General features: G+C 44.5%; 6 protein-coding genes and 1 long non-coding RNA gene across 18 annotated transcripts; 4 read left to right on the plus strand and 3 right to left on the minus strand.

Annotated features, from left to right (window-relative positions):
* Nucleotides 1–19,483: 19,483 nt before the first annotated feature.
* Nucleotides 19,484–130,759, minus strand: ANXA6 (annexin A6). 3 transcript variants are annotated; one of them, XM_056516910.1, is made up of 26 exons: nucleotides 130,649–130,759; nucleotides 86,451–86,498; nucleotides 69,478–69,568; nucleotides 66,940–67,034; nucleotides 66,211–66,324; nucleotides 62,192–62,282; nucleotides 62,032–62,111; nucleotides 60,669–60,725; nucleotides 59,576–59,669; nucleotides 57,204–57,299; nucleotides 54,008–54,066; nucleotides 53,433–53,555; nucleotides 51,533–51,591; nucleotides 48,015–48,099; nucleotides 39,519–39,600; nucleotides 39,201–39,295; nucleotides 38,759–38,872; nucleotides 37,964–38,054; nucleotides 35,528–35,607; nucleotides 33,475–33,528; nucleotides 29,911–29,928; nucleotides 27,896–27,989; nucleotides 26,727–26,822; nucleotides 25,395–25,453; nucleotides 25,159–25,281; nucleotides 19,484–19,884 (listed from the first exon to the last, which is right to left on the minus strand). In XM_056516910.1, the coding sequence occupies exons 2-26, from the start codon at nucleotides 86,460–86,462 to the stop codon at nucleotides 19,825–19,827; spliced, it is 2,022 nt and encodes a 673-aa protein (XP_056372885.1). In that variant the 5' UTR covers nucleotides 86,463–86,498; nucleotides 130,649–130,759; the 3' UTR covers nucleotides 19,484–19,824. The 3 variants fall into 3 exon arrangements, with proteins under 3 accessions (XP_056372885.1, XP_056372886.1, XP_056372884.1); XM_056516911.1 differs by lacking the exon at nucleotides 130,649–130,759 and adding an exon at nucleotides 89,755–89,833; XM_056516909.1 differs by lacking the exons at nucleotides 29,911–29,928; nucleotides 130,649–130,759.
* A 139-nt stretch (nucleotides 130,760–130,898) lies between these two features.
* On the minus strand, nucleotides 130,899–172,202 carry LOC130267340 (uncharacterized). The gene is made up of 3 exons (XR_008843150.1): nucleotides 172,172–172,202; nucleotides 171,512–171,585; nucleotides 130,899–131,138 (listed from the first exon to the last, which is right to left on the minus strand). It is a non-coding gene; the product is annotated as an uncharacterized LOC130267340 (long non-coding RNA).
* On the plus strand, nucleotides 171,391–206,405 carry LOC130267337 (cationic amino acid transporter 2-like). 2 transcript variants are annotated; one of them, XM_056516918.1, is made up of 12 exons: nucleotides 171,391–171,595; nucleotides 186,569–186,944; nucleotides 189,919–190,074; nucleotides 191,918–192,083; nucleotides 192,827–192,963; nucleotides 193,654–193,876; nucleotides 195,822–195,958; nucleotides 196,566–196,668; nucleotides 197,116–197,234; nucleotides 202,390–202,556; nucleotides 204,936–205,044; nucleotides 205,722–206,405. In XM_056516918.1, the coding sequence occupies exons 2-12, from the start codon at nucleotides 186,569–186,571 to the stop codon at nucleotides 205,856–205,858; spliced, it is 1,830 nt and encodes a 609-aa protein (XP_056372893.1). In that variant the 5' UTR covers nucleotides 171,391–171,595; the 3' UTR covers nucleotides 205,859–206,405. The 2 variants fall into 2 exon arrangements, with proteins under 2 accessions (XP_056372893.1, XP_056372894.1); XM_056516919.1 differs by lacking the exon at nucleotides 171,391–171,595 and adding an exon at nucleotides 179,680–180,068.
* A 5,572-nt stretch (nucleotides 206,406–211,977) lies between these two features.
* Nucleotides 211,978–252,385, minus strand: LOC130267342 (zona pellucida sperm-binding protein 4-like). Of its 3 annotated transcripts, none has more exons than XM_056516927.1 (12): nucleotides 252,312–252,385; nucleotides 220,977–221,095; nucleotides 216,978–217,071; nucleotides 214,906–215,061; nucleotides 214,534–214,724; nucleotides 213,562–213,659; nucleotides 213,347–213,474; nucleotides 212,973–213,162; nucleotides 212,569–212,719; nucleotides 212,420–212,498; nucleotides 212,225–212,329; nucleotides 211,978–212,135 (listed from the first exon to the last, which is right to left on the minus strand). In XM_056516927.1, the coding sequence occupies exons 2-12, from the start codon at nucleotides 221,022–221,024 to the stop codon at nucleotides 211,993–211,995; spliced, it is 1,383 nt and encodes a 460-aa protein (XP_056372902.1). In that variant the 5' UTR covers nucleotides 221,025–221,095; nucleotides 252,312–252,385; the 3' UTR covers nucleotides 211,978–211,992. The 3 variants fall into 3 exon arrangements, with proteins under 3 accessions (XP_056372902.1, XP_056372901.1, XP_056372900.1); XM_056516926.1 differs by lacking the exon at nucleotides 252,312–252,385 and adding an exon at nucleotides 251,012–251,116; XM_056516925.1 differs by lacking the exon at nucleotides 252,312–252,385 and adding an exon at nucleotides 225,027–225,364.
* LOC130267341 (zona pellucida sperm-binding protein 4-like) lies at nucleotides 238,284–266,536 on the plus strand. 3 transcript variants are annotated; one of them, XM_056516923.1, is made up of 12 exons: nucleotides 238,284–238,398; nucleotides 259,718–259,836; nucleotides 262,103–262,196; nucleotides 263,136–263,291; nucleotides 263,480–263,670; nucleotides 264,867–264,964; nucleotides 265,060–265,187; nucleotides 265,321–265,510; nucleotides 265,807–265,957; nucleotides 266,028–266,106; nucleotides 266,200–266,304; nucleotides 266,386–266,536. In XM_056516923.1, exons 1-12 carry the CDS (start codon nucleotides 238,359–238,361, stop codon nucleotides 266,526–266,528), a joined length of 1,494 nt encoding a protein of 497 aa, XP_056372898.1. In that variant the 5' UTR covers nucleotides 238,284–238,358; the 3' UTR covers nucleotides 266,529–266,536. The 3 variants fall into 3 exon arrangements, with proteins under 3 accessions (XP_056372898.1, XP_056372899.1, XP_056372897.1); XM_056516924.1 differs by lacking the exon at nucleotides 238,284–238,398 and adding an exon at nucleotides 239,023–239,107; XM_056516922.1 differs by lacking the exon at nucleotides 238,284–238,398 and adding an exon at nucleotides 258,035–258,751.
* Nucleotides 266,537–286,711: 20,175 nt separating this feature from the next.
* RPS14 (ribosomal protein S14) lies at nucleotides 286,712–302,456 on the plus strand. Of its 2 annotated transcripts, none has more exons than XM_056516929.1 (5): nucleotides 286,712–286,865; nucleotides 292,387–292,537; nucleotides 292,628–292,789; nucleotides 301,544–301,620; nucleotides 302,338–302,456. In XM_056516929.1, exons 2-5 carry the CDS (start codon nucleotides 292,389–292,391, stop codon nucleotides 302,403–302,405), a joined length of 456 nt encoding a protein of 151 aa, XP_056372904.1. In that variant the 5' UTR covers nucleotides 286,712–286,865; nucleotides 292,387–292,388; the 3' UTR covers nucleotides 302,406–302,456. The 2 variants fall into 2 exon arrangements, with proteins under 2 accessions (XP_056372904.1, XP_056372905.1); XM_056516930.1 differs by lacking the exon at nucleotides 286,712–286,865 and adding an exon at nucleotides 286,887–286,905.
* Nucleotides 302,457–317,583: 15,127 nt separating this feature from the next.
* On the plus strand, nucleotides 317,584–400,622 carry CD74 (CD74 molecule). 4 transcript variants are annotated; one of them, XM_056516933.1, is made up of 12 exons: nucleotides 317,584–317,656; nucleotides 324,389–324,429; nucleotides 327,463–327,567; nucleotides 384,585–384,766; nucleotides 386,895–386,977; nucleotides 387,375–387,437; nucleotides 388,521–388,616; nucleotides 391,810–391,909; nucleotides 393,457–393,582; nucleotides 397,926–398,120; nucleotides 398,340–398,393; nucleotides 400,463–400,622. In XM_056516933.1, the coding sequence occupies exons 4-11, from the start codon at nucleotides 384,589–384,591 to the stop codon at nucleotides 398,378–398,380; spliced, it is 882 nt and encodes a 293-aa protein (XP_056372908.1). In that variant the 5' UTR covers nucleotides 317,584–317,656; nucleotides 324,389–324,429; nucleotides 327,463–327,567; nucleotides 384,585–384,588; the 3' UTR covers nucleotides 398,381–398,393; nucleotides 400,463–400,622. The 4 variants fall into 4 exon arrangements, with proteins under 4 accessions (XP_056372908.1, XP_056372907.1, XP_056372906.1 ...); XM_056516932.1 differs by having other exon boundaries at nucleotides 317,585–317,731; XM_056516931.1 differs by lacking the exons at nucleotides 317,584–317,656; nucleotides 324,389–324,429; nucleotides 327,463–327,567 and adding an exon at nucleotides 376,264–376,494.
* The last annotated feature ends 4,218 nt before the right edge of the window (nucleotides 400,623–404,840 follow it).

Below are 404,840 nucleotides of genomic sequence, written 5' to 3' on the forward strand. Positions count from 1 at the left end.
GCGACCCCGCTTCATATCGCGGGAGCCGGCGCAGGACGTAAATATACGTCCTGCGTCGTTAAGGGGTTAAGTTGTCCTTAAAGGGGTACTCCGGTGGAAAACTATTTATTTTAAATCAACTGGTGCCAGAAAGTTAAACAGAATTGTAAATGACTGCTATTAAAAAATCTTAATCCTTCCAGTACTTATGAGCTGCTGTATGCTCCGCGGAAAGTTGTATTTTTTTCTGGAGTTCCTTTCTGTCTGACCACAGTGCTCTCTGCTGACACCTTTGTCCATGTCAGAAACTGTTCACTCTCCTGCTCTGGACAGTTCCTGACATGGACAGAGGTGTCAGCAGAGAGCACTGTGGTCAGACAGAAAGGAACTCCAGAAAGGAATAAAACTTCCTGTGGAGCATACAGCAGCTGATAAGTACTGGAAGGATTAAGATTTTTTTAATAGAAGTAATTTACAAATCTGTTTAACTTTGTGGCTCAGTTGATTAAAAAAAATAGTTTGCCACCGGAGTACCCCTTTAAGGAAAGACTCCTTTCTTCAGACTGTGTGTACTTATTACAGTATATATTCTTACCAGAGAGAAACCTTTCTGTGTTATAGAATTTTCTATGAGTCATCACACATGATATCTCGATCACATGAAGGTTGTATTCTTCAGCCAGGTCATAGATTTATCACTATAAATACAGTGTCACTTGACTCGCTGACATAATTATAGTTATTAACACTTTCATTAATCATTGCCTTAATATTAGATATGTATGGAATACATCACAAGGTCAGTGCAGGAGCTGTAATGGAATTCAATGTATGGGAATCTGACTCCTGGAGAGAACTGCACCCTTTAGGCCTCGTGCACACAATGGACGTTCAGCTGGTGAAATATCGCCTCCAGTAGGCGCCGCTGAAGCCATGTCCGCCGAGCAGACTTGCGCCCACTCTGTAGACAGCAATGCAATCCAAAGAATTCTGCCAAGAACATTGTAGGCTGTGTACCCTAAAGCAAAAACGTACGCCGCGCGTTGGCCCCGACATACGATAATTTCAACATGCGATGGCCTCTCAGAGGCATGTTGAAGGCAGCATCAACATCCGATGCTTTTGTATGTCGGGGCCATCGCATAAACGGCTATCTGGCAGCGCAGACTGCTTCAGCTGCCACCGGATAGCCGTTTACGGTGCCCCGTGTGGTCCGCTGACGATCACTTACCTGTCCTCAGGGCTCCGGCGCGTCCTCTTCAGGATCCCCTGCATCGCCGGCGCTCTCCATCGTCGTCATCACGTCGCCGCCGCTCCGGACCGTCACCGCTGCCCTGGATGTCGCCTTCCATCACTGTCGCCGCGTCCCCGACGCTTCGGCAAGGCCTCTGCTTCCCCGGCATCCGCGCTCTCCGTCGCCACCATCATGTCGCTACACACGCCGCTCCTATTGGATGACGGGACGGCGTGCGTAGCGACGTGATGGTGGCGACGGAGAGCCCGGATGCCGGGGAAGCAGAGGCCTTGCCGAAGCGTCGGGGACGCGGCGACAGCGATGGAAGGCGACATCCAGGGCAGTGGTGACGGTCCGGAGCGGCGGGGACAGGTGAGTACAACTTCCTCTAACAGTGGTCTACAACCTGCGGACCTCCAGATGTTGCAAAACTACAACACCCAGCATGCCCGGACAGCCAACGGCTGTCCGGGCATGCTGGGTGTTCTAGTTTTGCAACATCTGGAGGTCCGCAGGTTGTAGACCACTGTCCTATACAGTGGTCCCTCAACATACGATAGTAATTCGTTCCAAACGAGCCATCGTTTGTCGAATCCATCGTATGTTGAGGGATTCGTGCAATGTAAAGTATAGGAAGCTGTACTCACCTGTCCCCGCCGCTCGAGATGGTGTCCCCGGGCCTCCGCTGGGCTCTCCGCTGTCTTCTCCGGTCCTCTGCTGTCTTCTCCGGTCCTCTGCTGTCTTCTCCGGTCCTCTGCTGTCTTCTCCGATCCTCCTCTGTCTTCTCCGGTCCTCTGCTGTCTTCTCCGGTCCTCCGCTGTCTTCTCCGGTCCTCCGCTGTCTTCTCCGGTCCTCTGTTGTCTTCTCCGGTCCTCTGCTTTCTTCCGCAAGGCCTTACTGGGCCTACGTAGCGATGTCATTACACCGCTGCGTACGCCGTTCCTATTGGATGACGGGACGGCGTGCGCAGCTTCGTATTGACGTCATAGGAGAGGGCCGAGAAGACACCGGAAGACCAGCGCTGGACTCGGAGGGCACCCCGGAGCATCGTGGAGGGGTAAGTAATACCGCACCACACGGGGAACATTAAGCTGCTATACGGCAGCAGCTTAAGCATTTGGCGCTGCCGGATAGCACTTGCGATGGCCCTGACATAAAAAAGCATTGTATGTCGATTTGATCATATGTCGGGGCCATCGTAGGTCGGGGGGTCACTGTACTTTACATTGCACGGATCCCTCAACATGCGATGGTTTCAACAAACGATGGTCGTTTGGAACGGATTACGATCGTATGTTGAGGGACCACTGTACACACACATAGAAATACACTCTTGCTTGCATGCACACATACATAAACAGACCTGCACAGGTCAGGTGCTCTGTGTGAACAATATGTAGTATCATTCAAGTTTAAAACAATAAATCAGAACAATCTGGATTTGAATCTAAACTATCAGTAGGTAGTGAATTCAGGTAGGTAGTCAATATCAGTAGGTAGTCATTTGCCCCTTTTAATATGTGACACAGATGGGTCGGACTGAGGCTGAACGATTGAGTAAATGAAATAAAAATGCAGCATGAAGGAAGAAGAAATAAAATCTTAGGGGGAGATTTATATAAACTTGTCCAGAGGAAAAGTTGCTGAGTTGCCCATAGCAACCAATCAGATCGCTTCTTTCATTTTTGAAGAGGCTTCTGAGAAATGAAAGAATCAATCTGATTGGTTACTATGGGCAACTCAGCAACTTTTCCTCTGGACAGGTTTTGATAAATCTCCCCCTTAATGTACATTGCTGAGGGGGAAAAAATTAAGTCTGAAATATATATATATATATATATATATATATATATATATATATATATATATAAAATAAATAAACAATAGCTGTTATCATTAAAGCTGTTAAACTAAAACATTAGGGTGACTAACTAACTAGGGAACCCATAGAAAGATGGTAGTGCTGGCATACACTATCATAATAATAATAATAATTATATAACCAATAAATTACACAATTTATTACAAATTGATGATTTAAAAATGAAAAAATCACCTCTAGCAGATATTGGCTGCCGTAAGCCCACATTAGGTTGGCAGTATAGTTCCCCCACATTAGGTGCATTATAGTTCCCCCACATTAGGTGCAGTATAGTTCCCCCACATTAGGTGCAGTATAGTTCCCCCACATTAGGTGCAGTATAGTTCCCCACATTAAGTGCATTAACCCCTTAAGGACGCAGGACGTAAATGTACGTCCTGGTGAGGTGGTACTTAACGCACCAGGACGTACATTTACGTCCTAAGCATAACCGCGGGCATCGGAGCGATGCCCGTGTCATGCGCGGCTGATCCCGGCTGCTGATCGCAGCCAGGGACCCGCCGGCAATGGCCGACGCCCGCGATCTCGCGGGCGTCCGCCATTAACCCCTCAGGTGCCGGGATCAATACAGATCCCGGCATCTGCGGGAGTTCGCGATTTAAATGAACGATCGGATCGCCCGCAGCGCTGCTGCGGGGATCCGATCATTCATAACGCCGCACGGAGGTCCCCTCTCCTTCCTCCGTGCGGCTCCCGGCGTCTCCTGCTCTGGTCTGTGATCGAGCAGACCAGAGCAGGAGATGACCGATAATACTGATCTGTTCTATGTCCTATACATAGAACAGATCAGTATTAGCAATCATGGTATTGCTATGAATAGTCCCCTATGGGGGCTATTCAAGTGTAAAAAAAAATGTAAAAAAATGTAAAAGTAAAAGTTAAAAAAAAGTGAAAAATCCCCTCCCCCAATAAAAAAGTAAAACGTCCGTTTTTTCCTATTTTACCCCCAAAAAGCGTAAAAAACATTTTTTATAGACATATTTGGTATCGCCGCGTGCGTAAATGTCCGAACTATTAAAATAAAATGTTAATGATCCCGTACGGTGAACGGCGTGAACGAAAAAAAATTTAAAATGTCCAAAATTCCTACTTTTTTAATACATTTTATTAAAAAAAAATTATAAAAAGTGTATTAAAAGTTTTTTATATGCAAATGTGGTATAAAAAAAAAGTACAGATCATGGCGCAAAAAATGAGCCCCCATACCGCCACTCATACGGAAAAATAAAAAAGTTAGAGGTCATCAAAATAAAGGGATTATAAACGTACTCATTTGGTTAAAAAGTTTGTGATTTTTTTTAAGCGCAACAAGAATATAAAAGTATGTAATAATGGGTATCATTTTAATCATATTGACCCTCAGAATAAAGAACACATGTCATTTTTACCATAAATTGTACGGCGTGAAAACAAAACCTTCCAAAATTAGCAAAATTGCGTTTTTCGTTTTAATTTCCCTACAAAAATAGTGTTTTTTGGTTGCGCCACACATTTTATGATATAATGAGTGATGTCATTACAAAGGACAACTGGTCACGCAAAAAATAAGCCCTCATACTAGTCTGTGGATGGAAATATAAAAGAGTTATGATTTTTAGAAGGCGAGGAGGAAAAAATGAAAACATAAAAATTAAATTGTCTGAGTCCTTAAGGCCAAAATGGGCTGAGTCCTTAAGGGGTTAAAGCTCCCCCACAGACATACAGCCTTCAGCCATTTACAGTGTATAGCTGGAGGCTGTATGCCTGTGTACTGCCCCACTTCAGTGCTCCGACCACTGCTCCTGGTGGACCTATGGGCCATAGCAGTAGGTCCCGGGACCGGAGGAGCAGTGGTTGGAGCACTAAAGATAATGTGCAGGTAACTTACCATGAGTGCGTGAGTCCTCCTTCTTGATGCTCCGATGCTCCACTCCTCCGTTCATATGGGCGCACACACGGGACGTCAGTGACGTCCCTGTGTGCACTACCTCCCAGCGGCCCCTGCGTTTTTAAAGTTAACGCGGGGCCGCAGAAAGGTAACCGGGACATCCTTGTATCATGAAAAGATCTTTTGGGACACAGTGATGTCCTGAATGTGACGGGGCCCCCTGTGGGCTGCTCAGTGGCGGATCCTTCCCCTGGATCCGCCACTGAGTAGCCCGCAGGTTGCACCCTGTGGGATGGGGGCCCTGGGCAATTGCCCGAATTGCCCCGCCATAATGCCGGCCCTGCTTCCTACACTGTGCAATATCGCTCGCATAGTGTAGGAGGATTGGATCGGCAGGGAAACAAATGCACGGCAAGGCAGTGCAGCACGGAGGTGATAGAGCCTCAAGTTTGAGGCTTGATTAGGGTGTGCCCAGGCACACCCCGTGCGCACTCCTATGCAAAAGAATAAATATGCTCAATCATTGAGGGGATGTTTTTTTTTCTGCCAGTAGAATTCCGTAATGTGCACAGGGCAGCAGCACCCCATTGAAAACAATGTACATGAGGCCTTATATCCAACCTGCCTAATGTTCATATGTTGCAGATTTGTTGCAGAAATTGCTAAATTTCTCCACTGAAGGGAACGGTAGCGATCTTTGTGGATACTGGAGGACAATACTCTTAAAGGGGGTGTCCCTCTTTATCAATTGGTTTTTCGCAGCTACCTCCAGCCTGTTTGTGGCCACCGGAGGTGATCGGGAAAACCAAAAGCAGCCAAAGTGAGAAAGTTACACAATTTGCGTAACCCCTATTGACTTTAATGGCAGTTGCGCACACAGAATAGCCTGCGGGGCTACCGCATTTGCACAACTACCGTACCACATTCATAGACTACCGTGCACAGTGTTGGACACCCCTCTGGATGTAAAAGATATAGCAGACCAACAGCCAGTGTAGAGTAGGGCATCTAAAGAAAGATTTGAAAGCCTGAGGTTATACTGTATAGTTTAGAGAAAAGTTGGTATAAGATTTATATTATAACTAGGTGGCCGAAACTAATTGTTGTGCTACCGACACATCTAGTGGATGGCCGCTCACCTCAAAATGATAGGACATGCGCCTATCACCTCAAGCATTGGTTGGGGTACCACCAAGTCGAATCGCTGCTGAAGCTGAGAGGTCACAGGAAACAGGACTAAACCCTGGCCTGGAGGAGATGCAGGAGAAGATGGAAAAAAGACCTTTCAAACCCAGTACTCCTAATAAAATGGTCCTTCCACGGACCTGTTTTTAACCCCTTAAGGACCGACCTTAAGGACCAGGCCAATTTTAATTTAGCATTTTCGTAATTCCTCCTCCCCTTCTAAAATCCATAACTCTTTTATATTTCACTCTACAGAACCATATAAGGGCTGTTTTTTTGCGTGACCAATTGTACTTTGTAATGTTTTATATTTTTGTACCGCTTGAAAAAAAATCTTAATCTTTATGTACAAAATCAGTAATCTAAAATCACCCTATTTTGACCACCTATAACTTTTTAATTTTTCTGTATATAGGGCATTATTAGGGCTCATTTTTTTGTGCCATCATCTGTACTTTTTATTGATATCACATTTGCTATTATAAAACTTTTAGATCATTTTTTATAAATTTTTTGGGGAATAAAATGTGACAAAAAATTCTTGCATTTTTGGAATTTTTTTTAAATTTATACGTTTACGCCGTTCACCGTACGGGATCATTAACATTATATTTTGATAGTTCGGACATTTACGCACGCGGCGATACCAAATATGTTTATAAAAAAAATGTTTTAGGCTTTATGGGGGTAAAATGGGAAAAAACTGTCAATTTTCATTTTTATTGAGGGAGGGGATTTTTAACTTTTTTTTAACTTTTTATTTTTATATTTTCAACTTTTTTTTTTACACTTTTTGTGTCCCCATAGGGGACTATCTATAGCAATCAGTTGATTGCTAATACTGTTCAGTGCTATGCATAGGACATAGCACTGATCAGTATTATTGGTGATCTTCTGCTCTGGTCTGCTCGATCTCAGAACAGAGCAGGAGACGCCGGGAGACGGACATAGGCAGGTGAGGGGACCTCCGTCCGCCATTACAGATGATCCGATCGCTGCGGCAGCACTGCAGGCAATCCGATCATCTATTTTAACATGCGCATTGCTGCAGATGCAGTGCTGACGTGTGGACGTACCATAAGGGTACAGATTTGATGATCCTACACAGGATTTGTAACTGCAGATTAGAAGCTGTGCTCAGTCATTTAGTTTACTTTGAAATCTGTAGCAGAAAATCCTGCACATCAAATCTGTGCAGGATACTGTACGTGTGAACGTACCCTAAGGGTTCGTTCGTTCACACATGCCGATTTCATGCAGATTTTCCTCTGCATATTTGCTGCAAAAAATCTGCCGTGGATTTAGCTACCATTGACTTCAATGGGTTAGCAGGGCATCTGCAGTAGTCGTAGATTTGCGGATTTTCTGTGGACCCATTGCAGTCAATGGTAGCAAAATCCGCAGCACAAATTCTGCACAAAATTCACTTGTGTGAACAGACCTTAAGGGTATGTTCACACATGCGTATTTTGCTGTACATTTTCAGCAGCCGATTTTGCTACCCATTGACTTTAATGGGTAGCAAACTCAGCTTCAGAAAGTCTACAGCAAAATACGCATCTCGGAACACACAATAAGGGCTCGTTCACACCAGTGGATTTATTTGCAGAATTCCGGCTGCGTGTTTGAAAGTGGGCGGGCTCTCCGCAGCAGATTTTTGTCTGTCGAATTTCCACTACGGAAGATCCGCCGCATACCCTAGTGACTTCAATGGTGCTTGTGGCGAATTTTCCACATCAGAAATTCTGCAGCCGAAAATCTCCTGTGGACAGCAAGAGAGAGAGCGCCTCCTTTCAAACACACAGCGGGAAGCCCGGAGATAAATCAGCTCATGTGAACGAGCCCTAAGTGTACATTCACACATGCCGATTTTGTTGCAGATTTTCTGCTATGGATTTTCCCACCCATTGAAGTCAATGGGTAGGAAAGTCAGCAGCACAAAATACTTACATGTGAAGTACTCTAAGGCTATGTTCACATGGATGGATTACAAGCGAGTTTGCAGCGAGTTTGAGCCCTGGCGGGTTGTCAGTGACAGAAAATTCACTGTGGAAAACCTACTGTGGCTCAAAATTGCAATGGGAAATGAATTGCAAACTTGCTTCTGAATCCGCCGTGTGAACGTACCCTAAAAGTACAGCGTTCCCACAAAAAGCAAGCCAGGATATGTCTCTGTCAAGAGAATGAAAATTCTAAGATTGGTGGTGTGCTTAAAGGGGTATCCCCATCTTGATATTTATGGGATTTGTTGGATCTAATTCTGTTTTTGGTCTAATGTTCTGACATTTCTGTTTATCGTTGGGAAGAAAGCCTATGAATGGACTGCCCAACGCGACAAGCTGGAACCAGTGATATCCCTGTTTCTGCGTCATGTTAATGACAAGTTTGATTAAAATGATTCTGACTGCCGATCAATATATAGTCGGTCTGCTGTTTCCTTGCGGTGAGTGCGGGTACCTTTTTGTCTTCTTATGTATGCTCAGTGGCGTTGCGACCCGGGTGCGGGGGGTGCGGCCCGCACCGGGTGACACCAACCTAATGGGGTGACACCAAGACGCTCCGCAGCACCCCCCCCATCTGTGCCTGACCGGCCTCCCATCCGTCAGCACCCCCCCCCCCCTGCGCTTTGTGTGCGGTGCGCCCGTCCGTCAGCAAACCCCCTCGTTCACCTTCACTGTGCGCCCGACCATCATCACACCCTTCACCAGCACTGTGCTCGGCCTCCGCCACCACGTCTGCGCCGGCCTGACGTCACACCGCATGGCCACGCAGGAGGACGTGAGTTACGTCACTCGCACGGCGCCCGGTGAGAAGGAGCGCTGCGCTGGATGGGTGAGTGTGTATGTCTGTCTCTCTGTCTGTCTGTCTCTATCTATGCTTGTGTGTGACTGTGTGTATGTGACTGTGTGTGTTTGTGTGACTCTCTGAGTGTGTGTGTGACTCTGTGTTTGTGCGACTCTGTGTGTGTGTGACTCTGTGTGTGACTGTGTGATTCTGTGTGTGTGCCTGTGAGTGTGTGTCTCTCTGACTGTGTGTGTGTGTGTTTGTCTCTCTGTGTTGTATGTGTTTTTTTTTATTGTGTGTGTGTGTGTGTGTGTGTGTGGGGGGGGGGGGGGGGGTATAACCAGCAATCTATTGTGGGGAGACTTTGACCCATTGTGGGGAACCTGCTAGGGAACCTGCGGCCTAATGTGGGGAAACTACTACCAAATGTGCGGAGTCTATGCTACCTAATGTGGGGAGTCTATGCTACCTAATGTGGGGAATCTGTGCTACCAAATGTGGGAAGTCTATGCTACCTTATGTGGGGAATCTATGCTACCGAATGTGGGGAATCTGTGCTACCTAATGTGGGGAAATTGCTACCTAATGTGGGGAAATTGCTACCTAATGTGGGGTAACTGGTACCTTCCTAATGTGGGGGAACTGGTACCAAATGTGGGGAATCTATGCTGCCTTATGTGGGGAATAGATGCTACCTAATGTGGAGAAACTGCGACCTGCTGCACTGCTGCCTACCTAATGCTCCCCCCCCTGGCAGTAGCACCCTCATCATCCACCAGCAACACCCCCCCCCCCAGCAGCACCTCCATCAACATATCCTGATGGTGGATGATGGAGGTGCTCCTGCCAGGAGGATGATCCTGCCGATGGATGATGGGGGTGATACTGCCAGGGGGATGGCCAGTAGCACCCTCATCATCCTCCAGCAACACCCCCCCAGTAGTAGCACCCCCATCATCCACTAGCAACCCCACCAATACCCCCCTCCCGTGGTAATAGAATCAGCTAACGGATGTTGAGGGGTGTTACTTTGGTTGTGGTATTATATTCAGACGGTGCACTGTATGGCAACGTTATATTCAGAGGGCGCAGTGGGTGGTAGTATTATATTCAGAGGGGGCAGTGTATGGCAACGTTATATTCAGAGGGCGCAGTTTGTGGTAGTATTATATTCAGAGGGCGCAGTTTGTGGTAGTATTATATTCAGAGGGCGCAGTTTGTGGTAGTATTATATTCAGAGGGCGGAGTTTGTGGTAGTATTATTAGAGATGAGCGAACTTACAGTAAATTCGATTCGTCACGAACTTCTCGGCTCGGCAGTTGATGACTTATCCTGCGTAAATTAGTTCAGCCTTCAGGTACTCCGGTGGGCTGAAAAAGGTGGATACAGTCATAGGAAAGAGTCTCCTAGGTCTGTATCCACCTTTTCCAGCCCACCGGAGCACCTGAAAGCTGAACTAATTTACGCAGGATAAGGCATCAACTGCCGAGCAGAGAAGTTTGTGACGAGTTGAATTTACTGTAGTTTGCTCATCTCTAAGTATTATATTCAGAGGGTGCAGTGGGTGGTAGTATTATATTCCGAGGGTACAGTATGTGGCGGCATTATATTCAGGTGTACAGTATGTGGCAGATTTATATTCAGGGGTACAGTATGTGGCAGATTTATATTCAGAGGGTACAGTATGTGGCAGATTTATTTTCAGAGGGCGCAGTTTGTGGTAGTATTATATTCAGAGGGTGCAGTTTGTGGTAGTATTATATTCAGAGGGTATAGTTTGTGGCGGTATTATATTCAGGGGTACAGTATGTGGCAGATTTATATTCAGAGGGTACAGTATGTGTCGGTATTATATTCAGAATGTACAATGTGTTGTAGTATTATATTCAGTGGGTACAGTGTGTGGTGGTATTATATTCGGGGGTACAGTATGTGGCAGATTTATATTCAGAGTGTACAGTATGTGTTGGTGTTATATTCAGAATTTACAGTGTGTGGTAGTATTATATTCAGTGGGTACAGTGTGTGGCGGTATATTCAGGGGTACAGTATGTGGCAGATTTACATTCAGAGTGTACAGTATGTGTTGGTATTATATTCAGAATGTACAGTGTGTGGTAGTATTATATTCAGAGGGTATAGTGTGTGGCGGTATATTCAGGGGTACAGTATGTGGCAGATTTATATTCAGAGTGTACAGTATGTGTTGGTATTATATTCAGAATGTACAGTGTGTGGTAGTATTATATTCAGTGGGTATGGTGTATGGAAGGTTTATAATCAAAGAGTATAGTGAATAGTAGTATTATATTTAGAGGATACAGTGTCTGGCAGGTTTATAATAATAATTGTTTTCATATAGAGGATGAGAATGCGCTGACATAGTGAGGAGACGTCTGGGCGTCACATTCTGCAGAGAGAAGTTTTAGCTGGAACAAGTCCTGGCGGTATGTACCATCTGAATTAGATAAGTGAAGACTATAGAGAAGACGTCACCTGTAGTCATTGATATCATTGTGTATTCTCCTCACTATAGAGAAGACGTCACCTGTAATCACTGATATCATTCTGTATTCTCCTCACTATAGAGATGTCACCTGTAGTCACTGATATCATTGTTCATTCTCCTCTCTATGTCCTATCAGAGCTGTAGTCACTTGTCAGTTCTACAGTTAGGTCAGTGAAACTACAACTCCCAGCATAACCTCACCACTGCTCAAAGGGGTACTCTACTGGAAAAAAAATGTTTTAATCAGCTGGTGCTACAAAGTTAAACAGATTTGTAAATTACTTCTATTTAAAAATCTTAATCCTTCCAGTACTTATTAGCTACTGTATAAGCGATTCACAGGAAGTTATTTTCTTTTTTAATTTATTTTCTGTCTGACCACAGTGCTCTGTGCTGACACCTCTGTCCATGTCAAGAACTGTCCATAGTAGGAGCAAATCCCCATAGCAAACCTATCCTGCTCTGGACAGTTCCTGACATGGACAGAGGTGTCAGCAAATAGCACTGTGGTCAGACTGGAAAGAACTACACAACTTCCTGTGGAGCATACGCCAGCTTATAAGTACTGTAAGTATTAAGATTTTAAATAGAAGTAATTTAAAAATCTGTTTAACTTTCTGGCACCAGTTGATATAAAAGTAAATGTTTTCCAGTGGAGTACCCCTTTAAGTAATTCTGGGAGCTGTATATTTCAATGGTGAAAACTTCTTTAACACTTTCCCATTCTGTGGCAACTGGTATATCTGATTATTATACTGGAATTTCTCACAATGCGCTACAACAGTGGTGTCTGTCACAACAGGCTAAAAACTTACTGGGGGGAGGGGGTAGGTATGGGGGTGACACAATTTTCTACCGCACCGGGTGACACCAACCCTAGCAACGCCACTGTGTATGCTATTGAGTGACTTCGGGTTTCTTGGTTCCCAGCACCTCCGGTCCCACAGGCATCAGGACTCCACGTTGCCACAGTGACAGAACGCTAGCCTCCACAGTACATACTGACATTATTGGTCTTTCTCCACAGCAGTGCCCTCTAGCTTGTGATAGTTAGTGTTAATACCATGTACCCCTGGGGCCATAACATCTGCCCCGCATCTACCTCACACCCCACCTGTGGCACACCACAATTTCATTTGGATTCTGCGATGTTCAAACGTCAGAATTTCCAGAAACATCTGGAGCGGAAATTCAGATTCAGGCGTCTGCAAAAAAGATTAGTCAAGTCTATTCCTTCTGTGGAGTCCGCAAGGAAATGCATTGCCGTCTATCAGCCAGCGCATTTCCAAGTGGTTAGTCAAATGTGCGGAATGTCCGCACCTGTTTTTCATGAGGACATTCCGCACATTTCTCGCCTGTTTGAACATAGGCTATTATTAAAAATCACCCTGTCACAACTCTGAAGAGTTAATGTAACAAAAGTAAATTGACTGTTGACCTCGACACAAAAAAAGATTCTAAAAGAAAAAAATAAGACACTTCCGTTTACATGTATGTATGGTGTCCAACAATTAAACAGCAAGAATGTTGTTGCCTAAGAACTGGGTTACCACCTTGTGATGAATCTATACAATCTATATATGCTGTGGCTTTTAAATTCAGGTCAAAATGTTCTTAAAATAGCTGTAAAACATATATAAGTAAATAAAAGCCACATTGAAAGATATCCTCAAGATAAATAAACACAAAGTTTCAAGGTTTATTTTATGCAATCCAGCAACCTGAAAGGGGAAAAACAAATCTTTGTTTCCAACCAATTCAACCCGCCTCCTTGACACTTGGCTGAAAAATAAAAAGGCGGGGCATGGCCTGCATGCTGGACTGAGCGGATGCGTGAGCTAGAGCTCCCGCTCCCTCAGGCTCTTCTACCCTGAGTAAATTACACTGAGGGTCCGCAACCCACCTCACCTGGCCATACCTGTGCGTCCTGTGAAGAGGGGTCTCCCTGCGGTGGACTTCTTATTTTCCCGGCATAGGTGCTTGCCTGTCTGGGATCATGGGCGGAGGTGATCCAGCAGCACTGACGGAGGAGATCCGGTGGGTGCCGTGCTGAGAGTAGCTCTGGTGGGGCGCCGGAGTGTGGAGGAGCTGCGGGGGCCGAAGTCCTGGTGTCTGGGGGCTGGCTATGGGTCCCTGGAGCGCTAGGGGGACGCCGACCTTGGCTGCATTTCGTGGGCGTGGCCTAGTGGTTGCCTAGGCAGCTCCTGCCGGCGGGACTGTGAGGTGCGCTGCGCTCATTCTGTGCCCAGCCACGTCGCTTTCTCCTGCTGGAGCCTGCTGCAGAGGGATCCTGCTGACCCTTACTGGATGCTTTTAGGAAGTGGTGGACCCCTGGCCCCTGAATTGGCCTCTACGCTGCATTCTGAAGTGTGCTGTGGACCCTGCCCTGCTGTGCCTTTCTAACACTGCATTATGCCGCTGCCCTGTTTGGAGCCCTGAACTGTGAGTCTTGCTGGGACCTGTTGTTCTCCCCGATTGTCACTGCTGGACTGCTTCTCCAACTACAGTGGGGATTCTCCCTTTGGGGGGTTTTCTGAGAACTGTTCTCTCTACGTCTGCCTTTTCTCTGTCTGCGGTCACCCTACCTGCTACTATGGGTGGTTCACGCAATAAGGCCAAAAAAGCCAAGGTGGCTGCTGAGGCGGCTCGACAGTCTTCTGAAGATGACAATTCCTCCAATGATGGTTCCTTACAGTTGGGTAGTCCGTCCCCCAGGGACTCCTGTGCACCTACCCCTCTGCCATCTAAGGTGTCCTCCCATGCGGCTAAAGCACTCTTATATTCCAGAGCCCATGACAGACCAGACCGTGACTCTCCTGATCCATCCCTCCCGCTGTTTGAGGGTCCTGATAGCCCCCCGTGGCCCTGCTCTCCAGTCCGTTCTCCGTATACTGCTTCGGATATTGATCAGAAATTTGCTGAAGTCCTGGCGGCCATCACAACCTGCCAAACCTTAATGCTCTCTAGGGTTGAGGAACTGCAACAAGATTTTGTTATTCAGCTACATTAAACCCAGAAGCTTTAGGATCGTACCAAAGAGGTGGAATATAGGGTCTCTACAGTGGAGGAGACCCTGCAACCAATTCCCCAGCAAAAAGCTACTCTCCAGTGTCAGATGAAAGGAGTGGATGACCGAGCAGACGACTTTGAGAATCGTTTACGCAGAAATAATATCAGCTTGGTGGGCCTTCCAGAGAGGGCCAAGGGATCTGATGCAGTTGTCTTCCTGGAAACCTGGCTTAAAGAACTGCCTGCTGATACTTTCTCCCCTTACTTTTCTGTGGAACAGGCTCATAGGGTCCGGGGCAGGCCTCCATAGGGGGGTCCCTCTAGGTTCTTTCTGGTGAAATTGTTGCACTTTAAAGACAGAGGGGGAGATTTATCAAACAATTTAGACTGTTTTTTCCTGTCTAAATTTGTCGCACAGAAAGTCGCAGTCTAAATATGTGCGACTTTTGCTGTAGAGGATTTTTAGAACATGATGCATGCTAGTCTATTTTAGACGGAAATGCATTGGAAAATGCATTGGTGCTGAATTTATCAAGTGCAACTTTTGTGCGACAAGTCGCATCTGCCCAAAATACGCTGAAATGTCAGACCATGTTGGAGCAGGTCTAAATGCAGTTTAAGCTGTAGACCCTGAAGTCTGAGCACAGTATTTATCAAGGGCTATGAGACCTTTGATAAATTAGGAGCACAATAGACAGGAGACTACCACATACACTGGTCTATAAGCATACCCAGAATAGACTAGATTAGTAAATGTCCCCCAGAGACACTATCCTGAGGGCAGTGCGCCTCAAAGGTGAGGTCCTTTTCAACGGTGCCAGAGTTGCCTTTTACCTGGACTTCTCAGTGGAACTTCGCAAGCACAGGATGAAATTCACTGAAGTTCGCCAGCGCCTCCAGTCTAAAGGTTACAAGTATGCCATGCTGTTCCCGGCACGGTTGCGAGGGGTGGATGGCGAGTCTACGAGATTCTTCACCTCTCCTGCAGATGCTCTGCAGTGAGCGGATGCTGCACCGCCTGCTCACTCTACCTCCTATTGGACGTATAACTATCCTTCTTGTCTAGATAGTCTAGGTGTTAGGGAGTTCCCTGTTTAGGGCATTGCCTAGGTTCCTTTTTCCCTAGGGCTGTCCCAAAATGCTGACAAGGTATTATGGGAGATGTAGTCCAAAACATCTGCAGTGCTGAAGGTTGCCTATACCTGGTGTAGGTGGGTTGATTGTTTCCTATCATTCTATGGTTGGGAGGGAGGGTTGGGTTGCTGGATTGCTCTACTTAGCTAGTGCTAGTCTTTCCCCATTTCTAGCATAGTTTAGGGAATAGGTCTGCACGTGTTCTCTTAGTCTAAGACAGGGTGTTTTGGGGAATGTTATTTACTTGTTTTTCTGTTTCTATGTGTTTTTGTGCCCAGTCTGTTGATGTGCCTGTTGCCTGTATGGTTTGTGCGCCCTGGGGTGCTCTTCTCTCTATTCCGAGTCTTGGTGAGGTCTCCTCCTGTCAGTGGCGGTCTCCAATGGTATGATGGGGGTCACTTAAAGTTCTTAGTTGGAACGTCCGGGGACTTAATTCTAAGTTTAAGCGGGCGTTGTGTTTAGATTTTGTTAAACATCACTCCCCACATATTATCTGTCTAAACGAAACCCATCTTACGGGTCAGAAGGTGTTGGCCCTTAGGAGGGCGTGGGTGGCTAGGGGTTATTATGCTTGCTTCTTATCCACTTCTGCCAGGGGGGTGTTGGTCCTAGTGTCTAAAGCATTGCCTATAGAGGTCTCTCAGGTTGTACTCCTTTAGTTTTGTCTTGGTATCCTTGTATGTTCCCCCTCCCTTCCAGATGGAGGTGTTGGATGTTATTACTGCTAAACTGCTTACTTTCCCAAATGACCCTGTTCTTTTTATAGGAGACATTAATGCTGTTCCGGACCCACAGATCGATCGCACCAATGCCGTGGACCATGGTTCTCCTCAGCTTGCGTCTTGACGTCTGGCGTTGGCTCTTACTGAGGCCTGGAGATGGAAGTATCCGAATGATTCGGGCTTCTCCTTCTATTCTGCGGTGCACAAGTCCATCTCTAGTATTTACCTTGCCTATGCCTCAGCTGACCTTCTGCCTCTGGTAAGTGATATCCAATACACTAGTAGGGGAGGCTCATGTTAGTTACTGAACTCATAATTGGGATCGTCCTGATGTTCTGGTACAGTGGGATGCCTATAAGCTATGAGGGGGGCTATAAGGCCACTATAAGGCTACTTCATAGTAGGAGTGGCCGGCCAGCGGGCCTCTTACGTGGCTACGGAGCGGGCTCTTCAGACAGAGATTGGAGTGTTGGAAGCGGTAGTGATTAGGAATCCCTCTCCCCAGGTTGAACAGGAGTGGGCCAAGGCCCAGAGGTCTCTATTGATCTTGCAGAAGGACTGGGTGCAATTGAAATTAGTGGACAGGGAAGCGGCCTTGTTTGAGTATGGGGATAAAAATGGGAAGCTCTTGGCTTACTTATCAAAGGAGACGAGGCCGTTGTCCTCTATACCCTGTATATGTGGGCAGGATGGTACCTTGGTCCGGGATCCAGTGGCTGTTAATATTTTTTTTTGGGCCTTTTATAGCGACTTTTATTCTTCTGGTTATGCTAACGTTGCAGATGGTTTTGTCTCCTTGGCGGGTCTCCTCCTCTTCCCCTCTCAGTCCTGCACAGGCTTCTACCCTGGATGCTCCCTTTACGGTTGAGGAGGTCTCTCAGACCATTAGGGAATTACCTACCGGGAAGACCCCAGGTTTGGATGGGATGGTTGGGGCCTGGTATGGGTTGAACGAGGAGAAATAAATCCTTATATTGCTCAAATTGTATGATGCTGCCTATGAGTTGAGAAGGCTCCATGACTCTATGAGGGAGGCCCTAATTGTAGTTATCCTTAAGCCCGGAAAGGATCTGATTCTGCCGGACTCTTACCGTCCTATTTCCCTATTAAATGTGGATATTAAAATTCTCGCTAAAATCCTTGCAAATAGGCTTAAGGGGGTCATTACTTCACTCGTTCACCCTGAACAGACGGGCTTCTTGCCGGGTAGGGCTACAGATGTTAATGTTAAAAGACTCCAGCTTGATCTATCTGCCTCGGAGGGCGATGCTTCTGCGGGTTTTGTGGCCAGCTTGGATGTTCATAAGGCCTTTGACTCAGTCGAATTGCACTATCTCTGGTGCCTGTTGCGTGCCCTCCGATTTGGACCTCGCTTTGGGAATTGGGTTAGGTTGCTGTATGATCAGCCTAGGGCCGTATCCCAACTAATCTTGATGTGTCTGACTCGTTTACTTTGGGCAGGGGTACCAGGCAGGGCTGTCACCTTTCCTGTTTGCTCTGGTGGTGGAGCCATTGGCTGCAGCAATCCGTGTCTCTGGATATATTCGTGGTATACAGCAAGGGTCCTTGGTGGAGAAGGTCTCTATGTATGCCGATGATACCTTAGTTTATCTGGCTGATGCTGATGAATCTCTCTTGGCTTTGTTTGACCTCGACACTTCTGTCTCTTTTTTGGGCGTGCGTGTTAATTGCCTTTATCCAACGGTGTGGTCCTTCCGCCTTCTCTTCTGGAGGGCCTCCAGCTGGAGGAGGGTTTCCGCTATTTGGGGGTGGAGGTGTCTGTTTCCCCGGGCACCTTTATGGCCCTTAATCTTATGCCCCTTTTCACCCTTACTAACACTAGACTGCGGGGTTTGTCCTCCTTGCCTTTATCCTTGCTGGCCGTGTGAACATCTTTAAAATGATCTATCTTATCCCCTATCCAAAGGATAGGGGATAAGATGTCTGGTCGTGGGGGGGTTTGGCCGCTGGGACCCCCGCGATCTCCGTGCAGAAACCTGGCGTTGTGAACATTATGTTCAGAGGGCTGGGTTCGGGAGGCCGTGGTCGTAACGGTGTGACAGCTGAATGGAGGGGGCGTGGCGTGATGTGACATCACGAGGGGGCATGGTGTGAAGTCACAACCACAGCCTTCTGAACATAATGTTCAGTACAGCGGGTATCTGCATGGAGATCACAAGGGAATCCCAGCGGCCAGACCACGCTATTAGTGTTGGGCATGAATATTCGCATTTAGAATTTTTATCGCGAATATTGCAAATTTGCGAATATTGCAAATATATTCGCTATATATACGAAATTGCGAATATTCATTTTCTGCATATGCGCATATGTGAATATTCACTTATTCCTTCTTTTCACTTGTGGGCCAATTAGAATATTTTCGAATATGGCCAATGCCGCTCATCACTACCCGCGATCAGACATCTTATTCCCTACCCTTTGGATAGGGGATGAGATATCTAGCAATGGAGTACCCCTTTAAGAACACAGCCCATTTTGGCCTTGAGGACACAGCTAATTTTCATTTTTGCATTTAGTTTTTTCCTCCTCGCCTTCTAAGACGCGTAACATTTATTAATCTATCCACAGTCCCATATGGGGGCTTGTTTTTTGCGCGACCAACTGTACTTTGTAAAAACACATATCATTTTACCATAAAATCTATGAAGAAACCAAAAATATTATTTGTCGGGGGAAATTGATAAGAACCACTCAATTTAGCAACTTTTGATGGGCTTGGTTTTTACGCAATGCACTTCAAGGAAAAAATTACTCACTATCTTTATTCTGTAGGTCAATGTGAAACACTTGAAATGCGGAGTAGCTGGGGACACAGTGATTTATGATTCCTTTAATGTGGAGAGCTGGAGGTGTATGCAGCCTCAGCCTATCACACACTGGTGCTTTCTGCTGTTCACAGCAGGGAGGGAGCTGCGAGGAGCTGGGCTGATGAATTGGGGTGGGGATCGAAGGTAAAAGAAAAGAATATGAAGCATCCAGTGGAGACCACAGAAGCCATGCATATTGGATAAAGTTGATTCCAGGGAACATATTAAACATAGTGTAATGGCGTTTTAGTGGCTTAAATAGTTTACACAGCTTTTATTAAAAATTTTTTTTTTTTTTTTTTATATTTGTGTCCCAACAGCAAAAGTAAGAGGCGGAGAATGACACTTATGTATAAAGACACTTTATTTCAACTTGACTAAATCCTTCCAAATAGTGAAGGACCTAGAAATAGCATTGGTGTTGTAAGAAATAGTTTCCAAGTGTCATATACACAGCAGTTTCTGGCTTATAAGGCCAATCTGTTACAATTTGGTGATCCCATATTTATCACCCCCAACCTACATCGCCCTCCCACATCCCATGCAATGTATTTCTTTGGTGCATTCTCTATTGCTTGGTGACGTTGTCCTTTCACAGTTGCTCTGCAGGTCCTAGATGCTATCTACCACAAAGACATTTAGCGTGTGAGCTCACGGATGGATGTAGAAAAAGTCCGGGTTCCTGGTTTAGTCATCTCCTCCACAGATGATCAGAAGAGCCTTGAGGTAGTCGCCAGATGTTTCACTCTATACGGAAATAAATATTTGACAGTAAAATGTCTGAAACAGAAAGTTTTATGTTCTAAATGTTTTGCTTTGCATTTTCCAAAACTTTCCACTTTTTTATCATGATGTCATTTTTAGGTCAAGCATCTTATGCTTATACCCTCATAGCTATTGGAGCTTTGGTTTCCTGATACATAGCTAAAAATCCCCTGCATAGATAGTTAAAGGCTATAGAGACCTTTTGAAGTTTTATTTTTGCATTGTACTTGGTTCACAAGCATATTCTTCCCAATAGGTCTTTATTAAACATTTTGCTCAGTTTTTTTCCCCTGCAGTCTGAATGTTTTAACATGTAGCGCAGGTGGCTCTGTTCTTGTTCAAGGTATGTTCACATGGCAGAAGATTTGCAGATTGTCTGCCCGGAAAACATAGGCAGACATGTCAGTTCTTTCGGCGGAGGTTAGCATTGGGATTTCCGCTGAAGAATTTTTCCGCCAGATTCTGTTTGCAAATTCTATCATGTGAACGTAGCCTTACGCTATGTTCACACGGTAGAATTTCCTCACTTAATTTCCTATACTTCTACATGGAAAAACCATGACACACAAGTCATTCGAAACAGATTTCAAGTAGAATTTCCATGTGGAAATTCTGCCTGGAATCAAAGCCCCATTGGCGTCAATGGAAGGTCCCAACAAGGAGTATTTTCTGATTTGAAGATGATTTCATTATGTACCTGGCAGACAGTAATGGACATGCTTAGGAAGGGTCTGCGCTTGTCTTGGGGCTAAATGGCTATGTTGTGAGATTACCATAACACTGTGGCTAACTTTTTGTGAACAGAGTATTTCCTGTTGGATTTCGTTCTCAAACTACAAATCCCATAGTTCCATGCTTTTAAGTGTGATTTTCCTCCCTCCCACACATCCGACACCTCACCCATTGAAACACAAATGAGTTGCATTTTATTTAAAAGACCAGTGTTTTCTAACACAGGTGTCTACAGCTATTGCAAAATGATCTCTTTCCCACTCAGCAGTCGCTCCACCCACTGAAGCAGGACAGGTTCCCTGTCATTACCTGACTAGTGATGTCAGGTCACGATGCACTGCAACCTGGGAAAACCCAAGACCTGAGTAATTTTGTAGGCTGTTAAAAATAAATATTGGGGCGAAAATCACAGAAGAATTGCGAGACTACCGTCATTCGCAGGTACAGACACTATATTACGAACTACACTAACTTTACAGCCCCTGTAGTATAGTCAAATAAAAAAAAAATAAAAAAATTCCTGGAATACCCCTTTAAGAATTTACATCAATAGAACTTTGATTCCACAAAGATTCCAAGCAGAATTTCCACATGGAATGACAGCGCTAAGACTGCTCACATATCCGTATATGCTGTCTCCATATACAGCAATACATTTTTGAGTAAATGTCCATCAAAAGAAATGTCAATTCTTTCGGTGGAGGCCTGAATCAGGATTTCAGCGTTGCGGCAGAAACCCAATGAAAACAATGTAATTCTGCAGCAATGGAATTTCCAAGCAAAATTTTTCCTCCAGATTCCGCTCAGAAATTCTATTGTGTGAAAATGGCCTCAGTGAAATCCATCAAAAGGTACCTGCCTTACGGCTCGGCTCCAGCAACCATCCTGAAATATGTTAAAAGTAATAAGAACAGATAAGAGGTCAACAGATTTGGGGTGCAAGGGATTGCCCAAAATGCACCAAAATAATTTATATATTTTAATTTAACTACATAAGTCAGGAATGGCGCCACAGATCGACGTCACCTGCACTATTACCCTGTATAACCAGGTGAGTGCGGGTGTCGCTGCTGTCACTTTCTCTTTGAAAATGTTGCTGTTTCTCTTCTGCAACATCCATCCCTATTGATAAATTTTACTCTGAGAACAGAGCAGCCTGTGCTATATTTGAAACATGAAGGTTGCAGAAGAGAAACAGCAACATTTTTAGTGAAGACCTATGGGAAAATATGTTTTTTTTAATGCCATAATGAGTACAATTCAATAATAAAAAATAATGCATTCTCAAGTGTCAATGGGAGGGGTTGAATCTCAGCACTAACACAGAGAAGCTGTTTGAAGGAACTAAGCGCACCAAGGTAAGGGAAGCCGCTTCTTCAGCATGTACAAGGGTGGTATATCGGCATGCCGTACACTTAGTGGTGGGATGGGCAGTGTATTGCAGCCTTGCCGAACGGAGCAATGTAAACATAGAAGAAACTAATGTGCCTATCCAAGAACATGCACCCCTTCAAACAGCTGATCAGCAGGGGTGCCAAAAGTTGGTTCCCCACAACCTGATAGTGATGATTTATCAGTTAGGATAGTCCATCAATATTCTTAACTTGGGAAGCCCTTTTAACATAGAAACATAGAATGTGTCGGCAGATAAGAGCCATTTGGCCCATCTAGTCTGCCCAATATCGTACTTGTCCCTATCTGATATGAAGGATAGCCTAATGCCAATCCCATGCATGCTTAAAGGGGTAGTCCAGTGTAGAACAACTTATCCCCTATCCTAAGGATAGGTGACAAGTTTCAGATCGTGGGGGGTCCGACCGCTGGGGCCCCCTGCAATTTCCCATACGGGGCCCCGGCTCGCTGGCCAGAGAGCGCGTGCCGACCACCACATGAAGCAGCGGCCGACATGCCCCTTCAATACAGCGCTATGGCAGAGCCGGAGCACTGCCTTTGGCAATCTCCGTCTCTGCCAATAGCACTGTATTGAGGGGGCGTGGTCGGCACACACTCTCTGGCTAGGGAGCTGGGGCCCCGTAGGGAGATCGCGGGGGGCCCTAGCGGTCGGACCCCCCATGATCTGAAACTTATCCCCTATCCTTAGGAGAGGGGATAAGTTGTTCTACACTGGACTACTCCTTTAAACTCCTTCACTGTATTTGCAGCTACTACTTCTGCAGGAAGGTTATTCCATGCATCCACTACTCTCTCAGTAAAGTAATTTAAAACTATGTCCACTTGTGGTAGTTTTTCTTCTTTTAAATTTTCTCTGCTCCTTTATCGTGTTGATTCCCTTTATGTATATAAAAGTTTCTATCATATCCCTTCTGTCTCGCTATACATGTTAAAGGGGTTGTGCGCTGGCCTACCTTTCGGAGCTCCGCACGCAGCGTCCTGAAGTTCATTACTCCGAATGCTGTGTGCGGGCTTCCGTGTTCGCGGCCGCCCCCTCGTGACGTCACGCCCGCCCCCTCAACGAAAGTCTATGGGAAGGGGGCGCGACTGCTGTCACGCCCCTTCCCATAGACTTTGGTTGAGGGGGCGGGCGTGACGTCACGAGGGAACAGGCGTGACGTCACGAGGGGGCGGCTGCAAACACGGAAGCCCGCACACAGCGTTCGGCGTAATGAACTTCAGGACGCTGCGTGCACAGCTCCGAAAGGTAGGGAAGCGTACAACACCTTTAAGGTCCTTTAACCTTTCCTGGTAAGTTTTATCCTGCTATCCAATCCAATGTACTTGTTTATTAGCTCTTCTCTGAACTCTCTCCATAACATCTATATCCTTCTGAAGATACGTCAGCACTGCCGGACCGTGAGGCCTGTGCCGGACCAATGGGGGCTCGTAGGAAGGTATGTATGAGTTTATTTTGTTTATTTTTGAGGCCCGGGCACGGGAATATATAAATGTGTACCACTACAGTTGTCCTTTATAGGAAAACTGTCACATATTTTCTCCTGCACTATCCACAGGTTTTGGTGGATAGTGCGGGAGACGCTGATTAAAACGAGCCCTACCTTGGTCTGTGGATAGTGCGCGAGAAAATATGTGACAGTTTTCCTTTAATGATTTTGCTAGTACATCGCTAAGCTCTTTTAGTATCTTTGGGTGTATCCCATCAGGCCCCTGTGACTTGTCTGTCTTAACTTTAGACAGCTGACTTAGATGATTTCTTAGTCTTTATCCCTAATTGAGGTCCTTTTCCTTCATTTTGTTCTGGAAAAACTGAACAGAAATGTTTATTGAGGCAGTTGGCTAGTCCTTTATCCTCTACTACATATATTCCTTCCTCTGTTTTTAAAGGGGTTATCCAGCATAATGTGATTTTAGTATGTACCTGGCAGGCAGTAATGGAAATGCTTAGGAAGGATCTGCACTTGTCTTGGGCTAAATGGCTATGCTGTGAGATTACCAGAACACTGTGGCTAGCTTTCTGTGAACTTGTATTTCCTGTTTTCAGTTTTCTTGTTTGCCTACAAATCCCATGATACCATTTTCCTCCTTCCCACACATCAGCCACCCCACCCATTGAAACATAAATAAGCTGCAGACCTGTGGTCTTCAATCAGGGTGCCTACAGCTGTTGCATTAGTTGCAGATTGATCCCTCCACCCATTGAAGCAGACAGGCTCCCTGTCATCAGCTGACTAGTGAGTCAGGTCTCAACCACATTGCAAGCTGGGAAAAATCTGAAACAACAGTCATTTTGTATGCTGTTAAAAATAAATAATGGGGTGAAAATCACATAAGAATTGTGAGAAAACCGTCACACACAGGTAAAGACACTATATTATGAACTACACTAACTTTACAGCCCCTGTAGCATAGTCAAATAAAAAAAAATTCCCGGAATACCCCTTTAACTTAGTTATACTTTATTTTAATTTCCTTTTTTAAATTTATATATCTGAAGAATATCTTATGTCCTTTCTTCACTGACTGAGCTAGTTTCTCTTCTGCCTGTGCTTTAGAAGCTCTTATAACTTGCTTGGCCTCTTTCTTCCTAATCTTATAGATTTCCTTATCTTCATTGCTTTAGTTTTTTTTTTTTTTTTTTTTTTTTTATTACTGAATGCCAGCTTTTTGATTTTTATGATTTTGGCTACTTCTGCATAGTTCCACAGTGGTCTCTTAACCTGTCAATAACCAAGGTATCATCATTTACATTGGCACAGGGCATGGCTGGTGCATGGGGTCTGTAAGTATGTATGCTGTTTATTTAAGGGTCATGTTAAGATGGAATGGTTTCAAAAATCAAAGGATGAATCGGATATGCTTCATTCTCCTGCTTAGTCCCCAGATCTTAACCCATTTGATGGTCTTGGAAATGCGGAAAGACTGTGCACAGAATGTTTATACTGTACAACTATGAACCTTGCAGCAGTTGCGCATTATCATAATGTCCCAAGTGTACGCCATCTTTGGTACACATTCCAAACATCACTTGGATCACATAACATAAACACATTGTGACCTCTCTAAATAGGGGTGTAATTCAGCACGTCCCCAATCTATCTGGTTACATACTTCAAGGCAGTTATGCAGAGACTTCTCGTATTCATTCTTGAACTCTTGGCGAATGTTGAACAAGTCAATTTCACTCCTGGAGATCAGGATCCTGGTCAAAGTCCGTTCATCTGTCCCAGCTCCCTAAAGAAAGAGAATCAAAACCAATCTGAGAAATGTGCACAAGACTATATTATGTAACCATTCACACCTAACCACAGGATACATAACAGATCGATATGTTGTTTGTTTTTTACCTTCATTGCTTTGTAGAGGCGTTCTGCGAAGAAGGCTGGTTTATTCTTCACACTGCGGACTAAAGGGAAGGAAAAGGGTCTTTTATATCAATTTTTAAAGGGGTTTGGACAGAACTGGGTAGGGGGGCTACCCTTACAAAGCCAGTGGTAGATATGAAACATGACTATGAGGCAAAGGCTAAGCAGGCAGAAAACAAACAGTAATGTGCATAGAGCTGGGTGTTTGTTGGATTGGTTAACAGGATTTATGGCGGAAAACAAATATTTTAAAACCAACTTGTTCCAGAAAGTTATACAGATTTGTAAATTTAGTTTATTTAACAATCCTTAGCCTTCCAATACATACCAGCGGCTCTATGCTCCAGAGGAAGTTGTGTAGTTCTTTCCAGTCTGACCACAGTGCTCTCTGCTGCCACCTCAGTCCGTGTCAGGAACTGTCCAGAGCAGGAGCAAATCCCCATAGCAAACCTCTCCTGCTCCAGACAGTTCCTGACACGGACAGAGGTGGCAGCAGAGAGCACTGTGGTCAGTCTGGAAAGAACTACACAACATCCTCTGGAGCATACAGCAGCTGATAAGTACTGAAAGGATTAAGATGTTTAAATGATGTTTCTGGCACGAGTTGACAACATTTTACAAGAGTAGCTCTTTACGCTTTAAAGTGTTTTTAACAAAAACTCATCATTTATCTACAGGATAGGTGATAAGTGTCTAATAGCTTCCTCCATGAATGAAACAGTGCCTGGCAATGTGAAACGTTTGTTGCTCACCGGCCTTCTGCCTCTGTCCACATCAACCTTGCCATGAAGTTTTAAGAAGACCCCAATAAAGAACTTTCTTTAAAAAGTGAAGGTTGGGTGCTACTTTGAACTTTCTTTTGAATATATTTGCACCTATGAATCTATGGTTCTGCACCACCTATGCTTATTTTGTGAAGGCTGTACACAGCCCATTTACAAAATGTTTTGCCAATACCCTGCAGTTCCAGCACTTACAGTGTAGCATGTGCAGTGCTTGATGCAAAGTCTATGCGTAACAGGCATGATAGATTTAGAAGAGTACAGTGCTCTGCTGTTTCCAACAGCCCATAGAGAATAAATGGACTCCCCTCAAAAAAAGATCCTGAAACTGGCGATGCATTGAAACACATTAAGGAAAGTTGCATAATTATATTTGATGTACAATAATAAAATTAGACAACATATCTAAGGGATCAAAATCAATGATTCTAGAAGAGCAAGGAAGCAGTGAGAACAGCTGTGATACCATGTTGTCGTGGTATCAGATACTGGTCCGATATTGATGCCCAATAATGGGTAGGCCTCCACTTACCAATAGCCACAAATGCATCCTTCACATCCCCTGAGATTTCTTTTTTAATGGTATGTTCAATGTCATGGTTTGTCTGCTTAATAAACTCCTGGAATACTAGAAATAATAGAACAAAGAGTCAATATATAATACAAGTTTCATACACTGCTGTTATAGTGTGAAGTCTATGTACTCCGCCCCTAGACATCTTATCCAGAGGATTAGGGATAAGATGTCTGATTGCAGGGGCCCCCGACGCTGGGAACCCCTGCGATCTCTCCTGCAGCACCCCCTGTCATCTGGTGGAGCGGAGCAAGCTTCGCTATGTGCCTGATGACTGGAAATGCAGGGGCAGGAAAGATTGTGGGGGTTCTCATTGGCAGGACTCCAGCGATCAGACATCTTATCCCCTACTCTCCTTTGTATAGGGGATAAGAGGTCTAGGGGCGGAGTACCCCTTTAAGGATCGGACTAGCCCCCAGATTAATGTAAGATCTTTTGGTGAGCCCAGACTTTTACATGATAATGGACTCCAATGGTACAAAGAAGACAATCCCATTTGGAGGTGACTTTGGAGCCAGTCACTTGCCATTACAATCTATTTCATATGGGCTGATTTACAAATAACTGATCAGACCATATTGATGATGTGTGTGCGATGATATTAGCAAAGTTTACAATGCAATAAAGCTTGGGTCTGCACATGTTCTGTATCAGTGGGGCCTTAGAATAATTTTCTCTGCTAGACCCAAGTAACCCCAGCCCAACATCGATGCCATCCAGTCTGCATCATTTTATATATAGGAATGCCAGGATCACCATACAGAACCAAAAGTATAACCACCCTCACCTACCCCAAAAGAAGAAACAGACAGATATTCCACTTTCTGGGCATGGTTCCACCAAAGAATTTTATTTTAGTGCCACCAACATCCTAGGACCATCACAGGTTCCAGGTTGGTAATACATGCAAATATATTTTTTTCAATGCAAATGATTTTTTTTTTTTAAGTCAGCTAAAAATATTCATGGTAATTCTAATTCTCTTATCCACCCACTTATGCTAATTAGTTGTCACAGCCCAACCCCTTTTTTAAGGTGTCACTGTTTTGTGATACATTCTGAAAACCAATGAGTTCATTTCTGTCATTCTACAGTATCTACATGTAAACCAATAGAGCAGCGCTCACCTCTCCTGAGATGTGGATAGCTACGAGTGCACAAGATGGTCATAAAACGGGTTTCCAATGAGGTTGAGTCACCAGATCCTGAATCTGAGACTTCCTGAAAGCAAGCAAGCAAAAGGGACTAAGCAGTGACCAAGACAATGTGAAACATACAAATGTGCTATGATAGCTGGGAAAGCAGTCATAGATTTAAAGGGGTTGTCCAATTAAGAAAACATATATACCCTAGTGAAAGACCAAGTGAAAAACACATTAATGTGAATAGGCAATGTGTAATATTTAAACTTCCCTGTGGTGGAGCAGCAAGGAAACTGAGCACTTACTGACAGGTTTTCCAACAAATGGGAGCTGATCACTGGGGTACCCAAAAAGGGAACAAAGGGAACATCCATAGGTTTTAATAAGGTCCCATAACCTTACATGGGTGCTGTCAGATACAAAAAAATGTATATGTTGTATATCTTGAGAAAACAATAAACTTTCTAATAAACTTCATAAGAAAATGTTATTTCCTTTTTATAGAAACATGGCCTTGTCCAAACTGAAGCATAGGCATGGACAAAGTCCAGTAAGTGATGGTGTGCTAGCACTCCTCTGTGGCTGATAGGACAGGAGAGATCACAGAGGAGTGCTATCAGACAGGCGAGATCACAGAGGAGTCCTATCAGACAGTAGAGAGCACAGAGGAGTGCTATCAGACAGGAGAGAGCACAGAGGAGTCCTATAAGACAGGCGAGATCACAGAGGAGTCCTATCAGACAGGAGAGAGCACAGAGGAGTGCTATCAGACAGGAGAGAGCACAGAGGAGTGCTATCAGACAGGAGAGAGCACAGAGGAGTCCTATCAGACAGTAGAGAGCACAGAGGAGTGCTATCAGACAGGAGACAGCACAGAGGAGTCCTATAAGACAGGCGAGATCACAGAGGAGTCCTAGCAGACAGGAGAGAGCACAGAGGAGTGCTATCAGACAGGAGAGAGCACAGAGGAGTGCTATCAGACAGGAGAGAGCACAGAGGAGTGCTATCAGACAGGAGAGAGCACAGAGGAGTGCTATCAGACAGGAGAGAGCACAGAGGAGTCCTATCAGACAGGAGAGATCACAGAGGAGTCCTTTCAGACAGGAGAGATCACAGAGGAGTCCTATCAGACATGAGAGAGCAAAGAGGAGTCCTATCAGACAGGAGAGAGCAAAGAGGAGTTCTATCAGACCAGAGAGAGCAAAGAGGAGTCCTATCATACAGGAGAGAGCACAGAGGAGTCCTATCAGACAGGAGAGATCACAGAGGAGTCCTATCAGACATGAGAGAGCAAAGAGGAGTCCTATCAGACAGGAGAGAGCAAAGAGGAGTTCTATCAGACCAGAGAGAGCAAAGAGGAGTCCTATCATACAGGAGAGAGCAAAGAGGAGTCCAATCAGATAGGAGAGATCGCAGAGGAGTCCTATCAGACAGGAGAGAGCACAGAGGAGCCCTATCAGACAGGAGAGAGCACAGAGGAGTCCTATCAGATAGGAGAGATCACAGAGGAATCCTATCAGATAGGAGAGATCACATAGGAATCCTATCAGACAGGAGAGAGCAGAGGAGTGCTATCAGACAGGAGAGAGCACAGAGGAGTACTATCAGACAGGAGGGAGCACAGAGGAATCCTATTAGACAGGAGAGAGCACAGAGGAGTCCTATCAGACAGGAGAGAGCACAGAGGAGTAGTAGCCCACCCTCACTTACTGGACTTTGTCCATGCCTGTGCTTCAGCTTGAACAAAGCCATGATTTTATCAGCCATGATTTCTATGAAAAGGAAATAAAATTTCTCATGAAGTATATTAGAAAGGTTAATGTTTTGCCAAGATATACAACATATAAAAAGATTTTGTATTTGACAGTGGTCATTTAAGTTAATCCAAAAGTGGACATCCCCTTTAAGGACATGCAAGCATCTATGCATTGTGGTTGCAATTGTGGACGACCAACATGGTTTTATTGGGAAAGCAAGTTAGGGACATGATAACCACTCACCAGGACTGAAGCAATAACCTAAGACAACAAAAGGAGACATAAGGAATAATTTAGAGATGGTAGATTCAGAAAAGACATCAAGACCTAAGAAGAAATGAAGGAAGACTAAAAATGTATATAATAATACTTTAATAATACAGTGATCCCTCAACTTACAATGGCCTCAACATACAATAGTTTCAACATACAATGGTCTTTTCTGGACCATCGTAAGTTGAAACCAGACTCAACATACAATGCCAAGGACAGTCCAGATCTGTGAAACGTGTCAATGGCCGGAAGAACTGACCAATCAAAATGGGCATTCACTGGTAAAACCCTTGTATTACTGAAGCGTATGCACTGATTGGTGTCTGGTAGCGCCCCCTACAGTACAGGGAGGTATTACATGTTCTGTACACTTTACCTGTACCAGGGTTAGCTGCTCCTTTGGACACCAGGTGAGGGCGACTCCATTACTTTTTTTACTTACAGGACCCTGAAGAAGCTCCTGTCCTCTACATAGACCAGTGTTTCCCAAGCAGGGTGGCCCCAGCTGTTGCAAAACTACAACTCCCAGCATGCCCGGACAGCCTTTGGCTGTCCGGGCATGCTGGGAGTTGTAGTTTTGCAACAGCTGGAGGCTCCCTGCTTGGGAAACACTGACAGACAGTGATTTACAGTTCCCAGCAGATCTTTCTTACTTTTATATATATATAAGGATTTGCTTTATCTATATTAGTTATCTACTTATTTTTCTTTAATCCTCACTTTTTTTCTTATTTCTGGATGACATTTTGGGGCTTCAGAACCAATTACCAGATTTCCATAGAGTTCTGGTCTCAACATACAATGGTTTCAACATACATTGGTCGTCCCAGAACCAATTAATATTTTAACTTGAGGGACCACTGTATACTATACTAATAATATACTAATTTCTATACTAAATTTTGCTTATTATCCTGATTTAAAACATATACATTGATATAGGTCCTCATCATTGGATTGCAAATAAATATCCTATTCCCAACATTACTACAGATGTAGCAGAGCTGAGTCAGTTTACACCTCGGGGATGCTTCCCTTGTGGGCTCTGAAAGTGGATCCAAGCTCAGCTCGGTGACATCGGCTTGCTCTTATTATTAATTCATAGCATTTCTGTAGCCTTGTAACTTATCTACCCAGCATCTACATCTCAAAGTGAAAGCGATGTTCTTGAGATGTGGAGGACACGGATGGCAATGACCAGATAAAGATAGCCGCGTAGGTTTCATATGTTAGATAAAAAAATAAACTAAAAATCAAAGTCAGCTTCCGAACTATGGTTACAAAATATTTAGCAAGAAGGAAACCACTAGTTTGTTTTTGAGAACAGACTTGTGGCAAAAAGGTTAAGATGGACTTTCCCTGACAACATGGAAAGTTTTGTAAGAAGCTAAAGACATCTCCACAACTAGGTTAAAGGGTTTGTCTCATGAATGAAATCTCTTCCATATGAGCCCTTAGGGTCCTAGGAGATATTTGAGAAAGATCCCCTCCATAAGTTTTGTATACTATAACTGGGCACCATTTAATACCGCACTTCTCCAGTAGTGGCCGCTGCAGGATAACTGAATGGCTTCATGAAACGTTGCAGCAATCAGCTGAGACAACCCCTTTAAGAATTGTCTGTGACATCTGTTTTTAAATTGACTTCTTAAAGGGGTATTCCAGGCAAAAACTTTTTTATATATATATATATATATATATATATATATATATATATATATATATATTTATATATATATATATATATATATATATATATCTCAACTGGCTCCAGAAAGTTAAACAGATTTTTAAATTACTTCTATTAAAAAATCTTCATCCTTTCAGTACTTATGAGCTTCTGAAGTTAAGGTTGTTCTTTTCTGTCTAAGTGCTCTCTGATGACACCTGTCTCGGGAAACGCCCAGTTTAGAAGAGGTTTGCTATGGGGATTTGCTTCTAAACTGGTTGTTTCCCGAGACACGTGTCATCAGAGAGGATTTAGACAGAAAAGAACAACCTTAACTTCAGAAGCTCATAAGTACTGAAAGGATTAAGATTTTTTTTTATAGAAGTAATTTACAAATCTGTTTAACTTTCTGGAGACAGTGGATATATATAAAAAAGTTTTTTTCCTGGATAACCCCTTTAATGTAAAGGTTGCTATTGGATCCACGTTGATCTTATCGGTGGTCAAAATTTTTTAAGATCTGAAGGGCAATTCTTTTATACAGCACTGATAGTAAGCGGAATTATTTTAGGATTCTCCCACTGTCCTATATCTTGTATAGAAGTATAATGGGCGCTTCAATACTCAATGTGGCCAAGCAGTAAGGAAACAAGTGAAAAGCTTGGCTTAGATTTACATGAATAAATGACAGATTTCCCTGGAACTTTTCTTACAAAACCATATATCAATCTGCTCAGCTCTTCCTGCTCTATAACATATGCCCTGCAGATTAGACTGCATTTTTAGTGTTACCTGCAGGTTTACTTTAAAGGGGTACTCCGCTCCTAGACATCTTATCCCCTATCCAAAGGATAGGGGATAAGAAGTCTGATGGCAGGGGGTTGGCGCTGGGACCCCCCGTGATCTCCGCCCCATGCCCTATGACTGGCGACCACAGCCGTCACGCCCCGTCTATTTATGTCTATGGGAGGAGGCGTGATGGCTATGTACTAGTGGTCAGGCCCCCTCCCATAGATGTGAATGAAGGGGATGTGATGTGAAGTCACGAACACAGAAGCTCCATGCTTCCAGGCTCTGAACGCTGTGACGCCGTCCCTGAGGTCATGGGGGTCCCAGAGGCCCCCCCCCTCATCCCCTTCGCGATCAGATATCTTTGAATAGGGGATAAGATGTCTTGGGGCATAGTACCCCTTCAAAGGGGTCTTCTGGCTTTGCTAAAAAAGATTAGCTGCAATAGTAGGTATTGGGGGGAAATCGCATAGTCACCCCTCTTCTCGCATCAGAGACCCCAGTAAAATTGCTTAGATTATCAGATAACACAAAGCAACAGCTCTTGCAAGTGAAGGGATGAGTATGGCTGACACTGCCTCATTTTTATTTCAAGGCCAGAAAACCCTGGGGAATTAAAACAATTGATGCCCAATACAGCAATAACACATATAATCATTTCCAGTTACAAGACTTCATTCGAAATATAGAGACCGGGCTGGAGGGTTAAAAAATAAAATAAGAAAAATCCTGTCCAATGCATATTTTCTCATGTCCTTGTAATTGCCTCATTTGGTGCAAAGTGTGAATTTGGGCATATCTGTTATATAAGTCAATTTAGGGGCATAGGCTGTGAGAAAATTAAAGGAAATTGATGCTTGTATATTTGCAGCAGATAATCACATGTATTAATGGATCCTGAGGAATTATAGCGCCATCTAGTGTACAGATTCTAAAATGTCAAATTTCTTTTCCAAATGGGAAACACTTTTCCTGATATAAAGAGTGCAGATATGTTTCTCATGCCATTGCTTCTGTCCAGGTGAGAAGGAAGAAGATGAAGAGAAGATTTAAAGGGAAAATTCCATTATTCTTACCTTGGCATCTTCTATGGCTTTCTCCAAGTCTTCACCGCCCTCATCTCGGTTCGCCTAGAGACATATAAGTGGGGATTGTTAGCGTCTGTGATGATTCAATGCTGGGAACTGCATTTATAACCTATCAAGTATATGGTTTTATTTCTTGGGTGATTGATGGATCATCTATAAAATATATATATATATATATATATATATATATATATATATATATATATAAAGTATATATCGTATATAGTATATTTACTATAGATATAGTATGTATAGTTTATAGTATAAAATATTGTAGCTGCCATAGGCCATAGATTAGCTGCCAATAATGTACAATTGACCGGGGGGGTCAGGTCATATTGGTTGGATATTGAGTGCTTTGACCATATAGACTATAGAACTAGTTATTATAGTCATGTCTATTGGTTAGGTAGCAGGAAGTGTGTATTATATATGATATACTGTAAATTATAAGACTATTGTAGTCCTGTGATAAGGATGCAGATACAGGCCATGAAAAGTTAAAGGGGTACTCTGGTGGAAACTTTTTTTTTTTTTAAATCAACTGGTGCCAGAAAGTTAAACAGCTTTGTAAATTACTTCTATTAAAAAATCTTAATCCATCCAGTACTTATTAGCTGCTAAATACTACAGAGGAAATTATTTTCTTTTTGGAACACAAAGCTCTCTGCTGACATCATGAGCACAGTGCTCTCTGCTGACATCTCTGTCCATTTTAGGAACTGTCCAGAGCAGCATATGTTGGCTATAGGGATTTTCTCCTACTCTGGACACTTCTTAAAATGGACAGAGATGTCAGCAGAGAGCACCGTGCTCGAGATGTCAGCAGAGAGCTCTGTGTTCTAAAAATAAAAGAATTTCCTCCGTAGTATTCAGCAGCTAAGAAGTACTGGAAGGATTAAGATTTTTTAATACAAGTAATTTACAAATCTGTTTAACTTTCTGCCACCAGTTGATTAAAAAAAAAAATTAAATAGTTTTCCACCAGAGTACTCCTTTAAGGTGACTTATAATATGTTTTGTCATTTATAATAGTGGGCACATTGGGGGAGATTTATCAAAACTTGTGCAGAGGAAAAGTGGAGCAGTTGCCCATAGCAACCAATCAGATCGCTTCTTTAATTTTAAAAAGGCCTCTGAAAAATAAAAGAAGCGATCTGATTGGATCCTATAAGCAACTGGTCAACTTTTCCTCTGCACAGGCTTTGATAAATCTCCCCCATTATTCCTTATACTACAGACCTCAGCTGCTGCAGAACCTCTTTTTGAAAGAGAAAGAGGTTTCTCATGTCCGTCATTACCCTATTATGAAAGTTACTTATCTTTCTTAAAGACAAGATTGAACAAGAATGCTATTTTAGCAGGTGGGGCACAGCACTGTATAATACACACTACAGCTGCTGAAGAACTCCTTTTTTCTTAACGAGAGGGCGAGAGCTATACATTAGACAATCTGTGATTGGAGCCAGAGGTTCCTGGGCCTCAAAGCTAAATCTGTGACAGGTCTCTCAACTATTAAGGTTGGATTCACACTTGCATCGTATGGACGCCTGATGACCCAAACGGGCAGCTGTCCTAGGGCATCACACCAGCATTTGTACTGTAGAGTGAGCCCAACCTTACTAGTTATTTACTATAATAGTCTTTCCCAACCAGGGTGCCTCCAGCTGTTGCAAAACTACAACTCCCAGCATGCCCGGACAGCCAAAGGCTGTCCGGGCATGCTGGGAGCTGTAGTTTTGCAACAGCTGGAGGCACCCTTGTTGGGAAACATTGCCCTATAAACAGCTACCTGGGCCCACGTGTAATGGAATAGTCTAAACCCCCTATATTTGGCACAAGTACAAAAGAGACCTGTGGCACCACTTGAATATGAACGTTTGTATACATATCAAAATGTGATATCGATTAAATAATATTTGTATATATATAAGTATTATCTAGAAGAATACCAGCTGCATGCAGATATCTGGGAAGACACGTCACATATTTACTGTATTTTCAATTAGCCTTTTTGCATGTTTTATATCATTTAACCCACCGATGCCAAGGAGATAAGGATCCTCTTGAAATGTCCCGATGTGTCTGAGCTTATGGCATCTTCCAGTGACTTGTGGTAGGCTAGTGTAAAGAAAGACTCAGTCATTAGGATTCCTAGGTAGGACAACTTTGGTAGGTACTGACTCTGCTTAAATGGGTACTCCGGCCCTAATACATCTTATCCCCTATCCAAAGGATAAGATGTCTGATCGTGGGGGTCCCGCCGCTGGGGACCCCCGCAATCTGTCATTCAGCACCCAGCTTTTACGGCCGTCACGCCCCCTCCCATAGACTTGCATTGAGGGGGTGGGGCGTGACATCACACGGGTGCGGAGTCGTGACATAACGACACTCCGGCCCCGTAGTCGTCACGCTGCACACTCAGAGCTTCCAGCGCTGCGGAAAGCTCGCAAAGGTGGGTCCTGAATGAAAGATTGCGGGGGACCCACGCGATCAGACATCTTATCCCCTATCCAATAAGATGTATTAGGGCCGGAGTACCCCTTTAAAGAGATCCTGCCGGTGCAGGGAATCTTACAAGAAATGCTTCCTGGGTAAAACTATGCAAATTAGCTTTTCTCCAGAATGAAGAATACCATCTTTCTATCTCCCATTAAGTCAATGTTTGACTCATTTTAAAGCCTTAAAGGGATATTCCATGAAGAAAAACTTTTTTTTCATATCAACTGGCTCCAGAAACTTAAACAGATTTGTAAATTATTTCTGTTAAAAAAAATCTTAATCCTTCCAGTACTTATCAGCTGTTGAAGTGTTAAGTTGTTCTTTTCTGTCTGACAACACTGCTCTCTGCTGACACCTCTGTGTGTCTCAAGAACTGTCCAGAGCAGGAGAGGTTTGCTATGGGGATTTGCTGCTACTCTGGACAGTTCCTGAGACAGACAGAGGTGTCAGCAAAGAGCACTGTTGTCAAACAGAAAAGAACAACTCAACTTCAGCAGCTGATCAGTACTGACAGGATTAATATTTCTTAATAGAAGTCATTTACAAATCTGTTTAACTTTCCGGAGCCAGTTCATCTGAAGAAAAAAAAAGTAATGTTTTTTCATTTTTCATGGAATACACTTTTAATTCAACAAGGTCCCGTGGACAGGGGATAAGTGCCTGATCGTGTGAGGTCAGACCACTGGGACCCCCAAAAGCCACCCCCCCCCCCCCCCCCCCGCCCCTCTGGCCTGGGATACCTGATGCACCGAACAACCTCCTCTCTGTGCACAGATCACTGTTGACCCCGGCACATAGCGATGGCTGACCTGCTCCCTCCATGTATATCTATGGGAGAGGTGATGATACACGAGCGCTGTATTTCCTGCTCTCCCATAGAGATACATGGAGGGGTGTGTCAGCCACCGCTACGTGCCGGGGTCAATAGTGATCTGTGCACCAGAGCAGTGGTCGTTCAGTGCATGGGGAAAGCTGGGGTGGTGTGCAAGGAAATCGCGAGGGGTACCAGCAGTATAACCTCCTGGATCAGACACTTATCCCCTATCCACAGGATCCTGTGGATAAGGGATAAGTACTTATGTGCCTGAGTTCCCCTTTAAAGCCTGACTAGGGACATCAGCCAAACCAGAGACACATGGAGAAACAAAAGATAAGTGTGCATAGGTAGGCTGATCCTGTTTATAATACATTGTCTTACAGGGTAGTAGGGCTAGAGAGAAATGAAGAGTGCTAGTTATCCTCCAAAAGCCACATTCATACAAGATATAACGGTCCGATTATCAACAGAAGAAGTTACAGCTCCTACACAGAGCTATGTCTCTCTATGGCAGTGGTCTCCAACCTGCGGACCTCCAGATGTTGCAAAAATACAACTCCCAGCATGCCCGGACAGCCGTTGGCTGTCCGGGCATGCTGGGAGTTGTAGTTTTGCAACATCTGGAGGTCCGCAGGTTGGAGACCACTGCTCTATGGCAATGTTTCCCATCGAGGGTGCCGTGAGCTGCTGCAAAACTACAACTCCAAGCATGCCTGGACGGGCATGCTGGGAGTCGTAGTTTTGCAACAGCTGGAGGCACCCTGGTTGGTTGGGAAACACTACTCTATGGTTACAACTGCAAACAGATCCTGTGTAGTGTAAACCTGCAGTCAATCTCCCTACCAATTGTATGTTAGCAAGAAGCTAAGAGTAAAACTGCAGAATCAGACTACACAGGGTTTGTTTGTAGTCTGTAACCATGGAGATATATAGCTTTGCAGAGGAACTATAGACACAAAACAATAGAAGATTTATTTCAGGTTGTATTTAAGCTTTGGAATAATATAACTGGGGAGCCAGAGGTGGACACATTCTTTTAGGGAGACTGAAATGGCTGCTTACAGGGAGCAATAGATTACTTCTATTTGCATAGCAATTGTATATAGACTTCAGGCTCAGTGTCCCTTTAAATGACATTTCTCTGATGACATTTCTCACCTTCTAGATATGCTTCATTAATAGCTTGGATCTCCTTGTTGGTTCTTGTACCCAAGATCTCAATCAGGACTTTTTCATCTGTGCCGGCACCCTGCATGTCAGCAGAGGAATGGTTATGGAAAGTCATATATTAAGAAGTAGTCCAACTTAATACACTTTGGGTTTCTTCATTTCTCAGTATTTTTGTCAGTAAATGGAAACATTAATATTATTTCAAAGGCTGAACCCATATAGACCTAATTCTGTCGGCCTGTTCACCTGAACTAAACTCAATATACTGGGTTATAGTGCGGGTGAACAGCTCTAAAAAGAAATGGTGAATATTGAGGAGGCAGGGGAGCTTGGCGAGCCGTCCTTTAGTTGTGTAGGCATGCTGGGATTTGTAGTTTTGCAACAGCTGGAGGCACCCTGGTTGGGAAACACTGCTCTACATTAAGTTAAAAAAAAAAAGCCCAGAGTTTGAAACTGCTGGACTGATACACACATAGATATAGAAAACCGATAGCTAGATAGATAGATGAGGTCACCATATCGTGGTGGGATGGTCCAAACTATTTGGCCAAATGGTGAGCAAAGTACCTCCATTTTTTGAATTGTAGCAATATAGAATTTCATGTTTTATCTGTATCTTTATGCTAGCAGTGTGCTGCTGTATTCTCCTGTTTATGTATATTTAGCCTAGCAGCGTGCACCTGTATGCCAGGTCCATGCAGTAGTTTGGTATCAGTATGTGCTGGCCAACTTATCCTTGTTTAGATAGATAGATCCAATAAGCACTGAATGGAGACTACGTACCACAATGGCCTTGTTTATCTGTTTTGCATCAAACTGGGCTGGTGTCATCATGAGTCCTAGAATGAGTTTGGCTAATGTTCCAGAGATTTCTGACTTTAGATCTGCCATAAGGTCCTAAAAAACAGACAATAGCAACATTATACAAAAAGAAAAGTACTTCCTCTCAGCAGGAATACAGCAGCTGATAAGTACTGGAAGGATAACATTTTTAAATAGAAGTAATTTACAAATCTGTTTAACTTTCTGGCACCAGTTGATTAAAAAAAAAAAAAATGTTTTCCAGTGGAGTACCCCTTTAATGTTTTCAAGAATCTCTTGCCAAAATTGTCCCATTCAGCTATTTTGCCCAATGTTTTACCTAATTTGAATGGACAGCTTAAACTTTCAAAATTTAAAGTTTTCCATAGAAACACATGCTATAGTAATGATAAATGAGACTTACTCGTCCAAAGTGGGACTTGAAAGCTTGTTTTATCTCCTGTCTCTGGGCATTACTGCGTCTGGTGAGAATGTCAATAATAGTGTCCTCATCGGTACCTGTGGGATACACATATATTTATATACTATACAGAGAGGCATTGGTGCATGATCACATGAGTGTATCCCTCATCCAGTGCTAGAGTAGCTAGCCATGCCTGACTTGAAAGCTTGCACTCCAATCTTCTCATTTAGCCAATATAGGTAATATAGTCATCCTTACTCCACTTATCTCCTATAGTCCCCTTAGAACGGGACAAATTATAACTAGTAAAGCCCTTACCAAATCCTTTCATTGCTTTCCTCAAGGCCTTCCCGTCACTGTCTGCATTGAAGTCAGCTGCAGGCTGTATGGTTCCTTTCAACTGAAAAGTATAAAATACATAAATATATTCTATAAATGTGTCTAATGTATCATGTACTTACTGACCGGTTTAGGTTATGTTCACATGGTCAGACATCCCATATATGCAACAAATGAGGGAACCCATTCCTCCTTGGAAAACCTTGTTGTAAAATAAAGTCACTAGGTGACCTTGTCTGACTTTTCTGTCCGCCGGTGGTTAGCCTATATCTTTAATCCTGTGCAGCCATGCATTATAGGGGATTTACAAGGTAGATGTAGTATTCCATGATGTCCCTCCAAAGGAATCTGTGATCAGGCAATACATAGTTTTGTAGAAATAGAACTGAAAGACATAAATGGCTCTGCACTCTGGATTACAGGGGGGCTTCTAAGACCCCCCTTTTATGTAGTCTATAAGGAAATGGAAAGGTGTTGCCAAGACTCAGCAACAGCAGTTTTGAGCCATCAAGATACTGACAGCCCTACACAGGGGCCCGGAGAAGGCAATGCATTACTTGGGCTTAATCTTGCAACTTCCATGACCAACAAAAGCTTTGTATAACGTCTCAGCTGCCATGGCAAGTGTCCAGGAGGTGGGCTCTTCTGGTTAGGGATTTGAGTTTTCCCTGACCCCTCCTCTTAGTTATGATTGAAAGCTCAAGTGTCCTATCAGGAGACCATGATTTCTGAAGAGGGCCAAGAGTGCTCTGAATAGAGATCAGGGTAAATTAGAACAACAGCCAGGGCTGGATTATCATTGGAGCTCTTGGAGCTCCTGCTCCAGACCCCGCAGGCCAGGAAAGAAAAGGGGCCCGCACCTGCAATATTTTTTAATCCTAAATCTCCCCCTGCATTATGCAGGTCCATAATGGCAGTGACTGCACGACCAGGACCTGCTTTGTACCTTGTGTACGCTGGAGAGAGTGATATCTTTGAGGACCTGTGGTGATGTCACGATCATGTGACTTGTGGGGGCGGAACTAGATGGTGGGTTCGGGAGCAGCCAGAGGAGTAGAGTGTATGTGGCGATTTCTTCCTACAATCTGCAGTTGTGAAGTCACAGTATACAGCAGTGTTTCCTAACCAGGGTGCCTCCAGCTGTTGCAAAACTACAACTCCCAGCATGTTGGAGGACACTGATATACAGTATATACATCTGAGCTCCAGAGCTGCACTCACTATTCTGTTGGTGAGGTCACTGTGTACATCATTGTTTCCCAACCAGGGTGCCTCCAAGTGTTACAAAACCACAACTCCTAGCATGCATGGACAGTCAAAGGCTGTCTAGGCATGCTGGCAGTTGTAGTTTTGCAACATATGGAGGCACCCTGGTTGGGAAACACTGGTGTACATACTGTACATTAAATTACTGATCCTGACTTATATTCTGTATTTTACCCCAGAGCTGTACTCACTATTCTGCTGGTAGGGTCACTGTGTATATACATTACATTACTTATCCTGTACTGATCCTGAGTTATATCATGTATTATGCTCCACAACTGTACTCACTATTCTGCTGGTGAGGTCACTGTGTACATACATTACATTACTTATCCTGTACCGATCCAGGGTTATATCTAGAGATGAGCGAACTTACAGTAAATTCCATTCGTCACGAACTTCTCAGCTCGGCAGTTGATGTCTTATCCTGCATAAATTAGTTCAGCCTTCAGGTGCTCCGGTGGGCTGGAAAAGGTGGATACAGTCCTAGGAAAGAGTCTTCTAGGACTGTATCCACCTTTTCCAGCCCACGGGAGCACCTGAAAGCTGAACTAATTTATGCAGGATAAGTCATCAACTGCCGAGCCGAGAAGTTCGTGATGAATCGAATTTACTGTAAGTTCGCTCATCTCTAGTTATATCCTGTATTATACTCAAGAACTGTACTCACTATTCTGCTGGTGGGGTCACTGTGTACATACATTACATTACTTGTTGGGGGTAAAAAAACGCTGCAGCCAGATGTTGGCAGGGAGTCAATAGGAAAATGCAAAACACCAAATCCAGAGGGGCTGTGGGCGGGGGGCAGCAGAGTCTGGGGGGAATTAGGGCTGGTCCCCATCAAACTGAAGTGCTCCGTCTTTCAGGCAGCCTTAATTTGGCACTGATAACAGCCAACCTCTTGGCACTTGCCATTATACAACAATTTTCTCGGTCATGACCGAAACAGCAGGGATCACACACTCCTGTGCAGACATTCCGTCTGGAGCGGGCAATGGCTAAACAAGCCTGCTCTGAGCCTGATCGGAAATGTGCCGTCTATATAGATGGCACTGCTTTTCAGAGCGGATTCCAGCGAAAGAATGAACATGTTTATTCTTTTGCCGGAGTTTGTGGTCTGCAATTTCTGCTGTGGTAATTCCGTAGTGTGACTGGTGGAGAAGAATTTAATTGGGAACAATGGGAGGCTGCTGCACCGTATTTTCCTAAAGAAATTTCCGACCAGAATTCCTACGTAGCGCAAATGGATCCTTAATATAACTGTCTGCTGGATGCTCAGATAATTTATTGTACTATTATTTTAATATAGTCATTTTGTGTATTAATACTTACTATTCTACATCATCTCACATTACTGCATGTAACATAAATGTCATTTTAAACAATAAAATCATCATTCAACAACCAAAGAAGCAAAATAAAAACAAACGAAAAAATCTAGGGGCATCCACTCAAAATGCAATATGTATATTTTCTCAGTATCTTATATTGACTCTCTCTCCTTTGTTGTTGTTAGTTTTATCACTTTTGGGCCTAATATAGGAAGCCTAATGCACCAATGTAGATAAGAGAGGTGCAACACATTAGGCTCCTGCAATGTAGAATATAGTCATTTATACGTTGTCCTTTTCGATTTTAGTGATTATTCCAGAAATGTATATATATATATATATTTTGAGCAGACACCCCGTCAATAAAGCTCCTTATAAACTAGAATAAGTAAAGAAAAGAGGAGGTTAGAAAGCAAGTGATGCCTTATACTACTCTGCCAGCACAAAGTGCGTTGGAAGGAAAGGAAAATAAATTGCAAATAGTATAAAGTTCTTAGTGCGGTATAGATAGAAAGTAAAGTGTTAGCCAGGGGAAACCAGGGAGCAAAAAAAGATTAGCTGATTAAAATATAGTTAAAAGGGGTACTCCGGTGCCAGAAAGTTAAACAGATTTGTAAATTACTTCTATTAAAAAATCTTTTAGCAGCTGTATGCTACAGAGAAAGTTCTTTTCTTTTTGAATTTCTTTTTTGTCTTGTCCACAGTGCTCTCTGCTGACACCTGATGCCCGTATCAGGAACTGTCCAGAGCAGGAGAAAATCCTCATAGCAAACCTATGCTGCTCTGAACAGTTCCTGACACGGACAGAGGTGTCAGCAGAGAGCACTGTGGATAAGTCAAAAAAAGCTAAGAATTGCCTCTGTAGCATATAGCTGCTAATAAGTACTGGAAGGATAAAGATTTTTTTAATAGAAGTCATTTACAAATCTGTTTAACTTTCTGTCGGAGTACCCCTTTAAATCAGATCTGACACAGACAGGTCTGCTATATAGTGTACGTATCTACATGGGTACAGTCGTAACAAGTATGCATTCTGCATAGCCCCTCCTAATGGGATTTGGCTGCGGCAATCTGACCTGCTTGGTATAAAATGGATGATAGGATTTCAAGATGCCGGGTGCATTGTTCCCATAGGAGGTAAGCCCCTGTTAGAGGTACATTGTTCCCATAGAAGGTAAGCCCCTGCTAGAGGTACATTGTTCCCATAGGAGGTAAGCCCCTGTTAGAGGTACATTGTTCCCATAGGAGGTAAGCCCCTGTTAGAGGTACATTGTTCCCATAGAAGGTAAGCCCCTGCTAGAGGTACATTGTTCCCATAGGAGGTAAGCCCCTGTTAGAGGTACATTGTTCCCATAGGAGGTAAGCCCCTGCTAGAGGTACATTGTTCCCATAGGAGGTAAGCCCCTGCTAGAGGTACATTGTTCCCATAGGAGGTAAGCCCCTGTTAGAGGTACATTGTTCCCATAGGAGGTAAGCCCCTGCTAGAGGTACATTGTTCCCATAGGAGGTAAGCCCCTGTTAGAGGTACATTGTTCCCATAGGAGGTAAGCCCCTGTTAGAGGTACATTGTTCCCATAGGAGGTAAGCCCCTGCTAGAGGTACATTGTTCCCATAGGAGGTAAGCCCCTGTTAGAGGTACATTGTTCCCATAGGAGGTAAGCCCCTGTTAGAGGTACATTGTTCCCATAGGAGGTAAGCCCCTGCTAGAGGTACATTGTTCCCATAGGAGGTAAGCCCCTGCTAGAGGTACATTGTTCCCATAGGAGGTAAGCCCCTGTTAGAGGTACATTGTTCCCATAGGAGGTAAGCCCCTGCTAGAGGTACATTGTTCCCATAGGAGGTAAGCCCCTGCTAGAGGTACATTGTTCCCATAGGAGGTAAGCCCCTGTTAGAGGTACATTGTTCCCATAGGAGGTAAGCCCCTGCTAGAGGTACATTGTTCCCATAGGAGGTAAGCCCCTGTTAGAGGTACATTGTTCCCATAGGAGGTAAGCCCCTGCTAGAGGTACATTGTTCCCATAGGAGGTAAGCCCCTGTTAGAGGTACATTGTTCCCATAGGAGGTAAGCCCCTGCTAGAGGTACATTGTTCCCATAGGAGGTAAGCCCCTGTTAGAGGTACATTGTTCCCATAGGAGGTAAGCCCCTGTTAGAGGTACATTGTTCCCATAGGAGGTAAGCCCCTGTTAGAGGTACATTGTTCCCATAGGAGGTAAGCCCCTGTTAGAGGTACATTGTTCCCATAGGAGGTAAGCCCCTGTTAGAGGTACATTGTTCCCATAGGAGGTAAGCCCCTGCTAGAGGTACATTGTTCCCATAGGAGGTAAGCCCCTGTTAGAGGTACATTGTTCCCATAGGAGGTAAGCCCCTGCTAGAGGTACATTGTTCCCATAGGAGGTAAGCCCCTGTTAGAGGTACATTGTTCCCATAGGAGGTAAGCCCCTGCTAGAGGTACATTGTTCCCATAGGAGGTAAGCCCCTGTTAGAGGTACATTGTTCCCATAGGAGGTAAGCCCCTGTTAGAGGTACATTGTTCCCATAGGAGGTAAGCCCCTGCTAGAGGTACATTGTTCCCATAGGAGGTAAGCCCCTGCTAGAGGTACATTGTTCCCATAGGAGGTAAGCCCCTGTTAGAGGTACATTGTTCCCATAGGAGGTAAGCCCCTGTTAGAGGTACATTGTTCCCATAGGAGGTAAGCCCCTGCTAGAGGTACATTGTTCCCATAGGAGGTAAGCCCCTGTTAGAGGTACATTGTTCCCATAGGAGGTAAGCCCCTGCTAGAGGTACATTGTTCCCATAGGAGGTAAGCCCCTGTTAGAGGTACATTGTTCCCATAGGAGGTAAGCCCCTGTTAGAGGTACATTGTTCCCATAGGAGGTAAGCCCCTGTTAGAGGTACATTGTTCCCATAGGAGGTAAGCCCCTGTTAGAGGTACATTGTTCCCATAGGAGGTAAGCCCCTGTTAGAGGTACTGCCGGCAGCTTACTCTGCTCTTCCTAATAAAATAAACAGGAAAACTGACCCGGCTGTGCATGTATATGGGATTTAACCAACAGCTATTTAAAGCGTAGGGCCAATTAAGGAGTTTTTTTTCTACAAATGACCATGAGATCAGTGTTTCCCCAACCAGGGTGCCTCCAGATGTTGCAAAACTGCAACTCCCAGCATGCCTGGACAGCCAAAGGCTGTCCGGACATGCTGGGGGTTGTAGTCTGGTCGGCAAACACTATGATAGGTTTGATTATAAGTTTATAATTGTTGGAACCTAATAGTCACTGAAGCAATAACCAGAAGTATTCTTCTATTCCTCCTCACTGGCCTCGGAAAAGGTTGAATAGAGGGACGGTCTATTTAAAGTCTTTTAGGGTAGATCCACACTGCATTCCTGCCCCCATTAATCGTATTCATCAGCGTCCCATCAAAAACAGGATGCTGACATGTACTGTTAATGGGAGCAGTGGACCCCACTGACTTTTATGGGCGAATGGAGTCACTTAGTCACTGCTTTCGGGACGTATGCTCTATTTCAAAAGTGCAGCAGCCCCCATTTTTTAGTCTGCTTAAAATAGCAGATATGTCCCGAACGGAGTCACTAGTTGATTCTGTTCGGCCATAGAGGTAAATGGGGTCTACTGCTCCCGTTAACAGTATACACCAGCATCCCATTTTTCGGTTTGATGCCGATGGAAATGATAAACGGGGGCAGGAATGCAGTGTGAATATACCCTCAGACACTAACTTTAAGGGGGTATTCCCACAAAGCACCTTCCTCACCTGTCTGTGAGATCGGTGATGAGTGTCGGCAGGGATCCGACCATTGGGACCAAAAACATTTACAAGAACAGGGGGTCCCATGTCCCCCTATGACATGAAGTTGTGGTCAGACAGAGTTGAATAAAGTGACAGCTCATAAGTCTGACCACCACTCTATATAACGAGAGTGACCCCTTTTCTCGTGGACGGTCCCCGCCGATCACACACTCATCACCTTTCCTGCAGATACAATAGGTTATGAGTGTGATTTGTGGGAAAACTTCTGTAAGGCTAGGTTCACACTGTGGAATTTCTGGGCAAAATTTCTCAAGCCTGCGGCACTAGGACCGTGCAGACTACATTGCCATCCCCACAGATGGCAATGCATTTCTGAGCAGATCTCCCAAAAGATCCACCCAGAAATGCATTGCACTCTATGGGGGCAGCAGTGCAGTCTGCTTGATCCTAGCACCGCCGGCTCGATCTCCAGCAGAAATTCTGACCAGAAATTCTGCAGTGTGAACCTAGCCTAAGGATCTATTCACACAGCAGAATTTCCGCTAGCGAAATTCCGCCTCAAATTAAAGGGATATTCCAGTCCAAAACTTTTTTTATATATCAACTGGCTCCGGAAAGTTAAACAGATTTGTAAATTACTTCGATTAAAAAATCTTAATCCTTGCAATAGTTATTAGCTTCTGAAGTTGAGTTGTTTTTTTCTGTCTAACTGCTTTCTGATGACTCGCGTCCCGGGAGCTGTGCAGCTCCTATGGGGATATTCTCCCATTATGCACAGCTCCCGGGACGTGACATCATCATTGAGCAGTTAGACAGAAAACTTCATAAGCTAATAACTATTGAAAGGATTAAGATTTTTTAATAGAAGTAATTTACAAATCTGTTTAACTTTCCAGAGCCAGTTGATATATAAAAAAGTTTTTGCCTAGAATACCCCTTTAAATCCTATAGACTTCTATGGGATTCCGCCCTCCCATTCAGGGTCTATTCACACGGCAGAATTTCCACTTGCGGAATTCCGCCTAAAATTAAAGCCCATAGACCTCTAAGGGATTCCGCACTTCCATTCACACTTCTGAATTTCCACTTGCAGAATTCCGCTGGTGGAATTCTGCAAGCGGAAATTCAGAAGTGTGAATGGGAGTGCGGAATCCCATAGAAGTCTATGGGCTTTAAAGTGTACCTGTCGTCAACAAAAACTTTTTATATAATGTAGATAATACCATTTTATGTATATTTGTAATATACATTGGTTAAAAAAATGTGTATATTGTTGTCCCTGCAGCTATTGCCTGTGTGTCTCTATGAGGAGTCCAAATACAGGAAGTGATGGTGGACAAGCAGGGCTCTGTGCACTAAGAAAAAGCAGTACAGTGTGCAGTGAGGCTCTGTAACATGCTCCTTTTATAGAGCCCCAGTGCACACTGTACATACATCAGGATGACTGACAAGCCAGGAGTCTGCACAGAGCCCTGCTTCTCCTGCCCTCACTTCCTGTATTTGGACTCCTCATAGAGACACACAGGCAATAGCTGCAGGAACAGCATTTTTTCCCCAAAAAATATACACAATTTTTAACCAATGTATATTACAAATATACATATAATGGTATTATCTACACTATATAAAAAGTTTTTGTTGATGACAGGTACACTTTAATTTGAGGCGGAAATTCTGCCGTGTAAATAAACCCTAAGGGTATGTTCACAAGTTCTATATATGCTGCAGATTTAATACTGCTAAGTCAATGATTAAAAACTGCAGCATAAAATCCACTGCATTTATAGTATGTGTGAACATACCCTAAGGAAGTCTAAAATGTATCGTCTAAAAAGTCAGCACAATTTCCTGCTGCGAGGCAGTGCACAGCGCTCATATTTTTGTTGGTTTGGCACGTAGTAACCTTTACCTAGTAAAAACATCTTGTAGATCCCATATTATAGCAGACGTGTTTGTGACTGATCCTTGTTAAGCTTTGGTTAATGTGAGGCAAGCAAGCAGCCGAATGTGATGCCTGCTAGCTTCATTATATTGGCTAGAGGGTTGAACAGTAGCAGGTGCAGCAAATATAAGGGCTGGGGGGGGGGGGCATCATATTTTCTTCCAACCTCGATGCGTGCAGCAGTGGTCGCGCTAAGTTCCCATTTCTGGAAGGCCGCCTGAGCGGCTTCTGGGAAATACTCCCCAGCAGCACTAGAAAAGGAAAGTGACAGCTTATATGCAGGATTTCAAGTTATATCAACCTATTATAATATATTCAAGGTTCTAGACATCTTCTGATATGACACCATGAGCTGTGACCACCAGTGATGCCCAGTACTGGTCCATCAGTGTCACTTCTGAAGGGAGAATACAATGGACCTCTTCACTATAGCAAATATTGGAAGTGGCAGATCATGAACCATCTTTGTCACCATGAGTCAAATCTCAATGGCATGTCAACAAATGGCAAAAATTGTACCCATACTTTAAAGAGGTTTACCAGGACTTTTGCAGTGATGGCCTATCCTCAGCTAAGGCCTTGTTCACATCAGCCCTGAGCTCCACTTAAGGGAGCACCATTGCGAAAAGATAGGAGATGAGCAATATTTTTCTTTGCTTAAGGAGGTATTCCATGAAAAAAACTTTAACTTATTGGATCTGTAAAGGACTTCTATAAAAAAAAAAAAATCTTAATCCTACCAGTACTTGTCAGCTGCTGAAAGCGCAACTTTCACCCCCGTACAGGTAGTGAGGTGCGGTTACCATTGCATAGAGAAGAATATGCAGTAAATGCGGGTGCTTTTACTCACATTCGCTGCGATCTGTAAAGGAAAATACTTACTTTATTCTGATGCCGGGACACAGTCGGATGGGCCGGCCGACTCCCACAGCGGCACGCCCCCTCTCCTCTTCCTCTCTGCTCCTAGCATGGAGCACTGCTCGTCAATCTTGCTGATCCTGCATGATTGACGTGCAGCGCTCCATGCTAGGAGCAGAGAGGAGGTGGAGAGGGGGCGTGCCGCTGCGGGAGTCGGCTGGCCTATCCGACTGTGTGCCAGCATAAGAATAAAGTAAGAATTTTCCTTCACAGACCGCGGCGAATGTGAGTAAAAGTACCCGCATTTACTGCATATTCTTCTCTATGCCATGGTAACTGCACCTCCCTACCTGTACGGGGGTGACAGTTGCGCTTGAAGTTGAGTTGTTCTTTTCTGTCTGACAACAGTGCCCTCTGCTGACACCTCTGTCTGTCTCAGGAACTGTCCAGAGCAGAAGAGGTTTGCTATGGGGATTTACTGCTACTCTGGACAGTTCCTGAGACAGACAGAGGTGTCAGCAGAGAGCACTGTTGTCAGACCGAAAAGAACAACTCAACTTCAGCAGCTGATAAGTACTGGTAGGATTAATATTTTTTAATAGAAGTGAATTACAAATCTGTTAAACTTTCTGGAGCCAGTGATATGAAAAATAAAATGTTATTTCATGGAATACCCCTTTAACTCCCCTAAAATAACAAACCCCATTCAAGTCAATGGGATCCGTCAGAACCCGGCAGTTTCAGATGTGCTCTGACTTGTTCAGGGTCCATTCAGAGCAAAAAAAAGGGACAGAGTTCAGTGGTGATGGGTTCATACCACGTTTTTGCAATACAGTTCCCGTATTTGTTTTCAATTTGAAAACTGTACGGGACCATATTGAAAACCGTATGCCAAACTATGCATTCGATTGTGTCCATTTTGCATCCTGTACGTTTTTTTTTTCAGTATTTTTCACATACCCACAATCGTAGTCTACCACGGTTTTTGGTCTGGGTGAAAAACTGTATTGAACCGTATTTTAACATGGAAGTCAATGGAAACCGTACAGAACCGTATGTGCTTACGGTTCCATCCGGTTTTCACCATACGATTTTTGACTTTGCACAGTTTTTTCTTGGAATTTCAATCAAACAAGTGAAACTTCATTTTTAACTTTTCACTCCATTATGAATAAAGTTTTTTTTCTTAAAAATCGGATGCAACCGGGCATCATTTTTCAAACCGCATACGTTTTTTAACCGTATACGGATTAAAATTTGTACACACATTTTGATACTGTTTAGTCAGGTTTTGAGGAATCCGTTTTTTATCAAAAACCTGATACGGGAACTGTATTGCAAAAACGTGGTGTAGAAAGCTATTTTTTTAAATCAACTGGTGCCAGAAAGTTAAACAGATTTGTAAATGAACTATTTAAGAACTTTAATCCTTTCATTACTTATCAGCTGCTGTATACTCCAGAGGAAGTTGTGTAGTTATTTTCTGTCTGACCACAGTGCTCTCTGCTGACACCTCTGTTCATGTCAGAGCAGGACAAATCCCCATAGCAAACCTCTCCTGCCCAGGACAGTACCTGACATGGACAGAGGTGTCAGCAGAGAGCACTGTGGTCAGACTGAAAATTAGGGATCGACCGATTATCGGTATGCCGATATTATCGGCCGATAATCACGATTTTGGGCATTATCGGTATCGGCAATTACCTTGCCGATAAGCCGATAATGCCCCCCGCACCGCCCCGCGACCGCCCCCCCCGACCCACCGCACCGCGTCGCACCCCCCACAGTAGTGCTGGCCGGTATACCGGTATGGATTTTTGCCCATACCGCTATACCGGTCGGGCCCCTCCCCCACCCTCCGAGTCAATAAAAAAAATTAAAAACTTACCTGTAATGGGGGTGGTCCAGGCCATCCATCTTTCCTGTAGTGTCCGGCGGCATTCCGGGTGGAGGGTGAACCAGTCCGGGCTGTCCTTCTCCGGGGGTCCTCTTCTCCACTCCGGACAGGCTCCGGCCTAGTACGCCGCATAGACGCCATTACGCCGTGACGTCAGGTGCGTCGCTACGCACGGGCGTCACTGCGCAGCGGCGTCTATGCTGCGTTACTAAGACGGAGCCTACCCGGAGTGGAGAAGATGACCCCGGAGAAGAAGGACAGCCCGGACCGGTTCACCCTCCACCTGGAATGCCGCCGGACACTACAGGAAGGAAGGATGGCCCGAACCACCCTGACAGGTAGGGGGAGAGAGGCGCGTGGCGTCGGCGGCCTATGGCACCGCAAAAGCCACTGCAGTGCATTGATTTAAAGCGCCGCTTTAAATCAATGATCTGCAGCGGTGTCGCGGGAGGATAAATAGCCGATAACTTATACCGGAATATCGGTATAAGTTATCGGCTATCGGCCCTAACCTCCACCGATTATCGGTATCGGCCCTAAAAAAACTATATCGGTCGATCCCTACTGAAAATAAATTAAAAAAGAAAAGAACTTCCTGTGGAGCATATAGCAGCTGATCAGGCCTTGAAGATTAACATTTTTATACAGAAGTAATTTACAAATCTGTTTAACTTTCTGGCACCAGTTGATTAAAAAAAAATAAAAAATAGTTTCCTACTGGAGAACCCCTTTAATATAATATAGAAGAGCCCCCAGCCACAGACAGGGGCACAAACACCTGCTCACCTATGGAGAATGATCTATCTATCTCATATCTATCTATCTCATATCTGTCTATCTATCTCATATCTATCTATCTATCATCCTAAATAAAAAAGTTAAATCTAACATTCTGGCCTATAACACAAACAGCAGATGGTAACACATACTCATCATCCCCTCCACACAGGTTCAGCAGGGCCTTCTTATATTCTCCGGAAGTGTCATTCTAGAATAAATAGGACAGATGTCATTTTTTTTAAATAATTCATTCTGCGGAACAATTGTTACAAGCAACAGTCTGCATTTTAATTTATCATCCAATTTTTCTGAAGTCACTTTGTCCTTCTAGGACTCTCCTTATAGTGTACCTGTCATAACATGGAAATGTCACAGGGACAAATGTTTTGATTGGTCGGGGTCTCAGTTGATCAGTAGAACGAGTCAGGAGAAGAACGTGCTTAAAGGGGTATTCCGGGCAAAAACATCTTATCCCCTATCGAAAGGATAGGGGATAAGATGTCTGATCGCGGGGGGCCCTCCACTGGGACCCCCCACAATCTCCCTGCAGCAGCCCACATTCTATGTGTAGCTGCGTCTGAAGTTTCGGAAACCTCCGGGCTTCCAAGACGGGGACGTGACGTCACACCACGCCCCCTCCATTCATGTCTATGGGAGGGGGGGTTGCGGCCGTTATGCCCCCTCCCATAGAAATGAATGGAGGGGGTGTGGCGTGACGTCACGTCCCCGTCTTGGAAGCCCAGAGGTTTCCGAAACTTCAGATGTAACTATGCTTAGAATGACATCTTATCAGACATCTTATCCCCATCCTTTGAATAGGGGATAAGATGTTTTTGCCCGGAATACCCCTTTAAATGATTCACTCCCCAGCTCACAGCAGTTTCTCCTCCCAGAGACGTATGATGGGTCCCAAGAATGGAGATTGTGGTGAGCCAGGCAGTGATGCCCTAAAACACAAGACTCTTGCAGCTCATTCTGCTAATCAGTGCATGTCACAGCAGTGAGACCCCCACCGATCAAAACTTGTCATATGTCTCTGTTTTTACGTTATGACAGGTACACTTTATAAGGTTAGTTATAAAGTTATTAAGGTTCAAAATTAGCAGAGGGAAGTACAAAAAAAAAAAAAAAAAAAAATCAATAAGGAAAGTTAAAGCGTACCCGTTAGATCCAACAAAATTATTATTTTTTAATATATCACTTAGTACCTAATCCTGACCATGTACATCTAATTTTAATGTATCTGGCAGCTTTATTAATTTTTTTATTACACTTTTAATTTAGCTCACTAGTCGTAATTCCTCTCAAAGGGAGGGGTGTGGCCTCACTGTGCAGGTCTCCGCCCCCTCCCTCAGTATGCTGTCTGCTCACATCTCCCCTAGCATTAGCAAAACTACAACTCCCAGCTTGTCCTCATTGACAGTAGCGGGACACAAGCTGACAGTGGGAGGATTTTTCCTGCGCTCACAACTGTCAATCAAGGAAGTATGTCCATTACATAGGTGATGACGCATGGACACAGCAGGACTAGTATGTGTCCAAGCAGGGGGGGGGGGGCAGTTGTTTGACTGGATTTTTCAGTATGAAATACTGGTTTTGAATGCTTTACAACATATCAAAAGTTTTTGTATCTGACAGTGCCCATTTAAGTAAATTTTTGAACACATTACATTTCTTATAGTGTACTGATTCCGAGTTACAACCTGTATTTTACTCCAGAGCTGCATTCACATTTCTGCCGGATGTTATTGGATACTGTCAGTAAGCTTGTTGTCAGACATGCCCATAAAAGTTTAGCCAAGCTTCTATAAGAAGGTCAGCTTTTTCTAAATCAGATTATGGTGCGGTGCCTGGACGATAAATGTCAGAATGGTAATCACCAGAGCAAGAGCTAGGCCTACATTATGCCAGCAAGGATGGCTGGGAGATTTATATTCTGAAGCCTAGTCATGACTGCAGCTCTGGGCTAGAATGTTAACTTAATGTTAGTATCCCAAATTTATAGAACTGTTAGAATAGATACCTTAGGATAACACAGGGGACAATTACCTTAATCATAGAGTACAGAGACTTCTCATACTGCGTCCTAAATGACTCCCGAATGTCCATCATGTCAATCTCACTACGAGAGACCATTATCCGAATCAGGGTGTTGTCAGCCGTACCTAAGCCCTGGAGAAAGAAAATGCTTAAGAACCACTTAAAATAAATCTTAAACGCACTTAAAATAAATCTTAAACGGTCACAGTGTTTTCAGGTCTAAAGTCTTGGCTATTAGGTGTCTTAGGCTAAGTTCACACTGCGGAATCTGTTCCGCGAGTATTTCCACCTGCAGAATGAACAACGCCATTCTTCAGGCGAAAATTTTAAAGCGGATTTTCAGTTCACAAATTCCGCTACACAAATTCCGAAGTGTGAATTTGTGAACGGAAACCCAATCACTACACTATACATTTTAGTAAGGGGAATTTTCAAAGCGGAATTGCAGGCGAAAATTCCGTAGTGTGAACCTAGCCTTACTTTTCTGCAAGTTGCTGTCCACTGCCTGTTTGATTCGGTCTTTAGTAACAGCAAGATCAGGACAAATCACAAGAAGTGGGGGTGGGTAAAATGAATGCACTTACCTTCATTGCTTTGTACAGTCTAGTTGCAAAGTAATCTCTCGTGCTCCGTATGCATTTTACTGGAAATTAAATACAAATATATTAACAGTGCAGCATAAGGAAACATGACTAGGGATGGTTTATATCCCCTTCAAAGCATCTATGAAGAGCTACCTATTGATGGGACTAGAGTGTCAAATTTCTTAAAGGAGTATTCCACCGACAAGCGGAAATTCAGAAGTGTGAATGGGAGTGCAGAATCCCATGGAAGTCTATGGGCTTTAAAGGGCAACTGTCAGGAAATTTTAGTGTAATAACCTGCCCACAGCCTTTGTACTGTGTGCAGGTGTTGTGTACAGCAATTAGTTTACCTCGTATTTGCAGGCTTTCGTCACGCTAAAAAGTGCTTTTAATCAAAGCCACTGACGGTCGGATAGGCTTGGTGCCAGATACGCGATGTCCTGCCGCCACGCCCACCCACACGCCCACTTTGTATTGACACACAGGTCCCCGCGCATGCGCCCTTCAACTAATGTAACGTGCGCACTACTGCGTGTTATCCAGAAAGAGCTTGCTCCTCCAGCGAGTGCTCGCTCCCATGCTCTCTGCACCTAGCCCTGCGCAGGCACACTGAGGAGGACGACGGCGGCGGGAGCAAGCGCTCGCTGGAGGACCAAGCGCTTGCTGGATGACACGCAGCGGCGCGCATGTTACATTAGTTGAAGGGCGCATGCACTGGGACCTGTGTGTCAATCACACAGTGGTCCCAGCACTGAGATACAAAGTGGGCGTGGCGGCGGTGGGACATCGCGTACCTCTCACCATGCCTATCCGACCATCAGTGGCTTTGATTTAAAGCACTTTTTAGCATCACGAAAGCCTGCAAATATGAGGTAAAATAATTGCTGTACACAAGACCTCAACACAGTACAAAGGCTGTGTGCAGGTTATTACCTTAAAATTTCATGACAGTTGCGCTTTAATTTGAGGCGGAATTCCGCAAGCAGAAATTCTGCCGTGTGAATAGACCCTAACAGGATAGAAGATAAGTGTCTGATCGCGGGTGGTGGTTCTGACCTCTGATCCATTCAACGTTCCAACTTTCCCCGCTGAATGGATCAGTGGGTCGGCACACACCACATTCATTTTCTATGGGAGTGCAGGAGATAGGTGTGAACGCTACTCTGGAATCTCTCTCCGATTGACAATTACCTAATAGAGCGCGTGCCGACCCACTGTTCCATTACTGTGGATAAGGAATATGTTTTTAGGGTACGTTCACATGGTAAAATTTACATGCAGAAATTCAGCTTGGAAATTCTGCTACATAAAGTTAACTTTGTGGCGAATGGAATTTCCGCTGTTCCATTCAGACATCAGATTTTCCACTGCGGAATTTCCACTGTGGAAATTTTGCATTCCGGATTCTGCAAAAACATTGAACCTGTGTATAGTTTTTGCCAAATTCCTCAGCAGAGTCCATTAAAGTCAATGGGAACTCCTTATATGCAGAATTTCTTGTGTTGAACACAAGAAATTCTGCATAAATTCAGCACAAATTTCATACATATTCCGCACAGAATCAGCAAAACTGCAAAAAATTTGCTACCAGCTTTGGTAGAAAGGAAACTGAGTGGAATTATAGAACTTTCACCATGTGAACATAGCCTTATCATTACAGACAGGATTACAGTGGTCCCTCAACATACAATATCAGTTGGTTCCAGGACGACCATTGTATATTGAGTCCACATGGAAAAGCTCCCAAAATTTCTACCCAAGGTAAAAAAAAAAAAAACATGAAGGCTGTAGAGAAATAAGCACAAAGAAGTAAAGATTAACTATTGACCTAAATGCAGCAAGAAAATGGTTAATCAGTTTTTAGAAAAATAGGAGATCCTTGTTCTCTGCCCCATGTGAATGGAGCTGCAGTACACCTGCCTGTATAGGTCTTAAATGCTTTTAGAGGGCCGATATTATACAAGGGGGCATTCTTTTCCTCCTTTTAAAGTTCTTCTATTCATCTATGACCAGATTGAACATTCACAATTTTTAGTGTAAAACATGGACACTGATTGGTTGGTATTGGCCCATGAGCTTTGTGTAATAAGTTGATAACATGCAGATAGTTGTTCAAGTACTAGGACTACATGTACATCTCGAATAGCTGTATATTGTAGCCAATCGCTGTGGACTACTACACTACTGACAATGTCCAGTGGGATCACTTACTTCAGTAGTCGTTCTGCAAAACTGTTTATTACAGCTGCCACCAGGTGGGTACAATAGGGAGAGATCCCACTATTCAACTTATGATGGCCCATGGCTAAAACGTTTGTAGGTTGAGGGACCACTGTGCAGTGAATGGTGAGAGCATAAAGGCTCGTTCACACGGGCGGATCCGGCGACAATGGACCCCTACAGTGTGTCTCAGATGTGCCTGCTCAGAGAGTCAATCCGCCGCTACGAGCAGACACACTGTGATGTGAGAGTCGCTGCGCACATGCGCGGTGTACTCCCACACGTCGCGTCGGCTCCCTCGTAGTGGCGGCCCGTGTGAATGAGCCCTAACACAGGATCTACTGCCATTCAAAATAGTTACATCTCAGAAATTAGCCTACCTCCCCTTGGAATGACTTCTGCACTGGTAACAGAGCATACCTAGCAAACCTATCCCAATTATGTCAATAGGGTATGGGCCAGTCTATTGTATCTATGTCCATTTGGCTTGCCGTAACACATATATCTAAATGCTGTTAAAAACAGCTCAAGCAAGATGGCTGCCCCCTCATGTACTAAAAAATTTAACAAATAATTAAAAATTTAAAATTAGAACATATTTTGGTATCTGGCTCTGATCAGTAAAAAAAAATCTAGGTGATACATTCCCTTTAGCTGGATATCTGCAGGAAGTGTTCCAAGAAATTTTAGGATGGAAATGATATCATATGGCTTCTGACAATGGATAGCTATTGTCTTTGAGCCTTAGTTAACCTAACAACAGGGGGATGACTATAGGGGGTGCAGAGGTAGCAGTCACGTAGAGCGCTGGTGCCTGAGAGGTCCCTAAGATTATTTGGTACATAAGGCACCAGTATAAATGGCACATGGTAGATGGGGTTCTGTTACACATTGGGGCCCAGAAGCTTCACGTTACATATCTGGCCATAAATACACTACTCCTTGTAAGATGTCTTACAGCCTAGCAAAAACTTACCTACAGCCAGCATCAACTTCTGAATGTCCCCAGAAAGTTCCGCCTGTATGCTCTCCTCAATTGGCTTCCCAGCTATTTTCTCATACTCATCAAAAACTGCAAAAAGGAAAAAAAAATGTTTTGAATTATTTTAAGTTGTATAGGTTAATATACTGTTTATAAGCAATAACAAACTGACCAGTGGAATGCTCCTTCATGAATATAGTGCGGACCCAGCACTATGTAACCTAAAATCACATAGGTACAATAAAAATCCTTAAAGGGGTATTTCGGCTTTATGAATATCATCCCCTATCCAAAGGATAGAGGATAAGATGTATGATGGCAGGGGTCCCACCGCTGGGGACCCCACGATCTCTGTGCAGCCTCCTGCATTCTGTGCCGGGCGCTGCAGCCGAGACGGGGACGTGATGTTGCGGTCACGCCCCCTATTGACATCATACCACACCCCCTCCATTCATGTCAATGGTCACGACATGAATGGAAGGATGTGGCATCACATCACGTCCCCATCTCGGAGGCAGCTCCCGGCACAGAATTCCGGGGGCTGCACGGAGATCGCGGGGTCCCCTGCAGCGGGACGCCTGCGATCATTTGACATGTGCACGAGATAAATTTTCGATTCGTTTCATTATATTTTTTTCGTTTGGGTAAATTTTTGGGTTTTTTTCGGGTTTGATTTTTCGGATACATTCGGTATTCGGAGTATCGTATACATTTTTGGTTTAACTTAGTTTTGTTTCATTACTTTGTTTCGTTCTTTTGCCCTTTTGCCGGAGTACCACGAAAAAGAAAGATGCTGTAGGGAATTGTGAGAAACTAATCTTATTTTTTTTTTTTATAAGCATAAGCAGGGGACCATTATCGTGAGCGGGTGCAGGAAAAGAAGGGAGTTGCAGAGATCGGAACGTTGGAAGACAAGTAAGATAATGTTTCATTTTATGTGATTTATTAATACATAATGTAATGTTGAATGAATGAATGAATGCTGCATGAATGATTGATGTGTTTGATCAATGTGTTTGCTTGACGAGTGATTTATGTATAACAAGTCATGTTGGTTATTTTTATTATATTTTTTTATGTAGATATTTATAGTAAAATATGTGATTTTAATATATACTTATTGTTAATACATGAATTTTTATGTAATGTGTATTTATTGATACGTGTTTTACACTTGCGCTAACCCAGTGATTCCCAACCAGGGTGCGTCCAGCTATTGCAAAGCTACAACTCCAAGCATGCCCTGACAGCCAAAGGCTGTCCGGGCATGCTGGGAGTTGTAGTTTTGCAACAGCTGGATGCACCCTGGTTCATTGGGAAACACTGCGCTTTCTGTTTTTTCTTTTTTTAATTTCCCTCTCCCTTCACTGAACTGGTTAGTAGGTTAATGAAATGCATAGTTAATTGCTGTGGGAAAAATTGTTATTGATAAAACCAGAAACATTCTAAAGGGCAATTATCAAATTATGTCTGTGGTTTTGTCAAATTTTTTTCCCACGGCAATTAACGATGCATTTCATTAACCTACTAACCAGTTCAGTGAAGGGAGAGGGAAATTTAAAAAAGAAAAACCAGAATTAGGTTAGCGCAGTGTTTCCCAACGAACCAGGGTGCCTCCAGCTTTTGCAAAACTACAATTCCCAGCATGCCCAGACATCCTTTGGCTGTCAAGGCATGCTGGGTGTTGTAGTTTTGCAACAGCTGGAGGAACCCTGGTTCATTGGAAAACAGAAAACACTGGGTTAGCGCAAGTGTAAAACACGTATCTAACATATTTTACATGTTCAAAATAATACACATTGCATAAAAATAAATGTATTAACAATAAGTATATATTAAAAACACATATTTTACTATAAATATCTACATAAAAAATATGATAAAAATAAGCAACATGACATGTTATACATAAATCACCCGTCAATATAACACATCGCTCAAATACATAATTCATGCAGCATTCATTCATTTAACATTACATTATGAATTAATAAATCACATAAAATTATACATTATCTTACCTGTCTTCCAATGTTCCGATCTGCGCGGCTCTCTTCTTTTCCGTGCACCAGTTTCCCATAATGGTCCCTTGCTTCTAAACTAAAAAGAACTTCGTTTTTAAAAGTGACTCTGGCTGTTTGAAAATTTGGCACAGTTTACACTGGATTTTTAGTTTAAGACTGTTTATTTGGTCAAAATTTGGAGCAGTTTATGTCACGCTGCCTTTTCTACTAATGTCATTCATGGTGCAAACAAGGCAAATTATTATGAAAATGTGTGCTGCGACACTTTTTCAACAAATCTGGTGCAGTTTTGAATATCCTGCTCACCCCCCAGATTTGTCTGTGGTAGGAGTATTCACTCACCAAGCTGGAGGTGCATCTTGCTTCGGCCTCCCAGAATATAGATGAACTGAGACTCGTCCGTGCCCCATTTTGCTTCACCAGCTTCATATAGATCCTGAATACATGGAATATTGATATAATAAATGTAGGGAAAGTTAGAAGTATTCCAAATAATATTCAGTGAAATTACTTTCAAACTGGCCCCTTCATTCTTGGTCTTAGAGGTTGGATTCCCACTGATCATGAAGTGATGGCCTACCCTTATGCTATGGAAACAACCTGGGAATACCTGGTTATGGGATCTTGGGAATCCTTGTATATTCTTGTTGACAGCTTATCATTAGGGAACCCCTAACCAAAAGAGATTATCCAAAGTGGACCCCTTTACATTCCACTTAGGGTAATTTAATTCTTCTATGATAGTCTACTAAGAGTTTAGACTTTTAAAGGGGTACTCCGGTGGAAAAAAAACATTTTCTAATCAACTTTTGCTAGAAAGTTATACAGATTTGTATCTTACTTCTATTTAAAAATCTTAATCCTTCCAGTACTTATCACCTGAAAGAGTTGTGTAGAAAGTTGTGTAGTTCTTTCCATTTTGACAACAGTGCTCTCTGCTACCACCTGTGTCTGTGTCAGGAACTGTCATGAGTAGGAGAGGTTTGCTAGGTTTGACAGCTCCTAACACGGACAGAGGTAGCAGCAGAGAGCACTGTGGTCAGACTGGAAAGAACAGCTTCCTCTGGAGCAAACAGCAGCTGATAAGTATTGGAAGGCTTAAGATTGATAAATAGAAGTAATATACAAATCTGTTTAACTTTCTGGCACCAGTTGATTTGAAAACATTTGTTTTCCACTGGAGTACCCCTTTAATCATATATAAGCCAGTGTTTCCCAACCTGTGGACCTCCAGCTGTTCCAAAACTACAACTGGAGGGCCACGGGTTCCGAAACCTTATGTGAGCAATGGCCATATTCAGCTATTTGGCTTTGTTTTATAAACATATATTTTATAAATATATAAAATATAATAGATTTATAATATAGAATATATAAAATATATAGATTTATAAATATATAAATCGCAGTGATTGTTTCTGGGGCAAAACATTACCTGGGCATCTTGTGCCACCAGCTCATCACTCACAATGTCATCTTCTTCTCTTGTGCCCTGCAAAACAAGATCCACAGTGTTGTACACTCAGGTAATGGTGGCAATATATTTCTTACAGAAAACACACAAAGATTACTACGTGATAGCACTTATGTATTGTGGCAGTATGGCTTCTGGAGTGGCATGGGTATGCCACTTAAATGGAGAAAATCCAAAACTAAGAGCTGGATGTTAGAGTTTGGAAGAAAAGAGAAGCTTGTACTCAGAGCTGGTGTAAGGATTTTTGCCACCCTAGGCAAAAGCTAATTTTTCCGCCCATTGGCACAGCCTTTGACACACCTCACCTTACTACTGGGGTGACACAGTGTAACAAGCCCCCTCCTCATATAATTAGCCTACTACTGGGGTGACACACTCCTCTTCATGCTGCTGGCTGAGCGATGTTTGGATGCTGGATGTCTAACTTTCTTGCAGCAGGCAGAGCGGCGCCCCCCATCAAGAGGGCGCTCTAGGCGGCTGCCTATTTTGCCTATAGGCAGAGCCGGCCCTGCTTGTACTCCAACTTCATTCAACTTCAGGTTAGAAGGAACCACCTGACACGGGCTAGGCCAGGCCTGGCCTGTGGGGGCCTCAGAGTTCCAAATCTGGGTGAGACTCGTGTACAGTACTGAACATTAGCAAATGCCTCAAACTCTGAAGATGGTGATCCCTGTGAGCGAGTAACCCCCTAGTCGACACACTAATGTAATATGGCATGTTGCCTGTGCACTTTTTCCCTCCTTTGTAATGTAAATCAATGGTTTTCAAATCATGGCCCTCAAGATGTTGCAAAACTACAACTCCTAGCATGTCAATGGCTGTCCGGGCATACTGGGAGTTGTAGATTTGCAACATCTGGTGGTCCACAGTTTGGAGAGCACTGGAATATATATCTCCTGTTTGACTTTTCTTTTTTTGACTACAAATCCCACAATGCCATCTTCCTCCCTCCCAGACATCAGCGACCCCACCCATTGAAACATAAATGAGCTGAATCCATTCAAATCAGTGTGGTTTTAAATCAGGGTGCCCACTGCTGTTGCAGATTGTTCTCTCTCCCCCCCAAGCGATCCGTCCACCCATTGAAGCAGACAGGCTCCCTGTCATCAGCTGACTAGTGAGTCAGGTCTCAGCCGCATTGCAAGCTGGGAAAAATGTTTTTGTATGCTGGTAAAAATAAATATTGGAGTGAAAATCACAGAAGAATTGTGAGACCATTGTCACACACAGGTACAGACACTATATTATGAACTACACTAACTTTACAGCCCCTGTAGCATAGTCAAATAAAAAAATTCCTGGAATACCCCTTTAAGTTCCTTACCTGCAGCAGAACAACCAGCATCTTTTTAAAGTGTCCACTGGTATCTTTGACAACATCTGTCTCTAGGTCGCTTCCATAAGCTGGAATAAATCCGGGAATATAGATGAGCAAAAGTACGTTATATTAACAAGCGATCATTTCATGTTTCATCCTTACTTACCGTCTTTATAGGCCTCCACTAGTGCGTGAATCTGATGATTGTCCCGAGAGGCCAAGATCTCTATGAGACACTTTTCATCGGTGCCAATACCCTAGAATCACAGAAGATGTCTCACACCGAAGGCTGGAGGTTCGCATTTTATAAGACAAAGAGAAAACTATCTATCTATCTAAAGCAAATAGAAACGGCACAACCAAAATCCAGAGTATAGATGAAATTCGGGGTGCCCGCATAGCTGGAACCTGGGTCCGCCGGTTCCTTAATCCAGACAATAGCAAATATAATGCAGCACTCCACAGGTAGCAAATAACAGGTGGTTTTATTCCATCATGTGCATAGACAACGTTTCGCCAGCCTCACACTGGCTTTTTCAAGTGAATCATAGTGATACAGGTGGGTATTTATAGACCACCCACCAAGTCATGTGACATAGGTAATACATGATTTGCATATGTAAACACAAAGGAGATCAATGTAAACTGTGCAATCGAGAATGCAGATCATCATATACATAGTGCTCATTTAGTATACAGATATCTAATAAACATCCAGTATCTAGACAAGTGTATTTTTCATGATACATAAACATAGTGCAGTGACAGTAATCAATAATTACGTGCATAGCTGTGAAAGCCTTCCGGGGTCCCGCCGCGATGCTTCCAGATGCTTCTGGCATCCGGAATCAGGATGACTTTCGGGGTCCCGCATCGTTGCGGGACCCCGGAAGGCTTTCACAGCTATGCACGTAATTATTGATTACTGTCACTGCACTATGTTTATGTATCATGAAAAATACACTTGTCTAGATACTGGATGTTTATTAGATATCTGTATACTAAATGAGCACTATGTATATGATCTGCATTCTCGATTGCACAGTTTACATTGATCTCCTTTGTGTTTACATATGCAAATCATGTATTACCTATGTCACATGACTTGGTGGGCAGTCTATAAATACCCACCTGTATCACTATGATTCACTTGAAAAAGCCAGTGTGAGGCTGGCGAAACGTTGTCTATGCACATGATGGAATAAAACCACCTGTTATTTGCTACCTGTGGAGTGCTGCATTATATTTGCTATTATCTATCTATCTATCTCACATCTATATATCTCACATCTATCTCCTATCTTTCTATCTCTCTCTCTCTCTCTCTCTCTCTCTCTCTCTATCTACCTTATATCTATCTCATACCTATCTACCTTATATCTATCTCATATCTATCTACCTTATATCTATCTCATATCTATCTACCTTATATCTATCTCATATCTTTCTATTCTGTCTATCTATCTCTGCTTGAAAATGGCGGCATGAGGCTGCTGAAACGTAGCTGTATTTTGCACTTTCTGATGGAATAAGCACATCCAGTTTTTCCACCTTATCTTTGTGTGCTGTGGGACTCTTTGTTTTTGTATGGAGGATTCCTGACCAAAATCCACAGAACCTGAGAGCACCACCTCTACTTTGCCTGGCTGTGCTACTTTTCTACTTTTCTTTCTATCTATCCATCCCATATACATCTATCTATCCCATATACATCTATCCATCCCATATACATCTATCCATCACATATCTATATAGCTATGTATCTACAGGTTAAACTAAAAAAAAATAGAATATTGTGCAAAGTTCATTTATTTCAGTAATGCAACTTAAAATGTGAAACTAATATATGAGAGAGACTCATTACATGCAAAGCAAGATAGTTCATAACAATTGTGATGATTATGGTTACAGCTCATGAAAACCCCAAAGCCCCCCCCCTCAATTACTATGATCTGAGGAGCCATGTCATCTCTGGTGTTGGTCCACTGTGCTTCATTAAGTCCAGGGTCAACACATCCGTCTACCAGGAGATTTTGGAGAACTTCATTTCCTTTTAAGTTGCATTAATGATATACAATGGACATTTGCACAATATTAAAAATTTTCAAGTTTCACCCGTATCTATCTATCCCTTTCACAACATATTCTTTCTTTCTTATTTACTATAATCACCCTTTTTATTTCTTCTTTCTCCCCCTCTCCATTTTTTTTCCTTTTCTTGCTACTTCCCCTCCGTCATTTCTTCCCCCCTCCATTCCTTCCTTTTTGAACTCCCTTGTTTGCAGCATCCCTTCTGTCTTTTTTATCCCTACTTTTCTGTATCTATATTGACTGTCTTTTTCTCCCCCTTATCTTCTTCCAACTATTTATTCCTTTCATCCTCCTTGCCTCCATCTTATCCTTCCTTCTTCCCTCCCACCATCCCTTCCCTCTTTTTCATGCCTACTTCCATTCCTTCCTCCTAAACTTCCTTTCATCTTTCTTGAGTTTTCCAATGCGTATTCTTAAGAAATCACTATAAATCTGTTATTTTTTGAAGTGGTACATATAAATTTTCTTAATCCTTGTATTCCAACTAGAGATGAGCGAATTTTTGAAAAATTCTGGCCTACAAAGAGCCTCAATAGGGGTGTAGAACACTTTGCCTTGCTGTAACACGTATAGGGTGTGTGCTGGGTTAATGAAATAATACTTTTATTCAGTATGACATGCAGATCAGAGGCGTCGCTATTAGAATTGCTGTCGCAGAGCGGCACAATGAAAGAGCCTGGAGGTGGCATCAGTATGAGGAGACCATATAGTGGCTGAATGACACAACCTGGAGTAGACTGCAGCATGAAGAGACCACATAGTGGCTGAATGACAAAGCCTGGAGGTGGCGGCAGCAAGAGGAGAACATATAGTGGCTGAATGACACAGCCTGGAGTTGGCGACAACAGGAGGAGACCACATAGTGGCTGAATGACTCAGCCTGGAGTTGGCGGCAGCATATAGTTTTGCGGCAGCATGAGGAGAACATATAGTGGGTGAATGACACAGCCTGGAAGTGGCAGCAGCAGGAGGAGAACATATGGTGGAAGTATGAGACAGCTTGGAGCTGGCATCAGCATGAGGAGAAGATATGGTGGCAGAATGAGACAGCCTGGAGGTGGCATTAGCATGAGGGGAACATATGGTGGCTGAATGAGACAGCCTGGAGGTGGCAGCAGCATCAGGAGTCCTGAAAGTGACTAAGAAAGGAAAATGCACTCCAATATGCTTAAAACAGGAACAAAATAGTACACCACCGAGATGTACTTATGTGATATGCACTTATGAGGGGAGGACAATGCGCTCCAGTACGCTTAAAACAGTATGTGTGTACAACACCAGCAGGTGTGTACTTTTGCCTGGCCTTTCACAGTATCTAGGCCCTTAAGACTTTAACAGGAACAAAATAGTACACCACTTAGATGTACGTATGTGGTATGTACTTATGAGGGGAGGACAAGTACACTTAAAATAGTATTTGTGTACAACACCAGCAGTACACACCAGTGCTGCAGCACACAGTCGCTGTGTATTACACCCAAAATTGCACACTCTCTCTCAATGTCACTCCCTTCCCTATTAGTGCTTCTAGGCTGGATTTGGGCTTGAGGTGAATCGCTGCTGTAAAAAAGCTTTTCTGTGCAACACACAGCGCTGTCTGTCTCTCTCTCTCTCTCTGCAATAAAAGGCTGAAGTGACTGGCTGCATGATGGCTGCCGATTATATAGGGCTGTGACATCACAGGGGTGACTGGCTGCTGATAGGCTGCATGTGATTCAGGGTCATCAGGCTTACCCTTGTTCCCGCTTCCCAGGATTCCTTGCCCCATGTCCTCACATGTGAATCTGCCATTTTAGATGCTCTGGAGCCTGGACCGCACTAAATGGAGTTTAATGAAGCGATTCACGGTATCGAATCGCAACGATATTCGCATACATTGTGAATCAAAATTTTCCTTAAATTCGTAACGAATTTGGATTCGCCAAATTCGTTTCGCTCATCCCTAATTCCAACTATTGGGTTGCACACTTAATCTATTCCCATACCCTGACAGATATAGAGGCCTAGTTCCACTGACCTGGCTTCTTCAGCATATAGTAATGTATTGTAAAGTGAAAATGCAATATTTACTATTTCATACAGTAGAATACTCACATCGACGGCGTCTTTTATTTCATTAGCGTCAAAGTATGCCGGGGGTTGCAGGAGGCCGACAATAAGTCTTTCAAATTTACCAGTGAGTTCATACTTCAAGTCATGAATAAGATCCTAAGGAAAAACACGGAAAAAAAAAAAAAAACATAAACCCTTAAAGGGGTACTCCAATGCAAAGCAATTTTTTTTTTTTCAAATCAACTGGTGCTAGAAAGTTAAACAGATTTGTAAATGACTTCTATTAAAAAATCTTAATCCTTTCAGTACTTTTCAGCTGCCGTATGCTCAAGAGGAAGTTGTGAAGTTTTTTCCATTCTGACCACAGTGCTCTCTGCTGACACCTCTGCCCGTGTCAGGAACTGTCCAGAGTAGTAGCAAATCTTCATAGCAAACCTCTCCTACTCTGGACAGTTCCTGACACGGACAGAGATGTCAGCAGAGAGCACTGTGGTCAGACAGAAAAGAACTACACAACTTCCACTGTAGTATACAGCAGCTGATAAGTACTGGAAGGATTAAGATTTTTTTTATAGAAGTAATTTACACATTTGTATAACTTTCTTCCACCAGTTGATTTGAAAAAAATAAAAATAAATACATTTTCCCCGAATACCCTTATATGCCTCTTATTTCTCACTAGGGCATATGTCCGATGATGGACACGGGAGCATGATAACAACCTGTTATATGTTTGGAATATGACTGAATAGGCAAAGGGTCAGTAGTTACCTTGCCATACAGGGATTTGTAGGCTTGAATTGTCTGAATACGCTGCTGGTTGCTTCGAGATGTGATAAGATCCAAGATGGCTTGTTTATCGCTACCTGCAAGAAGATAAATGGAGCCATAAGTCAACATGGAGACAAATAAGGAATCTAACACTGAAAATATTATGTACAGATAGACAAGGTCCAGAGACAAGCATCTATATATTGCCAGACACTTTTTCCTTAAAAATAAGCATGCCATCTTTGCCCCCAACATGTGTTCTATGACAATGACCCCATATTATCAGTGCTATATCATAGTGTCCCAGGAGTATATGCATAAATTGCTGGGCTCTAATGTAAAATAACAAGCCCCCAAAACTATAACGTATCATTTATAGTACTGGTCTCCTCATATGGGGCTGAGAGATTTTATAGGCCCCTTCAGGCTTGAGGGCCTGGATACAACTACACCCTCTATAGTTACATCCCCTGACTACTCTTCCCCAAACATTATCAGTCACAATGGCCATATAACAGCTGGTAACAGTGTCCTAATAAGAACAAAAGTCCCAATGCCTTACTTACCCACATTTAAAGGGGTACTCCGCCCCTAGACATTTTATCCCCTATCTAAAGGATAGGGGATAAGATGTCTGATCACGGGTGTCCTGCTGCTGGGGAGCCCCACGATCACGAGTGTCGGGTGCAGCGCCGGAGGCTCGTGACATCATGGTCACGCCCCACTTGTGACTTCACGGCCACACCTCCTCAATGCAAGTCTATGGGAGGGGGCGTGACGTCCGTCACGCCCCCTACCATAGACTTGCATTGAGGGGGTGTGGACGTGACGTCACGAGCAGGGCGTTACCGCGACGTCACGAGTCTCCGCATCGCCAGTCAGTTTGCTCCGTGCACTGGATGTCTGGGGTGCCGCAGCTGAGATCACAGGGGTCCCCAGCGGCGGGACCTCCGTGATCAGGCATCTTATCTTTGGATAGGGGATAAGATGTCTAGGTGCGGAGTACCCCTTTAAATAACCATAATTGGGTTAGGCCAACCCCACTAATATGATAGGCCATCAGTGATAGACCATCAATATCCATCTAATGGGGGTCCATGAATGCAACACCAGTAACAGCAGCAGAATAGAACTACAGGGTTCTATATTGTTCTTAGTTTGGTTTCACAGAACCACATGGGATCCAAGTCTATTGGCCATATTGATGTTGATAAAAAAAAAATGTAGCCATATTATGTTATCTCCATGTGTATTTACTCCTCAAGGGGTTGGAATGGTCTGCTGGAGTAATGAGGATCCTATATGGGGCCCAGAAGCTGAGCTTGTATTATACACAATATTTCACGTGTCTTTTAGGTGTGGCGCCATCAGACACCAGAAACTGTGCCTGGACAAGGTAAAAAGAACAAAAAACGGGGCGCTCTCTCGAGTAGTATTGAGAGATCGAGTAGAAGTGATGCACCACCACAACTATGGTGTGGTACTAATCTGTTGGGGTTGTGCAACAGAGCAGGCCCAACACTGTAATAGGCTTGGAGTCAGTATGTGCAGTTTGCAGCTTAATACCCCCTATCCGTATCCCTGAGGGTACGGAATATTGAACCAGGAGGAACAGACAAAAATGGGGAATCTATAGAGCGCTACTACTTGCAAAGAAATGACTCTGAATGCCACAGATGCACAGAACAGTTTTTTTTAGAATAAAAGATACTGGACAACACGTTTCGGCGCTGGCACACGCCTTCCTCAGGTCCACAATGAATTAATCTTTAAGCATCCTAAAGTGTTTCCCGTGCATTGGTGGCATACAGTATAATGCAATCATACACTTATCCTGTACTCTGTAAATAGGTGATTAGTTCTAATGGAGGGACGACCCCCTTTTAAAGGAGTCATCCAGGATTAGAAAATCAGCATCCAACATGCCCTCAGGTTGTGTGTGGTAGTGAATGGAGCCTAATTGTAATACCACACACAACCTGAGGACAGGGGTGCTGTTTTTAGAAGGAATACCCCATTTAGAGTCTATTCACACATACAGTGTGTCCTGCGCATATTTAATGTACAGGATTTGAAGCTGCAGATTTAATGCTACAGAGTTTAATGTAAACTAAATGCAAATAGCTTCAAATATGTAGCTTCAAATCCTGCACCTCAACTATGTGCAGGATACTGTACATGTGAATAGACACTTAAATTATTTTGTTTATTTTTTAGTAAGCTGATCAAACAATCTACCCCCCCCCCCCACCACCACCACCACCACCACCATAACTCCCCAGCTCTTATAATAAAGCTGACCTAGTCTAGCCATGTGGGCATGCTCAATACTGACACAGGCAGTAAAGGGGTTATACTATATAAGAAAAACACAATGGTTTATTGGTTCACACCTGTCCACAAGTTACATGTTGTATTACAGCTCCGTTCCATTGAAGTGAAAAGGACTGAACTGCAATACCACCTACAACCTGAGAACAGCCATGTTTTTCCAATCCTGGACTCTTCTTTTATAACAGTTCCATATGCAATACTTACCAAATCCCTTCATCGCCTTATAAAGGTTTTCAGCATCTTGGCTGGCATCAAAGTCAGGGTAATCCTTCACAGATCCTCTGTAGCGGCCTCCCTGTAATAAACAACAGGACAAAAACAAAAGGATTAAACCAGGGGTGAAGTCCTGGAAAAAAAAGTGAGGGAACTCATCCAAGATTTCCACTCAAGGGCTGGTCCTGCAGGACTCCTGCTAATGGGAAAGGTGTTCCTGCTGTGAAAAAAGTGCAGGAACTCAGTTCCCATGCATTCCTGTAGGACTTGAGCCCTGGATTAAACACAGTATATATAAGAAAATATAATTCTCTCACAGTATATATAAGAAAATATAATATTCTCTCTCTCTCTCTGTCCAGCTTGCAAGCCACTCTTCTCCCACAAGCCAAGTCTCTTCTATTTTTAGTCCTTTTTTATGTGTCAGCTTAAGGCCAGAAACACCATTTTTGCCCGATACACTCACATGACAGGTCCTTCAACCAAAATCACTTTATTATACTGTAGCCCCACCTTCTGCCTCAATCTCTGCTCTGCATCTCCGGGTGAATGTGTTAGTCTGGCTTACAAGCCACACCCCTCCCACAAGCCATACCCTATCAAAGCCAAGTCCCTTCTATTTTTGATCTACAGTCTCTTCATCACAGCTCAGCCCCACCTGAAGACAGGATATAAGGTGTAATGCCCCATGGGTGTGGACCAGCTGTGCCACACATTTCAGCCAGTCAGGCAGGCAAGATGGGGCAAACTGACACTTAAAGACAGTGTCAGGCACAGCAGAGCTGATTAAGGTATTTATTCACAGAGCAGGTAACAGAGTCCAAGGGATGAGGAAACAGGCAAGGCAGGATCAGCAGACAGACAGACATATAGGCTTCAGATCAGGCAAGAGAGACCTTTGCAGTGCAGGATAAAATCCAAAATGCATTCTTGCTGAGGCTAGGAACAGCAGGTGAGGGATGTTTATATAGGGAGTACCAGGCAGGGATAGGAGGAGGATCCATTAGGGAGTGCACGCTGGCTCTGTTACACACTGCAAGGGCTCGCATGCGGCCCCTAGTGGACAGAGCAGAAACAGCAGCAACATACACACCGGAGCAATAAGACCAGGAAATACAGCAGACACATGGCTCAGAGAATGCCGTACAGCGCTGGTAAGAACTAGAACACATGGCACGCTGGTGGTTGCAAACTAGCAGCGTTACATAAAGTAGGGATAGGAGGTCGGGATAAAAGGTTGGTATATAAGGACAGGATATGAAGGCAGAATATCACAGTAGGTAAAGATATAGTTAGAACAGAGCCCATTGCCCAGATATAACAGAAATGTAAAGCTCTAAATTAAAACATAACATTTATTCAATATGCATCAAAAGTGTAAACTAAAAGCGTAAATCAAATAAAGATCTACAAAATAAAAATAACCATACAAAAGACAAGGGTATCACTTTTGCAGCTTCCAAAACCAATAATGCCAATATTACCACCATGTAGTGACCCTGTAGTGGCTGATTTACTAATATGCCTTTTTTCATTTTCATAGTGGATTTTTTCCCATTTATCCCTTATATGTACCAATGTGTCTTCACATGTCAGAAGAACCTTGGCAATCTGTGCCAAAGTTTTTAACCTCCCTATTTAAAGTGAAAGATATCACAGCCTGAAAAGACACCAAAAACAGTGTGTAAAATTCTATAACTCAAATAGCGAGAAAAAAATAAAACCACATCCACATTTCAAAAAACCCAAAATATCGTAATAGGCATTTGTTTGGTATAGGACATTAATAAATAGAGCGAGAGGCATTTTCACTGACTTTTTTTTTCTAAAATATACAGGAAAATCCAATTGTAAATGAGGGCCTGTCCCCCCCCCCCCCCCCAAAGGAAATGACTTAATAATAATAATCAAAATGACAACATCCCAATGCATTTCCCCTCTTAAAAATTGATCATTGACGCATAAAGTTAGATACCATGGCTGCAAATAATGATATGCAGACCACCATGCTAAATAAGGGGAGTAATACCACAGGTCCAGAATAGACAACTTACCGTACTTGTGAATACAGATGAACCTTCCACAGCAGAGGATATAGATGTAGAATGAGAAAAACCTCCCTTCGGCAGCCATTGCGATCGCCCATAAGGCAACAGAGGGCACCATAAACTTTTTAATTCTACTTTTTCATTTCCCAAATAACAATGTCCCATAGCCCCTATAGCTGCCCAAGCTGGCATCCTAAATTAATCTGAGCCCAGCAATATTGTGGTAAATAAAGTATTTGTACACTGCTATTATTTGTTTGCACTATATAAGAAACTTAATTCAAAGTCAGAAAATACAAAGTCCCTCCACTAGAGGGAGACACGCTATGCCACGTGTTTGGTGCTGCTGCATTTAATATAATACATGTACGTTCCACTATGTAGAATCATTTGTGGTTACAGAAAAATTCCCAATTAATCTCAGTTTCTTAAAAAAGAACATTCTGTCATAAGAAACCAGAAGGCTCTTCAGCTTTAGGCTCTCTTTGCAGGATCCGATTACGCTTTCCTGTAAATCTTCCACCGATGGAATGGGTATTAGTATTAAAATCCAAGATCATCTTTTGAGGGCTGTTAACTCATTATCTTCCTACTAGATCTGTTCTTGATTCTTATGACACTTCGCTGGTAATATGCCGACACATGCCAAAAAATTGAATGAAAAGAGCGGGCACTGCATATTTACTCCAGAAAGAAATAAGGAAGACTTTCCACAGCAGAGGAAGAGTGGTACCATTGCCAATGTCATTCAATCAGATTGCTTCTTTTATTTTTCAGAGGTCTTAATTAAAAAAAAATTTTTAAAAATGTTTTAAATATTTTTTATAATATTTCTATAGGCAACTAAGTTTAGAAAAATCTCCCTCTCAGTCTTTCATTTATATGTATCCTCTAATCAGGCGTGTAATTAAAGTATTTGGCACCTGGGGCAGATCCAATATATTTGCACAAAGAGCGACCCACCGACCATTAACATTATAGACCATCATTTCTTTGTCAGTTTATTTGAACAGTGAGAGACAAAATAACAACAACTAAAAAATCCAGAAAAAGGCACTTCAAGCATGTTATGAATTGATTCGCCCAGGTTCTTTAATACAGATAGCTTTGTAATATCTGGGACTGCACACGCTCCATTCATTTCTATGGGAACCAAGTGCAGCCCTCCCATTGAGAATGAATATGTGCTATCCACAGCATGCGCTCCTCTGAGAGACCGGGGGCCCATTCAGGAGATCACAAGGGGGTCCCAGCGGTCGGACCCCTTGCGATTAGACACTTATACCCTATCCTATGGATAGGGAAAAGTTACTTTTAGCTGCACAACCCCTTTAATAACTTGGAAATCATCTGTAAACAGCAGTGGGACACAATCCCTCCAGACATGTGTGCAAACCTGGGACCAACTACAAGAAACTTCTGACCTCTGTGATTGCCACCAAGTACTAAAGGACAACTGCAGTGTTATTATACTTATCTTCTATCCATAAGATAGGGGATAAGTGTTTGATCGTGGGTGTCTGACCGCTGGGACCCCCGCGATCTCCTGAATGGGCCCCCGCATTAGCGCTCAGTGATAGCACTAATGCACGTAGCCAGGGCCGGCGTTAGGGTGGGGAAACCTGGGAAGTTGCCCAGGGCCCCCATCCAAAAGAGGGCCCCCTGAACATATTTACATCCATAATCTCAATACTGTATTTTGCTGCGATTTGTGCAAAATCACGATAAAATCGCTGCGTTTTTAGCGCAAATCATGGCAAAATACAGGCAGCAGCTATGGGACCCATGGCCGCACTTACATACCTATGTTCTATGGCCACAGGCTGGTTTAGACCAGCAGGAGCACGTTAATGATATCACAGGTCTGACACAGGCAGCAGGATGTGATCTCTTCATTGCACCCTCTGTGTTGGATCTCAGAGGTCACCAGCGTGTTCCCCCTGTCTCATAGACTTCAGGTCTAAACCAGCCTGTGCAGTCTGTGGGGAGAAACGAAGAGGAGTGCTGAGGAGAGCCCGCAGAGCAAGAGGGAGATGACAACTCTTCTCCCTCTGCTCTTTACAAGTTACCCAGTGCTACCATCCTGTCAGCTACCACAGGCCCCGCTGAGGAGGAAGGAAGTGTGAGGACTGCCCCCCTCCCCCACACTGATGAGCCAGACTGCAGGCAGTGACAGTGATTGATGTAAGTACTTGTCACGGTCTGCCTGTGGTTAAATGTAAGAAAATTGTACTTATGAGGAGGGGAGGACACACTGACAACCCTTCTTGTACTACTACTCCCAGCAGCCTGCTGCATCAGGCTGAGTCTATTAGTCCAACATGAGCTAGAGTACAGCAGAGCCTTATGTTAATGTTGCTTGCCAGACTGTAAATGTACAATATAAACTACATCTCCCAGTGTGGTCTGTGTGGTCTATGTAATTACTCACCACATCCCTGTAAGGCTGGGGGAGGAGGCACAGACAGGGAGACCACACTGGGAGTTGTAGTCCTATGTTGTATAATAAATTGTACCTCTAGAGTTCTTTTTAACATATGACTATGACGCAGCACTGTGCATGATATTCATTTGTGTAATATGATTTCTTTTAATCAGCGCCTAAAAAGCCAAACGGTAAACTTTAATCCTAGATGTTTTCAGCTGTATATCGCTGTGCCGTGTAAGAAGACGTTACCACTGCGTCTCCTTAGGACCCATCTCCAGTGATGAGACCCAGTGCCGTACAATTACATTATGCTGGTTCTCATCACTGGAGATGGGTCCTATAGAGACACAGTGGTAACTTCTTACACGGCACAGCAATATACAGCTGAAAGCATCCACGAGAAATCTTACCGTTTGGCTTTTTAGGTGCTGATTTTAAAATAAATCATATTTAGACAAATGAGTATCATGCACAGAGCTGCGTCATAGTCATATGTGAAAAAGAACTCTAGAGATACATTTTAACACTCTGAAATGCAAAGTTAACTTGTGGCTCTGCTGCGCTTTAAAGGGGTACTCTTTTTTTTTTTTATAAATCAATCTAATTTTTTTAATTAAATCTGGTGCCAGAAAGTTAAACAGATTTGTAAATTAGGCAAAAAACAGAGATATCAATGTCCGGCACTGCTGCTGACCACTGAAGAGGACCTGGATCTAGGATGAATAGGAGTAATCCCCGAAGCTGAGGTAGTGCTCTGACTTGTAAGACGAGTCAAATACAATGTGCAAGGAGAAGGTGAAAAAAGTCGGCAGACTCACCGAGGCTTTTTTTCTCAGGGTTGCTTCTTTATTAAATACTCACATACAAAACTTTGTGCGAAAAAGGGGAGAGAGGATCACATGGAGGGGGGTATTCACTGTCAGGCGACAGAATCTGTTTCACTCGGTAGTCGAGCTTCTTCTGGCCATGATTGTTAGGAACACTGTGCTGCTTCTTATACAGGTGGGTACTCAGGTTCAATCACTTAGAACCTCCCATCTGTCTTGACGTAAGACTTCAAGGCGTTGGCTTTTAATCTAGCCCTATAACGCCTTTACTATGTCTAAGTCATAAGAATCCAGCGTATAATAACATCAATAGAAGGGATGGGGGAAAAAGTGCATTAAAAACAAGGTACATTAAAAACAAGGTGCATAATCTATCTTATCATTCAGGCCTATAGGGCCTGTTGCTGATGTACGAATTATCCAGTGAGTTTCTCGCTGCAACAGTAAGCGATCTGTATCTATCCCCGGTCTGGGTTTAACCCTCTCCACGCCGGAGAAAGTTAGAACATCAGACTTCCCTCCGTGGACTTCCACCATATGGGATATAAAACGAGGAGCTCCTTTAAGTGTGCAAAGCGAATACATATGTTCCCTTATTCTAGCACAGAGCTGACGAATCGTTTTCCCAATATAGTGGTAGCCACAGGGGCAGAACATGACATAGACTACATATTTTGTTCCACAAGTTATTAGATCAGTAACAGTATGTGTTATGGGTCCCATGCGCATCGTTTTCAGCTCAGCATTATACTTACAAAAATTGCATGTTCTACAAGCGTAGTTCCCCTTTGGTGTCAATTGTTCTAGCCACTGTGTCTCCTTCTTAGGAGGCATCATTCTACTTTTTTGTAGTATATCTCCTAACGATTTATTCTTTCTATATGAAATAAGCGGTTTACGACTAGCTACTTCTTTCAAATCTGGATCTCCCTCTATTATATGCCAGTTGCGTCTGACTGCCTGTTCTATGACTTGATTAAGTGGTGAATTTTGAAAGGTGAATGCAAAGCGTTTTTTAATGGGTACTGATTCTTTCTCTTTTTTGGTGTTCAGAAGGGTTTTTCTCTGGCACTTATCTGCTTGTTGGCGACCTTCTTTTATTAAGGTCCTCGGATAGGACCGTTCCAACAGGCGCTTTTCTAGATCATCTGCCTGTTCCCCATAAATCTCATCCGATTCATTGTTTCTTCGTAATCTCACAAATTGTCCGTAAGGGACACCCCTCTTCACTGAGTCTGGGTGAGAGCTACCATAGTGAAGAAGGGTGTTCCTTGAAATAGGTTTTCTATAGCCTTCGCTGGTGAGCCTCTCTCCATCAACCCTAAGTTTTAGGTCTAGGAACTCCAATGATGTTCCCCCATATTGTGAGGTGAAGGACATATTCACAGAATTAGTTGTATTTAGATATGTGACAAAGTCATGAAATTGTACCTCTGGACCTGACCATGCTATAAGAATGTCGTCCACATAACGCATGTATAATTTGATACACGCGATATATGGATTATTGGATGAATAGACGATCTGGCTTTCCAAAATTTGTAAATTACTTCTATTAAAAAATCTTAATCCTTCCAGTACTTATTAGCTGCTGAATACTACAGAGGACATTTTTTTTCTTTTTGGAACACAGAGCTCTCTGCTGACATCATAACCACAGTGCTCTCTGCTGACATGTCTGTCCATAGCAGCATAGCAGCATAGCAGCATATGTTTGCTATGGTGATTTTAATATACTCTGGACAGTTCTTAAAATGGACAGAGGTGTCAGCAGAGAGCACTGTGGTCATGATGTCAGCAGAGAGCTCTGTGTTCCAAAAAGAAAAGAATTTCCTCTGTAGTATTTAGCAGCTGATAAGTACTGGAAGGATTAAGATTTTTTTTTTTATAGAAGTAATTTACAAATCTGTTTAACTTTCTGGCACCAGTTGATTTAAAAAAAAAAAAAAAAATTTCCACCGGAGTACCCCTTTAACTTCTGTGGGATTAAAAGACTCAGCATTACCCACTTGGCTTCTGTGAGAATGAAGTGCACTCTACCTAGTTAGTGCCAGCTGGCTGACTTTTATGGGTGCTCTCTGGTATAGAGGTTCCCTGGCTGACTTTTATGGGTGCTCTCTGGTATAGAGGTTCCCTGGCTGACTTTTATGGGTGCTCTCTGGTATAGAGGTTCCCTGGCTGACTTTTATGGGGGCTCTCTGGTATAGAGGTTCCCTGACTTTTATGGGTGCTCTCTGGTATAGAGGTTCCCTGGCTGACTTTTATGGGGGCTCTCTGGTATAGAGGTTCCCTGACTTTTATGGGTGCTCTCTGGTATAGAGGTTCCCTGGCTGACTTTTATGGGTGCTCTCTGGTATAGAGGTTCCCTGGCTGTATTACAGTGTGGAAATGTATTATTTAGTTTTCCTTTTGCAAACTCAGAGGTTTTGTAGTCATCATGGCGGTTTGGGGTGGAGTGAGATGATGGGAAAAGAAAATAACTTCTGAGGGAGTATTAACACTAACAGTATCCTGCGCATATTTGATCCACAGAATTTGAAGCTGCAGATTTTATGTGGCAGATTTCAATGAAAACTAATTGAACACAGCTTCAAATCTGCATTTTCAAATCCTGTGCATCAAATATGTATATATATCAAATATAAGATATATTTGTATGTGTATATTGTATGTGTATCAAGTATCAAGTATGGTGGCAAAATTGGCATTCCTATAGCTGTTTTTACCTGAATCACTGAATGGTGGCGTTATTTACTCATGGCATGGTGATGTTATATAGTCTTGGTGTGATGTATATGGAGCACAGGGAGTTTAAAGGGATTATCCAGATGGAGGGTTTTGTTTTTCTAGAAGCATTCCCATTCTATGTTATATATATGAAAAAATAAACCTTTCCCCAGGGCTCCCGCGGTGCCTCCGATATCCCACTCCGGTGCCTGGCTGCAATCCTCTTGCTAAGTATACTAGTATTAGTGGTGGTAATATTGGTCTCAGTATACAGGATTTAGACAGTGTGTTTATGTATATATATATATATATATATATATATATATATATATATATATATACACATACACACACACTGTATATGTATTTATCGGAGGAATAAGAGGAATACCAATGCCAGTGGCTGTAGGGCCAGCTGTCCGGGCTGCACCGAGCCCATAGACAGCACACACACTTAATTTGGATCTTCTAGGACCTTTGGTGATGTCATCAGGACTCTAAGCCAATAGGAGTGATCCCAGGTCTTGGACGATACATAGTAAGTTTGTGTATGCTGTCTATGGGTTTAACAAACATAGGAGATGAGAGTAGAAGGTAAGGGGAAAGGATTGGGGGGGGGGGGGGGGGGGTGCCATAAGGAGCAGTGTATAGTTACACCTTAGAAATGGGGAGTGGGGTGTGATTTCATATTTTAACCCCTCAGGACACAACCGGGTTTTATTTTTGCTTTTTCGTTTTTTCCTCCTCATCTTCTGAGAGTCATAACTCTTATATTCCCATCCACAGACCCATATGAAGCTTGTTTTTTGCATGACCCATTGTACTTTGTAATGACATGTACAGAGAACCCAAAACATTTTTATTTTGTGGGGAAATTAAAAAGAATACCACAATTTTGCAGCTTTTGGGGGTATCATTTTTAAGCAGTACACTTTACATTAAAAAGTCCATATATTCTTTATTCTGTAGGTCAATATGATTAAAATGATACCCATGGTTACATGATTTACTATTATTGCACTGGTTTAAAAAAAAATAAATAAAATTATGACTTTTTAACAAAATCCTTATGTAAAATTGCCATATTCTGACCCCTGTTATCTCTAGTTTTTATTGGTTTCACTCTTGCGTACATGTGACTTTTTGATCACTTTTTATTTTATTTACTAAAATAAATTACGTGACCAAAAAGCAGCAATTTGAGGTTGCTTGTTTATATATTATATATATATATATATATATATATATATATATATATATATATATATATATATATACACACACACACACACCGTTCACTGTACAGGATCATTAAAGGGGTACTCCGGTGAAAACCTTTTTTCTTTTAAATCAACTGGTGGCAGAAAGTTAAAGATATTTGTAAATTACTTCTATTAAAAAATCTTAATCCTTCCAGTACTTATTAGCTGCTGATTGCTACAGAGGAAATTCCTTTCTTCTTGGAACTCTGATGACATCTCTGTCCATTTTAGCAACCGGGCATAGCAGATGTATCCTAAGGGCAGCATGGTGGCTCAGTGGTTGGCACTGCTGCCTTGCAGTGCTGGGGACTTGGGTTCAAATCCCACTAAGGACAACAATAAATAAGGTGTTATTATTATAATAACGTCAGCAGAGAGCACTGTGCTCGTGATGTCATCAGAGAGCATTCCAAAAAGAAAAGAATTTCCTCTGTAGTATTCAGCAGCTAATAAGTACAGGAAGGATTAAGATTTTTTAATAGAAGTAATTTACAAATATGTTTAACTTTCTGCCACCAGTTGATTTAAAAGAAAAAAGGTTTTCACCGGAGTACCCCTTTAAAGGGGTATTTCGCACTTAGACATCTTATCCCCTATCCAAAGGATAGGGGATAAGATGTCTGATCGTGGTGGTCCCGCTTCTGGAGACCCCCGGGATCTCTGCTGCGGCACCCCACTATCTTTACTGCACAGAGCACACTCACTCTGTGCGTAATGACCGGAGATATAGGGTCCGGAGCATCGTGACGTCACGGTTCCGCCCCTCATGATGTCACAGCCGCCCCCTTAATGCAAGTCTATGGGGGGGGGGGGGGGGGGGTGTGAAGGCCACCACGCCCCCTCCAATAAACTTTTATTGAGGAGGCGGGCCGTGAAGTCATGAGGGGGCGGAGCCATGACGTCACGATGCTCCGGCCCCTGTATTGCCCGTCATTACACACAGAGCAGTTTGCTCTGTGCAGTAATGACAGCGGGGTGCCGCAGCAGAGATCCCGGGGGTCCCCAGAAGCAGGACCACCGCGATCAGACATCTTATCCCCTATCCTTTGGATAGGGGATAAGATGCTAGGGGCGGAGTACCCCTTTAACATTACATATTAAAAGCCATAAGACGACCAGGACCGGAGGACGGGACTGCGATATTGGTGGCACCAGGGGAGCAGTGAAAGGTTAAAGTTTATTATTTGAATTCTGGCAGCCCGGATACATTTTTTTTACTGAAGTTCTCCTTCAGGGTACGTTCACACGCTCGGAACTAGCAGCCGGTCTCCCACTGCAGAAAAACATGTGCGGGTTACGCTACCGTTCATTTTAATGGGTCTACAAATCTGTCACTTTTATGGACTATCCATGTGACCAGACAAGTGCATGGTAGCATAACTCATAACTCGCAGTGGAAACCTACTGCTAGTTACCAACGTGTGAACGTTCTCTTAAACACAGAAAATATTTACAATGGATCTTCGATTTGAACGCTGATATGTTTGCGATATGGCTTTAGATGCTCTTCCCCTCATTGGGATCTCAGACTGTATTCATATGGTGCGTGATCAGGAACCTAGTGCTGTGTATTGTGCTTCACAAAACAGAGGAAACCAGGAAAATCTGGTTATGCATTTTGTGGGCCCCATATTTAATTTTGCCTAGGGCCGCACTTAGTCTAAAACCGTCCCTGCGCGTAGCGTTGACCTAGAGAGGTCAACGGTTACACCCCCTCCCCATACAGTTCTATGGCAGAGGCGGGGAGGCACGAACGCTGCCTCCTTACCTCTCCCATGGAACTACATGGAGGAGACGTGTTGGCCGCGACATCACGCTACGGCCATCACGCCTCCTGCATGGGAGAGCCGTGGCAGTGCCGTGGCCCAGTGCAGGAGATCTCAGGGGGTCCCAGTGTTCGGACCCCCCGTGATCAAGGGGGATAAGTTGTTTTCGGACACAGATGGCTTTTATGAGACAGGCTGGTGGTAATCTGCACTAAAAGGGGCAGGGGGGGGGGGGTTAAGGGGAGTTGTGTTGCAGAATGGGGGCTTAAAACGTCCCACTATCCTACAGCAAATCTAGTACGTGATCTAATACTGATGCCTGTTCCTGGGGTTGGAGCATCAATTTTTGAAAGCCTGATAACCTCTTTAAAGGTCCCCCAATAACGTAAGAAAACGACAAAGAGTAGAGCATGCTATAACATATACTACACAGTGATATCATTGTATTTGTCATAGGTCACTTTAAACATAGGTAAATGATTTCTCAAGATGACTGGATTCTGTGGATTAGTCATTTCAGAGTAGGCTATAGTAGTAGTATTTCTGACCTCCTGCTCAAGTTTACTGAGTCAGAGAAAGTTTCCATCCGAATAACTTGGTCTCCTAGTTCCATAGACAAACAGGATGCGAGCGCAGAGCTTGTGTTCTCTATACGCTGTGGTGCTGAATGCTAAATCCATCTCTTATATTTGTGACCCTCTTACCTACACATTTCAAGGGGGTGCCACAGTACCACCCAGACAAACAAATGATTGGGAACTGTGTAATGCCCAGTCTTCCCTGTGGTGGCGCTGCAGAGAAATTGAACATTTAATGCCAGGTTTTCTCCCCATCACAAGTCATTGCTGGGGGCCCAATAAATTATTTAGAGCCTGAAGATATTCTGGAGATATAAGGTGGACATTCACTTTAAAGATGGTGGTGCATTGGCCCTGAAGTGTCATTCAGGCACCAGGATCGGTATGATACAAGTGGCACCTGGCACCATATTCAGCAATTACATTATCGATATGTAAATAAAGAATTTGTTCAATATTTTTTTATTTTTACATACTACACTACAGAGGACTGCACCGATACACTGTACATCACATACTTCTAAACTTTCCATAGCTGGTGAATTTGTTCCCCATTTGTACATCACATCCTCCCTGTAACCAGTTGTGGAATTGTTAATGTATCCTTTATTGGCACTGAGCATTGCACAGAGGTAACAATTAGAGATGAGCGAATTTACAGTAAATTCGATTCGTCACGAACTTCTCGGCTCGGCAGTTGATGACTTATCCTGCATAAATGAGTTCCGCTTTCAGGTGCTCCGGTGGGCTGGAAAAGGTGGATAAAGTCCTAGGAGACTCTTTCCTAGGACTGTATCCACCTTTTCCAGCCCACCGGAGCACCTGAAGGCTGAACTAATTTATGCAGGATAAGTCATCAACTGCCGAGCCGAGAAGTTTGTGACGAATCGAATTTACTGTAAGTTCGCTCATCTCTAGTAACAATGAAGGTCTGGTTACACTACAGAGGCCAGCAAGATCACATCACTGTCTATAGAATAGGGCTGTGACAGAAGAACGGTACCAGACAGCAATTTAAAGAGGTACTGTATGCTCCACAGGAAGCTCTTTTCTGTCTGACCACAGTGTTCTCTGCTGAAATCTCTGTCTGTCTCAGGAACGGCCAAGAGCAGGAGCAAATCCCCATAGCAAACCTCTCCTGCTCTTGACAGTTCCCGAGACAGACAGAGGTGTCAGCTGAGAGCACTGTGGTCAGACTAGAAAAGAAATATAAAAAGAAAATAACTGGAAGGATTAAGATTTTTACATAGAAGTAATTTACAAATCTGTTTAACTTTCTGGCACCAGTTGATGTGAAAAAAAAATAATAATATATATATATATATACTGCAATGCAGTATATATATATATATATATATATATATATTTCACCGGAGTACCCCTTTAAGGGATTGTGAGACAATCCCTTAAAGGGGAAGAACACCACTCCTGTTCATGGGCTGTGTGTGGTATTGCAGCTTAGCCTCATTCAGGTATAACATTATATACATTATACTGGGCTGAAAAACGGATCTTTCTAATGGCGGGAATTATAACATGGTGCCCATTAAAATCCAGAGTTTAAAAGGGGACTCCAGTGCTGAACAACATTTCCCCTATCCACAGGATAGGGCATATGTGCCTGATTGCAAGGGGTCCGAGCACTGCTGGGACCCTCCGCGATCTCCTGCCCGGCGCCCCGGCTCTTATATTTTGAGGATATTCCACTGCCTGAAAGTGCCTTATGGTGTACCTAAAAGTAAGGCATACTTCAAGAGTAACATTTACATTCCTCTGGAATATAGACCCTACAACTCTGACTTATCGGGGGGAGTAACCTTCTAGATTTCACTTCTACTCATCTGAGTCACCATGAGCTACACTTCCACTATTAATATCCCATCTTAAGGGGAAGGCAACATTCTCTACATATCTTGGCATGTGATTCTAAATATACTGAGTGCTGGGAAATCACCAGCAGTCTCTTTCCTTACAACCACTGCTCCAAAGACTCTAAATCTATTGACTTTTACGGTCCTGAAAGCAGAAATATTTAAGTCTGGATTCGTGAAACACAACCACTGCCTTCTGTTCAGCCTATGCCCGCTGATGCCCGGGGCTGCATTGCAGTAGAGTTTGCTTCACACCAGTATATGGAGGAGTTCAGTACAAGTCCATACAAAGTAATAGAGTCCATGTATACCAATATATTTGGGAGTGATAGAGTCCATATATACCAATATATGTGGGAGTCATAGAGTCCATATATACCAACATATGTGGGAGTCATAGAGTCCATATATACCAACATATGTGGGAGTCATAGAGTGCATATATACCAATATATTTGGGAGTCATAGAGTCCATATATACCAACATATGTGGGAGTCATAGAGTCCATATATACCAACATATGTGGGAGTCATAGAGTCCATATATACCAACATATGTGGGAGTCATAGAGTCCATATATACCAACATATGTGGGAGTCATAGAGTCCATATATACCAACATATGTGGGAGTCATAGAGTCCTTATATACCAACATATGTGGGAGTCATAGAGTGCATATATACCAATATATTTGGGAGTCATAGAGTCCATATATACCAACAAATGCAGGAGTTATAGAGTCCATATATACCAATAAATGCAGGAGTTATAGAGTCCATATATACCAATATATTTGGGAGTTATAGAGTCCATATATACCAATATATTTGGGAGTTATAGAGTCCATATATACCAATATATTTGGGAGTTATAGAATCCATATATACCAATATATTTGGGAGTTATAGAGTCCATATATACCAATATATTTGGGAGTTATAGAGTCCATATATACCAATATATGCAGGAGTCATAGAGTCCATATATACCAATATATGCAGGAGTCATAGAGTCCATATATACCAATATATGCAGGAGTCATAGAGTCCATATATACCAATATATGTGGAATTCATAGAGTTCATATATACCAATATATGCAGGAGTCATAGAGTCCAGATATGCCAATATATTTGGGAGTTATAGAGTCCATATATACCAATATATGCAGGAGTCATAGAGTCCATATATACCAATATATGCAGGAGTCATAGAGTCCTTATATACCAATATATGTGGAATTCATAGAGTTCATATATACCAATATATGCAGGAGTCATAGAGTCCAGATATGCCAATATATCTGGGAGTTATAGAGTCCATATATACCAACATATGTGGGAGTCATAGAGTCCATATATACCAATGTGATAGCCTGTGGGGTGTAGGATATGGGGAGTGTAGCTGTGCGGGTATTAAAGGGTGCTTGTTAACCCTTGCTATTCATGACGCCAGGGTTAGGGCTCCTCAATAAAGCTTTTCCTACCGCCGCCCTTCCCAGGAACGATAGGGAGGTAGATGATAATGGGTTTGAGGTAGATAATAATGGATTGTCCACCACCGGAGAGCTTCTGTAAACAGAATGCCCTGGAAGGGATAGAATAGGACTGGAGGGGCACATGACAGGGGAATTATGCAGCAGGGATAGGGTTAAATGGAGTTGAGCGGGAAGCTGTTAGAGGAAAGGGAGGAGTTAAGAAGGGGGATATAGGGAAGGAATAGGAAGTTAGGGTCAGTCGGGACGCAGGAAGGAAAGTGTACCCGCCCGCCCGCCCTTGTTTATTGTCATGGCAGCGGTGGCAGGAGAGAGACCTGGAGGTACATGTGGATGGCATGGAGGTGATGGGATACAGTGTGGAGGTGGGCTGGGAGCGGTTCCCAGCCCGATGGAGAAATTCTTCAAGGGGACATGGGTCCCAGGATGGTCGGGGGGCCTCACAAAACGGTGCTCCTGTGCAGGTGCTCACGGCTAGGAGTAAGGGAGGCCCCATTCTAGTTTGGGCTCGGTAACAGTGCCTTCAGGTCCTCCTCATCATGTATTAGGGACATGTTAACTTATGTTAAATTATGTTTAAGGATGTTTATACAATGTTTATGTATGATGTTCATACTATAGTTGCATTACAACGTTTTAATTGTGTTATTTAATAAAGGGGCTGCTGTGGCCTTGTTACCACCAACATTGTGTCTGTCGTGTTTAAGGTAAGGGGTTGTTATGGGGACAAAGGGGTTGGTGGGAGGTAGGTTACAGCAGCTATAATATCCCCTAGTCAAGTGTTAACTTTTACTGAAGATTTTCTGTATACTTAATTAACACAACAGTCTCTTAGCATAACAACAGCTTTCCTTTGGAGATTGAGAATAGTTGGGACTTTAGCATTCAGAGTCTTTTAGTCTATTGCACTGTTCCACTGGATTTAGGGGTTAGTTGCGGTCCAGTAGTCACGCCAGCATTAGCAGGAATTTAGATTTGAACTCACGATTTCGGTTCTGCTGAGGCCGTAGGTTTTGGGGCCTAGTGTGTCTTTGAAAGTTGCGTAGCACACCATCCTGTTAGTCCAGCATCCACGAGAGCAGCAATCCAAGAGAGCGATAATTGGACACAGCTCCCTTATATGGGCAGGGGCTGGACTAACGCTAATTGGTCCATACTGATGTCAATCCCCATTACAGAGATTTGTGGGTAACACGTGACCCAAGGACCTCCTAAGGTCCTACAACATACCATAGAGGTTACTAGCATGGTCACATGACCGAAGGTCCTGCGACGCTGAACAAGGTAAGTACTATACATTCCTATAAAATATAGATATAATTACTAAATATAGACATATATTAACATTAAAGTTAGACTTAAAGAGAGGCGACTAGGGGCTGTCCCACCTGAGGAACCCTATCTGAACGTAGTTACTCTGACTTTGGGGACCTCTACACTAGGTACGGTATGCAATACGGTACCGGGACACCGCATATCGTTCTGCACTAAAGAGCTGCGCAACTTCCGTGTTCTGCTGTAATGTCCTCAAGCACAGGCATTTGTGTGGGCCTCGAGCCTGGGATCATACATACAGTTTTTGATGCATTTTTAGGTACAATCAAGGATAATGGGAAATATAAAGGAAGAACCTAAACAAAAACTGCACCTCAAACTATATCAAAAAGTGCACTTATGATCCGGGTCTAAGGGCGTATCAGTTTTTTTTGCCGCAGTTTTTGAAGCCAACATGAAAAGGGTTTCAATCATAAACACCCTTCTTAAATGTTGTGCACTCTCAAGGCTACATTCTAGGAACGCTAAGAAACACGGGGTGGGTGCATAGTAGCAAAAATACAACAAAAGACAGGTCCTGGTAATACACGTATACTGTACATATGTTCCTAAAAGATCACAACAGGCCCAAAACAACCACACACTGCACACCCTTCCTGCCCACGCTCCTCTCATAGACATTTACCTTTGATGCCATGTTGACCCTGGTCAAATCTCCGGAGGAAACAAGGAGCTGTCAAGAGATAAGAGATATATTGAAGGATGTAAAGAAGAGAACAAGAATGATGACTACAAAGTAAATGGAAACGATCCAAGATTAGTAGAATAATCAAAATGTAAAGAACAACTGGAAATAGAAAACATCAGCCGTTGGCTGTCCGGGCATGCTGGGAGTTGTACTTTTGTAACAGCTGAAGGCACCCTGGTCTAACTGAACACCTCTAAATCCAATGGAACTGCTGCAACGACACTGCAGCATATGTTGGCATCGCTACTTCTCATATATTCCTATTTGTCAGACATAGGTTCCCATGTTAAAAAAAATATCTATAAAAATTACTTTGAACCTTGGATTCGCAATTTGTTTTTTTCACATCAAGAATTTATTAGATTAAAAAAAAAAAATGTTAATGTTTTTCCCGTTGAAAACAGTTTCTCTGACCTTAAAATGCAACAAAAACACACAAAAAAAAGGAAGCTTGTACGTCCAGTTTATTTTTTTTTTTTTTTCTGTACATTATTGTTAATACAGTGATCCCTCAACTTACAATGGCCTCAACATACAATAGTTTCAACATACAATGGTCTTTTCTGGACCATTGTAACTTGAAACCAGACTCAACATACAATGCTACAGACAGTCCAGATCTGTGAATAGTGTCAATGGCTGGAAGAACCGACCAATCAGAATGGGCATTCATTGGTAAAACACCCGTATTACTGAAGTACATGCACTGAAATCCTGTCTAGTAGCGCCCCCTACAGTACAGGTCTGTACTACTCTTTACTTGTGCCAGTTCCTTTGGGCACCACGTAAGGGCGGCTTATACTTTTTTTTAGGACACTGTGGGGGAGATATATCAAAACCTGTGCAGAGGAAGAGTGGTGCAGTTGCCCATAGCAACCAATCAGATCGCTTCTTTCATTTTCCACAGGCCTCTAAAGAGGCCTGTTGAAAATGAAAGAAGCAATCTGATTGGTTGCTATGGGCAACTACACCACTCTCCCCCTGTGTGTACTGTACAGGACCCTGAAGAAGCTCCTGTCCTCTAATAGACAGTGATTACAGCTCCCAGCAGATATTTCTTACTTTTATAAGTAAGGATTTGCTTTATCTATATTAGTTATCAATTTATTTTTCTTTAATCCTCACTTTTTCCTATTTTTGGATGACATTTTGGGGGCTTCAGAACCAATTACCAGGTTTCCATAGCGTTACGGTCTCAACATACAATGGTTTCAACATACAATGGTCATCATGGAACCGATATATATCGTAACTTGAGGGACCACTGTAGTAATAATTAATAAATAAATACATATAATTAATAATAATAATAATACATATATTATTAATGGTGTTTATTATTAATAATACTAATTCATTATTATTATTATAAAACCTCATACACACAAGTTGAGCTAGTTCCCACATATCCTAAATATGTGGCACCAATAAAAAGGGGTCTAACTCAGAGGCCCGAAATACATTGCACAGTACGGTCCTGTATTATGTTAAAACATTCCTGTCCGATCCCAGAAATAAAAAAAAAAAAGTTATGCCTCTATCATCTATATTAATTACATAAAATACCTCTTTTCATTAGCTTACAGTGTTATAAATCCTCTCAGGGGAAGGGGGTGTGTCCATCCATTGTGGTGGTGGGAGGGGATTGGTGCGTCTGCTCATGCAGCTTTGTCCATGAGTCATCTCTTGTCTATGACTCATGGACAAGCCTGATGTTAGTGTCCCACTGTAATGGCAGTGGTGAAGTGGATCCGCTGAACCTGTGTGGATGATGGCATGGGTACCAGGGAGCGGAGTCTAAAGGTGCCGCTGGTTTTCACCAGAGCCCGCTGCAAAGCGGGATGGACTTGCAGCACCAGGCAGCACCCAGGTCACTACTCCTGATAAGACTCATCCACACAGGCTGCTGAGGAGTAACAAGGTACACGGAGGATGAGGCAAACTCGGAATCGGGGACAGGCTGGAAGGTGAGGACAGGTGGCACTGGAGCGTGGTCAGCAGGGGTCAAGTCCTGGAAAAAAAGTGTGGGAACTCACCCAACTCACCCAAGAACTGCACCCAGTTTGCGCAAAAAACAAAAGATAATGTCCAAGCTAAAACTTGACATCATGCATGGTTCCAGGATTCTTACAGGCCCAGGCATACAGCTGCCTATGGAGTATAAGAGTGATACACTGTAACAAATCTCCTTCCAGGTAATTACCTTACTGGGGCGACACACTGTAACAAACCCCCTCCTCATGAAATCTCCTTACTACTGGGGTGACACACTGTAACAAACCTCCTCCTCATGTAATCTCCTCACTACTGGGGTGACACACTGTAACAAACCTCCTCCTTATGTACTCTCCTCACTACTGGGGTGACACACTGTAACAAACCTCCTCCTTATGTACTCTCCTCACTACTGGGGTGACACACTGTAACAATCCTCCTCCTTATGTAATCTCCTTACTACTGGGCTGACACACTGTAACAAACCTCCTCCTCATGTATTCTCATTACTACTGGGCTGACACACTGTAACAAACCTCCTCCTCATGTAATCTCCTTACTACTGGGGTGACACACTGTAACAAACCTCAGTCTCATGTAATTTCCTCACTACTGGGGTGACACACTAACAAATCTCCTCCTCATGTAATATCCTTACTATTGGGGTGACACACTGTAACAAACCTCCTCCTCATGTAATCTCCTTACTACTGGGGTGACACACTAACAAACTTCCTCCTCATATCATCTCCTTACTACTGGGGTGACACACTGTAACAAACCTCCACCTCCTATAATCTCCTTACTACTTGGGTGACACACTGTAACAAACCTCCTCCTCATGTAATCACCTTACTACTGGGGTGACACACTGTAACAAACCTCCTCCTCATGTAATCTCCTTACTACTGGGGTGACACACTGTAACAAACCTTCTCCTCATGTAATACCCTTACTACTGGGGTGACACACTGTAACAAACCTCCTCCTCATGTAATCACCTTACTACCGGGGTGACACACTGTAACAAACCTCCTTCCATGTAATTACCTTACTGGGGTGACATACTGTAACAAACCTCCTCCTCATGTAATCGCCTTACTGCTGGGGTGACACACTGTAACAAACCTCCTCCTCATGTAATTACCTTACTACTGTGGTGACACACTGTAACAAACCTCCTCCTCATGTAATTACCTTACTACTGTGGTGACACACTGTAACAAATCTCCTTCCATGTAATTACCTTACTGGGGTGACATGTGACCTCTCCTCCAACTCAGCCCCGCCTCCTCCACAGCATCCCACAGGTCCTTCGGTCACCGTCTCTCCTCTCCTCCACAGCTAAGCTCCGCCCCCAACATGTGATGGTGACATCATCACAGGTCCTACATCACCAGCATCTAGCAGTCCGGGCCAGGGGAGGAGACAGAGGGAGGGGTAAGAATAATTCAGAGGTCGGTCCTGCAGGACTAGTGTAACAGGGACGCCATTCCTGTGCCTTCCAGCAGGACTCGAGCCCTCAACGCTATGTAGTCTGCGTATTCTCCTACTTCTGCCTTTTGTGACAGTACCTTGACCCTCTATCCCAGCTCTGAAGCCCTAAGCAAAGGTGGACATGACTTTAGGAGGGGCACCTATAGCCTTACCTATACAGTGATCCCTCAACATACGATGGTAATTCGTTCCAAACGACCCATCGTTTGTCGAATCCATCGTATGTTGAGGGATCCGTGCAATGTAAAGTATAGGCAGCTCTACTTACCTGTCCCCGCCGCTCCGCACCAGGTCTTCACCGCTCCCGCTGCTGTTCCAGGGGCTCCGGTGTCTTCTTCGCGATCCTCCGGTGTCTTGCGCATCTTCTGCAGGGTCCGGGCCTCGCTTTCTGGTGACGTTATTACGCTGCTGCGCCGGCGCGGCGTGCGTAGTGACGTAATAACGACGCCGGAAAGCAAGGCCCGGACCCTGGAGAAGATGCGCAAGACACCGGAGGATCGCGAAGTGGACCCAGAGCAGCGGGAATAGGTAAGCGAACCTGCCAGGGATGCTTAAACTGCTATCCGACTGCAGCTTAAGCATTTTGCGCTGTCGGATAGCAGTTAATGCGATGGCCCATCGTATGTCGATTTTATCATATGTCGGGGCCATCGTAGGTCGGGGGGTTAGTGGTACAGAGATAAGCAAAGGTGGTTCTGGGGGAAGAGGTTTGTGAGGGCCTGGTATAAGATCTCCTCCTCTTTCTCTCATAGAAGATCTGAAGAAAACATTTCCCTCCTGCTCTCCCTATATGAATCTGTAATCTACAACTACTGTATATGTCTATTACATGAATAATAATGTATTATTGTATCTGGTACAAAGTAGAATTTTATTTTCATCTGATAAGTTACAAGTAGAGATGAGCGAACTTACAGTAAATTCGATTCGTCATGAACTTCTCGGCTCGACAGTTGATGACTTATCCTGCGTTAATTAGTTCAGCCTTCAGGTGCTCCGGTGGGCTGGAAAAGGTGGATACAGTCCTAGGAAAGAGTCTCCTAGGACTGTATCCACCTTTTCCAGCCCACCGGAGCACCTGAAAGATGAACTAATTTATGCAGGAAAATCATAAACTGCCGAGCCGAGAAGTTCGTGACGAATCGAATTTACTGTAAGTTCGCTCATCTCTAGTCCAGCCTTGGTTCTCTAGAGCACTGGTCTTCAACCTGCGGACCTCCAGATGTTGCAAAACTACAACTCCCAGCATGCCCGGACAGCCGTTGGCTGTCCGGGCATGCTGGGAGTTGTAGTTTTGCAACACCTGGAGGTCCGCAGGTTGAAGACCACTGCTCTAGAGGTTTCCTCTCCTGTGGGCTGGGGGATGATTCTTTAGTGAGTTGAGGAATTGTCATGTTAGCACAATTTTTATAGTTTTTGCCTGAACATTAACAAATAAACAATATATGGTGTAGGGAACAGCTCACACGGCGGGGTCGGCAATGACAGTATTCACACAGGCAGCGGCTTTCAAAGGTCCAAGAGGATGTTTATGTAAATTATTTTTAGGCACAAAGCACAGTGCAAACAAAACCTCAGCCTGTCTGGCTCTAACTAAACCTCAGGATACCTCACTGTCCTACTGTGGGCCTAATGTCTGGCCCCGAGCAAACTCCCAAAATGTCCATAGAGTAGGGCTGGGCGGTATGACCAAATGTGTGTATCACGGTACTTTTCTACCTTTTGGCGGTTCCACAGTATATAACGGTATTTCCTCCTCCTCCTCCTCCCCCCCCCCCCCAAATTAATTATCAGTCCAGGGCTGCGCTGTTCTGCCCCGCCCCCAATTATCAGCCCAGTGCTGCGCTGTTCTGCCCCCCCCCCCCCCCCCCGCAATTATCAGTGCTGCGCTGTTCTGGTCCCCCCCAAATTATCAGCGCTGCGCTGTTCTGCCCCCCCCCCCAATTATCAGCGCTGCGCTGTTCTGCCCCCCCCCCCAATTATCAGCGCTGCGCTGTTCTGCCCCCCCCCCCAATTATCAGCGCTGCGCTGTTCTGCCCCCCCCCCCAATTATCAGCGCTGCGCTGTTCTGCCCCCCCCCCCCCAATTATCAGCGCTGCGCTGTTCTGCCCCCCCCCCCCAATTATCAGCGCTGCGCTGTTCTGCCCCCCCCCCAATTATCAGCGCTGCGCTGTTCTGCCCCCCAATTATCAGCGCTGCGCTGTTCTGCCCCCCAATTATCAGCGCTGTGCTGTTCTGCCCCCCAATTATCAGCGCCGCGCTGTTCTGCCCCCCCCAATTATCAGCGCCGCGCTGTCCTGCACCCCCAATTATCAGAGCCGCGCTGTCCTGCACCCCCAATTATCAGAGCTGCGCTGTTCTGCCCCCCAAATTATCAGAGCTGCGCTGTTCTGCCCCCCAAATTATCAGAGCTGCGCTGTTCTGCCCCCCAAATTATCAGAGCTGCGCTGTTCTGCCCCCCAAATTATCAGAGCTGCGCTGTTCTGCCCCCCAAATTATCAGAGCTGCGCTGTTCTGCCCCCCAAATTATCAGAGCTGCGCTGTTCTGCCCCCCAAATTATCAGAGCTGCGCTGTTCTGCCCCCCAATTATCAGCCCAGCGCTGCGCTGTTCTGCCCCCCAATTATCAGCCCAGCGCTGCGCTGTTCTGCCCCCCAATTAATTATCAGCACTGCGCTGTTCTGCCCCGCCCCCAATTATCAGCCCAGCGCTGCGCTGTTCTGCCCCCCCAATTATCAGCCCATCGCTGCGCTGTTCTGTCCCCCCAATTAATTATCAGCCCAGCACTACACTGTTCTGCACCCCCCCAATTATCAGCCCAGCGCTGCGCTGTTCTGCCCCCCCAATTATCTGCGCTGCGCTGTTCTGCCCCCAATTATCAGCGCAGCACTGTTCTGCCCCCCCAATTATCAGCCCAGCGCTGCGCTGTTCTGTCCCCCCAATTAATTATCAGCGCTGCGCTGTTCTGCCCCCTCCCCAATTATCAGCGCTGCGCTGCGCTGTTCTGCCCCCCCAATTATCAGCCCAGTGCTGTACTGTTCTGCCCCCCCAATTATCAGCCCAGCGCTGTACTGTTCTGCCCCCCCAATTATCAGCCCATCGCTGCGCTGTTCTGTCCCCCCAATTAATTATCAGCCCAGCGCTACACTGTTCTGCCCCCCAAATTATCAGAGCTGCGCTGTTCTGCCCCCCAAATTATCAGAGCTGCGCTGTTCTGCCCCCCAATTATCAGCCCAGCGCTGCGCTGTTCTGCCCCCCAATTAATTATCAGCACTGCGCTGTTCTGCCCCGCCCCCAATTATCAGCCCAGCGCTGCGCTGTTCTGCCCCCCCAATTATCAGCCCATCGCTGCGCTGTTCTGTCCCCCCAATTAATTATCAGCCCAGCACTACACTGTTCTGCACCCCCCCAATTATCAGCCCAGCGCTGCGCTGTTCTGCCCCCCCAATTATCTGCGCTGCGCTGTTCTGCCCCCAATTATCAGCGCTGCACTGTTCTGCCCCCCCAATTATCAGCCCAGCGCTGCGCTGTTCTGTCCCCCCAATTAATTATCAGCGCTGCGCTGTTCTGCCCCCTCCCCAATTATCAGCGCTGCGCTGTTCTGCCCCCCCAATTATCAGCCCAGCGCTGTACTGTTCTGCCCCCCCAATTATCAGCCCAGCGCTGTACTGTTCTGCCCCCCCAATTATCAGCCCATCGCTGCGCTGTTCTGTCCCCCCAATTAATTATCAGCCCAGCGCTGCGCTGTTCTGCCCCCCCAATTATCTGCGCTGCGCTGTTCTGCCCCCAATTATCAGCGCTGCACTGTTCTGCCCCCCCAATTATCAGCCCAGCGCTGCGCTGTTCTGTCCCCCCAATTAATTATCAGCGCTGCGCTGTTCTGCCCCCCCCCCCAATTATCAGCGCTGCGCTGTTCTGCCCCCCCAATTATCAGCCCAGCGCTGTACTGTTCTGCCCCCCCAATTATCAGCCCAGCGCTGTACTGTTCTGCCCCCCCAATTATCAGTCCAGCGCTGCACTGTTCTGCCCCCCAATTAATAATCAGCTGAGCGCTGCGCTGTTCTGCCCCCCCCCCAATTATCAGCCCAGCGCTGCACTGTTCTGCCCCCCCAATTAATAATCAGCTGAGCGCTGCGCTGTTCTGCCCCCCCCCCCCCAATTATCAGCCCAGCGCTGCACTGTTCTGCCCCCCCAATTAATAATCAGCTGAGCGCTGCGCTGTTCTGCCCCCCCCCCCCCCAATTAATTATCAGGCCATCGCTGCCCCCATTGGGGTAAATACTCACATGTCACCAGCAAGCGTTGACCTCCTCGTGCTGTTTGTTGCGGCCGCCGGTCCGTCCGATGTTTTCACGAGTTTGATTTTTTTCACCTCACACCAGCGCTGACACTCTATACTGTGCAGTATCCCTATGCTGTATCCCTATGCCCAGGCTGCGAAAGGTAAACAAAATAAACTAACGCACGTTCCTTAGTCGGCCTTACGCTGGGGACGGGAACGTCGGACAGCCGTCAGCCTATTACCGGACGCAGCGATGTTCCGCCTCGGCCAGGGATAGGCTGAGCCCACTGTCATGTATGGAGCTCTGGACGGCTTCTTACATGACAGTGGGCTCAGCCTATCACCGGCCGAGGCGGAACATCGCTGCGGCCGGTGATAGGCTGACGGCTGTCTGTCATTCCCGTCCCCAGGAAGAGAGTAAGTCCGGTACCGGACCAACGGGAGGTGAGTTAAAGTTTATTTTGTTTATTTTTTGCAGCCCGGTCATAGGGATACCGCACAGTATAGAGCAGTGGTCTTCAACCTGCGGACCTCCAGATGTTGCAAAACTACAACTCCCAGCATGCATGCTGAGAGTTGTAGTTTTGCAACATCTGGAGGTCCGCAGGTTGAAGACCACTGGTATAGAGTGTCAGCGCCTGCGGCCGCAACAACCAGGAGGACGAGGAGGGCAGCGCATGCAGGTGACATGTGAGTATTTACCCCGATGGGGACTGCGCTAGGCTGATAATTAATTGGGGGGCAGAACAGCGCTTGCGGGCAACATATGATTAGTTCCCCGATGTGGGGACAGCGCTGGACTGATTCATTCATTCCCGAGGGGGAGGGGCCAAACTGGTATTGCGGTATGGGTTAAAATTCATATCGTGCAGTACAAAAATGTTGGTATTCAGTATGAACCGATATACCGCCCAGCACTACCATAGAGGACGGTTCAGACCTGGTAGGTTTGAGCTGCAGTTCTGGCTGTGGCTGTTTCTCATCTCAGTCTCTCCAACCCAAATAACCATTTACTATAAGTCTTCCTCCCTATCAATCAGCACAGGAAGCCTCACCTGAGAACACCTTGGATTAGGGAAACCCGAAGTGGACTAGGGGTGTGGACTGGAGCACTACCACTTCCAACCTGTCCTCCAGTCCAGGAAATCCAGCCCATGTAACTTAAACAAAAGAGCCCTGGCAGACTATCCTCTGCTATGGCAGCATATATCCTTCTGGATTTCCTTTATCTTCCTAGCTGAGGAAACCAGGTGAAATATACCCCCCAGCCACCACTTTCCCGTACACTTTCCCACAATGGCTTATTTTATGCACTTTCATGGTTTTGGCAGTTCAGGAGTCAGGTTGAAGTTATGGTGGACTCCTTTTAACTAACAGAGAATGGTAAACTTCATTACTTCCCATAGACTTTCGTTGAGGGGGCGGGCATGATGTCACGAGGGGACGGCCTCGAACACGGAAGCCCGCACACAGCGTCCGGAGTAATAAACTTCCGGACACTGCGAGCGGAGCTCCGGAAGACAGGGCAGTGGAGAACCCCTTTAACTGGCTGAACCTTGCAAGTGGCCAGCTCAAATGGGTACTCCGATGAAAAACTCATTTCAATCAACTGGTTCCAGATTGTTAAACAGGTACTCCGCACCCCTAGACATCTTATCCCCAATCCAAAGGATAGGGGATAAGATGTCAGATCGCCGTCAAGCCCCCTCCCATAGACTTGCATTGAGGGGTCGGGGCGTGACGTCACACAGGGCGGAGTCGTGACGTTATGCTCATCCGCCATTGTGGTCGGGATCCGAAACCTCCAGAGTTCCCGGTGTGAGGTGGAAGCCGTCCAGGTGGGTGCTGCAGCCGAGATCCCGGGGGTCCCCAGCGGCGGGACCCCAGCGATCTGACATCTTATCCCCTATCCTTTTAAAAATCTTAATCCTTCCAGTACTTATCAGCTGCTGTATACTCCAGAGAAAGTTCTTTTCTTTTTGAATTTATTTTCCGTATGACCACAGTACTCTCTGCTGACACCTCTGTCCATGTCAAGAACTGTCCAGAGCGGGATAGGTTTGCTATGGGGATTTGCTTCTAATCTGGACAGTACCTAAAATAGACAGAGGTATCAGCAGAGAGCACTGTGGTCAGACAGAAAGGAAATTTAAAAAGAAATTAACTTCCTCTGGAGCATACTGATAAGTACTGGAAGGGTTAAGATTTTAAATTATAAGTAATTTACAAATCTGTTTAACTTTCTGGCACCAGTTCATAAAAAATAATAATAATAATCCCCCATAGCACCCCTTTAAGGCTATGTTAACACTTTGGAATGTCCGCATGGATAATTTTCGTGCGGACATTCCTGAGACTGCAGAACCGCAGTCTCATAGACTGAATGAACAGGTTAATTCTTTCTGCGGAAACGGAAATCTGAATTTCTGTGCTGGAAACATGGGCATGGAAATTCCACCGTCTGCACAGAGCAGCAGAATCCCATTTAATTCATTGGGACTCTGCTGCAGATGAATTTCCGTGCAGAATTCCAAGCAGAATTCCGCAAGGAAATTCCAACGTGTGAACATGGCCTAAAGTGTACTGGTGCTTCTAGAATAAAATGTCGCCCTTTTATTACTGTCTGGTCAGGTGCTGTATATACAGTATTTGGGAATCCCAGTGGCCTAGCACATCACCTATCTCCTATGCTTGTAATAATCCTTATATATATTGTAGACTATATTGTAGTCTTATAGGGGGAGATTTATCAAAAACAGTGCAGAGGAAGAGTGGGGCAGTTGCCCATGGCAACCAATGAGATGGCTTCTTTCATTTTTAAAGAGACCTGTGAAAAATGAAAGAAGCGATCTGATTGGTTGCTATGGGCAACTCAGCAACTTTTCTTCTGGACAGGTTTTAATAAATCTCCCCCATAATCCTCTACGATATCACAATGCTGTATCTATGTATATTTTGGCTGCTTCTTCTGCTCCACTTGGCAGTAATGGCCGGTCATGGATGATTGATCTCCTCTGTGGGATGGATAGAGGGCAGAGAGGACACTGCTCATTTATTACAGAAAGATGGGACTGGTATTAGGCTTGGTTCACACACTGCAGTTTTTGGGGCGTTTTTATTGCATTAAGTGAGTCACCAGAGGTGCATCTATACACCTGACCCATAACAAGACACCAGTATTATGAATGGCACAAGGTAGACGTGGGGCTTTCTTACAGATTTTGCACTCCATGGGGGGAGATTTATCAAAACCTGTGCAGAGGAAGAGTGGTGCAGTTGGCCATAGCAACCAATCAGATTGCTTCTTTCATTTTCCACAGGCCTCTTTAGAGGCCTGTGGAAAATGAAAGAAGCAATCTGATTGGTTGCTATGGGCAACTGCACCACTCTTCCTCTGCACAGGTTTTGATAAATCTCCCCCCATGTTTATATACTCTTACCCTTGCTGTCAGGGTTTCTCATTAATCAGTTCTAAGCCCTCTATTTTCCCCATTGGTATTCAGTACCACCCAACTCTATACCTCTACCCGTACACTCCTCCAAAATGCCAGTGACTGTCTCTCTGCTGTCTCAAACATCATGTCCTCCTATATCTGAAACTAAATATATTTCTAAAACAGAAATCAAATAAACTACTCAAAGCTGATCTATCCATCTCGGTGTGTGGCACTACCATAACCCCCATCCAGTAAGCTCACGTCTTGGAGTTGTACTAGACTCTGTCTGTCTTTCATTCCCTATATTCAGTCCCTCTCACGTTCTTGTCACCTGCACCTCAAAAACATCTCCAGAATCCACCATTTTCTCACAGTTGAAACCTCTAAAACCCTGGTTGTTGCTCTGATTCATTCTCACCTTGGCTATTGTAACTCATTGCCAATAGGAAAACCCTCTACTCTCCAGCAGGGCAGCCATCAGAATTTTGGGGCCCCTTACACAGCTTTAAGCCTGCCCCCCCCCCCCCCAACCAAGTAGTGCCCCCAGTAGGTAGTGGTCCCTGGTAGGTTGTGCCCTCAGATAGGTAATGCCCCCAGTATATAGTGACCCCAGTAGATAGTTCCCCCATGTAGGTCATGCCCCCAGGTAGGTAGTGTCCCACAGGTGGGTAATGCCCCCAGTTGAGTAATAATGCCCCCAGTTAGGTAATAATGCCCCCACATAGGCAATGCCCTAAGTTAGGTAACAATGCCCCAGTTAGGTAAAAATGCCCCCAGTTAGGTAACAATGCCCCAATTTGGTAATAATGCCCCCACAAAGGCAATGTCCTCAGTTAGGTAATAATGCCCCCAGTTAGGTAACAATGCCCCCACATATGTAATGCCCCCAGTTAGGTAATAATGTCCCCAAATAGGAAATGCTCCAGTTAGGTAAAAATGCCCCCACATAGGTTATGCCCCCAGTTAGGAAATTATGCCTCCACACAGGTAATGCCCCCAGTTAGGTAATAATGCCCCAACATTGGTAATGCCCCCAGTTAGGTAGCCATACCCCCACATAGGTAATTCCCCTCAGTTAGGTAACCATACCCCCACATAGGTAATGCCCCCAGTTAGGTAACCATACCCTCACATAGATAATGCCCCCAGTTAGGTAACCATACCCTCACATAGGTAATGCCCCCAGTTAGATAACCATACCCCCACATAGGTAATGCTCCCAGTTAGGTAACCATACCCTCACATAGATAATGCCCCCAGTTAGGTAACCATACCCTCACATAGGTAATGCCCCCAGTTAGATAACCATACCCCCACATAGGTAATGCTCCCAGTTAGGTAACCATACCCCCACATAGGAAATGCCCTCAGTTAGGTAACCATACCCCCACATAGGTAATGCCCTCAGTTAGGTAACCATACCCTCACATAGGTAATGCTCCCAGTTAGATAACCATACCCCCACATAGGTAATGCTCCCAGTTAGGTAACCATACCCCCACATAGGAAATGCCCTCAGTTAGGTAACCATACCCCCACATAGGTAATGCCCTCAGTTAGGTAACCATACCCCCACATAGGTAATGCCTCCAGTTAGGTAACCATACCCCCACATAGGTAATGCCCCCAGTTAGGTAACCATACCCCCACATAGGTAATGCCCCCAGTTAGGTAACCATACCCCCACATAGGTAATGCCTCCAGTTAGGTAACCATACCCCCACATAGGTAATGCCCCCAGTTAGGTCACCATACCCCCACATAGGTAATGCCCCCAGTTAGGTCACCATACCCCCACATTGGTAATGCCCCCAGTTAGGTAACCATGCCCCCACATAGGTAATGCCCCCAGTTAGGTAACCATACCCCCACATAGGTAATGCCCCCAGTTAGGTCACCATACCCCCACATTGGTAATGCCCCCAGTTAGGTAACCATGCCCCCACATAGGTAATGCCCCGAGTTAGGTAACCATACCCCCACATAGGTAATGCCCCCAGTTAGGTAACCATACCCCCCACATAGGTAATGCCCCCAGTTAGGTAGACATAACCCCACATAGGTAATGCCCCCAGTTAGGTAACCATACCCTCACATAGGTAATGCTCACAGTTAGGTAACCATACCCTCACATAGGTAATGCCCCCAGTTAGATAACCATACCCCCACATAGGTAATGCTCCCAGTTAGGTAACCATACCCCCACATAGGAAATGCCCTCAGTTAGGTAACCATACCCCCACATAGGTAATGCCCTCAGTTAGGTAACCATACCCCCACATAGGTAATGCCCTCAGTTAGGTAACCATACCCCCACATAGGTAATGCCTCCAGTTAGGTAACCATACCCCAACATAGGTAATGCTCCCAGTTAGGTAACCATACCCCCACATAGGTAATGCCCTCAGTTAGGTAACCATACCCCCACATAGGAAATGCCCTCAGTTAGGTAACCATACCCTCACATAGGTAATGCTCACAGTTAGGTAACCATACCCCCACATAGATAATGCTCCCAGTTAGGTAACCATACCCCCACATAGGAAATGCCCTCAGTTAGGTAACCATACCCCCACATAGGTAATGCCCTCAGTTAGGTAACCATACCCCCACATAGGTAATGCCTCCAGTTAGGTAACCATACCCCAACATAGGTAATGCTCCCAGTTAGGTAACCATACCCCCACATAGGTAATGCCCCCAGTTAGGTAACCATACCCCCACATAGGTAATGCCCCCAGTTAGGTAACCATACCCCCACATTGGTAATGCCCCCAGTTAGGTAACCATACCCCCACATAGGTAATGCCCTCAGTTAGGTAACCATACCCCCACATAGGTAATGCCCCCAGTTAGGTAACCATACCCCCACATAGGTAATGCCCCCAGTTAGGTAACCATACCCCCACATAGGTAATGCCCTCAGTTAGGTAACCATACCCCCACATAGGTAATGCTCCCAGTTAGGTAACCATACCCCCACATAGGTAATGCCTCCAGTTAGGTAACCATACCCCCACATAGGTAATGCTCCCAGTTAGGTAACCATACCCCCACATAGGTAATGCCACCAGTTAGGTAACCATACCCCCACATAGGTAATGCCTCCAGTTAGGTAACCATACCCCCACATAGGTAATGCCCCCAGTTAGGTCACCATACCCCCACATAGGTAATGCCCCCAGTTAGGTCACCATACCCCCACATAGGTAATGCCCCCAGTTAGGTAACCATACCCCCACATAGGTAATGCCCCCAGTTAGGTCACCATACCCCCACATTGGTAATGCCCTGAGTTAGGTAACCATACCCCCACATAGGTAATGCCTCCAGTTAGGTAACCATACCCCCACATAGGTAATGCCCCCAGTTAGGAAATAATGCCCCAACATAAGTAATGCCCCAGTTAGGTAAAAATGCCTGAGTTAGGTTATAATGTCCCCACATAGGTACTGTCTCCAGTTAGGTAAGTTTTTTCAGAGGCCTTTTAAAAAAATTAAAGAAGCAATCTGATTGGTTGCTATGGGCAACTCAGCAACTTTTCTTCTGGACAGGTTTTGATAAATCTCCCCCCAGTGAATAGGAACCTTCTTGGTCATATTTAGAGTCTGAATGCTTTAGTCTAAGGTCTGCTTGTGGTAGAACTGTCTGCTATTTCTCCAAAAACAGTGCCACTCTTACCCATGGGTTTGCGTCTGGTATTGCAGCTCAAGTACAGCACTGTTTCTGGAAAAATAACATCCCCTTTTCTAATCTCACTACACCCCTTTAAAGGGGTAGTCCAGTGGTGAAAAACTTATCCCCTATGCTAAGGATAGGGGATAAGTTTCAGATCGCGGGGGGTCCAACTGCTGGGGCCCCCCCACGATCTCCTGTACAGGGCCCCGACAGCCCGCGGGAAGGGGGCGTGTTGACCACTGCACGAAGAGGCGGCTGACACGCCCCCTCAATACAACTCTATGGCAGAGCCGGAGCGCTGCCTTCGGCAAACTCTGGCTCTGCCATAAAGTTGTATTGAGGGGGCGTGTCGGCCACCGTTTCCTGCGGTGGTCAAAACGCGCTGGCCAGCGAGCCGGTGCCCCTGTACAGAGAGATCACAGGGGGCCCCAGCGGTCTGACCCCCCGCAATCTGAAACTTATCCCCTATCCTTACGATAGGGGATACGTTTTTCACCACCGGACTATCCCTTTAAAGGGGTTCTCCACCATAAGGTGATTTTAGTACATACCTGGCAGGCAGTAATGGACATGCTTAGGAAGGATCTGCGCTTGTCTTGGGCTAAATGGCTATGCTGTGAGATTACCATAACACTGTGGCTAGCTTTCTGTGAACTTGTATTTCCTGTTTTCAGTTTTCTTGCTTGCCTACAAATCCCATGATACCATTTTCCTCCTTCCCACACATCAGCTACCCCACCCATTGAAACATAAATGAGCTGCAGACCTGTGGTCTTCAATCAGGGTGCCTACAGCTGTTGCATTAGTTGCAGATTGCTCTCTCCACCCATTGAAGCAGACAGGCTCCCTGTCATCAGCTGACTAGTGAGTCAGGTCTCGACCGCATTGCAAGCTGGGAAAAATCTGAGACAGCAATCATATTGTATGCTGTTAAAAATAAATATTGGGGTGACAATCACATAAGAATTGTGAGAAAACCATCACACACAGGTACAGACACTGTAGCATAGTCAAATAGCACTGTAGCGTAGTCAAATAAAAAAAAATCCTGGAATACCCCTTTAAGGTTAAAGAAAAAAATAATAACTTTATGTTTTTTCAACTGAAAGCAAATAATTTAAATTAAAAAAATATATATATTTTACAGTAACAAACCAGCTTTGTCGTGTCTATTGCATCACCCTGCCCATTGTGTTTATATATATAATAGTCCGCTGTCTTTCCTCCGTGCTCTTTGATACTCCTGTGAACCCTTTTAAGGAATATTATTCACAGTGCAGCGATCTTGGCTCAGCATCAGATGTCTTCCTGGAGACCCTGGTGCAAATCACATCCAGGAGGTTTATTCATGACTCAAACGCCTTGGAACGGAGCCTTTATATTAGGCCGCATAGAGGAGAGGACTGCACCCTACAACCATTCATTCTCCTGTATGGGCTCCAGCGGTCATTACAAACCTACGGCATACAGACTTTTCTTTCCTTGTTCTTTATAGCAGTGTTTCCCAACTGGCGTGCCTCCAGTTATTGCAAAACTACAACTCCCAGCATGCCTGGACAGCCAACGGCTGTCCGGGCATGTTGAGAGTTGAAGTTTTGCAACAGCTGGAGGTACCCTAGTTGGGAAACACTGCTCTATAGTGTCTTTCTCATATCTATCATAATTCTATCTATCTCATATCTATCTAGTATCTATCTATCTATCATAATTCTATCTCATATCTATCTATCTATCTCATATCTATCTATCTATCCATCTATCTGTCTATCATATCTATCTATCTCATATCTATCTGTCTCATATCTATCTGTCTATCTATCATCTATCTATCTATCTCATATCTATCTATCTCATATCTATCTATCTATTCCATATCTATCTATCATCTATCTATCTATCTCATATCTATCTATCTCATATCTATCTAATCTATCTATCTATCTATCTATCTATCATAATTCTATCTCATATCTATCTAGTATCTATCTATCATAATTCTATCTAGTATCTATCTATCTCGTATCTATCTATCTATCTCATATCTATCTCATATCTATCTATCTCATATCTATCTATCTGTCTATCTATCTATCCATCTATCTGTCTATCATATCAATCTATCTCATAGCTATCTGTCTATCATATCTATCTGTCTATCATATCTATCTATCATCTATCTATCTATCTATCTATCATCTCTCTATCTATCTCATATCTATCTATCTCCTATCTATCATCTATCTATCTATCTATCTATCATCTATCTATCGATCATCTCTCTATCTATCTCATATCTATCTATCTATCTCATATCTATCTATCTCATATCTGTCTATCTCATATCTATCTATCTATTTCATATCTATCTATCTATCTATCTATCTCATATACCTGTGCAAAGGAAATCAGACGGCTTGTTTCATTTTTCAGAGGCCTTGTTAAAAATGAAAGAAGCGATCTGATTGGTTGCTATGGGCAACTGGTCGACGTCAAGGCCGGACTGGGGATAAAACCAGCCCTGGAAATAACTGCATGACAGCCCCACTTGTCATCCGACACAGCCACAATGTAAATGACAGAAGCTTAGTAAATCAAAAACCAAGCTTTTACTACACAGGTTTAAGGCTAAGTTTCCACTTGGTTTTTTTCTGGCAGTTTTTGGATATCTGCCACTGCAGTTTTTGAGCCTAAGTCAGAAGTGGATCCATAAGGAAGGAGAAGTGTAAGTCCTTCCATTATACGTCCTATTCCTTTTGAATACATTTCTGACTTTGGCTCAAAAACTGCAGTGGCAGATATCCAAAAACTGCCAGAAAAAAAAAAAAAGTGGAAACTTAGCCTTACCCCTTAGGAACGGACCCATTTTTTACTTAAAGGGGTGCTCCAATGGAAAACAATTATTTTTTTCCAAGTCAACTGGCTCCAGAAAGTTACAACATTTCTAAATTGCTTCTATTAAAAAATCTTAATCCTTCCAGTACTTATCAGCTGCTGTATGCTCCACAGGAAGTTGTGTAGATCTTTCCAGTCTGTCCACAGTGCTCTCTGCTGACACCTCTCTCCATGTCAGGAACTGTCAAGCGCAGGATAGGTTTGCTATGGGGATTTGCTCCTACTCTGGACAGTTCCTAAAATGGACAGAGGTGTCAGCAGAGAGCACTATGGTCAGACAGAAAGGAAATTCAAAAAGAACTTCCTCAGGAACATACAGCAGCTGATAAGTACTGGAAGGATTAAGATTTTTAAATAGTAATTAAGATTTTTAAAAGTAATTTACAAATCTGTTTCACTTTCTGGCGCTATTTGATTTAAAAAAAGAAATTTACCCCTTTAATGTTCTGGCGGAATCCACATCACAGACATTGCCGTCTATCAGGACAGCAATGTCCGTATGGTCCTAGAGCCGACTGATTCAACTGGTGCTGGCCGGAATTTTTCAGCCCGCTGATTCTGTAGTGTGAAACTGGCCTTACTGAACCATTTCAAGCAGAAAATCTTTTGTGTCCCGGAACGCTGATTAGCCTCATTGTACAGTGACCCCTCGACCTACGATGGCCCGACATACGATAATTTCAACATACGATGCTTTTATATGTCAGGGCCATCGCATAAACGCCTATCCGGCAGCGCTGACTGCTTCAGCTGCCGCCGTATAGCCGTTTACGGTGCCCCGTGAGCTCCGGTGAGGTCTCTTACCCGTCCTCTGGGCTCCGGCGCCTCCTCGGGATCCCCTGCATCGTCGGCGCTCTCCATCGACGTCAACACGTCGCCGCGCACACCGTCCCGTCATCCAATAGGAGCGGCGTGCGTAGCGACGCGTGGGCGGCGACGCAGAGCGCGGATGCCGTGGAAGCAGAGGCCTTGCCTGAGCGTCGAGGACACCTCGGGGACGCGGCGACAGCGATGGACGGCGACATCCAGGGCAGCGGTGACGGACCGGAACGGCGGGGACAGGTGAGTACAACTTCCTCTAACAGTGGTCTACAACCTGCGGACCTCCAGATGTTGCAAAATTACAACACCCAGCATGCCCGGACATCCGTTGGCTGTCCGGGCATGCTGGGTGTTGTAGTTTTGCAACATCTGGAGGTCCGCAGGTTGTAGACCACTGTCTTATACTTTACATTGCACGGATCCCTCAACATGCGATGGTTTCAACAAACGATGGTCCGTTTGGAACGGATTACCATCGTATGTTGAGGGACCACTGTATTGTGCAACCAAATCTGCGCCATTAGACTAAGGGTATGAAGCCTATTTCTGTTGTGGACGCCATTTGTTGCCATTTGACACATTGATTAGACACAGCATCACATCTGACCACAGGTTGTATCTGGTATTGCAGCTGAGCTCCTTTAAAGGAGTACTTCAGGATAGAAAAATGTATCTCCTATACTAAGAATATGGAATGAGTGTCAGATCGCAGGGGGCTTTGACCACTGGGACCCCCGTGATCTCCCGGCCAGCGCTCCGCACAAAGCTGTGGCCAATATGCAGCTCAATGGGAGAGCCGGAGATACCCGAGTGCAGAGCTTCGTCTCTCCTATAGAGATGCATGGAGGAGGGGGGTGTCGGACACAGCTTTTTGCATTGGTCAACACGTCCCATTCTGGAGGAGAGAGTGGGTGCTGGGCACGGTTGGACCACCGCGATCTGACACTTATTCCCTATCCATAGGATAGGGGATACATTTTTTACGGAGTACTCCTTTAAAGCGAATACAACAGAGCTTCAATACCACATACAGCCTGTGGACTAATATGGCACTATTATACTTTAAATACAGCATGTTTTTCTAACACTGTGCAACCTCTTAAAGGGGTAGTCCAGTGCTGAAAAACGTATCCCCTATCCTAATACATCGCTATAACAGAGCCGGAGATTGCTGAAGGCAGCGCTCCGGCTCTGCCATAGAGTTGTATTGTGGGGGCGTGTCAGCCGCCGCTTCGTGCAGTGGTCGACACCCGCTATCTGGCCAGTGAGCAGTGGTCGGACCCCCGGCAATCTGTAACTTATCCCCTATCCTTAGGATAGGGGATACGTTTTTCAGCACTGGATACCTCCTTTAAAGGGGTACTCCGGTGGAAACTTTTTATTTTTTAAATCAACTGGTGCCAGAAAGTTAAACAGATTTGTAAATTACTTCAATTAAAAAAATCTTAATCCTTCCAGTACTTATTAGCTACTGAATACTACAGAGGAAATTATTTTCTTTTTGGAACACAGAGCTGTCTGCTGACATCACGAGCACAGTGCTCTCTGCTGACATCTCTGTCCATTTTTGGAACTGTCCAGAGCAGGACAGAGATGTCAGCAGAGAGCACTGTGGTCATGATGTCAGCAGAGAGCTCTGTGTTCCAAAAAGAAAAGAATTTCCTCTGTAGTATTTAGCAGCTAATAAGTACTGAAAGGATTAAGATTTTTTTTTAATAGAAGTAATTTACAAATCTGTTTAACTTTCTGGCACCAGTTGATAAAAAATAAAAAGTTTTCCACCGGAGTACCCCTTTAAGTTCTCACCACCCTACTCATTTTATACAGAGCTGTGTGCAGCACAATATATAGCTGTACTGCCCCCATTGTTTACACTGCCAAATAGCTGAGAAGAGTGTGTGATGGTGTATGTCAGTGGTCTCCAACCTGCGGACCTCCAGATGTTGCAAAACAACAACTCCCAGCATGCCCGGACAGCCTTTGGCTGTCCGGGCATGCTGGGAGTTGTTGTTTTGCAACATCTGGAGGTCCGCAGGTTGGAGACCACTGGTGTATGTGAAAGTGATGCTCTACAGTGCTTATAACTACATGCAGCACACAATACATGCCCTCACACTTTGTCAAGGTGTAACTTTATGCATTAAAGGGGTTATCCAGGAAAAAACTTTTTTTTATATATCAACTGGCTCTAGAAAGTTAAACAGATTTGTAAATTACTTGTATTAAAAAATCTTAATCCTTTCAGTACTTATGAGCTTCTGAAGTTAAGGTTGTTCTTTTCTGTCTAAATCCTCTCTGATGATACCTGTCTCGGGAAACGCCCAGTTTAGAAGCAAATCCCCATAGCAAACCTCTTCTAAACTGGGCGTTTCCCGAGACAGGTGTCATCAGAGAGGATTTAGACAGAAAAGAACAACCTTAACTTCAGAAGCTCATAAGTACTGAAAGGATTAAGATTTTTTAATAGAAGTAATTTACAAATCTGTTTAACTTTCTGGAGCCAGTTGATATATACAAAAAAGTTTTTTTCCTGGAATACCCCTTTAACTTCTCTGAGTGAATACCCCTTTGTGCCGAGAGCAACACCAGCTGTAAATACAACCCTGGCACATCTGTGCCACATATGCCAACACATGTCATCTTAAAACTAGAACAAAGCAGACACACACTTAATAGATGGAGCCTAGTCAGAGCAGTAGATAACAGTCCAGTGTATACATAGCGCTTGTCCATGTTACTATGCCAGGAATTAACACTTCATTTGCCCGGTTTTGCTCGCCCCCTCAGCCCCCGGACAGCCCCTCAATCTGCACCACCAAGGAATGTAGCAGATGTTGTATGGGACAACCCTGATATCTGGAGACAGCTGGGTGTGAAAGACAAGAACACAACGCTTATTACCTAAAGCAAATAAAATATTTAGGACCTCTATTGTAGGCAACAAAAGCCATGGACACATGACTTGAGATAATAACCCCTTAATGGCCAGCAAGATCACAATTCAAGTAAAAAGAAATAAAATAAAAAAAAAAGTTAAATGAAGCCCCAGTTTAATATTTTTGGGCTGTCCTATCAGGGTATTTTTGTTATGGAGTATTTTTTTTTTTATAAAGTAAAAAAAACATTGTATGAACACAAAATACAATAGAAAAATCCAAACATAAAAAAACAATGACTACCCTGTTACAAATTTTTTATTTTTTTTACAAATGGACTGCTGAGTAACAAAACAGTTGAGGATGTATGATTTTGATAACCAGAAGGGTTACTCTGGTGGAATTATTTTTTTTTTTTAAATCAACTGGTGCCAGAATGCTATACACATTTGCTAATTACTTTTATGAAAAAATCTTAAAGGAGAACTCCAGAATATAAAAATTGTCCCCCATACTGCCGGCAGTAAAAAAAATAAAGATGTACATACCTTCCACCGCTCCCCCGCGGCCTCCGGTAACCGTCTCCGGTCTCCGCCGTGATCCTCTTCCTGGTTGCCGGTGGTCGGCGAGTCATACTGCGCTCAGCCAATCACCGGCCACAGCGAAGTCCCGGCACGATCGGCGATAGGCTGAGCGGCAGTGTGACATTTTTGGCCCCGGCAGCAGGTGCCGGTGTAGTGAAGAATTTTGTGTCCTGAAGCGTTCTGACACAGCCGCTCAGCCTATCGCCGGCCGAGTCGGGACTTCACTGTGGCCGGTGATTGGCTGAGCACAGTATGACTCGCCGACCACCAGCAACCAGGAAGAGGATCGTGGCGGAGACCAGAGCCGGTTACCGGAGGCCCCGGGGGAGCGGAGGAAGGTATGTACATCTTTATTTTTTTTACTGCCGGCAGTATGGGGGACAATTTTTATATTCTGGAGTTCTCCTTTAATCCTTCCAGTACTTATCAGCTGCTGTATGCTCTAGAGTAAGTTGTGTAGTTCTTTCCATTCTGACCACAGTGCTCTCTGCTGACACCTCTGTGCATGTCAGGAACTGTCCAGAGCGGGATAGGTCTACTATGGGGATTTTCTTCTACTCGGGACAGTTCCTGACACAGACAAAGGTGTCGGCAGAGAGCACTGTGGTCAGACAGAAAAGAAGTACACAACTTGCTCTGTAGTATACAGCAGCTGATAAGTCCTGGAAGGATTAAGATTTTTAAATAGAAGTAATTTACAATTATGCATAACTTTCTGGCACCAGTTAATTTGAAAACATTTGTTTTCCACTTGTTTTCCCCTGGAGTACCCCTTTAAGGGCTTTTCTTTACCTGGGGGCATAAGTTCCTTGAGGGGAATTCATGATTCCAACAAAAGTTGTAAGAATGCCTTATGGGGGGAATAATTCTGTAATATGTCAACCAATAGAGCATACCACCATTTTTTTCTTTCTGATTTTTATATGGCATACGGCGGCACAGAATGGGTCTATGGGCTTCGACTTTAGCTAGGCTTTCTTTTTTTGTTTTAATCAACTGGTGCCAGAAAGTTAAACAGATTTGTAAATGACTTCTATTAAAAAATCTTAATCCTTCCAATACATTTTATGGGCTGTATACTACAGAGGAAATGCTTTTTCTTTTTGGATTTCTCTGATGTCACGACCACAGTGCTCTCTGCTGACCTCTGCTGTCCATTTTAGGAACTGTCCAGAGCAGCATATGTTTACTATGGGGATTTTCTCCTGCTCTGTCCAGTTCCAAAAATGGACAGCAGAGGTCAGCAGAGAGCACTATGGTCGTGACATCAGAGAAATCCAAAAAGAAAAGCATTTTTTCTGTAGTATACAGCCCCTAAAAAGTACTGGAAGGATTAAGATTTTTTTAATAGAAGTGATTTACAAATCTGTTTAACTTTCTGGCACCAGTTGAAAAAAAAAAAGCTTTCCACAGGAGTACCCCTTTAATTCACTTGTATACAGATGTTCTAGCCATGGCTTGTTGATATCACATGCCTCAGTGTTTTCCAAACATAGTGTCTCCAGCTGTTCCAAAACTACAACTCCCAGCATGCCCGGACAGCCTTCGGCTATCCGGACATGCTGGGAGTTGTAGTTTTGCAAAACACTGACTTAGGTAATGTGTCTGATTAGTGGGGGTCCAACTAGGGCTGGCTGTTCTGCCCCCCCCCCCCCCCCCAAAAAAAAAAAATTATTATCAACGCAGCGCTGCGCTGTTCTGACCCCCAATTAATTATCAGCCCAGCGCTGCCCCCATCGGGGTAAATACTCACATGTCACCCGCTAGCGCTGCCCTCCTCGTGCTGTTTGTTGCGGCCGCAGGCGCTGACACAAGGTAAACAAAATAAATGAACGCATGTTCAGACGTCGGCCTTACGCTGGGGACGGGAACGTCGGACAGTCGTCAGCCTATCACCAGCCGCAGCGATGTTCCGCCTCGGCCAGGGATAGGCTGAGCCCACCATCATGGAAGAGTGGGCTCAGCCTATCACCGGCCGAGGCGGAACATCGCTGCGGCCGGTGATAGGCTGACGGCTGTCCGACGTTCCATTCGGTAGGAAGCAGATGAGGCTGGTACCGGACCAACGGGAGGGGAGTTAAAGTTTATTTTGTTTGTTTTTTGCAGCCCGGGCATAGGGATACCACACAGTATAGAGCAGTGGTCTTCAACCTGCGGACCTCCAGTTGTTGCAAAACTACAACTCCCAGCATGCATGGTGAGAGTTGTAGTTTTGCAACATCTGGAGGTCCGCAGGTTGAAGCCCACTGGTATAGAGTGTCAGCGCCAGCAGACGCAACAAACAGGAGGACGAGGAGGGTAGTGCATGCAGGTGACATGTGTCAGTATTTACCCCGATGGGGACAGCGCAGCGCTGGGCTAATTAATTCATTCCCGAGGGGGAGGGGCCAAACCGGTATTGCGGTATGGGTTAAAATTCTCATCATGCAGCACAAAAATTTCGGTATTCGGTATGAAACGGTATACCGCTCAGCACTAGGTCCAACCACTGGGACCCCCATTAAAGGGGTTCTCCGGTGCTTACACATCTTTTCCCCTATCCAAAGGATAGGGGATAAGATGCCTGATCGCGGGATAGTGACAGCTATCACGCCCCCTCCCGTAGGCTTGCATTGAGGGGCGGAGCGTGACGTCACACAGGGGCGGAGGCGTGACGTCACACGCCGCCGGCCCGGTGGTCGCCTGTAATCAGTCCCGGAGCAAACACACTCCGGGGACTGATTACAAACAGGGTGCCGCGTGCAAGATCACGGGGGTCCCCAGCGGCTGGACTCCCTCGATCAGGCATCTTATCCCCTATCCTTTGGATAGGGGAAAAGATTTGTAAGCACCGGAGAACCCCTTTAATGACATGAACAGGGGTTTCTAGTGCCCCTGTTTGAATGAAGGATCAGCGAGTACTGCCACTCCATGTGTTGGCTCAGGGCCTGTTCACATAGTAAATAGCTGCCTGGTTTTACTGGAAAAAAATATGCAGTGTAGGGCTATGTGCAGACTGCAGAAATTCCACATAGATGCCGAATTCCGCAGCTGCATTCATTTGGCCAGAATTCAGCATTTTTTTTGCATGAATTCCGCATGAATCCACAGAGCACATTTAAAAAGGGCTTTGATTAATTGATAAAGTTAAAATTTCGCACGCCATCCGCATTTGACTTATATTTTTGAGGTACACAGAATTCAGAATTTTAGCTGCGGAATGTCTGCAGCAAAATTTCTGCAATGTGAATGTGACTGTGGAATCCCATTGAAGTTAAAGGGGTACTCCACTGGAAATGACAGAAAGTTAAACAGATTTGTAAAAGGCAGTTTTCCTTATTAAAATTTTTTTTTTTTTTTTTTTTAAAAGAAGTATATTAGAAAATCTATTGTTTTGCCAAGCTGTCTAAAACTTTTTATATCTGACAGTGCCCATTTAAGGGAATCCCCCCACCACAAAAATAAATAAATACACAGCGTGAACACAGCCTAAGCACTAACCCAGTCAGTGTTCATACAAAGTAGAGCGGTGGATTATTCCCACAAAATGTCCCCCGCCACCTGTGTGTAGTCAGCTGTGTAAGTCACCGCTATCATTCATTCAGTGCAGGAAATTGGCCGCCAGCTGGTAGCCACACACTTTAGAGTATAATGTTCCTTTCAGCGTCTCCAAAACATTATACAGAAAGCCCTGTTGTAGTATTTAAGAGGTTATCCAGAAATAGAAAAACACAGCTATTTTTCCTCCCCTGAAAACAGCACCACACCTGTCCTCAGGTTGTGTGTGATATTACAACTTGACTCTAATCACTTTAATTTGAAGTGAGCTGCAATACCGAACATACCCTGAGGACAGGTTTGGTGCTATTTTTTTTAAAGAAATCAGCTCTAATCCTGGATAACCCCTTTAGGCCATGTTCACATGGTGGAATGTCATTTTGCTGCAGCAGAGTCCTATTGATTTTATGGGATTCTGCTGCCCTGTGCACACGGCAGAATTTATTTCTGCAGATTCAGTGCGTAAATGCATTGCCGTCTATGAGACGACACATTTCTGAGCGTAATGTCCACCTGTGTTTTCCAGGCGGTCATTTCGCACATTTTACGCAGTGTGAACATATCTTGAGCTCCTTGCCCTGCAATAGCTTTTTCCTGGACAGTGATGATCTGAGTCGTGTTTTCGTGTCCGCACCAGGCATGAGCCTGTGTAGTAAAAAGTCTTCCGCAGTGTCTGTCAGGTATCCAGATTTGCGAACTCACACAGAGCGGCCTTGGAGATTAGTCATGACAGAAGCATTGACCGTTCTATTTATAGGCAGCTGTACGCCATGTTACAGGCAGGTCATCGGGAGGCCTTCATAAGGGGTGGTCCCAGCTGAAGACCAGGCAACATTGTGATCTATCTATCTATCTCATATGTATCTATCTCATATCTATCATAATTCTATCATAATAATATCTATCTCATATCTATCTATCATAATTCTATCTATCTATCATAATTCTATCTATCTCATATCTATCTATCTATCTCATATCTATCATAATTCTATCTATCTCATATCTATCTATCTATCTATCTATCATAATTCTATCTATCATAATTCTATCTATCTCTCTATCTATCTCATATCTATCTATCTATCATAATTCTATCTATCTCATATCTATCTATCATAATTCTATCTATCTCATATCTATCTATCATAATTCTATCTATCATAATTCTATCTATCTCTCTATCTATCTCATATCTATCTATCTATCATAATTCTATCTATCTCATATCTATCTATCATAATTCTATCTATCTCATATCTATCTATCATAATTCTATCTATCATAATTCTATCTATCTCATATCTATCTATCATAATTCTATCTATCTCATATCTATCTATCAATCAATTCTATCTATCTCATATCTATCTATCAATCAATTCTATCTATCTCATATCTATCTATCAATCAATTCTATCTATCTCATATCTATCTATCATAATTCTATCTATCTCATATCTATCTATCATAATTCTATCTATCTCATATCTATCTATCTATCTATCATAATTCTATCTATCTCATATCTATCTATCTATCATAATTCTAGCTATCTCATATCTATCTATCATAATTATATCTATCTCATATCTATCTATCTCATATCTATCTATCTCATATCTATTTATCTATCTATATATCATAATTCTATCTATCTCATATCTATCTATCTATCTATCATAATTCTATCTATCTCATATCTATCTATCTATCTATCATAATTCTATCTATCTCATATCTATCTATCATAATTCTATCTATCTCATATCTATCTATCTACATTAAAAAAGAAGGACCGCAGCACTCCAATAAATTAAAGCTTGTGATAGGCTGCAAGCGGGCAGCTGAATCGTCGCTTTCTGATGTCAGGTCAATAAACCTTTCACCTTTAATTTATTGGAGTGCTGCGGTCCTTCTTTATTGGTGTGGACATCCATAGGACCCCCGACCCGGGACCTCTCCATCGCTGGCATCCGTTGCTTCTATCTATCTATCTATCTATCTATCATAATTCTCTCTCTCATCTATATTATAGTGCATATATAGTGGACCTCTCCAAAAATACCACCTTCATCTATGATTTGTAGTTTTCCCAGAGCTGGTGAGCGGAGCTTTCCCCCTCCCCCCTTCATAAACTTGTCTTGCTTGTCTTGCAGGACAAAGCTGAGCTGGTATTCAGAATGGAATACCATCTCACAGGATAGGGGGGAGAGGAAAGAAGCTTGATAGCAGGGGAAAGAAGCATTTTTGTCCAATAGGATATATTACAAAGTTTCCTACATTTGCTTGTACTATTGATTCATGCAATGTTAGTACAAATAGTGCCTATTTAAAATAACCTGTTCCTTTAACTCATTAAAGGTGCATAACCTGTTCCTTTAAAGGGGTACTCCACCCCTAGACATCTTATCCCCTATCCAAAGGATAGGGGATAAAATGTCTGATGGCGGGGTCCAGCCGCTGGGGACCCCGCATTCTACCATGCAGCACCCACCTGTAACGGCTTCCGGAACCGCTGGAGGCCCTCAAGCTAATAGCTGTCACGCCCCCTCCCATAGACATGCATTGAGGGGGCGGGTGTGATGTCACACGGGGGCGGAGTCGTGACGTCCCGATCTTCCGTTCTCGTGGTCGGTATGGTATTAGCCTGAGGGCCTCCAGCGGTTCCGGAAGCTGTTACAGGTGGGTGCCGCATGGTAGAATGCGGGGATCCCCAGCGGCGGGACCCCCGCCATCAGACATCTTATTCCCTATCCTTTGGATAGGGGATAAGATGTCTAGGGGTGCAGTACTCCTTTAACTCATGTCAAGATGTGCTATGATGCCCCATGGTTTCTAGTTACACCACTATGTATAAGCCATGTTTGGATGTAGGCCAGATCATAAATACAAAGGTAACACCTGCATGCATGAGCCAAAGGGGGATCCAAAAGACCCTCTGTCCCATATCTGGCGGTTTTTCTGGTGTTTTTGCATTTGAGTGGAAATTGCATTTTTGGGTACAAAAAAAATAAAAAATGTATTTAATTAAATTTTAATTTTTTATAACAACATTTTAATTAATGTTTAAATGGGCACTGTCATGAAATAAAAATGCAGTGACGTCACTACAGAATTTCGACTCATTTAAGCCTGGAAATAAGTCGAAATTCAGTCACTGCGGTGCTCGCTCCCGCTGTCAGAAAGGCGGGAGCGAGCGCTTTGAAGGAAGTGGATGCGCGCAGGCTCCCGGGGACAAGGTAAAGTATTATGCCGGGGGGGGGTTGCGTGTTCACCTATACACTATGCCTCCAGTTTCCCCACTACAACTCCCAGCATGCCCTGACAGCCAATAAATGTCAGGGCAAGCTGGGAGTTGTAGTGGGGAAACAGCTGGAGGGACACTGAATAGGTGAACTAAGGGGGGTGGGGAGGGGGAGTGGGTTGAGCAGAGCAGCGGGGCCGGGGGGGTTGCGGGCTGCACGGCGGGGGTACTCTGAACTAAGGGGGAGGGGGAGTGAGTTGAGCGGCGCGACGGGGCGGGGGGGGGTTTGCGGGCTGCTGTCACTGTTCTTTTGCCGGGGGGGGGGGGGGTTGTCGGTTGCTGTGACTGTTCTTCTGCCGGGGAGTGGGTTGAGCGGCGCGACGGGGCAGGGATCGGTATGCGCGGCAATCACAGGTGTTCACCTATACAGTGTGCCTCCAGTTGTTTCCCCACTACAACTCCCAGCATGCCCTGACAGCCAATAGATGTCAGGGCAAGCTGGGAGTTGCAGTGGGGAAACAGCTGGAGGCACCCTGTATAGGTGAACTAAGGGCGGAAGTGTCGGCCCCAGCAGGCATCAGTGACATGGTGCCTGCTGGGGAAGTCTGCCTGGTAGTGAGCACACTACCAGGCAGACAAAAAGGCATTTTTAATATGTAAAAAAAAAAAAATTTAAGGCAGGGAGGGGGTTAGGGATAGATGGGTAATAGGCAGGGACAGAAAAAAGAAAAAAAAGTGATGGTGGGAGCTACCCTTTAATAAAGTGTGTGTGTTTCACTTTTTTTCCCTCAATCTTTTACATTTTTAGTTAGTACTACTACTCCCAGCATGTAACAGACTGTTCAATGATGGGAGTAGTAGTACCTGTACTAATAGACATATCGCCCCGGGTGTCACTCCTGACACCCGCTGTGATGCTCCTATATAATGTATAGATGCGGCCGGCCGCTCTCCTATGGTCCCCTGCACGGCCGAATATATACACCTTTTCGTATTTCCCACAGAGAGTTGTGATTGGCTGGAACCATCTGGCCAATCACAGCTCTCTGCGGGAAATATGAATATGTGTATATATACGTCAGTGCAGGAGAGCATAGAAGAGTAGCCGGCCGCATCTATAAATTATACAAGAGGATCGCAACTGACCCGGGGCGATCTGTCACTAGTACAGGTACTACTACTCCCATCATGAAACAGTGTGTTCCATGCTGGGAGTAGTAGTACTACCTAAAAAATGTAAAAAATAGAGGGGAAAAAGGAGAAAAACGCCAGAGTTAAAGCCCACATGGCGTTTTTCTTGGCGTTTTTTTACTCCCATGGACTTCTATGGAAGAAAAACGCCACGATTTCAGGGAAAAAAACGCCATAGGCTCAACATGCTGCGATTTTGCAAAACCGCCAAGTAGCTGAAAAAGAGTGTAAAAACGCCAAAAGGAGTAAAAAAAAAAAGGGGCAAACTGAATAAACGCAAAGTGGAAAAATAATTTTGTGATTTCTCATTGATTTACAGTTAACATCTGGCCGCAGCGTTTTTTGACCGAAAAAACGCCATTCGGAAGAATTGGCATTTTTCATGGCATTTTTCCCCCTCAAAAAAACTAGTGGAATTCCAGTCTAAATGCAATTTAATAAGTGACAGCTTATACGGTGCCAGATCTGGCTTATATTTTTGCTACAATACTTTTGGAACTGGAAAGCATAAAGGCCATTGTCCCAGTAACCTTTGGAAACATTTGCAAACTTGTTCTTGGTAAGTGTTCAAAAAATGCTTTACTAAAGTTTTCTTTATTGATACTTTGCTTTTTTTATATAGTGAATTGCAATGGCTTCACTAGCATTTGGGCACCAAAAGCACAGAATCAAAAACCTTTTACATGTTATAACATTTGGAAACATTAACCTTTCTAATGTAATAATAACATGTATCTCTTATTTTTATAGAAATCATGGCTTATAAAAAAAAAAAAAGACCAATAGGGGTCCCCACACCATCCAGAACATAATCCTGTCTGGCTGCAGCATCATCTTTGTCTCAGCTGAAGCACCGGCAGGGACAAAGTCCAGGAAGTGAGGGCGGGACTAGCGCTCCTCTATGCTCACTCCTGTCCTGTCTACCGGACTGCAAGATAAGAACAGAGAGGAGGGGGTTACAGAGTAGCCTGCAGTGATTGGATCAAGAGACCCAGCACAGCAGACTCAGGGAGGAAGTGAATGCATGGGAGAGAGGGCGGGCTCAGTGGTTGCCTGAAACATGCTCCAGTGGATGTCAGAATGAGTGAACAGCAGAACAGAGGGATTTGAGAGCCAAATACAGAAGCTAGACACATAAAAAGACATGTACAGAATCCACATGACCTAGTAAGTAACATTAAGGGTGAGTTCCCACAGGGCGTATACGCAGCGTATTTGACGCTGTGCAAAATTTATGGCAGCAGCGGGAAATACGCTGCGTATCCCTTGCTCACTATACACACAGGGCTTTCCGGCGGCAGCCCTATGTGTGCAGTGACGCGCGGCTCCGCCTCCCAAACTCACTGCACACACAGGGCTGTCGCCGGAAAGCCCTGTGTGTATAGTGAGCAAGGGATACGCAGCGTATTTCCCGCTGCTGCCATAAATTATCTCGCTCTCTATGTAAATAGTCGGCTGCAAATAGTCATATGGGCAGTAACCTCTGTGAAGTAGTCACAGTGTCGATCATACTTATTGATTCATGAATGACATCGCAGTGAGGTTCCGACGTCACCCATTGCCTTGCTGAAAGCCACACCACCACCCCTATCCTCCGTATACACACACCTCAGGTTTTCAAACCTAGAAAGGCCCTTATACGAATATACTGATGGTTGTCAATGGGTTAAAATGCACAATGTTGGCACCATCAGGAATTGCTCAGTGCGAAATGGAAACACGAGTAAGTGATACTCGAGCGCAAATGGAAACTAAAGTAAATTGTTCATGAAAAGTCAAAAAGTAAGAATTAGGACATTCTTCTACTCTAAATAGTGAATAGTCCTAGTCATGAGTCGGTGACACACAAGTTCTACGCTCCCTGACCTGAGAAAGACCAGAGGCGTTTGTGGTTTTAAGGGTTGGAGATCTGTCAGATTTTCTTACATTTAGATTCTCACATATGGTTTTTGAGCACAACAACCTGAACTAAAAAGAAGCCCACATAAAATAGAAATAAAAAAATACCTTAAAGGAGAAATCCAGCGGAAAACATTCTGATCAGCTGGTGCAAGAAAGTTATGCAGATTTGTAAAATTCTTCTATCTAAAAATCTTATTTAAAAATCTTACCCTTTCCAGTACTTATCATCTGCTGTACACTACAGAGGAAGTTGTGTAGTTCTTTCCAGTCTTACCACAGTGCTCTCTGCTGACACCTCTGTCCATGTCAGGAACTGTCCAGTGCATAAGAAAATCCCCATAGCAAACCTTTCCTGCTCTGGACAGTTTCTGACATGGACAGAGGTGTTAGCAGAGAGCACTGTGGTCAGACTAGAAAGAACTACACGGCTTCCTGTGGAGCATACAGCAGCTGATAAGTACAGGAAGGATGGTCTGGTTTAGAATACCATAACCAGTAAGCATAGCTTACTTATTGCTATCAAATAGCGGCTACGAAGAGTGTATCCAGCTTTGGAGGGCTCAAAGTGTCTTTGTATTAAACTTACAGCATATTGATTTTAATGGACACCATGTAATTCTTCATTTGACCTGTGGTGGTGCTGCAGGGAGATTGAACACTTACAACTAGATTCTTGTGCAAATACTATCTGATCATTGGGTTTCTCAGCAGTTAGACACCACCTGATTGTTTCTCTAGAAAAAAATAGATTGGTTTGTTCGCTCCGGGTCTGATTACCGGCGACCACGGGGCCGGCGGCATGCGACGTCCCTCCTCCGCTCCCATGTGATGTCACGCTCCGCCCCTCAATGCAAGCCTATGGGAGGGGGCGTGACAGCTGTCACGCCCCCTCCCATAGGCTTACATAGAGGGGCGGAGCGTGACGTCACACGGGGGCGGAGGCGTGACGTCACATGCCGCCGGCCCCGTGGTTGCCGGTAATCAGACCTGGAGTTAACATGCTCCGGGGACTGATTTTAACTGGGGTGCTGCATGCAAGATCACGGGGGTCCCCAGCGGCGGGAACTCCAGTGATCAGGCATCTTATCCCCTATCCTTTGGATAGGGGATAAGATGTCTAAGCGCCGGAGTACCCCTTTAAGTCCTCCTATCCTTTCTCCATTTACAGTACAGGAGGAGATATCAAAATATACAGTTACCGTCATCCCAAGGTCTTGTTCCTCTGTTAGTACAACAATTAAGCTAGTAACCTCCTATGTGGGGGTAATGCAAATGAACTTTTGCCCCATGAAGACACCCCTGTCCATACAGTATATCCTGTTAGGGCGTATGGATGCCATGGGGAGGAGGGGGCATCCATACGCCCTAATTCTGAGTCAGAAATAAAAGTTGCTGCTCTATGAGAGACTCTCATTCTGCCAGCTCAAGCTGTCCTTTATGGGCATAGCGGCCATGTTGTACTACACTGCAGCTCCTGCTGTAGACATGCCTGGCTACTGCAGCTTTCCCCAGCAAACAGACTATTTCTCTGCAGATGGGACCCAGCAGCACATTGCCATGATGGCTGAATTTTCTTAGGAGTTGTGAACAGATTACATGAGAAAGCAGCATTTCCTTGTGAGATCAAGCTTTTCCTAAAAATACTGACTTCTACCCAGAGATATACGATACTCAGTGGATACTCTGTGGATCTTTAGGTGTCCAATATCTAAATATCTGACCTCTCATTTGTCATTCATATGACCTCTTCTTCAGACTTCAGAATGCACACGAATTTCATACTGACATCTGAAGAAGGGATCTTTACCCCGAAAAGCGTTTATCTTTGAATGAATAAACATGCCATTGTGGCTTTCATCATTACTTGTGGGCAAGCAGCTCTATTTGTATATATATATTTTTTGTTATTAGACAGAACACGCGATATTTCACACCGTCTTGACATTTGCTGAGGTTAGCTGCAGTGGTCATCTATGGGACTGTGCGCAGGAAATTCCAACAATTATGGTTTAGTCTTGAAGGGGTACTCCGCTGCCCCAGCGTTCTGAACATTTGGAGTGGGGGGCGCGGGCATTGTGATGTCCCGGCCACGAGCCTCGCGATGTCACGTCACGCCCCCTTAATGCAAGTCTATGCATTGAGGCGGCCCCTCCCATAGGCTTGCATTGAGGGGGCATGATGTGATGTCACGAGGGGGCGTGGCTGTGACATCAAACCGCCCCCCACACCCAGGGTTCTAAACTAGAGATGAGCGAACTTACAGTAAATTCGATTCGTCACGAACTTCTCGGCTCGGCAGTTGATGGCTTTTCCTGCATAAATTAGTTCAGCTTTCAGGTGCTCCGGTGGGCTGGAAAAGGTGGATACAGTCCTAGGAGACTCTTTCCTAGGAATGTATCCACCTTTTCCAGTCCACTGGAGCACCTGAAGGCTGAACTAATTTACGCAGGATAAGCCATCAACTGCCGAGCCGAGAAGTTCGTGACGAATCGAATTTACTGTAAGTTCGCTCATCTCTATTCTAAACGAATGGCAGGTGCTGCACAGAGATCGCAAGGGTCCAGGCTACAAGACATCTTATCCTCTATCCTTTGGCTAGGGGATAAGATGTCTAGGGGCGGAGTACCCCTTTAAGTATATCATGTACAAACTTCTTCCAAGAAAATATATAGTACTATAAGAGCCCAAAGTAAAGGGGGTCATCAATATATAATTGGGGAGGGGTCCGACCACTTACATAGGAATGAGCTCCAGTACAGGGCACAACCACGCACACAGACAATGAACATGGAAGAGACCATGTCACTTTAGTGATCCCCTATGTATTGTGAATATTTATAGAAAGTGGAATACCCCTTTAATTCAGGAAATAAGCAATACATGTTATCATAGGAGTCATGTTATTTCTTTCATTACTTTAGTAAGATCTCCAGCTGGCGCCAAAGGCATTTATGGAAGTGCCAGCAATGGATGTGCCCAACCAATGTTAGATTCGGACATATTCTGCATAGATAGAATTGCAATATTATTGACACCCTATGTTATTAAAATACCGTATATACTTGAGTATAAGCCAAGTTTTTCAGCACGATTTTTCTTGCTGAAAACGCCCCCCTCGGCTTATACTCGAGTGAACTCTCCGCCTGTCAATTCCTTCTCAGTGGTCTTCAACCTACGGACCTCCAGATGTTGCAAAACTACAACTCCCAGCATGCCCGGACAGCCATCGGCTGTCTGGGCATGCTGGGAGTTGTAGTTTTGCAACATCTGGAGGTCCGCAGGTTGAAGACCACTGATGAAGGGATTGACAGGCGGTGATGATGGCGGGGGGGTGATGATGGCGGGGGGATGATGACGGGGGGATGATGACGGGGGGATGATGACGGGGGGATGATGACGGGGGATGATGACGGGGGGATGATGACGGGAGGATGATGACGGGAGGATGATGACGGAGGGATGATGACGGGGTGATGATGACGGGGTGATGATGACGGGGTGATGATGACGGTATGATGATGACGGGGGGATGATGACGGGGGGATGATGACGGAGTGATGATGACAAGGGGATGATGACGGGGGTCTGGATGAAGACATGGGGGGGATGATGTATTTCCCACTCTAGGCTTATAGTCGAGTCAATAACTTTTCCTGGGTTTTTGGGGTGAAATTAGGGGCCTCGGCTTATATTCGGGTCAGCTTATACTCGAGTATATACGGTAGATGGGAACTGACTGCTATAGCAATAATATCTGCAATGCATCAGTATCATACAGGCATGGGACATATCGGGAGCCAAAGACACGTTCTAGTAGGAATGCTAAATAGTTCACCAATGTAAAATCTTTGCAGTCAATCCTTCCTCCACCCTATCCAGCCATGTGTAATGTATCTGCATCAAATCTATACATCAGGAACACAGTTATAAGAAGTGCAGTGGTAGCAGTTGCATATAGATTTTGTGACTGATATGACCCATAGGACCCTCTGCGACATAGGACATCAATATTCTGCATGGAGGAAGAGGCCCAGGAGATTCAAGCTATAAAGTCATCTAACTTTTTTTTTTTTTTTTTTCCATATGAAGGTTTTTATGCAGTTTGTTGGTCTGGGCATCCATGTTTGTGGTGAGGGTTAAACTTTAGAACAGAGACCTATTGACCTATAGCTAAATCTCTAATAGTTGTGGTAGAACGGCCTGGACCCCCTTTATTAGGATGACTTTACTTTTTTCGGGTCCATATTATCACTATTTCTTGAAGAAGAAAAAAAACCATGACATTTGGCATTTCATATTTCCCTTTTGACTCCCAGCTAACATCTGGCAATAGCATTTTTGGCCCAAAAAAAGGCCACATGGCAAGTATGGTATTTTTGGGTGCATAAATTTTTTTAGAAATAAAAGCCTTAGTAGATGATGTCCAATTATTCTATCAAATACACAACTATGCAAACCCAATACATGTTTCATTGCCCAGATAAAGGTAAATTCCCATAGTTAGTGCTTTTTATTTTAAATGGGCAGTGTCAAAATTAAAAAACTTATATATGCTGTACATTTTGGCATAATATTAACCTTTCTCATATACTTTATAAGAAAATGTTTATCTCCTTTTTATAGATATCGTGGCTTATGAAAAGACCACTAGGGGTCCCCATGCCATCCAGAACACAATTCTGTTTGGCTGAAGCTGAAGCACAGGCTGGGACAAAGTCCAGTAAGTGAGGATGGGACTAACACTCCTCTGTGCTCACTCCTGTCCTATGAGAACCCTGTTTGAAAACAGAGAGGAGAGGGTAACAGAGCAGCCTGCAGTGATTAGATGAAGACACCCTGCACAGCAGACTCAGGGAGGAAGTGTATGCATGGTGAGTGAGAACGGGCTCAGTGCTTGCCTCGGACACGTCCCTTCCTGAGCAGTGGATGTCAGAATGAGTGAGTAGCAGGATGGAGGGATTTTTAAACCAAATACAGAAGCTTGACACATTAAAGGAGTAGTCCAGTGGTGATTCAGTGGTGGGCAACTTATCCCCTATCCTAAGGATAGGGGATAAGTTGCAGATCGCGGGGGGTCCGACCGTTGGGGCCCCCCACGATCTCCTGTACGGAGCCCCGACAGCCCGCGGGAAGGGGGCGTGTCGACCTCCGCACGAGGCGGCGGCCGACACGCCCCCTCAATACAACTCTATGGCAGAGCCGAAGCGCTGCCTTCGGCAATCTCCGGCTCTGCCATAGAGATGTATTGAGGGGGCGTGTCGGCCGCCGCCTCGTGCGGGGGTCGACACCCGCTATCTCGGCGGAGAGCCGGGGCCCCGTACAGGAGATCGCAGGGGCCCCAGCGGTCGGACCCCCCGCGATCTCAAACTTATCCCCTATCCTTAGGATAGGGGATAAGTTTTTCACCACTGGACTACCCCTTTATGCATCTGCATAACCTGTTGAATAACATATAGAAACATTATCTTTTTTCTGTGATATCAGGTACATTTTAAAGTTAGCTCTTAGGACGCTTGCACACTGATTCCATAAGGAAAATTCCCTTGCAGAATATCTCAGTGGATCCCGACTTTCAACATTTTGTGGAATCGATGCTTATTTTGCATGGAATATGCTGCAGACTTTATTGCCGAAATTTTTATTCCCATTCAACAAATGGGCTTCTGCTGGTGGATTCCACCGAAAGAACGAAAATGTTGATTCATGTATGACAAGGATTTCCGGGGCTCTAAGGGTATGTTCACACTGGCGAATTCTGTGAGCGGAATTCCGCGAATGGAATTCCGCACAGTGAATGTTAGCATCAGTGTGAATGGGTCTTCCGCGAGACCCGTTCACACTGCGGAATTTCAGCGGAGGACAATTGTTCCGCGCAAAAAAAGAACATGTTCATTCTTTGTGCGGAAGTCCGAGAGTATTGCATAGCCGTCAATTGTGACGGCGCAGTGCCCCACGGTTGTACCGCCGCCACCGACTGCCAGGCTGAAGCTCCGCTCGCTGAATTCTGTGAGTGGAGATTCAGTAACATATTCGTAGTGTGAACATACCCTAAGGGGGAGACTTATCAAAACCTGTCCAGAGGAAAAGTTGCCCTTAGCAACCAATCAGATCGCATCTTTCATTTTCAACAAGGCCTCTGCAAAATGAAAGTAGCAATCTCATTGGTTGCTATGGGCAACTGGGCAACTTTTCCTCTGCACTGTTTCCAAGAGGATTCCGTGGAAAGAATGGACATGCTCATGTCCGAAATTGTCATTTCTGCCGCAGGATTTGCCGTTACATTATACAGTGGAAAAAGCCTGAACAGTTTACATTTCATTTAAATTTTGTCCACATCATTTTTGAAAATAAGCTTCAAATATTCGTCAAAAAACCTGCCTGGAAAATACAAGTAAATATGATGATTTCAAAAGAATTGTATGTCAGATTGCATTTGAATTTTTTGCGTCCTTATTACACCATGTGAACATAGTCTTAGATAGCTCTTTGCAATAAAATCTATATATATAAAGCTCAACGTGTGTGTGTATGTATGTGTGTGTATGTATGTATGTATGTGTGTGTGTGTATGTATGTATGTATGTATGTGTGTGTATGTATGTATGTGTGTGTATGTATGTATGTATATATGTATGTGTGTGTGTATGTATGTGTGTGTGTATGTATGTATGTGTGTGTGTATGTATGTGTGTATGTATGTATATATGTGTGTATGTATGTGTGTATGTATGTATGTATGTATGTATGTATGTGTGTATGTATGTATGTATATATGTGTGTATGTATGTGTGTATGTATGTATGTGTGTGTGTATGTATGTATGTGTGTATGTATGTGTATATGTATGTGTGTATGTGTATATGTATGTATGTGTGTGTGTGTGTATGTATGTATGTGTGTATGTATGTGTGTATGTATGTATGTATGTGTGTGTGTGTATGTATGTATGTATATGTGTGTATGTATGTGTGTATATATGTATGTGTGTATGTATGTATATATGTATGCATGTGTGTGTGTGTGTGTATGTATGCATGTGTGTATGTTCCACAAAAACTTCCAAACGGCTAAAGATATTAACATGAAACTTGGCCACATGTTACTTATATGTCAACAACAAACATAGGATAGGTGATTTAACCCTTACTCACCCCCCATTTGCCAGGGGCGGGGCTTATGTTTAAAGTCCTATACAAGTCTATGGGAAATATATGTTACGGCATAACTTCCAAACGGCTGGAGATATTTCAATAATACTTGGTCACATGTTACTGATATGTCCTTATATGTTATATGTGTTAATTTAACCCTTAACTACCCCCATTTGTGAGGGTCAGGGTTTTTGTTTAACGTCCCATGCAAATCAATGGGAAATGTATGTTCCCACATAACTTCCGTACGGCTGGAGATATTTCAATACCTGGTACACATATTACAGGTCGGGATATGAGGACGCGATGGGAGGTCGAGATAGGAGGTCGAGATAGGAGGACGGGTTAGGAGGACGGGATAGGAGGACGGGATAGGAGGACGGGTTAGGAGGACGGGTTAGGAGGACGGGATAGGAGGACGGGATAGGAGGACGGGATAGGAGGACGGGATAGGAGGACGGGATAGGAGGACGGGATAGGAGGACGGGACAGGGGGTCGGCATAGGGGGTCGGGATAGGGGGACGGGATAGGAGGATGGGATAGGAGGACGGGATATGAGGTCGGGATAGGAGGTTGGGATATGGGGACGAGAAAGGAGGACAGGATAGGAGGACGGGATAGGAGGTCGGGATAGGAGGTCGGGATAGGAGGACGGGATAGGAGGTCAGGATAGGAGGTCAGGATATGAGGACGAGAAAGGAGCACGGGATAGGATGATGGGAAAGGAGGTCGGGATAGGAGCACCAGATAGGAGGACGGGATAGGAGGTTGGAGTATGAGGTTGGGATATGACAACAATATATGAGGACGGGATATGAAGTCAAAAGCTTCCTCCTTTGTTCATTTTTCTCCCCAACAAGGATGAGGAAGGAAAAACCGGGCAATGGAAACTATAAACTGGAAAATATAATTCAGATGTATTTGCAGCTATTACAATGCTTATTGTATATGTTACTAAGCCTTCCATAGACAGTGTGCCTCTAGCTGTTGCATAACTACAACTCCGAGCATGCCCGGACAGCCTACGGCTGTCCGGGCATGCTGGGGGTTGTAGTTTTGCAACAGCTGGAGGCACCCCGTTTGGGAAACACTGCCATAGACAATGATTGAAATATAAACCTGTATCTGTTAGGGTATGTTCACACTGATTAAAGGGGTATTCCAGGAAAAACTTTTTGTATATATATATATATATATATATATATATATATATATATATCAACTGGCTCCAGAAAGTTAAACAGATTTGTATATTACTTCTATAAAAAAATCTTAATCCTTTCAGTACTTATGAGCTTCTGAAGTTAAGGTTGCTCTTTTCTGTCTAAATCCTCTCTGATGACACCTGTCTCGGGAAACGCCCAGTTTAGAAGAGGTTTGCTATGGGGATTTGCTTCTAAACTGGGCGTTTCCTGAGACAGGTGTCATCAGAGAGCACTTAGACAGAAAAGAACAACCTTAACTTCAGAAGCTCATAAGTACTGAAAGGATTAAGATTTTTTAATAGAAGTAATTTACAAATCTGTTTAACTTTCTGGAGCCAGTTGATATATAAAATTTTTTTTTTCCTGGATAACCCCTTTAATATTTACGCGGAATTCTCGCTGAAAAAATCCGCTCAGAAATGACAGTTTTTTCTGCGTGGAATGTGCGCGGAATTCCACACAGCATTCCGCACAGAAATCAGTGCGGAATTCAGCGCGGCAAAGGAGACGTTATTTTTTATTTATTTATTTTTGCATGAATTTCACGCTATTTCCGCGCGAAAGTGTGGCGGACTGAAAAAAATATTTACATTGAGTTCTATGGGGTTAGGATGCGAATTCTGCATGAAGAAAGAACATGTTCATTCTTCATGCGGAACGGAATTCAGTGACAGAATTCCACTAGCGGAAATTCCTCAGTGTGAACTGAGGAGCAGAAATGTAATTACATACTATGGGGTTTTTCACTGCTGAATGAATTGGAGAGGACTAAGCGAGCAGAATTACTCGCGGTAATCCCTCTCCAAACCTGCAGTGTGAACATACCCTGAGGCTGGGTTCACACTACGTTTTGTACTTTCGGTTCCCGTATACGGCTAAGAGGAGGGGGCGGGGCTTAATCGCGGCGCCCGCACTCAGCCGTATTTGGGAACCGCATTTAATGCATGTCTATGAGCCGACCGGAGTGAACCGTAGCCTCCGGTCGGCTGCCTTTTCGGCCGTATGCGGTTTCCCGACCGTAGGCAAATCGCGGTCAACAACGTTTTTGCCTGCGGTCGGGAAACCGCATACGGCCGAAAACGCAGCCGACCAGAGGCTGCGGTTCACTCCAGTCGGCTCATAGACATGCATTAAATGCGGTTCCCAAATACGGCTAAGTGCGGGCGCCGCGATTAAGCCACGCCCCCCTACGTACAAAACGTAGTGTGAACCCAGCCTTAGACAGATTTACAGTCTCCCACTGCCTTCTCTGTTTAATCTCCACTGTAGTCCTGGCATTCCATTCATTAATGGCAATAAAATGCATATCCAGCAATATAAGGCTGTGTTCACACGATGCTTTACCGCGTCGCAGAATCGATGCGTTTTTTTTGCTTTAAAAATGAGGCAAATGGCAGCGGTAACACAACGTGTGAACACTTTGGCACGGCTGGCACTGCATCAGTCAAGGACCACACCCTGCCATGTACCGCCATACAAAGCTGGTGAGACTACCAGCCTGACCGCGCTGCAGATAAGCTTCACATGACTGGTGTCTGCATACATCCCTCCCTGCAGTTACTTCACATTCTAATGACACTAATTCTGCAAAAACGCTATTCTGCAAGACCTTGACAGATGTAGCAGAGCTGAATGTATTATTTATCTCCTATATGGTTACGTTATTTATACACGGTTCTAATGATGTAGTTTTACTTGCAGTCCTATGTAAAAAAAATAAATAAAAAAAAAACACGGAACAACACATCGACCCAGGTACCACAACGACCTGTGCCAAATGACAAACCCAGCTCTGCTAAGAGAAACAGAAAAGCTGATTTTTGGCATCATGGTGAGTCTTGGCATTCACTAGCACAAATACGATCACTGACCATGTGGTTTTAGAAATGGGAAGTGTAAGAAAAGTTACGAAAAGTTTTTTTCTTTCTCCAATTGGCAGTCGAGATTGTTCTTAAAGGGACACAAACCTTAAATATTTTTAAAGGGACACACACCTAAAATATTATTTTGTCACTTTGTTGATCGCCATTTTATTGTTTGCCGTTATCACCCAGTTCGGGATCAATAGAGACTGACTACAAGGCTTCACAAGAGGATGGCCAGATAAAATGTCTGCCGCCATGATCACAATTTAACCCCTCGTTTGTCCAGTTCTGAGAACCCAAGAGAGATACGTATACAGTGATCCCTCAACTTACAATAGTTTCAACATACAATGGTCTTTTCTGGACCATTGTAACTTGAAACCAAACTCAACATACAATGCTATGGTCAGTCCAGATCTGTGAAACGTGTCAATTGCCGGAAGATCTGACCAATCAGAATGGACATTCACTGGTAAAACCCCTGTATTACTGAAGTGCATGCACTGACTGGTATCTGGTAGCGCCCCCTACAGTAGAGGGAGGTATTACATGTTCTGCACTACTCTTTACCTGTGCCAGGGTTAGCTGCTCCTTTGGACACCAGGTGAGGGCGGCTCCATGTTACTTTTTTAGGACACTGTGTACTGTACAGGACCCTGAAGAAGCTCCTGTCCCTCTATATAGACGGTGATTACAGCTCCCAGCAGATCTTTCTTACTTTTATATGTAAGCACTTGCTCTATCTTTATTAGTTATCTACTTATTTTTCTTTAATCTTTCACTTTTCCTATTTTTGGATGACATTTTGGTGGCTTCAGAACCAATTACCAGGTTTCCATTGAGTTCTGGTCTCAACATACAATGGTTTCAACATACAATGGCCGTCCTGGAACCAATTAATATTGTAACTTGAGGGACCACTGTAATTATACATGATGGCTGTCTTCAGCTCTTCTTATAGACTTTACTTCTTTGAGCGCTTACATTTTCGGCTCGTTGCCCCTTTAAGATCCTTAACTCTTGGGTCAATTGTATCAGCGAAAACTCTACTGTATGCGCAGGGGACACACCCAGTCTACTGTACCAAAGTGGATGATGTGTAATTTTGCCCGTCTCGGCATATGTCTCTGCCAATTGTTCAGTATATCGGTAGCGATTCAATGGCGAATGAATATTATTCTCTAAAACAACCAGGTTTGTGCCGAAAAGCAGTTAACAGGACTCTTAATAACGAAATGAGAAAATGGTAAATCTCGATTTGTTTCCTGTTATAGGAAAAGCAGAGCTGCAGCAGTCTGTACAGTGAACGCGTAGGGCAGTGTTGCCCAAGCAGGGTGCCTCCAGCTGTTGCAAAACTACAACTCCCAGCATCCCCGGACAGCCGTTGGCTTATGAACGTAAACTATTTTAGGTCGTGTTTGTCGTAATGAAGATCACTAATGTAACGCCAGCATAGGATAAAGTGCGCCAAAGCGCAAAGTCATGTCGGCTACAATTAACCACTTCAGCCCTGCTATATCTGGATACGAATTACAGACTTAAATGATAAAATAAAGTGTTTTTACATTTCACATCATCCCATCCTACAACATGGTAAACTTTCTACCCACCCCGCCGTAGGTTAATAGGTGAACAGGACTCTTAATAACGAATGAGAAAATGGTAAATCTCGATTCGTTTCCTGTTATAGGAAAAGCAGAGCTGCAGCAGTCTGTACAGTGAACGCGTAGGGCAGTGTTGCCCAAGCAGGGTGCCTCCAGCTGTTGCAAAACTACAACTCCCAGCATCCCCGGACAGCCGTTGGCTGTCCGGGGATGCTGGGAGTTGTAGTTTTGCAACAGCTGGAGGCACCCTGCTTGGGAAACCTTGCCATAGGGGAATGATGAAAGGTGGTGCGAAATGCCCTTAAAGCCCAGGCAGTGTGCCAGCTGATGTGCCCAATGTGATAGAACAAAGAATTAGGTTAGGACTTACTTGTGTGAGGTGGGCTGATGGGGCAGAGATCCTGGCAGAGAGAAGACTTGTGCAGCCCTGGATATGAAGAGAAGACAGGAGCCTGCCCTCCTACACTAAGCAGCTGCTGGCCCAACGTCACTGTGATGTCACCTCCAGACTGCAGCCCTGGCTCTCTGCTGAGTTCTAAAGTGACTTTTGGGGGGGGGGGGGGGGGGGGGGGAGGGCCGGATCCGGATCCTACCCCTTAATACAGAGCTATAACGAGCCCTGCTTCTGGGAAATGTAACGTGACATAATTACGTTGTCTATTGTTCCATATACTGTGCTACTGAATATAAATCAGCCTTGGGTTATTGAGCAGGAACACTGCAGGCCATTCCTGGAGACATATGTTACACAGCAAACATCTCGCGTGTCGCTTTGTTTTCAAGGGGCAGACCTTCATTTAGACTAAACAATGGCGTAGCTAAAGTCGTGCATAGGTAACGGTCACACAAGGCCTTGGTATCTGGAAAAAAAATAAAATAAAATCACATGATACATAGGAGACTTATTACAGATGCGATGTCCCAGTACGGGATGATGTGGCCCTGTACTGTCCTCCTGCCCTGTCAGGCAGAGTCCCTGCATGTCCCCAGGGCTCCCCTCCATTATGTATATAGGTTTGCCTCATTTAATGTACTGTTGCTTTAATGTATGTGCCACATGATTGTTACCCAGAGGGCTACAGTGACCAGGTAACCCCCCAAGTGACCTATGGGCTCCTTGCACAGCCCCCCTATATAACCAGGGGAGGGGCTGCAATCTCTCTCTTAGACTGTTGAGACCCAATTAGCTCCTAGCAGGCTATAACTACCCCTCCCCCTTTTTACAATAATTAATTAAATAATAACTGACACAACAACAATTCAACTTTTTATGGGTGGGGATCGGCCACAGCTTTATTTATAAAATTACTTATATAAATAACAATTTAACTGTAACAAAGACACCGATTGGCTTCTTGCCAACCCGAGAGGTGCTGCCACACCGTCCTGTGTGGAGGTCTACCCCGGGTTGACCCCGCTTTCACCGTCTTCTTACCGCCAAGCTGTGACTTACAATAAACAGAGATACAAAAAGGGGAGGGAGGGAGGGCAACACTCTGGGTCCTGGGCAGATTGAGGGGGGGAAGGGAGGCACCACAGCTATAAATACCCAGGGGAGGGTCCCTGAGAGCCCGGGAAACTATTAAACCCCTGATTGGTGCACTCCTTCCCCCCCCCACCCATGGGACATACCACTATAGTTACCAACAAGTTTTGGGCTAAAAACCTTGCCTGTATATTTCTTAACCCCTTAACTGCTCACCAGTCAGGGGGCAAGCTAGTTATGCACAGCTTGCCCCTCCAGTTCCTGAGGTCAAATGCCGTCAAGTTGTTCCAGTGTCTGTGCCCAGAGCATTGGAGGCATCAAGCCTAAAGTCCTGTAGCCACAAGTTGGTCCTGAGTCAAGTCATCTTATTGTCAGTCACTAGTGTTGCTCACGAATATTTTCAGTTCGAATTTTTCTTTGCGAATATAGCACTATATGTTCGAAATTACGAACATTCGCTTATTTTTTTATTTTAATTTAAGGCTCTAATACTACTGTGAGAGACCGCCGGACGAATATTCACATATGCGAATATTGATCCCTCCCTTCTTTTAGCTTGTGGGCCAATGAGAATGATGCAAATACAGTTGTCGGAGATTAGCAACATACCCGGCAACCAATAGGAAAGTATCCCACCCCTTCGCTATGGGTGGGTTCACACCACGTTTTTACCCATATGGGAGCGCATACGGCTGGGGGGAGCTAAAACGGTGCGCTCCCGTATCCCGACCATATGCGCCGTATGGTAATTCATTTTAATGAGCCAACCGGAGTGAAACGTGCGCTCCAGTCGGCTCATTTTTGCCCCGTATGTGCTTTTTCAACCGGACCTAAAACCGTGGTCGACTATACAATGGTCTCAAACTGTAGCCCTCCAGATGTTGCACAACTACAATTCCCAGCATGCCCAGGCAGTCAGTGCATGCTGAAAGTTGTAGTTTTGCAACAGCTGGAGGCACACGGGTTGGAATCAATGAGCTAGAGTCTGTTTCCTAACTCAGTGGTTCCCCACCAGTGTGCCTACAGCTGGTGCAAAACTACAACTCCCAGCATGTATGGTCTGTCAGTGCATTCTGGAAGTTGTAGTTTTGCAACAGCTGGAGGCACATCGGTTGGAAAACCTTCAGTTAGGTTCTGTTACCTGACTCAGTATTTTCCAACCAGTGTGCCTCCAGCTGTTGCAAAACTACAACTCCCAGCATGTACTGGGAGATGTAGTTATGCAACAGCTGGAGGTACGCAACTACAAGTCCCAGCATGCCGAGACAGCTGTTTGCTGTTTGGGCATGCTGGGATTTGCAGTTTTGCAACAGCTGGAGGTCTACAGTTTAGAGACCACTGCACTGTGGTCTCCAAACTGTGGCCCTCCAGATGTTGCAAAACTACAACTCCCAGCATGCCCAGACAGCTGTTTGCTGTCTGGGCATGCTGGGAGTTGTAGTTTTGCAAGTTTATCTCAATATATCAACAATAAATTCACAAGATACAACTACAAAAGTAATGCGAAAATACACTGATGATGATTCTTTCTTCCTTCCTCGCAAATTGGCTGCGAACCATGTTGATAGATGATACTTGTATGACTTGTACTTCTACTGCTTCTATCAAGTTACACTGGTATACGTACTATAAAGTTCATAAATTTTCACATATGCAAATTTTCGTATATGCGAATTTTCGCATATGCGAAAAAAAACGTGAATATTACAAATATGCGAATATATGACGAATATTCATCCATATATTCGCGAAATATCGCAAATTTGAATATGGCCTATGCCGCTCAACACTATCAGTCACCAACTCTATGAAGTCAAGTCCATCTGTAGTCACCGTGGCCTGCACTAAAGTCAGTCTAACTACTACAAGTCCCAGCAAGCCTGTGAGGTCCCCCTATGTCACTGGTCACCTCCCTGGGATATTTGGCTGTACTGCAAAGACTAGATCACTTGCCTCAGTAAAGCCGCCTATGTCCTTAATCTGGCATTGGTGTCTTCATTGCCCCTGTGCCTAACCCAGGTAGGGTTGCCACCTTTCCCTCAGAAAAATACCGGTCATGGGTGTGGCTATGTGGGGGTGGAGCTACAAAAGGGGAGGGGCCAGATTGCACAGGGGCTGAGGGATCAGGGGTTTAAGAAATGGCATGGGGGATGGGAGGGGGGTTTAAGAAATGGCATAGGGGATTGGAGGGATACAATATATATGTGGGGGGAATTTTCCTATATCGCACAAAAAAAATTACATTTAGAGAATACCTACCAAAACCCTATTTATGCCAGCAGCGGCGGAAGTGGTGGTGCGCGACAGCAACGCTGGCTCTCTCTGATGACGAGTGACGTCCCCCTGCGCAACGTCAGATAAACAGGCTAATCAGACAGTATCACACATGACAGAATTAGATGCACAGGCTCAGCAGACAGTATCACACATGACAGGATTAGATGCACAGGCTCAGCTCACAGTATCACACATGACAGGATTAGATACACAGGCTCAGCAGACAGTATCGCACATGACAGGATTAGATACACAGGCTCATCAGGCAGTATCGCACATGACAGGATTAGATACACAGGCTCATATACCACATGACAGAATTAGATACACAGGCTCAGCAGACAGTATCGCACATGACAGGATTAGATACAGAGCGCAGCAGATAGTTTCATACATTAAAACATTAAATCAGTGTTTCCCAACCAGGGTGCCTCCAGCTATTGCAAAACTACAACTCCCAGCATGCCCGGACAGCCAAAGGCTGTCTGGGCATGCTGGGAGTAATAGTTTTGCAACAGCTGGAGGCACCCTGGTTGGGAAACACTGCATTAAATACACAATTTTGCAGAGAGGTCTCACCAGTCTCTTGTCTTCACTTTCTCCTTTCCCCGGGCGGCTCCAGGTTAAGGAATGTCCGGGGTTGAGGAGGAATGGGGTGGGCAATTATTTATCCCATGGGGCCACATGAGAAACTAAAAATATTGTGGAGGGCCGGGTAGTTTTTCCCCAGATCAGGCAGCATAGTTGTCCCCCAGATTAGGAGCATAGTTGTCCCCCAGATTAGGAGCATAGTTGTCCCCCAGATTAGGCAGCATAGTTGTCCCCCAGATTAGGAGCATAGTTGTCCCCCAGGTTAGGAGCATAGTTGTCCCCCAGATTAGGCAGCATAGTTGTCCCCCAGATTAGGAGCATAGTTGTCCCCCAGATTAGGAAGCATAGTTGTCCCCCAGATTAGGAGCATAGTTGTCCCCCAGATTAGGAGCATAGTTGTCCCCCAGATTAGGAGCATAGTTGTACCCCAGTTGTCCCCCAGATTAGGAGCATAGTTGTACCCAAGTTGTCCCCCAGATTAGGAGCATAGTTGTACCCCAGTTGTCCCCCAGATTAGGCAGCATACTTGTCCCCCAGATTAGGCAGCATACTTGTCCCCCAGATTAGGCAGCATAGTTGTCCCCCAGATTAGGCAGCATAGTTGTCCCCCAGATTAGGCAGCATAGTTGTCCCCCAGATTAGGCAGCATAGTTGTCCCCCAGATTAGGCAGCATAGTTGTACCCCAGTTGTCCCCCAGATTAGGCAGCATAGTTGTCCCCCCGATTAGGCAGTTTACCCCCCCCCCCCCCCCCTACACACACACACACACACACATATATACACAGACACATAGAGACACATACACAGACACATGTATACAGACACATATATATACACAGACACATATATATACACAGACACATATATACACACAGACACATGTATACACACACAGACACATGTATACACAGACACATATATACACACACACATATACACACAGACACTCACCCGCCCTGCGCTGCAGAGGGAGACAGAATACACGGCCTCTCCCCTCCCTGCTCTGCCTATGGAGGGTTGTAAGACTGCACGGGGCAGAGAGAAGGAGGGGGAGGGGGAGACAGGAGGTGCACGCCCCCTCCCCAGCACTGTACAGTCTCTTCCTGTCATCGCACGGAGCTCTCCCTGTCACAGGCTGCTGGTGTCAGACCTGGGCATTGTACGGCCGGTCATGAAAGCAGTGCTCTTCTGGGGATGCTGCTCCGTCCGCCCCTGTCAGTGAATGAAAAATACCGGCCATTGCATGGCCGGTATTTTTCATCCAAACTTACCTGCACAGCCCGGAATGTAGATGAAAATACCGGCTGTGCCGGTAAAATACCGGCAGGGTGGCAACCCTAAACCCAGGATCAGCAGTATTACCTTCGGGTGGTTAAGGCTAAACCACGACCTGGCGTCAAAACATGAAGGGGCTAATACCATCTGCCCCTTGGGCCATAACATCTGCCCTGCACCACACACCCAGCCGATACCACACAGGATAGATGACGTCTTCTCTGATTGGAGTTGTTCACTTTGCATCTGCATTTACCCTGCATTACACCCCGACTCCACACAGATTTGGTCCAAAAGTTTCAAGATCTCTTGACCTTACTGTTCTGTTCTGTTCACATTGAGTAATTAGCGCTGAATTGCACATCGGAATTCCGCAGTGTGGACTCCTAACATTAGTGTGAATGGGTCTTCCGTGGACCTGTTCACACTGCGGAATTTCAGCAGAATTTCAGAACATGCTCATTCTCTGTGCGGAAGTCCGCTAGCACTGCATAGCTGCCAATGGTGATGTGCTGTTCTGTCCTAGCGCTAAAGTATTTCAGCAGCAGCCACCAGATTGAATCTCCGCTCGCAGAATTCTGTGAGCAGAGTTTCCGTTTACATAACTCAATGGGAACATACCCTTAAAGGAAATGCAGCAAAAACAGTGTCTGATCACGGGGGGTCTGAACGCTGGGACCCCCCGAGATCTCCTGCACAGGGCCCCGGCCCAGCCCTTGCTCTCCCGTGCAGAAGACGTGTCGGCCGCAGCATGACGTTGCGACCGTCACGCCCCCCTCCATGTATCTCTATGGGAGAGGCGGCAATGCAGTGTTCGTGCCTCCCCGCCTCTCCCATAGAGCTGTATGGGGAGGTGGCGTACCTTCGACCTCAATGAGGTTGACGCTACGCGCATTAGCCGGCACTAGGGCTGGGCGGTATGACCAAATCTGCGTATCACGGTATTTTTTTTTTTTACTTTCGACGGTTCCACGGTATATAATGGTATTTCCTCCCCCCCCCCAAATTAATTATCAGCCCAGCACTGCGCTATTCTGCCCCCCCCCAACAAAAATTCATTATCAGCCCAGCGCTGCGCTATTCTGCCCCCTCCCCCCAACAAAAATTAATTATCAGCCCAGCGCTGCCCCCATCGGGGTAAATACTCACATGTCACCTGCTGCCCTCCTCGTGCTGTTTGTTGCCACCGCCGGCGCAGACACAAGGTAAAAAAAATAAACTCACGCATGTTCCGACGTCGGCCTTACGCTAGGGACGGGAACTTCGGACAGCCGACAGAAGACAGGACAGTACATCAGGAGACGTGGAGGAGGCCATAGGAGGGCAACCACCCAGCAGCAGGACCGCTACCTCCGCCTTTGTGCAAGGAGGAGCACTGCCAGAGCCCTGCAAAATGACCTCCAGCAGGCCACAAATGTGCATGTGTCAACTCAAACGGTCAGAAACAGACTCCATGAGAGTGGTATGAGGGCCAAAACCATGCAGGACATTTGGCTTTTGCCAGAGAACACCAAGATCAACAAATTCGCCACTGGCGCCCTGTGCACTTCACGGATGAAAGCAGGTTTACACTGAGCACATGTGACAGACATGACAGAGTCTGGAGACACCGTGGAGAACGTTCTGCTGCCTGCAACTTCCTCCAGAAATACCGGTTTGGCAGTGGGTCAGTAATGGGTGGCATTTCTTTGGGTGGGGGGGGGGGGCACACAGCCCTCCATGTGCTTGCCAGAGGTAGCCTGACTGCCATTAGGTACCGAGATAAGATCCTCAGACCCCTTGTGAGACCATATGCTGGTGTGGTTGGCCCTGGGTTCCTCCTAATGCAAGACCATGCTAGACCTCATGTGGCTGGAGTGTGTCAGCAGTTCCTGCAAGAGGAAGGCATTGATGTTATGGACTGGCCGCCCGTTCCCCAGACCTGAATCCGATTGTGCACATCTGGGACATCATGTCTCGCTCCATCCACCAACGCCACGTTGCACTACAGACTGTCCGCCACCTCATCAGGATCATGCCCAGGCATTGTATGGAGGTCCTACGGGCACGTGGAGGCCACACACACTACTGAGCCTCATTTTGACTTGTTTTATGGACATTACATCAGAGTTGGATCAGCCTGTAGTGTGGTTTTCCACTGTGATTTTGAGTGTGACTCCATATCCAGACCTCCATGGGTTAATAAATTTGATTTCATTGATAATTTTTGTGTGATTTTGTTGTCAGCACATTCAACTATGTAGACAGGAAAGTATTTCATATGATTAGTTCATTCATTCAGATCTAGGATGTGTTATCTTAGTGTTCCCTTTATTTTTTTGAGCAGTGTATGTGGGGGGAGAAATTGCTGCTGATCAAACAAGTGTTATTCGGACAGCTGTCTGAAAAGTATTGCCAGCATTAGGCCATGTTTACACGGTAGTAAAATGTGCTGCATTTCCCCCGGGAAAACACGGGTGGACATTACGCAAGGACTCATAGGCGGCAATGCATTTCCGGACAATAAAGTAACCCCTGAGGACCCATCCACACTATTGAATTTTTGCCCAGAAAATTCAGCCTCAGAATTCCACTTGCAGCAATTCCACTTGTTTTGAATGGGATTCTGCTGCACCATCCGCACTGCAGAAGTTCTGCGGTGGAAAATTCCACTGCGGAAATTAAGGATTCTGGACCAACCAAAAGAAGGAACATGATAATTCTTCTGGTATAATTCTACCCGGACTACATTGACATCAATGGTGACAGAGAATGTCCACGTAGTATATCTCTGGGCGGAACTTCAACAGTGTGGTGTGCATTGGCTGAGGGGCAGAATTCTTTATAGTCCTCTACAGTGCTTAGATATAAGCCTTGTAAAAACATAAATAAGTTGCAGGAAAATATTAGTTTACAATTCAAATTCTGCACTTCATTATTTCAACAGCCATGGACAATGGATGCAGGTCATGCCTAGTCATTGGAAAGAGATAGTGTAATAAACATTTGTATGCACATAGGCTCGTACAAAAACCTTTATGTATAGAAACACAGTCTTATTATCGTGGGAACACCGCCCCCTGGTGCACCAATGGTGGTAGCACATCTTCAAATCTAACAATGGTACTGAATAGGGATTTCATTGTGAGCTACTGTTACCAGTTATCTCATAAAATAGTCATGTGGTTTGTAATTTAAAGGGGTTGTCATAAAATAGTAATGTGGTTTGTAAGGTTAACAAAAGCCAAAAGACCTTATTAATATGAGAGTTGCCGTAAGTCTGGAAGCCAATTCCGTATAATTTCATGCCTATATACAGGTGAAACTCAAAAAATTAATTGAATTTCATTAATGCAACTTAAAAGGAAAAGAAGCATAAAGTGCCCCAAAATCTCCCGATTGTCGGATGCGTTGACCCTGGACTTAAAGGGGTTTTCCAGGAAAAAACTTTTTTTTATATATATCAATTGGCTCCAGAAAGTTGAACAGATTTGTAATTTACTTCTATTAAAAAATCTTAATCCTTTCAGTACTTATGAGCTTCTGAAGTTAAGGTTGTTCTTTTCTGTCTAAGTGCTCTCTGATGACACGTGTCTCGGGAACCGCCCAGTTTAGAAGCAAATCCCCATAGCAAACCTCTTCTAAACTGGGCGGTTCCCGAGACAGGTGTCATCAGAGGGCACTTAGACAGAAAAGAACAACCTTAACTTCAGAAGCTCATAAGTACTGAAAGGATTAAGATTTTTTTCTAGATGTAATTTACAAATCTGTTTAACTTTCTGGAGCCAGTTGATATATAAAATCATTTCCTGGATAACCCCTTTAATGAAGCACAGTGGACCAACACCAGCAGATGACATGGCTCCCCAAATCATATAATATATTGGGGATTTGGGGTTTTCATGAGCTGCAAGCCATAATCATCACAATTATGACTAATAACGGCTTAAAGTAAAGAAGCGAAGGGTTTTTCAGCCAATTCCGTGCGAAATCTGCTCAAATTGCACGCAAATTCTGCGTAAATTGCACATGAATTCCGCGCGAAAATGATGTCGGGCGGAATTTTTTTTTTTACCATTGACTTCAATTGATTTCTGCTCGCGGATTCCGCTTGAAGAATGAACATGTTTTTTCTTCAAGCGGAATGGAATTAAGCGTCGGAATTCTGCTAGCAGAATTTACGCAGTGTGAACAGGACAGCAGAAATAACATTGAAGTCAATGGGCAGAGGAGATGTGCATTAATTTGGAGAATTCAAGTAAATTCCTCTTGAATTACTTACAGTGTTTGTATATACTTATTTAGTGTGTAACATCCATGGATCAGAATTGTTTTTCCAGCATGTCCCACAGATGCTTGACCGGATTAAGATTTTGGGAATTTGAAAGCCAAGTTAACGACCTGATCTCTTTGTCATGTTCTTCACCCCATTAACTGGGCATGCTCCTCCTAAAAGAGAATACTAATGTAAAAAAACAAAGATAGGGTGCAGCTCTCTTCACCTGCGCTGGGTGGCTGGGTGCCGCAGCGGCGATCCCCGGGGTCCCCAGCAGCGGGACCGCGGCGATCTAACATCTTATCTTCTATCCTTTGGATAGGGGATAAGATGCCAGGGGCGGAGTACCCCTTTAAGGATGAAGCCCATTTTGAGGCCAATTTTAGTTTTTGCACTTTTTCCTTCTCCCCTTCTAAAAATCACAACGCTTTAAATTTTGCCCCTACAGACCCATATAAGGGCTTGTTTTTTGCATCACCAATTGTACTTTGTAATGACATCAATCATTTACTAACAAAATCTACAGCAAAACCAAAAAATATATATTTGTGGGGTGAAATTGAAAAGAAAAACGCCATTTTGTAAAATTTGGGGGCTTCCATTTCTGCGCAGTGCACTTTTCAGTAAAAATGACACCTTATATTTATTCTGTAGGTCCATATGGTTACTAGGATACCCAATTTATGTAGATTTTATTTATTTGACTACTTTAAAAAAAATTATAACTACATGCATCAAAGTTAGTATGTTTAAAATAGTCATCTTCTGACCCCTATAACTTTTTTATTTTTCTGCATACGGGGCTATCTGAGGGCTAAATTTTTTTGCGGTGTGATCTGTAGCTTTTATCAGTACCATTTTTATTTTGATGGGACTTTTTGATCGCTTTTTATAAATTATTTTTTTTAAACAATGTTTTATTAACATTTCAATTAAAGGAAAACAACATCATACAGAGTTGTACAGTAAGACAGTGGGTGGCATACATAGCTGTCACGAAAATCTAATAAAATCATGAACACAGAGGCTAAGTCCCCACAATAACAGTGTCAAACATTCCATGTCCGAGCAGTGAAGGGCAGAAATAGTGCAAGTAGCATAAAGAACCATTTCCCTCATGTAGCCGACCTCTCTAAGAGAGGAAGGCCTCGGTATACTGACCTACATCTAACCCACCTCCCACCATACAACAGTGTACTGAAATCTTAAAACAAATGCAAAAAGAAAATAAAAACACTACCCTCCATCATACAAAATACCTAACAAAGAAACAAGTGAAAGAAAATAAAATAAAGTATCCCCTAGCCACGCTAGAGGACCAACCCCATCAGAACTCAGAAGGTAATTCCGCAATAAGCAGAGGGGCAAAGGACCCCAAATATGGCATATAGAAAGATGGAGAATGGAAATAGGAGCAGATATAGAGAATCGACACAAAAGCAAGGGAAGAAGAGAAAAAGAAGTATAGACAAGAAAAGAGAGAAGAAAAGTCTGCTGCACCGCCCCAAACCACCGCCACTGAGAAGTTATCTGATCCTACACCTCCACCAATAACCTCCCCAAGGTGCCCGCCAGGGATGCCCTACAATACCAGGAACAATGGCAAAAATCAGACATGAGTTTAGTAATTTCCCTGCCCTAAGTTCTGTATTACACAAGGTCTCTAGCCTATCAATAAATAGAAGGCCTTCTTGTGCCATAGTGGGGTGCTCCTCCTGCAACCAGAAAAGCAATAAACATTTAACTGTAAATAACAACATGAGATGATCTCCTTTTATAGCAACTAAACTGTCCGCTGGAGATTGTGATCCCCTGGGTATGTAATGAAAGATCATACCCAACGGGGTCAGATGGACCTCCACCTGCCACACTTGCGTAATAAACTCCCCCACTTCTTTCCACATGGCCAATAGAGCTGGACACTCCCAGAGCGTGTGTAGGAGACCCGCCTTCTCTAAGTCACATTTAGGGCACCTTCTCAGGTAGTGTGCCGGAGGTTCACACCACGTTTTGTACTTACGGGTCCCGTATACGGCTCAGAGGAGGGAGGCGGGGCTTAATCGCGGCGCCCGCACTCAGCCGTATTCGGGAACCGTATTTAATGCATGTCTATGAGCCGACCGGAGTGAACCGCAGCCTCCTGTCGGCTGCATTTTCGTCCGTATGCGGTTTCCCGACCGTAGGCAAAAACGCGGTCGACCACGTTTTTGCCTGCGGTCGGGAAAACGCATACGGCCGAAAACGCAGCCGACCGGAGGCTATGGTTCACTCCAGTTGGCTCATAGACATGCATTAAATACGGTTTCCCTATATGGCTGAGTGCGGGCGCTGCGATTAAGCCCCGCCCCCTCCTCTCAGCCATATACGGGAACCGTAAGTACAAAACGTGGTGTAAACCCAGCCTAGAGAGATTGTAAGCATAAGTAGCTTTGTGTAAAATACGGAAATGAGTCTCCCTTCAGGTTTCACTAGTGGTCGCCTTCCTGACCTGTAGGAGACCCAGGAGCAATTTAGATTGAACATCTCGAACCCCCAAGACCTTCTCCCAAGATTGGAATACAGTGTCCCTTAATGAGTTGAGAGCCACTTGCTTTAAGTGAGCGGATATGTCTGACAAAGACTGACGGCTCTCCGCCTCTCCCAGAAAAGTGTAAAACATCTTGTCAGTAGCATAGAAATTCTGGCAGCTCGGTAAGGAGCGCATAAAGGATTTTAACTGAAAGTACTTGAAGGCTGAGGCCGGAGACCATATTGGTCCGCTAACTCCTCCCAGGAAAGCAGAGAGCCACCAGCATCCGAAAGGACATGTCTTACCTGTGTGATGCCCGCTCAAGCTCAGAGAGTAAAAAGTTTGTTTTCTCTTCCCTGAGGGAAAGAAGGTGAGTTTCAGAGGGGAAGACCTAAGGACATTGTCACGATGCCGGCTGCCAGGAGGTGGATCCTCTGTGCCAGAGAGGGATTGGCGTGGACCGTGCTAGTGGACCGGTTCTAAGTCACTACTGGTATTCACCAGAGCCCGCCGCAAAGCGGGATGGTCTTGCAGCGGCGGTAGTGACCAGGTCGTATCCACTAGCAACGGCTCAACCTCTCTGACTGCTGAAGATAGGCGCGGTACAAGGGAGTAGACAGAAGCAAGGTCGGACGTAGCAGAAGGTCGGGGCAGGCAGCAAGGATCATAGTCAGGGGCAACGGCAGGAGGTCTGGAACACAGGCTAGGAACACACAAGGGAACGCTTTCACTGGCACAATGGCAACAAGATCCGGCGAGGGAGTGCAGGGGAAGTGAGGTATACATAGGGAGTGCACAGGTGAACACACTGATTAGAACCACTGCGCCAATCAGCGGCGCAGTGGCCCTTTAAATCGCAGAGACCCGGCGCGCGCGCGCCCTAGGGAGCGGGGCCGCGCGCGCCGGGACAGGACCGACGGAGAGTGAGTCAGGTACGGGAGCCGGGGTGCGCATCGCGAGCGGGCGCCACCCGCATCGCGAATCGCATCCCGGCTGGAGGCGGTATCGCAGCGCACCCGGTCAGTGGATCTGACCGGGGCGCTGCGGTAGCGAGAGTGTAGCGAGCGCTCCGGGGAGGAGCGGGAACCCGGAGCGCTCGGCGTAACAGTACCCCCCCCTTGGGTCTCCCCCTCTTCTTGGAGCCTGAGAACCTGAGGACCAGATTTTTATCTAGGATATTGTCCTCAGGTTCCCAGGATCTCTCTTCAGGACCACAGCCCTCCCAGTCAACCAAAAAGAAGGTTTTTCCTCTGACCTTTTTGGAGGCCAGTATCTCCTTTACGGGAAAGATGTCAGAAGAACCGGAGACAGGAGTGGGAGAGATAAGTTTAGGAGAGAAACGGTTGATGATGAGTGGTTTAAGAAGAGAAACGTGAAAGGCATTAGGAATACGAAGAGAAGGAGGGAGAAGAAGTTTATAAGAGACAGGATTAATCTGGCACAAAATTTTGAAAGGACCAAGATAGCGTGGTCCCAATTTGTAGCTGGGAACACGGAAGCGGACATATTTAGCGGAGAGCCATACCTTGTCTCCGGGAGAAAAATGGGGGGAGCTCTTCTTTTCTTATCAGCAAACTTCTTCATGCGTGATGAAGCCTGTAAGAGAGAATTTTGGGTCTCTTTCCATATGGTGGAAAGATCACGAGATATTTCATCCACAGCGGGTACACCAGAGGGCAAGGGAGTAGGGAGGGGGGGAAGAGGGTGACGGCCGTACACCACGAAAAATGGGGATTTGGAAGAAGATTCAGAAACTCTGAAGTTATACGAGAATTCGGCCCATGGTAGAAGATCTGCCCAGTCATCCTGGCGGGAGGAAACAAAATGCCGTAAATAATCACCCAGGACCTGGTTAATTCTTTCTACTTGCCCATTGGATTGAGGATGATAAGCAGAAGAAAAGTTTAATTTAATCTTGAGTTGTTTACAGAGAGCCCTCCAGAATTTAGACACGAATTGGACGCCTCTATCCGAGACGATCTGCGTGGGCAACCCGTGAAGACGAAAAATGTGTACAAAAAATTGTTTTGCCAACTGAGGCACAGAAGGAAGACCAGGAAGAGGGATGAAATGTGCCATCTTGGAGAATCGATCAACGACCACCCAAACAACAGTGTTGCCACGGGATGAGGGTAAGTCTGTAATAAAGTCCATACCAATCAGAGACCAAGGCTGTTCGGGAACAGGCAGAGGATGAAGAAGACCAGCGGGCTTCTGGCGAGGAGTCTTATCCCGGGCACAGACAGTGCAGGCTCGCACAAAATCCACAACATCCGTCTCCAGAGTCGGCCACCAATAGAAACGAGAGATGAGTTGCACGGATTTCTTGATGCCCGCATGACCTGCGAGATGGGAGGAGTGACCCCATTTGAGGATTCCGAGGCGTTGGCGTGGGGAGACGAAGGTCTTCCCTGGAGGAGTTTGCCTGATGGAGGCTGGAGAAGTGGAGATCAGGCAGTCAGGAGGAATGATGTGTTGCGGAGAGAGTTCTACTTCCGAGGCATCCGAGGAACGAGAGAGAGCATCGGCCCTAATGTTCTTATCGGCAGGCCGAAAGTGAATTTCAAAATTAAATCGGGCAAAGAACAGAGACCACCTGGCCTGGCGAGGATTCAGCCGTTGGGCAGACTGGAGATAGGAGAGGTTCTTGTGATCGGTGTAAATAATAACTGGAAATCTTGATCCCTCCAGCAGATGCCTCCATTCCTCAAGTGCTAATTTAATGGCTAGTAGCTCTCGATCCCCGATGGAGTAGTTCCTCTCCGCCGGAGAGAAGGTCTTAGAAAAAAAACCACAAGTAACAGCATGCCCGGAAGAATTTTTTTGTAGAAGGATTGCTCCAGCTCCTACTGAGGAGGCATCAACCTCCAATAGGAAGGGTTTAGATGGGTCAGGTCTGGAGAGCACGGGAGCTGAAGAAAAGGCAGACTTGAGCTGTTTAAAGGCGTCTTCCGCTTGAGGAGGCCATGACTTAGGATTGGCATTCTTTTTGGTTAAAGCCACGATAGGAGCCACAATGGTGGAAAAATGTGGAATAAATTGTCTGTAATAATTGGCGAACCCCAAAAAACTTTGGATAGCACGGAGTCCAGAGGGGCGTGGCCAATCTAAGACGGCAGAGAGTTTGTCTGGATCCATTTGTAGTCCCTGGCCAGAGACCAAGTATCCTAGGAAAGGAAGAGATTGACATTCAAACAGACATTTCTCCATTTTGGCATAAAGTTGATTGTCACGAAGTCTCTGAAGAACCATGCGGACATGCTGGCGGTGTTCTTCTAGGTTGGCAGAAAAAATCAGGATATCGTCCAGATACACAACAACACAGGAATATAAGAGATCACGAAAAATTTCATTAACAAAGTCTTGGAAGACGGCAGGGGCGTTGCACAGGCCAAAGGGCATGACCAGATACTCAAAGTGTCCATCTCTAGTGTTAAATGCCGTTTTCCATTCATCCCCCTCTCTGATGCGGATGAGATTATAAGCACCTCTTAAGTCCAGTTTGGTAAAGATGTGGGCACCTTGGAGGCGATCAAAGAGTTCAGAGATGAGAGGTAGAGGGTAGCGGTTCTTTACCGTGATTTTATTAAGACCGCGGTAGTCAATGCAAGGACGTAGGGAGCCATCTTTTTTGGACACAAAGAAAAATCCGGCTCCGGCAGGAGAGGAGGATTTGCGGATAAAGCCCTTTTTTAAATTTTCCTGGATGTACTCAGACATAGCAAGAGTCTCTGGGACAGAGAGAGGATAAATTCTGCCCCGGGGTGGAGTAGTACCCGGGAGGAGGTCAATAGGACAGTCATAAGGCCTGTGAGGAGGTAGAGTCTCAGCTTGTTTTTTGCAAAAAACATCCGCAAAGTCCATATAGGCCTTAGGGAGACCGGTTACAAGGGGAACCACAGGGTCACGGCAAGGAGTACTGGTAACCGGTTTAAGGCAGTCCTTGAAACAAGAGGGACCCCAACTCTTGATCTCCCCTGTGGACCAATCCAGGGTTGGGGAATGGTGTTGAAGCCAGGGTAGTCCAAGGAGAATTTCGGAAGTGCAATTGGAGAGGACCAAAAACTCAATTTTTTCGTGGTGAGGTCCGATGCACATTAGGAGGGGTTCCGTGCGGTAACGCACGGCACAGTCCAATCTTTCATTGTTAACGCAATTGATGTAGATAGGTCTGGCGAGACTGGTCACTGGGATGTTGAACCTGTTGATGAGAGAGGCCAAAATAAAGTTTCCTGCAGATCCGGAGTCCAAGAAGGCCTTAGTGGAGAAGGAGAAGGTAGAGGCAGATATCCGCACAGGCACAGTAAGACGTGGAGAAGCAGAGTTGACATCAAGGACTGTTTCACCTTTGTGCGGAGTCAGCGTACGTCTTTCCAGGCGGGGAGGACGGATAGGACAATCCTTCAGGAAGTGTTCGGTACCGGCACAGTACAGGCAGAGATTCTCCTTGCGGCGTCGTGTCCTCTCTTGAGGTGTCAGGCGAGACCGGTCAACTTGCATAGCCTCCACGGCGGAAGGCACAGGAACGGATTGCAGAGGACCAGAGGAGAGAGGAGCCGGGGAGAAAAAACGCCTCGTGCGAACAAAGTCCATATCCTGGCGGAGCTCCTGATGCCTTTCGGAAAAACGCATGTCAATGCGAGTGGCTAGATGAATGAGTTCATGTAGGTTAGCAGGAATTTCTCGTGCGGCCAGAACATCTTTAATGTTGCTGGATAGGCCTTTTTTAAAGGTCGCGCAGAGGGCCTCATTATTCCAGGAAAGTTCTGAAGCAAGAGTACGGAATTGCACGGCGTACTCGCCAACGGAAGAATTACCCTGGACCAGGTTCAGCAGGGCAGTCTCAGCAGAAGAGGCTCGGGCAGGTTCCTCAAAGACACTTCGAATTTCCGAGAAGAAGGAGTGTACAGAGGCAGTGACGGGGTCATTGCGGTCCCAGAGCGGTGTGGCCCATGACAGAGCTTTTCCAGACAGAAGGCTGACTACGAAAGCCACCTTAGACCTTTCAGTAGGAAACTGGTCCGACATCATCTCCAAGTGCAGGGAACATTGCGAAAGAAAGCCACGGCAAAACTTAGAGTCCCCATCAAATTTATCCGGCAAGGATAGTCGTAGGCCTGAGGCGGCCACTCGCTGCGGAGGAGGTGCAGGAGCTGGCGGAGGAGATGATTGCTGAAGCTGTGGTAGTAGCTGCTGTAGCATCACGGTCAGTTGAGACAGCTGGTGGCCTTGTTGCGCTATCTGTTGTGACTGCTGGGCGACCACCGTGGTGAGGTCGGCGACAACTGGCAGAGGAACTTCAGCGGGATCCATGGCCGGATCTACTGTCACGATGCCGGCTGGCAGGAGGTGGATCCTCTGTGCCAGAGAGGGATTGGTGTGGACCGTGCTAGTGGACCGGTTCTAAGTCACTACTGGTATTCACCAGAGCCCGCCGCAAAGCGGGATGGTCTTGCAGCGGCGGTAGTGACCAGGTCGTATCCACTAGCAACGGCTCAACCTCTCTGACTGCTGAAGATAGGCGCGGTACAAGGGAGTAGACAGAAGCAAGGTCGGACGTAGCAGAAGGTCGGGGCAGGCAGCAAGGATCGTAGTCAGGGGCAACGGCAGGAGGTCTGGAACACAGGCTAGGAACACACAAGGGAACGCTTTCACTGGCACAATGGCAACAAGATCCGGCGAGGGAGTGCAGGGGAAGTGAGGTATACATAGGGAGTGCACAGGTGAACACACTGATTAGAACCACTGCGCCAATCAGCGGCGCAGTGGCCCTTTAAATCGCAGAGACCCGGCGTGCGCGCGCCCTAGGGAGCGGGGCCGCGCGCGCCGGGACAGGACCGACGGAGAGCGAGTCAGGTACGGGAGCCGGGGTGCGCATCGCGAGCGGGCGCCACCCGCATCGCGAATCGCATCCCGGCTGGAGGCGGTATCGCAGCGCACCCGGTCAGTGGATCTGACCGGGGCGCTGCGGGAGCGAGAGTGTAGCGAGCGCTCCGGGGAGGAGCGGGAACCCGGAGCGCTCGGCGTAACAGACATAATATAGGGAAGCCCAATGAAAGTACTGCCTTTCAGGCTGCAATTGTGTCTTTCAAGAGGAGACTCGTTTTAACAGTAGCAGGTAAGGCACCATACGGAGTGTGTAGGAGAGCACCCAAATCCCATGATGACGCCAGCGCCTTCTCCACGCACAAATTGGAGAACCAGAATGTATTCAGCATCCAATCCCTGGCATGTCTATGTAAAGCCGCCAAGTTATACAGTCAGATGTCCGGCATCTACAGACCCCCCTCAGTTTTCGGAAGACATAGCTTTCGAAAAGTGATTTGAGGGCGCTTACCCTTTCATAGGAAGGTATGGAGGGCCGCCTGCAGACGAAAGACACCCGAATCATGCAGTATTAAAGGAATCATCTGCAGAGGGTAGAGGAGTCTTCCAAAACTAACCATTTTCACTAAGTGGGCCCTCAGGAACTGGTCACAGCAGGAACAATTAACAGCTTTAAAACAGGATTAGATACATTCCTGGAACAAAATAACATTAATGCTTATGAAGAAATATAAAATCCCATCCCTTCCCCAATATCGCGCCACACCCCTACCCCTTAATTCCCTGGTTGAACTTAATGGACATATGTCTTTTTTCGACCGTACTAACTATGTAACTATGTAACTACCAAAGAGAGATAAAGGCAGAGTCTGCCATCTTGTGAGATCTCTTAAGACACCTTGAAAAAGGGGAGTATAGTTGACCTTGTATAAGCAATTAAGGTGTCGGCCGATGTTAATACCCAGGTACACGATATGATTCGTAGCAACCTTAATACCGAGAGCAGAAGATGCTCTTTGATTCCCTTCGCCCAGGTGGAGTAGTTGACATTTCGACACATTCACCTTGTAGCCAGAGTAAGTACCGAATGGGGCTAGAACATCAAGCACATGGTGGAGCTGGGTATTGGGGGAGCCTATAAATAACAGCATATCATCAGCAAAACATCCTAACTTCAATTCCTGGTCACCAACCTTGATACCTCTGTAGATGGGAAAAGGGAGAAGATGCACTGCTAGCGGTTCTAGGGCAAGGTCAAACAAGAGGGGTGACAGGGGGCAGCCCTGTGTCGTGCCTTTGTTTAACCCCTTAAGGACCAATACAAGTAAACCTGTACGCCCTTGAAAGACCAGGCCTATTTTTTCAAATGGGGAATGTCTGAATTTATTAGAGAATAACTCTGGTAACGTTTTGCCAATCATGATAATTCAAACATAGTTTTTTGTCACAAGTTGTCCTTCATGTACATAGTAAAAGTAAACCAATATCATTTGTAGTTTTTTTTTTACAAAAAAAATCATGAAATCTTAAAAAAAAAATACACGATTTTATGCTATTTTAACACTAATAGGTTGCATATATTTATACTTTTTGACCAAATAGTTTATGAAACTTATACTTGCAGATGTCTACTTTATTTTGAAAGCATTTCTTTCTTTTTTTTTTTTTATTAACATTTTAAATGAATCAGAAGCCTAACAATTTAACTCGAAATTTTTAACATTTTCTACATTTGTAAAGTACATCTTTTTTTATGTGCTATGCAAGGTTTGCAGAAATTTGAAGGTGGTCGAACATAGGACCCCCCCCCCCAATGACTCCATTTTAAAAACTAGACCCCTCAAGGTATTCGCTAGGGGATACAGTGAGTATTTTAACACCGTCGTTATCGGAATTATTACAAAGTCAGTGTTCAAAATTCGAAATGAGCTTTTTTCCACAAATGCATCATTTGTGGGACATATTTTTTGTACATTCTGATACTGAAAGAAATGCACCCTATATTTTATTAGGCTGCTCGGCCCGTGTTTGGAAATACCCCCACTTAGGCCATATTTGGTTCCTTGGCCGCGTGGTAGGACCAAGAAGGAGAGGAGCGCCATTTGGCTTTCAGGGCATCATTTTAGGCCAAATGGATTAAAGGCTGCACTTCATGCCTGCAAATAGTTTTAGCTGCCAGAACCATATAGAACCCACAAGTGACCCAATTTTGGAAACTACACTCCCTAAAGTATTCACCTAGACCAAAAGTGAGTACTTTGTAACCATTTCAGCCACACAAAAAGGACTCGAAGTCAGAGGAAAAATTAACATTTTCTTTTTTTCCCCACAAATGCATCATTTGTGGGACATATTTTTTGTACATTGCATCTGATAGCAGAAAATGCGCCCCATATTTGATTACGCTGTTCGTCCCATGTTCGGTAATACCCCCGCTTAGGCGGCCATATTTGGTTGCATGGCCACATGGTGGGACCCAAAATGAGAGGAGCACCATTTGGCTTTCAGGATATCATTGTCACGCCGAGCGCTCCGGGTCCCGCTGCTTCCCCGGAGCGCTCGCGGCGTGCTTCTGGATGCAGCGCTCTGGTCGGCACCGCCGACCGCGAGCGCTGCTTCCATGTTCCCGGAGGGGACGCGATCCGAGGTGCGGGACGTGCCTGCTCTCGGATCGCACCCTGTGTCTCTCACCCACCACGTCCTCCTTCACTGCCCTCCCAGCGCGCGCGGCCCCGCTCTCTAGGGAGCGCGCGCGCCAGCTCGATGAAATTTAAAGGGCCAGTGCAGCACTAATTGGTGCCTGGCCCAATCAGTTCAATACATATAAAAACCCACTTCCCCTTCCTGTCCTTGTTGCCCTAGTGCCCTGAGAAAGCGTTTTGTGTATCCCAAGCCTGTGTATCCAGACCCTTGCCGTTGCCCCTGACTATGAAGCATTGCTGCCTGCCCAGACCTTCTGCTACGTCCGACCTTGCTCTTGCCTTGTCCTTGTGTACCGCGCCTGACTCAGCTGTCAGTGAGGTTGCGTCGCTATCGGGTGGAACGACCTGGGGGTTACCTACCGTTGCAAGTCCATCCCGCATTGCGGCGGGCTCTAGTGAAAACCAGTAACCCCTTAGATTCCGTTCCCCTGGTACGGCCCAAGCCATCACCTCACTGACACAGAGGATCCACCTCCAGTGTCCTCTCTGCATACCAGTCCGGATCATGACAACCATTATACAAATTATAGGCCGCACTTCATCTTGCAAAGCATTCTAGCTGTCAGAAAACTACTGCACCCCCAGAAGTGACCCCATTTTCGAAACTACGCCCCCTAAAGTATTCACCTAGGGCAAAAGTAAGTACGTTGAGCCCTTATTGTGTGGCTAGAATTATTTCAAAGTCAGTGGAAAAAAATTGGAAACTAGCTTTTTTTTTTTCCACAAATTGTTTATTTGTGGGATATCATTTTGGTAAGTCGCTTTTGAAATGGAGGAAATGCGCCCATATTTTATCACGCTGTTCGTCCCGTGCTGGCCAGTACCCCTACTAAGGCCATATCTGGTTGCCTGACCGACTTGTAGGACCAAGATGGAGAGGAGCCCCCTTTGGCTTTCAGGGCATCATTATATGAATTATAGACCTCACTCCATGCCTGCAAAGGATCGGAGCTGTCAGAACAATATCGCACCCCTACAAGGGTCATGGCTGGACCAGGGGCCGCTCTGATCGGTCCTTGGTTGGCTGTGCAGCTGTCTGTCACAGTTAAAGTTCCTGATGGATACATCCGTCATGTTGTGGGAATAAGTACCCACTCATGGCCAATATATCCATCACTATATATATATATATATATATATATATATATATATAATTTTTTCACACTTTTTTAATGCTTTGGAATACTAAGTATTCCAAAGCATTGCAGATATATGCTGCCTGCTAGTTTTACACTAGCAGGCAGCATATCAGGACATGCCACGTCCTGACAGGCAATAACTGGGGCAGACCTGAGGGTCCTTGTAAAGACATTAAGGCATGCCCAGGTAACATGCAGCACCCTGCAATCATTGCGGGGTTCTACAGGAGAGAGACAGAGGGAGCCCTCCCCCCCTCTGTCAAAACTCCTTACAGCTCGCGGTCGCTTCCTACCACAGCTGGATGAAAGCCGAGATATCAGCAATAAGTAACCCCACACCCCTCCACCTAAACACACATAACCAGGTAAATGACATAAAACATTGATACATGTTAAAGCAAAACCCATTGAAGAACCACCTTCCCCCCAGCCAGGCACTACCCGTAGCAAGTGCAATATGACTAGAACATAAGGGAAGGGTAGCGGAACAGTTTAAAAAAACTGAGGAGAAAAAAGAAATGAAATGAAACAGCTCCTCCAATACGATGTCCTTTGCAGGGCCAGAACAGCTTCCAGGACCAATAACATATTATCCAAGAAATAAAATAGAACAAAAAATCCAAACATGAAATATAGCGCCATGAGGTGAAAGACCGTGCACATCAAGTGCTTCTCATTGGAATCACGAGATGACAGGTAAGTTCAGGTGGGTTGCAGAGGCAAAGCAGAATCTTTCTCCATGCGGCGAAGTTTTTGTTGCAGTCTGGAACCACCATCCAAAAGATTGAAGGATACCAATTGGGCCATAGCACTTTCTGGTGTGGGGAAGGTCTCGGAGTTCCCATTCAGGAAGAAGATTTTCAGTTTAGCGGGATATTGCAGGACGAAGCGAAGTTGCTGTTGCACCAAGGATGAACATACAGTCGAGAAGGCCTTGCAACGTTAAGCTACAATCACTGAAGAGCAGAAGTTTATGACCCCGGAGTATCAATGGGGTTTGCGACTTCTCAAAGGTGCGCAGTATGCATTCTTTACTGGCATGATTCAGGTATTCGACGATAACCTGGCAGGGCTTAGGTTCCTCAGCCGGTGACTGACACGACAGATGCAGTGGCCTATTCTATGTGCCCTCTCGACTGTCCAGGCAATATTGAGACCCAAAGCCTCGGGAATTTCCTTAGCACACAATTGAGCTAGATGGTGCAGCATAATGGATTCTGGCAGTCCTACTATGCGGAGATCGCTGCTACTGGAGTGGTTTTCCAAGTTCCCCACCTTTTCTTTCAAAAACTGGTTGGAGCGACTTAAGAGTCATACCATGGCATTACTGGCACCCACCTCCTTCTCCAAACAGCAGACCCTCTGCTCCAATTCAGTAAGCTGAGAAGCATGCGAAGACACCTCTTTCTGTAGCTTCGTAATAGATCTGGCCACTGCCTCCCCACCGAGGCCTTAATTTCTGGCAGCAGGAGCCGAGCCAACGCTTCAACCATGCTCCTATACTGATCATCACCGACCACTGACTTCCTTTGTTGTTCCTGCTGGCAGTCTGTGGCTTCCTGAGTGTCAATGTGAGTCCCAGCCGCCTGGGATGAAGGCAATAAGGAGCTGCTACAGTGTAAGGGCAGCATCCCCCGCCATCTTGGCGGACACCATGCGCTCTGCAGAGCGGGATGCGGGCGGGTCCAGTCCGGGGTCCCCACTACTCCATACAGTGCCGGGAGGCAGATGCACAGGCAGGTGCACTAACAGGCCCCCGTGTATGACTGTCTGAGATGGAGATTTCAGCAGGGTCGGGAGTGGAGCTCTGCTCCTAGCTGCCGCTCATACACGTGCTGGAACCGGAAGTCCATACATTTTTTTATGGTATATGAAGTGACCAAAAAATTGCAATGTTGGATTTTTTGGTATTTTTTTTACGTGTACGCCATCAACTGTGCAGTTTAACTAACCTTATATTTTAATAGTTCGGATATTTACGCACGCGGTGATACCACATATGACTATTTTTATTTTTTATACATTATTTTATTTAAAAAATGGGAAATGGGGGGGGGGGGTGATTCAAACTTTTATTAGGAAGGAGTTAATTCACTTTTATTAACGTTTTTATTTTACTCTTTCTTTTATTAATTTTTCTTAGTCCCCACAGGGGGCTATACCATGCAATCTTTTGATTACATATCCTGTTCAGTATTATGCCATAGCCAGGACCCACCTGGTTTAAAGCGTTCTCCGCTCGTGAGATTGGTTTAAACCGAGGTAACGGGACCAGGGAGTACAGGTACGCCCTCGGTCCTTAAGTTCTAAAGACCGAATTTGTTTTTAAAATGAATAATATAAAAATTATAGCACGCTTCCAGCATTTTTTTATTGTTTTAAACAGTACAGTATACTATACTTGTAAAGAAAAAAAAACAAAAAAAACTGCGCTGCGGGAACACGAGGATGCCGCATACAATATCAGCGTTTGCTGCCACAAACCTGAAAAGCTATACTACCCACCGGAGCCCCCCCAGGGAAAAATCAGGGTGCACCCCAGCTTCACCGCTATATGCTGACTCACAGTGCTACTACAGTGCTTAGCTCTGTATTACATCCCCTGCAGTTACGGACATCATTGGACTTGTAGTCCTCCGTCACCACCGGACAAAACGGGATCGGTGAGTGGTGTAGTACACCAAACTCCTTTATACTGATGGATTCAGCGAGCATAACAAACTGACGTGAGCACTGTATATGGTAAAGAAATACAAAACACTGTATTTACATCGGACTTTTGGATATAAATTTTGTTACTGTGGATTGATACTTTTCTGATACAATATAGATTGCTGCAACTATAACATTAATATCCTTTTATTCACAAATAAGTTATTGAAGCTGATGAATTTTCTTTACTATTTATACTATATATGTTTACTTATTTAAAGGGGTACTCCACTGGAAAACATTATTATTATTATTTTTTTTTTATCAACTGGTGCTAGAAAGTTAAATAGATTTTTAAATTACTTCTATAAAAAAATCTTAATCCTTCCAGTACTTATCAGCTGCTGTATGCTCCAGAGGAGGTTCTTTTCAGTCTGACCACAGTGCTCTCTGCTGACACCCCTGTCCATTGTGGAACTTTCCAGAGCAGGATAGGTTTGCTATGGGGATTTGCTCCTACGCTGGACAGTTCCCGACATTGACAGAGGTGTCCGCAGAGAGCACTATGGTCAGACAGAAAGGAAATTCAAAAAGAAAATAACTTCCTCTGTAGTATACAGCAGCTGATAACTACTGGAAGGGTTAAGTTTAACTTTCTGGCACTAGTTGATTTAAAAAAAAAAAAAAATTTCCAGCGGAGTACCCCTTTAATCCATATATATTGCCTAGTGAGTGGATTGCAAGGGCCCTGCTCTCTCTCGCTCATAATTTTTTATATTATTAATTGTTAAAATAAATTGTACTTGTTCTATATAACTTAGAGAACAGTTTATTTAAAAGAGAATATTGCCATTAAGTAATACTGCTGCCCTCAAGGGGAGGACTTGGTTAGTATATTGTTTAGGTAGATGGTATGTGTCATAATAACTTTCACATTAAGGGTCCATTCACACAAAAAGTATTCTGCACAGATTTGATTCGCAGGATTTTCTGCTGCAGATTTCAATGTAAACTGACTGAACACAGCTTGAAATCCTGCACATCAAATCTGCGCAGAATACTGTATGCGTGAATAGACCCTAAAGGGGTATTCCGGCCAAATACATCTTATCCCCTATCCAAAGGGATGTCTGATTGAGGGGGTCCGCCGCATTCTATGCTGGGCTGTTACTCCAGTCTCGGAAACTTCTGTGTTTCCGGGACTGGAGATGTGACGTCACACCACGCCCCCTTGTGGTGACCGTCACGCCCCCTCCCATAGACATGAATGGAGGTTGCGTGACGTCATGTCTCCAGTCCCGGAAACACAAAAGTTTCCGAGACTGGAGAAGCAGCCCCACATAGAATGCGGGTGCTGCATGGAGATCGCGGGGGGATAAGATATATTTGGCCGGAATACCCCTTTAACACAAGGACCTAAGGTTTTCTTGTAGAATGTTGCCCAGAATATCACTTTGCCTCTGCCAGCTTGTCTTATTCCCATTGTGCACCAAAGTGTCTAAGGTAAATAACACACTCACACACTGTGGTGTATATGAAATAACAGAAAATGTGATTTGTTGCTTTATGGTCCAGTTATTATGCTCATGTGCCCATTGTAGGCGGTGTTCATATTTTATTTTTTTTACTTATGTGATTTTTTTCTATTATAGCCAGCGGTAACTTTCTCAGCAATTTGTGTGACAATAGCTCTGTTGCAGTACTGGTTCAGCATTCATCTCCCACCTGCATCATCGAGCTTTGGATGCCCCATGACCCTGTCACTATTCATCGCCTGTCATGGATCACTTGTAGGTACTAACCAATGCATACCAGAAACACCCACAAGACCTGCTGTTATGGGCAAAACCCAGTCATCTAGCTACAGTATAACAATTTTAGACCACATACAGTATTATTAGTAATCAAAGTAGGAATCCATTTAATCTTTCTCTCTGCACTGTGGATGTTTACTCAGTGTCCTCAATAAACTACATGCACAATGTTCTCGATAAAATACATAAGCAATGTTCTCAATAAAATACCTAAACAGTACAACTCTTCAGCCTGTCACTGGTTTTAATATGGCTAATCAGTGTTGACAGATGTTAGTTGAAAAGTCTTAAGACCCTCTTACTTTTTCCCATTTTGTTATGTTGTAGCCTTATGCTAAAATAAAAAATAATAACAGAATGTTAGCCCCTTTAAGCATGCAGCGATACCACATATGTTTATTTTTGTTTACATATTTTATTTTTTAAATGGGAAAAGGGGGGTGACTCAAACTTTTATTAGGGAAGGGGTTATTTCACATTTATTAACTTTATTTTTTTTACTTTTTTACACCATTTTTAGTCCCCATAGGGGACTATTACATGCAATCCTTGGATTGCATACAATGATCAATGCTATAGCTTAGCATTGATCAGTGTTATCGGTGCTCGATTGCTCCAGGCTACTGAGGTTTCCTGGAGCATCAAGTCAACGATGGGATGGGGAAGAGGCAGGTAAGGGCCCTCCCTCCGTCATCTCAGCTGATTGGTGGTCCCAATCAGCTCCACTGAGCTGCCAGGATTGATTTGTTCTATTTTAGACTCTGCAATCAACGTCACGGCGACTAAGGGGTTATCAGTGATGTCCGGCTTTAGACACAGGTCCCGGCGGCTATCAGCTCCTGAGCCCCCTTCATAGAAGGGGAGAAGGCGCAGGGCATACAGGTACGCCCTGCATCTTTAAGAGGTTAAGAATCTTTGCTAAAGTATTGAAAATGAAAAATGTAAATACTGTATTTTCATAAGTATTCATACACCAGTACTTAGTATGAATTTATATTTGAAAAAATGTCATTGAAATAATTTTTTTTTTCCTCTGGAGTACCCCGAGTAAGTTAACTAAAGCCTGGCATCTGGCAATAACATTTGTGTCAGCTTGTTTTCAAACATCTCAAAGATGCTGAGATATTGAATTCCATCCAGCTAACAGAAAGCTCCATTCTTGAGTTGTCTGGGACAAGTGCCAACATCCTGGGACATTCTCTGACAAATGCTGGAAAGTAAAACTAAGGTTGCCTGTAGAGAGTTGCCTACAAAATGACCCAGATCAAACACTAGGGGAAGCTAACTGAATAGTCACCAGTGGTTCCCAGCCTTTTTCGGCTTGAAGCACCCCTTTCGAATAACTTTCAACGCATGACAAAAATAGCAACCTGTTGGCTATGTATATTACAGTGCTGGTATATGCAGGTGTGATGGCCCAGTACGAGATGGTGTTTCCCCATACCTTTCCTGCCCTGTCAGGCAGTGTCTCTCAGTGTCCCCAGCAGTTGTTTCCCCTATGTAAATATGTTGTGTATTATATTATGTGTTGAATCTTTAATAAATGTACCATGTGATTGTCACTCAGGAGGTACTAGTGACCAGCTGACACCAAAGGTGACCTATGGGCTCCCTGCTAGTCTCCCCCATATAAACCTTGATATTACCTGATATTTGCAGGCTTTCATGATGCCAAAAAATGCTTTTAATCAAAGCCACTGATGGTCAAATAGGCATGGCATAAGGTACGCGATGCCCCGCCGCTGCCACGCCAACCTCCACGCCTACCCAGTATGTCAGCACTGGGACCACTGTGTGATTGACTCACAGGTCCTAGCGCATGTGCCCTTCAGCTAATCTAACATGCACGCCGCTGTGTGTCATCCAGCAAGAGCTCGCTCCCCCAGCGAGTGCTCGCTCCCACCGCAGTCTTCCTCCTCAGTATGCCTGCGCAGAGCAGTGCGCAATCAGGTTAGTTCTTGCTACTAGGTGCAGAGAGGAAGCGTTCTCTCTGCACCTAGCAATGTGCAGGCACACTGAGGAGGAAGACAGTGGCGGGAGCAAACTGGGGGAGCGAGCGCTTGCTGGATGACACACAGCGGTGCGCACGTAAGATTAGCTGAAGAGCGCATGCGCTGGGAACTATGTGTCAATCACACGGTCCCAGCGCAGACATACTGGGTAGGCGTGGGGGTGGGCGTGGCAGCGGCAGGGAATCACGTACCTCGTGCCACGCCTATCCGACCGTCAGTGGATTTGATTAAAAGCATTTTTGGTTGTCATGAAAGCCTGCAAATATCAGGTAAAAACATTGCTAAACTCACCACCTGCACACAATACAAAGGCTGTGTGCAGGTTATTGCACCAAGATTTCATGACAGTTGCGCTTTAACTTGGCATCGCCGTAACTTGGCATCGGTGTCTTCATTGCCCCCGTGCCTAGCCCAGAATCCAGTGGTATACCTTCGGGTGGTTTAGGCTAAACCACGCCCTGGCATCATGGACACAAGAGGTTAATACCATCTGCCCCTGCCTGCAAAATAGAGGGGGAGCACCAATTACAGTACCCCACTAGCCAACTCCAAGCTGCTGCAGCACTTCAGCAATTTGCTTAAAGGGGACAGCACCTTATTCTTCTTAAAGCGACAACGCACTCAAAATCCAACCAGATGTCAGAACTCAGCTCTCTAGATCAACTGAGCTATGGTGCCCCTCCATCTCCAGCAGCGGGATCATCACCTGCTCCAGCGGCCGGAATGTTGCCAGTTTTGCCTGCAGTCCACATTAACAACCCTAGTGTTCCAGTGTCTGCACCGGTATTCATGGGGAACCCTGTTTTCCCTACCTAAAGGGGAGACCCCTTCATCCTGAGGGATTTCAAGGAAAGGATCCAGAGTTTGTTTGTCTTTTACTCTTTCCCTCCTAATCAACAGGTGCAATTGCTCACAGGACAACTACAAGGACCAGCGTGGGAGGAAGTCCGCACCTGTCCTGCCTTCGAGAAGGCAACTGAAGAACAGATCTTTGAAGGACTGTACCAGGTGTTTGAGTCCCATTCTCCCTCAGAGGTATGTCACCGGCTATGAAAGGCGACAGAAGCCAGGTGAGACCTTGAGAGCATGAGCCATAGCTCTACAGAATGCCCTAGAGACTGTCCAAGAACTGGACGGTATAACTCCCGAGCAGGGCAATAAAGTGTTACTAGACAGATTTGTTGATGGGTCTCATAATAAGTGAGACAGAGCCCAGCTGAGAATGATAGCAGTCCAAAACCCCAACATGTTATTCCCCGCTTTCAAGAAACTGGCTATCCAATTGATTGAATCCAGGACTGAGTAAGAGGGAGCTTGTCCACCTGTCCAAGAACCACTAGGAGCAGTAGCTAGACCTATACCATCACCAGCCCCATCAAGGCTGTGAAGGAGCTTGCCACCCGGTCTGCTCTACCTGACTGTGAATCGCCCCTGCATAGAAAACTTACCCTTGCTCCTGATCCCCGCAATTTCAACCCCTGCAACCCTCCATCTAGCAGACCCCCAGGGACTCAAAGACCCTTTTGTACCCATTGTAATAAACCTGGACATTGGAAAACGCAGTGTTGGGATTTAAACGGATTTCCCCTTAGGTCGCGGACCGGCCCTAAGGAAAACAGTCATCAGGTCCAATCCCAGAATGACCTAAGTCAGGACTCTCACTTTATGTCGCCTCCTGCCCCTATGTAAAAATTATCGTAGAAGGTGAACCATTGGAGGCTTTGATCAATACAGGGTCACATGTATCTACTATACCTAAAAATGTTTTCTATCAACATTGGGGTGCTAGTTTATTGTGTGAACCGGAGGATGTTAGCTTCAGAGTAGTTGAGGGTAATTGGCAACCAGTCCCCAGACATGGATACTGGGAGCCAACCATTCAGTTGGGAGAGCATGTACTTAGCAGGCAGGGAGTAATAGTAACTAATGTGAAAGATAAGGGATCTGCTGAGTTTATATTGGAAATGCACATTATGAAAAACTGTTTTGTTGAAATAGTAGATGCTTTGCATGCCTCTCTTCCCCATATGTCCCATCAGGCCAGTGGGCTGCGCAGCACCACTTGAAGGTTCTACAAGCGGAGCAGAAGTTTGCCAACAAGCAAGGTGAAATCTGCAGAGTTAGAGTACAAGACATCAGGTCGGTGACCTTGCAACCCAACACAGAGACTATCATCTGGTGTTGTGCACTTCCCGGAGTCAAGAATAGAGACTATCAAGCCCTATTAAAGCCTCTGCAACTAGAAGACCACCCTCTTTTCCAAGCTGCGAGAAGCCTTGTTACTGTTACCAATGGGAGAGTTCCAGTCCGGTTAGTCAACTTGTCTGATGTTGCTACTGTGTTACTCAAACACACCCCAGTAGCCCTGTTGTATCTCATGGAGTCAAAGGACATCTTAACGGAACGTATGGTGGCAAGACAGTGTGTAGTCCAAGTGGCTGAAGGCTATAGTTCAAGTCCTCCCAAGCCCATGTGGGCACAACTCCAAGTTGGAGACGACACTACCCCAAGCGATCAAGTCAAGGGAGTCATCAATGTCGCCAAGAGGTACCATGAAGCTTTTAGCATACACCCCACATATTTCGGGCATACGTCCATGATCGAACACCGAATCCTCACAGTTGACAGCCCACCTATCAAGTAAAGACACTGCCCGTTTGCACCAGGCATGTATCAGACTGTCAAGAAGATGCTAGCCGACATGAAAGAGGCAGACGTCATCCATGAAAGTCAGAGTCCCTTGGCGGCGCCACTTTCCTGGTCAAGAAAAAAGACAGAGCCATCCGCTTTTGTGTCGACTACAGGAAACTGAACAATTTTACACATAAGGATGCTTATCCTCTGCCAAGGATCGAGGACTCACTCACAGCCATCGGGTCTGTTGCTTATTTCTCCACCCTGGACTTAACCAGTGGATATCGGCGGTGCCAATGGCGATGGAAGACTGGGAGATGACCACGTTCGTGACACCCATGGGACTGTTTGAGTTTAAAAGTATGCCGTTTGGGCTGTAGAATGCCCCTGCTACGTTCCAGCGCTTTATGGAGAGATGCCTGGGCCATCTGAATTTTCAAAGTGTCCTATTGTACCTGGACAATGTCCTTGTGTATTTCAAGTCCTACTAGGAGCACCTCAGTCATCTGTCAGATGTCTTCCAAGCATGGGCTGAAGATCAAGCCATCAAAGTGTCACTTGCTTAAACCTCAGGTACACTACCTGGGTCATGTTGTCAGCGCTGAGGGATTCCAGCCCAATGCTGAAAGGGGGAAGTTGTCAAGAACTGGTCTACCCCATGCACAGTGAAAGATGTCAGGAGCTTCGTGGGATTTGCCGGCTACTACCGCAGCTTCATTCCCCTTTTCGCCAGATTGCAGAACCCCTCACAGCTCTCCTACGGGGTATGGCAAAGGAGAACTACAATGAAAGACTACCTGTCGAAACGGCCAAAGAGCATGAGACAGTTGCAAGTTGCCCAGTTGCCCATAGAAACCAATCAGCTCCAGCCTCTCCCACACACACAAAATGTCTCTAGCCTCCCACACACACAATCCCTTCAGCCTCCCACAAATGTCTCCAGTTCTCGAGTCTTTCCCACACACATAATGACTCCATCTTCTCTCTCATACACACACAATAACTCTAGCCTCTCCCAAACACACCTACAATGCCTCCAGCCTCTCCCAAACACATATACAATGCTTTTAGCCTCCCCCAATTGCCTCCAGCTTCTCCAACACACACAATGCCTACAACCTCCCCCCCTCCACACACAATGCCTCTACAGATGCCTCCAGCCTCTGCCATACACAATGCCTCCAGCCTCTTGCAAATGCTTACGGCCTCTCTCTTACACACACACACAATGCCTCCAGCCGCTCTCCCACACAATGCCTCCAGCCTCTACCACACAAACAATGCCTTCAGCCTCCCACACACCACTATTGCCTCCAGCCAACAAACCATTCACCTCTATTGCCTCCAGCCTCCCACATTGCCTCCAGCCTTTCAGCCCACCTACATTGCCTCCCAGCCCACACACATTGCCTCCTGTCTCCCATTCCACATACATTGCTTCCTGTCTCCCAGCCATCCACATTTCCTCCAGCCTCACAGCCCACCGACATTTTCTCATGCTTCCTGGCCACCCATATTGCCTCCAAATGAACCACATTGTTTCCAGCAGAAAGGTAGCGCTGTCCGCTCATCCACTTATGACCTGGAATGCACACCAGTGCCGTTTGACCCGCCTGTCCCTGCCCCAGCTTCACTAGTGCAAACCTTAGAAGAAGATGTCCGGCGCTGTAAGTGCACTCTTGGCAAGGAGTCACAATACAGATGGGAACGTCTGACGCGTTTCACACCGGCAGGTGCTTAATCGTAGACTGAATTCCCAATACAACATGCAGTTAAAATTACCAAATACAAGGTTACATGGTACATTACATCACAATAAAATCTTGTGGAAAACCAGACATTGATATATGGATTTGTAGGTGACACTGTTCAAAGCCGGGTTTACTTGTTCTCTCCCAGTCTGAACACGAACATATGTAGATGTTACGCCGAGCGCTCCGGGTTCCCGCTCCTCCCCGGAGCGCTCGCTTCACCTCCTCCGCTGCAGCGCCCCGGTCACGTCCTCTGACCCGGGGCGCTGCGATCCTGCTGCTAGCCGGGATGCGATTCGCGATGCGGGTAGCGCCCGCTCGCGATGCGCACCCCGGCTCTCCTACCTGACTCGCTCCCCGTCTGTTCTGTCCCGGCGCGCGCGGCCCCGCTCCCTAGGGCGCGCGCGCGCCGGGTCTCTGCGATTTAAAGGGCCACTGCGCCGCTGATTGGCGCAGTGGTTCCAATTAGAGTTATCACCTGTGCACTCCCTATATTACCTCACTTCCCTTGCACTCCCTTGCCGGATCTTGTTGCCTTAGTGCCAGTGAAAGCGTTCCTTGTGTGTCCCTTGCCAGTGTTTCCAGACCTTCTGCCGTTGCCCCTGACTACGATCCTTGCTGCCTGCCCCGACCTTCTGCTACGTCCGACCTTGCTTCTGCCTACTCCCTTGTACCGCGCCTATCTTCAGCAGCCAGAGAGGTGAGCCGTTGCTAGTGGATACGACCTGGTCACTACCGCCGCAGCAAGACCATCCCGCTTTGCGGCGGGCTCTGGTGAAAACCAGTAGTGGCTTAGAACCGGTCCACTAGCACGGTCCACGCCAATCCCTCTCTGGCACAGAGGGTCCACTACCTGCCAGCCGGCATCGTGACAGTAGATCCGGCCATGGATCCCGCTGAAGTTCCTCTGCCAGTTGTCGCTGACCTCACCACGGTGGTCGCCCAGCAGTCACAACAGATTGCGCAACAAGGCCAACAGCTGTCTCAACTGACCGTTATGCTACAACAGTTGCTACCACAGCTTCAGCAGTCATCTCCTCCGCCAGCTCCTGCACCTCCTCCGCAGCGAGTGGCCGCTCCTGGGATACGCTTATCCTTGCCGGATAAGTTTGATGGGGACTCTAAGTTTTGCCGTGGCTTCCTTTCCCAATGTTCCCTGCATCTGGAGATGATGTCGGACCTGTTTCCCACTGAAAGGTCTAAGGTGGCGTTCGTAGTCAGTCTTCTGTCCGGAAAAGCCCTGTCATGGGCCACACCGCTCTGGGACCGCAATGACCCCGTCACTGCCTCAGTACACTCCTTCTTCTCGGAAATCCGAAGTGTCTTTGAGGAACCTGCCCGAGCCTCTTCTGCTGAGACTGCCCTGTTGAACCTGGTCCAGGGTAATTCTTCCGTTGGCGAGTATGCCGTACAATTCCGTACACTTGCTTCAGAATTGTCCTGGAATAATGAGGCCCTCTGCGCGACCTTCAAAAAAGGCCTATCCAGCAACATTAAAGATGTTCTGGCCGCACGAGAAATTCCTGCTAATCTACATGAACTTATTCACCTAGCCACTCGCATTGACATGCGTTTTTCTGAAAGGCGTCAGGAACTCCGCCAAGATATGGACTCTGTTCGCACGAGGCGTTTCGTCTCCTCGGCTCCTCTCTCCTCTGGTCCCCTGCAATCTGTTCCTGTGCCTCCCGCCGTGGAGGCTATGCAGGTCGACCGGTCTCGCCTGACACCTCAAGAGAGGACACGACGCCGTATGGAGAACCTCTGCCTGTACTGTGCTAGTACCGAACACTTCCTGAGGGATTGTCCTATCCGTCCTCCCCGCCTGGAAAGACGTACGCTGACTCCGCACAAAGGCGAGACAGTCCTTGATGTCTACTCTGCTTCTCCACGTCTTACTGTGCCTGTGCGGATGTCTGCTTCTGCCTTCTCCTTCTCTACAGTGGCCTTCTTGGACTCTGGTTCTGCAGGAAATTTTATTTTGGCCTCTCTCGTCAACAGGTTCAACATCCCAGTGACCAGTCTCGCCAGACCCCTCTACATCAATTGTGTAAATAATGAAAGATTGGACTGTACCATACGTTTCCGCACGGAGCCCCTTCTTATGAGCATCGGATCTCATCATGAGAGGATTGAACTTTTGGTCCTCCCCAATTGCACCTCGGAGATTCTCCTTGGACTTCCCTGGCTTCAACTTCATTCCCCAACCCTGGATTGGTCCACTGGGGAGATCAAGAGTTGGGGGTCCTCTTGTTCCAAGAACTGTCTAAAATCGGTTCCCAGTAACCCTTGCCGTAACTCTGTGGTTCCTCCAGTAACCGGTCTCCCCAAGGCCTATATGGACTTCGCGGATGTTTTCTGCAAAAAACAAGCTGAGACTCTACCTCCTCACAGGCCTTATGATTGCCCTATCGACCTCCTCCCGGGTACTACTCCACCCCGGGGCAGAATTTATCCTCTCTCTGCCCCAGAGACTCTTGCCATGTCCGAATACGTCCAGGAGAATCTAAAAAGGGGCTTTATCCGTAAATCCTCCTCTCCTGCCGGAGCCGGATTTTTCTTTGTCTCCAAAAAAGATGGCTCCCTACGTCCTTGCATTGACTACCGCGGTCTTAATAAAATCACGGTTAAGAACCGCTACCCCTTACCCCTCATCTCTGAACTCTTTGATCGCCTCCAAGGTGCCCACATCTTCACTAAATTGGACTTAAGAGGCGCCTATAACCTCATCCGCATCAGAGAGGGGGACGAGTGGAAAACGGCATTTAACACCAGAGATGGACACTTTGAGTATCTGGTCATGCCCTTTGGACTGTGCAATGCCCCTGCCGTCTTCCAAGACTTTGTCAATGAAATTTTTCGTGATCTATTATACTCCTGTGTTGTGGTATATCTGGACGATATCCTAATTTTTTCTGCCAATCTAGAGGAACACCGCCGGCATGTCCGTATGGTTCTTCAGAGACTTCGTGACAACCAACTCTATGCCAAAATTGAGAAATGTCTGTTTGAATGCCAATCTCTTCCTTTTCTAGGATATTTGGTCTCTGGCCAGGGACTACAGATGGATCCAGACAAACTCTCTGCCGTCTTAAATTGGCCACGCCCCTCCGGACTCCGTGCTATCCAACGCTTTTTGGGGTTCGCCAATTATTACAGGCAATTTATTCCACATTTTTCTACCATTGTGGCTCCTATCGTGGCTTTAACCAAGAAAAATGCTGATCCCAAGTCCTGGCCTCCTCAAGCAGAAGACTCCTTTAAACAACTCAAGTCTGCCTTTTCTTCGGCTCCCGTGCTCTCCAGACCTGACCCTTCCAAACCCTTCCTATTGGAGGTTGATGCCTCCTCAGTAGGAGCTGGAGCTGTTCTTCTACAAAAAAATCCTTCCGGGCATGCTGTCACTTGTGGTTTTTTCTCTAGGACCTTCTCTCCAGCGGAGAGGAACTACTCCATCGGGGATCGAGAACTTCTAGCCATTAAATTAGCACTTGAGGAATGGAGGCATCTGCTGGAGGGATCAAGATTTCCTGTTATTATCTACACCGACCACAAGAACCTCTCCTACCTCCAGTCGGCCCAACGGCTGAATCCTCGCCAGGCCCGGTGGTCTCTGTTCTTTGCCCGATTTAATTTTGAGATCCACTTTCGTCCTGCCGATAAGAACATTAGAGCCGATGCTCTCTCTCGTTCCTCGGATGCCTCAGAAGTTGATCTCCCTCCGCAACACATCATTCCACCTGACTGCCTGATCTCCACTTCTCCTGCCTCCATCAGACAGACTCCTCCAGGAAAGACCTTTGTTTCTCCACGCCAACGCCTCGGAATCCTCAAATGGGGTCACTCCTCCCATCTCGCAGGTCATGCGGGCATCAAGAAATCTGTGCAACTCATCTCCCGCTTCTATTGGTGGCCAACTCTGGAGACGGATGTTGGGGACTTTGTGCGAGCCTGCACTATCTGTGCCCGGGATAAGACTCCTCGCCAGAAGCCCGCTGGTTTTCTTCATCCTCTGCCTGTCCCCGAACAGCCTTGGTCTCTGATTGGTATGGATTTTATTACTGATTTACCCCCTTCCCGTGGCAACACCGTTATTTGGGTGGTCGTTGATCGATTCTCCAAAATGGCACATTTCATTCCTCTTCCTGGTCTTCCTTCTGCGCCTCAGTTGGCTAAACAATTTTTTGTACACATTTTTCGTCTTCACGGGTTGCCTACGCAGATTGTCTCGGATAGAGGGGTCCAATTCGTGTCTAAATTCTGGAGAGCTCTCTGTAAACAACTCAAGATTAAATTAAATTTTTCCTCTGCATATCATCCCCAGTCCAATGGACAAGTAGAAAGAATTAACCAGATCCTGGGTGATTATTTGCGACATTTTGTTTCCTCCCGCCAGGATGACTGGGCAGATCTCCTTCCATGGGCCGAATTCTCGTATAACTTCAGGGTCTCTGAATCTTCCTCCAAATCCCCATTTTTCGTGGTGTACGGCCGTCACCCTCTTCCCCCCCTCCCTACCCCCTTGCCCTCTGGTCTGCCCGCTGTGGATGAAATTTCTCGTGACCTTTCCATTATATGGAGAGAGACCCAAAATTCTCTCTTACAGGCTTCTTCACGCATGAAGAGGTTCGCGGATAAGAAAAGAAGAGCTCCCCCCGTTTTTTCCCCTGGAGACAAGGTATGGCTCTCCGCTAAATATGTCCGCTTCCGTGTCCCTAGCTACAAGTTGGGACCACGCTATCTTGGTCCTTTCAAAATTCTGTGTCAAATTAATCCTGTCTCTTATAAACTTCTTCTTCCTCCTTCTCTTCGTATCCCTAATGCCTTTCACGTCTCTCTTCTCAAACCACTCATCCTCAACCGTTTTTCTCCCAAATCTGTTCCTCCCACTCCTGTTTCCGGCTCCTCGGACGTCTTCTCGGTCAAGGAGATTTTGGCTGCCAAAAAGGTCAGAGGAAAAAATTTTTTTTTAGTAGACTGGGAGGGTTGTGGTCCTGAAGAGAGATCCTGGGAACCTGAGGACAACATCCTTGACAAAAGTCTGCTCCTCAGGTTCTCAGGCTCCAAGAAGAGGGGGAGACCCAAGGGGGGGGGTACTGTTACGCCGAGCGCTCCGGGTTCCCGCTCCTCCCCGGAGCGCTCGCTTCACCTCCTCCGCTGCAGCGCCCCGGTCACGTCCTCTGACCCGGGGCGCTGCGATCCTGCTGCTAGCCGGGATGCGATTCGCGATGCGGGTAGCGCCCGCTCGCGATGCGCACCCCGGCTCTCCTACCTGACTCGCTCCCCGTCTGTTCTGTCCCGGCGCGCGCGGCCCCGCTCCCTAGGGCGCGCGCGCGCCGGGTCTCTGCGATTTAAAGGGCCACTGCGCCGCTGATTGGCGCAGTGGTTCCAATTAGAGTTATCACCTGTGCACTCCCTATATTACCTCACTTCCCTTGCACTCCCTTGCCGGATCTTGTTGCCTTAGTGCCAGTGAAAGCGTTCCTTGTGTGTCCCTTGCCAGTGTTTCCAGACCTTCTGCCGTTGCCCCTGACTACGATCCTTGCTGCCTGCCCCGACCTTCTGCTACGTCCGACCTTGCTTCTGCCTACTCCCTTGTACCGCGCCTATCTTCAGCAGCCAGAGAGGTGAGCCGTTGCTAGTGGATACGACCTGGTCACTACCGCCGCAGCAAGACCATCCCGCTTTGCGGCGGGCTCTGGTGAAAACCAGTAGTGGCTTAGAACCGGTCCACTAGCACGGTCCACGCCAATCCCTCTCTGGCACAGAGGGTCCACTACCTGCCAGCCGGCATCGTGACAGTAGAATCATTCAAATTAATTACTAATTCAACATAAATATTTCTTTTTACTTGTACAGCAAATTCATTCATAATTTAGACCCTCATAAGACCTCGGGTCCTCCTGGAATACCTTTGAAAAAAGCATATTTTCAGAGAATTTTGCTGCTATAAAATAGTAAATAATATCTTATATTCTATTTTATAAGACTATTTATATAGTCTTATGAGGGTCTAAATGATTAAGTGTATCGAGAGGATAGGGTTATTATGTTGAAAGCTATATAATTACCATCACCTTGATCCAATGACCAGAATAGAGAGGAGATAATGAAGGAACATTAATTAGGGGGGAAAAAAAAGGAATATATAGAGTGCTGGATAAATTAAATGTTTGAAGACCTGGCTTCTAAATAGAAAAGATAGACTGTACTGTATATGCATCCACTATACAACAGGAGTTCACGTCTATCAATGGCTTTCGTATACAGGTTAGTTCAATTCTTTTAGAATAGTCCCTAGGACTATTTTATTCCATATGTCATAATTTGGGTTGAACTTTAATTCTGTTCAATTGTTCGTTAGATAATGAAGAAAAATATCCATGGACTCCTGGGTATCACATTATATACAGAATACTTCATCTATATACCTGTACAAGCAGATGGTATGTTCTTTAAAGGATTGGTTGGTATAGCCATATTCTGTAGCGGTTTAATAAAGGGAAAAGGGGGTTGCAACAATGAATTTATTTCCTAGTTCAAAAGGGTCTTAAATTTTGTTTCTGATTCCTCTTGGATTTATACACCGAAATCTCCAGATCATAAGAACTGTAACTGTGACCATATAACTGAAATATTACTGCTATCCTTACATTTTTACATTATGAATGTAATATTTTCAAGAGAAAAGCTTTCCTGCTCTGGACAGTTTCTGAAATGGACAGAGGAGGCAGCAGGGAGCAAAGTGTTTGACTGAAGAGAACTACAGGACTTCCTCCGGGGCATACAATAGCTGATAAGTCCTGGAAGGCTTAAATTTTTTTATATGGAAGTAATTCACAAATTTGTATAACTTTCCAAGACCCGTTTATTTTATTATTTTTTTTTTTTCTGAAATATAACTGCTATCTGCAACAAAACCCATATGAAGCATATTTCCTGCACTAATTCCCCATGCACACAACCCCATGCATCATCCCCATGCATCAACATACGATGGTAATCCGTTCCAAATGGACCATCGTTTGTTGAAACCATCGTATGTTGAGGGATCCGTGCAATGTAAAGTATAGGACAGTGGTCTACAACCTGCGGACCTCCAGATGTTGCAAAACTACAACACCCAGCAAGCTGGGAGTTGTAGTTTTGCAACATCTGGAGGTCTGCAGGTTGAAGACCACTGGTATTGGAGGTTATACTCACGTGTCCCCGCCGCTTCGAACCATCACCGCTCGTCACCACTGCCCTGGATGTCGCCTTCCAACCCTGTCGCCGCGTCCCTGAGGTGTCCCCGACGCTCCGGCAAGGCCTCTGCTTCCTCGGCATCCTCGCTCTCCGTCGCCGCCATCACGTCGCTATGCACGCCACTCCTATTGGATGACGGGACAGCGTGCGTAGCGACGTGATGACGATGATGGAGAGCGCCGACGATGCAGGGTATCCCAAAGAGGACGCACCGGAGCCCCGAGGACTGGTAAGTGATCGTCAGCGGACCACACGGGGCACCGTAAACGGCTATCCAGTGGCAGCTGAAGCAGTCTGCGCTGCCGGATAGCCGTTTATGTGATCGCCTTGACATACAAAAGCATCGTATGTTGATGCTGCCTTCAACATGCGATGGCCTCTGAGAGGCCATTGTATGTTGAAATGATCGTATGTCGGGGCCATCGTAGGTCGGGGGGGTCACTGTATATATACTGTACTTCCATCAGTCAGCTGGTGTTCTCACAGATGGTTTTGCACAACCATGGAGCTACAACTCTATAACTATTTGACCCCCTTACCAGTACAGTCAGTTGTACAAGGTAAGCATCCCAGTTGCCAGACCATTTCTACTATCTTTCTTCCAGTTCAATGCCGCCCTAAATAAGCAAGAATGCCCATTCTGATTGGTCGTTTCTTCCGGCCATTGACATATTTCACAGATCTGGACTGCCCATAGTATTGTATTGTATTGTATGTTGAGTCCAGAAAAGACCATTTTATGTTGAAACTATTGTATGTTGAAGCCATTGTAAGGAATCAGGAAATAAGTAGCTAACATACATACATGATAGAAAGTTCCTGCCACAATGCGTCTCTCCCAAATGTTAATTCTGGCCTTAACCCCAGCAGGCAGCACGTCAGCTCTCTGTTACTTGTAAAGGATTTGGAAAGTGTTGTGGGAAAAAAGTCTTTCTGGACAGATCTCCTTGTTGGAGCTGGCAGTAGGGACTAATAGAGGGCATCGGTAGGTGGGGATCAGGCTAAAAAGAAATTCTTTCTCAGCAAGTCCATTAATTTACATAGGTCTGCCCTTACTGTATGCTCACCCTGGACCACTCCTCTTCTCCATATACCATGGTTGCCAGCTTAGAGTCTCTGCAGAGTATTCGCCTCCAGAGACCTGAAATACAGTAAGTTTGAGATATTCTATTATTATAAAATTAGACTATAATTTGTATTAGTGCTGTGTATTCCTTTTATTCCTTGTTGACTGTTAATGATTTACTTGCTGTTTGGGACCTGGGTTGGTAAATGTTTAATACAACCTATATCTAGTCACTTGGTGGTCTGCAAATCCATATTCATCCATATTACCATCAATAATTCGTGATTGTATGTTTTTGGAATGGATGGAGGCAGAAATGGAAGCCCAATGGGTCGTAGAAAACGCTAGTCATTTCCATTGACTTTTTAATCCCTTAGTCCTTCTTCTGGCTTCTGTTCCTGTTTCTGGCAGCATATACCAGATGGAAGAACAGATTTTCGGAAAACAAATTAGAACCGAACCTAATGTTAATTCACTTAAAAAAAAGATCCTGCAGAGTTAATGCCAAAATCCTTAGTGGTCTAGGGTAATGAGAGGTTAAAACCACACGGCAGTGCAACCTGGGTGATAGCAAAGTTCATCCAAAACAAATATGTTACATAGCCCCTGAAGACATGCATGTACATGATCTAGAGTACGTATTACAGGGATCAATACCTACTTTTCTGTTGGTCTAAAGTGTTAATTCCAACGTCCCTGGTGATCGTGATCTAGGGTACAGAAGGATGTATGCTGTGCCTTGCTTCTTTGGCGTCTAGGGTAATAGAGGCAGTGGGGGAGATTTATCAAAACCTGTCTAGGGGAAAAGTGGTGCAGTTTCCCATAGCAACCAATCAGATTGCTTCTTTCATTTTTCAAAGGCCTCTTTAAAAATTAGAGAAACAATCTGATTGGTTGCTATGGGCAACTGCACCGCTCTTCCTCTGCACAGGTTTTTATAAATCTCCCCTTATATGTCTACTTTTATAGTGGGGAGGCTGGTAGGTGTTGTTCTCATAAAGTTCATTCAAAGGCAAAGACTCTGAGAAGTGCTCTAAAAACCAGAAAACTGGTATTAAAGGGGAAAACATTATAATTTTTTTTTTTAATCAACTGGTGCCAGAAAGTTAAATAGATTTGTAAATTACTTCTATTTAAAAATCTTAATCCTTCCAGTACTTATCAGCTACTGTATACTACAGAGGAAGTTGTATTTTTTCTAGAGTTCTTTTCAGTCTGACCACAGCGCTCTCTGCTGACACCTCTGTCCGTATCAGGAGCTGTCCAGAGCAGTAAAGGTTTTCTATGGGAATTTGCTTGTGCTCTGGAAAGTTCCAGACATTGACAGAGGTATCAGCAGAGAGCACTATGGTCAGACTGAAAAACAAGAAAGAAATACAACTTCCTGTAGAGCATAAAGCAGCTGATAAGTACTGGAAGGATTGAGATTTTTAAATAGAAGTAATTTACAAATCTATTTAACCCCTTAAGGACTCAGCCCATTTTGGCCTTAAGGACTCAGACTTTTTAATTTTTAATTTTTTCCTCCTCGCCTTCTAAAAATCATAACTCTTTTATATTTTCATCCACAGACTAGTATGAGGGCTTGTTTTTTGCACGATCAGTTGTCCTTTGTAATGACATCACTCATTATATCATAAAATGTATTGCGCAACCAAAAAACACTATTTTTGTGGGGAAATTAAAACGAAATAGCAATTTTGCTAATTTTGGAAGGTTTTGTTTTCACGCCGTACAATTTATGGTAAAAATGACATGTGTTCTTTATTCTGAGGGTCAATACGATTAAAATGATACCCATTATTATATACTTTTATATTATTGTTGCGCTTAAAAAAAATCACAAACTTTTTAACCAAATTAGTACGTTTATAATCCCTTTATTTTGATGACCTCTAACTTTTTTATTTTTCCGTATAAGTGGCGGTATGGGGGCTCATTTTTTGCGCCATGATCTGTACTTTTTTTTGATACCACATTTTCATATAAAAGACTATTAATACATTTTTTATAATTATTTTTTTAATAAAATGTATTAAAAAAGTAGGAATTTTGGACTTTTTTTTTTTCGTTCACGCCGTTCACCGTACGGGATCATTAACATTTTATTTTAATATTTCGGACATTTACGCACGCGGCGATACCAAATATGTCTATAAAAAATGTTTTTTACGGTTTTTGGGGGTAAAATAGGAAAAAACGGACGTTTAACTTTTTTATTGGGGGAGGGGATTTTTCACTTTTTTTTTACTTTTACTTTTACATTTTTTAACATTTTTTTTTACACTTGAATAGTCCCCATAGGGGACTATTCATAGCAATACCATGATTGCTAATACTGATCTGTTCTATGTATAGGACATAGAACAGATCAGTATTATCGGTCATCTCCTGCTCTGGTCTGCTCGATCACAGACCAGAGCAGGAGACGCCGGGAGCCGGACGGAGGAAGGAGAGGGGACCTCCGTCCGGCGTTCTGAATGATCGGATCCCCGCAGCAGCGCTGCGGGCGATCCGATCGTTCATTTAAATCGCGAACTGCCGCAGATGCCGGGATCTGTATTGATCCCGGCACCTGAGGGGTTAATGGCGGACGCCCGCGAGATTGCTGGCGGGTCCCTAGCTGCGATCAGCAGCCGGGATCAGCCGCGCATGACACAGGCATGGCTCCGATGCCCGCGGTTATGCACAGGACGTAAATGTACGTCCTGGTGCGTTAAGTACCACCTCACCAGGACGTACATTTACGTCCTGCGTCCTTAAGGGGTTAAAGGGGTACTCCAGTGAAAAACTTTTTTTTTTTTTAAATCAACTGGTGCCAGAAAGTTAAACAGATTTGTAAATTACTTTTATTAAAAAATCTTAATCCTTCCTGTACTTATTAGCTGCTGAATACTACAGTGGAAATTCTTTTCTGTTTGAAACACAGAGCTGTCTGCTAACATCATGAGCACAGTGCTCTCTGCTGACATCTCTGTCCATTTTAGGAACTGTCCAGAGTAAAAGGAAATCCCCATAGCAAACATATGCTCTTCTGGACAGTTCCTAAAATGGACAGAGAAGTCAGCAGAGAGCACTGTGCTCATGATGTTAGCAGAGAGCTCTGTGTTTCAAACGGAAAATAATTTCCACTGTAGGATTCAGCAACTAATAAGTGCAGGAAGGATTAAGATTTTTTTAATAGAAATAATTTACAAATCTGTTTAACTTTCTGGTACCAGTTGATTTAAAAAAAAAAAAAAAGTTTTTCACTGGAGTACCCTTTTAACTTTCTGGAGCCAGTTGATTTAAAAAAATGGGTTTTCCACCAGAGTACAACTTTAATTCTCCCACTATCTTTGGCCACCAGGAACATTTCCTTAGTGGTAAGGGTGTCTGGCCCTTTTTATGGCCTAGGGTAGTGGACAAGTTAATTTTAGCTTTCCTGGTGCTCTAGGGCAGTGCAGCTTGGGTAATGGCAAAGTCCATCCAAATATGTTACAGAGCCCCTGAAGATATATATGTACATGTACGGGCTCTGTACCATATATAACATAGAGAGCTATGTAAAGAGAGTAAATGTTGGCACTACTGTGATATAGTCTGTCAGCCCTCTTTCCTCTATGTGTTGGCAACAAAATAGTTGGTACAGTCATGCTCTGCATGGAGAGCAAGATATAATCCAAATAGGAATTCGAGTCCATGGCACTCAACATATCCTGGTGAAAGTTACAAGACAAGTGCGATCCATAAATATCAAAGGGCTACGGCTGTTTCACGCAACAATAAAAAAAAGACACTTGTGTAATTTCTGTAATTTAGACCAAATTAGCCCATAGCGTCTGTTTTCATTATCCAGGTTTCTTTTATCCTCAAGAGCTTTTTAGTATCAATCTATCGATTTCCTTCTTGCTGAGGAAAATTAACCTCTTTCTAACATTTTAAAACAAATGACTGTGGAATCACTATTATCACAGGTTTTTACACATATAAAAGTTCCCACAGGGAAATGTGATGACATAAACTACAAACTTTACTAGTAATAAAATGTTTAACCTGCCATTCTACGCCTCCTATCCTCAGGAATGTAGCCTCACTATTACATTTGCAAAAATTGCAATGCCTGCAACAAAAATTTCCTTTCGGAGCGACTTTTTCTAGCCGATTCATTAAATTATTTTCTAGTCTAGTAACTTTCAAATGATCACTGTCCATATCGGATAACAAAGTTTCATAAGTCACTGCTCCCCCTCCCCCAGGCAGACGAATTGTGGTGGGGGGCCAGTGACTGAGAATCTAAGTTCATCAATTGGTTACTTAGACCTATATTAAAAGATTTACCATATTATTTGAAACATACCTGAGAATATTTGCTAGCGGTGCAGGACATGGCAAAATAATTACCATCTCATATCAGGGGATGTTGAGAGCCTGTACACCCCCACACCGCAGGATGTGGGTGTACAGGTTATAAGAGAATTGCTTTTTTACCAGGGGTAGAAGCAAGGATAGTGTTGATTTCATTTCACGTGGGAAACCCTTACATTAACACGTACTCCCAATGGGTTCAAGTTCGAGGATAATTGGTTTAACCCTTTAAATGGGCACTGTCCGATTCTAAAACTGTTGTATATCTTGGCAAAACGTTAACCTTTCTAATATACTTCCTAGAAACATTTTACCTCCATTATTAAAAGGCCACTAGTGGTCCCCATACCATTCAGAAGATAATTCTGTCCGGCTGCAGCATCTTTTTTGTCCCAACTAAAGCAAATGTTGAGACAAAGTCTAGTAAGTCAGGGAAGGACAAGCACTCCTTTGTGTTCACTCCTGTCCTGTCTATCCGACTCCTGTCTGAAAACAGAGAGGAGGGGATTACAGAGCAGCCTGAGGCGACTGGATAAAGAGACCCAGAACAGCACAGAAGACTCAGGGAGGAATCTAATGCATGGTAGGTGAGGGCGGGCTCAATGCTTGCCTCCGACATGCCCCTGAGCAGTGGATGTCAGAATGAGGGAGCAGCAGAACAGAAGGATTTGTGAGCCAAATATAAAAGTCAGACACATAAAACACATGTAAACATCTGCATGACCAAATGAGTAACATATAGAAGCATTATTTATTTTATGTGATACGACAGGTACACATTTGTGTGCACTTTTGTTTTTACCTCCTCACCCTTTAATAGCCATTACATTTATTTTATTAATTTACACAACCATATGAGGATTTGTTTTTTGTGGGGCGAATTATACTTTGTAATGACCTCCTTCACTTTTCCATAACATATACTTTGAAAACAAAACAAAAAAATATTTGTGAGGTGAAATAAAAAAAATGCTAATTTGAGGCATCACTCCCACTCTTCTCAGAAGGTGGAGACCAGAGCACACCCGGAACAGATAAGTGACTAAAATTCGTACAAGAGACTGTGGAAGTCCCAGGAGTTGGACCCCTCGCAATCAGACACTTAGCTCCCTGCAATCTTGCATTCGCCACCCACCTGTTTGAGTTGCACACCACGGTACCAGCTCACAAACAGCGGGGTGGAGACCACGGGGCCAGAGTATTGTGACGTCACGACTCCGCCCTGTGTGAAGTCACCCACCTGTCCCCGCTATGCAAGTCTATGGGAGGGGGCGTGACGGCCGTCACGCCCCCTCCCATAGACTTGCATAGCGGGGGTGATGTCCCCCGTGGACGCCACCGGGCTGTTTGTGAGTTGGCACCGCGGGGCAGAGGCGGGACCCCGCGGTGAGACATCTTATCCCCTATCCTTTGGATAGGGGATAAGATGTCTCAGGGCCGGAGTACCCCTATAAAGATACCCTTTAGAAAAATCAAAACAGAACAGCTAAAGAGGATATATGTTTGTTTGTAGTACAGAAGTTAAAGTAGAATGTTTAAACGAAAAAAACAATCAGCAATATTGGCATCGGCATTGACATCTTATTGAATCTGATCCAGACCTTAGTGATTTTGCTCTTTAAAAAAAACGCTATTCTCCTATCGCCATAACTAAACCTTACAGGATTATTTAAGAGTCAGTAAACTAGAAAATAATTTGATGAATTGGCTAGAAAACGTCGCTCCTAAAGGGAATTTTTGTTGCAGACATTGCAACTTTTGCTAATAGTAATAGTGAGGCTACATTCCTGAGGATAGGAGGCAGGTTAAACATTTCATCACTAGAAAGACCGAATTTGTAGTTTATGTCCTCACATATCCCCATGGGAGCTTTTATATAGGAAAGACGATTAGACATTTATACCTTAGATTAAGGGAGCATGTAAACTCCATCAGATAAGGAAAGGAGGCATATAATAGTGACCCAATAGTGCTTCCTTTCAAAGGCTTAGAAAGAGTTATTTTTCCTCAACAAGGAATAGATTGAGCCAAAAAGCTCTTAAAGGGTACCTTTAAAAAAAAACTTTTGATATATTATAGATTAATGTAGGCAGAATAACTTTACAATTGCATGTTATTAAAAAATAAGCTTCTTTCTATTTAATTTTCCACTTTGAAGAAATGACCACTAGGGGTCTCCCTACCAGTCCTGGCAGCAAGCATTTCAGACTCATGCTGGAGTCCTAAACACTACGAGCTGCCAGTCTGCTTTGTTCACAAAGGAGAACACTCAGAGCTGCCAGCCTGCTTTGTTCACAGCCTGTTTGGCTGTGAACAAAGCAGGCTGGCAGCTCTGAGTGTTTAGGACTCCAGCATGAGTCAGAAATGCTTGCTGACAGGACTGATCGGGAAAAATACAATAGAAAGAAGCATATTTTTCATTAACATGCTATTGGAAAGTTATTCAACATTCATTAATCTAAAATATATCAAAAGTTTATTTGATGAGAGGTACCCTTTAATAAAAAAAACAACCTAGATAATGAAAAAGGACACTATGGACCAACTTGGTCTAAATGACGGAAACAACATGTGTGTTTGTTATTTTTGTTGTAGTATACTTACATCACTTTGTATATTTGTATTTTGCTCCCATGAAATGTGAAGCCGTGCAGCACTCTGCTTTTTGTGCGCACATGCCGCTTCATAGTTGTCATAGAAACGAGCTTCAAAAGAAGTATGGACACGTGAAACGCCCGTAGCTCATTTCATGTTTATGGATCGAACTTGCTTTGTAATATTCACCCTGGAATAAAGGTCGATTCTGTGTCAGTGCCGCTGACAGTGTCGCTTCCCACCTGGATTTATTTTGGATGAAAAAAGGCTTTTGGCCACTACAAGTCTTAGTATTGATTTTAATAAAACAATGGGCCAGATTTATCAATCTGCCAGCAATAAACAGTCTGGTGTTGCTCATGGCAACCAATCACAGCTTAGCTTTCATAACTAAAAATGAAAGCTGAGGTAAAATGAAAGCTGAGCTGTAATTGGTTGTTATGTGTACAACCAATTTTTGCTTCTGGCAGATTGATAAATCTGGGCCATTGTGTATCACTGTTGGTAGATTACTTTACGTATAAAGATGTAACTAGGTCAATACATGGTGGTATTATTTAAAGATGTATTCAGCTTGGAAAAGTCAGGTGGAGTCTGACTGCTGGGACCCCCACAGACTCTAGAATGGGGCCCGAATCTCCCTATTGAGTGCTCTAGCCTCTAACTTCTGAGACAAACTGGTCTTGGCAGTGATGGCCCGCTCAGTCAATGACCGGTCGCAGCCATACTGTTGGGCGCAATGGGCACTGTATGATATGGTACTGTATACCATATGGTGGGGACACCAACATATAATGCCCAAGGCGTACAATTCATGCCTGCCCCCAATCTCATGTTGGCCCCTGATCTCTGCATGTGCTCTTACCCCTTGCTTTGCCAAGGTATTTTTACAAACAGTCTAATAGATCATTGCATATTGCAGTGGACAGCTGGTACAAAAGATTGGCATCTGGAGCCAACAGTAACTGATACTGTAACACAGCAAAATACTGCTATGTAATAGGAAGACAGATATGAATGAGGGCTTTGTATATTACATAATAAGAAGAAAGGACAATAAACCGTTTTGTCCATTTGGTAGAAAATTTACATCCGTGAGTCAAAGTTTTCAAGTGTTGTTTCTTTAACTTTTCTTCTACCTAAGAAAATGTTCGGCCCTCTCATACCCGATGCCAACAAAAGGGACCATGTCAACTATTTGCTGACCGTCGCTGCTTATTATGAGCGGAGGCGAGACCTGCAGCACATTCCCAAAGAAAGGAGATTATCAGATTTGAGAAATGCATAGCAAACATTGAATAGTTCCTTAGTATTGAGCTGGACTGGCATCTTAAGGGGCTTTAACCCCTTCTTTCCTATCATTTCTTTCATTAGTTTTCAGCAGTTAGCTGGATATCATCTGTGGAACAGGCTCAGTGTAAGCTTGTTTGTAGTATTTTGGTATTAATGGCCTGATGGATTATATAATGTTGTGCTGTGATTTGTTTTGCTGCTGAAGGGTTAAAATATTAGAAAGGCTTAAATGGAGGGGGAAAGGCATTCGGAATTAATTTAGTAATACTTTCCTGGAGGAACAGATCAGCGGCATTGTCAGGTGGTGCAAGTACAGCTCCAAGGTAAGGTTTTCTCCTGGTTTTTAAAGTTTTTTTTTTCACATTTCTTCATCTTTAAATGTAGAAACTATTGGGAATCATTGATCTATATGGGAATAATAAATAGAAAGCAACCATGGGGCCTAAAGCCAAACTTGGAGTTTTACTGTAAGGGACATGAAGAGTTTAGGCTCTGCTTGCATTGTGGCCTCTATTTATAACAGAAGCCATGGTACTCTGCTGTATTACTCATACTATGGATGATGCTAGATGGATCCTATTACTTTAGAATGGGGTTCCATCATTTCAATGGGGAGAATAGTTCTGTATGCATCACTATTCCTCCTGCCCCAACCCAAATACATTTGTTGTGTACATTCATCCTATGACCTGGGGGATACTGCTGGTACCTATGCAGAATATGTTCATACACCCACTATAGACCTGATGGAGGTCATAAAAAATTCTTTGTATCCATCCAGCAGGTATGTGTCTGGAGAATTTTTGTTTTTACCATCCGATCTCATAGGATATGACAGATGCAAATATTGTCATGTGAATGCATCCCAATTCTTAGACAGTGTAAACTAAGAATATTATCAGGGGGAGAGAAATATTGAAGTGCTAGTTAAAACATAGCTTTTATTATATATACTAAAACACACTAAGTAACAAAGTGATGTATTGACAGTGACAGAGCAACGTTGTCAGCCCTGTAACTGAATGATAGACACAAACAAGGTTGTTAAAATTGCATGTGAGGAGGATACCTCACACATACAAAAGCCTAATTGTAATGTATGCTGGTACTGTAATTAATCAAAATAGGACTACTGGCTCCGCCCAACGTGTTTCAGCACATTGTTGCATGTGACCTCATCAGGGGATGACAGGCATAGATGATTACAGCGATTACATAGGGTGAAAAACATCAGAGGTAGCTGATACATTAGCGACCCCTGGAATGAGCGTGCTTGATGTCATGCACTAGTACTCTACACAGCATATGAACAAAAGGACCCAAACGCAACGGTTACAGCGTCTATCTGGGATGAATCCTGACGATGTGTGTATAAACCTGCAGTGGCGGGCAGCCGAGCATTCAGCTACCCCTGATGTTTTTCACCCTATGTAATCGCTATAATCATCTATGCCTGTCAGCCCCTGATGAGGTCACATGTAACAATGTGCTGAAACGCATTGGGCAGAGCCAGTAGTCCTATTTTGATTAATTACAGTACCAGCATACATTACAATTAGGATTTTCAATTTTAACAGCCTTGTTTGTGTCGATCATTCAGTTACAGGGCTGATAACGTTGCTCTGTCACTGTCAATACATCACCTTGTTACTTAGTGTGTTTTAGTGTATATAATAAAAGCTATGTTTTAACTAGCACTTCAATATTTCTCTCCCCCTGATAATATTCTAATTTATGCTTATTGGGAGTTGTTTAATTTGGGAGTGGACACCAATATTAGTCCATATTACAATTAACAGTGTAAACTGAGGCCTGACCTCACACTGGAAACCATAGCTGATCTGGTAGATAGATGCTGGTATACAGAGCCTGTACACTGTCCATGCATTGTGCGGGGAGGGCTGCACGAATGATCACTTCCATCATACAGGGAGACATGCCGCCAATGATCAATTATTTTATAAGGGGTTAAAACTATCCGATCGGCCAATGAATAAGCTGGCCCTAGATTAGACAGGCTAAGAAAGCACCAGATTTTACACAGCGGTTTTGACTATTTAGTCTAAGCTTATACCACCAGTATGGGGCGATATTAATTCCCTTGTCTGTCCCACAAATAGAAATGCTGAGGGGGTATATGTTATCTTGACTGCCCACACAGCATTGTTTAGAATGGAAAGATACTGTCATTTCTTAATATCAACGGAGGAAAAGAAAAAAAAAGTTAACTGCAGTATAATTCTTTTAGAATTTTGTAATTATTTATTTGCTTTACATATACGAGTGGGTCATAACTTTGTATTTTACACACATTGCAATCCCTCCCTCTGTACCCCAGTGTTTTACCTTGTGTATATCTGCCATTAGTGTCAATGGTCTCTGTGCTGTACTTAATATTCCTCTCTGGTCCCGCAGTTGGAGAAGAAATAATAATGTTGTTCGGGCAGTACGCTACTTGCTTACAAATCAAAGACTGGTCCTATGGGAAAACTGTAGGGATCCTTGAGGTGATCCTAGGATAATATAAGTTGAGAAGAGAGTTGCTTCCAGGGGTGTTACTCAAATCTTACATACTATCTATACTATCTTACATACCATGTGCCATTTATAATACTCATGTCTTCTTATATTCCCTTTAGCTTCCACTATCTGCAAGACCTTTGCAGCGGCGTTGAAGGTTTACATGACTTTTCTACACATGTTGTATAGTACACTATGCAGCATGCCTAAGATCCTTTAAGGTTATCCAGGAATAGAAAAACAGCGCTTATTTCTTACAAAAAATGTTTCTCGTCCGTCTCCAAGTTGGGAATGGTATTACAACTTAGCTGCATTTAAAGGGGTACTCCGGTGCAAAACGTTTTTTTTTTTTTTTTAAATGAACTGGTACCAGAAAGTTAAACAGATTTGTAAATTATTTCTATTTAAAAATCTTAATCTTCCCAGTACTTATTAGCAGCTATATGTTACAGAGGAAATTCTTTTCTTTTTTTAATTTATTTTTTTGTCTTGTCCACGGTGCTCTGCTGACACCTGATGCCCGTAACATGAACTGTCCAGAGCAAGAGAAAATCCCCAGAGCAAAACTATGCTGCTCTGGACAGTTCATGCAGCATAGGTTTGCTCTGGGGATTTTCTCCTGCTCTGGACAGTTCATGATACGGGCATCAGGTGTCAGCAGAGAGCACTGTGGACAAGACAAAAAATAAATTCCAAAAGAAAAGAATTTCCTCTGTAGTATATAGCAGATAATAAGTACTGGAAGGGTAAAGATTTTTTAATAGAAGTAATTTACAAATTTTTTCTTCATTTACTTAGACTCTCTTATACCATTATTATAGTCCATACGGTCAGGTTTCTGCTGCTTTTTCATAGTAACATGCATAGACGATAAGGGCCCATGGCAAAGATCAGACTGTCCCCACTACGCTTGTTGGGTATTTCTAAACAGGACAGTAGGGCCTGTATTGTGTTACTGTTGTCCCTATACTTTTCATGACCCTTGTACCAACTGATCACTCCCTTGTTCGCTCAGAATACAGTGCATCTGTAGAGGAAATTCTTCCAGGGGTCCCCTCTCTCCAAGGACCCCATATCAGCTGCATGGGCCACCCCAGTCTTTGAGGTTAGTCTGCTGTGGTACTTTTTCCATAAAAACCTCACTGACTTATCATAAATTGGATTCATCAGATCTACTACACATGGGACCGTCAAAACTGTCATGGATCCAGTTACAGATGACAAGACGCTAGTGTGAACAGAGCCTTATCCTTTTTCCTAGGGGACATTCACATCACATTTTGGCTGCATTGTTACAGAGCTATAGATTTAAATAGATCAAACATAGTTTATTTGTGGCTACATTTGGTCTGCTTTGTGTTTTATTTAAGGGATTTAAAAGCCTATGGTGCCAGAAAGTTAAACAGATTTGTAAATTACTTCTATTTAAAAGTATGCTCCACAGGAAGTTCTTTTCTTTTTGAATTTCCTTTCTGTCTGACCACAGTGCTCTCTGCTGACACTTCTGTCCATTTTAGGAACTGTCCAGAGTAGGAACAAATACCCATAACAAACCTATCCTTCTCTGGACAGATTCTAACATGGACAAAGGTGTCAGCAGAGAGCACTGTGGTCAGACAGAAAAGAAATTCACATAGAAAAGCACTTCCTGTAGAGCATACAGCAGCTGATAAGTACTGGAAAGATTAAGATTTTTAAAAAGAAGTAATTTACAAATCTGTTTAACTTTCTGGCATCAGTTGATAAAAAAAAACAAAACTGTTTTCTAGCAGAGTACCCCTATAAGTCATGCTGTTTAAAGCATACCTGTCATACGCTCATATAATGCTTCTATATGTTACTCACTAGGTCATGAAGATTCTTCAGATGTCTAGCTTTTGTATTTGACTCACAAATCCCTCCTTTCTGCTGCTCACTTATTCTAACATCCACTGCTCAAGAAGGTGTGTGTCCAATGCAAGCACTGAGCCCGCCCTCACTTTCTATGCATTCACTTCCTTCCTGAGTCTGCTGTGCTGGTTCTCTTTGTCCAATCACTGCAGGCTGCTCTGTAACCCCCTCCTCTCTGTTTTCATGCTGCAGTCTGATAGGAGAAGAGTGAGCACAGAGGAGTGCTAGTCCTGCCCTCACTTACTGGACTTTGTCCCAGCCTGTGCTTAAAGGAGTAGTCCAGTGGTGATTCAGTGGTGAGCAACTTATCCCCTATCCTAAGGATAGGGGATAAGTTGCAGATCGCGGGGGGTCCGACCCCTGGGGCCCCCCGCGATCTCCTGTACGGAGCCTTGACAGCCCGCTGGAAGGGGGCGTGTCGACCTCCGCACGAGGCGGCGGCCAACACGCCCCCTCAATACAACTCTATGGCAGAGCCGAAGCGCTGCCTTCGGCAATCTCCGGCTCTGCCATAGAGATGTATTGAGGGGGCGTGTCGGCCGCCGCCTCGTGCGGGGGTCGACACCCGCTATCTCGGCGGAGAGCCGGGGCCCCGTACAGAGAGATCGCAGGGGGCCTCAGCGGTCGGACCCCCCCGCGATCTCAAACTTATCCCCTATCCTTAGGATAGGGGATAAGTTTTTCACCACTGGACTACTCCTTTAAGCTGGGACAAAAATGATGCTGCAGCCGGACAGGTTTATGTTCTGGATGGTATGGGGACCCCTAGTGGCCTTTTCATAACTCATGATTTCTATAAAAAGGAGACAAACATTTTTATGAAGTATATTTAAAACATTAATGCTATGCCAAGATGTACAAGGTCAGGTTTTTGATTCTGACCTTGGCCATTTAAGGCTGGGTTCACACATAGTCCCAGATTTATCAATCTGTCTGAAACACATATTGTCTTGTTTCACCCATAACAACCAATCACAGCTCAGTGTTCATATAACCAGAGCTCATTAAGATTTGAATGCTGAGTTATGATTGGTTTCTATGGGCAAAACCAGACAGTTTGGGTTTTAGGCAGATTGATAAAGCTGGGATATTGTATTTTGGCCAGCATTTGGGTCAGTATTTTTTAGGCAAAACCAGAAGTGGATCCTAACACAGAAACAGGTGCAAATCTGTCCATTGTAGTGTTTCTCTGTGGTTCCATTCCTGGTTTTACTTAGAGATAATAGAAAAATAGTATGTGTGGACCCTGCCTAAAACTAACAAGATACATCCCTTTTAGCCTTAGACCAACAACTTGTGACAATCTGATCATTGGGTGCTCTCCTGTTAGGACCTCGAGCAATAGGCTGTAATTATGTTATACATATAAAACATGTTAGCCAAAAACAATCTGTCAGTGTTTTCACCTTAGGGAGAACAAAATGACAGGGCATTGAAATTTGACATGACAAAACACTCCTTCACACAGCATCATCTGTTGGTGGAGATTTGCAAGCCCTCCATACTCAACAGGTTTGACTGACTTTTTTTCAAATGTTCATGAAGACCTTAAAGGGGTAAGTTTCTGATCGTGGAGGGTCAGACTGCTGGAGCCATCCAAGATCTCCTGTACGGGGGTGGCTATTCACCCGTCCTCGGTGTGTTCTGGCCCCCATCTGCGGAGATGGGTTTTAGTGACGGCCCGCTCAGCAAATCATTGACTGAGCCAGGACCCGGTGATTTGCTGGGCCTGCCGTCACTGAAGGCCCTCTCCAAGGGGAGGCAGAGCGCACCAAGGATGATTGAGTAGTCGGCCTCCATACAGGAGATTGGAGGGCCCTTAGCGGTTGAACCCTCCGTGTTCATAAACTTATCCCCTATACTGTATATAGGGATAAGTTTTATTTCCCCGGAATACCCCCCAGCATTCCACTAACGGATGATGCTGTGTGAAGAAATGTTCAAGCATGTCAAATTTCAATGCCCTATCACAGGGGATAATTTTTATTTCCCCAGAGTACTCTTTAAAGTGATTGTCCCAGCAATAATAATTAATTTGCAAGCTTTGTTCCCAGTAGCTAACTTCTGGGGAGTGTGCCAGCATAGAGGGATACTTTTCTCCCTGCTTGCAGAGAACGGAATGAGTCACGAGGGCTGGGACTATATTGCGTTTGCCGCATGGGGGCTAAAACCATTCCTCCATTTAGTGGTCAATGGCTGCATGATGATGTGCTTCATTCAAATCTTGAGTCCAGTGCTTTGTAAGAACCCTATCTACTTTACAATAATGCTTTTTCTAGTACTCTAGAAGGTTCACAAACCTTACAACTTTACATAACAGACTTAAAACAGGCAAATAAGGCAAATAAGATGAATATTTTATATTATGTGTATGCGTCCTTACACATTGATGTTATTCTATATTTCCTTGTAGATGCCGTCCTGTGATGCCCTACGTTACTTTTACAAAAGCCTAACAAGAACTAAAAAAATCAATTTGGAAGGTGTACAGGGATCGAGCCTATGCCGATGTCTGACAGCAGTGGACCTGGTGGCACTGGGTGTAGGAAGCACCTTAGGGGCCGGAGTATATGTCCTAGCCGGAGAGGTGGCAAAGGTGGATTCGGGTCCAAGCATCATCTTATCTTTCTTGATTGCGGCTTTGGCCTCAGTGTTTGCTGGACTGTGCTATGCCGAGTTTGGTGCCCGGGTACCGCTGACTGGATCTGCCTACTTATACAGCTATGTAACGGTTGGCGAGCTTTGGGCTTTTATCACGGGGTGGAACCTGATACTCTCCTATGTCATTGGTAAGAGCTATATTGTCTTCATGTGTTCTCTACAAACAAAATATAAATCATCACTTATCAATATACATTTATATTGCTTTACTGTTTGTACAGAACCTGGGTATGTCTTAATTAAATTTATTGCTGTTTGGATTCTACTCTAGTGTTTTCAGCTTGGGGCACACCTCAGAATTTTTTTTTACTGCAGGGGACACTTACAATCACATGCCCCATGGGACTATAGGACCTGCACCCCCATGGATAGCATTGAACACTGATTCTAGCAACGCACACTGATCCGACCCCAAGTTTAGCAATGTGCACTTATTGTTTACCTGAATGAATGGCCGGGGACTGCCTGCTGTTTAACGCTGTTCCCGGGCTGTCTTCCTCTCTTTTTGCCTCTCCCTCTGTCAGCGTGCATGCAATCAGCCCCAGCAGCAAATAAGACTAGGTTCACATGGCCATTCTCACCCGTCCCGCTATTCTCCCATCATTGCTGCTAAACAGACCATACTAATGTAATGTCCCAGTACAGGACATGGTCCTTCACTACCCTTAGGCCCTGTAAGATTGAGACCCTCAGTGACCTGGGGGCTCCCCTGCAAGGTCTCCCCCTGTGGTTTCCAGAATGTTGTGTATATCACTTTAATGCCTAGACAGTATCCTTATGTATAGGTAGTACAAAGGACCTGTGTAAGTCAGTCACATAATTTGTTGTCACATGTTCTCCCAGAGAGCACCAGCTTAACCTATGACCCCCAGCTTGACTAATGGGCTTTAGTCAAGAACCCCCACTATATAAAGGGGCAGCCATTACAATTCAGTCTCTTATCTCTTACCATCTGCTACTGAGCATAGCAAACACCAGAGATCTCAGTACCAGTGATCAGCATCTGGAAGACCACAAAGCTACAGTCATTCCAGTAATTCAAAAGTCTATGTCTGCTGTCACTACAAATAGTCAAGTCCTGCATATAGTCAAGTCTCAAGATAATTACCTAAAGTCTATTACAATAACTACAAGTCCCAGCAAGCTGCAAGGTCCTTCTGGGTTCCTGGCCACCTCTCTGGGAAATCTGGCCTTAGCTGTGAAGATAATTCCATCTTGAGTCTTATACTCAATAAAGCCTCCGTTTGACCATAACTGGTTGTGGACTCTCATTTCACTACTAGCAGCTGGGATAGCGGAGAAACCGGGTGTGTGGTGTTCCGGAACCCTAAAACCACACTGGTGTCACAAACAATAGGGGTTAACAACATCTTGCCCCGGGGTTAATACCATCTGATCCCATCACTCACACCGCTACACCCATGTGATATACCATATACCGGTGATCCACCACACTAACAAACCGATGCAGACTGATGCAAAGGGATGCTATTAAGTGGCTTCCTGTTGCATCAGTTTTTAATCCATTTGTATCCTTTATTGGTTGCTCACACCTCTTCTGAGCATGCTCAGATGTAATGAAAATCATGGATGCAAACGGATGACATTACAGGCTCATCTATTTGCCATAGACTTCAATGTTAATTTTAAAGGGGTACTCCGCCCCTAGACATCTTATCCCCTATCCAAAGGATAGGGGATAAGATGTCTGATCGTGGGGGTCCCGCCGCTGGGGACCCCCGCAATATAGCATGCAGCACCCACCTGTTTCCCCCACCTGCCTTCACGCCCCCTCCCATAGCCAGCATTGAGGGGACGGGATGTGACATCACACGGGGGCGGAGTTGTGACGTCGGGGGCGGGACCCAGAGCCCCCAGCGCTTCAGGACAAGAAAAAGGTGGGTGCCGCATGCTATATTGCGGGGGTCCACAGCGGCGGAACACCCGCGATCAGACATCTTATCCCCTATCCTTTGGATAGAGGATAAGATGTCTAGGGGTGGAGTACCCCTTTAATATATCCATTTCTAATCCGTTATTGCAAAAAAAATCCAATTGACATCAACGGGATCTATTTACAGCCGTTTGCAAGCCGTTGGCAAAGACTAAAACGGATTTGAGAACAGGCATGAATTAACGGGGACTGACATTAATGTGAATGAGCTCTAAATGGACAGTGATGCATGTAGGGATGGAGGCATGGTCGCAGTCTGAGCTGTAGCAACAGCCAATAGTAGGGGGGGAGGGTGTGCGCGGCTCAGCCAATCATGATGGGTTAGGTGACTTAGCTTTTGAGCAACTGCAGGATTCACATTTGGTGGCAGAGACACAGTTTTCTTCAGATCACCGGTCACATACCTCTGGTGCCGTCAGCCATGCGGCACACTTACAGATGTTTAAAGTTGAAAAATGGTGTTCTACTCTATAAAATGATGGATGGTATACTTTAATGGAAATATATTGCATATGACCCATAGTTTAAATCAGGTTTCAATGTTCAACATATTTTTCATATTTTTGCTGATGTTTCTTTAACTTTTATTATCTTTATTTCAGTTTTCACTCTGGTCACTGAGCCTCATAATAGACTGCAGCTTCTTGTTCTGTAGAGATTACTTCTCAGCACTCCTGTTCTATAGAGATACCCTTTCATATCCCTGTTTTATAGAGATCACTCTCTTAGTCCTGTTCAATTTAGATCACTTCTTAGCAGTCCTGATCTGTAGATATCACTTCTCAGCACTCCTGTTCTATAGATATCACCTTTTCATAGTCCTGCTCTGTAGAGATCACTTTTCTTAGTTTTTGTTCTATATCGATCACTTCTCGGTGCTCCTGTTCTGTAGAGATCAATTCTTTCAGACCTTTTCTATAGAGATAACTTCATAGCACTCCTGTATTGTAAAAATAATTTCTTATCACTCCTGTTGTATACAGATGACCCTCACAGTCCTGTTCTGTAGAGATCACTTCTCAGCACCCTTGTAGAGATCACTTCTCATAGTCCTGTTCTTTAGAATACCTTTCTTATCACTCTTGTTCTGTATGTATAGTATGCTGTATTTTTGCAGCACCCCTTTACCACTAAGTATTGCCTTGTAGGTACATCCAGTGTTGCCCGGGCTTGGAGCGCTACATTTGACGAGCTTGTTGGAAAGGAAATAGGAAAGTTTTTCAGCAGTACAATGCCTATGGATATGCCAGGGCTGGCAGAATACCCTGATATTTTCGCTGTGGCTCTCATACTTATTCTTGCAGGTATTAAATAGGTTCTATGACTTTAGAATTTATTGAAGCGAACAATGAAGAAATAACTCAATTAGTATTTTTTTATATAAATAAAATGATCTGCCTTACATAGCAGAAACAGTGCCCCTGTCTGTCTATTGGTGTGTCTGGTTTTGCAGCTCAGAACATTATTTTCAATAGTACCAGCTAAATAGCCACCCCAAAGAGTAAAAGAGTAGATTGGATAGCTGAAATTTAGCAGTGATATTTGTAATTATTGCATATAGTTAGGCTAGGTTCGAACTATGGAATTTCCAAGTGGAATTCTGCTTTGAAATTCCACTCAGAATTCCGATGCAGCAGAATCCCATTGCTGACCATAGGACTCTGCTGCACAGTGCACACTATGGAATTTCAGTCGCTGCCATAGTGTGAACCCAGCCTCATTGTGTAGTACTACTTACTGAGCCCTGAGACAAAGAATACTATTCAGAGAGTTCACCTGGTAAAATAATCCTGAAATCTTGCAGTATTCATTCTGACCACTAGGGCAAAATCTAACCTGTTTTGTCTGTGATGATGAGGAGGCTACTGGAAAGGGATTTGTACAGCATTATGGGGAAAGCTGTCACCAGTAGATAGAGAAGATAATAGGGGCTCAGCCTCCTCCTCCCTGTAGAATAACCTCTTCATGCCTAGTAACTTTTCCGATTCATGCCAAGGAGACAGCTCAGAAAGTAGAAGTGAAAGATAGAGTGAAATACTAGTGAAATACTGTGATTGCTGGAATAATTTGTGCCAAGTATTGCACCTTACCATATGGTGTTGTACAACACCTTGGTTAGGCTGGGTCCACACTACGTTTTGTCCCATACGGGAGCGCATACGGCAGGAGGGAGCTAAAACCTCGCGCTCCCGTATGTGACCGTATGCGCTCCCGTATGTCATTCACTTCAATGAGCCGACCGGAGTGAAACGTTCGGTCGGCTCATTTTTGCGCCGTATGCGCTTTTACAACCGGACCTAAAACCGTGGTTGACCACGGTTTTAGGTCCGGTTGTAAAAGCGCATACGGCGCAAAAATGAGCCGACCGGACCGAACGTTTCACTCCGGTCGGCTCATTGAAGTGAATGGCATACGGGAGCGCATACGGTCACATACGGGAGCGCGAGCTTTTAGCTCCCTCCTGCCGTATGCGCTCCCGTATGGGACAAAACGTAGTGTGGACCCAGCCTTAGCCTGTAGACTCGCTTGGAGTATGTATGGGGTGGCTGCCTCGGTGTCCTTGACAGTGACCTCCAGGTCCAGTATGATCAGTGGAAAAGAAAGGAAAAAAAGTGGGACTTCCCGGATGGCGCCTTCCCCTTCCCTTCTCTGATAGAAAACTTAAGTAGAAAAAGTTTTCTATCAGGGAAGGCGCCATCCGGGAAGTCCCACTTTTTTCCTTTCTTTTCCAAGGAGGCAGCTCCGGGCTACTGTTGCCCATGTATGTCCATGGGGCTTGCTGTAAAGCATATCTCTAAATGCTGTTAGAAACAGCTCAGGCAAGTTTACTGCCCCCATAATAATGTATAAAAAAAAAATAAAACATTACCCTAAAAAACAGGTTAGAATATGTTGCAGTATCTGGTTCTAATTATTAAAAATCCTCAATATAGGGATCACTGACTGTCGGGGTGTCCCTTACCTAGGGAAGAAAAGGCTCCAGGATATACTATGATGGTCTGGGCAATGTTCTGCTGGGTCATGGTACAGACCAAATGCCAATTGTTATTCCCTAATGGCAGTGGCCACATTTAGTGTGATAATGCTCCCTCTATAATTGAAATTTCTGAAATGGTTTTTGATATAATGTAATTTTTCCTATTTCAGGGCTTCTTTCATTCGGTGTGAAGGAGTCAACCATGGTGAATAAGGTTTTCACAACCATCAACATGATTGTCTTGGTGTTTGTCATAGTCAGTGGATGTGTTAAGGGGGACCTGAGGAACTGGGAGATCACAGAGGAAGAGCTAAATGCCGCCATTCAGAGCATGAGGTATGTGTTATCTTGTATATGGGCTCATATGCCAATTTATTTTATACTATTACATAAACTGGACACCGAACCGTTATCAATACTGATGGTAATTTTGCTATAAATAATTCCCTGTATTAGTCACTTTTCTTATAAGTTAGACACATCAAAAAATGGCTTAATTTGACCTACCAATGGGCCATGTGAACCTGCTCAGAGCTATATATGTATATATGTATATATATATATATATATATATATATATATATATATATGGGAGGTGATGGCAGAACTTGTGCTAAGATTGTATCCTGATGTGTGGTAGTAGGATCAGCTTCAAGAGACCTCCACATTTTGATTTGTGCAATGTTGACCGCTAGAAAGTTGTACTCATCTACTATAGTCGCCCGCTGCTGCCATACCACTTCCTACTCTCGTTTCAACACAAGGGAGTGCTTGCTCAGCTTATTATTGGCTAAGATGATCACTATTATGGGCAATGGTGGGGGAACGGGGTAGATGAGTACAGCTTTTTAATTTTTATTAGCCCAGCCTCTACACTATTGCAAATAAAAATAAATTGCCAGACAACCCCTTTAAACGCCCTCAGGCATCACTCCACACATAACACCCATGATGCTTTGTAATTGCAGTGCGGTTCTATAGAACTCGATATGGCTCGCACCTTCAGAAAGTAGCACTCTAGTTTACTTCAATATAACATGACTTTATTGAGAGACTTATTTTAACCATCATACCAACAGTAACCATTCTGCAGGTGGCAACGTGACTGGCATGTATGGGGTTGGTGGATTCATGCCATTTGGTTTCAGTGGCACTTTGGCTGGAGCAGCTACCTGTTTTTATGCCTTTGTTGGATTTGACTGCATTGCCACAACAGGTATGTATGTGCTGTGTAGTAAAATAAGAGACAAATGAGGTTATGTTTGTTCTATTTAAAGTTAATGACCACTATTTTACGGTCCAAAATAAATTTCGATTCATTTATGTATTTTTTGCTATCAATTTGTCTAATACAGATCAACAAATCCCCACCATAGACATAGATTTAAAGGATAAAATGATTGGTGCCTGTGGTAGTCACTAGGGGGAGCTTAGAAACTTACTGTATACTGGATTATTACTGAATTCAATGTATACACAGTATGCAGCCAACATGTAAGAGAATGGTAGAATGGACATACCTTTTTATATTTTCCTCTTGGCCTCTCTAATGGAGTTGGGTTCCAGGGTCGCAATGCACCCACCTATGTCAGTATCTGGCACTTTTTGGGCCTACTCTGCTGCTGGACACCCTCGGGTCAGCAGACATCTAAGAAACTAACACTATCTTAGCCAACTATCATGACAAGGCATTGCACTGCCATTGCAGCCGGCTAGCCACAGCAAAAAAGGACCTAAAGGTGCACAAATGGTGTCCAATAAATTTAATATGAGCATAGTATTAAATACATAAACATGGATATGACAACAGCACAATAAGACACTACATTTTAAATAATTGAACAGTCTCTCAGGATATATTGATTTCTAGATCAATGGATCTATAAATAACCTAACCTATTTTCAGGAGAGGAAGTAAAGAATCCGCAGAGAGCAATACCTCTGGGCATAGTGGTATCCCTGTCCATTTGCTTCTTGGCATATTTTGGAGTCTCTGCCTCCCTCACTCTCATGATGCCATATTACCTACTGGATTCTCGGAGTCCACTGCCAGCTGCGTTCGAATATGTTGGGTGGAATGTGGCCAAATACATTGTAGCTGTTGGTTCCTTGTGTGCGTTGACCACAAGGTAAGATATTTTTTCAATGGCTTTTTCACCCATAATGCAAACACCACAGTGACCACAGTGCTCTCTTCCTCTGTAATATATGGCAGCTGATAAGTACTGGAAGGATTTTGATTTTTTAAATAGAAATCATTTACAAATCCGTTTAACTTTTTGGGACCAGTTGATTTGAAGAAAAAATCCCCTTTAAAGGGAAGAGGACCTATCTGTAGACCATTGTTTCAGGGTTATTGTCCCTCATCAGTACAATGCAGGGTACTAATATGGCTGGGGGAGAGATTGGTGTCACTTCCTTAAAGGAGTACTTCGCCCCTAGACCTCATGTCCCCTAATCCAAAGGATAGGGGATAAGATGTCTAAATCCTGTGACCACAGTGATCTTCAGGCCAATACCCCAGCTTTCTGAAGATTTATGTTCAGAATGCCGGGTTCAGACATCGGTGGTCGTGACATTACACCATGCCCCCTCCTTTCATGTCTATGGGGTGGGGGGTGGCGTGACAAGAGACCAGAGCCTTCACTCCCCCTCCCATAGACATGAACGGAGAGGGCCTGGTGTGACGTCACATGCACAGCTGCCCAAACCTCGCATTCTGAACATAAATGTTCAGTACGCCAGAGGGCTGGCCCAGAGATCGCAGGGTCCCAGTGGCCAGACCCCCCCACGATCAGACAACTTATGCTATATCCTTTGGATAGGGAATAAGATGTCTAGGGGAAGAGTACCCCTTTAAAGGTGAGATTTTGGTTTGGCTGATGATCCCTAGTCAGATTTCAATAACCTTGTGTGGGTAAGACATTGACTTACAGGATAGCAACCATCAATAGTACTAGAAAGATATTTTTATTGCTGCATGGGAGGAAGAAAGTTAATTAAACTAAGTAAAGACATTATTTTGTGGTTTATTATGGTAGGCTTACCTCCTACCTTTTAACACTTACATAGACATCCTATAATCTAACACAAATTGAATCTATTTACAAGGCTAACACTTACATATAATCTTTCTCTGAGAGAACTCCAGGAGATATCTACATTAAAGGTATATCTGACACAGAAACATTTCTATCAGTCTGGGTCTCAGTTTTGATTGGTCCGGGTCTCAAGACCCTCAAAGATCAGGAGAATAAGCGGGGAAAAGCTTTACTCCTCTGCTCTCAAGTGATTTTGGCACGCTGCTCCAAAGATAAAACGTGCACTTATCTTAGCTCATTTTCTTGATCGGTGGGGGTCTCAGTACTGAGTCCCCGACCGATCAAAACTTTTGACATGTCTCTGTAATTAAAGTTATTTTTAAGTGACAGGTACACTTTAAGCCTCATGCACATGGAACTCTTTGGTTAATGCTGTTCAGGACAGGCTGACACTATATGACACTGTAGTCACCCATCAGAGTATGGAGCCAGTATGGCAGCTCATAGAATCTGTATGGAGGAGTACTCTGTGCATGCACTTCGATACATGCTCTGTATAGAGGTATTCAATGAATCAAGAGAATACTATATACCACAGTGGATTCTGTACATACAGACCCCAAGGGAGTAAAACATTTTTGTACAGAATTCATATAGAATGCCAAAGTAAAAAAAACACATTTTGTACAAAAGGTACAGTACTGTATGCACTGCTATAATAAGTCTAATGGGGCTTCATCAAAAATAGAGCCATAAGATACGGCCATATGCATGAGCCCTTCATGGATGAATACATACTGCTGTATTCTCATACTATATATATATATATATATATATATATATATATATATATATATATATTATATATACACACATACAATATGTATACCACGTATACCCAGATCAATACATAGCATATGTACCTATTGTACATCTCATTTCCATATATCAAAATAAGCTCTAAGATTTGATGAGTGCATTGTCTACTTAGTGTGTACCCTTTTTTGCACCATACCCTGTAACCTTTTATCAGCCTTCTAGGATCTATATTCCCAATGCCTAGGATTCTGTTCGCCATGGCTAGAGATGGGCTACTTTTTCAGCCATTGTCTCGGGTTAGCAGCCGGCAAAGTCCAGTGATTGCCACCATGACTTCTGGAGTAGTCGCAGGTATGCTTTTCTATTCTATTAGAACTAATTAGTAATTTATAAAATATTAGAAATTGGGACACTGACAATCACATGTCGTATAGCACAATTTATTTTATTCCAGCACAGCAGCATCTATGCATTTCATTACTCTAGCTTGATCATGTGATCACCAGCCTGACTCTAAAGACATCAGTCCTAAATTCTTGTGAACTACAGGATGACATCATTATCTAACAGATACCCTCCTGATAGCAACCAGACCCCTCCCCTCCCAGATCTGTTTACTGATGCCATTTCAATGGGAGGGATTAGAATACACAGTAGTAATATAACTCCCCTGATGCTGTGTTCACCCATTGTATTTTCTGCTGCTTTTTTTTTTTTAAGTTTTTGCTAAGATTTTCAAACATCGTGGAAAAAATTGTGATTTTATGGGAAATCGCAGCAGAAATGCAGTAAAGACACATAAAAAAAATAGATTGAACACAGCCTAAAGACTTCAGATCTTGATAAAACACCTCAGTTGTGATTTTAGGTCAGATCACTTTTCACCTTATAATAAGTAAGAAGGAATTAATAATAAGAGTGTACAAACTATTATAACAGCACACGTTCTGCTTCACAGCTCTCATGGCGTTCCTCTTTGATCTGAAAGCCTTGGTGGATATGATGTCTATTGGAACCTTGCTGGCCTACACCTTGGTGTCTGCTTGTGTCCTGTTACTGAGGTAAAAGTAATAATTTAGACATGTGTAATGTTAAAGGGGTACTCCGCCATTAGACATCTTATCCCCTATCCAAAGGATAGGGGATAAGATGTCTAATCGTGGGGATCCCGCCACTGGGAACCCCTGCGATCTCCAGTACACCACCCCAGTATTCTGAAGTTTGAGTTGTCAACAATGGGTTCGGGGCCTGGTCATGACATAACGCCACGCCGTCTTTGGGAGGGGGTGTGGCGTGACATCATGACCACGGTCCCAAACCCAGCGTTCAGAATGAAAATTTCAGAATGCCAGGGTGGCGTACTGGAGAATGTGGGGGTTTCCAGTGGCGGGACCCCCACGATCAGACATCTTATCCCCTCTCCTTTGAATAGGGGATAAGATGTCTAGGAGCGGAGTACCCCTTTAAGCATGTACATTATTTGGTAAGTTTTTATTCTGTAATTCTAGGTACCAAATACAAACTGAAACAACCAATGGAAGCGTTCAGGAACCTCATGGTAACACACCTCCAGCAATGAGGCCGGCACGTTCCTCCACACTGGTGACACGTAGTGTGATAGCTATAAGTTAGTGTCCTATATGTCTTTATAACTTTAGCATGTCATTAATATTGAGTATCGATGTTCCCTAATGTAGGCATACCCCCAGCCATAAATGTTCTATCACGGTTATAGGCTATGTCCACCTTTTCTACTATTTTTTCCCAGTGCATATAAATAAAAAAAATATATATCTATTCGACTTAAAACTTCCTAATAGTACTAGATCTCCGATACTGACCTATGTCTCTGTGGTTGTAGACTGGAAAACAATTTATTTTAAATCAACTGGTGCCAGAAAGCTAAACAGATTTGTAAATTACTTCTATTAAAAAAAATATTTATCCTTCCAGTACTCATCAGCTGCTATTTACTACATAGAAAATAAATTAAAAAAGAAAAAATCTTTCTGTCTGACCACAGTACTCTCTGCTGACACCTCTGTCCGTGTCAGGAACCGTTCAAAGCAGGATAGGTTTGCAATGGGGATTTTCTCCTGCTCTGGACAGTTCCTGACCTGAACAGAGGTGTCAGCAGAGAGCACTGTGGTCAGACAGAAAATAAATTAAAAAAAGTAAATAACTTCCTGTGGAGCATACAGCAGCTGATAAGTACTGGATGGATTAAGATTTTTTTTTTAATAGAAGTAATTTACAAATCTGTATAACTTTCTGGCACCAGTTGATTTAAAATACATTTTTTCCAGTGGAGTACCCTTTTAAGTTAGCAACATAGGGGACAGATAAACACAATAACACAGCAACAGACTACACACAGAGCTTGTTTGTAGTCTGTAACCACAGAGAGACAAAAATGTCTGTCCAGGAACAGTAGACACAAAATGGTAGGAGATATTTCTTGACTATTTGTACTGAGTAAACATTTGTTTTATTTAAGATGCATTGCAGTAAATGAATAGGTAGTAAACATGTAAATATCTTTATGTGAATAGATTCGTTATAACTTGATTGAAATCTCAGCTCTCTCTATAGGTCGGACTCCCGAGCATATCAATAAATGACAAGTTACCCTGAATCCCCCCCTCTCCCCCACACACAAAAAGATATGTATCAATCTGCTTAGCTCCTCCTGCTCTATAACATAATGCAGCTAGATTAGATAGCATGGTGACAGCTTTTCATGGTGACAGGTTCCCTTTAAAATATTATTGGGATCAATTTCTTACACTGCAGCTTATCTTTCACAAAGTTGTGTGCCTACAAGATTGAGCAATTTATGGCCCATGCACATTGTTGTGCCTTGTGCACAGACATAGAATGCTTCCCTTATTTGCTGCCATTTATACCCCTAGGTGGTACTGTACTCTCTGCTAGAAGCAATACAACTAAAAGGGGTTATCCCTTTAAAGAAAAACTATGGCAAAAATTTACTTATCCACAGGATATAGGGGATAAGTAGCTAATCTCAGGGGGTTGATGGCTGAAGCTTCACGCGATCTCTGGGATGGGACCCGGCGCTTAGTGTGGAGTGTGTGCAGCAGACGGCACATAGTGCATTCATTTCTATGGGAGCGCCGAAAAGACCTGGGTATCATTGGCGCTCCCACAGAAATGAATGGAGCGCATACTGTCTACAGTACTTCTCAGTGAGAGAGTCAGGGTCCCGTCCCGGAGATCACGGGGGTCTCAGTGGTTGGAGCCCCCACGATCAGATACTTATTCCCTATCCAGCGGAGCACTGCTTCTTTTCTCTTTGGGCTCGATTCCTGTCTTGCACACAAAGACTTTCTATGAAGCCCGTCTTCTGTTTTCCGGACAGAATGGGAAGTCGTGGCACTTAGCGCACACTTTTCCTTGCTCATTCTAGAGATCGGTGAAGGTCAGAGCACTCAGACCTTCAACCAATATAAACTTTTGACAGATATAGAAAAACATAGCTGATTTCTTCCAAAAATAGTGTCTCACCTGTCCCCAGGTTGTACGTGGTATAAAATCTTTGCTCCATTCACATACAGTATCTCCCATAAGTAAGTACACCCCTCACATTTTTGTAAATATTTTCTTCTTAAGACAACACTGAAGAAATGACACTCTGCTACAATGTACCGTATTTTTCGCCGTATAAGACGCACTTTTTCTTCCCCAAAACTGGGGGGGGGGGGAAAGTTGGTGCGTCTTATACGGCGAATACCTGCGTCCATCAATGGCCGGGACCCGCCGCTAATACAGGACATCACTGATCGCGGTGATGCCCTGTATTAACCCTTCAGACGTGGCGATCAAAGCTGACCGCCGCGTCTGAAGCGAAAATACACTAACCCGGCTGTTCGGGACCGCCGCGGTGAAATCACAGCGTCCCGAACAGCTTACAGGACATCGGGAGGGAACTTACCTGCCTCCTCGGTGCCGGGATCCCCTGCATGGCCGGCGCTCTCCTTCGACGTCATCACGTAATCGCGCACGCCGTCCAGTCATCCAATAAGAGCGGCGTGCATAACGACGTGATGACGGCGATGGAGAGCGTGGATCCCGGGAAGAAGACGTCCGGAGCGTCGGGGACACCATGGGGACGCGGCGACAGCGATGGAGCAACATCCAGGGCAGCGGTGACGGGTCCGGAACGGCGGGGACAGGTGAGTACTACCTCCTATCCAGTGGTCTTCAACCTGCGGACCTCCAGATGTTGCAAAACTACAACTCCCAGCATGCCCGGACAGCCGTTGGCTGTCCGGGCATGCTGGGAGCTGTAGTTTTGCAATATCTGGAGGTCCGCAGGTTGAAGATCACTGTTGGATGCAGAATCTTTTTTTTCTAGATTTTGCACCTTTAACCCCTTAAGGACCAAGGACGTACCAGTACGTCCTTGGTCCTGCTCTCCTGATATAACGCGGGGTTACACAGTAACCCCGCATCATATCACAGCGGGCTCGGCATCATAGTGAAGCCGGGACCCGCCTCTAATAGTGCGCAGCGCCGATCGCGGCGCCGCGCGCTATTAACCCTTTAGCCGCGCGGCTCAGCTCTAAAACCGAAAGCGAAAGTTGCCGGCTAGCTCAGTGGGCTGTTCGGGATAGCGGCATCCCGAACAGCTTACAGGACAGCGGGAGGGCCCCTAACTGCCTCCTCGCTGTCCGATCGCCGAATGACTGCTCAGTGCCTGAGATCCAGGCATGAGCAGTCATGCGGCAGAATCGTCGATTACTGGTTTCCTATGAGAAACCAGTGATCAATGATGAAGATCAGTGTGTGCAGTGTTATAGGTCCCTATGGGACCTTTATTCACTTTTTTTTTGCAGTGTTATAGATCATTTAACTCCTCCCCTATTAAAAGTTTGAATCACCCCCCATACACGGAAAAATAAAAAAGTTATAGGGGTCAGAAGATGACAATTTTAAACGTATTAATTTTCCTGCATGTAGTTATGATTTTTTCCAGAAGTCCGACAAAATCAAACCTATATAAGTAGGGTATCATTTTAATCGTATAGACCTACAGAATAAAGATAAGGTGTCATTTTTACCGAAAAATGTACTACGTAGAAACGGAAGCCCCCAAAAGTTACAAAACTGCGTTTTTTTTTCAATTTTGTCGCACAATGATTTTTTTTTCCATTTCACCGTAGATTTTTGGGCAAAATGACTGATGTCATTACAAAGTAGAATTGGTGGCGCAAAAAATAAGCCATCATATGGATTTTTAGGTGCAAAATTGAAAGAGTTATGATTTTTTAAAGGCAAGGAGCAAAAAACGAAAATGCAAAAACGGAAAAAACCCCGGTCCTTAAGGGGTTAAAATAGGGTGCGTCTTATATGCCGGTGCGTCCTATAGGGCGAAAAATACGGTAAGTAGTGAGTGCACAGCCTGCATAACAGTGTTTAATGTGGTGTCCCCTAAAAATAAAACACACAGCCGTTACTAGAAAAAAAAGTATCAATCAAAAAATTCTAAAATCCCAAGAATCAGGATTTCATCACAAATTATGGACAATGTCTGATAATTAATATACAATTAGACATTGAGAATGAATGAATAATAAATAATGTATAAAAATATAACAGATTTAAGTGGAATAAATGTGTAAGTGTAGTGTTTTAACGTGACTGGGTTTAGCTAATGAATAGGTTCACTCTTTGACAAATATTTGTCTATAGCTAGCAGTGTAAAAAGATTTTTATTATGCTTGGATACATTATTACATTATCGGAACCATAGGGCCTATGTGGCTTTGTCTAATAATAATAAAAATAGGTAATCTTATGTATATATTATGAATGCTGCACTCAAGTAGCATTGCTCTGTCTGTACTGACAGTATATATTCTTTGTCCTGTATAGTAACAGAGTTCATGCTAAGCACCACCAGTTCCAAGGGTGTACAGTTTACTGTAAAAAGCTGACCCAATAAGTCCAGTATTATTCATGGGCTGTAAGTGGTACTGTGTACTGTGATCCCGACTAGCTTGGGGTGTCATTTCTTAAAGGGGTTCTCCGGTGCTTAAACATCTTATCCCCTATCCAAAGGATAGGGGATAAGATGCCTGATTGCGGGAGTCCCGCAGCTGGGGACCCCCGGGATCATGCACGCGGCACCCCGTTTGTAATCAGTGCCCGGAGCGGGTTCGCTCCGGGACTGATTACCGGCGACCGCAGGGCAGGCGGCGTGTGACGTCACGCTCCGCTCCTCAATGCAAGCCGACGGGAGGGGGCGTGATAGCTATCACGCCCCCTCCCGTAGGCTTGCATTGAGGGGCGGGGCGTGATGTCACACGCCGCCCGCCCTGCAGTCGACCATAATCAGACCCGGAGCAAACACGCTCCGGGCACTGATCACAAACGGGGTGCCGCGTGCATGATCCCGGGGGTCCCCAGCTGCGGGACTCCCGCGATCAGGCATCTTATCCCCTATCCTTTGGATAGGGGATAAGATGTTTAAGCACCTGAGTACCCCTTTAAGTATTGTCACATGAAAATATATATTTTTTAAAATGATAAAAATGTGAGTTATACTGGAACTAAGCTGCAATACCACACACAAACTGAGGTCAGAGTGGCGCAGTTTGTGGAAGGAAGCAGCTTTATTTTGCTAGTACTGGATAACCCCTTTAATCCGAAGCCGCATATTAGAAAAATGATTAGCTACTGTTGTCACTGAACTGTGAGGGATGGTAATACCCCAACAAAAGTTGAAAAAAGTAACTACAGACAAGTTTGTTTTCTCTCAGCATTTCTAGTCTGCGTAACAAGTGTGATGGCGACCATGGGATCGCAGTATTTGCTGTCTGGTACGATTTGGTATGTCGTCCTGCTTGCTCTGCTTCTCTTTGCAATAGTAGCACTCACCATCTTAATCTGGAGACAGCCACAGAATCAGAGTAAAGCAGCCTTCATGGTAAGTTAGAAGTCACAATCTGTATTATCATTTGGTTACAGTTCTCGGCAGCATCATGCTACCTATTAGGGTAATATCAAAGGATTATTTTGGAGATGGATAGGCTCCATTCATAGACCTTAAAGGGGTTATCTGGGGAACAGGAAAGGTACTACCTTTTGTCACTCCCAGGCTGCTCAGGGTTGACTTGCTATTGTCTGAGCCTAATAATTTATTTCTTGGCTTAAAGGGGTGGGCTAAGACAGTGGGTCAGTATTATATCGAGATCACTGCATCCGGGCAAAACCACACCCTCAGGAAATCTTATTTATACATTGGCTGCTGGCACACAGGAGTGATTTCCCTTGCATACAGGGATCACAATATAGTACTGCCTCCCTATCTCAGCAAGACCCCAGGTTAGTCAGGTAGAAAGGTTTCAGGCTAAAACAACAGCAAGTCAACAGTGAGCTGCTGGGGAGCAAGGAAAGATAATACATTTCTGCTACCTGTATAATCCCTTTAATACTGAGGTATTTCTTCAACTTAAATGGGAACTATATGAGGGAATAGAGCAAACAGCCTTATAATATTAAAGGCTACCTCCACGTAGGTAGGCTTTGTCTCCTGCCAAAGGTTTAAATTCAAAATCACTATCTTTGCAAAAACTGGAGTGATTTTGCAATAAATAAGTTATGGGACTACACAATGGTTGTCTGAAACTGGCCTTAAGTTGAGTTTACATCATGTTTGTCATATTCATTGAACATGCCTAACTAAGAAAAAAAGTGTATGAAAAGAGTCTGTAGTGTCCCAGTACAACTGTGGCAGCTACCATCCGAAAAGAAAGTTGTCAGGTGGCTGAGCTCTTGCAAAGTGTAAAGGGTTAAAATCTCTTGCATTTTATGTACAGTTAAATGGTGCTTTGGATTCAAGACACTCCTAGCCAATTATTGAAAGGGAAAGTCCATGGGAAAGAGTCTAACCTCTTAATCCCAGGAGAAGGGATTGGCCTAAACCTGTTGGAACCAGTTAAGGCCTGGCTATTGCCAATGCCACATGTCCCTCAGTTCAGCTCTTACTGAAGAGATAAGTAGAGTTGGTCCTAGGTTTGCTACTGCTAGGTACACCTAAGTATACGGTCAAGTCACTGTTCCTGCTCCTTGTTCCTATCCATGCTGTGAGGAGATTGCTCTTCAAAATTCCGGAAAGGGAGAACTTCATCTTTACAAGAGGGGACAATGCTGTACAAGGGCCTCTCTGAAGAACAGATTTCTTTGTCAGCCTATGATCAGGCCTATCTGCTTTGACTTTACTGGATGCACCTGAGTGTTGGGTCACAAAAGCCACTGCTTAGTGGATAAAGTAAAGTATATATCTGCATTAGTCCTTACACCTACACTTGCTAAGGAAGCACCTACAGACTGCTAAATTCAGTATTCAGGACTATTAACTCCACCATAACCCTCTTTACTTCCCATCACCACCGCAAGTCCAACTGGCTGCTGTACCTTTGCCTCTACTCTTTTAAGGGGGTTATCCAGGATTAGAAAAACAGAGCTGATTTCTTTAAAAAAATATAAAAAAAATTGCACCACACATGCCCTCAGGTTGGGTGTGGTATAACTTCGTTCCACTTAAAGGGGTACTCCGGTGAAAAACTTTTTTTTTTATATCAACTGGTGCCAGAAAGTTAAACAGATTTGTAAATTACTTCTATTAAAAAAATCTTAATCCTTCCTGTACTTATTAGCTGCTGAATACTACAGCGGAAATTATTTTCTTTTTGAAACACAGAGCTGTCTACTGACATCTCTGTCCATTTTAGGAACTGCCCAGAACAGCATGTTTGCTATGGGGGATTTCCTTTTACTCTGGCAGTTCCTAAAATGGACAGAGATGTCAGCAGAGAGCACTGTGCTCGTGATGTCAGCAGACAGCTCTGTGTTTCAAACGGAAAATAATTTCCACTGTAGTATACAGCAGCTAATAAATACAGGAAGGATTCATATTTTTTTAATAGAAATAATTTACAAATCTGTTTAACTTTCTGCCACCAATTGATATATAAAAAAAAAAAAGTTTTTCACCGGAGTACCACTTTAAGTAAATGAAACCAGGTTCTGATCCCCAACACCGTCTGAGAATTGTTGAGCTGTTTTTGGAGGAAATTAGCTCTATTTTCCTATACGTGGATAACTATCCTTTTTATACTACTGTGTGTAAAGAAAACATTGCAAGCTATAGGCAACTGTATATCTACTGAAGCCCTTTATTGTTTTAGGATAATGATGTGTAACCACAAGGCTACCAAGATTTCACTATGGATAGACAAATATACATTTTCATGTTATGTCCAATGATGTAATTTACTGTAAAATTCCATTTGTTTCACTGTAGGTGCCATGTCTGCCATTTCTACCAGTACTGAGTATCTTTGTTAATATATACCTGATGGTCCAACTCAGTGCTGACACTTGGCTTCGATACGCTGTCTGGATGGTACTCGGTAAGTTGAAATACATCAAATTCATTGGGGGGGGGGGGGGGGGGGGATGAAGTTTCTCAGCTCACCTTGGACGTTGTGCACGGCAGACCTCTGTCATCAATGGAAAAAATACTTGTAAAAAAGCCAGCACTTGCAGTAAAACAAAGAATTTTTATTTAAAAAATGCATTAAAAGTCCATCTGTGGTGGCACAAAGGCAAAGCCACACAAAAATATTTAAAAAAAAAAAAAAAAGCATAGGAACAGATCCCCCACATTCACCTCTAACTCATTTCAGTTCAAATCAAGTAATGATGCTATGATTAAGGGTCACAAAACCTGAAACATGTTAGACGTGAATGTGGGCATCTGCTTATACTTTTGTAGGTCGGTGTGCCTTTCTGCCACCTCAAAAGTAGTAAATGTTTTTGCACTGTGGGGGGTCGGCAACGCCACTCGTGACATCACGGCCACACCCCCTCAATGCAAGTCTATGGGAGGGGGCGTGATGGCCGCCCCCTGCATTGCAAAAACAGCATTCGGAACATTTACTTCCGAACGCTGCCCAGTAGAGTAGAGTATAATGGATTCATAACAAAAATTCTTCATGTTTTACTGAAAGTGCTGGCAAAATTTCAGGCTCTTTTAGTCATAACTGTCAGGAATGAAGACTCATTGATTTCTCTCTCTCTTTTGCAGGTTTCCTTATATATTTTGGCTATGGCATCAGACATAGCGTTGAGAGGTTGAACATGCCGATTACAGTCACACAAAAGACAGATGCCAACATGGAAGAAATGGGATCAAAAGCACAGTTCTTTGATGTTAAGCTTTGATAATATTCATCTCTCCTCACCAACCATCCCTCTTAACTTGATCCAAAGCTTTTTTTTTTATAAATACATTAATGACTACACTGAATATTGTACTGGATCACCCATACACTAGGATACATGCATAGTGATGCCCTCGAAACTCCAAATGGACCCAAGCTGACAAGGACAAGGAAGCTCGCCCAAGAAATTAATTTAAGAGGGTAGGAAAACACTGTTCTCTATTAGTTCCAGTGAATGGTGCCAACCTGCAATATCACAATCCAGTATGGCATTGTATCTTGGTAAAAAGCAACTATTAGGGACATTTACCTGTGCAGAGGAAAAGTTGACTAGTTGCCCAATCAGATCGCTTCTTCCATTTTGCAGAAGCCTTGTCAAAAATATAAGAAGCAATCTGATTGGTTGCTATCGGCAGCTCAGCAACTTTTCCTCTGCACAGGTTTTGATAAATCTCCTATGTCTTTGGCCCAATTACATGTGACAATTCTTGGGCAAATAAGCATTTCTAGGAATGATGGTTCCCAATAAATGGCCCGTGTAAAACGTCTGTTCATTGGCTGATTGTATCTTTTATGTGGCTATATGAATTATCATTATCTTTTTTACACAGGACAATGTGCTGCTGATGTGGCCAACAGTGATAAATATAATGTGCCACACGATTGATTAAGCCTTGTAAAGGCTCAGCAAACATGGGCTGATCATGCGAGATCAGCTCTTGTTATTCTACACCCATTGGCCCGAGTAAAAAGGGCACTAAGACTTCATTATTAAGAGAGTACTCCCAAGGAAAAAACATTTTTTTTTTTTAATCAACTGGTGACAGAAAGTTACAGATTTGTAAATCACTATTAAAAAATCTTAATCCTTCCAGTACTTTTTAAAGGCTGTATACTAAAGAGAAATCCAAAGAAATGCATTCCCTCTGATGTCATGACCACAGTGCTCTCTGCTGACATCTATCCATTTAAGGAAGTCCAGAGCAGGAAAAAAAAATCCCCATAGCAAACATATGCTCCTCTGGACAGTTCCTAAAATGGACAGAGGTCAGAGAGCACTGTGGTTATGACATCAGAGGAAATGCATTTATTTCTTGGATTTCTCTTTAGTATACAGCCCCTAAAAAGTACTGGAAGGATTAAGATTCTTTTATTTGAAGCGATTTACAAATCTGTTTAACTTTCTGGCACCAGTTGATTAAAAAATTTCCACGGGAGTACCCCTACTCATGATCTTGTTACATTTAGTTCACTGCCCCCATTATGATAAAGGCAGGGGGTGGGTTAATTTTTATTTTTATTTTTTACCTTGACATTGCTCTGTATTTTCTGCTCAGTTTGTCAGATTCACAGACTGAAAAGGGGCATTACCCAGCAGGTGTGACATACAGGGGAGAATTGGGTTGCTGCACACTAATAAATACATTGGGGGATATTTAAAGTTGTCTATGTCCCGCATCAATATAGACCAAACTACAGAGGGTTAGATTAGTCTAATGTGCACCTAATGTATCAAAAGGCACAAGGCTCTTGATAAATTCTGTGCACAGACTTTGGGATCTATGCTTTAGACTATTTAAACCTGCTCCGTGGTCTGAAATTTCAGCGTACTTTCAGCCGATGCGACTTGTCGCTGAAAAGTCGCTTTTGATAAATTCAGCACCAATGCACTATACCCAAAAGTGCCAAAAAATAACCAAAACAGAGGGAATTCAAACCTCAAGGTGTAAACTTAATTCCAAAGATATAGCTGGTTTAAATAAAATGTGATTAACCACTTAAGGACCACGGGCATACAGGTATGCCCTGACACAAGGACTGGGATGACTGCTGATATCAGAAGGCATCCTGTGCCAATGCCCAGGGGGTCATGAGAAAACCCCACCATTTTGGCAATCACCAGGTAATTCACACGGGCGATTTGCGGCATTTCCGGGTCATACTGGTCTCCGGTGATCCAGAAAATAAGGGGAATCTGGGTTGTCCAGGACACCCAAGATCCCCCTGAAGGGATAGGAGTGAGGTGGCAGGTGTGCCACCCCTTCTATCCCTGCCATTGGTCGGTCAGAAGTGACCGACCAATAGCAGATCGGGGTGGCGGGGGGTTAAAGTTCGGTTCCCCTATTCTGCCCACCCACAGTTGTCCGGTCAGAACAGGGGAACCAACGGTGACCGGCGCCGGAGGTCCACTTACCGATCAGCGGCGGGCAGCAGAGGACGGCGATCCTACGGAAGCTGGTGAGTAGTTGCCTAGCAACATCTGGAGGGCTACAGTTTTGAAATCACTACACAGTCTCGAAACTGTGGCCTTCTAGAACTTGCAAAACTACAACTCCCAGCATGCCCACACAGCAGTTTGCTGTCTGGGCATGCTGGGATTTGTAGTTTTGCAACATCTGGAGGGCCAGTTTGGAGATCACTGTGCAGTCGTCTCTAAACTGTGGCCCTTCAGATCTTGCAAAACTACAACTCCCAGCATGCCCAAACATCAAACAGCTGTCCCGCCATGCCCTTTGGTGATCAGTACATGCTGGGAGTTGTTTTGCAACAGCTGGAGGCACACTGGCTGGAAAATACTGAGTTAGGTAACAGAACCTAACTGAAGGTTTTCCAACCAGTGAGCCTCCAGCTGTTGCAAAAGTACAACTCAGCATGCACAGTCTGTCATGTACAGGGTACATTCACACAGGTGGGTTTACAGCTTTTTCCACTGCAGCACAAACTCCTAGAGGGAAACTCACTAAACCTCCGCCAGTTTATCCAAACACTACCACCACAAAATAAAGAGTAAAACACTACATCAGTGATTCCCAACCGCGGTGCCGCGGCACACGTGTGCCGTTCGCCACTGGCCATGGTGCCGCGGGATTTTGCCGTGATTTTTTTTTTTAAATATCCCGCCCCGGCCTGCGCGCTTATGACTGGCGGCGCAGGGGGCCGAAAATGGGTCCCTGGATCGGAACGATCTTCACCTGCCGGACTCCCGTGCACCTGCAAAGCTGCGCGGACCGGCTTGCTTAAGGTACTGTACCCTTTCCACCCCTCTGTTACCCCTTCTCAACCATGTCCACACGCCCCCCCCCCCCCCGTCACCCATGTCCACCCCCCCTGTTACCCAGTTCGCCCCGTCACCCAGTCCGCCCCCCCTGTCACCCATGTTCACCCTCCTGTCATCCCTTTCACCCCCTCCTGTCATCCCTTTCACTCCCGTCCCCCCTCCTGTCACCCATGTTCACCCTCATCCACACCCCTGTCACCCATGTCCGTCACCCATGTCCACCCTCCCCCTGTCACCCATGTCCACCCTCCTGTCATGCCTTTCACTCCTGTTCACCCCCTCCTGTGACCCATGTTCACCCTGCTGTCACCCATGTTCACCCTGCTGTCATCCATGTTCACCACCCTCCTGTCATCCCTTTCACTCCCATCCACCGTCCTGTCACCCATGTTCACCTTTCTGTCATCCCTTTCACTCCCATCCACCCTCCTGTCACCCATGTCCACACCCCCCTGTCACCCAGTCTTCCCCCCTCCTGTCACCCATGTTCACCCCCTCCTGTCATCCCTTTCACTCCTGTCCCCGTCTACCCTCCTGTCACCCATGTTCACCCTCATCCACCCTCCTGTCACCCCTGTCCACCACCCTCCTGTCACCCCTGTCCACCCTCCTGTCATCCCTTTCACCCCCCCCCCCCCCCATGCCCACCCCCATCCACCCTTCTGTCATCCCTCTGTCACCCATGTTCACCCTCCTTTTGACCCCTCTGTCCACTCCTCTGCACCTCTGTCCACTCTTCTACACCCCTGTCACCCATGTACGCTCCTCTACACCACTGTCTGCTCATCTACACCCCTCTGTACACTCCTCTACACCTCTGTCACCCATGTACGCTCCTCTACACCCTTGTCACCCATGTATGCTCCTCTACACCACTGTCTGCTCCTCTACACCCCCCTGTCCACTCCTCTACACCTCTGTCACCCATGTACGCTCCTGTACACCCTTGTCACCCATGTACGCTCCTCTACACCCCTCGGTCTGCTCCTCTACACCTCTGTCACCCATGTACGCTCCTGTACACCCCTCTGTACACCCCTCTACACCCTGTCACCCATGTCTGCTTCTCTACACCCGTCACCCATGTACACTCCTCTAAACCCCTTTGTCACCCATGTATGCTCCTCTGCACCCCCCTGTCACCCATGTATGCTCCTCTACACCCCTCCTCTACACCTCTGTCACCCATGTATGCTCCTGTACACCCCTCTACACCCCTTTGTCACCCATGTCCACCCCTCTACATCCTTCTGTCACCCATGTACACTCTTCTACACCCCTGTTACCCATTTAAAAAAAAAGTTTGGCGCCTAATAGATTTGTTTTGCAGGTTTAACTGAAGAATTGTGTGTGGAAGAAATAGTGATGATGGCCCAGAACAGATGGAGAAGAAAAGGCAACATTGCAAATTAGAGAAGACGTCATTGGTGAGTTGCTGTATAAAGCAGCACTTTAAACTATATACCACTGATATAGTGCATTGCATTTTTCTACCATTCTCCTCCCCCCCCCCCCCCCCCCCCTTTTTTTGCTCATCAAGCTCTGTAGCGGTGCCCCGCGGATTTTTTCCCCGAGGTGTGCCCCGACCCGAAAAAGGTTGGGAAACACTGCACTACATATACACCCCCTTACACTTTCCCCCCCCCCCAATAAAAATGAAGACTTATTGTACAGCAGCATTTCCAAAATAGAGCCTCAGTTGGAAAACAACAACTCCCAGCATTTCCACACAGCCACTGACTGTCAAGGCATGCTGGGAGACAGCTGGAGGCACTGGTGTAAAATACCCCTCTGTCCACCCCTATGCAATCCCTTATCTAGTCCTCAAATGCACATGGTGGAGCCCTGTCTAATTTCAAGGAAAAAGTTTGTCCACATTGGGGGGGGGGGGTTCTGTACTCAGGAGACAATGAGTTACAAGTTGTGGGGGCTTTCACCTTTTACCCCTTTTGAAAAAGAGTTGGGGGGGGGTGTCTATCCCAGCCTGTTAGTGTAAAAAAAACAACAAACATGTTATACTAACATGCTTGTGTTGCCCCATACTTTATTTTCACAAGAGGTAAGGAAAAAAATCCCCAAATTGTAATGCAATTTGTTCTGGTTTATCCTATGGACAGATGTCAAACATGTGCTGCTCTGGACAGTTCGTAGAATGGACAGATGTCAGAGAGCACTGTGTTCCAAAAGAGAAAAAAAAAGTTTCCTCTGTAGTATTCAGCAGCTAATAAGTACTGGAAGAATTAAGATTTTTTTTAAAGTAATTTACAAATCTGTTACTTTCTGGCACCAGTTAAAAAAATAACACATTCTCTGAGTACTCCTTTAAGGGCTTCCCACACTGTCTACTGGCTTAGTGAAGCAGTAATACTTTAAGTGATCATTTTTTTGTAGCTCTTCAAGGTAAATCCTGTACAGTGATCTTTCATATTTAGGTGCTTTAATGGTATTTAGTTGCTTAAACAACTCAGTTTACTGAAACTGGTTCCATAAGAGGAAGTGTCTTAAACAGGGCAGTTATGGCTGGAGCAGGGCAAGACACATCTGTTGTGTACTAGGGTACCTGGAGCTTGGCATGTTGGTAATCCAACTACTAGCACATAACCATTCAAGATCAGGCCTTTGAGGGGAAAAAAATTTAGCAGGAAAAGGCCAAATCCTAAAGTGATTTAGGAATTTTTAGCAGGAGTGGTGTCTTCTGCTATCTCTGCTGACTTCCCTTTGTTGAGGAACTTACAGCTTTCTCAGCAGAGAAGCTGTATCTACACATCCTTACTATAGAGGCTAGTTCTAGCCTCACTTAACTGTAAGAGCAGGTGCCTATCTATATCCGTTGGCTCTTTGCTCATGAAATAGTTACTGGCTAGTTGACACCCAACCAAGGGATATATGACAAGCTTATGGCAGAGTGCTTCTCACTGCTTTATTGGATTTAGATGGCCCCATAGACTCCTTATGTGACTGAAGTGTCCACTAAATGCATGTGACAAGCTTCATCTATGGTCTGAACCTTTGCACCTGAGGGTTCTAGCCACAAAGTGATACAAGAGGAAGACCAGTGCTTCTGAAAAAGTTTTTATTCAAGCATTTAGTTTATGCTTTTTGCTTTGAGCTTTATGGTGAAGCCAAATACCTAAAAACACAATAAATACCATCATGGCTACTCCTCCAGCAGCAATTGCTCTGACAACATGTAAAGTAGAATATTCAGAGTGGAAGACACCTAAACAGGACAAAAAAAAAAAAAAAAAAAAACACATAAGTCAGTCACCTAATAGAATAAACCTTATGTTGTATATAGAACTTTCTTACCTTTAAGGTTCAAAGTCTCTCCGTCAACTGTGAGGAACTGAACTGGTCCATTGGAAGTCACTACATTCTCTAGAGGCTCTGATTCAATGTCTTCAGCCATTCGTCCTACAAGAAAGATCTCAGAACCATTAACCTGCAGATCCAGCATTTAGGGAGAAGTGAAACATCCGGTGCACTTGGGTGGAGTGAACTTACTTTTCCTTTGGGCACATGAAGTTATACATCTGTCTGTGGCAGATGGGAAACAGGCTGAAGCACTACAGTGGAAGTAGACCTGGAATAAAAGACAAAATCAGTTGCCAAGTTCTGCTTCTTTATGACAGTATAGACTTACGCACACTTACCAATCCTTCAAGAGCAATTTGGGTGCTTTGGTCTACAAACGTAAAGGTTTTCACAACAAATCGCTGATAGTGAGTTGGGTAAGGAAGGCTTTGTGTAGGACTTCCAGCTGGTATAACCTGGGAAATGTAGTTGTCACCATCAAAGGGGCACCTGAAAACAGGATACAGTTACTGTCTAATTTTTACTTGGGGCATCTTTAGATTGTTTTACTATTCATTGGTGTATCTTGAAAGATCCTTTACTTCATTCACTTGCATTCAACACCTACTGGTCTAGTGAGGAGAGAAGTATGTCTAAGAGCGATTGTCTGTTTGGCCCCAGAGTTCAGGTGCATTTAGCAGTCAATATATGCAAGCAAGTTGTCTAACTGGAGCTAATATATCATTTGTAACAGATCAGATACCTATTCAACAGGATAGGCCATTGAGGAATGAGAGTGGAGTCTACAGAGTTGGTGGCCCAGCAGTCATTTAAGACCAGTACAAGTTTGGGATCAGTTCTGTGCAGAAGACGGACTTCTAAGTAGACCGGATCTCTCAGTACTTTAACCACAGGGAAATCCTGATCAGAGAAGTAGGATGAGTAGCTCATATCTGCAAATATATCAAGAGGTGATAAAGACTTACATGCATTTACCATACATCTAAAAAGTGGGGTAGTTTAGTGCTATGCAAACCCTGCAGGGAACTTTTGGCTATACATATGCATATACACACACACACAAACCCTCCAATGTTAAGTCTGAGCCACTCTTTATGGGAACCCTTAAATAGTCACCTTGTGCAATTCTCATCTCCATCAACAGAGGTCCAGAGGTGGAGACAGGAAGCGGTGGCGGCAGAGTAGATACACCGGCTTTCACAGTGACAGTGTCTGATTGTGAGTAGCTGCAGCGTACAGTCACCCTGGTTAAAAAAAAAATATATTACATATAAAATTTTAAGTCAGCACAGAGTCCCCTATGCTATACTCATGGGATCACTGGATGTTACCTCATTGTGCTGTCTCTAGTGATTGTGGATCCTTGCCATGATATAGTATTTCTTGCAGCTTCAATGGTGCTCTCATAGACTATGGAACTGCCAGGAACCTGCATTAGGCGGTTTAGACATTACATGCCAGGTAGGGTCTAGCATCATACTGAACATATAGAAAGTATAAGGCGATTACATAGGAAGAAAACTGCAAGTTAACTGAGCTGGGTAATAAACAGTTATTGGGTGGCCAGGGACACAGGGGGCCATGTGGCCCCCTATTATTCAGCCACACATCCCCTACTACACAGGGAGATAATAGCAATGAGTTTAGCATTTAATTGCTGGTATATTACACATCCATTTTGCCGATTCTGTCCAATGTAATAGGGCCCATAGTGTTTTTTGGTGGGTGTAAATGATGCCAGTGCACAGGTTGTAAGTAGCATCTCAGTTCTACTGAAATCAATGGGGCCTAAACTGCAACACACAAGTGTGGTGCCATGGCTGGAAAAAGGCAGTGCTTTTCTACATAGTTAAAATCATTGAGGATTAACAAACAAGCCATGATACATAGCTGTATGTGCAGACAAGAAAAGCAAACTGCAGGCAGATACTTGAAGTGCAGAGTTCTGTTTTTTTTAAACCTAGCCTAATACAATTACTAGGACTGGGGTCCATGAAAATTCAGTTCTAAAGGAGATAGTTTAGTGGCTGTATATGACTGACCACAACTCCATTTGGAATCTACAGGAAATAGCCAAGTAGTTATTTGCTATGCCAATCAAATAAGTGTTGCTGCCCCTGTTAGTTGTATCCATTGGCATTGCATGAAAAAAACAGGATGCTGACACATAATGTGGACCCCACATGATTAGTGGGGTAGGGGTGCAGTGCTATTGTACCTTAAAGCCAATAAATTTTCTAGCATTTAAGGGTCTAGAAAATGAGTGTTTTCTTGAGTAAACCTTGGCCAAGTATTCTACTCACCTGTCTTGAGTTGACACAACCTAGAGGGAACTGGAAGACTGCAAAGGATGTGCTCATGGACATTGACATCCCTGTACATGTTGAAGAGTCCAGACCAACCACACGGACAGATGACAAGTTTAACGATGGAATTGTCAGATCTTTGGAAACAGCAACCACCATGAGGTTGTCACTTGTGCACTGTGTGGTCACTGCAGGAAAGATGGTCAGACAGTTAGAACAGTACAATGCAAGAATAGTCTATGTGTCAAGGCAATGGCATTTGACCTACTGTATGGGAACATTAAAGGTCAAAATAACCAAACTTACGAGCACGTTTGCATCTTTTCAGCAACATATATACAGTACACATTGGGGTATGCAGATACTTACATTTATTCCCATAGAAACAGGGCATTGTAAAGTCATTTGATGAGAAACAGCAGCCAACTTCTTCACAGACCACCTGAGACACTGGTGCAGATACACAAGGAAGCTTGTCCACTTGACTTACAGCAGAACATACACTCGGGCTTGGAGCATCCTTAGCTGGGGTAGAGATAATTGTCAATAAGTTGTCAGGTCATACCCAGAACAAAAAAAAAAATTCTAAGAGGTTCTTAATCTGGTGTGCCACTATTTGCAATATTAGGGCTATTCACTATAAGAGGGGCCAGGTTTTCCATTATTTCCCACTGGAAAGTAAATACCTGTCACTGTTCTTATCCAGGTCACTAAAACTGGCTACTGTAGCTCCTTAGCATGTTAAATGCTTCTCAAACACTTAGGGTCAGTTCACATGTGCATAGGTTTTGCTACAGATCTGATGTAGCAGATGTTGCTACCCATTGAAGTCAGTGGGCAGCAAATACATGTACCCATAGGGTTAATCCATGTGCAGAAGGTTGTGCCACATTCAATGAAGTTTGCTGAAGTCTATGCCATCAAATCATAAGCTTCAGTGCCAAGTGACTATACCCTAAACCTAGCTCACATTACTTGGTGCCTATAGCATCCCTTCTATTTAGGGACTTCGATAAGCCAAGTGGTTTTTATGGTCATTACCTTTATTTGGGGCTGCTGGAACTACAGCTTAGACCGACAGACAAACACCACTATTGTTGGGGCCACTTGTCACCATGTTGTGCTACACCTGAGGTGAACCAGAAGAGTTGTGGGGTCTGGGGTGTTTGCAACACATAAGGGTTAATACCACCAGACCCTGCACTACAATGTCTGGGTGGGGTTTCCTTAGTGTTAATGGTCCTACTGCCAACTGTCCCAGAAACTGTAGGGAAAACAGGGTGTCCACAGCAGACTATGAATAAACTGAAGAACTTTACTTGAAGATTTTATGCAACAGTCTCTATACATAAGTCTCTTAAGAGGCAACCGGAATGCAGGTTCCTCACAGGTCTGCTGGGACTTTGAAGCAATGAGCTTTGACACAGGCCACTGTGCTACTGATTATAATATTTTAGCTGGTAGTCACAGGATTTGATAGCTTGAGCTTTGTAACTCATGGTTTAGTGGCTGTAGGTTCTTTCAGGCTTTGGCCTAGATGAATTGAGAGTTCTGCTGAGATATTTGTGCTTGCTTGATAGTCCGGAACCAAGTGAGAATTTACAGCCCTTTATATAAGGGGCTGGACTAAGCTCATGGTCAGCAAACCTGTAAGTCCTGAACCCAGTGAACTCTGGGTACATCACATGACCCTGGAAGGTCCTTGAACAGTAGTAAAACCATAATTATATAGTCACATGACCTGCTAAGGTCCTATACATTTATAATACCTATGTATATACATTAAATACACAATTTATATGAGGTGACCAGGGGTAAGCTCTGCAGTAGAGCCCTATGGGAATGAAGCGACTTTAGACAGGACCAGGTCCTGAACTGGGATACCGCACACCTAATGCAAGTGAATTGGGTTGTGTTGCACGCATCCAGGAAGTATTTCTATCAGGTGAGATCCTGGCCAAAACCTACACGTGTATATCTGTGATGCAACATGGTCTTTGAGAGTGACTATTTAGGCTAGGTTCACACTGCCACCATGCTCTGTCCTGTCAAGCACACAAAATAAAATTAAAAGTAGTCTAACTGACCCTGAATGGGTTGAAGCACAGCACACACACCAATGGATCACACTGACTTAGCATGGGGGTTTGTCGGGTGTTATTTTGGAGTTTAGTGGTTTCTCTCCACCTAAACTCCTGTCATTTCACAACAGAACTACCATTAAGTGCTCAGCGGTAGTGTGAAAGCAGCCTTAGCAGTTAACATCGCCATCCCAGCCTAGAACCTACAAGTATAAGGTACTTTTAAGCTGTGTTGTGACACTTCCTGTTTGGTACATTCAAAATAATTTTAGGCTGGCATTTAGCATTGTGAATTTACCCATAGTTATTTTGGGAGTCATTCCAGACTATATGAAAAGCAAAAACTAACAAGTTGTTTACCAGTCATGACAGGACATCTCTTCTCCACTTTGTGTTGTTCAACTCCACCATTTGTTATCGCCTCCAACAAGAGGGTCACCACATATTCACCATTCTGTAAAGACATTTTTAAAATTACAGATCTATGGCATTCAGATTGCTGACAAAGTATTCTGGGCTATACAGTACTAGTGTCACTAAAAGTGTTACCATCCTTGAAACTTTTGATCAGGCCTACTGCTACCCCTCTTGGCACGTAGCCATTTATTGAAAATGCTCAGCTTCTCGAATCTCTTATACCCTCTCCAGACTATCCCCATGCTCTTGAAAAGGATGGACGTTGCTACCCTGACAACGGCCTTCATGAAGTTCTTGTGGAATAATAAAAGGCCACGTATAGAGTTACAGAAATTGATGCTCTCAAAACGCAGAGGGTTAAACTTCCCTGATATACAACATTACAATCTGGCTTGCCTCTATCGACATTGTCTTGATTGGCTTAGGGGGTGGGGAATTATTCTTGAATACTGCATTAGAATTGGATTTGGTACATCCATGGTCACTGGCAGGTTTGTTACATACCAAACTAGGTGCTGTCCCTAAGGGTATAAAAGGGCTCTTGCATAGTGAGGGACACAGTGGCAGAAGGGTCGCTTGCTGATGCGACTGCCATTTTCACTTAAGCATATGCCATTATGGACCATGGCTGAATTCCCCACGGGTAGGGACAACAGCATGTTCGGAGCGTGGAGAGAGGCTGGTATTTTGAAGGTCCAACACCTGTTGAGCCCAACGGAAAATAGGTACTTATTCTTTGAAGAATTATCCTCAGCCTACTCTCTAGGCCCCGAATACTTTCTCCCATACTTACAATTAAAAGCCTTCCTGGAACCTAGATTGAGGGACCTTACTAGAGAGCACCCTCAACTCATTTGACCCCTTTATCACAGACACAGGCTTCTACTCCCTGGCGGGACTATATAGACATTAACACAGGAGGGGGGAAGATATAATGTTTCAGTCCATGTTTTGTTATTGGGAGGAGAAGTTAGACAGAAGGGACCTAGCACTTCCCATAGTGGAGGGTTGGACGAAGGTTTGCAAGGCGGTCATTAATGAAGTCGAGGGAAACAGTTTAAGCTCATGCACCACGCCACATATGGGTTCACTTTCCCATGGACCCCCGATCGTCCAGACCATATTAAAGATTGCCCGGCGTGTCATACCCATCGGTCTGATTTAATGCATGGCCTGGTGGGATGTTCCGCTGTCAAATCTCTGGGTGTTGCTCTTTGAGATTCTGAGGGGTAAACTATGTATCAGTACCTGTGGACCCGGCGCTGGTGATTCTTCATGTGTCCTGGGAGGGTTGTGACTTGACCCTTCTGATACACATGTTCATTTTAGTAACTAAAAGGTGTATTCTGGCGCATTGGCTAAAACCCACATTGCCCTCTATTGGGGAGATTTTTCTACAAATGAAGAAATACCCATTTTCTTCATTTCACTGATCAACGTACAAAAGAAAAAAAAAAAAAAAAAGCCGAAGGCCTTTTTTAAGAAATGGAAGTCTTTTCTGACTTTCATCTGTACAGATGATGAAATCAGGAGGGTGATGGAACAGTTTAGAGATACATTGTGGTATCTCACACGTTCTATTTCAGGGACTTTGGGAAGGTTAGAAATATAGACTGTCTGATTGAGGGTTATTCTTCTGATCCAGGGCCGTCAGGTGCCTGTGAACCCAGGCTGCGCTTATTCTTTGATATCTGATACTGTTACATCATAGTCTTACGCCTTCTTTTCCTATACTGGATGCCTCACATATTGGACCGGATATGAACCATTAGGGGGATTGGGATGTTTTGGGGTTTTCTTGGGATAGGGGCCGTTTGGAGACTTTCAGACCTTGCTATAATGTTGCGAAAGGTTTTGCATCAGTTATCTGCTATTTTTTTTCCCAGGGGATTGTCCTGGTAAATATCCCTTTGTACTTGTGAAAAAAATCAATAAAAATATGTTTAAAAAAAAATGAAACTTTTGACATGTCAAGATTAGTTGATCACACCAGGTCTTATTTGAGAGACCTGCTGCGATTGTGAATTATATGCTGGGGAAGTGGGCAGCATTGTGCCCTTCTCCCCAGCTGGAAGATCTGTCTATGAAGGCAGATAGTTGACGATTCCATCATATAGTTTACAGAGTACTGTGATCACATGACCCAGTTATATTAACTTTTCTAATGTATTTAGAGCAGGAGCTAAGCAGATTGATACACCTGGTCTTAGGCTGGGTTCACACTACGTTTTGTCCCATACGGGAGCGCATACGGCAGGGGGGAGCTAAAAGCTCGCGCTCCCGTATGTCATTCATTTCAATGAGCCGACCGGAGTGAAACGTTCGGTCGGCTCATTTTTGCGCCGTATGGCTTTTACAACCGGACCTAAAACTGTGGTCAACCACGGTTTTAGGTCCGGTTGTAAAAGCTCATACGGCGCAAAAATGAGCCGACCGGACCGAACGTTTCACTCCGGTCGGCTCATTGAAATGAATGACATACGGGAGCGCATACGGTCACATACTGGAGTGCGAGCTTTTAGCTCCCCCTGCCGTATGCGCTCCCGTATGGGACAAAACGTAGTGTGAACCCAGCCTTAGACTAAGCAGGGATTTCTGTCAACATGTTTTAGTTTTGAGGTTAGGAGTCCATTGTGCAGTCTCAACTAGGAATGTTCAGTGACTTGTCCCCATATCACCGATAGGACTGCCCACTGGACTCCTAAGCCAGAATGAGCAGGTTAAAAGGGGTACTCCGGTGGAAGACTTTTTTTTAGGTCTTTATAAGGCAACTGGTGCCAGAAAGTTAAACAGATTTGTAAATTACTTCCATAAAAAAAAAAGCTTCTAAAAATGTACACTTCCTTTACTTTTTAGCAGCTGTATGCTACCGAGGAAATTTGTTCTTTTTGAATTTCTTTTTGTCTTTCCACAGCGCTCTGCCGACACCTCTGTCCGTGTCAGGAACTGTCCAGACCAGCATATGTTTTCTACAGGGATTTTCTCCAGCACTGGACAGTTTGACATGGACATCAGGTTTCAGAGAGCAGTGTGGACAAGACAAAGAAATTCAAAAAGAACAGAATTTTCTCGGTAGCATGCAGCTGCTAAAAAAAATAAGATTTTTTAATAGAAGTATTTTACAAAGGAAAAATAGCCAGCACAACAACCTAATACACAGGTGCCCGCTTGCTGTGGCAAATACAAGACGTACAAAAAAAAGAAAGTGTCAACAGCACTCTTAGGTAAAAAAAAAAAATGGAGGCTCTCAGCGCACTTTTTGATCAAAATGTGCGCTGAGAGCCTCCATTTTTTTTACCTAGACTGCTGTTGCAACTTTATTTTACAAATCTTTTTAACTTTCTGGCACCAGTTCATTTAAAAAAAAAAAAAAAAAAAAAGTTAAGTTTCCACTGGAGTACCCCTTTAAAATAAATATTTGAATCTTCCCACAGCTAGCAACTTGCTCAGCTACTACACCCTTCATCCTGCCTCTTACTAGAACTGACACAATAGCTACAATACCAATTCAACTGATTAGTAAATTACTTCTATTTAGAAATCTTAAATTGTGTCATTCTTTTCAGTGTGACCAGTGCTCTCTGCTATCACCTCTGTCCATTGCAGGTGATGTTTGCCATGGGGATTGCTTCTACTATGGACAACTCCTGACACTGACAGGTGGCAGCAGAGAGCACTCTGGTCATACTGGAAAGAGCTACACAACTTCCTCTGTAGCATACAGCAGCTGATAATTACTGGAAGGCTTAAGGTTTTTATAAAAAAGTAATTTACAGATCTAACTTTCTGGCATGAGTTGATTTGAAAAACATTTCCCACCGATTTATCCCTTTAAAAAGGGAAATATCAATTGGAGATCTAGCAATGCCCTACTCCTGTCCACACATGGACAATACGATCTGGCCTAAGCTGTTGCTGCACTATACTTCTACAAGTTCTTACCTCCTCCGTTACGTAGCAGCCATTATAGGCAGCATTAAGAAGAATCATGTCATTTCGTTTGCTTGTCCAGAATCCACAGGCGGAGTTGTTGGTGAGGCTGTGAGGCTTCCCCTGAAAATCTGATTACAAGAGTCAAGATAAACTTAAGGGCATGTTCACACTTGGTAGTTCTGGCTTGTGCAACACTTCATTGCTAGGGGCACAGATTTTGAATTAGGACATAATGGCTCAGAGGTGACCACACCTTCAAATACTAGAATAAAGGGGCCATACAAAGGAACAGCAGGAGCTTTATGTTTCTTTGGATTGGGCATGATCCTACATAACCTAAAAATACTGAATCCAGGTCACAGTAGGGAAGAGTGCGCTACAACTAACATTGGGAAGCAGTTTCTCATGAATACTCCAAAATAATGTCAACACTGGGCTTTGCTGCCTTTACAGGGAATGGGAATAAATATTAACCCCTTAAGGACCCTTGATGTACGTGTACATCATTACACCGTGGTACTTAAGGACCCATGACGTACGCGTGCGTCATAGACAATTCCGGCCCCCGCTGTGCACTGGGTGGGGATCGGACCGGGATGCCTGCTGAAATCATTCAGCAGGCATCCTGTGCAGAAGCCCAGGGGGGGGGGGGGGTCACCACACTTGCGATTTGTGCGATTCCGGGTCATTACAGGTCTATGGTGACCCGGAGTAGAAGGGGGATTGTGGGTGTCCATGACACCCACAACCCCCCTGAAGAGATAGGAGTGAGGTGGCAGGGGTGCCACCCCTCCTATTGGTGGTCTAGACGCAACCACCAATAGCAGATCGGGGGCAGGGGAGGTTAACTTTAGTTTTTCCCCGTCCTGCCCACCCACAATAGGTGGGGCAGGATGGGGAAACCCAACAGGGACCGGCGCCGAAGATACACTTACTGATCCGGAGGCTGTGGGCGATGGAGATCAGGCGGTGACGTGCGGCTGGATCCTACGGAAGCCGGTGAGCTGCCTTGCGACATCTGGAGGGTACAGTCTGAGACCACTAGATAGTGGTCTCTAACTGTAGCCCTCCAGATGTTGCAAAACTACAACTCCCAGCATGCCCAGACAGCTGTCCGGGCATGCTGGGATTTGTAGCTTACTGTGGCGGACCACAGTTTGGAGATCACATTGCAGTGGTCTCCAAAACTGTAGCCCTCCAGATGTTGCAAAACCCAGAATGCCCAAACAGCCATCTCGGCATGCTGGGAGTTGTAGTTGCGTACCTCCAGCTGTTGCATAACTACATCTCCCAGCATGCCCTTTGGTGATCAGTACATGCTGTGAGTTGTAGTTTTGCAACAGCTGGAGGCACACTGGTTGGAAAACCTTCAGTTAGGTTCTGTTACCTAACTCAGTATTTTCCAACCAAACTGAAGGTTTTCCAACCAGTGTGCCTCCAGCTGTTGCAAAACTAATACTCCCAGCATGCACGGTCAGTACATGCTGGGAGTTGTAGTTTTGAAACAGCTGGAGGTTTGCCCCCCCCCCTGGTGAACTTACAGGGTACATTCACACGGGCAGGTTTACAGTAAGTTTCTTGCTTCAAGTTTGGGCTGCGGCATTTTTTGCCGCAGCGCAAACTCCTAGCGGGAAACTTACTGTAACCCGCCAGTGCAAATGTACCCTAAAAACACTACACTACCACATATACACCCCTTACACTGTCCCCCCAATAAAAATGTATTTATTGTATGGCAGCGTTTCCAAAACTGAGCCTCTAGCTGTTGCAAAACAACAACTCCCAGCATTTCTGGACAGCCACTGACTGTCCATGCATGCTGGGAGTTTAACAGCTGGAGGCACCCTGTTTGGGAATCACTGGCGTAGAATACTCCTATGTCCACCCCTATGCAATCCCCAATTTAGTCCTCAAATGCGCATCGCGCTCTCACTTCAGAGCCCTGTCGTATTTAAGGAAACAGGTTAGGGCATCTCCATACTCTGGAGATATTGAACTACAAATTTTGGGGGTCTTTTTCTCCTTTTACCGCTTATGAAAGGAAAAGTTGGGGGCTACACCAGCTTGTTAGTGCAAATAAAAATAAATTACACTAACATGCTGGTGTTGCCCCATACTTTTTATTTTCACAAGAGGTAAAAGGGAAATAAAAAAAAAAATTTGTAATACAATTTCTCCCGAGTATGGAAATACCCCATATGTGGGCGTAAAATGCTCTGCGGTCGCACAACAAGGCTCAGTGAGAGTGCACCATGTACATTTGAGGCCTAAATTGGTGATTTGCACAGGGGTGGCCGATTTTACAGCAGTTCTGACATAAGTGCAAATACCCACATGTGACCCCATTTTGGAAACTACACCCCTCACGGAATGTAATGAGGGGTACAGGGAGCATTTACGTCCCACAGGTGTCTGACAGATTTTTGGAACAGTGGTACATGAAAATGGAAAATTTAATTTTTAATTTGCACAGCCCTCTGTTCCAAAGATCTGTCAAACGCCAGTGGGATGTAAATACTCACTGCACCCCTTATTAAACTCTGAGGGGTGTAGTTTCCAAAGTAGGGTCACATGTGGGGGGTACTGTTCTGGCACCACGGGGGGGGGGGGGGGGTCTTTGTAAATGCACATGGCCCCCCCGACTTCCATGCCAAAAAATGTTTCCCCCCAAAAGCTCAATGGCGCTCCTCTTCTGAGCATTGTAGTGCGCCAGCAGAGCACTTGACGTCCACACATGGGGTATTTCCATATTCAGAACAGATTGGGGTTTAACATTTTGGGGGGCATTTTGTCCTATTACCCCTTGTAAAAATTAAATTTGAGGGAAAAAATAAAAATTTACAAATCCAAATTTCATGAAAAGTCGTCATACACCTGTGGGGTGTTAAGGCTCACTGGACCCCTTGTTACGTGCCTTGAGGGGTGTAGTTTCCAAAATGGTATGCCATGTGTTTTTTTTTTGCTGTTCTGGCACCATAGGGGATTCCTAAATGTGACATGCCCCCCAAAAACCATTTCAGAAAAACTCACTCAAATCCCACTGTCACTACTTCCCTTTTGAGCCCTCTAATGCGCCCGCCGAAAACTTCACACATGAGGTATTTTCTTACTCGAGAGAAATTGGGTTACGCATTTTAGGAAGATTTCTCCCCTTTTACCCCTTGTAAAAATTCAATAACTGGGTCTACAAGAACATGTGAGTAAAAAATGAAGGTTTTGAATTTTCTCCTTCACTTTGCTGCTATTCCTGTGAAACACCTAAAGGGTTAACAAACCTTTTGAATACTTTGGGGGGGGGTGCAGTTTTTATAATGGGGTATTTCTAATATGAAGGCCCTTCAAATCAGAACTGGTCCCTGAAAAATTTCGATTTAGAAAATTGTGAAAAATTGCAAAATTGCTGTTATACTTTGAAGCCCTCTGGTGTCTTCCAAAAGTAAAAACATGTCAACTTTATGATGCCAACAAAGTAGACATTGTATATGGGAATCAATTTATAATTTGGAATATCCATTTTCCTCATAAGCAGAGAGCTTCAAAGTTTTAAAAAAAAAAAATGCAAAATTTTCAATTCTCTACAGATTTTGGAATTCTTCATCAAGAAATGATGCAAGTATCAACAAAATTTTACCACTAACACAAAATAGAATATGTTACAAAAAAAAAAAAAAAAAAATCTTGGAATCAGAAAGGTAAAAGCATCCAAGAGTTAATTTTTGAAGTGACAGTGGTCAGATGTGCAAAAAAATGGCCGTGTCCTACAGTGAAAATTAGCTGGGTCCTTAAGGGGTTAAATTATAGGAATAAAAAAAAAAAAAAAAAAAATTTAGTGTGAACACAGCCTTAGCAAGAGTTAAGCTTTCTTTTCTGGTGAGGCAAGGGGATGAGCACCAGAACTAAAAGCACAAGCAGCCCAGAAAGTACACTGCATATATTACAGACTTGCCATAGCCACATTATGCAGCACACAAGACTGGAGTTAGAGACAGGCCCAGCAAACTGCACAATATAGAAGTTTTCTAGTCACAGATCACTTACAGCTAGAAAATAGCTACTTACCTAGAACCAGCAGTGAAAATGCAAGGCCCTCAAGTGACACAGGAAAGGACAGCTCCATATTGTCAATGCCACATTGGAGATGTGAAGATCCATCCCATAAATCCTTCCCATCACTCCAGAGTACACACCATGCCCAGAACACCAGTCCTAGCCTGAGCCCCACTTCACTGCTCCCCATTTTGTGTTCTATGATGGTGCACACTGCCAGGTACTCTACACTGAGCATTTATATCCTGAACAGGAGAGGGCCACAAACCTGATAGGGCCACTACAAATGTGAGCACAGGTGATAGGAAGTATAGACTATCCATACGGCATGTGTGTTCAATCATTGCTCAGCTTTGGGATGGTTCCAATAATTAACCCCTTAAGGACTAGGCCAATTTTATTTTTGCCTTTTTTTTTTTTCCTCCTCGCATTCTAAAAATCATGACTCTTTTATAATTTCATCCACAAACCCATATGAAGGCTTTTTGCACGACCAATTATCCTTTGTCATGACATCACTCATTTCACCATAAAATGTATGGCCCAACCCAAAAAATATTATTTGTGTGTGAAAATTAAATGGAAAACCACAATTTTGCTAATTTTGGAAAGTTTCGTTTTGACGCATACACTTTATGATAAAAATGACATATTGCCTTCATTCTGCGGGTCAATAAGAATAAAATGATACCCATCTTTACATTCTTTTCTATTATTGTACCACTTTAAAAAATCTCTAACTTTTTTAACAAAATTAGTATGTTTAAAATCCCTCTATTTTGACCACCTACAACTTTCACATTTTTCCGTATACGGGACTGTATGAGGGCTCAGTTTTTGCACTTTTTCTTTTTTTATCGCTACCACTTTTGCGTATATGTAACTTTTTAATCGCTATTAATAAAAAAATGTTTATAGGATGTGACAAAAAAAGCAGCAATTGTGGACTTTTTTAGTTTTTTACGCTTACACAGTTCACCATACAGGATCATCAACATTATATTTTAATAGTTTGGATATTTATGCACGCGGCAATACCAAACATGCTTATTAACCAGTTGGGGACAGAGGGTGTATGGATAAGCCATCGCGTCCCGGTACTTAAGGACGGAGGGCGTACCTGTATGCCATCCGCATTTCCGATCACCGCCGCTCAGTGGGTGGTGATCGGACTGGGATGACTGCTGATATCTATCAGTAGGTATCCCGTGGCAATGCCTAGGGGGGTCCTGAGACCCCCCCCCCCCCCCCCCATGTCGGTGATAGCCGCAAATCGCCGGTCAGGCTGCAGTGAAGATCGCGGGTAGGTAATCTTCACTGTGGCCTTCTCAAGGTTGCAAAACTACAACTCCCAGCATTCTGGGAGTTGTAGTTATGCAACATCTGGAGGGCCACAGTTTGGAGACCACTGTGTAGTGGTCTCTAAACTGTGGTCCTCCAGATGTTGCAAAACTACAACTTTCAGCATGCACTGACTGTCTGGGCATGCTGGGAGTTGTAGTTTTGCAACATTTGAAGTGGCACAGTTTGGAGAACACTATACAGTGGTCTCCAAACTGTAGTCCTCCAGATGTTGCAAAACTACAATTCCCAGCAAGCCCAGACAGTCAGGGATTCTGGGCTTGTAGTTCTGCAATATCTGGCCCTTCATATGTTGCAGAACTACAACTCCCAGCATGCCTGGACAATCTGGGCATGCTTGGAGTTGTAGTTTTGCAACATCTGGAGGGCTACAGTTTGGAGACCACTACTTAGCGGTCTCCAAAACTGTTCTTCCCCAGTTGTTGCATAACTACAACTTCTAGCATGCCCAGACTGTCCAGGCATGCTGGGAGTTGTAGTTCTGCAACATCTGAAGGGCCAGATATTGCAGAACTACACATACAGCATCCCTGACTGTTTGGGTATGCTGGGAATTGTAGCTTTGCAACAGCTGTAGGCACACTGGTGGGGAACCACTGAGTTAAGAAACAGACTCTAGCTCAGTGATTCCAACCCATGTGCCTCCAGCTGTTGCAAAACTACAACTCCCAGCATGTACGGTCTGTACATGCTGGGAGTTGTAGTTTTGCAACAGCTGGAGGCACACGGGTTGGAATCACTGAGCTAGAGTCATTTTCCTAACTCAGGAGTTCCCCACCAGTGTGCCTACAGCTGTTGCAAAACTGCAACTCGCAGCATGTACGGTCTGTCAGTGCATTCTGGGAGTTGTAGTTTTGCCATAGCTGAAGGTTTGGGGCGCCCCTCCCATGTGAATGTACAAGGCACATTCACATGGGTGGGTTTTCAGTGGATTTTCTACAAGTACACATCCCCCCCCCAATAAAAATGAAAAACGTCTCATACGGCGTTGTTTCCTAAACGGAGCCTCCAGCTTTTGCAAAACACCAACTCCCAGTATTGCCGGACAGCCATAGACTTGCAACAGCTGGAGGCACCCTGTTTGGGAAACACTGCCGTAGGGTTTTGGTGGAGACCAGCCCCATCCTTGTATCCGGGTTCGCCCCTATTGCAAAGTCCTAATTTAGGCCTCAAATGTACATGGCGCTCTCTCACTTTGGAGTCCTGTCGTATTTCAAGACAACAGTTTAGGGCCATATATGGGGCATTTCCATACTGAGGAGAAATTGTGGTACAAATTTTGGGGTGATTTTTCTCCTTTTACCCCTTATGAAAAGAAAAAGTTAGGGGCTACACCAGCCTGTTAGTGTAAAAAAATAAAAAAAATTTACACTAACATGTTAGTGGTGCCCCATACTTTTCATTTGCACAAGAGGTAAAAGGAGAAAATTTGTAGCGCAATTTCTCTCAAGTAAGGAAATACCCCATATGTGCACACAAATTGCTCTGCGGACGCACAACAAGGCTCAGGAGTGAGAGAGCGCCATGTACAATTGAGGTCTAAATTGGTGATTTGCACAGGGGTGGCTGCTGGTTACAGCGGTTCTGACATAAACACAAAAGAAAAAATACCCACATGTGACCCCATTTTGGAAACTACACCCCTCACGGAATGTAACAAGGGGTATAGTGAGCCTTAACACCCCACAGGTGTTTGACAAATTTTTGTTAAAGTTGGATGTGAAAAATAAAAATTAGTTTTTTTCCCCCTGAAATGCTGGTGTTACCCCAAATTTTTCATTTTCACAAGGGGTAATAGGAAAAAAGCCTCCCAAAATTTGTAACCCCATTTCTTCTGAGTAAGAACATACCCCATATGTGGATGTAAAGGGCTCTGCGGGTGCACTACAAGGCTCAGAAGAGAATGAGCGCCATTGGGCTTTTGGAGAGAGGATTAGGCTGGAATTGAAGGCCATGTGTGTTTACAAAGCCCCCGTGCTACCAGAACAGTGGACCCTACACCCCTCATGTAATTTAATAAGGGGTGCAGTGAGCATTTACACCCCACAGGTGTCTGACGGGTTTTTAGGAACAGTGGTCCATGAAAATGAAAAATATAATTTTTCATTTGCACAGCCCACTGTTCCAAAGATCTGTCAAATGCCAGTGGGGTGTAAATGCTCACTGCACCCCTTATTCCATTCTGTGAGGGGTGTAGTTTCTAAAATGGGGTCACATGTGGGGGAGGATCCACTGTTCTGGCAACATGGGGGCTTTGTAAAAGCACAGGGCCCCCGACTTCCATTCCAACCAAATTCTCTCTTCAAAAGCTCCTTTTCTTCTGAGCATTGTAGTGCGCCTGCAGAGCACTTTACATCCACATATGGGGTATTTCCATACTCAGAAGAAATGGGGTTACACATTTTTGGGGGCTTTTTCTCATATTACCCCTTGTGAAAATGAAAAATTGGGGGTAACATTCTATTTTACTTCCCATTTTAACGAAAGTTTGTCAATCACCTGTGGGGTGTTAAAGGGGTATTCCAGGAAAAAACTTTATTTATATATATATATATATATATATATATATATATATATATATATATCAACTGGCTCCAGAAAGTTAAACAGATTTGTAAATTACTTCTATTAAAAAATCTTAATCCTTTCAATAATTATCAGCTACTGAGGTTGAGTTGTTGTTTTCTGTCTGGCGACAGTGCTCTCTGCTGACATCTCTGCTTGTCTCGGGAACTGCACAGAGTAGAAGAGGTTTGCTATGGGGATTTGCTTTTAAACCGTGCGGTTTCCGAGACAGGTGTCATCAGAGAGCACTTCGACAGAAAAGAACAGCTCAACTTCAGTACTGAAAGGATTAAGATTTTTTAATAGAAGTGATTTACAAATCTGTTTAACTGTCTGGAGCCAGTTGATATATAAAAAAGTTTTTTCCTGGATAATCCCTTTAACCCCTTAAGTACCCAGCCAATTTTCACTGTAGGACCCGGCCATTTTTTGAACATCTGACCACTTTCACTTTAAGCATTAATAACACTGGGATGCTTTTACCTTTCATTCTGATTCTGAGATTGTTTTTTCATGACATATTCTACTTTATGTTAGTGGTAAAAATTTGTCGATACTTGTATAATTTCTTGGTGAAAAATTCCCAAATTTGATGAATAAATTAAAAATTTTGCATTTTTTTAACTTTGAAGCTCTCTGAATATTCTAAATAAATTATACATTGATTCACAAATACAATATATCTACTTTATGTTTGCATCATTAAGTTGACATGTTTTTACTTTTGGAAGACATCAGAGGGCTTCAAAGTATAGCAGCAATTTTCCAATTTTTCACAAAATTTTCAAAATCGAAATTTTTCAGGGACCAGTTCTGTTTTGAAGTGGATTTGAAGGGCCTTCTTATTAGAAATACCCCACAAATGACCCCATTATAAAAACTGCACCCCTCAAAGTATACAAATGACATTCAAAAGGTTTGTTAACCCTTTAGGTGTTTCACAGAAATAGCAGCAAATTGATGGAGAAAATTCAAAATCTTCATTTTTTACACTGGCATGTTCTTGTAGACCCGGTTTTTGAATTTTTACAAGGGGTAAAAGGAGAGAAATCTTCCTAAAATGTGTAACCCAATTTCTCTCGAGTAAGGAAATACCTCATATGTGTATGTCAAGTGTTCAGTAGAGGGCTCAGAAGGGAAGAAGCGACAATGGGATTAAGGAGAGTGAGTTTTTCTGAAATGGTTTTTGTGGGGCATGTCGCATTTAGGAAGCCCCAATGGTGCCAGAACAGCAAGTTGGATGTGTAAATGATTTTTTGTTTCACGACAAATCCTAGATTTCCCCCAAGTTTTACATTTTTACAAGGGATAATAGGACAAAATGCCCCCAAAATTTGTAACCCCATCTCTTCTGAGTATGTGAATACCTCATGTGTGGACGTCAAGTGCTCTGCTGGCGCACTATAATGCTCAGAAGAGAAGGAGTCACATTTGGCTTTTGATAAGCAAATTTTGCTGAAATGGTTTTTGGAGGGCATGTCGCATTTAGGAAGCCCCTATGCTGCCAGAACAGCAAAAAAACAAACAAAAAAAAACACATGGCATACTATTTTGGAAACTACACCCCTCAAGGAATGCAACAAGGGGTACAGTGAGCCTTAACACCTCACAGGTGTTTGACGACTTTTTGTTAAAGTCGGATGTGTAAATGAAAAAAAAAAATTTCACTAAAATGCTGGTTTTCCCCCAAATTTTACATTTTTACAAGGGGTAATAGGAGAAAAAGACCCCCAAAATTTGTAACCCCATTTCTTGTGAGTATCCACAATGTGTGGATGTCAAGTGCTCTGCTGGCGCACTACAATGCTCAATAGAGAAGGAGCGCCATTGAGCTTTCCTAGAGTGAATTTGTTTGGAATGGAAGTCAGGGGCCATGTGCGTTTACAAAGCCCCCCGTGGTGCCAGAACAGTGGACCCCCCCGCCCACATGTGACCCCATTTTGGAAACTACACCCCTCACAGAATTTAACCCCTTAACGACGCAGGACGTATATTTACGTCCTGCGCCGGCTCCCGCGATATGAAGGAAAAAAGGAAAAAAAAGGTTAATAAAGGTCATTTAACCCCTTCCCTAATAAAAGTTTGAATCACCCCCCTTTTCCCATAAAAAAATAAAACAGTGTAAATAAAAATAAACATATGTGGTATCGCCATGTGCGTAAATGTCCGAACTATAAAAATATATCATTAATTAAACCACACGGTCAATGGGGTACACGCAAAAAAATTCCAAATTCCAAAAAAGCGTATTTTCACTTTTTATACCATTAAAAATGAATAAAAAGTGATCAAAAAGTTCGATCAGAACAAAGATTGTACCGATAAAAACTTAAGATCACGGCGCAAAAAATGAGTCCTCATACCGCCCTGTACGTGGAAAAATAAAAAAGTTATAGGGGTCAGAAGATGACATTTTTAAACGTATAAATTTTCCTGCATGTAGTTATGATTTTTTCCAGAAGTACGACAAAATCAAACCTATATAAGTAGGGTATCATTTTAACCGTATGGACCTATAGAATAAAGATGAGGTGTCATTTTTACCTAAATATGCACTGCGTAGAAACGGAAGCCCCCAAAATTTACAAAATGGCGTTTTTTCTTCGATTTTGTCGCACAATGTTTTTTTTTTCCGTTTCACCGTGAATATTTGGGTAAAATGATTAATGTCACTGCAAAGTAGAATTGGTGACGCAAAAAATAAGCCATAATATGGATTTTTAGGTGGAAAATTGAAAGGATTATGATTTTTAAAAGGTAAGGAAGAAAAAACGAAAGTGCAAAAAATGAAAAACTGAGTCCTTAAGGGGTTAATAAGGGGTGCAGTGAGTATTTACACCCCACTGGTGTTTGACAGATTTTTGGAACAGTGGGCTGTGCAAATGAAAAATCCCTTTACCCCTTGTTACCTTCCTTGAGGGGTGTAGTTTCTAAAATAGTATGCCATGTTTTATTTTTTTTTTACTGTTCTGGCTCCATAGGGGCTTCCTAAATGCGACATGCCCCCCAAAAACCATTACAGCAAATTTCACTCTCCAAAAGCCAAATGTCGCTCCTTCCCTTCTGAGCCCTCTAGTGTACCCACAGAGCACTTTACATCCACATATAAGGTATTTCCTTACTCGTGAGACATGGGGTTACACATTTTGGGTGTCATTTTCTCCCATTACTCCTTGTGAAAATGAAAAGTTTGGGGTAACACCAGCATTTTAGTTTTAAAAATCACATTTTTAATTTTCACGTCCGACTTTAACGAACGTTCATCAATCACCTGTGGGGTATAATGACTCAATTTACCCCTTGTTATGTTCCTTGAGGGGTGTAGTTTCCAAAATAGTATGCCATGTGTTTTTGTTTACTGTTCTGACATCATGGGGGCTTCCTAAATGCGACATGCCCCCCAAAAACCATTTCAGCATAATTCACTCTCCAAAATCCCATTGTTACTCCTTCCCTTCTGAGCCCTCTAGTGCACCCACAGAAAACTTTACTTATAAGGTATTTCCTTACTCGAGAGAAAATTAATTACAAATTTTGGGGGGTCTTTTACCTTTTACCCTTTGTAAAAATGAAAACAATGGGGCTACAATAACATGTTAGTGTAAAAATGATGGAGATTTTGATTTTTCTCCTCCATTTTGCTGCTATTCCTGTGAAACACATAAAGGGTTAACAAACTTTTTGAATGTCATTTTGAATACTTTGAGGGGTGCCATTTTTATGGGATCCATCATAGGGGATTTGCAACATAAAGACCCTCAAATTCACTTCTAAACTTAACTGGTCCCTGAAAAATTCTGATTTTGAAATTTCCGTGAAAAAATTGGAAAATTGCTCCTAGACTTTGAAGCCCTCTGATGTCTTCAAAAAGTAAAAACATGTCAACTTTATGATGCAAATATAAAGTAAACATATTGTACATGTGAATCAATATGTAATTTATTTGACATGTCCCTTTTCCTTACAAGCAGAGAGCTTCAAAGATGAAGCTGAATGAAAAATTCTAAATTTTCACATTTTTCCTGAAATTCGGGAATTTTTGCAAGTATCAACGAAAATTTACCACTAACAAAAAGGAGAATATGTCATGAAAAAACTATCTCAGAATCAAATTTATAAGTAAAAGCATCCCAGAGTTATTAATGCATAAAGTGATAGATGTCAGATTTGAGGGGAGATTGTGGGAGGGGCTTTTTAACTTTTTTTTTTTTTTACTTCTTAAAGGGGTACTCCCGTGGAAAACTTTCTTTTTTTTTTTTTTTAAATCAACTGGTACCAGAAAGTTAAACAGATTTGTAAATTAGCGTATAGATGAGTAGTTCGGCACTGCTAACTTCTGTACCTGAAGGCGAGTGGACACTAAGTCGCTGTAGCGGATTGAGGATACGGTGGTGCTCGGACTCACGTAGAATATACCATCAGTGCATGAGAAAACAAAGAAAAGTCGGCACTCACCGGATTTCCAATTCAGCAGATTTTATTGCACATTACTCACAGCCGTAGTACAATTCTCGGGGAGACGACGGATGGTACAAGGGGGGTACCACAGAGAGGCTCTGTGGTACCCCCCTTGTACCATCCGTCGTCTCCCTGAGAATTGTACTACGGCTATGAGTAATGTGCAATAAAATCTGCGGAATTGGAAATCCGGTGAGTGCCGACTTTTCTTTGTTTTCTCATGCACAGATTTGTAAATTACTTCTGTTAAAAAATATAAATTCTTCCAATTCATTTTATGTGCTGTATACTACAGAGGAAATGCTTTTCTTTTTGGATTTCTCTGATGTCACGACTACAGTGCTCTCTGCTGACCTCTGCTGTCCATTTTAGGAACTGTCCAGAGCAGCATATGTTTGCAATGGGGATTTTCTCCTGCTCTGGACAGTTCCAAAAATGGACAGCAGAGGTCAGCAGAGAGCACTGTGGTCGTGAAATCAGAGAAATCCAAAAAGAAAAGCATTTCTTCTGTAGTATATAGCCCCTAAAAAGTACTGGAAGGATTAAGATTTTTTAATAGAAGTAATTTACAAATCTGTTTAACTTTCTGGCACCAGTTGATTTAAAAAAAAAAAAAGTTTTCCACGGGAGTACCCCTTTAAGGACGCAGGGCATACCTGTATGCCCTACGCCCAGTCCTGATCTATAACGTGTCAGTCCCAGAATAAACCCATATTGAAAGCCGGGACCCTGGGCTAATAGCGTGCGTTGTGCCGGGCGCTATTAACCCTTTAGACCTTTAAACACATCCCGGCAGCTCAGTCGGGCTGATCGGGAACACTGCGGTGAAACCACGGTGTCCTGATCAGCTAGGACACAGCAGGAGGGTCCCTTACCTGCCTCTGGCATGTCCGATAAGCGATAGAATTTCTCCATGCCTGAGATTCAGACAAGAGAAGTCAAGCCCCGATAACACTAATCATCCGCAGGCAGATGATCAGTGTTAGGAATCAATGTAATGCATGTTATAGCCTACAAACATATAGCCTACAAACATACAGTCATGGCTGTAAATGTTGGCACCCCTGAAATTTGTCAAGAAAATGAAGTATTTCTCACAGAAAAGGATTGCAGTAACACATGTTTTGCTATACACATGTTTATTCCCTTTGTGTGTCTTGGAACTAAACCAAAAATGGGAGCATAAAAAGCTATTTGGACATAACGACACCAAACTCCAAAAATGGGCTGGACAAAATTATTGGCACCCTTTCAAAATTGTGGAATAATAAGATTGTTTTAAGCATGTGATCATACCTGAAAGTAGATAAAAAGGAGAGAAGTTCACTAAGTCTTTGCATTGTGTCTATGTGTGCCACACTAAGCATGGACAACAGAAAGAGGAGAAGAGAACTGTCTGAGGACTTGAGAACCAAAATTGTTGAAAAATATCAACAATCTCAAGGTTACAAGTCCATCTCCAGAGATCTAGATTTGCCTTTGTCCACAGTGCGCAACATTATCAAGAAGTTTGCAACTCATGGCACTGTAGCTAATCTCCCTGGGCGTGGATGGAAGAGAAAAATTTATGAAAGGTGTCAACGCAGGATAGTCCGGATGGTGGATAAGCAGCCCCAAACAAGTTCCAAGGATATTCAAGTTGTCCTGCAGGCTCAGGGAGCATCAGTGTCAGCGCGAACTATTTGTCGACATTTAAATGAAATGAAACACTATGGCAGGAGACCCAGAAGGACCCCACTGCTGACAAAGAGACATAAAACAGCAAGACTGCATTCTGCCAAAATGAACTTGAGTAAGCCAAAATCCTTCTGGGAAAACGTCTTGTGGACAGATGAGACCAAGATCAGGGCTGGATCATCATTGGTGCTCATGGAGCACCTGCTCCGGGCCCCGTGCCCGCAGGGGCCCCGTCACATTCGGGACATCCCTGTGGGCTGCTGAGTTGCGGATCGGGGCCCCCGATAGCCCGGCCGCGGCCACTTTAAAACAGTGACCAGCGGCGGCTCCTGTGGGCCCACCCCGGACTCCTCCTGCTGTTTCTATATTTCATATTTCCTTACCTAGCCGCGCTCGGCAGGATCAGGTGATGCGTCGGGTCTTGTGGGCTGTGGGCTGTGACGTCTCCTGCGGCTCCTCTGCACGGCGTCAGGGACGTCACTCGTCATTTCCTGCAGGGCACAGTTTTCTTCATTACACCCCAGCACTGCAGGAAATGACGAGTGACGTCCCTGACGCTGTGCAGAGGAGCCGCAGGCGACATCACAGCCCACAAGACTTGACACATCACCTGATCCTGCCGAGCGCGTCCAGGTAAGGAAATATGAAAAATAGAAAAAGGAGGAAGGGGGGGGGGGAGCAATAATGGGGGGAATGATTGGCATGGGGGGAATGATGAGTGGGGGGGGGGGTAATGATGAGCAGGGGGGGTTAATGATGAGCAGGGGGGGTAATGATGAGCAGGGGGGGTTAATGATGAGCAGGGGGGTTAATGATGAGCAGGGGGGGTTAATGATGAGCAGGGGGGTTAATGATGAGCAGGGGGGGTTAATGATGAGCAGGGGGGAGTTAATGATGAGCAGGGGGGGGTTAATGATGAGCAGGGGGGGTAATGATGAGCGGAGGGGGGGAATGATGAGCAGGGGGGGAATGATGAGCAGGGGGGAATGATGAGCAGGGGGGAATGATGAGCAGGGGGGAATGATGAGCGGGGGGGAGAATGATGAGCAGGGGGGAGAATGATGAGCAGGGGGGAATGATGAGCAGGGGGGGGAATGATGAGCAGGGGGGGAAGGATGAGCAGGGGGGGTTAATGATGAGCAGGGGGGAATGATGAGCAGGGGGGAATGATGAGCAGGGGGGTTAATGATCAGCAGGGGGGTTTAATGATGAGCAGGGGGGGTAATGATGAGCAGGGGGGGTAATAATGAGCAGGGGGGAATGATGAGCAAGGGGGAATGATGAGCAGGGGGGAGAATGATGAGCAGGGGGGAGAATGATGAGCAGGGGGGAGAATGATGAGCTGTGGGAGCAGGGGGGTAATGATGAGCAAGGGGGGTAATGATGAGCAGGTGGGGTCATGATGAGCAGGGGTGAATGATGAGCAGGGGGTAATGATGAGCAGGGGGGTAATGATGAGCAGGGGGGGTAATGATGAGCAGGGGGTAAATGATGAGCAGGGGGGAGAATCATGAGCAGGGGGGGTAATGATGAGCAGGGGGGGTAATGATGAGCAGGGGGGGGTAATAATGAGCAGGGGGGAGAATGATGAGCAGGGGCAGGGAATGATGAGTAGGGGGGATGATGAGCAGGAGGGGGGGAGAATGATGAGCAGGGGAAAATGTGGGAAAGGATGCGGGGGGGTAAATATGGCACAGAGGCTGATAAAAGGGGGAGGAAGGAGGGGGGGGGGACTGAGGATCAAGGGGAATCAAAGATGGGGGTATGATGAGGCATATAGTTCAGAGTTATAGTCATTTATTTTACATTTATTTTTCCCCCTCAATTTTCCTGTGAAAATGAGGGTACGTGTTATATGCCAGTGTGTGTTATACGCAGATATATACTGTAATTCCCCCTCCCCCCCCCTCACATTCAGCAGGACATCCCTGTGTCCTGAAGATCTTTTCGGGACACAAGAATGTCCCGGTTACCTTTCTGTGGCCCCGCAGTATCTTTAAAAACACAGGGAGGTAGCGCACGCAGGGACATCACTGACGTCCTGTGCGTGCGCCCATAGGAGCGGAGCAACGAGGATGCACGCATGGTAAGTTACCTACACGTCATCTTCAGTGCTCCGACCACCGCTCCTCTGGTCCCGGGACCTGCTGCTATGGCCCCTAGGCCATAGCAGTAGATCATGACCCCGGACCAGAGGAGCGGTGGTCGGAGCACTGAAGTGGGGCAGTACACAGACATACAGCCTCCAGCCATACACTGTATATGATTGGAGGCTGTATGTCTGTGGGGGACACTGCCAACGTAATGTGGGGGGACTACAACCTAATGCGGGGGAACTGCAACCTACTCGGGGGGAACTACAACCTAATGTGGGGTAACTGGGGGTGGGGTTGGTGGAGAAAAGTGTAGTGGAGAATGACCAGGAGTGCATGGGGGGCTGAAGTGAGGTTGTTTGGGGGGGGGGGTGAGGTAAGGTAAGTGTGGGTTTGGTAAAGGGGGCAGAGGAGTGTGAAGGGGACTGAAGGGGGGTAGGGGGTTCAGAAAAGTGGACTAGTAGAGGAGGACCAGGAGTATTGAAGGGGGGGGGGACTTAAAGGGGATAAGATGTCTAGGGATGGAGTACCCCTTTAAGGACCAGGGGAGGACTAAGGCTAAGTTTCCAGAGAAGGCAAAAGCACAAGAAAAAAATGCCAAAAAATTACCATAACACAGGAAAAAGCCGTAGCAGTTTTTCTGCAGGTAAAAAAAGGGGGAAACCTAGCCTTAGGGGTCTCTGGGAGCAGGAGTCTGGAGGAGGACTTAGGGGTCTGGGGGGGCAGAGGGGTCTGGGGGAATTAGGGCTCGTCCACACTACCAACTTCCGCCAGCAGAATTTTGCTTGTTTTCAATGGGATGCTGCTGCTCTGTGCACACTACGGAAGACACAGTGTGTGGTAGTATTATTTGTAGAGGGCATGATGTTTGGCAGTATAATATACAGGGTACACAGGGTTTGGCAGTATTATATACAGGGTACACAGGGTTTGGCAGTATAATATACAGGGTGCACAGGGTTTGGCAGTATAATATACAGGGTGCACAGGGTTTGGCAGTATTATATACAGGATACACAGGGTTTGGAAGTATTATATTTAGGAAGCACAGTCTCTTGAAGGGTTATAATGATTGTTGTCTTTATACAGAGGATGAGGATCGGCTGGCAGAGTGAGGAGCCAATGATGTCCAGGCGTCAAACTTTACAGAGGAAGATGGAGCTGGAAGAAGACCTGGCGTCTGGACCAGATGAAGAAGAAAAGGAAAGACAACAGAGAAGACGTCTCCTGTGAGTCATTTTATGTTTGTGAATTCTCCTGACTGTCCCATTAGATCTCTCCTCACTTCTAAGTTTTGCAGTAATAATGGATGACACTGTACCCCAATTTGAGGCTCCAGCTGTTACAAAACTACAACTCCTATAACGCCTGAAGCTCTCCAGACATAATGGGGGTTGTAGCTTTGCAACAGCTGGAAAGAGTGACCAGAACTGAAGTGATTTTAGACCATGCAGCCCATTTTATTTTAACGGGGGCCTGACTCCTGTGACACCCACCAAAAGAAAAAAGGGGGACATAGTCTAATATACCCAGGCCTATTTTTGGTCTCAATCTGTTCCTTACTTGACAGCCCCGCAACAGGTCTCAGTGGAAGGGAAGGGGGACTATCGGGGGGTGGTGGGGGGTGCGTGGGGGGCCCCATCATAATGAAGTGCTCCGTCTTCCAGGCAGTCTTAATCTGGCCCTGACCAAGATAAAGCTTTTTGGTAAAGCACATCGGGGGGGATTTATCAAAATCTGTCCAGAGGAAATGTTGCACAGTTGCCCATAGCAACCAATCAGCTTGCTTCTTTCATTTTTAACAAGCCTCTGTAAAATGAAAGAAGCAATCTGATTGGTTGCTATGGGCATCTGGCCAACTTTTCCTCTGGACAGGTTTTGATAAATCTCCCCCATCATTCTACTGTTTACCAAAAACAGAATGAGGCCTACAAACAGGTCTGTTGTTTAACCCCTTAAGGACCAGGCCATTTTATACCTTAAGGACCGGAGCGTTTTTTGCAATTCTGACCACTGTCACTTTAAACATTAATAACTCTGGAATGCTTTTAGTTATCATTCTGATTCCGAGATTGTTTTTTCGTGACATATTCTACTTTAACTTAGTGGTAAAATTTTATGGTAACTTGTATCCTTTCTTGGTGAAAAATCCCAAAATTTGATGAAAAAAATGAAAATTTAGCATTTTTCTAACTTTGAAGCTCTCTGCTTGTAAGGAAAATGGATATTCAAAATATATTTTTTTTGGGTTCACATATACAATATGTCTACTTTATGTTTGCATCATAAAATTTATGAGTTTTTACTTTTGGAAGACACCAGAGGGCTTCAAAGTTCAGTAGCAATTTTGAAATTTTTCACAAAATTTTCAAACTCACTATTTTTCAGGGACCAGTTCAGTTTTGAAGTGGATTTGAAGGGTCTTCATATTAGAAATACCCCATAAAAGACCCCATTATAAAAACTACACCCCCTAAAGTATTCAATAAAACATTCAGTAAGTGTATTAACCCTTTAGGTGTTTCACAGGAATAGCAGCAAAGTGAAGGAGAAAATTCAAAATCTTCATTTTTTACACTCGCATGTTCTTGTAGACCCAATTTTTGAATTTTTGTAAGGGGTAAAAAGGAGAAAATTTTTACTTGTATTTGAAACCCAATTTCTCTCGAGTAAGCACATACCTCATATGTCTATGTTATTTGTTCAGCGGGCGCAGTAGAGGGCTCAGAAGGGAAGGAGCGACAAATGGTTTTTGGGGGGCATGCCGCATTTAGGAAGCCCCTATGGTGCCAGGACAGCAAAAAAAAAACACATGGCATACCATTTTGGAAACTAGACCCCTCAGGGAACGTAACAAGGGGTAAAGTGAACCTTAATATCCTACAGGTGATTCACGACTTTTGCATATGTAAAAAAAATATATATTTTTTTTACCTAAAATGCTTGGTTTCCCAAAAATTTTACATTTTTAAAAAGGGTAATAGCAGAAAATACCCCCCAAAATTTGAAGCCCAATTTCTCCCGATACAGAAAACACCTCGCATGGGGGTGAAAAGTGCTCTGCTGGTGCACTACAGGTCTCAGAAGAGAAGGAGTCACATTTGGCTTTTTGAAAGCAAATTTTGCTCTGGGGGCATGCCGCATTTAGGAAGCCCCTATGGTGCCAGAACAGCAAAAAAAAAACACATGGCATACCATTTTGGAAACTAGACCCCTCGGGGAACGTAACAAGTGGTAACGTGAACCTTAATGCCCTACAGGTGTTTCGCGACTTTTGCATATGTAAGAAAAAATATTTTTTTTTTACCTAAAATACTTGTTTTCCCAAAATGTTTACATTTTTAAAAAGGGTAATAGCGGAAAATACCCCCCAAAATTTGAAGCCCAATTTCTCCCGATTCAGAAAACACCCCATATGGGGGTGAAAAGTGATCTGCTGGCGCACTACAGGTCTCAGAAGAGAAGGAGTAACATTTGGCTTTTTGAAAGCAAATTTTGCTCTGGGGGCATGCCGCATTTAGGAAGCCCCCATGGTGCCAGGACAGCAAAAAAAGCCCACATGGCATACCATTTTGGAAACTAGACCCCTCGGGGAACGTAACAAGGGGTAATGTGAACCTTAATACCCTACAGGTGTTTCACGACTTTTGCATATGTAAAAAAATATATATTTTTTTTACCTAAAATGCTTGGCTTCCCAAAATTTTTACAATTTTAAAAAGGGTTATAGCAGAAAATACCCCCCAAAATTTGAAGCCCAATTTCTCCCGATTCAGAAAACACCCCATATGGGTGTGAAAAGTGCTCTGCTGGCGCACTACAGGTCTCAGAAGAGAAGGAGTCACATTTGGCTTTTTGAAAGCGAATTTTGCTCTGGGGGCATGCCGCATTTAGGAAGCCCCTATGGTGCCAGGACAGCAAAAAAAAAAACACATGGCATACCATTTTGGAAACTAGACCCCTCGGGGAACGTAACAAGGGGTAATTTGAACCTTAATACCCTACAGGTGTTTCACGACTTTTGCATATGTAAAAAAATATATATTTTTTTTACCTAAAATGCTTGTTTTCCCAAAAATTTTACATTTTTTAAAAGGGTAATAGCAGAAAATACCCCCCAAAATTTGAAGCCCAATTTCTCCCGGGTAGGGCGATACCCCATATGTGGCCCTAAACTGTTGCCTTGAAATACGACAGCGCTCCAAAGTGAGAGCGCCATACTCATTTGAGGCCTAAATTAGGGATTGCATAGGGGTGGACATAGGGGAATTCTACGCCAGTGATTCCCAAACAGGGTGCCTCCAGCTGTTGTAAAACTCCCAGCATGCCTGGACAGTCAGTGGCTATCTGGCAATACTGGGAGTAGTTGTTTTGCAACAGCTGGAGGCTCCGTTTTGGAAACAGTGGCGTACCAGACGTTTTTCATTTTTATTGGGGAGGGGGGCTGTGTAGGGGTATGTGTATATGTAGTGTTTTTTACTTTTTATTTTATTTTGTGTTAGTGTAGTGTAGTGTTTTTAGGGTACAGTCGCACGGGCGGGGGGTTCACAGTAGTTTCTCGCTGGCAGTTTGAGCTACGGCAGAAAATTTGACGCAGCTCAAACTTGCAGCCGGATACTTACTTTAATCCTCCGCCCATGTGAGTGTACCCTGTACGTTCACATTGGGGGGGGGAACATCCAGCTGTTGCAAAACTACAACTCCCAGCATGTACGGTCTATCAGTGCATGCTGGGAGTTGTAGTTTTGCAACCGCTGGAGGCTCCGTTTTGGAAACAGTGGCGTACCAGACATTTTTCATTTTTATTGGGGAGGGGGGCTGTGTAGGGGTATGTGTATATGTAGTGTTTTTTACTTTTTATTTTATTTTGTGTTAGTGTAGTGTAGTGTTTTTAGGGTACAGTCGCACGGGCGGGGGGTTCACAGTCGTTTCTCGCTGGCAGTTTGAGCTGCGGCAGAAATTTTGCCGCACCTCAAACTTGCAGCCGGATACTTACTGTAATCCTCCGCCCATGTGAGTGTACCCTGTACGTTCACATTGGGGGGGGGGGGGGGACATCCAGCTGTTGCAAAACTACAACTCCCAGCATGTACGGTCTATCAGTGGATGCTGGGAGTTGTAGTTTTGCAACAGCTGGAGACACACAGGTTGTGAAACACCGAGTTTGGTAACAAACTCAGTGTTTTGCAACCAGTGTGCCTTCAGCTGTTGCAAAAGCTACAACCCCCAGCATGTACGGACAGCGGAAGGGCATGCTGGGTGTTGTAGTTATGCAACAGCTGGAGGCATACTACTTTGGCTGGGGATGCTGGGGATTGTAGTTATGCAACAGCTGGAGACACACTGGTTTGCTACTTAACTCAGTGTGCCTTCAGCTGTTGCAAAACTACAACTCTCAGCAGTCACCGACAGCCAACGGGCATGCTGGGAGTTGTAGTTATGCAACCACCAGATGCACCACTACAACTCCCAGCATGCACTTTAGCTGATTGTGCAAGCTGGGAGTTGTAGTTACACAACAGCTGAAGGTGCACTTTTCCATAGAAAGAATGTGCCTCCAGCTGTTGCAAAACTACAAGTCCCAGCATGCCCATAAGGGCATGCTGGGAGTTGTGGTGGTCTGCCTCCTGCTGTTGCATAACTACAGCTCCCAGCATGCCCTTTTTGCATGCTGGGAGCTGTTGCTAAGCAACAGCAGGAGGCTGTCACTCACCTCCAACGATCCAGCCGCACAGGTCAGTCCCTCGTCGTCTCCGCCGCCGCCGCTGCTCCTGGGGCCCCGATCCCAACAGGGGCGCCGGGGATCGGGGTCCCCAGCACCCGGGGTGCACGTCCCGCACCCGCTCACGTCCTCCGGAAGAGGGGCGGAGCGGGTTGCGGGAGTGACACCCGCAGCAGGCGCCCTGATTGGTCGGCCGGTAATCCGGCCGACGAATCAGGGCGATCGTGAGGTGGCACCAGTGCCACCTCACCCCTGCTGCCTCTGGCTGTTCGGGGCCGTCTCTGACGGCCCCGATCAGCCAATAATTCCGGGTCACCGGGTCACTGGAGACCCGATTGACCCGGAATCCGCCGCAGATCGCTGGACTGAATTGTCCAGCGATCTGCGGCCATCGCCGACATGGGGGGTCATAATGACCCCCCTGGGCGATATGCCCCGATGCCTGCTGAACGATTTCAGCAGGCATCGGGGACCGGCTCCGCCCCAGATGGTTGCGGGGGGCCGGTAAAACACATGACGTTCTCATACGTCATGTGTCCTTAAGGACTCGGAAATGGAGACGTATGAGAACGTCATGTGTCCTTAAGGGGTTAAACTGTAAATGTCCTGTTAAGCACATCTGTTACTGCACTAATAGAGTAACATGCAGTGACGGAAGTCTCCTATAATGTACTTTTCTGCAGGTTCCGTTCCCACATCTTTTATTTTAACCGGATGCAGGACGGAGCCTGCAGCGCTTTTAAAAAAAAAAATTTTTTTTGTTTTCCCTAAAGCATCTGGTAACTGCTGCTTCCTATACTATAATACAAAACCTTCCCCAAAATGATCATTTCTCAGCATACAGTAGCGGCAGGAAGGCGGGGTTACGTTATGTAACCTTTGAGAGAGCAGCCAATCCGCTTCTCTGTCAGCAAACCGCCCCTTTGGCTGCACCTCCTCCTGCTGGACGGCTTAGAAAATCAAAACACTGCATTCCACGAGGTATGGTGAGCTGGCCAGTGTTGATATTTTGTTCCCCCCCAGACTGCTCCACATGTACGGTGTCCATTTTAGGACATTGTCAGTCATCAGCCGCAACTCCTTCCCCTGTGAGCAGGGGCGGACTGACACCACTCATGGCCCCCGGACCAAATAAAGCAAGGGCCCCAAGCAAGACTCCACCCCTGGCCCCACCCACATATGCCCCGTCCCTATTCCCACACAGTATGTACATTGCCATAGAATAGGGGGTGCAGTGCGCTTGAGGCTATGGTGTACTTTAAGGGATGGCAATGCCAATCACCTCAACTACACCAAGCACTTAAAAACACTGAACTATCCTCCTCCTTTTTATGCCAACTTGGGATCTCTGTCTGTGATAGGGTGGGTTCACACTACGTTTTCTCCCATACGGGAGCACATACGGCAGGGGGGAGCTAAAACCTCGCGCTCCCGTATGCCTTCGTATGCGCTCCCGTGTGTCATTCATTTCAATGAGCCGGCCGGAGTGAAACGTCCGGTCCGGTCGGCTCATTTTTGCGCCGTATGCGCTTTTACGACCGGACCTCAAACCGTGGTTGACCACAGTTTTAGGTCCGGGGGAAAACTCATACGGCGCAAAAATGAGCCGACCGGACCGAACGTTTCACTCCGGCCGGCTCATTGAAATGAATTACACACGGGAGCGCATACGAAGGCATACGGGAGCGCGAGGTTTTAGCTCCCCCTGCCGTATGCGCTCCCGTATGGGAGAAAACGTAGTGTGAACCCAGCCATACCCAGTCCAACTTGGCTCCAGCCTTCACTCACCTTAAAGGGGAACTCCCGTGGAAAACATTTTTTTTTTTTTTAAATCATCTGGTGCAAGAAAGTTAAACAGATTTGTAAATTACTTCTATTAAAAAATCTTAATCCTTCCAGTACTTATTAACTGTAGTTAGGCAGACTGTCTGCTTCACTACAGTTCCTGCCAGAAATACTCTGTGTTGCTGGGAAGCCTACTCCATCTTCTACCTGCCTTTCACCGCACCCTACATGATGGTACAGTCAGACATATAAGTTATATTTCACATATAACTGTGGTGACGGAGTGAGGCAATGGTGTTACAGGGTCTGGTGGTATTAACCCTTGTTTTGTTGGGAAGCCAGGGTGCGGTTGTTTTCTGAATGAGGCCGTGCTGACAACTGGCCTAAAAACGGCAGGAAATAAATAATGGAATGTCCACAGGAGGATTATGAGATAACTGGAACTTTTACTTAAACTTTTAAGTCTTTACAGTTATGCAGTTTCTCTTGAGGTAACCTGGATGCAGTATACCTCACAGGCATTGCTGGGACTAGTAGTCTTGAGATTTATGCAGGCCACTGTGCTACTAATTATATGCTTTGAGTTGAATAGTAGTCACTAGGAATTGTAGAAGGAGCTTGATAACTCACGTTTTTGTAGTAACTGCAGGTTCCTTAGGCTTTGGCCTAGTTGAAATTGTGCTTGAATTGGTGTTGCTGAAGTGTAAAGGATGATGAGCAGGAACCAAGAGGAAAGAGAGCGAATTTAGAGACTACAGCCCCTTATATACTAAGGAGGCTGAACTACAGCCCATTGGTGGAAAAGCCTGTAGGTCCTGAACCCAGAGAACTCTGGGTACATCACATGACAATATCACATGACCCAGGAAGGTCAACTTTATATATAATTAACCATATACACAACACACTTACAATCCATTTATAGGAGTTGAGCAATGGGTAAGCCCTGCAGGAGAACCCTGTGGAATGGAGGAACTCCAACTGAGGGACCCAGGACAGGAACAGGACAAAGTCCTGTACCGGGATACCACATAACTTATAAGTCAGACTGTGCCATCATGTAGGGAGCGGTGAAAGGCAGGTAGAAGATACATACAACTAAACAATTCATAAGCCACCCACCTGGCCAGGCTACCCTGTTTTGGGTCCATGCAGCTGTCGACTGACTAGGCCAGCAGAGAGATCAGGGCACTTCTTCGGGAGGGCTCTGTACACCGAGGACAAGCAGGGCTCTGTACACTGAGGACAAGCAGGGCTCTGTGCACTGAGGACAAGCAGGGCCCTGTACACTGAGGACAAGCAGGGCTCTGTACACTGAGGACAAGCAGGGTTCTGTACACTGAGGACAAGCAGGGCTCTGTACAATGAGGACAAGCAGGGCTCTGTGCAGTGAGGACAAGCAGGGCTCTGTACACTGAGGACAAGCAGGGCTCTGTACACTGAGGACAAGCAGGGGTCTGTACACTGAGGACAAGCAGGGCTCTGTACACTGAGGACAAGCAGGGTTCTGTACCTGAGGACAAGCAGGGCTCTTTACACTGAGGACAAGCAGAGCTCTGTACTCTGAGGACAAGCAGGGATTTGTACACCGAAGACAAGCAGGGTTCTGTACACTGAGGACAAGAAGGGCTCTGTACACTAAGGACAGGCAGGGTTCTGTACACTGAGGACAAGCAGGGCTCCGTACACTGAAGACAAGCAGGGTTCTGTACCTGAGGACAAGCAGGGCTCTGTACACTGAGGACAAGCAGGGCTCTGTGCAGTGAGGACAAGCAGGGCTCTGTACACTGAGGACAAGAAGGACTCTGTACACTGAGGACAAGCAGGGTTCTGTACACTGAGGACAAGAAGGGCCCTGTACACTGAGGACAAGCAGGGCTCTGTACCTGAGGACAAGCAGGGCTCTGTACACTGAGGACAAGCAGGGCTCTGTGCAGTGAGGACAATCAGGGCTCTGTACACTGAGGACAAGCAGGGCTCTGTATACTGAGGACAAGCAGGGCTCTGTGCAGTGAGGACAAGCAGGGCTCTGTACACTGAGGACAAGCAGGGCTCTGTACACTGAGGACAAGCAGGGCTCTGTACACTGAGGACAAGCAGGGCTCTGTACACTGAGGACAAGCAGGGCTCTGTACACTGAGGACAAGCAGGGCTCTGTACACTGAGGACAAGCAGGGCTCTGTACATTGAGGACAAGCAGGGTTCTGTACCTGAGGACAAGCAGGTGTGGTGTCTAGAGTGTTGCAATGATATTACAGGGTCTGGTGGTATTAACCCTTACTTGTCATGATGCCAGGGTGCAGTTTGCTTAGTATTGAAGATCCTGCCACCAATCAGCCCACAAACGGCAGGGATAATAAACGGAATGTCCACAGCAGATTTTATGAGATAACTGGAACTTAGAACACAATTACACACATTGCTTTGTATTGCATTGATAACCCATTACAAACACATTTGGAAAACCACACGTAAAAATGTGTGCGTTTTTGAAAAGGCATTCGTGTTTTATAGTTTTGGTCAATGATGCTTAGCACTATTCAAAATATACAACGATGCATTGGGTAACAGCGCCCCCACTGGAACAGGTTTGAACTCACAAGTGACATCTGATTGGAGTCATTAAATCTCTTTTTTTCTCCTCTATTTGGCCTAGGCCACCACAATGACTTCATCCCACAGCTCTCAGGTACCTCCAGGGCACTGCGCTCTTTGGTGCTTTCAGCCATCACACAGATTACTTACCATGTCCCCTTCTTTCTCAAGCACAACCTGCTTTCCTATGTCCCCCTCTTTTCAGAGAATTATCTTCCAGAGGTATATACAAGACACGAGTAGTTATCCTGTGCAGTTTCCATGTATACAGAATAAGGGCAGATACTAAGCAGGGGTGTGGAAATTAAAAAAAATACTACTTGTCCAAGGGACTAAAGCGGAACACAATCTACTTGTCCCTCATGATGATCCACTTGTCCAGGTAGATAAAATAAATTCAACCAAAATAGTAGGAAATAAGGTCTTTATTAGTTTCTGCACTTTCGTTTTTTCCTCCTCGTCCTATAATAGCCATAACTCTAATTTTTCCATCTACAGACCCATATGAGGCTTGTTTTATTGAGGGGAAGTATACTTTGTAATAACACCTTTCATTTTTCCATAACTTATGCTCTGAAACAAAAAAAAATTCTTTGTGAGGTGAAATTGAAAAAATGCTAATTTTGGGATTTCCTTTTTTTATTTTTTTTGCCATTCACCTTGTGGTCAAACTTACATGTTATTTTGATACTTTAGGTCGGCCTGATTACACCAATATCAAATTTGTTTAGTTTCCGTCATGTTTTAATAAATCCCTGACCCTTATAATATTTTTATTTTTCTGTAAACTGGGCTGTATAAGGGCTAATTTTTTGGGCCGTAATATGCTGTTTGTATCGGTACCATTTTGGTATTGATCAGACTTTTTTGAACACTTTTTTACTTCATTTTTTCTGGGATATGATGTTATAAACATAAAAAACGCTATTCTGTGATTTTGTTTTTTGTTTTTTACGTTAACGCCATTTACCGTACGGGATATAACATTTTATTTTTCAATAGTTCAGTCAATTATGCACACGCCAATATCAAATATGTTTATTTTTATTATGTGTACATATTTTTATATGGAAAAAAGGGGGGTGATATGAACTTTTAAGGTATGTTCACACGGGCGGATTTATTTGCGGGTTTCCTGCTGCGTAATTCTTCTCAGCTGTCTGCAGCAGATTTTCCGAAGCGTAATTTACGCTGTGGAAAATCGGCCGCAAGCCCCATTGAAGTCAGAAGGGTCTGCGGCAGATTTTCTGCAGCAGAAATTCCGCCGCGGAACTTCCGCCGCGGAAAGCCGAAAAGAGCCTGCCCCCTTTCAAATACGCAGCGGGAAACCCACAAATAAATCCGCATGAGTGAACATACCTCTAATATGGAAGGGGTTAATGGGTGTTTTTAAACTTTTATTAAACTTTTTTTTTTATACACTTTTTTTTAGGAGGAATCATTTAGATTCCTCATACAGATCAAAGCAGTTCTATTGAATTCCATTTCATCTGTGTTCATTTGATTGAACCTGCTCAAGGCAGGCTCAATTAAATGCAGATCTATGGGGGCAGCCATGGATGCAGAGGTAAGCCCTCCTGCTACCTCCACAGGGGATTGCCCCCCCCCCCATGTGACTGCGCTCCGGGGGGGGGGGGGCATCCACCCCGCTAGACCACCAGGGATGGTTGAAAGATCCCTTCAGACACCGCTGTCAACTTTCACAGCAGTGATCTAAAGAGTTAATAGCCGGCCGTGGCGATCGTCGCAGGCAGGGCTATTAGCGGCGACCCCCGGCTACTGAAATCAGCCAGGGGCCGCCGAGTATGGAGCGGGCAGGAGTCAGTAGCCCGCTACATATACCCTGAGCGCTGGTGTGAGGTGCAGATTTGCTTCCCATGCTTGTCTGCATCCGCTCCCGCACCTCACACCGGCATTATGAGCTGCTTGCCCAGGGCTAAAGCTATGAAAAATTCACCTGCCCGGCGCCCGAAACTACATGTCCCGGGCATCGGGTGATAGGATTTCCACATCGCTGCCAAGGATTGTGTGGTGTCCCAATGTAGAACACCCTTGTCTACCTGCCCTGTCAGGTGGATGTCACCTTATGTGTCTGCTTCAGGTTCACAGCTCTGTGTTAAAATATAATGTATTTGCAACTGGCTTTATTGTATTTTCATATATCTAATGTCATTGCATTCTATCGTCATGTAAATAATTAATATTGTCTCTGTAGGAGGATGCATGGGAAACCACATGAGCCATGCAGCCAATCAAGGCCTCCTGTTCTCCTCTACTTGGGTCTGACAAGACAGAGAGGATTTTAGTCCAGTCAGTGTAGTGTAAGGAGGCAAGACCTCTCCTGTGTGACTTGTCACTTACCTCATGGGGACAGGCCCAAGACCCAGATGTTGGATTAGTGGATTAAAAGCGACTACGCACTTTCACATGGATTGCCTATTGTGAAGCAGCTTTAGTCAGTGCTAGTCAGCTCTCAAACAGTCGAGTCAAGCCAAGTCTATTCAAGTTAAGTCTAGTCAAGTCTGTGCAAGTCCAGTCTACTCCAGTCCTAGTCAAGTCCCAGCAAACACACTACGGAATCTCCGCTCGCTGAATTCCGCGAGCGGAGGTTCCACCTGGCGGTCGCCGCCGAAGATGCTTCTACGCTAGGGCCACGGGGCACTGAGCCGTCACCATTGACGGCTATGCAGTGCTTGCGGAATCCACGCAAAGAATGAACATGTTCTTTCTTTGCGCTGAACTATTTCAGCGGCAGAATTGTCCGCCGCGGAAATTTCGCAGTGTTAACGGGTCTCGCGGAGACCCATTCACACTAATGTAAAGTTCACACCGCGGAATTCTGCTCGCGGAGTTCCGCTTGTGGAATTCCGCAGGAATTCCGTAGTGTAAACGCACCCTTAAATTTACTGCATCCTTCACTACAAATGCACATCTGTTGAACTGTACTGTCTGTACTACCTCTCCTGCAATTGTCTGAGTAAAGTTCAAGTGGTTACATTAACCTGGCATTGTAGGTACTCTTTACCCGGTGCTTGGCTCTTGCAACCCCTTTACCTTGGAGAATGGTAGGTAAACCCCTTAAGGACGGACCCATTTTTTACCTTTATGACCAGGCTCTTTTTTTTTTTTTATAGGGGTACTCCGGCCGAATACATCTTATCCCCTATCCAAAGAATAGGGCTAAGATGTCTGATCACGGGGGTCCCGCCGCTGGGGACCCCCGCAATCTGTCATTGCGCACCCACCTTTGTGAGCTCTATGTAGCGCTGGAGGCTCCGAGTGTGCAGTGTGACGACCACGGGGCCGGAGTATTATGACGTCACGACTCTGCCCCATGTGACATCATGCCCCGCCCACTCAATGCAAGTCCATTGGAGGGGGTGTGGGGATAAGTGGATAAGATGTATTAGAGCCGGAGTACCCCTTTAAAGGATGACTAACAGGTCCAAGGCAAAGTGAAGGTAAAGTTACCAAGAGGAAGTGGAAGCAGACAGGGCACATAGGAGTCCCAACAATGTTATCTGTGAAGGGAGGAGGGACCCTGGGACCTCTCACCTACAGACCATGCTGCTGCAAAACTCCACTCTTGTTCCCCCTCATGTCCTGATAGATTTATTACCAGCAGTACCATGGAGCCCCCTCTTGCTGTTAATAAATCTACTGTAACACAGACAGACCTAGAGCCACCATTCAGCAGAGCAGAGATGCTGTCCAGAAGCTCCTCACCCTCCCGGTCATACCTCTGGCTGCTTATTGTGCTGCTCTTCTTCCTTTTCCCCATATCAGCTGCCGAGCAACTTCCATCACTTGTGTGGGCCCCACCATGCACTGTATGAGCTGACTGGAGCTCTATACTGTAATGTAGTGCTGCAAGCTGCTTCTCAAATTGCCGCCCCCTACAGGCGGGAGGTGTTAGCTCCCCCCGATTCTACAAATTTGGTCCAGGTCGTTCAGTACTCCCAGTGCAGCATTGAGAGCGGTACAAGTGTGCGGTGTCCATTTTAGGACATCAGCAGTCGTAACTCCGTCCCGCGTCAGGCAAAACAACGTCCCGCCTCCTCCCTCAGACCAATCTCAGTTAGTAATCATTCACAACTTCCTCCTCCATCATCCGAAACTCCCTCATCCGAAACTCCGTCATCCCTCAGATGAAAAACTTCCTGCCATATAGCAGTGCCGAATCAGTGTTGTCTCTGCTCTACAGGTTCTAATGTAAATGCTATTCAGTGACGGCTCTGCTATACAGACTCTGTAAAACATGTAGGGTCTGTAGTACACAGGTGCAAGTTTCACAGTTTCGGCTCTGCTATACATGCTGTGCAGCGTTGGCTCTGCTATGCGGCAGAAAGTTTCATCTGAGGGAGAATAGTCTGAAGGATGACGGAGTTTTGGACGAGGGAGTTTTGGATGAGGGAGGAGGGAGTTTTGGCTGATGGATGATGGCGATTGGTGTGAGTGAGGAGGCGGGACGCTGTTTTGCCTGACGCGGGACGGACTTACGGCTGACGATGTCATAAAATGGATGCCGTACATGTGGGGCAATCTGGGGGGGGGGACAAAATATCAAGAATTTAGCACTGGCCAGCTCACCATACCTCGTGGAATGCAGTGTTTTGATTTTCTAAGCCGTCCAGCAGGAGGAGGTATAACCAAAGGGGCGATTTGCTGACAGAAAAGTGGATTGGCTGCTCTTTCAAAGGCTGGATAACGTAACCCCACCTTCCTGCCGCTACTGGATGCTGAGAAATGATCATTTTTGTATTATAGTCTATGAGGAGAGGACACAGCAGTTACCAGATGCGTTAGGGAAAACAAAACAAAAAAGCGCTGCAGGCTCTGTCCTGCATCCGATTAAAAAAACAGATGTGGGAACGGAACCTGCAGAAAAGTACATTATAGGAGACTTCCGTCACTGCATGTTACTCTATGAGTGCGGTAACAGATGTGCTTAACAGGACATTTACAGTTTAAACAACGGACCCGTGTTAAACATATGTTGAAACGCAATCTGAACGAAGTCTAATACTGATCAGTGTATACCTGGGCATAGCACAATCTATTGCTTGCTATAAGGGTCGGAACACACAGGGGGAGATTTATCAAAACCTGTGCAGTTGCCCATAGCAACCAATCAGCTTGCTTCTTTCATTTTGCATAAGCCTTGTTAAGAAAGTAAGAAGAAAGCTGATTGGTTGCTATGGGAAACTGGGCAACTTTGCCTCTGCACAGGTTTTGATAAATCTCCCCTACTATGTTTTGGCCCCCTTTAATCCTATCCTCCGGCATCCCGCCGAAAACAGGACGCTGACATTTACTGCGCAGGGGACGCCATTCAATTCTATGACCGAAAGGAGTCACCTAGTGACTTTTTTTTTACTCCTTGGGGACGGAGCCCGTTATAACTCTAGGGACTGGAGCATTTTTTGCAATTCTGACCACTGTCACTTTAAGCATTAGAAACTCTGGGATGCTTTTACTTTTCATTCTGATTCCGAGATGTTTTTTTTGTGACATATTCTGCTTCATGTTAGTGGTACATTTTTGTCGATACTTGCATCATTTCTTGGGGAAAAATTCCAAAATTTCATGAAAAAATTGAAAAATTTTGCATTTTTCTAACTTTGAAGCTCTCTGCTTGTAAGGAAAACAGACATTCCAAATAAATGACATATTGATTCACAAATACAAAATGTCTTCTTTATGTTTGCATCATGAAGTTGACAAGTTTTTACTTTTGGAAGACATCAGAGGGCTTCAAAGTTCAGCAGCAATTTTCCAATTTTTCACAAAATTTTCAAAATCTGAATTTTTAAGGGACCAGTTCTGATTTGAAGTGGATTTGAAGGGCCTTCATATTAGAAATACCCCATAAATGACCCCATTATAAAAACTGCACCCCTCAAAGTATTCAAAATGACATTCAGAAAGTTTGTTAACCCTTTAGGTGTTTCACAGGAATAGCAGCAAAGTAAAGGAGAAAATTCAAAATCTTCATTTTTTACACTCGCATGTTCTTGTAGACCCAGTTTTTGAATTTTTACAATGGGTAATAGGAGAAAAAAAAACACCAAAATTTGTAACCCAATTTTTCTTGAGTAAGGAAATACCTCATATGTGTATGTAAAGTGTTCGGTGGCCGCAGTAGAGGGCACAGAAGGGAAGGAGCGACAGTGGGATTTTGGAGAGAGATTTTGGGATTTTCTGAAATGGTTTTTGGGGGGCATGTCACATTTAGGAAGCCCCTATGGTGCCAGAACAGCAAAAAAAAAAAAAAAAACATGGCATACTATTTTGGAAACTACACCCCTAAAGGCACGTAACAAGGGGTCCAGTGAGCCTTAACACCCAACAGGTGTTGGACGACTTTTCGTTAAATTCGGGTTGTGTAAATGAAGAAAAATTTATTTTCACTAAAGTGCAGTTTTTTTCCAAAATTTACCATTTTTACAAAGGGTAATGGGAGAAAATGCCCCCCAAAATTTTTTACCCCATCTCTTCTGAGTATGGAAATACCCCATGTTAGGGTGTAAAATGCCTTAACATTCCACAGTTGATTGACGAACTTTCGTTAAAGTTGGACGTGTAAATGAACATTTAGGAAGCCCCCATGATGCCAGAACAGTAAAAAAAAAAAAAAAAAACACATGGCATACTATTTTGGAAACTACACCCCTCACAGAATTAACAAGGGGTGCAGTGAGCATTTATACCCCACTGGCATTTGACAGATCTTTGGAACAGTGGGCTGTGCAAATGAAAAATTACATATTTAATTTTTATGGATGACTGTTCAAAAAATCTGTCAGACACCTGTGGGCGTAAATGCTCACTGTACCCCTTGTTACATTCCGTGAGGGGTGTCGTTTCCAAAATGGGGTCACATGTGGAGGGGGTCCACTGTTCTGGTACTATGGGGGCTTTGTAAACACAAATAGCCGTCAATTCCAGCCTAGTTCTCTCAGAAAGCCCAATAGCGCTCCTTCTCTTCTGGGCATTGTAGTTCGCCCGCATAGCACTTTACTTCCACATATGGGGTATTTATATACTCAGAAGAAATGGGGTTACAAATTTTGGGGGGCTTTTTTACTATTACCACTTGTGAAAATGAAAAATTTGGGGTAACGCCAGCATTTCAGGAAAAAAAAAAACTTTTAATTTTCATGTCCAACTTTAACGAAAATTTGTCAAAGACCTGAAGGGTGTTAAGGCTCACTATACCCCTTGTTACGTTCCGTGAGGGTGTAGTTTCCAAATTGGGGTCACATGTGGGTGTTTTTTTTTCCGTTCATGTCAGAACCGCTGTAACGATCAGCCAAGCCTGTGCAAATCACCAATTTAGGCCTCAAATGTACATGGCGCTCTCTCACTCCTGAGCCATGTAGTTCGTCCGCAGAGCATTTTACGTACACATATGGGCTATTTCCGTACTCAGAAGAAATTGTGTTACAAATTTTGGGGGTCATTTTCTCCTTTTACCTCTTGTAAAAATGAAAAGTATGGGGCAACACCAGCATGTTAGTGTAAAAGTTTTATTTTTTTACACTAACATGCTGGTGTAGCCCCCAACTTTACCTTTTCATAAGGGATAAAAGGAGAAAAATTCCCCCAAAATTTGTAGTGCAATTTCTCCCGAGTACGGAAATACCCCATATGTGGCCCTAAACTGTTGCCTTGAAATACGATAGGGCTCTGAAGTGAGAGAGCGCCTTGCGCATTTGAGGCCTGAATAAGGAATTTGCAATAGGGGCGGACCAGGTTACCTACAGTAAAACCCTACATCAGTGTTTCCCAAACAGGGTGCCTCCAGCTGTTGCAAGACTCCCAGCCTGCCAGGACAGTCTATGGCTTTCCAGCAATACTGGGAGTTGTGGTTTTGCAACAGCTGGAGGCTCTGTTTAGGAAACACTGCCGTCTGAGACGTTTTTCATTTTTATTGGGGGGGGGGGGGGCGTGTAAGGGGGTGTATATGTAGTGTTTTACTTTTTATTATTTATTAGTGTAGTGTAGTGTTTTTAGGGTACATTCACACAGGCGGGGGATCACAGTATGTTTTCCGCTGGGAGTTTGAGCTGCGGCGGAAAATTTGCCGCAGCTCAACATTGTAGAAGGAAACCCACTGTAAACCCGCCCGTGTGAATGTATGCTGTACATTCACATGGGGGGGGGCACCCTAGACCTTCAGCTATGGCAAAATGGCAACTCCCTGTAGGCACACTGGTAGGGAACCACTGAGTTAGAAAACAGACTCTAGCTCAGTGATTCCAACCAATGTGCCTCCAGCTGTTGCAAAACTACAACTCCCAGCATGTACGTTCTGTCAGTGCATTCTGGGAGTTGTAGTTTTGCAACAGCTGGAGGCACATTTGTTGGAAACACTGAGTTAGGAAACAGACTCTAGCTCAGTGTTTCCCAATCAGTGTGCCTACAGCTGTTGCAAAACTACAATTCCCAGCATGGCCAGACAGTCAGGGATGCTAGGCGTGTAGTTCTGCAATATCTGGCGCTTTAGATGTTGCAGAACTACAACTCCCAGCATGCCTGGACAGTCTGCTGGTTGTAGTTATGCAACAACTGGGGAAGAACAGTTTGGAGACTGCTAAGTAGTGGTCTCCAAACTGTGGCCCTCCAGATGTTGCAAAACTACAACTCCAAGCATGCCCAGACTGTCCAGGCATGCTGGGAGTTGTAGTTCTGCAACATATGAAGGGCCAGATATTGCAGAACTACACGCCCAGCATCCCTGACTGTCTGGCCATGCTGGGAGTTGTAGTTTTGCAACATCTGGAGGGCTACAGTTTGGAGACCACCATATAGTGGTCTCCAAACTGTGCCACTTCAGATGTTGCAAAACTACAACTCCCAGCATGCCCAGACAGTCAGTGCATGCTGAAAGTTGTAGTTTTGCAACATCTGGAGGACCACAGTTTAGAGACCACTATACAGTGGTCTCCAAACAGTGACCCTCCAGATGTTGCAAAACTACAACTCCCAGCATGCCCAGGCAGCCTTTGGCTGTGTGGGCATGCTGGGAGTTGTAGTTTTGCAGCTTTTAGAAGGCCACAGAGAAGATCACTTACCGCGATCTTCACTGCAGCCTTCTCTGCCGCACTTTCCGGCTGCTCCAACTGCCGTCGCCGCCGCTGCTCCAGGATGCCTCCACCAGTCCGGGTAAGTCAGGCCATGCTCCCCCCTCGCCGCACGTGTTCCCCCCGCTCTGCCCCAACTTCGATCGGAGCGTAGAGCGGGGGAAATGAACTCTAACCTGACCGACCAATTACAGGGGATAGGAGGGGGTGGCAGCATTGCCACCTCGCTCCTATCCTTTAGGATAGTCGGAGCTGTCTCTGACACCTCCGATCATTCTTATTTTCCAGGAGATCGGGTCACCAGTGACCCGATTAGCCCGGATCGCGGTCAAATTGCTGGTCTGAATTGACCAACGATTTGCCACGATCACTGACATGGGGGAGCATTGGCATTGCCAAGGGATGCCTGCTGATAGATATCAGCAGTCATCCCGGTCCGATCACCGCCCGGCGAGCGGCGGTGATCAGAAATAAGGAGGGCGTATGGATACGCCCTCCGTCCTTAAGTGACGTGATGCGAGGGCGTATGCATACGCCCTCCGTCCCCAAGGAGTTAAGGACGTGTGCGCTATTTCAAAAGCGCAACAGCCCCTGTCATGAGTGCGCTTAAAGGGGTATTCCAGGAAAAAACTTTTTTTTATATATCAACTGGCTCCAAAAAGTTAAACAGATTTGTAAATTACTTCTATTAAAAAAATCTTAATCCTTCCAATAGTTATCAGCTGCTGAATTTGACTTGTTCTTTTCTGTCTGGCCATAGTGCTCTCTGCTGACATCTCTGCTTGTCTCGGGAACTGCACAGAGTAGAAGAGGTTTGCTATGGGGATTTGCTTCTAAACTGGGCGTTTCCCGAGACACGTGTCATCAGAGAGCACTTAAACAGAAAAGAACAACTTAACTTCAGCAGCTAAAAAGTACTGAAAGGATTAAGATTTTTTTAATAGAAGAAATTTACAAATCTGTTTAACTTTCTGGAGCCAGTTGATATATATGAAAACATTTTTTTCCTGGATAACCCCTTTAAAATAGCACATTATGTCCCAAACAGAGTCACTAGTGGTGACTCCGTTCAGCAGCAGAAATGAATGGGTTGCGCTGCTCCCATTAACAGTATACATCGGCATCCCATTTTTGGCGGGATTCTGACAGATACGATAACAGGGCCAAAACATAGTGTGTTCCGACCTGAAATAGTCCCCTATGGAGACATAAAAAGTGTAAAAAAAATAAATAAATAAATAAATAAATAATAAAAAATTTGAAAAATGTAAATGGACCCTTTTCCCATTTTAGCCCAAAAAGCGTAAAAAAATAAATTAATAAACATATTTGGTATTGCGTATTAAAACTATTAAAATATAATGTTAATGATCCCGTATGGTGAACTGTGTAAAGGTAAAAAACAAACAAAGTTCAAAATTGCTGCTTTTTTGTCACATCCCATTCCAAAAAAAAAAAAAAATATATATATATATATATATATATATATATATATTAAAAGCGATTAACAGTGGTAGCGATAAAAAGTGTTAGCGATAAAAAAAAAAGAAACAGATCACGGCGCAAAAAATGAGCCCTCATACAGCCCCTATATATGGAAAAATTAGAACGTTGTAGGTGGTCAAAATAGAGGGATTTTATACATACACATTTTGTTAAAAAGTTTGAGATTTTTTTAAAGCGGTACAATAATAGAAAAGTATGTAAAGATGGGTCTCATTTTATTCATATTGACCCGCAGAATAAAGAAAATATGTCATTTTTATCATAAAGTGTCCAGTGTGAAAACAAAACTTTCCCAAATTTTCAAAGTTGCAGTTTTCTATTTCATTTTCCCACACAAATATCATTTTTTTGGTTGCGCCATACATTTTATGGTGAAATGAGTGATGTCATGACAAAGGATAATTGGTCGTGGAAAAAGCCTTCATATTGGACTGTGGATAAAATTATAAAAGAGTTATGATTTTTAGAATGCGAGGAGAAAAAAAACATAAATGCAAAAATAAAATTGGCCTAGTCCTTAAGGGGTTAATTATTGGAACCATCCCAAAGCTGAGCAATGATTGAACACACATGCCGTATGGATAGTCTATACTTCCTATCACCTGTGCTCACATTTGTAGTGGCCCTATCAGGTTTGTGGCCCTCCCCTGTTCAGGATATAAATGCTCAGTGTAGAGTACCTGGCAGTGTGCACCATCATAGAACACAAAATGGGGAGCAGTGAAGTGGGTCTCAGGCTAGGACTGGTGTTCTGGGCATGGTGTGTGCTCTGGAGTGATGGGAAGGATTTATGGGACGGATCTTCACATCTCCAATGTGGCATTGACAATATGGTGCTGTCCTTTCCTGTGTCACTTGAGGGCCTTGCATTTTCACTGCTGGTTCTAGGTAAGGAACTATTTTCTAGCTGTAAGTGATCTGTGACTAGAAAGGGGTGTGTGTGTTATAATCAGCTCCCCAGTGCTGGTTTGCTCCAAGTCTGATTACTGGTGATCATGGGGGAGGGAAAGAGCATTGTGATGTCATGCCCCCTCCCATAGGCTTGCATTGAGGGGCTGAGTGTGATGTCACAATGCTCTGGCCCCTGTGATTACCAGTAATCAGACCTGGAACTGATTATAACAGGGTGCTGTGTGCAAGATCACTGGGGTCCCCAGCAGCGGGACCCACATGATCAGGCATCTTATCCCCTATCCTTTGGATAGGGGATAAGATGTCTTGTTGCTGGAGTACCTCTTTAAGTATAGTTTGCTGGGCCTGTCCCTACCTCTAGTCTTGTGTGCTGTATAACATGACTATTGCAAGCCTGATAACTAAATGTTTGGTCTGTAAAATTATATATATATATATATATAGTGTGCTGACTCTCTTGTCTCAACCAAAAAATTTTTTTTGCTAAGGCTGTTGACATTAAGCTTTTTTTTTTTTTTTTTTATTTACACTACTTTGTCTTGAATCCATGGCCATGTGGGTGTTCAATCCCTGTTAAAGGTGTTATCCAGGTTAAGGGCTGATTTCTTTAAAAATTGCTCCACATCTGTCCTTGGGTTGTTTGTGGGATTCCAGCTCTTCCTTTGAAGTGAATGGTAGAAAGTTGTAATACCACATGCAACCTGACTGGTGTGGTGCTATTTATTTATTTTTTTTGGTAGTGTATTCCATATAACTCTTATTTTTTTGGATAGTCCCTTTTTAATGGCCACAAAAGCCTAGTGTTAACAATATTTAGGAGTCTTCATTTGAGAAACTGTATCCAAATGTTAGTTGTAGAGCACCCCTTCAGCTGTGACCTGGGTTCAGTATTTCTAGTGTAGGTGTGAATGTGCTCTAAAGCTTATTGCCTCTTGTAATCAGATTTTCAGGGGAAGCCTCACAGCCTCACCAACAACTCTGCCTGTGGATTCTGGACAAGCAAACGAAATGACATAATGCTGCTTAATGCTGCCTATAATGGATGCTATGTAACTGAGGAGGTAAGAACTTATAGAAGCATGGTGCAGCAACATGTGTGGATGGGGTAGGCCATTGCATTGTTAGGTCTCCATTGATCTCCCTTCTTGAAGGGGTACTCCGGTGGAAAATGTTTTCAAATCACCTCATGCCAGTGTGGTGTCTTGGTACCGCATCCTATGCGGTCCCTGTATGGGTCCCCATAGCCAGAATCCCTAGGACGTGGGGGTCCATGTTTTATAGTCTACCCCTTGTCGCCTCTATTCATCTAGTAAACCAGTAACTTATGCAAGGTTTATGTAAATATAGTTATATAAATGTAAATGAATAGGTAGCATACCAGGACCTGCAGGTCACGTGACTAGGTGAACTCTATGGTATTTCTGCTTGAGGACCTGTGGAGGTCCCTATGACGTATGCAATACCATCATTCTGTGAATGACAGGTATTCGGACCAATCAGATTCACCCTGCCCCTGCCCATATAAGGGAGCGGCGGCCATTATTCTCTCTTGTTCCTGGGCTGTCAACTGAGAAGGACCTGCGCAGCTATTCTCACAGTGAGTTAGGCCTGAGCCTTGCGGCGACGGCTGATCAATACTAAATCGAGTGGATCAATCCCCAGCATCGCCGGACCTAATATAACCCCTAAATCCATACGGATCTGCAATATCTACCATAAATTCAGAGACTTTCTAAATAGCTCAAGGTCCGCAACAACTCAGTCACTGAGCAATAGAAGGACTGTTATATTAGACTGTTACTGTGCCTTGGATGTACCGTAAGCACTTAAGTAAAGTTGTTCAAGTTAAATCTCCTTGTGGACCTTCAGTCATTTCATGCACCTATCATTACTGGGAAGGGCGGCGATAGGCTGGAGAATTGCCTCAGCATACTAGCACTCAGCCTGGCATCACTAACTATAGGGTTAACATTAACCCCTCATATACCGATACAACATCCCCACTACTATACCCCCCCGCCCCCGGGCTACCACACCAGAAACTTAACAGACTTGTACATGACTTCATCTGTCCAGTACTTATCAGCTGCTGTAGGTTACAGAGGAAGTTGTGTAGTTCTTTCCAGACTGACCACAGTGCTCTCTACTGCCATGTGTCGGGAGCTGTCCATAGAAGCAAACCTCTCCTATGGACAGGGGTGGCAGCAGAGGGCACTGGTCACACTAGAAAGAACTAAACTACTTAAGATTAAAGGGGTTCTCCGGTGCTTAAACATCTTATCCCCTATCCAAAGGATGGGGGATAAGATGCCTGCCGCTGGGGACTCCCTGGATCATGCACGTGGCAGCCAGTTTATCAGTCCCCGGAGCGTGTTCGCTCCGGGACTGATTACCGGTGACTACAGGGCGGGCGGTGTGTGACATCACGCCTGCGCCGGTGTGATGTCACACTCTGCCCCTCAATGCATGCCTACAGGAGGGGGCTTGATAGCTAGCACGCCCCCTCCCGTAGGCTTGCATTGCGGGGAGGAGTGACGTCACACGCCGCCTGCCCTGTAGTTGCCCGTAATTAGACCCGGAGCGAACACGCTCCAGGGACTGATTACAGATGGGGTGCCGCGTGCATGATCCCGGAGGTCCCCAGCGGAGGGACTCCTGAGATCAGGCATCTTATCCCCTATCCTTTGGATAGGGGATAAGATGTTTAAGCACCGGAGAACCCCTTTAAGGTTTATGACTTCTAAATAGAAGCAGTTTACCAATCTGTTTAACATTTTGGCACCAGTTGATTTTGAAAACTTTTTTTTTTTCTCACTCTGGTGTACCCCTTTAACCATGAGTCAGTTGAATGGTATTGTAGCTACAGTGTCAGTTAGTAAGAGGCAGGATGTACTGAGGATGAGAAAATGTCCAATGGACTCCTAACCTCAAAACTAAAATGTACCGATTGAAATCCCTGCTTAGCCTAAAGATAAGAGACCAGGTGTATCAATCTGCTTGGCTCATGCTCTAAACATGGTGGTAGAAAAGAAGCTAATGTAACTGGGTGATGTAATTACAGAACACTGTAAACTACATGATGGAATAATCACCTATCTGCCCTAATAGACAGATTTCCAAGCCAGGGAGAAGAGCACAATGCTGCCCACTTCCCCCAGCAAATTCACAATCGCAGCAGGTCTAAGGAATAAGATCTGGTGTGATCAACTACTCTTGACATGTCCAGTTTCTAAGGATGGTAACACTTTAAGTAGTGCCTCATGTACTGTATAGCCAGAATACTTTGTAAGCAATCTGAATAACCTATATCTGTAATTGTCTTTACAGAACGGAGAATATGTGATGACCCTCTTCTTGGAGGAGGTAACAAATGGGGGAGTTGAACAATACAAAGTGGAGAAGCGCTGTCCTGTCATGACTGGTAAACCACTTATTATATAGATTTGGTTTTTCATATAGTCTGGAATGACTTTCCCAAAATAACTATACAGGTAAATTCACAATGCTAAATGCCAGCCTAAAAATCTTTCGTGATTGTTCCAAACAGGAAGTGTCACAACACAGCTGAGACCTACCTTATACTTGTAGGTTCTAGGCTAGGATGGCAATGTTAACTTCTAAGGCTGCTTTTACACTACTGCTGAGCAGTTGCCAGTAGTTCTGTTTTGAAATGACAGGAGTTTAGCTGGAGAGAAGTTACTGCACGTCCAGTATTCTCCAAAATAACGGATACCTGATGAACCCCATACAAAGTCAATGGGATCCATTGGTGCCTGCTGAGCTTCAACCCATTCAAGGTCAGTTAGGCTTGGTAATCAAGCTGGAGTGCCAACAGACCAAAATAAAGGTCATTACCATAAAACAACATGGCTTATCAATGTCCCTATATTTAGAAGGATGCTATAGGGCCAAAGGTAACTAGGTAACGTGAGCTAGGTTTAGGGTATAGTCACTTGGCACTGAAGCTTGTGACTTGAGGGCATAGACTTAAGCAAACTTCAGTGAATGTGGCGCTGCATGCAAATTCACCCTATGGGTACATGTATTTGCTGCCCCCTGACTTCATTGGGTAGCAAAATCTGCTACATCAGATCTGCAGCAAAACTATGCACTTGTGAACTGACCCTAAGAGTGTTAGCATGTTAAATGCTTCTCATACAAAGGAGCTACACCTATCAAGTTTTAGTGGCCTGGATAAGAACTGTGACAAGCAGTGTTTACTTTCCAGTGGGAAATAATGTAAAACCTGGCCCCTCTAGTGAATAGTCCACATGCTGCAAATAGTGGCTCCCCAGTTGGGCAACCTCTAGAAATGTTGTGTTCTGGGTACAACCTTAATGACAACTTTCTCTACCCCCAGCTAAGGATGCTCCAAGCCCGAGTGTATGTTCTGCTGTAAGTCAAGTGGACAAGCTTCCTTGTGTATCTGCACCAGTGTCTCAGGTGGTCTGTGAAGAAGTTGGCTGCTGTTTCTCATCAAATGACTTTACAATGCCCTGTTTCTATGGGAATAAATGTAAGTATCTGCATACCCCAATGTGTACTGTATATATGTTACTGAAAAGGTGTAAACGTGCTCTTAAGTTTGGTTATTTTGACCTTTAATGTTCCCATACAGTAGGTCAAATGCCATTGCCTTGACAGACTACTCTTGCATCGTACTGTTTTATAACTCCTCATGTCTGACTCATAACTTTCCTGCAGTGACCACACAGTGCACAAGTGACAACCTCATGGTGGTTGCGGTTTCCAAAGATCTGACAATTCCATCGTTAAACTTGTCTTCTGTCCGTGTGGTTGGTCTGGACTCTTCAACATGTGCAGGGATGTCAATGTCCATGAGCGCATCCTTTGCAGTCTTCCAGTTCCCTCTGGGTTGTGTCAGCTCAAGACAGGTGAGTAGAATACTTGGCCAATATTTTACTCAAGAGAACTTGGTTGTGCTGACAAAAAATAGCATGTGTTCAGGAACTATCTGAAACCTCAGCAAACTTTGCATTAAATGTGCCATGCTGAGTTACCCACACCTCTTCTAGACCCTTAAAAATGTATTGGAATTAAGGCAAACCCACTGCACCCTTGCCCCATTAATCATCCGAAAGCATCCCACAGAACTTTGATGTAAAATAATGGGGGCAGTGGACCCCATTCACTTATATGGCCAAACAAGTCACCCCTGGTGACTCTGCTCATGACATCCACCACTTTAGGTGGACTTGTAAGTAAATGGACAGGCATTTATCAAGCGATTACATTTTTTTTTTTTGACTAAAAATGTCACAAATTTCACACCTGCGACTATGTGATTTTTCGTGCAACATTTTGATTGGAAAGCGAGAAAAGCAAGTCTTCCAAAACTTAACTACAAAGTAGTAATTGTAAAATGGACTACGGGTAGTCTGGTATTAACTGCGACAGTCACAACTGCACAAAAAGTCGCAACAAGGTTAAAAATTGACTAAATTTACTCCAGCTCAAACATGGAGCAGAAAAAGCTACTACCAAAGTAAAGAGAATTGCTTACGTGAAAGAAAATATCAAGAGGCTGAAACCAGTTAAGTCACACAAGTAAAGAAATAAGTACTAAAAAAAGAATACCTAAGCAAACATTGATAAATGTCCCTCATGGAGTCCACGTTAAGTGTACGCATCCTGTTTTTCATGGAATGCCAATGGATACATCTAAAAGGGGCAGGAACACTTATTGGATTGGCATAGCAAATAACTACTTTGCTTTTTCCTGTAGATTCCAAATGGAGTTGTTGTCAGTTATTTACAACCACTAAACTTGGCCTAATAAAATTACTAGAACTGGGGTCCATGAGCATTCAGTTCTGAAGGAGACTAAGTTCCAAAATACCTGTACTTCCAGTATCTCTTTCCAGTTTGCTCTTGTCTGCCAAACATCACCCATGGTGGTGGTTTTATGCAGATCCATTTTGCTGATACTGTCCCATGTAATAGGGCACTTTGTTTGTGTATGTAAATGTTTAGCATCTTGGCTCAGATTTGTAATAGCCTTAGACTTTCTATATGTTCAGTATGATGCTAGACCCTACCTGGCATGTAATGTCGAAACCTCCTACTGCAGGTTCCTGGCAGTTCCATAGTCTATGAGAGCACCATTGAAGCTGCAAGAAATACAATATCATGGCAAGGATCCACAATCACTAGAGACAGCACAATGAGGTAACATCCAGTGATCCCATGAGTATAGCATAGGGATTGACGGTGCTGACTTAAAAAAAAAAAAAACAAATGTGTATACACTTTTTTTTTACCAGGGTGACTGTACGCTGCAGCTACTCACAAACCGACACTGTTACTGTGAAAGCCGGTGTATCTACTCTGCCGCCACCGCTTCCTGTCTCCACATCTGGACCTTTGTTAATGGAAATGAGAATTGCACAAGGTGACTTTTTTTTTTTATTTGTTTTTATAAACTTGGCAATATAGTACTGATCATTGCAAATGCCAAACTACCCCACTTTTTAGATGTATGGTAAATGCATGTAAGTCTTTATCACCTCTTGATATATTTGCAGATATGAGCTACTCGTCCTACTTCTCTGATCAGGATTTCCCTGTGGTTAAAGTACTGAGAGATCCGGTCTACTTAGAAGTCCGTCTTCTGCACAGAACTGATCCCAAACTTGTACTGGTCTTAAATGACTGCTGGGCCACCAACTCTGTAGACTCCACTCTCATTCCTCAATGGCCTATCCTGTTGAATAGGTATCTGATCTGTTACAAATGATATATTAGCTCCAGTTAGACAACTTGCTTGCATATATTGACTATGCTAAATGCACCTAAGCTCTGGGGCCAAACAATCACTCTTAGAATATAGAACTATACTTTGCTCCCCACTAGACCAATATCCCTTTGTTGGAAGGGGAAGAGTGGTAAGCAAGCGAATAAAGTGAAGAAGCAGTACATGGTAAACCAGGCCATCTAAAGCTTACATTGTGCTGGGCAGAGTTATCTTACAGCACATATTTTTACAGTATTAACTACCCCATTATTTTCAGGTGCCCCTTTGATGGTGACAACTACATTTCCCAGGTTATACCAGCTGGAAGTCCTACACAAAGCCTTCCTTACCCAACTCACTATCAGCGATTTGTTGTGAAAACCTTTACGTTTGTAGACCAAAGCACCCAAATTGCTCTTGAAGGATTGGTAAGTGTGTAAGTCTACACTGTCATAAAGAAGCAGAACTTGGCAACTAACTTTTTGTCTTTTATCCCAGGTCTACTTCCACTGTAGTGCTTCAGCCTGTTTCCCATCTGCCACAGACAGATGTATAACTTCATGTGCCCAAAGGAAAAGTAAGTTCACTCCATCCAAGTGCACCGGATGTTTCACTTCTCCCACCTAAATGCTGGATCTGCAGGTTAATGGTTCTGAGATCTTTCTTGTAGGACGAATGGCTGAAGACATTGAATCAGAGCCTCTAGAGAATGTAGTGACTTCCAATGGACCAGTTCAGTTCCTCCCTGTTGACGGAGAGACTTTGAACCTGAAAGGTAAGAAAGTTCTATATACAACATAAAGTTTATTCTATTAGGTGACTGACTTATGTATTTTTTTTTCTTTGCCCTTTTTAGGTGTCTTCCACTCTGAATATTCTACTTTAGATATTGTCAGAGCAATTGCTGCTGGAGGAGTAGCCATGATGGTATTTATTGTGTTTTTAGGTATTTGGCTTCACCATAAAGCTCAAAGCAAAAAGCATAAACTAAATGCTTGAATAAAAACTTTGTCACAAACATTGGTCTTCCTCCTTATTGATTTTTTTTTTTTTTTGGGCTAAAACCCCCTTACATATGGAGGTGTAGACCCAAGATAAAGCTTGGATAAGTGTGCACTAAACAGATGTGACAGTCACATAATGGAAGAGATTTATTAAAACCTGTCCAGAGGAAGCTACCTAGTTGCCCATAGCAACCAATCAGCTTGCTGCTTTCCTTTTAACAAGCTCTGCAAAATGGATGAAGCAACTTTTCTTTTGCACAGATCTTGATCTCCCCAATGAGTCTATGGGGCCATCTCAATCCCATTAAGTGGTATGAGAAGGACTTTGCCACAATTTTTTGTTGCCTGCAAAAAAATCCATTAGTACCATTAAGATTCCAGGGAGAACTTGTCATGGTCTGGATGTGTTATAGTAAGTTTTCAGTTGCTGTCAAATTTCTGACATGGAGCACAGCATGTCTGAGCAATACACAGCTAGGGGAAACTACCTCTCAGTATGTTAAAACACAAAACTGAGACATGTCTATGTAAAGTGGTGCATGTTGCTGTATAGCCATCTTGAACGGCAGCATTACTGCAAACCTTATAGCACAATCCTTAAGACCAGCAAAGACTTAAAGGGATACTCCCATGGAAAACTTTTTTAAATTAACTGGTGCCAGAAAGTTAAACAGATTTGTATATTACTACTAATAAAATCTTAATCTTTCCACTCTGAATACTACAGAGGAAATGGTTTTCTTTTTTGAACACAGTGCTCTGTGCAGACATAATGACCACAATGCTCTCTGCTGACATCTCTGTCCATTTTAGGAACTGTCCAGAGCAGCATGTTTGCTATGGGGATTTGCGCCCACTCTGGACAGTTCCTAAAATGGACAGATGTCAGCAGAGAACACTGTTCCAAAAAAATTCCTCTAGTATTCAGACCCTAAAAAAAAAGTACTGGAAAGATTAAGATTTCATGAAGTAATATACAAATTAAATTTCAACCACCCCTCAAGGATGCCACCCTACTGGGTGCACAGTGAAAAAAATGGCTTGAAGACAGTTGGTTTGAACAATGCAAAAAATATTAAAATTATTCAATTAAACATTTGAACAGCAATATTTGATTACCATAGGGTCCAAATGGTATATAATCATAGTAATATAAGGCACTGCAGTTGTAAACAATGGCAGACTGTCCGAATTGTACTTTTAAACCAGCAATTTGTATATCTGGTTGTAGAGTCCTCTGTGGATTGGACTAAAAAAAGCCTGTAGTATCTATGGAGATGAATAATGCTCAGTGTCTGCTGGTCCTGAACTGTGACAGGCCAAAAATGATGGGAGTAGCAGTTATACTTCACAAGCACAGCGTTGATTTCGGCTTGGGAGCGGTGATATAGCAGATGCCTCCCACGCCGGAGTTCCGTAGCTGCGGCTGTTGTAATATCGGACCCTCGCTGGCTTACTCCAGTGGAAATGCTCGTGGTGGTGGCAGCATGTAAGGTAGTGTGTCAGATGGATAGAAATCCCGGCTGGAGCAACAGGTCTACAAGCGGCTGGTTTAGGTTAAGTCGGCTTCTGAATCGGCAGTGCGTCTTTGTAGTGCTCTGTTAAGACAGTTTTAAGCCTAGATGCATTTCAGGGTACTGCAACTAGACCCCTTCCTCAGTATAAAAAATTTGCCTTCTGAGGAAGGGGTCTAGTTGCAGTACCCTGAAACACATCTAGGCTTAAGACTTTGTCTGAACAGAGCACTACAAAGACAAATTGCCCACTCAGAAGCCGCCTAAACCAGCCGCTTGGACCTGCTGCTCCAGCTGGGATTTCTATCCATCTGACACATTCACCTGCTTCTGATTCTACCTGACATGCTCCCACGAGCATTTCCACTGGAGTAAGCCAGCGAGGGTCCTATATTACAACAGCCGCACGCTGCAGCTACAGACCTCCGGCATGGGAGCCATCTACTATCACTGCTCTCAAACCAAGCCAAAATCAACGCTCTACTTGTGAAGTAAAACTGCTACTCCCATCATTTTCAGCCAGTCACAGAACAGGACCAGCAGACACTGAGCATTAATCCCCCATAGAGATTACAGCCATTTTTGGTCCAATTCTCACAACCAGATTTACAACCAGATATACAAATTGCCAGTTTAACAGTACAATCCGGACAGTCGGCCATTATTTACAACTGCAGTGCCTCATGTATTACAAATATATACCATTTGGGCCCTATGGTAATCCAATATATTCCATATTGCTGTTCAAATGTGTTCATTTTATTGTATACATTTTTTTGCATTGTTCAAACTGTCTACAAACACTTTTTTCACTGCACACAGTAGGGAGGTATCCTTGAGGGGTGGTTGAAATTTTGTTTTGCTCAGTCGGTGGGGACAGATTAGTCAACCACAATTTAACCTCAGATACAAGGTTGTGAGCTGCACACATTTCCATTAATATACAGATGTTTAACTTTCTGGCACCAGTTGATTAAAAAAAGTGTACCCCTTAAAGGCCAAAACATCTCCTTAAGGACCAGGGTTCTTGCACTTTCATTTTTTCCTCACTTTTTAAAAAAAAGCACTATCAATTTTGCACCTAAAAGCCATATGACGGTTTTTTTTTTGCACCGCCAATTATTTGTAATTACACTTGTCAGTAAAAATGACCACCTTCCATAAGATTAAAATGATACCCTACTTATATAGGTTTGATTTTGTTGTACATCTGGAAAAATCATAACTACATGAAGGAAAGTCTGTTTAAAATTGTCATCTTCTGACCCCCTATAAACTTTTTTTTATTCACATACAGGGCAGTATGAGGGTTTTTGTTTTTTCTCCATGATCTGAAGTTTTTTTTATTGATCAAGCTTTTTTATAGTTTTTTTCTTTTTGATAGTGACCAAAAATGCCCTTTTTTTTTATTTTTTTTTTTTTTTTTTGCACATACACCATTGACCATGCAGTTGGATATATTGTTAGAATTCACACTGTTCTGTACAGTGATACTAGATATAAAAAAATCTATATTGGGAAAAGGGCTGATTCAAACTTTTATTAGGGAAGGGGTTAAATAACTTCTCTCACTTTTATTGACAATGTTATAGCTCCCATAGGGGGCTATAACACTGCACACACTGATCAATGTTTCCTATGAGAAACCATTGATCAATGATTCTGCTGCTTGAGTGTTCATGCGATTAGACACAAGGAGGCAGGTAAGGGGACCCTCATGTCCTACAGCTGTTCAGGACACCGCAATTTCACTTTTGCAGTCCTGAACAGCCCCCTGAGCTAGCCAGGGGTAGTTGAGTTTCACTTGAGACGCGGCGATCAACTTTGAACGCCATGTCAAAAGGGTTAGTAACGCGCACCATCGCGATCAGTGCCACACAGCTACGCGATCAGCCACAGGTCATGGCCGTTAGAGATGGGGCCACGCATTATAGAAAGGGAAAGGTCCCAGGACATAAAGGTACACCCTTGGTCCTTTAGGGGTACTCCCAAGGAAAAAAATGTTTAAACCAACTGGTGCCAGAAAGCTGTACAGATTTGTAAATGGCTTCTTTATAAACAAGCCTTTTAGCTGTTGTATGCTAAAGAGGAAGTGCAGTTCTACAGCTGTTGAAAAGCACTGTGGTCAGACTGGATAGAAGAGTAGGAGAGGTTTGCTATGGGAATTTGCTCCTATTCTGGACAGTTCTTGACTGGTGCCAGCAGAGAGCCAGGTCAGACAGGACAGGAAAGAGCTACACAACTTTCTCTGGAGCACAAAGCAAAGTGCTGGAAGGGTGAATTTGTCAGTGCACCACAAGTCTCAGCAAGTTTTAAGAAGGCAGAAATAGGTGTAATCCTCAGGGCCAGGCACCCAGTAGAAAGAAGTGTGGACTCACTGTTCCAAGACTTAGCTGCTTCAGCCAACAGCCGCCTTCAGTCACAGGCAGCCAGGATCCTTCCACCGCATTGATGTCTCACTGTCCCAGCAGCCCAAGGAGCGGGGGTTGCCCTGGAGACCGAGCAGAAGCGAGGCCCCACCCACAAAGGCCGGCAATGGTGGGCCTCAAGCCTGATAACCCAGGGCCTTCTCGGGACTGGAACAACAATATGGAAACCCCAGGGCACCTCACCGCTTCCTCCGATCCCCACCTGACTCCTTCAGAAGCCGCCTGCCTCCCGACAACCCCTCCACACAGCCACCTCCACAGTCCGGTCCTGTGAGCGTTACCTGCCCCGCTGCCGGTAACGGAATGGAGCCGCACGCCACACCGCTGTCGGCACTAGCGTCCCGGGAGTCCAGAGGCACCCTCCGGTTAGAGGGATCGCGGGTCAGGAGGGTTTTAGCAGGGTAATATGCACAGGGTGAGCAGGAGCTCGGCAGCAGCACATTTGCTCAGCTCCCCATGCAGGCCACGCCCCCTCACAGGAAGTTCTTGAGGGTTGCTGTCAATATAAAAGGTATAGTAAAGCATCCCCAGTTTGCCGTTCTGCCCTTCAGCATTACTTCCGCACCCCACACCTTTACAAAGGTGGTGGCTCCGGTGGTCTCAACTCCCAGACTAAAGGGTCTAGAGATCATTCCTTACCTAGACGATTGGCTTCTAAAAGCCGCTACTCTAGACGTTCTACAGTCTCAGCTTCATCTGGCTCTAGATTTTCTCCAGCGCTTGGGCTGGATTATAAATTGGGAAAAGTCTGAGATCATCCCGTCCACCTCAAGGAAGTTCCTGGGCTTTGTCCTCAACTCCTCTCAGAGGACTTTATCTCTCACTCCGAAGAGAATAGATTGCGTTATAAGAGCCGTCAAGTTTTTGCTGGTTCCTCGCAAGGTCTCCATCAGAACTCTGATGAAGATGTTGGGTCATATGTTAGCATCTGCAGAGGCAGTTCCCTGGGCCCTATGGCATCTCCGACCACTTCAAGATCAGGTCTTGACTGTCTGGAATCGCAACCCCAGAGGGTTGGACAAGAAGTGCACCCTGTCATCTGAAGCCCGTGCATCTCTCAGTTGGTGTACGAATCTGACAGATGGGAAGTCCTTGATTCAACCTCCTTGGATCACTTTAACCACGGATGCCTCCCTTCTGGGCTGGGGAGCCCATCTGGACGAGAATCCTGTACAGGGTACTTCTCAGGAGAGACTTCTCTCCTCCAACATGAGAGAGAGCTGAGAGAGGTTTGCCTAGCTCTCCTCCACTTCGCACACCTTATTCTAGGGAAAGCGATAAGCGTTCGGTCAGACAACACCACTGTGGTGGCTTACATCAACAGACAGGGTGGCACAAAGTCCCAAGTACTCCTCAAGGAGACCGGACTAATTCTCTCCTGGGCAGAGCTCAATCTAACCCATCTTTCTACAGTCCACATCAAGGGGGATCTCAACATAGTAGCAGATCGTCTAAGTCGCGGCCTTTTAGTCCAAGGCAAATGGTCCCTGAACGAAGATATCTTCAGGAAGATAACCCTAAGGTGGGGTATGCCAGAGATAGATCTCATGACAACTTGTCTGAACGCCAAAGTGAACAGGTTTTGCTCTCTCTACAAAGAGGACAACCCAGTGGCTATAAACGCTCTGTCCATTCCATGGAGGTTCAGGCTGGCCTACATATTCCCTCCACTTTCCATGATACCAAAGGTATTGATGAAAGTCAGGCAAGACCAGACCTCAGTGACAGCCATCATACCATTCTGGCCCAAGAGGTCTTAGTTCACCCAGCTCATGAGGATGAGTCAGGGGTGTTATTGGAGGCTTCTCACAACACAGGCTCCTGCCTAGATCTGAGGAGACTCAATCTGACAGCCTGGAGATTCACAGGACCCTACTAAAAAGTGGGCTTCCTGCGGAGGTCTTGAGAACCATTGCACACTTTGGAGCAGAGTCTACAAACAAGGTTTATTCCAGGATAAAGCAGATTTTCCTTCAATGGTGTGCTACGAAAGAGGTAGTAACCTCAGATCCTCCTCTTTCTGCAGTACTACGATTTCTTCAGGATGGCCTTGACAAGGGTTTTAGCCCATCCACTCCAAAGGTTCAAGTCCCTGCACTCTGCCTTTTTAGGCAGATCTTCATCACAAGAACCCCTAATAGAAGATTCCTCAGGGGAGCTGAAAGACTTAAACCTACAGTTCTCAGACCCATTCCCAAATGGGATTTGTCTACCGTTCTTAAGGGACTATGTTCTCCTCCCTTTGAACCTCTGGAAGAAGTCAACTTTAGGTATTTGTCCCTCAAAGTCACCTTCTTGTTGGCCATAACCTCGGCCAAAATGATTGCCGAGCTTCAGGCCCTTTTGGCTTTTTAGCCTTATACGCTTTTTCTCCAGTACCGAGTCCTGTTGAGATATTTACCTACCTTTGTTCCGAAGGTCCAGACTTTCTCCAACACTAATCAAGTCATATCCCTTCCAGTTCTGTATCCTAATCCATCCTCTCCAGAGGAAGCTGCAGATCATACTCTGGACATTTCAAGAATCCTCAGAATCTACATTTCAAGAACTGCAGAATTTAGAAGATCAGAACACCTTCTTGTTTCTTTTTCAGGGAAGAACAAAGGTCTTAAAGCTTCTAAACCCTCTCTGAGTAGATGGATTAAGGAGGCAATCCGGGAGGCTTTTGTAGCTCAGGAGTTAACTCCTCCTGCCCTTGTCACTGCCCATTCCACTAGGGCAGTCTCTACTTCTTTTGCTGATAGGAAAGCTGTTCCTCTAGAACAAATCTGTGCTGCTGCCTCCTGGGGCATGTGTGGTGTCCCAATACAGGTACATTGTGTCAAGGTATTTTAGGCCCTGTCAGATTGAGACCTCCAATGTCCTGGGGGCTCCGCTGCAGGGACTCAACCATTTCTTATGTGTATTTGCACTGTTATAACTTAATAATCTGTTATTAGGTATCTATAGCTTTAAGTATGTTACCTAGCAACCTCATGCTCAGTCAGGGTATGTGAGAGTGGAGGACTGAGGGCTAGACTAAACTTTTGTGTAAGGTGTTATATTATGTTATTACTTGTATGTAACTTTATTGTAAATCCTAAAGGGGATACAGACAACTCTATGATCCACAGCTGCCTAGCCAATGGGCTTTAGTTTAGCCTTCCCTGATAAGGGGTGGTATTTCCTGTGTAGTTCCGTTCTGGAGGAGTGGAGGAGTAGAGCAGTTCAGAGTTCAGGTGTGGAGAGAAGCTGATTGGAGAGGAGTGCAGGAGTTCAGAGTGAAGAAACAGCAACTCATTTCAGTTCAAAGTACAGACTTGAGAAATATCAAGCCTTTACTTCAGCCTTGATCAGAGAATTCCTAAAGGATAATTCAATATCTGCCGGCGAAAAGTCACAAATCTACCGACACTTCAGTAAGTGACTTTAATCTCAAGCCTAATATAGCGCAGACCTAAAACTCCTAATCCGGCCGTAAGAGCCAAGCATATATGCAATATCAAGTCCAGGCACTGCAAGCTGTGTGGTCCTCTAGAGACTGTCTGTTAAACCTTTGGGAGACTTTGGTTGAGCGCTGTGGAGATTGTACCACCTATCTTCAAGATAGTAAAGCCTCCGTTAAACTGCAACCTAGTGTGGAGTCAATTCTTTCCTTGCTAGCCTGTGGGGAGACGGAGTTCCCCGGACCTGTAGTACCCCGGGAGATACCAAGACTAAAGTGGTGTCACGTGACATTAAGGGTTAATACCATCCGACCCTGGGTTAATACCCCCAAGAACCAAGTGATAACCCCCAAGCGTAGCGGTGGCTGCGGACCTCACCCGTGGCCACCACACATGCATAATACCTTTCTTAGTCATTACAGGGTTAATGCCAAATGTTCGGAAGAGTTGGCCTTTGGGCAATCAATCCTAAGTGCCACTCTTCCGTAGTCCCTCCCTATTTGTGTTGTTACTTGCTAAGTTCCCACTTGTGCTGCTGGTTAGGACGGAAAGGAAGCGTAAATTTTTAACGTAAATTTTTTTTCCTTAGTCCTAACAGCAGCACACAAATTTCCTGCCCTTCGTTTTTAGTTTCTGTGTTACTTGTTATTAAGCAACATGGCCTTGGGGAGGAGGCCTTTTATAAGGGGGTAATTAAAAGTTAATTATTTGGGCGGAATAAAAATTCCACCGTCCTGCCAGCTTCACAGGGGCAGAACACCCCACTTGTGCTGCTGTTAGGACTAAGGGAAAACAGATTTACTTAAAAAATTAAAGCTTCCCACATAACTTCCGTATGGCTGGAGATACTTCAATAATACCTGGTACACATATTACGGGTCGGATACAACAACAATATGAGGGCGGGATATGAAGTCAAAAGCTTCCCCTGTTGATTTTCCTCCACAACAAGGATTAGGAAGGAAAAACCGGGCAACGCTGGGTATTCAGCTAGTGACTATAACCATAAAATGCAGGATGCAATGAGAATGTGTGGCAGAAACTTAAAGAAACAACAAATCTTAAGGGGGTTTTGTATTTACAGTAAAATTAATAGGCTATCTTAATTTTGTAGGTCGGTACAATTAAATGGCCAGATTTACATGCTCAGTTATTACACTTCTGTGTAAGTCTAAACTATCTTGAAAATGTTCCTACTCTGACCCCCTAAAACTTATTATACATAATGGGGGTGACTTCATTGATGGGATGTTTTAGAAATCTTTTAAACCCTGTAGGTGTATTTTGTTTTTGTTTTGTTTTTTCCACATCTGCGCAAAATTTTTCAACCATGCACACAGTCTGATTATGCAGAAACATAAATCACCACATCTGGCGTGTGGCAGAATTGCAGTAAATGCTTTCTGATACTTTGGTACATGTACACCTAGGTGTTCTAGTTTTGTGTGAAACTTGTAAGCACTGCGCACAGTTTTACAGTGCAAACCAGGGCTGAACTGGGACCAAAACTAGGCCTGGGCATTTTAGAATTAGCAGCCCATTTTAGTAATGGGTGGGTGTGGCTATGTGTAGGCACCACAAATGCGAGGGGCCAAATGTTAAGGGGGTTAACAACCAAGGATGTAAATGTGCGGCAGTACTTCACGCACCAAGACGTACATTTACGTCCTGTGCATGACCGCAAGCATCGGAGCGATGCTCAGGTCATGTGCGTGAGGTCCCGGCTGCTGAGAGCGGAGATCGTGCGGATGTCTACCATTAACCCCTCAGATGCCATGATCAATACAGATCACTGCATCTGCGGCAGCATTATATGCTGAACTGATCGCCTGCGGCACTGCCACGGATCAGATCAGCTAACATGGCGGACAGAGGTCCACTCACCTGTCTCCGCCACCTTCCTGGCTTCTTCTGGTCTGAGAGAAAGCAGAGCAGAAGATTGCCGATTAACACTGATCAGTGCTATGCCCTAAGCATAGCACTGAACAGTATTAGCAATCATTTGATTGCTATAAATATTCCCCTATGGGGACTATTAAAATTTGGAAGAAGAAAAAACTACCCCCAAAGGCTGAAAGTGTGTCCACGGATACCCACGGACAAAAGGCGTGTGCTTACCTCTATATTAATTCGATATGTGGTGTCCCGGTACAGGACATGGTCCTGTACCCTTCCTAAGTCCCCTCAGGAAATGTCCCTGCAGTCCATAGGGCTCTTCTGCAGGGCTTCCCCCCTTGCTCATCAGTTCTTGCTTCATATAAATGCCTTGAAAATGTATTGTGCATATTGTTTAGTATGTATAAAGGTTGTACAAATGTATAAAATGTATGGGACCTACCTGGGTCATGTGATCTACTGTCATGTGATGTACCCAGAGTTCCCTGGGTACAGGACCTACAGGCTTTGCAACCAATGGGCTTTAGTCCAGCCTGCCTAGTATATAAGGGTCTGTAGTCTCTAAATTCGCTCTCTTGGTTCCTGCTCTTCACCCTGTACACTATAGCAATACAAATTTCTGCACAATTGCAACTAGGCCAAAGCCTAAGGAACCTAAAGCCACTTCAAAACGTGAGTTATCAAGCTCTACCTACAATTTCTAGTGACTACTACTCAACTCAAGTATACAATTAGTGTCACAGTGGCCTGCATGAATCTCAATACTACAAGTCCCAGCAAGCCTGTGAGGTATCCTGCATCCCGGTTGCCTCTAGAGAAACTGCATATTTGTAAAGACTGTTTAATAAGAATTCCAAGTAAAAGTTCAAGTTCCCTTACGTCCTAACCAGCAGCACAAGTGGGGTGTTCTGCCCCTGTGAAGCTGGCAGGACGGTGGAATTTTTAATTCCGCCCAAGCAATTTAAATTAATTAGCCCCCCCATAAAAGGCCTCCTCCCCTAGGCCATCTCGCTTTTTTTCTGTCCTGTGTAAGGACAGCAGGACGGTGCAGGCTCCTTTGGAGCCTGCCTGGATGTCTCCCCTGTATTGGGGAGATATTTTTGGGGCGCAGTACCTTTTTCAACTGCCCCCTGTTTTTTTCTCTTTATATTATCTGGGCCTCCGGCCTGGTTTATCTTAAAACTATTTGTTTTGACTATTTTATTGCTACAAGGATCCGGTGATCCCTCATAGCATTAGGGATGCCGCTGCAGGTTTTTTTCTTACCCGCCTGGCGTCCCACGTGTCCCGGCTCACGCTCGCCTCCATTACTCTGTGCGAGCCGTGGACCGGAAGTACGTCATCTGACGACTTCCGGTCCCGGCCTCACTTTCTTCAGCGCTTTGCGCTGCCTTTTAAGTTTTATACTTAGGTGGAAAGTCAGGCGTGAGCCCTTTCCTAGTTAGGGAAGGGCTCAGTGGATAATTTTTATTAAAAATTCCCTTCCGGGTGTTTCAGCCTATTGCAGGCTGATCTTCTCTGAAGGGGGCGGGGCTTCCGGGCCTTTTCCCATATAAAGACAGCTGAGACCTTCATTCAGTCTCTGCTGCCATCATAGCTAGTCCTATTTACAAGCCTAGCATTAGTGGTTAGAGCTCCTATCTGCATTATAGGTATCTCTCCCTCTCTATTTGGCGTTAGGGCGATAATAATTTTGTTTATTATCCCTAACTTATTTTCTTTCTTTCCAGAGTCATGTCTACTCCTTCCTCTAGTGACCCACACTCTGGTGGTCGTAAGGCTAGCGCCAAAAAACGCCATCTAGCTTGCGCCAATTGCGGCACTCCGCTTCCGGACGCTTACGAATATAACAGGTGTCCCGGTTGCCGTCCACCCCCTAATCCAGCTGAACCTACTGTCCAGGACATGTTCATCTGGATGAAGGAGTTTATGGGAAATTCCATATCTGAAATTAAGAGTGCTCTTGTTCCCAAAAGAGCTAGAACTGAATCCACTCCTCCTTCTGTGGCGGAAGAATCCGTTATGTCGATCGATGTATTGGACCAGAGGTCATCTGTACAGTCTGAACAGCCTGTTGAGGTGAAGATGTGTCCGCCTCTTTTCCCTGCGGAAAAGACGCAGAGATTACTTAGGTCCATCCGGTCAAGGGACCAGGATGTTGACCAAGGGGAAGCCTCTGCATCCACCTCTAGAGAACCTTGGGTTTTCAAGGTGAATGATGCACGCAAAAAGATGATGAAGGCTGAGTGGAAGCACCCAGATAAACCTGCGCTTGTCACTCGTACCTTCAAATTGATGTACCCTCTCTCGGACGCGGAATCTGATTCCTGGATGCCACCTCCTAAGGTTGATATGGCAGTAAATAAACTGTCCAAGAGAGTCTTGGTTCCCGCGGATGATGGAAGCAACCTCCAGGACCCGCTTGATAGGAAGGTGGATTCCCTTCTCAGACGCACATATTCAGCAGCATCAGCGTCTGCCTCTGTGGCTATTGCCTCGGGAGAAGTGTCTGACTTCGTGAAGGAGCGTGTGGAGCGCATACAGACTGAGATTGACAACAATGTCCCTAGGGAAGACATCTTGGACAGCTTCAAGACACTCCTCCTTGGTATAGACTTCCTCTGCGAGGCCTCCCAGCAACACCTTAAGCTAGCTGCCAAGTCCATGGCACTCGCTTCTGCTAGCAGACGTCCCTTGTGGTTACGCCCTTGGGTAGCGGACAACACCTCCAAGTTTAACTTGTGTGGGATGCCTTTCGAGCCTACTTGGCTATTTGGTTCTGAGCTGGATCGCATAATGGAAGGTTATGCTGACAAAAAAGGCAGGTGCCTTCCTGTTCAGGCCTTTCGGGGTAAAGGTAGAGCAAGAGGGGGGAAGTCCCAGGGCCCTCCTAGATCCCAGAGACGTCAGTCCTTTCAAAAACGTGGTGGAGGTCGCGGCCGCGGTAAAGACCGGAAGGCCGAGCTATGACTCTCCACTGACATCCACCAACGTTTTCCCTCTCCCTTCCCCTCAAGTGTTTGTTGCAGAGAATCTATCTGCCCATCCTCCTCCAGTAGGAGGACGTTTAAGTTTATTCCTTACAACCTGGATGCAAGAAATCCAGGATCCCTGGGTTCTGAAGGTTATTCAGTCGGGGTACAGGATAGAATTTACCTCCCCTCCCCCAGGGAAGTTTGTCTTAACAAAGTTACTTCCTCAGCCAAAACAGGCTGTCATAGAAACCTCAGTTCTCCAATACTTGGGAAAGCAAGCTTTGGAAGAAGTTCCCCCAGATCAAAGAGGATCTGGCGTCTACTCCCCGATATTTTTGGTTCCCAAACCAAATGGCGACTGGCGCATGATAATAGACCTGCGCTACCTAAACCGATTTATAAGGAAAAGGCGGTTCAGAATGGAAACCATTCGCTCGGTGGTCAGTATCCTGAACCCACAAGATCTCATGGTCACTATAGACTTGAAGGATGCATACCTTCATGTCCCTATATTTCCTGCCCACAGGAAGTTCTTAAGAATCGCCGTCACCATAAAAGGTATGGTAAGGCATTTCCAATTTGCTGTTCTACCGTTCGGCATTACCTCCGCTCCCCACACCTTCACAAAGGTGGTGGCTCCAGTTGTCTCTGCTCTAAGACTAAAAGGCCTAGAGATTGTTCCTTATCTAGACGACTGGCTTTTAAAAGCCGCGACTCTAGACATTCTTCAAGCTCATCTTCAACTGACCCTGGATTTTCTTCAACACCTAGGGTGGCTCATAAATTGGGAAAAATCCGAGATCATCCCATCTACCTCAAGAAGGTTTCTGGGGTTTGTCCTAGACTCCTCTCGGATGACGCTGTCTCTCACCCCAGAAAGGAGAGAGCGCGTCATAAAAGCCGCAGAGTTTTTGTCGGTACCACGCAGAGTGCCCATCAGAACTCTAATGAAGATGTTGGGCCACATGTCAGCGTCTGCAGAAGCAGTCCCCTGGGCCCTGTGGCACCTCCGACCTCTCCAAGATCAGGTCTTGACTGCCTGGAATCGCAACCCCAGTGGGTTGGACAAAAAGTGCACCCTGTCGTCCGAAGTCCGTGCCTCTCTCAGGTGGTGGACGAACCTGACAGATGGGAAGTCCTTGATTCAACCTCTGTGGATCACTCTGACCACAGACGCCTCCCTTCTAGGGTGGGGAGCCCATCTGGACGACCATCCGGTTCAGGGTACCTGGACCCCTCAGGAAAGGTTACTCTCATCCAACATGAGAGAACTGAGAGCAGTTCGTCTTGCGCTCCTCCACTTTGCTCCCCATATCTTAGGGAAAGCAATAAGAGTCCGGTCAGACAACACCACTGTAGTGGCTTATATCAACAGACAGGGTGGCACAAAGTCCCAAGTGCTCCTCAGGGAGACCGGACTTATTCTATCATGGGCAGAGCTCAACCTATCCCACCTTGTTGCAGTCCACATCAAGGGGGATCTCAACGTAGTGGCAGATCGTCTAAGTCGCGGGCTTGCAGTCCAGGGAGAATGGTCTCTCAACGAGAAGATCTTCAGGAGGATAACCCTGAAGTGGGGTACACCAGAAATAGACCTCATGGCAACCCGGCTGAATGCCAAAGTGAGCAAGTTTTGTTCCCTTTACAAGGAGGACAATCCGGTGGCGATAGACGCTCTGTCCATCGCATGGAGGTTCAGGCTGGCCTACATATTCCCTCCACTTTCCATGATACCCAGGGTATTGATGAAAGTCAGGCAAGACCAGACCTCAGTGATTGCCATCATCCCATTCTGGCCGAAGAGGTCCTGGTTCACCCAACTCATGAGGATGAGTCAGGGGTGTTATTGGAGGCTTCCCCACGTGCAGAACCTTGTGTCTCACAACACAGGCTCCTGCCTAGATCTGAGGAGACTCAATCTGACAGCCTGGAGATTGACAGGACCCTACTAAGGAGTGGGCTTCCTGCGGAGGTCTTGAGAACTATTGCACACTCGAGAGCAGAGTCTACAAACAAGGTTTACTCCAGGATAAAGAAGATTTTCCTTCAATGGTGTGCAACGAAAGAGGTAGTTACCTCAGATCCTCCTCTTTCTGCAATACTGCGTTTTCTCCAGGATGGCCTTGACAAGGGTCTTAGCCCATCCACCTTAAAGGTTCAGGTCGCAGCACTCTCTGCCTTCCTAGGCAGGTCTCTATCACAAGAATCCCTGGTTAGAAGATTCCTCAAAGGGGCTGAAAGACTTAAACCTACAGTTCTCAGACCTATTCCCAGTTGGGATTTAACCACTGTTCTCAGGGGGTTATGCGCTCCCCCCTTTGAACCTCTGGAAGAAGTAGACTTTAGGTATTTATCCCTTAAAGTCACTTTTTTATTGGCCATAACCTCAGCCAAGAGAGTGGGTGAGCTTCAGGCCCTTTCGGCTTTCGAGCCTTACACTGTTTTTCTACAGGACAGAGTCCTGTTGAGGTTTTTACCTACCTTCCTTCCTAAGGTTCCGACTTTCTCCAATACCAACCAGGTCATTTCTCTTCCAGTTCTACTGCCTAATCCATCCTCTCCTGAAGAAGCGGTTGACCACACTCTGGACATCTCTAGAGCTCTCAGAGTCTATATCTCAAGAACTGGAGAATTCAGGAAGTCGGAACACCTCCTTGTCTCTTTTTCTGGAAAGAACAAGGGCTTGAAAGCCTCTAAACCTACCCTGAGTAGGTGGATTAAGGAGGCAATCCGAGAGACCTTCATAGTCCAGGAGCTAACTCCTCCTGCCTTTGTCACTGCCCATTCCACTAGGGCAGTCTCTACTTCCTTTGCTGAGAAAAGGTCTGTTCCTCTGGAACAGATTTGTGCTGCTGCTTCTTGGAGCACCCACAATACTTTTTTGAGTCATTACAGGGTTAATGCCAAACGATCGGAAGAGTTGGCCTTTGGGCAGTCAATCCTAAGTGCCACTCTGCCGTAGTCCCTCCCTATTTGTGTTGTTACTCGCTAAGTCCCCACTTGTGCTGCTGGTTAGGACGTAAGGGAAGCGTTAATTTTTAACGTAAATTTGTTTTCCCTTAGTCCTAACAGCAGCACACAAATTTCCCGCCCTAAACTTTTTTGTTACTTGTTATTAAGCGAGATGGCCTAGGGGAGGAGGCCTTTTATGGGGGGGCTAATTAATTTAAATTGCTTGGGCGGAATTAAAAATTCCACCGTCCTGCCAGCTTCACAGGGGCAGAACACCCCACTTGTGCTGCTGTTAGGACTAAGGGAAAACAAATTTACGTTAAAAATTAACGCTTATTTTCACAATTGCTGCTGTGGACATGGCCAATTCTTTAAATCTCATTCACCTTCACATACATTGGACACTAACCTTATTTACCAATCTCAGATTTCTAATAAGTTCTCAAGCTTCAAAAGAAGTGGAATTTTTAGGATCCCTGGTCAATACTCAATCAGCCATACTGAGTCTTCCCCCAAGAAATCAAAAATAATTTTGAGTTCAATACGATCCCTTTTGAACAAACAATTAGTGTTGCTCGCGAATATTCGCAATACAAATTTTATTCACGAATATCGCATATTCGCGAATATTTGCGAATATAGTGCTATATATTTGTAATTACGAATATTCGTTTTTTGTTGTTTTTTTTCACAGTACACATCACAGTGATCACCCCTCTCTGCTTGCAGCTTGTGTGGTGTAAAGAAGGCTCTAATACTACTGTGTGAGACTGGTGTGCGAATTTTCGCATATGCGAAAATTAGCATATGCGAATTTTCGTATATGCAAATTTTTGCTTATGTTAATTTTGTATATGCTAATTTTCGCATACGCTAATTTTCGCATATGCGAAAATAAAACGAGAATGTTACGAATATGCGAATATTCGTCCATATATTCGCGAATATTCGCGAATTCGAATATGGCCTATGCCGCTCAACACTACAAACAATTAGTGTCCCTACAAGCCATTGCTCGTATTGTAGGATTCCCTTACGTCCTAACCAGCAGCACAAGTGGGGTGTTCTGCCCCTGTGAAGCTGGCAGGACGGTGGAATTTTTAATTCCGCCCAAGTAATTAAACATTTAATTAGTACCCCATATAAGGCCTCCTCCCTTAGGCCACATCGCTTTTTTTTCTGTCCTGTGCGGACAGCAGGACGGTGCAGGCTCTGCTACTTTTTTGACAGAGCCTGCATGGATCCCTCTCCCCTTCTTTCCCTAGGGGAGGGTTTTATATATATATATATATATATATATATATATTTACTTATTTTTTTCTATCTTGCAGCTTTATGGCTGCCTCTCTTTGACTGCGGGACAGCGTTCAGTCCCAAGCTCAGTGTATTCCGCGACTTCGGTCTCTGACCGAAGTTGCGGGAGTTGGCGTGAGCGGCGCTGTGCGCCCCTCCTAACTATTTGGGGTCCGCTGATCCCCTCTGTGTTTGGGCTAAGTCCGCCCTTACCTTATTCAGATGGCAGCGCTGTCTGTGTCGCTCCATCTCTGCAACGGCAGCCCCGTGGACCGGAAGTGTGTCATCTGAAGACTTCCGGTCCGGCATCTGCGCTTCTAAGCGCAGATTGCCTTAATCTCTAGTTTTTTTTTTTTGCAAATCCTGTACTGTAGGTGCCCCTTCCAAGTGTGGGAAGGGACGCATCTTCTGTAATCTGCATTTCTCGATGAATTGGATGTTTTGCACGGTAATGTGCATCACATCCTGTAGGGGGCGGGGCTTAATTTAAATCTTGGCGCCCATTCCCCTATAAAAAGCAGCTGGACCATTTTTTTTCACTAAAATGCTGGTTTACCCTAAATTTTTCATTTTCACAAGGGAAAATAGGAAAAAAGACCCCCAAAATTTGTAACCCCATTTCTTCTGAGTAAGAAAATACCCCAAATGTGGATGTAAAGTGCTCGGCGGGCGAACTACAATGCTCAGAAGAGAGGGAGCGCCATTGGGATTTTGAAAATGTGTCCGGAATTGAAGGCCACGTGTGTTTACAAAGCCCCCATAGCGCCAGAACAATGGACCCCCCAACATGTGACCCCATTTTGGAAACTACACCCCTCACGTAATGTAATAAGGGGTACAGTGAGCATTTACACCCCACAGGTGTCTGACAGATTTTTGGAACAGTGGTCTGTGAAAATGAAAAATTTTATTTTTCATTTGCTCAGCCCACTGTTCCAAAGATCTGTCAAATGCTATGTGAGGGGTGTAGTTTCCAAAATGGGGTCACATGTGGGGGGGTCCACTGTTCTGGCACCACGGAGGGCTTTGTAAATGCACATGGCCCCATTCCAAACAAATTCACTCTTCAAAAGCCCAATGGCGCTCCTCCTCTTCTGAGCATTGTAGTTCGACCGCAGGGCACTTGACGTTCACACATGGGGTATTTACATGGGGTTCCAAATTTTGGGGGGTATTTTCTGCTATTAACCCTTGCAAAAATGTGAAATTTGGGGGGAAACACACATTTTAGTGAAGACAAATTTTTTTTTTACATATGCAAAAGTCGTGAAACCCCTGTGAGGTATTAAGGCTCACTTTATTCCTTGTTACGTTCCTCAAGGGGTCTAGTTTCCAAAATGGTATGCCATGTGTTTTTTTTTTGCTGTTCTGGCACCATAGGGGCTTCCTAAATGCGACATGCCCCCCGACCAAAATTTGCTCTCAAAAAGCCAAATATGACTCCTTCTCTTCTGAGCATTGTAGTTCGCCCGTAGTGCACTTCAGGTAAACTTATGGGGTACCTCCATACTCAGAAGAGATGGGATTACAAATTTTGGGGGGGATTTTCTGCTATTAACCCTTGCAAAAATGTGAAATTTGGGGGGAAACACTGTAACAGGAAGCGCTGCAGTGGGAAATTCTGTAGGGGGCTACAGCACCTGCAAAAGCGCCGATCGGCACCCTTAGAGTACTCCCACCTTGGACTAACCAATATTATAATACTCATTTCATGTTTTGATGTTTTTTTCATCATTTTCATTACTATAACACTAAGTCTGTACTCTGACTCCCAGGGGTCTGTTTTGGCGCCATTTTCACTGTTTGTAACCATGTATATATACCTGCTACTCTGTATTATTTGTATCCCTGATCTGAAGAAGAGAGGGCTAGCCTCGAAACGCGTAATCTCAATAAAAATGGATCCTAAGTGGTTCCTGAACCCCTATCCCTGTCTCTGATGTGGTGAATCAGCAGCGCCGGTTTAAAGGTCTTTTTCTCCTAATCCTCGCATCTCTACCAGGACCCTCTCTGGGTCCAGCGACCTGCGGCACAGCAGCTGACCTCCCATCCTGTCCCCCCCCCCCTTGCTGGGTGTTGGGTGATACGCCTTAGTTCTTTTATATCAAGGTGAGCGGCCATCTGAAGGGGGCATTATATTGCCCCAGCTGCTATATCTCATACCTACTTTTGTTTCCACTGAGGTAATACACGAGGCACCGTATACGGTTGTCCCCTTTTTCTATTTTATTACACCTTTAACTTCATGACAGGTACTATTTAAGGGGTACTCCAGGTGAAAAAAAAAGTTTTTTTTACATCAACCGATGCCAGAAGGTTTAACAGATTTGTAAGTTACTTATATTTCAAGTGCAACTGTCACCAAGAATATGCTTTTGAAGCTGCACACACTGTGCAATAGGGCTTCACAAGCATATTCTTTATATACCTTTACTGATAAATTGGGCTATTTTATACTTACTAAAACACAGTTTCATAATTGCTCCGGCAGTCAGGCAACAGTCGGAGAGGCGGTGGTGTTGGGATCCGCAGAGTATTTGACGCTGTGGACGTTCCCTGACGGCAGTCACAAGAGAGACTGCACAGCGTGCTCCCAGCTGCACTACAAGAGGACACTCAGAGCTAGCTGCGCAGTTTCTCTTGTGACTGCCGTCAGGCATGTCCACAGTGTCAAATACGCTGCGGATCTGCCCCGCCCCCCATGTGACCCTGCCCTAAAACTATGTTTTAGTAAGTAAAAATCAGCCAACTTTAAAGGTAAATGAAATCTTAATCCTTCCAGTGCTTATCAGCTGCTGTATACTACAGAGGAAGTTGTGTAGTTCTTTCCAGTTTGACCACAGTGCTCTCTGCTGACACCTCTGTCTATGCCAGGAACTGTCCAGAGCAGGAGAGGTTTGAAATGGGGATTTGCTCCTACATGGACTGAGGTGGCAGCAGAGAGCACTGTGGTCAGATTCAAAAGAACTACATAGGTACGATAGGAGTTGTCATTTTGCATCAGCTATGTTGCCACAGGTTGGAGACTATTGATCTAGACCAGTGGTCTCTAAACTGCAGCCGTTAGCTGTCTGGGCATGCTGGGAATTGTAGTTTTGCAACATCTGTAGGTCCACAGTTTGGAGACCACCAAACTAGACCAAATTGCAATACAACAGCCCCTTTCTAAAGAAAGAAGTTTGAAGATAGTGGTGGTGCAATGTATGATTGTCAATACATGATGGGAGTTGTAGTTCTGCAACAGCTGGAGACCCACAGGTGCAGAGTGCTGAACTAGACCAAATACAATACACCAGCGCCCCCCACCCCTTGAGGAAACGTGGGTAGTACAGTGTGCATCTGTCAGGGCATGATGGGAGTTGTAGTTGTACAACAGCTGGAGAGCTACAGGTTGGGGAACACCACCAAGAATCAGGACAGTCCATAACAACCAATCACACCTCTCCTTTAATTTACCAAATTGCACTACAGAAATGAAGCGCAGACTCTGAGCAGTTGTTATGGGCAACAAACACCTCAATACTCCTACAGGAAGCATTTATTATGGGAGCAAGCTTCGTCACGTGATGCCGATCTACAAAGCCGCCATCTTTGTTCCTGGAAACCAATTTCGCGTTTTCTCTTTTTTCCACTATATTTGCGGAAGAAAAATAGATTTAGTCACCAAGCTGGACGACGTTAGCGACAAAAACAGTCCCTCTAATGCAGTAAATGTCTCGTTTTGCGGCACCTAGTCTCCTGACCCTCCCGCCGCTCGCACAGGAGCACTTCCGGCGAAGAGGGTGACCTTTGCCCCCTCCGCCCTGCTTCCTTCCTTTCCTGTAGCGGCTCCACGAGAAGACGTAGCAGTAAGTGCGGCCCCGGCGACCGAATCCGAATCAATCCCAAGTAATGGCGGGGGATAGGCGGGTATCACCCGGTTCTTGGGAATGGGGGCACCCTGCTGTCTGTGCACCGGGAGCCATTGGGCCACGGGGAGGGGAGGATGGAGGGCTGCACTGGGTTTTGTGGCGGAGGCCCTGGCTGTTTAGTTGGGAGACAGAATGGCGGTATACACACACCTGCGGTCCTATGTAAGACTCTATATTATACACACACGCAGTCCCGTGTAATACTCTAGGCACATATGCAATAGACTCTCTATGGACGCATACAGTCCTGTGTAAGGCTGTATAGACACACACATGCAGTCCTGTGTAAGGCTGTATAGACACACACACATGCAGTCCTGTGTAAGGCTGTATAGACACACACACACATGCAGTCCTGTGTAAGGCTGTATAGACACACACACACACATGCAGTCCTGTGTAAGGCTGTATAGACACACACACACACATGCAGTCCTGTGTAAGGCTGTATAGACACACACACACACATGCAGTCCTGTGTAAGGCTGTATAGACACACACACACACATGCAGTCCTGTGTAAGGCTGTATAGACACACACACACATGCAGTCCTGTGTAAGGCTGTATAGACACACACACACATGCAGTCCTGTGTAAGGCTGTATAGAGACACACACACATGCAGTCCTGTGTAAGGCTGTATAGAGACACACACACATGCAGTCCTGTGTAAGGCTGTATAGAGACACACACACATGCAGTCCTGTGTAAGGCTGTATAGAGACACACACACATGCAGTCCTGTGTAAGGCTGTATAGAGACACACACACATGCAGTCCTGTGTAAGGCTGTATAGAGACAAACACACACATGCAGTCCTGTGTAAGGCTGTATAGACACACACACACACATGCAGTCCTGTGTAAGGCTGTATAGAGACACACACACACACACACATGCAGTCCTGTGTAAGGCTGTATAGACACACACACACATGCAGTCCTGTGTAAGGCTGTATAGAGACACACACACACACATGCAGTCCTGTGTAAGGCTGTATAGAGACACACACACACACATGCAGTCCTGTGTAAGGCTGTATAGACACACACACACATGCAGTCCTGTGTAAGGCTGTATAGACACACACACCTGCGGTCCTATGTAAGACTCTATATTATACACACACGCAGTCCCGTGTAATACTATAGGCACATATGCAATAGACTCTCTATGGACGCATGCAGTCCTGTGTAAGGCTGTATAGACACACACACGCATGCAGTCCTGTGTAAGGCTGTATAGACACACACACATGCAGTCCTGTGTAAGGCTGTATAGACACACACACACACATGCAGTCCTGTGTAAGGCTGTATAGACACACACACACACATGCAGTCCTGTGTAAGGCTGTATAGACACACACATGCAGTCCTGTGTAAGGCTGTATAGACACACACACACACATGCAGTCCTGTGTAAGGCTGTATAGACACACACACACACATGCAGTCCTGTGTAAGGCTGTATAGACACACACACACACATGCAGTCCTGTGTAAGGCTGTATAGACACACACACACATGCAGTCCTGTGTAAGGCTGTATAGACACACACACACACATGCAGTCCTGTGTAAGGCTGTATAGACACACACACACACATGCAGTCCTGTGTAAGGCTGTATAGACACACACACACACACATGCAGTCCTGTGTAAGGCTGTATAGACACACACACACACACATGCAGTCCTGTGTAAGGCTGTATAGACACACACACACACATGCAGTCCTGTGTAAGGCTGTATAGACACACACACACACATGCAGTCCTGTGTAAGGCTGTATAGACACACACACACACATGCAGTCCTGTGTAAGGCTGTATAGACACACACACACACATGCAGTCCTGTGTAAGGCTGTATAGACACACACACACACATGCAGTCCTGTGTAAGGCTGTATAGACACACACACACACATGCAGTCCTGTGTAAGGCTGTATAGACACACACACACACATGCAGTCCTGTGTAAGGCTGTATAGACACACACACACACATGCAGTCCTGTGTAAGGCTGTATAGACACACACACACACATGCAGTCCTGTGTAAGGCTGTATAGACACACACACACACACATGCAGTCCTGTGTAAGGCTGTATAGACACACACACACACACATGCAGTCCTGTGTAAGGCTGTATAGACACACACACACACACATGCAGTCCTGTGTAAGGCTGTATAGACACACACACACACACATGCAGTCCTGTGTAAGGCTGTATAGACACACACACACACACATGCAGTCCTGTGTAAGGCTGTATAGACACACACACACACACATGCAGTCCTGTGTAAGGCTGTATAGACACACACACACACATGCAGTCCTGTGTAAGGCTGTATAGACACACACATGCAGTCCTGTGTAAGGCTGTATAGACACACACACACACATGCAGTCCTGTGTAAGGCTGTATAGACACACACACACACATGCAGTCCTGTGTAAGGCTGTATAGACACACACACACACATGCAGTCCTGTGTAAGGCTGTATAGACACACACACACACATGCAGTCCTGTGTAAGGCTGTATAGACACACACACACACATGCAGTCCTGTGTAAGGCTGTATAGACACACACACACACACATGCAGTCCTGTGTAAGGCTGTATAGACACACACACACACACATGCAGTCCTGTGTAAGGCTGTATAGACACACACACACACACATGCAGTCCTGTGTAAGGCTGTATAGACACACACACACACACATGCAGTCCTGTGTAAGGCTGTATAGACACACACACACACATGCAGTCCTGTGTAAGGCTGTATAGACACACACACACACATGCAGTCCTGTGTAAGGCTGTATAGACACACACACACACATGCAGTCCTGTGTAAGGCTGTATAGACACACACACACACATGCAGTCCTGTGTAAGGCTGTATAGACACACACACACACATGCAGTCCTGTGTAAGGCTGTATAGACACACACACACACATGCAGTCCTGTGTAAGGCTGTATAGACACACACACACACATGCAGTCCTGTGTAAGGCTGTATAGACACACACACACACATGCAGTCCTGTGTAAGGCTGTATAGACACACACACACACATGCAGTCCTGTGTAAGGCTGTATAGACACACACACACACACATGCAGTCCTGTGTAAGGCTGTATAGACACACACACACACACATGCAGTCCTGTGTAAGGCTGTATAGACACACACACACACACATGCAGTCCTGTGTAAGGCTGTATAGACACACACACACACACATGCAGTCCTGTGTAAGGCTGTATAGACACACACACACACACATGCAGTCCTGTGTAAGGCTGTATAGACACACACACACACATGCAGTCCTGTGTAAGGCTGTATAGACACACACACACACATGCAGTCCTGTGTAAGGCTGTATAGAGACACACACACACATGCAGTCCTGTGTAAGGCTGTATAGACACACACACACACACATGCAGTCCTGTGTAAGGCTGTATAGACACACACACACACATGCAGTCCTGTGTAAGGCTGTATAGACACACACACATGCAGTCCTGTGTAAGGCTGTATAGAGACATACACACACACATGCAGTCCTGTGTAAGGCTGTATAGACACACCACTCACCCACTCAGATTTGGCTTTACATACGACTGCAAGTGTTTTCTAAAGTGTTGACTTGTGGTGCCCCATAGGAATAGCAGAGATACAAATTCAGCCCTGCTACATCTGTCTTGTGTACTTGTAATCTATGTATTTTAAGTGCTTGTTTACACAGGTAAAAGTTGCACTGATTTCTGTGTTGAAATGCAGCTCTGTGTAAAACTTGGGGAAGGATGACTGCAGCACTGAGTAGTAGCAAAAAAGTGACTTTATCACAAGAGCAAGTAGCAAAAAAAGTAACTTTTTTGATTTTTTGCTACTGAGTGCTGCAGTCATCCTATCTTTTTTGTATGAATTGGACCTAAGGCCAGGGTCCCAGAGACTGGCTTGCACCACACCTACTGCTATGGAAATGCTGCTTATTGCTTCAATTCACATATATATATATATATATATATATATATATATATATATATATATACACACACACATACTATATTTTTTTCTGAAATGTCTTGTCTTGTTGAAATGTCTTGTTGAGGTTGAACTCCCAGTGTTAACAGGCGCTTACCTGAGATGGCAGATGGATCCTCTTATCCATGTGGTTGTGTTTGTATCCTAACGTGCCCTGGTGCCCCTTTTTTGTTACCACTAGTCTTATACTAAAGCAGGGTGTCTCCAGCTGTTGCAAAGCTACAACTCCCAGCATGCCCGGACAGCCTTCGGCTGTCCGGGCATGCAGGAAGTTGTAGTTTTGCAACAGCAGGAGGCACACTGGTTAGGAAACACTCAAAAAGCATTAGTACTGTTTAGAATCTAAGGGCCCTGTTCACATGGCAACTTTACTACTAAATTGGTGTCTTTTCCATGTGTGATCTGCCTCCTATTGATTTAAACTTCACAATACACTAAGGGGGTTTGATGTTCTTTTTAACTCTACCTATGTTGTGTGTGGTTCTCCCAAATTTATCAGAGGTTCCCGTTCTTTATAAATAGGAGATCTAAGCAAACTTCAGTGTGCCCTGGGAAGGAGGGAGTTTGTGCAACATTTTTTTTTTTTTTTTTTTTTGCTCTTGCCGTAATTTTTCAACATTTTACTAAAGTCAGTGACTGCTGCAAATGCACCTCTGACTTCATATAGGGCAAGTTTAGACAGAGGGCTGAAGTTAGGTGCAAAGTTTCGGGGCAAATTGCAAAAAAAAACTGTAAAAAAAAATTCAACCCCTAATTTTAAGGCAGTGAATAAATCAGTGCTTTTCAGCTGTTGCAACACTACCACTCCCAGCATGTGCAGGCATGCTGGGAGTTTGTTTTGCAACAGCTGGAGAGCCACAGGTTGGGGAAAACCGGAAGAGTACTGCAACTTTGGGGCGGTCCTGTGGAAGTAAAGTCTTACATGGGACTGCATGTGTGTAGTACACATGCAGTCCGGTGCCCCATAGGAATAGCAGAGATACAAATTCAGCTCTGCTACATCTGTCTTGAGTATATGTAATGTAGATGCCTTGTTCACATAGGTAAATACAATAAATTCCCCCCCCCCCCCCTAATTTTTTGAGAATAGATAGATCAGTGCTTTTCAGCTATTGCAACACTACAAGTCCCAGAATGCTTGGACATGCTGGGAGTTGTAGTGTTGCATTTCTGGACACTCTGGGAGTTGTAGTGTTGCAACAGCTGGAGAGCCACAGGTCGGGGTAAACTGGAATAGAAGACTGCAACCGCTTTGGGGTGTTTTCCAGTGAAGGGTTAAAAGCCACGTCTAAGAGGGGTAATAGAGCGCCCGTGTCTTAGTTCATGAGCAGTATGAACAGTGTCCTAAGTGATGTTGTCTTTCCTTCCTAGAAATGGCTCCACGTAAGGGTAAGGAAAAGAAGGAAGAGCAGGTGATCAGCCTGGGGCCTCAGGTGGCAGAAGGAGAGAACGTCTTTGGAGTCTGCCACATCTTTGCCTCCTTCAACGACACCTTTGTACACGTGACCGATCTGTCCGGCAAGTAAGTGTCGGGATGGCCCCCCATGTACTAGGCTTGGTGTGCTGCCGACTGCAGTTACCTCACCGCCTACCTGTGCCTTATTTTCCGTAGGGAAACAATCTGCCGTGTGACTGGTGGGATGAAGGTGAAAGCCGACAGAGACGAGTCCTCTCCCTATGCCGCTATGTTGGCCGCTCAAGACGTCGCCCAGAGGTGCAAGGAGCTCGGCATCACCGCCCTTCACATCAAGCTACGCGCCACTGGAGGCAACAGGTAATGGCTGGTAACAGTCTAGAGTTGAATACACGAAGCTCCAAATCGGCTTTTCCCAACGTGTGCAACACCTGGAGGCACACTAGTTGGGAAACACTGTTCTAAGTGCATTATATAACATAAAAGATATTGGTTGTGGTGTAAATGTTCAGACCCTGACCGATTGAGGAGCGAGCTGGGAGAAGTGTGCGCTTAGCATGTTTTTTGTGGGCTCTGTATCAGCATGACCCGGATGGACTCATAATGTAAGTCTTTGGGTGGTCCAGGTCTCAGACACGGCAGATAAAGGTGCACGTAGTCTCAGGTATGTCTTAATGTAGTGCCGTTCACACTAAATAAAAGGCCAAAGGGAGCGAAGGGGTACACTAGGTTTACAGTTTTGGTAATGTTACCAATACTCTGTTCCTGCCCTCGTTAATTGTATACACTGGCATCCCGCCAAAAAAAGAATGCCTGTCTACTGTTAACTGGAACCATTCACTTCAGTGACCCAACCACTAGTGACTCCTTTGCAGACGTATGGGCTATTTCAAAAGCACAACAGCCCCCGTTATGAGTTCCCGACTGTTACGGTTAACGGGGGGCATGAATGCACTGTGATCATACCCTGATATATCAAACCAGGTGATGTGGTGCTTATCCCCTTGATGACAGACGTATATTTATGTATCTGCGGGGTCCCGTTTGCTATCGGCAACCAGGACCCGCGGCTAGTACCTGACATAGCCGATCAGGCTGATGTCTGGTATTAACTCTTTAGACGCGTTTCAGTTGATTGTGGCATCTAAAATGGGAGACATCCATACCGGCTAGCACAGCGGAGCTGTTCGGGACCGCCGCAGTGAAATAACGGCATCCCGAACAGCTGAGAGGACAACGGAAGGTGCCTTACCTTCTTCCCGGCTGTCTGATCAGCATTTGATTGCTCCAAGCCTGAAATCCAGGCTTGAGCAATCAAGCACAGAAAACACTGATCAATGCGTTCCTATAGCAATGTATTGAAAAGTGCCTGCAATCAGTGTATGCAGTGTTACAGCCCCTAGAGGGGGCTATAACACTGCATAAAAAAGTGAAGTGATTTAATCCCTTCCCTAAGGCTGTTTCCACTTTTTTCACTCTTTGCGTTTTTCAGCTCCTTGGCAAAATCGCAGTATGTTGAGCCACTGGCGTTTTTTTCCCCCCCTGAAATCGTGGCGTTTTTTCTTCTCCCATAGAAGTCTATGGGAGTAAAAAAAAAAAGCCAAGAAAAATGCCATGTGGGTTTTAACTTTGGCTGTTTCAGGTGGTTTTTATTCTCTTTTGGACTTTAGCGATCCAAAAAGTGATGGAGATACCTTTTTTTATAAAATTTCGTAGGGTACCATTTGAAAAAAAAAAAGATACAGTAGTAATGGAAAAATTGTATCTAACGAAATGTATCTTTTTTTTATAACAAATTATTAATTTTTAGAACAGGGATCAATTTGTGGGTGGGCAGGGACCTAAAAATGTAGCCGGCAATAATAATTTAGTGTTTTTTTTCCCCCTGTCTTTTCTCTATTTTTTTTTTTCTGTTTTTTTAGGTAGTACTATTACTTGCAGCATAGAACGCACTGTTCCATGATGGGAATCGTAGCACCTGTACTAATTGACAGATTGCCTGTTTCGATCCTCCTGTATAATTTATAGATGCGGTGGCCTCTCTTCTATGGTCCCCTGCACTGCCGTATATATACACCTATTCATATTTACCGCAGAGTTGTGATTGGCCAGATGATTCCAGCCAATCACAGCTCTCTGTGGGAAATATGAATAGGTGTGTATATATACGTCGTGCAGGGGACCATAGAAGAGCAGCTGCGCCGCATCTCTGCTATAGACGGGACAGATGTGATCTGTCTAATGCAGGTACTACAGCTCCCATCATAGAGCAGTGTGCTCCATGTTTGGAGTAGTAGTACCTGCAGGTAAGAACAGATCACAGCGGGTATCGCTCCTGACATCTGCTGCGATCGTCCTGTCTATAGCAGAGATGCGGAGCAGCTCTATACAGTGCTCTACTCCGGCCGGTGATATGAATAGGACATCGTTGATTCATATTTCCCTCTGAGAGCTGTGATTGGCAGCAACCAATATGAATGAGTGATGTTCTATTCACATCACTGGCCGGAGTACAGAGCAGAGATGTGAGCGCTGTATAGAGCCGCTCCGCATCTCTGCTATATTATGGACTATCGCATCGGGTGTCATGACTGACACCCGGGGCGATCTATTAGTACAGTTACTACTACTCCCATCATGGAACAGTCTGTTCCATGCTGGGAGTAGTAGTACTACCTAAAAAGTAAAAAAATGGAGAAAAAGTGAAACACAATTAAGATTTTCTTATAAAAAATTTAAATTTCGTTAAATACATTTTTTGGTACCCAACAAATTTTGGCTACCAAAAAACCCACCAAAGGTGGTCAGACACAGGAAATTGCACTGCTGTTTTTTCAGGCATTTTTTCAAACCAAAAATACGCAGGACAAAACCCTAAGTAGAAGCTTAGCCTAATAAAAATCAGAATCACCCCTCTTTTCCCATGTAAAGTGTGTGTAAAAAAAAATGTGGTATCGCTGCATGCATAAATGTCCGAACTATAAAAATATATAGTTAATTAAACCGCACAGTCAATGACGTACACGCCAAAGAAATTCCAAAATAGTGCATTTTTGGTCACTTTTTTTTATAGCATTAAAAAAAAAGAATAAAAAGCGAGCAAAAATGGTACCGATAAACTTCAGATCACGGCCCAAAAAATTACCCCTTATACCGCCCCGTTCATGGAAAAATAGTTATAGGGGTCAGAATAGGACATTTTTAAACGTATAGATTTTTTTGCCGAAGTACAACAAAATAAAGTAGGGGATCATTTTAATCATATAGACCTACATAATAGAGGTAATTTTTGCTGAAAAATTTACTGCGTAGAAACGAAAGCCCCCAAAACGTACAAAATGGGGTGTGTTTTTTCAATTTTGCCGCACAATGATTTATTTATTTTTTTTTCGCCGTAGATTTTTGGGTAAAATGACTGATGTCATTACAAAGTAGAATTGGTGGCGCAAAAAAATTCATCATATGAATTTGTGTGCAAAATTGAAAGGGTTATGATTTAGTTTTTTTGCACATTTGTTTTTTCTTCCTTACATTATAAAAAACGCTTGGTCCTTAAGGGGTTAAGTATCTTTCACCTAAGTCGTTGCTTCAGGGGAGAATGCCGTGTGCAGCAGCATGCACTCAAGACTGAAGTACAGAATTTTAGGAGGACTTTGAGAATACTGCTGCCGTCATATTGGAGGCCACTTGTACTGGTTAATGGAGTTTCTTGTTGCTTTAGTGATTTAGTGTCGGGATTAACACAGGGTTTGGATTTTTTTGCTTATGTTTCCGGATTTGCTGGCAATCCACAAGAGTGGAAATCTCATCCACGTGGCTGACTCGCTAATCTGCACCCACGTGCAAACCTGTGCATTTACCCTATGGCAGCGTGGCAAGTAATCATGTCAGGTTATCCAGGAATTAAGTGCAGTTTAATCCAATTAAGAGCTGGCAGTCATTAAGAAGGTCTTTACATGAAAGATGCATTACATTTATGATTAGGACAAAAAGTAAAAATGTTTTTATTTTTGAGCAGTTGCATGTAGCCCTTTTGTTACTACACAATTTAATTGGTTTAGTGGTGGTCTCCCCTTACTAGAGTTCTAGCCATAAGCAAACAGAACTAGTACTTGTAGTTGAGGTCCAGTCTAAATTGCTTTCATTTTTTTTTTTTTGGGGGGGGGGGGGGGGGTTCTTGACACCATGTTCCAGCAGAAGGGATAAATGTGTGGTGGGAGGTCCCACTAATATTGTCTGTGTCTGCTTAGTTTGTTTAGAGGCTGAGAGAAGGTTCAGGCATTATTCTTTAGTACAGGCAACCTTCAGCACTGCAGATGTCTTGGACTACATCTCCCATGATGCTCTTACAGCCAAAATGGTTCAAAAGCATGATGGGAGATGTAGTGCAGAAGGTTGCCTATTCCTGCTTTAGTACATGGTTGCTGCCAGAACACTATAGGCATATTGCTTTTAACTGATCCCTTAGTTGCCCTTAGGGCACTGTTTTTCAAACAATGTGCCTCCAGCTGTTGCAAAACAACTCCTAGCTTCGGCTGTCCAGGTATGCTGTAAGTTGTAGTTTTGCAACAGCTGGAGACGCTGTTCGAAAAAGACTTAGGGTATGTTCGCACGTACAGGATCTGCTGCATATTTTGTGCAGCTGATTTTGCTACCAGTTAACTTCAATGGGTAGCAAAATCAGCTGCACAAAATATGCAGCAGATCCTGTATGTGTAAACATGCCTTTAGGGGTACGTTCACACGGGTGGATTACCTGCAGAAAATCCGCAGTGTTTTCTGCTACCATTGACTTCAATGTGCAGTAGAGGCAGATTTGCTGATTTTCCTTCAGACCCATTGAAGTCAATGGTAGCAAAATCCGCAGCGGATTTTCTTCAGCAAATCTGCGGAAATTCCACAGCTGATCCGCCCGTGTGAACCCACAGCATATTCTACGCTGCAGATGCGCTGCTGAAGGACCCCTGCATGGTGGCTTTACATGTGCCTGCCGCTATGAGCAGACACACTATGTGCGAGTCGCAGCACACATGTGCAGTATACTCTCATATCGCAGCTGCTCTCTGCCTGGCTCATGGAGCAGGGGGAGTGGCCGCGATGTGTGCGAGTACACCGCGCATGTGCAGTGACTCGCATATCTCTTCAATGTGTCTGCTCGTAGCTATGTAGTGCCGCTCCGAGCAGGCACATGTAAAACAAACGTGCAGCAGTCCTCCAGTGGCTTATCTGCAGCGTAAAATACGCTGTTGGTCCGCTCGTGTGAACATGTATTCTCCTGTGCTCTTTGCACTGCAGAAAATTATTGCTGCATGTTTTTATAATAGCTGGGCACATGTATAGTCTGTGTGAATGGACATGCCTTTTATTTCTGTAGTAGAACAAGGCCTGCTTGCATGGGGACTGAATCGGTACTAGTTGTGCTGGTTTTTCTGTAATCATTGAGATCTGAGCAAAATACATGGGTGTATTTAGTGTTTTTCACTAGTTCTTACTATAGGGGGAGTTTGTACTGTGTAAATGCTGGATTAGGAGGTGCTGGTGGTTTGGTCAGTTGTAGGGTTCACACAGATGTGCGGTTACATGGTCACTTCTATTTGGATAAGTCATGGTTCGCTATCCCTTAAACAATCACCTCTGTTCTGGATCAAAGAACCTGGATGTATAGAAGGCAATTGAGTGGCTGCGGCAGTGTTCAGCAGTGCTCATGTGTTGTGCCACCAGGCCATGGTATCGTGCGGATTTCCATCTATTACTGTGGTAGTATGGCACATCGGTTCCTTCATGGAGGGGTAGTTGTTGACTAGCACTTAGGGTGCGTTCACACGGCTGTCTGTACCAGTTTACCCCCCCCCCCCCCCCCCCCCCCCCCCCCCCCCCCGTTTAGGCTCCGTTGTTGCTGCTTGTAAAGGTATTACAAACGGTTGTAAAATAATCCCATTGATGTCAATGGGATTTTTTTTTTACAATCCTTTCACATGTTTGCACCCGTCTGCGCTCATTTCAGATTTTCAGAAAAGATGGTGCATGCAGTATTTATTTTTTCTCCCATAAAAAAATGGATATAGTAATAACATTAAAGGCTCATCCGTTTTCCATAGACTTCAATGTCGTCATTTGCTTCCGTTTTTTTTATCGGTTTTTACTTCTAAGCATGCTCAGAACAAAAAAATATTTTTTTTGATTGAACTGAACAATAACTGATACAGATAACATCCGTTTATTGTCTGTTTTTTTTTTTACTGGAGAACAGGACGGGTCTAGACCCTGGGGTACGCGTACCCCTAGGGGTACGCCAGGGGCTGTCAGGGGGTACGCGAAAGCGCTGTCAAATGCCGGCCATGCATTGTCCAGTATTTGACAGCGCATAGCAGAGAACGGCAGCTAGCTGTACAGTAGCCGCGTCCCGAGCTGCGGCCGCGGCTACTGTGAGTGAGCTGCGTCGTTGCCGGGGAGACGTGTGAACTCCCCTGACGTTGTGCGGACTTGCCGCACAGCGCAGGAGGAGGTCATATGTCAGTGCGGCCTTGCCGAGCGGGACAGGCCACAGGGGACTGTATGGGACGGAGGGGGGGTGTATGCCTTGTGCTTTATTACTCCCCATCCCCCCCTCCGCCATTATCCCTCTCCCCTTCCATCTTAATCCCGCCATTCCCCCTTCCTATGATCCTCTTTTGCAGTTTCAGATAATAATGGCACAAGGGGATTAATATGGAGGGGGGGAAATGGCAAAAGGGATCAGAGGGAGGGGGGAATAATGACACAAGGGGATTAAGATGGAGGGAGGGATAATCAACCCCCCCTCCTTGTTAATCCCCTTGTGCCATTATCCGATATGGCAAAAGGGGATGAGAGGAGGGGGGAATAATGGCGCAAGGGGATTAAGATGGAGGAGGGAATAATGGGACAAGGGGGTTAATATGGAGGGGGGAATAATAGCACAAAAGGGATAAAGATGGAGGGGGGAATAATAGCACAAAAGGGATAAAGATGGAGGGGGAATAATAGCACAAGGGGATAAAGATGGAGGAGGAATAATAACACAAGGGGATCAGAGGGAGGGGGAATAATAGCACAAAAGGGATAAAGATGGAGGGGAAATAATAGCACAAAAGGGATAAAGATGGAGGGGAATAATGGCACAAGGGGATAAAGATGGAGGGGGAATAATGGCACAAGGGGATTAAGATGGAGGGGGGGGAATAATAACACAAGGGGATTAAGGTGGAGTGGGGGAATAGTAGCACAAAGGGATTAAGATGGAGGGGGGGATGCATTAGTATAAAGGTAAGAACACTCCTTTTGTCCGCGGGTACACCCCGCGCGCGAGGGGGTACCTTTGGACATACTTTCAGCCTTTGGGGGGTACAATCGCCAAAAAGGTTGAGAACCACTGGCCTAGACGGCCGTGTAAACACAGCCTTGGCGGTAACCTACAGTATTACCACTGCTCTATGCTGTGTGCAGGAAAGTGTAAGGGTGTGTTTACACCATTATGAGCCACTAATACAAAAGCAAAATGACATGCCGATATATTGGTTCTCCGAGAGGTGCAGGCCCCATTGATTTCACCTACATAGTCAGCTAGTTGACTACATTTGCATCTTTCCAAGCACATACATGCCTTTCCTCGGAATTGAAAGTGCTGCAGTCGGCACTTGAATTCCAGACCACTTGAATACGCTTGGAAAACTATCTGGCTAGACTGGTACACCTAATACACAAGGGGCATTTATCAAATCTGTACCTTATTCTGTACGGAGTTTCTTGGTGAAAAGTTAATTACATTATAATTAGTGGTGGTCATGTGACAAATTAATCAAATGGTGCACAAACTTTAAACAAATGTAATTAATAAATTAAATACTTATTACAATTGTTGCATAGTTATATAGGGCTGGTTTGAATTGCCCTGTGATAACTTCTTCTAAATCTGGTCTGTGAGATTTTTCACAAAGGCTCTAAATGAGATCACTTCATGGTCAGCAAGTTTACACAGTCTAAATGAAATGTCGCAGACGTCCCACGGGCCAGCCTGTGGTTTTTCCTGCGACAAATTTAGACAAAAAAGCAGTCTAAACAGATTCCCCTCTATGAATAGTAGTTTGGAGTTGCTGTATTAGTCTGGTGACGTGGATGCAAAATTATAGTAGTTATAGAATCTTGTAATGCCTTATTAACCCCTGCATATTTTGAGATGTGACGTGTTTTGCTTGTGTGCTCAAATGCTTTTGACTTGATAAAGGGAGGAATCCCGAAAGCTTGTCTCTACATAATACTGTCCAATAAAAAGGTATTAAATGATACTGTAACAACCTATGATATTGCATTCTCTATGAATAGAATTATTTAATGTTTACTTGCCTTATAGAGGGTTAGGGACCTCTCATGGCACTTGAGTGTCATCTGTCATGGTATATGTTGGAGAGAGATGAACACTGCAAAACATTGTCATGCGCCTTACCATGCAATTCCTTAAAGGGGTACTCCGCTGCTCAGCGTCGGACACAAACTGTTCCAAACACTGGAGCTGGGAGCTCCTATCATAGCCCCGCCCCTCAATGCAAGTCTATGGAAGGGGGCGTGGCTGCTGTCACACCCCTCCCCTGGACTTGCAATGAGGGGGCAGGGCTATGATGTCACATGCTCCCATCTCTAGCGTTTGGAACAGTTTGTGCCAAATGCTGAGCAGCTGAGTACCCTTTGACACCCCATTTTGGTTTTAAAATGTTCACCCAATGCAATTGGTGTAATGTTGTTAAAGTGGTTATCCCCTAGTTTCAGGATAAGGGATATTTACCTGGCAGTGTGACTGCGCCATTCTTTATTTATAGGAGCTGCCAAGGAAAGCAAAGTGTTGTGCTTGGATTTCTTTGGCAACTCCCATGGAAAATGAATGGCGCTGCTGTCTGCATGATTAGCTCCTTGTCTCCTTTCTTAAGTTCGTATGGGTTTTGCATTGGTGCCCCTGCAGCCTGTGTACATGAGGGCCCTCCTGTCAATACTGTCAGTTTTATGCCCTTTTGGGACTTTAGATTGAAGTAAATGCCGGCTGTACTTAATTTTTACTGATGTCCGTGACCATAAATTTATAGCTTGAAAACTTTCTATTTTTAGGACAAAGACCCCTGGACCTGGTGCCCAGTCTGCCCTCAGAGCTTTGGCTCGTTCTGGCATGAAAATCGGCCGCATCGGTGAGCACTCCTCCTAATGTTTGTTTGTTCTACACCTGGAACTTCTGACATAAAGTAATTTTGATCAGTGATGGCCTAAATGCTAAGACCCCCTACCAGTCTCAAATGAAGGGGTACTTCGATCAACTAAGTGCTTCTACCCCTTTTGTTTTAGTAATTGGTGGGGATCTGGGCACTGTTCAAAATGTTAGCAACTTCAGGTACATCTCCCTGCACTTGTTTTAGTATCATATAGGAATTTTGCTGATTTATTAGTTTTTTTTTTAAATGGGAGTTTAATACTAATGACATGTGCGTTCTTCATTCTAAAGCCCCTTTGACACTTACACCCAGTCGGCAAACGTCTGTCAGTCATAGTTTTCACTGGAGTAGCGGTCGGGGGGGGGGGAATGATGGGGTGGAACTCTGCATGATGTATTTTTCCTCCTGCTATTCTCCCCGGGTTCCCCCGCACGTCACAATGGCAGTGTGAAAGACGCCTGAGCTTTAAATACATCATCTGACTTGTTCAGAATCAAACAGCACCTCTATCACCTATATCATACAGAGGTGCCTCAAAAGCCCTACTTATAATGAAGCCTAATCCACTAAAATAGAAGTCTCCTTAAAATCCATAATATTGTCTTGCTAAAAAAAAGTTTTTTGAACCAAAGTGTACCCCTCATTGTACATCTGCTGTTATTGAATTGACTTCTGATACTTGTGTTCTTCTTCCAGAGGATGTGACACCCATTCCCTCAGACAGCACCCGCAGAAAGGGTGGTCGCCGTGGTCGTCGTCTGTAGTTTTCCAACCTTGTCCTTCAATTGTTAATAAAATTATCAGACCAAAATAAACGTGTTGGCTTCTGTTTTACTGTGATCCATAGTCGGGCTTAAAGTGCAACTGTCATGGATATTGTACCCCAGACTAATACCATGATAGTATAGATAGTATCGATGCTTCTGGTTTCACTAGAGGCACAGAGCTCGCCCCCTGCCTCTAGCACTGCATAGGCGCACTGAGCTGGTGGCAGACAACGGGAGCGAGCTCTGTGCCTCTGTGCCGCGTCTCCGGCACCAGGAGAAGAGGAGTACGGGCACTGTATATCAAAAAAATGCACATATGTATAGGCCCAGTGGAGTCACGCCGGACCGCACATCATGGACATCGGGGGGGGGGGGGGGACCTGTGTCAATCACAGTGGTCCAGCGCTCACTTACAGGGGATAAGCGTTGCGGAGGGGGTGGGCATTACGATCCCCGGCCACGCCTAACCGACTGTTGCTGACCGCACAATAAAACTATTTTCCTGCTGATAGTGTGATAAACAGCAGCCAAAAGTACAGCTGCATTACACGTATCATCATCTATACTATCATGGTATTAGTCTGGGGGGTACAATATCCATGACAGTTGTGCTTTAAACAAACTGTGTACCAAGTCCTTATAACACTAGTGAAGTCATCTGCTCTAGACTAGGGGTAGCACTTACCTACATTCAGTCAAGGAATATGTTTAAATCAGTAGCCTTACTAGTCAATGTCTTAGTTAAATAACTTTAATGTTAATGCTTTGGGCTTGCAGAACTATAGCAATCTGGTTGCTCTGGCCAACTTTTCCTTTACACAGGTTCTGCAAAATCTCCCCCTTAGTTCTGAATGCCCATAGTCTGTGACAGAAACTTTGTAGTACAGGGTTTCACCACGGTTACCCCACCCCTGATTGGTGCAGACTCTTATACAACATCACCTAAGCTTTTCACAGGCCCAGGGGCACATCTTTCAGCGCTGCAACATGTTGTTCCCCTGCAGTTAAGCAGGGCATTTAGTGTGGAACACCAATCTGCTGCTAAACAGACCCTGTGCGCACTGCTGGATTGCTGTGTAAAGCAATGGATCACTGGTCGCCCTCATTCCCACTGCACTACTGTTCCACCCCTGGTGTGTGCCCATTGCACTCAGGTTGGGCACCACTGGCAGATGAAGTTCCCCACCCCCTGCTCTAAACACTTACCAGGTTCCTGCAGTAACAATAGGCCAGTGTTTCCCAAGCAGGGTGCCTCCAGGTGTTGCAAAACTAAAAGTTCTAGCATGCCATGCTGTCCAGGCATGCTGGGAGTTGTAGTTTTGAAACATCTGGAGGCACCCTGGCTGGGAAACACTGCAATAGGCATACAGAACTGAACTAAAAGCTTGAAGAGCATTAATAAATTAGTTACATAACTTTTAATAAAGTAAATAGTGTTTTCCAGAATTCACACTTAAAAGGGTACTCCAGCCCTAAGACATCTTATCCCCTATCCAAAGACCTGTGTAGAAACTTCAGGGTCATGTGCTTTGAGACAGTGGGGGGCACTCAGGGCATGTGACTCCACGCCACAAATTAATATGCAAACAATGGGGGCAGGCTTAGGCCTCTTCTCCCCTCCCCCCCAGTGCGGGGGATCCACCTTCAAAGCACCACTGAGAAGACCGAAAACACAACTTAAGCAGGGGAGAACTCAGCAGCCAGGGCACGCAAAAAAGTGGCCCCTGTATGGACTCCTGTTCACCCACTATATTGAGTTTAGCGTGGGTGAACTGGCTGAAAGCCCATTTTGGCCTTAAAAGGAAAACTGTCTTTTTTTTTTAAGGTGTTAAAAAAATTAAGTCAAGTTATTTTTTATTTTTTTAGTCTGTCCTGGACAAAATTACAGCATCACACTTCTAGTGCTAAAATACATGTATAATATAAAACACTGTAAATTGCAATACTGCTGTAGAGGAAAAAGGTTTAGACTACCATTGGCCAAATACAGTGATCCCTCGACTTATGATGGCCTCGACATATGATCATTTCAACATATGATGGCCTCTCAGAGCCCATCGTATGTTGAAGGCAGCCTCGACATATGATGCTGCTGTGTGTCGGAGCCATCGTACAAACAGCTATCTGACAGCACTGACAACTTCAGCAAATGACAGTTGTATAATGTGCCCGTGTGCCCCGTTCTGCCTCCTGTTACATGCTGTCCTGATAACTCTTACAGGCTTCCACTGTGAGCTCCGTGTAAGCCCCGCCCCCCAGTGCAGCCATAGCCAATAGCCTGCAGCATCTTGCTGCAGGCATCCAATGAGCTGCTGGCTGCCCTCCCCTTCCTTTCCTATAGAGCTGTAGTCGGCAGGATGGTAATGGAGGACATTCTGTCCCCCCTGAAGGTATTTAAAGAACTGTACAGTACTGTATGCAATGTCACACATCACATACAATACATATACACACTATACACCCCATACATCAATGTTTCCCTATCAGTGTGCCTCCAGCTGTTGCAAAACTATAACTCCCAGCATGCCCAGACAGTCAATGGCTGTACATGCATGCTGGGAGTTGTAGTTGTGCAACAGCTGGAGGCACCCTGGTTTGTTAAACACTCCACATACAATGGTCATCCCAGAACCAATTAGCAGTTTCCCATAGAGATATGTATTCAACATACAATGGTTCCGAGGCCCCAGAACCAATTACTATTTTTACATAGGCATATGTACTCGACATATGATGGTTTCAACATATGATGGTTCTCCTGGAACCAATTAATATCATATGTTGAGGGACCACTGTAGTGGTTTTTTTTTTATTTTCATTTTTTTATGACCAAGACAAGATTTTTATCAAATAGAACAGTGTGTCTTAACCAGTTATCGACAGTTATTAATAACGGCCGTTATTTTGTGACAGGTGATAGTAACGGGAGAATTAGTGCATGCACTATTTCTTCCGTTCATTCGCCCGTCACAAAATGTCCGTTATTAATAACGGTCGATAACTGGTTAAACCGGCTATTAGAAAATCCCATTATTGTCTGGGATTTTTCTAACGGCCATTAGTGATTTTGTACCGGCAGTATAACTGCAGATTTCCTAACGGGCATTTATAACGGAAGTATTTTTATAGTGTGAAAGCAGCCTTACAGCCTTTCTCACTGCAAGTTTGAGGTGCAGAAAATTTTCCTCTAAAAATACTACACAAAAAAGGGTAAAACGCTACATATACACATGCCCTTCCCCAATAAAAATGAAAAACATCTGGTACAGCACGGTTTCCAAAACTGAGCCTCCAGCTGTTGCAGAACTCCCAGTATTGCTAGAGAGCCATTGAATGTCCAGGCATGCTGGGAGTTTTGCAACAGCTGGAGGCACCCTGTTTGGGGTATTCTATGCCAGTGATTCCCAATGTCCACCCCTATGCAAATCCCTAATTTAGACCTCAAATACGCATGGCGCTCTCTCACTTCGGAGCCCTGTCGTATTTCAAGGCAAAAGTTTAGGACCAAATATGGGGCATTTCCGTACTCTGGAGCAATTGCCTCACAAATTTTGGGGGACTTTTTCTCTTACCCATTATGAAAAGGTAAAGTTGGGATCTACTGCAGCATGTTGTTGTTAAAAAAAAATTTTTTTACACTAACTTGCTGGTGTTGCCTCATACTTTTCATTTTCACAAGAGGTAAAAGGGGAAAAAAACACAAATTTTAAGCAATTTCTCCTGAAGACAGAAATGCCCCATATGTGGGCATAAAATGCTCTGCAGGCGCACAACAAGTCTCAGGAGTGAGAGCACCATATACATTTGAGGTGATTTGCACAGGGGTTACAGTGATCGTTACAGTGGTTCTGACATAAACACACCCACGTGTGATCCCCATTTTGGAAACTACACCCATCACAGAACATAACAAAGGGTATAGTGAGCCTTAACACCCCACAGGTCATTGAAGAATTTTTGTTGAAGTTGGACGTGAAAATGAAAGTTTTTTTTCACCAACATGCTATTATCCCAAATTTTTCATTTTCACAAGGGGTTAATAGGAAAAAGCCCTCCAAAATTTGTAACATAATTTCTTCTGAGTAAGGAAATACCCCATATGTGGATGTAAAGTGCTCTGCGGGCGAACTACAATGCTCAGAAGGGATGGAGTGGCATTGGGCTATTGGAGAGAGAATTTGCTTTACAAAGCCCCTATGGTGCCAGAACGGTGGACCCCCCCCCACATGTGACCCCATTTTGGAAACTACACCCCTCACGTAATGTAGTAAGGGTACAGTGAGCATTTACGCCCCACAGGTGTCTGACAGATTTTTTGAACAGTTGTCCGTGAAAATAAAAAATAAAGTTTTTCATTTGCACAGCCCACTGTTCCAAAAGTATGTCAAATGCCAGTGGGGGGGGGGGGGGCGTGTAAATGCTCACTGCACCCCTTATTACATTGGGTCACGTGGGGGTCCACTGTTCTGGCACCCCCAGGGGCTTTGTAAACGCACATGGCCCCCGACTTCCATTCCAAACAAATGCTTCCTCCAAAAGCTCAATGGCGCTCCTTCTCTTCTGAAGATTGTAGTGCGCCAGCAGAGCACTTTACATCCACACATGGGGTTACAAATTTAGGGGGCATTTTCTCCCATAACATCTTGTAAAAATGTTTTTTTTTTATCCCCTTAAGGACCAGGCCATTTTATACCTTAAGGACCGGAGCGTTTTTTGCTATTCTGACCACTGTCACTTTAAACATTAATAACTCTGGAATGCTTTTAGTTATCATTCTGATTCTGAGAATGTTTTTTCGTGACATATTCTACTTTAACTTAGTGGTAAAATTTTATGGTAACTTGCATCCTTTCTTGGTGAAAAATCCCAAAATTTGATGAAAAAAATGAAATTTTTTCATTTTTCTAACTTTGAAGCTCTCTGCTTGTAAGGAAAATAGATATTCAAAATATATTTTTTTTGGGTTCACATATACAATATGTCTACTTTATGTTTGCATCATAAAATTTATGAGTTTTTACTTTTGGAAGACACCAGAGGGCTTCAAAGTTCAGCAGCAATTTTGAAATTTTTCACAAAATTTTCAAACTCACTATTTTTCAGGGACCAGTTCAGTTTTGAAGTGGATTTGAAGGATCTTCATATTAGAAATACCCCATAAAAGACCCCATTATAAAAACTACACCCCCAAAGTATTCAAAATGACATTCAGTAAGTGTATTAACCCTTTAGGTGTTTCACAGGAATAGCAGCAAAGTGAAGGAGAAAATTCAAAATCTTCATTTTTTACACTCGCATGTTCTTGTAGACCCAATTTTTGAATTTTTGCAAGGGGTAAAAAGGAGAAAAGTTTTACTTGTATTTGAAACCCAATTTCTCTGGAGTAAGCACATACCTCATATGTCTATGTTAATTGTTCGGCGGGCGCAGTAGAGGGCTCAGAAGGGAAGGAGCGACAAATGGTTTTTGGGGGGCATGCCGCATTTAGGAAGCCCCTATGGTGCCAGGACAGCAAAAAAAAAACACATGGCGTACCATTTTGGAAACTAGACCCATCAGGGAACGTAACAAGGGGTAAAGTGAACCTTAATACCCTACAGGTGATTCACGACTTTTGCATATGTAAAAAAAATATATACCGTATTTATCGGCGTATAACACGCACTTTTTAGGCTAAAATTTTTAGCCTAAAGTCTGTGTGCGTGTTATACGCCGATACACCCCCAGGAAAGGCAGGGGTAGAGAGGCCGTCGCTGCCCGCTTCTCTCCCCCTGCCTTTCCTGGGGTCTAGAGCGCTGCTGTCGGGCCTTTTCACCCCCTGGTTATCGGCGCCGCTGCCCGTTCTGTCCCCCTGACTATCGGTGCCGGCGCCGATAGCCAGGGGGAGAGAAGCGGCGCCGATAGCCAGGGGGAGAGAAGGGGCAGCGGCACCCATTTCTGGCGCCGCTGCCCCGTTGCCTCCCCCCATCCCTGGTGGCATAATTACCTGAGTCGGGTCCGCGCTGCTCCAGGCCTCCGTCGTGCGTCCCCGGCGTCATTGCTATGCGCTGAACGGCGCGGCGCATGACGTCAGAGCGCCGCGCCGTGCATAGCAATGACGCTGGGGACGCACGACGGAGGCCTGGAGCAGCGCGGACCCGACACAGGTAATTATGCCACCGGGGATGGGGGGAGACAACGGGGCAGCGGCGCCGGCAATGGGTGCCGCTGCCCCTTCTCTCCCCCTGGCTGTCGGCGCCGCTTCTCCCCCCCTGGCTGTCGGCGCCGGCAATGGGTACCGATAGTCAGGTATCGGTACCGATAGTCAGGGGGACAGAAGCGCCGATAACCAGGGGGTGAAAAGGGCCGACAGCAGCGCTCTAGACCAAAGGAAAGGCAGGGGGAGAGAAGCGGGCAGCGACGGCCTCTCTCCCCCTGCCTTTCCTGGGGCTGTATCGGGGTATACATGCGCACACACGCACCCTCATTTTATCATGGATATTTGGGTAAAAAACTTTTTTTACCCAAATATCCTTGGTAAAATGAGGGTGCGTGTTATAGGCCGGTGCGTGGTATACCCCGATAAATACGGTATATTTTTTACCTAAAATGCTTGGTTTCCCAAAAATTTTACATTTTTAAAAAGGGTAATAGCGGAAAATACCCTCCAAAATTTGAAGCTCAATTTCTCCTGATTCAGAAAACACCCCATATGGGGGTGAAAAGTGCTCTGCTGGCGCACTACAGGTCTCAGAAGAGAAGGAGTCACATTTGGCTTTTTGAAAGCAAATTTTGCTCTGGGGGCATGCCGCATTTAGGAAGCCCCTATGGTGCCAGAACAGCAAAAAAAAAAAACACATGGCATACCATTTTGGAAACTAGACCCCTCGGGGAACGTAACAAGGGGTAATGTGAACCTTAATACCCTACAGGTGTTTCACGACTTTTGCATATGTAAAAAAATATATATTTTTTTTACCTAAAATGCTTGTTTTCCCAAAAATTTTACATTTTTTAAAAGGGTAATAGCAGAAAATACCCCCCAAAATTTGTTAGGCAATTTCTCCCGAGTACGGCGATACCCCATATGTGGCCCTAAACTGTTGCCTTGAAATACGACAGGGCTCCAAAGTGAGAGCGCCATGCGCATTTGAGGCCTAAATTAGGGACTTGCATAGGGGTGGACATAGGGGTATTCTACGCCAGTGATTCCCAAACAGGGTGCCTCCAGCTGTTGTAAAACTCCCAGCATGCCTAGACAGTCAACGGCTATCTGGCAATACTGGGAGTAGTTGTTTTGCAACAGCTGGAGGCTCCGTTTTGGAAACAGTGGCGTACCAGACGTTTTTCATTTTTATTGGGGAGGGGAGGGGGGCTGTGTAGGGGTATGTGTATATGTAGTGTTTTTTACTTTTTATTTTATTGTGTGTTAGTGTAGTGTAGTGTAGTGTTTTTAGGGTACAGTCGCACGGGCGGGGGTTCACAGTAGTTTCTCGCTGGCAGTTTGAGCTGCGGCAGAAATTTTGCCGCACCTCAATCTTGCAGCCGGATACTTACTGTAATCCTCCGCCCATGTGAGTGTACCCTGTACATTCACATTGGGGGGGGGGACATCCAGCTGTTGCAAAACTACAACTCCCAGCATGTACGGTCTATCAGTGCATGCTGGGAGTTGTAGTTTTGCAACAGCTGGAGGCACACTGGTTGTGAAACACCGAGTTTGGTAACAAACTCAGTGTTTTGCAACCAGTGTGCCTTCAGCTGTTGCAAAAGCTACAACCCCCAGCATGTACGGACAGTGGAAGGGCATGCTGGGTCTTGTAGTTATGCAACAGCTGGAGGCATACTACTTTGGCTGGGGATGCTGGGGATTGTAGTTATGCAACAGCTGGAGACACACTGGTTTGCTACTTAACTCAGTGTGCCTTCAGCTGTTGCAAAACTACAACTCTCAGCAGTCACCGACAGCCAACGGGCATGCTGGGAGTTGTAGTTATGCAACCACCAGATGCACCACTACAACTCCCAGCATGCACTTTAGCTGATTGTGCAAGCTGGGAGTTGTAGTTATACAACAGCTGAAGGTACACTTTTCCATAGAAAGAATGTGCCTCCAGCTGTTGCAAAACTACAAGTCCCAGCATGCCCATAAGGGAATGCTGGGAGTTGTGGTGGTCTGCCTCCTGCTGTTGCATAACTACAGCTCCCAGCATGCCCTTTTTGCATGCTGGGAGCTGTTGCTAAGCAACAGCAGGAGGCTGTCACTCACCTCCAACGATCCTCGCCGCACAGGTCAGTCCCTCGTCGTCGCCGCCGCCGCCGCTGCTCCTGGGGCCCCGATCCCAACATTGACGCCGGGGATCGGGGTCCCCAGCACCTGGGGTGCACGTCCCGCTCACGTCCTCCGGAAGAGGGGCGGAGCGGGTTGCGGGAGTGACACCCGCAGCAGGCGCCCTGATTGGTCGGCCGGTAATGCGGCGCCCTGCTGGGTCTGGCTGTTCGGGGCCGTCTCTGACGGCCCCGATCAGCCAATAATTCCGGGTCACCGGGTCAATGGAGACCCGATTGACCCGGAATCCACCGCAGATCGCTGGACTGAATTGTCCAGCGATCTGCGGCCATCGCCGACATGGGGGGTCATAATGACCCCCCTGGGCGATATGCCCCGATGCCTGCTGAACGATTTCAGCAGGCATCGGGCACCGGCTCCGCTCCAGATGATTGCGGGGGGCCGGTAAAACACATGACGTTCTCATACGTCATGTGTCCTTAAGGACTCGGAAATGGAGACGTATGAGAACGTCATGTGTCCTTAAGGGGTTAAACAGGAATTCTAAATACAAAGCACAGGTGCAAGCAAGACTCAGTGTGAACACAGACTAAGATAACAGGTGAAAAGCAGAAAGGACATTCACAATCCTAAAAACTGACAAATGTACTAAAACCCAAGCAGACTAAAATAAATATATGCACACATACATACACATATCAGGATATTTCACCAGGGTTAAAATTGACATAATAGTAGCATTATTGCACAAATCACCAGCCCAGAAAACACACTGAGCTGGAGTTATATGCCACACCTGCACTGCAACTGGGTGAAAGGCTTAACTCTTCCAAGCCTGGGAAGAAAAGCACAGAAAACTGATAATGCGTGAAAAACACAAGGTCTGAACAGGGCCTAAAACTGAAAAACACATTACAGCTCCCTCTTGTAACTACAATGGGTACATTCCTAGCTCCTTGTGGCCCTACCTTTAGGGTCTATTCACACTTAGTGTTTTATTTAGCACTACAGATTTACCCAGCAGGAGGCAACATTATCTACTTGAGAAAGAAATGGCTGATTGGTCCCCGGTAATTAGTGGTGTACCCCAAGGTTCTGTACTGGGACCGCTGTTGTTTAATTTATTTATCAATGATATAGAGGATGGCATTAACAACTTTGTTTCTATCTTTGCAGATGACACCAAGCTTTGTAGCACGGTACAGTCTATAGATAATGTGTATAGGTTACATGATGACTTGGATAGACTAAGTGTCTGGGCATCCACTTGGCAAATGAGGCTCAATGTGGATAAATGTAAAGTTATGCATCTGGGCACTAATAACCTGCATGCGTCGTATGTCTTAGGGGGGATTAAACTGGCAGAGTCATTGGTAGAGAAGGACCTGGGTGTACTTGTAGATCACAGACTACAGAATAGCATGCAATGTCAGGCTGCTGCTTCCAAAGCCAGCAGGATATTGTCATGTATCAAAAGAGGCATGGACTCAAGGGACAGGGACATAATACTCCCCCTTTATAAAGCATTGGTACGGCCTCACCTGGAATATGCTGTTCAGTTTTGGTCACTTGTCCGTAAAAGGGACACTGTGGAGCTGGAAAGGGTGCAGAGACGCGCAACTAAACTAATATGGGGCATGGATCATCTTAACTATGAGGAGCGATTAAAGGAGTTACAATTGTTTAGTCTTGAGAAGAGACGTTTAAGGGGGGATATGATAAACGTATATAAGTATATTAATGGCCCATACAAAAAATATGGAGAAAAACTATTCCAGGTTAAACCCCCCCCAAAGGACGAGGGGGCACTCCCTCCGTCTGGAGAAGAAAAAGTTTAGTCTCAAGGGGCGACACGCCTTCTTTACCATGAGAACTGTGAACTTATGGAACAGTCTACCTCAGGAACTGGTCACAGCAGGAAAAATTTGCAGCTTTAAAACAGGGTTAGATACATTCCTGAAACAAAATAACATTAATGCTTAAGAAGAAATATAAAATCCCATCCCTTCCCCAATATCGCGCCACACCCCTACCCTTTTATTCCCTGGTTGAACTTGATGAACATATGTCTTTTTTTAACCGTACTAACTAAACCATGAGAACAAAACAGTTTTGTAAAGGGAAGGGCAAACCCACCGTGTGGCTGCCACTAGGTGGCACACAAGAGAAAAAGCCACAGTTGCAGAACTGACCCAGACCCGATAAACCACCTAAAACTTTGTCGAAACCGTCTCGCCCAAAAGTGGAAACAACCACACGGCCAAAGACATCAACCGCTCTCACCATGTTGCAGAGGATCCGCTAGCACAAGCACCCCACCGGATCCACCCAAGCAAAAAACAACTGGAATACCTGGAATCGAGGATAAGAGTCAGCCAACCGGCTGTCCACTGGGATCCTGTAGGGCCGCCAAACCAGATGTTGAGCTCAAGGCAACCCCATGCCTCAGCACCCAACAGCCGCCACAACGAGGAACGCTTTCAGAAACACTAGATTCCGACACAGACCAATAACCCACCAAAAGTCCAGCCAATCACCAGAACACCGTCGGTAACCTGGAAGGCACCAGAACCAGCCGAACCGGCCACATCCGTGTACAAAGCCAACACAACTTGCTATCACGTAACCCAGGGATTGGTGGCAAATACAGCCCTTGTAACTGCACAAAATCTGCATCAAACATGAACAGGGCCCCATCACACAGATGTGGGATGCGAAAGCCTAGCCCACCACGCCAGAGACAGTCTGTAGGAGAAAAAGAGAGAAAAAATAAATACTGCGCACAGGCACAATCCTACCAGCAAGATTGAGGGAACCCACAGTGACTGCGCTTGTAAATGTGTACATATAATTGTTTTATGAATTGTTATACTCCTGAAGGCAACAAATGAAACCTGACAGGTAGCGAGAAACCATGCATCATGCCTGCCAACTTATCCACATTGTCTAGTGGAAGATGGAAAAGCACGACGTACCCATGTCAACCACGAAGACAACATTGTACATGGCTCCCCAGCCTAAAACACAGACAAGAGGACACCAAACTGCCCCATGGAGAAGCGAAAGGTGATCCATAGAATGGCAATGGGAGGAAGCAGCTGAGCGATTATCTAAACTTTGCAAATAATGGAATGTCCAGAATTTTTTCATACACACAAGTTCTAGCGTTTCCGGATATACTGTCCTCTTTATATTGAGGGAAGCAACTGAGCCCACAAAAGAAGGGCCACCTAACTACGTCTCTTTCCAATCACATGCGCAATAAAAACAAAGATCAATTTTTTTTTTTTATTACACATGTCCATCATTCCCATGGTCCAATATCACAGTTCAATGTCAAAAACAAAATACAATGCAATAACAGTGGGCAATGAATAAAAGATAACCCGAATTTTTGGGATTTCCAAAATCAAATCAGAGTACATAGTTCATAATACAAGTTGAAAGTGTAGGAAAAGAAATAATGGTGAATAACTTAACAAAAAACAGAAATAAAAAATAAACGGTAACAATAATGTAGGACACTGTACAGTTCTGCAGTTTTCAAAAACATATGACGAACAAGCAGAAGTAGATGAAGGTGGGGAGACTCCATATGTGCGAATATGTGAATTATAGGTAAGGGTTATTACAAATGGAGAGTGTTATGAGGACTGGATAACCATACGTCCCCTCTGGAGACAAAGACCTATTCCCTGTCCATGGCAGAAGCTATTATATTCATGCCAGCAGTTGAAATTTACTCCTTGTATTATTTCTTTGATAGTCTGAGTCAGGTTGGAGCACCATTTGTTTATGACACAGTATCTGGCCACAATTAAAACATGAGCAATAATGGTTTTATGGAAATAAGAGAATTTAATCAGATTAATGTTAAGGAGAGCTAGAGCAGCATCCAATATGACTGGGAAGCCGCATAGGTGGGAAAGAAATTTACCGGCACGGGAAGAAGCTTTGGACAGTCCCACCAAATGTGGTTCCTGTATTTGGACATCGCCAACAATTCTTTGATGTAGACGAAAACTGGGCCAGGCGATGTGGAGTGACATACCATCGGTATTGTATTTTCTTTGAAGTTTCTATGTGGTTCGTAAATTTAGAAAATTTAGCTAGAGTTGAACGAGCTGTTTTCCATTGGTTGTCTGAAATAGAGGTACCAATATCTAGCTCACACTTAACTTTATTAGGATCAGGAGATTGAGGTTTGGGGTTAATAAGGAAAGAATAACACCAGGAAACGCCCTCCCGGGAAGTAGAGGTTTGGTACAACCAAGACATGAGTTCGGAGTCGGAATGAGGGAAATAGTCTTGCGACCAGACTTGCAGGTACTAACGGGTTAATGCTAGCAGGTGCTGACACTGGAGACAATACTGACAATCGTTGGTGTTTGCAGAATCTGCGCTGCAGCGGGTGCTTGACGTATAGCGGCAGAGCCGGACGCAGTAGCCGGAACCTTCAATATGGTTGTGCCCATGGAACTTCCTGTTTTGGTCCGGCCGGCAAAATCTTCCCCTGTGCAACACAGGACAGCTCTTTGGTTCCTCCTCGCTTGATTGAAAAGGCGTCACTCCTGGGGACTGACGGGGCGGAGCTGCGACTGCTTGTGCGGGTGGGAAAGACCAGACCACCTTAACTCTTTCAGGTACTACCTCTGTACAGTTCACAGTAACAGATAACAGTCTTTTCTTCACCTCCCCCTCTATTTCACAGGCGCCACGCATAAAACACTTTCCTCTGACAAAGTTCCGAACACTTTCTGGCACAAACTTTATTGGCATCGGCATGTGATTTTTGCAGACAATACTGGACACAGTTCAGACTAGGGGGGGGAGGACTTGTGGCATAAGACGCACACCCGTATCCTGTTCGTAGAACACCAAAAGTTGTGGTAACAGGGAGTGATGAGGGCAGATGTTGTTACCCTGAGGGCATATGGAATTAGCCCCTTGTTTTCGTGACGTCAAGGCGTGGTTTATCCTCAATACCACCCGAAGGTATACCACTAGATCCTGGGCTAGGCACGGGGGGTAATAATGACTCAGACGCCAAGTTACGGATAACGGTAGCTTTACTGAGGGTAGACAGATGGTAAAGTCTATACAGTTCAGCCAGGGCCCACGGAGGTGACCAGTGAATCAGAGACCTTAAGGGCTTGCTGGGACTTGTAGTAGGACTGGACAATGTTATTCAGGCCAAGCTGACTTGACAGATGACAGGGACTGACTTGACTTGACTTGACTGAAGACTGACAAAGCTGTGACTGTAGCTTACTTGCATTTGATGGTGGCTGCAGGACTTGACTTTGAGCCCTCCAACACTCTGGACTCACACACCAGGCACAACCGACCTCAGCAAAGACTTATCTACAATGAGAGTGAGCTATCTCCACCCAGGGCTTATATGGGGGAGATTAGCAGGGAGACCATAGGTCACACTTGGGGTCACCTGGTCACTGATACCTCCTGGGTAACAATCACATGAGATATCACATGGTACAACTCTTAACGCAACAAGGCATTTTATAATACATTACAATGCAGAACATATGTACAGGGGGGAAACAAGTACAAGGGAGCCCAGGGGGCACTGACAGGGTGGCAAGGGTACGGGGTAACACCTCCCGTACTGGGCCACCACAGGGGTCTAACCTGCCCTTTTACCAGTTACCAGTAAGGCTCGGTTACCACACAGGTGTTTTTCTGGCATATTTTGTAGTTTTTGAGCTAAAGTCAGAAGTGGATCCAATAGAGAGGAGAAGTATAAGTCCTTCCTTTATATTCCCCATTCCTTTTGGATCCACTTCTGGCATTGGCTCAAAAACTGCAGAAGCAGTTTAAAAAGAAAAAAAAAAAAAAAAAAAAAACAAGAATAACACCTGTGTGGAAACCTATACTAAGTGCATTTACCCCACATTTAGATTCATAAGGGTGCGTTCACACTGGGATTAGACCCATAAGGGTGTGTTCTCACTGGGGGAGATTTATCAAAACCTGTGCAAAGGAAAAGTTGCCCAGTTGCCCATGGCAACCAATCAGCTCGCTTCTTTCATTTTCAACAAGGCCTCTGCAAAATGAAAGAAGCGATCTGATTGGTTGCTATGGGCAACTGGGCAACTTTTCCTTTGCACAGGTTTTGATAAATCTCCCCCACTGTGTTTTTGTCTTCATTTCACTGCTTCCGTTACAGTAAATTTTATTTTACTGTACGCTATTATGTACGCCAAAAAAAAAAAATATATATTTGTAATGGTCTGTTTGATGTAAAAGGGGTTATCCAAGAATAGAAGAACGGACCTTTCAAAAACTGCACCGCACCTGTCCTCAGGTTGTGTGTGGTATTACAACTAAGGATCTAAACACAGTGTAAAAGCATCCTTATGGTTCTAAACACAGGTGAATGCACCCTTATGGCTTCATACGAGGTGTGAACGCAGCCTTATGGGTCTATACCTGGTGTGAACGCAGCCTTATAGATTTCGTAGGTGAGGAGGAAAAAAATTTAAACATCGAAATATACCATGTGGGACAGAGGTTGGGGGAGAATTATTAAAACCTGTGCAGAGAAGTGCAGCAGTTACTCATAGCAACCAGATTGCTTCTTTTGTTTTTCAGAGGCCTTTTTTTATATATATATATATATATATATATATATATATATATATATATATATATATATGAAAGAAGCGATCTGATTGGTTGCTATGTAACTCATTTTTAGGTGTGACATATATAAACTGCAGGAACAGACGGGATAGCAAACCGCATGCCTGCAGCACCGCTGTTATAACACTAGATGGCGCTGTGTCCCAGTAAACACACGAGCGTGGTTGCCGAGGCGGTTGATGTACTGAGAGGGCGTGATCACAGGCCTTGACTGTCATGTAGGGGGCGTGGTAAATGCTGGCGCGGAGCGGGGTTTGCCCGTTGTGCTACACGATGTGGGCGGGGCCTGCTGTGATGGGGCGGGGCGCTGGTGGAAGTGAGTTTTGGGCTGATTCTACCTTGTCCTGAATACACAGGAGCAGCCGTCAGGATGCAGCCTCCTCCCAGGAAAGTGAGTATGGGGCATCAGAGGGGAGAGGGCACCGGGTGCCCTGCAGGAGGGGGGCAGCTGTTACTATAGTGACTGTGGGCACATGGGGAGCCCGGGGCATCGCACCTGCACTTGTTTACATGGGGGCAATTCAGGGAATCCTGGAAAATTGTCCAAACAACCGCACATCCTAATGTAATGATCCCTAACCTGTCACTCTGCAGCTCCCACCCGACTACAACTCCCATCATCATGTTCTGACAGTATTTCCTGGTATGATGGAGGTTGTAGTCATCTGACCAAGTATGATGGAAAAGTAGTGCATTGTATAGGCTAGGGCGGTATTTCCCAGTGTGCCTCCAGCTGTTGGAAAACTACAACTTCCAACGGCTGTCCGGGCATGCTGGGAGTTGTAGTTTAGCAGTATAAATATGTATGAGTAGTATTATGTATAGGAGGTATGCTTTACTATGTCTATATAGTGTCTCACGTCTGTCAGAGGTTGGGAAATACTCCAGACAGGGTGTGAACAGAGCCTTATGTCTAGAGGACATGTTAGGACAGGGTTTAGGAATTCCGGAGCCAGCAAAAAAAGTAATGAACCAGGGTGCTGCATGATGTCACTACGCAACGGGACGTTCTGTGACGTCATGTGATCAGTCGTTAGTGTCCTATCATCTCCTCCTGTGTCACAGTTAGTAGTGACCCCTCATCTCCCTCTGTGTCGCAGACATTCGTGTTCCCTCATGTCCCCCCCCAGTGTGACAGTCATTATTGTCCCTTCACCTACCCCTGTGTGCCCTGTGTCACAGTTATTAGTATCCCCTCACCTCCCTCTGTGTCACAGTCATTAGGATCCCCTCATCTCCCTATGTGTCACAGCCATTAGTGTCCCCTTACCTGCCCCATGTTTCAGTTATTACTGTCCCCTCATGTGCTCCAGTTTGTTAGTTATTACTGTCCCCTCATCTTCCCCCTGTGTGTCACAGTCATTAGTGTGCCCTCATCTGCCTCCTGCTTGTCAGTTATTAATGTCCCCTCATCACCCCCGGGTGTCAGTCAGTAGTGTCCCCTCATCTCCCTGTATGTCACAGTTGTTAGTGTCCCCTTATCTGCCCCTGTGTGTCAGTTATTACTGTCCCCTTATCTGCCCCCTGTGTGTCACAGTTGTTATCGTTAGTGTCCCTCTATCTCTCCCACGTGTGTGTGTGTCGGAGTCATAAGTGTCCCCACATCTCCCCCTGTGTGTTTGTTATAACTGTCCCCTCATCTCCCTGTGTGTTACAGTCATTAGTCTCCCCTCATCTCCCCACCTCCCCTGTGTGTTGGTTATTACTGTCCCCTCATCTCCCCCTGTGTGTCAGTCATTAATCTCCCCTCATCTCCCCACCTCCCCTGTGTGTCAGTTATTACTGTCCCCTCACCTTCCCGGTGTCATCACTGTCACAGATTCCCATGAATAACCCGATATGATGGAAAAGTTATACATTGTATATGGTAGGGCAGTGTTCCCCCAACCAATGTGCCTGCAGCTGTTGAAAAACTACAACTCCCAGCATGCCTGTACATTCGATGGCTGGTGGAACACTGGTTAGGAAACACTGCAGTAGCGTGTGCAAGATGCCCATAGCAACCAATTGGGTGCCAGAGTGTGGGGGTATTCTTGGGGTCAGCTGCCTGCGGTATTCAGCAGCGGATGTCTTGGGATGGCGCTCCGGTGTCAGGTGACCACCGCAGTCACCCAGCAGCCTCGCCATGACACTCTGTACTCCTGAGTCTGGAGCATCAGCACTGAGGCCTCTGATTGGCTGTGGTGGTCAGGCCCATCGCTACAGGACAGGCAAACCAAGCAATTCCTTGGGGCCCCGAGCAGACGTGTAGCGACGAGGCAATTCTCCCCCATCACCGTTAACTCTCTGCGGCCCCGCGTTAAGTTTAAAAACCCTGGGGCTGCCAGGAGATAGTTCACTCCGGGACGTCACTGACGTCCCGAGCGTGCGCCCATAGCAACGGAGGCGCAGAAGACCAGAGCATCAAGGAGGAGGAAGACATGCGCTGGCGAGCTTGGTAAGTGACCAGTGGGACGTCATCTTCGGTGCTCCGACCACCTCTTCTCCGGTCCCGGGAACTAATGCTATGGAGGAGCGGTGGTCGGAGCACTGAAGTGGGGCAGTGCACAGGCATACAGCCTCCAGCCATACACTGTATATGGTTGTAGGCTGTATGTCTGTGGGAAACACTGCCTACCTAATGTGGGGGAACACTGCCAGCCTAATGTGGGGTGAACACTGCCAACCTAATGTGGGGGGAACACTGCCAAACTCATGTGGGGGGAACTATACTGCACCTAATGTGGGGGGAACACTGCCTACCTAATGTGGGGGGGAACTATGCTGCACCTAATGTGGGGGGAACACTGCCTACCTAATGTGGGGGGAACTATGCTGCACCTAATGTGGGGGGAACACTGCCAACCTAATGTGGGGGGAACTATGCTGCACTTAATGTGGAGGGAACACTGCCAACCTAATGTGGGGGGGGGGAACTATGCTGCACCTAATGTGGAGGGAACACTGCCAACCTAATGTAGGGGGGAACTATGCTGCACCTAATGTGGGGGGAACACTGCCTACCTAATGTGGGGGGAACTCTGCTGCACCTAATGTGGCGGCCTCGTATCGGCATTCGCTCACATCGCGCTCCCAGAATTCAAGGGCCGGCGCGAGTGTGACGTGCGGGAACATCAAGGGGGGGATATCCATGTCCATTTTGCTTGGGGCCCCTAAATTCCTTCAAACGGCCCTGGCGGTGGTCACCTGATATCTTCTATTCCTGTAACCCTGGAATGTTAACCTGAGGGCGAACAGGGGATCAGTGAAGGGACGTCGGCAAAGGAGGTAAAATATGTTTTTTTTAAAGATGTACACTTTGGAACGGGCTGACAAAAACCTGGGCGCCAACACAAAATGTGTAAAGCCTTGTGTTAGGACGTCAATACACTTCCATTCTAAGGGGGCATTCACACTGCGTTTTACCTATATGGGGACCGGATCCGGCTGGGGGACAGGAAAACTGGGCGCTCCTGTATCCCAGCTGGCCCCGGCCCCTTCTCATTAATTTCCATGGTAAACTCCGTTTTTCAGTCCGGTCAGAAACCCTGATACGGGGCAAAAATGAGCCGACCGGGTTCACTATGTGACTCCTGTCGGCTCATTCATTGAATGAGAAGGGTATAGGTCCCCATATAGGTAAAACGCAGTGTGAATGCACCCTTAGGCATAAAAAGTCAGTTTACAGCTGTAAAAAAAAGCTGTAAAAAAATAGACTTAAAGCAAATGACTGTTTACGTTGAAAAAGCGTCCGTGAAAGTTTGTTGAAATTCTTCCATGGCTACATATTAGGCTTTATTTCCACTGTATTTGAGCCCCTCTGTATGGAGTATAGTTGTAGTGTACATAGTATTTCTGTGCACAGTGTGAACCTGGTGTGTGCCATATCCAGATATACATAACTATAGATAGATAGATGACTGGAGAGATTTCCATTAAACTTGGTACGCATGGTTCTTATATGTCACATGAAAATATAGTAGAGTTTAGGGATGTCCCCATACTGACAATCTCCATCTCTGTAGCCCAAGATTAAAATAAAAGTCCCATGTAAGTCAATGCTATATAGCAGCCAAGTTTTGGCTTCGGATCCAAATTATTATTTGTTTTTTGGTGCATCCTTACTAAAAAGCAGATGGGCTACAGTAGCAGAAGACCACTCTGGGTACCACTCCGGTCAGCTAAGAACAGGAAACTGACCATGTCCATCCCTTTATGACCATCAGGATAATGCACCATGTCACATGACATCATCTCATACAGGACAATGAGGTCACTGGACTCCAATGGTCTCCACAGTCACCAGATCTCATCCAATAGATCACCGCTGGGATGTGTGGGAACCGGAGATTCTCATAATGGATGTACAGCTGACAAATCTGCAGCAACTGTGTGATGTCATCATGTCCATATAGAGGAACTGTGTGATGTCATCATGTCCATATGGAGGAACTGTGTGATGTCATCATATCCATATGGAGGAACTGTGTGATGTCATCATATCCATATGGAGGAACTGTGTGATGTCATCATATCCATATGGAGGAACTGTGTGATGTCATCATGTCCATATGGAGGAACTGGGTGATGTCATCATATCCATATGGAGGAACTGTGTGATGTCATCATATCCATATGGAGGAACTGTGTGATGTCATCATGTCCATATTAGAGGAACTGTGTGATGTCATCATATCCATATAGAGGAACTGTGTGATGTCATCATGTCCATATAGAGGAACTGTGTGATGTCATCATGTCCATATTAGAGGAACTGTGTGATGTCATCATGTCCATATTAGAGGAACTGTGTGATGTCATCATATCCATATGGAGGAACTGTGTGATGTCATCATATCCATATGGAGGAACTGTGTGATGTCATCATATCCATATGGAGGAACTGTGTGATGTCATCATATCCATATGGAGGAACTGTGTGATGTCATGATATCCATATAGAGGAACTGTGTGATGGCGTTATGTCCTTATGGAGGAACTGTGTGACGTCATCGTGTCCATATGGAGGAACTGTGATGTCATCATGTCCATATACAGGAACTGTGATGTCATCATGTCCATATACAGGAACTGTGTGATGTCATCATGTCCATATACAGGAACTGTGTGATGTCATCATGTCCATATACAGGAACTGTGTGATGTCATCGTGTCCATATGGAGGAACTGTGTGATGGCATCATGTCCATATAGAGGAACTGTGTGATGGCATCTTGTCTATATGGAGGAACTGTGGGATGTCATCATGTCCATATGGAGGAACTGTGTGATGTCATCGTGTCCATATGGAGGAACTGTGTGATGTCATCGTGTCCATATGGAGGAACTGTGTGATGTCATCATGTCCATATAGAGGAACTGTGTGATGGCATCTTGTCTATATGGAGGAACTGTGTGATGTCATCATGTCTATATGGAGGAACTGTGTGATGTCATCATGTCTATATGGACCATAATCTCTGAGGAATGTTACAGCACCTTGTAGATGTAGCGCCACCTGCTGGCACATGGGGGAAGATTTATCAAAGCTGTCAATTTCCCGCATTAATATAGACCAAACTACAGAGCGTTAGGCCGGTTTATTGTGCGCCTAATTTATCAAAAGTCACACAGCTCTTGATAAATTCTGCGCACAGACTTCGGGATCTATGCTTTAGACTGTATTTAAACTTGCTCCAACATGGACTGACATTTCGGCCTACTTTCAGCCGATCCGACTTGTCGCAGAAAAGTCGCTTTTGATAAATTCAGCACCAATGCATTTCCGTCTAAAAATAGACTAGCATGCATCATGTTCTAAAAATCCTCTAAAGAAAAAGTCGCACATATTTAGACTGCGACTTTCTGTGCGACAGTTTTAGACAGGAAAAACCAGTCTAAATCCTTTGATAAATCTCCCCCATTGTCTTTTGTGTCTCCTGAGGTGACTGTAATTCTTTTTTTATGTCGTGAGCTGTAATGTTTAACAGTTATCAGTTTTGCATAATATTAACTCTTTGATCGCTTTTTATATAAAAAAATAAAAACTTTTTTTTCGCTTTAGCACTGTTGACCATGTAGGATCAGGAATACGATAATTACATGTAATAATATCAGACATATTTATTTTAATTTTACATTTAATTTGGAAAAAGGGAATTTTTTATAGGGAGGAAATTTGGCCTATTATACGCAGTCATTGGATTGGCGGATGCCAACAGGCCATGGGGTGATGACAAGGAGAATATGGGTTGGAGGTACCTGGGCTCTTACCATGCTGGGGAACACCACCTGGGTGCTTGAGCCACATTTGCATGTTAACATAAAGGCTTATATCTTGCAGATAGAGAGGACAAAAAAAAATGTAAACATGTATTCTGAAATCTTGGTGACTGGTCCTATCTAGCCATGGGCTTATTTATACCTGTTTTACTGATGACAGGTTCACTTAAAATGGGCGCTGTCATTAAAACTAATTTTTGCTTTTGCATTAAAATGTTTATTTGTGTTTAAAAAAGCTGCCGCTATGTAACTCCCACTTGTCCAGAGCACATTCCCCCCCATTGCACAGACTTTGGACTCCTGATGGCCTGGCAAAAGTCCAATATAAGGAAATACAGTCTGGAGGGCTGAGGGGTGTGTGTGCAGCCTTATCCAATCATAGCTCATCTCACACTGAACTACTCTGGGCTGTGTGTAGCAGAGTGAGAGAGGAAGTTCTCCCCTCTATGGCTTCAGATGACGTCACTCCTGCTGGGGAACGCCCCTTCCCAGTCTGTGAATCTGACTGAGACTGAGCAGAAAATACAGAGCAATATCAAGGTAGAAAACTAACAAATAATAAAAATAAAGGCTGGGGGGGGGGGGTTTATCATGATGGGGGCAGTGAACTGGGAGGATTGTAAAATATAACAAGATCAGGAGAGGTTCTCTTTAATGGGCGATCTTCAGGTTTGTCAGCTGTGAACCTAGGTGCAGTATTCTATTGTAAATGTATTGTAATATTCTAGGTGAGAACAATGTCTGGTGAAGAGTCAATTACTAAATGACCTTTATTGTGTTTTCTCAGAACAAGCAGCAGCAAGACCCCGAACTCCTAGAAGACATCAGGTAAGAAGTGGGGGTGATATAGATTCCTGGCGTTTATAGGTGTAATCGCTGTTTACGCAGCTCCATAATATACATAATATATGACAACTAGAGGGGAGAGCTCCCTTTGCTGTCTGTTCTCATTCCTATGATGCCTCTTTACCTCGGTTGCCTTAGGTGCTGGATGCTGTTTCAGGACGGCTATTGATTTTATGCGGCTTTTTCTTGCCCACCCCCTTACCCCATCTGAGGTTTTCTGACCTTGCACACAATGTTACTCCAGATCTGATATCCAGGGGCACTGGAAACCGGCCCAAGGGGGACTGAACAGATGACAAATTTGCTGTTACTTCTCTCTCTATATGTATATATTGCAGAGAGTATAAATATTTTAGCTGAGGCACAAAAAGCGATCCCAGCATGGTAGCACAATGGGAGAGTTCTGTATCCAGTAGAAACCTAAAACAATATCTTCCAGCAAGAATACAAGTAAATGTAGTTAAAACACTTGCGCATGTCCAGGAGGGTGGGGACTGGAGCACGCCCAAGACAGGTAAGTAGACAGGGCCCCATACAGGAGATTGCGGGGGGTCTCAGCGATGGACCCTTATGTGGTCAAACACTTATTCCCTATCCAGTGGATAAGGGATAAGTGTCTGATAAATTAACAGATAATTATCATGCCAGAAAACGTATCCCCTATCCGAAGGATAAGTTTTAGATTGTGGGGGATCAGAGCTCTTGGGCCCCCTGCAATCTCCTGTATGGAGCCCCTGTGCTTTAGCACAAGAGCGCGTCAGGACCACCACCCGAAGTGGAGGCCACCCCCTCCATAAAGCTCTATGGGAGAGCCGAAGATTGCCGAACGGCTCTCCCATAGAACTATATGTAGGGGCTCCGTACAGGAGGTCGCGGGGTGGCCCCAGCGCTCTGACCCCCTGCGATCTAAAACGTATCCTTCGGATAGGGGATACATTTTCTAGCATGAGACTTATCCTTTAAGTTCCTCGGACTACCCCTTTAGGGCTATTCTCATTTACAGTATTTGTGGCACATCCTCTCCTTTGGGATCCTTTTCTATCTGTAAAACTGGGGTTCAGATTACCTTTTGTCAAATGCTCCACAGAAGTCTGGGAATAAGGGAGCATTCACATTACCATTTTTACAACCGTTGAACAGATTGTAAAACGGATTGGCTTAAAATCATTGTTAAATCATAAGTTAAAAAAAATGTGTTAGTCTGAAAAAAGTATCTTTAAAGGAGATCTGCAGAGATCCGCAGGATATGGGATAAATGCCTGATCGTGGGGGTTCCGAATAGGGATCGACCGATATCGATTTTTTTAGGGCCGATACCGATAATCTGTGGCCTTTCAGGCCGATAGCCGATAACTTATACCCTTATACCGGTATTTCTCACCCCCCCCCCCCCCCCCCCCCCCCGGCCACAAAAAAAAGCCACTGCAGATCATTGATTTCAAGCGGGAGCTTTAAATCAATGAACTGCAGCGGCTTTTGCTGGGCCAGAGACCGCCGCCACCCGCTTCTCTCCCCCTGCCTGTCCGGGGGTCCTCCCAACCACCGCCACTGCTCCCTACCCCCCTCCCCTACCCCCCCCCCCCCCCCCCACACAACGCACCGCACGCCGCCCACACCGCCGCTGCCTATTGCATCCCCCACCGCCACTATCCCATTGCCTGCCCTATCCCTGGTTTTATAATTACCTGTTCCCGGGCGGGGTCCGGGGCCCGCGCTACTTCTGGCTCCCGTCCTGAGCTGTCAATGTGTGCACTGACGGTGATGTCGCCGTTGAGGACGTCACACATTATTGCGATGCGCAGCGCACAGCGTAACGCAGGACGCAGCAGGAGCCAGAAGTAGCGCGGGCCCCAGACCCCGGGAACAGGTAATTATAAAACCAGGGATGGGGGAGGTAATGGGGCAGCGGCGGTGTGGTGCGCAGTGCGGGGGGCGGGACATTATCAGATTATCGGCAAGGTAATTGCCCATACCGATAACGTCCAAAATTGTGAATATCGGCCAAACCGATAATCGGTCGATCCCTAGTTCCGAATGCTGGGACCCCCTGCAATCTCCTGTATGGGGCCCCGGCTCTGTCGTGGCTCTCCTTGTGCAGGATGGGTGTGGGCTGCAGCATGACACCGAGGATGACACGCCCCCCCTCCATGTATCACTATGGGAGAGGAGAGATGCAGTGTTCGTGCATCCCCACCTCTCCCATAGAGCTGAATGGAGGGCGCATGTCTGTCATCCTCAGAGCCGCAGTAATGCCGAGTCCCTGTACGGGAGATCACATGGGATCCTGCAGTTCAGATGCAGATGGGGATAAGCAGGGGATCCTGCAGATGGGGATAAGTTGCGTATCGCTGCAGAACTACTTTAATGGTCTATTCACACATACAGTATTCTGAGCAGATTTGATGCGCAGGATTCTCTGCTGCAGATTTCAATGTAAACTGACTGAACACAGCTTGAAATCCTGCGTATCAAATCTGCGCAGAATACTGTACATGTGAATAGACCCTAAGGGTGCATTCTGAGCTTTTTTTAGTGCCACTAAGGGCTGGAAGAATTTCAAATCCGCTTGTTGCCGGACCCATGCCATATCCCATTCAATCCAGTGAGCCAAAAGGAGTCCGAATTTTTGTTGGGACATTTTCCCAATGTATCCAGCTTTTGGCCCAGACCACGGTTTCCAGACAGATAAGGTCAAAAAGTGACCCAACTAGAGTCACACTCTGACTCACAATACGATTTCAATATGATTTACTTAGCCTGTAATGTTTAAAAAAGAAATAAATAAATGGCTGCTATACAGAATCTGTTTATGACAGGACAAGTGGTGCCATGTTTTATCGGTTATAATAGAGACCTATATAGAATAATTCCCTTAATCCAGCATCAGTGACACCAGATATGTGCTGGATCTCCAAATGTTCTCAAATATAGGAAGGTCACAGAAAATATTACAAAAACTCATTGGTAAGCCAAGAGAATTGGTAAGCAAAGTAACACAAATCTGTTAATATCTAGGTCCTTCAAAGATTGGAAGACAGACAGAAGACTGCCTCTGAGGAGCAGGTCCTCAGTGTTGTCCAGAAGATGGAAGAAGTAAAAGAAAGCGTGCGAAAAGCTGAGGTACGTGCAGATTACCAGAGGCTTGTATCCATTGACTATGAAGGGATTTCATGTTTGCACTTGCACATTTTTGCAAAGATCAATAGTACACATGAATATTAAAAACTTTGTAATATATCCTATTAGATAAAAATGCTTCTTTTGCCTGTTATCAAACTTTTTCCCTCTCCCCTTCTCCTGTGAGACTTTATCCCACTCTGAATATCATCTGAGCTTTGCCCAATACAAGTCTTGGAGGGAGAGGGGGGAGCTCCACCCACCAGCTCTGACTGGGGGACATGCTATGCAAGTTAGAGGGAGTGGCACCCTCTCTAGCCGTGCACCCCTCCCTGTTTCACAGGAGGTTTTTAAATTGATAGTGGATCCTGCATGTCACCCAGTCAGAGGCCATATGCCCAGCAGAGGTGGGTGTATTAAGCATGTTAGGGTCCCATCTGACAAGAGGCCACCTCGGCGTGGTGGACGGGGGACACATTTTGATCAAAAAGTGCGCTAAGAGCCTCCATTTTTGACCAAGAGTGCTGCTGCAAACTTCTTTTTTGTATACACTGTAAATGAATCTCCTTTTTTGGATACATTGTTGCAACAGGGCAACTTTTCCTCTGGACAGGTTTTAACCTTAAGAACCAGGCCAATTTTCACAGTAGGACCAGAGCGTTTTTTTGCACATCTGACCACTTTCACTTTAAGCATTAATAAACTCTGGGATGCTTTTACCTATCATTCTGATTCCGAGACTGTTCTTTCGTGACATATTCTACTTTATGTTATTGGTAAAATGTTGTCGATACTTGCACCATTTCTTAGTGAAAAATTCCAAAATTTGATAAAAAAATTGAAAATTTAGCATTTTTCTAACTTTGAAGCTCTCTGCTTGTAAGGAAAATAGACATTCTAAATAAATTATATTTTGATTCACATATACAATATGTCTACTTTATGTTTGCATCATAAAGTTGACATGTTTTTACTTTTGGACGACATCCGAGGGCTTCAAAGTTCAGCAGCAATTTTCCAATTTTTCACCAAATTTTCTAAATCGGAATTTTTCATGGACCAGTTCAGGTTTGAAGTGGATTTGAAGGGCCTTCATATTAGAAATACCCCATAAATGACCCCATTATAAAAACTGCACCCCTCAAAGTATTCAAAATGACATTCAATAAGTGTGTTAACCCTTTAGGTGTTTCACAGGAATAGCAGCAAAGTGAAGGAGAAAATTCAAAATCTTCATTTTTTTTTACACTCGCATGTCCTTGTAGACCCAGTTTTTGAATTTTTACAAGAGGTAAGAGGAAAAAAATCCTCTCAAAATTTGTAACCCAATTTCTCTCGAGTAAGGAAATACCTCATATGTGTTCGGCGGGCACTGTAGAGGGCTCAGAAGGGAGGGAGTGACAATGGGATTTTGGAGAGTGAGTTTTTCTAAAATGGTTTTTGGGGGGCATGTCACATTTAGGAAGTCCCTATGGTGCCAGAACAGCAAAAAAAAAAAACACACGGCATACTATTTTGGAAACTACACCCCTCAAGGAATGTAACAAGGGGTACAGGGATATTTCACAACTTTTTGTTAAAGTCAGATGTGTAAATGAAAAAAAAATTTTTTTCACTAAAATGCAGTTTTTCCCCCAAATTTGACATTTTTACAAGGGGTAATAGGAGAAAATGACCCCCAAAATTTGTAACCCCATTTCTTCTGAGTATGGAAATACTCCATGTGTTGACGTCAAGTGCTCTGCTGGCGCACTACAATGCTCAGAAGAGAAGGAGCGCCATTAAGCTTTTGAAAAGGGAATTTGTTTGGAATGGAAGTAAGGGGCCATGTGTGTTTACAAAGCCCCCCGTGGTGCCAGAACAGTGGACCCCCCCCACATGTGACCCCATTTTGGAAACTACACCCCTCACAGAATTTAATAAGGGGTGCAGTGAGCATTTACACCCCACTGGCGTTTGACAGATCTTTGGAACAGTGGGCTGTGCAAATGAAAAATTACAATTTTAATTTTCACGGACCACTGTTCCAAAGATCTGTCAGACCCCTGTGGGGCGTAAATGCTCACTGTACCCCTTATTACATTACATGAGGGGTGTAGTTTCCAAAATGGGGTCACACGTGTGTATTTATGTTTTTGCGTTTATGTCAGAACCGCTGTAAAATCAGCCACCCCTGTGCAAATCACCAATTTAGGCCTCAAATATACAAAGTGCAATCTCACTCCTGAGTCTTGTTGTGCCCCCGCCGAGCATTTTACGCCCACATATGGGGTATTTCCGTACTCAGGAGAAATTGCGTTACAAATTTTGGGGGTCTTTTTTTCCTTTTACCTCTTGTGAAAATAAAAAGTAAAGGACAACACCAGCATGTTAGTGTAAAAAAAATTTTTTTTTTACACTAACAGGCTGGTGTAGACCCCAACTTTTCTTTTTCATAAAGGGTAAAAGGAGAAAAAGCCCCCCAAAATTTGTAGTGCAATTTCTCCCGAGTACGGAAATACCCCATATGTGGCCCTAAACTGTTTCCTTGAAATACGACAGGGCTCCGAAGTGAGAGAGCGCCATGCGCATTTGAGGACTAAATTAGGGATTGCATAGGGGTGGACATAGGGGTATTCTACACCAGTGATTCCCAAACAGGGTGCCTCCAGCTGTTGCTAAACTCCCAGCATGCCTGGACAGTCAGTGGCTGTCCGGAAATGCTGGGAGTTGTTGTTTTGCAACAGCTGGAGGCTCCGTTTTGGAAACACTGCCGTACAATACGTCTTTCATTTTTATTGGGGGGGGGGGGGGGACAGTGGTGTAAGGGGGTGTATATGTAGTGTTTTACCCTTTATTTTGTGTTAGTGTAGTGCTTGTAGGGTACATTCACATTGGCGGCGGTTTACAGTGAGCTTACCGCTAGGAATATGCGCAGCGGCGAAAAATTTGCCGCAGCTCATACTTGAAGCAGGAAACTTACTGCTGTAAACCCGCCCGTGTGAATGTACCCTGTACATTCACATCGGGGGGGATCGTGGGTGTCTTGGACAACCGCGGTCCCCCTTATATTCCGGGTCACCATAGACCCGTATGACCCGGAAAAGCCGCAAATCGCAAGTGTGAATTCACTTGCGATTTGCGGCGATCGCTGACATGGGGGGGTCTGATGACCCCCCTGGGCATTTGAGTGGGGTGCCTGCTGATAGATGTCAGCAGTCACCCCTGTCCGGTCCCCGCCCGGTGTGCGGCAGGGACCGAAATTCCCACGGGCCTACAGGTTCGCCCTTGGTCCTTAAGTACCAGGGAGCAAAGACATACCTGTACGCCCTTGGTCCTTAACCTCTTAAGGACCCAGGACGTACGGGGACGTCCCCGCACCCTGGGCCTTAAGGACCCAGGACGTCCCCGTACGTCCTGGCGTTTTCCGGTCTCTGCCGCGCGCCGGGCAGAGATCGGAACTGGATGCCTGCTGAAATCCTTCAGCAGGCATCCAGGGCAAACGCCGAGGGGGGCCATGTAGGCCCCCCATGTCGGCGATCGCCGCAAATCGCAAGGGAAATCGCCCTTGCGATCTGCGGCGATACCGGGCTGATCGGGTCTCTGGGACCCGACCGCCCGGTAATTTCGCATGATCCCGGCTGTCACAGACAGCCAGGACCATGCTGAAGTATCGGAGCGAGGTGGCAAGCCTGGCACCTCCTCCGATCCCCTGCGATCCGTCGGTTAGTGAACCGACCAATCGCAGGAGGGGGGGCGGTTACTTCCTCCCGTCCTGCCCGGCCCCTGAAAGTCCGGAGAGGACGGGAGGAAGACCGGAGGACGCGGCGGGGGACGGGGGAGTGCTGGGGCCCGGCCCCGGTACTTACCTCGTCCCTGAAGACCCGGATCCCGGCGGTGAAGATGGCGGCGGCGGCGACAGGTGAGTAAATCTTCAGCCGCGGTCGGGCCCTTTACAGCAATGCACGTCGCCGTAAAGCGACATGCATTGCTGTAATAGGACCCTGTAAACTACAATTCCCAGCATGCCCAGACAGCCCTTGGCGTCTGGGCATGCTGGGAGTTGCAGTTTTGCAACATCTGGAGGTCCACAGTTTGGAGACCACTGTGCCCTTCCAGATGTTGCAAAACTACACATCCTCAGCATGCCCTTACTGTCCAGGCATGCTGGGAGTTGTAGTTCTGTAACATCTGGCCCTTCAGATGTTGCAGAACTACAACTCCCAGCATGCCTGGACAGTTTTGGCATACTGGGAGTTGTAATTTTGCAACATCTGGAAGGCCACAGATTGGGAACCACTGTATTAGTGGTCTGCAAACTGTAGTCCTCCAGATGTTGCAAAACTACAACTCCAAGCATGCTGGGAGTTGTAGTTCGGCAACATCTGGCTCTAAAGATGTTGCCGAACTACTACTCCCAGCATGCCTGAGAATGTTTGGGAGTTGTGGTTTTGCAACAGCTGGAGGCACACTGGTTGGGAAACATTGTTTCCTAACTCAGTGTTTCCCAACCCGTGTGCCTCCAGCTGTTGCAAAACCACAACTCCCAAACATTCTCAGGCATGCTGGGAGTAGTAGTTTTGCAACAGCTGGAGGTCCCCCCCCTGTGAATGTACAGGGTACATTCACATGGGCAGGGGGCTTACAGTGAGTATCGGGCTGCAAGTTTGCAATGCAGCAAATTTTGCGCAGCAGCTCAAACTCGCTGTAATCCCCCGCCCGTGTGACTGTACCCTAAAAACACTACACTACACTAACACAAAATAAAATAAAAAGTAAAAAACACTACATATACACATACCCCTACACAGCCCCCCTCCCTCCCCAATAAAAATGAAAAACGCCTGGTACGCCACTCTTTCCAAAATGGAGCCTCCAGCTGTTGCAAAACAACAACTCCCAGTATTGCCGGACAGCCGTTGACTGTCCAGGCATGCTGGGAGTTTTGCAACAGCTGGAGGCACCCTGTTTGGGAATCACTGGTGTAGAATACCCCTATGTCCACCCCTATGCAAATCCCTAATTCAGGCCTCAAATGCGCATGGCGCTCTCACTATGGAGCCCTGTCGTATTTCAGGGCAACAGTTTAGGGCCACATATGGGGTATCGCCGTACTCGGGAGAAATTGACTAACAAATCTTGGGGGGCTTTTTCTCCTTTCACCCCTTATGAAAAGGTGAAGTTGGGGTCTACACCAGCATGTTAGTGTAAAAAAAATAAACTTTTTACACTAACATGCTGGTGTTGCCCTATACTTTTCATTTTGACAAGAGGTAAAGGGGAAAAAAGCCCCACAAAATTTGTAACACAATTTCTCCCTAGTACGGAGATACCCCATAAGTGGGCGTAAAGTGTTCTGGGGGCGCACAACAAGGCCCAGAAGGGAGAGTGCGCCATGTACATTTGAGGTGATTTGCACAGGGGTGGCTGATTGTTACAGCGGTTTTGACAAACGCAAAATAAAAAAAAAAACACATGTGACCCCATTTCGGAAACTACACCCCTCACGGAATGTAATGAGGGGTGCAGTGAGAATTTACACCCCACTGGTGTCTGACAGATCTTTGGAAGAGTGGGCTGTGCAAATTAAAAATGTTGTACAGCCCACTGTTCCAAAGATATGACAGACACCAGTGGGGGGTAAATGCTCACTTTACGCCTTCTTACGTTCCTCAAGGGGTCTAGTTTCCAAAATGGTATGCCATGTGGGGGTTATTTTGCTGTCCTGGCACCATAGGGGCTTCCTAAATGCGACATGCCCCCCGAGAAAAATTTGCTCTCAAAAAGCCAAATATGACTCCTTCTCTTCTGAGCATTGTAGTTCGCCCGTAGTGCACTTCAGGTCAACTTTTGGGGTACCTCCATACTCAGAAGAGATGTGGTTACAAATTTTGGGGGGTATTTTCTGCTATTAACCCTTGCAAAAATGTGAAATTTGGGGGGGAAACACACCTTTTAGTGATTTTTTTTATTTTTTTTTTACGTATGCAAAAGTCGTGAAACCCCTGTGGGGTATTAAGGCTCACTTTATTTCTTGTTACGTTCCCCGAGGGGTCTAGTTTCCAAAATGGTATGCCATGTGTTTTTTTTTTTGCTGTCCTGGCACCATAGGGGCTTCCTAAATGCGACATGCCCCCGAGCAAAATTTGCTCTCAAAAAGCCAAATATGACTCCTTCTCTTCTGAGCATTGTAGTTCACCCATAGTACACCTCAGGTCAACATATGGGGTACCTTCATACTCAGAAGAGATGGGGTTACAATGTTTGGGGGGTATTTTCTGCTATTAACCCTTGCAAAAATGTGAAATTTGGGGGGAAACACACATTTTAGTGAAATTTTATTTTTATTTTTTTACATATGCAAAAGTCGTGAAACACCTGTGGGGTATTAAGGCTCACTTTATTCCTTGTTACGTACCTCAAGGGGTCTAGTTTCCAAAATGGTATGCCATGTGGGGGATTTTTGCTGTTCTGGCACCATAGGGGCTTCCTAAATGCAACATGCCCCCCAAAAACCATTTCAAAAAAACGTACTCTCCAAAATCCCCTTGTCGCTCCTTCGTTTCTGAGCCCTCTACTGCGCCCGCCGAACACTTTACATAGACATATGAGGTATGTGCTTACTCGAGAGAAATTGGGCTACAAATATAAGTATACATTTTCTCCTTTTTCCCCTTGTAAAAATTCAAAAATTGGGTCTACAAGAACATGCGAGTGTAAAAAATGGAGATTGTGAATTTTCTCCTTCACTTTGCTGTTATTCCTGTGAAACACCTAAAGGGTTAAAACGTGGACTGAATGTCATTTTCAATACTTTGGGGGGTGCGGTTTTTATAATGGGGTCATTTGTGGGGTATTTCTAAAATGAAGACCCTTCAAATCCACTTCAAACCTGAACTGGTCCATGAAAAATTGTGAGTTTGGAAATTTTGTGAAAAATTGGAAAATTGCTGCTGAACTTTGAAGCCCTCTGGTGTCTTCCAAAAGTAAAAACACGTCAATTTTATGATGCAAATATAAAGTAGACATATTGTATATGTGAATAAAAAAAAAAATTATTCGGAATATCCATTTTCCTTACAAGCAGAGAGCTTCAAAGTTAGAAAAATGCAAAATTTTCAAATTTTTCATAAAATTTGGGGATTTTTCACCAAGAAAGGATGCAAGTTACCACAAAATTTTACCACTAAGTTAAAGTAGAATATGTCACGAAAAAACAATCTCGGAATCAGAATGATAACTAAAAGCATTCCAGAGTTATTAATGTTTAAAGTGACAGTGGTCAGATGTGCAAAAAAAGGCCGGGTCCTGAGGTGTAAAATGGCTGGGTCCTTAAGGGGTTAAGGGGTTAATAAATCTCCCCCCTCCCACAATAGTCAGGGCAGCTCCCCCGTTCTGCCCTGACTACCGTGGGTGGGCAGAATGGGGGAACCAAACTTTAACGCCCCCGATTTGCTATTGGTTGGTCGCTTCTGACCGACCAATAGGAGGGGTGGCACCCCTGCCACCCTCACACGTATCCCTTCAGGGGGATCGGGGGTGTCTTGGACATCCCGAACCCCTTATTTTCCGGAGTTACCGAGACCAGTATGACCCGGAATCGCCGCAGATCACCGATCTGAATTGTCTCCGGACCCCCCCAGGGGTTTGCACTGGGTGCCTGCTGAACAATTTCAGCAGGCATACCGGTCTGGTCCTCGCCCGACGAGCGGCACGGACCGGAATTCCCACGGGCGTACAGGTAAGCCCTATGTCCTTAAGTACCAGGGCGTACCTGTACGCCCTGAGTCCTTAAGTGGTTAAAATATAGTGTTGTAATGTCCCCAGCTTCCTAACCATCATTATAAAGAAACACATATACAAATGGTGGCAGCCACAGCCTTTATTGACAGCAAAGATGGTAGAAAATGGATGGGGTTAGGGTATTAGGGTTTTTTCTTCCTGAATAGCCTTTTACCCATCCGATTGTCCTCAGTCTGAATGATGACAGGATGATAATAATCCGACCATGCAGGACACACAAAGCTAAAATCATTAAAGATCTTGTGAGTTTTAGCTGTGATTTCCAATGGTTGTTCCACAAGGTGCCCAGTTTCTTCAGCATTTGGGTAAATCATAGCAGGAGCTGCCGTCATGTTTGCTGGTGGTCTCATCCTTCTGGCTTCCACATCTTTCCAGTTAATGTCTTCAAAAAACTGATGTGTCCTGATGTTGCATGTAACTCCTAACCTCTGAAACTGGTCTTTACAAAGCAGTCCTCTTATGATGTCTACTGAGTCAGGAGTCAGGAACCATGGGTAAAATGCATCATGATCATTTATCATGTAAACTGTAAGGCGTCCAGTTAGCATCTTATAGAGGATGACGCCAATGGAATAGTAGTCCACTCCTCTCCCATGTGCCTTGTTCTTTACAAGTTCTGGGGCTGCGTACCCCGGTGTACCTCTGATCTTCAGGAATACATCTCTCGCAGCAAGGCCAAAATCTGTTATTTTGATGTGGCCATCTTGGGTTAGAAGAATGTTTCCCGGTTTGAGGTCCCTATGGACAATGTCTTTACTGTGTAAGAACTGTACGCCACAAACCACCTCAGCTGTGATAAATGTTGCTGTTCTGACACCAAGAGGACTGTACCTTAGGATAAAGTCATTCAGATCCCCTCTGGTGGCCACCTCCATAACATAGTAGACACTTCTTAGTGATTGGAAGGCTGCCAGGCCATGGATTAAATAAGGGCACTGGTGGGAGAGTTGGAGGACATGGCGCTCTATGAACGTGTGTCCATATCTTGTGAACCACTTCTTGTTTGTTTCTTTAATGGCCACATATTCTTTTCGTATGATGTCTCTTCCTAAGTAGACTTTGCCATAACCTCCTTTCCCAAGTATACTATGTAAAGTGAAGCAGTGTAGTGATAGGGGGACTGTTTTAGATGACGTACCAGGCTGTAGGATGGTATGATCCCCCTCATCATCTTTTTGCTGCTCTTTACATGTACTGGGTCCTGGGATTTCCTCTCTGACCACATATGATCCTCTCCATTTTAGGTCAGCAAGCCACTTCCAAGGTGTCTGTAGCTTGACTAATGAGACCCTTGGACATTTCTTGGCTTCATGTGCTGATTCCTTGTGACCTGGTTCGGAGGAAATGTCTGGAGTTTCCTCATTGAGTACATATGATCCTCTCCAGTTTAGGTCAGCAAGCCACTTCCAAGGTGCCTGTAGCTTGACTAATGAGACCCTTGGACATTTCTTGGCTTCATGTGCTGATTGCTTGTGACCTGGTTCGGAGGAAATGTCTGGAGTTTCCTCATTGAGTACATATGATCCTCTCCATTTTAGGTCAGCAAGCCACTTCCATGGCGTCTGCAGATGGGCTAAGACACTTGGCCTTTTCTTGGCTTTCTCCAGTCCCTGATTATTACACGAGGTCCTACCTTTGCTGTCCAACACATTAATGTTGCTGGGTCCTGGGAGTTCACTCAAACTTCTCTTCTCTTTGTCAGAAGTTTTTCTCATCCAGGTCCCAGGGTTTCGCAGGTAACCTAAGAACCTGTTCTTTTTTGGTTTCTTAGTCTCCTGGCCATTATCTCTCTGCTCGATGGCAGTTTTGTTCTCCTTCTTCTCTCCTTCTTTTTCTAAATGATTTCTCTTCTTTGTTGCCTTCATTGTATGAAGAATGCGAAGAAAAATATCTCTGTAGAATCGCAGAAATTGCAAGTGAGCACTCACATATAACTTTCCTGAGTAAGTAGTAGCAAGTGAATGAGGGAAAGTCATCAGCTTCGTCTGTCTGAATAGAACCTTCATGATGTCATTGTGATGTCATCAACTGGATTTTATACTTCAGTGAGGGAAAGGATAGATATAAATATATATATATAGAGAGAGATAGATATATATTTATTTATTTGTGTATATACATTTTAACCAGAGAATCTTGTTCCTCACAGTCTTTAAGTGTATCTTTGCAACCATATTGGTGGAGTGCTGCAGTGACGGTTGACCTTCTGGAAGTTTCTTTTATCTGTACTCATCTGTTTCCTTCATGCTGTCAATATGGCTGTCAGTGTGCTATAGCAATACCGATCGCCATCCTTTCCAGCTTTTCCGAGGCAGCTGGAACTATACAGGTTGGTCATCATGGTCGTCTTGGTCATCATCATCACTGTCTATGTGGGGCTTTTGAAATTTTTTTATTAATAGCCACCATAGGTGGACATCCAATGTAGTGTTATTTAAAAGATACATAGATGACTCCATATTTATTTAGAACAGAGAGGAGGTGGATATTTTGGACATTTTTGTTAATCATGCTTTAATGTTAACCCTTGGGGTAATCAGTTTCCCGAGTCATTTTAATAAGGAGAGTGTTGAATTCTTGGACTTCATTCTCCATAGCACCGTCTCCCGTGTGTGACCCCGCGCCATGTAGAGACGGGTGCTGTGGATATGGGAAGCTCTGTCATATAGCATCTATAGACTATTGACTATGGTGCCCAATGCTGCATGGCAGCCATCTGTCTACAAAACATTAGCTTTAGGAAATACTACCAAATGACACAGGACACAGTTGGCAATTTTCATTCTCATGTGTCGGGTGAAATGTTCTCTATTAAATATTATATAAACTGTCCATCCATCTATATTATACAGTATTCTATATCTAATAGAGTGCAGGAATAAACAACAATATGTGGTACATACCACCCAGCCCCTACATTGTCACTTAATCATAGATGGAATATAACATTACAATCAAGAAATACATAGGTCTCTGAATGTAAAGGTGTACTCTGCCCCTAGACATCATATCCCTAATCCATAGTATAGGGGGTGAAATGTCAAATCGCTGGAATTCCAGCCGCAGGGACCCCCAGGATCTCTGGCCTGACACCCAAGTAATCTGCTGCACGGAGGGAACTCCGCTCTGTGCCAGATGACAAGCGACCATGACCGTCACCCCCTCCCATAGACATTAGGAAAGGGATAGCGATGACCACGGCCACCTGCAGCCTAGGGCAGCTGGGGTTCTGAACATAAAAGCTCAGAATGCCAGTGTGCCGGACCGAGATCGCGGGGTCCAGGGTCCGAACCCCCAGCGATCAGACATCTTATCCACAATTCTTTGTATAGGGGATAAGATGTCTAGGGGCGGAGTACCCCTTTAACACACACTTTGATAATCCTGACAAGATGGCCAAAAGAACACATTCAGACAAAATTACACCAAATATCCAATAGATTTTATTTTATGTTTTCATTTAGTTTTTATTTTATTACATTTTCTCATAATCCATAAAATCCCAAAATACCCATAAAACCCATAAACACATTGGACAAATTAAAAACTGTGGTGGCGGAACACGAGATATGATGAAACAAATGGAAAATCTACATAAGAGGAAATGACAGACATACAATATAAATTGCATGTGCAATCTAAAGATATTCCAAATATTGTAGATAATTAATCTGAACAATTGCACAAATATCCAAATATATTTTATATTCTATATACTATAGTGCACATGGGCCCAATAAATAGAAATAACACTGCACAGTACATAAGTAAAATTGCTATTAAAGCAATGCTGCCTGTCCCCTGGTAGGGACCCGCACCCTAGGGTCTGTAGGACACTCTTCATCTCCTGCTCTTTCATCTCACCCTCCAGCGCGTTTCTCTACAGCCGATTGTGCAAATATATATGAAAGGGGTATTCCAGGAAAAACCTTTTTTTTACATATCAACTGGCTGCAGAAAGTCAAACAGATTTGTAAATTACTTCTATTAAAAAATCTTAATCCTTTCAGTACTTATGAGCTTCTGAAGTTAAGGTTGTTCTTTTTTTTCTAAGTGCTCTCTGATGACACGTGTCTCGGGAAACGCCCAGTTTAGAAGAGGTTTGCTATGGGGATTTGCTTCTAAACTGGGCGTTTCCCGAGACACGTGTCATCAGAGAGCACTTAGACAGAAAAGAACAACCTTAACTTCAGAGGCTCATAAGTACTGAAAGGATTAAGATTTTTCAATAGAAGTAATTTACAAATCTGTTTAACTTTCTGGAGCCAGTTGATATATATATATATATATATATATATATATATATATATATATAAGTTTTTGCCTGGATAACCCCTTTAAATGTATGGGCATATATATGTGTTAATTATACGGTTGGACAACCTATTTTAGGGACGTACTGTATATCCTCAAATTTTTTGACTATACATCTGATATTTTACACTGTAATGCCCACCTTAAATAGTTTACAAAATTTTTGTTTTATTAAATTGCAGTACTGAAAATGACCACTTGATGTCCCCACGAGCTACCGAATTTCCTCTCCACAATGGAGAATTCCCTTTCCCTGCTCCCCCTTTATCTCTTAGAGTTAAATATATAGTTGAATCTCAGGCTCCGAAGTCTTTGATGCCCTTTCTTTCACTATTTGTAATAATGAAATCCCATAAAATGTTCTTTATATAACTCGGTCTCCGTGGTGATCATCTAGCCAGAAGTTACATAGTTACATAGTTAGTACGGTCGAAAAAAGACATATGTCCATCAAGTTCAACCAGGGAATTAAGGGGTAGGGGTGTGGCGCGATATTGGGGAAGGGATGAGATTTTATATTTCTTCATAAGCATTAATCTTATTTTGTTCCAGGAATGTATCTAATCCTGTTTTAAAGCTGTTAATTGTTCCTGCTGTGACCAGTTCCTGAGGTAGACTGTTCCATAAGTTCACAGTTCTCATGGTTAAGAAGGCGTGTCGCCCCTTGAGACTAAACTTTTTCTTCTCCAGACGGAGGGAGTGCCCCCTCGTCCTTTGGGGGAGTTTAACCTGGAACAGTTTTTCTCCATATTTTTTGTATGGCCCATTAATATACTTATATACGTTTATCATATCCCCCCTTAACCCCTTCAGGACGGAGCCCATTTTGGCCTTAAGGACCGGAGCGTTTTTTGCACATCTGACCACTGTCACTTTAAACATTAATAACTCTGGAATGCTTTTAGTTATCATTCTGATTCCGAGATTGTTTTTTCGTGACATATTCTACTTTAACATAGTGGTAAATTTTTATCGATACTTGCATCCTTTTTTGGTGAAAAATCCGTAAATTTGATGAAAAATTTGAAAATTTAGCATTTTTCTAACTTTGAAGCTTTCTGCTTGTAAGGAAAATGGATATTACGAATACATTTTTTTTGGTTCACATATACAATATGTCTACTTTATATTTGCATCATAAAATTGATGAGTTTTTACTTTTGGAAGACACCAGAGGGCTTCAACGGTCAGCAGCAATTTTCCGATTTTTCACAAAATTTTCAAACTCAGTATTTTTCAGGGACCAGTTCAGGTTTGAAGTGGATTTTAAGGGTCTTCATATTAGAAATACCCCATAAATGACCCCATTATAAAAACTACACCCCCCAAAGTATTCAAAATGACATTCAGTCAGCGTTTTAACCCTTTAGGTGTTTCACACGAATAGCAGCAAAGTGAAGGAGAAAATTCACAATCTTCATTTTTTACACTCGCATGTTCTTGTAGACCCAATTTTTGAATTTTTACAAGGGGTAAAAGGACAACATTTTTACTTGTATTTGTAGCCCAATTTCTCTCGAGTAAGCACATACCTCATATGTCTATGTAAAGTGTTCGGCGGGCGCAGTAGAGGGCTCAGAAGGGAAGGAGCGACAAGGGGATTTTGGAGAGTACGTTTTTCTGAAATGGTTTTTGGGGGGCATGTTACCTTTAGGAAGCCCTTATGGTGCCAGAACAGCAAAAAAAACCCACATGGCATACCATTTTGGAAACTAGACCCCTCGGGGAATGTAACATGGGATAAAGTGAACCTTAATACCCCACAGGTGTTTCACGACTTTTGCAAATGTAAAAAATAAATAAAAAATTTTGCCTAAAATGCTTGTTTTCCCAAAAAAAATTTATTTTTAAAAAGGGTAATAGCAGAAAATACCCCTAAAAATTTGAAGCCCAATTTCTCCCGATTCAGAAAACACCCCATATGGGGGTGAAAAGTGCTCTGCTGGCGCACTACAGGTCTCAGAAGAGAAGGAGTCACATTTGGCTTTTTGAACGCAAATTTTGCTCTGGGGGCATGCCGCATTTAGGAAGCCCCTATGGTGCCAGGATAGCAAAAAAAAACCACATGGCATACCATTTTGGAAACTAGACCCCTCGGGGAACGTAACAAGGGGTTAAGTGAACCTTTATACCCCACAGGTGTTTCACGACTTTTGCATATGTAAAAAAAATTTTTTTTTTTTTACCTAAAATGCTTGTTTTCCCAAAAATTTTACATTTTTAAAAAGGGTAAAAGCAGAAAATACCCCCCAAAATTTGTAACACAATTTCTCCCGAGTACGGCGATACCCCATATGTGACCCTAAACTGTTGCCTTGAAATACGACAGGGCTCCAAAGTGAGAGCGCCATGCGCATTTGAGGCCTAAATTAGGGATTGCATAGGGGTGGACATAGGGGTATTCTACGCCAGTGATTCCCAAACAGGGTGCCTCCAGCTGTTGCAAAACTCCCAGCATGCCTGGACAGTCAACGGCTGTCCGACAATACTGGGAGTTGTTTTGCAACAGCTGGAGGCTCCGTTCTGGAAACAGTGGTGTACCAGACGTTTTTCATTTTTATTGGGGAGGGGAGGGGGGCTGTGTAGGGGTATGTGTTTATGTAGTGTTTTTTACTTTTTATTTTATTTTTTGTGTTAGTGTAGTGTTTTTAGGGTACAGTCGCACGGGCGGGGGTTCACAGTAGTTTCTCGCTGGCAATTTGAGCTGCAGCAGAAAGTTTGCGGCAGCTCAAATTTGCAGCCGGATACTTACTGTAAGCCTCCGCCCATGTGAGTGTACCCTGTACGTTCACATTGGGGGGGGGACATCCAGCTGTTGCATAACTACAACTCCCAGCATGCCCGTTGGCTGTCGGTGACTGCTGAGAGTTGCAGTTTTGCAACAACTGTAGGCACACTGGTTATGTATCACGGAGTTTGTGACCTAACTCAGTGTTTCACAACCAGTGTGCCTCCAGCTGTTGCAAAACTACAACTCCCAGCATGTACGGTGCATGGTGTACGGTGACTGCTGAGAGTTGTAGTTTGCAACAGCTGGAGGCACACCGGTCGTGAAACACTGAGTTAGGTAAAAAAAAACTCTGAGTTTCACAACCAGTGTGCCTTCAGCTGTTGCAAAACTACAACTCTCAGCAGTCACCGACAGCCAACGGGCATGCTGGGAGTTGTAGTTATGCAACCAGCAGATGCACCACTACAACTCCCAGCATGCACTTTAGCTGTTTGTGCAAGCTGGGAGTTGTAGTTATACAACAGCTGAAGGTACACTTTTCCATAGAAAGAATGTGCCTCCAGCTGTTGCAAAACCATAAGTCCCAGCATGCCCATAAGGGAATGCTGGGAGTTGTGGTGGTCTGCCTCCTGCTGTTGCATAACTACAGCTCCCAGCATGCCCTTTTTGCATGCTGGGAGCTGTTGCTAAGCAACAGCAGGAGGCTGTCACTCACCTCCAACGATCCAGACGCTGCAGGTCAGTCCCGCCGCCGCAGCTGCTCCTGGGGCCCCGATCCCAACAGGGGCGCCGGGGATCGGGGTCCCCAGCACCGGGGGTCGTCTTCCCGCACCCGCTCACGTCCTCCGGAAGAGGGGCGGAGCGGGTGCGGGAGTGACACCCGCAGCAGGCGCCCTGATTGGTCGGCCGGTAATCCGGCCGACGAATCAGGGCGATCGTGAGGTGGCACCAGTGCCACCTCACCCCTGCAGGCTCTGGCTGTTCGGGGCCGTCAGAGACGGCCCCGAACAGCCAGTAATTCCGGGTCACCGGGTCACCGGAGACCCGATTGACCCGGAATCGCCGCAGATCGCTGGACTGAATTGTCCAGCGATCTGCGGCGATCGCCGACATGGGGGGGCATAATGACCCCCCTGGGCGATATGCCGGGATGCCTGCTGAACGATTTCAGCAGGCATCCGGCTCCGGTCCCCAACCGGCTAGCGGTGGGGGCCGGAATTCCCACGGGCGTATGGATACGCCCTCGGTCCTTAAGGACTCGGGATTCAGGGCGTATCCATACGCCCTATGTCCTGAAGAGGTTAAACGTCTCTTCTCAAGACTAAACAATTGTAACTCCTTTAATCGCTCCTCATAGCTAAGATGTTCCATTCCCCATATTAGTTTAGTCGCGCGTCTCTGCACCCTTTCCAACTCCGCAGTGTCCCTTTTATGGACAGGTGCCCAAAACTGAACAGCATATTCCAGGTAAGGCCGTACCAATGATTTATAAAGGGGGAGTATTATGTCCCTGTCCCTTGAGTCCATGCCTCTTTTGATACATGACAATATCCTGCTGGCTTTGGAAGCAGCAGCCTGACATTGCATGCTATTCTGTAGTCTGTGATCTACAAGTACACCCAGATCCTTCTCTACCAGTGACTCTGCCAGTTTAATCCCCCCTAAGACATACGACGCATGCAGGTTATTAGTACCCAGATGCATAACTTTACATTTATCCACATTGAACCTCATTTGCCAAGTGGATGCCCAGACACTTAGTCTATCCAAGTCATCTTGTAACTTATGCACATCCTCTATAGACTGTACTGTGCTACAAAGCTTGGTGTCATCTGCAAAGATAGAAACAGAGCTGTTAATACCATCCTCTATATCATTAATAAATAAATTAAACAACAGCGGGCCCAGTACAGAACCTTGGGGTACACCACTAATAACCGGGGACAATCAGAGTACGAATCATTGACCACCACTCTCTGGGTACGATCCATGAGCCAGTGTTCAATCCAGTTACAAACTAAAATTTCCAAACCCAAAGACCTTAACTTACCTGTCAGACGTCTATGAGGGACAGTATCAAATGCTTTAGCAAAATCCAGAAACACTATATCCACAGCCATTCCTCTGTCAAGGCTTCTACTCACCTCTTCATAAAAGCAAATTAGATTGGTTTGACAACTTCTATCCTTAGTAAACCCATGCTGGCTATCACTTATAATACTATTATCCCCTATGTATTCCTGTATGTAATCCCTTATAAGTCCTTCAAACAATTTACCCACAATGCACGTTAAACTTACCGGTCTATAGTTTCCTGGGGAAGACCTAGAGCCCTTTTTGAAGATTGGCACCACATTCGCCTTGCGCCAGTCCCTTGGCACAATACCAGACACCAGAGAATCTCTAAATATCATGAACAGGGGTACAGATATTACTGAACTTACCTCTCTAAGAACTCTTGGGTGTAGTCCATCCAGTCCTGGGGATTTGCTTACATTTATATCACTTAACTTACCTTGTACCATCTCTACATTAAGCCAGTTCAGTACATTACATGATGTGTTACCAGCACTGACCTGGCCAATGTCAGCTCCTTCTTCCATAGTGTATACAGAACTAAAGAACCCATTCAGTAGCTCCGCCTTCTCTTGATCGCCTGTGACAACCTCCCCATTATCATTATTAAGGGGTCCTACATGCTCTGTCCTTGGTTTTTTTGCATTTATATGTCTAAAAAAATATTTAGGATTAGTTTTGCTTTCTTTGGCCACCTGTCTCTCATTTTGAATTTTTGCTGTTTTTATTACATTTTTACAGATTTTATTAAGCTCCTTGTACTGTTTAAATGTTATAGCTGACCCATCAGATTTGTATTTTTTGAAGGCTATTTTTTTGTTGTTTATTGCTCTTTTAACATCATGTGTCAGCCATGTAGGATTTAGTTTTAATCGTTTATATTTGTTCCCCTTTGGTATATATTTAGCTGTATAGTTATTTAGAGTTGATTTAAAGATGTCCCATTTACCTTCTGTATCAGTATTTGACAACACCTCCCCCCAGTCTATGCCCTGTAGTGCAGATCTCAGCCCAGGGAAATTTGCCTTTTTAAAGTTATATGTTTTTGCCTTCCCCGCCTGTCTTTGTTTTCTACATTTTAAGTCAAAAGTAACTATATTGTGGTCGCTATTCCCAAGGTTTTCCCGCACAGTAACATTAGCAACCAGCTCTGCGTTGTTGGAAATGATCAGATCCAACAAGGCATCACTTCTTGTTGGGTCCTCCACAAACTGGCCCATAAAATTATCCTGCAATAAATGTAGGAATTGTCGCCCCTTTGTAGTTTTAGCCAACCCCGGACCCCAATCTATATCTGGATAGTTAAAATCTCCCATTATTACCACTGTACCTGCCCGGGCGGCCCTCTCTATTTGTTTATGAAGCTGAACTTCTATCTCTTCAGTGATATTAGGGGGTCTGTAGATTACCCCAAATATTATTTTTTCAGTATTTCCCTCCTTTTGTAATTCTACCCACAGTGATTCCACATCCTCAGAATCATCACACACTATGGCATCGTTCACACTGACTTTCATACCACTTCTTACATACAGACAGACTCCACCACCTTTTCTGTTCATTCTATCCTTGCGAAACAATGTAAACCCCTGCAGATTGACAGCCCAGTCATGCGAGGAGTCCAGCCATGTCTCAGTGACCCCAACTATATCAATATGTTCCTCCAGTATCAAGGCCTCAAGCTCCCCCATTTTATTTGCTAGGCTTCTGGCATTTGTGAACATACACTTTACATTTCCATCCTTTATGTTATTGGGGTTAATGGGATTCAAGGGTGTAAGTTTTATTTTCCTATGAAGCTTATTCCTATTAACTATTCTAACCCCTCCCTCCGCTCCACCCCCAGGTACATTTATAATTCCCACCTCTCTATCTACACTATCTTCCCCCTCTTTGCTGTAGGTTCCCTCCCCCCAAGTCCCTAGTTTAAACACTCCTCCACCCTTCTAGCCATCTTCTCCCCAAGCAAAGCTGCACCCTCCCCATTGAGGTGCAGCCCGTCCCTACGGTAGAGCCGGTAACCGACAGCGAAGTCAGCCCAGTTCTCCATGAACCCAAACCCTTCCTTCCTACACCAGCTTCTGAGCCACTTGTTTACCTCCCTGATCTCCCGCTGCCTCTCTGGTGCGGCTCGTGGTACTGGTAGTATTTCAGAAAAGACTACCTTGGAGGTCCTTGCCTTAAGCTTGCGGCCTAAGTCCCTGAAATCATTTTTAAGGACACTCCACCTACCTCTTACTTTGTCATTGGTGCCAATATGTACCATGACTGCTGGGTCCTCTCCAGACCCGCCCAACAACCTGTCAACCCGATCCGCGATGTGCCGAACTCGTGCGCCAGGCAGACAACACACTGTTCGGCGATCCCGGTCTTTGTGACAGATTGCCCTGTCTGTCCCCCTAATAATTGAGTCCCCCACCACTAGTACCTGTCTGGCCTGCCCTGTACTCCTCCCTCCCTCCTTACTGGAGCAGACACCCCCCTGGCGGTCAGAGGTGGTATCCTGCTGCAGTTCTCCTAGCTCTGTAATGGCATCCCCCTCATCTGCCAAGCGGGCAAACTTGTTGGGGTGTGCCAGTTCAGGACTAGCCTCCCTGACACTTTTTCCCCTACCCCTCTTTCTAACTGTAACCCAGCTAACTGCCTGACTGTCCTGCAACTCCGTCCCACTGTCCTCCCCCACCTCTACTCCCGAGAGTGCCTGCTCAGTGAGCAGGAGACTCCTCTCCATGTTGTTAATGCTTCTCATTGTTGCCAGTCGCCCCTCTAGATGCAAGATCTGGGCCTCCAAACGGACAACTAGCACACATCTCGCACAACAATATGCACCCTCAAACTGTTGTTCAAGGATTGCATACATTGAACAGGATGTACATTGGACTGCATTTTCCAACATAAAGGCCATCTAGTAATGGGGATTTCACAAATGTATAGGAAAAAACAGACAGTCAAAATTACACTTAAAATTTTTTGTAGACCTTGTGGGTTCAAAAATTAAAACTCACAGCGATCTCAACCTCCTGCTTTCAAACTCCAGTTTTTGAAACTCCTCTTTCACGCCCCCTCTTACACAGCAACACTCAGAAAGAGCAAGCTCTCAATAAGAGTCCCAAGCTAAGATTTATACACCTGTGCCCAATCTACTCCTCCTCCCCCTAGAGGTGGAACAGAGAAAAAAAAAAAAGGAAAAAGGGTGTTTAAACTCTAACAGTTATCCCACTATGTGCAAAAGAGAAAAACTTACCCAAACTATGAATGTGGCCTATAGGCAGTCGCACCCACTCCACAGATTCACTCCGCACAACAGATAATCACAGTTTTTGAAACTCCTCTTTCACGCCCCCTCTTACACAGCAACACTCAGAAAGAGCAAGCTCTCAATAAGAGTCCCAAGCTAAGATTTATACACCTGTGCCCAATCTACTCCTCCTCCCCCTAGAGGTGAAACAGAGAAAAAAAAAAAAAAGGAAAAAGGGTGTTTAAACTCTAACAGTTATCCCACTATGTGCAAAAGAGAAAAACTTACCCAAACTATGAATGTGGCCTATAGGCAGTCGCACTCACTCCACAGATTCACTCCGCACAACAGATAATCACAGTTTTTGAAACTCCTCTTTCACGCCCCCTCTTACACAGCAACACTCAGAAAGAGCAAGCTCTCAATAAGAGTCCCAAGCTAAGATTTATACACCTGTGCCCAATCTACTCCTCCTCCCCCTAGAGGTGGAACAGAGAAAAAAAAAAAAAGGAAAAAGGGTGTTTAAACTCTAACAGTTATCCCACTATGTGCAAAAGAGAAAAACTTACCCAAACTATGAATGTGGCCTATAGGCAGTCGCACCCACTCCACAGATTCACTCCGCACAACAGATGATCACAGTTTTTGAAACTCCTCTTTCACGCCCCCTCTTACACAGCAACACTCAGAAAGAGCAAGTATAATGTCCTTCACAATTTAGCAATAAAGTTGATCTTTATTAATATTCTTATTAGTGTGTCCTCTCTGCAGAGTCCTTCATAGCAACAGAACAGCAACCGGCTTGGATCTGGACAAATAAAACATAAATCTTTTAGATAGATTTACTGAAATCTGAAGTTTGTTTTTGAGTTAAAAGAGTCAAGTGGTTCAGTAACTAAAGTTTTCAGTATATTTTCAGCATTAGTTGTCAAGATCTCTGCTTGCTGTCATTCAATAGTAGTCTTCATAAAAATCAGTCCTGGTCATGTGATGTGCTCACAGCCTTATGGCTTGTTACAGTGCGGGATTGATATAACAAGCCGCTGTTAGTCCATCCCATTCATGGAGGTTCATATTGAATGACAGCAAGCAGAGGGCTCCATGAAGGGGTCAAATGAGCTTTTAAAAATGTAGCTATAGCTTTAGCAGTAATAGATCAGTGTATAACATGTGGCTGTGCTGTCCTTGTCTTTTCTGTACTAAAATGTCTTATAAGACTGTGTTATTTGTGTTATTTGCTGAAGCTGTAATTCTTCTTTGAGGTTACGTTTACATGTACATAATTCTGCAGCAAATTATTTTGCTACCCATTGATTGTCTGTTGCAGAAAATTTGCAGGTGAATTTCTACAGCGAATAGTGTACATATGAACATATCCTTCATCTATATATTTTCTGAGTGGAATTCCACTTGGTTTTCCTTTGTTCTCAATGGGATCCTTCTACATTCACACTAAATTCCTCCTCGGAAATTTCAGACCTCAGACTCCGCTGATAGAATGAACACTTTCATTCTTCTGTCGAAATATGCTCGGAAACGCATTCCCATCTTTTGAGACATTGCATTTGTGAGTGGTCCTAGCGCTGGCTTGTTTCGCCGGCACTCACCCCAGATGGAATATCCACCCCAAAAATATCTCCGGACTGATATTACATAATGTAAATGAGTCCTAGGGGCACATTCACAACTATGTAATGGAGGGACACACTATCTATCCAAGTGTTTGTAACACAGGAGATGTCTAGGCGGTAGTTCAGTGTATTCTAGGCGTGTGTCAGCATATCCTCAGATATGGTCTTCACTCCATTGTGTCAGGTCCTCCAGATCCTGTGGGGGGGGGGGGGATATTCTCTTTATCCATCATGAAGGCAGCTTAACATTGGTGAATTGTTGTTTCCGGCACGGCCGACACAACGTTCCGGTATCTGAGAACATTCAGATGGAAACAACAATTCAGTAATAGAAAAAAGCAAAGATGGAGCACTCACCACGTAAATCTTCTTCTTACAGTCTTTATTCCATTGCACTTCAATGAACATGAACGAACACGGGAGAGGTGCAGGGGAGCGGGTTACGGACAGGAGGCGGGGAGAACACAGGTGGAGGGCGACCATTGTTCTGGGTCTGGGCAGGAGAAACGCTGATAGCGTGAAACAATGGTCACCCTCCACATGTGTTCTCCCCGCCTCCTGTCCGTAACCCGCTCCCCCGCACCTGTCCCGTGTTCGTTCATGTACATTGAAGTGCAATGGAATAAAGACTGTAAGAAGAAGATTTACGTGGTGAGTGCTCCATCTTAGCTTTTTTCTCTTTTTGTGCAATATACTGTAGCACTTTAATGTACAGCACCGCACATCTTCTATTATCTGGGATTTTCTACAAATTTTGGCCGTGCATATAGTACCGTTCCGTGACACAGCAGTGCCGGTACCTCCACATCTTTATAGTGACTGAACAATTCAGTAATGTTGCAGTGGTCTTCACAATTGTCAGATCTGTAACCTTGTGACTTCTCTCTACATCAATGACTCAGTGTATCTTCTCCTTCCAGCCACAAGATTTGAAGCACCTAAGACAATACATCCCTGAGACAATGGAGACCATATAGGAGGATATGCTGAAGGCGTCTGGACAGGACTGGACCACCTTCTAGACATCTGCCGTGTAACCAATAGAAATCGCTCTGAACATTTGTGGTGTATAGATAATTCCTGGATAGATCGTGCGTCTTTCCATGTTCATAAACTCGTGTTCCGTTCTCCCGGGTAATTGAATACCGTTGAATATCATTTTGCACCATCTTTTTGGAATCCCCTGCATATCATGAATTAAATGAATGTGAACATCTGAAGTTGTTTGTTACAGAAGATGAAACATATCTGTGCACCACTGAAGTTGTTATAAGGGACTGTATGGTATTAAAAAAAAAATTCCCAGAAACTGTGCCGCTCATGTCCATGGACTGTATACATTTTTATATTTTTTTGTCACATATTATACATTTTTATATTTTTTTTCTCCCTTTTTGTCATTGTGCACCCATCTACAGTAAACATTAACGGGTTAGTTCCACCTGAGAAAGTGTTAGCCTCCAGTGTACACCGCAGATAGGAATACCCTTGGCTTGATTTTCGGCCCGCGTCATCACTCTGCTGCCTAAGCAGACAGAGCAGAGAGGTGGGGCAGGCCATCAATCACAACAAAGGGGCACCACTACGGCCAGAGCGATGGGACCAAGTAAGTAGAGCCTCCGGCCCAGGGGACTACGTACGGGGTGGCGGGGGTGACTTTATAACTGCATATCTCACCATCCCCGGGAGAAAAAAATGTCACCCAGAGATAGTGAGGATAAAGATTTTAAGATGGATAGCACGTTGCCAAGCTTTATATATGGAAAAAATCTTTTATTTACCCTTTAATGGTAGGGTCACAAAGAGTGCATATATGTGTATATCAAGTTGTGGATGTGCCGGTGACAGTCACAAGATCGAGCTCTCTGCTGTGGCTGGGTAGCGCCGTGTGTCCCGCTGCAGACAGTGCCTGCTCGTAACAAGTTTGTGAGCCCTAAACTGTCCCTAGCAACACTGTCCCTGCCTACTTGCCCATCCACCCTAAGCGGTGTCTCGACAACCACGGTGCCGGTCCCTACCTGAGCTAAAGTATAGTGGGCGTAAAAAAAACAAGTAATAATAAACATATACGGTCACAGGCCAGAAACAAAATGGAAACACAACCAGATAAACCAGACAGGATATAAATATACCAACAGGGCAGGAAACATAGAACACTGTTCACGGATAACTTACATAAACAGATTAAGTTCAGAGGACATAGATCAGTGAGCAAACACAGAGGACACTATAGACCAATGGTAAAGTACAGAGGAAACACTAGATCAGTGATCATGTACTCTATGATCAGTGCATGTACAATAACTTTAAAGATAAGCCCAAAACTCATACAAAGAACAAACTAGACACCCCACTCCAAACTTTGAGGGACAGAAATACTAAATCCAGATAGACTTCTAGCCACCGGTGCACCGTGTGATCAGAATACTGGCCTAGAAGGAAACAGAAATATAATACACAGAAGAACACTAGACTAGAAACAGATGAGTCTGAACAGACTTCAAGATAACAAAGCACAGGTGCAAGCAAGACTCACAGTGTGAACACTGACTAAGATAACCGGTGAAGAACAGAACGGACATGCATAATCCTAAAAACTGACAAATGTACTAACACCCAAGCAGACTAACATATATATATTAGTATATATATTTAACCATGTTTAATACAGACATAATAGTAGCATTATTGCACAAATCACCAGCCCAGAAAACAAACTGAGCTGGAGTTATATAGCCACACCCGCACTGCAATAGGGTGAAAGGCTAAACTCTTCCAAGCTAGGGAAGAAAAGCACAGAAAACTGATAATGCGTGAAAAACACAAGGTCAGAACAGGGCTTAAAACTGAAAAGCGACCATTACAGCTCCCTCTTGTAACTGCCATGGGTGCATTCCTAGCTCCTTGTGGCCCTACCTTTAGGGTGTATTCACACTTAGTGTTTTATTTAACACTACAGATTTACCCAGCAGGGGGAAACATTATCCACTTGAGAAAGAAATGGCTGAAACCAAAACCACGAGAGCAAAACAGTTTTGTAACGGGAAGGGCAAACCCATTACGTGGCTGCCACTAGGTGGCACACAAGAGAGAAAGCCACAGTTGCAGAACTGACCCAGACCCGATATGCCACCAAAAACTTTGTCCCAACCGCCTCGCCCAAAAGTGGAAACAACCACACGGCCAAAGACATCAACCGCTCCCACCATGTTGCAGAGGATCCGCTAGCACAAGCACCCCACCGGATCCACCCAAGCAAAAAACAACTGGAAGACCTGGAATCGAGGAAAAGAGTCAGCCAACCGGCTGTCCACTGGGAACCTGTAGGGCCACCACACCAGATGTTGAGCTCAAGGTAACGGGGCAACCCCATGCCTCAGCACCCAACAGCCGCCACAATGAGGCAAAACTAGATTCCGGCACAGACCAATAACCCCCCAAAAGTCCAGTCAATCACCAGAACACCATCGGTAACCTGGAAGGCACCAGAACCAGCCGGACCGGCCACATCCGTGTACAAAGCCAACACAACTTGTTATCACGTAACCCAGGGATTGGTGCCAAATACAGCCCTTGTAACTGCACAAAATCTGCATCAAACACGAACAGGGCCCCATCACACACATGAAGGATGCGAAAGCCTAGCCCACCATGCCAGAGACAGTCTATAGGAGAAAAAGAGAGAACAAATAAATAAATACTGCGCACAGGCACAATCCTACCAGCAAGATTGAGCAAACCCACAGTGACTGCGCCTGTAAATGTGTACATAATTGTTTTACGAATTGTTATACTCAAAAAAAAACTAACAGCAACACAAAAGTCATGAAAGATATGTAAACTTTATTAACAACATACTTAAAACATTAAAATGACAACAAGGAATGGGCACAATGCACAGGGCTGGATAAATAGCACATGGTACAGGCAGATTGTAAAGAATAAATCAGCAGCATCTACAAAAATGAATGGTATTATTTACCGTAAAAGAAAAACCTGGAATGCAGGTATATAAAGAATAACACACAACATTGGAGAGAAGCAGCACAAAGATTAACGAATTATAACGAATGCCTATGAAAACGAATGTTTCTGTTGACGAATGAATCCAATAACGAATGCGTTCAAAAATTTTGTCCGCCATTTTAGAGAATAACACATCTGTCTGAAAATGTCATCCGAAAATGGCTGCCGAACCGAAAACATACGAATATAGGTGTAAAAAGAAACTAAAAGAAACAAACATTTTTGATGTGCACGTCTACCGTGCAGTGCAGTATGCCCCCCCCCCCCTTATCCCTGGCCCATGCAGTGCAGTATGTCCATGTCACGATCACACCTTATCGGTATCCTCTGGGAATCCACTACTAGTCCCAGCAAGTCACCAAATTAACTCTGAGATAAACGTGTTTCCACCAGAGCTGCCTTCAGAAAGGTGAGCTCATATATTTAGAGATCAGAGACCAGAGCTGATTAATTAAACATTTAATCTGATAAAAGGTATCACAGTGCTAAATATATAAAAATACAGGAACAAATGACATACAGGTATAACAATATATAAAAGAGTTTAGCAAGACAAGTTCAGAAAACAAAAGATGACGTTCTTACAGCATGAGGGTATCAGTCCATGAGAGTGAGTTCTTAGGATGGTCTTGTCAGCTTGTGGCACAGCATTGAACACCCTGAGTCTAGCATTGTTAAATATTATATATCTGCCTTTTTGGAGGGAGACTCCATTCCCCCCTCCCCTCTGATCCCACCAGGGGGGCACCTCTGTCCCTGGCCCTCTTATTTGGTTGATTATATGATGGGACCAGAGTGCCCCTTACAGCCTGCTGCTTCAGAAGAGCCTCTGACTTCAAAGGAGATGTAAACAAACAGCCAGACCCCCAATAAAATGCAATACACAAGAAGGATACACCGTCTGAATGACCTCTCACCCATGTCTTGGATAATTCATAGATACAATTATAATTTATAATACACATATAGGATTTTAATAATCAGGCCTTGGGCCTGACACCTCCCCCTTAAGATGGAGACAGAGAGATCTGGCCTGTTCAGGCTGATAGATCTGTCTCCCTTAACCATCTATTTCTTTTCTTGACACCACAGGCCCTGCATTCCCAGGCAAAGATGGCACTGAAGAGGCCTAGTACCTGATTAAGCTGCCTCCTTCTTTCATCTGAGAGCTGTGGATTGATCTCCACATCCTGAAGGGATCCCTGGCTCTTAGCTTCCTCCACTAGGTCTAGTAGGGGATCACTACCCAGCCCTTCCTCTGATGCACTGCATACACTGAGTACCACCTTCTCAGGGTCATAGTATGCCATATTAATGTGGTACTGTCTCAACTACATATGTGGTGGGTTCAAGGCGCTGCAGAATGGGGAAGGGACCCTCCCAGGCGGCCTGCAATTTATTCTGCCTGATGGGGTTCAGAACCATTACCTTCTGTCCCACTTCACAGACCCGGTCCCTTGCATTGTGATCATACCAGTACTTCTGCCTGGACTGTGCTGCTATGAGGTTGTCATGTACCAGCCTAGTCAATGCCTGCATCCTGTCCCTGAATCTCAGAGCATACTCCACCACAGAAGCCTTCCCATTCTTCCCTAACTAAATCTCGGGGTCCCGGGGGGGCGAGAAACCTGTAGGCTCTTGGGGTACCTCCCTGTAAGCAAATAACAGATGGGGTAAATACTTTTCCCAGTCTCTGCTCTCCGATTCTACAAATGTTTTCAGCATTTGTTTCAAGGTCCCATTGAACCTCTCACAAAGACCATTTGTTTGGGGGTGGTATGGGCTTGCTACCAAGTTCTGTACATTCACCTTCTTACAGAGACTTTGCATGAGATTGGACATGAACTGTGTGCCCTAATCAGTGAGCATTTCTCTGGGGAACCCCACCCTGCAGAAAATACTGATCAGAGCATCTGCCACCTTATCTGCTCGGACGGAGGATAAGGCAACAGCCTCAGGGTACCTGGTTGCATAATCTACAACAGTAAGAATAAATTGTTTCCCTGTGCTGCTGGGTATAGCTAGAGGCCCCACAATATCCACTTCCACTCGTTCAAAAGGTACAGATATGACTGGTAGGGGCACTAGGGGAACACGATTTACATCCCCAGACTTACCCACCCTTTGGCAGACATGACAGGATCTACAGTAATTTGCAACAGCAGTACCCATACCTGGCCAATAGAAATTGTGTGCCAACCTGGACTTTGTCTTGGCCACTCCCAAATGTCCTGCCAGGGGGGTCTCATGGGCTAACCTCAGCAGCTCTTTCCTGTACAGCCTAGGAACCACTAACTGCCTTTCTCTCTCCTGGGCCCCTAGCATGCCTTTGGAAAGGGACTCCCAGTACAAGATATCATTTTCCCAATGTACCCGATGCCCATCTGTGTCAACACCTGTATGTTCAGCACGTTGTCTCAGCCCTTCAAGGGAAGGGTCACTGCGCAGAGCTTCCCAGAAATGCTCATTTCCCCCCCCCCCCCATCTAGTGGTATCAGGGAGCACATTTCCCCCAGGTGAACTAGCATCTCCACCTTCCTCTGCTGGGGCTTGCAAGTCACACAGTTTGCCCCTTGCATCACCATCCTCCCTTCCTTTTAAAGCTGCAGCCCTGGCATGCTGCTGACGCGTTCCCACTGCCACCATTGGTATGCCTCCCTGGGGTTTATCTTCCTCCCCCTCAGTTCCAGACATAACAATACAGGCATCATACACAGGGCTATCATTCCTTCCCTCCTCCTCCTTAGGCTCACAGGATTGGGACATATCACTCACTGCTGGTCCCTCATCCTTACATGTCACCAGGGGCACACCAACCCCCCCCAGCCCATCTCCACTAGGTTTTGGCATTGGCAATTCCTTGTCACCACATTTTACAATACACCCCATTTCACTTTTGGAAAACATTACTGGTTCAGTCACAGGTAAACATTTATCAATCCCCTGCACTCCCTCCCAGTTACCACAGTTCACAGTGTCTCCTAAAGTCTCGCACAGTACCTCAGAATTAACAGGGCTCTCTCCTAGCCCATCCGGTGTGCAGGTAGTGTCCTCTGGAGCATAATGACAGAGCATCCGACCCAAATCATTCCCCAGCAGAACATTAACAGGGATGTCCTCAGAGACCCCCACCTCCCGCAAACCTTTGCCTGTACCCCAATCCAGGTACACACGGGCCATGGGCACAGCAGGCCGCACACCTTCAATTCCTTTTAAAGCCATGGTTCTGCCAGGGATGATGTCCTCTGTATCCACCACTTCAGGCCGCACCAAGGTAAAGGAGGCTCCAGAATCTCGCAAACCCACTGCCACCCTGTCACCCACAGTTACATTCTGCAGGTTATCCGCTCTTTTCTCCACCGCTCCGGACACCAGAAGAACGGCTGTGTGTCCTCCAGCTACTGGTGGAGAATTCTTTTTGTTGGGGCAAGTGGCACTCAGGTGCCCAATATTGTTGCATCTATAACATCGGCGGGTGTCCCCCTGACAATGTGGCTCATGTTGCTTTTGGGAATGATGGCAAGAATTTCCCGGCTGACCTGGTGGTGCTTTGTGGTTGTGTGGCTCCCCTCCAGGTACTTGCTCCAGCTTGTGCAGATCCACGCTTTGCTGCTGGCGCCCGGTTGTTGGCAATGTCATCTCCTAGTTCTGCTGCTTCCATGGCTGTCTTGGACTTGCGGTCCAAAAACCACTCTCTGGCTTCAAAGCTCCGTGTTTGGAGAAACTGATCCAGGACCATCAAGTCCTCCAGGGCCTCATAGGTAGTGACTTATAGGCCCCCAGTCCATTGCCTGAATGCAGTCCTTAGCTTACCTGCATGTTCAGTGCAGCTTTCTGTGGCACTATGTTGCAAAGTCCAAAACTTTTTCTGATAAGCCTCTGGAGTCAGATTAAAACTTTTTAGCAGGGCAGATTTTATTGCCTCATAGTCCTGGTCACTTTCAGAGGGAAGAGAAGCAAACACATCCAGAGCTTTCCCTCACAACCGTGGGGTTAGATATCGTCCCCACTGTTCCTTAGGTAGATGTAACTGCCGGCAAACCTTTTCAAATCCCCTCAGGAACACATCCAGATCACCATCTTTTTCCAACATGGGGAAATGTTCCAAGCGGGGTTTGTGGTCTCCTTGATCCTGCACATTGAAGCATCCCCTCTCAGCCTCAGAACCTCCAGTTCATGCCTCTGCTGGGCCTCTCTTTCTGCCGCCTCTCTCTCTCTGCAGCTCTTATCTGTGCCTCTCTCTCTGCGGCTCGTGCCTCTCTCTCTGCAGTTTGGTAGTGGAGAAGCAGTTGGAGTTTCATATTTACATCCACATTCCCAAGGTGTTGTAAGGCAGTCCGCATATAAGAGTCCAAGGCCTCATGTGGAGTACTGTCCTGATGGGGAGTAATGTTATATTCCCCAGAAGATATCAGTCCTTGGATGGCAGTTCCAGCTGCAGGACTTTGCCTCATGTCACTCAGCTCTTCTGTACGGGCATCATACTCCACAAGATCAGCAATAAGTTGTTCCTTGTTCTTTCCTGCAGTAGGGATGTCCTTTTCTTGGCACATTAGCTCCAGTGCAGGCTTGGACTGCTTGCGATATGCCTCCATATTTCCGTCTGAATGACCTCTCACCCATGTCTTGGATAATACATAGATATAATTATAATTTATAATACACATATAGGATTTTAATAATTAGGCCTTGGGCCTGACAGTCCCCCCCCCTTCCCCCTTATTGACAGCCCGTGCAGTGCAGTATGTCCCCCCCCCTTATCCCCTGCCCGTGCAGTGCAGTTTGTCCACGGCCATTTGAAGGAATTTGGGGGCCCCAAGCAAAATGGACATGGAGGACTCCCCCCTTGATGTTCACGCACGTCACGCTCTAAGAACGCCGGCCCTTGAATTCTGGGAGAGCGACGTAAGCGAACGTTAATACGAGGCCACCACATTAGGTGCAGCAGAGTTCCCCCCACATTTGGTGCAGCAGAGTTCCCCCCACATTGGGTGCAGCAGAGTTCCCTCCACGTTAGGTAGGCAGTGTCCCCCCCCCCCCCCCCCCACATTAGGTGCAGCATAGTTCTCCCCACATTAGGTTGGCAGTGTTCCCCCACATTAGGTGGAGCATAGTTCTCCCCACATTAGGTGGAGCATAGTTCTCCCCACATTAGGTGGAGCATAGTTCTCCCCACATTAGGTGGAGCATAGTTCTCCCCACATTAGGTTGGCAGTGTTCCCCCACATTAGGCTGGCAGTGTTCCCCCACATTAGGCTGGCAGTGTTCCCCCCACATTAGGTAGGAAGTGTTACCCCACATTAGGTAGGCAGTGTTCCCCCACATTAGGCTGGCAGTGTTCCCCCACATTAGGCTGGCAGTGTTCCCCCCACATTAGGCTGGCAGTGTTCCCCCACATTAGGGGCAGCAGTGTTCCCCCACATTAGGCTGGCAGTGTTCCCCCACATTAGGTGCAGCAATGTTCCCCCCACATTAGGCTGGCAGTGTTCCCCCCACATTAGGCTGGCAGTGTTCCCCCCACATTGGGCTGGCAGTGTTCCCCCACATTAGGCAGGCAGTGTTCCCCCACATTAGGCTGGCAGTGTTCCCCACAGACATACAGCCTCCAGCCATATACAGTGTATGACTGGAGGCTGTATGCCTGTGTACTGCCCAACTTCTGTGCTCCGACCACCACTCCTCCGGTCCGGGACCGGAGAAGCGGTGGTCGGAACACCGAAGATTACGTCCCGCTGGTCACTTACCAAGCTGGCCAGCACACGTCTTCCTCCTCCTCGAAGCTCCGGTCCTCTGCGCCTCCGTTGCTATGGGCGCACGCACGGGACGTCAGTGACGTCCCGGCGTGCGCAATTTCTCAGCCGCCGCTGCGTTTTAAAACTTTATGCAGGGCCGCAGAGAGTTAACGGGGGCATCCTTGTGTCCCGAAAACATCTTTCGGGACACAGGGATGTCCTTAATAGTGATGGGGGGAATTGCCCCGTCGCTACAGGACGGACAAGCACTGGCTCTGCTCGGGGCCCCTGGCCAGCTCGGGGCCCCAAGCAATTGCTTGGTTTGCCTGTCCTGTAGTGACGGGCCTGAGCGTACAGTAAAATAAAATCTACTGTAACAGAAGCAGTGAAATGGAGACAAAAACGCAGTGTGAACCCACCCTTATGGATCTAAATGCATTATAAATGCCCCCTAATGGGTCTAATAGCAGTCTGTCAATTACAAGAAAACCCCAGGAGGTAACAGGGTAATATAATGTTTACAACAACTTTAGGGGAAACCCACAAAGGGGTACCCTAAACTAAGAAAATCTCCCATCAGAAATTGACTTTTATTCACTTTATTTTAAAAAATATAATAATAATAAATCAAAAATTGAAACACACTTGTGTGATGTGAAGCTTTTCCACTAGGTGTCCGGACCAGAACACTAGATTAAAAACACAGCTCTAGCTTCTATTGTATCTGATCGGTGTCACTGCTGCTTTTAAAATATAAGCTACTGATAACCATCTGGTGAATGGCCTAAATGTAAGAAATACCAAAGTCCATAATTGCTAATTTTTAGTCGCATCACATTCCAGAAAAAATGGAATAACAAGTTATCAAAAAGTCACATATACGTAAAAGTGGTATAGCTAAAAACTACAGATTCCAATGCAAAAAATTAGCCCTCCTTAAAAGCAGTACAATAATAGTAAGGCATGTTAGGCTGCATTCACACCACGTTTTCGCAATACAGTTACCATATACGTTTTCAATTTGAAAATCCTACGGAACCGTATTGAAAACTGTATGCATTGACTCTCAATTGAAAACAGTATGTCAAACGATGCATCCGGTTGTGTCCGTTTTGCATCTTGTACAGTTTTGTCCGTTTTTTTTTTTCCCGTACCCAAAATCGTAGCCTACCACAGTGTTTGGTCCGGGTGAAAAACCGTATTGAAACCGTATACTTTTTTTTTTTGAAACATGGGAGTCAATGGGAACCATAGCGAACCGTATGCGCATATGGTTCCATCTGTTTAGTTTCTTTCTTGGAATTTCAATCAAACAAGTGAAACTTTAATCAAGTGAAAGTGAAACTTTAATGGAGTGAAAAGTTAAAAACGTCTACGTTTTTTTTTCTTAAAAACGGATGCAACCGGACATCATTTTTTTAAACTGTATACGGGTTGAAATTTGTACACACGTTCTGATACAGTTTAGTCCGGTTTCGAGGAATCCGTTTTTCATCAAAAACCTGATACGGGAACTGTATTGCAAAAACGTGGTGTGAACCCAGCCTGACCATGGGTATCGGTTTAATTGTATTGACCCACAGAATAAAGAAAACATATCAGTTTTACTGTAAAGTGCAGGATTGGCTGGGTAGCATTTCCTTTGCACCGATATCCAAATAGGAAGCGTGGCTCAGCAGCGATCCATCTTTTAGGTTGCCGTGTGCTAAAAACATAGTGTGAACGTAGCCTTACTTCCTATTTTTTACCCCAGCCTGAGCCCACCAGAAATTCCCTGCTCCAATATAGTAATGACCTTCCAAGCAATGAGGATTCCAGCATACAAAGGGGACGCTATTTTAAAGGGGTTATCCAGGAAAAAACTTTTTTTTATATATATCAACCGACTCCAGAAAGTTAAACAGATTTGTAAATTACTTCTATTAAAAAAATCTTAATCCTCTCAGTACTTATGAGCTTCTGAAGTTAAGTTTTTTCTTTTCTGTCTAAGTGCTCTCTGATGACACGTGTCTTGGGAATTTGCTTCTAAACTGGGCAGTTCCCAAGATACGTGTCATCAGAGAGCATCAGACAAAAAAGAACAACCTTAACTTCAGAAGCTCATAAGTACTTAAAGGATTAAGATTTTTTAATAGAAGTCATTTACAAATCTGTTTAACTTTCTGTAGCCAGTTGATAGATAAAAAAAAGTTTTTTCCTGGATAACCCCTTTAACATCAGTTTCTCACATCCACATTCAAGTCTCTGAGCAAAGGTATCTCCAATATCCCAAGTGGGCTTGTCTAAACTTCAGCTCCCCTCTCCAATGTAACAATAGCTATGGCCTTTCAATGAGGTCCAAGTCTCCCAGGGAGATACCAGCGACATTCGTGTTAGGTGTTCCTGTTGTCCAGTCCCAGCAGGAGGTCATCAGGAGGAGATCAGAAAATGTATACAGACTCATCCCCTCTTTGTGTGCCCCTGCTAGTCACCCCTTATCCGTTCTTACCAGATATTCCTTGATTCAAGTCCCAAGGCACATTACAAGAATATTACAACCCCTTCCCCTTCAAAAGTCTATAGACACATGGGCTTGAGTCACTTTTGTATGTCCAGATACTTTTGTAAGTTCAGACCTACAGCAATGTCACTAAGTAAATCCTAAATGCTGATCATACCCCAGAAACTGGAACAAGAAGTATGTAGTATTGACCCACAATGAAAAGTAAAATCTTGAGCTCTCCAGAAAGCAGAAATGGCCCTGAGATGTGGGAGCGGGCTACAGCAGACAAGTCCATCCCTGGAAACCCCCTGATATATTTACGTGTGTTTAGGTGTTCTGGAGAAATGAAAGCTGAAATCCCACACGACACAGCTCAATGGCTTCCGTTTTATCTTCTTTATTTCTCTAGTTAGTGATCCTGGAGGAAGTAAAAGAGTCTTCAATAAGTCCAGGTCACACATTGGCCATGAACAGAGCATGCAGGCAGCACTACCTGCAAAGCCCATGCATTTTTGGACATACAGCTTCTTATAGACCCAAATATAAAGTTAAAGAGGTTATCCAGGAATAAAAAAACAGGCCTAATTTCTTTCAAAGACCACTCTCTTTCTGTGTCCACTTTGGGTATTACAACCTGGAGACATAGGAGAGTCTTTGAAATAAATTATCTTTGTTTTTCGATTCCTGGATAACCCCTTAACGACCAGGGGTTTTTTAGTTTTTGCATTTTCGATTTTTCCTCCTTATCTTTAAAAAATCATAACTCTTTAAATTTTGCACCTAAAAATCCCTATGATGGCTTATCTTTTGCGCCACCAATTCTACTTTGTAATAACATCAGTCATTTTACCCAAAAATCTACGGCGAAATGGGAAAAAAAAATCATTGTCAGACAAAATGTAAAAAAAACGCCATTTTGTAAATTTTGGGGGCTTCCGTTTCTACGCAGTACTTTTTTGGTAAAAATGACACCTTCTCTTTATTCTGTAGGTCCATACGATTAAAATGATACCCTACTTATATAGGTTAGATTTTGTCATACTTCTGGAAAAAATCATAACTACATGCAGGAAAATTTATACGTTTAAAATTGTCATCTTCTGACCCCTATAACTTTTTTATTTTTCCGCGTATCAGGCGGTATGGGGCTTCTGGGGAGGTGATTCAAACTTTTATTAGGGAAGGGGTTAAATGATCTTTATTCACTTTTATTTTTGCAATATTATAGCTCCCATAGGGACCTATAACAATGCACACACTGATATTTTACATTGTTCAATGGTTTCTCATAGGAAACCATTGATCGATGATTCTGCCGCTTGACTGCTCATGCCTAGATCTCAGGCACTGAGCAGTTATTCGGTGATCGGACAGCGATGAGGCAGGTAGGGACCCTCCGGCTGCCATGTAAGCTATTCAGGATGCCGCGATTTCACCGTGGCCCCACGTTATAGAACGGGAGCGAACTCATGGGTCCTGAAGGGTTTAAGTAGGGTCGGGGCTAGGTCTCCTTGAGAGGTTTACACAAAGACAAACAGGATCTGAATATGACGTTTTTCTCTAACTCCCTGCATGTAAGTGACAACTGAAAGAGGGAAACTGCTGTATATAGCTAATGAATGATATTTAGACAAATATATAGGTTGGTGAGAGGGAAAGGATGGGCTATGGGTTTAGTTCCCCAGAGTACCCCTTTATCTGCACTGAAGGCGGGCTGCTGCTGTATGAGCAATGCTTTCTTCCCCCACACCAGCTGATAACTCATATAATTCAAGTATTACATATGCAGAAATCTAGACTCACATCCCGTCCCCTTTATTCACCCATACCCCTCCCTTCACCTAGTGATTGAACTTGGTGGACATACCGTATATACTCTAGTATAAGCCGAGTTTTTCGTGCTGAAACCCCCCCTCGGCTTATACTCGAGTGAACTCTCCGCCCTCAGTGGTCTTCAACCTGCGGACCTCCAGATGTTTCAAAACTACAACTCCCAGCAAGCCCGGACAGCCATCGGCATTGCCTTGATGACGACGCACAGGGACGTTCCTCATGAACGTCCCTGATGATGAAGGGGGGGTGGGATGATGACAGGAGGATGATGACAGGCGGTGATGATGAAGGGGGGTGTGGGATGTTAACAGGGGGATGATGAGAGCCGGTGATGATGAAGGGGGGGATGATGACAGGCGGTGATGATGAAGGGGGAATGATGATGAGGGTGTTAATGACGGGGGTCTGGATGATGACAGGGGGGATGATGTATTTCCCACCCTAGGCTTATGGTCGAGTCAATAACTTTTCCTGGGTTTTTGGGGTGAAATTAGGGGCTTCGACTTATATTCGGGTCGGCTTATACTCGAGTATATACGGTATGTCTTTTTCCAACCTTTTATTACCTATGAAACTATGTATCCCTGTTCATTATGTCCATGAAGGAGGCAGAGTTATCCCCTAAATGGGGTGGGGTTATCAGCCAGAGCGGCAGAAGAAAGCATTGCACAAATTGCAGAAGTCCGCCTCAAGTGCAGTTAAGAACATTAAAAAAAAATCCAAATGTAGTCACAGCACCGGTAAAACATCCATTTATTAGAAATCCCTTAAAAATCCACGAGATACAAAATGGTGCAAACCAGCATGGATGAGGTCGAAACCTCATTCATGCTGGTTTGCACCTTTTTGTATCTCGTGGATTTTTAAGGGATTTCTAATAAATGAATGTTTTCCCGGTGCTGTGACTACATTTGGATTTTTTTCTATTCTGGAGACAGTGAAGGAGGACTGATTGCACGTGCACGGAGAAGGTGAGCGCTTTCCAATTTTTTCTTATGCAGTTAAGAACATACTATATTAGCAACAAGATAAATGTCAGAACCTGTAGGGTTAATCTACCCTGAGTAATTTGTTTATATTTGTTGCTGGGACTACTCCTCTGTGCTTCGAGGATACAGATGAAGATATTGATAGTCCATCTGCATCCAAACAAGTACCTCTCTACTCCCAGGTTGTTAGGGATCCAGTGGCCCCTCTTAAAGGGGGGGGGGGTACTGTCAGAACCCGTAGGGTTAACCTGCTCTAAGAGTTTTTGTTTATCTTGGTTGCTGGAACTACGCCTCTGTGCTTTTGGGTGTGGTTCAGTTTGCAGCCTATTAGATTCCTCCTGCTAACTGCACAGGGATATGTAAGGAAGCCTTTTTATAATGTTTCTTTATAGCATGTATAGTGTCTGTATTCTGAATTCTGGTTTCTGATTGGTCATGGCTTTTGACTACTCTTTGGCTCTCTCTCTACTCCGTTCCCTCCTGGCTTTGACTCGGCTCGTTAACTTTGCATTCAATGTGTGTTTAGGTTTATTTCTGTTAGTTTTGTGTGCCTCCAGCTGTTCCCGACCTTTGTCAGTTTTTGTAGTTTATTGTTTTGACCCGAGACTGCCCATCACTTATTTAGGAAGGGACCGGCGCCATGGTTGTGGACCCGCTGTTTAGGGCAGGCACACAAGTAGGCAGGGACAGAGGGAGTGGGCAAGTTCAGGGCTGCACTCTATCCCTGCCTGATGTGACAATAAATATCTCCATAATGGCTGCACCAATTTTCACCCAGTAAGAAGCGTTTGAATCAGTATCACCCTATATATTCAAGTGACCCTGCTGTCAGTTTGCCTTCAAGTGTGGGACTTAAAGGGGTTACCCAGGGAATAAAAGGAATAAAACTTATCCATGTGTCTAATCCTGGAGAAGTGTGTCTGCACACACTCCATGCATTGTCTATTGTAGGGTCACTCGCATATCTCTGGCGATCTCATAGACAATGCATGGAGCACTTGGCAACAAACTGCTTCATGCAGTAGGGAGAGCTGGTTCCCCATTCTGAATTTTGCAGGGTTTTAGCAGCCAGACACCCTGGGATCAGACACTTGTCTCCGATCCTGTGAATAGGCGTTGAGGTGCTGGAGTACCCCTTTAGGGGGCTAAAAGGCTGAACTCTCTAGAACAGTGGGCATGCTGGGAGTTGTCGTTTTTCAACATCTGGAGGTCCGCAGGTTGAAGACCACTGCTCTAGAATGAGAACAGTTCCCTGCAACTGTTGTCTTTGCTAATAGAGCACTGTTTAGTTCATGATAGATATTGGATTAAATAAGTGCCTTGACAAATTTCAATAGGATGTTGGTGGTAGTTGTTTTATCAAAATTCATACAACTTTTCAGAATCATAGGCCATGTGGGAGAGTATATATGTCATTCCTATAACTCAGTTTCTTACCATGTTCTATAACTGCCTCAATTGGCTTACCTGCTTGTTTTCCTTTCATTCTGATGTCTTCATAAGTCAAAAAAATTGGATAGGGGATAAGATGTCTGATCGTGGGGGGGGTCCTGCTGCTGGGGGCCCCCGCAATCTCCCGCAGCACTGCGGCAGTGGTCATGACGTCACGGCCACGCCCCTCGTGATGTCACCCCCTCCATTCATATTGGTCGACACACCCCCTCCCATAGATATGAATAGAGGGGACGTGGCGTGAGGGCATGATGGGCGTGGCTATGACATCACAATCACAGCCTCCGGCTCCAAGTGTTCTGAACAAAATGTTCAGAATGCTGGAGCACTGGAGTACCCCTTTAATAAATAGTGGGGCCCATTAAATTTATGACTAATGCAGGTGACCAAAGGCTGTCCAGGCATGCTGGGAGTTGTAGTTTTGCAACATCTGGAGGCACCTTGCTTGGGAAACACTCTTGTAGAGGGTAGAGCAGGGCCGGCTCCCCCAAAAGGCAAAATAGTCAGCTGCCTAGAGCGCCTTCTTGATGGGGACGCCGCTCTGTCCACTGCAAGAAAATTATTGCACACTGTCTCCAGGTCCTGATAGCAACTGCTCACCCCAGTAGTAATGTGATTACATGAGGAGGAGCTTAGTTTGTTGATGTGTCACCCCTGCAGTAAGGTGGGGGTGTGTAAAAGGGCGGGGAGTTGAGGGTGCGGCAGAATTAGCTTTTGCCTAGAGTGGCAAAAATCCTTCCACCAGTCCTGGAGAAGAGTAGTACAGTCAATTTACAATGCACTCCTAGTTTAGGAACTGCTCTCCGACTTGCCCATATTGAGTCACTCCACCCGGGAATTAATCCCAGGAAGTTAACCCCATCTTCTCCGCCACAATTACAAAGATAAAAAAAAACCTGCATGGATAAAATACACATAGTGTGAACATACACTTAGGAAAAATATAAACCTTGTTTTTATCATTTATAAAATCCTATGTCCACATATCACGATGCATCATTTGTTTAAATGTGGACATAGGATTTAACAAATGATAAAAACAAGGTTTAAATTTTTCCTAAGAGTATATTCACACTATGTGTATATTATCCATGCGTTTTTTTTTTTTTTTATCTTTGTAATTGTGATGGAGAAGATGGGGTTAACTTCCCAGGATTTATTCCTGGGTGGAGTGACTCCACCTCCATAAAAAGGATTCACAAATGTTTGTTATTTGTATGACTAAGGCTGCATACTGTGGCCGAAACGCGTCACCTGTTCACCATGTTGGCTGATTGCTAAATAAAAGATACGCATTCCGACTGTGCTGGACATTGCCTACAGTCAATTTAGTTAAATATTTTGGGGCACAAAGGGCATCCAAATTTCTGCTGCACCCATGGCTCCCAGTGATAGACCAGGAGGAGATACTTTACCGCACAGATGGCATTTTTCATGTTTTACTTTCTCTTCCAGACTAAGGAAAGGAGGGGAAATTTCTTTGTAAGTCTGAGTAATCCGTATCCACAAAACAGGAACTTATCAGAACCTCCTGTGGTGTCCCGGCACCGTATTTCATACTGTGCCTTGGTAATTAGTCCCCAAAGTTAGAGTCCCTAGGACTGTCGGGGTTCGCTTTCCTCATTTCCTCCCCTAGTCACCCCTTAGTCAATTAATATTTGTAAATATTATCTATCTAAATAAATGTATATGGTATTACTCACTGTTTTAGCGTCGCAGGACGTGCGGGTCATGTGACCAGGTTGCAGAACTCTATGGTTTTTGCTAAAGGACCTTTGGTGGTTTTGGACTTGTGACCACCCACAATCCATTTTAACGGTGAGTGACAGCTGATTGGACCAATCCAAAACGGCCAGCCCCTGCCCATATAAGGGAGCTGCGCCATCTTGTCGCTCTCTTGGGTTGCTGACTTTGGACGAGGTAGGATCTCTGCAGCTTACAAGACAATTTACTAGGCCAAAGCCTTGCGGCTTAGGCCTGTGCTAGTGACGGATAGTTCTTACAATTCCCCGCTATCTCCGCAAGATCTCCGGACCTAATTTAACCCCTAAATCCGGCGGATCTATGCAAATACAATCCTCAAAATCTAAAGGGAACTTTCCGGTCCTAAGCATCTGTCAATCACTGCTGTGCTGTTTGTAAAGACTCTGTTATATGGACTGTTACCGTTACTGCATATACAGAAAATCTTCAGTAAAGATTCCTGCAAGTTTTAAGTTCAGCACTGCTATGGACAATCTATTTATTTTACACTCGCCTATCGCTCTTGGGAAGGGTGGCGATAGGCCCAGCATCACTACAGAGTTTTAACACTCAGCCTGGCGTCACGAGTGACAAGGGTTAACAGCGCCCTTTATCATATAGAATTGAAACACCCCTACTGCCCTACAACCCCCAGGCTTACCACACTCCTAAAACATTATTTCCAGTGAAAATCTTGCTTCATGATATCTATATTCATATATCACCAACCAAGGTCATGAAATTAAAGGGGTACTCTGGTGAACAGACACTTATCCTGTGGATAGAAGAGAGAAGTCTGATAGGATTAGTTCCCCGGAGTACCCCTTTAAAGGGGTTCTCCGGTGGAAAACTTTTTTTTTTTTAAGTCAACTGGTTCCAGAAAGTTTAAAAAATTTGTAAATTACTTCTATAAAAAAATCTTAATCCTTCCAGTACTTATTAGCTGCTGAATACTACAGAGATAATTATTTTCTTTTTGGAACACAGAGCTCTCTGCTGACATCATGAGCACATTGCTCACTGCTGACATCTATGTCCATTTTAGGAACTGTCCAGAGCAGCATATGTTTGCTATGGGAATTTTCTCCTACTCTGGACAGTTCTTATAATGGACAGAGATGTCAGCAGAGAGCACTGTGGTCATTATATCAGCAGAGAGCTCTGTGTTCCAAAAAGAAAATAATTATCTCTGTAGTATTCAGCAGCTAATAAGTACTGGAAGGATTAAGATTTTTTTTTTATAGAAGTCATTTACAAATCTGTTTAACTTTCTGGCACCAGTTGATTAAAAAAAAAAAATAAAAAGTTTTCCCCCGGAGTACCCCTTTAACCCCTTAAGGACCAAGGACGTACCGGTACGTCCTTGGTCCTGCTCTCCTGATATAACATATCACGGCGGGCCTGATCGCGGCGCCGCGCGCTATTAACCCTTTAGCCGCGCACTAAAAGCTGAGCCGCGTGGCTAAAAGCGAAAGCGAAAGTTGCCGGCTAGCTCAGTGGGCTATTCAGGATAGCTGCGGCGAAATCGCGGCATCCCGAACAGCTTACAGGACAGCGGGAGGGCCCCTACCTGCCTCCTCGCTGTCCGATCGCCGAATGACTGCTCAGTGCCTGAGATCCAGGCATGAGCAGTCATGCGGCAGAATCGTCGATCACTGGTTTCCTATGAGAAACCAGTGATCAATGATGAAGATCAGTGTGCGCAGTGTTATAGGTCCCTATGGGACCTATAACACTGCAAAAAAAAAGTGAGAAAAAAAAGTGAATAAAGATCATTTAACTCCTCCCCTATTAAAAGTTTGAATCACCCCCCTTTTCCAATAAAAAAAAAAACACAGTGTAAATAAAAATAAAAATAAACATGTATGGTATCACCGCGTGCGGAAATGTCCGAATTATAAAAATATATCATTAATTAAACCACTCGGTCAATGACGTGCGCGCAAAAAAATTCCAAAGTCCAAAATAGTGCATTTTTGGTCACTTTTTATATAATTTAAAAATGAATAAAAAGCGATCAATAAGTCCTATCAATGCAAAAATGGTAACGTTAAAAACTTCAGATCACGGCGCAAAAAAATGAGCCCTCATACCGCCCCATACACGGAAAAATAAAAAAGTTATAGGGGTCAGAAGATGACAATTTTAAACGTATTAATTTTCCTGCATGTAGTTATGATTTTTTTCCGAAGTCCGACAAAATCAAACCTATATAAGTAGGGTATCATTTTAATCATATGGACCTACAGAATAAAGATAAGGTGTCATTTTTACCGAAAAATGTACTACGTAGAAACGGAAGCCCCCAAAAGTTACAAAATGGTGGTTTTTTTTTTCAATTTTGTCACACAATTATTTTTTTTTACATTTCACCGTAGATTTTTGGGCAAAATGACTGACGTCATTACAAAGTAGAATTGGTGGGGCAAAAAATAAGCCATCATATGGATTTTTAGGTGCAAAATTGAAAGAGTTATGATTTTTTAAAGGCAAGGAGCAAAAAACGAAGATGCAAAAACGGAAAAAACCCCGATCCTTAAGGGGTTAAAAGTATGTACAGAAGATGGAGAAAACTTGTATGTATACTGTGGCACCTACCCCAGAGAACACACCTGCCTGACACCTCCCCTGCCTCTACATGTCATTTTGCTGGACTCAGTAGTGCAGTCTGTTGTAATATTGAGCACAGAAAAAAGGAGGTGTGGAAAGCGGCCTAAATGCAGTAAATTGATGATTATGTATGGGCTATTATTAACTGAATGGACACAATGCTGTGCGCCATGGTATATACGGTGTCCATTTTTGGACATCGTCAGTCGTCAGACTTAACCCCATCCTCCATCAGGTAAACGCTGTCCCGTCTCCTCCCTCGGGCCAACCTCTGTCAAGCGTCAGCCACAACTCCCTCCTTTGTCATCCTAAAGTCTCTCATCTGAAACTCCGTCATCCCTCAGATGAAAAACTTTCCTGCCGTGTAACAGAGCCGAGTCATTGTCGGCTCTGTAGCACACGTAGTGTCTGTAGTTCACACGTGCAAGTTTCACAGTTTCGACCCTGCTATACAATGCTGTGCAGCGTCGGCTCTGCTATGCGGCAGGAAATTGCGTCTGAGGGAGAATCGTCTGAGGCATGACGGTGTTTTGGATGAGGGAGTTTCGGATTGAGGGAGGATGGAGTTGTGGCTGAAGGAGGACGGCGATTGGTGTGAGGGAGGAGGCGGGATACCGTTTCATAAGATAGAGAACGGAGTTGCGGCTGATGACTGACGGCGAATGGTCCGAGGGAGGAGGCGGGACGCCGTTTCACCTGACGGAGGACGGAGTTACGTCTGACCACTGACGATGTCCTAAAATGGACACCGTAGGTATATGTTGTAATCCCTTTTTTGCTGGAATGTCAACATATATCTGGGAAGTACAGCAATAAAGCTTTGTTAACACAGCCGTAGACAACATTCTCTGTTGATTTAAAGCAGTGTTTCCTAACCAAGGTGCCTTCAGCACTTGCAAAACTCTGGCATGCTGCAAAAACACAGATTTAAAGGGAACCTGTCATGCTGAAAATATAATGTACTCTGTAGATATCATTTTATAGAGCCAGAGGAGCTGAGCAGATTGATATATAGTTGTGTGGAAAAAGTTCCAGGATAGCTTGTCATAAATCTCTGTTCATTCTGGTCTAAGTAGTCATGTGACCGACAGCTCTCTGTGTATAGGGGTGCATACAGACAACTGAGCAGAACGGACCATGTGAGCAGAGATTTACATAAATAAATTAATTTTGGATCAAAACTATAAATCAATCTGTTCAGCTATTCCTGCTATATAACATTCTGCCTGTATATTGGACTGCATTTCCAGTGTGACAGGATCCCTTTAAACTAGTGTGTGTGTGTGTGTGTGATGGTTTAGGTTGGGCGAATACACTGCTGCTCTTGTAACTCTTATATTGTAGGACAGTGGTTCCCAACCAGGGTGCCTCCAGCTGTTGCAAAACTACAACTCCCAGCAAACCCGGACAGCCGTTGGCTGTCCGGGCATGCTGGGAGTTGTAGTTTTGCAACAGCTGAAGGCACCCTGGTTTGGAAGCAGTGTTGTAGGAGCAGGAGAGAGGTTGTAAATACATATATCAACTGGGATGGGCACAGTCCTAAATTATATGTGTGGTGGCATAGTGGTTTTCAGTCAGTATTTGGTGGTAGTATTTAGTGAGGCTATAGTGTAGAGCCCTGTGTGGGACTGTTTTTTTAATCCAGCACCTGCCCGCTCCCGAGGATTTTCTGACTTTTACCGCCCACTCCCGCAAGGTGTTTGTTCCAGCCCCTCCCGCAAACATAGGAATGCACAATGTACTACTTTGCGTAGCGTACCACCTCCAGTCAGCGGGGGAAGACAGCAGGTCAAGATGCACATAGCACCAAGCATGACGCCTGGTGAGTTCAGCTGGGACTCACAATGGGAAGGTGGGACTTAACTTATAGAGGTGGGGTCTGCGGTGAGGGAGTGTGCGGGATTGGCGGAATCCGCAGGCACACTTCTTTCCTCAACAACCTCATTACCGCCTGAAGGATCCCAACACCAATGCAGGGCTTTAGTATAGTGCAGTGGTTCTCAACCTGGGGATACAAGTACCCCAAGGTGTACTTAGCAGTTCTCCAGGGGGTGCTTGAAAAAAAAAAATCAATAATGGCAGCCACAACCACTGGTTACTGGTCTGGACCACTTTGAAAAAAATGGTAGGCTGACGTCACTGCACCGAGGAGCAGAGCAGGAGGACAGCAAAGAAGGGAAGCGCGGACACTGGGCTGCTGTGGGCAGTAACTACCATCAGTTTTGTTGCTCCACTGCCCCTGCAGACCGGGGACCTACTGCTATGAGCCATAGCAATAGATTCCCAGACCAGAGGAGCAGTGGAGCACCAAAGTGGGACAGTATGGTGGCCTACAACTCTATATGGGGGCAGTTTGGGGGTCTACAGCTATATTTGGGGGCACAGAGAGGGCCTAATGACTTTATGGGGATGCCAAGCGGGTACTATTACTGTGTGTGACAATAAACATGGGGAGTTTGTAAATAGGTGGGTATTGTACTGCATAAAGGAGCCTAAAATGTTTGTTTGGCTGGTTATGTGAAGTTTTGTAAGGGAGAAATCTTAATGACGGTCTAGGCCAGATAGAGAAGAAAAGAAAAGTAAACAACTCTGGTTAGAGAAGACGTCACCTGTAAATCAGGGGACTGGGGAGATAGGGAGAGGAACAGGGGGCCTGTTATAGAGGAAAGTAAAGCATATGAATTATACTATAATCATTACAAAACGTCTCTAATATGGGGGTACAATTTTTTGGGGAATGGGCTGTCAAAGGATACTCAGGCAAAAAAGGTTGAAAGTCCCTGGTATAGTGGTATTCAGTCAGTATTTGGTGATATTACAGTGGTATTAGGTCACTATTGGGTGGTAATATTTGGTGATGGTACAATGGTATTCAGTCAGTATTTGGTGGTAATATTTGGTGACAGTACAGGGGTATTCAGTCAGTATTTGGTGATAGTACAGTGGTATTCAGTCAGTATTTGGTGGTAATATTTGGTGACAGTACAGTGGTATTCAGTCAGTATTTAGTGATAGTACAGTGGTATTCAGTCAGTATTTGGTGGTAATATATGGTGATAGTACAGTGGTATTCAGTCAGTATTTGGTGGTAATATTTTGTGACAGTACAGTGGTATTCAGTTAGTATTTGCTGGTAATATATGGTGATAGTACAGTGGTATTCAGTCAGTATTTGGTGATAGTACAGTGGTATTCAGTCAGTATTTGGTGGTAATATATGGTTATGGTACAGTGGTATTCAGTCAGTATTTGGTGGTAATATTTGGTGACAGTACAGTGGTATTCAGTCAGTATTTGGTGATAGTACAGTGGTATTCAGTCAGTATTTGGTGGTAATATTTGGTGACAGTACAGTGGTATTCAGTCAGTATTTGGTGATAGTACAGTGGTATTCAGTCAGTATTTGGTGGTAATATATGGTGATGGTACAGTGGTATTCAGTCAGTATTTGGTGGTAATATTTTGTGACAGTACAGTGGTATTCAGTCAGTATTTGCTGGTAATATATGGTGATAGTACAGTGGTATTATGTCAGTATTTGCTGGTAATATATCTTGATAGTACAGTGGTATTCAGTCAGTATTTGGTGGTAATAGTTGGTGACAGTACAGGGGTATTCAGTCAGTATTTGGTGGTAATATTTGGAGATATGTGGTGTCCCGGTACCGTATTGCATACCGTACCTAGTGTGGTGGTCCCCAAAGTCAGAGTAACTACGCTCAGGTAGGGTCCCCCAGGTGGGACAGCCCCTAGTCGCCTCTCCTCTACTCTAATTCTACAATGTTGATATATGTACATATTTAGTAATAATGTATGTTTAATATAATGTATAGTACTTACCTTGTTTAGCGTCGCAGGACCTTCGGTCATGTGACTATGTTAATATCCTCTATGGTATGTTAGAGGACCTTGGGTCACATGTTACCCATAATCCTTTGTAATGGTGATTGACACAAGTATTGGACCAATTAGCACTAGTCCAGCCCCTGCCCATATAAGGGAGCTGTAGCCAATTATCGCTCTCTAGGGTTGCTGCTCTCGTGGATGCCGGACTAGCAGGACGGATCTGCGCAACTTGCAAAGACATTCTAGACCTGAAAACCTACCGGCCTCAGCAGAACTAAATTGTGAGTTCTAAACTACTCCCCGCTAAAGCTAGCGTGACTACTGGACCGCAACTAAATCCCCTGAATCCAGTGGAACAGTGCATATTATCCTAAAACTCTAAATTGCTAAAGTCCCAACCTTTGTCAATCTCCAAAGAAAGCTTGCATGTATAGCAACTGATCCGGTTATGAAGCTTAAATAAAATCTTCAGTAAAAGTTACAACTGTTTCAGCAAACTCTCCGGTTGATGACATTCAATTATTATCTACCTCCCTATCGCTCTTGGGAAGGGTGGCGGTAGGACAAGCATTACTGAAGAGCCCTCACCCTGGCATCAGGAATAGCAAGGGTTAACAAGCACCCTTTAGTCACCGCACAGCTACACTCCTCATACCCTACTCCCCCAGGCTATCACAGATAGTACAGTTGTATTCAGTCAGTATTTGGTGGTAATATTTGGTGACAGTACAGTGGTATTCAGTCAGTATTTGGTGGTTATATTTGGTGATAGTACAGTGGTATTCAGTCAGTATTTGGTGGTAATATTTGGTGATAGTACAGTGGTATTCAGTCAGTATTTGGTGATAGTACAGTGGTATTCAGTCAGTATTTGGTGGTTATATTTGGTGATAGTACAGTGGTATTCAGTCAGTATTTAGTGGTAATATTTGGTGATAGTACAGTGGTATTCAGTCAGTATTTGGTGGTTATATTTGGTGATAGTACAATGGTATTCAGTCAGTATTTGGTGGTAATATTTGGTGATAGTACAGTGGTATTCAGTCAGTATTTGGTGATAGTACAGTGGTATTCAGTCAGTATTTGGTGATAGTACAGTGGTATTCAGTCAGTATTTGGTGATAGTACAGTGGTATTCAGTCAGTATTTGGTGATAGTACAGTGGTATTCAGTCAGTATTCGGTGGTAATATTTGGTGATGGTACAGTGGTATTCAGTCAGTATTCGGTGGTAATATTTGGTGATGGTACAGTAGTATTCAGTCAGTATTTGGTGATGGTACAGTGGTATTCAGTCAGTATTCGGTGGTAATATTTGGTGATGGTACAGTAGTATTCAGTCAGTATTCGGTGGTAATATTTGGTGATAGTACAGCGGTCTTCAGTCAGTATTTGGTGATAGTACAGTTGTATTCAGTCAGTATTTGGTGGTAATATATGGTGATAGTACAGCGGTATTCAGTCAGTATGTGGTGGTAATATTTGGTGATGGTACAATGGTATTCGGTCAGTATTTATATTTGGTGATGATATAGTGGTGCGGGCTATTGCACATAGAATTTCAGAACCTCGGTCCATACGATAGTTTCTCCTACTACGTATTCTGAGACCTTACCACTATAAATAGCCATCAATAGGCACCGTGCCCCTGAGAACTGTACATGCAAAATCCTTGCAAAGTTTCTTCACTGAATTGCGATGACATCCGAGTACAGAGACAAAACCTAACATGTTTTATCTCCTCTGCACTTGCTATTCAGCTGGATTTAGTCTATTGTTCCCTGTTATCAGCCTTTCTACGCTTGACTTTTGTGTTCTTCAGTGTGAAGTCTCTTTTCTATATAATCTATATAGCAGTGTTTTGCAACCAGGGTGCTTCCAGCTGTTGCAAAACTACAACTCCCAGCATGCCCGGACAGCCGTTGGCTGTCCGGGCATGCTGGGAGTTGTAGTTTTGCAACAGCTGAAGGCACTTTGGTTGGAAAACACTGCTATATAGTCTTTAGGTTTAGAGCAGGAGTTTATCCTAATCTATTATGCTTATATTTCATCATTTCTTGTTATACCACTATTACAGTGCACAGTCTTTATAGGAAAGTCTCATAGAAGGATGGCATGTCTGCTTAACAACTAGTGATGCAGCTCAGGAGCCAATGAGAAATCCTGATATCCACTCCAACCCAGAAAAAAAAAAAAAACTGTTCTGCTTCGGGTATTTCCAATTGTTGTGTGTTGTGAGATATTTATAAGTTTCTTTCACTTCCTAAAGAAGCTTTATTAGTTCTCGCAGCAGCTTTTAGCCAGTTTTACATTGTAGCCAGCGCACGTATCAGCAACACAAGTCCAGACCGGACCAGAACCAGAAGATGAACGAGGAGAACCAGAACCTGGTGCAGGATGAGATGCCTGAAGAAAACGTGGTCACAATCGGCCCTCAGGAACCACGGTATATTTTATATGTATATACGGTATAAGGGTTTATACAAACGTATATGCGCAGGATGTGAAGCTGTGTTCAGTCATTAAAATCTGCAGCATAAAATCTGCAGCATAAAAATCTACAGCCTCAATTCCTGCGCACCAAATATGTGCAGTATACTGTACGCATCGATACACCGTAAGGTTGCCGTATTTTGCTGCATATTTTCTGCAGATGATTTTGCTACCCATTGACCTCAATGGGTAGGAGAATACGCAGCAGCAAATACACAGCAAAATACAACACGTGTAACCCTACGCTAAGGGAAGGGTCACATGCGCCTCAATACGGTGTATTGAGGCGTACAGTATCCTGCGCATATTTGGTGCACGGGATACTGTACGCATCAATACACCGTAAGGGTGCCGTATTTTGCTGCATATTTTCTGCAGCTGATTTTGCAACCCATTGACTTCAATGGGTAGGAGAATTCGCAGCAGCAAATACACTGCAAAATACAATACAGGTAACCCTACGCTAAGGGAAGGGTCACATGCGCCGTATTTTTCTGCATATTCGCTGATGCATAGTTTTCTACCCATTGAAGTCATTGGGTAGCAAAAACAGCTACCAACTGACTTCAATGAGTAGGAAAATAAGCAGCAGGTAAATATGGCACGCGCAACCCTAAGGTAAGGGTATGTTCACACAGATGGATTACCTGGCGTATTTGCTGCAGAAAATCTGCAGCAGATTTTGCTACCCTACCATTAACTTTAATGGGTCCGAAGGAAAATCTGCTAATAATCGGCTAATCTAACTGTCGTGCAGGTGTATCTAAGTCCTACATACCTACTTTTGTAGTTTACACACAGTATTTTGTCTATTAGTTTTTTAGCGTAAACCAGGAGTAGAACTGACACAGAGAAAAACTATAATGGAAAGATTTGCAGCTTTTTCTGTGTTTTTGGCAAAAATATACTGTCCAAAATGTGTTATATGATAAATATTAAAATCTTAAAAATGTTTTATATGATAAATATTAAATCTTGCTTTGTGAAGCATCATATTTAGAGGATCCGCTAAGATAGGGGACAGGAGTTGTCTGCCAGGCTGTATTGCTCAGCTTCCAGCATATAATGGGGTTAAAAAAGGACAGCCACCGTGATTTCTACATATGTAAATAGTTATAGCAGGTTTACAAAGTTGCACTAAGTTTCGGGCAGCACTCTTTATTCCTTTATTCATTTTCAGACCCCTGATATGCAGTTTACAACCCGCTCCTAGCGTCAGATTGTTCTCATGGTGATGCCTGCATCTTAGTAATACGTATTCTGTAAGTCAGTGTTTTCCAAACAGTGTGCCTCCAGCTGTTGCAAAACTACAACTCCCAGCATGCCTGGACAGCCAAAGGCTGTCCAGGCATGCTAGGAGTTGTAGTTTTGAAACAGCTGAAGGCACACTGTTTGGAAAACACGGACCTACAGAATAGTTTCCTTAGGATGTGTTCACACAATCAGTTTTTAATAATTTAATAATTAAATACAAAGCCAGGAATGGAACTGAAATAGTAGAGAACGCAGTCTTTCCTTTAAATTTTTTTATTCAATAACTGCAAACCTGAATGTGTGAACACACCCTTAAAGGGGTACTCCACTGGAAAACATTTTTTTTTTAAATCAACTGGTGCCAGAAAGTTAAACATATTTGTAAATTACTTCTAAAAAAAAATCTTAATCCTTCCAGTACTTATCAGCTGCTATTTACTCCACAGGAAGTTCTTTTCTTTTTGACTTTTCTTTCAGTCTGACCACAGTGCTCTCTGCTGACACATCTGTCCATTTTAGGAACTTTCCAGAGTAGTAGAAAATCCCCATAGCAAACTTTTCCTGCTCTGGACAGTCCCTAAAATGGACAGAGGTGTCAGCAGTGTGCACTGGGGTTAGACAGAAAGGAAATTCAAAAAGAAAAGAACTTCATGTGCAGCATATAGTAGCTGATAAGTACTGGAAGGATTAAGATTTTTTTTAATAGAAGTCATTAACAATTATGTTTAACTTTCTGGCACCAGTTGATTTAAAAAAAAAATGTTTTCCAGTGGAGTACCCCTTTAAGGTGCAGCTTCTCAGAATCCAGTATATCTACATTAACACACTAAATGAGAAGTTCAATAACTCCTCAAGGATGCAGCAGTGTTTTATTATTATTATTATTATTATTTTTATTGTTGTTAACAATAATAATAATATTTCCATCCTTATTTTTCTATCTAACTTTTATTTTTCTGTTGATGTAGTAATATTAGCGCTTTTTTTTTTTTTTTTTTTTTTTAATGTACTGTAGTACTTTTATTCTTTGTTACACCTTTGGAATATCAGACAGAAAAAAAAAAAATACCTGAAATTCTGCCAATGTTTTTTAAGTTTCGTTTTCACAGTATGATGAAAGCAAAACTTGGTAGTTTAAATTGTTTGCAGGCTTGCACAGTAAAAATACTATTTAAAGTATATATATATATATATATATATATATATATATATATATATATAATTTATTTTATTTTTTTACCGTATTCTGAGAGTCATAAAGCTGTAACTTTTTCTGTCATTATCATTGGAACCATTTTGGGGTACAAAGGACATTTAAAGAAATAACTTGTATTCCTCTTTTTCGGGAGAAGATAATGAAAAAAATAAAAATAAATAAAATAAACTAAACAAACCTCAGAATAAAATTTTTTTTATGCATTCAGACTTTTATAGGGAAAAACCCCCCAGAAAGAAACCACATTAGGAGTCATTTACTAATGTGATCCGGACTGTTTTTTCTCTGGTTTTGCGCAAAAATTGTGTTGCACGCTCCGTGCATCAGAATATGCGACTAAAAAACCCAGACAAACTCTCCATTTTACTCAGAAAACCTGAAAAAGGGAGTGACCATCGGGGAAAGGGGCATAACTGCAAAAAAAGGGTCGTATCCCCATCAGTTAAAAAAAATTTAATAAAAAAAACATGTGAATCTTAAAGCACTTGTCATGACCTAAATAGGGATTGATAGATTAATGATGTCTACACTATTTTTTGGATACAGCACCACACTGTGTTTGACATTTTAGCCCCATCCATTTGTATTAGTATGAGATGCAATACCAGACATAACCTATGTACAATATTGGTGCTGTTTGTGGGTAAAAAAAAAAATGTCAACATTTTTTTTTTATTCTTAAAGGGGTACTCCGTAATGCTTCTAGTACTTCTAAGCTTCTGTATGATCCACAGGAAGTTCTTTTCTTTTTGAATCTCCTTTCTGTCTGACCACAGTGCTCTCTGCTGACACCTCTGTCCATTTTAGGAACTGTCCAGAGTAAGTGCAAATCCCCATAGCAAACCTCTCCTGCTATGGACAGTTCCTGAAATGGACAGAGGTGTCACCAGAGAACACTGTGGTCAGGCAGAAAAGAAATGTAAAAAGTAAAGAACTTCCTGTGGAGCATACAGAAGCTTAGAAGTACTAGAAGGATTAAGATTTTTTTTATAGAAGTAAATCTTTTTAACTTTCTGCCATCAGTTGATTTAAAAAAAATATATTTTCCAGTGGAGAACCCCTTTAACCCCTTAGGGACTCAGCCTATTTTCACCTTATGGACTCAGCAAATTTTAGTTTTTGCATTTTCGTTTTTTTTCCTCCTTCCCTTCTAAACGCTTTCAATTTTTCACCTACAGACCCATATAAGGGCTTGTATTTTTACATCCCCAATTGTACTTTGTGATGACATCACTTATTTTATAATATAACCTGCGGCGAAACCAAAAAAGTAGATTTTTTTATACTTACCATAAAATCTCTCTCTCAGTGATCCATTGGGGGAACCAGGAACCGTGGGTATATCTTGCTGACACTAGGCATTAACAAAAAATAAGTTGTCCCCTCCTGGCAGGATATACCCCGCCCACTGACTTTGAACTAATCAGTTTAGTCCCAAAGCAGTAGGAGGAAACCGACAAATCACTACAGAGAGTCCGAAGAAGACCCAGACAAAAAATCCACCGAACAAACCCACAGACCGGAAATCATCTCTCAGGTCAACAAGCTAATAACCAACGGGTGGGTGCTGTGTCCCCCAATGGATCCTCTGAGAAAAAGATTTACAGTAAGTATAAAAAAATCTTCTTTTCCCGTTCGGCTCCTTTGGGGGACACAGGAACCGTGGGACGTACCAAAGCAGTCCCCGGGGTGGGAAAACAGAACCCATCAAGAGAATCAGGTGGATGGAAATGCCACCGCCGCCTGCAACACTTTACGCCCAAAACTGGCACCAGCAGACGCGGAAGTGTTCACCTGGTTGAACTTGGTAAATGTGTGCACGGAGGACCAAGTGGCCACCTTACACACCTGCAGGGCCAAAGCCCTGTTGAAGACCGCCCAGGAGGCCCCAACTGAGCAGGTGGGAGAGGCAAAGCAGCCCGGCGCTGAGCGAACCCTGAGTTATACTCTCTCTAACTGTTGGCCTGACTGCCGGAGGAATCATAAAGCTATTTTTAATAAGTATAAAGCAGCCTCATTTATTTCTAACGGTATGCCGAGAATATGCTTGTCAAGTCCTGGTGCACTGTGTGTGCAACTTCACAAGTATATTCTTGGTGACAGCTGTACCTGTCATCAAACCATATTTTCTAAACTAACTCAGATCATGTTCCCTAATTACTCCTAACACCCCTCCTGCCCTTAAAAAAAAATTCAGAGCTTTGAAAAAGCTGTGTATCATATCTTTCCCCTTGCTCACGGCAGGAAAAAGTGGACGTTTTCCAGCAGGCGCAACTTCACTGAAGCCTGTGAGAGCTGTGCCTCACCATGCACTCACTTTGTGAGTTTGGTCTCCTTCCGGGCCGGGAGGAGACCAAACTAACTGTTTGACTTTCGCAGGGAACAGAACGGAGCCACCTAGTGGCCGTTTTTTCAATCACATTAAAAACATATAAAGGTTGAGAATTTTAACAGCAAGTAAATTGCAAAGTGTCTTATAATTATATAAGGAACAATATATTTTACGTTTAGTTTGGTGACAGGTACTCTTTAGGTAATTGCTAGTTTAGCAAGTTCCTTATATAAGGTCAAATTGTGATAATGCGTGTCTCCAGGTCCTAAGTCAGTGTTCCCCAACCTGTGGCTCTCCAGTTGTTGCAAAACTACAATTCCCATCATGCCCAGCCAACCTGTGGATCTCCAGTTGTTGCAAAACTACAATTCCCATCATGCCCAGACAGCCTTCGGCTGTCTGGGCATGATGGGAGTTGTAGTTTTGCAACAGCTGGAGAGCCACAGGCTGAGAAACATCATCTTGAGATATGACGTTCATACATTATTGTTGACAATATGTAGATGGTGGCACTATGGTGAAATAAAAAAAACAATCCATTATAGTTTACGAAAATACCCACATCCTACTCCCAACGCGGCCATTGTGCACAGCAATGATTCCCAAAGATACAAGAAGCGGAGTAACTAAACCCATAGCTCCGTGACCGATCCCATTCCAATACAAGGGAAAGTATAACAAAAAATGGAAGACTTGGCATCCGAACATTGTCCAGAGTGTGTCTGGATTCTATTCCAAGGACAAACATCCAACTTCAAGGTTTGCAATTTCACAAGCGTCAAAGGCAGAGACGCCAGATATAGTAAGAAACATGATACAAGGGCAGACAGGAACGAACATAGAAATCTAATTGTAATGGAACATACAAGCAATGCTAACATACACGTGTATGAACTTGTGTATCTGTATAACTGGCAGTGGCTATAAGTGGCTCCAGGTCATGTTGGCCCGATTCAGTGGGGGGGAGTATTAATCAAGCAAATAAATTACCATAAATAAGTCTTCAATGGTCATCACTTTTATGCTGCCCGAACCACAAGTCATTGTGGTCATCCTGAGGAGACTTCTCCCCACCCCACCGGCTTTGATTGATAGATCTATACCTGTCAAGGTGGTGGGGCAGGCAGAAGTCACCAGGGATGGCAGAAGGCAATGGGGATCTCCATGGTTCAGGCAGCATGAAAGTCACGACGAGTTCCTTTTAATAGCATATACATTTTTTTTTCCTTTTAGACATATGTAGACTATGGGATGACGACCAGAGGAACTCAAGCTGGCCATAAAAGTGTGCTGAATGTTTTAAAGGGGTTGTCTAGTAATTAAAAAATGCTGCTTCTTTTGTGCAAATACAGCCCTACTCCTATCCACGGGTTGTGTGTTGTACTGCAGCTTAGTCCCATTCACTTCAATGGAACTGGGCTGCAATGCTAAACAGGAATGGCGCTGATTTAGCAAAAATAAAAATAAAAAATCCTGGACAACCCCTTAAAGGGGTACTCCTGTGGAAAACTATCTTTAAAAAAAATGAACTGGTGCCAGAAAGTTAAACAGATTTGTAAATTACTTCTATTAAAAAATATTAACCCTTCCAGTACTTATCAGCTGCTGTAAACTACAGAGGAAGTTCTTTTCTTTTTGAATTTCTTTTCTGTCTGACCACAGTGCTCTCTGCTGACACCTCTGTTCATGTCAGGAACTGTCCAGAGTAGAAGCAAATCCCCATAGAAAACCTCTCCAGCTCTAGACAGTTCCTGACATGGACAGAGGTGTCAGCAGAGAGCACTGTGGTCAGACAGAAAAAGGAATTTAAAAAGAAAATAACTTTCTGTGGAGCATACTGCAGATGATAAGTACAGGAAGGATTACGGAGGATTTACAAATCTGTTTCACTTTCTTGCGCCAGTTGATTTTAAGAAAATAGTTTTCCGCCGGAGTACCCCTTGAAGGCTAGGCACATTTGATGCACAATGGGGGAGATTTATCAAAATCTGTCCAGAGGAAAAGTTGCTGAGTAGCCCATAGCAACCAATCAGATCGCTTCTTTCATTTTTTTAGAGGCCTTTTCAGAAATGAAAGAAGCAAACTGATTGGTTGATATGGGCAACAAGTCAACATTTCCTCTAGACAGGTTTTAATAAATCTCCCCCAATATTTTTTGCGCCAAAAATGCAACGGCCAGATGTTAGCAGATTGTGACAGTGACTGGGGAATTATGAAACATCAAACCCAATTGGCATTTTTTCCTTTAGCTCTTTTTTTTTTTTTTTTTTTTTTGCCCAGTGATATGCTAAGACTAAGGCTTTTTTTTGTTTTGTTTTAATATAAAGCTTGGTGTTTTTATCTATAGGAGGCAAAAAAAAAAAAAAAAAAAAACACTAACACAATTTTTCCTGGCAATTTTTAAATCCTTGAATCACATGATAAAAAAAATCACATGGCAAAAAAATGCAAGAGGAAAAAAAAATTGCCAATACTGAAACCCACTATTTTTCAAGAAAGGTCACAGGAAGTTCAAAATAACAGGGCAGTTTTCATGAGGGTTTTTTTTTTTTTTAGGTAAAAACAAACAAACAAACAAAAAAACACACACACATGCCTGAGAGGCATAACATATAAACTGGGGTTTAGGGAATTGCTTATGCAGCACTCCCTTAGTTAAAGGAATCCACACTATATAAGAAGGAAGTATTAAATAAGTAACCACAGAGTTCTACAGAAAATAAAGGAAATCTCCCTCTTGATTGGCCGGTGGGAGTGACATCATCAGTTACCGGGTAGAGGTTACTTGTGAGTTGCAGGATTGTTATATCATATAATAGCTGAGTACAACAAGACAGATTGGCCCTCATTTACTACTGCAAACCTGACATGTTCATTTTAACAAAATCCCAACATATTTACTAAGGTTTCCACAGAAAATGTGGTGGATTTGAGCCGAGGAAAACCCCTTCCTTTTCCCATAGACTTGCATTGAGGTGGTGTGATGTGACATCACGAGGGGCATTGAGGGGGGCATCACAAGGGGCGTGGCCGTGATGTCACGACCCCCGCCGCCTGCATCCGGCATTCTAAATGGCGGGTGTTGTACAGAGATCGTGGGGGTCCCAGCTGTGGGATCAGACATCTTCTCCATTATCCTTTGGATAGGGGATAAGAGGTCTAGGGGCAGAGTACCCCTTTAAGGAGCAAATGTGCTGGTACTATTTACAGATTCTTGTGAATTTTTTCTCTCTCTCCTTAGGGCCATGATATGTGATAAAAAAGGCTTTTTGCCGGGCCTCGCTGTCTTTGTCGCGCTCCTCTTAGCAGGCCAAGCGGTGTCCGTCTACTTCATCACTCAGCAGCAGAGCAAGATCAGCGATCTGGACACTGCGATGAAGCAGATGAAGCTGGAAGCCATGATAAAGAAACTTCCCGGATCACGTAAGTAGAAACCACCGCAGCAACATTGTCATTAGTGGTCTGTAGGCGGCTGAGAGATAGAAAGCTGGGGTGCATTAAGAACTATAGGAAAGCCCTGCACCGTTTTACTTTCGCAGCGATAAGAAGCATTTTCTATAATTTTGGTGCTGTATATTATGCCATTGTTTGTTTAAATGGTATCTGTCAGCTCTATCTGCTGCTAAGAGATGCAGACACTGTTGGATAGCTGTTAGTATAGAAAAACAAAATGTACCTTTCCTGTAGCTGATTGTGGTTAAAAAAAAAAAAAAAAATTTTTTAAAAATCACTTTTTATTCAAGTGTCAAGGAGGTGGAGCTAAGCTGCTCAAGTGCTGCATGCCTTTTTTCTTACCCTTACTTGCTAGTTTCTCTTTGTCCTGATATATAGGGCCCTGTATGTCAATAAAGAAAGTGTGGGAAGTGAGGGCAAGCAAGAAGGTGTGGCAGGCTGTGGCACTTAAGCAACCCCGCCTCCTTGACACCTGGCTGAGAAAAAAAAGGCCATTTTATACTTTTGGCAACAACCATCAGCTCCAGTTTATTTTTATATACTAGCATCTATCCAACAGTACCTACAGCTCTTAGAAGCAAATACAGCAGGTAAAGGGGTACTCCGCTGCTCAGCGTTTGGAACAAACTGTCCCGAACGCTGGAGCTGGCACCGGGAGCTTGTGACGTCACTCTCCGCCCCCTCAATGCAAATCTATGAGAGGGGGCTTGACGGCTGAGGGGCGGGGCTATGACGCCAAAATTTGTTCCGAACGCTAGAGCCGGCTCCGGGAGCTTGTGACGTCATAGCCCCGCCCCTCATTACATCACTCCCCGCCCCCTCAATGCAAGTCTATGGGAGGGGGCATGACGGCTGTCATGCCCCTCCAATAGACTTGCATTGAGGGGGCGGGGAGTGACGTCATGAGGGGGTGGGGCTATGACATCACGAGCTCCCGGCGCCGGCTCTAGCGTTTGGAACAGTTTGTTCCAAACACTGAGCAGTGGAGTACCCCTTTAAGCAATTCTTTAAAATAGTCTCTGTTCTGTTGGGTAAAACTGAGCTATAACTTTTGGTCATTATTTGGCAATTATTATATTACAGAATATTGCTCCCTCTACAGTATTCCTCAACTTGTGGCTCTCCAGCTGTTTCGAAATTGCAGCTATCAGGGCATGCTGGGAGTTGAATTTTGCAACAACTTTAGGGCCCCCTTAGGTACCAGGGCCCCGGTAATTGTTGATGCTGGGCAGATAGTGCTGGCACTGCAAATACTATAGTTCCTGTATAAATAGTATATAGTATGATCTCCTTAATGGCAGCTGCAGGTAGAGAATATTGATCACCATGTATTATCACTGTAAAATGGAGCCATACAATGATATCCTTTGTTTAGGAGACAGGCTATGAGGACCTCCTCCATTATAGACATTTCACTGATATATAGGGACACCGTGCAATGCTTAATTTCACCTGTGATGGCGCTGCAGAGAAATGTAACACTTAAAGCCAAGTTGTGCCATAGATTACATCGATCGCTTGATTACATAGATTACAGAGGTCCCTTTGTGATTCATTCATAATCAAAAGACCCTTTTTTACAAGAACAAACTATTTAAAGTGGAGAACCCCTTTTAAAGGGGTCCTACCGTGAAAAACTTTTTTTTTTTTAAATCAACTGGTCCCAGAAAGTTAAACAGATTTGTAAATGACTTCTAATAAAAAATCTTAATCCTTCCAGTACTTTTTAGGGGCTATATACTACAGAGGAAATGGTTTTCTTTTTGGATTTCTCTGATATCATGACCACAGGGCTTTCTGCTGACCTCTGCTGTCCATGTCAGGAACTGTCCAGAGCAGGAGAAAATCCACATAGCAAACATATCCATTTCCTTTGTAGTATACAGCCCCTAAAAAGTACTGGAAGGATTAAGATTTTTTAATAGAAGTCATTTAAAAATCTGTTTAACTTTCTGGCACCAGTTGATTTAAAAAAAAAAAAAAAGGTTTCCACAGGAGTACCCCTTTAAGATAATAGGTTCCAAATTTGAACCCTGCTCTTTGTCTTCTTCACAAACCTCTTCTTCTGACTCCATGTCTACCTTATATCCATTTACAGCCCCTTCCCAAATCCGACCACAAATGAGAATGGCAAATTTCAACATTCCTCTGGCTTTTGGTGATAACGACGGAAGCCAACAGGTAAAAAAATAATCCCAAAAAATAAAGTTTATTAAAAAAAATATCACCGTAGTATAAACGGATTCATCCTGGGTTAGCCCTATCAGTTTTGCAAGAAACAGTAAATTTATAGCTGGGGCTTTCTAGGCAAAATCTATTAAAGGGGTTATCCAGGAATAGAAAAACACAGAAAAACAGCTCCCTGTCTGTCTCCAGGTTGGGTGTGGTTTTACAATTTGGCTCCATTCACTTCAATGGAACAGAGCTGCAGAAACACACCCAACCTGGAGACAGTCAGGGAGCGGTTTTTGAAAGAAATTAGCTGTGTTTTTCTATTCTTGGATAACCCCTTTAAGGGGTATGTCCACACCACAGCTCTAATGTAAATATTGGAATTGTTTTGTATTCATGTCTACAGAAACTGGCGGAGAAGGCAAAGGCCAGCAACAGTATTGAAGATGCCGCTCGATACATGCTCCAGGTGAGTGATGGCTGCATGTGGGACCCGACACTTGACTTAAAGGGGTACTCCGCTGCTCAGCGTTTGGAACAAACTGTTCCGAACGCTGGAGCCGGCATCGGGAGCTCGTGACGTCATTGCCCCGCCCCCTCATGATGTCACACCCCGCCCCCTCAATGCAAGTCTGTGGGCGTAGACTTGCATTGAGGGGGGGTGACGTCACGAGCTCTTGGTGCTGGCTCCAGCATTCGGAACAATTTGTTCCAAATGCTGAGCAGCGGAGTACCCCTTTAAATCATTACTACAGCTAAGGACTGACTAATAGATGAACAATTTTACAAAAGGGAAAACCGTAGAGCAGTGGTCTCCAACTTGTGGACCTCCACATGTTGCAAAACTACAACTCCCAGCATGCCCGGACAGCCAACGGCTGTCCGGGCATCCTGGGAGTTGTAGTTTTGCAACATCTGGAGGTCCGCAGGCTGGAGACCACTGCCGTAGAGATTACTACAGCTAAGGACTGACTAATCGATGAACAATTTTACAAAAGGGAAAATCGTAGAGCAGTGGTCTCCAACCTGCGGACCTCCAGATGTTGCAAAACTACAACTTCCAGCATTCCCGGAGTGCTGGGAGTTGTAGTTTTGCAACATCTGAAGGTCCGCAGGTTGGAGACCACTGCTGTAGAGATTAGGGGATATAAATATATATATATATATATATATATATATTTATTTTTTATGTGAAAACTCGTCAACATATCTATATCATAGATCATATTAAATACTTTGTTTTTTTTTAGCTTTTTTAATATTAAATTGAGTTATCAGAAATAATATAGTGGGAGATTTATCATAACCTGTCCAGAGGAAAAGTTGCTGAGTTGCCCATAGCAACCAATCAGATCGCTTCTTTCATTTTTGAAAAGGCCTCTGAAAAATAAAAGCAGTGATCTGATTGGTTGCTATGGGCAACTCAGCAACTTTTCTTCTGAAAAGGTTTCAATAAATCTCCCCCATAGTCCACTTTGGCTACAAAACACTCCATAAAAGTTCTAAGAGAGGCATTTGTATCTCTGATTATATCTGTTCTTGTTGCCTGTAGATGAGCAACCCCCTGAGGAAATATCCATCATTCAATGACACCGTCCTAGACAACCTCAGGAAGCTGAGGAAGACTCTGAGCTATCAGGAATGGATGGTGAGTGTCAGTAGGTTAGAGTGTACATATACCGTATTTTTCGCCCTATAGGATGCACCGGCGTATAAGACGCACCCAATTTATAGGTGCAAAATCTAAAAAAATTAAGATTTTGAACCCAATAGTGGTCTTCAACCTGCAGACCTCCAGATGTTGCAAAACTACAACTCCCAGCATGCCCGGACAGCCGTTGGCTGTCCGGGCATGCTGGGAGTTGTAGTTTTGCAACATCTGGAGGTCCGCAGATTGAAGACCACTGCACAGGAGGTAGTACTCACGTGTCCCCGCCGCTCGGGACCCGTCACCGCTGCCCTGGGTGTCGCTCCATCGCTGTCACCTTGTCCCCGTCGCTCTGGAACGTCTCTGCTGCCGGCCGGGTATCCTCGCTCTCCGTCGCCGCCATCACGTCGTTACACACGCCGACGCACGTACGCCACGATGTGATGACGAGGAAGGAGAGCGCCGGCCATACAGGGGATCCCTGAACGGAGAAGACACTTAGGAGGCAGGTAAGGTCCCTCCCGGTGTCCTGTAAGCACTAACCCAGCTATTCAGTCGGGCTGTTCGGGACCGCCGCAGTGAAATCGCGGCGGTCCCAAACAGCCCGACTGAGCAGCCGGGTTAGTGTCACTTTCCCTTCAGACGCGGCGGTCAGCTTTGATCGCCGTGTCTGAAGGGTTAATACAAAGCATCACCGCGATCGTTGATGTCCTGTATTAGCCGCGGGTCCCGGCCGTTGATGGGCGCAGGGACCGCCGCGATAGGGGTGTATTCGTCGTATAAGACGCACCGACTTTTTCCCCCCAGTTTTGGGAAAGAAAAAGTGCGTCTTATACGGCGAAAAATACGGTATGTAGATATCATCAATACAAAAGCTCCGTACAGCTCCAAGAATTGTTAATTTATGTACATAGGGGGAGATTTATTAAAACCTGTCTAGAGGAAAAGTTGACCAGTTGCCCATAGCAACCAATCAGATCGCTTCTTTCATTCTTATCAAGGCCTTTGAAAAACGAAAGAAGGGATCTGATTGGTTGCTATGGGCAACTTGTCAACTTTTCCTCTACACAGGTTTTGATAAATCTCCCCTATAGGTTTGATGTTTGATCTAGAGTTCCCCCGGTCTTAAGTTTCCATAAAAGGACTTGGCGCAGATTTTCCATCCAGTTTTGTGGACGGACAATCAGAAGTGGACTAAGACAGCAGCATGGTGAATGAGAATTTACCGCCGTGTGCAAAGGGAAGCAGAATCCCGTCAAATTCAATGGGACTCTGCTGCAGGGGAATCTCCGTACCGAATTCGAATCCGGAACCCGCCACGGAAATTCTGACAGATTATTCATACACATAACTGCAGCTAAATGCCTCATAGCTCATTAGTGGAAGTCCCGTGATCTTCCCCCAATCCGAGCTCTATTTTATAGAATCAGGGAGGTGAGGTGCACGGAATATGTATCTGTGTTTATAGAAAACAAGCTAATTCCGTTCTGTATGAAGGCACCCTGAGGACCAGAAAGTTAAACAGATTAGTAAATTACTTCTATTAACAAATCTTAATCCTTTCAGTACTTATGAGCTGCTGAAGTTGAGTTGTTCTTTTCTGTCTAAGTGCTCTCTGATGACACCTGTCTCGGGAACTGTCCAGAGTAGAAGTTAATCCCCACAGCAAACCTCTTCTACTCTATGCAGTTCCCGAGACAAGCAGAGAGGTCAGCAGAGAGCACTGTTGCCAGACAGAAAAGAACAACTCAACTTCAGCAGCTGATAATTATTGGAAGGATTAAGATTTTTTAATATAAGTCATTTACAAATCTGTTTAACTTTCTGGAGCCAGTTTATTTTTTCCTGGAATACCCCCCTTTAATTTACCCTCCCCCTTGTGTATTATAAATATGCTAAGTGTTACCAACTGAACCAACCTTTTTGGTTTATGGAAGTTCATGGTAATCTTGGTCATGGTCCATTCCGAGCCATTTCATTGTTTGGTTTTTGCTAATTTAATGTGACTGAATTGTAGTTATCGATTTGGACATTTCTTGGCTCATCTCATACATACGAGACCGAGACACTTGGGAACCAGCAGCGATGACGATGGCGTTGTCTCTTAGTACTGGAACCTTCTTACATGTCCATTGTGTAACCTGTAAATGTTATATAAGGTGACTTTTTCTGTTTTCCTGTCTGTTCTTTTTCCTTCTCTTGTTGGAAAATATATTGTAAAAATGTTAATAAATAGTTATATATAAAAAAAAGAAAACAAAATGTCCCTGGATGTTGTGCATTTGCAAGTTAAACTCTTCTTCGTATTTAGTGGTCTATAATCAGCACTAGGCGGATAAGTTCTTACAGTGATCCCTCAACTTACAATGGCCTCAACATACAATAGTTTCAACATACAATGGTCTTTTCTGGACCATTGTAACTTGAAACCAGACTCAACATACAATGTACGGACAGTCCAGATCTGTGAAACGTGTCACAACTGGAAGAACTGACCAATCAGAATTGGCATTTTACTGGTAAATCACCTCTATTACTGAAGTACATGCACTGACTGGTGTCTGGTAGCGCCCCCTACAGTACAGGGAGGAACTTCAAGTTCTGCACTACTCTTTACCTGTGCCAGGGTTAGCTGCTCCTTTGGACACCAAGTAAGGGCGGCTCCATTTGGGACCCTGTGTGTACTGTATAGGACCCTGAAGAAGCTCCTGTCCTCTACATAAACCATTATTTCCCAACCAGGGTGCCTCCAGCTGTTGCAAAACTACAGCTCCCAGCATGCCCGGACAGCCGATGGCTGTCCGGGCATGCTGGGAGTTGTAGTTTTGCAACAGTTGGAGGCACCCTGGTTGGGAAACACTGACATAGACAGTGATTTACAGCTCCCAGCAGATCTTGCTTTATCTATATTAGTTATCTACTTATTTTTCTTCAATCCTCACTCTTTCCTATTTTTGGATGACATTTTGGATCTTCAGAACCAATTACCAGGTTTCCATAGAGTTATGGTCTCAACATACAATGGTTTCAACATACAATGGCCGTCCTGGAACCAATTAATATTGTAACCTGAGGGAGCACTGTAATGTGAATATGAGCAATTTCCGATCTTTTCAATCTTTTCTTTCCATCTGTGACTAGTCATGAATAGCCCAGGTAGACACTGGAGTAACAATGGATCTTTGTCTTCTAGCTCTTCGACAACTGGATGCAGCAGTGGTATCTGTTTTACTTAGTCCAGAATTCCAAAATGCCAGAGGAAACTCTAACTCCGCAGGAAAAAACTGTCCCAGGTACCAAATATATAACTCTCACACCATAGGGGAAAGTTTAAACAGTAAAGAGATACTATGGGGTACGGACCTTACTGATAAGTTACTGATGAGATGTGGGCACAGAGCCTATAAGAGTCTGCATTACATAATGGTAGGCACTCCCTATGCCACTCTATAGTGTATCCATGCAACCCGGTATTATGTAGGTAGAGATATTTCACTTTACAAGGTGAGGATCTTAATCTACACTGCTCAAAAAAAATAAAGGGAACACTTAAACAACACAATGTAACCCCAAGTCAATGACACTTCTGTGAAATCACACTGTCCACTCAGGAAGCAACACTGATTGACAATCAATTTCACATGCTGTTGTGCAAATGGAACAGACAACTGGTGGAAATGATAAGCAATTAGCAAGACACCCCCAACAAAGGAGTGGTTCTGCAGGTGGTGACCACAGGCCACTTCTCAATTCCTATGCTTCCTGGCTGATGTTTTGGTCACTTTTGAATGCTGGCGGTGCTTTCACTCTAGTGGTAGCATGAGACGGAGTCTACAACCCACACAAGTGGCTCAGGTAGCACATCAATGCGAGCTCTGGCAAGAAGGTTTGCTGTGTCTGTTAGCGTAGTGTCCAGAACATGGAGGCGATACCATAAGACAGGCCAGTACATCAGGAGATGTGGAGGAGGCCGTAGGAGGGCAACAACCCAGCAGCAGGACCGCCTTTGTGCAAAGAGGAGCAGGAGGAGCACTGCCAGAGCCCTGCAAAATGACCTCCAGCAGGCTTGTTGCATGGAATAGCCTTCCTGCAGAAGTGGTCGCTGTAAATACAGTGAAGGAGTTTAAACTTGCATGGGATAAGCATAAGGGTATCCTTCATATAAGATAGGGCCAGGGACTATTGATAGAATGTGTGGGCAGATAAGAACCATTTGGCCCATCTAGTCTGCCCATTAATCTGAATCCTATGTTTCTATGTTTAGTCCAGGTCTAGGAGGACATCCCTCAAGAGACCATCCGCCACCTCATCAGGAGCATGCCCAGGCATTGTAGGGAGGTCATACGGGCACGTGGAGGCCACCCACACTACTTAGCCTCATTTTGACTTGTTTTAAGGACATTACATCAAAGTTGGATCAGCCTGTAGTGTGGTTTTCCACTTTGATTTTGAGTGTGACTCCATATCCAGACCTCCATGGGTTGATAAATTTGATTTCCATAATTTTTGTGTGATTTTGTTGTCAGCACATTCAACTATGTAAAGACGAAAGTATTTCATACGATTAGTTCATTCATTCAGATCTAGGATGTGTTATCTTAGTGTTCCCGTTATTTTTTTGAGCAGTGTACCATTAGGTGGTCAATTTTTTCACTGGTTCAGATGTCGGCTACACTGACTGTAGATGCATAAACCAGGAGTTCTCTACTTTGGAACCAAGAAGGTAGACAAAAAATCTCGAAATCACCTTGATAGACTGTTCACTAATACAATGTAACGCAAGTGTTACACAACTGCTGATGTTCAATGCGTTTCAAAGTGTTCATAATTTCTTCTTCAGGAACCACTGTACTGCAGGAAAGAGACCTTCTACCTGTTGAGTTTGGAGCAAGTGGTAACATGGTTTATGCCTCTACCAGTTACTCAACCGACTCAATGCCCAGTTATCTCGATGAAACCCCAAGTGGTGAATATATGTTCCCTCCTATGTCTATTGTATTGCAGACGCCTTTGTAGCAAATGCACAATGAGGTACAAGATGGTTCGTTCCTCAACTGCAATATACTGACAGTACAACCTATGCAAGACATTGATTTCTTATTTCCGAAGCATATCCATTCACACCAGTCTCTCACCTTTGTGAGGCTTACAATATAACCATCCAACCTCACACTATAGAGAAGGCCAGGCTAGCCTCACAGTTAGCCCTAAGATGGCCAAACCTTTTATGTAACTTTCAGCCAACAGTCAGCTCTCCTATACACATGAAAGTTCAGCATAGCCGAAAGTACATTTATTTACTAGATGGAGGGGAAAGCCGCAGACAGCAATTGCAGGGACTTATCCCTTCCAGAACTAAAGAGTTGGGCAAAAAGACCCAGCATGCCCAACCCTTCTGTCCACTGACATCATCTGCCATGAGGCCACCATACACCTTTAACCAGTGGGTTCAACAGACTTTAGTATAAGTTGTATGCGCGCCTTTATACAGGGTAGGCCATTTATATGGATACACCTTAATAAAATGGGAATGGATGGTGATATTAACTTCCTGTTTGTGGCACATTAGTATATGTGAGGGGGGAAACTTTTCAAGATGGGTGGTGACCACGGCAGCCATTTTGAATCCAACTTTTGTTTTTTCAATAGGAAGAGGGTCATGTGACACATCAAACTTATTGGGAATTTCACAAGAAAAATAATGATGTGCTTGGTTTTAACGTAACTTTATTCTTTCATGAGTTATTTACAAGTTTCTGAACACTTATAAAATGTGTTCAATGTGCTGCCCATTGTGTTGGATTGTCAATGCAACCCTCTTCTCCCACTCTTTACACACTGATAGCAACACCGCAGGAGAAATGCTAGCACAGGCTTCCAGTATCCGTATACACTGCTATATACTACTATATACACCGCAGGAGAAATGCTAGCACAGGCTTCCAGTATCTGTATACACTGCTATATACTACTATATACACCGCAGGAGAAATGCTAGCACAGGCTTCCAGTATCTGTATACACTGCTATATACTACTATATACACCGCAGGAGAAATGCTAGCACAGTATCCGTAGTTACAGGTGCTGCACATCTCGTATCTTCAAAGCATAGACAATTGCCTTCAGATGACCCCAAGATCAAAGTCTATGGGGGTCAGATCGGGAGACCTTGGGGGCCATTCAACTGGCCCACGACGACCAATCTACTTTCCAGGAAACTGTTCATCTAGGAATGCTCGGACCTGACACCCATAATATAGTGGTGCACCATCTTGCTGGAAAAACTCAGGGAACATGCCAGCTTCAGTGCATAAAGAGGGAAACACATCATGTAGCAATTTTGCATATCCAGTGGCCTTGAGGTTTCCATTGATGAAGAATGGCCCCACTATCTTTGTACCCCATATACCACACCATACCATCAATTTTTGTGTTCCAACAGTCTTAGAGGGATTTATCCAATGTGGGTTAGTGTCAGACCAATAGCGGTGGTTTTGTTTGTTATCTTCACCATTCACATAAAAGTTTGCCTCATCACTGAATAAAATCTTCTGCGTAAACTGAGGGTCCTGTTCCAAGTTTTGTTTTGCCCATTCTGTAGCACCTGAAACCAGTGGCGTCTCCAGCATTCATATTTAGGGGGGGGGGCACATGGGGGGCCAGTGACAAAAGTGTGGGGGGGGGGGGGCAATTTTAAAACGTGTGTGCGTATATATATATATATATATATATATATATATATATATATAGACATACACATATATATATATATATATATACACACAATGATTTTTTTTCCGTTTTTGCCATAGATTTTTGGGTAAATGACTGATGTCATCATAAAGTAGAATTGGTGGCGCAAAAAATAAGCCATCATATGGATTTTTAGGTGCAAAATTGAAAGGGTTATGATTTTTAAAAGGTGAGGAGGAAAAAACAAAAGTGCAAAAATGGAAAAACGCTCGGTCCTTAAGGCGTTAAAACTTTTGGACACTACCCTCAACTTTGATAGCGGCATCTAAAGGGTTAATGTCAAACATCAGCCTGATTGGTGATGTCTGGCATTAGCCGAGGGTTCTAGCTAATGATTTATACAACAAAGTGGGAGCAGGCACTGTGCGTACACATATGCCTTGTGTCCTTACGTCTCATTTACACGGATGGATCCTCAGCATATTTTACGCTGCGGATCCCCCGACAATGGACCCTACAGTGCTGCCTCCATCTGTGCCTGCTCATAACAGCAATCCTCCGCTACGAGCAGACACTCTTTGATGTGTATACTCGCACACATCGCGGCTGCTCTCGGCCTAGCTCAGAGAGCAGGAGTAGCGGCCATGATGATGTGCGTGAGTATACACATCAAAAGCGTGTCTGCTCGTAGCGGAGGATTGCCGTTATGAGCAGGCACAGATGGAGGCAGCACTGTAGGGTCCATTGTCGGTGGATCTGCAGCATAAAATACACTGTGGATCCCCCCCTGAATGAGCCCTTAGGGTACCTTCACACGTACAGGATCTGCTGTATATTTTCTGCAGTCGATTTTGCTACCTATTGAAGCTAATGGGTTGCAAAATCAGCTGCACAAAATATGCAGCAATAATATGCAGCAGATCCTGTACATGTGAATGTACCCTTGAGGGGTTAATAATAAACTAGCAGTGTGTTCACATGTTGTCCTTCCAGAGGGGTCACTTTCCCTCCTCCAGTGTCCACAGGTCTCCAACAGGTCACATTACCAGAACAATTTATGGAAAAATCGCGGCAAAAATTGCGCTGTTTTACCGCGATTTTTCCCAAAAATGTTTGTGATAATGTGGCCTGTTGGTGACCTGTGGACACTGGAGGAGGGAAAGTGAGCCCTCTGGACTGTTACCATACACATTACTCAGCCCCGGGTTATACTGCTGATCAGGGGGGGAGAGAGGCAGCACACAGGGACATCACTCACCTCACATGAAGCTGCCGCTCTGCAGAGCCATCAATGTATCGGGACATCCCTATTTATTTTAAATTGGGGGGGCCCAAGGGGGGGGGGCACGGCCTGATCTAGGGGGGCCATGGCCCCCTCTGGCCCCCCCCTAGCGACGCCACTGCCTTAAACTACAGATACTGGAAGCCTGTGCTAGCATTTCTCCTGCGGTGTATATAGTAGTATATAGCAGTGTATACGGATACTGGAAGCCTGTGCTAGCATTTCTCCTGCGGTGTTGCTATCAGTGTGTGAAGAGCGGGAGAAGAGAGTTGCATTGACAATCCAACACAATGGGCAGCACATTGAACACATTTTATAAGTGGTCAGAAACTTGTAAATAACTCATGAAAGAATAAAGTTACGTTAAAACCAAGCACATCATTGTTTTTCTTGTGGAATTCCCAATAAGTTTGATGTGTCACATGATCCTCTCCCTATAAGTTTCCCCCCTCACATATACTAATGTGACACAAACAGGAAGTTAATATCACCAACCATTCCCATTTTATTAAGGTGTATCCATATAAATGGCGCAACCCTATTGTTCCTGTATGTCTTGTTCATGTGGAGTTTAGTAAAGTAGTTGTCCAGTTGTGTAACCCGTTTTTGTACATTATTAGGGAAGTTTTAGTTAATCGATGAGGGGTCCATTGTTTAGGATCTTTATATCTTGACCAAAGTGGAGAATTACAATAAAATGTCTGTCTCTCTGGAGGACCCGACCTGTCCTATCTTACATAGACAACCCATTCATTTAAATGGACACTGTGTAATACTCCATATCTACTGTTGTGGCGCATTAGGGAAACCGGACACTTACTGTCAGATTTACACAGATTACAGCAGATCTCTTGGGGTTACAGTAGGGAGACACTTTGAACTTGGTTTATTGTGAAGTAAGGACTATCTAAAGAGGAGACCCATATAACATGGATAATTATATTCCAAATATAGCAAAATAACAATGGGTGGACATATGGATGCTATAGGGTGGGGATCATCTATGAGCTGCAGTGGATATAGATGTTGGGACACCTCCTTTTACTTGAGTAAACAATGGCATTTAAACACCCCCCCCCCCCTCCCTAAGAACCCCCTTCCCACCCAAAAATTAAATATCTTGCCCAATTCTCTGGAGCAATCAATCATCTTATGTTGACAAGTAGATACAGATTAAGTGATATTAGTACTTTAAAATAGGAAACTATAATTGTCACCATAATCCACCATGTTTAACTGTTTTTGGGGAATAAAAACCAATTTGGCCACTACTTTTATAGACCATCAATGGTTTATGAAGCCTTTATTTACCTATCTTGTCTTATGTCCAAGGTGCCCCGTTGATCACTCAATGCCAAATGAAAGCCCAAGCACATGTTATGCCTGGTGCGTATAAGCCTCAATGCGATGAGAACGGCGACTTCCAACCCATACAGTGCTGGAGGAGCACAGGATACTGTTGGTGTGTCTACAGGAATGGAACGGAGGTCCCAGAGACCAGGACCCGCGCTAAGCTTGACTGCAGCGGTAAGCACAGCATGTATATTATCACTTACATTCTTCATGTGGCCATGTATGACAAGTAGGCTTTTTATAGGGTATATAGAAATCAGTGCTGGAAGTTGTAGTTTTGCAGACAGAAGGCACAAATTAACCATTACTTTACAGTATAGGATTGAGCTACTTCATGGTTTTTGCTCCCGTCAGTTAATGTTATGATGTTTTGTTTTTTTCCCCCCCCCCCAGATATAAGCGGAGTGGATATGTTTTTGAAAATGGAAGACTAGTTATTCAATTATGGTAAGTGTAAGAGGCACAGCAGAGGTTTATTGGTTACCTTTCAAATGGGCCCAGGCTGTCTTATAAAAAAAAAAAAAAGGAAAAAAAACAACTGTACTTGCCTTCTCACAGCCTTTGTTATCATGGCGCCTGGTTTCCTCTTAACTTCACTTCCTGCTGCTAGGGGGTCAAAATTTCCCATTGCCACTCAGCCAATCACTGTCTGAGGCAGGATATCACCGTGGCCAGCGATTGGCTGAGCTGCAATGTGAAGTGTTGACCCTCAGTATCAGAAAGTGAAGTTGACTGGAGACAGGTAGCATGATAATGGTGCATGTGTGGGAATGAGGGAGGTTAGTACAGGCTTTTTTTAATTTTTTAGCAGACAGCCTGGGCACATTTCTTTAAAGGGATTGTCAAGCAAAGAGATTTAAAAATAAATAAATAATAAAAAAAAAAGTCATCCATTAATCTCATCAGGACACAGTGCGTATGGATACGCCCTGCATTCCGAGTCCTTACGCCCGTGGAAAATCCAGTCCCCACCGCTAGCCGGTTGGGGGACCGGAGCCGGATGCCTGCTGAAATCATTCAGCAGTCACCCCGGGACATCATCCAGGGGGGTCCTGAGACCCCCCCATGTCGGCAATCGGAGAAAATTACATGTCAATTCAGACATACGATTTTCTCCAATTCCGGACTGATCGGGTCTCTGGTGACCAGATCACCAGGAAAATAGGGCTGATCGGAGTTGTCAGCAACATCCCCGATTAGCCTAAGGGATAGGAGTGAGAACGGAGTTCTGACCAATGGCAGCGCAGGACAGGGGGTTGCCATGGCAACCCCCCGTTCTGCTCGCCCCTGGATGTCGAGGGGATCTGGGAAGAAGATGGAGGCCGTACCTGCAGGAGAAGATGCCTGGGGACCCAGGATCTTCGCTGGAGCCTGCTGGATACTGGATCAGGTAGGGAATCGTCGGTGGGGGGGGGGGGGGGGGGGGGGGGGGGGGGCGTTGGTCTGGGGAGATTGAAAGTGAAAGTAAAACGATCTTTACTGTGGCAACCACTAGGAAGGCCAAAGTGCAACTCCCAGCATGCCCAGACAGCCAAAGGCTGTCTGGGCATGCTGGGAGTTGTAGTTTTGCAACATCTGGAGGGTCACAGTTTGGAGACCACTGTTACAGTGGTGCCCAAACGGTAGCCCTCCAGATGTTGCCAAACTACAACTCTCAGCATGCGTAGACTGCCCAGGCATGCTGGGAGTTGTAGTTCTGTAACATCTGTCCCTTCAGATTTTGCATGTCTTTCAGTGAGGAGCGCATGTCATTTACTGGTAGACTGCATGTGCTCCATTCATTTCTATGGTAGTGCTGAAGATAGAGTGCTGTACTCCCATAGAAATAAATGGAGCGTGTGTCATCAGCAGCACATGCTCCTCAATGTTCCATGGTCATGTTCCAGAGATCGAGGGAGTCTGATCCCCCGCGATAAGCTACTTATCCTTTTGATAAGTTAGTTAATTTTGGCTGGAGTTTTCCTTTACATACCAGACGGCTGTTTAGTACACTTACATCCCAAATTTGAAGGGGGTTAAATGGGGGGGGGGGGGGGGGGGGAAAGGATGTTATTTATAGAGGCAGAATCTGAAAGTCTTATTTGGACTTCACACATTGCAGATTTAGAAACCCGCAGAGCTGTAAATAAGGCCAGTTGCACACGAATGTAGTACTATGGGCACAAGTCTTGATCAGCGAGGACTAGTCTTTTTTTTTTCTATATGTTTTGGCTATCCATATATGCTGAGCACCTTCTGATTTTTAAACGGGTCTCCTATAGTCAGCGCATTGTATTTACTTATGAAGTCCAGAGCAAATTCTGTATAAAATAAAAAGGCCTTGTGTGCCTTTAATGTAGTGGTCTAAAATTTGTGAACCGCCACCTGTTACAAAACTACAACCCCCAGCATGCCCGGACAGCCGTTGGCTGTCCGGGCATGCTGAGAGTTGTAGTTTTGCAACATCTGGAGGTCCATAGTTTGCAGACCGCTGCTCTATTGTGTAGTTCTTGTTAACATGTCATTTTGTTCTGCAGGTGAAACAACTAGTATGAAGAACAATACTTGGTGATTTTGCAAAGCAACCATATCCATAGCAAAGGCAGCCGGGTCTCAGCTTCAAGCACAAGCTTCGTAACAGTCTCTCTGTTTTTTACTTTTTTTTTTTTCTTCCGGATAATAAAACCTGTTGTGTTAGGTGTGCGCTAATTCATTTCCAACTTCTCAGCTTATTTTATTGTGCTGTTAGGATGAGTATCTGATGTGGGGGGGGGGGGAAGAGATAAGGGAACTTGAAGAATCATTTAAAGCAATACATCTCATGAATATTTGAGCAATATACATCTTTCTAATTTGGCACATAAACACCAGACGGAGGCGCCGTTGTAGATCACTATTATGAGACTGAGCTCCCACTCCATCTTAAGGGCAAGACCTCGCCTAATGCTATTCTACGGCGTCAGGTCACATGCTGGAGATGGCTGCTATAAAAGAATATTGGGGAGTGGTGCAGTTGTCCATAGCGACCAGTCAGATCGCTTCTTTCATTTTTAAAGAGTCCTGTGAAAAATGAAAGGTGGTATCTGGTTGCTATGGGCAACTGCACCACTCTCCCTCTACATAGGTTTTCATAAATCCCTCCCATTGACTACACCATAAGAGGTATGCTTTAAAAATTCTAACCTTTCCTTCCTAAATCTGCAGTATGATCTGGAACATTTAGGCTGGGTTCACTTCACGATTTGAACCTCCGATGCACAGATACGATTTCGGAAGCTCAAATCGCCTGAAATCGTATCTGTGCACGGACAGGTACGGAGCCATTAACTTATATGGGGCTGCGGACCCGATTGTAGTCAGCTAGTGACTACGATCGGGTCATTTTCTCAGGGGATCAGATTTTTGACACGAACTGAAAATCGTGGTCTGCCACGATTTTCAGTCCGTATGAAAAGTCTAATCCCCTGAGAAAATGACCCGATCGTAGTCACTAGCTGACTACAATCGGGTCCGCAGCCCCATATAAGTTAATGGCTCCGTACTTGTCCGTGCACAGATACGATTTCAGGCGAATTGAGCTTCCAAAATTGTATCTGTGCATTGGAGGTTCAAATCGTGATGTGAACCCAGCCTAATAAAAGGGGATGAATTAAACTGGTAAACGCGGCCAACTTTAAACCCAGAAACCATGAATTTGGCTAAGCTGCAATAGCACACACAGCCCATAGCTGAGAAAAGGTGCTGTTTTTTTGGGAGGGGAGCAGATATTTTTTTGTTTAAAGTGTACCTCTAATGTTTTCCTAAATTAAAAAAAATTAAGTACAGTGCAGCACTGTAATCATTTTTCAAACACCTATTTTTTTTCCAAGTCCCTTTGTTTTTTTTTTAAATAACTATTTTTGAAAATTTTAAAGACCTTTTATAAACAGCGAGTAACAGGAAACACTATAGAAGAAATACAGACATATCTCCAGTGTAGACACCAGTGTCCCTTTGATTTTTAATGTACCGTAATAGCGCCCAGTTTCCCAGTCTGCATTTTAAGACAGCGCTTCCCACTCCATAGCACCCGTCTACAGTGCAAGACTCGGCGTAATGTTATTCTTTTGCACTGTAGACGGGTGATATGGAGGTGGAGTTGGAAGCTTAGACTCAAAATGCATCCAGGGAGAATGGGTACTACCAAAAGCAGAGACCCAAAAGACCCTTCAAACAATTCTAGACACCCCATTTTACTTGAACTTTATGGACTGTCCCACCACACAGGCCAAGCAAGTTTCAAGCGTGAGCATGTGATCAGCTATACAGTTATTATATGTGAAACACCGTGCATTCCCATATCACTGTATAATTGCTTCCCCCTCCTGGCCTATTTGCAGGTATTCCCATCTAGGATATTTATGGCTATCTTGCAGATAGCCACCTCTCTAAAATAGAATCCCCCTGAATGTAGGTAATGGGAAAGTGAGCTGTTTGGGGAGTTACATAAGCCTTGTATAAAGTTAGAGGATATCCCATAAATGTCTGAGAGGACTGATAAAAATTATAATATTTGAAAATTAGATTATCTAAATATAGATTTAAAAAAAAATATTTTTTTTTTTTACAAAACTCCAAGGATGCAGGTCCGCCTTTTAAAAGCAGCAAATTCATAGAGCAGTATGCAGAAAAATTAACATATAAAAGGATCGGTGTGTATATAGTAGAAGTACAGACAACATCTCACCAAACTGTAATAACATTGGGTTGACATTTTGTGAAATAGATGGATGGGTCAATGTTGGCCTATAATGTCCAATAGGTGTATCACTTCGCACATAGACAATATTTTACACTGTCGTTGCTGTCATATGTTTGAGATGAAGTGCATTAGGACTAGTTTACTTTTTCTATAATCCATTTACAACGATGAGTGGCAGTATATTCCAGGAAAAACAGGCGTAGGTCTGGGGACGGGCGGTTTAAATTCTGCCCCCACCCGGAGGCTTAGAACGTGGTGTGAATGCTTCCTAAGAATTTTCAGGTTCTCCATTTTTCACACCTAATTTTTAGCTTCAATAAAATCTCACAAAAATGTTTTAGCTCTGCAAAAATATATTACATGCAGATTAATATATGTAGCAAATATAGGGCTGATAATAGGACTGATGTTTCTTTTATATAGTTTCTTAAAGGGGTACTCCGCTGCTCAGCATTTGGAACAAACTTTTCCGAACCCTGGAGCCGGCAGCTTGTGACTTCATAGCCCCGCCCCCTCACGACATCACGCCCCGCCCAATGCAAGTCTATGGGAGGGGGCGTGATGTTGTCACGCCCCCTCCCATAGACTTGCATTGAGGGGGAAGACGTGATGCCATGAGGGGGCAGGGCTATGACGTCACAAGCGCCCGGCTCCAGCGTTCGGAACAGTTTGTTCTAAACGCTGAGCAGCGGAGTACCCCTTTAACAGTAGTATTTGACAGCATCTATAGGATACTCTGCTTTGGTTGAAGTGAATCCTTACTGTTTTAGATAAGTTGGTGTAATGCTTTAACGAGCTGTGCTATGAATCCAGAATTCTCTGCCGACAGGTGTAAATTTACTTTTTTTGTATTTTAATATAACGGATACGCACAGAATCAAATAAAGACATTAAGTTCAGTCAGTGGTGTGATTTCTTCAATCCTTTGTCCTTTTCACCATCTGGGACAGGAAGTTTGCGGTCTTACTTGGCTATGTTATCTATCACCCAGTCACCAATGGTCCTCCCACCCCCAATCTTGTGGTTACCATTGTAGAAGAACTCTCTGCTTCTGCATATAGAAAAGCTTGATTCATATAGTTTGACTGTTATAGTAGGAGAAATATACAAAGGTTATTTTGGCATCTCGTTTAAAGTTGCATAAGAAAAAAAGGGCTATTCCCAACTCGCTGAGTTTTCTTCTACACACAAGATGGGAAACAACTCACTCATCCTAGGGCAATGGTCAGAAGCCCCATGGAAAAGGACTGCGATGCTCTCCATTCATTCGGCAGATGGTTTTCCTCTGTTTTTGTGATGAGTGGTGTCCCAATTGTCAGAACCCCACCAGCTTGTGATCGATCTTGTGGATACAGAAATAACTGTGCAAGTTAAATTTGAGAATAAAGCTTAAAATTAAATTAAAATTTGAGAATACCGCTTTACCCCAGCCTTTGGTGGGTAGAGAGTGAAGCTCCATTCTGCAGCGGAGGAGGCTTAGGACATGGGAAGATGTGTTACTATAAAGATGCTGGCCAGATGTCGCCAGGCATCTGGGGGCTTGAAAATCCATTGGATGTAAGTTTCTAGGTGTACCTTCTCCCAAGAGACTCTGAATTCAAATGGCACTAGCCGCCACTTAGTTTTTTTAAATGGACACTGTCAGATACAAAAACTTTTGATGTGTTTTAAAGCATGCAAAATAGGTTTTTCAATTGTTTTCATTAGAAAATGTTCAGTATTTCATACTGAGAGCCAGTCAAACTGCCCCCCCCCCCCCCCTGCCTGCTTGGACATACTAGTCCTGCTGTGTCCATGCATCATCACCTATGTCGTGGACACAATTGATTGACAGCTGTGAGTGCAGGAAAAATCCTCCCACTGTCAGCTTGTTTCCCGCTACTGTCAGTGAGGAAAAGCTGGGAGTTGTAGTTTTGCTAATGCTAGGGGAGATGTGAGCAGACAGCATACTGAGGGAGGGGGCGGAGACCTGCATAGTGAGGCCACACCCCCTCACTTTGAGAGGAATTCAAACTAGTGAGCTAAATTAAAAAAGTGTAATAAAAAAAATAAAAAGGTGCTAGACACACAAATTAGATGCACAGTCAGGATTAGGTACTGAGTGACATATTGAAAAAAAAAATGTTTTGTTAGATTGACAGGTACGCTTTAACCTACTGAAGATTTAAAGGGGT

The sequence above is a fragment of the Hyla sarda genome, chromosome 4 (assembly GCF_029499605.1).
Source record: "Hyla sarda isolate aHylSar1 chromosome 4, aHylSar1.hap1, whole genome shotgun sequence".
Classification (NCBI taxonomy): domain Eukaryota; kingdom Metazoa; phylum Chordata; class Amphibia; order Anura; family Hylidae; genus Hyla; species Hyla sarda.

Coding starts and splice junctions, on each gene's coding strand:
- LOC130267342 (XM_056516925.1), bottom strand. CDS start 225,252: ATGCTCAGTGTAGAGTACCTGGCAGTGTGCACCATCATAGAACACAAA. Junction 217,072..220,976: donor GCTGCTACGTAACGGAGGAG/GTAAGAACTTGT, acceptor ATGTCTTTACAG/AATGGTGAATATGTGGTGAC. Junction 215,062..216,977: donor GAGATGTCCTGTCATGACTG/GTAAACAACTTG, acceptor TCTCTACCCCAG/CTAAGGATGCTCCAAGCCCG.
- RPS14 (XM_056516929.1), top strand. CDS start 292,389: ATGGCTCCACGTAAGGGTAAGGAAAAGAAGGAAGAGCAGGTGATCAGC. Junction 292,538..292,627: donor GTGACCGATCTGTCCGGCAA/GTAAGTGTCGGG, acceptor TATTTTCCGTAG/GGAAACAATCTGCCGTGTGA. Junction 301,621..302,337: donor CATGAAAATCGGCCGCATCG/GTGAGCACTCCT, acceptor TTCTTCTTCCAG/AGGATGTGACACCCATTCCC.
- ANXA6 (XM_056516910.1), bottom strand. Junction 51,592..53,432: donor CTCTGTACTCTATGATTAAG/GTAATTGTCCCC, acceptor TATTTATTCTAG/AATGACACTTCCGGAGAATA. Junction 38,055..38,758: donor AGATAAACAAGGCCATTGTG/GTACGTAGTCTC, acceptor GCTGACATGCAG/GGTGCCGGCACAGATGAAAA.
- LOC130267337 (XM_056516918.1), top strand. CDS start 186,569: ATGCCGTCCTGTGATGCCCTACGTTACTTTTACAAAAGCCTAACAAGA. Junction 192,084..192,826: donor GCCGCCATTCAGAGCATGAG/GTATGTGTTATC, acceptor TCATACCAACAG/TAACCATTCTGCAGGTGGCA. Junction 196,669..197,115: donor GCTTGTGTCCTGTTACTGAG/GTAAAAGTAATA, acceptor CTGTAATTCTAG/GTACCAAATACAAACTGAAA.
- LOC130267341 (XM_056516922.1), top strand. CDS start 258,526: ATGCTCAGTGTAGAGTACCTGGCAGTGTGCACCATCATAGAACACAAA. Junction 258,752..259,717: donor ATTTTCACTGCTGGTTCTAG/GTAAGGAACTAT, acceptor TCTTGTAATCAG/ATTTTCAGGGGAAGCCTCAC. Junction 264,965..265,059: donor ACTAGAGACAGCACAATGAG/GTAACATCCAGT, acceptor TTTTTTTACCAG/GGTGACTGTACGCTGCAGCT.
- CD74 (XM_056516931.1), top strand. CDS start 376,415: ATGAACGAGGAGAACCAGAACCTGGTGCAGGATGAGATGCCTGAAGAA. Junction 386,978..387,374: donor ATAACGACGGAAGCCAACAG/GTAAAAAAATAA, acceptor TCATGTCTACAG/AAACTGGCGGAGAAGGCAAA. Junction 391,910..393,456: donor GCAGGAAAAAACTGTCCCAG/GTACCAAATATA, acceptor TTTCTTCTTCAG/GAACCACTGTACTGCAGGAA.